We start from the raw sequence: 550,977 nt of genomic DNA, 5'->3' as shown, positions 1-550,977 counted from the left end.
CTGCTAGCCTGTGCTGAACATGTTTCAGGCTTCCTTTCCATGAAGCCTTTCTGGATGAGAAAGGACTACCTTGAACCTATACAGACTTCAGCATGTAGAGGACATCTGAACTTATTATGCAGGGGTGTTTTTTTTCTTGACTGAAGAGGGTAGATGCACGGGAATTAGCCCAAACACTTACTTAAATGGAAATTCCCTCACTTTCTAGAGGAACGCTGATGTTAAAGATTTCTTCCATTGATATTAGAGCATCCTTGGGATTGGAGGAGTTAATCTTTTATTTACCTTGATAAACAGCATCTGCAGCTCTACTGCCTATCTGAAAAATGACTTAACAAAAACTATTTGAGCTTGAGGTTGCAGAATTTCCATGCAAACTACAGATCTGAGAACTTTCTGCATAGGATGACAAGTTTTAGCCTGTAGCCATTAGTTTGCACATACACAGGATGTAGCGTGCATTTTTTGTCCTGGGAACACTAGTGAGACATGCAAGAATCATAAATGGAGCAAAGTTCATGTTTCACCACTGGAAGAGGAACACCACTTCCTAGCTAATAAAGCTGTGGTTTTGATGTCATTACCTAGTTCCCTAGAGTGAAAATTTTTCAAATAGCTATCAATAGATTGAGATTTCATTCTGACTTCACTGGCACATTCTCATTGTTCAGTAGGTGCTGATGTCAGAGTACCAAACTCTCTGGCAAAACTCTTTTTCTCTTCTGACCGCCCGTAGTCCTGTGTGAGGAGAACAAACGTAGAGGTTCAGACCGAAAGCTTGTAGCTCAATAACTTGTCTCTCACAGTTGCCAATACGAAATGTCTGGGTTAATTCTGTGGCTGATCTTGATAGATCTATGGAAACATTTTCATGAGAAATGATGGATAAATGCTAATTCTACTAGCAAATTGGAGAAGGAATCTAAAAAATTTTGTATCACCATCCTCATCCTCTCAGAGACTGTTTATTCTATAAGGAAATTTATAATCACAGAGATCAGTGCAAAAACTGAAAATTGGTGTTGGCATCACCATGGAGACAATGACAGTGTTTGCAAATAAATCATCTAGCTCCCTAAATTAGAGTAGATTTACTGTATAAGAATATACAGTCTCTGCTCTTTATAAGCTTGTGTAAAGGTAATGTGTCCAGAATTTCAGCACTGATGCTAAGTATTGTGTTATTTGTTTCTGTGTTACGTCAAGGGAAGTTAGTAAAAAAATATGGGCTTTCTGGGGACATTTTTCTATCTCAGTGTGAGAAAAGTGTAAAACAAATTCTCAGCACTCTTTAACTTAGTAGTTGCATCTGCTGCCTTTAATATTAGGTTGCAAGTTTATTTTGTTGGACACCTTTATGAAGTGAAATGAAATTTGTTATCAAGGTTGATGCTATGAAGTCAATTAGATGGTAATCAGACCCAACATTTCTTCAACAACACTTACTTTTAGTGATAGAGGAAACTTTCTCATTTGCCTGGCATTGTCTTCATAAATAAAAAGGTTCTGAGTTTTTATACCTTGGGATGATGAGGTAGAGAGGTTAAAGTGCTGAAATGGATGCAGAAATCACATACTATAGTTGGAATTTTCTTCTAATATTTTCCTTCCTATAAAACAGATGATCTTTTGTTCCTCTGATTAGGAATTTACATGCCTGTGTTTCTTCACATAGCTTCAAGTAGCAACATCTGCTGTCTTGAGTTTCTGTATGAAAGAAATCCACCCTCTCTGAAGACAGAGGGAGATCTACTGCATATTGCCTGTACAAGGCAAAGGAAGGATGATGTGAGGACCCTAGCTGTGGTCATTGGTCTCTTTGCTGCAAAGTTGTTCTGTGCAGATTCCCTCTGCTCCAGGCTCAGAGGGACCAGAGACCACGGACTGAACACAGAGGCAGACCCAGTGGCCAACTTCTTGTACAAAAGTGATGAGGCCTAAGTAAACAGAAGCACCAGTCATTCCCCCAGAGCACTTTTTACAGATCTTGTGTCAGATTTTTCCATCTGCTTGAAGCTCCCCATCACACAGGCCTTCTGTGATGCAGTGCATAGAGGTCAGGAACTCAGAGCAAGAAGGAAATAGTGATGGAAGTGGCAGAGTGGTGGATAAATTTTGTTCTACATCACTCTGGTAATTTCTGCCATTCAAAGACAAAAGCCTCTGCATGAGAGAATTGCTCCTAAACCAGGACTCTTAAAGTGTGGTTTTCTTGCAGGATCCCACAGGATATTTCTTTTTTAATTCCAAAGAGCCAGTAGTCATTAACTGTGGTTGTGGTTTTGGCTTCACTGCTCATTCCCACATCCATTTTCAGATCTGAGTCTGTTTGGAAAGGCATTTTGGAGCCTGGAAATATGCCTCTGCAAACAGAAAACCGAAGCTTTTAAAACCTTGGAAATCTTGTATGGGAATTGCCTATTCCAAAGACGAAATCCTTGTAGTTGAGTCATTAGCAGGTCCTACTGCAGTTCATGTGTGTGCATACGCCATTTCACCATGTTATCTCCTCCTGTGCTTATGGTGTTCCTACCAAGCCCAACAGCAGTATCATCAGGTGTATAACCACCTTTTCTCTGTTTTCCACTAACATCCTTGTTTCATTTTTTTCTGTATAAAGCAAGCAGCGCAGAACCATGACATGTTGCATGCATTTAAAAGTATCATAGCCCTGCACTGAGGCTTAAACTCTGCTAACCAATTTCACATTGTATATGTCTTCCTCTGAATACATCCTTCTCCCAGATGATTTAAAAATGAAGGAAAAAAAAATACTACCCCAAACTGCTGTGTTGAATTGCAAATGAGTATGAAACCTACATCAGTTGTTGGGGCAAGTTTAACTGCTGGACAGCTTTCAGATTCTTCAGCTGCCACAAGCTGTCACACTTGCATGCTTCATGCAAACTGTCCTGCCAAGAAGTCTGTAATCCAACAGCAGCACTGCAAACTTATGGCATTTTCTGGGTTTTCCTCTTCCAGTCTCAGGCCACTACCTCACCTCTGCTGAGCGCTCAGAGCTCACTGAGGAGAGCTAATTCCCTGTCCTAATGCAGTCTCAGAGCTTCTGGCTTCATTTCTGGGTTCTGGTGATCTTTCACAAAATTATACATGTGTAATATTAGAAATAGCAACATGCTTAAATTAGCAACAAAACAAGAAGCATAAAAGAGCTTGTCAAACTCAGAAACAGTTGTTTCCCTTCCTTCAAGGTAATGCATTATTCATAGCACTTTACTGGGATTGAGGGCGCCAGCGACAGTGGAGGCTGTGGATGAATTTAAGATGCTGAGTGTGCAGGAGACTCGACAGGCAGGAGTTGATCGGCTCCTACTACTGTTCATAGTTCCATCACCTGGCATGCTATTTCCTGCTCTTGGTCAGGCTTCTGCTGTTCAAAAGACCTCCACTTTACTTCCTTTAGCATCCTCTATGTGACATAGATAGTGAGTAATTGCTATTATTGTTCTTATTAGCATCTGTTGTTGACATGGCTGCTTGTATCTAAAGAATAACTGGGATTAAAGGGCTGATCCTACTCTTCTTTGCAGCAAAGACAAAACTGCTACAGTGACACGGCAGGCACTCACATCCTTAGAGAGGGAGATGACCGCAGTGCAAGTTGCCACTGGTGGATTTGGGTGGAGAAGTCAGTACATTAACAGTCCATGGCATGTTTTTAACTTTCCCAAGCACTGAATTTGTCCATGCAGCTAGGAGTTACTACTTAACAATGTTATTAATTGCAATGCCTGAGCGGCCTTACAACAAAAATCTGTAAACTGTTTAACCTCATATAAATGATTGATCTTTTATAGCTTGGCTATTAATCATGCATGAAAGCAAGCAAAACAGTGAAACTGGGGAATGTAACAATTCAGTCATAGGCGACAGATCATTCACCTCTGCAGATGCTTACTTGTTCCTGTGGCTTAGAAAGGTTGGCCTCCAGTTATCTGTGGTCCAGTTTAGTATCACCATGTCACTATAGCAACAAAATGGCCTCTGAAAAACAGCATGAGGCATCTCAGTCTGCTTCCCTGTGGGCTGGGGTTCATATTAGAGAGGCCAGTACAGTAAGTGATGCAAAGTGGAAACTTTGCTGGCAGCCTTAACAAAAGGATCAGTGGAGGCAGATGTTAAACCGTCTGTTTGCTCCTGGGATTTTAGTTTCCAAAGGCAGAGTGAGGCCGAACATGTTTTATTTTGGACAAAAAGAGAAGACAGAGGATTTCAGAGAAACAAATGTCTTCCCTGCTCTATGGCTAGCAGGGAGGCAGTGGAGTGAAAGGGCATCAAGAGGGACACGCTGGCTGCCTTGGCTGCAGCAGTGCTCACTTCTGCCTTCAGCTCTCTAGCCCACTTCGGCTTTAGCATTCCAAGAATCAAGTTTCCCCTGAAGACTGGGGGACAGGTAAGTGCTTCAGGCACTTGTCCCCTCTACTCCAGACACAGCATGAGGCTGCCTAAATCCCTGAGTGTGCTTAACTTTCCCAGTGACCACAGGTGACGAACTTAGACTAGACATCTATTTTTTAACACGGCCAAGATAAGTGAGATTGATCCCACTGAATTAAGCTCTTTCCAGCTCAAGTGCTGTGTCTCCAATCTTTTAGTCTTGCTGCTTTTCAGAGTTGTGCATTGGCCAAAATAAATTGAATCAAACTAAGTGGCAGAGGGATAGATAAGCATATTCCAGGATAAATAAAGGTTTGATATGGTAGCCATGGTGACTGTCAAGAACAGGGGCTACTGCAGTTCTGGAAATCTCTTCCTTCTGATGTCTGAACCCTTTACATAGGATATCAGCACTGCCAATCACAACTCCTGGATGCCATTAGGACTGTGATTTAGAAAAGCTTTTGAGCTTTGAGCTCCTAGCCCAATTATGCAAAACCTCTGTGCCACCTTCACCTGAACTATATGCCAGAATGCCTACATAAACCTTGTTAGTTATCCTGTAGTAAAGATGGTAATAAAATATATTTATTCTGAAGAGCAGAGAGATAGTTGCCAGGGTATCATTAACATACATTTTTTGCGCTTTTGTGAATTTGTAGGCCCAAAATTAACTTTCCACTAGTAGAAGGTCTCACATTGAGCTACTTGTTTTCTAGATAATTATTCCCTAGCAGTACTCTCTAATGACTACTCTTGAAGCAATAACTAAAGCCGTGCTAACCTGTTCTATGTAGATTCTTGTACAACATCTATCACCTTAACAAACTGCCTTTTAGCAGAACATTAAATGGCAGAATAACACCCTGTCATGTATTGTTTGTCCTTCCATCCTCTTCTCCAGGGAAGAAGAGTATGTAGTGGAATCATTTGATTTTGTGAGCTGTTGTCATTTTGTTTTCTAAAAATATATGTTGCTACTTACTTAAATAAGGAAGAGCAAAATCAGAACTATAGACCAGGATTAGAAAAAGAGTTTTAGTTGTAAACAGAGTATTTTAAAGACTGCCCACTGAGTAAGACCGGTCTCCCATCCTAGAAAGAACAGTATCAGTAATATATGTAAGATATACCCAGGAATGATAAATATGAGCAATAAAACAGGCAGGTATGTATAATGGATAACTTCCGCTTTATACACAACAGTAAATAGATGCTAAAACTGATTAATACCCAGAGAGGAGGAATACTGTTTAATCCATTTTGGCATTTGTTTATTGCCAGTATACCTCTAAGGTATAATTTTTTCCTTCCCTAATGAGACTGGAACATACTGTTAAATCAATATCAGAGTTTCTGAACTTATTGCAGAAGAACATGGTTAGGAATAAATAACTATCAAGGAGAGTTTTTTTAAAAGTGAGCCATTGCTTGAGAGAACAGATCATATGGAAAAGATAAAAGAGGTATGGACAGGTATATTTATTTTAAAAGTTTCTATGGCATTTCTGATCGGTTGAAATAATTCTGAAACTGTACACTTAAAGCACAGCTGCCTAGTTCAGGTTATTTGTATTTGCTAAGAAGGAGGAGGTAAATTTTTCAAAGTCACATAAGGCACATACTTCTCAATCCCATTTTCTCTGCTTAACACAACCTCTTTCTGAAGATTGAACCTAACTTTGCTGAATGATCCTGAGGTTCTAAATAAGTTTTGGAAATGTGGGTTAGAAATCCATATCTTTTATGTTCCTTTGAAATGTTGTTCATAATGATGTATGAAAGCAAATTCTAAATATCCAGCCAGCAGCAAAGGTGTATTTTCCTAGTGCTAACCTGTGCTGGATGATGAATTGTGGAATTGTTTTTAATCTATGCAGTTTTTTACACCTTTTTTCAAGGTGATGCTCCCAGTTCTGTTGCTGTGAGCATATGAATGTTCTGGTCTTCAGTGGGGATGAGGCTTGTTACTCACCTTTATAATGTTCTGAGGGATCCTAAGCGAGAAAGCACTGCCCAGCCAACTCCATCCAATTTAGCACATATGCTGAGGGAGTGTCAAGCTGAGTCTAAGATTTACTTTCTCATTACATCTCTAAGTCGAGTCCCACATGCTTGCCAGTGTTTAAGTGTGTAAGCATTCCTCTCCAGAAACTTCTCACAGGTCCTGCAAGTGTATAGGTAAGAAGCCAACAGAGAGAAAGCATCTGAAGAAAGTGAAGTATGTGTGTAGGAGAGAGCTGTTGTACATAGATGTGCTGCTGATTCTCAGCTTTCGTATATTTGGAAGTTGGATGACCCAGAGAGTATTCTGGGAATGATGCAAAATGCAAGAAAGTGCTGTATATAATGTCATGAACTCTCAAGAGATTAGGATGAGTTTTAGAGTCCATAATCCTTAGATTTTTAGTGGAATTGCATGAGATACGCACTATTTTTGGAGGAGGGAAAGTTGCTTTGTATTTTAAATAAGAGTTGACTCTCTAGTTGCAGAGAAAAATTGTGAGGGAAAAAGAAAGTCTAAAAATTCTAAATGCAAAATGCAAAGAAGAATGTCCCACTTTTTTGTATCATGTGATGTTTCTGGAGGTAGGACTCAGAATTCCTTTGTAAGTTTCGATACTGAATGCAAAACTAGATGTGAAACAGTACAAGTGAGGTACTTTGCCGACTGGTAGAAATTTGGAGGTGATAGTAAGAATGCCTTTTAAAAAGTATGTAGGGATACGATGCTTAAATGTTAGCACTAAAAAAATTGAAGCTCTTCTGCTTTGTAAGTAAATATTGTTTAGAAATGCCTAAACTGAAAGCAAGCTTGGAAGACTGTTGTATCATAACAAAAAGATACAAAGTCTATGACATAATCTACAGTTCACACCATTCCTTCAGAAGCAGTCCCATGTATGGAGTTTTCAAAAGCACGTTCAACCAACAGTTGTTTATAGTTAATTTCAAAGAGAGCAGTATTTCACCAAGCACCTTCTGCAAAAATGCCAAGCAGATCATGTTAGGTAAGGCCTAGATTTAACTCAGTTGGTTTAGAGTGTATTAAGAGATACACTGCATACCAAAGCGAGCCTTTGAATGCGCTTCCTAACATGTGTCAGCACTGTGCCTTTTACTGAAGTCTAAACAAAGCCCAGTCTAGACAAAATTCCCATCCCAATACATGGCATTTATATTGCCTTGCTAGAAAATTAGCACTTCACTAAGTTGCATCCATTAATGTCTTTGATGCTGGAATACTGCTTATTATTCTTGTCTCACTCTGCCCAAGTGGCACTGGGGCCCATTATCCTCTAGAGCACCAAGGGTTTGGGGAATTGTGGTAAGACTGAGTGAAATTCAGCTAACCTAAATTTAGGTATTTAAAAAATTATGTCTGGTCTGAGCTAGTCAGGTTGGCTCCCTCTACAGTCAGTGCAGACATCCTGGCATCTCAAAGAATGATTGTTCCTGGAGAAAGTGTTAAGGATGAGATAAACTACTGCCTTAGATGTGCTCTTCTCTCTCTCCGCCGTGACTACAGTGTGGAGATGGAGGACTAGTTCGGATTAGCTGCCATACTGTAGGTGAGATGAATTCCACTGCTGATGAGAGGATGTAATAGGATAGAACAGCAAATATACGTGGAGAGAAGCACATCAGCGGCGAGGGCCAGGCTCCAAACAGAGATTCCAAAGGGTTGTGGTGGTAAAATTATTAATATTTAAGATTTGAGAGGTCTGGCTAGGAAGTTTATCCTAATTAAAAGAACATTCCTTTCAACTAAAAGCTAACAATCTGTGATTGTTTCCAACTGCCCACTTCTGATCTAAGATAATACTGGTGTGCCACTCCTATAGGCTCCACCAAGAGCCATCTCTCCATATCGTCAGGTTGTTTACCGCTTGATTTCTTCTTAGAATAGTGGCAGTTAGCAAGCTACGAAAGGAGTACATACCTCCCAGGAATGGATATGTGGTTTTCTTAACATTGAAATGATTGTTTTTCCTCACCTCTTTCTTTTTTCTGAAACAGTATATAGGTTGGTCTCTGCAATCACTTGGGAAAGAACAGAGGAGCAGAGGGGGAGATGCTGGCCAAATGTTCTCTCACTACCATCATTGTTACTAAAGCTTCTGTCTGACCTGTCCTAAATTGTACTTGTGTTGTTACGCACTTGGAGTACCCAGATTCTCAGACAGGATCTTGGGTCGGGCTCTGAACCAGAGGCGAGTGGGAAGGACCAGGGCTGCCACTCTATTATACTGCTCCCATACTTCTCTCTTCTGTTTGCAATTGCCATTCTGGTCCTTTGACATCCGTGGCGATTTTCACTGCAGTCATGGTTAGGGAGGCCGTGGGAAAGTTCTTCTTGGGAAGAAGCAATAGTATGCAGTCCTCCACACTGTGAACTGTCACTCTCTCCAGAGAAAAGGAATTAGAAATAGTATTGTCTTCAAGAGCTGAGAAAACTTGCAGATTCTGCATGTACAGTAAACAGTTTCTCTAATTACCAGGAAAACAAAACAGAGAGGCAAATTTGTGCAGCAGGGGCATCCTGTCTCATACACACTGCTGTGATAATGAAATCCAAACCCTGCGGAATTGCAGGCACATTATTCTCACTTGCTTTAAAGGTCAGCTAAGAAGCTAATTTCTCAAATGGGCTCATAGCTCTGAGACAACGTAACACTAGTCCTTTCTTCCAACAAATTGCAGTTGTCAGAGAAACTGGATTAGTAGCTCATGGAGCTAAAAATAGACATTATGCTCTTGCCAGAGAAGGGTGAATTCAGTAACAGAGGTGAAGGTGTATCAAAATGCCATAACATCTGGAGAAAAAGCAACAAAAAAATGCTCAACTCAAAGCAAGTCACGCATAAAATTACATTAAAAATAATCTGAATCACCATCTGGAAGAGTGACAGGGTTTAGTCTTGGTTCTGTTTTATTCACCTTCCAGATCCACCTTGCAGTTGCTGGTTTATCAGCTGAATCACTTTGGCCACAGTCCTTTCAAAGTCATGTACCTCAAGTTAGGCAGTGGAAGTCGTTATGTTAAAGCCATTATTTGAATACTGAAAAAGAAGAGTCTTTGGCTTAACATTTTTATTTTCTTTGCAGGGGAGGGGAGATAATTTATTGCTAAACTTATTCAACTGAAAAATAAAAACTAAACTCCCAAAGCCCAAATCTAATAACAGAGCTACAGTGAAAGCAACTTTCCAAACCTCAGCATATCTTTACTAAAAAGTGGATAATTATTTTTCATTACATCAAACATTTGCATTTTAAAGAATTCTCTTTTATGCCATGATTTTGCAAATTTGTATTACTGCTTGCTTGGACTTAAAAAAAAAGCCAAAACACTTCTTTATTCTTCATTCTTCTTCAGTTATTTATTTTCCATAGCAGAGCAATTCCACTGTACTGCGTATGACCCTGAAGGAGCAGTAATCCACTGCAGATAGGGAGCCTCAGCCTGCCTGGTCAAGGTGAAAAGTTCTGCAATGTACAGGTTGGGTTTCAGCTGAAGACAGGGCTGGCAGTAGTTGCATGCAGTTTGTACTATGACTTAAGTAATTCTTTTTACTTTTATATTCAGAAGCAGACCTATGTATAGCTCAGGAATAATCTTCACCACTTTCTTTAGAAATTCTTTCTGTAATATGTATCTTTTCTGTGCACCTTTTATAGAATCTCTACATTTCAGATCTGAGGCATTGACAAGTGTAGGGTATAAATAATAACTTATGTCAGCGAATTAAATCACTGTGAAAAATATTTGTAAAGTATTTATGCTCATTGTCTTTTAGATATCTTATAAGCTAGAGTTCTTTTTGCAAATTCTGTTCTTGCAGAAGCCTTTGGTCATCATTCTAAGAGAGGTTAAGAGTAATCTTGATTTTGTGATTTAATTAGCATCAATACCATTTATCTGGCATTCACTGTGTACCATTATTACTGCAGAGTTAAGGTTCAGTTGTGAAATAGAAATGTCAGGATAAGCAGCACTAGCAGTTATCTGCATTGCACATCCTACACATTATGTACACATTTCATGGCATACTTTGTGTTTTATAGAACATTGTATGACTGGTTAAATATGTAGAAAAGTAGTTAGGAATAAAAAATACAAAATATGTGGACACTGCTGTGTCTGATAGCTATCTTGAGATATTGTTGATATATTATCACCTACTCTTGGGATTGCTCTGAACCAAATCATGCATCTTTGGCATCGATCCTTGCTTCGGTGGGAGGCATGGTCATCATCATCCCTTTAGTTGTTAAAACTCATTTACATTAGAGCCCAGAGATTAGTAACACAGGAATTTTTCAGCCAAGTATTGTAAGAGAACTAATGCTGTTTTTTTCTGAATATGGTGGGCTCTACAGCTGGGCCTGACTTTACATTCCTTCTTGATTTGATTTTAACCTTTCCCAGTTTACTAGAATTCTGCAGTTCCTTTTTGCAGGATTCCATAGTGTTTTGAAGAGACTGTGTGTAGTCTGGTTGTGCAATCCACTGGTGCAACACACAAAAGTTAAGCTGTTTCAGACCACCATGCTGGAGAGTCCAACCAACGTTTCACAGCCACAAATAATCCTCTTATTCTCTTTGCCACTTTGCTCTGCCCTGTGAGGGACTGAAAGAGTTAATGTCTGTCAATGTCTCAAACATTGTAGAGGTCTGCATAAGGAAGAGGGCCATTAGCAGGAAGTTGGCTGGCATGGACACAGGGGGTGTGCCGGAGGGTGTGCAGTCCTGTGTTCTGGCAGAACCAGCCTGGTAACCCACCACATATGGCCAGAGGCCACACAAAGCTTATCTGAGGAGGGGGCTTGTAGCTCCTTGGAAAGTCCCTAAGACCACCACCCCAATGGGCTGCACATGCTCAGTAGGTGAAGAACCCTCTGGAACACTACCATGTATGTTGAGAACTGTCTAGAATGAACCCATATAAGTCTTCAAGAGGCGTGACTGTGGACGGAGATTTAGACTATAAAAGACACAACTGCAAAGAGCCGCGCGCGCGCCCATCACCGGAGGATTGCCACGCTCGTCGCCGACATCGCGGGATCCAAGGGTGGTGACTTATCTGTTTTCTTTCCCCCCCTCTTTCTTTTCTTTTTTTCCTTATTCCTCTCTTTTCTCTCTTCTTGTGAACGTTTTGCTGCAACCCACGCTGCCCACTGTTATGCCTTCCGCAGTTTGGATTGTTCGAATAAAGCGTTCAAAGTGATCGTTTGGTGTCGTTTCACCTTAATTTAGCCCGGGGGAATCCCAGAACCTCTACGGCCCTCTGGTCTGTCCGGTCCGGGTCGTAACAAATTTGGCGTAGTCGGCAGGATTCCCTCATTGGTGCTAAAGCGATCACTGGGACTAGGCTTTTACCAAAGCCCCTCTCTGAGAGGAGTCATACACCAGGGGAGACAGTCCTCTGAGGACTAGTACGGGATCTGGTCCCTATAATTGTACACTCATAATGGCCTCCCTGGGAGGACCGATTGTAGATTGTACCCCTCTCCTGGAGAGGTTAGAGGGCTATAGCGCCCGACCTTCTCTCTCTGGTATGACTTGGGCCCACAATAATTGGCACGATCCACAAGCGGTAGCCGACAGAATTTCCACCTTGGCTAAAGAACGAAAACTGAAACAAGGAAAGGGGAAGGCAGTAGTTTGTGCGGTTTTAGGAGCAGCTCTGGTGGCAGCACAACGGAATAAACACATGGCCCAACACGTGGAAGGGGAGACAATAAAATCCCTTCAAGATCTGGTGGGGGCTCTGCAGGAGCAATTAGGAAATGAGACAAGACATCTCTCTGATCAGCTTACCGCCGAGCGGGTGACTAACCAACGGCTGCACACCGCTTTGACGGAAGCTTTGGAGCGGGAGCGAATATTGCGGGAACAATTAGATGAAATCCGCTCCCCAATTGTTGTAGAAAATTCGGATGCCGATTCTGACGAGGGGAAAAATCCAAAACCGTTATACCCTCTTAAAGATCTAGACCGTATAAAAGAAATATTTTCCCTCGGGGAGGGAGCTGTAATGCGACCTTTAATTAAAACTGAGACTGTGGATGGTGGTCAAGGAGGACCCCAACAAGTTACCACTCGTATCATTCCCTATTCTCCCACTGATTTGGGTAAAATTCAGGAAAAATATTCCCGGGGCCCCGAGAAACTGAAACTGAGTATGTGTGGAGAGTGTCTCTTACCGGGGGTGACCGTATCTTGCTGAGTGAGGACGAGGCGAGAGGATATTGGGGTCCGGGAGTTTTTCTAACCACAAATGACAATAGAGAACCCTGGTCCCTGACCCAAAGAGTGGCATACTGGGCGGGTGGATTGGATCCCATGGAAAGGGGAGACCCCTTCTCGATTAAAACGCCTACGGCGGGGCACATTTTAGAAAGTGTACAGAAAACTGCGTGCCTCCAGTTGATGCATGACCGGTTATTGGTTCCGCAGCAGCCCTCTCCCATGCAATATGTGGCAGACCCCGACAGGTTGCATCCCCTTATAAGAGGATTACCTGATGCTTTGAAATTATATGCGGTGCAACTACAAGATCGGTTGAGGGCGCCTCGACCCCAGAGAAGGGGAGCCCCCCGGAGACGACATGGGGAGAGGTGGCACAAGAATTGATTAATTACGGGAGACGGATGGGATTTACCGGCCAGGGAGAGACAAAATCCAAGGCGGACCTTAGGAGGGTGGAAGGCAATGGGCGAATAAAAGCTGCACCCCCGAAGCCGACGCGGCCCCCTGATAGTAAAAGATATGTCTTATGGACAGAAGGCATCTCAAAGGGGATTCCCAGGGAGGTGATGGATGGGTTACCCACCCCCAATCTGGAAAGTTTGGTGAAAAGCTGGGACAAAATAAAGGAATCCCCATCTCCCTCAAACCCCAAGGATTTTGTTCTCCCATCCCGGGAACCTGAAACAATAATCCCATCCGCCCCCCCCGGGAGACTGCATTGATAGATCTGAGCGTCCCGGAGTCGGGAAACCCCCTCCGCCGTCCCCAGTCGGTGAGCCGGGGGATGGCCGGTGGATCTATTTAAGGAGGCTCACAGAAAACGACAAAGGGGACTTGTTAATTACCTTTCCCCTGGGTCCCTTTAAAACTCCAGTCACCTTTTTAGTAGATACCGGAGCCCAGATGTCGGCTCTCCGGGAGGACGTGGCTAACCGCTACGGGATAGTGGCGGATAAAAAGCGAATTTGGGTTACTGATGTGTTTGGAAATTCCAGACCTCAATCGACTGCTCGAGTAAAATGCTGGTTGCCTGGGGACGAATCCCCGATAGAGGTTTTGATATGACCTGACGAGGAAAAGGACCTCTTGGGAGTGGACCCCTGTCCATGAGGAAGCCTTAAAACTATTGATCTTTGAGGCTGGGGTATACCAGGCTTTAGGGCCAATACACCCGACTGATCCACTCCATATTGAGTGGGGCTTTGCCATCCACGGCCTATCAATACACATGTGGCAGCGTGGACCTGAAGGACCAACTCGCCCTGTCGGGTTCTACTCGAGAAGCTTCAAAGATGCTGAAAAACGATATTCAATTTGGGAGAAGGGTCTTTTTGTAGTTAATCTAGCCCTACAGGAGGCTGAAAAAATCACAAAGCAACAACCGATTATTTTGAGAGGGCCCTTTAAGGTCCTGAAGCCAGTGCTGGCTGGGACCCCACCCCCGGCGGGGGTTGCACAGCGAGAAACAGTCAGGAAATGGTATGCGCAATTAGATCACTATTGTCATGCACGAAGGGTAGAAGAAGGGGCACTTAAGGTACTCCAAATACAGGAGCCACCTGATAGCCAATCCAACCAGGATACCCCTCCTTCCCTTATAAAACCAGCTCCTCCATTTGAACCTCATTTGAAAAATGTGTGGTTTACTGATGCGTCCTCAAAAAGGGAGGGAAAGGTGTGGAAATATCGGGCAGTAGCCTTACATGTTGATTCGGGGGAGCGGATTATAACGGAAGGGGAGGGAAGTGCTCAGGTGGGGGAGTTGGTGGCAGTGTGGAGTGTGATTAAAAGAGAAGCTGAGAACAAAGAATCGACTTTTATTTACACAGATTCATATGCTGTATTCAAAGGATGTACCGAGTGGCTCCCCTTCTGGGAACAGAATCAATGGGAAGTTAATCGCATACCCGTGTGGCAGAGGGAAAGGTGGGAGGAAATATTAGAGGTTGCTAAGCAGGGGACTTTCTTGGTGGGATGGGTAGCCGCACACCAGAGGGGGGATCACCCAGCCCATATTTGGAACAATCAGGTAGATTCGCTGACACGTTTAGCTCCAGTGGCAGTGGAAGCCGAAGAAAAAGAGTGGGAGCGCCTGCTGGAGTGGTTACACGTGAGACGCGGTCATTCAGGAGTTAAAGATCTTTTCAGGGAGGCTGGTAGCAGAGGCTGGCCTGTAACTCGGGAACTGTGTAACACGATCACTTCTGCTTGCAGTCAGTGCCGCACCCGATTAGAGCGGCATCCCTTGCAAAGACCCCCTCTCCACTTACGGGACGGAAAGGGTCTCTGGGAAACTTGGCAAGTAGATTACATAGGTCCTTTCAAAAAATCAGAGGGAAAACAGTATATTTTGGTTGGGGTAGAAGTCGTCTCCGGCCTTGTTCAAGCCGAAGCAGTGGCACGAGCTACCGGGGAAAATACGGTAAAAGTGTTAAAGCGATGGTTCAGTTACCTACCCAAACCTAAATCTATCCAATCTGACAATGGCAGCCACTTCACTGCCGGGGTGGTTCAAGAATGGGCAAAGGATGAAGGAGTTCAATGGACATTTCATACCCCTTACTATCCCCAGCCTAACGGGATAGTAGAAAGAACGAATGGGTTATTAAAACATGCTCTCAAGTTGCACAGTGCTGGGTGGCCTGCACGGCTCCCGGACGCTGTGGCAAAAGTTAATAACAGGTGGGGAAAGAACGGATGTCCCAAACTCACTGCTTTCTGTCCGAAACCCCCCTCTTCACTGCCGGGAAAAAGGGAAGATGAAGACCCAGAAAAACCCCTCCATTATCCGGGACAGCCAGTTTTGGCTGATCTGCCAACTATAGGGGAAGTACCCCTCACTCTAAAAACCCCACTGAATCTTTACACATGGGTGGCTACTGACGCCCACGGGAAAGACCATCGCATTCACACCCGATGGATAATCCCGTCTTTCTAATATATGTATTACAGGTTGACAGAAGCCCATCGTGGCACTTAGGGTTTCAGTTGTTCAGCGGGTCATTCTTTGCATTGTTTGCCTGATCCTGTTAGGCCCGTTGCTGTTCTTTATTAGGGAATAGATGGTGTGGGGAAAGTTTATATTCTTACTTTGTGAATGTATAATCTTGTCTCAATCAACGGGGAATCTGAATAACCAACCCAACCTGGCATGGGAATTGATTACTGGTTTCGTCTGAATCTGGAATCGGACAGACCAAGGGTTTTGCGTGGACCTCCCTACGTCCGCGTCAGAGGGTCTCAAATTTGCCGTTATTTGGTTAAATCTCTCACGAGTGTTAAATTCAAAATTAGAAATGTTAAACCAAAAGTGTATTCAGAATACTCTCTGGAAGGAACAATGTTTGTGGGGAATTGACTACGCACCTTCTCTGGGGTGGGAAGCTGACTACATACCCTCTCCGGTAGCCTATAAGTTTCCAGTTAACACGACCTGGAGGGATATGTGGAAGGCTACATGCTGGAAGCAACAGCTCTGCATAGGAACTATGAGTGCTACCCTTGCAGCCAGAGAGGGTTGGACAGCATGTCCCCAGGAAGTGCAACTCCCTTGCATGTCTGTACTGAATTCGAAGTGGTGTCCCCGGGAGGAGGAGATCCCTTGTAATCTGGTACGTTGGTGGGACCCTCCCCCTCACGGTGAACCCCTACAACATGAATATAATGTTCCGCTATCCCCAGGTTGGTGTATTCAAATTCCTCGCAGATGGGGTAGCTATGCCCACCAGAATCGTTCTCGCTATGAATACGCTTGGTCCCTTAAGCATGCTTTACTTGATCCAGACAATATAATTGATGCGCAGGAAATAGATCCCCTACCCTATAAGAACACCCCTTAATGACCTGTTCACGGACCATTGGTTGTGAATCGTTAACATGGGACCCTATAGAAACATGGTATGTCTCAGAATTGCGAACTTTCATTCGGGATATGTGTACTTGCTGGGGTTTTCCGGTACCAGGATTTAAACGTAGAGACCCCAGGTGTAAAGGGCCCATTACCAGTCGAAAAACTGCATTAAAATGTGGAGTCACACTTACCCACGAAACCAAGTGGAACCTTGTGTGGAAAGGAGGAATCGGAGTAACTAAATCCTATGACCCATTAACGTGCTCCACTATGAGATATCCATCCCCTCAGGGCACCTTTTGGGCATGTTCGAATGGGAAAATGTACTCACACCTGCATGTACACGAAATGGCAGGTTTACGCTGTACCATCGGCGTTCCAACAATGTGCCCTTCTAAAGTGTTCAATTTCTCAGTGCCCCATCATAACAGAAGGCGCCGGGAAAGTGATGGACCCAAGACGCGACCTGAGTGGGCAGTGCATGGAGTTCAGGTGCCTGATTATTACACCTGGGGCATGACAACATCTCTGATGTTGGAGAATATATTTACCCCATATGTGACCCTTAAAAGGCACCAATTCGTTTTAGAAAATCTGACCTGGCAAGTACACGTCCTAAGCAATTGGACCCGTTATGCTTTCGGGGAAACAAATTTACAGGTTCAACAAGTGTCTAAAATGGCTTTGCAAAACAGATTAGCTTTAGATATGTTATTGTTAAAGGAGCAAGGTGTATGTGGAATGTTAAATCTCACCGATGGAGAATGCTGTCTCACCATACACAATGCAACTACCACCATAGAAGAAGCGCGAGAGAAGATGAGAGAGGTAACAGAGAAAACCGGAGAACTTTTTCAAGCGATGCAGCCCAAGGATCGGTTTAACGGCTGGGATCCGAAAACTTGGCTCACCTCTCTTGCAGGCTCACTGGGACTTACAGGTTGGGGAAAATGGCTTGTAAACATTGGTCTCATGATACTGTGTGGATTTTTATTTTTGATGATGGGCCTTGCAATAGGCAAATGTATGATCTCTCGCTTGCTATCCTCCATTACATCCATTCGTCATGTACGGATCACAACGGTCGAGGAAGACCTTAGGGAAAGTAACTTTTGAATATTGTTATAATGTTAGGGCTGTGGGTTCCTGTTTTGCCTATTCTTGTTACTCTTACCTTGTGTTTCCTCCTTCTGCTGTCTGTGAAGTCGCCACCCTGGACGAGGATTGTATGGACAATGTTTGAGCCACGGGGTGGTGTGAGGGACTGAAAGAGTTAATGTCTGTCAATGTCTCAAACATTGTAGAGGTCTGCATAAGGAAGAGGGCCATTAGCAGGAAGTTGGCTGGCATGGACACAGGGGGTGTGCCGGAGGGTGTGCAGTCCTGTGTTCTGGCAGAACCAGCCTGGTAACCCACCACATATGGCCAGAGGCCACACAAAGCTTATCTGAGGAGGGGGCTTGTAGCTCCTTGGAAAGTCCCTAAGACCACCACCCCAATGGGCTGCACATGCTCAGTAGGTGAAGAACCCTCTGGAACACTACCATGTATGTTGAGAACTGTCTAGAATGAACCCATATAAGTCTTCAAGAGGCGTGACTGTGGACGGAGATTTAGACTATAAAAGACACAACTGCAAAGAGCCGCGCGCGCGCCCATCACCGGAGGATTGCCACGCTCGTCGCCGACATCGCGGGATCCAAGGGTGGTGACTTATCTGTTTTCTTTCCCCCCCTCTTTCTTTTCTTTTTTTCCTTATTCCTCTCTTTTCTCTCTTCTTGTGAACGTTTTGCTGCAACCCACGCTGCCCACTGTTATGCCTTCCGCAGTTTGGATTGTTCGAATAAAGCGTTCAAAGTGATCGTTTGGTGTCGTTTCACCTTAATTTAGCCCGGGGGAATCCCAGAACCTCTACGGCCCTCTGGTCTGTCCGGTCCGGGTCGTAACATGCCCCTATGGCCAACTTTAGAGGAGGAACTGAATGCTACTAAAAATCTTTTGGTGGTTTACATTTGTTTCAGTGGAATAAATTCATGATTAGGAGAAACTTTTGCAAAACAAGCTGGTGTTATTGGCATGAACTTCACAGCCTGAGCCCATCAAGTCATAGTTCAGTCTCTTCCCAAAGCCTTTGAGAACAAATTGAACTTTGCATGCAATATCTCGCCTAGAAGAACTGATAACAATTTTCCAGTTGTCTGTCACTGTGATCCTGACTCTCCCATCTAATGGAAAACCCATGAAATTCATGAAAGCATGAATGGAAAATCTCATACTTGATATTTGTTTAAACCTTTCTTCCAGGAGCCTGCTGCAATTCTGAAATTGGTGATTTAACTGGCAATTCATTCAGGCTCATCTTCATTTCCTCTGCAGGTAATTCTAGAGGATGATTAATCTTTGATGCCTTAGAGTTATATCTTTTGACTTTTCCCTTTGATTTCAGTGTTGCCAAAGTAAAATCTGAGGGCTAATTCCTGTCTCAGGTGGTCACAAACAGCTCCAATAACAGGGCCAGACATATGTGAAGTTGCAGGTATGAGTAAAAACTTGGATTATTGTAGGAAGATGGGTGTTCACCTGAGTTCATGATGCTCAGTTTTAGGAGTGGGAATTTTTAGTAAGAGTTATGAGCCACATATTGGTGGTCTGTCAGTTACTGAGAGCAGAACAAAGGGAAGGAGCAGTTCAGTGCAGTGCAGTTTTAATCTCAGCTTTATGAATGCTGAGAATTGCTGCTTGTCTTGTTTCAAACAACTTCTCTGTTTTGCAAGCTGGATAAAAATATTTGGTACTCCTAAAATGTGAAGACTGACCACCTCAAAGTCTGTACTCCTGTGGAAATGGACCAATCTCCCCTGGGTGCAAATGCTTTTTGAGTAATTCTGTAATACTGTTTTAGTATGTCCTATAAAGCTTCTCTGAAGAGACTTGTACAAGCATTCTGCACTAAGTAACAAGATTACAACATTGCACTATCAACAAAGGATGCTTGGCATTAAAATAGTATTGGATGCCACTAAGTAATACTAGAGCTCTGTCAGGGTTTAGAGCACTGTGGTGTTTGTGAACTGAAGCAGCGTGTATACAGTTTCTTACAGATACAAGGATAATCTAATTAATGACAGTATTTCCATTTTAGTAATATGCAGAGGAGGTAAGGTGGTGTCCCTAGATATTTCTGTCCACTTAATTGTTAAGAGATTAATTTTAGTACTATGTAAATCTGAACATTATTTTAAAACATCAGCCTGCAGGGATGTGGCAGGTTAGAGTTTTACTGTGAGCTAGCATGGACAGAAAAGCTCAGCAAAGCATATAAGCCAAGATCTTCCCACACTGAAGCCAAGGGATTGATTGCAAAATCGAGTCTAGTTACTTGTCCTAGCTGTTCAGCAAAGGAATCCACCTGCCAACAGAAGCAGAGTCCATACAAACTATTGCATGCTGCATTTCAGTTTTTTTATTGGAATTCATTTGGCAGTCTTAGTGTTCTGGAAGTTACAGTAAGTACCTCTGGTTGACAGTCACTATTTCAGTTATGATTGCTTCCCCAAACCAACTGAATTTATTACTAACCAAAGACTTATCTACTTGAAAACAAAACAGTGAAGTTTGGTTCTGTCATTTATGTCTTTGACTGCGAGCAGTTGAAGTGCATAATACATGTACTAACCAGGCCTGTGTTGTGTCATTGAGCAAGTTATTCAAGGCCGCAGCACCAGTATAACACAGCAGAATTCAGTATTAATCCCTCTACGGGAACATGAGTCTATGTAATAAATTGATGTGCCATATATGTAGGCCATGGGAAAATTGCGTGTGCAGTGAACTACATACGGTCTTAAAAGCTTTAACATTTGTACTGCTCTTCCTATAACAGAATGTATATCTTGATAGCTGTGACCCTATAAGCTTCTGAAAAAAAATGTAATCTGAAGTTTATTCTTCTTGTTTTAAAATCACTGTTTTGTGAGTTACTGTTTACACAGGCCTGCATACAGCAAGGGGTCTTTCTCCATGTGTTGCTGGGAAATGGAAAAGCAGATGCTATCTGTAAATCTTGCAGGCTAAAGAGATCAGTGAATGCCTTTCCTGAATCTCCTCCTGATAAACTGCTTCTTTTTCTAGCAAATGCAAACAGTGCCAATAGCCTGGGCCTTCTTTAGAAGAAACAAATCGTTTGTTAAACGGCCTTGTTCTGTTCAGCTTCTATTGATACTTCTTAATTTTCTCTTTCTGTCCCCTTTGGGTAGGCTTTGGTGATATGATTCTTTCAAAGTGTAACTGAGGGCCAACAGTTTGCCTGTTTTACCCTTCCTTTTTCCAAAGCCACTGAAGGCCTCAAACAAGAAGAAAAAACTTTACAAAACTCATGCAGGCATGTTGTTAGTGAATAGCAGAAGGACAAACCAGCCTTCTAAGAGTACTCCAAATTATCTTTTAATGGCATGCCTGCACTGCGTTGTGACTTGACATCTTGCTTTCATAGTGTGACCTGCTATAATGGTGTTTGTTACAATGAGGTCCTTTTAGTTTGTCCTAAAAGATTTTACTTGTTTGTCACCGTATTAGAAACATAAGGTACACTCTATAAGAAAAGCAATATACAATATACTATACATCTTCTATTTCAATGCCTCTAGTTTTAGGCTAGTATTCATATAAATGTTTATAATCAAGATACAGGTTTTATTGTTCTTCACAGGACCAAGCAAAGAAGTTTTGCCTTGTCTAAATACTAACAGTTGTCTAAATACTAACAGTAACATTTCTATTCAACAAATACTCTTTTCTCATGCTTCTAGTGAACTTGTGGTGGGCTCCATCCTACTCTGATTCCCCATTAATGCATTTGAAAGGCAAAAGTAATGAGCTATTTCAGTGCATGACCTTTGCACAGTACCTGATTCATAAAGATAAATAGATCCAAAATCTCATTTATGAGTTATTAGTGATCAGCAAAACAACAAAAACCCTTTGAAGTTCAGCTGAGTAAGTTCTGAAGATCTTGCATTGCTTAGTCAGTTTCTCAAAGTTTCTTGAGTCATTGTAACAGACATATTTGATGAAGCCTTTGCCATGGACACTGGCACCAGCCTTCATCAAAAATTCTTCTAATTTCTGCTTCCCATTTTATCTGGAAGTCCACTGTAATGGAGAAATCTGGATTGAAAAAAAATAAATCATACAGGTTTCCTTCAAGACAGTTCTCATTTTATTTGACCTAGTCCTCTGGTAGGTAGCTCACATTAATTCATTTTTTTCGTATTACACAATATCCAGAAAAAATATTTCTCCAGAGAAACTGCACTGAAGAACATTTTGTTCCTGATTGTGACCAGGATACCTCTATTTCAGAGCTAAGTCACTGAAGAGGTGACCAAAGAAGACAGAATATTAAGACAAATCCAGAAATTTTACACACAAGGAATGTGTGTAGTTGATTTAAAAAAGTGGTACAATAGGGAAGTTATTAAGTTCTTTTTTTTTCCTCGTTAAACTTTGCTGATACACATAACAGTTGCATGTAAAATATTTATTTCTTCCCTCACATTCTCTCATTTGAAGCCAATAGAGCTTCAAAGCAAAAAAAGTTACCTGGTTACTTTTTCCGAATTACTTAGTAAATGCAATCCAGCTGCCAAGTCCGTCCAGACTGACTTTCATTGTCACAAATGTAACTAATTCACTGGAAGTCATTAACAGAGCTTGGTTTTCTAAGCACTGCAATAACATGATATGAAATGTACCAGTTCAGTTACACTGCCAGGTGCTCAAGATGATACCATCCAGACTGTATTTATTATTCTTCTCCCATCATTTAAAAAGGCAAAAAATTAGTTTAAGTCTGTGTCTTTGCATTATTTGAGTTCTTATATGTGAAGACTGCATCTGGTAATATGTTGCAGACTTGCTTTCCCATGAAAGAACAGCTGGTTTATCTCTTTTGTGATACCTTTTTTTGTCTGTTTGTCCGGAATTTTTTGACATCTCTTCAACCATGTCAATAGCTTCGATTGGGCTGCCCGATGTCTGGAAATCCTGGATAAAAGGCCACACTGAACATGTGCAGAACAATTCTGTATCTCAGGTGAGAAGAGTTTTCTATGGATATGTTGGGTTTACTGCTAGGGGCAGACCAACTTTGCAAGTGCACTGGACTCATCTCACGCTGTAGAGTTGATGTGTATAGGCACAACACATGTTGACACATTACTCAGCTAGTGCAGACACATGGTCATGTATTTCAGTCTGGCAAATCCTGAGGAAAAACATGGAAGTTGCAGCATTTGGAATTTCAGATGTTGGCAGGAGTACATGATTTGTACCACCTACTCTCTTGTGTCATGAAAACTATCTGGAACGATAAGAAAAGACGAAAAAAAAGAGAAATGAGGGGGATTGTGAGGCAGAGCTCATTTATCAGACTTCATGTTCTCTTAAAGCTTCTTTGCCATCGCCACCTGTGGAATTAACACTATTCAAATACAGTGGTCAACGCTGATGATCCATCTCATAGGAGTTGTATCTGAGTTTCCATAGGTAAATTTTATACTGAGTAGCTATAATACTGCCATAGGGCAGGAGGTGACTGTCCTTTTTAATAACCATTGTTTAAAGATTCGTTGCTGAAATGGTCAATACCCAAATACCCTGTTGGGACTTGGCAAGTAGGGTTCACTTTCCAGCAAGGTTTTGTGGTAGGAACTTTGGATGTTATTGTGAATCAGGACTGATCTGTGGTGGTCCTAAGCCTTCACATATAAAGCAGATTATTGCAGCACAGTCAAAACCTTGGTCGGTACTGCCATACCAGAAACCCAGCGTTCTGAACAATTGCAGGCTTCCTACCTCCTGATAATCCTTGCAAAGCAAAACCATGTGACTCCTATTATACCTAATAGGAGTCTTTGTTTGGGCTAAAAGTCTGCAAAGAACATTGAAACCGTATCCTACACTCCTTGCTGTACAAAACCACCAGTGGTCTGATTCTGCGAGTGTTACATTTGCTGGGTAATGCTCAGTCTGTAAACAGAACCATAGTCCGGCACATCGATGTGTAACGCATTCCATGTAGGAAGAAGACAGCACTTTCCCCTGACCTGCATTTGGATTTAAAGCTGAGTTACATGGGCCGTTTAGGCTGCAGTCCTGCGTGTGCTCAGGTGAACAGGTAACTTAAAGTGCGCGGGGGCCTCATGCAAAGTATGCTTTGGCCAGGCCTTCTGCAAACGTTGTGAGCAAGGGTGGCGGGAGTGCGGCCATACCTCATCGGGTGGTTATAGATGGGAGTCGCACACCCAGTACCTAATGCAGCATTTCAGATGTCTAAGGACTTATTTTTCCATACGTTCTACACACATTCCTACATATTTTATGAATCAGGTCTGTGATCAATGTTTTGAACAATTTGTTTGCTGCGGTTTCATGGGGTTACTATCTCTTCGGTTTGCAATGTAAATAATATTGTACATCTGCTATTTTATGATACAAATGCCATGTGAATTGCTTATTTTTAAAATGTTATAGCTCTGTTATGGTTTATTTACAAAGCCATCTTACAGTATTGGTTTAATATACAATGTATCTGTATGGCATGAATTAAATTGCTTATATTTTACAATGTCAAATATTTTATTTTTGTTTTCTAAAATGACTACATTTCATCCTATGCAGTTTCATAAATGTTTCTTAAGTAAGTAAGTGGCTCATTATTTCTGGAAATATTACTTCCTCTCCAGTAGTGCAGGCATAAGAACCAGTATTCCTGATCAAAATCATCACATATATCATCTAGCAATTTCAGATTAGAAATATATGTACAAATATGTAAGCATTTACAGTTAATCAGAACATCTACTATATCTTCCTTGCTTTTCATGTAATGATACATTTTAATCATTTTGTATACTTTTTATTTGTAATTATTTGTGAGTCATACACAGTGTAAATAACATATTTCATTATGTAAGATTTCTAGGTATTCAAGATTACAAAAAAGTTGAATTTGTATATGAAAAGAAATTGACAGTAGATTGGAATGACATAAAATAAAGTGGTGATGACTATGTTCTATTTATACGGTTCATTTCCAAATTGTCTGTTAAAGAAAAATCATTTCATTTGCCCTTTAATGTCCAACCAGTTATTTACAGTATATTTACATCAATAAATCATGCAAAACTCTATTAAAAGTCATGATGAATCATTGAAATTTTCCCTTTTTCTGTTGACAGCTTACCTATGGAGAGCAGAATTAAAATATACTAAAACCCAATTCAGTGGAAACAGTCCAAAAAGTCAATGAAGATATTTGTGGAAAAGAACCTCTTTTCACTCCTAGCTCTCAAACCTCACCTCATACCACAAATCCAAATGTATTGTTAAACAATAAACTAGTAAAATACATTATAACAAAATGCTAGATGCTTAAATACACATTGTGTATATCCCTTGATATGTAAGCTTTGGTTTTCATGGACATTGCCATGTAAAAACCTTACTAAAGCCTTTGTTCTTAATTGAACTTTTGGAGTTTTGAGGCAGAGCTGCTTAAGAAATTTAACAGATTGTTGAAAAGAAAATGTCTATTTTGGGTGATACTATAACGGCTAATTTCTTCCAGTGATTGTTCAGTTGTCGGTTCTGTAGAACGACAGAGCAGAACCAGATTTCAGTCCTGGAGAACAGAGTTAGAAAGCGGGTGACATTACAATGAAATATCGACACTAGCTCGTTGCTACCAATGCAAGAACAAAGGAAGCTGGCATGCTGTAACGTCATCAGCCTTACAAATGCTGCTCGTGTTGCCCATTTTTTCATTCCTTCTTCATCTTTTCTATATCCCCAACTGAGAACATGACTTATTCTGCTCTGCTATTTTTTACAGAAGACCATTAACTAGAATTGGTTGTAATATTTTTCTGTGGAATGTGTTACTGGGAGAAAATGGAATTTCAGTTAATTAAAAATGTTGGCAGGGGAGTTGTTTGATTCTGACATTTCACTACTGAATGTGCTTGGCTTTTATGCGGCTAAAGCTAAAGCTAAGGAAGGTCTAACCTATCCTAAAATTTCAGGGTTTTTTGTCCTTGCCACAGCTGGTTTTAAGCCTGGTGAACATTTTCCAAAAAAGAGACTGATAATTTGCCTATTCCTGTCTTCAAAATTCTTCCAGAAAATTATTCTGGAATGTTTAGAAGGGAATTTGAATAACTCTGGTATGTGGGAGTCAGTTCTGGTCCACAACAGATTTGGGAATACTGTGTGTCTACCAGGAAATTATGATAAAGACAATTCTCAGAGTCTTTTTAGCTGGGAGAGTTACTCTTCTATTAACATAACACTGCATTTTGAGATCTCACTTTGTCCAATAAAGCTCATTTATGTGACTGTATGAACGTAAGGAATGCCTTCAGCTTAATGCCCATATGCAGTCCAGATAATTCCAGCACAGAAGGATACAATAGGAATAAAAAAAGGTACAGACAAGGACAACAACAGTTATGAAAGCTGTTGCATATCTTCCAGAAATTAAATAGGCAAGAATTTCCCAGGTTTGAAAAGACAGGACTATGATAAAGATCTCTGAATACTATGGTGAAAGGGGATAGAAAATGATTATTCTGTGTTTCTTACAATGCCAGAATCAGAGGGCATTTAATGAGGTTACAGGCAGCAGATTAAAAACAAGTAATGCAAGAAAAAGTACTTTTTTTCATAGAGTATGTAATCAAATTGTGGCTTTCAGTGTCAACAGAACATTTCAGAGACTAAAATAGAAGCAATTAGAAAAGCTGACGGAGGGTAGATTCATCAGCTGATTTTAAACATGTTGAACTGCACGCTATTGTCAGCTCAGGAAGCCACTAATCCTTTGTTGCAGGAGTCTGGGAGAGCGTACCAGCCAGAGGTCTCGTAATACTTTTTTATGCTCTCCCTTGTGTAGTATTCCCTATGGGTATTGTTGCAGACAAGTTGTTGGGTAGATGGACCTTTCAAGAAAAAGTCTGGCTTTATATTGTTGTATGGGAGACACTGGAAGAACAGAGTCCAGGATGATCTGCAGGCTGAGGGAAGAATGGGAGGAAAAGAATTTGAAAGTCATACCTGCATCAGGAGGAGATAGTGTAATGCACTGGAAACTTATTGTTAATACACGGACTGGACATGGGAGTTGGTCTGGGGGAAAAGAGGTGGGCTGTTTTCTGGGAGCAAGCATACAAGGTAAGGATTTTAGACTGAAAAGGTGTTGTGGTTTAACCCCAGCCAGCAACTAAGCACCACGCAGCCGCTTCCCCCTCCCCCCTCCCAGTGGGGTGAGGAGGAGGAAAGGAAAAAAAAAAGTAAAACTTGTGGGTTGAGATAAGAACAGTTTAATAACTAAAGTAAAATATAATACTAACAATAGTAATAATAAAATATAATAATAGTAATGAAAAGGAATGCAACAAAATAAAGGGGGGGGGGGAGGAAAAAAAACCTGATGCACAGTGCAGTTGCTCACCACCCGCTGACCGATGCCAGAGCTGCAATCTGCACCTCCCGGCCAACTGCCCCCTGTTCATATACTGGGCATGACGTTCCATGGTATGGAATACCCCTTTGGCTAGTTCGGGTCAGCTGCCCCGGCTCTGCTCCCTCCCAGCTTCTTGCACACCTGCTTGCTGGCAGAGCATGGGAAACTGAAAAGTCCTTGGCTTAAGATAAGCGCTACTTAGCAACAACTAAAACATCAGCGTGTTATCAACATCATTCTCACACTAAATCCAAAACACAGCACTGTAGCAGCTACTAAGAAGAAAGTTAACTCTGTCCCAGCCGAAACCAGGACAAAAGGATATTGGCTGGAGCAGGAAAGGCCATCTGGTGATTCTTCATTGGGGGACAAATCAAAAAGGTAGATGTCTGCTGAAATGTCTCAGCACAAAGAAGTTTCATGTGATCTTTCACAGAACTTTCCCTATTCCTAGGAAAAAACATGTGGACCAAGGAAATAAATGAAGACCCAACAATGGGCCAAGATTAGTGTTAAAAGAAAGACTTGGGGGTCTTTCATCATGTGGATGGGGAAAGCACTCTGTCATGTGTTGACTCTACCTGAGTACCTGGAGCACAGGCACTGCGGGATTAAGTCTGAGATGTTGTTAATAACAGCTTTCAGCAAAAAGGATTGTTTAAGTTTTCTTACATGTAATATCCCTCCTTGATTTCAGTACAGAGGCAGAGAAAATTAGGTAATAGTCCTGAATAAAGGAGCTATTCCTGTAGGTCTACACAGACAAATTATTTTCTCCACTCTGTATATATGAGCATATCACATACTTTAATTCTGTTTTACTAGCCTCCTAAGATATAGGCATGTGTGAGATGCACAGGCTAAGTGGAACAGAAACTGAAGTTGAGGACCACTTTGATCCAATATTTTCATTAAAGACCTTAGTACAGAGGAAAAGAAATTACATCTGTTGATGACATAAAATTAGGAGTTGTTATCAACACAGCAAGAGCCAAATGAAATAAGGGAAGAATGGAGTGGCCTTCAGACCACATAAAATAGAAGTAGGATGAAAGGATAAGTAATGTGTGCCAGGATTAATTGCAGGTATTCCTGTAATAACTGGAAGCTCATAATTTAGAAATGACAGAAGAAGAAAAAGAGATAGAAGGGTACTGACTGAGAAGTGTATGATTATAGCCACTGATGTCATATGAAAAAATCTAAATGTAATCATAAGAGATGTTTCTGATAGATACAGGGAAATATCAATGTCATTGCATAAGGTATGCGTGGGATCATATCTGGAATACTGTGTGTAATTTTGATTATTTGCATTCAGGAAATTAGTGTATTCCTGTGACTAAAAGCAAGGTAAAGCCTAAGGGAAATATAATTACTTAATTAATCTGTTTCTTTTCCAGTGGACCATGCATCTTTTAAAGAGCATATAAAACGTTTTAAGTGTGCCTGATGCAATAGTATGTCTTTGAGTAGAGAATATAGCACCATGAAAAATGTTCAAAGTGCTCACATTGCTTGCTACTCTGTTAGGCTAAGGAGGCAGAAAGTGATGCAGCTTAAGAAAATAGCCAAGAGAAAAGGCTGAGTTGCCATCTAGTGTATCTCTTGACAGATCCAGGTTGTGATTCTCTCTACCTTTTCCTGTTTTATGTGGTGCTAGAATCAACAGTTGAAGGACCTTCAGCCGTCACCTGTACTCCAGACTTTTCTTAAAAATGTGAGAAAGTTAAATATCAATATTTGTGCAAGGCATCTTGGTTCAGCTTCCTAAACACAGACCTCTTCTGCATTTGAGACACCCTAGTTCACCTTGCTTGGCCTCTAGCTCCTAAGTGGCCAAAGGACTTCTGTAGATCCTGGGCCATATTTACCAATGCCACGTCAATCTCATAAATGCCATAAAATGACACTGTATTCAGGCAACTGAATTAATTACATCATGCTGACGTTATCACTGATTTCCCAGACAAAAACATCACACTGTTTGAAGGGAAAACTAGCTAACCAGACTAAGATCAGAGGTCTTTTTTTCATCAGTGTACAAGATGACTTCTACCAGAGTACATTCACAAATGATAAAGCTTTGCATATGGTCCAGAGAAATATTAGAAGAAGTTTGAATAACATACCTAATATGCTAATATAATGATTTGAGTACTTGTACAAGCAAATAAAACAGAACTGTGATTTGATTTATTTCATTTGACCCTGAAAATGTCTCTTTAAGTCCATGGAAATAGACATAATATTATATAATTTGCATTTTTCCTCCCATCTCAGTTATTTCTGCTCTGGCTGTTATTTCTTGTATAACATGCTTTATTGTAATTATTTTCAGAAAATTAATATAATCCTACAGTGCACAGATCCAGATAGGCTGCTTGTCATGTGGTGGTAAAAGAACAAATACTGCTGTTATTTCAGTTGTCTGTCTGGAGCTGTCAGAGTTTATTACGCTGCACATGAAAACGGTGGTATTCAGAAACTCTTGCAGCGGTATGGGAAGCCGAGTGCAATGCTCTTCAGCCAAAACGACTCTTGATTATGTTATTGGCAATCTTCAATTCCCTGTCACAATGTCCTGTGATTGGCAGCATGTGGCTGCTCAGCTCTGAGTTTCATAAACCTTAGATGGTCCCTCTGCAGTGACAGCAGCCTGGCGATGTGTCAGGTAAGAAGTAGACCTGTTGTCACACACCCGAATCATTACAGGGCACGTCATACATGTTGTTACTGTTATTATTTACTTATTCCAACACACCTATAAATACTTCTTCCCAGTTTTAGGACTGAACGTTACATATTTATTTATTTATTTATTTCCTTTTTCTTTCCTTTCAGTTATTTGCCTTGGGGAATGCTAAGCTGGATAATGAGTTATGACAAAGTGCTTAGCTTCGTTTCTCACCTCTCTTTCTTGAGATGCATTTACAGTTTCTGACCCATCCAGTTCTTTCAGGTCTGAAGACACCAGAGTGTTAGAGAAGTTGATTTGATTTTCCATTTACATTACTAAGCACTCAATTATCAGAATACCAACAAGACATCTTGTGCCAGATATCCCAGACTCTCATAGATTCTTCCCCCAAATAGACTACGAGCTTCTCCAGCATTCTCACTAACACACAGAAACATTCAAAAATGCCCCATGCATTGGGAAAATGCTCTGAAATTTCACACTGCTTCTTCTCCAACAATAGAAACATCACCATCTGAGGTGAGAGCGCCCAGTTTGGAGTCAGAGTCACATCTTCCTCTCATATTAATACCTTTATAGATTGCAGGCTGATCCCCCCTTCCATACTCCGAGTGGCCTCCTTCATTACAAACTTGTGGTCAGCTGGCAGTATTTGTAAAAGGATGTTTCATAGGAACTTCAGATATTGCACCTGGCTATTATGATGAACAAGAGACTTCCCATTAAGATCTTTGACTATGTGTTCAAAACTGCAACTGCCATGTTTTGGATGACATAGACCCTTGTATTTTTACAGGTTATGTTAAGCCTTTGTTTTTGTAAGCATATTATCAAACTGAGCTATGTTTTGCTATTATTCTTTATTATTTCAACAGCATTATTTCCAAATGAGATATACTTAGAAGCGGTACATATGCAGTAAGTTCTCCGTGGAAGAGTTTTAGGTCTTCATTTATAAAACCTTTGGTATACTGAAGCTGTAGGCAGTACAAATACTAAATATCTCCATTTCAAAGGACCTTAGAAAACACTGGGATGGCTGAAGTCTTTGAGAAGCCTACACAGTAAATTTTGGCTATGCAATGCAAACATGCAAATGTGTCAAATTTAAATTTGTGTGTGTGTGTGTTGTATTACATACAAGGCTTGCTTTATTGCTGATTCTGTCTACGTACAAAGCAGTACACAGCTGAGTAATGATGTCTTCCAAGAATGATGCATGAAATCAGGCTTAAGCTAGAATCTAGAACCGAGCTCAAACTGAAAAAATCCATCTGAAATAGCAGTCTAGAAAAAAATGGAAGATGGAAGAAGGAGATGGAGTATAAGCTAGGTTAGGCAGGACTTCCTAAAGGAAAAAGAAGAAGAGAGGTGCTGCAGTTATCTGCAGAAAACTGTTCAGAAATCTGTTACCAGGAGGTGCTGAGCTTCTGTTTAAATCATGAAAGAATAATATTACAGCCCATTACGTAAATCTGCTGCTGAAAACCCATCAATAGCAGTAATAATAATCTTGAATTCCAGGATAAGCGGGGGTTTAAAATTAGCTTGAGCATTAGAGACTGTAGTTTATAAGGAGAAAAGAATTATCTCTTGATGTCTGTGCTGGCATTCAAGGGAGGAAGACAATTTTTTCTGTCAGTAAAGAGAAGAGTATTGGTAGAAAAAGGAAGGATTATTCTTTGCTTTAGGCCCAGATTTATTTTATATTGGAATCGAACAAAATTCTTCTCTGTCTCAGAAAAAGCTATGTATTTCTCAGATACTCTGGAAAATCAAGACCTAATCAATTTTAATTGTATATAGCAGATCACTACCTCCAGGAAGTATAATATAGATTAACCGTGAAACTTGGCTGAGTATTTGCTGCATGCTCCAGGTCAAAAGGAGCTTGTGTAAATGTCAGTGGCATAACTGATCCATGACACTGGAAGTGTGTGGTAAATCAATATTGTCTTAATTACAGTTTCTTGAGGCAAATATATAGTAGTCAGAGAAGGATGACATATTTAGCTTTAGCATAATTTATAAAAGCTTAATGAGTTCTTTAATAAATTCATTGTCTGCAAATCGTTAAAAAAAACCACTTGAGATTTTCCCATACTACTAATCTGACTACGACATTCCTGGTGGAGACTGTGTTAAGGGCTTTGGTCAGACCCACGAGTCACCATGTTTAAGTGTTGATATTGCAGAGACCCGGAGAGGTCGTGGCATTAGGGTTCACTATCCCTGTACAGTGTCCAGCAGCCACAACCAGGCGGAGGGTGCAGGAGTAAGTGCCACTGGTTTGCAAAGCGCTGTCTCCCCTTCTCTTGGCCGCTGAAGTATATCTTTATGGTAACCACTGTTCATCATCACACATCACATTCAAGTAGTGAATGAATTGCAATGGTTTCACAACGTGATCTGGAAGCAGAGAAAGCAACTCTTTGCACCACCTGAAGCATTTTCCTGACCACGAGTAACGCGTCGATATGGGGCAGACAGTGCTGCTCTAGCGACTGTAGTGCCCGGAGCCAGCCGGCTGCTGAGGCAGCACCACCACAGAAAGGGTGAGTGAGCCCATGAGCCTCCTGCCTGGGGCCTCAGAACAAGAGCGGCGGCAGATGCAGTAGTGTGATCGCAGGAAGGTTTCAGCATTGCCGCCTATGCCAAGGGCTGGTGTGAGGGCAGACAGCTGCAAAGCAATGTGAGCAGCTGCCTTTAGCCAAGCCTGTGGGGTATTCGCAACATGAAAGGTGTCATGGTGCCTTTTCTAAAAGAGGCGATGCGAAGGATCTTCTGGCTTTGTAGCACCTGGCAACACTGTTTGATCAAGATCCCCATCCCTGAGGACATCGCAATGTCCTTGCAGAATAAAGCCTGCAAGAGAAAATGCTTGTTGAATCTTAAAGATGACCAGCTCATCGCCAACGGGTGGCTTCACTGCACATTGCTGTACGTTTACGTGACAAGGGCAGGCTGCTCTGTGCAGCATGGGGAAGGAGGAGGTGGTCAGTAGTATGAGAAGGTGAAAGAGCGGTCAGTGTCAAAGAAGATAAATCCCTTATGGAATGTCAAAGCCAACGATGTGGGCCTAACTTCACCCCAGAGAGGGGGCAGGCAGCAGGCGGTGGTGGTCCCCACTCCTGCTCTCGTCACCCTGTGGCAGTGGTGGGCTGTGGCTAGTGCTTGTTTCTCCATCAGGGGAGCTACAGCTGGATTTATTTTTTTATTCTTTATTTATCTGGTTTAGGGCTCTTTTTACAATTTTTTTGAGGTGTGGAGCAGCCCCAAAAGAGAGAATTTATAATGCTTAAACCAGGAGAATAGTAACACCCAATTCACTTTAAAAATGTTTCATACTTCCATTAAGAGAGTTTTAATTGCCACAGTTGCTGTCGTTTCCTATGCATTTCCAAACGCTACATGAAGGGTGCTGAGACTGGTTAGGGCTTCATCTTGCCTTTCCATTGTGATGCCTCTTCCTGGGCATTATAGGGAAGATCATGTATTGCGGAAATAAGTCAGGATAGGCATGTGCTTGCATAAAACACTGATTTTTCTTTCAAACCCTATTCTGCTGTGCACACAGCATGTCTCCGGGCAGGGTATTGTCCACACGAACCTTCAGGCTGACCCAGCAAAGCTGTTCATATGTGCCTGCCCAGAGAGCCCAGCAGACACCCAAGCCCCACAGGCCCCGGAGACCTGTTGAGGCTTTGGAAGGACCTCAAGGACATTGCAACACATACCGACAGGACAGGTAAGCAGCTCAGGAGAAGCAGAGGCAATGCGATGGCTTACCTGCTCCCAGGCAGCATTCTGCTGTGCTGCTCCTCCCAGGTACAAAAGCAGTCATTTAAAATAGACACTGAGATAAAGGCAAACCTTTTTTTCCTGAAAGCCACTTTTCACTCCACTGTCCCTCCTCTCTAATAAATGGTTAACGTTACAGCATTTGTTTGATTAAAAAGGATTCAAGGAGCTCTGACTACTCAGAGGTCACTGCAAAATACAATGGTGGATTTCACTACTATTCACACATGAAAAGTGCAAGATATTCTTTACAACTTCCGTTGTTAATGAGTGCAGGCAGCTCAGCTCACTGCCCGTCTCACTGCCCAGTGAGAACTTCTCTGCCTTAATCATAGCAGTACCCTTGCTCATTTTCTTCCCTTATGTAAATAATTAATGCCATGAAAATGCATTCCTTCTTTGATCTGTGTGCCACAATTTTCAATGTCACTCTGTACAGTTAGGAACTTAATTCCTTAATTAGGCTCCGACGTAGTCAATTTTGAAAAATGTGGGATCTCACTCAGAAATGAATAGATGAGTGAAATGACTCACTGATTGCACTTTAGGCATGCTTGCGAATTCCTCCTCCCTCCCCACACACCTCAGTAGATAGTGTGGTGTAAATGGAGAAATGGACCTAGAAGAAAATGGTCTTAGAAGGAGAAATGTGGTGGAGAAATGCGGTAAGAAGTAAATATTTATGTAAAGGCTAGGAAAACAAAATAGTTGTGAAAAAAGAGGAGAGAAGGACCCAGTTAACCGAGCTTAAAGTATACAGAACTATTCAGTACTATTTTAATAGCGCCTACTGCAGAGGTTAGGAAAGTAAACAGGTGACAAGAAGTACAGGCAGTAAGTGAGGAAAAGCCTGTTCTACGGCGAGATTATTCCATAGTCACATCAGACTGAGGAAAAGTAATGGGGAGGATGACATAAAGACAGGAAGGCTGCCCTCCTGGTGAAAGGAAATGGGTGCTTTTACCTTTTGTGCAGATTCATTATTTTTTAATGCAGCTTCATTTGCCATTTCACACAGAAAAATGCTGTTCATAATTTAACTCTTTTTTTTCCTTTTCAGTGTGTAGTCCTGACTGGGTTGAGCTGAATTTTCTTCAAATTTCTCTGTAGCAAATTCCACCAAACATATACATTATTTTTATTATTCAAATGTTGACTTCTTGATTATTTGCTGAACAATCAGACCAAGACAATCCTTGATTTTTATTTTTTTTAAATGGCTCATGACTGCACAGATTTTTTCAGTTTGATACATTTGGTGACCATTTCTGCTGCAAAGAAAGTTTGCCATAGATAATTCATTTTCACAGTGGTGAAAACATAAAGATTCGTTTCTTGGCATACTCAGAGACTGAAAAAAGAGATGCAGGGGAAGTACTTGGGTGAAGTGAAAAAAGAGGAACTACAGAATAAGATCCAAACAGATGTGGCTTTAGTCAATGAAAAATATAAGTGTAATGTACCACGAGTTCCCACGGATAATAGAGCAATGAGAAGCAAACCACATCAGTATGTGAAGAGAAAAGAAGGACAACAGAATTCCCATCAGAACTGGCTGCTTTCAAAATGGTATTGCAAGTTAGGAGGTGCCAAAGAGGTAATTGGTTTAAAGGCTTTGCGTGTGATCTGGAGAGTTTGATGCAGCACTTCATGGAATCTTGTCCAAAGAGCTGAAATGCATAATGGCAAAATATCTTAAGCAAAATGAGGTCCAGAATATGAATTCACTTGCTAACGTATAGCAAGAGGTGTCAGAAGTTTTGGTGCTTTGGGAACAGACTCATTTTTCCCTCTGGCTTTGCCAGTAGACCAGCAGGGAAGTTATCTGCTATAGGAACCATATCTGGGCTCTTTGTAATTCCTTACCCTGCCTGTTTACTGCCTGCTCATTGCCAGGAGGCAGAGAAGCAGCCCTGGCTGGGTGAGCGGCTGCAGCAGCAGGTGATGTGAACAGAGCCCAAAGACAGCACATACTTTGACATCTTCATTGAGTCTTGCCCCAGGAGAATCCATATCACTTAGTCTGATCTTCGTAACTCCGTACAAAAATCCTTATCTAATGATTTTTCATCAAGACCATATTTCTCTTCTCAGTAGAAAACACCTTGCAGAAAGAAAACCAGGCTTGGTTTAAAGCCATTGGTATGGAGCTCTGCAGGTTCAATTTCATTTTTCTAGAAAGCACCCCCATAAACACGCTAATCCAAAACCTGTAGTCCAGCCGGATAATTTCTGCATTAGCTTAACTGCAAGATGACACTGGATCTTTGAAAAAAAAAATAAAACAAATAAATGCAGCCAGTCTCTGGGCTCAACATTGGGAACAGCACTCAGATCTGTCAGGTGTTAAACTGGAACGTTTAATTGTCCTTCCCTGCAGGACCAGAGTAAACCCAGGCACAAACAGAAGCCCTGGTAGGGAAATGATGTTTCAGGCTTTTTATTGCAAAAAACTCAAATAATAAATAAAGGAATATTAAAACGTTGTACCAGGCACTGTTACCTTAGCAGGTTTAATAACTTCCCTCAGATATTACTCTGTTGTAATTTGTAAAATGACCATGACTACATCAGCAGTGTGGGTGACTAGTGTGTTGGTGAGATATAGCTATTGCAGTGCACATTTGCTGTCACCATGGGCTCACAGATAATAAACATAATTACCTCCACAGCACCAGCCAGTGCTTCTCCTCGCATAAATTATTTTGCAGTGGCGTGACCTATCCTCATGTGGTGGGCTATGCTGCTATTGTACGTCGTGATCCTATTTCAGCATGGTATTAGCTGCACTGTATCAAAGCTGTGGAACTGTTGAACACAGCTCCTAGAAGATTTCAGCCCTTTATTGCATTCCAAAGAAGGAAAGATTCATTTCTTACTGGAGCTTCAAGAGGGTCCTTGGGGTTTTGTCTTGGTAATGTTGTGTAATTTTTTCCCTATACCACGTTGCATAGGCATGCTTATAGAATCTGATTTACAGTTCTAGATTTACACATATATCTGATTTACACTTCCACCCCCTCTCCTGGGACAGTCTAGACAGCTTTACAAGATGATAGACAGGAGAGTATCTCAAAGGCTGCACTTTTTCTGTCCAAAGCTGCTCAGATGTTTAACACCCTTTGGCAATAGCCCTGAATCTGGGGGAGTAAACTCCGTTCTTTGAGATGGCAGGAGTCCTTGGAGAAACAACGTTGCATCAAACATACTCAGCTGGAACCTGAAGAGCGTGGTCTTGCACACAATGCATAAGATCAGCAAGCTGTTAGGCAAATGTCAGGTTAGCTGATCTCTGGGAGCACAGCTGCTTTTCGGAGCGTCCTTTCTTCCCTGCTTCAGACCCTCCTCTCCTAGTACCAAGGGCAATAGCATTTTCCAGAGCTGAGATGGACAGATGCACCCTATATTCAGCCCGAGGCAAAGCCTGTTTCTAGCAACATAATCCTTATTTCTGATGAAGGAAAGGTAACAACACGTCTGACTCTTTATATCTATATAATATTAAATCTTTGAAGAGACTGCAGGGCTGCCTTGTTCATTCTCTGTGAGTGATCTTTCTCCTTTCGATCTCCAGTCTGGCAACCGTCTATTTCATATCGGCATCACTGGGTGTGCACCAGGACTTACTTGCCAGTGGCATGAGACACGGGGAAAGCTTGTCTTTCATGTCTGGATGTTGACTGCCTTCCTGAAGAACTGCTACTAGGCGTCTTGCTAGGATCCGATCAGGAACATTTGCACAGAACCCGTGCTGTGCCTGACTGGGCACCAACTCTGTACAGTACACAGACTTGACTAGAGAAAACAGACATCACACTTACCCTTGAAGGACTTCTAAGAAGACCCCTTTGCTTCAAACTGCCTGGTATTCATCACAGGACACGCTCACAGTTTGTGCTTCTCTAGTGAATTAAATTGTTTGTACTTTTCCTCTTATCTCTCGTGGGGTTTTATACATTTGATTTTTGCTTTGTGAATCTTTTAACATTATTATTAAGAGTACAAGGCTTCTCAGCAGGCTGCAAAAAGGAAATTTCTGCTGGCATAAACAGCCCAGGCCCCTTCAGTTCAGCCTGTGAAATCGCTGTCTGCGTGTTTCTTTGAGTGGTCTGTCTTTATTGTTTAAATTGATAAGCAAAATCCTAGTTCTTCAGAAATTATGCAGGTGTGAAATTATGCATGAGCTATAGAACAAAAGAAACAAGGCAAATAAAAGCAGAGGGGGAAGAAGCAGTGGTTTACTATGCAGGGAAATAAATGGCATTTTACGTTGTCGTGAAAACTATGAGATATTTGTTTGATTTTCCTTTGCATCAGCATAAGCAAATACATATTCTCTGACCAGTAACAATGGTGGGGTCACATCTTCTCTGCATTTCATCATGACAGGAAAATTAAAAAATAAACCTGAAGAGAACCTGAGACATCAAAGCATCCTGAGGGGGACTGAACACCATTGTAATACTGAAATGTGAAATTTGTGCTGTAACTACAGTAATTTAGCAGATTGTGTCTGACAAAAGACTCAGATATTGATCTCAGTCCTTCCTTTGAAGTTCTGGTTACCAAATATATCTACTGTGGCAAAAGTTACACGATTTGACTTGTAAGTCTGATATAAAAATGAAATTGGAATTTGCCCTGTAGTCATAACTGTGATAGCAGGGATTTGCCTGTGTGCGCTCCCAATGCACTTAGTCACTCGTTCCCTGGGGGGGTCCAGGAACTCCCCAGCCAGTCTCTGCATAGATGAGACATGGGACTGGTTTGGTTCAATGGACCGATGCACGACAAAGTGCTCTGCTGAACTCCTACTGGCTTCACTATGAAGTGTTTGCACAATTTCGACAGCTGCTCTCCAGGGGAGGGATTTTGAACAGCCCCGCAGATCCCCCCTGGGCAGCTGCTGCTGTGCATAGGCCAGCTGATAGGCACGGCTGCTTTGCCTCAGCGTGCTGAATAACATCCCGGGTGGTGACTCTGGCCTTCCCAGAGATGCCCTGAGGCCATTCCCACAGCAGAATTGACCAAACTGTACATAAATAGGACACCTGTATGGTCAGTAGAAACTGTTTCTGCAGATGCAGGAATGGTCACATAGGAAAGTCCTTTGTACATACTTAAGATAGGAAAAGCTTTTACATAGTTGAAGAAAACCAGTAGCAATGGATCTTGCTTGTGTGGGTGTGATCATGTAGGACCATAGCCCAGCTGGATATAAAAAATCCCCATGACTACAGTTTGGGGTGTCTCACCTGATCCAGCTGAAAATGCTGCTGCAATGACCCTTGCAGACCCCCATCACCCACAAAACAGCAGCTGATCATCCTGCCTGAGAGATTCAATTTCCCTGTGAGTATTATCCTATGCGGAGATCTCAATAAATCAGTTTATCTAACAAACATTCTCTGTGAGTGACTGCACCACTATGGCAGAAGCCTTATCTTCACATGTAGAAAACTAATAAAGTCTTTATGGTGGAGCCCTAAAAATAACTAGTACCTTTCAGAGATGCAATAATCTTCTTAAAATAATTAATTTTAAAAGCCAGAGTAAACAATAGTGGACGCTTTTCCTTCCTCACAAGTTGTTAAGCAATCCTGTAGAGTTTTACAGCACAGATATAGTTCACTAGTAAGTCTAACTATTAATGATACACTCTCTATAATTTCTTCTTACATGAAATTTCACAGTATCTTCACCCATACTTGGGGTGAAAATCATATGCTACCATTCTTTCAGCTCTCAGCACACTGCTATTACTTTGAAGTTTATTGCTCTTCCAGCTGAAGAAAGGCTAGAGGCCTGACCATAATGGATAAAATGAGTTTGTATGAAAATAGTACAGTAGATATTAGCAGTTGTGGCACAGATATACATTGTTTTAGATTATTTCTGTATTAGTAGCAATAAACATTGGCATACTGCACTAATGTCTTAGAATCTCACCAGCTGGAACAATGCTAAGGGAAGAGGCATATTGAATTTAAAATTACACAATCATGTAGGTTTTAATTTGGAAGAAGGAGGAAATAAAAGAGAAAGAAATAACATGGAATCAACTGTGAAAACTTTCCTATATGATACATTTGCACAATTTTAATGTACAGCCAATATTAATAGAAGTGAAGAAGCTTTACAGACTTTTCTGGTGAAAAACGGCTCACAAAAGGCCATAGCGCTGTGCTGCCATTTCCTCTACTGAGCAGGAGAACTGGAGACACAACTCTGTGTTAGTCCAGGTTATCCACAGCTGCTCTGGAGAGTCTGTGAGGAACTTCAATGTACTTTGATGTCTTCAGGAAAGAAGACATTCAAAGCTTTTTTAAGTTTTTCTCTAAAGTGATGAGTTTGCTTTCAGCTTTCTGCCGTTTCTCCCACAGCTACTTGTGGCTTGGTGAGAAATAGAAGGTCAGTTACCAACTCAGCCTTATATTTACAGGGTCACCATTGCATTTCAGCTACCTCAAAGGCCTTCTCAATCAAAAAGCCAGTTCCTGTAATATCGTGTTAAGACAAAATGTCATTATTTATCCAAACAGCATACACTACTTCCCCCAGCTCCTTTCCTGACTTAATCTGATGAGCTCAAACACTGTGGGTGATCAGAGTGTCCTGTGAGTGCAATTTTTACCTACATGGGTCATATCTGGAGCCTGAGGAAGAGCGTTCCAGAAATGCAGAGGCTTCCTAGGGTGGCTCGGCACCAAATACGTGATTGTCTCAAATAGCCCAAGGCAAATCTGTGAGCAAGTCTGAATCACTGATGCTGATCTTTGGCATTGTAATCATCTAAAAGCTTTTAGTAGTGGGCACTGTTTTTGCTTCTTCTGCCATGTTTTGGTGAGTTATAGTGATTTTTCAGGAGATGAGAGAAAATCTGCATTGCTAGGATTTGGGGCCCGAGGATTTGGCTTGCCCTTCTTGTGCATGCACACAGGCTTTCTCGTTATTGCTCCCTGCCAGGCCTGCCCTGCCCAGTTGTTTTGGTACTGCACTCCACTTGAGGTCAAATTCTCCAGTGCTTGATGCACTACCCAGGGAGAGCCTGTGTGTGTCACAGCTGTGGTAGCAGCGAGGCGCATGGAAGGGATGCCAGGAGCACCCCACAGTGCCCTTCACCTACCCCCTTTCGCTGTTTAGGTGACACGCCAAATTCACCACTGTTTCCCACAAAGCAGCATGATGCAGCTTGCCTTGTCCACGCCCTCATTCCATGCCCTGGACAATGTGTTTATTAAAAATAAATTCCACATACAAGTAGCAGGTATAGCCCTTTCAGCCTATGCAACCCGCAGCTGATGGTATAGACACGGCTTGATGGTACAGTCTGATGTGGGAAGGCAGTCTGTGTGTTTGTCCTCATCTGGGCAAAATATGCACAGGAACACAGGTTTGGAAAAGCCACCCACAAAGGGCATACTCATGGGCAGTCACTGACCAGATTAACCAGCAAAGCCAGAGCTGGAGGTGCACCACAGGTTTCTGACAGCTGAAACAACAGAAAGGGATATATGAGTTTTCCTCTCCCTGGTTTGCTGCTTTAAAATCTATGTGGGTTTTAAAATATTGTGGTACTAAGGATGTTTGCTATCTAACATACTCCTCAGCTGGACAGAGATACCCTGTGTTGTTAGATAAAACAAAGAAGCCTCAGGGGCCAGCAGAGCAGGACCATGCCAGGATTAGCTGGAAATGCAGAAGGAAAGTATGGGGTTTAGCTACAGTAATGGCTAACCAGGCCACAGCGAGGTGCCTCTTTTGGCTCAGGAACCTCTGCTCTGTCCTGTCTGATGTTCGGAGGCCACCTTTACAAGTTTTAGTTTGCACATGTGCAGTAAAGACCCAACCCAGTGTTGCTTGGGAGTTGCAACTATGAGACAAATCCAAGTTTCGGTGTCAAATTAGACAGAAGTGGTATGAACCCAGGTCTCTGCCATACCTTATCCACCTTCTCCATTGCTAGACTGCCTTTAGCATCTGAATTTCTCTACAAGTGGGGATTAAATTCCCTGCTGTTAATTCAGGGTCTTTCCTGCTTTATATTGAGTGAATGTAGATGGAGAGCTGTCTATATGCTAATTAGGACCAACTGATTTGAGATGTGATAATGGCAGTCTTGGCTGGAGAGACTATGAAATAGTGGAGCTGGGGAGAGGCCCCAATAGCTGGAGGAAGGCAAAAGGTCTCCTGTGTTTCAAATAAAGGCAGTTCAGGGAACTATAGGCTGGTCTGCCTCACTTAGATCCCTGGGAAAGTTATTGAGCAAGTCCTGTTGGAGCACATTTCCGGGAATGTAGAAGAGAAGAAGGTGACTGAGAGTCACCTTCAGCACAGGTATCCAAGGGTAAATCAGGCCTAACCAACCTAATTGTTTTCCATGATAATATAACTGGATTTTTGGACAATGGGAGAGCAGTCACTTACCTTGACTTTAGCAAGACTTTCAAAACTGTTTTTTACAATATTCTTGTATCCCTGTTTTGATGTTATGGTCTGGATGGGTGGACAAGCAGATGGGTAAAATCTGACTGGATGGTCAGGCTTAGATGAAGATAGTGGTTAATGGGACATCTCTGCCTGGAGACTGCTAACAAGTGGAGTGTCATAGGGTCTGTCCTAGGACTTGTCTGATTTAACATCTTTATCAATAACCTGGAGGATTACAGAGTGAATTCTCATCAAGTTTGCTGATGTCGCCACGTTGGGGGGACCAGTCAATTTGCATGACATCAGGGCTTCTATCCAGAGGGACATGGACAGGATGGAGGAATGGGCCAATGGGAACCTCATGAGATTCATCAAGGCCAAATGCCAGCCAGTGCTCCAGAGAAGGAAGAGTTGGCTGCAGTAATACAGGCTGGGACCAACTGCTTGGGGAGCAGCTCTGCAGGAAAGGCTCCGGGGGTCCCAGTGGGCAGCAAGAGGACATGAGCCAACAGCAAGCCACAGAATCACAGAATGGTTGAGGTTGGAAAGGACCTCTGGAAGTCATCTGGTCCAGCCTCCCTGCACAAGCAGAGCCACCTAGAGCCAGTTGTCTACGAACATGCCCAGATGGTTTTTGAATATCTCCAAGGTGGGTGACCTTGATATACATTGATAAGATCCCCCTGAGCCTTCTCTTCTCTAGGCTAAACAGTCCTGGCTCTCTCAGCCTTTGCTCATATGTCAGATGCTCCAGTCCCTTAATCATCTTAGGGGCCCTTGATTGGACTTTCTCCAGTATGTCCACGTCTCTCTCGTACTGAGGAGCCCAGCACTGGACACAGCACTACAGGTGTGGCCTCACCAGCACTGAATAAAAGGGGAAGGATGACCTCCTTCCTGGCAATATTTTGTCTAATGCAGCCCGGGATACCATTCGCCTTCTTTGCAGCAAGGGCCCATTTCTGGCTCATGTTCAACCTGGCGTCCACCAGAACCCGGAGTGCCTTTTCTGCAAGGCTGCTTTCCGGGTAGGTGACCCCCAGTGTATATGGGTGCCATGGGGTTGTTCCTCTTCAAGTGCAGGACTTTGCACTTCTCCTTGTTGCACTTCATGAGGTTGGTGTCAGCCCATTTCTCCAGCCTGTCGAGGTCCCTCTTGATGGTAGCACAACCCTCTGACATATCAGCCACTCCTCCCAGCTTTGTGACACCAGAAAACTTGCTGAGGGTACATGCTGCCCCACCATCCACATCATTAGTGAAGATGTTAAACAAGACCGGACCCAGTGTTGACCGCTGGGGTACACTGCTAGTTACTGGCCTCCAACTAGACTTCATGCCACTGATCACCACTCTCTGGGCCCAGATGTTCAGCCAGTTTTCAGTCCACCTCACTGTCTGCTTATCCAGCCCATCAGCTGCTTCTCTGTGAGGATCTTACAGGAGACAGTGTCAAAGGCCTTACTGAAGTGCAGGTAGACAATATCCACTACTCTGCCTTCATCTGCCAAGCCAGTCATTTCATCATAAAAGTTTATCAAGTTGGTCAAGCATGAATTCCCCTTGGTGAAGCCATGCTGTGTCCTGGCAGCAAAGACAGCCAACGACAGCCTGGGCTGTGTGAACAGGGGCAGAACCAGAGACTGAAGAGAGTGGTTATCCCCCTCTACTCAGTACTTGTTAGGTGACATCTGGATTACTGAATCCAGTGTTGGATCCCCCAATACAAGACAGACTGAAAAACTGGAGGGAGTTCAAGGGAGGCCACCAAGGTGGTGGGGACTGGAGCACTTGCCCTGTAAGGAAAGTCTGGGGGAGCTGGGCTTGTTCAGTCTGGACCAGAGGTGGCTTTGGAGGGACCTAACAGCAGTCCCCCATGTGTACAAGGAGGTCATTGAGGAGAGGGAGCTGGGCTCTTCACAGTGGTGCAGAGTGGGAGGCTGACAGACAACAGGCATAAAGTGAAACACGAGAGCATCAGACTGGATCTTGGGAGACATTTCTTCCCCGTGAGGACAGTCAGTCAGTGGCACGGGTTGCCCAGAGAGGTTGTGCAGTCTCCGTCCTCAGAGGTTTTTAAGTCCCAACTGGATGAAGCCCTGAGCAGCCTGGTCTGACCTCAGGCTGACCTGCTGTGAGCAGGAGGTTGAACCAGAGACCCCTGAGGTTCCTCCCTGCCTGAATCATCTTGTGATCCTGTGGTCCTCTAAGAACTGTGGCTAACCTCTGCGTGGTTGCTATCTGTCTCCAAGGAACCCTTTTCTCATTCCTTCACTTACCAACCTTTTCTTCTTATATCCCTTTTACCATAATCCAGTGTTGCACTGCTGTACCCATTTGGGTACTCTGAGTTACATCTGCTTGACAGAGCACTTGCTAAATTGGAGAGTGGTTAAGGGTGGGCTGAAACCTGAGTTTTATCAATACAGAGAAGGACTGCTGTAATTTTTTGTCACTGTGAGGATATACATAGAAGTTTGTAGAGCTTGATGTTCATACAAATACATTTACCTGTGGGAGGGGAATGACTCATCTCTGAATTTTGAAAATGGAAGTGATGATTGGATTGTTTTTTGGGATAAGCTTTTACACCATCTGCAATGCTGTCATGTTACTGTGAACAGACCTAAAATGCAATCAGAACAACACTGTAAAATAGACTTATGTGAGAAATTCCACTGGCCATACTGTGGGAATCTTACTAATAACAGGGAGAAATGCAGTTTGTACAAAAAATAAAAAAGCCTGGTACTGAGAGCCTCCTACCTGTTCCTAGAAGTTAGAGACTGGGTTTAGCTCTGAAAACTGAGGCTTTATCTTCTTTCTTACATTCTTGCTGGCATTAATTCATGTAACCATTCAAATTTCATTCAACCTTGCAGAATCCTTGACCTCAATTGCACCTCTCAATGTATTTGCTCCACAGTCTAATTATCTGCTGTAGGGAATGGATTTTATCAGTTTTCATTCTGCCAGCTTTCTGTTTTGTTAGCATTATCTCCTTGTTCTTGCATTGTAAGAGAGAGGAAACAGAAGTTCCCCATCTACCTTTTCTATCACATTCCTTTATTTAGTATAGTTATTTCTCATCTCCTCTTATTAATCTCCTTTCTAAAGGAAACAATTCCACTATTTTCAATCTCCCTTTAAATATTTTCCTGTGTTCTTAATAATTATGCCTTTCTCTCAAGCCCTCTATAATTCTGTGTAATTTTTCTCAAAAAAATGGTGGCTGATATTGTAGAACTAGCAACATAATTACATTACTTTTGCAGTATTCTTCCCCAGCCGATTTTTTTATGCACTCTGACATATCATTTGCTTTTTTCCATCACTGTGATGCATTAAGTAGAGGTTCCAGTGATCTATCTGTAATGATATGCAGCTTCTTTTCCTTAGGCAATAAAGCCAACAGACTTCTAATTCAACTGTTGAAGGAAAAGGAGTTTTGTGGGGTTTTTTGTACTTACCAACTTTACATTTCACTTGTCCGTATACTGTCTGTTCTGCATTCTAAAGTTCTTTCTCCTATTTTCGTGTTCTGAATAGTCTAAATAACTTTATCAGATTTCAGATTTTGTGGACAGATTCTGAAGGTAGAATTCTGCCAGTTCTTTTGTATCGTTCTTGTTCTGTGATAATGCTTTTTTCTTATGCATAGTGAGACTTCAATTTTGGTTTTCTTGTGCTGGGAATGTTATATTCCTCCTAAAGCAAGCAGACCTACCAACTTCCTCCAGTTCCTATTTTCCACAGATTCACCCACAAATAATACAACTTACAGATGGAGAAAGGAATAAAGGAAAGGAGCTAAATGGATTTCTAGCTCAGTCCCCTGCATTTTCAGATTATCATGTAGAAGACATTAATTCAGGAGTTGTCTATCAAAGCATCTGTTCTCCATTCCTTCTCCCATCCCACCACACAGAAAACCAGCAAAGACCAAATTTAAGTTTGTAAAGCTTTTTAAAGTTTGGAATTTTACCTGTAGTGTAAATAAAAATTCTGAAAAACATTCAGATAGTGAGCAGCCCCATTCAAAGGCATTGCTAGCACACTGGAACATTAATGATTTCAAACTACAACTTACAAAGTGAAAAAAACATTTTTTTTTTTTTAAATTGATAGGGGTAGTTCACTAGAAAAAAGAAACAAGAACTTACCTCTAGTTGTGGAGGGTTCCTGCTCCATATGCCTAATAATATGGTAGAAGATTTACTGAGAAACTTCCTTTTCTTCCTTCTCCCATGCTCGTAGATCGAAATACCCATGGGAGCAGAAATATATGGCAACGTGACAATGTATTGTTTTGATAATGGAACTAGCTCATTGCTGAAAGCAGGACAACAACACTAATGCAGCCTTCCTCTCAGACTGGGAAGCAGGACCTGATAACAAAACATCATGCTACCATGGCTCTACCATTTGTCGTATCTAAGTTTGCATGTATAGGGATAATGCCTAAAAGATATTGTGCGGCACTATGCAGACATCTCTGCACATCACCGCAAAACTTGAGTCCAGAAACTCCAGCCTGGGGGAGTCTGGGCTCCCTTTGAACCCCTACAGTGTGTCCCAGTCCTGCTGCAATAAGCACCATAGTGTTTCTTCTAGCAGGCATGGTGTCGCTAGCTTTCAAAAAACCCCGTGTATTCACCACCCCTATGGTCCTCTGTACAGAAGGAGGCTTGAAGTAGATGGGGAGCCACAGTGCTCTCCTGAAAATGTCGGCAATGTCAGGTGCAAGTTAGGTCTGAGGATCTTGCACTCACTGCCGAAAATTTCTCAAGCATCATGTTCAACTATTTATACTTTCTGAGTTGTTCATCCATGGCACAGCATCAGCCCATCAATATGGCCTTAAGAGAAGGAGGGAAAGAAAAAAGAACAATTATTTTTAAAATAATAATTAGTTATGAGGATTTTGCATGTAGTACTGTGCAGTATTTTAAGATCATAAAACTCCAGTTGTATATTTTTTAGAAAAAAATGGTGGAAAGGTTTTGAAATTACCCCTTGGAGGTTAATGGTGTAGCAGATATCCACCTGCAGCCCATGGAGGACCCCACGCTGGAGCAGGTGGAGGCCCGAAGGAGGCTCTGACCCCGCGCTGGAGCAGGCTCCTGGCAGGACCTGTGAACCCATGGAGAGAGGAGCCCACGCCAGAGTAGGTTTGCTGGCAGGACTTGTGACTTGTTATTAATTGGCAATAAATTAAATTAATTTCCCCAATTGAGTCTGTTTTGCCCATGACAGTAACTGATAAGGGATCTCCCTGTTTTTATTTCAACCCACAAGCTTTTTCCATCTATTTTCTCTTTGTGTCCTGTTGAGGAGGGGGAGTGACAGAGCAGCTGAGTGGGGGTCTGGCAGCCAACCAAGGTCAAACCCACCACAGAGCACCTATCTGTAACCTCAACAAACTTGACATCTACCAAACACATACTTGCCAATAGAGAATATTTTTCACAATATACATGGTCTCCAGTTCACTCAGGGCTCATATTCAAATGCAAAATCACCACGCGTAACCTCTTCCACAAATGAAGGCATAATCTTCCATATATTGTACTTTGTAGCTGAGTGCCCAATGCCTGCTGTTAGGTATCACAGGCCTTTGTGTAGAGACATTATAAAAAGTTTCTATTTACGGATATACTGCAGGAGGTAAGAGGGCTTTATCTCTTGATATGACTAGTGTGTCATGCACAGCTGTGCAACCATTTCTATTTTGAAGTTGTGTCTGTCCTAGAAGCTGCCAACCCACAAAAATGGCAGAGGCAGAGAGACTGAATGACTGGGCCCATTAGTCAGTCTGAAAGAAACTTAACTTTGAAGGCTCCTGGACGTGACTCTCTTAATGCAAAAATGATAGAAAGACTTTTCTTTAGTTGTTCAGGCAGATGAATTCCTGCTGAAATTGGCTGCTACTAGACTCACCTGATGATACTCAGTTTAGGATTGTTAACACCTTCTAGAAGTACCTTTAAAAAATACTTTTTTTTGGTTGGTTTGTTTGTTTGTTTGTTTGTTTTTTACCATGATCAGACTGTTTAGAAGCTCCAGACACTGAAGAGGTCAGGGAGCTGGGAATGCTGATCGAGGAAGACAGGAAAATGTCTTTGCTTTGCCCTTATTCATGTAGGCAAGCTGACAGAGTTGCAAGCATACTTTCAATAACAAATACTAAAACCTGAGCATGGAGACTTGACCCTCCTATAAGGAGCAGAAGCTCCATCCCTTCTGCCTTAAAATGGTAAGAACCAGCAATTTGGGACCCAAAAGTTTGGAAGTCCTGACTTCCTCTATTGCCCTTTTTGCTCATACTCGTTTCTTCAAAGCCCCTTGAAAGCCACAAAGCAGCGTGGCAGAATCAATTTTCCACCAAGAGAACCTGACATTAGATTAGACCAGCTACAAAGAAGAGTGGTAAAGCAGAGGAAATCAAATCAGAGAGATCTGTCTGAGAAAGAGGCAATGTGTGGTGTGAAGTGTAGACAGCTAGCAGAATAAAAAGGGCATTCTGACTGAAAACAAAACCTGCAAGGCATGTAGAACCTGTGATTGCTGCTGAAGCAGCTATGTTATACTGGTACTGAAATAAGGAGATTAAAAAAAAGCAATAAAACAGCCAGGGCTGATGGCAGTAAGCAGTGAACAGGAAAATCACTTTCTGTGCTATAAGCTGCTGAGAAAAAACTGAAAGCAAGGCCAGGGAAAGAAGGAAAGAGTTTAGATTAGTTTCCTAGAAAATATTTCTTTCTAAGTGAAATGTTAACAGTGGAGAAGATACATGAACTGCCCTGCAATGGCTGTTTGTATTGAAAAAAAATGGTGTGTAGATTTTATTGGGTTGTCACTGGAAAATAACATTTTTTTTTCTTTTGCATGCATTGCATAAATTAGATTCCAGCTTCTGAGCCATGAAAAGCAAAAACCTGTTTAATATCATACTTGCTCTGAGAGGAACAAGCCTCCTGCCATATTGTATAGCAAGCAGGAGACTAGTGGAATGTATAATTACAACAGGGATGAAATCTTGAGATAACTGAGAAGTTTTCCACATGTGACTGAATTTGCTCCTTCATCCACTCTATGTATATTTATCCTCTGGAGGAACTTTAAAACCATAGAAAAGTTCATTTTCCACTTAACACCACACATTTTATAGAGATCGATTTTGTTGCATAGAGACATCCTCCATAATCTCTTTCCTCACCCTCAGGAATAATTTATCTTTCTATACTAGAGCCCAAAAGTCACTCTGACTGTGCTGGAAAGTATTTGGGGATATTTAAAGTAGAGATGACTTTAGCTAATGAAGAATGTAGAAGCTCTACACAATTTTCCTGTTTGGAGGAGAAATCTGGCTTTAGATCTGTACATACTAGGTTTCCAGCATGCCTACACTTATGACCATCTGTTGGGTGGCACTGTGCCCATTCTCAGACACATAATGCAAGTTTCAAGGAGGAACAGGCACCAGCCAAAGTGGAGCTGACAAGGATAGCCTTCACATCAGAAGACAGCCCTTACGACAAACTGTCGATTAGCACTATACACCTCTGCAAAATGGTACCTCTGTGATCAACCAAGACTCTTTCCCATGGGTCAGAGGTAGAGGCTGACAGAAGTTACTGGAGGGACTAGTGGGCACCCCCCTCCAATGCCTTCTGATGATGTCTTCTGAACTAGTTTCTCTCTGGTGCCCCACTATGCCCTGTTTTCTCTTGGATATCTTGTAAACAGCAGGGAAATCGTTGAAAACCTGTTTTGCTGGAAATAGGAAAGTTGCAGCCCATTTTGTTGTAACTCTTTGCTCTTGAGCTACTTCTGAGTTCCTCCTAAGACTCCCTACCAAACAAGCAACCTATGGAAATGCTTGCAGCATGGATAAGAAGGTACTGTTTCGTACATATGGAAAGGCAACCTGATTCCCTAAAACTTGGAAAGAAGAACTAATGAGTCATGTTTTAGAAATCTTTTGAGTTGGCTACCAGCGACAGAGCTGCCTCCTACGTACCTCACATGCAGGAGGCATGAGTTGCACACTTGGGAGGCTGCCGGGATGAGGGTTTACTGGGAAGGAAATGCCAGCTGACCAGACCCTGAAGTTACTCCAGAATAACGTATGTGGATTGTTTTGAAAATGGCAAACTCCATGTCGTGGAAAGGACATTGGAAGACAGAGGTCCAGCTACATTATCTGAGAAATCAGCTTCTCTTTAATAATTAAGCATTATTGATTTGTTTACTTAATTTTTGCTCTGAAAGGGTTACTCTACCTTAAGTTGAGTGATGACATTGACCTTACCTAGACTGGAAAAGCTGTGGGGAAATAAATATTAAAATATATATGGTAACAAGAGTAAACTTTTTATGGCTGCATGGGTTTTTTATGACAAGGATGCTATGGACTCAGTAAAAAAATGGAAATGACAACACTAAAAGATTTGTCTTTCTGAAGATAAGATAAAAAAAGTGTGCCAATAGCTCAGTAACATGAAGCTCAGGCACCTTATCCATTTGGGTTTGGATGTTGATGTCTTCTGAGTGCTTATCGCAATGGTTTGAAACTTATGGATCTGCTGAGCTGGGAGGACTTTGTTCCTTTGACTCCTAGGATTTTCTGGTTCTGTCTTGTTTGAAATTTGTGTGAAAAGAGTTTCCTGAATTATATGAGTTCTTCCATTATTGGGAGGAACACAGAAGACAGACATATGAAGTAAGACACAGTAAAATAAATATCCTTTGAATTAAGTTTTCATTATAACATTTATGCTTTCAATGTAGAATCATAGAATCATAGAATCATTTAGGTTGGAAAAGGCCTTTAAGATCATCAAGTCCAAGCGTTAACCTAGCACTGCCAAGTCCACCACTAAACCATGTCCCTAATGTAGTTGTGCTTGATGGGGATTTTTTCCAAAGTATTTCCTCTGAATTTCAAAATAGGGTATCTTTAGATCCAGAAGTATCAGTCAAGAGGTCCAAATATTTCTGCAGTTCTCTTTGATTCTAATTTACTGCATGAACCCAGGAAAGAAACTACTTTCAGGGAGTAATTTCTTGACTCTCATGTGGCAAACCATAGAATCCAATAACCTGATTTATTTCTGAGCAGAGGGACTTCTGCCATCATACTGACTTTCAAACCTTTGGTATGCAAGCTAGACCTTGATCTCATTGTCCTCTTATTAAAAAAAAAACAACCCTAAATAAATAATTTGCTGCTTCACTCCGGTGTTTAAGGCTGAGTTTAAAAATCTTATTCAAAGTATAAAAGTATCATAATTTTTTTTTTTACTGTCAATGATGAGTGGCTGCCTCGTCTACCTACCTACCTACCTACCTACGTACTTACCTCTCTTCCTCCCTCTCTCCCTCCCTCCCTCTCTCTTCTCTATCTCAAAAAATGCTAGAAATAATCTTCTGAAACTTCTTAAGGTATCTGTTTGAACAAGAAAGAAAACAGTATTCTCAGTAGTGAAAACAACTTGACAAAATTCAACTTGATATGACAGGAGGTCCTTTCCCTCAAATGACAATTCCTCTTTTAGTATTCAGTTTGCCATGATTACAATTATGTCACAGTCGTGATGTACTGTGTTCAGTACCACGTGGTATCCCACCATCTGGTTTTATTCACATACCTGGTTAGGTATCTCTCAGTGACAGAAGTCAGATGACCAGCATGTCTTTTGATGAAGCTGGGCCTGACTCAAACAGTATCCAGCTTGTGATGGGCCAGGGAAAAGGCTGACACTTAGAGCCTCATTTTCACACCAGTCATAAATACTTAGAGCCCACCACACTCATATATTCTATTTTTTGACAAATTAACATTCTTGATTGCTCACACCTGATTAACATGCAGTGCTTACTTGAGCACTAACCCTTTTAGGGAGAAAGGAGGAAAAAAAATTGTGAGCTGCCAGAACTAACAATGCACTTATGAATTTATAATTGAAATGATGAAAGGCATCAAAAAGGAATTTTCAATTATTTACTAATTGTTTCAGCTAGAAATATAATTATAGCAATTTACTGAAGGTTGCTTTAAAGCAGAGATTGCTTCAAAAAAGTTTTCCAGTTGACTCAGAGTAACTTGAACGAAATTCACAGCAGTCTTTGCATTACAATTAAGGAAGGAGACACTCTACAGCATGGCAAAAATGGACAGTTCTGAGTTGTTTTAGTAGCTTTTGTGAAGTGGTCTGCAGCTGGACTGGCATTGTGTGTGTTTTTTGTGTCTGGTTTACATGTATGCTTTTGCTGAGCTCTAATCAAACTATGCTGTCAGTCAAACCTGTGGCTAATCAGCAAAAGTATGCCAGTTACTAGCCTCTTGTGGTATTGACAGTTTCATATCAGGTCCTAGTTAGGAGACACATACAAAAATGGATAAAACTGGAGAATTAAAAAAAAAAAACAAAATCTACACAAAAGGATGAGTTTGCCTTACCAAGTCTGATAATAGCCTTGGATCTAGAAAGGTCTTTCTTTTTCACAGTTCATTTTCCCTTTCCCCTTCTCCTTTTGCCAGAAGTCCTTACTGTTAGTTGTGATTGTAATGAATTAGAGGTGTGTGTTTTGATTTGATTTTGGAATTCTTAGATTTTTTTTTTTTTTTTTTAAAAGAGGAATTGAGCAATGTTCTCATTCATTTCTGGATTTAAGGGTAGGATTCAGATAAAGGTTCAGAAATCTACAGATAACGTGACACAATGCCAGTCCAGCTGGGGGCCATTTTAGAAATGCCATTAAAGCAACTTAGAATATTCCAGTTCTGCCACATACGAGGACTGCTTTCTCTCTAATTATAATGCGAAGACTGCTGTTAACACCTTTAACCTCTGAGCCAGGCATCTAAGCTCCCATTATAATCAAGGGATATTTAATCAAGTCAGCCAACGGAGTATAGAGAGCTATTTACCTGACCAAATGTAGGTGTTCGCTTTTAGAGGAGACAAATATCTCTCCAGAGTCCATATCTGTACTGGCCAGATCTCCACTGGCTACCATCAAAGGTTAACTTTCTGGCTTATGCAGATACCTAAATTGAGGTGCCTAAATCTTCAGATAAATTGTTTGAATTTGGTAACCTGCAATGTGTTCGACATTTATTTATGCAATAGACATACTGACATAAAATATTCTGAAAATCACTTTTCCCTGCACTATACACCATTTTTTCTGAACATAAGTAAGGGGGTTTTTTGGTAACATCGGAGAGTCCCAGGCAGAGAATGGAAGCTGTTGTGCTCAGCAATGTTTGTAGACTTTACAGAAGAGCCCCTGTTTCAGACAGCTATCACCTACATAAACCAGTGCTGTAAGTAGATCTGTATATATGCAAAACTGAAGAGTAAGGGGAAGAAATCTTAAATGTTTCTTTCATACTTGCAAAATTTTATTGAATCTTTGCACTTGTATTTATCTGAACAGTCTGCTGTCTTGTGACTTTTTAAAGGTGGCAAGATGTACGTTCATGGAAATGTCCTGCTTTGTCTCTGTTCTTCCCCCAGAGCTCTTCTTCCACACGTGAATAAATATGTCCTTACTTGCCCATTTCTTAATTTCATCCTTTCTGCCTTCCAGCTGTAGAGCATTCAGTCACTTCTTTTTCTGTTTTCCTTTTTAACCTGATTCTTACTGGACTGTTCCTTGGTCTCTTTTTTCCTCATGTACCCACAGGGCTCACTTTGATTCTCCCCAAAGCAGAAGCATATCAGTTTGAACGCCAACAGCTATTTCCTAAAGGTGAACTTTGCTTACACATTTAACTTCCCCTCTCAGCTCTGTGATGCATCTAATTTTTTTTTTTAGAAAACTAGAAATTTCCACATGTTTTTGAAAACAATATGTCTGCACTATCTACAGAAAAGCAATACAGGTTTTTTCTAGGCTGCCACCTTGTATTTTCAACTCCCTGTTGTAGCAGTTCTTTTTTATTGGATTGCAGTGTAATTGTTGCTCACTGGTACAGTGAAATGTGAAAGTATAATCACCCTGCTGACATTTCTTTTTTCACTCTTTATTAAATAATAATGTGAAATGTTGGTAATATGATGCAACATGTCTATTACAGTTAAGGACACTTAAATACATGACAACAAAAAGAAAAAGAATAAGTGCAACCTTGTAAAACTCTGAAGAACACTGTAATGGATATTATTGCTCAAAAGCCTGAAAAAGCACATTGTATTACACATCTGCAGAAATAACATTGGCAAATATGCTATTGGATTTACACTGAAACACTGGAACATTTTCCTAGGTATTACATGAGCACATGATCAGATTTATGTATTTATTTTCCAAAGAGCTCAGTAAACCTGATCAGACATGACTGGATTGCTAAGTCCCTAGGCAATCATGACTCCTTGAGTTCAGTTTTTTGCTTAGCTGCATGTAACTGCTGGGACGAATGGCTGCAGCCCTGTGTCTTTCTCTAGCAGGGGCAATAGAGGCTGAGGGGGATGATATCATGCTGGCCATCAAGCTAGACAAGTCTAGCTCCTCTTTAGCCAGCTTGGACGCAATGTCTCCAAGGTGAAAGTAAGCTGTAGATCCAAATGAAACAAACATTCGAAATTAAAAGAAACAAAGAGGGAAGCATAGTTCAGGTAGCAAAATTGTCTCATTTGTCAAATGTACAGAATACTTTTCTGAAAGCAGAGATATACTCCCTGTTTCAAAGGGAAAATCTGTTGTTCTGAACCTTTGTTCATACAAGCAATCTTCTTCATTTGAGTATTCCCACTGGAATCAGTGCAGCTTTTATCAATAGTGAGCAGAGCTGGTTTTAGATTTGACAGCTGCCAGCAGAGCTGGCAGTCAAGAAGAGAGAAGGTGGAAACTTTATTGTGGTCTCAGTCTGGCAGTGGTCTTCAGAGTGTGATGAACTTAATATTTACGTACACACCTGCGACAAGTTTTATGCTTCACTATGTCCTTATGGCCAAGGGTGTTATTGCACCCTTAGCTAATATATCCTTAGTTAACACAGCCTTAGTTATCTTGGTTCAGCTTTAACTCAGCTAAGTTCTTTCTCACAAAATATTTCCGATCCAACCTTTCCTGATTATGTCACAATCATCTCTTTCAGAAAATAATAGGAAAATTGGTAGCCCTTTGCATAGGGAAATGAGACAAACGACCAATAGACCATGTTTTATAAGATGTCTTTTGAAGCTTTTCTTAGCTAAACTATTTGTAAGTCTGGAGGGCACTTGTAGTCTGCTTGCTCTAAGTGTAGAAGGCTGAAGAGAGCTTGTTTCATTCTGCAAGATATTATCTGTGAGTTAATATTTTAGACGTTGAGCTAGAGGGAGGCCATATAGCTCCTTGGACATGGCACTGTGGTATCAGTTGAGATAACAGTAAGAACTTGATACAAAGGAGCTGTCAGGTTTGTCCCCTCCAAAGTGAATAAGAACTGAAAGCAGTACCCTAACCTGCCACCTTACTCCCTTTTTATAGCAATTTAAATATGTGCACATCAGTCATACTCTAAGGTAGATGTTGCTCTTCTGTACAGCTTTTCTTTCCCTCTCCTATCCACATAGTAGCTCTGTCTGACTGTGGCAGAAAACAAATTTGAATTTTAGCTGGAATAATGCATTTATGTTTGTCCTGGTTTCGGCTGGGACAGAGTTAACTTTCTTCTTAGTAGCTGGTACAGTGCTGTGTTTTGGATTTAGTGTGAGAATGATGTTGATAACACTCTGATGTTTTAGTTGTTGGTAAGTACCGCTTATCTTCAGCCAAGGACTTTTCAGTTTCCCATGCTCTGCCAGCAAGCAGGTGTGCAAGAAGCTGGGAGGGAGCAGAGCCGGGGCAGCTGACCTGAACTAGCCAAAGGGGTATTCCATACCATGGAACGTCATGCCCAGTATATAAACAGGGGGGAGTTGGCCGGGCGGCGCGGATCGTGGCTCGGGAACTAACTGGGCATCAGTCAGCGGGTGGTGAGCAATTGCATTGTGCATCACTGGTGGTGGTTTGGTTTTTTTTGTTTGTTTGTTTGGGTTTTTTTTTCCCCTTCCTCCCCCTCCTTTTTGTTATATTCCTTTTCATTACTATTATTATTATTATATATTTCATTATTACTATTGTTAGTATTATATTTTACTTTAGTTATTAAACTATTCTTATCTCAACCCACGAGTTTTACTTTTTTTTCCCCCCTCTTTCCTCCTCCTCACCCCACTGGGAGGGGGAAGGGGGAAGCAGCTGCGTGGTGCTTAGTTGCTGGCTGGGGTTAAACCACGACAATGTTATAGGTACTTCCCATGCATCAGCACTAGAAGAATGGACATGGACTGGGACAGATGATGCACTAACTTACGGGTCAGGTTTAGAGGGCGGAGTAACATGGGTGATGGTGTGGTGGAAATCCACTACAGATTGCCTGAACAAGAAGAAGTAGATGGGGCCTCATGTTTGCAGGGCCTGGTCCTCATGGGGGACTTCAAACACGCCATTATCTGCTGGAGGGAGAACACAGCAGGACACAAGCAAGCCAGGAAGTGGCTGGACAGCATGGATGACAACTTCCTTACACAGGTGGTCGAGGAGCCAACAAGGGGAGATGGGCCTCATGCTTACAAACAAGGCAGGACTGGTCAGGAATGTGAGGATTGGAGGCAGCCTTGGCTGCAGTGACCATGAGTGGTGGAGTTCAGGATTCTGAGAGGAAGAAACAAAGCAAATAGCAGGATCACAACCCTGGACTTCAGGAGAGCGGACTTTGGCCTGTTTGGGGACCTGTTTGGAAGAATCCCATGGGATATGACCCTGGGGAGAAGACAGTCCTGAACAACTGGTTCATTTTCAAAGATTGTTTTCTCCAGGCTCAAGTTTGGTCCATCCCAATGTGTGCAAAGTCAGGCAAAGACAGCAGCAGGTCTGCATACGTGAACAGAGATCTCTTGACAAAACCCAAACACAAAAAAGAAAGCATACAAGATGTGGAAGGAGGAAGAGGTGACCTAGAGGGGATGGATATAGAGACACTGTCCAAGAATGCACGGACAAGGTTAGGAAAGCCCAAGCCCACCTGGAGTTGAAACTGTAAGGGACATGAAGGTCAACAAGAAAAGTTTCTACAGGTACCTCAGGAGCAAAAGGAAGGTGAGGGAAAATATGAGCTTGCTGCTGAATGAGACAGAAGACCTGATGCCAAAGGACATGGAAAATGCCAAGGCACTCAATACCTTGTTTGCTTTGGTCTTCACTGGTAGGATTTGCCTTCAGGAATCCCAGACCCCTGAAACCAATGGGGAAGTCTCAAGCAAGAGATCAGATTGGGGAACATTTAAACAAAACTGGAGATATGCAAGCCACTGGGACCTGATGGGTTACCCCCAAAAGTGCTGTAGGAGCTAGCTGATGTCATTGTGAGGCTGTTCTCAATAATCTTTGAAAGATTGTGGTGATCAGGGGAGGTTTTGGGGGATGGGTAGAAAGCAAATGCCACTCCTACCTTCAAGAAAGGCAAGAAGGAGAATCCAGGGAACTACAGACTGGCCAGCCTCACCTCAATCCTGGAATAATCCTGGAAACTGCTTCCAAAAATATGAAAGACAGGAAGGTGATTGGGAGTAGTCAGCATGGAGACACAGGAGAAATTGGTCCTTAGCAACACGATTACCTCCTACAAAGAAATGACTAACTTGGTGGATGAGGGGAAAGCAGTGGATGTTGTTTGTCTTGACGCTAGCAAGGTTTTTGACTGTTTCCTATAACATCCTCACAGACCAACTGATTCTGTGATATGTATGGAATAGACAGATTTTGACTGTTAGAGAATGGAGCTTGGTTTATGTGCTTCTTACTGGATGTGTTCCCACTTAATGGTTCTCAGGCTAGGAAAGGCTGTAACAATTTTCCCTCTCATCTGATGAAAAGCAAAGGGATTACACCAGGGTTCCATGTATCAGCACCTGCCAAATTAACTCAAGAAAGGATTCTGATCCCAAATCAGATTGCTTTCCTTGCATTAAATTTGCAGATATGAGGGTCTGGAGTAGTCTGGTTTTGCCAGCTCTTTTAAAAACTAATTTGTTTGAGAAAATGATTAGTTACAGATTTCAGAGCCTAAATGTAGGCACCTGTCTTTTTAGTCTTGGCCATAGATTAGGCTTCTGCTTATGCTTAATTCTCCTTTCTCTCTTATAGTATTTTAAAGCATATGGCTGAAGTTATTCTGCGTCTTGCTAAATGTGTCATCCAAGCAACTCTGACACTTAAAATGTTAATCAGATGGTAGTCTTCTATTTGACAAGTAGGAATATGACATTGTGAAACTCTTGGTTTCTTAGATGCTGCTAAGTATATGCAAAGTATTGTGATTTGATGGGAATTTCAATTTGCCATAACCATGCATTGCATGAGAAAATATAAACAGATGGGTCACCTTGTGATAACTAGGAATGAAATAACAAATGGGGGAGTTATTCTACTTTTATAGTACTATAACTGAGAGCAGAAACTGACTATTAGGGCATTTTCTGTCAGGCTGAAGCCTGGCCAATTGCATTTCAGTTCCTGACTGTATGAGGTACTGTGTGGATCAATATGTGGAGCTACTGAAACTAACTTCTCATAGATTATGTCTTATATCCATCCCCAGCTGCTCCCTCTGCAGTATCTCCAGTTTCTCTGTGTTCCCTGAATTCCCATGATACCGTCTAGTTTATTCACATGCCCAATATCTCTCTTGGTCCCCTTACCCCCATATCATTCCCTTACTACTGTCTTCCCTGTCTGTTTTCTGTTTTCAAGGCAAGAAACAATCAAGTCCTGTAGCTAGGTTGGAATTATGAGTGCGCCGACTGGCCATCTGGTACTCATGGCAGGTTGGTCCGTTGTCTATGACCTTTCAAAATGGATAAACATGGAATTCTGCTCTCCTTTTCCTCATTATCAACCACCTGTTGATTTTCACAAAACTTGTTGGTGCTGGGTTCTCATGTGATGCCTCTCCCAGTTTAACTCTAGTTGAAATTAGCCAACAGGTTTAGAGGTTACAAGGGGAGTGGGATAAGATATTGTATTCCCATAGCACAAGGGATCCCATAAAGATGGTTTCCATTAGTAGAGAGGATAAGCAAAGCATAGCAAAGCAAAGAAAAAAAGCAGAATAGCTGCATGTTTTGAATCCTAGCTACTGGAAATCATTCTTTTCAACCCAGAAGGCTAGAGAAAAAGTAGTAATTTTTTGTTTGGGTCTCTATTCTTTTTCATTTTTGACTTCATGTGGTGTTATGGAAGAAAAATGACCATCGATAGGATTCATGTCATCTGAATCAGGTGTTTAAACTCATCTGTCTATGCCACTCCATAATCAGTGGAAAGAAGGATATTTGAAAGAAGATTCATTTTATTCCATGGTAGGTCAAATGAATCTTATGTTGATGTTCAACTCTCACAGGGTAAAATTGGCTAACAAGAATCCCATCAAGTAAGACTAAGGATAGTTCAATCTGATTTTTTCATTTAAACATAAGAAAAAGCTTTTTTACTCTGAGGGTGATCAAACAGTGGAACAGGCTTTCCAGAGAGGTTGTGGAGTCTGCATCCTTGGACACATTCAAAATGCGACGGGACATAGCCCTGAGCAACCTGCTCTAAGTGACCCTACTTTGAGCAGGGTGGTTGGACTAGATCATCTCCAGAGGGGTCTTTCAATTTCAACTATTCTGTGATTCTATGATCCTAATTTCTTTTGCTACAACATGTGTGTCTAAGAAAATGGATGATACTGACTGATGTACCTGCACCTTGCAATGCTTCTTTCAAACTCATTATCTATTCTCCTGCCAGGCTTAGTGCTCAGGCAGTGAAAAATCTATACAATTTGTATGCATGAACTAACATCATACAAAGTTGATTGTCTTGAAAAGATGATGTTTACTGATGATTTCCTAAGTGTTCTCACAACTAACAGGAATGTGTAGTGGAGCACACAACAACCTTGCAGTAGACTTTTAAACAACTTTTTAAAGCTGAAGTACTCAATGTTTTCTTTGCCTCAGCTTCTCCAAGTCCTCCTGTAAAGGGATTCAGGGAGCAGGAGAATGACCAGCAGCAGATGAAGACTGAGGCAGGGAATGCTTGCAAGGACTTGACCCTCATGGGTTCATTGGACTTAATAGGTTGCATCCAAGGGTGCTGAGAGAGCTGACGAAGTCCTTGCAAGGCTGCTCTCTATCATCTCTGAAAGATCATGGAGATGGGAGAAGGTTCCCCAATGACCAGAGGAAGGCAGATGTTGCACTATTCAGAATAGGCCAACAGATCAACCTTAGGAACTACAGGTTGGTCTGCCTCACTCCAGTCTGTGGGAAAATCAGAGTGAGCCCTCCTGGAGGACATTGCTGGGCACATGGAAGACAAGAACATAACTGGGAACAGTCAGCATGGATTTGCCAAAGATAAATCATGCCTAACCAATCTCTTTGCCTTCTACAATTAAATGATTCTATGATCAGTGGATTGCTATGAAAACACAAGACCACAGCCTACTCTGCCAGTGGTAATAAAATTGAGGTTCTGATTATTTATTTGGACAAATGTCAACTCAAATAAGGATGAGGCTGCTGAAGAGCTTGTTGTCTATTAGGAGACACTTTTTGGAGCACATCCATATTTCATTATGGAATCTATATCTTCACATAACTATGACCTGAGGCAGTCTGGTAAAGATATACTACGTCTTTTTTTTTTTTTTTTTTTTTTTTTTTTGAGAATAGGAACTGTTTGAGTTCTTTTGTGCTTAATTCTAACTATGCTGATATAACTTGAATACCAGCATTTTTATTGCAGGTAATAGAAAGCACTGAACTCTGAGGTGATTATCAGTCAGTGCTAGGAACAACAGATGAGGAGCAAATTGCCATAATCTAAACCCAGCAGATCTGCTTCTCTTCCTATCTCCTCCTGACATGCCGACAAAGAGTGAGCTCTCACCCCTCCAGGTCAAAGGCTTGGAAGCAAAGACAAAACTTCTCCTCGACTCATCCTCTCTCCTCTTCCTCCTCATACAAATAAGCATACCTAACTACCTAAACCCAGATAAATTGCTTATCTACATTTTCCATTCTCTGTTTAAGTCTTGTGGTTGAGATATACATATACACTAAACACTTTCAAGATCCATTCCTTCAGGGAAACAGGCAGAATAGGATAACATTATTTTTTTTTTCATAAGCAGATTGGATTGACTTGCATATAATGTAGCTTGAAGCCTTTCTCTAACTCTCAAATGAGAGCACTGAATTAAGCCTCTGATCTTTGCTCATCACATTAAGTCCATGTGTTCATCAAAACTGGACCGACTAATTTGTCCTTAATTCAATTTTATTTCCCCCCTAGATCTTTCTACAAGATCCATTACTCCATTTTCATTTTAATGTTATTTCTAGTGGGACTTAATATGAAAGAAATTATTCTGAAATTAAAACCTCTGCAGCAAAATTCTTTCCCAGTGTAACTCTTTCATTGGCAATGGATTCATTTGGTCCCACTTTAAAAACTTTTCCATTTCTCAGGTATTCATTTTATATCTATACATATGTGTATCTAAAATGCAATGAAAATAAAAAAACCCAGTTATATCAATGGAAAAAAACAGCCAAAGAATTAACAACTGAAGTAGAGAAGAGCGCAATTATCTGAAATGCCAAACGAATAAAACCTCGGAGACCCACCGTGAAGTCACATCATGATTGTCTCATCTGTAGCCCTGTAGCCTAGTAATACAATACTGCCATTACTAGTAACAGGCCACAGAGTTTGTACTGAGTTGGCAAGGCTTTGTCTGAACTTTTCTTGACCTGCCTAGAGCTTTGTTTTCATTTAATCACAACAGCAATTTTTCTAATGATCAACTAGTCATGTCTAACTTGTTTTACTGTTGCTTATCTGTATATGGTACAACGATAATTTTCATACAGATGGTAGTAGCAAGTAGGCTTTCTGTGTAGAAAGAAATATTTATGATTGTGACTTAATAATGTTGTGTGGAGAAATTCCAGACTGTCAGATAGCAGAGACCTGGAAAAATGGGTTTGCAGGATGCAGTGAAGAGGATTGCAAGCATGAGATGATAAGAGATGGGGTACAGGCTTTGCACTAGAGACCCCATGGCTCTGGTGCTATGGGGTCTCTCACCAATGGTTATTTAAAGAAATGCAGATGTAGAGCTGGACAAAACTATAACAAAGAACAAGTACCTAACATATGTAAAATGCACCATATACAGTAAATTCACACGTAACATGGCATTGTAGACCAATGAAGAAAAAAGAACTGTATAGGTGAGCTAACAATCATATGAAAATAACCCCAAGTGAATCCTAGAGTAAAGAAAGAGAAACAGTCACCACTCCTTCTGGTGAAGGACTCTGGATGCTGACAACTTGCTGAACCCCCTCCACCTCCACCAGACGGAAGCCATCAACCTATGACACAGAGGGGCAGTGGTAGCATGACCATAGCACCAGGAAAAGGGGTGCTGTATACACACATGGAAACATGTGGATAACAATTGCAACTGTATTATTGTTACTGAGATTTTCTCTTGTATAATAATATTCCTTTTTTTTTTAATTTCTAAAAGTTATCTTTTTTGTTGGAACTTGCAGCCTCTCTTCACTAGTTTATATTAAGACAGAACAGCTCATCTAAATTCTCATCTGCAAAAACAGGAGACTAGATTCAGTGGTCCCCAAAGTCTAATCTAGTTCGTTGTTCTCCTTTGTTTGATTTAATATAATGTTATGAAAGGAGCTTCTAGGTGATGATGATTCATATCACTCAAAGTCTTTTGTGTAGAAAGTGAGCTTTAGTCAAACTCATTTGACAAAATCTCAGTATGGTGGTGCCGTGGGCTCTGAGGCAAACTGCAGGAAACATAAAAGGTGGCCTCCCTCAGCCTTAATATCTGCATTTGAGTTGCAAATGTTTAATTATTGCTTTAACGCTGTTTTTAGCCATTACCATTCCAGAAGAAGTGTATTACTCTAAATAAACTAGTTTGAATTAGGAACTAACTTCAGTGTTACCACTGCACTGCCTTTGGGAAAATGGTTCAGACAGAACTTAGTCCACATCTTAGCGTGCTCCTAAATACAGACCTATGAATCCTTGGTACCTGCACCACCGATCACTCCCTTACTACAGTGTATAAAGATCAAGCTGTCTACAAAGCCTAGGTAGCCCTGTGGCATGCACCTTTAGGGCCATGTGAGAAAGGACCGTGGATTGTCTTGTTTGCCTGACAGCCATGTGATAATGCAATGAAGGCAGGTGGGATATTTGGTGGACAGACTGAGCACAGATGTCCCAGACAAACTCCAGGAGAGTACTTGCTTCTGTCCACATTAATGGGTAGTGCAGACCCCAGGTTTCTCTTCTAGTGTTTCTCAGAGAATACCTGGGTGCCTGGGCAAAGTTTCTGTCCCCACTGCAGCTGAACAGCATCTCTGGACTCCAGTGTAGGCTGTACTGAGAGTATATGTGTGCCTGAGTCACTGATTTTTCCTGTAGCTGGACACTGACTATTCAGGCTGTGACATCTGCTGTGGGTTGTCAGGAATAGCCTTCACCTTCAGCCAAGCTTCTTTGCTTTGATTTCAGGAAAGAAGATCAGAAGCCTTGGGGGACACTTCTATATACACTTGCTCATTTGCATTTCTTTGTTGCTTATGTCAGTTTTGCAGCAAAAATGACCTTGGGAAAATGCTTGCAGATTTGCTTGGATGGAGTCAACTTTGTACTTTTAAGTTGCAGAAATGAGAATCATTTTGTGTGTGAGAGTGGGATAGAAGGAGGAATGAAAGTCAGCACGTTTCTAATGAATGAAGAAGTATCAGAACTAAAACTCCTGTGAACTAATACAGAAGTTGCATCTAGCATTTCTTTAATTCTGTGGACATAGTCTGTGCCACTGAAAGATGGGACTCGGCAATATGAAGAAGCATGATTTCCTAGAGGCAATGAACTACTGTAGAATGTGACATCTGTACTCTCTGTTGTGACTGATTTATGCAAATCTTCCCACCTTCTGTCCAATATTTATCTATTTATTCATCTGTCTGACATTATCACCTACCAGCACTCTAGATGGCAGGACTGTCAGTGTGGCTTTTTCCTCTGGTGTCTATTACAGTAGCTCTTGTTTGTCTAGTACAGTAGTCCTTGTTTAACATTCTTGGCTACCACTAAAAATAGAAATAGTCATGTATTATTTATAATAGGAGTTAGGAATCTTGAATAGTAGTAGTATTTAATTTTGGCCAACCACTGAACTAAACACTTTATGCCCTGACAAGTTATGATGTGGTGGTACAGAGATTCAAGTGGGAGAAAAAAAGGCACAGAGGCTGTGAACATCTGTTAGACCAGTATATAAACAACAAGGGCTAAGGCTGGGGTTTTTTCACTGCTGTTGAACACCGGTTGAGAGAGAGAGTTATGTTTTTCATAGGACAAATTAATCACATGAATCTTTCTTCCCTCCTGGATCACACTGTAATGAGTGTGCCAGGCAGGTATGCTGTAAGAAATAAATTACTATTTCCTTATGCTGATCAGTACAACCAGGGCTGAGGGATCAGCGTGTGGTACCTAGGAGATGGTATGCGGTATCTAGGAAGTGGGTATTGCAGGACGTATGTTTCTGTGAGGGTGCAGCCCTAGGGCTGTGCTCAGAGGCACGTCTCTGACTGTGCCTGTCTCATTCCAGGTCAAATTTCCTCCTGTCATTTGTGGATCATGATATTATTTCACACATTCATTGGTATCAAGGTCAGGCTTCCAGAAGAAGTCTTTTTTTTAACAGCCTGCAAGCTCTTGGCTTTGCATGCTCTTTTACTCCCATCTGAAAACAAATCTGACTTTTCCAGTCCTCAGCTTTTCTAGTGAATTCCTGAAAGCCTGCTTTCTTCTGCCTGGTGTAGGTGCTTCCAAAAGGATCTAGTTCTTCAGCTAGAATAAGCTTGTAGTTTATTAAAAGAGCTCGAGATGACTCTTAAATTCTCCTTTTCCCTTTCCCTGGGCTTCTCTTGGAGAGAAACTGAAGGGACTCTGGAAGCTAAGCCATTGTCTCCAGTTGCCAAAATCCAGGCAGAAGTTTCAAGAGGTGGAACTCTAAAGCAATGAACACTTACTGTATTTTGAAAAAGAAGGCTCCTTGCTGGCAAGGAGAGAAGAAAAAGAAAAAAAGATCTGCCAGGCTTCCTGCTCACAATTATTTTTGAGTAAGCTGGAGCTAAAAGCACGGGTCAAATGATAAGTGTCTAATCCCAGGGTAGAGCCCCGTGATTCATGCCACAAATTAGACTTGGAACTCACTCAGAAACAATTATCATTTGTATGCTGGTGGTAGGTAAACCTTTTCCTCTTTCTCCTCAGTTCTTCCCTTGACACCAAAAAGTCCCTCGTATAGACATCTGCCAGCTAAAGCTATATTATAAAGCTACACTGAACCAATATGATAGGAGGCAGATGGTTTCCTTAGCAACTTCAAAGCAAATTTTAGAGCAATTTCTCCCCACTCTGGTACATTTCAGTATAACATTCAGCACCTGCTGGCTGGAAAGCTCTGTATTTGTGCCCACTTGAACTGACTAGGCATGATCAGAAAAAATAAAGGTGACCCAAACTGATTTCTTTAGTCAACAAGCTCATCCATGGAGGTACCCCAGACATAACCTCGAAGCTCCCCTAATCTCCAGTTCTCTGATGTTCTCCGATGAAGCAGTTCCCAGACTGAAGGGATGACAAACCCCTTTGTCATGTCCTTGGTCGTGTCGGCAGTGGAAGATGTTTCTGACCAGAATTTTGTGTTTGGTCATCTATTTCCTGAAAGTCAAAAGGAATTTAAAGGCAGCAGAAGTTTCATCACCTTCTGTCCATATATCATGTTAAAACATTAAAGTAAGCTTATCTAATAACATTTCAGTAAAGATGTGAAGTCAAGTGAGACGATCAAACCTTTATCTGCAACCTTTACAGGTAAAATGAAAGAATCATTTGGACTTCAAGGAGCTTTTAATGAAGCCTGGGATTCCAAAATTGCCCATACAGCCTAGATAAAAAATATGCTATGTCTTTTTTTGTTTATTTGTAGGAAAAATTTGGAAGCATAACCACTACATGAGTTTTATATTAACGTGTCTGCAGGCATATTAGCAAACCCGCCTTCTCAGACATGAATTGGTACAATAGCAGAAAATGATACTTGTCATGATGCTTGATAAGGTCAATAAATGCTGTATACGTAAAAGGCATGAGGTATGCTTGTCAATACAAATGAGATCAACAAGGAAATCTTCCTATCGAAATTTCCTGCACAATGTTGCATTTAGTGTTGATAAAATTACTTCTGAAGCCAGGAAATCCTTAGGAAAGACACTTGTAAAGCACTAACAACTTTCCTTCTTGAAAGTGTACAGCTAAACATGATCATGGACATCCATTTTAGTTAAAATTTTTAATTAACAAGAATTAAGTATGTATAATATAGTTTATGCAACAAATATAATAATATTCAAACAAGATTTATTCCTTCCATTTTTACTTGATTAAAAAGTGTAAACCTGTGTAGTGTCAAGCTCTCCTATTTATGTTTAAGAGAGAAATAGTATGTATGATCTAGCATGGGAAATGAAGCCCATAGATAAAGCTCTGCCCTGTGCATAAAGTAACCTTGTAATGAGCTCTCAGTGCTGAAAAAATATTTATAAATTCTGTAAAATATTCATTCAGATTTTTTGGTGCTTTTCCTCAGGATTTCATTTTGTCTGTTAATCAGAATTTGACAGAATTGGACTGGGGAAAACAAACATCCAGTGCTGCCAGGGCTAGGGTACTGACCTAAGCTAAACATGTATTGTGGGGTGCTAAAAATAGGATTATTTTTTTTCCCTTTCAAAGCACAAACAAACATCACTGGAAACCCTGGGTGCTATATGCCAACAGCTGGGTATCTAAGTGACATATCCAAACATGTGCACACATGTGGCTCTGAAATTTTAATTAATCTGCTCCAGAGAATGCTTTCACTTGGAAGATTCAGAGAACAAAAGGCAAAGCTGTGGTGCAGATTTTAATTTGACTATTCGGTCTAATGTGACATCCAGAGCTCCCTCTGCTTTTCTTACCTGCACTTTTTGATTATTCTACACAGTAAGAAAGTTATGTACAAATAGCTCTCACAGTCTTGGTTAGCCTGATGCGACTGAGGAAGTGGTATAAAAATTTAGCTCTGGTACAAACTCTTCAGAGGAAACCTGCCTATACCAGTTTCTCCTGTTTTGATGTATTTTGGAGAAAACTTAATTTTATTATTCTCTTTTGTATAGGAAAATACTATAGCAGAATGCAGATGTAAGCCAGCATGTATTTTTTAAAGAACATTAGAAAGTTACTATTGAATACAGAGGGGTCAGCAGTGAAGGTACAGAAGGAAATGATTAATAAGGAGTTTACTAGGTAGTTAGAAGTTTGTCCTTGAAAGAGAACATGAAGAAAAGTTGGATGGGAAAAAAGTCCAACTTGATAATGACCACCTATTTTTTTATTAATAATCAAGTGATTGCACAGGAGACATATAATTCTCTGGCTACATATTGTAGTCTTTATTCAAGGATTTATACTCTGGTCTTCTCTGGGACAACACACCCCTTATCTTAATTTGCTCAATTCCTTTTCTTCAGTCCTGCCATTTTGCTTCTCTAATGTGCAATTTCTATCAAAACACATCTGACACTCACTTGGACTGATTTACAGCAGTATAATTTACACCACTTCTGAATGTTGACCTTACAGTTGACAATAATAACAACCATTATTTTTGTTGCCATCAAAGACTGAAACAGGAATGTCCAGAGAAGAGCACGAGCCTCTGCAGAGGAAAGGATAATTCCCTGGGCTAGGTCTGCAGCAGGTCAGTCCTGTCTGTGGAAGAGTCACATGTCCCGCAGTGATGGTTAGATTGCATTAGGCGGAGAAATTGTGTTGCACTATGAAAAACCTCAAGGACTACTTGGGGGTATTATTTATTTAAGGGGGAGTTCCCTGTTCTCACTGACATTGGAGCAGCACCAGTAACATTAGCAGTGTTTGAATCCCTTCAGTAGACTGACATGGAGCTGCTGCTGGTATTTAACAACATGCCAAATACCTACGTGCGAAACATTGTTAATCACTACTGACAGTCCATTCACACTTGGGTACCCCATCAAGATAACTGTAGTGAAATGTTAATATGCTGGTGTCAGTGGAAAATGTATACATGTCCTCAAAGGCTGTGTCTTTTTAGACAGTGCTGGTGCCCCCAGTCATGCAAACGGGGTGGCATGTGTGAGTGCACCACTGGTACACTTCTGCCTGGTAGTGCATATCTAAGCCTCACAGTGACATGAATGCTGGATGTCATCAGAGCACACAGTCATAGCTGGGAGATGGGAAATGCCCCAGGTCCTCTCAGATTTGAGATGATATAGCCATTGGAGAACCACACCTGAAGGCACCTAATAGGCAAAACTAGGATAAGTCTTCAGGACCAAGCTTGTCCCCTTGGTTTTAAAATTTTCTTCCCCTCCCTGCCAAAAGGAGTACTCCTTCAAGCTCCTGGAAGAGCTGGAAGTTGTCAAAAGGCAAGCGAAGGCTAGGAAGTAGTGCAGCATAATGGGAACCATTTGGAGAAGCAAACAGATTTGAGGACCCAAAGTCTGCACTGTCTGTGTGTTTCCAAGGCAGTTTCACCTGGACTAACTAGCTCTGGTCTGGCTCTGTGAGTTCAGGGCCCACCAGTGGCCAGAGCACCGAGGTGGGCTTCTCTTCTGGTTTAGCTTCAGCTGGAAGAACCCATTTGTATGCTGTGAGATCAGTCCATGGTACAAACCAAAGTGGGAACAAATGGCTGTTTGCTTCCAGACCACATCCTGAACTGAACTGCAATGCTGCTGTAAACGTACTCAAAGTTAAATGGTATTTCAGAGCTGCTCTCTTGAAGTCTCCTGCTTGGGGTAACCTAGAGGAGATTAATTTTTAGCAGGTAAATTAACTAACATCCTGAGATGATCATACCACTTTAAAGCATTTCTGGTGGGACAGTTAAATGTGGATTGTATCTAAAATCGTTAGTCACATATGACAGCCATGATGGCAAGCTAAGAGAAATGTAGATATAGGTGAGAAACAGTCATTCCTCTTTTGCTCTTCTTTTCCAGGGAAATACTGCTCACCAGCAATAGTCTATGCAGCTTTCTAGTCAGAGTAATATTCTTCAAAACAAGGAAGAGAGTGTATTTTCAATTTTATAAGCCAATGCAAACTTGAGACATGAAGAGTCTTGAGACATAAAGGAGTCTTGAGAATAAACTCAAAAGCTATAATAAGTCAGATACAAGAAAGCTGAATGTTAATAAGCTGCCTGAGCATAAAGTAAACACCAGAAAAAAAACTGCAACTGCCTGTAGTGAGGAAGAATTAATAAAATGGTCATTCCCTGCAGGGAAGTATTTGTTAGGTAAAAGAAGGTATTGCACATTTCAGCTGGTTGGTAGGCTGCTCCTGATCTGGGGACCATCAGAAGTTCTTAAGGGGAACGTCCCTTTTATGGTTACCGAGGTGCCATAACTACTGCCACTTCTGGGGATATATCTGTTGTGCTTTTGAATGCTTGGGTCAGAAGAGGTGGTGGTTTGGTGATGAATAAGTGTCATGGTTTAACCCCAGCCAGCAACTAAGCACCATGCAACTGCTCCCCCCTTCCTCCTCCCAGTGGGGTGGGGAGGAGGATCAGGAAAAAAAAGGTAAAACTCACTGGTTGAGATAAGAGCAGTTTGATAACTAAAGTAAAATAACATATAATACTAACTAATAATAATAAAAATATAATAATAATAATAATAGTAATGAAAAGGAATATAAAAAAAGAAGAGAGAAATAAACCCCAAGAAAATACAAGTGATGCACAATGCAGTTGCTCACCACCCATTGACCGATGCCAGAGCAGTGATCTGCGCCTCCCGGCCAACTCCCCCCTGTTTATATTCTGGGCATGATGTCTATGGTATGGAATATCCCTTTGGCTAGTTCAGGTCAGCTGCCCTGGCTGTGCTCCTTCCCAGCTTCTTGCACACCTCCTTGCTGGCAGAACATGGGAAACTGGAAATCCTTAATTTAGGATAAGCGCTACTTAGCAACAAGTAAAACATCAGTGTGTTATCAACGTCATTCTCACACTAAATCCAAAACACAGCACTGTACCAGCTACTAAGAAGAAAGTTAACTCTATCCCAGCCAAAACCAGGACAACCTGGATCTCAATCTTCCTGTTGAAAATAAGAGTTTGTCCCTGACAATCTAAGAGTCACTAAAAGGATGGAGATGTCTTCATATGTTTCTGAAGAGCACATGGCTTTCAGTTTGAGAGATGTATTTTTCTGTATCTCACTGGACAGGGACAGATGGTTTTTTATGTAGAAACTCAGCCCTTCACCAGGTCACCAAACAGAAAGCAGAACAGATGATTTTATGAAGCAGAAAGATGAGTCTTAAGCATGTTTTTTTTAAGGACTGGCACAGTCCATTGGACAGCTGGGACCTGACAAGATGTGAGGTCTCTGACTTCCTCCAACAATATACGAAATCAATGGCCAGACTGGCAAAATGTACCATTCCTGCCCTGATTCTGTTATCATTACTTTCACTGAGTTGCATTTTACTACTGACATTCTCCGCAAGGTGAGTGCACAGAAAGTTCCTATTCATTTTAAGTGCTGGGGGCTGTATCTAGTCCTTGGATACGAAACAATAAATTTATATCAATATCATCATCAAATACTCTATAGCATGCTTCCACAGAGAAAGTACAATGTCTGTGTCTTTCTCTTTAAGAATGCAATAAGAAAGCAAAATCAGATCCCACAGATAGACCTTTTTTCATATCTAAATAAAGGTTCTTTAGCCTTTTTGATAGCCAGTATTAAATTACATTAAAGACAAGGATGGAAAACTCTTAGATCTTTTTGGGATGGAGACAAGTCAGAATCACTTCTAGAAGATAAACTAGTCCAAGAGACTACGCTGCCAATTTATTCTGCCAGTAGACCACCAAAAGTTGTTAAAGCTCACACTTTATTTGAACACAGAAAAGAGAAAGATCAAATGCCCTGAAAGAGACTGTTAAGGAAATTGAATAGTCATGGGGTAGTAGAGTGCAGTCACAGATTGGACTCTGTCTACGAAGACAGACAAAAATAGAAATAGGTGGCTAATTGCCAAGATTGGTGACTGACAGAATGATAGAAGACAAAATTCAGCCTTGGCAAAGGACACATCATTGGACTGTGTAAACTGAAAAATTCATGCACGTTACAAGGTTCTGGATGAACTGATTAGTTGTAGCTATAAATATGTATATAGTTACATACATATACATGTATACACAAACTTCTATATTTTAACTTCCTATCCATCACAGTACTCTGTAGTTTTCATGATGCTGTTGCCCTATCCAAAGATCAGTCTTAATTCTGAATGGTGTTATTGTCTTGTTTCTGTTTCTCATTCCTATGAAGTTCTCCATCCTTCTAGCAGGGAGAAGTCTCAGACCCATCTGTAATTACTTCTACCCTGAATGCCAAGGCATGAGGGGAATATGACAGTCATCCAAAGCTGAACATACATATTTATCTATCTTTTCTGCAGGTTTATTAAATAAGTATCATAGAAACAGTATGTAATAATTTTTTTCATAGTTCTCCACTTCCATTAACTGTAAATACAAAACTTTTTATGAATTTGGCTTTGTCCTTCATATGATTTTAACGTCCAATAACATGAAAACAAAATGCACTGGATATTATCCGTCTTCCTTGATGTAACTCTTATGAACACACTGGAGCTACACAAGGAATCATTTTGTTGTCTTCTGTCTTCTTCAAAATACATGTTAACACTCTATTCTATTCTATTCTGTTCTGTTCTGTTCTGTTCTGTTCTGTTCTATTCTATAAATCTGAGCACAAAACTAACTCTCTGTTGTATTCACAAATGTGGAAACAACCACATTTTGTACTGTGCAGGGAAATCTCAGTGTGATTGTGTCAGATATTTGAGATAAGACCATTTCAAGAAGATGTTGAAGGACTCTTTTCCTCTGACCTAAATAACAGACTTAGGAGGAAAAGTGTTAAGTGAATGGTATACAACAAGTACTTCAGAAATGTCCCTTGGAAGACAGATGCTGTAGCCCTAATATTGAGACAATTTCAGTAACCCATTCATTTTTTTTTCCTGTTTGCTGAGGTCACTCACCATCTGCTTGAACTACTTGGCTACATGGCTTTACAAGTCTGCTTGTTTCTCAGTTCAGGAGGAAAAAGTATCTTTTAAAGTTATCAGAGCAACCAGCTCTGAATTGCAGAACATTGTCTAGGCAAGACAGACAGTCTTTATTTATATTCTTTCTATTTTTATAAAACAACATATCTTCTAAAATGTGGAGCTATTTTCTCTCATTAATTATGTGTAATTTTAAATTTATTTTAACTAGCATAAAAAAGAAGACAAGTGAGACTGTTGGCACAAACAAAAGCAGGGTCCAGAATATCCAAACACACACTCTGTGGAAGGGGTAGGACTGCAATTTGCATTAATTAAACACGCATCTATGGCTGCTTTGTCAACGAGTCTTGATCACCCCTCTCCTGGCTCACACTGTCTGAATATTGCTCTTTTCAGCCCTGTACCTCTTCCTAGCTCATCACTTCTGCGGCGCAGCCCCTCTGTCAATGCACCCCTGCCCTTTCCCCCCTGTCCCAGGTGTTTCCTGGTCCCTCCATCATCTCAGGATTCTTATTCAAGTCGTGGCTCCTTGTCCATCCCTTCTCTCAGCCAGCTCTGAATGCCTTCCCCCTTTCAACATGTTAAATCTTTCCCCTAGTCCTTTTCTTTCCCTTCTTCCCACAGTTGAAAAACTCACTTTTACCCTCTTCCCATCTCACTCATTCACCAGAGTCGCCCTTGCCCCACAGCATTTTTGGGTCTGAGCTGACAATTAAAATCCATCTTCCAACTGATTTTTTACTCCCATTTCTTCCTAATCTTTCTTTCCGTTCACGATCCTAGCCCCCCTTGTCCTCTGCTTCTCTTTCCCTTTTCATTCTCCCTAGTCTCCATGTGACAATCTACTCTCTTTCCTCCTCCCAGCCTGTTTTTTATTCCTTCTGCTAGCCTCTGGCCTAAAAAAGGAGACATCCTTCCCCTAATTTTCCCAGAGAGTTTCAGTGAGAAGGGGAGTCTGAAGATACGTAGTCCATTAAAATCTGGTGGAAAGAAGAAGAGATAAAGGAAACAAACCAACAAGCACGCTGAAAAGATGTTCAGTTTGGATATAATTTTTAATCAATTTTGAATGATATTTCTGTTGAAAGGGAAAATGTGTCATAAAATGGAGCAAAGTTTATAACTTAAGGATATGTAAAAGTCTGGCACCAATTAACCATGTCTAAGTCTGGCTAGGATGAATGGTCATCTTTGCCTAAAGCAACAATTTGCAGTCTTGTGGTACAAAAGTCATAGGCAGTAAATGGGAGAGGACAGTTTATCTAAGGACTGTTTGCTTTTTCTTAAATATGTATGAAGCTTTATATTGTTCTTTATATTACATGTTCTTTCCTTTTCAGAGCATAAGTGTGAAAAACTGAAGCAACTTGGTAGTATAATACTAGGGCAGCAAGGAGTGATGTGCAACATCATGTGTGATGGCAACAGCAGGAAGATCCAGCAGCCAGTGCTGCTTGAACGGAGCAGAAGTAGAGGGCAGAACAAGAACTAGTGCACCAAGGTCTCCTGGGTGTCTTAAGAAAGCAGCCTTTCCTCTAAAAACTCCTCACTTTATTTGGATGCCAAATGTGTGTACACCACTATTTCAGGCCACACATCAGACAAGCCCTACTGAGCCATTCCTCTTCACAGCACTGAAGCATTACCAGGACTGAAGTCTGTCTCCTGATACACTCTGGAGCAGAAGGAACAAGATACCAATCCAAATGTCAACTTTTTCACTGGCTGCAAGGTGTTTTGAATCTGGTCCTGAGGCAGCATTTTGATGAAGTGATAAACTGGAAAGGTGAGGAACAGATTTCATTGAGTTCTCTTTCCATATCGCCTGGTACTCACACATGCCACAGGGCTGAGGGCATAGAAGATGTTTCTCTTTGTCAAACTCACAGAAGCAAGCATGGCTCTGCATAGAGGATTTATTAGCAAATGAGCAGGGTCGGGATCACAGAATAATTAGGCTGGAAAAGACCTCAGGAGGCCTCTGGTCCAACCTCCTGCTCACAGCAGGGTCAGCTTCAGGTTGAACCAGACTGCTCAGGGCTTCATCCAGTTGGGGCTTGAAAACCTCCGAGCATGGACATTGCACAACGTCCTTAAGCAATCTTCTCCATTGCTTGACTTACTGTGCATACAGGTCTCTGTACTGGAACACTTTGAGAAGAAACCCTTTTTATCTGTACAGCAGGGACATCAGCCACCAAGCGATGCTACTGTCACATGAGAACATGTAAAACTAGAATGATGACTCTTGGTTTGGATGTGATCAGCAGTTTTGCCATCTGGCACCAAGCTGAACACCAGCATTTTTCATGCATCTAAATAATTCCCCACTCCAGGCAGCAAGCACATATTATAATCTCCAGCTAAACTAAAGAATAGCATTAAATATTAGAATATGTAAACTTGAACAGAAAATATTCTCTGTTTCAGTGCCTTCCACATTCTTTTGCCATATATCTGGGTCTGAGTTTTTAAGTGATAGGTGACTTCTGAACTTTCCCCTTCCACCCCATCGAGGCACAATAAAAGATAATGAAGGCCAATATATTGTGTATGGTTTTGAGAAGTCTAGTGAAAGATCTTGGAGGAAAAGAGGCTGAAATAACAGAGCAATAAGCATGAAAATGATGTTGAGGGCTGCTAGGAAAATTGGTTTTGATAGGATCATGGAAAAATCTAGGTTGGAAGGGAGCTCTGGCTGTTGTCCTGTCCAGCCCTCTGGTCAGGACTGTCTTCAGAGTTAGATAAGGTTGTTCAGGGCGATGTCATAAGGACATTGAAATCCTTGGAGCTTGCAGCAAGGTTTTGACTGGGGTGATATTTGTCCAATGCTTCAAGTAGTCATTGATTTCAGTGTTGCTGTGTGGCAAGAAAAGGAACATCCTAGAGTAAATGAGGGTGGTGGGTAGGAATTGAGAGATACAGCCTCAGTGTCTACACACTGGGAGAAGCCCAGAGTCAAAGGCTGCCTTCTTATCTGCATGAGGGCATGTACGAACATAGAGTTAGAACAGGCTAGAAAAAGAGTTACGGGACCAAAAGACTCTGTTACATGATGAAGCAACCAACTGAAGTTCCTAACAGTCTGTGCTTCCTCTGGACATCCATGTTTTGAAGGTGCTCAGATTCAGTGTTTAAGGCACAGGAATGATCATTGTGTCTGTGCAGAACTCAGTTTCACCTCTTTACCGTGGAAGACAATGAGAACCAACTCGTTTAATCTGAAGTTTGGCAACCTGCACATGGCACAGTTTGCCTGCAAAAACCAGAGAGGAAGAGCCCTGATGTCAGACTCCTCAGATGGAGACAGTTTGTCCTCTATCCTTGCCCAAGAAGCATCCTGCTCTAGAAGCCAGAACTGAGCATCCTGTGGATCTCTGAATCCCCATGAAAAACACTTCATGTGGTGAATGAGCTTTCCATGACTCTTCACTCTGTTGGTTAGAATGGGCTCTGCGGTGAGGGTCCACGCGTGCCACAACACATGGCAACACATTGTGAAATCAAAAGGATGTTTAGGCAACACACTACACACAAGAGCTTGTCACAACAGTGTCTGCTATAAACCTCAGGTGTTATTTTCATAAAGAGACCGAAAGAAATATAACTGACCTAGCCATCACCTGATGTGGTATGATGTACCATGATGTGGGGATATGCTAGAATGTGTGGGACAATTCCTACAGCAGTCAGCCCTGATGTCCCAGCAGAGCTCGCTATTCTGCTGAGGCTGGGTTTGCACCCCAGCGCTTTCTGCACTGGAATCTGATTTTACCCCCTTCTCACCCAGGGTAGTTTTCTCTGACGGAGGATCTGGTCATACTTTTACATTTAATTTGCTTATTCACATACGTGTTTCCTTCAATTTCTTGCTTTTTCCTCTTCTATAATTCCTGTCTTCACATAATTTGGATCTAATTAAGCTCAATTAAGCCCATACTAAAAGGGTTATTTCTTCAAGCTGATCCTTTCTGGCTCCACTTCAGATCTTACAGGGATTGTACATTCACCCACTCATCCACCAATAAAAAAAAAGGCACCATGCTTTCAAACAAGTTAGTTCTAGCAAACAGAAAACCTCCATAAATTAACTTAAAACACATTAATTAAAGTACAGCAATTGGAGAATACTGGGATATTTGCTGTATCACATTTGTTTATTCACCTTAGTGACATCTCATCAGCTCACAATATCAGCTCACTAAAAGCAAGAAGAAAAAAAAAAGTTAGATGTTTGCTAGAACTGTTTGGGGTTTATTTTGTTGTAGTAGGTTTTGGTACTGAGGACAGGAAGTATAAATTGGTAGCAGTTGCAAAGCTAACTGCACTAAACAATGTAATTGAATGATATAATAGTAATAATACTGAATGATGGCAGAGTAATTTGCTGAGCAGAACAGACACAAATTTAAAGGAAAGATATAAATAGCATTGGAAGAACTGGACATGTATAAAGGAGTAAATAACCAAATATTATATAGCAGGTGTCTGAAAACTTAGTATGCATAAAACAGAGTAGGTAAAATGGAGTGTGAGAACTATTCAAGGATTAATTCTCATGTTGAGATTTTCCAGAGGAGGTGAGCGAATGCAGCAGGGAGAGAGAGCTCTGTGCTTGGGCAGAACTGAGGCATCCCCTCTTTCACAGTAATAAAGGAAAGCCATAGCCGGGTGGTGCTATGCCAGCGAACCTGCAGTCTCTGCACAAAGAATTCAGGTTAGCTAGAAAAAGATGAAGTGAAACAACTATTATCTAATTACGTCTGATGAACCAGCAATGTTAACTTTTTCCTTCCATCTACTGTTAAGGATTTGCTATCTTTGTTCCCAAATATTTGCCATTAAGTGAATTTTTGTGGCCATCTTTAACGCTCCTGATAAGGAGAATATCCATATCCACATCCGTATCCATCCATTTATATATGTATCTGACACGTACACTTTCTTCAGCTTAGGGAGAATTACCCTTTTGAAATTTGGGAGGGTCACAGATTCATTTTAATGGCAGGGCTGGACTCCTTACATTTTAGATACTGCTGATAGAATAATTCTCTAAAATAACTCAAACCAACTCAAGCTGTTTTGTTTTGGTTTGGTTTGGTTTTTTGTGATGGCATATTATTCACAAAATTCAGCTTATGGAAGGCTTTTTTCTTTTTTTTTTAAATGCTTCATTGTGTCTACTTGCTACCTGCTGATTGCGATTTGCTCTTTGAATTGCATAGAATTTCCACTTATGATTGGTGACTGGCATTTTTTAAAGATGAGACTAGTGCATGAAAAATAATGAATTACTTCCAGCGCTCTCGCAGTGTAAATAATTGTCCATGCTAAGCTTCATGAAATGTTTAGTAGTCATTTCAGCATTTATAAATAAATCGGTGGTCATCTGACCACTCAGAAAAAAATAATAATTATCACACCATGAAAAACTGTGCACAGAACCCAGTATGCTCAATTAAGAGAATATTAGAACAACGGTGTTTGCATTGTCTGATTAGCTCCAAAACCAGAAAATGGAAATCTGCATTTCCAAACTTATGTTTTCCATCATCATCTTTATTTCGTAGATGTCCAGTCAATAGGTGCCCTTTAGATTTCAGTGTCACATTTTGACAAGAAAATGCAAGGAAAGCATGTTTTGCAAGTGCTTTTTGCAAGCAAATGGTATAAAACAATGTTCTATAGTTTTGCCCAGTGTTAGAAATGTTTCATCAAAATACTGCTTCAGTCAAATCTAAGGTTTTATTTTAAGGTAACACTGAAATATTTAAGCAAACAAGCAGGCCACTGTTCTAAGAAATGCATTTTCTGGTTTGCAGAGCTGTGCAACAGAGTGAGTATTACTCATTATCCCTGATTTATTCATTGCAGTTAGTTATTAGCCAGCTCTATTGAATTTCCTAGCACGATACCATTCTATTTTAAAGGCATATGTGTGTTATAGCAACCCTTAATTTATTGGTCTTTTACAATATAAAAGCGCTATTTGCTGTTGGTTAACAAAGCTGTAATCATGCTAAACTTTGTCATTTTATGGGCTTTCATTGAATGCCTTGTGAGTGACATCTTCAATGCAATGTTATCATTAACCTTATTAATGAATCAGACCAACCTATAGCTTGGAATAGTCTTCTCAATTTTTAAGAGATGTCTTTCTTATTTCACTTCTACGAACAAAGATGACTATAGCACTAGTGCTGTTTGTGGTTTTGCATGTAAAATTGCTCTGCTGAAAACTCTGTGAATAGCTGGGTATTCAGAAGTTTAAAACACTTTTTTTGGTGTTTTGAGGAATGATATGTCTGAGTTTTATCAACATTTCTTGTTTTCCTACTACATTTCTTTTAATAAGCTACAGCTAAAAACAACTCTTAGTGAATAACTTAAGAAAATATGGTTCTCACTTAATCTCATTTAAAATATCCTTGGGATTTCCAAGGGCCAGAAAAGCAGATTAAAAATTCCTTTACAGATCATCTGAGATATTCCTTATTAAAGCATAGATTAATTACTTCTCCGTTGATAAATTACTTCTGACACATGTAATTAAAACAGAAGATTCAATCATTAACTTCAATCGGTGTAAAAATACACTTAAAAAGAGCAAATTGTAATGTACAAAGGGTAATAGCTTAATGGTACACTGCATTTTTTATATTTTAAAATATCTTTTACTAGAAAATGTTTATTAAAAAAAGTCATTGTATATATCTGATTTTTCATACTTCTAAATCCACAAACCACTAAAACAACATGAAAGGAAAAAAAATGCTTGCAATATAGATTAAAAAAAGCTTTGGAGGGAGAACTGTTTGACATTATAATCATGGTATGGTACATATATGTAGAACACACCTATGATGTTCCATAGATGCAAACAGGCCCATGTCTGACATTGCTAGTCATTGTACAAGCATGAAGAAGAAGGTAGTTTCTGACTCAGAGAAAGGTTTGTGACATTAATAACTGCATCACTGTGTGATGTGCAGAAAAATGCTATACTTTTACCTCAGAGAAAGGCCAAAGCCTCTTAGCCTGGTTAAATGCCTCGCTAATGCAAAAATGCAGTGATTTTCAGCGAAATGACTACCTTGGAGTATCTCATGCACTGACTAATCCTAGTGAAGTGGCTTCTACTTCGAAGTGGCTGGTAGGAACCAAATCTGTGTTTGTTTTGGTGCATCAGCCACCAGGTTCATTAATTTTTTCTTCTCAGTTGAATGTTTTTCTCGCAGAGGTATAGTTGGTTTACATTCATGCAGTTTCCTTCAAGTATATTATCTCTTGTATTCTTATATTATATAAAGCAACTACATATTACACAGTAATTGGAGTTTCTGGGTTTTGGCTAAATTATACTTATTTCACTTATACATACAGTTTGCCCAGTGAGAGGTCAGGGAGTTGGAAGTGCAGACTGAATGTCTGGCTAAGCATAATAAATGCAGTTACTGAGCAGGTTCCATGAGATCTCCAAACCACTCTGTTAGATAATGTCTCTTCTTATGGTAACTCAGATGCATCTTCTTTGTTGTAGGATACCTTCTTTCCAAGGACTTTACAAATACTAAATGCAACCTGCTGTGTTCAGCTCCTGCCATTCAAGATGAGATCCATAATTTGGTCATAACCACTTAATACACAGTTATTAGTATAATCTGGACTAGGGCTAACATGCAGAATTTCACTTGAGACAACAGCAGCTTTAGTCACATACCCTTAGACTGTGCTTCAGAGCACACACCACAGCCAATTTCTGTGGGTACGTTACAATAACTTCTTGAATAACGATTAATTTATACACAGCTGTCAACTTCATTTTTCCCACTGTAGGAAGGTGTGACATACTGAAGATTGAGTCATTTTTAATATCATAAAGGGCGGATGAGTTCTTTAATGTGTTCATTTTTTATATTTAGCTTTGATTTCATCTAGGCCCAGTGCTTTGAAATTTGCATGGGAGCTAACAGTGTTGCCGCTTCGCTGTTGGCCCTAGTCACTTTCGTAAACATTTCTGGGAATGGTCGAGTTCCTGCAGCTGTTCAGTATTCATGGCTGAGACTTTATTTGTCATTAAATGTGCCCTCTTTCAAGTTAGATCCCCAAAAAGCTGTCTCTGAAGGCAGGAGGCATCTAATATTTGTACTTCATGGAAAAAGATGATGTATTGGTGTCAAAATAAAAATATTTATAGAGGCATTTAATGATAACATCAGTTCAGGCAGGTGTGTGTGTGTGTGCCTGTAATATGGCTGGATTTCACACATATAAATGGACAGTTGAAGCAGGACTGCATTCTTTTTAAAAAGAATCCTTCTTTATATAGAAAGAGAGTATGTGTATATGACTAAGTATTTTTAAAATATTTAAATAGAGAATATCCTGCTGCTGTTTATCAGAAAAATCAGCAGCTAATCTTGAAGAATCTCATCTGAAATATCTGGACAGGGTGCACTTGCAAACACAAGGTTTTCATTTCTAATTATAGAGTGCAGCCAGCAATAACAAGATTTAAGGAAAATATTGCAGTTTAAGTAGACATTACAGAGACATTTTTAAGGTAGCAACTAGAAACTCCAATTACTGTGTAATATGTAGTTGCTTTATATAATATAAGAATACAAGAGATAATATACTTGAGGGAAACTGCATGAATGTAAACCAACTATACCTCTGAGAAAAACATTCAACTGAGAAGAAAAAATTAATGAACCTGGTGGCTGATGTACCAAATAAGAGACACCTGAAAGAGGTCATTGGCTGTAACTCAGTACCCTTCAAAATACTTTTGTACTTAAGTGTTACTTTTTCTTGTGAATTTTAAAATATCATTAACCTACAAGAGACTGCAAAAATGTTAATGACAAGGATGTTATGTTTAAGTAGAACTTGGAAAAAATTTCAATATCACAATACTGTTGGTGTGGAAACTTTAAACTCTTAACTGCAGAGCAGTGGAAGAAGATTACATTATAATTCACCTTGAGTAGTAAATTGAATGAGGTTTCTATCCTGCTTTGAGTGAAGGGAATAATAAAATTGCAGTTGACTTCCTTGGGGACAGGATCGGGCCCTCTCAGGCTAAAGATGATAAAGCAAAATAATATATCAGCAGCAGATGGTTGCAACAGATGATTGAATAAGCACTATGTTTAATTTTTATGAAATACCATTTTTTAAATGTACAACTTGTCAAGAAATCAAATCTGACTCAGATGAATTCTAAAATGTGCTATATTTTCATTACAGTATGCAGGGGGCAATTTTACTTGCCAAATTATTCTCTATAGCAATAATATTATACAACAGTAAGATAATATAAATACTCATTCAAATTCAGGAAAAAAAATGTTGTTGTGTGTAAGAAGAATGCAATGAAATAAGGGAAGAAAGGGCAAAGAGACAGTAGGAAGAGTTTTTTAAAAAAATAGCCACTCTCCCTCTAGGACTCTTTACTCACACTACAAAGGTATTTAGGTACCTATTCCCTGTTAAACTGGGGGAGTTCGGCTTCTACAAATGGTGAAGCACCTACATACCTCTGTGGATATGTCTCCTGCACACAGCTGACTAGGGTGTTATATATAAAACATAGCACTGAAAAGTAATGAATGTTTTGACTGATCCTGTCAACACACATTATAGACGGTAACAATTGGATGCATCCCTATGGCTACTACATACGCAGCTGGGATTTCCCAGGTAGATAGAAGCATGAAGCACTCGTAAGTGCACAAGCAGGAAGCATGATCTGTCCTGAAGACATACAACAACTGCTCATTCAGCAGAAAAATAATCCGTGCATCTACAGCTATCTACCAGACATGCAACAGCTCCAGCCAGCTGTTCCCCAGAGGTTCTGGATGGGCTTGCAGGTACTTGTGCACCCTGGGGAAGGTGTCAAGGGCCTTCACTTCCTTCTGAACAAGCCTAATAGTGTTTTATCACTACACCCCTGTAGTAGTGTGCCATAATGACTACTTAGGCTTGCATAGAAGCTGTGTTTATACTACGTGAATAAAAAACCAAGGCATTGCGCACCCTCTGCCTTAAGCATGGTTGGCACCCACACAGCTAACACTGTACATCCAGCTAGGGTGGCCTCACCAAGTGCATCTCAGTGACTTTCAAAAGAAATACACACTGCAGACTTCCCCTCGCACGTCAGATTTTTGAAATATCAGTATCCCCCAGTCTATCGAGGGGGGAAATCAGTTTGCTCAGGCCAAACCCATGCAAGGAAGAGTGCTAAATATTTAACAGTGCACATGGCCATATAAAGTGCTTGAGCCCAAGGGTGATCTCTCTTCAGTTTACTTTTATATAGACATAGCCAAAGATGCCATAAATCTGTTCAAATATTTCAGGAAAGGAAGGAACTTTAGCCATAGGAACAAGTTAATCTAGGAAATCACATTAGCTAGGAAAGATCCTCTTTTTCAAAGTGTTAAATTCATTTAACACCGGACTCCAAGAACAAAAAGGCTTACCAGATTTATAATCTCTTCCCTAGATAAAGCAAACCAGATATCAAAAGTTTACTGTTGGAGTAGATTTATGCACATAAACTTGGTGTCTGAAAACTGTGTATTCAGTGTGCTCATGGCTGAAAGAAGATGTTAACCAAATTTAGTGCACGAATGAGCTGTACCTTTTAAAAGGCAGTATAATAAATTATTGGGACAATGCATCAGCCACTGTGGGGTGTCTTTCATTACTGGAAAACTTGAAAGCAATACAGAACAGCTTTCTAAAAGCAAGGATTCAACCAAGGACTCTGAGCTGAATACAGGAGTTACTGGATAAAATTCTGAGTCACATAAAAGATCAGAGAATTAATTGGCGGACACAAGGCCACCCCAACAAGGAGGGGCAGGTCCACCTGGGTGCATACTTCAGGATCTCTTCTTTCTCTCTAGAATGTCGCAGGTGAACAGACAACCAGTGATGAAACGCCTGCCCATTGGTAGGTGCCTCATTTCAGGTTCTTGATGCACAGCAGCCATTCTTCTATGATTTTTGGGCATTTTGATTTTCAGAACTACTCCTCCAGCTGAGCTATCTGATGTCTGAAATCCTGGAAAATGTACTGGAAATTGTGCAAAACGTACTGGAGACAGCAGTAGTAATAGTAGTCTGAGGATTAAAGATGCCATAGTTTTTCCTGCCTGCAAATGCTAAGCAGTTGTCATGTCTTAGTTTGGTAGCAGCTGGATTGCAACGGTCACTGATCTAGGAATTGCTGTTCAACCAGATGTTTGCAATGCCCTTTGGGACGATCAGGGTGAAAAATGAAGTATAATCATCAGCTATTATAAATAGCAATGGACTGAAAGAGGCTCATAGACTCTGCACGGTATGTGCAGCATTCACAGAAATCTGGCTTTGCATTTGCTATGAGAACAGCAGAACAAGTCTGAGAGCAGTCCACCTCCCTCACAGCTCTTGTAACAGTCCAGGTGCCCTGAAAGGTGATGGGAATCTTTCCAGTCACTTCACAGAAAGTTGGATAGGATCCAGATAGGGCAGAAGAGGACTCTATCAATTTTTCCTACTTAGCATCATCCTGTGAAAGGTATGTGCCAGGAAGGGATAAATCATCTCAGTAATTTTCCATATCAATTTCAAGTAAACAGAGCTGACATGGTTACAGAGAAACTATGAGTTTACAATGGACAGCATTCCAGGAAAGAATGGTAAGTTAAAAAAGCAAATTAAAGGAAATATTCCTGTGGCATATATGGAGACTGATTTAGTTTAAAAGGGCTGTGCACTTTGGATGGAAAAGCAAAAGCTTAAACTCCATCATCAGCACTAACCAGTCACAACATGAACACTTTAATGTTGACTGATGCTCCTGTGGGAGTTGTTATGACTCCTATGTTCCCTTGATAAATTCTGTTCTCCGACATGTTCCCAGGGCTTGTGTACATTCTGCTTGTGGCTGCACTGATAGCAAAGTCACATTCCTCAACTCTAAAAACCCAAGAAACAGATTGTGTTGTTTCATGAGATTTGTCTGGCTTTGCATTGGAGACCCAAGGAAGAGGACATGACATGACCTTTAGTATACAGCCTTCTGCTTATGAGAACATCTTTTCATTTGTATGTTCAAGAAATACACAGCTCCTTTCAGGAAGCACATCTCGCACAACCAACACGACCAGCATGACCAGCTTTCTTTGGCCACACATGGGAAAGAGACATCCGAATGACAGCATGGCTGTGACCAGTGCTACTGGGTCTTAAAATAGATATTAGGTCCATAAAACTCGCCTTAGTGAAATACAGATACCTTATTCTAACAGGGCAGTCTATATACACAGCCCCTAGCCTGCTTAGATGCCTAAGACATCACTGCCGCCTGTTTTCTCTAAAATTCTTCCACCCAAGGTCCTGTTCCCCTGCCTGCTCACAGACTTTGCTATATTGTGTTGATCTGAAAAAATAGGTCCTTATTTTTGTCCTTAGTCAGTCTGGAATTCACAAATTAAGCAATCCTCACACATGTCTCCTGAGGATCCTGATCTTTTACACTTAAATCATACTTTACACACTGATTAACCAACAGCACTGACCTTATTTGCCCATAAATTTAAGAATTACAGAGCCTGCAGAGCCAGTAGGGAGCTCACGGCTTTGCTGATGACACAGTAATGCCATGTCACTGGGAGGGAGCAGTGCTGGGATTATATCTATTTTCAATGCTATGACTTTCCAGATATCTAGAAGTATCTAAGTATCTAGGCATGGCACCCTACCCCATCATGGCTCAGTTATTCCAGTGTTGTGGTAATTTTGTGTCCACACATTCAACTCTAGTTCCTCCTCTCTGTTTCCCTGGCTGTGTGCGTTCACATCTGAGCATGTGAGGAGGGCCCCTTTTTGACCTGCTTTACCCTCCTCAGGACTCTCCTGCTCCCATCACCCTTCCCCATGTACTCACCAATTCTGATCTCCCTTCTCTCACTTAACTGCAGGCTGTTATCATCATCCCCCAGCAGACACAGTTGAAAGCCCTCCTCACCAGTTTGGCCAGACTGTTAACAAGGATGCTTTTGCCTCACTATTTCGGGCGGATCCCACCTCTCCTCACTAGTTTGTTTTTCAAAGAAGGTCTTGTGGTCATAAGAGCCAGAGTGATTCCTATGACACCAGCCAAAGAGCCAGTTCATATCCTGCTGGATGTTCTGGCTCCTACCCCGCCTTTCCCTTCACCAACAGGGTCAAGGGGACATAACCTGGGCGCCCGTGCCTTTCACCTGCACCCTTGGTGCAGCAACCTCTAGTCACTCTTGATATGCTCAGGGTCTCCCCTGGAAGTACCATCGATGCCCACATGGATGACCACCACCGAGTAATAGGCTGAGGGCTGGATAAATTGTCAGTCTCTTCACAACATCCCAGATGTGGGCACCCAACAAGTAACAAGTGTTCTATGATAGTATATCTGGATGGTAGGTGAACGTTTCTGTCCTCCACAAAGGGGAATCTCCAACGACTCTCACCTGTCGCTTCTTCATAGTGCAGATTCTTCGTTCAAGTTTGATCAAATCTGAAGCCTCTCATGGTGGAGCTTGTTCCCCCTGTCACCTCCCAGGGCACTGAACCAGTCCCTGCCAGTCTGCAGATGGAGTAGGAGCCTTCCTCAGTTACCAAGTCTCATGTTTCCAGCCTCCTCCATCTCTGTCATCCACCCCTCAATCCAGTACAGCCTCTGGCTGTCCCTCCTTTGGTGCGATGCAGGTTCCATCTCTTGCCTCTGAAGGGCCTCTGTGCAGATCCTGTTAATTCTCCTGGATGTGGCTAAGCTTGCTCACCTCCTCTGGCAGCTTCTTCAGCTAGCAAGTCAGCTCCTCAACCAGAGCACACTTCCAGTAGGTAGGACACCATTACTCCTAGCTCCAGGAGCACCAGGCACTCCCTGTAGCCTGTCTTGGGTGTCCATATCCTCCCTCTGGAGCTCCCACTCAGTTGATGCCCCTGATGCTCCAGGGATAGCTTCTCCACTTTGTGATGTGGACCATGCCCTTTGGCATGTCCACTGTTGTTCAGCAGCCACTTGCTCTCCTAAGCAGTTTTTGGGACACTTCTACACCCTGTTCTGTACAAGCTCCTGCATCTGTTAGCTAGACAACCATGTTCCTGAAGAGATGAGTCCTCACGAAGTCCAACAAAAGGAAATGCCAAGAACTGCACCTGGGGAGCAATAACCCCAGGCACCAGGGCAGGCTGGCGCATTTATTTATCTGAAGCTATTATTATATCAGTTGAAGGAATGTTTCCTATTTAAAATAAACAACAAGCAAACTCAAAAAAATTCTAAAGAAATAAAAGGCTGTTGCAAGGCTGTTCATCACAGTAGATAGGATGGTCTGAAAAAACAAAGTCACATCAACATTCCTGACGATATCAAGCCCCAAAAAGACATTCTCATGATAGTTACTGTGCCACTGATAATAAAGTGAGTCAGAAACTTGAATTACATCCATAATTGAATGGGGGGAGGCGGGAGAGCGTCTAAATGAAAAATTAAGATAAGGGTTAGTTTTGTCCCATGAGCTCATTAAATTGGATCTTTTGGCTGCAGTTGTATGACAGCAACTTGACAACTGGGAAAGGGACAATTTCAGTACATTTATCCTCAGTATTACCCTTAGCCTGTTAGATTCCTGGAGAAAGTAAGACCAGATCCCAGTTTTCTAACATATTTGATCCCCTAATTTAACCTCTTTTAAAATATTTTCTATTTCTTTCAGTATCATGATCAATGAACACTTTTTTTTTCTTTCTTTTTTTTTTACTGGTGGTTTCAGACAGCTGTAAACACTGCTGAATGTGAGGTTGTCTCCTGGGGAACCCCCTGCAAGGCTTCTCTGAAACTCAGTCTACCAACCCCAATACAAAGGCTTTGTTTATAACCCGCCCTGCAGGACTGAGTAGCTAAATGGCCTTTACTCTCTGTAAATGGACTTCAATGGACACCTAGCAGTTTGTTAAAGCAGTAACTCTAAAAAGTCACAATTAATTCTAAATGTCCCACTGTATTATTCTTACTAAAACTGTGTTTCATCCTAATGAGGTCTAGAATAATGAAAGAAATTTATATAAAATTTATTTTTTGCAGAAACAAAAAGAGTAATGGCAAATACAGTTACAAAGTACTGTGGAATTTGGCCCTTAGTACCTATTATTGACCTTTCACATGTAATGGAAATTGTCACTATGTTCCCATCACCAAGTAGAGCTGTTAGCTGAACAAAAACGATAGCAGTTTTGTATGGTACTGCTTAATGGCTAATGCCAAGTATTCAGGCTCTTTTCTCTCTCTATATATCAATTAATTTCTTCATTAATTGGCCTACAGATTCTTGTATTTCCTTTCTTTTCACTTTTTGAAGAAACTGGTTACTCTGTTTGACCTTAAACCCTCTAGCACTTCATCAGCACTTCTCTTGTTCTCCATCAATGGATCATCTCCAATTACAGCACTGATGATGGCAGTTTTTCAAAGGTCACAGTAAGAAGTAGCATTCAGGTGCAGCAAGACTGGCTGGCCAGCTAACCAAAGGGGAGACAATACCTTCCTGAGCAAACCTTACAAATGTCATGAGGCACCCTATTAAATTAATTGTATTTAAAACACTATGATGTTCTCTTATCTTTCGACACAATTATGCCTAAAGTATGTTAAGTGACGGACAGCCTAGTCTTTGTGGAACTTTTTTAGTACATACTTGTACAGTGTCAAGCACAGACAGTCCTTGATCCCCCATTAGATCCTGTCTGCCTACCACAATAAAAGGACCTTATCTTTTATGATGATGATTCAATCTCATAGTAATGGTAAAAGATCACAGTTCTTGCTCAGAAGTACTTGGAATCTGATACATTCCTTCTTTATAGTTTGCTTTTATTTTAGATTAAGATAGTAATGCTAGGTGATACAAGTCTGATTTCTCCTCTCCTTTTATTCTAGTTGTGTATATACCTGATGACTTCCAAGACTACCAGCAAATGTTTATGAGAATCCATCTTCAGGAAGACAGTGACAAATTATAAACACCATTTAATTTGACTTCACAGGCAGGAACGTGTCAGGTGCTAGAATTAGTGTCAAATCTAGACAGCTCCAGACTTCACAGGCACCTCCAAACAGAGGCAAAAAAACAAATCAGTGTAGCTTGGAGACAGCTGGCAACAAACACTGAGCTGTTGTGTTATCTTTGTATGCACAACTTTACCAGAGTAAAATTAATTTAGAGCATCGGCAGAATGTAGTAAAGATCCTGACCTTGGCATAAGAAGAGCATTTCAAGGAAAACTGTCTGGAGGTCTGTTCACAGCTAGTGATAGCAGAACCACGAATCAGTCATGCTGGGATTCAGCTCATTTAACTTTCTGTGCCTGCAATGGAGACGCTGGCACGTGTGACAACACTATAAGCTTTTTGCACAATTCATAGAGAGGAATTTGCACTTCTAGGACATAGGCTATCTCCTGCCTCTTTTCAGATATCTACTTGAAGAAGAGATAAATTTAGTTCTGTCTTTCCCTGACCATGCTCACTCATTCTCTGGCAGGCGACGCTGGCAACTGGGTAACTTATATTGGCAGCCCTAGGAGAAGAGAGCGAGAAACCTCCTCTAAATGAGGCAACTCTAATCAGAACTTGGGTCCAACTGTTATTTGAAATTATTTTTGCAAAACAGCAGAGATGTAGCAGGCAGGGCACTAAACCACATAAAAGAACTCAGGAAGCTAAGAGTGATTTCTGCTCTTTAAAAGGCAAAAGATGAAAAATGCAACTTTTGTTTTCAGATTATTTTCTAAGGACAAAACTCCAATGCATTTTCTTTGTATCTGAAGAAGTCCTAGTTTCTTTCAGTCTAATCAAGGTAAGAGTTTCAGAACTGTGCTAATGACCATTTCAGGGCAATAAGAGCTAGGAAGAGGGTTCAAATGTAGCAAACTCATAGACGTCACTTAATCTTTGAGCCCCATTCAGTGAAATCATAGATTACCTTTTCCATCAACCAGGAAAAGTTATCAATAAACCTGCAAATAAAATCTCCAGACTATTCAGTGTAAATATCTACAGATACTGGGAGACTGGTAACATTTCTAATGCCTTTTTTTTATTATGTTATTATATTTTTATTTATTCTATGGAAGTGCTTGAGGCCTTTAGAGAAAAGAAAACCTTGTAGCTATCTCCTTACACATTTAATAAAATTATCTATTACCTTATTGTCATATCGCATGTTTTCTCTCCCTATCTGTTTCTACTTCCTACCAGTCATTACTCTCCGTCAACATAAAAAGGACATTTCAAGTAGTGTAATAATAATTAAGCCATGTGGATGGTAGCAGGTCAGTGCTCAAGCCCATGTTCTAGCCTTATTCAGTTTATTTGGAAAGAAACAAGCAATTCAAGAGAGAAATTAATCATATGCATATTAACTTGCTCAGCCATCGTCTTGTATTTACCTATCTTTTTCCTAGACTAGCCTTTTTTGACTAAGATGGCTAACTTAGATGTTGAAGTTGGAGCAGATGAAAAGCAGCCTCACTTTCCAGCTGCCCAGTTTGAGTACAATTGTCAGTGGTACTAGGCAAGTAAATGCAGTGGGAGCTCTACCATAGATAAGTAATTGCAAATAGTCTTAAATTAGGGATGTAATACATAAAAGGCATTCTTGAAAATAATGTTCAGCGAGCTTCAGTTCTCCCAGTTATCACAGGATGTGTTAGTTTTCTTTCTAAGCATGCTGCAGCACGTCACTTGCAATTAAGGACAGTCAGTAGTACAGCTGCAGTTAGCCCTCAGGACATTCTTTACTGGACATTGTGTTTTTCATTTCTGCATGGTCTTTTGTTCATTCATTCTCCGGACTGGAAGACATTGTGATGAATGGGAGCCTTCTATCTGGAAAAACAGGTGAATGCATATTACGTTAGAAACTTCCGACGGGGCTTCTCTTACATGTGCTATCCCTGCACATCAACTAGGACAGATGCTAAGATCAGGAAACTGTCTTCATGGCTAAATTATTTCACCTCCTAACTCATATACCAAGTCAAGATAAAACCAGTAAGAGCAGCAGACTGCAAAAGTTTCCCAATAACTTTCATGAGGCTAACAATGATCAAATTCAGGAGCAAAGTATATCTTGCTTTAAGAATTTTCATTGCTCCAGATTAAGAGTAAAATTTTAGATAAGTGTGGGGATGTCTGTCAACCCCACAAAGAAACATACAAGGGGAAGCTGCTTTCCGCCTGTGCTAGCAGACACATAGTGACAATAAGTGCATAGTAAATAATGTCAAATAACAGAATAGCAATCAATATACAACAAATTAAAAGAATAGGGAGTGTGATGGGGATTTATTTACAATAGGTTGAAAGCAGGAAAAATATGGAAAAGTCCAAGAACAAATACCACTTTCACCGCCTGTGACACTTGGAGTAGCCTGGGCAAATGTGACTCTAAAGCATGCCTGATATAAAAGCCATTTATTATCATTGTGTTGAGAGAAGGTACTTTCTCTACAAAGCCTTCCATGGACTGTTCAGTGTACAGATGGATCATCAACATTCATTTAATAAATTGGCTAATTACGATGAGAAGTGATTGGTGACCCTAACAAAGCTACCCATTTCTTTAGTCTGCCTTTCAGGTAAGCAGCTCAGAGTGCAGCAAAAGGAGTGTAGTTACAGATAATGGAAAGAGACTGGAGTAACTAGGCAGAAGCATGGCTAAATAGCTTTTAAATGAGATTGGAAGAGTGGGAGGGAGGAGATGTGATAGAGGTCATCTCAGAGAGAGTGCATAGCAGAGTGGGGTGTAGGAATGAGCAGCTCTTGCAAGTTGAGATAAAGAGTTGGAAAGATGTTTCTCCCTCACTGAGTGACTGGAGATTAACTCTGAGAGTGCCCGTGTTACTTACTTTCAAAACATCATCAATAATTATTCTTTCCTTTTCCTCTCTCTTCCTGCCTTTCTACCCTATCTGAAGCTATGTGCTTTTCACCTTCAGAAACAAAGAAAATCCATCATTTTCTGCCTCCTACAGAAAAGAAAGGCAATGGGACTTGGAAGGGAAAGAAACCAATATAAGAACTGGGGTAATGATTAGACATCTTACTGATATTACTGTTTCATGAAGAGATGAGGGAACTTCTGGAACAATACTGCTGAAGTTTGGGCTTGTCAACAGCAACACAATTTGGTGAGTAGTTCTTATAAAAGCAAACTGTGAGAGCAGTTACTGTCACAGGTTCCACTATTATTAAATCTCATGAGATTTTTAGCTGCAATTTTACTTGAAAGCAGAATCAGAGGTGGAAACTGTCTTAATCCTTGTCTTTCATTCGAAATTAGATGTCATTTGGGTTTTGCACCAAATCTCAGGTAATCCTCTGGTGCAATGCTTGCTGCATTCCTGTTTTTAAAGGGTCACAGAGTTTGGCAGTACTTCTCAGAACTTTAATACCTGATACAAGAAAAAGAAACTAATGTGGAACATATTTTAGTTATTTTAAGCTTCATCTTAGCTTTTTTAACCTTACACTGCAGACCCCATGAATGACTGCTACGGCTTTTTGTGGGGCACAAGATGTGTAAGAACTGATGGTGTTTGGTCCAGAAGCTGCATACATTCATGCTTGACTTTGAGCATTTGGACAGTAACCATGAAAGAACACTCCCGTATTTAGTCCATGATCAGGACCTCATAAGAAAGGGTAGTATCTGAATGTCTGAAAGCACAAACAAATGTGTCAGCATGGCAGATGCCATACTGCTAGTTGTACTGCTTGATAATGTGCAAATCTAGCCCCATACTATACATATTACGTGGCAATGGATGATTGTAAATGCTAGAATAAAAATGTCACTGTGTTGCTTTTAGGGTAATTCCTAGGGAGCAAGGCTGATTTCCTTGACATGTGGAGTCAGAACTGTTTGATGAAAGGATTGAAGAGTTCATTTTTATCTCCAGTATAGAGAAGCTGGATGTTTACTCTTCATTTTCTGTGTGCCTTTTTTTCTTCAAAAGAATAACAACAACAAACTCTCTTCTGTCTGCAGAATTTGAAAAGATAAGAAGACTCTTTGGTAGCTTAAATATCCCTACAAGTTTCTCATTTTTCCTAGCATTATCCTCTGGGGTAAAACAAAGCTGTTTCCAGAAAGGTAGCTATTTCTCCTTTCTGTTTCAAAGCCAGCATTTCTACTAAACCCTGGAACGGAACCTGTACAAGGATGAAATATTCCCATAAAATTATTTTCAAAGGTGGTGTAAATTTTGATACAGCATTCAATGTATGCTGATATAATATAATATGTGCAAATAGCTTCAGCACAGAGCAGCTGGCACAGAAATGTTCAGAGACTGAATGAAAATCTTGGGGAAAAGCTGAAGCTCAACGATGCAATCTTCCAGTTTGACAAGCCCAAAGAGTAAATAAATAATCCAACATTTTATTCTCCTTCTGTTTACATTCATTTTAAACTTGCATCTGTTGTCTTCAAAGGCTAAGGCTTGTTTATTACCAGAGAAGAGAAGAGAAAGCTGAAACTGTCAGATAGCATGAAGATACCAGCAGCTGCTACTTGCGTGAAAATGCAATCAATTTTGAAATCAAAATAAACCCAAAAAAACTTCACAGGTCATTTTATAGCTGGCTTTCAGATAAGAACTCAGGGCCAAAGGCGTTGTCATCTTCTTGGACAGCGTTTATAAGGCCTGACATAAATACAGTCCATGTATTCAGGGAGTCCTTGAGTGTTGCCAGCTTTGACAAATCATGCCATTTTTGGTGTCCTGTCAGACTTTATCTATAAAGCCTCCATGAGCTCCAAAATTTACTAGTTTTTCTGTCCCATCAGGCAACTTCGGTCACTTCTCCCATGTTTATGCATGCTTGGGATGCTGAATCAAAGCTACCCAGGAGGCAGGCACAGCTCTTGCTCCCACCTCTGCCTGCCGCGGGCTTCTGTGCATAAGGGCAGGGAAGAGGCAATATCGAACACTTGCCAGAGGAGAGGAGGAGGGAGAAAAACTAGCCAAGCACTTCAGGGCAACTCTACTATGTATTTTCTCCTCTTATCCTAAGATCATCACATTAGTCTGCTCCTAACTGCAGAGAAGCAGAGAAGAGAAAATATGCTGCAGCTGTTGCCCTAGACTGGATTTTGTTTTCCATTAATGAAGTGTTATGTGGGCTGAACATTACACATTACAATGTAGCTGAAAGCTAGCATTATGTTGACACGTATGGTGTGGATGGGCAAAAGGTTGAAAAGACAGAAAACATATACAAAAGCAAAATAGATCATATACATAGACATATATGAAATTTATGGGGACCAGTCTGATGAGTACAGACTCAACCTCTTCCCATGCTTTGTTGGAGAAAAAGACTTAACTTCAGTTCTCCCCCTCACCAGCCTGAAGAGCTGGAGTGTCACTGAGAGGTGACTGTGTGTCATGTTTTGTAAAGAGGAGTAGCAAAGGACATGATCCCCTCTCCCGAAGCATCTTGGAAGAAAATCTGTTTCCTGGAGCACTCCCTTGGGCATCCATTATCCCAGTTCAAGAATTTATTATGAAAATATGACTGAGATCTAAGGGAAGACTCTGGGTTTTGCTCATTAAAAGAAGACTTTGCAAGTCAGGGATGGCTTCAAATATAGCAATCCTTAGTGACCTGCCAGGATGAGCAATACATGAACCCCTATGTCCATTTGTTCATGCCAATGCCCCCAAGTCTCTGCAGAGTTCTTCTTATTTAGCCTTGTGCAGACTAGATAACATGACAGTCTGGGGTGAAGTTGTAGAAGTTATTTTATTATCGTGATATTTCAGCTGCTGATTTAGACAAAGCAAGATTTTTGACAGGAAAGAGTTTTGTCTAAATTCCTCATTAAAAGCTTATAGAAACTTCTGCGATGGGAAGAAAGTTGATATTATCTAAACTCTTTATTAAAAAATGTAAAAAGCATAGCTGCACTCTGTGGTGTTTATACTAGAGCACAAACCTGTGTAAAAGGGGGCATTATTAACAATAGGAAATCCTACTAAATCCCTCAAGGAAGTGGAGCTCTGTTTCTCCACAGAGTGGACCATGGACATACAGTGCCATCCCCATTCGTACTACTGAAACTCAAAACATCTTAAAGGCAGGTTGTGCAGAGTACTGAAACATAATGAAGTTGATGGCTCTCAACACTTTACCCATGAAGGGTGCCCATCAGCACTGGGTCTTTGGAAGCAATTTCACCCAAGTCTTCCATGGCAAAGAGCTGATGCGGCTTTGCTGCACAAAGCAAGAGTACCTGGAGAAAAGTGAGACAGGGCTGTGTGAAGATCTTGCTCTTCTCCTACTGCTGGTGTGGTAGCTTGTGAGAGTTATGAGAAACCTGTTCACATTTGAGGCTCATTTCTGTGTCTTAGGAAAAAGACTCTTCTGTCCTGGCTTTTGGTGCTCCTCACTCAGCACACTGGTTGGTAGTGGCAATACGCCATGATTCAGTCATTAGAGACTGAGCTATTTAAAGTGACCAAGGTCGAATTAGCCAAATCATGAGACTGGACTTTTCCCCCTGGAAAAGGGTAACAAAACTGACCACAAGGAAGAAGGAGATAACTATGATGTCCTGTATTTTCTGACTCTGGGTACTCTGTGGTTCTTCCTTAGACATAGTATGCTTAACAAAGCACAGACAGGTGGCTGCAGAGAATATTTTCATCTGGACAGAGCAATGGTAGATTAACTTCATGGCTGGGCAGATAACTAGAAAGGCAGCAGGAGACATCAGCTCAGTTTTATACTTACAGAATGTTTTCTGAGAAAAAAAAAGGATGAAAATTATAAAACATCCTTAAGCTTAAGATTTTGGGTTTTTTTGGTTTGGGTTTTTTTTCCACATAGTTTGTATGCACAATGCAACTAGATCCTGAATTTTCCAAGCTTCCTGCTCCAACTATCCTGAATAGATACTCATTATCATTTAGTAGGGAGAGTAAAAACGATGGATTTGGGAGCAGAAATTGAAATGTCCTTTTTATATATATATAAGTATGTTCATACATCGCTAAACTGTGTGATGTTTCAATATACAGAGCAGTAATAGGCTGACATTCCTGTTCAGTGGTTTTCATGACATTTTGGGAAGTATTTAAAGAACTCCAAAGAAATCAGTGCACCTTTCTACCTCTCCCATGCAACAGAGAATAACAGGGAATAAATATGGATAAAACTACTTATACTGTGCTGGTGAGAGACAGCATGCATTTCCTGATCCTGTGTGGAGAATCAAAGAAATGTTCCTTTGACTCAGAATTGAGTTCCTAATGAGAAAAATTTCCAGAAAGAAAAAGATATCTTCAAAGGGTTACACAAGGCAAGATCCCTTAATGCGGCCATGGTTGCCCCTCTGGAGAGCAGCATTTCTGCTGTGCGTTATTAGACAAGATGTTTACAGACTTTGCCTGCCAGCATCTGAAATTCTCACTTGCCACTGCGGATTCATTTGACATAAATACTGTAAATAGTATCTATAGCTACATGTAGTAAAGCGTCACCAGTATGACCACTTCTGTTTCTGGGCCTTCCATTGCCAAGGGAGAAAATATCTTCCACCTGAAAATGGTAAGACACAGTGACAACAATCCCCCTGAGTCTGTGACAGGTTTCTCTTTGAGTCTCTTCCCTGGGACTTGTACTTCTTTGTTCAGCCCCAGCATCTGCGATCTGCTTTTAGCGTGCAGCAGCTGCCTGCTCTCTTGAGTCTCTAAAGAGCCTGTATTAAACAACCACTCTGCTACAGCCATGAAAAGAGTTTATTCTGATGCCTCAAAAAGTGTGTTTGGAAGCCATTGCTAGCACAAAAGCTTGATTGAGTGTCTAGCATAGAAAAAGCATCCCTCAGGAGGGAGCAAACTCGTTTTTAGAAAAGGAAGGTTTGGCTGTGAAGTGGGCTCTAGGGACATTTCCTCTTTTTTCCCTCAAAACCTGCTCACTCCAGTCCTTCTGCAGAAGCTTCATTCCATGAACAAAACCCACACATCTCCCTTTTCCCACCCTCCTTCCCCTTTATCTGGGACTCAATTTGCTGAAGAGGATGCAGAATACTGGTTGAAATACATTCTCCTAGTTGACGTGGAAAGACAAGAGCAGAAGAGTCTGTAATTCACACATAACATGGCTGGAAAAGAGTTAGAAAGAGTTGGATTCACTCAGCTCTGCCTTGTTGAACCCTGCATTAAGCATCAGGTTGACAAAAAGGCCAAAAGTGGGATCCAGGTCAGCAGGGCACTAGTGGAGGCAGTCGGGAGTGCAAGCAGAGCCCTGTGTCTGAACCTCTGAGCGAAGCTGGGCTGGGGACAGCAGCTGACCAGGGCTTGGGTCTTGTTAGACACCTACTGAGGGGGGACAGTCTGATGTGGGACATCTGCCTTGGATTAGGTCTTTGGGACTCACGATTATCGTGGAGTTAGCCAGCTGCATCTGATATCCTGTCTGAGGAGGGTCAGAGTAACCACATAAAAATATTTTCATTTATTTCATCTAATTGGCAACTTAATGGTGTTTTGTCATGAGTCTGGGGCAATGTGGTTCATTGTGTGGGAGTCCAAACAGATATAATTCATGTTTTGTTCTGCCTGTGAGAGAAACCTTAGAAATTTGAGGAATTAATTCCCTTTTCAGCTGAAGGATAATTGGATAACAGAGCCTGTCGTTAACATAATCACTGCAGATCTGCTGCCCTTGGCATTTCTGCACAATACCTTACAGAGCCTTCCTGCTTGGCAGCTTCTGAGAGCACCGATTTTCAATTCCTGATCCTTCCTATCCTCTGCATAGGGAGACCAAGTACTCAGGGGCCAACAGTGTTCAGCCTTGGTGGTGGATGGTTGTAGTGGAGTCCTTTAAAGCCGAAGAAACGCTTTAAATTTATCTCGTCGTTTGGAAGGTTAACAGATGGGCTGAAAGATCTCATCTACAGTTTTCAAAAATAATGGTCCTTAAATCTTAGAATGTGGGTTTCAGTGTAATACCCATGGAAAATGGTCTTTGATTAGTGCAGCTGGTGGGAGCTGGCAAGTTCACGTGTGACTAGGAAAGTACAGGAGGAGTGAGATAGGCAAAATCGCTGATCTGGAACCAGAAGATGAGGCCCTTACTGAGCTGAGGTGGCTGAGAGGAAAGCTTTGAGAAGATGCCTGTTGACAAAGGAGCTCCACCACTGCCCTCTTCAGCTGCCTCCGTGGGCATGTGCTGATCCCTTGAGCTGCTTTCTGCCCACCCTCCCTGGGAGACTGGGAGGATGGGGAATGGTGGCCTTTAAAACAGTTCAGATTTCAAACTCACTCTTTACCTCTCTGTCCTGAACTGTTTTGTCTGTGTTAGAGTGATAAACTTGTCCCTAAATAAAATAAAGGAGAAAGAACACTTACCAGCCCACAAATGATTGATCATCTGGGATCAATCAAAACTACATTCAATGTGAAATTGCATTTAGTGTTTACAGTTAGTGGTAAGTGCAAATGACAGGTTAAATACAGCAAAAATATCAGAAAAACACACTGCAAAAGAAAATGCATTTACCAAAATGCAAGAACAGAAGCTGGGCAGTAAACCAGCAGACCAGTAAACATTCTTTAGATCATGAAAAGGCATCAACCTTCCTCATTTCTTTTAAAGTTCTATTTATCATCACGCTTTTTTTTTTTTTTTTAAACACAGTAAAGACTCTACAGTTCCATGGACCAGCCTCTGACCTCACAGTCTCACAGCCCAGATTTTAGGAACAAACACACTAAACAGATTTGCCAAACTGGTTGGAGTGGAAGCGGCTTGCATGATGGTTTCTGTGTTATTGCATGACTTAGTGTAAAAACTTACAAATATCAGCAGGGGTGTTCACTTTTTCCTGTCCTGTAAGATTAAGCAGCTTGGAACAGCAGTTACTGTTCAGGGATGCTACTTCAATGCCTGTAACTCTTCACATCACCTTCTTGCTACATTTTCCAGTGCATAGAGTTTTGCAACTCTTCAGTTACTGAAACTGAAATTTTGAAGGAAGCTTCTGCCTGGCATTGAAGTTTGTCTGAATCAGCAGAAATATGCTTTTTGACAAGGAGATGAGGCGAGAAATATGATGTCAGCCTCTGCTAAAACAGCTCAGGTAAGCTTTGCTTTGAAATTGTCTCTCAGCCCTGTGCTTTGAAGTAGGGGTGCCTCATTCAGCTAAGTGATTCGCTTTGCGTTGCCTATGTCTACCCACATTTGGCCACACTTTGCAGCTTTCAAAACCTGCAATATGTATCTGCTCGGTTGATGCTACCTAGAGTTGATTGCTAAAATCTTCTGAAATTTTGTATAAATGGAGTATACGCAACAGAGAGCTTAGCAATATCTATAGGGGAGGTGGTGTTAGGGAAGAAAACTGGTCGTGGTTTTGTGATGTTGGGGAGACTTAAATGGAGATTGCCTAAGCAAAGAAATGGGCACCCGGGAAACGGAGGAAGAAGTGGGATAGACTAACAAGAAGAGAAAAGCTGGTAACTGGATTTTGGTTTAGAAACTTAAGAGCCGACAAGAAGATATTAAAGGTGGATGGACAAAGGCACTGGAAAACTGTGCCACTGGAAGGAGGAACTGGTCGGAAAGAGGATCTGTGATAATTAGAATGAGGGGACTGAAAGCCAGAAATAGCTGGCGAAGGGAGGGTGAGGTCCAAATGGAGACTGACAAGGATGAAGCTAGATGATAAGACAAGTACTTGGGGGTGGGTTAAAGACTGAGGAATTTTGTTCTCAGCTGCTGACAGCTGCTTCCTTGTCTTTTGAGAAAGCTGTAGGAAAAGTTTATGACTGCTAGGTCTCTACAGATTGACTTGTCCGGTGCCCAGTTTAGCCTTTGCCTGTGTGTGACAATGCTCCTACATCCCTCAGCACCTCAGCAAACACATAAGATGAAGCAGATGCAGATGGTTCCTATCCCCCAGCCTTTTGGTTGAATGTAAGGTTACCCAGAGAGAATCTGCCTAATATGGGATTTCTACAGAGGCAGCAGTAGGCTGTTTAATGCAGTTATCTTTTCAGCCTGGGAGGAAGGGAAACTGCTGGAAAGGTGAGTTACTAACTGCTCCGTCAACAGCACAACAAAGAAGTGATATGCAGGGCTTCTGGCAGTCTTTCTAACACTGCAATGGACCAAGTATTTCCAAGAAGTTTCCAAATTATTTCATCCATGTGTTGCTAAACATTTCAGGAGAACAGCTGAGTTGTTACAGAAGAGACATAGTCTGGGGGCTTAGGGGTTTATTTTTCATTCTTTTGTAACCAAAGAGAAGACAATTCAACTACAATATTCTCTATCTTTCTGTATTACTCAGGTATGTCCTAGAACTTCATCTTTATCTCACAGACATCGTCTTCCCTTCATAATGTACAAAGCATTCCTGTTGTCTCTGCACTGTGCCCTTAGAAAACAGATTTCCTCTCCTCTATAGCAAAATGCTGATTTCCTCTCCTCTATAGTAAAATGCTAAATCCACTAGAGGGGGCATCTATCCTACCCTATATTTGCCATACTGAAAGTCCCTCAGGTTTCCTTTGGCTTTTGAGACTCCTTTCCTCCTCCACAACTACCCTACTCCACAGCTGGGTAATGTCCTAATGGAACCCTTTCATTGAAATCTTACCCTAACGATGTGTTTCTGTATGAACAAGTGTTTACAAAATCCAATACCTATATGCTGTTTATCGTAATTGTTTTTCACCTCTGTGGGAAAAGCCATTTTTCATCCAGATGCTTCCTTTCCCCTTTAACAACTCTAATATTACAGAGCAATGATCTGAGCTTCCTGCAAGGTTCTTGTTATCATGTATTGACTCTACTGGTCTTTCAATAACTTAAGTTGTAAAAAAACCCCCTAAATTATATATAAGCTGACAAAGTAGAGAATTGAGTTATAGAATAGAGAAATAAATTAGCATGTACCACAGTAATGACTGTATCTTAAGGAGTGAAGATATTCATACCTAAGTGTCCCTTTAAACTCTGAGGTGATGGCACCTGGACACAAGACTGTGACAATAGCTGTGAACTGTCCTGTTGTCACAGGCTGCAGCAAGCTTTTTTCTATCTCCTATTGTTGTGCGGCATATTAGAGTAGAAGCTTTATATGTGGCTTCCCACATCGGTGCTAGAGGCTGCTGCATCTCAGTGGGAGGGAACTGTGATGCATGCCTGTGTAGAGCTTGCAACATGCTTTGGTTTAGAAAGCACTGTGTTAACATAAAATAATATTACTGTTTCCCACCTCTATATCAAATGTCCACAAAATGAAAAAGGTTGAAAAAAATACCAAGCCCCAACAATATTCAGCTCTCCCCACATCCATCATGTTAATTTAGAAACTCAGGAAGGCAATAAAACAGAACTGAAAATAGAGCTTGCTTACAGAGCCCTAGCAGTACCCATGGTCTGAGGTTTACCACATCCCCCAAGGCCAGAGAAGGATTGATCTACGCAGTATAGTTCTAATGATTATTTGTCAAATCTGATTTCCATAACGGAGGTACCAGGACTAACATTTTCCTGGCAGATTATTCCATAGTTTGATAGATCATATTTTCCTCTTATTCAGATTCATTTTTCCTCTTCTCAGGTCTGCCGCTCTGTTGCATCTCAGGTGAGACTTCACCATAATTCAAGAAAATTTTTGTTCCAGCTTTTCACCTGAAAATATTATGGAAATTTATCTTTAGTACATAATTTTTCCCTATAAACCCAAATTTGGAAAAAAATGAGTAAACAGATCAGTTTCACTTTGTGTCCAAAGGCCAACAAATTCTGGGCAGCAGATGTCCTAGTCAAGGTGCTTCCACCAAGAATACCAGATGTCCAAAGTTTCTAGGGAAAGCACTTTAATATACATCTGAGTAAATACATGAGAGATTATGCCTTTTGTGGCTTGGATCCAACCCATCTGGGGCTTTCCAGTGCTAGACTTACTTGAATAACAGTGTAAGCTGCCATACATTGAGTGCTTTTTAAAGCACGCCTCCCATGGCAGCAAGGACTGTCCTGCTAGTGGTCTCTGATGAAGCAGAGGGAGGACTGGATGACTTCAGGTGATGGCTCCAGGTATCCGAGCAACTGCATCTCTATTAGCAAATTCTGTGATAGGAAAGACCAAAATGATGCAGGAATAACCAAAGATCTCCCGTGGGCAGCTGAACCGCAACCCTCATTACAGAAGAAACAACGAGAAGAAAAGTTTAGCTCATGTGCTAATGTGCCAGCAACAAACTCCACATTGCACCTGAAAACTTTCTTCTTTCTTTCCTGTACCGCTCACAGATGAGAAGACACTGTTCACAGTGGTGTGAGCAGAAGCCGACAGGAGCAGTAACTGTTCCCTTACTACTGACCATCAGGTCTCATTATGTTCCCAGTAGCGTTATCCCTCCCGAACACAGATAAGAGCCTTTCAGAGTCAGACACACAGGCTCCTACCCTGTTCCTTCCTAAAATATACTAGGAGAATGTCTGGTGTTAGAATATGAGACCTTTTTTTAGCCTTTTACATCATATTGCTTACTCAAATTCAGTAGGCGCTTGCAGTGAGACCAGGCTGAAAGTGGCACAGCCAAAGGGAAGCTAAGAGCCTGCCTTTTAAAATACATTGCTTTATGTTGAATTTCTTGAAGAAATATGAATGTACTACATGTGAGACATTGTATAGCATGCAATGTTTTGAAACAAAATATATGCAAAATTAGCTCTCAAAGAGCGGCCAAACAGACCCAGAATGCATTAGAATGGAGTGCAAAATGTGATTAAAAGCAAATGGCATGTGATAAATTGAATATACAAAATGAAATGAGATGCCATGATAAAATGGCAGCAATCATATTATATGCAAAGAGGGCATGCCAAATTGGAGATGATAAATACTGAACTGAGTATATGGCACTGAAACACTGACATTGCTCAGCAGATGATGAGAATGGTATAAGCTAAGGAAAAGGACAGAGAGGAAGCAAATAGACTCTTATTGAGATGAAGGCATAGGTTTAACATGAAGGCCTATCAGGTATACCATATCTATAAAATATGAAGGTAGTGTTAAAAAAAATTTCTGGTCTGAAAGCTGTGTATCTACCTCAGACTTCCAAAAGAGTTTTGCCTTTAAATCTTTTGAGAGACAAAGTTTCAGAGAATACATGCAAATGAAGCCTGAACCTGATAAACTGAGACTATGATTTACTGCAAAAATTGGATCCAGCCACATGCACTGAAGAACATTGAGTAATATGGTGGCAAGATACCACTTTATTCACTTGATTTTGATCAAAAGGCTTTTTGAAGATGTTTTTCTAACTTTACCAAGCATATCTGAGAGTTGACCTGAGAAAAAGGAACTGTATTAACAGCTACAGAAAATGCAGAAGCAAAAGCAAAAAATCCTCTTGTGACTGCTTTGAGAAATGACAATCTTGTAGTCATGAAAGCAGTATTTTTATTTCTACAAAAATGAGATGAAGAAAATTTGACACCTACTGCTAGTATGGCAAGCAGGGCAGCCTGTGTCATACTTACATGCGTTCTTTTCCTGTTCACAGAATGGATATTTTCCTGTTCACAAAGATTTTACCAAATTTCCTCTCCTTTGAACTGCATTACCGGCTGTAGTGCACAGACACATGGGTACAGCCTTTGCAGACAGACCTGTGATCCCTTTCCCTGCAGTCCAAGAAGGCCAGCTCCCAGCTGAGTCCGACTGGGCTGCAGCTAGGAAACCCCCAAATCTCTTGGTTTGAAGATTTGCAGATCATCAATGGGGAGCAAAAAAGATACAGCGTTGGAAGATAAAACTTGTCAAAACCAACTCTTCAGAGAACTATTTCAACTACCAAACACATTCATTGAAACTTTTTTTTTTCCTTTTTTTTTTTACTGCTTTGAAACTGATAGAATAGGGGGACATGTGATGTGACCGTAGGGCAGGTTCTCCCTGCAGTAAAAGGGCATTTTATCACGGAGGTCACAGGTGCTATGACAATCAGTGGAGAGTCTACCCTGCTGTTTTTTTAGTTCTCAGGCTGTAATGTTTTGAATCCCCTGCTGAGAAGGTTGTTAGGATGGTAATCTAAGACTTAATAAACTTTACTTCTACTTAGATACCTATCTATCTCCTCAGTGCCTGTTTCCTTTTTATAACAACTGTCACTCCAGCTTTTGGTAACAACACAGATCAAACTGCAAACACAAGAAAAAGTTACTAACCCCAGCTGCCCGTGTTTGCAAAGCCGCAGCCACCCCAGGAGGGCTGGCAGAATGAGCACATTACAATGCACGAGGCCAACCCAATCTGCAGTGCATGGGAGAGGTGTAATCAGTGTTACCTTCTCATTGTAATGCTTAATAAAAATAGATAATAAAGCATTTGGAGTACTGTTGAAGCAAAATGCTCGTTAAAATGAACCTGATAATAAAAGGCTCAGTGGGCTTTCTTGAATCAAGTGCCAGCCTCAAGCAATCAAAAAGAATTTCCCAAGAGCTTGCTTAATAAAGGAATAAAAAGAAACATTTACTTCACATAGCTCATTCTCCTTATCTTCTGTGGTTAACTGTGTTTGTGATTGGGACCCACAGTGATGCCTTCCAGCCCCTACGGAGTAATAATGTCCAACGCAGCCTTCCCTTTGTCAGAGCAAGCTGCTTACACACTATAGCTGCTTGGGTTGCAAGGACAGGAACCACCTCAGTTTCTCAGATGTCCAAAAGAAGCTTAAGAAACCACCTAGTTAAGCATGAAGAGAGAGATAAAGAAAGAGCCTTGTTTCTCTCAGTTCTAAGTGTCAGGAATGTCACCTATGGAGGGCGGCGGACACTAATTGCAAATGCAGGGCAATGTGCAGCTGGTCGTTGTGCTGGTTTTGGCCAGGACAGAGTTAATTTTCTTCATAGTAGCTTGTATGGGACTATGCTTTGGATTTTTGCTGGAAACAGTATTGATAACACAGGGGTGTTTTAGTTACTGCTGAGCAGTGCTTACACAGAGTCAAGGCCTTTTCTGCTTCTCACACCACCCCACCAGCGAGTAGGCTGGGGGTGCACAAGAAGCTGGGAGGGGACACAGCTGGGACAGCTGACCCCAACTGACCAAAGAAATATTCCATACCATATGACGTCATGCTCAGCATGTAAAGCTAGGGGAAGAAGAAGGAAGGGAGGGATGTTTGGAGTGATGGCGTTTGTCTTCCTAAGTCACTGTTATGCGTAATGGAGCCCTGCTTTCCTGGAGATGGCTGAACACCTGCCTGCCGATGGGAAGTAGTGAAAGAATTCCTTGCTTTGCTTTGCTTTGCTTTGCTTGCGTGCACAGTTTTTGCTTTACCTATTGAACTGTCTTTATCTCAACCCACGAGTTTTCTCACTTTTAACCTTCTGATTCTCGCCCCCACCCCGACACGGGGGGAGTGAGCGAGTGGCTGTGCGGTGTTTAGTTGCCGGCTGGGGTTAAACCACTACAGACATATATAATGTGAGTGATGTGCATTTGAAGGACATACAGCTATGAGAAACCTAGGGTATAAAAAAGTATAAAAAAGGCATAAGCACTGTCTTTATTTTCCAGATCCCTTTAGCTCTCTCAGGTCACAAAATTTGGAGGGCTAATGCACAGTGTAAATAAGCTCTTTTTCTAGTTATTTTACTGTACTCAACCATTCTGTGCGTGAAATCACATCCTTTCTGTGCTGCCCTTTTCCCAGTGCCACCTGACCAGGAGTGGTTAGTGGGTCCTGCCTGTAAGCGGGAGGTGGAACAGACCACCAACCCAGGTCCACCAGTGAAGAACTACCTTTCAATCAAGTACTGTGCTTTGTCACACATTGAATCCTTTCCAGCAGACACAGACTTTGGCATTAATCACACTGTATATGGTAAATTTTTTCTTTCAATGAGGAGAAAGCATTTTTAGTTTAAATAAAAGCCTGATCTATATTCCATTGAAATAAATGGAAATGCTCCCCTTAACTTTAAAATGGAAGGGGGACTGGGCTTTTAATTTGTTATCTCATTTCATATATAAAATAAGTCTAGTAACTCTTCTGTTTACTTGGAGTACTGAAACTTATCAGGAGATGTTACGTATTGCAAGGAAAGGTGACACAGTGCAAGGTAGCGTGTTCAAGAGCCCACTGGGTGGGAAGAGGAACCTTCTGCATGATACTTCAGAGAAATGCTTGCAAATCCCTGGCACAACTACAACCATGGTGAACTATCAGTTTGGTTTGCTTTTTTTTTCCTAGATACAACATTTACACTAATATAACCTCTTCCTTCAAAAAAATCCTTTTCTCTTTTTCTTCCTCTGCATCTTATTTCTCTGCCAATTGTCAGTAATAAATTGATGAAATCCATCTAGGTTTTCCTTGAAGATTATCAGAACATGTTCTGAAGAGACAGAGGGAGGAAGAAAGGAAGGTGCATCTGTTTATACAGTCCAGTCTTGTGACAAAGTAAAATATTTAACAGTTTGCTAATGAAGGTGGAAAATGGAATGTGTTCTGCAGAACAAAGCAATCCTTTGAGAACCTACTTAATGAGATGAAGGTTGGCTGATGACACAGTCTCTGGTTTAAAGTCCCAAACTACCTGCATGGAGGAAAAGATACAGAGAATTTAAACATATTTTTCCTTTTTTTCTCTAGCTCTTTTTTTTTTCTTTCTTTTTTAAAGAACTGGGGAGGGGAGAAGATAAGTACCAGGTCCAAAACCAGCAGAAAAATAAGATTCACACTTACATAAAGAAAGGAGCTGTTCTCACTTAATACACTGTAGAAAACATTGTACACAATTTACAATGGTAAGCTTCAAATCAGTTTGCTGTAGATGTTTAGTAATCTAATAAATTATATTTAATAACCTTACAGTATAAAACCATATAACGACGTAATATCCAGTATTATTCAGCTAGATCAAATTTAAATAGTAGGGCTAAATACAGTCAACATTTTCTCCAATGGAATTAACTGAATAAATATAAGTATGACAAATATGGATACAACTCACTGCCCTAAACTGCCTTCTAGATTGGATCAAGGACAGAAAGAGCCTATGAGTATGTGCTGCTGACTTGAATACTTATAGTTCAGAGCAAAATTTAGAAGCATTACATTTACTTAGGCTAAAAGGCTGCAGGAGCCTAGGCTATACAAGCTTCACAGGCCTATTGTCTTTTCCTTAGTGATTGGATTTTGAAGCAAGAAAGTATTCAAGATTGAAGAAGTCAGTAAATCCACTATCTCTATAAAGTTCATAAAAGACAATCTTGCACATAATGCTCTTAAATTGCACTTTTATTTAAACAAACTCCTTCCAGAAAAATTTTAACATCCACTTCTAGAGCTCATAGATGCCACAGACCAAGAAGGACTCTTTCCCACCATCTCATAGTGTCTGTCTGTTGAGGTTTGCATGAAACACCAGTATTTACCCGATAATGGAGGATCATTAAATGGCCCTTGAAAATTGTGTGAAATTATCATGACACAATTCTAAATAACTAAAGTTGCCGGGGGAGGGGAACCTCAATCCATCCCACTCCTACCAGTTTGATGCCAGTGCCAGCAACAAACACCCAGAGCCTGAAGAAGGATCACAGGTTAGCAGGAGAGCACCTGAAGAGCAGCACAAAGGAATTCCAGCCACCTCAGCCAGTAAGTCAGCTTCATCGGGGGCCCAATTTAAATGCCTCTATGCAAACGCACGTAGCATGGGAATAAACAAGAGGAGTTAGAAGCGTGTGCATGCTTGCAGGGTTATGATCTTATTGGCATCATGGAGACGTGGTGGGATGGCTCCTATGACTGGAGTGTTGGAATGGAAGGATACAGGCTCTTTAGGAAGGACAGGTGAGGAGGCGGTGTCGCCCTCTGTGTCAATGACGAGCTGGAGTACCTGGAGCTCTGCCTGGGGATGGATGAGGAGCTGACCGAGAGCTTATGGGTCAGGATTAAAGGGAGGGCAGGGACAGGTGACATTATAGTGGGGGTCTCCTACAGGCCACCCGACGAGGAAGAGTGAGCAGGTGGGGCCCTCTATAGACAGATAGGAGCAGCCTCACATTCACAAGCCCTGGTCCTCATGGGGGACTTCAACTGCCCTGATATCTGTTGCAGGGACAACACAGCAGGGCATAAGCAATCCAAGAGGTTCCTGGAATGCATTGATGACAACTTCCTTCTCTAAGTGATGGAGGAGCCAATGAGGAGAGGTGCTATGCTGGACCTTGTTCTCACCAACAAGGAGGGGCTGATGAAGAATGTGAAGCTCAAGGACAGCCTTGGCTGCAGTGACCATGAAATGGTGGAGTTCAAGATCTTTAGGGCAGCAAGGAGGGCGCACAGCAAGCTCGCTACCCTGGCCTTCAGGGGAGCAGACTTTGGCCTCTTCAGGGATCTGCTTGGTAGAATACCATGGGATACAGCCCTGGAGGGAAGAGGGGCCCAAGAAAGCTGGTTAATATTCAAGGATCACTTCCTCAAAGCTCAGGAGCAATGCAAAGAGGAAGTCAGGCAAAAATGCCAGGAGGCCTGCATGGATGAACAAGGAGCTCCTGGACAAACTCAAACACAAAAAGGAAGCCTACAGAGGGTGGAAGCAAGGACAGGTAGCCTGGGAGGAATACAGAGAAATTGTCCGAGCAGCCAGGGATCAGGTTAGGAAAGCTAAAGCGCTGATAGAATTGAATCTGACCAGGGACGTCAAGGGCAACAAGAAAAGCTTCTATAGGTATGTAGGTGATAAAAAGAAGACTACGGAAAATGTGGGTCATCTCCAGAAGGAAACGGGATACCTGGTTACCTGGGACATGGAGAAGGCTGAGGTACTTAATGACTTTTTTGCCTCAGTCTTCACTGGCAAGTGCTCCAGCCACACCGCTGGAGTCACAGAAGGCAAAGGCAGGGACTTGGAGAACAAAGAACCGCCCACTGTAGGAGAAGATCAGGTTTAAGACCATCTAAGGAACCTGAAGGTGCACAAGTCCATGGGACCTGATGAGATGCATCCGTGGGTCCTGAGGGAACTGGCGGATGAAGTGGCTAAGCCACTATCCATCATATTTAAGAAGTCATGGCAGTCTGGGGAAGTTCCCACTGACTGGAAAAGGCAAAACATAATGCCCATTTTTAAAGAGGGAAAAAAGGAAGACCCGGGGAACTACAGGCCAGTCAGTCTCACCTCTGCGCCCAGAAAGATCATGGAATGAATCCTCCTGGAAACTATGCTCAGGCACATGGAAAATAAGGAGGTGATTGGTGACAGCCAACATAGCTTCACTAAGGGCAAATCATGCCTGACAAATTTGGTGGCCTTCTATGATGGGGTTACAGCATTGGTGGATAAGGGAAGAGCAACGAACGTCATCTACCTGGACGAGTGCAAAGCATTTGACACTGTCCTGCACAACATCCTTGCCTCTATAATTGGACAGACAGGGATTGGATGGATGGACCACTTGGTGGATAATGAATTGGCTGGATGGTCGCACTCAAAGAGTTGCAGTCAACAGCTCGATGTCCGAGTGGAGAGCAGTGATGAGTGGGGTTCCTCAGGGGTCGGTATTGGGACCAGCACTGTTTAACATCTTTGTGGGCGACAGGGACAGTGGGATTGAGTGCACCCTCAGCAAGTTTGCTGACAACACCAAGCTGTGTGGTGCGGTCGACACGCTGGAGGGAAGGGATGCCATCCCTTGACAGGCATGAAAGGTGGGCCCATGTGAACTTCATGAAGTTCAACAAGGCCAAGTGCAAGGTCCTGCATATGGGTTGGGGCAATCCCAAGCACAAATACAGGCTGGGCAATGAGTGGATTGAGAAGAGCCCTGCGGAGAAGGACTTGGGGGTGTTGGTCGACGAGAAGCTCAACAAGACAAGGCAATGTGTGCTTGCAGCCCAGAAAGCCAACTGTATTGTGGGCTGCATCAAAAGAAGCATGACCAGCAGGTAGAGGGAGGTGATTCTCCCCCTCTACTCTACTCTTGTGAGACCCCACCTGGAGTACAGTTTTCAGCTCTAGAGCCCCCAGCATAAGAAAGATATGGACCTGCTCAAGTGGGTCCAGAGGAGGGCCACGAAGATGATCAGAGGGCTGGAGCACCTCCTCTATGAGGACAGGCTGAAAGAGTTGAGGTTGTTCAGCCTGGAGAAAGAAGGCTCCGGGGAGACCTTATTGCAGCTTTCCAGTACCTAAAGGGGGCCTACAGGAAAGATGGGGAGGGACCCTATCAGGGAGTGTAGTGATAGGACAAGGGGTAAATGTTTTAAACTGAAAGAGGGTAGATTTAGATTAGATATTAGGAAGAAATTGTTTAGTGTGAGGGTGGTGAGACACTGGAGCAGGTTGCCCAGAGAGGTTGTGGATGCCCCCTCCCTGGAAGTGTTCAAGGCCAGGTTGGATGGGGCTTTGAGCAACCTGATCTAGTGGAAGGTATCCCTGCCCATGGCAGGGGGTTGGAACTAGATGATCTTTAAGGTCCCTTCCAACCCAAACCATTCTATGATTCTGTACTTTTAAACTCCTTGTGCCTACAACCTTCATGACTGGGAGATGGCAACTGGCCAGTTCTGTACTTACCAGTTACTTATTGTGTTGTGCCCTTGGAAACTGAATGGAGCTAATGGTCCCCTGTGTATCTGGCATTGAATAATCCTACTACATTTTGTAGTAAATACTTTAATCACACAAAGTGAATGCTGATTTTCAATGTATGATGCAGTTCATAATAACTTGATTACTGAATATGTACTGCTGGTGTATTACCTCAACCAGTCTGTGTTTCCCACTGTCCTGGTTATCTTCAGTCCATGTGTTCCTAGAGCATGTAATTTCTTTGTTAGGAAGGAGCAGGCATCTTAGCTCAATATGTTTAACACGCCCTAACAAAGCTAACAGAACAGGAAAGCTGAAACATGCAAATACCTTCTCTGCTTTTTTCTGATTAGGGTGTGTCAGAGGGAGTGGATGCAGCACACAAAGCAAGAGATTCTATTTTAAGGAACTGCTTTTTGGTTTTTAACACATTCTAGGTTGTTTGTTTATTAGAAATAATTCCTATGAAATATCCACATTCAGAGTCAGCTACTGCTACTTAATTATCGTGCTATCAGTGCTGAACGAAGAATGACTTGATGGAAAACAGAATCCTTCGTACAATCTATCAGCCTGAATAGCAATCCCAGATAATTAGAATCATAGACTGCCACAGCACGCAGATGGTGCTCCAAAGCCAGCTATCTAGAATCAGTCCAATCAATATGGTTTTATCTTGGCAAGGGTGTTATTCAAAGCCATACAGAAAGGCTACCATGCTTCCATTTCTTATGAGCTCCTCTTTCCATAAATGACTGTTGAGAGGTCTTTTTACTTTAACTTTATCATTTTTTCTGTACATGGCATAAATGACATTCTGGAAAGTAGGTTCAGATTCTATTATATCATACGTCAAATGAACAGAGACAAAGAAGACAAAACCCACAGACTAATTGATAGGACTCAAAATTCCCATTGATTTTGACACAGTGCGAAGGCTAAGTTCATAATTTAAAAAAAAAAAACCAAACCCACAGGAAAAGCAGAATTAAGGTTTCCATGACAACCTTAACTTTGACTCTTTCCATGACTTGAAAGATGGTCTTTCATTCTTTCGCTCAGGCAATTCTTGTCTGACATCTGATTTTTCCTCCCACTTCAGTGTACAGTTACAGTCCTCTACTTGCTGTTCAGTCATTTTATTGAGTCAAATAAAGCTGGCTTTTACAAAATCAGACTGAAGGAAAGGTCAATGTTTTCACTTTCCACAGAGCAATAAAAGCAATCTTTTTAATACTTTGACTGTATCGTTATTATTAATTATTATTAATAATAACAATAATCATAATGAAGTCTAGATTATTTCCTCTATTCTGTGAAGGGTCTGAAATGTCAGCAAGACTGTTGCATAGCCCCCAGCAACCTAAACCAGGACTAAATCCACTGCTTTATCCAGCTTTGCACAAAGCCCTTCTCGCAGCTGGTCCTGCACTGAGTTGATTGGTGATGCTACTCCATTTCCAGAAGGCTCTTAATAGCAGTGATGGTCCGTAGCATCGCATCTGGTCAGCCCAAAGAGATAGGGAAGGTCTATCAGTAGGTGTCTTGATGTTTGCAGTGGAGAAGTGAGGACATCTCTGAGAACAGAAACAGTTGCTTGGTGGCGTTGGGGAGGGAGACACGAACAAAATGCTGAAAGGGGACTCCTCCTCAGCCCCTTGTGACAGCCCCTGGATCTCTGCACAGTCATCAATGCTGAGTTCAGACCTTTCCTTTCTGTACCTTCTCCTGACAAAGGGCACTGCAGCCTTCTGTCTGGCTGCAAGAGACAAGCTTGGCAAATTTGATTGCTCAGAGTAAAGGAAAAAGTATGTTCCCTGTGAGTCAAATACAGCCCTGTTGCAATACAGCTGGCTTCAGACAAGCTTCCTTCTAGGACTGCAGCTAAATCCAACAAGAAAGATGGAATAAAAAATGAAAAATAAAATTTTGTGTCTTTTATTGCAACCTTAGGAAAAATGCTCTGAGGTTTGTACAAATGTCCTATTGCATGTATAACACACGCAGTGCTCTCTAGCCCTGTTCTTGACTCTGTTTTTCTTTTTTTTATTCTTTAATAAAGAATTAGCTCAAACATGCATATATATTGGCATAATTTGGGGTTGCCATGGCAATGCTGCTATACCAGAAATAAATGCAGTGTGAAAGTATAGTTTAATTATAACCAGCACTGAGATTCAAAAGGAAATATTTCTAAGACAGTTTTAAGTCAATACAATGCAAGTATCTTATTTGTATGTATTTGTGGAGATCTTATTTTTATAACAGAGCCTTAAGCAGAAAGGGCATTACTGAGGGCTCACTGAGGTCAGTCGGAGTCTTACTGTTGATTTTAGTCATTTTTTTTTTTAGATGTGTACATTCATTTTGCTTTGTACCTATGCCTGGCAAAACACACAAAGCATATTTACTCCTTCCAGCATTTGTACTTCCAATGCTTTTGTAGTTTCAGGATTTGGCCAATGAATATCTGGGTGGATGCAGGTGAAGGGGGGCCTTCTCACAGCCAGTCTGTATGTTCCCATGTTGCAAACAATGGGTGTACCTTCACCTATACATCAGTGTGCCAATAAAGGAAGATGTATGGGGAGGAGGAGAGGAATGAAGATTAAATAATTTACAGGCTTCTCCATGCTGCCTTTGAAAGAACAATAAGAAACATAGACGCAGGGTGGGTGCGGGGAAATTGTGGCAGACCGTGCACAACATATCATGGGGCAGGGGAGGAGGAAGTGTAGCTAACATGCGCTAAGGCAGCAGGTCTCATGTAATAGAATGTCTTTTTAAATAGTGCCATGATTTGGCATGTAGGAGGGACTGCCTCAAGATGCTTAAATCTTTTGAATGAACAGTAACAAAAGGCTGACCTTGACAATACAACTTCAAGATAGAGGGTTGTTTTGTTTGTTACAGTAAGTCAGTCTCTAGCAACTATTTCTGCTGAGATGTCTGTCTGAGCATCAATGGTGCTTCAGAAGTCAGAGTCTTAAAACCCTTCCATTCTTTTAAAAAGGACATTTTTCCTCCTGGAAAAAGTCTGCCATTTGATACAAGCTAAGGAACAACTCTTTGTCCTTGCCTTTAATTTTAACTACTTTTTTCAGAATAATTCATTATATTTCTTTTTCTGCTTCTGTCAGTAAAAAGAAAATTCAGGGTATTTGTATACCTTGGTTGAAGATTTACATCTGGGAATATGTGTGAATTTTACTTAAATATTACCTTAACTCTAGATTTCATGCATTCAGAATGCCAGTTTCTAGAATAGCTATGTTATTTAAATAGCAGTTTTCAGTCATAGGTTACTGCTATGTCCTAAAATAAGACTCGATGCTCTTGGCCTTCATTATAACCTTTAATTTGCTTATACCTCCTTTTTTATTTTGTACCTGTGGGTGTACAGATACAGGAGATGTTACAGACCACGTGATCCCAGTTAGGTCTGGTCCAACCAAGTAAAGCTGCTCTTCCTTTTCTACAGGTCCATATGAAGTGGTAAATGGTTCTGAAATCCACTTTATTAGGAGCTGGGTTTGGACTCCCACTCTGTGGAGGAGCAGAATACAATGAGCAAGGTGGAGGAGGCTGTGATCTGCCTTTGTGTCATGACTGATTGCCAAACCAAAGAGGGTCGGGGACCAATCCCAAGGCTCTGTCTCCCTCTATGGCAGGTTTATCTTGCATGAGCGAGGCAAAGTGGCCCACAGGACAGTCAGAGAGTGAGTCAACAAGCCATCGGGACAGTGGGGGATCCAGAGCTGACACTCTGGTTACGTGACAACCTCAGGGAAGCAAATTCCTTGTCTTCATAGATGCAAAAAAAGCCCGGGAAATGCAAGACCGATTATTAGACTCCGTGAGGAAAACAAGGAGGACTCTAAATTTGCCATTTATGAATATGATGCAGATTCTGTAGCAATTGCACTATTTTTAATGCTTGACTAATTTTATTTGGAGTAGAATAGAATAGAATAGAATACAATATTTCCATTGGAAGGGACCTACAACAATCATCTAGTCCAACTGCCTGACCACTTCAGGGCTGACCAAAAGTTAAAGCATTAAGGCATTAAGGGCATTGTCCAAATGCCTCTTAAACACTGAAAGGCTTGAGGCATCGACCACCTCTCTAGGAAGCCTGTTCCAGTGTTTGATCACCCTCTTGGTAAAGAAATGCTTCCTAATGTCCAGTCTAAAGCTCCCCTGGCGCAGCTTTGAACCATTCCCATGCATCCTGTCACTGGATCCCAGGGAGAAGAGCTCAGCACCTCCATCTCCACTTCCCCTCCTCAGGAAGCTGTAGAGAGCAATAAGGTCGCCCCTCAGCTTCCTTTTCTCCAAATTAGACAAGCCCGAAGTCCTGAGCTGCTCCTCATAGGACGTGCCTTCCAGCCCTTTCACCAGCTTTGTTGCCCTCCTCTGGATGCGCTCAAGGAGCTTCACATTCTTCCTAAATTGTGGGGCCCAGAACTGCACACAGTATTGAAGGTGAGGCTGCATCTAGGCTGAATACAGAGGGATAATCACCTCTTTTGACTGGCTGGTTATATTTTGTTTGATGCACCCCAGGATGCGGTTTGCCCTCTTGGCTGCCAGGGCACACTGCTGACTCATATTGAGCCTGCTGTCAGCCGGCACCCCCAGATCCCTTCTTGCAGGGCTGCTTTCCCACCACTCCTCTCCCAGTTTGTACTTGTGCCCGGCGTTACTCCGTCCTAGGTGCAGGATCCGACATTTTGACTTGTTTAATTTCAGTGCTAACACAGGAAGCACTAAACAGCAAGGTTTCTCCAAACATCTATTACACTGGGCACTCAAAGCCCTTAAGCAGTCACAGGAAAGTAGAGATAGCCTTTGCCTTTTAAGTCAGGTCACATTTGTACATATATATGTGTGTGTGTGTGTGATTTTTATCAACATATATTTTTAATGTATATATAATATAATACACATTTATAATGCATAATACATAAAATCATAAAATATCAAAATATCAAATATCAGCAGCAGTCTTAAAAGGCATAGATGAAGCTAAATAAGAAACACTTTGTGTTGACAGAAAGGAGAAGGGAGAATAACATATTCTGTGAGTGCATTATCATTTACAGGTCATTCTAATACATCAAATAGCGGAGTTTGCATAGCGGGTTGGTGTATCCACAACAACCACTCAATAAGAGAGGTTTCCTGACAATAAGAGGATGTTTTTTGATTCAGGAATTGATTTTAATGGATATGATGTGGCTAAAAGGCTGCACAGCATTCTGAAAATTGAGGACTTGTTATAAATGGTGCAGGTTTGTTATAAATGGTGCACTTTGCAGACTCATGATTCTGCCAAACACAGTATGTCTGGTTTTCAAGGGGCAAAAGAAACTTTGAGTGGGGTGAAACATTAATTGGCAGAATGGAAACAGAGCCTATTACACAGTACACTTTTGAGTAAAGAGTGAAAAAGGAGGAAATTAAAAAGCTTTCAGACACCTTGCCATGAAATTTAGGGAACTGAAACATAAAACTGTTTTTTCTTACATAGTATGTTGCTATTTAGGGGTGACTGAGAAGCAAGAAGCACTGGGGACTTCCATGTCTCTGAAACTACTTGAGGAGAAAAATAGAGCTGTAGAAAATAAATTACACTCCAGCGGCACTTGGGCAAACAAACCAACTACTACTAAGGCCCTAGAATTAGATTCCTGAAACAGGTCAACAAATCACTTTTCTTTAAAAATAGCAATTAAAATATGACTGCACTGCTTTCATAGATCAGTTCTGAACACAGAGGACTGCACTACTGCACACTTTATTCTCTATACAATTTATTTGAAAGTAGAACTACTAGAACTGTTGCAGAAATTTTCACAGCCCACTCTTAGTGTATCTCTACAATAAGATGTAATTGAGAAAAAGAAACCAATCCAGAAACAAAAAAACTTGCAGAATTGAGAGTATGTACCAGTAACTTCAGGTAAAAGACAGGCATCAAGAATATAGCAATTTTCCTAAAACAATAATTATTTTTTAATGAAAAATTAACATATTAAAGTGTATGGATTCATAACTGAGCAACTAAAGGAATTTAAGTATATGATCTAAAGTTATAGCAAGGAAAACAAATTGTAAAGAATTATAGTATCTGTCTTTAAAAAGTAGTTCAGTCTGATTTGGTATCACAAGCACAAAAGTCTGAAACAAATTTTCGTTATACAGCTATTTCAAACGTCACTGAAGTCTGAATTAAGGATAAATTAAAGAAAGCTTAATAGGTCCATGCACTGTTTCCTCCACACTGCTTGGCAGTCTTTTGGATGCTGCTTCCAGTACCACACCTTTTGCTGTGCTCCAGCTCTCCTTTTAAAAAATTAGTCCAACTGGGCCTATTATATTGTAAATGGAATGGAATGGTTTATTTGTACTCAACTCTGAGGCCAGAAGTGGTTGTTCTAAATACCTTATCTGGTTTCTTTTATATGTAATCCATGTATGTTTATTTTTCCCAGAAGCCAAATTAAAGAATTGTGTGTTCTCTTCAAGACACCTAATCTCATTTTAAAGACTCCAATGCAATGGAAAACGTATCTCTTCACTATGTAATCTCTCCAATAGGAAATTAACTTTATTCCTAGAAAATTACATCTGATTTCAAGGTTGAATGTGTATGACTTCAGCTTTAAGATGCTGGTTCTTGTTATTCCTTTGCACATAAGGGAAAGGAAAAAAGCTAACAACACTGTCAGTTACCTTTTCCTTAATACTGGTACTTCTATACTACAATAAAATAATTTCTTACTCTTCTCATCATTAACTGGCATAATAGGTGGCAACCTTAATACTGCAGCTGTATCTTGAGAATCCCAAGTACTTGCTCACTTTGTGATCCACCCCAACCTTTTTGCATAGTGGACTCCAGAACTGAGGGCAGCACTGGAGTACTGATCTTCCCTATGTAATGAATAGACCTGCACAGCTATTAGACAACATGAGATGGACCTGTTCCCTTTCTTGACCTGAGGGGAAAATGACTCCCTGCAGTTTGGAGCCATTTCTGCTGTCTTGACTTTTTGACATTGATCTGCATTACAGAGAGCAACTGAAGAACCTTACTTATCAAGCAGGAAAAAGAAACAGTGACTAAGCCCTATCTCAAATACCGTAATGGGCAAAAGGGGACAAAGGGTTGTGAGGGTTTCAGTATGGTCCATATAACCATAATAAGATTAAATAGCTAGGTGCTGTAATGCATTTAGAGTGGAAATTAGATACACATCTTTAACAGGGAGGATTACTAACCACTGGAACCACTACCTAGAGATGCAGTGGATTCTTTAGTGGATATTAATTACTTGAAGTCATTAAAAAAAGGAGTGACTTCATCTTTCTCATGAATTACCCACCTGAATTAACAGGCAAAATGTTAGGAGCTGCTTTATAGAGAGGTCCCAAAATCACAATACTCCTTTCTGACCTTCAAAACCATAAATCAGGGGGAAAAGATGACTGATAAACCCTACCCACCAGCAGGTAGGCATCAATTTACTGATGAGTTAGCAATTAATAAGGTGGAGCTTATCTGCTGCTTAACTTGTGGGAAATCACAAAGTAAAAATGAACTAACAATATACATGCAAATATTACTCATGAAGTATTTTTACATGCACAAAAAACACTGCCTGTAACAGACAGGGAGCCTAAATTCAGATTTAAAAACTCTGTGCTGGAAAGATGTGGGGCTGAGAGATTTCTGTCTTCATTAAGGGATCACCGATCACAGTCTAGCTGCTGCCGTTCATCATGAGATGCCAAATGAAAAGAGACTCTGCAAATCAAGTGAGAAAGGTTCAAGGGACCAAGGAGAAATATCAAGTGACTTTATCCGCGTAACCTGCCCTGTGTGGCCCCCCATTGAATCCATTGCACGTGGTGACTGACAGCTTCAGAAACATGGAGCTACTGAAGCATGAAGGCTTGGACAGCTTTTGGGCACAAGGAGAAGTTCTGCTGAAGCATTCTGCTTAATGGCACAGAGCACCTCCCACAAGGGCTGAAGTCGCTCCCAAAAGCCTCTCTGGGTATAGCTGGTGGTTTTTAGCTCTCAATTTCACTACAGCTTGGAGACCACAAAGCTGCATAACATCCTGGCTGTAAACCTGGAGGAATGCATTAGAATAAAATGGGGTTTATTCAGTTTCTTTCCTCTCACTAAGTGAAGAAGTAAGTGTAAACCTGCGTCCTGGAAGTTCACACTAATACTGTAAAGTAGTAACATTAACAACATAAACAAAAGAAGGTGCGAATTTACTAAGGAGATGTAGTGTGTTAGGATTTTTTGCCCTTAGAGTGAGGAGAAATGTTTGGAATTTGTCTCAACAATTCGTTTAAGAGTCTAAAACCAGAATCTTAAAAAAAATGGATTTTTAAAACTATCTCATGGTTTTGGTGTTTGGGTTTTTTTTCTTTCTTGGGACACAGATTTTCAACTGTTTAGGGTTAGGATTTTTTCCATCAAAATTGGTGCCAACACAAGTAGGTTTCATTCTCTTTCTGAAAAATCACCAGGTGCCTGATGAATCCTCTAGGCATGAAATATGGCAGCTCAGTAGGTGGCTACGACCGATTTATTTTTCCTTTTAAAATGACATAAACTTGATTTCAGTATGAATAAAAGCTAGCTAAAATAGCATTTCAATTTAGCAAAGCAAAGAGCAAGTTAGGATGAGATGATTCTTATCCCACTAATGAGGGCATCTGGAAGATGAACCAGAAATAGAAGTACACTTTGTACACAGAGTTGAGTCTAGCAAACTACTGCGAACTTGAGGAGGAAGCGGCAGAGGTTTGAAAGCTATGTGTGGAGCATGCAGATGGCAAGTACGACAACTCCCTGCAGAGTTTCCTCTGTGGCTGTGGGAGTGGGATCCTCAAGTACTGAAGGTGAAGGTATTTCTCAATTGCTCTCCCACACGTCTTTCAGCTTTCCTGAGTCCAGGAATATAACAGAGGTGTCCCACTTGCCAATGTACTATGTACACAGCCCACTGTCTCCAATGAGATGGTCCCAGTAGTTCTCTGCTGCTCACATTCTCTGTTATCCTCCAGCATGGGAGACATTACTAGAAAGAGTGAAAATAGGGCTTTATTTCTTGGTGGTGGGTCACTGCAGCTCTCTAGCTGAGGTTGCTGAGTGAGGGGGCAATCCCCACATGCCACACAGATGTGTCCTGAGGGTTCGTAGGACTGGACGCCTAAGTCTCCTCACAAGCCACTCTGGGAAAGAAAGTGGCCAAGGGCATCCTTGCAGAAGGCCAGACAGCAATTCCTGCATCGTAAGTGTGCAGAAGATCAACCCTGGGTTGACCACATCTCACAAGAGCATGTGCTGCAGACAAGGAGAGCTGTGGCTGAGCAGGATCAGCTCTTACATGTTGCTGCAAGGGTGTCGAGGTTCTTGTCCTATTCTTTGTGATGCTTTTTGATGTCTTATTCTTTCTCCATGCTGTTAGATTAGGACCTTCCTTTTTGATTATTTTTCCTCCTCTCCTATCTTCTTTGTAGACCCCAAGCGCTGTGCAGGAGCAATCTCTTAGTCCAATGAAGGCTTTGCCACCTCAACCCTTCCTTCTCACCTCCTGTGGTTTTGACTGTTACATCACCTGTTTCCTCTTCTGTTGTGTTGTTTTTTTTAGTTTTAAAACTCTCTCAAGCATGTATTAATAGTGGATTAAAGTGCATACAAGTCACATTCTTTATTAGAGAGACAGCTTTCTCCCTAGTTCCTAGGCTGGCAGCTATCAAACCAAGTTATTTTGGAGCCCACATGCCATAGCATATGCACCAAAGCATGCAAGGCTTTGAAAGATTCCTCCTTCAGGCCTCCAGATACACACAGTGGTGATACAGAGGAAAAGGGATTTACTTTGAATTTTTATTATTTTGAGTAACAGAACACTGTGAAATGGTAAGTAGCAGGAATTTTGGTCAGGGATTTACAATATGAGAATCTAAAGTGAAATCCCTAACTCCTAATTTAGAGCAAATGAGCATTTTCATCTTTCCTCACACTCCAGAGGATTTTTTTGTAAACATCAGTAAAAATGCCTCATTATCCTCCTCCAAGTCTCTTCTTAAAACCCTTCTTGCCCTAATGCCAGGAACAAACCTTATAATGGTAAAACTGCTGCAGCAATGATTTTACTGCCACTCATGTTGATTGATGTTGTGTCACTGATTCCTTTTACTCTCCATCTGCCTCTTTCCATCTGTCTCTTGTCTTGGATGGTAAAGTCTTGGAAAACAGAACTCTATTTTTATTCTTTGAATAGCACTCTGCATCTCCTATCATGTCCATTCTAGGAAGAAGAAGAAGAAAAAGAAGAAGAAAATGCAAAGACACTAGGACATTTGTGTTGGGTCAAACCAAAGATCCATCTAAGCAAGTCTCCTGCTCCAGCAACAGCTAGCAGCAGAGGAATAGAGCAGAACGTAAAAGCAGAGCTAGTGTTGGCATCCAGATTTGAGCAATCTGAAGCTTTGGGACTTTCTAAGCTAGAGGTCTTATTTTTGTTTTTAGTAACCCTGGATTATGACACTTCCCAAACTAAGCTTGCGGTGTTCTCATTATCCTGTGAAAATGAGTCCCACAGCTTAATTAGGCCTTCTGTGAGAAAGTACGTCTTTTGTTCACCTTATATCCCCTGTTGAACAATTTCATTCATTGCCTGCTTTGAAAAACTGTGGTAGCAACAATGAGATCAGTGGCAATATCATCTAAGCAAGGTGTTGAATCTGCAGTGTATGCTACTGGCCCAGACCCCTGTACTAACTGGAGCGCCACTAGTTTTGGTGGAAATCTATGAAAGTACATGGATCGATGAGGTAAGATGTAGTATAAGTAAGTTCATCTTCAAAAAATGCTGAGAAAACATTTGTTTGGGTTTTTTTAACTAACATGGTGATGATTTAAAAAAAATGAGAGGTTTCCCTCTTGTGACTAAGAAAAATTAACTTACTCTTTTTTTACTAAGAATTTGGGAGCTTTGCAGGGATTGAAACTCAGATAAAGATGAAACTATAAAAGACAAAAGATGAAATACAATTCGTCATTTACGAGTGGAGTTTTTTGAGATGATACCTAAACAACCTAGAATTCACATAAAAGAAAAATGTCACTGTGTACATCTGTCTTGTTGTACATCTTAAAACAAGACAGATTTTAAGACTGTGTTATGATGACATTGCTGAACAGTACATTTAAGTTTACATTCACCAATGACTTTCACAAACCAATAACTTTCAAGGGCCAAATGTCAAAGTTCCTTTCAAAGCTGGTGTAACTTGGTGTACAAATGGTGTAACTAACTGATGAAATTTTCAGCCCAGATTACAGGATCCTAAGAGTGTCACCTCTCACTAATCACTATTAATGGCTATTTCAGCAGTTACAGGAGTGAGCCTTTTGCTATCAAAGTACCTCTGCATGCTGTTATCTAAAACCATGAAAAATCTGTACAACGAAACCCTTTTTAGTGTTTCTGAAGTAATGGTCTATGAGAGAATAGCTCCACATTTCACATTTTTAGCATGTTTTATCACTTTTTCTTCCCATTGGGGAATGCCTCAGGAAGTGATCCTGTCTTTATTATGATTCTGATAATACCTTTTTTAAGGGAAAACTATCTTACCTCTGATGAATGCCAAACTCCATTTTGTTGCCTTGCATTCATATAAACCAACATTATGGAAAATACTTCAGGCTCTAATGGTGACCAAACATCATTTTTCTGGTGGCGTTCTTTCCCCAGACTGGTCAGTTCTTGTTTGTGCTCCAAATTTTCATTCGTTAATTTAATATGAAGTAAAAATAATTCATTTAACTGTGATATACCATACTATTTACACACCATTAAGAGTCAGGCTACTGTAAAACCTTGCCTATAAAGATGAAATAACATTTGTAATAAAAATGGGCTTAATAAAAAAGTCCAAATATTAAGCCTAAAGATAACTGAAAAGAGGGTGGTATAAATACATATAAGACTAAAAAGCGATGTAAATTTTATCATGAGCCACTGACTGGAAAGGTTTAAAAAAATTGGGTGTTTTTCCCAACAGATTTGCTGCTGTTTGAGTGCCCAAAAGAACTTAAACTCTTCTTAGTCAAACCCATAATTTCAAAACATAAAAATAAAAGATCAATTTATCTCTACTTTGATCTTTCTCAGACATGTGTGTTGTAAAAGGTAATAATTTCCTTGGAAAAGTTGCTTGTCTTTCATGACTTGCAAGGTGTTCAGTGAAGTTCATAAGGCTGTTCTTGACTTTTATTCTTAAAGAAATCATAGAATCATAGAATGGTTTGGGTTGGAAGGGACCTTAAAGATCCTCTAGTTCCAACACCCTGCCATGGGCAGGGACACCTTCCACTAGATCAGGTTGCTCAAAGCCCCATCCAAGCTGACCTTGAACACTTCCAGGGATGGGGCATTCACAACTTCCCTGGGCAACCTGTTCCATCTCCTCACCACCCTCTCAGTAAAGAATTTCTTCCTAACATCTAATCTAAATCTACCCTCTTTCAGTTTAAAACATTTACCCCTTGTCCTATCACTACATGCCCTCGTAAAGAGTCCCTCCCCATCTTTCCTGTAGGCCCCTTTTAAGTACTGGAAGGCCGCTATAAGGATGGCACCCATCATTCATTTCTCTGTGCTCACCTCACAGGAACAGGAACAGGGGATGTGAGGCAGTGTTTGAGGAGCCACAACTCAATATTTCCACTGTTGTGCAGCTTGTCTCACAGCAGAGAGCATCAGCCAGTGCCTGTGCCACTCACCTCAGCCCCGTCACCCTCATGCACATGTGGGCACTGGTAGCCTCTCACATGTGGGCCCATACCCAGCCTGGCATGTCTGGGAAGGCAGAGAAGTCAAAAAAATCTTGGATAATCTCATTATTTGCTGAGCTTTGGAGCTCTCAAAGCATTCTAGTTGCTCAGGGGTGCGGGGAAAAGGACCTTCAAGGCCAAAATAAAATACCTCTGGATGTGTCAATGGTGTTAAAATGTTCCATATCTGAACGCGTGTTGGAATGACTTCATTGGGAGTATTGGACACAGTGTTTTAAACATGCACCATCTGCCTTTCCCTGCACTCCTGTTTCTGTTATTGAGAGCAGGCAGTTTAGCAGAGACACATTATGCTCTAAAATATTGTCCTAAGAAGTATCTGGGGCATTGTGTTCCTTTCCTTGATGAGCACATTCAGAAGCATTCCTGGTGGTGAGAATACCTAAAGCCATATTCTTCTAAAAAAAACCCAGAACTAAAGCCAAAACCATTGGCCTGCCCTTAGGAATACTATAACCATTTGGAGGCAGCATCTTTGTTTAAATCTTGACTAGCAGAAATTTATAACTGTGCAGTGTGTGGTTTTATGTGACTCTTCTGCCCAGAACAGTAGATATTTCAGATTAATCAACATTACCATAGAATCATAGAATAGTTTGGGTTGGAAGGAACCTTTAAATGTCATCTAGTCCAACCCCCCCTGCAATGAGAGTACCCACAACCACAGCAACACATTCTCTATGAATGTGGGGGCTAATAGCAGTTGCTCTGCCAAAAGTTGTGCCATGAGAACTGAGACTATAGTCAGCTTCTAGCCCAACTAATATTTAGTCATTTATGCAGAATGAAACTGTTCCAGTTAAAGTGCAAGCGAGAGAGCATAGCTGAGGGGATGTTTGTTTGCTCTTGGTAGACATATGTGAATTAGTTCTGCCAATGCTCTGAGACAGCAGATTGTGAGCAAACTCTGATCCAAAATTTTTCTGCCCATCCTGCATCTTACCTCCTCAGAACGAATAACAACGTTCAAAGAGAAAGAACTGGGTAGGGGGAATTAAAAAAATTAGAATTAAGGGTTGATAGGTTGCATTGGGAAAAATAATTGCAATATATCTGTATAGAAGAAATCAAAGACTGCAGAAGAATAAGACAAATTTGCAGAAAGCTGTTGAGAAATCAAAGGCTAAATACATATACTGGAATTAAAAATTGTGGGAAACACTGTTTGACGAAGTTGCTTAGGAGAGTATATTGAAATGTACCTAGATGTAATAGAAAGAATGGGTGGAATTAAAATGCAAACTAGCTTTCAGGAAAACAATACTTGACTACAGGGTGGTCTCCAAAAAAACCCTAGGAGTCTCAGTTTTATGTTAAAGTTGAATAAATAGTAGATATTTTTGTTATTATATGAATCAAAGTGGAACAAGTCTAATTTCAAGTCTGTTGAAAACAACAAAAAAAATTCTATTTTCTCACTGAAAGTTTCCCATTATTTTGAGGAAAAGTTTACCTTTTCCCACCAGTTAAGTTTAAGTGAACATCTGAATGAAATATAACTTGCATGGAAAATGTCAAAATGAAAAAATATATAAAAATATTAAATTAAATTTTTTTTTTAAAAATTAAGTCTTAAAAAATACAAGTTCTAGAGTGAAGAAACTGCAAAATATGTAATATTCCTTTTGATGCACACAAATGAGATTTTGTATTTATACTTTTTATTTATCCAGTTACTGAAGACTATTTCAACCCTTAATTTCAATCAGATCGTCTTTAGACATCTAGGCAAAGCACTAGAAAACGCTCTACCAGAGGCAATCTTCAGAGACAGGAAAATCGATAGACAGCTATTATTGCTCTTTTCCACCTGGCTTTGCAAGGTGATTAGTGAGAGAGAATAGTGGCTTTTATAGGCTACAAACACAATATTTCAGCACCAGGGTTGGCAGAACGCACCTGACCTGATCCTTACCCACTGTTGCATCCCTTCGCTAGTGTCTGTACTACAGTCCTGTCCTGGAGTCCTCTTAGCATTTTGCCCCGGTCTCTGCCCAGAGGTGCTGCGTGGTGATTTCTGCCCGCAAAACAGGCACAACCACTCCAGCTGGAAGCTCTCATTTATTACCTTTTCCCTCTGCTTTCTTCAAAGGTTTCAGGTCGTGTTCACTTAAGTTAACCAATTCTATGACCAAAATGCCAAACCTGAATGTCTCATTTCAGACACCTTAATCCATGCCTTAGAGATGTGACCTTGATTTACTGGCGCACCTTTCTGAGCTGGTTACTCCGTACAAAGGGTGGGTTTGCTGCTTACACCCTACGTGGGTGTCAGTGCTGCTCACACTTACCTAGAAGTGGTTCCTGATGGAGATCATGCAGCTCATTTCATCTTTTGGAGCAAGCAACACTTGGTACCATTGCTTCTTTCAGATATATTCATTTGCTGTTGTTATTGTGCTATGAAGTTATTTAGGCTGGAAAAATTATTAGTAAAGAGTTGTTTATGCACACAAGATCTTTGGGAGCTGACTAGCCTCCTTAGCTACTCCGTTACGCTAGTTTTATGAAGATATGAGCCAGTTTTGTTTGGATTTTTTTCAGCAAAGAAGGAACAAATCAAGCCTTTACAAGCCCACGATGATATGTAAATTACTTGGCACAGCAGCAGACGCGGAGCACTCACTGGTGCCCAGGGCAGCCAGACCTGCTGGCCACACTTCAACACAACTTTCTTGAAGAACTGAGGGCAGACCCACATCTTCAGCGGCTAATGAGTCCTCCCTACTGGGGGCCAGAGGTGGGAGGGGAAAACAGGCACTTCCCTGTGATCCTACTGCAGCACAGAAAGGGTTTCATTGTCGTCAGTGAACACCAGACTGACGTGCCGGGCAAAGCACACTTTTCTTAACACTTTTACAGAAGAGCTGTCTTTTCCGAGACAGCTTGATAAAACCCAGGATCATTCAGGCAAGTAAGGAGCCTAAAACACCCTTTATCCTCATGTAAAAGGAGTCCAAGAGCTGTCTCAAACATACAGAGGAAGACTATTTGGCTGTAATTCTGGATTTCAAACAATCTAGCCAAAATATGAGAGACACAGAAATCCAATATGCCAGTCAAAGCTCTTCCCAATACATTTATGACTAAATATAGCACTTAGGAGGGAAAAGATCCTCTTCTCCTTTTTATTGAGTTTGGGTAGGTTTCGCCTTGGACTAATAGCTATTTCTATAAATATGAACTAGTAATCTAGCTAGTAAAATGAACTCTGCCAGGCACTGGCTCAGGCTGGTGTGCAATCATTCGTATCGGTTAATTTTAGGATGCCCCTTGGCACTAGGGCCTGCCTAGCCTATGTCCTGGGACAGATACAGGAGGACCACTGGTCAGGGACTGCTCCCTGCTGACTGTGGGATGGAGCCACCCCATCCTGGGAGGAGAGGGGAGAGGGGTAAGCACTGCGGATGCAAGCCATGTCCTGAGGATGGGAGATAGCCTTTTCTATTTGCTAATCTAAACAGCCCCTGAGCCCAGGACATCCACATGATCAAAATGTTTTCATTTATCTTAGACTAGTTGCCTTCTGTTGAATGTAAATCACTACCAGGTACATCAATTACTTTAAGAATAAGTAGCTACATAAAGATTCTTTTTTATTTTTGGTGGGGCTGTGAAGCCAAGTGAAAGGCTACGATTTTTTAGAGTCAAAGAAGTAAGAAGGCTCATCCTCCGCTTGCAGGTACCTGGCAAAAATGTATAAAAATCTACATTCCAAGAAAAATCCTTTGGCAGAATTATGAGATTCTTAACACAAGCTCCATTTATTTGTTCATGGACTTGAAGTTTTATAGGCAGAGTTATAAATTCATAATAGTTTTCCTGAGTGCTGAGATTTTCCATTTGGGAATATGAATGAAATGCAAGATGTTCACAGTCACAATTACCATTGTATATTCACAAGAAGGGCTCAGAGTAGTGACAGCATTTGCATACAAAAATCCAAGATAACTGTTTTCCAGAAGTACATAATTGATTGGTTGTCTCTATTCTGCATTCAAGTGTATTTTAATCTTGGCTGACCATTTCTACCACAAATTATTCCCTATGCATTTTGCTATTTCTGATCAAATTTTAAAAACAAAATTATTGACTTTGTGCTATGTATTAATAATAGATACGATACAGTTTAGATGCAATCAAACATTTAAGCTAATATTAAAAAGAAAACAAGCAAAAAATCTGACACAAAATCTGGATAGTATGTCACAAAAGTGAGATGCATTTAAGACCATGGGGAGCATAATGGGCTAAGAAGACAGTGGATTAAAGATATTATCCAGCTTTTCAGGGTAGGAGTTGTTCTTTTTAACTGGTATTCCATGGTCTTTTACAACAGCCTTGGTTCTTTTCTTTCCGGTCAGTCAGGGATGGGATAAGCGATGTACTAGCTCCCTACATGAGATTTCTCAACAATAACTGCCTGACACTACTCCTATATGCTCTGAAGCCTAGAGGACCACTGGCATTGTAAAAGGACATGTAACATTCAAAGAGCAAGAACGACTCAGGTCGTCTCCCATCAGCAAGTCAGTTTGTGCCCTGCAATCTGCTACCTGCCTGGACCTTCCTTAACCCTAACTCAGAATGATTAAATTCCTGGTATGAGTACCACAGTGGTGTTGTATTGGGTTTGCGTGGCAAGGTTTTGGTAGCGGGGGGGCTACAGGGGTGGCTTCTGTGAGAAGATGCCAGAAGCTTCCCCTATGTCCGACAGAGCCAATGCCAGCCGCCTCCAAGACAGACCCACTGCTGGCCAAGGCTGAGCCCATCAGTGATGGTGGTAGCACCTCTGGGATAACATATTTAAGAAGGGGGGAAAAAACCTGCACAACACCAGCAGCAGTCAGAAGAGAGGAGTAAGAATATGTGAGAGAAATAGCCCTGCAGACACCAAGGTCAGTGAAGAAGGAGGGGGAGGAGGTGCTCCAGGTGCCGGAGCAGAGATTCCCCTGCAGCCTGTGGTGAAGACCATGGTGAGGCAGGCTGTCCCCCTGCAGCCCAGGGAGGTCCACGGAGGAGCAGATATCCACCTGCAGCCCCTGGAGGACCCCACACCGGAGCAGGTGGATGCCTAAAGGAGGCTGTGACCATGTGGGAAGCCCACGCTGGAGCAGGCTCCTGGGAGGGCCTGTGGACCCGTGGAGAGAGGAGCCCACGCTGGAACAGGTTTGCTGGCAGGACTTGTGACCCCATGGGGGACCCACGCTGGAGCAGGAAGAACTGCAGCCCATGGGAAAGACTCACGTTGGAGAAGTTCATGAAGGACTGTCTCCCGTGGGAGGGAGCCCATGCTGGAGCAGGGGAAGAGTGTGAGGAGTCCTCCCCCTGAGGAGGAAGGAGCTGCAGAAACAATGTGTGATGAACTGACCGCAACCCCCATTCCCTGTCCCTCTGCGCCGCTGTAGGAGAGGAGGTAGAGGAATCAGGAGTAAAGTTAAGCCCGGGAACAAGAGAGGGGTGGAGGGAAGGTGTTTTTAAGATCTGGTTTTATTTCTCATTATCCTACTCTGATTTGACTAGTAATAAATTAAATTATTTTTTTCCCCAAGTGGAGTCTGTTTGGCCCATGACGGTAATTGCTGAGTGATCTCCCTGTCCTTATCTCGACCCACGAGCCTTTTGTTGTATTTTCTCTCCCTGTCCAGCTGAGGAGGGGAGTGATAGAGCGGCTTTGGTGGGCACCTGGCATCCAGCCAGGATCAATCCACCACAGCTGTAAAAGACCATGGAGTGCCATGTAAACGCCAGTACCAATCCCTTCTTGTCTCTAAAAGCCATCTCATGGCCTCAGTCCTCTAGGTTCCCGCATCAAGAGACTGTTCAGCCATAATCATAGTGCTAGTCCTAACATGATATGTCCAGAAACCTAGAGGAACATTCCCCATTGTAGAAGACAATATAATGCAAAAAACCCCTCTTTCTATCCACAGGGGACAATTAATATCCACTGAGCTACTACCTGTCGAGACTGCTACATTGTTCAGCCCTAAATCTCATGCCAGGCAAAGCTTGCAACCAGGACAGTAAATTTCTTCTGTAGATAGGAAGGGGGACTGGATTTATTTCTTTACTAGGTTTTCCAGGGCCTTTTATGACAGGGTTACATTCTCTTGATTCTGGAAATTTACTGTAGGCTGAGGTTAGGGTTAGCAATCCAGGTGGCTAATGGATTCTGGGATATTTGATATCCCTCAGTAATGTTAGATGTTATTTTTGTAAAGTTTTGTCTTTATTCCTTTGCAAGCTATGTGCTGTTCCTCAGAGACTGAGAAGGGGTTAAAGCCAAAGAAACGGATAACTAATGTAACTGAAAATCCAGCAATTGTTTAGATAAGACTGTTGGAGGATAAAGCAACAACATTATTGAAATGACTTAATTATTAGCTTGCTTGTTTTATTCATATCAAAGAATTAATACAGTTAAAAATACAGAATTTTTGATGGTCTGATCCAAACTTCCTGTGTCAACAATATACATACTTTATATTTTATGTCTCAGAGCTGTAAAGCTAATTTAAACACTTCAGGCTACAGCTAGATGCTTTGTTATGTTTGTAAACCTTTTGCTTATATTCAGTAAAATGCATTAATTTCTAAATCTGCAAATTTATCAAGGGTGAGAGCCATCCAGCAGTATCTAATATATATGTACCCTACTGAATAATCTCCTTTATACTTGGCATCTTCTTGTTAACAAAGTAATAAAGTAATTTATCATGAAGTTCCTTTTGTCTGGGTGAACAGAAATATTTTAATGTAAGTCTGTCACTGAAACTGGTGAAATAGTCTATTGGAATGCACACAATTTTGCAAACATAGATGAAACACCAAATCAGAGGCAATTACAATACAGCTAATCTGAACGGACAACACATCTACACAACAAATTCAGAGTAAATAACTTCTGTTCACCTTGTCACTAATATTTCCTTTTTCACTGTCAATCTAGCATGCTAAGGCAAACTTTTGAAAAATCAGTATTAGAACAGATTGTTTCAATAATCCAAATGCATCCTGTAAAAAAAGCCAAAGTCAGGTTGACAAAGGAAGTGCCACCATGGTCTTGGATGATTTTAAGGCTGTGTTTACACATGGCCCCATCCATACTGTCTCTAGACCTGGACATTTGGGGGTATCCAGGGCAGATACCCAGGTACCAGATGTGAGTCAGCCTGGGGCAAGACGCAGAGTTACTTGGTTTGCTCATGGGCAGGACCACACTAAGCAGTAACTCAAGTTTGAAAGCAAGTTAGCTGCAAGATTATACTTTCCCATGTGAACTGATGAACTTAGGGCTCTATTAATTTATTGCTCTCCAAACCACACTCCATTTTACATCTGTAGGCATACCCTAGACGCAAAAATGCATAATTCCCCAGGAAACTGCCCTATTATTTTATAGCAATCTCCAAAATGAAAATTGCCATGGTATGTATCTGTTTCTAATTATAAGCTTGTTGCTTATAAATAACTATTTTTAACACAAAAAAATTAACTCCTTTCACCCTCATTTCCATCTGTGGGAAGTCACTGTAGTGGAGCAGTTTGGGGTTTGTTAGTTGGGATTTTTTTGTGTTGTTTTTTTTTTTCCCCCTGTAATACTGTGCTTTGGTTTAAATATCTCTTTATTAAATGTGTTTATCCCTTAGCATGTTTATGGATGAGCCTCTCATAATTCCTCTCAATGAAGCTTTCCTACCCCAGAGAATACCCTGCGGCGTGCCACGTCTTCCTTCGGCACTGCTAGGGGGTGACCACTGGGGTGTGCAGAACACCAGAGGAAGTCTCACAAAAGCCACAAAAAACATTAATACTTCTCACAAAATCCATTAATATTTCTTTACCTCCACCGAGCTTCAATTTGTCATGCAGGTAAAACAGACTAGTAGCCTCTGCTGGAAATACCTCTCCCAACATATCTTAGGAACATCTTTACTTTTTTCATGGCTGCTTCTCCGTGGTAACTCAGAAGATACCTGCACTCACATAACACCCTTTCTCTGCCTCATTCAGCTCCAGCTGACGAATTATTTATTCCTCCAGAAAGTCTTCTTATGAGTCCTTAAGCACATGACCTTTCATTTTATATGCCATTAAATTTAATCCCATTTCCATCACTGCAGTCCTCAACATCATGTTCTTCTTCCTTACCTGCTTGTTTCTTGACAAAGTCTTCATGCTATCAGAAAGTTTTATCGTCACATACTTGCTTTTGAGCTAAGATCATTAATGAAAATATCAATAAACGAATCTTAGGAGCAATTTTTGAGAATCCTCATTGTTACCTTTCTCTGGTGACTTACCCTCTGGAAAATACCATTTTCATTTCCTCTTTTAGCAGTTCCCTACCTACCTTACCTTAGTTACACTTACACATTACCCACATTACATTTAGCTCTCTTGTTCTTCAGCTTCATTACGGTTTTCTTAATACAAAATGCCTACTATATTTAAACTGAGAAATAATTTTATTTTTCAAAGAAAAGTCAGAATTGCTTGACAGAACTTAATTTTGACAAAAACATGTTGCATTTTTCTATTTACTTCTCTGTCTTTTATCATTTTTTCCTTCAAAATTTGTTTCAAAGCTGTAAGGTCTAATGCATCCTTCAAACTTAAACACCTGACTTGGACTTCCAAATTTTAAGTGTCCAATGAATCAGTTCTCCTAAAAATGCCTAAATTCACTACATGCAAGAGAGAAAAGCAGGCATTTAAAAAATTCTTCAGAGGAAGAGCCTGTCTGCATTACCATGGTGTTAAAACACAGGCCCTCTAAAAGTCTTCAAATACCATTAAAAAATATAAGAAAAGCTTTTATGTAATTTTATATTATTAATTTGTTTTTATTGTTTTCATCATTCTTAAATCTGTATTGGCTTTATTTTTTCCATAATTTTCCCCCACGTGAGAGTGAAATTAATCTCAGCTAATCTTAATGGTCCAAATTATATGTGTCTCGTATAAGGCAGTGGTCCCAACTTCCCTTACAGTGAAGAGACCAGAGCTTCTCAAAAGTAGCCTACCCTAAAGCATTGCTCAAGATAGGTGAGATGAATTAAATTTGGCTATAACATATTTCTGTCCACTGACTACACAGGAAACTAGACAATTATCTTGAAATGAGATGCTTAAAGTTTAAAAGGTTGAAGTTTTAAATGGTTTAAATGGTTGAAATTAGACAAGAATAATTCCACCCTGAAAGCTCATTTTTCCTTTTTATATTAGCTTGTGTTTTATCAAATCAACTTCTTTTTCTTTTTGTTTTACTACCACAGATGTCTCTTAAGTCCTTTTGTACTAGATCTCTGTCCTTATGGTTACATCAGTGTTCTATTTATTACTATCCAAGTAGATGTTATTTACCCATGCTTTTAGATTACTGTTGATAATAATAAAATGGGAGTAACCCTAATATTGACACATATTAATCTATCCATGTTCATACTGGCTCTCCCCTTGTTCTCTGCTTTGACTAATTTTCATTTTTTTTTGTTAACACATTTGAATTATTTGTATGCAAGTAGATTTGAGTGGTTTAAGACACTTCAGCTCTACTCCAGGGCGGTAGCTACGGTTTCTGTCAGAATTACAAAAAAAGTCAGATCAATAGGAAAGTACTGTGAGTATTCAAAAATCATGATCAAGGCTCAGAAATCAACCAGTTTCTATTTAAATTGAAGAGATTAATAAATACACATTTTAAGATCTATTTGCCTTGTGGTTTTTAAGTCTTTGAGAATTGCAATCCAATTACTTTTCTCCGTAGTCTTATGGAAAATGTGAAATATTCTTAAATGAGAGAGGGGGAGTGGGGGGGATAAAGGCAATGGAGATGCTACAGCGTAGCATGATGTTGTGGTTTAACGCCAGCTGGCAACTAAGCACTACGCATCTGCTTGCTCACTCCCCCCCAGTGGGATGCGGGAGAGAATTAGAAGGTTAAAAGTGAGAAAACTCATGAGTTGAGATAAAGACAGTTTAATAAGTTAAGCAAAAGCTGTGCGCACAAGCAAAGCAAAATAAGGAATTCGTTCACTACTTCCCATCGGCAGGCAGGTGTTCAGCCATCTCCAGGAAAGCAGGGCTCCATCACGCGTTAATGGTGACTTGGGAAGACAAATGCCATCACTCCAAACATCCCTCCCTTCCTTCTTCTTCCCCTAGCTTTACATGCTGAGCATGACATCATATGGTATGGAATATTTCTTTGGTCAGTTGGGGTCAGCTGTCCCAGCTGTGTCCCCTCCCAGCTTCTTGTGCACCCCCAGCCTCCTCGCTGGTGGGGTGGTGTGAGAAGCAGCAAAGGCCTTGACTCTGTGTAAGCACTGCTCAGCAGTAACTAAAACACCCCTGTGTTATCAATACTGTTTTCAGCACAAATCCAAACCATAGTTCCATACAAGCTACTATGAAGAAAATTAACTCTATCTTAGCCAAAACCAGCACACATGACTATCAAAGCTAAAGCTTTAAATCTCGTTTCATGTTAAAACACTGAGTGATGGCAACAGTGTTTGAGAATATTGTTACTTCTTAGTTTTCCTTAGCTCTTTTTCTTGATGATAATGTTGTCAAATAATCCTCTACATATTTCTGTGAGTTTTTAAAATCTTCACTAATCTCATTTTGATTGGTTTATGGCATACTACATTTCAGAGCACCTTAGTCCAGCTGCTAGATTTTTCCCCACAAATAATCCTGTTTTCAGTTCTATTCTGAAGTAAATCTATTGTGTTGAGCTCGAGGTCTGCTTGTCTGCTAGTGAGTTTGACACATTGACGCCCCCTCTGAAAATCCCATTGAGGTTCAGGGCTTCATGCAATTTTCATACACACCTCAATCTGTTAAACCTTTTCAGAATGCTGGAAGCATGAATGTATCCAGGCTGGGTAATGAAGGAAGCCTTATTAAATTCCCTTTAAGTGTCTGTCTTAATCTAGGTGATTGCTAAGAAAAGAAATCCTCAAGAATAACAAAAAATTGTTTGAAAAATGAGATACAATCATGGGTTCTCTATGAATGTAAGAAAAAAATAGCCTGATAGGTAGGTTAATAGGCACACATCTGTTCAGACAGGCACACAGGGATGGATCAGCCTGGCAGCCTCCCTACACTTTTGAAGAGGTCTCTCATTAGAGATGTTAGTTATTATTATTATCTATTTGTGCTACATAGCACTAGGAGCCTCCTGCTGAGACTTCAGTGCCATTGTGGTAAACATGAGCACATAGCAAGAGAGTGCTGCTGGCCTCCACACATTTCCAACCTCAGTGGTCAGAGGAGAGCAAATAATTGCATTTATCCTGGTATGGGCAGGGAGCGGAGGCACCCAAAGATGAAATAACTTGCTCTGCAATTTGGCAAGGGTATCTGTGGTGGTGCCCAGCTTGGAGTCATTGCTTAGGAGATGCTGATGTGCCAGAAGGACAGTCCCTCTTTCAAACTGTATCATGAACCCCCAGTTTAACTTTTTTTTTTCCTTTGGATTATTCAATCCTGCACAGGGATATATGTGTGTTAGCCCTCGGAGAGTTAAATCTGTGTATCGGAGGAAGGGCAAATGCTGTAAGTAGAGTATGATGCTTCAGGGAGGAGTCACGCTAAGGCAGCTGTATGGCTTCTGATAGCCAAGCCAGTTTGGGTATTCTTTCATAACATTGTAGTTGTGCTGTGTTGCAGTTGTGTTGTAGTTGTGTTGTTGGATTCCTAAAGACTCTCCAATAAGGGAGATAATTTCCATGACTTTTCTTTAAATCCTGATGTGAATATGAGAGGTATGTGGTGTACACAGCAACTGTGCCTGGAATAGACATCTCAAAGTTTCAACTCACGGAAAAACCTAATTGTCTTTCTTATTGGCTTTTCGCTTATATTTGTCTCTCTTTTTAGCCTGTTGTTAGAGACTTCTGGAGAAAATGAATGCTTCCTGAAGAAAGACAAATGAGGTAAGTTACCAGATTAGTTCATTTCAGATGCTTTTGTTAAAGTGACAGCTCAAAAGGACAGCAGGCTAAATGACTCAGAAGCGTGAGAAGAATGTGAGTATGATTTATTATCTTGACACTCATTATATAATCTTTGTTTTGTGCTGTACTTCAGAAACTGCCTCATTAAATAAATTTCCAAACATTTCATTATTTTTTTACCTAAATCTATTTTTAAGCAATTTCTTTTTCAACTTGTGAAGATTCATTTTTTGACAGACGTCTAAGGACAGCTCACAGGATTTTTATCATATGCTGCATACACAGCAGAGGCACCTGTTTCAGAATTGCTGTTTTAATAGTTTTTGTCAACTTTTGGCCCCTACATTTTTAGATTTGAGCTCTGCTGGCAGGTTCGTATGCATTGGATTCTCTCACATCTCTGTCTTTTGATTCAGGTTATTCCAGGTCTGGTGACTGGCATAACTTTTAGTTTCCCTTTTCTCTCCCTGTCAAGGTCAGATTTTGGGAGCCGGGCTGGCAGAGCCAAGCAGCAGCATGCTATTTCCCCATGCCTCTGCAGGTCGCAGGGGCTGCAGGCAGAAAAAAAACCATCAGAGCTGCCTGTGAATGACAGACCCAGATCTGAGACTCTTGACTTCTTTTATCTGTGCTGTTTGAACTGAATCAGATTGGGAATCAACTTTATCCACAATTAAACAAGAAGCTGAGCTTAATAAGAGCACAAATGGAGACAGCAGTGATGGCCTAGCATAAAAAGATGTAGAGCAAGCCATTACAAATCTTGACAACGGCACAGAGATCAAAAAGTTAAATATCCTAATGGTCTATACCTTTAACCAGATAAAAGCCTGTTCTATGCTTTGTATAAATGTTTCCTTTTCAGTCTAATTTATTTCACCATTGTTAAAAAGTTAATGGGAAAGAAAAGTAGAGCATATACAATGATACGACTGGTACTTCATCATTATTCAGATAAGCACATTTTTGCTTATCTTACATCAGAATGGCTACAGTGGGTCAAACCATCCGCTTTCCAGTAGTGGTCAAAAAGCCTGGAGCACTGTATGGGAGCAGGACAAACATATATGGTATTTTTCTGATGATTCTTCCAGCCCATTACTATTTGCAGCTCGGGTACTTCCTGAGCTGGGAGTAGTTTCTATGAAATTAGCAACTCTTGGTGTATTTCTCTTTTGTGAATGTTTCCAGCCTCTCCTTGAAGCCATGTAAGCTTTTACTGTCCATACCTCGTGGTGAAGAGTTCTGCCTCTCAACTGCAACATCACCTGCAAGAAAAGTCTTTCATTTGTTTTAAGCCTAATTTCTGCAGCCTCATTTGATGTACCCACTGCCATAATAAGGTGTCTTAGGGAGCTACAGTGGGAAAAACTCTGGTAATGGAATGCTGCACTTTGTAGGAGACTAAGTGTTTTGTAAAGTCAGGTCCCACATGAGAGCAAGTGAGCAAGTGAGAGCTCCATCTCTTCATAAAAATGTCTGAAGAACATGAAAGTGCAACTGTGCTAGTGAGGGGAAGGAGATTTGCCTCCTGTGATTAGAACTGATACGGTTAGATATAACTCTAACACCTCTTCCGCTCTTTCTGCCAGGTTCAGTATGCCTCTGGTTTCATAGTTTGGGAAACCAGATACTGCAAGGATTGTTACATTTAAATACATTTAAATAAACAATGCTGCAGCTATGTCATAACCAGAAAAGATGAATTTTAATAATTTAATAATAAAGTTCACAGTGTTGCCTCTTGCAAGGTATATTACATATGGACTTACCTAGGGAAAAGGACAAGGAAAGGGGCTAAGGACAGTGGGTCTGTAGCCATCTCATTGCTGCTCCATGCTCCATAGGTAGCACCTCCCTCTGTAAGCCCCTCTGCAGCCTCCCTCCATCGAGGGACTCAGCCAGCTGGATCACCAGGCTGAACCACCTGGTCATCAACGTCATAAGTTTTTGAGTCAACAGGAGATGGCAAAGCAGTACCACTGAGGACTGAGCCAGGGAGCTGCAGGGGCCAACCCTTCCCCTCCTGCCCCACCAGCAAAGGCTCTGGGGTGCCTTGTGGCGTGGTGAGTGTCACCAGGCTCCTTAAATCCCAGCTATCTTTTTGTTTGTTAACCAACAAATAATTGCTTCATACTTTTAGGTGTGCATATCCTTCTTGCACAGTCTGCTTATGCAGAGCTAAAGATGTCCAATGTGACTCAGAAGAAGGGTCGTGATACCTGTTATGTGTCAGATAGTTTCATCTCAGGTTTCTCTTATTTTATCAAAAATTGAGGAATGCTCATCGCTTGCTAACTTGCAAATGTCATTAAAAGACCACTGCAGTCTGATCCAATGAGAGAAGTCAGAAAGTGAGATGAAGGTGTAGGTCACCCAGCTTTTCTCCTTGACCACCAAGTACCTGAATATTTAGTCTATCCGCATTCTGCTTGTCCTTATTTTTCTCACAACGTACCTTCCACAGGTAAATCTAAGCTTTCTCAGAAGTAAGGACAAATGTTGATTCTGTGCTTAGATCTAAACCACTACAGTTTTTTTCCTCCCATGCAAAAGATTTTTCTGCAGAGTTGAGCTTCTGCTTTGACTTTCAAAATCCACAAGACAAACTCCAAGCCAGCCATTTTAGTTGCAGCTCAGAGAGTCACCACAGAACTGACAAATAACATATGGACTTATCCTGTATTACACCTTTTGGTTTCAGTCTGACAATCTCAAATATTATTTATAATGAATTCTTACCCTTATATTCTTCTGTATGCACAATTCAAAAAAGCAAAAAAAAATGGAAGACCTAAAATAGGGGAAGCTTTGTCATACTCTTGTTTTTCATTAGAATACTGTTTTTTTTTATAGAACTACAGATAACTACTTTTGCAAGGGAATTTAGCCTCAGGCAGGCTGGGTAGTAGGGCAGTCTCTTCTGGGTTATATCCCATCCTCTGCATTGCAGAACCGCAATGGTGTGAACATGCCATGGTGAGGTTCAGCATGTGCAGTCTGCAAAAAGCTCCAATCATGGCATCTTGCACTGCATATAAGATGGTAACTGTTGTTCCAACAAGCAGAATGAAAGATTTAATGCCTAAATATAGCTGTGATGGACAAAAAACCAGAAGCGCTAGGTATCAGATTTTTATACCAGCAAAATGTAGCAGCAAATCTCAAACTCAGTTCTCCAAACATCTAGTTAAAAAAAATCTGTCCAAACTCTTGCGTCTCTTCTTGTTTATTAATTTTATGTAGTGTCTTCTGACAAACTCTGGTTTTAGCAGTTGTTTCAATGCATTGCAATGCAGAAGGCACTGATGAAAATTCCAGTAGTCATGCTTACTTACTGTGTCAGTAAGAAACTGGTTTCTCTTTCTTCCTTTTTTTTAAACTTCACATTTTCTATTGCAGGGAGATGACCAACATGAATGAAAACCTAATGGTGGGCAAACTGAGGTAAGGAATTCAGGTTTTAATGTACTGCACCAGAGATTGAGAGCAAGAATACAGATCCCTTTGGGGATCCTTGGTAGGCAAATCATTAGTCTAGTCCTGCAGGCTTACATGATTTGCTATGCATAATTGCAGATAACTAGATCTTTCTAAAGGTTAAGAACAGTACTAGTGTGCTAACAACACATTGAAACAGCTCATTCCTTATTGGCCACTATTAAGTTGCAGCGGTGTTTCACTTCCCTTATTACTGTAATAAGTAACATATTTTCTGGAAGAGTTCTTTAAAGGTGGTGATTAAAGAGAAGGAAAGGAAGTAAACTGAAAGTTTCTGTAGTAATTCAGTTCTGTTACCAGATAGTGGTATTGGAGGACGAAGCACTTCCTAGTAGTGGACACTTATGAACTGCATGGCACTTAAAAAGAAATGCTGAGAAATTGAAAGGTGACTAAGGATTTTGGACAGTCAATTTTCTAAAAAGTTACTGGGATTTATATGGAGGGAGATTCGAAAACCTCCACCACAGAGGTTATTGCCCAGGTGGCTCCTCAGATGGTTTGTGATCAGAAACGGAAGGAAATTGTAAAGAGAAGATCTGAGAGAGGCATTACTAATAATGTCTTGTGGAGATGTTGGAAAACAGTAATTGAAGCTCTAGCTAGTAAAAGGACAGATTGTTTAGTGTGACACCCTGTAGAAGAGACACCTGCTCCGAATTCACTGTGAAGCACAGCTTTCTGACAGACTGTTGTGTCGGTGGTGGAGACTGCACCAGGAGCCTCGGGGAGCTGCTTGGGGGATGGCCACCCTCCCTCTGGAAGGCAGCACTTTATTCATAGCCTAAATTTATCTAATTTCAGTTTCCAGTCACCAGATCTTGTCATGCTTAATTCACTAGATTCAAGAGCTCTTGTCACAAGCCAAGGAAAAATGGAAACAACAACCTCCTCCTTTGTCATGGTTTAACCCCAGCCGGCAACTAAGCACCACGCAGCTGCTCGCTCACTCCTCCCTGCCCCCCTGGTGGGATGGGGAGGAGAATCGGAAAAAAACTAGAACTCGTGGGTTGAGATAAGAACAGTTTAATAATTGAAAAAAAAACCCCAAAACAATAACAATAATAATTGTAATTAAAAGGGAGATAACAAAAAGAGAAATAAAATCCAAGACAGACAAGTGGTGCACAATGCAATTGCTCACCACCCACTGACCAATGCCCAGCCAGTCCCTGAACAGCGATCCGCCCCTCCTGGCCAACTCCCCCCCGTTCATATACTGGGCATGATGTCCTATGGTATGGAATATCCCTTTGGCTAGTTTGGGTCAGCTGTCCTGGCTCTGCTCCCTCCCAGCTTCTTGCACACCTGCTTGCTGGCAGAGCATGGGAAACTGAAAAATCCTTGACTTAGGATAAGCGCTACTTAGCAACAACTAAAACATCAGCATGTTATCAACATTATTCTCATACTAAATCCAAAACACAGCACTGTACCAGCTACTAGGAAGAAAATTCATTCTATCCCAGCTGAAACCAGGATATCCTTCCAAAGATTTCTGAAGCCACTCAGTACAAGTGCTGCTCCTCTGGCTCTGACCCCTCTGGGATGGATCCTGCTGTCCTTCTCCCCATCCCAGGCATTTATGGTTCCTCCTGTCCATTACCATGGTCCCCGCAGTAGGTCTGGCGTAGGTGCTGGTCCTCTGCTCTCTCAGAGCTAGCTAACCAGACACCTAAGGCAAAGGACTGCTATTTAGGACAAAAGCTTTAAACACAAAGAGTATACATTTCTGTTCTGTTAATACAATTCTGTTCTGTTTCAGGGCTATTTCCCCTCCCCTAATGCAGGCTGGTCCCTCACTGCCATCATCAGGGCTTTGACAGGAAATTTTCATCAGCCCATCCCGACTAGCCAAGGCAAATATGGGACTGCAGTTCCTTCTGGGTGTTTTTTCTGACTAGCTCTTTGCATTACCTCTAAGTTACTTTATCTCATGCAGAAAACTTCTTTAACTCTTCCATGGAGACAGGATCCAATCTGTCCACGGAGACACATGAAACCCCTATTTGGCCTATAGAAAGGCTTCTGAGTTACATTTAGTATTTATCTACTTGATATTATGGAACTGATTATTCCCTGGGTTTCTACTATTTGGCATGCCCATTACCAAAGCTTTTACACATGTGTTTCAATTCCCATTCTCTGTTTCCTTCTCATTCGTATAAAATGAAGCAGAAAAGGATGTGATCCACCTCGGAGAAGAGTATTTCATGTAGCTTAACAGGACACTAAGAACTACCATTGTCCCAAAAGGAAGGCATGGATGAATCAAAATTTACAGTGGGGATGAGGTGGAGGAAACAATAACTGGCCTGGACAGTAATGCAGACATACTGAACAGGATGCTCTGGGCAAACATCAGATTCAAAACGCAAGTCTGTACCTCTCTAGAAAAGTCCAAAAACATTGCCATGTAAAGGGATTAAATCCCATCCAGCCCTCAAAGACAATCCTGCTTTATAGCAACAGCTAGCTCTCCAGGAACATGAGGAACTCACTTACCCCTGATGTGTGAGTTACCCATGAAGTTAAATGCACGTGTTTTCTTAAAAGCATCCAGAACTAGGGTGTCAAAATTCCCCCTTATATAAATTCCATGTAACTCCCCAGGGAGGACAGAGAATTAAGACACATTAACTTCATAGCACTGCACTGATTTCAACCCAAAACATTGTCATATTACCTCCCTTTTTCATAATAACCTAATGCTTAATGCCCTGGACTCCTCTTCTGCTGCAGCAGGGTGACAGCACAGCACACAGGAGGCAGACTGACTGCACCTATAGCGAGCTCACCCAGCTAGGAAAGAGCAAACCTGAAGGATTTTGTTCCCAGGACTGTGACTTTCTCTTTGCTAGTAATGCACAAACATTTCCTAGAGAACAGGTTCTCAGATCTTGGACCATCTTAATCTTGGGTGAGTACCTTCATTTGGAGATGACATTTGCCACTGACTTTGCTTTGGAGGGCTTCCTTGGCTCTGTGTCAGCAGTGAGAAACCTGACTTTCCCACACAGTCAGCAGAGACGGGTAGCTGTTTAGTTAATTGGTCTAAATTGCCTTCTGAAGGCTTTCAGAGATGTCTGCAGTGATTACATGGGACACTTAGCCTTTCTCCAGGCTCTCACATTTGGATATTGAAATTCTTAATTCCATGCTTCTGACTTAGTCTGGATCTGACTCTTTCTGCAACACAACTGAAAAACTTTTATTATCAAATGCAAAGCCAATTCAGAAACTAATGGCTCAATCTTCTTGGGGGGAAAAAACAAAACAAAACAAAACCAAAAAAGTTGTATTTCTTTATTGATCTAAGTACCAGGGCTAAACTCAGTCTGATGTCTTCTGGAGACATGCTCCATTGTGGGGTCCCGCCAGTGATACCGTGCTACTGTCTGATAAACTCAACCTGTGTTTTCTTAGTTGTCCTGTCCTATCCCGGAGGACTGTGTGGAGAGAGCCTCAGAGATGACTCAGTTCCGTTCTGCAATCAGGAGCAGAGTACTAAGGGACAAGACAATGCATTTATGAAAGTTTCATTATGAAAGTTCAATATCTCTTGTTCTGTTGCCATTGGCTTTACTGGTCCAGGAGGAGAATTTCTGCATGCTATTCTCTTTGTCTAGGATAGACCTAATTCAGGACAGCATCCAGCTGTGTTTGAGCACTCTACTGAACAGGTTTGAATGCAAATGCATGACTAAGCCAAGTCCTGTATTGGGACCTTTTTGGCATTAAGTTAAATTGAAAATCTGCACAATGGAGCTCTAATTTTCATCAAAAATAGAAAAGTGTATTTTCCTTTTGCACTTTTCTTCCTCAAAGTCCTTTCAAAATATTAATTAGTTAATCCCACAGTGATTCTAGCATTCAAACTTTTCCTACAATAATGATAAAAACTTTCTGTAAATGTTAATGTGCCACTGAACTTTGAAAATGTAGAGACTGTACTGGAAAAGGGATGTATTCTGTCAAAAAAAGCTCTGTCTGAAGCATAAAGGGTAAAGAATGAAAGATTATGCATAATAATATTTTTCAAAGATACTTAAAGGTCAGACGTAAATTTTAAAACTTTCCCCTTCTGAGGAGAAAAGTGTTCCCCCTTTGAAGTGTTGTTATCAAGCCCTTCTTAGGACTTTCTGTGACCCAGCCCTTCCATTTTATCTCATTGTGTTGAATATCATCCAACTCTAAAAATGAGTGTTCATTATATTGACTCAGTGTTAGTGAAATCCTTCTGTAGCAAGAAAAAAACAAACCAAACCAAAATAATCACTTCTTCATTTTCAGATCAAGTTTAGTGTAATCAAAATGCTAATACGCTCAGAGTGAACTACTAGAGGTTGTCTTAATCTTTATTCTTCAAAGGGGGTACAGTCTGGAGGAGCACTGAAAGCCCAGCTGAAGCCAGTACAGGTACTCAGCAGGATGCTGTTTTGCTCTCCCGAGACTGGTCTGTCAGTGACTCCAGAATGAGCACAATACCAGTGGGCATTTGCCACTTGCTGGGTATTTAGGGTCAGAAAGGAATTCAGCACATCCCAGGTGGTGATGAACAGATGCCACCAGCTTTTGTTTTCACCTGGAAGTATTGGTGCTGGGCAGAACCTCACTCCGTACCACAGACACCTTCTCCTCAGCAGATGAAACCCAGACATGATGACTGAAAAAAATACTGATGCTGTAACAGAAGACTCGAAACTACCAAAGCAACCAACCAAAAATAAAAACAATGTGTATGTAAAACAAGAACTCTTCTCCAAACAAGCTGTGCACCCTGGGGAATTAGGAGGGGTTTCAGAAGCTCGTTAAGGACTTTGTTTATGGAAGGTACTTAACACCCTGTACCTTGGGCCTGTATCAGTCCCTGCAAACAAAGATTTCAGAGCATTAAGTAGTATTTAAAAAAAATGCAATGAAAGGCAGAGCATCACAGTAAGCAGTTAGTGAGCTTCTTTTGACATCTGCTGGTGTAAATCAGGAGTAACTCACTCAGCTCCTGATTTCATCCTGTAATATTCCCAGTGGAATTATAAACTGAGTGATACTATAAATGGTGTGAAACCAGAGTGAGACCCTGAATCAGACCTTGTCTCTGTACAATGGGTGCCAAGGTGACTCCTTGATCCTTTAGCTTTCCTTCCTTCTTACATAGCCAAACCGAACATCCTCAGGTAAAAGCCAGCCAAAAAACTCTGCCATGTACATCTGCAGAAACAGAAGCTGAATGCTGGACACTCCTAATGATCCCACTCCTTCAAGGAAGGACTGAACACCCGAAAACTCCCATTGTGTACTTGGGTCTCCCCTCCACCTCTGCCCAGTGCTTTCCCAGCAGCAATATGTGTCTGCACCTAATTTCTTTTGCAGGATTGTATGTGTCCTGAGGCAACATCCTTCCCCTGTGACAAGGATTAATTGGGCTCTCAGCTGAATGAGAATGTGAAACCGATGACTTGGCCTTGATGTAAAGCAACTAGCTTTAGTGAGCAGCTATTTTTACTTGCCATAAATCTTTCGTAGTAAAGACAAGAAATCTTTAAAAAAGAGGATGGCTGATATCACTGAAGTTTATGGCTCTTCACAGAGAATTTTGTAGTGAGGACTCTGTCTGAAGAATACTTCCCAGCTACTGTCTTCTTCCCTCCCTGGCAAGCATGGCCAGCTGGCTGCGTAAGAGCTTGCAGTTCTCTGCAGGGCTCAGTCCTGCCTGAAAGGCTTTTTGTTCAGCACACTTAACGACCATTACAATTATTTACAACTTGCATACCAAATTTCCAATGACCTTGTGCTGCCTTGAGATCATTAGCTTTAATGAAGGCAGAAACAGGCGATAAAGTCAAAGAGTCAGTTCTCTGTTGAAGCTTTTTTAAGATTTGGGGACTGGATTTACCTTTCCCATCCAGTATAGGGGCATCTGCTCCAGGTTCAGACACATTTTTGCAGTCTTCAAAGATGACTTGCTGCTTTTGGGGCTATTCAGTGTTGAGAAGAGGAATAGGGGCAGCAATTGCTGAGAATTATTCTGCCCTGGTGGGTCCATGCTCCTGCAGGGGCTCAGAAGGAGTCTGAGCACAACTGAGAGGTGTTAACTCTTACAACTGACCCAAGTTGTTCCAGAAACAAAACTGCCCCCACAGTCCCAGATACAGGAGGGAGAGCCCATTTGCCCTGACTAACACCAGTCTCAGTGCCATCACCTGGACAAACTGGATCCTCAGTTGACAAGTTCACCCTATGGAAGGCTCTGAGTGTTTTTCAACCGACTTAAGAGAAGTGAATGAAGAGCTGGTATATGGTCTCAATCCCTGAAGGGTGGCTACATTGCTGTGCTGGTTTTGGCTGGGAGAGAGTTAATTTTCTTCATAGTAGCTGATATGGGGCTATGCTTTGGATTTGTGCTGAAAACAGTGTTGATAATACAGAGATATTTTCATTATTGCTGAGCAGTGCTTACACAAAGTCAAGGCCTTTTCTGCTTCTCACACCACCCCACCAGTGAGGAGGCTGGGGGTGCACAAGAAGTTGGGAGGGGACACTGCCGGGACAGCTGACCCCAACTGACCAAAGAAATATTCCATACCATATGATGTCATGCTCAGTATATAAAGCTGAGGGAAGAAGAAGGAAGGGGGGGGACATTTGGAGTGACAGCATTTTGTCTTCCCAAGTAACCGTGCATGATGGAGCCCTGCTTTCCTGGAGATGGCTGAACACCTGCCTGCTGACGGGAAGTAGTGAACGAATTCCTTGTTTTGCTTTGCTTGCATGCGCAGCTTTTGCTTTCCCTATTGAACTGTCTTTATCTCAACCCACGAGTTTTCTCACTTTTACTCTTCTGATTCTCTCCCCCATCCCACCAGGGGGGAATGAGCGAGCGGCTGTGTGGTGCTTAGTTGCCAGCTGGGGTTAAACCATGACAATCACTTTCCCAAAAACAGAAGCTAAGCAGCCTTCAGTATTAAGGTAATTTAAGAGAAAAAAAATTACCTTCCCTGCCACAAGTTAAGAAGCATATCCAGGGTACAGGGGTACATTTCTTACATAGGTAAGAAATAATCTCCTTCTGCTGTTGACCTAACTTACTGAGGAAAATTTTGCAGCTGGTGAACAATGGAAGATATTTTCTTAGGGATAAAAAATGATCCTCTCTTAATAATCTTATTGAAATTCTGCTGTGGCAAATTCCTGGAGACATGTGGACAAAGCAGCACAGCTCACTCTAGAGGACAGACCAACAGACCAATACCTGAGTTAGATCCAAGAGCAGAGCAAATGATGCAGTGCTCTCCCTCACAGAGGTACATGAATTATTTGTTGTGATTCCTTGTGTTGAATTTAGATGGTTTTTCTCTTTGCTGAATGGTTCTGAGCAGATGGTGTCTTCAACTTTTTTCACGTTTATTTATTTCTATTTATCCAATGAATGTACTGGATTCACAGGAGCTTTGAAGTACTGCTACAACTTTGAAATACGTGCCACATGATCAGTCACCCAGATCATGTGGACTTGTTATTTTGCCCTAAAAACCAGTAACTCAAGCAATGAAAACTCATGTTGGGGGGGGGGGGGGCAGGAACCAAAACCAAAAAAAAACCCCAAACCTGTATTTTTAATATCTTTGGAGAACTGGCAGTTAACGCCAATACAAAAAAAGGTGCAGATTAGATGTGAGTCCTAGGAGAGAAGGATCATTCTATAGATGACCTTCTTTACACTAACTTTTCATGTGGGAAAGAGGCAAGGCCACAACTATGCCAGCCAGAGGTGAGCAAAAGGGCCTAGCTAAGGTGTACAGGCCAGGAGAAGGGCTGCTGAGGTTCATCCAGCCGTTGGACTATAACCCCCACTGCTCCTCCAAATGGGCACCAGCAATATGGCCAGGAAGAGCTGGAGTGTGTCTGGAGTGACCATGGCTCTGGGGGTAATGGTCAAGACCATGGGGTCCCAGGTCATTTTCTCCTTGGTCCTGCCACTGAGGGGGAAGGGCTTGGGGAGAAGGCAATAGATCCTGCAGGTCCACAGCCAGTTCCACAGCTGGCATTGGTGGTAGTGATCATTTTGTTGACAGGGCTTTTAAAACCACAGGACCCTCTTTGAGGATATAGGATAAGTGGGAAGAGATGGGACCCACCTGACCTGATGGCCTTCTACAATAAAATGGCTGGGTTTCTGGATGAAAGGAGAGTGGTGTCTCCCACAATATCTTTGTATCCATGTGAAGACATTATGGTCTGGAAGGGTGGACAAGCAGATGGGTAAAAACCTGTTTTGACAGTTGGAGAGCAGTGGTTAATGGGTTGTACTTCATCTGGAGGCCAAGAACAAGGGGAATAACACAGAGATCGGTCCATGTACCTGCCCTCTTTAACATCTCTATCAATGATGTAAAGGAGGAGACAGAATGCCCCCCTTCAGCAAGTTTGCAGGCAGCACCAAACTTGGGATGCAGCTGGGATCCAGTACTATGCTACAGGGGAGGCTCTCCCTACTCCAACTCTGCTGATGAACTATTCCCTTGCCCATTCTGCTGTGTTGCATGTTTGCACCTGTGTAGTTATAGACAGAGGATGTTTCTAGAAGACTTCTCTTGCTTCCTTTGTTTTGAATTTTCAGGAACAAAGGGACATCAAGATGATTTAAGTTTTAAACCTTTATTTGTGTTAGCTAACTTTCCTCCTTCTGCTCCTCCTCCTAGTAGCTTTGAGTATTGCTCATGGGGAAAATGAAAATGACAACTCTTTCCATATCTGGAAACTGAAGAGAAAGATGATGAACTGTAATTTCCAAACAGCTTTTGCTTTTGTTCTTGATGCCCTGAAGGAGGAACTGCCTCCTCCTGAAACCAGCAGAACTGCTTTTGCTAGAAGGTTTCCCATATAGCCCTTCAACTCCCTAGGACTCACTTGGGCTTCTTTTGCCCTGAGGTCTTTTTTGTTCTTTGGGGTTGGGGGAGGGAGTTGGTTTGGTTTTTTTTTCCTTGCTTGCTCCCTCCTCTCTTTTTTGCTTGCTTTCTTTCCTTCTCATTGCGTTTTTGATGATTTATGCATACTGAGATGCAAGATGCTTCTGGGAATGCCTGCTGCTATTCAGATACCTGGAGGAAAAACCTTTTGTTGGGAGTTGCTGAAGTTACTACTAAAATATTTTTAATATTATGTTCTGCTTTCCAACTTTAATCATCTCTGATCCACTTGTGGGCATTATCCTGATCAAGAAGGCTTGTCTATTTCTTGGGCTACATTTCAGTTGAATATGCACTCTATTTTTTTCTTTTTGGAGATTCAGGGACTCAAGAGATGTGGGAAGAGCAATTGCCAGTGAAAACTGAGGCAAAACAGGTGTTGAGAACCTCATGCCTTCTCCATGTCAGGTGTTACCAGATCCCCTGTCTTATTTATCAGGAGGGGTACAATTTCTTTTGTCTTCCTTTTCTGACTAACGTACCTGAAGAAACCCTTATTATTCTTCACGTCCCTTGCCAAATTTAGCTCCAGCTGTGCTTTAGCTTTTCTGATCATTCCTTTTTCTTTTTTACAACCTTTGCAAAGAAAGCCACTGTGACAGCCTTTGCATGTTTCTCAAAGCAAGGATTATTGCCTGTCTGTTTGCACAAGGACTCCGGGCAGTTTCAGTGAGACAGGGAGGAGGAAGAAAAAGCTCCTCTGTGCAAAGATGGCCAGGGAGCTGGGCTGTAAATCAGCTACTTCAGGAGGGAGCTTGCAGCAACCACACAGCCAGTGGGACCCACCAGGGGCTCCCTTGACCAAGGTGTTAAATCCTTGGGTGGCTCAAAGTCAGCAGAGCCATGCAAAAGTCCTTGGAGGTCTGCCACATGATGCTACCAGAAGATACAGCACAGAGCAGTCTCATCTTCTGCCACACACGTATGTCCTGATGTAGAGAGGAATGTAATGCAGAGCTGGAGATAGTGCCTTGTTTACTTTAGGAATTAGGATCTATAGGAAGTTATTCTCAAATTTCCCTCAGTCATCACCAAAATACTTACGGTGTTCAAGACATGGAGGAAGGAGACTTCTTTGTGTTATTGCTTGGGGAAGATGCCCTTAAATCTCATTATACTCAGCCTCTGCAAGGTAGAATACCTTATTACTATGTGGCTCCCAGAGAGGATGCTCCTGGGAAAATGACAAACATCGAATTAGAAGTCCAAACAGCAGCAACTGTGGACAGTATGGTCAGATCCTCTCAAGCCAGCCCTTCACAGCCTTGCAGGGGCCTGCAAGCCTCTGAAACAAGGTTCTAAGTGGTACATTTGGCAGTGTGCAGTTGCCAGAATAGTTTGCACCATGTTCATGATAGGTCCCAGGGGGAAACTAAGGGGACTATTTAAGCACAACAGAGTGACCCCTGCCATGGCCATGTTGGACAAGCATATGCATTGCAGCTGACCACAGCAGGTCAGATTAGAGCAGGCATCATCCAAATTTACCTCAGGAGGCCACGTTTACAACCCAGCACTCTGTGCTGAGCTCTTTGCTAATGGGGAATCTGGCTTTGATGACTGCTTGGACTTAACTACTTTTTAAAACTGTGGTTTTAGCATTCAGACTTCCAAAAAAGTAATTCAGCACTGTGGTTCCTTATGTTCTTCTATATTAATCTTCAGTGTTTGATGTTTTTAAGATTGCACGGATGTGGGACCATGATTATCCCATGTGCCATTGTCTGGCTTGATCCGTAACCACTCTTAGCTGGGTACAAGTGCCGTGGGGTTCCATTTGCCCATCAGTGCCAGGGTACTGCATGTGTGTTTGTACTTCAGCCTCTGACCGTCTGGCTTGGAGCAGAGCGAGTCAGAGACCTTTGAGGTTTTCTCTGATTGTGTCAGCTATCCTTGTTAGGGTCACCAGAAATGGGGGAAGTATTCATTCCCATGCAATAAAAGGCAGTGCACTTTAATGCACTCAGGAGGAGGGAATCGGACACAAATAATAATTCATTCAATTATCTGACCAAACTTCTGAAAATACCCAGAGACTGACTTGATAGTGCTGGGTTTTTTCCCCATCGTTTGATTTTTGTGATCGTGGATTACTTTTTTGGCATGCTCAGTGGAGTCAAAAGGTAACAGTCCCAGTCATGAGATCTGACAACGCTATGTGACATGCTGCTATTAAGCTACTGCAGGAGTGAGAAGTGATTTTTTAATATAAAGATTGCCTGTTGGTGTTACAAGTCTTCACAGACTCTCCCCGAAGCATGATTTGTAAGCAACTATCTTTTCTGTGTAAGAAAAATTCTTACAGCCTAGAGGGTGTTCTGTTCTCCAAAAGGAAACATACTGCTGCTTCGTTCAAAATTTAGTCATAGCACTTCTGATCTTGAGTTTATTCTAAATGAGAAATCATTCCCTGTCATGGAAAAGCCTGATGAAATTTAATTCTAAGAGCTGAAAATCAACAGTAGTTAAAACTGCAGTGTCTAGGCCAAAGCAATACATGTTTTAATGATAAACAAACTCAAATGGTTGAATTAAGCAGCTGTATCTATCTAATCCTCTTTGATCTTCAAATTGGTTCTCTCGCTGCTTTTCTAGTACAGTACATAAATACATCAGTGGACTCTTTAATCTCACAGTTAAAAGCATAACAGTGTAAAATGACTTGAAGTTGAAGTAAATAAAATTCAAACTGGAATACAGTGAACTTTTTTAATAGTGAATGTCGTACCTTTTGATCAGCTTATCACTCATAAACTATATAAAATTATTAAATTATAGAGAGAAAATGACCCAATTTAATTTTTAAAATATGAATTCCCTGCCAGCCTTTCCTGTCCAGAATAGATTGCACTCCTGAAAAATGTTTTAGATGCTTTAAATCAGTGGCCACATGAGAAAACAGTAGATCTGTCACTGCTAGGAAGCAATGAGCTTATTGTTCATGTACTACTGAGCATGTCTGTGCAGACATGTCCCTGCTACTGAGTTGCCCCTAAAATGAAACTGCCGTTGCCAGAAGAGTTCACTACATCTACCCTTTTCTGTCGTCTTTCCTGAGTATGCCTTGGAGGCAGAAAGGGAGCCACACACATGGATTCAGAGGGTCTGTCCATGCCATGTCCCCACCTTGGCGAGCTGGAAACAGTGGCCCTCCATCCAGGTCCACAGCTGCAGTGGCACAAGGCAGACCAGGAAACACCAATAGGCAACTGTACAGAGTCAAATGCGAATAGAATAGAATAGAATAGAATAGAATAGAATAGAATAGAATAGAATATTTCAGTTGGAAGGGACCAGCAACGATCATCTAGTCCAACTGCCTGACCAATTCAGGGCTGACCAAGTTAAAGCATGTTGTTAAGGGCATTGTCCAAATGCCTCTTAAACACTGACAGACATGGGGCATTGACCACCTCTCTAGGAAGCCTGTTCCAGTGTTTGACCACCCTCTTGGTAAGGAAATGCTTCCTAATGTCCAGTCTAAACCTCCCTGGTGCAGCTTTGAACCATTCCCATGCTTCCTATCACTGGATACCAGGGAGAAGAGCTCAGCACCTCCCTCTCCTCTTCCCCTCCTCAGGAAGCTGTAGAGAGCAATGAGGTCACCCCTCAGCTTCCTTTTCTCCAAACCAGAGAAGCCCAAAGTCAGCTCAAGTGTGTGAACTTCAAAAAAATGTTCAGACTTCAGAAGTTTGGAACTTTTTTGGCTTCCGTAACAACTAGAAGTGTTTACCAACAAGGAGTCTTTAGGGGTGGACATACAATTAAGTCCTGATCTCACTAGGATCCATCCAAGGCAGAAGGCATGTTAGTAACCCACAGTGATGATGATGGTCACACCGGTAATGATGGAGGCAGAATTGCCCATCGTTGTGGCTTCTTCAGAAGTTTTGCAAGAATGAACAGTTACAGATAAAGAATTGCGAAATTCAGTCTTCTAGGGAGCCCAGCCATTCAGCAAAAACATTCCCCTTGTCAAGTCCATCAGCAGCTCCCTGTGTGCTTATTCATGCTGAGGAACTGCCATCACTCCTAACAGCAGTCTGCTTTCTGTTTTCTTTATTCACAGCTCTTTATCCAGTTCTGCAAGACACAGTGGCCACACCTGTGAAGACTGGTTGCAAGCTGATTACAAACTGGCCAGTTTATAATCTGTTTAGCTGGTCCTGCTGAAGGGTCTTCATATAGGATTGTAGGACTGCTTAATCTTTTTCTTGTTCCTGGTGAGGAACATATTTCTCACCAACCTGACTCCAGGCTATCTGTGCTCAGTCTCTTACACCACAGGGATTATGTCAAAGACTGAAACTACATGGATATTGGAAAGATTTGTGTGCAATGGCAGACGAACGATAGTCTGGGTCTTCCCTAATAGTTAATGAGCTGCATCCCTGTGATGAATACATATGCTTAACACCAGCAACTGTTAAGACAGAAATATTTTCATGTGGTAAACAGAGTGAAACATAACCACACACCAAGCAGCTCTCTGTGATAAATGACATGAGATGAACAGAGTTCTGCAGCTGAGTTGCAGATTGGAGAAGTATGTGAGCATGTGCAACCCAGGCTAAGCCAGCTAGTCAATACAAAAGTGCATTACAAGCTTTAATTTTGGCTTGTGTTCCTAAAAGGTCAACATTTGAGCTAGCTTCACACCAAAGAAGACTGGATACAGCTCACACTTTGGAATGATATTTAAATGCTTGCACTGACTGCAGGTAGAAAGTTATTGACAGTCATTTTGTTGGACTCATTAGAAGATACCATTTTCTGCAGTATTCAACCATCTTTGTCATGTCAGAATTCAAAGTAGAGACAAGTCAGAGATTGACCGTGGTGGCAGACTAAGGCATTTGTTGTCTGTATTGATGATCTTCTATGGGTAAAAAGGCAGTGGCTAATCAAAGTGCAGGAGGTTAATGTGAATGGCAGCACAGAGTGCACTGAGATGCTGTTGACTTATCACCTTTTTACAGCTGTTTGATGTGTATTGCCAAAACAGCTTGTTATGAATAGACAGCTCTGCAGCACTGTTTTTGTAAAATCCTGGACACTTTAACCAAAACACCATTGAGACAAATCAGATCTGTGGATGCTGTAAAGTTGAGACATATACCCTTTGCTAAATAGTACAAGTAATTAACAGAATTTGTTTATAGTTGCTATTTCTTCACTGAAACCTAGCTGGACTGATTACCAAAATGATCTCCACCTCTGTCATATCTGCTGGAGGATGACTTGCTCCAATATTCAAAGCCTACCAACAGAAGGGATATCAGAAAATAATTTGACTCATTGCATGTGCTTGACAGCATAGTGAGCACAGACTAGCAAGGATCTTTGAAAGCTTCCAGGTCTCTGAAAGTTTGCAGTCACTTAAGCCAGGTCTTCAACTGGGTTATCCAAAGGTAAGCAGTGTCAGGGCCCTGACAGCACTGGGAGGCTCTGCAACTCCTTCCCCACTCCTGTGGATTTGGCTGCCTGTGTTCAAAGCCTGCCCTGATACAGTGCGGCTGTGTAACCTCAGATCAGACTTGCAGAAGAAGAGCTGTAAGACTTCGGGGCCTCGCCTCTTCACTCAGGACCTGTATTAGTGAACTCGCTCCTTGTCTCTGCTTCGTTACAGGGATGCTGGCACCCAGTGTTGTACCACGCTTCTCCTCACCCCAGCTTGATGAATTGGCTTCCCGGCTTGGCCATGGTCCTGCCTTGTCACTGCAGGCTTGCCTGGCAATCACTGGGCTGTGGCTGACCTTGGTTGTGGACACGGGACCTGCTCTGCTCTTCTTATTTGGGTACCATGGGACACTGCACCTTGCCAGTGAGGTGACTGCCCTGCTGCCCTGGCTGTCATCCTCAGCTCCTGACTCACCTTCTTCCATGGAGCAGCCCACTTCTGCTGCTCTCTGACAAGAAAACGGTCCAAACAATTCAAAGTCTGCAGAGGATTTTTGATTTCAAGTACATAAAGCATTCAGAAATTAACATTTCCATTGTCCTTGCATTTTCTGTTCTAAAACTGAAAAATGAGCATTACTGCGTGTGGTGCCGGTAGCATATTTGACTTCAAAAACTGCTTATCAGTTTGATGCAAAGATTTGCATTGAATCCAGTTTTATCTGAATTGGGTCTAATAGGCAGACACACATTTTCCTCATGGCTGTCCTATATACCAAAACTGCTTAAGTTTGAAATCAATATTGCGTTATTGTGCAGTCGTGAACAATAAGGCTGGTAGGTTGTTTCCTAGCTTTTTTACCTGTTGTCTGCACATGAAGTCCTTTTTAAGCTAACACCTCTCTGTTGGAATTTAAGCTTGTTATTTTGGGACCTGACAATTTAAGACAAACCCAAAGCATACTGTCCAAAGGTTTCCTGGCATCCAAATGACATCATGACACCCAAGGTTGCTAGTGTGTGGGAGTGTGTTCCTCAGAGGAATGGCAATTCTGAGCAGTTTTGACAAACAGGAACTAATCATTGAAATCCAGCTGTTGAAAAGCACAATTTGTTATCAGGAGGTCAAACTTATTTAGCATTTTCAAAACTTACTGTTTGCAATGTTAGACATTTCAAGAGTTTTTTGTGGTACTCTTCTGAACTGGAGCTGGTGTAAATGTCTACTGACAATTTATGGATGTGTTTAATCCATATTTGGGAAGTCTTGGATAAAACAGATTAATAGTTCAAATTTTTTCAATTTTTTTTGATACAAGTAGCTTAAAACATCAAGCCTGACACCTTCTAACCCAGATTTTCAAGTGGCATTTGGCTACTTCATCCCTTCATACATTAACAGCAAAATGTAAATAGAGGGGAGAAGATGGTCTTCTGAGTTCCTGAATCTGGGTGCACACCACAGTTCCACCATGGGGGTGACCCTGACATATGATTCGTAATCTCCTATTTCCCCCCTCAAGTTCTTGTTTCTGCAGAAAAGAAACCTTTGGGTGCTGAGCAATGGGAGAGGCAGCGTGCTTCAGAGGTCCCCAGTCTAGGCAACCAGGGGACCAGAGTGTTGTGTGTACCACAACCCTCGCTGGTACGTAAATATAAGAGTGACTACGATTGACAAAGTACTTACAATCTTCACTTACTTTACTGTGTACGTAACTGAGTCTCATGCTTATGCTTTTACTGAGTAATAATGAGACAACAAGCTCTTCCACAGATATCACTACTTTCTCTGACAGTTCATCTTATCTTAAAACATAATTTTTTGTTTTATTCTATACTGTAACATAGGTCTAGAGAAGACAGTTCATCCACCTCAAGTCTGTGTTGGAAATTGCCTTGCACTTTGCCACATCAAAGGACTTTCATTGATTAACTTGCAAGATCACAGTTTGAATTGCACAGTAGTAGACATCAATGGATCAGTGCTGGAATGAGTGAACAACATTGCCTTCATTTTTGCCCTGCACATACTATTTAAATGAAGAAATTATTTATCCTTTTAAAAATACATTTTTGAGCTCTTTCTCTTGCCTTCTTTTCCCTTGAATTGGAACGTGCAGGGCTGGAGTAGGAATGGAGCAATTCTCAAATATGTGAAACGTATTGTCCGTATGATTGAAGGGCTGAAGATAACTTAATATGGTTTGGACCCTTGGAGAGATGAACTCTCCAATTCATGTATTCTGATTTGACCGAACCATGAATAAATTATAGTTTAAAACCTGATAATTTGCATATACTGATAATCAAAAGAGTATTAGGAAGATGTGTTTTGTACATTGTCATATAAACTTGTAAATGTTACGCCACTGCAGTCCAGATACTTCTGCCCAACGGCAATGACTTCTGCTCGGTAATTCTTTCACCAGTGGCTTTCCAGTTTGGAAGCACACAAGAATTTTCCTATACTCATGCCAAGCTTTATTTCAGGCCCACTTTAAAACATCAGTTTTCCTGTCTTATCTCTTCCGTACTGATCCATACGGTAAAACTCGCAGTGGTACAAAACACCCTGCCAGGAGGATTTCCATTTGAGGCAATGTTGAACCTAGTGACAGCCTCTGTGTACCCTGAAGCAGGGTAGGGACTGGGACACTCTTTCTCATCAGAGGAGGATTGCAACTTTAACCCTATGTTCTCCAAGGATAATTGCTTCAGATTGCCATTTTGGATAATCTTCATAATTCACTGACTTAATTTAAATGTTCCAAACATGCTTGTACTTGGTTATATGATGAAAATAAGTGCACTTTTGCTGGGATTTTGATACAAACCCAAGAAAACCAGGCACTCAAATCATATTTTAATTGGAAAAGGACAGTTACCTGTCAGACTCCTTTGAAAATGCCCTTCTAAATATGCCTTACTGGTGTTGTCATATTGGATTTTTTTCCTGTAAGGAAAACAGATTGCTTGCTTCTTTATAAGAAATTACTGTACCAATGTACTCAGAACATCACTTAATGCTTGCATAAGCTAGTCAGCTGCACTGTATTATCTAAATTTTCATTTCTGCATAAATTCATTAAGTGACTAGACTGCTGTAGTTTTAGAGTATCTGCCCACCTTATGTCTACTTACTACATTATAGAGGCTGCCCCTTTAATTTTCATATGTGGTTTTTTGGAGTTGGTAGTGTTCTGATGAATTTGTGGTTAATATTCTGAGAGTGCAGTTTGTACTAGCTGAGCAGAATGGTCTTGCATTGCTCCCATGAGCCGCTGACATTTTCAGTGAAAAATATACTTCTGCACATCCAAGCAACTGTTTCCCAGAGTACTCAGTGCTGACAGTACTGACGCGTAAAGGTGTTTTACTAAGAGAGGGTTCCTATTTCAAGCACTGGAGTTAAAGCAGAAATGTGCAGAAGAAAATCTGAAGCCTGTCATGCTGGAATTGGGATCTAGACGATTGCAATGGTTCCTCCTCACAATTAAGGGGAAATTTATGAAAGTCCCTGTCAAAAATTACTTTTAAATGATCATTGATTGTGTTTCATATCTGATTTATTTATACATACAACCCTGAGACAACAAATTGGAAGCCAGAAAGCACTATAAAAAAAAAAAAAAAATTTCAAAAGTAGTAAAACAAAGCGTCATTGCTGAATTGTTTTATTTGCAACTTACAAAACAAAAAGTGTTTTTTCAAAGCAAACCCAAAATTTGTTTCAAAGCCGAATTATGTCAAAATCGACTAAACCTTTCAGGCTCACTGAAGTGGCATTTTCCAACAGAGAACTCTTTAACCAGAAAACCATTGACGGCCTCTGGCCTTGAGGCAGAGCTGGAGCGACTTGCGCAGCGATGCTGGCCCTGCCTGGGCAGAACATCAGGATGCTCGTGGCTGGGGTGCGTCAGTGAGGTAATCTATCTTCACTCCTCGCGGCGGCATGTTTGCAGAGGCTCTGCTGAGCTTACTATCAGCTGTGCCTTTAATGAAACACTCTCTCCCTTATTTTTGTGGTCTGCTTCTCCTAACTTGCTGCTCTCACAGTCCCTTGACGTATAATTGTGTTCAGGGAACTGAGGCAACCAGCTCTTTCTGAGGCTATTTTCCATGATAAACAAAATAACATGTAAAAACTGTTAATAAAGGGCACCTCCTTCAGGAGGGAAAGTATTACCTCAGTATTATCCCATTTTCTGCTTATTCAAAGAGTGAGAATCTCAAGGTCAAACAAACTGAGGCCTCCCTCGAGGCAATGCTGATGCCAGACTGGCTGTGCACGCCAAGCTGCTGGCCCAAAGGTTATGCATTACAGGCTTTGACTGACAATATTCTTATATTGCTGTTTTTCCTTTCTATTTACCATTCTCCTGCACTGCATCACTTTTATATCAGGCTTTTAAAAAGTCTTTTCTCCTCCTATTACCTGAAATTTTCAAAATAGTAGCTGCCGTTTGTAGGTGAAGAAGCAGGTTATATGTAAATACTTATATACGCTATGCACAAAAAAAGCTGGGTTGAAGGAACTATCTCAGGAGGCTAAAGCACTTGAGTTGAGCACTCAAGAAGTAGGAAAAGCAGGAATATCTGTGCAGTTTTAACTTATCCTCCTGCCATCCTTATATAAAACTGAAGTGCTGAAGTAAGTGAAGTTATTATATCTCATGAGACTTGTAATTTATTCTCTTTCTTCTTGTTTTAAGCTCTGACTGAACCACATTTCTGATAATCTACCACAGACAAATACTCCATGCTGCAGTGTTCCTTCACCAAGAAAGGGCGTGATGATACACTGCTACAGAAACTGATAAGCAAGAAAAAAAAGTTACTAAGAAATCAAACCAGCATGCTTTTTATGAGGAATTTGAAAAACAAAGCTTCAACTGAAACATGGTCTTAAAAGAAATCTGTCATCCAGGCTGCTATGCAATACTCTGACAAAAGCAAATTCAGGTTGGCAGTTCCATTCCAAACTTTACTTTTAATTTTTAGTCTATTACACTCAAAAGGACCTGTGAATATATTTGCATTAGGAAAGGCATATTCAGAGGTTTTAAAGCCATCTCTGTTCACAGGAAGGGAGAGAAGACTTGGGACTGAGGGGACTGGGATTTTCTTTCTCCTCCATCCTCCCTTCATGTAAGAACAACACCAGGTTGGTAAGGGCAGAGGAGGGAGGTGTGCCTTCATCCTCTGGCTGCCTGCTGGGCCCTAAAAGGGAGGTAGCTGGGAGAGGAAGAGAAGTAGAAGGAGGATTCCTCTAAGCACCTCAATATAGGCACCAAAATGCTACTATTATTGAAATAAGAAAGTGCAGAATTTTTGCAATGTTGCCATAGGGCTCCCTTATGGGGCTGTGCCACTGAAGATAGACCTGAGGGTGAACAACTCTTCTAGGGTAGAATGAAGATGAGAACTCAGACCAAACACATGAATTTTCCCCCCCCTATTGCAGCCCAGAATGGCCTCCATCCCAGTTCAAAACAAAAATTTGAGTTTCAGATAAAATGTTGGTAGGAGAAGGGACTGGATGAGCATCCTGCCTTTGTGAGAGAAAACTGAAATGCTTTGCATCATGCTGTAGAGCTGAAACACCACCATCAGACGTGTACCAGCTGTTTGAGAGGTTTTACTCCTGAGGCTGATACAAACACTTTGTATGTTATACTACAGATGGAACTGTAAGTTAGAAAATGTCTTACTGGCCTAGCGTCTTTGAATAAATACTCACATTTCTGCAGAGTTCAACTCAGTTGCAATTATATTTTTTATTCTCCCTCCATTTGAACAGTGTATAATCTAGCCATGGGATCAGATCACATTACAAAGCATGGTCGTCAGTCAGTGCCCAGTTTACTCAGAGAATTTCAGATCCAAAGTTTGAACAGCTGTTTGCTCTAATTCTCTGAGCAAATGTTGCATACTGCAAATATCTGTGTTTGTGTCAGAGGTGTTTACAATTCTGTACATGGAGAGAACCTGCACCAACAGGGAAGTGACAACTGCTTTCAAGGATCAGAAAGATCTATTCCCTGGTTGTCTTGCAAATCCACAGCAAAATTTGCCCAAGTTCTTCTGTTCTGAAAACGGAAAACCAAACGTTGCGGAAGATTTAAGGAAAATGTTAAGATATACACAGAACATTAACTATAGCTCATTATGATTTCCTAAGGCAAATTTTGAGATGTTTAAATTAGATTTAAATATTTTTCAGTAGCATATGGGAAAAAACAACAAATGCTAATCCTTGGTCCAGGCTTAAAGTTTTTGGGATTTGCTGCAGATGCCACCAATTAGAAATTACTTATTCTGCTGTTAAAAAGGAGAATCAAAATAAAAAGGATACAAAGGTTTTAGTTTGCTCCCTCTGTGACAAAAGCCTCCCAGGTAAATGATAATTTTATTCTCTAATTTTTCAACCATCAATTACTTTCTCTCACTGCTGGATATCAAGAGGGGTACTCTGAAATGATAGAGTCCTCTGAAAAGAAAGACTTGAGAAACCTCACCTCCGATGACGATGCTTGCCTGTGCATTAGCACCACCCTGACACCCCAGTCATCATCCACTTGCAGCTGATGAGAGAAATGAGACTTACTTGGAGCAAATGGCATCACTGTGCCGTCTGTCTAGTGCTCACAAGGCAGGGTCATGCTGCTGTTACTCACCACCTCAGTGGCAGCCTGTGTCAAGACAGTCAGGTGTAACGGGAGAAAGCAAAGCTCAGCTGAAGTGCTGAGCTTCGTTTCACGTGTCCACGGTGGAGCTTGTCCCCCAGACTCCCACTGTTAGTGGAGACAAGCGGGCACTTTAAGCCAGCAGTTCATCTCAGTATGTTAAACACCTTTATTAAGCTGATAAGAATTGTGCCCTAGAAGAGTCCGTGTTCCTCCAGATAAAAGGGATGCAGAAAGCTCAGTCTGTTGCAGACATCAGCACCTGGAGATACACATCCCTTGTCACTTGTCCCTTCAGTCGAGAGTGCAAATCAGTCAAAAAAGGCAGACGAAGCACCCACCTTCAAAACAGGCCAAAATGATGATGCGGGGAACTACAGGTCACTCAGCCTCACTTGAAAACTTCCTCCTTGGGCACGCTGTAGAGCGAGGCCTCTTATAGAGCATTTCTGAGCAAAAGAAGCAGCTGACTGGGAACAGTTGGCACAGATTTACTGAGGATAAACCCTGCCTGACCAGCCTGATTGCCTTCTGTAATAAACTGACTGGATTTTTCAAGAGGAGAGTGGTACAGAGTGGTAAAATCAAGTGCCTCAACTTTAGCAAGGCTTTTGACACCATCTCCCACACCTTGTATTCAAGATCTGACTTGGAAACAACCAGATGGGTAACAGGCTGGCAGGCTGGTCCAAGGGGAGCACCACAGAGGTCTGTGTTGGGACCTATCTGCTTAACATCTTTATCACAGGCTGGAGGAGGTGACTGAGTGCACTCTCATTGTGCTTGCAGATGATGCCAAACTGGGGGGACCCTTAAAGAAAGGGCTGCCATCCAGAGGGACTGGGTCAGGCGGGAGGAATGAGCCATGAGATTCAACAAGAATAAATGGTGAGTCCTGCCCCTAGGAAAGAAAGACCCCTGCAATAACCCAGGCTGGGGACTGACTACCGGGGAGCTGCTCTGTGGCAAAGGCCCTGGGGGTCCCATTGGGCAGCAAGCAGGACACAGGCCAGCCGCAAAGGCGGCCAACGACAACCTGGGCTGTATGAACAGGGGCACAGTTGAATATGGTGAGGATGAGGGACGTGAAAGTAAACAAGAAGGGCTTCTAAAGCTGCATCATCAGCAAAAGGAAGGCAAGAGGAAATGTGGGCCACCTGCTGAGAATATGGAAAAGGCTGAGGTACTCTATGAGTTCTTCACCTCAGTCTTTACTGGTACAATATGCCATCAGGAATCCCAGACCCCTGAGAGCCATGGGAAAGTCAGGAGCAAGGACAACTTACTCTTAGTAGAGGAGAATCCAGTTAGGGAACATTTAAACAAACTAGACATACACAAGTTTATGGGACCTGATGGGATGCACCCGCAAGGGTTGAGGGAGCTGGTCAATGTCATTCAAGGCTACTCTTGATTATCTCAGAGGGGTTGTGGTGATTGGGAGAGGTTTCTGAGGACTGGAGGAAAGCAAATGTCACTCTTACCTTCAGAAGGGCAAGAAGGAGGACTTGGGGAACTACAGACTGGTCAACCTCACCTTAATCTCTGGGAAGGTGATGGAGCAAATCCTCCTGAAAACCACTTCCAGATACATGAAGGACAAGATGGTGGTAGGGAGCAGTCAGCATGGATTTACGAAGGGGAAATCCTGCCTGACCAACCTGATAGCCTTCTGCAATGAAAAGACAGGCGCAGTGGATGAGGAGAGAGCAGTAGATATTGTTTATCTCAATTTCAGCAAGGCTTTCAACACTGTCTCACATAACATCCTCTTAGATAAACAGATGAAGTTGTACTAGATAAATGGACTGTGAGGTGGATTGTGAAAACTGGCTGACAAAGTTGCGGTCAGCAGCACAAAGTCCATCCGGAGGCCAGTCACCAGTGGTGTGCCACAGGGGTCGATACTGGGGCAAACAATGTTTAACATCTTCATTGATGACCTGGATGATGGGACACTGTACCCTTATCAAGTTCACAGATGATACAAAACCAGGAAGAGTGGCTGATAAACCAGATGCGTGTGCTGCCATTCAGAGGGACCTGGACAGGTTGGAGAAATGGGCCAGCAAGAACCTCTTGAAGTTCAACAAAGGGAAATGCCAAGTAGAAAACTGAGTTGTCTGACTTAAATTACTTTGTACATTTCTACTTCTGGCAGGCCCTCGCGCATCCACATTTGTGGCTAGATTAGATGGCTGAGCAGTATAGATCCAGAATTTCTTCTGCAGGTCTTCTACATCTCACAGACATCTGATTTATACACAAACCCCCTTGTGTTTCACACTCATTCATGACCAGGCAGTAATGCCTATGTACTGGAGCATTTTTTCAAACTCTGACAAAAAGAGTATTTAACAGTTATATCATCCTATAGGTGATTACCTGATAGCAAAAAAATTATGTGCCACTATTTCCCTCAGATAAACAGAATTTGTCTCCTTAATACCAAAGATAATCTCGTTCTGTGCCATTAGTCACTGTGAGCTCCTCCCAGGTTAAACACCACATCAGCATACTATTTCAGTGAATGAACAGATGCTTGGCTGCTGCTATGGGAATAAACTGAGATATCAGTTTTCATTCTTTCAGGGCTATAACCCTGAAACTGTTTCATGTTTATCTTTAAATAAACTATCTCAGATTTGATGGGAAATTGTAAATGTTTTACTAGACAGAATGCAGTATAGTCATTGCACGAAACAATGAAAAACAAGATCTCTGGCATATTTGTAAAAAAATTATATATATATATATATAATATTAACAGACAGCAAATGCTACTAAAAGAATGATGTTGTGTTCACTCATTTTAACAGCAGAGTCCTGCTGGCCCCCTTTTTAGGCTCATTTTCTTCTATTTTTCACAAGTCCATTCACGTTTCACAAAAAGAAAAGTATGCAATCAAGTTCAATTTGCTGCCAAGTGTCAAGCAGGAACTCACAGGACTGCTGCAAGAGCAGCTCTTTGACATCCTGAAGAACACAGGTATCCGACCTCCCGTGAAAGCAAAACGGAATTTGCCTCTGAAAAACCTTGTGTGCATTCACATTGCATTAACTGTACAGGGGGTTGGGATAGCCAAAGCCCAAGGGCAACAAAGCCATGCGATTTGGCTGCCGGTGGCTTTAGCAGCACCACAGAGGATGCTGGAGCACAACACCCCACCTGCACAGAGGGCACAGCTCACACTGTTCGCTCCCTGGACATCTTTCCTCTGTGAACATCCTGAGAAAGCAGGCAAAGGGGCAGCCAAAAAAATGAAAAGGAGGGAAAAGCCGCTATTAGAAACAATGAATGTTAGAAAGAAACACTCTCCCCATTCTCACCTCTCAGTAACTGCACTGGGGTACTCTAGAGAGGAGAAGGGGCGAAATGAGATTTGTCTCAGGATTAATTGACAGAGAAAGTGAAAGGGAGCTTAATGAAGTAAAAAAAAAAAAAATTCATAGTCTGGGTCTGCGAGCATGGTGTTGCCATCAAAATAGTCTGCTTGTGGTGCTGGTTTAAACAACAAAGAGAAGCACGTCAGTGATACTTGACTGCAGCACTATCCTGCCTAAGTAGGCAGCTCCACAGGGAAAATTCAGTCCTTTGTCCCTGCTTTGCCATACAATGATTCACAGCTTATTCAGCTTATACTTACCATTTCACTTCTGCAACTCCTTTCCCACTCAGTGACTGGGGCTCCTTTTAGCAGCCAAGGGATGATCTGCTCAGTACCGCAGAGCAGGAGCCTGGGCACTAGTGCTGCACGTAGAGCCGTCAACACAAAGGGTTCGTCTTTCCTTATTTTTCCCCTTGGAAACTTAATAGTGAGCCGATGCATTTGCTGTGCCCATGTTCCTATCAGTCACTGCTAGTGCATCAGAAAAAAACATCATTTCCATCCCTCGGCCCTTTTCCACTGTCTGTCTTTGGCTTGATGCTTGGATTGTAAGTGTTTCTGCAGAGGTGGTCTTTTTCTTCTATATGTGTATGGCCTTTAATTACTTGATATTAATTAGTATAAGCAGCTTTTTCATGAAAAGTTGCAAAAACTTTGTAACCTGGCTGCTGCACTTGGGTCACTTGTTCATTTTCAGATTGTCACTGAACTCAAGCAACAGCAAGACTGCATCCTCTGGCTCATCTTTTAGGCACCGTCTCCCTGCTGACAACCGTTCTTCTCCAGATGGCAAAATTCACACCTAAGTGCACAGCTTTTCATACTGGGGATTTATTTTGGATATGTCATTGCATTTTTTTCCTACAATTTTGAAATTGTACACAGAGCTAACTAGCAGCTTGCCTGATTTCAGATCTGGCAGAAAGTGCTGCAGAATTTCCGTGCTGATTCAAGTGGCACAGCCATTCATTTGTCATACTGGAAGTTGGAGAAGTTGTTTATAACTCAGCAAATTCAGTTGGTTTCCATCTTAGATACTATTTTCCATAAGATTTCACACCTGATCTTAATTTTTTTAAAATTTCCTTTATTGTAATATCTCATACTTTTTGAAGCGACCTTTGCTTGCTCAGTAGAGGGAGAGCTATTATTTCTGAGCAACATGTAACTCTCTGGACTGTCTTGATCCTTCTTTTTGGCTTCTGTTGCTCGCATTCTCAAACATTAATTATTTTTTTACTGCTTCTTGGAAGTTGTCAATAATGTTCAAGAAATGGAAAATTCAGACTGGATACAGTAACTGTTCCAAATAACCATGGAGAGACAATTTTATTAGAAGGTCTATCTCAACAGCCCTTATTAAACTCTGCAATTTCATCTAAAAATGCTGAATTAGAGTGGTTTACTAAAAAATTCCTCCAGTTTTATTAGAAAGAAGTAATCAACCCTTATCTACCTTGTACATTCACAGATGTTTTTTATCCAATAGGTTTAGCTCTGTAAGGACTGCACTGTGAAAAGCAATGAGTTTCTGAGCTCTCATTGTAGCTTGGGTCTGGGAGATGGAAATAATTAGATGTGATGGTTTAAAAGTGAATGGAAAGCAGCTAAGTAAGATTTTCATGAAATAGTATCTCCATAGCAACACTTGGTCATTGGGTTTAATAGTGACTTACAACAGTTTTAGCTATTTAGACAAGCAGTTTTCCAAGTAATGTTAGTAATTATTAGTCTTCCTATCCCCCTGCTCCTGACAAGTGCTAGTCTAAGACAAATCAAGTTATTGTTCTGCTTTCCTCCCATTTTTAGATAGATAGACTTCTGAAATACTCTTAGGTTACAGAAATAAAGAAGAAAAATACTATAATTTCTCTGCAGAAGATGGAAGTATCCTCAGTTGCAGACACCTCAAAACAGCAGTGCAGGAGGTCTTCCTGCCTCCTGCACAGTGTCTGCGCTGGGAATAGACTGCAAAATAAACACCTGCTCCCTATACCGGCACCAGCGCTGCATCCATGCTTAGCTGGATGTAAGTTGGCATTCCCACTGAAGTCAGTGCATGCTCTCCAAAGCAATTGTCATTGACAACAATGGAATTGCTCACATTCTTGAAGTAATTCTCTGAGCTGTCACCAATGCAGCATTGTGCAAAGCAAAAGTGATATATCGCCTCTTAAAATACCAATGACAATATAGCAACCTTACATCCATTGCTCAAACTGTTTCTGAGGTTTTTTGATAAAGTATAATATGATGTGATAGATTTTAATGTGCTGCAAGCCACTTAAACACTTTCATTTAAAATTAATTTTCAAATACACATTTTCCCAATTTGTTGCTCATGTTAAGGCTTTTACATATGTAAAATGCTGTGCAAGCTCTTATTCATTAATTGCTCAGAAAAGAAGCCACTACCCTTTTTAGGTACATCACTACTCATTTTTTTACCCAGGAGGCTGGGTGAAGACTGCTGAAGCCCAAAACATCAGTGTTCACCTTTTATTCAGAGTAAAATCAAAAAGCAGCTAAGTGTCTCTGAGAAATGAGAGGAGCCTTTGCCCAAAATACATGTTGCATGTTAATGTGATCAGAAACCAAGCTGCATGAAAATGGCAGGGTAACCTGGGAGGTGGTGTCACTCTGAGGCTCATCAACAGCTGAGTGCGAAGGCAGAGTGTGTGATTTTTGGGTGGTGTGCGGGGCGGGGAATGGGAAATACTCAGAGGAAACTCCCAGGTGTTGCTTGACCCCTGTGGAAACAGGACTTGGTGCATCTCTTTGGAAAACTAGTGGAGTTGTATGAAAGAAGTCCTTGCGTACTCATTCAGCCCCAAATACCAATAACTCAGGCCAAATAATTAGCCTTCTTCCACTGTATTTATGAGGAAAGCAGACAGCAACGTACAGCCACTGTTATCATGCTGGACACCAAAGATTATAGCATTTAAAGCCCAACCCAGCACTTGGGCCCCCCAGTGCTGAGCACCAGTAGACTCCATGTAATGATATGTGTCCCTCCCCAGAGACTTCCATGTATTCAGCACCACTGAACATAAGGTGGTGAACATGTCACTTCTTACTTACATTACAAACACATGGTTAAAACCTTCCTCCTCTCTGGAGCTTGTACCCCAGGGCCAAGAAAAGCCAAATCCACTGCCAGAAAAGTACCTTGTAGTTCTGGTGTACAAATAACAACAGTGAAAGTACGGGGTTAATCCCCCAGCTTTAGTCGCAGCTGGCCTGTTCCCACAAGCCGCAGTGCAAACCAGAGGGACGGCAGTCGCCACCCCGGGCTCAGCGGGGTGCACGGCCTCACCCCCCCGCTGAGGTGCAGCCCCTGCCGTGGAGTTCAGGACTGGTTTGTGCCGCCTGCGTGGAGAGCAGGGCACCAACCCCAGCCCACACCAACTCTGCGGCTTCGACACGAACCCTGGTCTCCACGGGTGCTTCTTTTGTAACACGCGAAGGTGTAAGGGATGTGGTAAGAGGCAGGGACATGTCACCGTTGCTTTCTGCTGAAATAAATGCTGGGCTTTAAAAACAGGCCTTTTTGCCATATGGGAGCCTGCACCAGACAAATGAAGCAGCAGTTAGGGGCTATGATTGAGACTGTTCCCTACAGAGGAATTGAAGGTCCTCAGGAGGAAGATCATCAGCTGAAGAGACATGCATGCTCCCAGGGAGCTGGGGAAGACACTGCTGTGCCGTAGAGACGTGGGAGCCACCTCTGAGACCTGGTTCCTCTGCGGAGTGAGATCTTCTCAGCCTGCCCTTACCCCACATGCCCCGTCCTCTGCCACACAACCTCCCCCCTCCTCTGTACCAGTGCTGGCACTGGAGCCATGATGGGTAAGCCAGTCCAGGGAACTGAGCTGGATGAAAACTGAGTCCTCAAAAGTCTACAGACTTGTTCTCTAGAGGACACCTGCTCAACATATGCTTTCTGTTTAACTTCATCTTGTGTTGTCAAGCAATATCTTTTGGGGGTAGCATCTCATTGTACTTCTGTTCTTTTGAATTATTACAAATATAATCTTTTGCTTGCTGAATTGCATTACTGAAAAGAGGACGGTAGCGTAAGCGTATGAATCATGAATATGCCGAAGGCAGCCTTTCTTTTAAAGCAAAGAGAAGCAAACTGGATGAACATTTATTGATTCAGCTTTATTTATTATTTCACAATATATCAAAGTACTGGGCCTGTTCTAAACACCTAATACAGACAACATTTACTGAAAACTTCAGCAGGTTTTTCAAACAAACATTTTTAATTAAAAAAACCCTTATGTGTTTCTTGCACAGGTGGAAGTTTTATTTTAGGAAGTTGCAAGTATTTTATCAGAAAGTTTATCAAAGCTTTTTCCCTGACCAACTATGTGAAACAAAATGACAAGCACTATATATAACAGCAATGTTCTCATTTGCATTTAGATAAACAATATAAACACAGCTTAAGTAGTAGCCATTCTCAGAATTCTTAAATGGTTTCTAGTAGTAAAAGCAATGCTCCACTTAGCTTAAATAGTTATTTTCTATGCATCATTAGATTTGCAGTAGTCGTCTTGTACTTCTACACTCAAATCAAGGCCAGCCTTGAAAATGTCAGGCAGGGTGTGGATTTTGAATGAGATCATTATTTCAAGAATATTGGGCCAAACAATAAGCTCGTTTTAGTCTACAAAGTTCTTTTCACTTTAGTAGAATTAAACTGAATTGGGCCTGCTAACGGGCTGGCTCATAGCATTTATTTATTTGGAAAAGAAAAATAAAACCAGTCAGGTTTACAACAAACTCCCAGATCAGGGGAACAGCCCTAAAGCACAAAGCAGAATGTCTGATTGCATGACAAAACTGTGAATATTAAATGGTACCTGATGGCAAGGAGACAATGAAAATATAAAGCATTTAAATCGATGCTTTGACAGTTTTTTAGCTGTTAATATTTAAGTAAAAATATCAAGATTTTTTTAAGGTGTGAAATGAGTAGCGTCATAAATTAGTCAGCTTATAGCCACAGCACAGAAATCTACAACCACCAACTCAATGGTTTAGCAGGCTCAAGGTAACAGCTCAGCTTGTGAGCATTCCTCTCTGGGCTGATGGAAATAGGCTAGTAGATTTTGACACAATTATACTTGTACAAAAGATCTGACTTGAACGTAAATTCAAATCACAGAGTTAAATACAGCATACAACAGACCTATCCAGAGCTCCCAATAGTGAGTGAATACGGCCCCTGCTCTTCCTAGGCTTAGCTCCAGATCCTTTGGAAACCAGAATCCAGGACAGATCCCAGTACTCCCACTGGCAGCCTCCCAGCCTGACAGACCTTAGCGGCAGAGAGAGGTTTGCCCATGCAGCTGTCTTTGCTGATCCAAGGTAAATCAGTCCTCATTTACATCCATCAAAACTTGCAAGCTGTCTGGCAATAGCACCACAAATGTGTTCTCCTGCAAGAATTTAAATAATAACTACATTATAGAAATAATTTAAGGGTAAATTTATATTGGCTTTTAGGATCATTTTAAAGGCTGTCCAGCTCAGGCTGAGCTATATGAACAGTTCTTCTTATTCCTTTATCATATCCTGTAGGCTGTTTCAAATTCAAGAGTAAAAAATGTGATCTCAAAGTACTGAAAGTTAGAGAAGATAATTGGTCTGTTCAAACTTAAAGGACACAATTTTTATAACAAAAAAATCATGGATAAAAAAATAAATTAAAAAGTAATCAGAAGCCTAGTAGATGGAATAAAGAAGAGAAATTGGGAAAGGCTTTTCTCCAGAAAGCATTCTCAAATGCTATTGGAACTTCTCTAACATTTTTATGATTATAGCTGACATGAGGGAGAGGATAAGCCTGTGTGAGTCCAAAACAAAAATTAGAGTAGAAGCCTAGGTTCAGTTTTAAAATTGTTTCTCCTTTTTGCAGCTGAGACAAGTCACAGAGAAGGTGAAAAAAGAAGCTTATGAGTGAACTCTGGTTTCTGATTCTTTGCTGGAGCTTTCCTGTGCCTGGAATCAAACAAGAGAAAGTCTCATTTGCTCCCATGTAACTCTGCAGCTCACACACTTGCGTCTGACTCTTTCCTGGCCCGTCTGTCAATCAGATGCTGTTGTGCGAAAGACTACAGGACACCTTTAGGCACCAATTACAAACTCTCCTGCTTATTCCACATCGCTCTGCCTGCTCTGTCTAATTCTTTCCTTTCCTGCATTCAGGTAGGAGTAAGAAACTAACCACAGGCTAACCTGAATGCTGATCCTTTAAATGTAGGACAGTAAGGCATTTGCAGAAATGGTCCAGCATCAATTGCCAACACAAGCTCTTGATCCTGTGTGCATTATCAGTTCTCCAGATGCTCCTGCCCGCCTGGCTGTAGCACTGCTCAGTGATCACTCATAACCCAGCTGCCTTTAGGCATAGGTAGGTGAGCCAGCTATCACAGCTAACAGACAAGCAGGGGTAGACACCACTTTTGTGTGACTCTGTCTGAATGACCTCCCCAGTCCCAGTGAGAGCTGGGGGGGCCACACTGCTGCATATCCAGCTCAGCCCTCGCCCAGTCGCTGCCCATGTCCCACTCCTGAAATAGAGGGAGAAGGTCTGAAGGTAGAGAGGTGTCTTTATATTAGACATATAGCAGAATAAAGGGAGGGAAGCAGAGGGTAATCATATTCCCTTCATCTCACCTTCCCCAGGTGGCAGTGATGTATTTTCTAGCAGAGCCAGTGCATTCCAATTATTTTGTTTTCATCCTCTTTGTGGCAAAATTCAATTTTGCCTCCATCACTGGAGAGGCCTTGAGCCATTGTAAGGAGTCTGAGGTCTGTTTCTCACTCATTACCACTGCATAACATGGTCTCTGCATAACACACTGGCCAGCTTTTACCAGAGCTCAGTAAAGGCAGAGCTTATTACATCTTCCTTCCCTAGTCAAACATAGCATTAAGAACTAAAAAAATTAACATAATACAGAATTTCAAAAACATCATCCCGTTAACTAAAACTGTTAACAAGATTCAGTGGGTGCCCAGCATGCCCTGGGATATTCTGTCTTGCCTCTACTGCTCCTGTTTGTCAAATGGTTGCAGGCATAAGAGGTCTAGGGTCTCTGCCTGTTGGGTTTTGTCACCTACAATGCTGGAATTCCAGCTGATACATTGCCCTGTTGTCTGTCCTGCAGGGATGAGAAAATACTGCTGCTTCTTTCACAGTTTATGACCATCTGGGCCCAAAATGTCTGCCATTGAGAACATTATTTAAAGTACATAACCCTCACTGCTCAATGTAAAGGTAATTCAGGCACCTGCTTCTGGGTTGTGGATTCCCTTCGCAGGCTCATACATCCAGCTTTTGGACGTAGCAGCTCTGAGTGGCATAGCTCTTGAGATCTTTTTGAAGCTGCCCCAAGATGTTTAAGATCCCTTGAGGTGGCTGGTAATGAAATACCTCAAAGGTATTCTAGATTCCTTCATGCCCATTCCCACAATCATAACCTTTTTTATTGGTTAAGACTACCATGCAGATCTTACACGTCCAGTGGAAGAGAAGCAGCAAACTGGTTATATGTCAAGAGACTGTGGCTTTTGAAGTTAGAAATAATCTTTTAAATTCTGCTTTGATTACAGCTTTGCTCATTGTCCAATGCAAGTCAGTTGCCAGAAGGTCAATATCCAGACAGACTATCCTCTGTCACAGATGACATAAGGAGAGATTTGGACCTAATAATTCTGTTGGACAAAGATGGAAGAGAAGCAAAGGCTCTGTTTATAGAATACTCTCATGGGGAAATAACAGAAAACTTATTCTTCACTGCAGAAAATAATAAAATTATAAGCATTTTACTTTTTATGCATAATTAAGCTAGTCACTGTTTTTGTTTCTGTGGTGTATAACACAAATCATTGATGAGCAATTACAATATAAAACAATCTTTTGAAAACATTAAGCTAACATAAAACTATACATTTGTCACATTAAATGAACATTTATCCAAGTAGTACAGCTTAGTAGTGTGGCCTCTAGCTATCATCTACTACATTTTGATACTTCTGGGAAATTATTCTATCCTGACAAACTTCAAAATACCTTAAGAATAAAGACATGCACCCTTTGCACAAAATGATCTCATCAAAAGCTCCAGTTGCAATCAGACTGTTCACACATACCTTGGGAAACAGCTCTCTTTTTTGACTTACCACACTGTTGGGGTACCTATTTTTTGAAGTCTTTTGGTGGGGCACCTGGTTTTTGCAGTCTTTTGGATAGTATCAACCGTCTCAATGAGGAGGCATAACTGTCTTGTGTGTGATTTCACCATTTCCATCAAACTGATAATTTCAACATTTTTGTTTTAATTGATTCAATGCAAGACCGGCTTCAACGTTATCCAGCGACAGAAGTTACAGTTATAAAAGTTTATCAAGCCCAGGAACTGCCTTATTCGCTCACAGCTAATTGTAAGAACTGGACACAGGGAGACCTGCCTGGAAGGTCCAAAGAAGAGGCAGAGCGGTAATGCACCACAGAGGTTGTGGCTGTGTAGTTGACTCCTTGGCTCTATCTATCTGGGCTGCTAGAGGTAAAGAAAGCAATAGGTTGGCATCTAAATCCATTCAGGCATAGTCTATAGCTAAAAGCTATTCTGCTGGCAGTAAGTATGTGTGGATGCACTCAGGAACCTTCACAGTGGATTATGCTGATTTCTGCTTGAACATTAAGCTACTAAAGCCTCCAAAATCCATTGATGTCTTTCCAAAACCCATAGACCCAACCGGAGTAACAATTTTTCAGTATTTTTCATTTCTGTAAAAGCTTGAATCCAAGAACTTTGAGGCATTAAACAAGGCAAACCACTGGATAATAGAAATGTATCACCCCATTTTACAAGTGATAAAGCAAATGCATTGATGACTTACTGAAGGTCCCATGTAAAGGGGAAAACAATGACAGTGAGACCCACGTGGCAGAAAACCAGACACTTTTCTTGTCTCATTATAACGTCAGGTCCTGCCTCACAAGGATACAGTAAAGATCTGTAATGAACCAAAGTAGCAACATAACCCTACTGTGACTCTGCTGTTCAAAAAGAGTGGGCATCATCTCTGCAAGAACCTGGATGAGTGTACTCCTGCCTGAAAACAGTGTCACAGGGTAGCTCAAGCCAGTCTAACTGGATGCACCTTCCCCACCTCTGTAGCTAGCACATGGCAGTGTGAGATCTAAGGACTATGTAGCAGAAAAGAAGAGGAGGAGGAAGAAGCCTGGGAAGAAATATGGATTTACTGTATCAGGAAAAATAGAAGGGGCTTTAGATTGGAGAAGAGGAAAGTGTATCAGGAGAAAAAAGGAACTGAGAAGGAGAAAAGGGAAATGATAAAAGTGGAAAAAAAAAATCCAGATACTCACATTGCAGGTATTCAATTACACTTGCGCAATGGGAGTCCATTGCACTAGGTGGCTTTGCAGACAAGGGAAGGACAATCTCCACTGCAAGAGGGACTCAGACTCAGTCCTCCATAGAGGGAAATTAAACTGGAAGGGATAAAAGAACATGAACAGGAGGAGGAGAGTGCTGGAAGAGTGTGCTGTGATTACACAGTATTTGTGAACTGGCTTGGGATGTAATCAGCATCACAAAAGAGACCTTGGCCTGCAGAAGATAAAAATATTCTGGCCAAGAAGTTGTAGGTTAAGCAGAAAAGCATGGTAAGCAGAGGCCATATACCCTACGCACAACTGAATTATCTTTCAGTTCATACATACACTCACATTTAATTAAGTTATGATATTGTCAAGCCTTTGGCATACTGCCTGCTGTATAAACATTACTGGCATAGATATTCTGTAATTCTGTTACAGACTTATTAATTCAAATGGAGGGGCAGGCAGGCATGAAACCAGCTAGAAATTTCAACTGAAAACCACCTATAGGTTAGACAGAGAAACGCAGCATGCCAAGGTGGAAGAGGCTAACAGCGACGTCTCCACTCACAGGAGCCACTCAAGGTCTATGCCCATCTCTTTAGTGTATTAGCAGTCAAACAGCCAAGTCTGTCTTGTATCAGCACAATGACTCGTGATCATCCCCTATGTACAAGAACAGCATCGTCTGAGTTCGAAGGAGCTGCTGTTGGATTATTAGGTTTGTCATTGGTAGGATTCAATTATTCCTGTATTATTTGTGTAAGAGTAATGCAAAGAGGCTCCAGCTGAGACCAGGCCTCCATTTTATGAAGTACTGGGAGACAGTTTCTTTCTCAAAAAGAGCTTGCAGTTTCAGCTAACAATATGCAGACAGAGGGGAAACAGAGGCATCAAGAAGTGATTTTATTATGGTTGCACAGAAATACAGCCAACAGGCAGAGACTAATTCTAAATTATACGTTTATATTAGCGGGTATCCAGTTAAAACATAACCACATGCCCTTTCTTGATTAAAATGGAAGCAAGGCCATTTTAGACTTATAACATAAACAAAAAGTCATACATAAAATTACAAGAAAATGTATGTTAGAGACACAGAAATGTTACACTTGGGAAGCTGGAGGAATGGAGAAAAAGATTTTACCACCAGAACTGGAAGACTCCTTAATTCTTACCTCCCAGCTGTGCCGTTGTCTTGTACTGTTTCTAATTGAAAGTGCATGTTTTGGTTTCCATTAAGGAAAAAAAGACAGACTGGAGTCTTATTTCTATAAACCTTAGAACAACGGTTTTTACCACAAAAATCACACTATAAACTGCTCTACATAGAATTGGGTTTTAGCTGCCCTTGTACATACCTTAAGAAGTAAAGCTGCTTCTTCCAAAGTCTTGTTTGATGCCGGCTCAGGTGCTACACTGGTTTGCAGTCCTTGACCTGCCTCACTTCTTTTACCAATTTTCCCTGGCTAATCAGAGCCCTCAGAGACCCTCCTGAAGCCCAGGAGGGAAGCCCTGTGTACTGTCATGGACAAACATCTGACTCAGTGTCCTGCGGTTGAAATCAGATTCCTTAGAGCCGGGGAATCATCTTGAGCAGGTGTATAACAGCTAACAGCCATCCATCCTCAGCACTTCAGGAGGGAAGAGTTCACAGGAGTTTAGATTCAGATTTTTGTTAAAACTTATGCTCTTGATCATTCTTTTACCAATAATGTTCTTTTACAGACACCAAGAGTAAGTTTGTGTAAGTCCTACAGGACCTGTACTGCTAAGTGGTGGAGAAGATGTAGGCAGCATTTCTGATATTGTGCCTTATACTAAGACCATGAAATCACCTCTTCAAAGCAGGACACAGTAGTTATTTGGCTGTGATATGCCCACCAGATTTTCTAATTAAGAGGTGTTTTTCTACCTGCCAACCCACAAGGTCAAAAGTCTTTTTCAGAAGCATTTGTTTTCTGAAACAGTTGCACCTGAACTCTTCTTTTGAAGACCTGTTAGAAACTCAAACATATTTCAAGCATGTACTGTAAAGATACCACAGATTTTCCCCTGTCACACTGGATGTTGAACTAGAAAAGCCCTTAAGACCCATGGGCTAAAGCAAAACAAATTCAATGCAGTCTTGTTTCTTGGGTTTCTGTTGTTAACTTCCTTCATACAAAGTATCAGTCACTAAATGACACAGAAGAAAATAGATATTTAACTATATTCACTCCTTTTCACGTTTTTTAATTCATGTATTTTTAATAAAAGCTTCCAACAGATAAAAAAATTTATGTCTTAATCTGCTCCTTCTCCTATTTGTTCAAGGCTTACATTGTCTCTTGCATCAGCCAAATGTATTTGTACCATTTGTATTACTTGCTCTTGAAGCTCTTTTCTTACACTTCCTGGATACTGAGTTAATAAAGATGGGCTTAGTTTCTAGTTCCTTTAGAGCTGACTATGTGTATATCCTATATATACATAATGTTTATATGTGTGTGTGTGTGTGTGTGTGTGTGTGTGTGTGTATGCTACATATCCGTAGCAACTCTCTGGTACATCGGTCAGTGATGAACTGACTGTAGTCTGAGAACAAACGAGTTAAAACACATTATGTAGCTGAAACAGATATATTGGCATTAACACATTTAAATTCTAACGCAACTGCATTTTTATTTCCCTTTTAAAAGCCTGTTTATACAAATTCAACAACCCAATCAATGCTGCACTCAAACTGCTGTCACGCCACAAAAACAAACCAAAAAACATAATCATTCTATCACATTGTTTCAGAAGTCCCCAAATTGATAAATCCGATATATTTTAAAATTCCTGGCACATACAAGGTTTCTTCACTATTTCAGCAGCCCTTTACTCTGGGACAAATTATTGCCTTCATCTGACATTACTTTCTTCCCTCTTTTAACTGAAGACTCGTCTCAGAAGACAAACTTATTTTCTGATTACTTAAAGGCATTTACATGACCAATGTTACATAGCTCTATGGCCAGAATATCTGACTTTACCCAAGCCAAGTGAAACCAATGTGCTTCCACTGTCATGAGTAGTTTGCTATTCTCTCTTTTTATCCTGAAAGGTGACTGAGAGATAACAACGATTTCTGCAAGTAGGAGCTGTCTGACTGCCCCAGTTTAAATGCAAATAAATACCCTACTGCACTTTAGGGAAAACATTCTAAACTAATAAGGCCAATCATCTAAAGATCCTAACAAGCAATTGGGCAGAAACAATGATATCAGAAAGATCAGTCTCTTTGTAATATGCTGTTTTCACTCACGTGAGAATTTTAATTATGGTATAAGCAAGTACACAACTGAAGTACAACCTTTACCCACACATAATTTTACTATACAAAATTAATCCAATACATTTTCCTAACGTTGTACAGGTAGCTAATTAACTGTAGATCATGTAACTGTCACAACATTAACAAAATGCTTTTATGTAGGTAGCAAACACTGCTTGCTGAGAATATTACTCTATTCAGTAGACAGTGTTTGAATTTAATACATGCAGGAAAATTCCATTTCTCTTACAGAGAGCAGTGACCTCATTGAATAAGCAGTTCACTGTACTTTTCACAAAACCTCTCAACGAGGATGAGGAGCACATTGTACAATCAGCTGATACACGGGCTGAGAATCCACTCACCTGATGGCAGCAGTGATAAATTACAGAAAAATACGCTGCTGAGGCTGAGAAAATACAGGATATTCACTTTAAAGGGAAAATATTTTCAAGGTAGTATTTTTAGATTTTTGCCTGTGTACTGTTTCAAAGGCAAACTCAAAGTAATTTTAATAGGCAGTCACTGAAATATATCAAACACCATTACAATGAAAAATAACAAATGCATTTTTTTAACTACATACAGGTACTTACGCCTATACAAACTGCAGAGGAAAACACAGGCCTATCCTTAATTGAAAGATAAGATACTGTAATACAGTGTGTGTACATATATGTAAGTCTACAAGTATAAATATATAATACATTTATAAAATTACTACATAACATTGTTAATACATTACATGTTGTGGTCTAACCCCAGCCAGCAACTAAGCACCACGCAGCTGCTCGCTCACTCCTCCCCTCTCCCAGTGGGATGGGGAGGAGAATCGAAAAAAAGTAAAACTCGTGGGTTAAGAACAGTTTAATAACAAAAAAGTAAAATAAAATATAACACAAACAAGAATAAAATAATAATAATAATAATAATAATAATAGTAATGAAAAGGAATACAACAAAAAAAAGGAAAAAAAAAAGAAATAAAACCCAAGGGAAAAAAAACCAGTGATGCACAATGCAATTGCTCACCACCCACTGACCAATGCCCAAGCAGCGATCCGCGCCTCCTGGCCAACTCCCCCCCATTCATATACTGGGCATGATGTTCTATGGTATGGAATACCCCTTTGGCTAGTTCGGGTCAGCTGCCCCAGCTCTGCTCCCTCCCAGCTTCTTGCACACCTGCTTGCTGGCAGAGCATGGGAAACTGAAAAATTCTTAACTTAGGATAAGCACTACTTAGCAACAGCTAAAACATCAGGGTGTTATCAACATTATTCTCACACTAAATCCAAAACACAGCACTGTGCCAGCTACTAAGAAGAAAATTAACTCTATCCCAGCTGAAACCAGGACACACATACAGCATACAATATGTATCATGCAATGATATATAAAATCTGTAATCGTATTTATAAAGATCATTTATATTTTTGTTAGTCTTTTTGTACTTCCCTTCTGCACTGGTTATTAGGATTGCCATCTATGATGCCTTAAAGCCAAAACCAGCAGTACATTGATATTATGGCAAAAATCGCAAACATTGGTGAGAACAGCCATTAGTAAATTCACAGGCCAGAAGCATTAGCTTCAATACTGGGGAAAAAAAATCAAAACTAATTGCCAATCAGTCATGCAATTGAGAGTTTAATATTCAGTGCTATCAAGTAGTGATGTCACTCAACTGAGTGAGTTAATTCAAGAAATAATGAGGCAGCTTCAGAGCCATTACAACAGGAGCATGTACTCTCCTCTGACCAAAACAGGGTCACATTGAACAACGGAGTGACTGCTGGCTGTTCAAGCAGCAGCAGGTTGGACGAAGCGCTGCACTCTGTCAAGCTCTTGCTTCTGCTGATGTATTTTTATGAAAACATCTGAGACGCACCATCCGACTTCAGCCTTTGCCATCCCTTAGCACTGCTGTATCAATGGAAAGGGCTACAAACATGCCCTGCCTGGGCAGCCAACAGTTTCCGCAGGCACGGAGGATCCTGGATGCACAGGGCATGGTCGAGCAGGAGAATGGGCGAGTGGCTAACCTGTATGTGAATTCAGGGGCAGTCCAAGCTCTTGCTTTCTGCCTCTGGTCAGAGATTCCCATGGATAAAATGGATGTGACTGGCTACTTGGGTGAACTTCAGCCTATTTCAAGATTAAAGGAAAGCAATTTTTTAGAACACTGAAGCAAGGCTGGAAACATTAAACTACTGTGACAAGACAAACTCACTAGATAGTTGGAAAATCTTAACAGGAACTTTGAAAGCATGTAATATGGATACTACTATTTAACCTTGAGGGGAAAAAACCAGAAACCCAAATAAAAGGATTGAAATAATTTCAGCTGCTTTGAGACCTTAGAGCAAAGCAGAACTAAGAACTTCTCTTTGTGAGTTAAAAGCTAGCATTAATACACTTTCAACTTGTCTTTTACATTTATTTCCCCTTATTATTTCCAGTACAACATTAAGGTCTTAACATATAATTCCTTTACTCATCTTTTCCATTAATTTACTAGGGAAACACTGCACCACTTTTTGGTAATGATACCAGAACATTTTCGTGTCAGCTCAGGGACAACAACCTGCCAGCGGGAATTTCCAGCACGCTGGGACTAGCCCATTAAAAGCTGTTGCAGCAAAAGATACTTCAGGGAGATGCGTTAGCAGTCCTGTGGTACCGAGGGCACAGCACAAAGCATACGGACACACACAGAAACAGGACGGAATTGATGCATTGGCTTATTCAGGTGCTTTACAAAAAAGGCAAGTTTGCCAACAGCAATCACCCTGAACTAAGTCCTCAAATCCTAAGGCAATCAAAATCTCAGTGCCCTTGTGGAATATGTGACTAGACTTAAATGCCTGAATAACTTAATAGGATAATAACCAAATCCAAAATGAGATATTTATACATCTACGACATAGCTACCAAAACAGGATTTCTAAGCTTGGAACTTGAAAGAAAAAAAAAAAAAAAATCCCTGCCGTCAGTAAGACCTGTACCTTTTTGTGTGGCAGATTGGTAGATAGTGCACTTGCCTTGAACACATCTGCAAACCAATGACTTAAAATTCTTTATTCAGAGGATTACAACTTTGATTAAAAGGTAGAAACTCCTTCAGAATCCTCCTCAGCATAAGGAAAATATATCCCCTTTTCAGAAACAAATTTGATCAGCAGGTTATAGGCTGACGCAGGCAGCGTTACTACTCAGTAAGATTCCTAGCAGCCAAGAAACAAAAAATGAAAGTCTGAAATTAGCACTTGAGTAAGACCTTTGCAACAGAATAAAAAGTTAGGGGTTTTCTACCCTGTTGCCATGACTGCTCATGTGTTTTGCATTAGCCACTGGATAAAACCTTTCATCATTAGAAGCTCCCGCCTAGTTCAGTTTGAAGAATTAGACTTCATTAGTTATATGTAGAGTGAGTTGGATGTGACAACATCTAGATCCACCATGCCCCAAACCCTTCCTTCTCTTATCGGGCTGATAGCCACTAAAAACATAAAAAGGTGGCTTTAAAATGTATTAAAATGTATTAAATTATTCAGTTGTTAGTAGTGATGCAAACTATTTCCTAACAGATTATACACATTCATTGCAGATACTTTTCTGTTTGCAGTATGAAGAATACATCTTTATAAGGCGGCTACTGGGCAGCTTCTCTAACACTTTGCTATATGACAGTGCTTCTTCACTGCTTTGTAAAGTAGAAATAAAGGTGTCTAGGTACCTCTAGGTGTTGGAGGATCAAAGATGCATTTCAACTGAAATACCCATTTTCTTACTGTTTACATCACTTATAAATCCAAAACAATTTTTCAAGGGTTTTAAAGAAAACCCTTGTGCAAGCAAAAGTGCTTTTTCTGTGTGAATAAGCTCCTACTACAACATAAAGAACCTTTGTGTTCTACAACATAGTTAAAAAAAAAATTTCCTCGGAAATTTCCTTACGTATGTAGCACTATGCAACATTGTAGCCTTGCATTCAAAAATACATATCTTCCTACAAGCATTAAACCTCACACTATCCCAATTTAGACCAAATGATGAGACACTCACTCCAACATAGAATACACCAACATTATGTCATAGTTATGTCAAGAAACTAGATTGTACGTTATTAAATTAAAATTGCAGGAAGAAAGCAGGGAGTGTCTTTGTCCCAGAAGAAAGACTTGAACACACCTAGTCTTCTAAGAATGCCAGAGAGTGGACAGCTGGTCCAGACCTTTGCTTCATGATTCATCTAAAGGATGTCACTAAAAGTATACAGTTTTGTGTTCCCATAAATTGTTTCAAAAATAACAAAGGAGTGTTAGACAAGTGTTTCAGTAATCCCACCTATGTCTGGATCTAAATAACAGTGAGATAAGAAAATAACTGAGAAAGGTAGAACCATAAATAGACAACATAAAATCACAACACAAACACAAAATAACCCACTTTTTATTTCAATAAAGACATTAAACTCAGTGGAAACAGGAGTCACACATAGTATCTGGTCATAAAAAACTGTATGTACAGCACAAGAAAATATTACAAAAAGTGACTTTTTGGAAAAAAACCCAACTTTTAAAATGTTGGCTCTCTTGAGAATTCAGAATTTATTTTCATGCTTACATTTTCTATACAGTGTAGAGCAATCCAAAATATCCGTATTCTGGAGGAACATGAAGTGCAAATCAGCATGTCCAGCCACCTGCAGAATTAGGCAGCAGTTAAGGAGGGAAGTCTGAATCACTGTTTCGGACTTGGTTGTATCAATTCTGCCCAAGCACCACTTATCTTCTTTGTAGAACGCAGCACTGTAATCTTGTAAAAGCTCCAACAAAGAGACAGTCTGCGCTCACTTGAATAGCTCTCTTTTCCTTCCTATCCGGATTTTCTTTGCAGATCATGGCTTTATTGCAATGTCTTGGGCAAAGATGATTGTTTAAAGGTGAGCTCTTGCCCGAATGTTTCCAAGAACATATAAATTACAACCATATTTACACTATTTCTGCTGCTACATCTACAATTTCTTGTCTAAGATCAGTACATTTGATTAACTCAGTACATTTGATTCCATAATATAGTAATAATATATATCTTGCATAGGTTTACAGACTTTGTGAAAGGCTAAGAGTGAATTCCTATGATCCACTTTTCAAAGTTACAGATTTTCACATCAAATGGCACCAGTCTCGTCACACAGCTGCAAATTGTCTTGAACAGTTTTATCCCCTGAAGTTCCTAATCCACCCTAACAATTTTTATGCAAGATACAAAGGTTTAAACATGATAACACATCCAAACTAAACCACATTTATTCACTTTTGACAATCTGTTCACAGAAGACCAAAACTTTTTAAAACTTTTTTTTTTTATTTTTAGGTCAGAGACTGTTAATAGCTACTCCTCAGAAACACTGGGTTGATCTGCAGTCTAGGGCAGTGGATCTGATCTAAGATCTAAATCTGTACTTCAAGTAATAGGGAGGCTGGTCAATCCTATTCCATAGGGAAAAAGACTACCTAGTCACAGTCCCTGCTGGGAAAGGCTCACGTGGAGCAGAGCTTGTGTTGTTGCAGCTTCTTGCCCTTTAGGATCCAGGTATGTGGTATGGTCATGTCTAGGGCAGTATATAGAAAAAAAAAAAACAGATAAAAGAACAGACCTCTACAGAAGGAACCTGAAGGGCAGAGGACTTCTAGACATAACTGGGAAATTTCTTGCAGATAGAAGAGTGATGGGAGGCCAGCAAAGGTCAGCTCATCTGTAGTGGACTGGGCTAACAACTTGAACTAGTGTGGGAAGCTGGAGCTGTGCTGGTCCAGTATTTCTAAAAATGGCAGAGACACTACAGACATTAAGGCTATATTCTGAGGAAATGCAAGGCAGCCAGTGTTATGGCCATGTGTGGATACAGGGCTCAACTTTTTATATAAGGGAAAGTGTGATGGTGAAATAAATAAAAAAAAAAAAATCTTAAGAGCTGTGAGATTACATTAACTTATCTGTACACACTAGCAACATTTATTTCAATACGTGCCTCTACAGTACACAGATGCCCAGAAAAACATTCTGATGACTTTAAGAAGGATCATTCACATTCATAGAGAGTCAGAGTGTATTGCTGGCCTTTTAGCAGCATGCTTTTAGGCTGATAATTCCATAACTATACAGCTGCTGTTTTCCACAGTGGTAAAAGCAAGTGTAAAAATTCTGTCCGTTTGCACTGACACTAAACAACCTGACTCAAGTGGCTCTTCACAAGGCATTACCATCACCTAAACTTCTTGCTACCTAAGGTTAAAAAAAAAAAAAAAGATTAATCTTGTTTTTCAAATAGCTCAGTGTAAATCAAAGACATGGAAAAAAATCATAATGTGAGGAAGTGCAATCTTCTAGACGATTCTGTCTGGACTGTTAGAAACTATGCTTTTATTTAATGAAAAGCTAACCAAAACAAACTCCCTTGTTTTTCTAACCTTTCTAATTAGATCTTGTCCTGAAAATTACCATATTCCTGGCAAGCAAACCAAGTGTAGTTTTCTAATTTAACAAAACTGGTTTGTCCTCTACATACATGCAAGCACAACATTATTTATAAATTCATTAATACTTTTTAAACTCTTTCCAATGAGAGAAAAAAAATCTGTTTTGAGACTCTGTCACCAGGCAAAAATAACTCATCTCTAATATGAAATTAATTCCTTTATCCCCAGAAATCTAGATCTAAAAATTCCCTATTCATCTCACCTCGTATTTGCAGTTCGTTTCATTGTCCCAGCAAAAAAGCTGGCAATTTAAACTGGCTGGTACAGCTGCAGTTGATGGGGTCCTCAGTGACTGGTGAGGATTGGCATGTACCAGACTAGTTAACAGCCAGCCAGCCATGGAGCTCAGTACTCTCCACCCCTCATACTCTGAACAGACCTCCTTACTCTGCAGACTTCCTAAATCTGTGGCAGAACAAGTCCTTTCTTTCAGCTTGGAGATGCTTCTAGTTATCTCAGCTCTTAAGCACCTTCATGTGCTTGCCCTTCTGGGATTACAGTACACTTCAGGTAGAACAGAATAAGACGGAGTCAACTGAATCAGTTAAAAATACCCTATCCCAGTAAGTGATACCATTACATATCCACTGAATAGCCTTTTCTGGCCTCTATGGAGTGCCAATTATTTATCTTAAGTTGTATTTCATTTAAAAAACCAGTCTGGAATACTTGACTTACAAGTTGTATATAAATTACTCTATTTCTGTTAACTTCAGATTAAGTTACTGAACATCTAATTTAACCCCTGTGGAGTCTGGAGAGAAGAGTCACTGCTTCACTGATTTGCAGTTTTGGAGGAAAAAAGCAAAACACCAAAAACTATGATTAGCATGCAAGATGACAGAGTCATTGAAATGGAAACAAAAATATTAATCAGAACTGGTAGAAGTAGGAAAGTTTAACAGCATATTTGAATTCAGAATTACCTACAGCAAAACTCCAAAAGCTTGTGTAATATTGTAAAACTCATATCCTTCTCTCTCTAAAACTTTTCTTTATCTTTGTAACAAGGCATGGCTTCAATGGTTACATTACAAGTGGATTCTCCTTTAGTCAGAATACAGGGTGCAGCCCAGTTGTACACACACCTGAATTCAAAGATCTATGTTTAACTGTAGGACAGACATGAACTCTTCATAGTTGTGAACATCATTCCGTTCAGTATGTTTCCTTACATTTAGACGGACCATAATGTATCTATGACTTCTAGAAAGAAAAGTGACAGGTAATGGCACAAAATAGGATATGTTTTCAAAAAGATTACAAAATATTCTAAAGGTGCACTCAAGATCTACAGATCTCCAGAAATTTTAATTCACTGTAAGACAATAAAATATTCTGTCTTCAGATGTTATGAGACTATTTGGGAAAAAGTAAATAGGGTTTGTTTTGGTTTTTTTTTTTTGTTCCTGCCCCCCCCCCCCCCCCCGGCTTAGTGTCTAGGACAGTACAGATGTAAATGCAAGTCTAGAAAAATTGAACTGCTATTTGGCTCATATCTATTGCTGAGGGAAAAAATACAAAAAGAACTGTTAAAAATCAAATCCCAAGTTACATACAGGAAGCTTTAATTAACAAAGATCGTAAGTGAAAAGGATATGAAATACTTATAAGTTAATTCCCTGCCTCAAACTAGTTTTGCACAGATGTAGTTCCAAGACTACTAAGATTCAGACTTCTTCAGCCTGCTATTATATAAATACAAAGTGCTGTACAAAACACTTGCACCATACAGTAACAGCAAAAAGATTTGTACCATTTCTTCTGGCTTTATTCATCCATCTGAGAATAAAACTATTATTTTTGTAAGAGAAAAGGCATCATAATTTAAGCTTCAGCATAAATGAAGTATGGAAACATCTTTATACATTAAACACTTGTTAAGTAATCAACAACATTATTGTAGCTCTGATCCCTGTTCCTAGCATGGGTAATTATTGAAGTGTAAGAACCACAGGCAGGGAGAAGCAAAAAAGCATGTGGCCAGGTTAGACTTTTCACTCAGAATTCCTTCAGTGAGGAAACACACATCTTAAGATATTGATAAAGAACATCAATTTTAAAAAGGTGAAAATCAGACTGTTAGTTTAAATAAGGAAAAATGTTTCATTTACACATGGGCACTTATTCCCACACTCTGAATCACAGAGTAACAGCATATAAACTTTGACAAGTTTCTTTTTCTTATAAGCATTCTGATCTTGAATGTGAATTCTGTTTCACTGGACTCTCCTGCTTAGAACAAAAGTTATCCCAATATGCAGAATCCTCAGGTGCAACTGGAATACCAGATGCAACTAAATCTTCAAAAGTCAATAATGTGAACTGTGGTTGGTTAGGCTCCATGGAATATACCTAAGGAAAATACATATTAGTATTACATGAATCAATAAATCTCCATTTTCTTCCTCCAGTATTTCCTGTCCAGTTTGAAATACACATTGCTTACTGAAGAAGAAAGAAAATACTCCAGCTGAGACCAATGTCACTGTCCCTAATTTAGGCTATACAGTAACTAACAGAAGCATGTAACAGGCCACACAGAAAAAGCAAGTTTTTCTTTGAAACTCAGTTCAGAAAACGGAAGGAACGAGGGATAGAGAATGCTGCAAATACCACAGAATGAGTGTTTAAGTCCAGAAAAAAGGAAGAAAAAACCCACCAAACAAACAAACTGTACTTCATTCTCCAGCAGACATGATTATTTGAGATGATAGCATGAGGATTTATTCCGCTAGAGGTGTGCCTATTCATACTTTTTAACACCAGCAAACACTGGAGTTGTGCATGCTTCTGTCAAACTCATGCTACTTAACGACAAAAGTGGTCACCATCAACCCACAACTCCCAGTGTTAAATCCAGATTAAGTGCAGACTGAGATATTGGAGATGAGAGTGTTATGGTCTCTGCATTAGTTCCCATCACTTCAAGAAAAATCACATTTCAAAGAAAAAAGGTTTGGTTTTTTTGAGCATGTTACTGTGCAGCCTGCTGTATGCTATCTGCAAGTGTAATTCTGTCCAAACAGCAGGGCAAATAGTACAGCTGCATGAATCGAACATGAATATAGCTGATCCTTCTAAATTCAGCATTTGCTCAAGCAACATATTCTTAATGTTTAATACTTGATAGAATTCAGCAGGGCTACTCTGCAGTGGGGTTGTTCTGTACATCACACAAACTGACACATTTTTGATGCAGACTAAGGTCCTGTTAACTTCTCGGGGAGCGAATACTGATATCTGGTAATCACAGAATGGCTAACATTGGAAGGGAGCTCTGGAGGTCATCTGGTCTAACCCCCCTGCTCAAGCAGGGCCACCTAGAGCCAGTTGCCCAGGACCACATCCAGACGGCTTTTGAATATTGCCAAGGATAGACTCCACAACCTCCCTGGGCAATCTCGGTCACCCTCACAGTGAAAAAAAAAAAAAGGTTTCCTAACATTCAGAGGGACCCTCCTGTGTTTCAGCTTGTGCCCACTGCCTCTGGTCCTGTAAATGGATGCCAATAAAAAGAGCCTGACTCTGTCCAATTTGCACCCTCCCTTCAGGTATTTAGATACATTACTAAGATCCCCCCGAGCTTTCTCTTCTCCAGGCTGAACAGTCCCAGCTCTCTCAGCTTTTCCTCACAGGAGAAATGTTCCAGTCCCTTCATATTTGTGGCCCTTCGCTGGACTCTCTCCAGTATGTCCATGTCTCTCTTATACTGAGTAGCCTAGCACCAGACCCAGCACTCCAGATGTGGCCTCACCAGGGCTGAGTAAAGGGGAAGGATCACCTCCCTTGACTTGCTGCCAATACTTTGTCTAATGCAGCCCAGGATACCATTCACCTTCTTTGCTGCAAGGGCCCATTGCTGGTTCATGTTGAATCTGGTGTCCACCAGGACCCCCAATGCCTTTTCTGCCAAGCTGCTTTCCAGCTGGGTGGCCATCTGCATATACTGGTGCCTGGGGCTGTTTCTCCCCAGGTGCAGGACTTTGCAGTTCTCTTTGTTGAGCTTCATGAGGTTCCTGTTAGCCCACTTCTCCAGACTGTCGAGGTCTCTCTGGATGGCAGCATGACTGCCTGGCATGTCAGCTACTCCTCCCAGTTCTGTCTCACCAGCAAACCTACTGAGGTTAACTGCCCCATCATCCAGATCATTAGTGATGATGCCATCCAGATCATTAGTGATGATGTTAAACGGGACTGGACCCAGTTTTGACCCCTGGGGTACACCACTAGTTACTGGCCTCCAACCAGACTTCATGCCACTGATCACCACACTCTGGGCCCAACTGTTCAGCCAGTTTTCAGTGCACCTCACTCCCTGCTTATCCAGTACATACATCAACAGTTTCTCTAGGAGGATCTTATGAGAGACAGTGTCAGAAGGAGAAGGTACTGAAGTCCAGGTAGACAATATCCACTGCTCTCACCTCATCTACCAGGCCAGTCATTTCATTGTAGAAGTTTACCAAGTTGGTCAAGCATGACTTTCTCTTGGTGAAGCTATGCTGACTAGTCCAAATGATTTCCTTGTCCTTGATGTGCCTGGAAGTGGCTTCCAGAATTAGCTGCTCCACCACCTTTTCAGAGATTGAGGTGAAGATGACAGGCCTGTAATTCCCTGGGTCCTCCTTGAAGATAAGAGTGACATTTGCTCCAGTCTGCAGGCACTTTTCCCAGTCACCATGATCAACCAAAGATTATTGGGAGTGGCCTGGCAATGACATCTGCCAGCTCGCTCAGCACTGTGGGTGCATCCCATAAGGGCTCATTGACTTATGTACGTCCAGTTTGCTTATGTATTCCCTGACCTGATCCTCATCCACCAAGGGTACATCTTCCTTGCTCCTTCCCCTCTGGTCTCCAGGACCTGGGATTCCTGAAGGCCAGTCCTGCTAATAAAGACTGAAGCAAAGGCAGCATTCAGTACCTCAGCCTCTTCCATGGCCTGTGTACTCAGGGCCTCTCTCTCATTGAGCAAAGGGCCCACATCTTCCCTAATCTTCCCTTTGTCTCCTATGCACTTATAGAAGCGCTTCTTGTTGCCTTGGACATCCCTGGCCAGATTCAACTCCATTTGGGCTTCAGCTTTCCTAACTTCATCCCCAGATATTCACACAATGTTTCTGTATTCCACCCAGGTTACCCATCCTTGCTTCCACCCTCTGTATGCTTCCTTTTTGTGTTTGAGTTTGGCTAGGAGCTCTTTGTTCATCCACACAGGCCTCTGGCATTTTTGCCTGACTTCATATTCATTGGGATGGAACTCTCTTGAGCTTGGAGGAGGTGATCCTTGAATATTCAAGCAGCTTTCTTAGACCCCGCTTCCTGTGAGTCTTTATCATAGAATCATTTAGGCTAGAAAGGACCTTTAAGATCATCGAGTCCAACTGTAAACCTAACACTGCCAAGTCCACCACTAAACCATGTCCCTAAGCACCACGTCTACACGTCTTTTAAATACCTCCAGGGATGGTGACTCCACCACTTCCCTGGGCAGCCTGTTCCAATGCTTGACAACCCTTTCGGTGAAGAAATTTTTCCTAATATCCAATCTAAACCTCCCTTGGCACAACCTGAGGCCATTTCCTCTTGTCCTATCGCTTGTTACCTGGGAGAAGAGACTGACCCCCACCTCACTACAATCTCCTTTCAGGTAGCTGTAGAGAGTAATAACGTCTCCCCTCAGCCTCCTTTTCTCCAGGCTAAACAAACCCCAGTTCCCTCAGCCGCTCCTCATAACACTTGTGCTCTAGACCTTTCACCAGATTCTTTGCTGTCCTTTGGACATGCTCTAGCACCTTATCCCACAGGACTCTTCCAAGCAGATCTTTTAGGAGGCCAAAGTCTGCTCTTCTCAAGTCCAGGGTTATGAACCCTCCTCCCTGCCCCCAATATCCTGAACTCCACCATCTCATGCTCACTGCAGCCAAGGCTGCCTTTGACCTTCACATCCCTGACAAGCCCCTCCTTGTTGGTGAGTAGGAGGTCTAGCAGAGCACCTTTCCTCATCAGCTCCTCTATCACTTGGAGAAGGAATTTGTCATTGACGGACTCCAGGAACCTCCTGGATTGCTTATGTCCTGCTGTGTTGTCCCTCTAGCAGGTATTGGGGTGGTTGAAGTCCCCCATGATGACCAGGGCCTGTGAACATGAGGCTGCTCCTATCTGTCTGTAGAGGGCCTCATCCACTTGTTCTTTCTGGTCAGGTGGCATATAGCAGACAGTCACTATAAAGTCACCTTGACCTGTCCTCTCTAATCCTAACCCATAAACTCTCAGCTGGCTCCTCATCCATCCCCAGGCACAGCTCCATGCACTCTAGCTGCTCTCTCACATAAATGGCAACTCCCCCTCTGCATCTTCCCAGGCTATCTTTCCTAAAGACCCTGTACCCCTTGATCGCAACACTCCAGCCATGGGAGGCATCCCACCACGTCTCCATGATCCCAACAAGATTGTAGCCCTGCAACTGCACACAGATCTCTAACTCATGATGTTTATTCCCTATACTGTGTGCACTAGTGTACAGGCACTTTAGAGAGGCACCCCAGCACGCTTAGTTCCTGGAGAGGGTTTGGGGGATTTGTCCGTAATGGTGCCTTGTAGGCACTTGCTTGCTTACATGCAAGTGCTGGAGGTGACTCCACCTAAGGCCCATTCTGTTGATTTTGTTATGCCTTCCTGTCACATTAATGAAGGCAGGTCAGTAAATAGGTAAAAGAGCAAAAATGTATATTCGCCGTTTCAGTATTTGAGCAGTAAGCTACTGTTAGGAATAAACGGAGAGACAAAAAAATGGTTTGTGTTTGTTGTAACAGCACAGCAAAACTCAAAGTTGTCCAATGCAGACTGAAAGCAAGTTAATTGAGCTGCCTGTCACTTTATAACCTCACACAAGTGACGTGGCATTAAGACATTCCTGTTCATCTGGCATTTTGGAGATGAGGTAAAGCTGCAGGAACTGCGCCTAGAGCCATGCAAGTGACATCACAGATGCATACCAAATATGAACTAAGCCTCAGAGGTGGTAGATTGTTAATAGATCTAGTTTGAACTTCAGCACATGCTTGTCTGAAGACAAGTGTGCTCTGACTGAATTCATCACAAGTCCTGTGGAATTTAGCAAGTGATAGACGAAAAGATATTTTATAGCCCACATAGGAATTATAAAGAATTATAAACTCAGCCATCTTTTGTTGAGACCTGCCTCAGATAACTGTCTAGATCTAGGTAAGAGCGCAGATAAATGTTCTGTCTCTTCAAGCATATAGCAATCACTCGCAGACATTTTGTTAAAATTCTTGACACTAGAGAATTTAATTTATAGTACTTTAAAGTAACAATTGGTCTTTCCTGTGACTTGTAGGTACTTGCTATCAGGTTGGGAAGAAAGCTCACTGAAAGTACATGTTCTGCAAACAGGACATAATTAATTACTCCTGTAATAGCAGAGAGGGAACAGAAACAAGCATTGACATCCTGAAGCAACTGCATGTCTACACACTCAATTTTTTTAAACTAAGATGAAGAACACCCTTTCCTCTCAACACATCTAGCAATACATAGAATCCTTTTTTACAGTTCTGCTAGAAAGAGAGAAGGCCACTTTCGTTTCCTCCACATTCCTGTTCAGAGTCCTGAAAAGGCACAATGCAATAGTACAGAAATTTTCACTTCATTTCTGTATTGGGGAGTCACAGAACGCTCACTTGTCCTACTTAAAATGACCTTTTTTCAGTGAATTGAGCTAATGAAATTTAGGTCATCATAAATTTAGTCAGTGGACAAGTATGCCTTTGAGACTTTTCCCGATTCAAAGACTTTTCATCATAACTCTTGATACCATGCCTATTCTTTCTATGATAATTTTAAGGTGTGTGACAGTGATGGTGAAGGTCAATACTTAAAAATCCTGGATTTTTGTAGAATACTTAGGTAACTGTCTTTAGAAATAATGGCCACCTCCTTTTCACCTCAGACTGACATTTATCAGTATTCCTGTAGGAAGGATGATATGCAGCCCCATTGGGAACTTAAGTATGTCCTGTCAAACAGAATGCACACATTTTCTTAAAGAATATTTGAGCACTGATTTACCACAATAAATCCTCAAAGGCAGCTTATACCTCTTTTTTTAATCTAGCCAATACTAGTTAAAAGGTCTGCCTCTCTGTGTTATCCATGAACACAGACTCAGACTTTAAGACCATGATAGATGTGTGCATGACTGCTTTCATCCATCCCTATATTAATTATTTTTTTCTCTAGTTCCTGGCAAAATCTTTTTATCTAAGTAACAGAAAACTACTAACCCATTTTCTTGTGAGCAACTAAAACACCACAGACAAACCTGGCAATTTTTCACAATTTCCTTTGCTGACTGTCTGGCTATTTTGGCTACAACTTGCCAGTCTGCCTCAAATTTGACTTTTATTGCTATTTTCATGACCCAGGTCTTTGTTAAATTACACAGAAAATCCTGAAAAGCTTTTAAGTAGCTTTGTTGCTTCTCTCAATAGAGAGATCACATGGAATGAAGACTAACACTGCTGTTCTTTCCATCTGTTGGTTGTTGTTGCTTGTCTCAAGGGTTATCTTGTCATATGGTGTTTGAGAGATGGATCTGCTCTGGGATAAATGCACTGACAGTCCCCCATTAAAATCAACTTGGTGAGATGCCGTACTAGTTTAGCAGTGTAGATTGGTTCACTGTCTCCATTTCCCTCTGTGAAAACCATCTTTCCCACATGAGTACTAGCAGGCTGTGACAACAATCACTTAATCTTCTCTTGAATGAACACACCGAATGCTATAACACATACATTCCAGATTTGACATCATCTGTTGCTGTCCTGAAACCATTTCTCCTTCCCAGACCTTTCCTGAAATAGGCACAACAGAACTAGAGGTAACAATCTGGTTAATACTGTGCTTACGATAAGCTTTCTCCTTGGTCCTACATCTGAGATAACACACTTTTAGCTACAGCATCAGACAAAGTTTATGTTCAAGTGATTAGTTACCAAGACCTGAAAACGTTTCATAATTTCTTACATCAGAATAGTTCTGTCCAAATCCCTCCTGTTTCCCAAGAGCCACAGCAACATGATGATGGTCATCTAACCGGGTTTCCTAGTAAAGATGAAAAATGGCAATGTAAATGCATTTTCTTTACTCTGTTTCCAGCAAAGGCTATATAAATGTTTAGAATACGGTTCAGAACAATAGTAGAACATCATTTAAAATACTTTAAAATAATGACATTCAAAAAGCAATAGTCCTTTCTGGTAGTTTTGTTGGAGAGCTCAAGGATGCAGATACATTAAAAAGTTAGCAGGGCTGAACTGGTTACTATAGGTTACCATCATCTCACCCATTTGTAGATATTTATATTCAAGTTTGTGACCTTAGAGCATTCCTTTACTAGTCCCTTCTAAGTCACAAGCCATATAACCCATCTTAGCTATCTGTTTTCCAATGAGATGAACTGTGAACTTCTGGGAGGTATTCTGAAAAACAACAATGTAAGTGTAAACTTAAACCAATGACTCTCTCACTCTTGGCTTCAGACAGCATGTAAGATAACAACTTCAAATTTCTGACACGGCAGTCTGAGCACTGCTCTGTGTAAATACAAATCAATTTTCCTCAAAAAAACATTTTTAGATATATAACTATATATTTAGTAATATAATCTATCTATTTAATAGTTTTGTTTAGAAGTGTTTTCCTCCAGAAAGGCTAAGAATTCATCCTAAACAATTCATTTCAGAAAAAATACATTTATATACTGTTTCTGAATAACATTTATTCTATAGTCAAGTCATAATCCTGTTTGCTGGTTTTTTTAGTATCTATAAAGGGGGCAGAAATAATGTTTTCCTTGTTTCTTTATCCAAAAATTTTCAAATAATTTCTGCACAAACTTTCTAAAACAGAAATCAAGAATAACAAGAATTTTACCTAGAAAAAATGAACAATATAGATATCATCATTAATCTGAAAATCAGCTAGTAATCTGGATATTCTCCTGGGAGGTATGACTGAACTTCCAATTTCTACTTCCTTGGGAAATACTCTAACTGCACTATATTATAATATAAAGAAAGCATCATGATGTCCTATTTCCTCTGACAGGTTGTTGGTTGCTTAGATTAAAAGGGGAAAAAAGGGAACATGTCTTCTAAAACAATGCTGTCAGTCTGCATTAGGCTTCTCTACAGTTCATCTACTATATAGGATTTTCAAAGATGTCAGTTGCAAGGATACCACTTCTGTGATTCCCAAACAGCCCTGTATATAAAAAAAAAGCGCCAAGATGCTTAGCTCAGATCTACTCAACCCAACTCAGCCAAGACAGCAGCTGCTTTAGTCATGTGTAGCAGCAGTACAACTATAAGGCTGGGTGACTTTACTGGCAAAGACGTGGGTGTCTTGGCAGATAGGTGCTGGTGTGGGAGTAGAACTGAGTTTTTACTTTGATCTCTTCAGCACCAAAACTGTGCCTAGTCGACAGATTTAGCAGTGAACTTTGTCTCTCTCACCTACTTAAAAACATCAAGCTCATATTGTTTGACCTTTCTGCAAAGCACTAGTAAGAGAACAACTATTTCAATCCTGTCTAGATTAGGAGAAATATTTAATGCACATGAGAAACACTAACAAATCTGCAGTGTAAGTGGTATTTCCCACGACTGCAAGAGCTATAGGTGTTCTTACTACGAAGTATTTTACTAGGTTTTCCGTTCCTTTACTAGGGTACAAGACTGAAAATAAGTCAAGCCTAAAGAATGCTACCTCAAGTTTGATGAAATCTAACCATTTGTACATATCATGCACATTTTATAACTTCCTCAAAAATAAAAAAAACCTACGAAAATTAGATGTTTGATCAAGTATTGCTAAACAATTTATATAGTTCTAGGCTGGCAGTGTTTTGTGTTTGTCTAGACGGAAAAATGACTACATCCAGTTTTTCATCACTTCATTTTCCCCCTTCTTTCATTTTTTGCATGTTCAAGAGGTTAAAGACTGATGAGAATAGAGGACACAGCACAGCACATTCAGCAGCGGCCTACATCTGTAGTCAGAAGTTTGCCAACAACTGTGTTACAGCTTTAAGCTAAATGCACAGAAATTTCTTGTTGTGAAGTGAACTTAGGTATTACTTCTTGTTTGTGCAACTATAAACATATTATAAAGTCTTTTACATATTGTTAATAAAATAATATTTTTGTCAGCTCAAAGCTGCACTTAACAGGCAGTGACTCTTTAGATAACAGGGACCATTCCCCTGCAGAGACCCTGCCCAATGGATAATGAATTCAGAAGGTTCTGACTCATTTACTTCACGTATCCTCTGTGATCACAAAAGAGTTTTCAGCATCTTACAATAAAACATAACAAACTATGCCCTTCATCTTATCTTTGCTGCTTCAGAGAAATGTAAATCCAAAACAAATACAGAAGGGAAGGAGATTTTTTCTGGCCCCTACTAGTGGCCAGCAAAAACCTTAAGGTATGGAGTTAATGAAACATACTGAAACCATAAAAACCAGCAAATCAGCTTGCTTCCCTGTTCATCTGGAGATATTGCTACACCACCTCATAAAATAAATCCAACTTCTTAAATGGAAATAGATGATTAAACAAAAAGAGAAAGAGGACAACCGTACAGGAATTCCTCTGAGGTAAAGGAGGAATTCCTTTACCTTTGTTTTGTTAAGATTCCTCTCTATAAACCAGAAAACATATAATGGATCAAAATTTGGTTTTGTTTTTCTCTGCACAGAACCAAAGTGTTACTAGAGCTGTTTAAGCTACAGGCACACTGAGACTTACAATGACCTCATTTCAAAGGCTCAGCAGAATGATGTGTCTGGGATTCAAATCGTTCTGGATTCACTCAACAACAGACAGATCACAAGGAAACTGTACCTTCCCAACCAGCAGAACTGACTGCTGTGTGAATCCAGTTGGATTAGCTAGTCTTAGAAGTAAAAGATTTCATTCCTATTTATTCCTGACAATACAAGAGGATTAACTTCTCTTACTGAGGGTGAAAGACTCCATTACAGTTGCACACCAACACCAATTACTAAATATGTTTCAAATTGACCCAGGTAATCTCAGTTTGAAATTCATATTCTGGAACCAATGTGTTTGCATATAGAGAAACCAAGCAAATATTCGTTGTGAAAAAAAGACAAACAATTATTTGTGTAGCAGCAGTGATGCCACGTGATTCTTAATCCCTGAGTGAGGTTTAGGATAAATTGGGTGCTTCCTTTATAAACTGCTTGTGTCCAAAATTGAGGTAGGGACCAAAATAGAAGTGTCTTACATCTCATTTAAGATTCTTCTTTAATAGATTCCAATAAGTGCTACCCAGCCATTCTTCCTGATTAACTGTACAAAACTGGGACCAATACGGAAAGAGTCATGAATACACTTAACATTTTGCAGATCAGTAATTAGGATTTTTTTTCCACATATCAGATCCGCTACAGTTATATTATAAACTTATGTTTATCTCTTTAAATTATAAAACTTGTCATAATTGTTATTGATCAACTTCTTCCACTTTTATTGAAATTAACTAGTACTTCATTCTCGAAGTTTATTTTCTTCAAAGGAAGTAAATGACGCATATAGAATTACTCATAATAATCATCATTGGAATAATTTCTCCATCCTAAATTAACACCCTGACACAAATACTGTATCACTCTTCACTGGGCTAGTAAACATTTAATTACTACTAAACAAATTCACCTTTTTAAAATGAGCAAAGTGTGCACTGCCTATGTGAATAAAGCATATTTAACACACATAGCAGACATATCTTAAAATTAAATTTATGTTTTTAAATGAAGTTTTACTGTATTTTTTCTCCTACTCCTTCCAAAACAGCTGGAGGGAATCTGAGTAGCAATCTCTAGAGTACTGTATGAAAACAAGTGCCTAAAGCTAAACTGATCCATCAAGATCAAACAAGAGGCTGTTTCTGAGCTACTGCCTTCTATACAACCTCAAAAATATATGAGAGGCAGAGGAGGGGAAAGACACTTCAAAAGACACCCCTTGGTAAAGGGACAGCAAACAGTCAACTGCACAAGAAGGTAGTTCATTTGGTATTTACAATGAAATAACAGAAAAAGAATTTTTTTTTGAATGTTCACAGAAAATTCTATCTCCAATACGAACAGGCTTTGCTCTTGTTGTGAACAGTTACAGGGTGTCTGAACAGTGTCAACTTTGATTTGCTCTGATTCACTAGTACTTCTCTTGACCTTTTTTTCATGACAAGTATAAGGAGGTAGATCTTTTTCTAATCTTTATGCTTTTAAGTTGTTTTTTTCATATTACAGGGTACTTTCTGAAGGAGATTTCAGAATATTTTCTGTAATTTGAATGGGTAAAATCCCCTTTATTTCTCTCTTCTGTTTTTAGTAAATTATATTCTCTTTAAAACTGAGATAAGACAATCCAAAATATGTGATAATTGGATTTTAAACAGCCTTGCTCTCTTCGATCATCTCCTATCATAAAGATATAGGCAGATCTGAAAAGTAAAAGTGAGGTCATTATATTTTTTTTATTTGATAGAAAAAGTTCACTCAATGAAACTCAGTACACAGGGAACACAAGTAAAATACTATACCAGTAATATGCAGTTTTACAGGTGATTCTTAATGACTTCTCTTGGGTGACTCTTCCAGATTTCTCAAAATTAGTGTTTTCAGTTAACAAGTTGTTCCAAGAATTTGGCTCAAGAGCAAATAATGAAACAACAAGAGACTTCTGTAAGTAAGAAAATGGGCACAAAACTAAAAGAAACTTGGGAGAAGACAAAAAAGTAAAGTAATGCTTAATTTTAGGCTGGGGATTGGTAACTGAAAAACTAATTTTTTTTTCCAATTTCATTTTAATAAATGTTGATTTTTAAATGAAATTATATCCCAATTGAGCTTGTATTTAACTGAAACTTGATAATAAATCCTTTCTTTGAAATACTACAATCTGCCTAGTTACAAGGCTGCGCTCTTGGGAAGCAGGAGGGCAAGCATGGAAGAGGAGACATTCTTCAGATGAAAATTAAATTAAGCTTCTAGAAGTAATTACTAAGTAATAAGGAAAAAAAGTCAAATAATTATAAAGCATTTAAGTAATACAGGGAGCTATCTACATCATCATCTTCAGGCTATTTTAGTCAACCAACCACAGGCATGTCATCAAAGACCAAAATTAGGTGTTCCAGAAGTCAACTGAAAGAGGCAGATGCTTCCTTGACAATGGTACACTGTTAGCATTAATACCGAAAGCATTCTATTACAAGATGTGTCACAGTCTTTCCTAAGATTCTTTTGCCAGTCTATAATTCCAACTAGTGAATTTCATGACATACTCAATTCCTAGAGAGTATGGCAATATCAGTAAGAGGGCTGATTTAGTATGCGTAGACTTTTAAAATAACACAAACCCAAACGTGTCCAGAAATGCTGAAACGAATGAACTGTGAAGAAGTCAACTTATGCCACAAGTTAAATGTTACTGGTACATTCATTCTTTTTTACTACATGCATACCGTACATGTAGTTTCTACACTACACAAAACACGTATACCGCAGAAATTTGTCATTTAGACAATCTCTACTGGAACAGTTGTCTCCAACAATGTAGATGTTTTCAAAATGCATACTGGAAACTGAATACTCTTACTGAAAAGTGCACTTGACTATTTTGTGAACACTGCAAAGTATGTATTCTTTGAATTGCTTGTCAGCTATATACCAGCTGCACAAACTTACAGCAGACCGGAACAAGGTGCCCTTTACAGACAATTTAAAAAAAATCAATGTCTTTTGCATTTCTTCCTGTCCTGGTTTCGGCTGGGATAGAGTTAACTTTCTTTTTAGTAGCTGGTACAGTGCTGTGTTTTGGATTTAGTGTGAGAATGATGTTGATTGATAACACTCTAATGTTTTAGTTGTTGCTAAGTAGCGCTTATCTTAAGCCAAGGACTTTTCAGTCTCCCATGCTCTGCCAGCAAGCAGGTGTGCAAGGAGCTGGGAGGGAGCAGAGCCGGGGCAGCTGACCTGAACTAGCCAAAGGGGTATTCCATACCATGGAACGTCATGCCCAGTATATAAACAGGGGGGAGCTGCCCGGAAGGCGCGGATCGCGGTTCGGGAACTAACTGAGCATCGGTCAGCGGGTGGTGAGCAATTGCATTGTGCATCACTGGTTTTTTTTTCTTCCCCCCCCCTTCTTTTGTTGCATTCCTTTTCATTACTATTATTATTATTTTTCATTATTACTATTGTTAGTATTATATTTTACTTTAGTTATTAAACTGTTCTTATCTCAACCCACGAGTTTTACTTTTTTTTCCTTTGCTTTCCTCCTCCTCACCCCACTGGGAGGGGGAGGGGGAAGCGGCTGCGTGGTGCTTAGTTGCTGGCTGGGGTTAAACCACGACACTTCCTTTGTTTTAAGTGGTTGAATGAAAGTGCCTCTGGGGTGTAAAGAAATGGTATTGTGATTTATTTAATCTTTTTTTAAAGCTTGGTTTCTTAGGGTAATTAAATAATTTGAGATCATTGTACAGTATCATAGAATCATTTAGGTTGGAAAAGAGTCTTAAGATCATCAAGTCCAACTGTTAACCTAACACTACCAAGCCCACCACTAAACCATGTCCCTGTCGGTTCTTTCTCTCTATACCCTTTAAACTACATTAGATGCTATTGATCATTTCCTACCAAATCTAACAGGATAGATGTTTTAGTGATAAATCTCAATAACTTTCAAGAAGGAAAAACAAACAAAAACCCCAAACCCAACACTCAGATAGAAGATTGAGCCCAAACTAGCGTTCCAGTTAAGCAAAGGCAAATTTTTTGCATCTCTCCATTCCCACAGACAGTAGCCAATCAGCACACTAACTCCAAACCCACAAAAGCACATGCTCCTACCAGGTGGTATGGACAAGAAGGAAGAAACCCAAAGTTGCTGAAGACACCTCCTCCATTTCAAACATTTAACATAAACACTAACTAAGGGGGTTAGTTAATCACTAATCCCATTCTAGACCAACTGATGAAGAACTTTAAAATCACAGACACTGTTCAGAATTCGGGTCTGAATATGCTTCAGTGAACTTCCTGCACGCCCTAGGATGAATTTCATAGAGTGCCAGAAATATACTCCAGGAACAGAAGAAATAAAAAGCCATTATAATGAATACATCTCTGAGGTGTTTTTGTGATCAAAAATACTTTAAAATGCTGTGGATTTATATCCTAAGTTTTGATTGCTATGTGTTCAATGTGGTTATACAGAATAAAGGTGTGAAGCTGCAATTAAAAAAATCTAATGTGCAATGCAACCATTGGGTGTTGAGACTGTTTGTCATTATTGAAAAAATAAATTTGAATATTTCTTACCTCAAATGTCCACTCTTCTTCTTTATCTCCATCCAGAAGCATTTTTGTCTCCTTATACACCTTTCCTATTTCCAGTTGCAATGGGGACACATTAAATTCAATTCTTTGCAAATTAAAGCCAATTCCGACTCCAATAGCCTTTAAGAAGCTTTCCTTTAAGGCCTAAAACACAGAATAAATGTATTTTATTCATACTGGCTATTTTCAAACTGTTCTATAAACATTACTTCTGAGCAGTCACTCAGAGTAGACCAAATAAATTTAAGACTTATAGTACTGTAAATGTGAGGGTAGACTGATGCGATTATCAAGAGAAAAAGTTATCAGCGTTGTTAATACCTAGCCTAACTTGCTGCATTATAATGAACATGCAACTGGAATTACAAGTGGCATATACAGATATGAACCTTTTACCTTGTTCTGGGTATGTGTTTAAAACTAGTCATAAATCCTTCTAGAAACATCAGTTGTATTATGGTTCTCAAAGCTATTCTGACATTAAAAAAATCACTAAAATATAAACCCCATTAAAATATTATCTCCACATGAACATGTAACTATAAAAAGTATACAATTTTACCATAATGAAAATAACAACAAAATATATCAAAAGAGAACGTGCAGGTTACAGCATTGCAGTCTTTAAATAGGAAAAAAAGTATTACCCAGTGCCGATGAAACATATCCAGCTGCATCCATTCATTACTCATAGACTTGATTACACCCCACTCTGTTTCAGTAAACTGTCGCTTCATGATGCAAAAGAAATTTGGAATTGAGCTACTACCTATAAATTAGAAAGAGATATTTACAGAAATTTTAATAGAGTAGTAATAATAAGCAAACGAATTACCTCATGTTATTGCTCTAGAAAAAAGTCGTAAGAAAAAAAAAAATTATGAACCAACTCTGCTCTACAGTCTGACTTTATATAGCCTCGAAGCAGTGATGCTGATGATTGTCCAGGACACAGTATGAAAAAAATCCCATTCCTATAGCAGAATTACTGCATTAAAAATGTGAAATGAAAGTCATAAATATATTATGTATTTTCAGCATTCTCTAAAAAGGAAAGTATTTAACCAGTGCTGATTTTATATTAAAAAAATTATCTTCAGCTACAAAAGTAGCATATACAGTCTTTGACATCTGACAACTTGATCTAGTAACATTTTATAAAACAGCATGTTGTTTGTCAGAATTCATCAAGCTATTCTGCCTCCTGCCCTTGGATGCTGGGATACAAAAGAAACACTTTTTTAAGCACATGTAGAAATACAATCTCCCAAGTTTATCATATGCATATTAAGTCTTTTGGATTTATTCTGCAAGAAAAATGGGGGTAGGGAGATGCCCATAATCACAGTAAGAAAGATATCAAGGGAAAAAAAAACCAAACCACCAAACCTTCAAATCCTTAGATTAAATTTAAGCCTCCTCTAAAAATAAGCACAGCTGTGTAGCACTGCAGCAGCTCTTCAGGGGCTACACCACTTTTCCCCACTAGTCTAAATTTACTTTGCAGAAGACACTACAGACTGTGTGGTTATATTGATCAATGGAATTTCTATAATACACCGGAAGCTATGGACCTCATTACATGCTTGGCTAATCACCCACAGCCTATATCATTAAACAGCATACCATGCAATCTGTCCAATAGGGCTTATAGCTGGCTAAACAGACAATGGCAGAAAGCAATCTATTTCCTTTAGTAGGGATAATAAAAATCTAGATAGAGACAATTCCATATATTGAGACAAAATTTTTCACAGGTTATGCAGTGTTCTTATTAAAAAGAAAATACTAGTCGTATTTCATCCAAAACATAGTCTCCCCTCCCAATACCACACTACTTTTAAGAACCCATCACTAAATAATTGCTTAACGAAGATGTAGATTCTAACCCTAGCTCTGCCACTGATTCTGTGAGCGACTATGGGCAAGGAACTTTCCTTCTCTACACTAATGTTCCCCATCTTAAACCAGGGATAAGGGTATTAACCCTTCTCTATAAAGTGGTTGTCTTCTATGGATATCTAAGCAACATAGAAAAACAGGTATTGGCAGCAGCAGTAATTGATCTGAATGAACTAATGTCACACTAAAGCACACATTCAGGTTTCCTGACAATTTCCAGATCATATTGCAAAGTGTAATCTGACATACACATCACATAAGACATGGCAGTGACATTTCAGAGATGCCCTCAATTTCATTTATAGACTAAAGTGAAGAAAACATCTTAAGACAGAAATTTTGTTGAGAGTTGCAGTAGTCAGCTAATGGAATGACCCAGAACAATCTAAGGACAGAACTAACTTTCTTCTCTGAAGAAAATTATGATACTGAACAAGAAAAGCAACCACAATGTCAAGTATGTTTTGATGGATTACCAAGGCAAATGAATGTGCATCTACTTAGACAATCCAACTTCCCTGAAACAATGAAAAAATCACAAAAAAATTTGTTCAACTTGGAGAAAGGTTATTGTCCTTCATCTCTCTGCGTTTATATGGCCCATTTTATGATCAAATAACTGTGTTAACACCTGCGCCAAACAATCCACTTTTTTTTTCTTTCTCTTCTTCTCTCAAGTATTTAAGACAACAGTGGTGAGGCACCAGCCTCTTCAGGTGATTCAAACTACAAAACATTCAAGAATGTCGTGATGTACCCTTCCTCCTCCATTACTTTCAGAGAGTTCTCTTGCTTTCAATAATGCAGGGCTATTCACACTACCAGAGAAGACTATCCAAGACTATCCACTACCTTCAGCACCTGGAGGCATATAAAGCCTCCTGCACTGTCAGTCCTTCCGCCATCCAAACCTTATCACGCATGGTGAATACACTTGATACTTAAACTGTTTAGTATACCAAGCATATTATCAAACCCATATACTACTACCTTTTCACTCCTTACCCCTTTTTTGTCCTAGGTTTCTTCAACTGTTCAGCTACCCTTCTCGACGCTTATGTTCAAATTTACACAGTACTTTCCCCTCCACTCCAGCTGTCCATCACATCCCTCCTCTGAAAAGCTCAGGCACCGCTTTCTCCTGAACTGTCCTCCCCTCCCGTCCGTTTCCTTCTTAATACAGTACAGTTGCTTTGCTCTGAGGAATGGATCAGATTAGAGGAGCCAGGACTATTATTCTCCACAAATTACTAGCAGTACCACAGCCTGCCTAGTCCATTTCCCCATATTTGCTTCAATATCAGAGAAAGATAGAGGCACAGAATCATTGGAAAGGACCTCTGGAGACCACCTGGTCCAACCTTCTGTTGAAAACAGACCCTTATGTTAGGTTACCCAGGGCCCTGTCAAGCAGTGCCTTTCACCTCTTCTCTGCGCAACTTATTCCTGTGTTTTACTGTTCTCATGGTGAAGAATTGTTCTTTCGAGACAGAATTCCCCCTGAAGCAACCTGATCCTGTTGCCTTTTGCCCGGCTTCCGTGCACCCTCATGAAGACAGCTACCTACATCTTCTCTACAGCTATCTTTCAGGTAGACTGTGATCAGATTCCCCTCCTCAGAACTTTCCTCTCTTCAAGTTCAACAAACCCAGCTCCATCAACATTTCTACACAGGTCAAGTTCCCCAACCCTCTAATCACCTTGGTGGCCCTTCACTAAACCCTCTTCAATGTTCCCATGTCTCTCATGACCTGGGGGATGAGAAGGGGACAAAACTAGAAGCAGCAGAAAGTTTTCTTTTAGATGCTACCTTTTTTGCTCTTATTTTGAGAAAAAAAAAAAAAAAAGCCTTAGACAAACTTGCCACAATTTACAAAAACTTCCTTTGAAAGAATGGGAACAAGTCCCATATAGCAATTATTCAGTTGTTTTTAAATTTGCATTTCTAAATTACCTAAATTACCATTTCTAATTACCATTTGCCAACTTGTTTCAGAAATAAACTCACCTATCAACAATTACACAAACACTTGGACTTATTTCTGTGACCATTTCAATTCATTAATAATCCAAGTTCTAGTTTACAAAATAATTAAATTCCATTAAAAATATACCAAAAAGCTTTCATGCCAAATTATTCTATTATGCATACTTTAGTGCTAACAGCTATTTTGGATACAATTTTGAATTACACATGGTATATTCTACAGCTGATCATCTGAGGCACAGGGCAAGACAGGGACCAGGGTCCTTCACTGAAAAACTGAGCTTCCTATGCTGATGATAACTTTCTAAGACTTCTTAAGTATTTTTCCTCCTGTGTTTATTGCCTATATTTTTCTCTCAGAGAAGTTTAGAAAAAGTGCTAAACATTTTTGGTAATCTCAAAGCCTACTTTGTAAAATTTAAGCAAAGAAAGAAAAAGTGTGCCTCAATATTTTAATGATCTTTGTGAAGCCACAATATTTTCTACAAGGAAAATACAAAGACCATGTAACAGAATACAAAATAAACCGGAATGCAAGTTGGAACTCTGACAGGAAATAAAGGCAAGACAAAGTAGTATTTATAAGGGTTATCAACCAAACAAATTATTCTTAAAAGTATTTTTAAAAGTTTCAGAGGATCTTCCCCAAGGCTTGCAAAGTATTAAACACAAAAATGACATAACGTGATAAACATTCTAATAAACATAGTCAGGTTTTGGCTTTACCTTCAGACTTTTGTTAACTAAAAATGTGAACTTAGTATCTGCACTTCACTGTGCAGTGGTTTCTTCTTCTCTACAAGATGATACCAATTTTCTAAGAGAAATTTGGCTGCAGTGTACATGTAAGTATTTATGCAGGTGGAATTCTGGTACATAAATGCTTTAAAATCCTTAATGCATGCCAAATTTAGTATTTTTCCAAGCAAATTCTAAAAATATTCTCTAAAAAAGATCTATGAACTGGAGAAGCACGATAAAAATGAACTGACAGTAAAAACTTGAAAAACAGATTCTCTGAAGGAACAAATGCTTTTATTCTAATGCACACATATAATACAAATACTTCCAGAAATACTTTGTCTTTACATTTTCAGTAAGGCCAGACATTCATTGAAACTTATGTGATTGTACTACTGTTTCTTATTTAACTCACAGCAGTAAAGAAAAAAAGATTCCTTTAAGATATGCCTATGCAGGTTGTAGAAAACTGCACATCTGATCTGTCTGTGCTTCCAAACATCCATGCACTAATAAGCTCAAGAGCAGACGCCATACAGCTGGGTTCTCACAGTACTGAGCCCTTGCTCATATAATCCAACACTCCTTTCCCATTGTTCAGCGTTATTCAAAAAAACCACTTAAACGTTGAGCCAAAAAATTAGCTGGAGATAAAACTGTGGAAAAATTTAATTGAAACACTCAAAACTGCATTTCAAATATTCCTTCTTGTAAGTCATATTTACAGCTTCTGAAGAATCGGAATTTAGATTCTGATTCCAATAAATCCAATATACTTACAGTAATCTTGTCCATCTCAGTGGCAAAGTGAGATTCCTGTAACACACAATGTGTGCACTTCAGAAAAAATATTTATGTATGTAAATTACTTATTTAAATTGGTGAGTATCAGGAAATTGCACAATATTATCTGATTGGTCAAGCATCTGACTAGGTGGGGGTTCATCACTGAAATGGAATAAATTCAATTTTGTGATTTTACCAATACGTAAGAGAGACAAAACATGTTTTCATATGAGATTTCAAAAATAAGTGGAGTTGGAAGCAGAGAAAAACAGGAAGCTTGTTCCACAGATGGCTTACGATTAATGGGAAAAGATACATATCCCCATCAACTACTAAAACTCTTTGAAAGAACAGTCACTCACCTTTTGCTGGTTTCCTTTAAGAGAAGAAAAATTGTGATGGGAGCAGATCTATGAAAATACTGGATAAAAGGTTTCAAAAAAAATGAGAAAAAAGCTGATTTAGATTCTACAGAGAATTGAGAGAGTGCATTTCAGCAGAAAGAAAAATTGAGCCAATGGCACAGAAGCTACTAACATGACAAGGGGGTGGGAGGGTAGGGACGAGATTTTTTAATTAAACATGAAACCAAACTTGCCTGAGTCAAGGGGATTAATGAAAATAAGCTCCACTGTGACTGACAGTTTTCTTGCTTTGAAATTTATCGTATTGACTACTGTAACTATTCTGTCAAAAATCCAACAATATCTCTTTTCACAATTACCCTCTATTAATACCTTACAAATAAGATTTTTATTTAGTATAGAAGCCTAATCATAAAAATGTTACTAATAAAAGATGCTTTTTCATTTCAGAAATGCATGTATCTGTTCAGTCATCAACCAAATAACTTCAATATAAACCTTATGAAAATCTAAGTTAACAGCTACAAATTTTGAATGTGGTAATTCCTGGCAATGTAAACTTTAAAACTATTTCCAATGCTTTGTATAGATACCTCTTACTCACCTATGCCACTTAATTTCCTAACTTACAGTTAATATACTGTTCAAAATTTACATAGCTTCTTTCCAAGAGAAACTGGGAAACAAACTTTAATTCTTTTTAATACTGAGCAGAATGATATTGCCCTTTCTCTCTCATTTGAAAATACATTTTCATTTATATGTGTTAATAGTTCACTCCTTTTCTCACCTTTACATAAACTGTTGTGCATTCTTTCTTTTTGCATTTGTTCACAATAGCTAATATTGTCCTGTTGTACCTGAAGTTATTAAAACCATGACATGCCTTCTCAAAAATAGTGAGAAGAGTAGATGACTGACCTTCCTCACTTCAGTTTTTACCAGTTTTACAGTCTTCAAATTGTTTTGGTCAGATACAAACTAACTGGCTTATATTCTGGTCTATATCCAGAACTATGGAAATTGCAAGCTAAGAGCTACTACTGCCAGCTCATTGATCAACTAACCCCCTGAAAAAAAACCAAACCAAACAAACAAAAAAAATCCAAACCCCAGAATGCTAACAAGTTCCTGACTGCCTTGAACTGCATGAAAGAAACAGGTCAGTGATCAAGAACTAGTATCTAATCAATACATATGAATTCACTTTCAGATGGCAAACGGGCAAAGTGACAATGTGAAATGTACTACCTAGCAAAATGAGCGACTAAAGTATGAACAGATCAATCTACTTAATAATGTGAAACACAGGCTAGCTATAAATCCTGCAAACTAACAAACTGTATAGGATGAATACATTTTTAGTCCTGGACTCTTGGGCTGACAATCCTTTTAGTGTAGGACACAAGCCATATTTGATCATGTTTTACTATCTCTAAAGGAAACCAAAGTAAACTGATACAGAGAAAATATTTCTTCTGCAACACATGCCCAAGCCCTAACTGTTTATTAATATCAACCAACCCTTGTACAGATGTTTAGAAACTGACAAGACAATTAGCTAGATAAATGACTAACTTAGAAGAACCAGATAGAAAATTAACAAAGCATGTTTTTTAAATCTATTAGCTTACACAGCTTTAGCGTGAATTAGAAACTGGATTTGCATTCTGTGACCTCTCCACTTCCTGCTAGTATCCCGCAATTCTCCCAGTGATATATGGTAAACATCCATTCTCGTCATGTAATTACTGATGATGTGTTTTATCTTGGCATACCTCAGAGAAGCAGCATTAACTTTAAAATGTCAGAAAATTTGAGCTTGCCTCCTTTGAATTACTCGACATTTCCCAGATTGTAAAAATGGAAAAGTCATAAAGACACTGACATAATTTGATAATGTTTGATATCTTCTGTGCAGTTAGGATCGTTAAGTCTTTGCAATATTAGAGAAAATGCTAAGGTTTCAATCGCATTACTGTGACTGGGTCTAACAGCAGTGATGAATATTTAAGCAAGCTGCCCTGATAGTCAATGTTAAACAACAGAAAGTAAAGAATCATAATGGATTAGATAGCTCTACCTCCAAAACTGCACTGGAGAAATAGCAATTTTGACACAGGTATGGCTCAGATAAAAAAAACTGAATAAAAGTCACAAGCTATTAACTGGATACCTCACATCTGATCAATTTACAGACAGGTAGTGTATGGTCTGCAACAGATATATGCTTTTTGTCATTTGTTCTGAAAAAAAAAAACAAAACGCTAGATCCTCTCAAATTTTGTCCAGACTCCAGCATACTTTTACATGTTCTTTCTATGCCAGACATTCAACTGTAATATATACTTGCCATTGAAGAGCTTACTGACATAATCTCACCTGGGTGCAAGCGCATGGTTTTAGCTTGCTTCTGAGTAGAGAAAATAAAAGTATATAAAATACATGGGGTCTTAATCACTAAGGTGACTCAGGAACCCCAAATTCTTTTAATGAAATGTACTTATGTATAACTAAACAGTAATAGCAAAAAAGACAATGAGCAGTAATAAAATAAGAAACCCTTTCTTAACTTGTCTATGTCAATGGTTATACCTTTTACTTGCTTAAACTCTTTCCAAGAGGTTGTATGATCACAGCTAGCAGAGCTCTAGGTAGCCACAGTATTTCAGCAAAAAGGTAAATTACCCCATGAAAATGGCATTTTAATCAGTTTTCCATTATAGAACATACCAAACAGTTAAAGCAATCATTCCATTGTGTCAGAACAGCAGGAGCTCTACTTCCTTTCAACGCTCATGAGGTTACAATGCATCACACTAAAAATAAACACAAAACCCAGAATCTAAATGAATGTAAAAACAGACTTTCTTTTATAAAGCCATTATGGTTGCGAGTTGTGAGGACACAACTACAGATATAAAAAAAAAGTCAAAAAAGTCAAACATGCTCAGGTCTCTTTAAAGGTAATAGACATTTAGGAACACAGCATGTTTTAATGGAACTAGATCTTCGTTACTCTTTAAAAAGACAACAAAACTCTCATGATGTTGCTAGTGCAACAGCACCCACATATAAGATACGTGCCTGACCATCTATAGCTTTACACTACAGTAGTACTACCAAGCCACCAGATCTCTCAAACATTACATTTTATGAAATAATGTACTAGAGGGCCCTTCTACACATACAGAAAGATTATACTGACTGAAACCTTTGACAATTAATTTTTTGCTTAAAAATAAATATTTTAAAGAAAATCTACCACTTATAATATCATCTACTATTCCCACAAAACAGACAAGCAAAAACCCACTGCTATGAGGATGACCACCCAATGTCAAAACTGGATCACTTCGTACCTCCAGTGAAGAGAAATCAGATTAACTCTCATGCTATACAATATACAACATCTGTGTGTGTACATGTATATCTACACACACATATTCATATATATGTATATAAAAAAGCATATACGTGTATGTAGACACATATAGACACACATATACACATATATACTGGTATGCGTGTGTATATATATGCATGCATATACATATATATGTATGTATATATGGTGCTGCTGTGAGATACATAGATAGAAATTCCAGCATAAGGGGGATAACACCCAGTTCTATCTTCACATTGAATCAGATATACTGCAAAACAACATCATCCACATGGTATCGCTAATGGTTGCTACTGAACCATAAATGTATTAAGATAATAATATCAGGAAAGGGTAGGTACTTTAGTGAAAATGTGATTATAGGGAGAGTACTCCCCTCTTTAAGAAACTAGTACCACTGCAGAACCTGGGGGTGCATTGGGATCTGCTTGGTGCTTGGTATATAAATGTTATATTGGACAAGAGAGGGGGAAAAAAGCCAATTCTCAGTACCTAAGTCATCTTCATCTTCCACATGAATTTGATTACATGATTCACACTTCCTAACAGCTCCTTGATTTGATTAATGCAATTTTTTTCCCTCCTAGGAAGCTCTGCGACCTTAGAAAGCACAAGCTAACTCAGACTGAGCTGGTTTCTCTGTGTCATGGTGTAACCCCAGCCAGCAACTAAGCACCATGCAGCTGCTCACCCACTCCCCCCACGCAGTGGGATGGGCGAGAGAATTAAAAAAAAAAAAAAAGTAAACCTCATGGGTTGAGATAAAGACAGTTTAATAGGACAGAAAGGAAGAAAATAATAATAATAATAATATGGCAATAATAATAAAAGAATTAGAATATACAAAACAAAAGATGCACAACGCAATTGCTCACCACTCGTTGACCAATGCCCAGTTAGTTCCCGAGCAGCGATCCGCCCCTCCTGGCCAACTCCCCCCAGTTTATATACTGGGCATGATGTCATATGGTATGGAATATCCCTTTGGCCAGTTTGGGTCAGCTGTCCTGGCTGTGTCCCCTCCCAACTTCTTGTGCCCCTCCAGCCTTCTTGCTGGCTGGGCATGAGAAGCTGAAAAAAATCCTTGACTTAGTATAAACACTACTTAGCAACAACTAAAAACATCAGTGTGTTATCAACATTATTTTCCTACTGAATCCAAAACACTGCACTATACCAGCTACTAGGAAGAAAATTAACTCTGTCCTAGCTGAAACCAGGACACTCTGAAAGAGTCCGATGAAAGATCTCTCTTCTAAAGTCAGTGTTTGGTGTGGAAATGGTTCTCAATATGGAGACACACACACTCTGGGACTATGTCCTTCCACATCATGATATCCTACTGCAGTAATGAAGCCACTGAACAGAGTTCCTTGTGATGGCAGAAGTCAGGACACTGCACAGAAGCCTGTCCCAGAACATGAATCTCACAGTCAGATGCAGTAAAAATATCCCTTATTTTCACACTTAACACATCCCCACTTCTGTGTATACACCATTATTCCCTCCTTTCCCCCTTCAAAGTGAAGTCCAAAAAAACCCCACAAGATGACAGAAGTAGTATTAGTGTTTTAAATTTGGGAATCAATCTCTCCTATGAAACAGCGAAAGTAACCATGTAAGAACATGCTTTAAAAAAACACTCTTGTAAAGCCATTTGTTTGGCTTGCCAGCAGCTGAAGGACTGTTTGGCCTACTTGACAGCTAAAACCCAGCATAAAGAAGAGACAGCAGTCAGCTAGTCATTCAGCATGTTGTCCCCCCACATCCTTCCCCTCTATCAACACACAAATCAACTTCTGCATCGCTCCGGACCAGCCACTGCAGGAGCTGTCTTTTATCCAGCCAACAGGCTATACAAGAAAAGATGCAACAGGAAGATAAATGTATTGGAACGTGGCAAAAGCAGAGCATGGCCCACAGCTGAAAAACTAATGAACTTCAATGGTCCATTCACCTTCATCAGTTATATCTACTCTTGTAGATACTATCTCCAAGTGTTTGCTATGTTTTTATTAAATTGTTTTTTGCTAGGAAAGAGTTCTACATATTTAATACAAAACCCAACAATTCTGATGGACAGAAAAACTATACAGGGCAAGTAACAATTTTTTAATGCACTACAAGTTTGGATTTTCCATCAAAATGCAACACAGCACATAACACAGGCATGAATGCCTAGAACTTACAGCACCAACCCGATATAAGGCAAGAAAACAGCTACTTATAGAAGTAGCAAAAGTCTCCTGGTCCTAAACTTTCCTGAAAACCTGACATGACAACAGGAACCCCTCACCTTTAGTGAGGAAATAAAAAAATATTTGCCTTGTTAAAAATCAGAATTTCTCTTAGAAAGGAAATATGTCACGGAAATCCAGCTGAGGCTATGGTTTTTTACAGTTACTGTGGGGAGATGTTATATATTTAAGATACATTTCTACCACTTCATAAGTCAGTCTAAAAATCAGCCAATCTGTCTCTAAAACATTGTCTCCCAACCTTGAAACTAATAAGAGCTCCAAATTAATTCTTGCACAGACAACATCCAAATAAGCTTTTGACAACACAGAATAAAGACAGCTCCTATTTTCCAACTCTCGCAACAAATATATATATATATCTGTAGAGCTGAAGCTATTGGAAATGGGCAGTGTTAGCAAGAAACTCCTCGAAAAGCAAATTCTTAATACCTACATAATAATTACTTAACCTTGGCCCTCCTGTCACATCTTTCTACTAGACTTCCTTAATTTGGAAAGCCAAAGCTAACTGTCATTAGTGCGGGCTGAGAAGTATTTTTAGTTCTGTTAAAAAAAAATAAAAATAAAAATTCAATTCTCTTTAGCCCCTCATTTTGAATGTATAACTTAATTTCCCAAAAGACCAATTAAGGAATAAATTGTGATTATTGTAAATTCAGTGTGCAGAAGGATATTTCAGCGGAAAAAAAAACAAACCACCAAACCAAAACCAGACAAGCGTTCTTATAGTTTCTCTTTGTTCTACCTCTTATTTTTACTAAAAGCCCCTGGCTTAAGTTTTTTGCTTACCTAATAATTAATTTATCCCTCATTTTAAACATATCTATTCTCCACAAGTTCATTTTTACTGTTCTACATTTTGCTATCGGTTTCTATTTTAATCCAAATGGTTTTGTCTTCCTATTAAAAAACAATCATAAAGGTTTAAGATTGTTTCTTTCTAAAAAGTCTATTTCCCCTCAAAGAGGATACTGAATCACAGTATCAAGTTTTCCTTTCACAGTTTATCAAGCATTGGTGCTGAATCAATTATCAGAATGTGCAAGTGCTTTTACAAACGTGATGTAATTCCAGGTTAAAACAGTGTTAGAAATGTGACCAAATAAAGCACAGTAATGAAACTGCTATATAATATGTATTCTTTAAGAGTATGTTTAAGATGGCTGTTTCTTCCCATTTTCAAATAGAACAAGAACAAAGAAATTCCTCCCTGTTTACTCAGTGTAAGGGCATATGACCGCTATGATTAGTTAGGTCAACAAGGATATTAATTAGCTGTTTTAACACTACTTTACATCTAAAAATGATGTGTTTTCATATTTATAAATTCTGACTTCCTTAATCAATTAGAAGTAACGTTTAACCTAAATCCTTCGTTAATTTCTTCATCCCAAACAGTGCATCTACATATCTATAGCTGTACCATTAGCTAATAATTTGGCAATCATCTCTTGTAGTAAAAGATTAGATGCTGATTGCTGCTATGAGATTTACTGAAACACAACAGTAAAACCAAAAACAATTAAAACTTTGCTTAAGGTAAAGTTAAGGCACCATAAGGACAAAAGCACTCCAAAGAACAATCTGTTTTGGCATTTCTTTCTAGATCACGAAATTCTTACTGCAAAAGCTGAGAAGCAGCAATTAAAAAAGCATTACAAGTTCAAAAACTTGAACATAGCTGCTAGGTAAAAGACATGCCAAATATCTTAACTATGACATGGGTGTGTCTAATGCTCAATTTAGTTTATAACTACCAAAAGAAATGGCACAAAGTTTATAACTGGCTGGAGAGACCGAGCTTTCCTCCAATAGCTAGACTGAAGTATGGTATTTAGCTTCTTCGTGTGGGACTTAGATACTCTGATTCATGTGTGACACATCTCTGATTTGAAGATCTCTATCATCTCTTGTATTATCTCACCTCAATGATGAAATAATGAGAATAAAAAGAGAAAAATAAGTTAAGTTCTGTTTATATTCCTTTGCCTCAGAGAACAACAGTTTCAAACACTCAGGTGTTTGCACATAATAGCCTACTTTCTTAAAAAAGCATTTCAGGAAGTATTTTTAGATCAAATTAATTTTCTGTAAAATTCACATGCAGAAAATTTACCCTGTTGTGTCTTTGAATAAGCAAACCTAGCATAAAACCAAAAGATTAATGAGAAAAACTAATTTTATTGCACGTCAAATATTTATTACAATACATTGAGATTGGAGATGTCCGGATCAAAGTAACTGTAATGCAATAGGTAAGAAAGATTGCAGGCTGATTATGAAAGATCAGGAATGAACTGTTAATTTATTTACCTTTGTAATTCCACCTAAGCTAAAAAATTGCATTACTGAAAAGAAATGCACTTGTACAGCAGGAAAGCTCTTGAACCTAAGATTTGAACTTTTTTCAAATGCTTAAAGCAATCTTTATTAAGCTATAATTATTTCCTAAGTCTCTGAAAATGCTCTACTTTACAGAGTTTAAGTGGCTGGTAAATCAACATCACACACCCCACTTAAACCAAGTTGACACTTGTTGCAAAATTTCTTGTCCATCAGTTAAAAATCAAATACACTATCACAAGCTGAGTTTTTCCAGAGGATTTAGTAGTTCTGTGAAAATCCTTCTCATTTCTTTTGTGAAAGGGTTAAAATAATTCCATATGCATTACCTCTCTTGCCAAATAATGTCCACAATTACTTCCATTAACAAATTTACAGTACAGTGTGCATTTTCCCAAATGACTCAAGAGTTCATCTTAAACTAAAGAGAAGAAAAAAAATCACTGATCTCCGTAATTCTACAAAAACAAGTAAATTGAAAGCCTGATTTAAATCTACAAAAATAATCTGCCAGATAACCAAAATGCAACAACACACAACACCTAAAGAGGACATTTTCCTTTTCTACTATCACTACATTATTTAGTTCAATATCTGAATAGAGGAAAAAAAGGTGATAAACTGTTGCATACCTGTGCAACTTTTGTAGAACTGTCTCTATTTGCCCTGCTAACAATAGCTTCTTGTGTAGCCTGCCTTGACCTTTGAAGAAGGCTATGTCTTGCAGTAGTTCCATTTTTCAGACTTTAATAATGTAGCAAAAGTAATATGGAAAGAAGTGGCTTCTTATTGCTCATAAGTAAAACAAAAATAGATCACAGATTAAGAAGTGACATAAAATGGTTATGTGCACCAGGTCTCCTTGTTACATGCCAGCACACAATTTAATAGTACATTTCTCAAAACTTTCAGCTGCATGATACTCTCTTGTATATTTGCACTGCATATTTTGCTCACCAGTTGAACAATAAAGGAATATAAGAACTAGAATATTAGAGACCTCAATCAAGATTCTGTTGGATAACATCACAAGATGAAGTACTTTGTATGTAAACAAAAATTTGGGGAAAAAAAAACCCAAAAAACCAAACCTACTGTAATGTACTTTGTATATACAGAACTCTTTGTCCTTGTAGCTATTCCAGAGAAAGAGATTTATAGTGGATTCACTCTCAGAAATATAATGTACTTAGCAACTGCAGAGCAAGAGCACCACTCAGTGGAACTATCAGATAAGACAATATTGGTAAAGTCAAAGTTACATATTCATAGCACAGCATTAAAAAGAGTTCCAGGTAATTCTACTAAGACAAAAGTCTTTCTCAGAAAAATTTTAGGTGAAAAGACTGCTAGCTTTAGTTCATATTAGAGACACTATAATTTAAAATTCTATCCTTACTATTGCTTATTTGCTGGCTCACTTTCCCACATACAATTACTAAGTTTTCATTACTATCATATTTCTTTTCCAAAAATCCAAATTACAGTTCCAAAAAGGAAGACATATGGCCATAAACAAAACCTCTTTAAAATTTGGAACCTGGTATTTTTTTATTTAATTCACAAGTATTTATGTAAAGTTACATAATGTGGAAAACAATTGCACGACCAGGTGCTGACATACTTACAGTTATTTCTTATACATAATGACAAGAATTGAAGTCCCTTTCTCTTCTTATCAAAAGATAGAAAAGATGCATACAAGCTGGTGACAGCTAAATTACTTCAGGATAGACTATGCTAGCTGCGGAACTTCAGATATTGGAAAGGAAAGCCAGAAATTTTGTAATGATGCATTTTGTACGCCTCTGTATATACTGTGAAGCTTGCCACCATGAATTCAGATTGTGGATACAGTGACTTGCCCTAATAGCCCCCTTTTCTGTTAATATATACCTAGATCTCTGATGAAAGACAGAGAGGTGGAGGAAGTAGCCATGGATAAAGGTTGATAAAGGACCCATGTTCAGGAATCATAGCAGGCTGCATCTGTCACAAGCTTGTTTCAGATTGGTCATCTGGATACATAGTTTTTCAGTATCACTTTATTACAAAAGCACCAATTTAATTCCATCATCTAGTGTTTCCAATCACGGGCATCTCCAGAATAACCACCATTTTCCTCTCTATGGGTAAAAACACTGAAGCCTGTTTATATCAGATCTCAAAGTGTTACTTAGTCTCACCAGCTCATATTCACAAATTAAATCCACACAGCTGCTCAGTGCAGCTGCCCAGGGGGATGTGGCAACATTTGCTTTATGGTAAGCAGTCATGACTGCTGCCATCAAGAACTCTAGGACACACTGGCAGGAGCCTCTCTTGCTACTGCAGAAGTTAAGAACTGAATGCTGTATCTAAACCCTCTTTTTAATTAACTAAAAATTGAGTTTGGTTTCACCACTTTTCCTACATTTCTGCTGAGATTAAACTCTTTCCCTGATACCAAATCCTTTGAACTTCAGCTTCATGTTGTTATTCGGAAACCCTAGGACAGGCAATCTAAAAGCTACATGACAGAAGGAGAATAGCAACCAAAATGTCATCGATAGGATGAACTCAAGATAATTTTTTCCTAAATTTAGCCTGCTAAAGTTGACATAACTAAGAGTAAGCGATCATATATACTGACGGCCTAACTTTGATTCTACACCTCTTATAACAGCAGTGACTAGGAGCACTGAATGAAGAATACACTCAGGCACAAGCTAAAAGAACCTTGATTTGTTCTGACGCTGCCTGCAGAATGAGCAATAGATCAATGGACACTGAGTTATCCGCTATTTCAGTGATTTAACGTGAGGGAAATGAGAAAGGAATAGTGAATAAGTAAGTAAAAAATACAAGAGAAAGGAAGCAGTAAAGATGAGATTTTTTTTTTTTTAAATGAAGTCAGCTAATATTGAAGTTAAAAGATTTTTTTCCTATTAACTGGAAAAGAACTAAGAATATATTCCCTTACAAAGTTGATTGTATTGTATTCCAAAATGGAGAAATAATACAAATACAGGTTTCTAAACCTAAACGTAAAATTAAACCTCTACTCTTCACAATCATTTCCTACTTTCAGAAGGAGAGTTTAACACTTGTCAGCTGGACATTGGCAATGTGTCTTTAAAATGCCAGCTACATTTCCAGCTGCATAAAATACCAAGCAGAGGATTCAAGATATCCCTACCTCTATATACAGCACGTATAAATGACTTCCAATTTTTCATTTCCCAAGAAAAGCTTAAAATACAAATGTTTGAGCATTTTGATTTTCACTATTTACCTGCCGAAACAGGAAAGCTTTTTAAAATGAGTAATTAGGGAGTCTTGTGGTAAGGCCTGTGGTAAGCCCAGCCAAAGTGTTTCCAAGGGTACTGGGTCTGGGTGTTAATTTTTTTCATAGCAGCCTGCATCACACTGTGTTTTAGATCTACGCCTAGTGTTGATATCAGCAGTGTTTGCACAGCATCAAGGCCTTCTCTGTCACTCTGCCCTCTCAGCAAATAGGCTGAGGGCGTGCAAGACACTGGGATGAGACGCAGCTGGGACATCACTTTGTTTTGTTTTGCCTGGGAGAGCTATGACAAAAGCACCAGCCTTGAGCTTAATCTGCTATCTGGGCCCTGCATTACTGCAGTCCCTTCAGGGGAGTACCTGTTCCAGTGCAGCCTTTCCCACGGGCCACAGTTCCTGTCACAAAATATACAACCGCTCTGGTGTGGGGTCCTCCACGGGCTACAGTGCAGGCTCACATGCTGACCACTATTTTTAGAGTGAGGGTCTACAGTAGGTGGGAGGGAGTCACAGAGAAGACCTTCACTTTGGATTGCAGTAAAGTTTCTGTGCATCTTAGCTAAACATGCCAATCAAAAAATGTACATTTGTAATAATCATTAAAAAGGTGTAAAGCAATCAGAGAAAGTTATCCAGTCAGGGTTTATTTGAATCTTTATCTCACTACATAAATCATTTTGTAGCATAAAATGCTGGGCAAATTGAAGATTGTGAAGAGAGATTTTCTAAGAACACAGCTATTACTGTCATATCTGGTTAAACATTTGAGGAAGACTCACAAAAACTAAAATTCCAGTAAATTGTAAATCCCAGTATGTTTCTCCTTTAACCCAGTCATGCATCAGAGAACATTTGTGAACTAAATGATCTCCATAAAACTGTATTTAAAAATACACTTTGCTACAATTCTAATTTATAATTTGGGTCCTGAAGTTCACTAATATAGTCAGGTTAGCACAACATTTCATAGAAATAAACAGGCCAACAACTAAAGTTTGTGAAGTTTAGTCTTTTACCAGGTGCACCTCAAATGTTCCCTCCTCATGATCCCCTCTCACTGAGGATTACTGCACACTGACAGTGAATCTCCAATGCCAGTTTGCTACAGTACTGGGCCTGGTGCTGACACATATAATGTCCACGCTTATGGGACAAGGGAGTAACACTCACAGTCTATAAAGTTCTCAAGGGGATGGATCCCACTGTCCCTAGTTGCAAAGTTGTCCCTGCTTCTACCTAACAGACAGCAAACCCGTAATTAAAATATCTGCAGATGCCGGTCCTGCCAGTATCATAGCAGGATTCACAACCTTATTTTTCCAGGGTTCTGCTTTTCTAAACTGGAAATATATCCATATCTGGCATAACAGAAAACCCAAAATAAACAATGAGGAGTGCATTTAACAATAAAAAAAGCAAATACACAATACATTCATACACTCTCTTCTAATTACACTAGATTTCTAGGACACAGATTGGTTCTTTGGGAAACGTTAAAATGTTCAGCACTTACACACTACAGAATCTGCTTTGGTCACCATAATGCATTACCTGGTAAATTAGTCTTCATAATATCAATGCCAACTTGAAGCTCAGGCTCAGCTGCAAGAACTGCATAATCTCCTTGATGAGAGACATTGAAGTTGTAATTCGAATAGATACTGAATACATTATTTGCCAGGAAAGGTTTTCCTTTTGACGTCCTTTGCAAGTGTATTTCATTCCAAGGTATACACAACTTTTCTGCAATTAATTTCCGCATCAGCAGGCGCCCAGCCTATGAAATAAAATGGAAGTGATTCATACAGCACTATTATGCTATGTGCAAAATATCTGTGGTTGCTAGAAAACCACGTGCTTAAAAAAATGTGGCTTCATTATTGCCGACATAAAGTAAGAGTATATTTTTTGCCAAATCATTTAGATTTCTCCCTTTTATAAAAGCCTGTGTCAAGTAAATTTAACCAAAAGAGTTCACCAGACCAGAGTATAGAATACATTTGTTATCACTATTAGCACAGAGACAACACAAGACCCAAGAAAAAGCAGCTCAGAAGAATCACATAATTCCTTCTCTACTTTATTTACTTAGGATACTTTATTGCACAGATGAATACTTTTTATACTACACTGAACAGTAAAACTGTCTCAACAACTTTCCTTTTAGTACATTCATTCAGTTACTTAGGCACCAAATGAAATACGGATCAGCTAAAAATGATGAGTAACTTCATATAGACTAATTAGCAGAAGTCTGTACTACTACCACATTGCCATGTGAGATTTAAAACCTGGATTATGTAAAACAGCTTTATTCGCTTACACATTACACTACTGTCTTCATGTATAGTCTTCTAGAGTATGTTGATTTTGTCTCCTAACTTGACATCACAACATAAAACTTGAGAATCCTTTCAGAGTAACTACTAATAGCAGACTGCAAACATCCCTTCTTCCTCCTAAGTGACGGTGTAAGTAAAGCTGGCAATTAATACTTTGTAATGCATTTACTTCCCTGAAATGCCCTTGCAGGGCACATTTTCCTACGAGAAGTCAGAAATGTGGGCAATACTGAATCCTCAGAGAGATAATCGCGTCCCCACGGGAAAGGGCCGGTCCCGGGGCCACGAGTGGTGCCAGAGGGGGCTCCTCAGCGGAGGGGCCTGTGCCCGCGCCCTGCAGGACGCTCGGCAGCCTCCACCACGGCCCTGTGGAGGGGCAGGGCCCCGCCGGCGACGCCCGCACTCGCCCGCAGCAGCGGGGACGAACGAGACGGAGGGCTCCGGGCAACGCGGTCCTTTTGAACCCGGCCCGCGGACTAACGCCGCCAGCCCTGAGGGAAGGGAAGCCGCCCCCCGCCGTGCCCCCCGCCCCGCCAGCATGTACCAAGGCGGCTTTGGCGTCGCGGGCAAAGACAAACTGGCCGATGCGCTCCTTCTCTTCGGGCTGCACCAGCCGCGCCGCCAGCAGCCACTCCTGGCGGCAGGGGCGCCAGGCGGCGCAGGGGAAGGCCCAGCGCACGCTCCCCATGGCCCCCGCGACACACCACGGCCGGGCGCGCTCCCCAGCGCCGTCCGACGGCAGCAGGGCCGTCCGACGGCAGCAAGGCCGCCCTCCGCCTCCGCCCCGCCCCGCCCCGCCCCGCCCCGCTCCGCTCCAACACCTCCCCCCCCCCCCCCCAGCGCCGCCGTCACCGACCGGCACAACCGCTGCATGCGCCTATCGGGTGGGAGGGAGAGAACCACTGTCGAGGCACGGCAGCCAATCCGGTATCAGAGTGCACTGTGAGTGACAGGGGAATGCGCCAGGTACCGACTTATCAGGGGAAAGGCGGTGCCTGCGGCTGAGCTGCACCCGTGGTGTCGTCAGTGAGCCCAGAGAGGAACCCGCTCGGGAGGATGGGCGGGCTTTCATCTGGATTGGCGGCCGGAGAAACCATTCGGAGTGCAAGAAGCGGGAGAATGACACCGGAAGGAGCCAATCTGCTGGCGTTGCTGCTGCGGAGGGTGGGCCAGACTGGTCGGTGAGCTGCTGGTGTTGGCTGCAGGTGGGTGCGCGCTGTTCGGTGGGAGCGCTGAGGGGGGAACTAGCTCTTCGCCGGTTGCAGAGAGGCGGCAGCGCTGGAGGCCGCCACATCCCGTGGCCGGGCCCCGCAGTCGCGCTGTGAGAGGAGGGGAAGCCCTTTGCACCCTCCTGCCTGTCCTGTCAGAATTAGTCCTCCCTTAGAATGAACGGGGCCGATGCAGGGCGCATGCGCGGGCGGCTTGGGCATGCTCAGTAGCGGTTCTGACGCTGCTGCCCTCCCTCCGGCGGGCGGGGCGAGGGGCGGAGGTGATGGCGGCGGCAGCCGTCTCTGAGGGTGGTGCTGGCGGGCTGCAGGGGCCGGCCGGCCCCGGCAGGGACTGGGGCGGTAGTGCGCTGGTGAGGCTGGGGGGTGGCTGATAACCCCGGCCATGGCAAAAAGAACGTAATTTCCCTGTAGCTCATGGCTGCCCCCAGCTTTGTGCGAGACAGGGCCGCGTTTATCCCGTTGGAGATGGTGTCCGTTGGGGGTTCTTCGTGGCACCGTTATCGGTTAACGGCAGATGATCCCCCCCGTGTGTCTAGCCCCATCGTTGCCGTTAGTATATCCATGCTCCTGAAGAACCGTTCCTTCCCCTGGTAGAGCTGACACGCTGGGAGCTGTAGCAGCGGGGGTGGCCTCTCTGCCTTCCCTGGACTTGCTGCTTTGTATTAACTAGAAAAGAGGAGGCAATTGTTCATACACCAGATGCAAAGCACTGCATCACCCTAGTTTGGTTCTGGCTTCTAAAGAATGTGTCCAAACAAAAGACTTTTCTATCGTATGTTCTTTGTTCTGCTAAGAACTGTAATGGTTGTCAGAACTGGATTCCTGTGTGCCCTCAATTACAGGCCATCTGTAAATCATCAGAAGGTAATAATTTTGTTTACCCTTTGGTTTTGAAGTTGGGCCATGGCTAAAAATTTAGTGTCTGTTTGAAAATTTACAACCTTCCTTTCTGTTGCTTGCCTTTAGAAATATGCCTTAACCGTTCTATATTGACCATGTACAAATGATGCAAAAATACTGAAAATTACGTTATTTCAGGTATTTCTCAGAATCTTTCGTTGGTTTTTTTGTTGTTTAGCATTCCCAGCTCCCTGTTAATGTGAAAAAGTGCTGTTTCTACACAGGCCAGGACTGCTCTCTTTCTGCCTAAAATAAGTCTCAGTTGTAAATGAGTATAGGTTGGTCTTTGCAAAATATTTTAAACACAGAAGTAACATTTGGGGAAAAAATGTTCCAGCAGGGAATCAGTAGTGTAATTCACCTATTTTTAAATATGATTCCCATTTTTCTTCATGACTTAGTCAAGCAAGGGATGTCATACATACTCCCTTATGTATTATCCAAAGACAGAGACAAACTTAACTGACAGCAGAGGAGGATTTAGCACAGTAAAAAAAAACAAAACCCAGGAAAATGCTATTCACCAATATCAAATTGTAGCTGAGGCTTACGCTTCAAGCATTGTATTCTGCACACTTTGAAGAGGAAATTGTGGCCCTATCTATATTTAGTTACTGGTATGTGATAATACTAATGGAATGTGGATCTCACCTAGTTCCAAAAAACCCTTCAGGTTTGATTAATAGATTTGTCTTGTCCGTGCTGTCTACTTACAGAGATGTAAACATGTAGCAGTTTTTTTCACTAGCGGATTTATTGATTTTTTTAAAAAATAAGCATCATGTGTAAGTGCAAACTGAGATTCAAGATGCACTGTATAATATGTAATATAATTATGAATATATTCAATATAAAACCACATTGTTATTATAAGTAAAACATACTGTGACAATAAGCTATGCTAAATTATTCTATAAGTATGCTCAATATTGCATGTATGTTTTGAAAAAACCACATTTAATCACATACAGAAATGACAGATTACAGAACCCAGTAAAAGCAGTAATTTCCTCTTCCAGAATTTGCAGTTATTATTTTTGCCAGAAGTACAGCATGGTGGTTTAATTCCAATTTTTTTCTGAAAATGAAAATTACAGTTCTTGAACTTTTTTAGCTAAGAAAATAATTTCCAAAGGAACTTGATGAATTTGAGAAATTTAGCTTTAGGATCAAATCCAGTCAGTTCGAGTTCTTCTAAGTGATTATTTTCTTTATCTTAATGGATTCATGTGTTTGTGAGAGGACATGCAATTAAAGATCACTGCTTGCAGCAAGGGAATCTTCCACTTTTGGAATGCCTCCAGGAATCAGCACAATTTCACTGCTTCCTACTGATACCATGCTGGGTTTTTTTCCATGCTGTTTTTTTTTCTGATCACTTCTAAAGAACCCAAAGCTTTAAAGTCTCTGTGTCACCTTTCCTTCTTAGAATACTGTCTCAATATGTATTATTGATAAATGCCACTTTTGTGGATTAAATGTCTCAGAATCTCACATGCATCTTTTTTGATTATCTAAAAATGATTGACTGAATATTAATTTTCTTTGAAGTTGCAGTCATTTATGAAAAAGCTGTGAGACTCCGTTGCATTGAAATTTCCAGACAGGAACCTGGAATTCTGTTACTGTCTGGTTTTCAATCTTAAGACAGTCAATGACAATCAAAACAATAATACAATGTAAAAGTACCAAACTTTGTACTTAGTATTTATAATTTAATTACATTTCAATCCACTCTTGTCTTTTTAGTCAGCAATTAGAAGTGTCACCAAATCCTTTAGATACCTGTTCCACTCATATTCATCTTGCTGAATATTAAATTAGGTGCTGTTAAATTAGATGCGTAGTGGGGACTGGTGTCTTTAAAAATTGTTAACAAATTACTAATTTGTCCTCTTTCGAATAGATAAGGAGTGAAAATAGCAAATCATCTTGATGGGTATATAGTAGACTTATTTTTAATATTACATTTTAAAATGCTGACCCTGACCTTTTCAAAACTTACATTAACTGTACAGTTAAATTTTGTATGAAAAAATATCTAAAACTTCTCTAGAGAAATGTATACAATTTCTTTATCTTCGTTGGTCTTAATTCTTTCTTCCTAGGTACGTAAAATATGCTGTAAAATATCAGCATTTAAGATATCTCTTTTTTTAAAATCCTGCTATATCTAGTAAGACATACTATCCAAGTTGGGAGAAGGCTAAGTGACAAAGGTAATGTTCTCTTGAAGAACAATTTATTTCTTATATCTGCTGAGAAGTATTAAGAATTAATGTTCTTTTTTTTAATTGGTGAGAGGGTGCTGTAGGACAGCTATACTGTGCTCTGAAATAAAGCACATAGACTGTTTTACAATTGTTTGTAAATAGTAAAGTACCAAATAAAGGTTGAGTTTAGACTGGTTTTGCCAGCTGTGTTTGTAGAGGAGAGAACATCTACACACAGAATGTTATTTGTACTGTCTGAATGTATACATGCCTCATGTAAGGTTGGTGTCTGTTGTGCTGTGAACAGTCTCAGGCTTCGGTCCCTTTACCAAGGTTCAGTCATGTTTGTTGTCAGGCAGGCATGGCCCTAACATGCTTTTTCTGATGAAGTGCTAACTTACGTATACACGATACTTATGTATGCTCAATACGTTCACAAAACAACATCCCCTAGGCTACTACAAAGTCACATATATTTGTATATGTATTTTTATCTTACTGTTATAATGTGATCAAAACAGTTTGGTGTAAGTCTTCTCCAGTGTCATTCTGTGCCCTGTGTCCTCATCTCGGTGTTCGTGCACCATTCTTATTACACAGGCCCTTGCCCTCCCTTGTTTAATAAATTTTCCTCTGTTATTCACTTAGAATTAATTGCACGTCTCATACCATTCTCAGCTTCATTAGCACATTTAAACTTCTGTAACCATCTTATCTGTCAGTCACAGCATCTAAGGCTATTTTGACTGTTGGTTTAGAAAGTCTTTTCAGCAAAAGTGTTTATTAATATATGTACTTTATATGAGTATGTTCTGATCGATGCTCTGGTGAGAACTACAGTAGACTCTGCACAAACAAAAGTTCATCTCTGCTCAAAGTTCACTCCACAGTTCTGTTTGCTTTGCTGTTTCAAATCCATTTCTAGGAGGCATATTGCAGTGGTTATGATTTTAGTGTATTCCTGTTGAGATATTCTGAAAATGGCTGTCCTGGATGTTTTTGGACTCCCATATAAGTTTAACAGTATGCTGTGTTTACAGTGTCTTAGTGTAATATCTAGGATTCAACAAATATCCAGGTTATGAAATTGATACTCAAAAGGGCAGCTGGACTTTCTGAAGAAGTATAAACAAATAAATTACGCATTTCAACTTCTTCCACATGCAGAATTATAAGTACATCTAAGAAGGATTGTTGATGGTGCCAACTAAAAAATCTTTATAAATATGTTATGTCTTAGAACTATCTTTGGAAAGGTAACATCAGCATTGGAGAAGCAAAAGAATTCCTCTAGAAATTCAGTGAGTGTTTTTGGCAGCTGTTTGCTTGGTATACAAGTATTGAGGTCAGTTAAACATTTTCTTGTAGCTTTTTACCAATAGATTAGATGCTACTAATAGGAATGTGTGTATTTCTCGTATTTTGACTATGGGTTTATCAGACTTGTCAGTGTGGTTACCTGGCATCTGGGTCAACAAGCTCGTTGTGTTGTAGGCTGCTCCATCCCTTATCGTCTTGGGAAAAGGGCAATGTTAAAACAGAGGGGTCTTGTGAACAGCAGAACTAATGAGGTCTGGGTCCTTATATGACTTTGTGACAGACCATAAGAATGCTCTTACCGTCAGAGCTCCCAGATGGTCCCTTAGTTCATCCACCGTAATGACCAAAATTAGCTTACCATCCCCGACCTCCTCCTGTTCAACTGCTAGCTGCTTTGTGGCCATACATAGGTTGGCCATTCCTTGCCACTTAACTATCAGGTGTGCAGAATGCCTTGCCCCTCAACTGGAGATCTGTACAGATAGCTTTGAGAGGTACATATATCTCCTCAAGCATGTATTATGTGGGATTGACCTTGGAAGACTGTATAAAATTTCACTGTAATGGCCAACAGGCCACTTGTTTGATGTGACTTTCAAGCAGAAAAATGGGGCAAATATATTAACTTTAAGGAGGTTTGGTTTTGGAGGGTTTTTTTTGTTTTTGAAAACCAGGCTAATAACTACCAAGCATTTGTCAGTATAAGATGTGTAAACATTCAGTATGCGAGCACAGCAGTTTTGTCAAGTGGTAGGGTAGCTTGAATTTGGTCACATCAGAGAACACATTTGATCTCACCACAGGCAATATCCAGTCACATACGCCAGTACTCGGGGTCTGGTGCATCACGTTACAGGAGATGCTGGAATGCTGGTTGTGTGACAAGTGCCCGGTGGGTCAGATGATGGAAGAGGGCTTGAGTATATAGCCTTTGCCTGCCATGATAAGAAGCTGTATGGCACACAGCTGTATGTTAAGAAACAAAAGTAGGTGATCCCAACTCTAATGAACCATCTACTGGAGTCTGGTTCTTGGTAATCCACATAAAGACAGACTTTGTAACTGGAATCCTGTGGGAGTAAATGGAGCAAATATAAGGAGGCTCGTTGCCCAGTTTCCTGAACTCCAGACCTACGCAACATGTATCTGCACCCCCTATGTTTTCTACCCTTTTGTCAGTAACTTGATAAAATATTTATAACTGTTGATTAATTCATATGACTTTGTAGAACGCATGAAATAATAATTATAAATGCTAGTTGGCCTTGTTTAACATACCAAGTTTTAGCTGAATTGTTAAGATATTTTGGAGGGCTCTAAAATCATCAACAGATCCAATAAAGTGGTAAATTAGTACCAAAATTATCAAATAAAGCAGGCATTGGCTACAAGGGAGATGAGAATTCAATTTTTTAATATTTATTTTTTTAATGGAGTGGAGGGGAGGGTGAATTAGGCTAAGCCATAGCACAGTATTCATTAGTATCTTCCTTAATGATGCACAAAAACATTAGAGGTACACTGCTGAAATTTGCTTTTAATAAAAAATAAGGAGATACTGCTATTACAGATTAGGATTAGAATGCACTGGATGATCTGCAAATTGGAGTAGTGAAACACTGATGAGATCTTAACCATAATGCTGTACAACAAATCTGATATCAGTGAAAGAAATATGAGATCAAACTGGAGTGGATGAAGAGAAAACTGCAAGAAATAATAAGGAAAACAAAAATTCAGTCTTATAAATGGACCTTGGAAAGTTTAACAATTGTTCGTTCTATTAAAAAGTGAGAGAGGGTTATCAACACTCTTGATAAGTGAATAAAAATACAAAGGGAAATTAAGTGAAATGACAGTTTTGACAGGAGAACAAATATATGTAAGCATTAATAAATTGATTGTGTAGTTAAAAGGTTTGCAGTCTTGGCACCAATGTACTGGGATAGTCTTTCTGTGGAAATAGTGGTGGTAAAAGAAAACTTTCTGAAACATAGATTGCTTTTATGAAAGTGATTATACGATGTCTTTGCCTAAAATAGCAGAGATGGACTTGATGACATTAGGTGTTTCTGTGTTCATTATACAAAGATGAATATTACTGAAATTGGTAATTTTACCTACAGAAAGCAAGTTGTAGGTTGGAGCTTGCTATAGAAATTACATATAAAAGGAGAAAGACGTCAGCTATCTATTATCAGTTCCAGAATTTTGTGAAAAGGTTTACATTTCCTTTAGAATAAGTGTTACTTTACATGATGCCAAATAAACCTTGAGATTCACTTACTTTTTTTTAAAGTTTCATTCAAATGTGGGAAACTAATTTTACTGAAACAACTCTGCTTTTGAAGATTCAGTCTTTTGAGGAACAGGCTTGTAAGTTCATAAGAAAAGGGTATTCTAGAGAATTCTGACATACAAAAAAGCTTTATGATTTATGGAAGTTTATGAGGCCATACATTATCAGAATAAATGGTGGTCTTGTTCTTCTGTATTTTCCTAGTTCCTCAGGCTTAGAATGGAAAGAGTGAATACGTGAGATTGTCTGGCCATGGGAAGGAGAAGATGCCTGCTCCAGGGGTGCCAGTGCTGGCAGCAAGATCAATGGATCTCTTCTATTCCAGGAGACATGGAGGTCTATTTGTGGTTGGAGCTACCTGACTAGAGAAAGTATAGATCAGTCTGCTATGAAAGTACCTCTTATGAAGAAGACTGCCTGATGGCTTAGTTTGCTCTGAATGTATGACATTATCAGATAAGCCTTTTCATGAAATTAAAAACCAAAGCCAATATTTTTCTGGTTTCCGGATCTGGCTTGGAATTTTTTATCCCCTTCTTTGTCAATTCAGGTGGGCCATTATCTGTTGCTAATTTTAATTGGAATTGTGGAAGCAAAATCCTTCAATAGAAAAGTTTCCTTAAGCTTTAAAATAGGCAAGCTTGACTCAAATTTGCAGTAAGGGCAGTTTATGCATCTGTAGCAGTATAACTAGCTCTTTAAATAGGTGTAAATAAAATATACTCAAGTTTCTTCATGTTGGCAAAGCGGAGTAAAATATTTTTATTGTAAAAAAATAGTGAAGGCCAACTTACCGTACAAACAATGCACTTCAGTATAGGGATTTTCACCAGAAAAACTTGACTGCTGAAAGGGAGATTGCACTGTCTTAAATGTAAATCAGTTCTGAAGCCAGTTAATTTATGCCACTGTAAATGAAGCTGACAATGTGCAGCATAAGCTGTAAGCAAACATACAGCTTTCTAGCAAGGCTAGAGGTACAGGATAAAATCAGTATCAATTGACTAAACACTCAAAGTTGCACTGTCACCAAACTGTCTCTAAATGACCCTATTTGGTAAACCCTAGCAATCCTGTGATTAGGCCAGGCTGTCGGTGTTTTTGTTTTCTGTTATTTTAGTCTGGAGTGCCTAATGGGAATGCACTTAGCAAGCAGTCTAGTAGCCTGTATCTCCCTTCCACTGTAAGCTGTAGAAAGACCATTGGTCTGCTTTGAGTTTGGGGGTTTGTAGTACACAGATTAGCCTTTTGGAATGTAAAAATATGTAACAAAGTTTTCCTTTTCCATCTTCATTTGACATGAAATTGTAAGAGTTTGGGGTTTTCTGAGGGTAAGCCTAAGACTAGTCTCTCTTAAATGACCATTAAAAATTTTAACACAGTCCTTGGTGTGCTTCCTGTGGACTTTATTGAAAAAATTCCTACAGGTGGGTACTATTTGTAGAGTTGTTCTTTGATATATGTCAGATATTTTACAAATATTTTTCAAAGTATGCTATGTATATATATTTTGCAAAGTAGAAGTATTATTATCAAATTAAATTCAGTGTAAAGGTCACTTATAACACAAATTTATAACTGTGCACAGGACTTACAAACCAAATTCAATGCTGGGAATTTTTTTGTTTGTTTTATGGTATATTGATTTCTTATATTTTTTTTAAATAGTAAGACTGTAGAATCAATTACTTATTTTTCCATTTCAGTTTCAGGAATAGATTGAAGAAACCATGGCCAATCAACGGGATTACATTAGCAGACCTACTTGCAATGGAATTTCTGTTCCTGAAAATAAAATCAATTCCTTAGTGGCTGAAGGTCATGGACAACAAATTCTAAAAGTACTACAAAAGTTCAGAGAACAAAATACATTTTTTGACTTTAAAATTCTTGTGAAAGATGAAATAATTCCTTGTCATCGTTGTGTACTGGCAGCGTGCAGTGATTTTTTCAGGTAAATCTAATTTTGGCATGAAATTGTAGGAAATGGATTGTAAGTTCTCTGGGAGGGAGGGAAGGAATATAATTACAAAAATTAAAAAGAAATCATCACAGCTTACATTTGCCTGCAGAGTTTTGAGCAAAGCATTCAAACATCGTATTAAGGATAGCAAAAAAAAGAACCAAACCAAAACTACAGTGTTAGATGCCTAACCATACCCCAAATACATCTGTTTGTATTTCCAAAGCGACATGAGGACTCTATGAATTTGAGATTCAGACAGCAGTCTATACTCTGAAATACAAATGTCAAACTGTAAGTGCATGGTTCTGCTGTTAGGTAAAACTGACACAAGTGGTGTATCTTTAAGACTTACCTGTTGCCTCTATCTATACTTGAAGGTCTGCAAGGGTATTGTTTGACTTTGTATGCCACAGTCTATGTACTTTGACACATTTATATTGTGAAACATAACAGATTGATTACGAATACATCTTGCATTGAGCAATTGTGGATAAATTGTACATGGTTTTGGAATGGGGCTGGATTTTGTTTGTCTAAGATGAGTGGTCAGTATAATAGAGTTTGTCTTCAGAGGTATTTAAACAGATACATTTTTTCTAAACTACAGATTTCAGCCTTTCAGCATGAAATGGATCTGTGATCTTCCTTCTGGTGCTTAAAGCGATGCATTCTTAAGGGACAGACAGATCATTCACATACGGGATATTAATTTATGAAGAACCTTGCTAACCTTTTTATTAGTAAGGCTCAAACTTGCAATTCCACACTGAAAGTCTGTTTCCAAATACACTCTTTACTAAAACACAAAGCTAAGATGCTCTAACAATGAAAAAATGGGCTCCTGGAAATGAGTTAATGACCTTGATTCAGTTACCCATACATAGGTGACAAGTGTTACTTTCAAATGGCCTGGAGCATCCCATGGTCTGTGGGGATCTGCCGTATATGACAGAGGATATAGGCTAGACATGTTCTTAGGACTACTGAAAAAAGAAGAAATGCAGATGAAATAAGCTATTTCTCCACTGTAGCAGCAGATTTGTTTTTTCTCTGACACACAGAACTACTTGCATTTGAAGTGTTTACTGCTTGACAGCACAGAGCTGCTCTGGTAGAAAGGAATATTAGGATGTAATAGCTTCCAGGAGTAATTGTTAGAACTGAAGTTAAGCACATGGTAACATATGTGTCCTTTTCACTACCTGCAGGCTCTTCGGGTTAAAATTTGCCAGGAGAGACCTTTCCCTGCGTGTAACAGTTGATAACAGCAGCCATCAAATTCCTAAGTTGTCCTGGAATGCAAGGCCCATTTATTACCTTCAGGGAATAAAAAGTACCTAGGTCCACTAGATAAATTTTAAAATGAAACACCTTTTGTCTTCCTTGGCCTTTGGACTTCTCTTAGTTTTGGTTTCATTGTGTAAACCCAAGATTCCACAATATTTTGCTCCTTACTTGTTAGCTTTCAGAATCAAAGTCTGCCTAGATTGCTCTCCTTCTACTAGTATTGTTCAGTTGCTATTTTACTGTGTAATTTAGAGATTTGTATCATAGCTCTTGGGTTAATGAGGAAAGGATTCTAAGGATCATCATTTAGTATGCAAAAAGGTCTTTGGGACATAAGTGTCTTACTGTAATTTTATGTTCTTGTTCAGGAGGTCAGACAAGTTCTGCTTTACCTGATGTTCACTTCCCAAAGAGTATGCTATACACAGTGATTTCTTTTTTTTTTCTCTTTGGCTTCATAAAAGTATGGGATTTTTAAAATCCCATACTATACAGATACTAATTGTATAACTGAACTATGATATAATACTCTTTTTTTAATAGGAACTATCCATGATATATTAATAATCCAGACTATATACTTAGTACTTGATGATTTATCTAAATCTTTTTCCACTATCATTTTCTGTCAAATTCAGAAGCTGTTGCTATCACAGCTTGATGCTTAGGCTCTGGGAGGGTAGGGCAAGTGATGTTGCAGCACTATTCTGTTGCCAGCACTTACCGGTTTGAAAAACTTTATTTTAGCTTGCCATGTTACATTGTGTGAAACAGTTAAATGTTATTATATATTTAGTAATAGTCAGAGTTGTAATAAAATTTGCACATATCTACTGATCAATAGTTTGTTCCATGATTTCAACCCTCGTCTTTGTATTCAGTCACAATCTACTTTCTGCACAAGTTTCATTGTCATGCAATCCTATGTTAAAACCTCATTTTTTTCTGACATCTGCCTGTACCCATACATCTGTCTGTCAACTCTAAAGCAAGAATTAATTTTCTTCATGTTTTTTCTCCTCTTTCACCCCTTACCTACTTTTATTACTGAGAAATGCACCACTCATCCAACCTGCCATTTGCTGAGCCTGCAATTTGGAAGGCCTTTTTTCACTTAATTTTCTGTATTCATCCACAGTGCATGACCTAAATCATGGGGCTTTTTTGCTATATATTTTTTAAATCAGCCTTTCCTTCTCAAGCTGCTGAAACTGATGCTGCCCCAAACAATTTCACATTTTCTCTCACATTGAGAGCTGCAGACTTCATTGCTCTCTGTGAAAATCCATACAAAACACAGGTGCTGCTATCATTTTTATGAGCCATCACTTTGAATATGTTATCACCACCACTCCTTTCTTCATCAACCATATCAAGCAAATGCATTGTTTTTACTTGTGAGAGCCTCCACATTTTAGACCTATGCCACCTGCCCACCTTGTTGTATGCCCCTGATTGTCTCCTTCCTCTCACATCAGTGTTCTCTGCTGTTTGCTAGATCTTTAATTTGTGTGTATATCTTCTATATTTTATTCACAGAGCCATGTTTGAAGTTAATATGAAAGAACGAGATGATGGCAATGTTACTATTAGTAATCTATCACCCAAGGCAGTGAAAGCTTTTCTTGATTATGCTTACACAGGAAAAACAGAGATAACAAATGATAATGTGGAAATGCTCTTCCAACTGTCGTCATTTCTTCAAGTTTCACTCCTTTCCAAAGCTTGCAGTGACTTTCTAATAAAAAGTATTGATCTTGTGAATTGCTTACAGTTGCTTTCTCTATCGGAAAGTTATGGTTCCATCCGCTTATTTGATCATGCACTAGATTTCGTACAGCACCACTTTTCCTTGCTGCTCAGATCAAGTGATTTTTTGGAGATGAATTTTGAGATACTACAAAAATGTCTCGAAGCTGACGAACTAAATGTCCCTGAGGAAGAATCAGTGTTGAAAGCTGTCCTTCATTGGACCAAACACAACTTAGAAACACGACAGAAATATCTGCCTAATTTGATTAAAAAAGTGAGACTACACCAGTTACCTGAAAAGACTTTGCAGGACTTTCTACATTCTGAAGAACACTTACTTAAGAGTGCTAATTGCTCAGTAATAATCAATGATGCAGTTAAAAGTGTGCAAAACTTTAGTGGACTGTTTCCAGATGCACGTCCTTCAACAACAGAAAAATATATATTTGTTCATAAAACTGATGAAGATGGAGAAAACAGACATACATTCTGCTACAACATCAAAACAGATAAATGGAAAGAACTACCACATACGCACATGATTGATCTTCCAGGGTCAAGTTTATCTAGCTATGGAGAAAAAATATTTATAACTGGAGGATGCAAAGGGAATTGTTATAGGACTGTCAGGCTTCATATTGCTGAACCATTTCATGATGCCACTGACCAAACCTGGTGCTACTGTCCAGTCAGCAATGAATTCTCCATAGTGTCAGCTATGAAAAAACCCAGGACAATGCACACATCTGTTGTAACCTTAAATCAGCTGTTTGTAATAGGTGGAAAGACCAGAGGAGCTCAAGAAACCCGAAGTCTTCTGGATGTAGAATCCTATAATCCTCTTTCCAAAGACTGGAAATCTGTAAGCCAATTGCCAAGAGGTATCTACTATCCAGAAGCAAGTGCATGTCAGAATATAATTTACGTCCTTGGCTCAGAAGTAGAGATTACTGATGCCTTTAATCCATCTCTTGACTGTTTCTTTAAGTATAATGCTATGACTGATCAGTGGTCTGAGCTTGTAGCAGAATTTGGGCAGTTTTTCCATGCAACTCTAATCAAAGCCGTTCCAGTGAACTGTACATTGTACATATGTGATCTCTCCACCTACAAGGTCTACAGTTTTTGCCCAGAAACCTGCGTTTGGAAAGGGGAAGGATCTTTTGAATGCGCTGGCTTTAATGCAGGGGCAGTTGGGACAGAAGACAAAATTTATATATTAGGTGGTGATTATGCTCCAGAAGAAATCACAGATGAAGTTCAAGTCTACCATAGCAGTAGGTCTGAGTGGGAAGAAGTTTCACCAATGCCAAGAGCCTTAACTGAGTTTTACTGTCAGGTCATTCAGTTTAATAAATATAGGGACCCCTGGTCATCTGTACTGACAATTTGCTCTGGAGAATTTTGAAACTCCTGAGTCAAAAGAATCTGTTTAAATGCACGAGTTTTAGAACAGATTTTTAGGTATTAATTTATAGATGGAAAAATATGTACTGTTTTGTTTAACTCCAGTTTAAATTGTATGCTATAGAATTGCTTTTGGAGGAGTCCATTAAATTGTCATTCATGCTAGTCATTATATGGAAAGTATTACTTAATTTTATATGCAAGTATTCTCTGTAATTATCTGAATAATTTGCAAAATGATATTACTTTTCAAAAAAGCATAGTCATGAGGAATTCATTGTGTAATATATGCCATTATTTGTGTAATATTCACAGTTGTCCCAGTAGACAAATTGCTGAGTGAGAAAACTGACTGTGATACTGTTTTCCCTATGTAACTGAAGTTGAAAAGAAATCTACATTAGTGTTGTTTTATTTTGTTTTTTATATTCATAAACCTGTAAGAGGAATTCATTGTCAGCTTTATCTTATTAGAATGACCTTAGCAAGGGCAAGAGCCAAAGTGACCTTCACAGCATTAAAACCAGGTATCTAACTTGAAGAGACTGAGAATTCCTACCATCTCACTTCAGCTCTTCAGTTTTACCAGTTTTTCCCCATCTTTGTGCCTTAGTAGTAGCTATAGTTTCTGTTTTCATCCCATTAACTGTGGCAAGATAAACTTTGATAACATATTGCAGGGTGGGCAAGATTTCTACAGGATGGATGATTCATGTGGTATCTGTGCTTCAGTCATGCTGTTAACTAAAGAAAAAACACTTCAGGATGTTTTCTAACAGAAGTCTTCCATCTCTGAAGTCTCCAGTGCTACCTACTTAGCAGCCACTAGGCTGCTTACAGCAGCAAGCTGTAAAATAAATTTTAGTTGTTCCTTCGGTTAACTATGGGAAAAGTTCGTATCTTGTCGTACATCAAATACAAAATTACAAAAATAAATCCCCATATTTAAAATAAATAGTATTTCTGAGGTGAAAGAATTCATTTTTTAAACTTCTATAGTGGTTTAAATGGATTAAAACACTTTATCTTGTACTTCATGGTAATTTTAAGTGTTAAAATACTACATGGTAAACACTACACAATATATTGCTTGATAAACTTCCAGTAGTCATCTATTATAATGTTAAAATTGTAATGGACTTTTAGTATTAATATTAGTTTAGGCATACATTGGGAAGTAAATTTGATCTCATGCATACAAAGTGGGACCTGTGTCTGACAGGACACTGAAATTAGCTAGGTTTCATAAGTTCATTTGTAATCTTCCACAGCCTGAGCATTTTCTTTCTTACCAGCTATTTGAATAAGATATTGGGAGCCCTTATGTTCCATATAAGTATCATTTAAGCAGTAAGGTTGTCTTATGCCAGACAGAATGGTTCTAAACATCTAAGCACATCTTTTCCAAGCAGTTCAAAAATGAACAAAATTTAGTGAGATGTCTAAAACATCTTTCATATGGCTTGAGACGACTGCGGTAAGTTCATTATTACAACAGTACTGCATGTACTTTTTGCAAAACTCAAGCTCAATATTAATGCTTAAAGCTTAATATTGCCTAGCAACATACTTCTGTTTTAAACAGTAAACAATGGAAAGTTCCAATTCTGTGACTGACTCTATAATTTGTTATCAGATACCTTTATAAATTTAGATCACATTCATCATCAATGTTTTCACAAGGATGTAAATGAAAATTATGCACATTTGTAGAACATACTAAGAGTGGAACCCTCCCACTCAATAATTTTTATCAAGATGCGTGTCAGTTCTGTAGAAGTAAATAGCTTATTGTTACAGTATTTCTGGCAACTTCCGCATTTATTTTGCTCTTTTCATAGTGAGTCTCCAAATCATATTATAACTACACTTAGCTAGGTAACCTTTACAATCACCATACTGAAATGCAACCTTTTTTATATTGGAACACAACTACTTTTTGTTAGTGCAAAGCAAATGTATTGAATAGGAGAGATGGAGAATACTATTCCTGCTTACTGAAACAGTAGGAGAAAAATAGACGTATAGGAGAACAGTAGTTTTAGCATTAATAAAGCTACTCAAGGTAGCATAGAGACTTCATTAACCATTATTTCTTGCAACTTGTCACTTCATCAGAATACAAGGCCCAATTCTCCTTTGCTTGTGTTTTTGTGTTGTTTTTATACCTGAGTAATATGAGTATGCAATTTATGCAATGAGAAAAGTAATGTACTATGCCCATAGTACATGGGTATAAATAGCTATGCAAATTGGAAGAGACTAGAGAATTGCGAAGGTTTTTTAATTGCCACTGTCATGACCAAATTGCTGGGTCACATAAACAGCACGTGAGTCAGTCAGTAATTCAGGTGATGCTCTTTCCTCTAAGTTTTTCCTTACAGCAAATTTTTTTTGGCAGTCTTCCATCCAGCTACTTGCTGTATGTATAAGCTTCTGGCATATGACATCAGACAGAGCAATGACGTATGTGGTAAATTACTCAGTATATATAGTGAAAACTGAATGAAGCTTTATTTGGAAAATAGACATGCTTCTTTAATATTCTATGCTACATTTGCACAGGAACTAATGTCAGTTCCCAGTTTGACAAATCATTCATGGATTTCAAATGGAGTTGAGCTCTCTTAGTGATCAGGAAATAATGTAGTGGTGTCAGTTACTTTATACCATTGCTTACAGAAAAGTTACTGTGAAATAGTACTGATTTTCTTCAGTTATGTAGGTAAGCCTGTATTACAACTCTCACAGAGGAAAAAAGGTCATTTGCCACAATTCCACATACAGAGAGTTAAATCTGATAGCAGAGTTGAGTGCAGAAGAAGCTGCGTTAGAAAGTCATGGTTAAAAACAAGGCTTTATGATAGAATTAAGGGCCTGTGTTCCAAATCCTGTGATTAATCGCTAATGATGTAAGAAATCTCAGCAAAGTCAAGTACACTGCTCAGAAGAATATGGGTTACTTGCATGAGTAACTGCTGTAGGTCTGGATCAAACAGATTTTTCAGTCTACTTTACGCAGCTGTTATGCAATTTTAAAAAAGTCACAAAATTAGTGTAAAGCATTTTTTTACATCTTTTCTGACTTTTCAAAGCTCACAGTACTTTATGAAAAAGTACCTTCCTCTAAAAATAGTCGATGACTAGATTAATGATTACCTATGTTCTCACTGAAATGTAGTAAGATGTTTAAAACATACAAATTGCATGTAAAGTTATAATCTACTATTTGCACTTAAACGATGTAACCAAAACATTTCTAATAGTATTCTATTATATGTCACAGAACACATTATAAGCATGACCAGTATAATATACATGAAGATAATATATATTGTATGTGGGATTTTAATATCCAGTAATGATTATATTGGAAGACTGCTATCAAAACATTATGGCACTTTGATAATGTTATCATACTGGTTTAGTTGTTATAATAAATATCAATTATTCAGGTGTTTATATGGATTATGTTTGCACAGACCTGATGATTATTATTTATGTACTAATGAATTTATTTTCTATATTCTAAATATATTTGTAGTAAGTCAGTTTACTGCTGTTAAAAATTCATTATATTCACAAAATGGAGTAGATTTACTGGGTCAGATTTATTTCTGGTATTACTCCATGAAGAAAGCTGTATACCTTCTCTGATTAGTAGTAGGTAGTAGGTAAGGTATAGGCTATAGAATGTGCTGTCTGCAGTTCATAATGTGGAGTTTAATTTTAGACGTTTCTGTTTGTAGGTGACCAACAGGAGGCAGCATGAGATCTATTTTAATTAAAACAGACAGAAACCAGGGATATATTTGACGACATTTATAGCTGAATATTCTGCTCACTTTACTTTTTTTCCCTTCTAACATCCAATAAAACATAGAGATCGGTAACATTTTGCTGCTGCCTGGGCTCTGCTGTATGTGGAAAGTATGATACTACGTTTGCTGAGATGTTCATTCTTTTGTGAAATAAAAGCACCGAGCAACTGAATCCTTCTCAGGTCTTATTTTGTTTCGGTGAGTTTCAAAATACAGAGAATCTACAATGTTTCTAATGAGGTTAACTGCTTTTCCTTTCTTTCTTTTTTCAACTGGAGAACATTTTGAATGTTAGATTATAACCAAGAATGCATGCATGAAAACTGCAGTGAGAGGAGTTTTTTAATTATCCTTGGACCTTGTATTGGTATATCCTTTGTGTATCAATTTGCTGCTCCCACACTAAATTTGATTTAGTCTGCTGAAAATTTGTAAGTTTACCATTGTAAAGTACTCATTTAAATTGGTATCTTTTTTTATTGGATCCATCTAGCTCAGATTGATATATAGGGTTTTTCTAACAGTTTAAGTATTGCAGATGATTAGGTATTTGACTGAAATGGGCTTCCGTACTACTTAGAAGTGGCTTTAAATAAAAGGAGATATAAGCTACTTAGTCTAAAATTCGTGAGCAAAGGATGCAGAAATGGCATCAATACAAAGTGAGGGAGCCCTGTGTTGTCTTGTATTCTTCCAGAACTTAAAATTCTGTGACCTTCAAATCTCTGTATAGATAAAGTAAGAGTTACAGCAATAAAAATTAACCTTCCAACACACCAAGGCCTTTGCCCCACAGCTAGCAGAAGCCATTTGGAGACATGTACAAAGTGTTCCGACAGTGTTCACAATGTTAAAAGCTTATATTGAACAATGAAGGGATTCACAGACCAAATTTGAGAGCTGTAGTTGTGTAACCCTGTGCACAATCAGAAGAAAACTGGATATGCATGTTCAACAGATCCAGGGAATTCACCATGGACTTGCACAGTTTGTATCTGAAGTAGACCGTATGGTGGGGCTCTTCTCATTGTCATCAAAAGCAAGGAAGCAGAGTCTGGATTTAATGAATAAAAGACACATAAATTACACATAATTATCACACATAAATTACATGTAAATTCAAGACAGTTCACATGATTGAAGGAGGTCCAAGAATTTTTGTTGGAGGAAGCTGATCTATACCAAGATTTTTCACCTGTGATCAATAGCCTCTGTAATGGTAGAATAACAACAGGGGGAGAAAGCAGAGCTATTCAGAATTACGTGCACAGCTACCCTAGGAAATCAGATGCTTCCTAGTTCAAATTATTCTAATTGACAGTAATCATATTTAGTGTTTTTGTGCTTCACAATAAAAGGAGGATACTCAATGAGGTATGATTAGCACTAATTATTTTTGCAGGTGGGCAGAGGTTCAGACTGCTAATGACTTCCACTCTACTTGTACCTGAATCTAGTTTAAACTAGCTTGCAAGACCTTTAGGGCACACTTGCATCTTATTTCTGAGCACTGTCAAAATACTGGTAATAATGTAAACTGAAGCCTAGTTCATACATAGGCCTTAGTAAGAAATATCCCTGTATAATATATTGCCAGCAATGTGGCATAGTCTTGCTACCCTAATCCTCACTATTTTCCTTTTTAAATTTTATGGTATTCAGTACACAACAGGCAAGTATGGCAGCAAAACTATTGTCACCTGTTAAGTAAGCTGATAAATTCATAGCCTTTCCATGTTTAGTTTCTATAAATATTTTCAGGAAGTTCACTGCCAGAATTGTTGACTGAAACTGGAAAATACCATTTTAAAGGAGATTTGTAGTTTCATCATCACAATTATGATCACTAGAAGCTATATTAATCAAATAACCTATTGTCCAGTGAAAATGCTTAAGTCCAAATACTGAACACAGCCCAGAACTTGCATTTGAAAGGATTGAGCAAGGAATTATTAATAAATATGTAGAATAATACATGCATGCATCAGGTTAGGCAGAATAGAGGTAGCAATCTTAAGAAAAAAAAAGATTTTGAATTATCTACCTGAAAGTAGTGCCTTAAGCCTACACAAAAGTTACATTACCAAGGCAACAGGATGTAATACAAAGAGCAAGTGCCACACTTCGCTTGTGGCTGAGGAGACAAAAAGGAAGAGCCCAAGAACAAAGCTCCACAGAAGTGTTTTGTGTGTGTGTTCACTTACATTAATGACATGGTAGCTTACGTAAGCAGGACTTTCCAAAAGATAATTATTTATTACAGTATCTCCACAAACGTTATTTCACTACTTTAATCACAAAACCCACAATAAACTCAAACCACACAGTTTAGGAAGAAATGCAAATTGCTACGCGTTAGCTCTGCCATCATAAGCCTACTGGCCACACTGGCTCCGGCTGCTGTTTTCTGGTTGCTCCTACACGGCCGTGGAAAGGCCCACGGCGCAAACCCGCGCGCTGGGGCTGGGGCTGGGCCTGCGCTCGATGGCGCACCGGGAGGTCGAGCTTCCCCCTCCCTCATAGACCGCCGCAGAGCGGCGCCAGCCCTCTCCCACCATCCCCGGGCTCCCTGCCGCGCCGCCCCCTCAGACAAAGCAGGCGGGGCGGCGGTACCGGGACCGCCCTGTCTGGCTCCTCCATGACCCGGTGAGATCCCCGCCGCCGGAAGCTCATTGAGGCGAGAGGAGGGCCTTGGCAGCCGCTAGCCAGTCACTGGCAGGCACGGGGAAGACAAGCAGCGACTGTAGCCAATGCTGTCTGGGGGCTGCGCACGGCGGCGGCCCCGCTGGGAGAGGAGTTGCCGCGCTCCAAGCGTATGTGGGGGATTCCGGCCCGCCTGGCGCGTCAGGGCGGTGAGGGGGCGGGGCGGGGGAGAAGTGGCGGACGCGGACCGCCAATAGCCGTGCGGGAAGGACTGACAGGCATGCAGCTCGCCCAATGGGAGGGCGGCGGTTGTTAAAGGGCCGGCGACCTGGAGGGGAGAGTTGGGCGCAGGTGAGTACTTCGCGCGGCTCCCCGGGGACCCGAGCGGGGCGGGGAGCGGGCTCGGCCCGCGGCAGCCGCTCCCCCCGTGGGGCTGCTGCCCGCGCGGCGTGCAGGCAGCCCCCGGCCCGTTTGTGGGGGGAGAGCGGTGGGGCTTCGCCGCCCTCGGCCCCTGAGGGCGGTGGGGCGGTTGCTCGCCGTCCTCGGCGGCCCCGCGGGGAGGCCCTCCTTCTCTTCCTCCTCTTCTGGGAGAGGCGCGGGGCCCCGCCGGCCCGCCCGCGGGTCACTTGCCGGGGGGTCCCTGGCCTGCGGCGCGGGTGGGGGCCGCGGGCCCACCTGCTCCCCGGGGCTCAGCGCGGCGGGGGCCGCGCCCGGGGCGCTGCCGCCTTCGCGGAGCGGGCCCGGCGGGGCTCGGGGCCGTGCCGGCCGGGGCAGCCGGCCGTGCCCTCGCCTTTCTTTGTTGCCTTCCTCGGGCTCCCCGCAGGGCCTCGTGCGCCTCCTGGCGGGACGGGGCCGGCCCCGCGTCCCCGCTGGGCGGCTGGGCCGCCTCGGACCTGGGGGCTGTGCCTGCCTTCGTCCCTCCAAAATGCGCGCCCTGCTCGGAGGGGAGGTTTTCTCCCGTTCATGGCCACTGCTGTTTCAGGGGAAGCGGAACTTTCGACTGATGAATCTGTGGATTCAGCAGCCTGAATCCACAGCTGCTTTCTGTTCTCCGTACCTTCTCTATTCTGCGCTAAATTATCCTTTTAGGTGTTGTTGGTTCCCTGTAGTACTTGCCTTTTCATGTGGTCAAACCGCAAGCTCCCTGCAGGGAGGACTGTCCATTTGGTGACATGTTCAGCAGCACCCAGATTCTTCTGTACTGAACCCTCTCTTAGTACAAAAGCGTAAGTTGTTCCAAGCCAAGGTAGCCGTCAGTTGTGAATCACATACGAGGTTTTCCGGAAAGCCCTAGGCTTTCATATCATGCAAAGATCCTCAGACTCTCAAATTTTATTTAAAAAAAAATACAGGTAGCGGGTCCTCCTGAATTAAAGTTTTTTTTTCTTCAGTCATAAGTTCTGAAAGTTTAAAAACAAAAAAAAAAGAAAAAGGCGAACCATCAAGACATCATACTTTAAAAGTAAAGTAATGGTTTTTCTAGATAATAATTCAAATTTGATGGTAGCAACAGTCCTTCAGTCCTGGTGAATGTATGGATTTTTTTTGTTTGCTTGCTTGCTTGTTTTGTGGGGGGTTTTTTGTTAGTTTTTTTGTTGGTCCAGCACGTGGTCATACAGTAAGGTGTGAGCAGAGGAGACACAAAGACCTAGAGGCAGAATGTGGATGCCTCTGTCATTAAGTACGTCAAAGTTATTCAGTGTATGCGTGTTCTGTGTGTTTATGGCGTTTTCAGTTTAGTTTTGCAATGCTTGTTTTGTTTCAACCCTGACAAGTAGTTTGTGTTTCTTTAGTCCAGTGACGAGGACTTTCTGACTATAGGTTGCTTCTGGCCTGACAGGGCTGCACCAAACTTATAGCTCCATGTTGCCATCTTTCCTGGAAGACCCTTAAAATCTTTCTGTTACCATATGATCAGAATTGTTTCTTTTTTTTTTTTCTAGCCAGCACTTTGCATGTCTACCCAAACTGTAAAAATACGCATTTTGCATTTGCAGCTAGCACCATGCTGTATGATGGGTGCATGGCTGGTCACGTAATGGGCTGTTTGCATCCTCTGTTATTTCCCAGGGATTTCTGTGTCACTTGACCAGACTGTAGCTATTGCTTGTCAGGTAGCTGATGTCTTTGATCATGTACCAGAAGTACTTTTGGCTGTATAGTTGAGAAGGAATTTTTTTCTTGCAGATGTCTTCTCTTACCTTCATAGTGGTGTAGGTGGCTTAATCTGACCAAAAGATTTTTTTTCAACGCTGTTCTTTTCTCCACATACTTTTTGTGAGTGAACTGCGCATCTTCCTAATTTGTGCACTCAGCAAATATTATTTGCTGTAGAATCCTCTGCTAAAGACACTAAAATGTAGAGCAGTTACAGTTCTGATTTCAGAAAAAGTGTGATATCCGACTACTGTTTTTTTCCAAATGTATGCGTTTCATGTTTTAGACTTCATATCAGAGCAAAACTTAAACATGCTCTATGTTATGTTTTTGTAAATTGTGCTTTTCAGAATGGTGATAGGGTTTTTTTTCTGTAACTATCTAGAATGTGTACAAATCCTAGCTTATTACCATTCCTGTCCCTTATATACTTTGAGCATGTAACAGTTTGTTTTTCTGCATTAAAGAGTAATATCCTGGAGACCATCTAGCAATGTCAGAAAACAGAATATCCCAAACCTCAGCTCTAGTTAGATAATAATGCTCTTTAGTTAATGTGTCAGAAAGGTAAAGAGTCCCACAGTGGAGTTGATCTAACTCTGGGAGTCAATATACTGTTAAGACAATTAATTAACACCCATTTATATTAATAAGAAAGGAGTTGTCTGTAATGAGGCAATATACTTTCAAAAAGGAAAGAATTAGAAAAGGTAAGATGCCCTTACCAATTCAAGTTAGTAGTCCTGAGTTTTAAAATAGGTAGGCTTTGCTGCTGTTTTACTGGGAAATTCAGGGGCTTGTATCAGACATGTTCTAGCAAAAAAAAAAAAGTCTAAAAGAAAACTTTACATAATAAAGGAATTGGATGCCAGTAGTTTCCAAGTGAGTATTACCATTCTTAAAGGTTATGTGCTTGGCTTATGGCATAAAATCCAAACCCAAGATGAGGCACTTCACAAAGAGTGGCTGGGGAGATGAGACAGGTGATGCACAACACCTGCGCAAGGAGCAGTGAGACTGACCCACAGGGTAGCCGGACATTTGTGTGTTCTAACTCAACCTTCTCTGGAGCTAAGGTGAAAGCTTGGCTGTCTGTCTTCTGCATTCATGTAGAATTATATTTAGAAAACAACATTGATGAAAATTTGATTTGAAAACCCAATTTTTTTTTTGTTTTCCTGTGATTGTGCCCACTTTATCCTGCTGTGCTAGCACTGAAAAATTTAGGGAGGGCCAGGGTAAATAGAGATACCATATGAGTCTCTCAAATCCTGTAGTTCCCTGTTATTGGGGAATGACCAAAACCTTGTTCATCCCAGCTGAGGCTAAGTAAAGGACTTAGCCAGTGTATATCTTGAAACAAAAATGTCTGTGATTGAGCAAAAGTATGATATTTAGGTACCTTAAGAGACAGTTAAGTATCTACTAGTACTTGCAAGAGTTTGACTTATCCAACTGGCAAGTACTTTGGAAAATCTGACCCATTTTTCCATAGTTAGCAAAGTACTTGAATGTTCACTTAAGTACATGCTTAAAATCAAATGAGAAAGTCTACTGATTTCAGTAAAAATAAGTGTGACCTTATAAACGGAGGTTCAGCATCTTGGTAGTGACAAGTCAGAAATACTATAATTCTTGTGAAACTTATGTTGTATGTAAGAACTCTATGTAATTCTTTTTACCTGGAAGACCAACTCAAAATGGATACCTCTGAATCTTTCACACACACTCCCCACCCTGAAAACAGGTAAGTGCAAATGTGTGTGTTTCTAAAGCCAGCGTGAAGATATGAGGACTTGGTCATTCCCCAGTAACCAGGAATCACAGCTTTATATATTTATCAGTCCAGAATAATTGCCTTATTAACAGTGAAGCTTCTAAAAGTGCTCTTAATTCATTCTGTGTGCAGGTAACTTTTCTGAAGAATTTACCTGCTCGGTGACTTTTTAAAAGTTAAAAAAAAAAATCTTAAACAAGATAAGCTTAGAATTTGATACATAAGTCAAGAAATTCAGTTGTCATAATAAGAGAAAAGCACTAGCACTGTAATTTGTATTTGAAAAGCACAGCAGGTACCAAATAAATTGATTTACTGCCAGACAAGTAAATATGATGCTGCTTCCTTGAAAGCCCAAGTATCTTTTCATAGTAAACTTAAAATAATGAAGGTTAAGGGAGATGCTTAAAGATCAGATAAAAGGTCTCAGAAAAAAATTATGTAATTCTAGCAGATACAGTGCTGTGTTGTATGTAAATCAGACTTTTTAAAGTGCAGCATTTTTTTTTTTAGTACTGGTGATGTCAAGTTAAGGGTCTACATTAAAACAGTAGGTTATATTATTTTTGTAAATAATTCGCTTTTCTCAAAACCAATTAGTATTTTATTTTCAGAAGGGCAGGAGGTTTCACGCATCTTAAACAGCAACATACAGCTTCCAGCTTGAGTCTGAGGAGTCAGAAGTGCTGGGTAACTGCATGGGAGCACTGTAGAGTGGTCCATGCTGATACACGCTCATGCTTTATGCAGTTGATTTCTTCTTGGGACTCGGTTTTGCATATTTGCTAGCTAGTAACCATTGGTAAATGGATTCACAGTGAGGGCAATATTTTAATGAGGAAAACTAGTAAACCAGTTTCCTAAATGCAATGCTTTAAAAAATACTTGATGCCAGCATGCTTATATGTTGGGTATGAAAGAATGTTGCTTGATATGGAAAACTTTGCAAGTGAACCGCTTATTTACAGTCAATAGCGCATAGGAGATGAAGAACAATGTCTAAACTATTATGTGCATTATCCCCCAAATGGAGAGTTTTTGTGTAATGTGCTGATGTGTATGTTTTAACCAAGTTTGGGCGAATAACAGGAGAAAAAATACTTAGTAATTTAAGAATCCCGTATAGCTGGGGGGGGGTTTATTTAAGGATTAAGTCCATTAATCAGTAGCTATTGAATATATAATCTGCAAGCCATTTGCTTCAGGTGGACAAAAAGTCTATACTAGATTAATAGTGAACAAACATAACAGCTTGAAACTGTTAAGTACTGTATAGTGAATCATCGGCCTACTTGGTTTAAAGCCTTTTAAACCTACCTAAAGCGGTAGGTAACGTGGTACAAAAGAAAGTTCAAAATAAATCCTAAATTGGACCATTACCAAGCAGTCTCTGATCAAGAACCATTTTTTATTCTCAGTCTCTGCTTTCAGGGTTTGGGGTTTTTTTGGTAATATGGTCTATAATATATTCATCACTGCATTAATAGTTCCCTGTTTCTCCCACTCAAACTTTCCACTTTCTGTACAGAGTTGTGCACAATCTGTCAGGTGTATTATGGGGTTTAGCTTTTTCTTCAGCATCGGGCACAGGACCACCTATTGCTGAGGGTAGAGGACTGGACAAACTTTCAACCTGCCATCCCATCTGACATGAGGTGTTTTGCAGTGTGAGAAGGATAGAGGAGGGCTTTACCATGGGCATGTAGTGACTTATTCCTAAATCTATTTCCTGTTAAAACATCTCTAATGCATGACATTTGTTTCAACTAGTAGTTATTTTCTGACATGCAGCAGAATTGCTCCAGTCCTTTTTTTGTGATTAAGTCAGAAGAGCCTCTAAAACTTCAACTTCTCACATTAATCTACCTTTTTTTTTTTTTTAGAATGGAAATTGTGTCTCATTTAAAATGTCTCAGAAATTTCAGTCCCCTAAACATTTCATGTTTTTGAAGTAATGATACAACAATTTTGCCTTCTTTTGGAAATAACTCAGCATTCAAAGTGAAATGTGTATGTCAAATTTCAGCCTTAAGCAAATCCCGACTGGCAAAACTCTAAGAGTTGAAGGAAAATAGCTGTATTTTTGTAATGGAAATATCAACTCAACCTTAACGGTTTGTGACATGGATATATTAATGGATTTATAATTCATATGAGATTAGAGAAGGTATCTATAGCTACTTTATATTCAGAGTTTAACAAAATGGTTTTCTTCTGTCGAATGAACGATCAGTTCAAAATATGCATTCCTTAAATGATGGCTTAGGAGTCAAGTTCGTTAAATGAAAATATACAGTGTATACCTTGGAGATTTATGTTGTTTGCTCTTTTTCTCTTAGGAAGCCTGACAAATAGGAAAATACTACAAAGTGAAGAGAAAATTCACTTCACGAGATCTGAGCTCTGCTTTCATTGGCTTTTAAATTTTATTTGTAGTAATAACTGATTTGTGTCAGATCACCTCTGTAGTCTACTGTGGTGAAATTATTAGGTTAAAGCTGGAAAAAATGAAACAATTAAAAAGAAAAAGAAAAAGCAATTTTAGTGTTCAGGAAACTCAAACTCTCCTTAAGGAAATCAGAAAAAGGAGAGAAGTACTCTTTTCAAAGCAACTTAATACAACAATTAATGAGATGAAACGGAAAGCTTGGGAGGAAATAGCAGAGTGTGTAAATGCTGTAGGTGAAGGAGAGCAAAGAACAGGGACAGAAGTGAAAAGGCGATACCTTGACTGGAGAGCACTCATGAAGAGAAAACGTCTGAATGCGAACATCAAAGTAGTAGGTGCTGGGTTTCACCTTCCTTCATCCAATTTAGATGACTCTCTCAACGAAGACATGGATGAGAAAATGGGATTTGCAATTGAATCTAGTTTTGAATGGCAAAATATCACTGACTTCAGAGAAGCCGGTGGATCTTTAACAGAAATCAAAGTAGAAGAGGAAGAGGAGGATCCACAGAATTTTGAAGTGAGTGACTGACATACATTAGCTATATGCAATATGGCCTTCGTTTCATTTCAGCATAAGGCTTTTTGCTGTGTTTCTTCATAGCATCTGTTTCTGTTTTTTCTGAATGTGTGTATTAAAGAAACTGTAGAAACAAGTATGTTTCAGAGAGATGGTATTCCAATCTAGCAACTTTCAGTTGTGTGTAAGGTCTTGGAAGTTGATTATTAAATTGATGTCGCTCAACTTTGAATATGCATTTGCACGTGTATTTTTCATTTGTATGTGCCATAGATAAGAATTAGTTCAGTCAGTAGAATGCAAATAGGCTGTCAAAGGAAACTGGTTATTTTAATACTTAGGCTGGCTGGCTGGATGAACGGAGAAGAGAAATGCACCTCTTTAACAAATGAAAGTATATGTTACCTGCAGCTACAGAAAGAAATAGAATACTGTTTGCATTTGTTAAAATGAACCCACAGTCAGCCATTCCTCTTTGGCAGAATATTAGTGTGAATGACAAGCAGCTGTGGATCCTGTAGATGGGTTGTTACTCCTAATAGTACTGTGACTGTCCTGGGGTAGGCAGCCAGCTGGAGTGCAGTCAAATGTTTGGATAGTTTTGTTGTGGCTGTACAAATATATAGTTCTCATTTCAAAAAGGGGTACTCAAACAGTTTTGGTTTGGGGTTTTTTGGGGGGGGGGAAGGGGATGAAGCAACTCCTGTCTTAGCTCAGTTGAGATGTGTGCTGGGAAAAAATCAGCATAAGCTTTTAAATGGTAGTGAGACTGCTGTCTGACAACTGCTGAAGAACAGTGTCTGTCTGCTCTAATGCTAGAGGCCTGGCAGTGGCTCTCATTGTTTTAAGATTTTCTGAACCCGTATCTTCTTCAGTTTGCCTTTCTTTTACAGCGTACTTAGTGGGAGACAGTTATCCCTTGTGTACTATGAATTTGTAGCACATAAGGGCTATAATTCTGCACGAGTTGTTACAGTCTGCCAAGTGCAATGGTCCTAACCACCTAGACATCTGTATCATAAATAGCTTTATGGCAAATGTGATAATACAAAATTGGTTAAACAACTGCTGTTTATTGACCCACTTAATACTGTTTGAAGGGTTAGGAGCATGTGAAAAATGTCAGTGTTAAATGTTTTTTAGAAATGAAATCCTCAAGTTAGTGAAGGCTGGGTTAGCTTGCATACCACATAGCCTATGGATCCAGCTGCTCTGATAAATAATTAGTCACAACAAATTCCTAGTGGCTTACATGAATGTTGCTCAGCTATATGAAAAGTAAGAACAACATATGCTTTTTTTAGATTCAGTTTTCTATCAGTGGTTCTGAATGCTTTGTAATATCTATCATGCAATATTTTCTGTATGTTTTTGCATGTCTACTGATTTTCTTTTTTTCATTACCAGATATTAACTTGACGATAAAGCATGTTTCTCTACCTGTATAATAGTAGAAAACAGTCTTTTGATCTAACATGGTTATTTCACAGCAAGTGAGTTAAACAGTTCTGAGTAGCTTTTAAGATGAAAAAACCCAGTATGTTCTTTTCAGTCAAGTTGTGTGTAACATTTATTCTGGCGTAAAGACTGGAATGTAATTCTTGTCTATTGCATTCCTCTCTGCAGTTTCCTATTGAGGAAGAAGAAGAAATTTTGTCATCAGTTTTGCCAGATTCGAAAAAGGAAAATGACCTACCAGACTTCCCCCACATTGAAGAGTTTGGAAATCTAAGCTCTGCTCAAGCTAGGCTAGCCTATGAAGATTCTCACTTGCTTATAAATCTGGAGAAGCAAAAGGTGGAGCTGGAGAAGCAGCGACTAGACATTGAAGCTGAAAGATTGCAAGTGGAGAAGGAGCGCCTGCAAATTGAAAAAGAACGGTTGCGGCATGTTGACTTGGAGCGTGAGAGACTTCAGATTGAGAAGGAGCGACTTCAGATTGAATGGGAGAAACTCAGGCTAGAGACTCTGCATGCTGAAAAACCTGCCCTGGAAAATGACCTCACCCAAGAAAAACCCATCATGCAGCCTCTGGATCTAGAAACTGAAAAGTTAAAACTTGAAAAAGAACGTTTGCAGTTAGAGAAAGAGAGGCTGCAGTTCCTGAAGTTTGAGTCAGAGAAGCTGCAGATTGAGAAGGAACGCTTGCAAGTGGAGAAGGAGCGCCTTCGAATTCAGAGAGAGGGTCACTTGCAGTGAACTTCTCAACTGAAGTGTCAACATTAGTGTTTTGATGTTTGTGAAATAGAGGTAGTTCTTTTCTTAATACTGAAACTGTCCTAGAGGCTTAACACTCTTCTGTTCGGAGTTGAATGTTGATGTTAAACTGAAAAAGAAAAAAAAAAAAAAAAAAAAAAAAAGAATGGTGCTCAGTATGTCAGTGTGCCTACATAAATGAGCTTATGTGTGAAATTGCTTTTCAGTGTATCAGAACTAAGTGTTATGTTCTCTTGTCTTCAGTATTGTGTTGTATTAGTTCAGTCTCCTCCTCTCATAGACACACTGAGAAGAATCAAGGATGAACCTTGTACTTTTTTCACTGTACTAACAGTAAGGAAGGATCAGAATAAACCAACATATGTTGTGAGGGCATGGTGCTGATGATAGCCCACACAGTAAATAAGTATAAGTTAGAACATGATAACACAGAGTCATGATGTGATTGATTCATTAAACTTAATTTCCCCTCTTTGGTTTTTTGCACCCCCACAATTGGAAAAAGAGTTCAAGAATTATCTAAAAGTTAAATTACAAGTTAAATTCACTGCAGTTGTGTTTACTGTTGTTCCATGGCTTGAACTGAATGGGAGTGCAGAAAATAACGTTCTTCCTTTTGCATGAAGTATTCATACTAGATGAAGTTACACATCAACCATACCTACTATAAGCTGGACTGTTGGTTGCACCAGGTCATTAATAATGCTATATGGAACATAGCACCTGTCTTAGTATAGCATAGGGACTTACTGATTGATGAGGCATGCTGTCTGATGGGTCTGTGATGACCCCCTGAAGTAAATGCTAGAGCTGGTTTGTTCCTTGAAAGACAGTAGCTGGTGATGGGAGTCTCGGGAGTGGAGACAGAGAGGCTGAGCACAGACTAAGGAGCACTGAGCTTGAACACTAACACTCTTGGTGTTAGTTCTGCCTGGCCAGCACTGAGGTCATGTCCGTGAGGCAGCCAGAAGAGGCTTCTATGGCTGACACCATGTATGTTTTAATTAGACAAACAGAAATGGTCAGTGCTGAAGGCTGTCAGTATTTATCGTAAGCAATGTATTCATTTAAAATAATTAAAAAAAAAAAAAACAACCAAGAAAGTTTTCTATTATTTCATATATGTTTAAATCCCAACTGAGCCAGACTTCACATTTATCATCTTTCTGCAAGTAACTATCTTTTGTTGAGTCCATTTGAAACTTAGGACTATGAGAATACTAAACCTGAATATATGTTGAGTGACTTACATGGATTCTTGTGCAAGTAAATATATTTATACCACTACAGGATTACTTTTATTCTGCAAAGAAAATGTTATTTTTTTATGACTGAAACAAGCGTGCTTCTACAGTGGAAATAAATTTGACTACTACAATCCAAAATTGCTCTTGAGACTGTGTTTCTTCACAGAGAAACAGGGCTATATACGAAGAGAAATGTGGATATTCAACACTGCAGCATCCCAGAGTTGCTGGTGCCTGTATTCCCTGTGTAGTAAATCAGAGAGATGAGGCACCTCAGAGTAAGACTTAAACCAACCAGCACTTACGTGAGAAAGGAAAAAGGAAGGAGACACACACCAGCTGGATAGAAATGCCCCGGGGGGAAGTGTATGTGAGATTCTTCTTCCTGGATGTGGTGGGTTGACCCTGGCTGGCTGCCAGGTACCCACCAAAGCCACTCTTATCACTCCCCTCCTCAGCTGGACAGGGGAGAGAAAATATAACAAAAGGCTCGTGGGTCGAGATAAGGACAGGGAGATCACTCAGCAATTACCATCGCGGGCAAAACAGACTCGGGGAAATTAATTTAATTTATTGCAGATCAAAATCAGAGCAGGATAATGAGAAATAAAACCACAGCTTAAAAACACCTTCCCCACACCCCTCCCTTCTTCCCAGGCTCAACTCTGGTCCCGATTTTCTCTACCTCCTCCCCCCGAGCGGCGCAGGGGGACGGGGAATGGGGGTTGCGGTCTGTTCATCACACATTGTCTCTGCCGCTCCTTCCTCCTCACGGGGAGGACTCCTCACACTCTTCCCCTGCTCCAGTGTGGGCTCCCTCCCACGGGAGACAGTCCTCCACGAACTTCTCCAACGTGAGTCCTTCCCACGGGCTACAGTTCTTCATGAACTGCTCCAGCGTGGGTCCCATCCACGGGGTGCAGTCCTTCAGGAACAGACTGCTCCAGCGTGGGTCCCCCATGGGGTCACAAGTCCTGCCAGCAAACCTGCTCCAGCATGGGCTCCTCTCTCCACGGGTCCAGAGGTCCTGCCAGGAGCCTGCTCCAGCGTGGGCTTCACAGCCTCCTTCGGGCATCCACCTGCTCCAGCGTGGGGTCCTCCATGGGCTGCAGGGGGACAGCCTGCCTCACCATGGTCTTCACCACGGGCTGCAGGGGAATCTCTGCTCTGGCGCCTGGAGCACCTCCTCCCCCTCCTTCTTCACTGACCTTGGTGTCTGCAGAGTTGTTTCTCTCCACGTTCCCACTCCTCTCTTCTGACTGCTGCTGGTGTTGTGCAGGTTTTTTTTCACCTTCTTAAATATGTTATCCCAGAGGCACTACCACTGTTGCTGATGGGCTCGGCCTTGGCCAGCAGTGGGTCCGTCTTGGAGCCGGCTGGCATTGGCTCTGTTGGACATGGGGGAAGCTTCTAGCAGCTTCTCACAGAAGCCACCCCTGTAGCCCCCTGCTACCAAAACCTTACCATGCAAACCCAATACACTGCAATAAAGTGACAAATTTTCAGCTCCTTGATACGTATCAAACAAATTTATATTAACAATAGCTTTCTGTGATTTGGAGAAATTACTTATCTTTCCCTTTTAAAACATGGAGAGGCAGAATTCAGGAAGTTTGTCAGGATTGCCTAGTTCATAGAGCATTTACCCAGATAGCGGGATAACTTGGATTTCATGATCACTGTATCCTGAGGTGCCCAACTTTCTACATAACTATTCTGACTGCCAAACAGAGTGAGTAACACCAAGGGGCAACACAGCCAGCTATGCAAGAGGCAGTGATCGGAGGGACCAAGCCAGGACAGAGAAGCTTCTATGGTCTTGTCTGTAAGAAGTGCTTGGCCGGGAAGGAGCAGGTGTGGAGTCTGGCTCCTGTTTCGACACGTAGTTACGCTGCTGCTTGATACCAGCACCTCTGTCTTCATATTTTACTCCAGTTGAATGACTTAACCATTAGGATAATGGTTTGTATTTTCCATTGGACATCTTGGGAATTATGCCCCAAGAGCGCTAAAGGTTTTGGGGAAAAATAAGTAGATAAATCTGAACCATTTCTGAATACTGAATTGTTTCAGAAATTTGAACCCTTCTCCAAATATGAATAGAGCAGTATGTAAGCAATTATTTCTTCTAACAACTATTCAGCGTCCTAGGGAAATGATGCATCCTTTGGTTATACAAAACCTTTTGGAAAATACTGAATGATGAAATTAAGTATCATCATAAATCATTGAAAATACGGTTTCAACATAAAATTTAGAGAAAATTACAGAGTTTAATACATCAATTTTGTAGCTTGCTTTTTCATACCAAAATTGCAGTCATTTTGTGGTAATTTGAAATTAAATGTCATATCTTTAAATACTAATCTGCAATCTCTTAAACTTTAATTGCTTGATTTACCAACCTGGGATCCTGACAGCAAAGCCTAAGGGCAAGATTTCGACCATGTAAATGTCATCGAAGTCAGGACATATACATGAACTCAGTTCCTCTGTTAGAGAGGGAGAGATTTTGGACTCCTGCTTAAAAGAAGGGCCTGTGATTGTAAGTAATGAGCAACATTTCCAGACTGGGAAGAGTTTTAAGACAAGGGGGAAACCACACACATACGGAGGAAGAGGCAAGTATTCGGAGGAAAAAAAGAAGAGGGGTGAAGATCAAACATTTAGTAAGAGAGAAGGCGGGTGAAACTGGTAACAGATAGAACAGAGTACTGGAAATATCCCCAGTGGTCATTGCGAACTGCTTTATCAAGGTTATGTCTGATGCACTGATGTCAAATCTCATGGCTCTGTGGACCCCCATGGGAATGTATGAATGGGGAAGGCGAGGGGCAAAGCGCAGCCTGAGGTGCAGCAGGCAACTTGGCAGCCGCTGCAAAAGGCGGCAGGCTCGCACACTCTGTGCGTGCCATGTGGTCTCTTGTGCTGTAGCAGGAACACCGGGACCTTCATAAATGCCATTATGTCCACTACTCCATGAAGGAGTTTCTAGCCAGTAATTTTAGGGCCAGAAGGCCAAATAACAAAGGTAAAATAAAGGCTACTTCAGAGAGTTTCTCGCTGTCTGTTATTAGTGATGGGTCCCACCAATTTGTGCCTGGCTAAGACATTCATGAAGAGAAGCAGTGTGTCCAGGTGTTTTCACAATGCAGTTTGGAGGCAGACTGGCTAATGCTTAACAGTGTCCTAACAACAGCCAGAGAAGGTCATAGGGTAAGGTTGTAAATGTGGTCCCCAAGAACAGCCCAGGCCGAGCAGCAGCCAGACTCCCAACAGGACACACCTGAGAAAGCACGGTAGGATTCAAAAGCAACTTCATTTCCTTGAGTAAGGGGTCCTGTGTTATTTCTGGGCCATTTTGAGCAACTCTCACTGTGCATAAAGAGATGCTGCAAGCAATATATACACAAGGTATAAAACATTTGTTTATTAAGACAAATGAGATGGTTAGGATTTAATAAGCTCTCAGACTAAGCATTAGTATCATCACCTCAAGGTGTCTTTACTAGCCAGGCAGGCATCAGGCAGGAGAGGAAGGGTTTATCATCCTCCAGGGCTCCCCGGCATAGTTCTTTGGTGGTGCTGAGTTGCCATCTTCTGCGAGTATTTTTCTTTTTTTGCTTTGGTATTTCTTAATCTTTCCATGTTGGTATGTTTTTTTTCCCCTTAAGTCCTTGAAGTGCTACTGACACCTATCTCAACAATCCCACCTCCGTCTGTAGTTTTACCTTATCTTACTTGACTCTGCTCTACAAACTTTCTGAGCTTTTTCTCACAACTTCACGGTTTTCCCATCAGCGTGAGCCAAGGTTAGGCAGCCGGGCTGTGCTGGGCCCTGAATTAGAGACGTGACAGGGAGGCTACATGTTTACCTGCAGAGTTGATTGGACCCACCCAATCTCCCTGATAACAGTCCAGGAGGTCTTACATAGCGGTAGTACTAGTCAGCCCAGCCTGCAGTGAGTAAAGCAGTTCTCCAGCACCCACCTGTGGAGTTTGGAGCTGTGTGACTGGGTGATGCTGTCCTGGATCTTGCTTCTGTTGCTGTCTCCAGGATAACAGCAAGACTAGGCAAAAAGAGGCATAGCCACTATCGCTATCCTTGAGCTGTTTCAGGTGTTGGAAAAAACGTCTTGGTCACTGGCAGCTCTCTGAAATAGCATGAAGGGCCCAAGAGGGAGAGAAAAGTAAGTCTTGGGTTCCTGAGAACTTTCCCAAGTACAGCACGGGGCTCTCGCTTACATCAGGCAATTCGCCAGCTGCCTGGTGGTAAAAGCTGCCCAAAACACTGCTGCTATGCCAGGTATTTGGATAATCCAGGACTGGTTGTTGTGTGTATGCTTCATCTTGAAATGCGCAATAATCTGTTAGGTGCCTTTTCAAAATGTAGCTGAATTATGTTCATATTTTGTTGCCCCTCCCCCAAAAAGAAGTTTCTAAAATCCCCCTTGCAAGTGGGAACAGAAGCTGATAACTCATATTTCTTCACCTTTTCATAGAACTTTTGATGCAGTTGCCACAAAAGAGCATCAGCGACATCACCTGCCTCTCCGGCTCACATGCCCCTAGAAGCTCCTCTCAGAAAGGCACAAGAGTGCTCCAAGGAGATGGAGTCAGATCCAGGGATGATATTTTACAAACACAAAAATACCCTCAAAAATCCCGCTCCATGTCAATCAGGAGCCTTCACAGAAGTGACAGGCAGGAGTAGAGGGAGGAGGAAAGACTGATTTTTTTCTATTATTGCTGAAATCAGTTAGTGAATTTAAGCCAGAGGGTGTCAGAAAATGCCACAAAATGCAATGGTGTTCACTTTTTCTTTTTTTTTTCCTTTTTCTTTTTCTTTTTCTTTCTCGTTCTCTTTCTCTTTCTCATTCTCTCTCTTTCTCTTTCTCCTTTCCCTTTCCCTTCTTTTTCTTTTTTTAGAGTTGAATGTAATAACCTTGCAATCTGAGGAATGGCAAAAGCTAGACTTAATGCAAAAGATTGCTTAAGGCCTTGTGCAGGTTCCCATCTCACAGGCTGTCATTCCTCCCTTGTTGAGTTAGGACACTGCCCCCCTGTCTTCTTACAAGAATTAGTAAATCCAAGCATGCACCCTGTTCCTCCCATGCTCAAAGTGCTTTGAAACATGATCCAGCTCAGCTCAAGCTCCCAGTGTCCCATTCAGGAGTAGAAGTGCTGGGCCAGGCAATTTGGCCCCTTACCTCATTGCTCAGAGGTCAGGGAAACACTGTTTTTCCCTGCTCCACTTTCCTCCAGGCTGTCACCCTGCCTCCTTGCATGTTCCCGGTCTCTTGTGTCTTGCACTTCTCTGCCTTCATCTAGCTCAGAAATTTCTGGGGTGCTCATCACTTTGATATCCATACATCTACAGGGCACTGATTTGCTCTCTATTCAGTTTTGATATCTATCCATTTACATGACACCGACTTGGCTCTCTATTAAAATGGAGCATGAGAAGGCAACAGTCCCTGGTCACTGTCTGACCCCCACTGACTTTCCAGAGAGACCTGGTGGCGATATATTCTCCCTTTTTTCCTTCTGTGGAGAAGTAAAGATAAGGCGCTCTTTTTTCCCACCCAATTTGAGCAAGAGGAATGACAGGTATTAAAGCATCACCCACAAGGAATGGGTGAAAGAACTGGGGTTACCTAGTCAAGAAAAGAGGGACTGAGGGGAGACATAACAGCCTTCAAATACATGAAAACCTGCAGGAAATGATCTGCTCTTTGTGCCTGCTGCCAATGAGACACGGAAGAATAAACCTAAATTGCAGCCGTGACTGCCTGGACTAGCCATGAGGAAAAAGGCTGGTCAGGACATGAAGGGCTGGTCTAGATGCCCGGGGAAGCTGTATGGTCTCCATCATTCAGCAATTTTAAAAATACGTTTGGCAGACATGAAGAGTGATAGACATACTGTCCTCCACTGATATTTTCCATGATGCCATGAATAGGAGCAACAAGAGTATTCGCTTCTTTTCCTGCTTATCTTTCCTATTTCTCCGTGCCATCAGGTTGCAGGCTGGCTTCCCTTGAGGTTTTGTCTTGTGAAAAGACGTCAGCTATGCAGCACGAACATGGGATGCTGCCTTTGCTTTTCTGACCTGCATTTATTTCCTCGGCTCAGCCAGCTCCAGCACATTAGTCGAGCGCATCCCCGTGGATGGGGAGGGCTGTTCCCGGGAGGCCGTGGAGGAGGCAGCGTGGCCGTTCAGCTCAGAGCTCGGGCATTTTGCACCGGGAGCCCTGCTCCTGCTCAGCACCATGTGTGTCGCACAGGGAGTCCTGCCAGGGTGGCAGTTCAGCTGCGTCCCAGCCAGCTTCTCGCCTCTGAAAACATCCAGTAGCTCTTTCACAGCTCAGCGTTTCTCTACCAGATTTGTATCTATCATCTCCTGTGTTTGTGCACCCCATGAACTTCCAGACTGGAAAACCTGCATCTCCAAGGACATGAGCAGTCACGCAGCCCAGAACAGGCAAAAAGATGATCAGTCCCGGGATCAGTTGTCAATAACACAGCGTGCTGTAAATTTTTGCCTATGGTATTCAAATAGCATCTCATGCTACAAGCTGTGGTCTGGCACCCTACTTTTCACTCATCTTTTCCGTGACTTGTGTTAGTACAGAGTCTAAATCTTGGGCTCTTTATGGCAATATTCCTTCCCAGAGGCTAAAAATGATGGACAAGCAGACCCTCTGGTGGCATGACTATACCAAGGGACAGTTTCCAGCGTGTGCTACCGCCACGGCTATCTCACCCGTCGAACGGGGAGCTGCCCAAGCTGCTGCCCCAGCTGTGGCCGCTCACCTGCAGAGCTCTTGCTGGCAGCAGTTGGCAGAAGGGGCTCGATGGGCACCGTGCTCTGTCATGGGAAAGGCTGGAGCTGCTTGCTTCAGATGTGTATTTGTCTTCATGAAGCTATTTGGCATTAGGCTGTTGGTTTGTGAAGAGCTACGTTATCCAGTAACCACATTACCCAGAAACCAGAGAAAGAACCAGTGGCCTTTGAGTAGTCCAAAGTGCTAAGGAGGCAAGTAGCTACTTATGAGGCAAATAAACCTGATGTAAAAAGCTAGCAAAGTGAGAGCAGCAGCAGCTACGGCCTCTGACAAACCTGGGTTTCACTGGAAGTCTAAATCCCTGCATCACTCAGGCACTGTTGAAGTTTGCAGCTAACATGAGGATAAAATATAAGTGGGCCAGATTCCTCCATATGTTAGTGGGTTTGTTTTGCATCAGTAACTCAGAATGTTTGTAGCTGGTATTAGGACTACAGAAAGATTTTAATCCAGGCTTAAAAAAAAAAAAAAAGAAAAAAGATTGCATTTTAAAATAAATGCCCAACTTTTTTTTTTTCCAGATAATCAACTTATTTGAAGACTTGTGCTCCAGGCAAATAACAGGAGAGCAGGGAAGATCGCCTTCAGTACTGACTTGGGACAACTTATAGTACTTCATAATTTCCTCTCATTCTTTTTCTGGCTAATTGATACCAAAATGATGATTTTTTTCAAACCACTATTTATGCCACCAGTGCTTTTGGCTCGGTGTCACCAGGCGATCTTGCAGTGATGCTGTGATCTAGCCATTTGTCACTCACACAGCATGAAATGGGAGTCAGGGAGGGAGCACTGGGCGATGTGACTGCGACAGCTCTCGCCCCCAACTCATCATTTTTCCTTCCTGGTCTCTTAAAGCAACATCTCCCAATGCTAGGTCACAGTTACTATGCCAATGAATGCAACAATTCTCAGCCATCAGAAAACATACTAGAAAAAAAATAGGTCCAGTGACACAAGACCAGAAGAAGCCCTTTTCATGCACTGCACATAATCCTTTTAAACTTGACCTACTTTAGAGGACACTTCCATCCTCTCCTTTTACAGTTTATTAAGAATACCATTGTTATTTTCTGTTACAGTTTTACTGTTTTTAATTTCCCTACTTCACGCTATCAGTAGTTTTATTCTACACATTAGCAGACCATGGAATACCTTGCCTTGTTACTTCCATATTTTCTAATTGCAACACTCCATCATTAGTCAACTGGTTCATAATGTGGAAGGCAAAGTTGCTATTTCATTTCATGCTATATAATACAATGCTTCTGGTTCAGTAATTACATTGTGCCAGACTTGTGATCAATCCTGAGATAGCTCACTTTTGATGGATAGCCCCATCACAGAGTGTATAAGAGTTAAAGGAAGAAGCAAATTTTAAATTTTGCTCCTCTGTCAATTTAGCTACTTGAACACTGCTTTTCAGACCAATATTTATCTCACTGAGATAGGAAGAGATTACAGAAATGAGAACTTAAAAGAGAGAACTGAAGTTTGCAAAGCATTTTCTGAAGTTTCGGGTTGCAAAATAGGAAAGATATAAATTAGATGTTCTTCCACGGAAAGCTATTGTGTATTACTCTGTTAATGGAGTGCAAATCTTTTAGTCACCTGTTTAATGTACCGGAGAAAACCATTACCTGCTTCGCATAACTGTTCCAAGGATTATGTGAAACGAGTTCATGATCTTACTTACTACTACTGCTCAGTACTAGGCCTGTGGAAAAAATTATTTCCAAAGGTTTTCTGCTCAGTCATACCAGCGTTCGTGAGTCAAACAATTTTCTGAAGTGGCAGCCAACTTTCAAACAGTCGTAGAATATAGGAAGTGCCTTTTCCTAACAGAGGAAGAATTGCAAGTGTGGGGTCCAAGAGTGCAACATGGGTCGCAAGAACAGCCACGCCACGCGAGTAAGAGTGGAGAGGGCTATAGCCTTTATGGACAGATGACATCCTAGCGCCCTGAGGTTACAGCAGAGGAAAGTTTGATCCTAGTGGGGCATGTTTACACTTTTCTGAGAAGCACCCGCTGGGAGCCAATTTCAGGGACAGAATTTCTGGCCGGACAGACTATTGCTTTGGTTCAATAAAGCAATGTTTATGTTCTTGCATATCTTTATAGAATTGCATGATATGAGGGCAAAACCTATAGATGAAATATTCCTATTTCTGTAATAAAATTCTCTTGTCTTCATTGCTCTTTGACTTTTGCACAGGGCTACACCTCGGACTTTTCTGTCTTACTTCCTGTCTGCCATCCTTTTAGTATATCATCCTTCCTCCAAGGACTAGCAGTGAGATCCCACCAGTCAGAAATAACAGAGTTAAACATGCTTCAGAAACCCCGAGCTCAGGTACCCTGATGGGGGTTTGGTCATCTCACCAAAGCAAGGTGAGGCAGCTGTGCCTGCAAAATGTGTCAAGGTCATTTGGTATCCAAAACAGGTTCAGCGCTCAGTCAGAGAGCTGGGTAGAAGTTCAAGGGAGAGAGGGCAACAGGAGGACTAGACTAGTAAGGCAGGTAGCACACACTCTGCTGTGACAATGGATATAAAAAAAGCTGAAAGCAGTTAACTATGATACTTAAAACAAGTATAGAGAGACGGAAATGGGGAAACTGGGCAGCAGACGAGGGCATCCTGGGTGGACAGAGGCTGGCTGCCTGGCCCCACCACCTCTTCCTCTTCCTCAAGAAGAAACAATACAGCATCGCTTTGGGTTTTCCACTGAGGCAGCTCCTCCCAGCATCCCCTGCACGGCAGATGAGCAAACCCGACATGCAAGGCCAGCTGTAATGATAAAAGAACAACAACACAAAAGCAACAGGTCAGGAATCGGAGAACAGAGGTGGAGTCAGTAAGGGAATACCAGGGACACAGGTGAAGGGCAAGAATGACAGTGGCTACAGAATTTATAGCCTCTTACCTCTGTTCTTGGCTCTCCAGGACCAATATGCTTTTATATCAATTCAGGTATTCAATTGACTTTTAAATGGACATGTCACCACTATTTTATACATGTTATTAACACAGAGGTCTTTTAGTTGAAAGACTCCAGGTTGTTTACAAGCACAGCAAACTGCTCCACCCAAGAGGATTCAGGAGAAAAGCTGTGAAGACAGATCAATTGATCAGTCACTCCATTTCTGGTATGTATCTTTTTGCACTATTGCAGCAAAATAGCAATTAAGAAAGTAAAAACACAGCAGAAAAAGTGGCAAAATTGAATATACAAAGGTGAAGAGATTAATTGTTAATTTTCCCAGGCCTGGGTTCAGATATGCTGAACAAGAACAACATTTTAGCCCACTGGCACCTTGAGCACTTGACGAGCTGAGGGCCGTTTCGTCATCCCTCCCTGGGAAATATGCCGCAGGATTTCTGGAGAGGACCTGAGAGCCCAGGAGGTGAAGGCAGGATGGTGGCTGGCGGCAGCACAGAGACCTGAGGAGGATGAGAGTCCTTAACCCTGGGATCCCAGGGGCCAGTCTGTGTCCCAGTCTGAGCAGCCGGGGGAGGAGGAGAGAGAGGATCAGCCTCTCCCTGAGCTGCGACTGTCCACTTCCAAGTGCCCAAATCTTTAAAGAATTGCACAAAAGACAGAAGGGAAAAAACCCAGACATAAGAGGTATTATTCTTTCATACTGGTTTTAGCAGAGGAAAAAATGTCAGAGCTAAGGGCAGGAGACAAAAATGGACCAATCTAATGAGAACATTAAAAAAAAAATCTCTGTTTTTGTTGTTTGATTGTATGGGTGTTTCTGCTGCTTTTCAAGACCTGCACAGGGATTGGGCAGTACAGTTGCTTTTAGATGCGTGTGGATCTCCCTGCAGATATCTCCCAGAGCACTGGCACACCGTCTGCTCTAGGGCTGGTGGCTGGTGCACTAATGGCTTTCTAAATCACTCAGAGCAGACTATAGCTAAAAGAACTAGCACTATTTCTTTTACAAGTTGGGGCTGGAGAGATCTTTTGGCTCAGAAATATAAAGGAGATATCGTGGGCTAATCCAGAATGGTATCCAGGAAAACTCTTACTTTTATTGAACAAGCTAAGGGTTATCACCGACCTCTGAGCTGTCTCAGACTGAAAAAACAGCATTTCTTTTGAGTTAAATATGCATTGTCACATGCTTTTCTAAGAACTGATTTGTATTTGACCTTATATAGAAGATCTAGATAATCTAAATTTTTAGCCATAGATCATCTTGATAACAAAGTCTTTTCTGGAAGCAGTTCTTTCAGAGGCAGAAGTGAACACAAATACTTGCCCTACTTCATTTTTATCACAGAAGGACCCTTCGTGTGAATCAAAGTGCACATGCCGGCTCCTCCTCCTTCCTGGAGCCCACCAGCTCCCCTTCCTTCAAATTGTTTTCCCATGTGCAGTATTTATAATAATTGCAATGTTTCTGCAAGAAGGAGACAACGCTGTTTATTTAGGAGGCTGTACTCAGAAGCTTGTCAGTTTAGCTGGACTGTTTGCTAGAAAAGAAAATTCAGTCTATTGGAAGATGCCAACTTTTATTCAGGATGAGCAAACCCATTCAGAAAATAAGTCCCTCGTGCCCTCTTCACACTGTCCCTTTTGATATGTGAGCATTGTTAAGTCTGAGTAGTTCATATGTTTATTCTTTTTGTAGAAAAGAGTTATTTCCTGTAGAACAAAAGTCTTTGTGGGAAAGACAGAAACCGAGCTCTGTGAGCTTCAGTTCACAGCTTTTCATCCAAGAGTTCAGAAGGAGGTTAGGGGAAACACAAAAACAGTGCAAGTGGAGCAGACTTTGAAAAGCCTCTTCCCGAACCCCCTCTGCCACTGCCAAAGGGAAGGGAGCAATCTCCAGACAAACTGGATCTGCCACTGTCCCTTGGGGTCAGCAGGACCCTCTACGTGGCACACATGGTGGCAGGGGCACTGGCTTTCTCCTGACCAGCACTGTGCTAACGTCCTCACCATTGCCTGCACCAATGGAAGCTCAGAGTACTCAGCAGTGTCTCTACTGCTCTCCAGTTGATGGAGATCTGAACAAGAAAGCGTGCGTGTGTGTGTGTATGTGTGCACGTGTGCATATAACTCAAAGGAGGTTTAGGAGAATATAGGTTCTGATGGAGATGGACCCCGTGGACCCCAGGATAAGAGCTGCCCCTGAGCCTGCAGGTGATGCAGACGAACACTTCTCCAGGGTGCTGATGTGCTGTTATCTGGGTGCATACTACAAATCTGACACACGACGTTTTTGGTTGGGTGATATTCATCAGTGGGAGGGAAGGAGGTGGTTGTTTTCCTTAATTATTCTTGCCCAGTGTGGCACAAGCAGTCTGGGTCCTGTGGCAGGGGGTTTCTCATCTGCTGCACAGCCTGCCCACCATCGCTGTGCTTCTGCAACTGGAGCTAGAGAAGAAGAAAAGGGTGGAGAGCAAGGACAGTTGGAGAATTCAGAGATACTCTCAAGAAGAGACCAAATTAACAATACTAGCAACTCCTAATGAAATTTAAAGCACTTATCCCTATCTAGTGACCAAGAGGACATCATGGGCACTGATTCAAAGTCTCCTAAGAAAAAAAAAAAGCCTCTTTGAGACTGAAAAAAGAAAGGAAGAAGCAAGATCCTTTGCTAAGAAGTGTTTGTACTGGTTATTTAAACTGATTGGATGAGACTGAACTAAATAGATTTTAGGCTGAAATCGTTCCTCCAGAAGTAATGGTGAACTTTCATGGTGAGACTTTCAGAAAATTAGGGGTACACCCAAGGAAAAGGAAATCACACAACTGGAAAGACGGGATGGAGCTGCTCAGGTTAGTTGCATAGCACATTTCCCTGCCAGAGTATTTCTTGTCAATGGCCTGGGATATGAGACTGTCCTGGGATGAGTGTCTGAGATAAGTGAGCAGGTCCAGAATTGTAGCAGATACAGTTTATGTGGCACAACTTCTAACGTCATTGTTTAGACTTAATTTTAATTTGATAGCTGAAAATGGATACCAGAAAGAAAAATTCAGCCCAACAGATACAAATGGGGAGCTTTGAGACCACGTTTTCAGGTGAACCAATGTCTTCCCATCAAGCTTGTTTTCTGACAGTGTCTTTGTTTTTTCATAATGTAAATTCCACGCTGATCTTTTTAATCCTGCATTTTCATTGGAAATATTTGTCCTAGCCTTATCTCTGCTTCTTTGTCATTGTTATAAAAAATTCAATCAACCTGGAGTTCAAACTGAAGTTTTAAATTCTTTTTTAAATCAGTGTAGTGAGACAGGGAGTAAAACTGCAGTGTCCTGTTCAGATTTCCCAAACCTCAGGTACAATGGCTGCCTGGATAATTTCTGCCCAATATACAGATTTTTTTATACTGGAGAAGGAAGGGAAATAGTAAGGACTGAACAAAAGGAGGAGAAATGGTAGGAACTTGTTTCAAACAAGTATTAAAGGAAAGAATAACAAGGGATTTGTGAGAACTAAAACCAAATGCCTCCAAAGTCTGGATATTTAAATTTAGCATTTTTGGCTTGTTCCTTATTGAAATCTGACCTCCAATGGCACTACTGTGAACCTGTGCAACCCTGTCAGATACTGTTTCATAGGTGGTGGGAATCTTCAGGGACAAACAGGTTTGCAAGAGCTGAGCATATTTAGGTCAGCAGCAGAAAGAATGGCTCAAATCAATTCTCAGCGCACTTCCCTTCAGTGGCTTCCTATACATCTGCACCCAAGTTTGATAACAGCACCAAGCTGACTCAACAGGGTTACAAATGGACAGACAACTTCATCACAGAAATACCAGCCAGTTCATCTCTGGAAGCACAACAGAGGATGCAAAGACTGAAGGAGAATGATAACTGAGACGTGGTTCTCTCTGTAAATAAAGGCTGATGCCAAGACTTACTGGTGTGTTCTGGGGGTAGCCAGGACTGCTATTGCCTGTGCAATATTTTTCCCAGGGTTACACAAGAAATTTCAGTTTCAGAGGGAGTCTGTCTGATAAGTTTTAGCAGCTCTCACGTATTCTGCAAAAAAACCCCCCACCAACCCCTATGTACTATGCTAGTGATATATACAAAGTACAGCAGCCAAAAACTTTTTGTCCTTTGTTTTTTTTGTGTATGTGTGGGTATATAGGAAATCATCCAAAAGAAATCAAATTAAGAAATGCATCACCAATTATCAAATATACATAAATTAATCTTTTCTGCCTGAAATACCAAGTCAGAGGACATACTCACCTACTCATTACAATTCCCACTGAAATTAACAGAATAAGGTCGTAGGCCCACGAGGAGTAGGCAGGGAAAAAGCCACCACATGTTCGCTGCAGCATGTGATAATAACTCACTGCCGAGCGTGGTTGGGCTCTCATCCCACCTTGTCCTCCCTCCAACAGTCTGTGGCTGCCCTGGATTTGGGTGGCCGTGTGGCTCTAAGATCAGCTCTGGGGAGAAAACCTGTCCCAGGGGTCCCGGGTGGGAACTTGGCTTCATCCTTCTCTTCCCTGAGTGTCCATCCAAGGCTGGTGGCTGCGGCAGGGCCTGGGAGGTGCCCTCGCTGCCTGCTTGCTGAGGGAAAGGTAGCACCAGATGGGAACATCCCTTCACTTGGGTTACAGCTGGGACAGCAAACCTGCCAGGTCCCTGAAGAGAGAAACCAGCAGATCTACAGCTGAATAAAGGCAAGGCAGCGGAGTTTTCTGTCTTCACCTGCACACATCTGAATGGATCTCGCAGGGCTGCGGTGAGGCTTCCCTCCTTCGTGCCAAAGTGGTCTTAGCTTGATGAAGCTTTCAGGAGTATGAAATATGGCTGACTAAAGCATTGTGCTGACACAGCCCAAGGATACATGGATCGAGAGTGATTCCAGGTTGGAAAAAACTGCTGTACAATGAGATATTTAAATAATAAATCGATTTAATTTATCTGAGAGAGCAGGTCGTGACAGCATAGCTTGATTAAGGTCTAGAAATATCTACATGGGAGATTTCCGAGGGTAGAGTGTTATAGCAGATAAAGGCAAAACAACACAATCAAATTCCTGGATGCAGAAAATAGCTGCACTTAACCTTGAAAAAAGACACTTTTTACCCCTGAGGGCTTGCAACAAAACACCTAGGGATCTAGATTTTCTTTCACTCAACATCTTTAAGTCAGTTCTGAGTGGCATTTGAAAGCCCAGCACCAGCATGGGAAGTGCTGTGGGCCGTGGCATATGTGCCCTCCGATGAGATGCTTCTAATTTTCCCTTCTGGACTGTAGACCTGTGAGTCTCTGAAAAGAGCAAGGGATTGCCCAAACTGTCTGTGCTAATAAATGATCACAGTCTGAGTTCCTCAGGAAGATAAACACCCCAGGTGGTAGGTGGGTATCGTGAGATGGGAATCGGCACGCACCACACACAGAGTAGCTTGTGAAAGCAAATGTGGGTGTACCCACTACCATCAGTGTTTTCTTTATCATCTTTATATGATATAAACGATATCATATGCTGATAGATGCTCCTTGTCTCCTTGTAATCCTGCTATTTTTTGGTCTTTTTTCCAAAATAAACACCAGAAACCAGCAACTCCTTGGGCTTCATGGTTTAGTGGTGGACTTGGCAGTGTTAGGTTTATGGTTGGACTTGATGATCTTAAAGGTCTTTTCCAACCTAAATGATTCTATGATTCATTTGCAACAGTTTGCATTTATTTTGCTACAAATGTTCACTCCCACCAGCAAGGATAACCACCCCAGCACTGCCTCTATCCACATCTCCTTTTCCCTGCCAGGACTTTGCTGTAGCTGCTCTCCCCATTCTTTTGGCTCTTTTTCCTAAAATCTTTTTTAGAGATGAAAATATCCCTCTTTCCTGTATATAGGGAACTGTGTGCCTACAGACACTAGAAGTCCAGGCAACTACATGTGGATCTTGCAAAATGGGGAGTCTCCTAGCGGAGGGGACTTGGAAAATACGTGGTAGCTGGTCATGAAAGGAGCAGATGGGAGCAAGGAGGCTATGGGGAAGTAGGGCATTATAAGGAGCAAGGGTTTAATATATGGTCTCATCTTTTTAATACTATTCATTTAGCAGACATGAATAATCCTTGGTTCCCCATTGAGATGGATGAGTCAGGATCTGTGGGTGTGCAGGTGACTGTTACATTTTGTGCATGATCAGCTCCTTAAATCACACCCTTCACATCATCTCCCAGCACACGCTGCTGCACCACGTGCTTAGCATGAACCTCCTGCTCAGCAGCCTGTCCCAGGAAACTTGCTGCTTCCCTCATCTTTCTGACTCATTGCTCCCACACTGGCTGCAAAGGGTTTGAAAATCAGAAATGTATTTTTAGAGTGGCCCCAAAGTCTCATATCCTTTTTCTCTTTAGTTCACTACATAGGAGCTGCTTGGCTGCCAAACAGCTGTTTCTGTATCTCTCTAGGTTGTCCAGTCTAGGAACAATACTGTTTCATGTTGCAGAACCAGTGTCAGGAAGGAAACAGTCCTCCACCGAATAACATTTTCAGAATAGCATTTAACTTGCAAGAAGCTCAAGGCCATTGCAAGTTTTTGTACCAACCTCCACTCAGAGCTGGGACATCACACCTCAGTGTTAGATCCGGTTGCTCAGGACCGTGTCCAGCAACTTTTAAATATCTCTGAGAATGGAGGCTGCACAGCTCCTCTGAGCAGCCTGTCTCCACGTTTGACCAACCTCTCTGTGAAAATTTTGTTTACAAATGTCTAACTTGAATTTCTGCTCTTGCAACTTCTGTCCACTGTGCCTTGTCCTTTCACTGCCTGTATGTCCCCTTCAAGCCTTTGTACGCAACTCTTGACTTGGTGTTTCCGGAGATGCTATCTGTTTTCTTGGAACGGTCTTCCATTGAATTCGTTCTAACAAGATGTTTGGATTTCTGCTTGACCATTAGTAACAGCTCAGCACAAAAGATTTGGCCTTTCTATCTCATTCCGAGGACTTTCTCCAAGTACTGTCTACTTTTGTGAATACTGCTGTAGTTCTTTCTTTGTTTCTGTTTCATTTGCACATCTTTCTGTTTGACATTAATGGTAGCTGGAACTGTGGAGTTTGGCATTTTTTCATTATTTTTATTGTGGGCTGACACCAGTCTTCACATTGACTGAAATGTTGCTCAGCGGCATTTATTCATGTGCTGATGGCCTGTATAAATTTTCAATACCACAGTTGGAAAATGTACAAATCTTTTTCTTTCCTCTTCTTTCTTGTGACAAAGAACATAAGAAAGGATGTTCTAGAAAGTGATATCTTTTGTCTTAGCATCATTTTACTGAATAAATTTTTTTTAAAGTTAATTTTAGAATTTATCCAAGAGGGTTGATTCAAAAACAGAAGAGAAAGTTTTCTGATTGATGACTTCATACCTAACCAGAAAAGGAAAGCATGTTCTCCTGCCTAGAAACTACTACTTCTGCTTTCCAACTACTGGGAAAGTCTTCAGATATATCGCCCTTACTGAACTGTGATGCTCATCCCATATTACAAACTTAATGTATGGGTATAAATCTTATTTTCCTAATGGATATTAAAGTAAATGGGCCTGAGGAAGTACTGTTGAAATATTTATCTTCTTTCAGCTGTAGATTTAGTCAGAGGGAAGTTAGGATATTTGGCATTTTATACACAGAGAAGCTTTAGATTTACAAATCTTCATCTGTCTTTTCTCTTCAAAGCCAAGCTCATAAATGGAGCAACTGTTCCCAAACTGTCACCATAACGTCACTCGCTTCCATGAAGTCATCACATCACTTCTGTCGCTATAACAACCTAACATTGTCTGTTGCTAATGTCACAAAAACATTGCATTACTATCATTTTGAAAACAACTCTGAAGTCATGACTTCACATGCAGCCTTTCTGCAATACGTTTTGCAGGAAATCACCATTTTAACAAGAAAACTTTTGAAAATGAATCAGCTGTATTAAATATTAATGGCACTGCAGCTTGTAATTCATCATAAGGAAATAATATTTCTCACTATTAAAACATGCTCTTTCCTTCCTTTTTCCCTTATTATTTTCTGTATAGTATGAACTGTTGAAAAGTTTTATATGAAGCTTACACATTGGATAAATAGTATAGAAAAAACTGAATGCAATTTAAGATGGACAAATGTAAAACTGTATACTTAAGTAGGAGTAATCTACTACAGAAATGCGGAATGAAGGATGAGTGGCTCTGCAGCTTTACTGCAAAAAATCAGGAAGAAAATGCACCAACATCCTCATACTCCTGCAGACAAAATAATGATCATGTTTAGGAATACTGCCTGCAATGCACATGAAGGAATCCTTGTGCTTTAATTGTGACCATGCATCAGGCCTGAGCTGGAGGCAGCTTTCAATATGGACTTCACGATGGATGTGGTTTGGTTGGGAAGAGTCCTGGGACAAGAGTGTAACCAGTCTGAGTTTTAAAAGTTAGTCTGAGGTTAGCTGTCATGGAGGACTGGAGATACTACTATATAGCCCTGAAAGAGTGGGCTGGGTGGTGACAAGATCACAGCCTTCATCAGGGATGAATCAAGGCACCTTGGCACAAAGAAGAGCTGCAACAGTGGAAGAAACCCCAGTGGGTGGGAGAAAGCCTTGGGGTTTGGTGTAGGTGAGCAAAGGTGGAAAAACTGAGGGCAGGGAAGGAAATTCATGACCAAGGCGTGAGCTGGGCTTTGACGGAGGAAGCTCTGGCAGGAAAATGCCAGAGATCAGGGCTGTTGTGGGGCTTGAAATAAGGAAAGAGCTGAGAGGGTGTGCGGGACAGCAGGAGAGCTGCGAGGAGGAAAGGCAGCCAGAGAGTGACCAGTAGCGCAGGTCCACAACTTGCCCATTCAAATTTCCATTTTCATCAATCCCTTTCCTCCTCACTAGCTATAGCCCATTGATGTCCAACAGGGCAGGATGCGAGTCTAGAATCTCACAGACAGGGAAGAGGACTGAGGTGGCCCAGCAGGGAGGGAGGAGGAGAAAGGATGGGGCTAGAAGCAGGAGCCAGAGCAAAGCACCAGAGAAAAGGGCTTTCTACTCTGGTTTGCGGATCCACAAGCGGCCAAATGAACACCGCACAAAGTGACTTGCGTGTGGATTGTGACCGTTACTGAGACTCGTAAGAAGATGAGATAGTATGACTCTGGTTTGGGTGGACCTCACTTTCACTATGCTGATGGAAAGTCAAAAGCCTCTGTTGCCTTGTGGGAATGTTAAATCTCCAGAGACCATTTTTCAGGTTGACCACAAATTGCTAATGCTGTAGTACCACACACAGTCCCAAAGAGCTTCAGTGGCCTTCAGAGAATTACATGGTGACAACAATGCTGAGTAAAAGCATCAGCCCGTTTCCTCTTTGGGCCAGGACTCCTATGATTTGTCTGTAGAAACATGCCACAGAATTTGCCAAAAGTAGAAGGCAAAGGTTAACGTTCGTCATTTTTTTTTCCTAGGTGTTGTGGTTTAACCCCAGCTGGCAACTAAGCCCCACACAGCCGCTCGCTCACACCCCCCTGGTGGGATGGGGGAGAGAATCAGAAGAGTAAAAGTGAGAAAACTCGTGGGTTGAGATAAAGACAGTTTAATAGGGAAAGCAAAAGCCGCGCACACAAGCAAAGCAAAATAAGGAATTCATTCACGACTTCCCATCGGCAGGCAGGTGTTCAGCCATCTCCAGGAAAGCAGGGCTCCATCACGCGTTAATGGTGACTTAGGAAGACAAACGCCATCACTCCAAACGTCCCACCCCCCTTCCTTCTTCTTCCCCTAGTTTTATTGCTAAGCGTGCTGACCATGACATCATATGGTATGGAATATCCCTTTGGTCAGTTTGGGTCAGCTGTCCCGGCTGTGTCCCCTCACAACTTCTTGTGCACCCCCAGCCTCCTCGCTGGTGGGGTGGTGTGAGAAGCAGCAAAGAAGGCCTTGACTCTGTGTAAGCACTGCTCAGCCATAAGGAAAACATCTCTGCATTATCAGCACTGTTTCCAGCACAAATCCAAACCATAGCCCCATACTAGCTACTATGAAGAAAATTAACTCTATGCCAGCCAAAACCAGCACACTAGGTTAATTTAATGTCACAGTGACTCCTGGTTTTCAGTTCCTAACAGGGGATGTGATAATCAGGTGGTCAGGTCTGAATGGATGGGAAAGTAGATGAGCATGATGGACCAAATCCTATCAGCTCTACATGCTAGTGGCTCAGATGTCTTACAGCCTTCTTTTAGGTTTTGCATGTCCCCCGTGACCAAATAAAATGGGAGGAGAAGGAAGCAGCAGCATTTCCACATCAGCTCCTCTCTTCTGAGCACTGAGAAACCTGTCTGAGACAAAGCAGTGACCTTAACTGCACCCTCTCTCCTGAGCCTCTGTTTGATGCAGAGTAAGAGGAGACAGGCTAGAAGTTGTGCCCACATGTTTAAGAAAGAAACCTCCCCTTCTGTTCAGGAACTCTGCAGGAATTTCAGACTCAATTGCATCATGCTTGCCACTTCAAAGCCTTCAGTGACTGATTGCACACTTGGAAAATATCAAACCTAACTTAATCTGACACGGTTATCAGTGTAACTCAACCTGTCTGACAGCCTCCTTCCTGAGGGTTGCTACAGCTCCCTTGCACTCAGCAATGTCTCTAGAGAAACAGCAGGCATTCCTTCTTAACATTATTTAGAGTGATAACTGCTTGTTTTAAAAGGAAGCTTTTTTGTACATTTTCTCTGGGAACGATGCAATACAATGTTTCACACAGTGACTTTGTTTTGTTGCTTTGTATTAGAGTTAGTTTTCAATATTCCCTATGTTAAGAAATGAAGTGAACTCTTATACCTAGTCTCCATATAAATGATATAATTTCCATGTATTTTCAATTTATTTGTTACCATCTTGGGTCTGAACCATGGAATAGTTCCAATGATGAGGATCAAAACTGAAAATTTCTGTATTGCCAATAGTTAGTTAACTTACTTGAGCCGTAGGAGATACAGATTCAAGTTCCTGCTGTAATGAAAATGTACCTGGTTAAATGCCCAGAGAGTGTTGCCTTGTACCTCCAGAGGTCCTCAAGATGGCTGTACTGACCTGCCTTCAGTCCTCTTGATGCAAAGCGTCATGCCTGAGGTGGGCTGGAGAGACATTTATCATCAGGCCCCAACAGGGAGATGTGTTCCCACCTCCTCTCACCTCTCCTTTGAGAATTCAGATTTCAGGGCATCCAGCTGCTGCTGTAACAAGGGTTCCCACCAGCTCACCAGTGTCTTATACTAATTAAATGGTAATTTTAATTAAATGTGTACCAACCAATATAATCTTTTGGAGTTCAGGGAAAGCAGTCATTTCTAGGGGCTGGTGGTATCTAAATAGCAGCTATGAGAACAGCACACACCAAAGTAGTGTGTTTATTCAGAGAGTGGCAAACAAGCGACCGCCAGGCATCAGATACTGTGAAGCTGAAGGTCATAAACATATAGTTTGGAGGTGACAGTAGCAACTCGGTCCTTATCTCCCTGTCTCCTTGACGTTGCAATCAGAGCTAGTCTCACTCTATTTCACAACGTCGTGGCTGGACTTAGGTCACCACGAGCAGGAGTCATTTGGCCAAGTGTAGGCACCTGTAGTGTAAATGTCAACATTTTAATTAGTCACCCTTGGTTGTCTTCACCAACAAAACTCAGAAAAGATTGGTAGGGCATGACTATCTCACCCACAAACAGTCATCTAAAATCAGTCAGATATACTGCATCCTACAAGTTCCTAGATAGTTACATTGCAGATGTTTAAAGTCACTGAGTGTCACCCCAAATATCATCGGATGTTCTCAGAATGCCATTGAATTTTCTATAGGCTTTCCAGTAGTTATTTCTTAATCTTTGTGATGGGTCTTTTAACGGATGAATTTTTTAAAGAATATTGATTCTGTCCTTTAGTGAAAAAAGCATTTTTTTCCTTATATTTGTTACAGAATCAAGTGTTAGGGAAATTCTAGCAATTGACAGTATTGCAGGTAAACAGAATATAACAGTGTTCCTTTTACAATACAGGCAAAAAATTAATTTTTGCAGTCTTGCAGTCTGTTCACCAAGGCATGGAAAGTCTCTTACATACCTTGGCATGGTGGAAGAAGGGAAGACACCACCTCTGTTACATTGTTATGGACTTGATGACTACTGTAATGTGTAAAATGACTCTTTTAACGGAGTTACTTGATTTAAACTGCCACAGTCTTGTGCCTTCCAAATTCCTCAAAACTTCTACACAATTAGACCAAAACAGGTTTAAAAATCTCACCGGATCAGATCTTCCCATCCACACTAGTGGTTGCATTTTTACATCAATTTTGTGTCGATTTAAACAATTAGTATCAGGCATAAGGCTGGGTAGAATCAAGGCCTTAGTACTGGAATCCTTACAGGAATAGCTAAAATATAAAATAACTTGAAAAGTCATATAATTTTTTTCAAAGTCTTAGGAAAATATAAAATTAAAGCACTTCAAAGTCCACTTCAACAGTTTAGCCATGTTGAAGGTCTTTAGACCTATTAGAGATATATCACTTTAAAAAGACATTCAGGGTATGGCCTTCATAACTTTTTTATGTTTGGTGTTAATGGAAGATGATGGATTGGTGAGCTACGAGCGTGAATCCTCATTTTAGCCATAAGGAAAGGCTGACAGCAGTGCACGCTCCTCTGAAGTGTGATGACAGCGTGCCTTAGTCTCATCTAACAGATCCATCCAGATTCTGAGCTCAGTTACACAAATAAAAATACACATTTGCATTTAAGTAAGCAGCTTGGAATATGTATTGCTACATTTGAATCCACTCTCAATGCAGAGCAAAAAAAAATTTAGCAAAATTTTGAACTTAGGAAAATATTGAGGGTGGTCAGAACTTGGGAGAGGTTGCCCAGAGAGGTTATGCAATATCTCAACACTGGAGATACTAAAATTTTGATAGGACTAACCCTGAGAAGCCTCTCAAACTTTGAAGTTGGATCTAACTTCAAAGCTGAATCTGCTTTAAAGGGAGGTTTGAAGCAGATGACCTCCAGAGGTCCCTTCCAATATAAATTATTCTATGATTCTTATTTACTAGTTTCAGCTTGCCTGACCTTACATTCAATGCAATTGACATGAAATCAATAAGTTATTCGGAATCTGTGACACTCCTCTCATTTAGAAAAGGAAGTGACTCTAGATTTCTATTTATAATTCCACTGGTGACTTCTTACCCTTAGACATTCCAGCTGAAGTTTAACTGGCTGTTGCATGCCAGTTATACGTTTTGTTGTACCAGTGTTAATTAATCTATGTCTACAACAAATCTCTGCAGCTCCTTGCAGGCTGCCCTTCTTTTCTTGCTCTTGGCATTAGTGTAGTAGGTACATTCTGCCAGCTGAGAGCTTGAGGAGCTCCCTTCTGCTGTAATTGTCTAGTCATGGATGAAGGTCTGCTTACACTTTGAGATGGCAGAAAAACACTGGAGTTTCTACACCGAATTAAAGAATATTTCCTCTTCATTCTGACATCCTATCAGAGCAGAAGCCACTACAGAATTACTAAGGAACAGAGGTGAACAGGTACCACTCTCCTCCTTCACCACACACAGATTACAACCAGTTGTATAAAGTTGTACTCCTTTCCTCAGGCTCTGTTCTCAATTGCACTGAGGCAAATTCAACTCAGAACATGTACATTCAGCTCCCAGGACAGTCTCTAGGTGAAATTCAGCAATAACAAGCGGTTGTGTAAGACTAATTTTGCATGTGAGGTCCTCAGACAACCCAGCAAGTCTGTACTGATTTTTAATTTAATAGGTGTTTAATAGAATACACCACCAGTGTGGGAGGGTTGAATGTGTAGAACAAAAAACAACGAATACAACAGTGAACACCAAAGCAGGCTTGTCCTACAGTGTGATTCACACCAGCTCAGAGGACACTTATTTTGCAGACAAGTCTAATATTGTTGTAAGTATTAATGTTAATAGCTGCACTTGATTACATCAAAACTGAAATTATTTTAGAGGCAGATAAATACATATATCATTCAGTTCATCATTAAGATAGCTAAATGTAGATGTCTATAGGAAAATTATGTGTCTAAGGTCTTTTCATACTCTGTGGAGATCTAGTCAATGGAAGCTTGAAAACAACTCAGCTGAATAGTCTATAGGACACAATTCAGTTACTCTCCCACAGGTACCTGGTACCATTTGAGATGCCTTAGGCCATCTGAGACATCTGCACAGGGCTCTTAGATCTGACCCAGGATCTACAGGAGACTCATGCTTTTCTGGACTTGTAGTAGAAGGCTAGGTGAGATACTCAAAGGCATTCCAAGTGACCCCAAATGCCTAGGTTTATGAAGAAGAAATGAGTCTTTAGTTGATGAGAATCACTCTTTTGATCACCTTCAATTCATTTGCCCACATATGGCTATCCTATGCTCTTTCTGATTCTCTGTGGTGCTTGAGATGCCTTTGGGACTGGCAGATATGACTCGAGGTTGATGGGATACTTTCTGGACCATTAGCTGGAGGCCAGGCAGCATGGCTTGGGGCATCCCATGTGAAGGAAAACGGGTCAGGTTCTGTTGCCTGTATTCTTTTGAGGGCAAAATGTTGGAAAACTGTGGATGATATTTGAGTAAATGCCTCAATATTAATATATTCCTTTAATTAATAGCCTCCTTTTTGCTTATTTTTTCTCCCTCTGAGCCAGTCATTGCCATGAAGCTGCTAGATGGAGGTGGCTAAAGAAAGAGCAAGAGAGGAGGATGGAGGAGAGCCACGACTGCTGTGCTGGGAGGGCGGGATGCAGACAAGCAGTCGCCAGGAGCTGCTCCACTGCTGCTCAGAGCCTCAGACCCTCATACCCATAAGAATGGAGACCATGGCATTCCTGAACCTGACCTGAGGAAGGGATCTCCTCCTTTGGGTCACATTTCCTACACATGGGAGGAGGGTGACTTCTGGTACTGATCTTCAAAAGGATGGGGGGAAGATACAGAGAGGAGTGATAAATTAGTGTTTCAGAAGGGAGAAAAGCAAAAGAAAAAATGTCTGAGGGGCAGCTAAGATAGATACATGAAGACGGTTATAGCAGTCACGCAACGGTTACCCCCTTGGAATAAGACAACAGAGTAAGCTACTGTGGAGAGAGCAGACCAATATCCTGAGATTGCTTTCTCAATCACCTGAACTCTAGTCAACTCTCTGTGCTGTAGCATTTTCCCATCCAGTTTTCTTTTTCTTTTTTTTTTTTTTTTTTTAAATTTTATATCTCTGGTATTTTATGACAGGCATCGACAAAGTCAGTCTCCTCTTCACCTCATCTGACCAAGTTTTCTTTCAGCAAAGCGTCTCCTTGCCAAGGACAAGGCTTGGAAGTGGTGAGAGGATGTGGCAATTCCCCCCGTGGCTGCTGGCCGCACGCCCTTGCTGGGTCACACCACTCCATGGCCATGCTGCTCGGCAGCTGCATTGCTCATGCTGCTCGATTGTGAATCCTCTCGGTGGGGATCCTTGGTAGTTACTGACACTGGACAAGACATTTCAAAGGACTTGGGGGTCTCGTTGCCAAGTGGAAACCTGGCTTAGGCAATTAAGAATGGGCTCCATGGAGTGACATTCCTAACTGCAGTGATGGGCTGTTTACTGAAGGTGAAAAATAAATGTAATGCATTAAAGAGACAGGGGAGCATGTAAGAGGATTAACACTGGAAGACAGTAAAATATCCCAGGATAGCACCGGCACTGCTCACAGTCCTGAATGAGGAAAGGATGAAGACGAGCTCCTAGAAAAACAGACATACACAGTAGAACAAAATAGACAGCATCCTTCACACTCAGTCTCCCAGTCTGTTCAGCCTCTAATATGTTACTTTATGAAAAATCAAGATACTTCTTTTTAAAAAAAAAAAGCAACCTAGAAGTTGCTTTTAAAATTCAGTTGTAAAAAGAAGTCTGAGAGGGAGCTCCCAGCTTTACTCAAACAGAAGAAAAACCAGACAGCTCACCATTCTGGCCACAGAAACACAAACAGTTTACAGTAACTCATGAATGAGGTAAACATGCCAGTAAAACAAGGATATAAAGTTTAGTCACAGTAAGTCATTGTAGTGTTACGTGTCTTTTTCTCTAAGATCCCTGCACACTTTGTAGTCATTGTGCCTTAGGGGTAAGCATCATCTTATTTTCACCTTTGCCTGCACTGTCAAGCTCTGTATAAGAACTGGTCACCCTCAGCCTAGATTATAGTCAGTAGAAAGATATAGGCTCTTGCTGCTGTGATTTAGCAGTCTGATGTTTTAATGTCTACTTTAAGATGAAGTAATTCCCTCTCATTGGTTATTTCCCTCCAGTAACTATAAAGGGTGTCTAGAGTATTTGAGGTAAGAAAGAAATTCATATCTATATTGTCGATACCTCGACTGAAGCGAACACCTACTTTGTAGATGTCTGTATCACATAGGATGAGTATCATCTCAGCAGTGCTTTTGTTTGGTTGTCCTTTGCTGCAGTGGTTGAGGGTTGGTCATCGTTTGGCAGCGTTAGGCTCCACCCTGTGCCCACACTCCTCTTTGCGAGGGCCTGGAGCCCTGGGGGCTGACAGAAGCACCAGCCACAGGGGCTTTGGTGAAATGTAAGCCATCTGAACGCGACTCCTCATGGGCCTGGCAAAATCACAAGGGCACTACAAGCTATGATTAATCCAAGTTTGATCTGATTTGTGGTCTGGGCTCTGGCATGGAGCTGTTACACTGGTGGCAATACTCTGGATTTGGAGACCACTGCAGTGTCCAGTGTGGCCAAGGAGAATGACCACTGCAGAAGAGACTTGCTACAACTTTGCACCTACAGACATGCCTGCTCCTGTCGACATTCGGCTTTTATTCAAATGGTGCCTGCTAGCCTTTCCCTGGCATGCCACTGAAAGGCTGGCTGATGAAAACCGAGGTTGCTGGGTACCAAGCATGCTGTATGTATCACATCAGTCTGAAAGACTGTCATTTGTACTTTCCGGCTCCCAGGTATCTCATCCCTTGACCTACCCAGAGAATAAACCCTACCGCTAAATGGTTCCCTAACCTCTCAGAAAGGGTTTTAGTGACTAGTACTAAAATACCTAGCGGATAATCATGACAATACTTGGACAGCTTCACCTCTAAGGACTTAAAAGCACTTCACAAATGTGCATGGCAGGGGGGTTGGAACTAGATGATCTTTAAGGTCCCTTCCAACCCAAACCATTCTATGATTCTATGATTCTATGATTCTATTCTATGACTCAGACTGTCTGGGAGAAGGTCCTGCATCCTGTGGTACGAAATGAACCACCTTATTCTATTTTCCAGGTGATATCCCTAATGATCAGAAAACAACTCAAGCTCTGTCAATATTATAAGAACGTTTGTTGTTTTATTCTTTTTGGTGGGTACAAAAACCACAGTTTCTTACACAGAACAAGATTATAAATAATATCTGTAACATGAGTGACCCGTAGTCTCTTTTGATTCTACACTGCAGACTGATGACGTACTCTAAACATTTTATCATTTTGTTTCTTGTATTAGACAAATGCAAATCTGTGGAACACGGAATGATGGAACAGAATGAAGGTAACAGCAAACAAGAGGATGACCAACAACTTTTATAAAAAAAAGGTCTCTGAATTTTATTACAGTGATGGCATTTTATATCAATTATTGCAATGAATTGTTCCCTAAGATGGTTAGAAAAAAGAATTGTGTTGTCCTCTACCGAATTTACATCAGTTAAAAAGCAAGCATGTTTCAATATTCCTCTTTTTTCAAAGAAAATGTAAATAATTTCTTTATTTTTTCACAGGATTTACATATTTATTATTTTCTTATCACAGTTTAGTGATTCATTTCTACAGCTGAACAGCTGAGTATTCTTCCATTGTACATATTGATGTTCTGGAGACACAGGTTAGCATGTTCATTGACTTCTATAGCTATTTTTCTCTCTTTGTCAAGACAAAGACCAAAATGTTGTCCTTTCTGAGCATGTTCTTCACAGTTTAATGCGCTAAATTGGCAAGTCTTATTAGTTTTAAGTCCACTCAAGTGAAATTTGTTGCTGTTAATACACCCTTCCCAGCCCCCTCCCCCCAACAAAACTAAATTATGAATTTTCCTGATATAAAATCTGAGTTTGGGTTTCCGAGCTGAGCTCATGCACACGTTGTTGCTGATGATGTCTGGCGCATTTGGACGTACTTCCCTTTCTCAGCCAAATTATTAGTTCATCAATGACACTCCCATGTCGTTACAGTCTGTGCTGTGTTCCCATCAGTCACCAACACAGTTTGATTAAGGCACTCAATTATTTTTTTGGTTTTTATGGTAGGTCCGATGCAATTACAGCCAATCCTGAACTTTGTCTAATTGCAGTTCCAGTATGCACGGCCTTCGGGCAGTCGGGAGTCAATACGCGTCCATTTTCTCCCACACTCCCTGTGATGGATAATCTGGCTTTGTTTCTTATGGCTTCAGAAAAGGTAAGCTAGGTTTGAAAAAAAAGGAGAAAAGAGGAAAGTGTTACCATGTTTCTGTCCTTCAACAAACCAGGACACAGCAAACACCAAAATATTAAATTTTAGACATCTGCATTTTTTCATGTTAACATTAAATATAATAGCAATCATCATAAATATAATCAATAGCATTTAAGTCTACTAGGGGAAAAGAGACTAGCAATTCGGAGGGTAAATTTCATTACAATAAATCATTATTGATTTAAATATAAAATCCAAATCTGATCAAGAAATTAACAGAAGAGGCAATACCTTCATCTAAACTGCTTCAAACTACATTTATATACAGTGAAATGAGAATCAAGACCTTTTATGAACCTGAAAGCATTAGAATCTGTGAATAAAGTCATGCACAGGTGTTTATAGGCTTAGACCTTCAACTAGGAATGTCAAGATAAAATATAACTACTGAAAATTGTTTATATATTGCAATAGCTGTATCAGCTATCTTCGTGATAATTCCATGTATCAAATCTAAAGAAGTTATTACTTCTTTTCACAATGCACATATTTAGTATCAGTAAATCTGAGAACTGTCCTCAAATCTCTTTTCATATATATGTTTTCTTACAATTAGAGAAAGTGGGAACTTTCAAAGGAAATGTAGTTTATTGAGAGAAAATACAATTTTCTATAGTTCTCTACATTAGGTCTAAATTTTCCACAAGAAGGTTTAAATTTTTGTTACTTCAATATCTTTACTTTCAGGTAAATCAGAACAAAATATCTTGTTTAGGGACTAATTGACTCAAGCAAAAATTTTGGATTTGTTAAAAAAAAAAAGATTTGTAGTTATGCCATCTAACTTTAGTCATCAAAAAATCAGTAACCGAATCTAAAAGAGCTCTCTCATGTGATGATAGAAAAAGCCAAGATATGACTAGTTTAGACTAAATGATTTCCTGATGACTAAAATTTGGGGAGTTGTCTAAGGACAGCCAATGCAGCAAGGACATCTGGAACGACAGGCACCCAAACTACACTATGTTGAAACAGATTTCAAAGATACCATGCTAAGATACTAATTAGTGGGGAAATCTGATTTCTAGTCAGCAGAAGCTATAGTCTATGCAACTAACTCATGTAATTGGTGTGCAGGGATGCAATCTGAAACACCAATTGGAAAAAGAGAGACAGGAGGGTGCATTCACATAGGAGCAAAGGGATGACAAACATCATAAAATCATTTTATTTGCCTTATGACTGATCTCTGCATTTAGAACTTTGTCCCTCTGAGCCCGGTTTCTCCTTCTGAGGTAGCAGTGAAATCCTGAGCTGGTGTTTGATATGCTGAAGTTAATTTTATATATGAGTGTGTGTATATAAGGATGAGGGAGATTCCTTAAAAATCCCAAACATTTCCCCTGCTTCTGGGTGCACTTCTGTGAAAATGCACCAGTCTAATGTTGCATTGCTATCAGTAGCTCCTTCAAAAAAGTTCTCAAAATACAGCTGCTGTTGTGGCACAGCCAGAGCTTGGATATAAAAGCAACTTTCCAAATCAATTACCCTAAAAACCTCAGCCCTCACAAGCAGCCAAATTCAAGAAAAGGCCTCAGCTTACAGAGGGCATTATGGCATTTCCCTTATGTCAAAAAACCTTGGCTTTGATAATGATCAACTGGAATGTCCAAAGTCACCCTTTGAAAAGTTTCCCTGCTGCCACAGTACTTTGTGACAGGGACTGTTACCAAACATATCTTGACCTAATTCAACAGCTAGACATAAAAAGGGAGGCAGAGGTAATGAGGGAGTGGGGACCTGGGCCCATACAGTACCAAAAACCGCAACTACTCCCCAGCAGCAAATAAAAATCTATGCATTTGCAAAGCACAGACACAATGCAATGTGGTGTAGCTCCACATACTGCATGTCCAGAGTCCCATTGCAAATGGATGTCAAGGACTGGTAACTGCCTGCAGAAATGCACAGAACATGTTTTGGTCAATGGCAAGAAAAAACCAAGGTGCTTGGAATGAGAGTCCAAACCAGATTAGAATGCAGACTTGGGTGGAAAAGGGACAGCTTACTCCAGATGTGCTAAATCTCCCAGAAAGTCGTCATTATGTACCAGCATCTCTCCACCACTTTGATCACCTATCTGTTCATGGTCATTCAGGGTTTGCCACTGGGAAATCTGAGAGTGACCTCAGATTTATATAGGATATATGAGTTATGTGTAACTGTGGTTTTGTAGCTCAGTCTATATAGCTTTCTGGCCATTGACAACACACTCAGGACAGAAAGACAGTAAAAAGGGATCCACCAAAAAAAAAAAAAATCAAATGAGAATAACAAACAATTTCTCAGCAGCCTTCCACAGAATAACAGAAAAAGCTGCAATAAAATGACTCCTCTCTTCTCACGGCAGAGATTAACAACAGCTCAGCAACACACCACGGAAACAACCCAGACAGTTAAGAAAGCCAGGAGGAGCAGGTCAAACTTGTACTCGGGAAGGTGCCAAGTAACCAGGTAAGCTTCTGTGTTGTATTTTAAACTACGCTATAGGTAATAAGCCAGGCTAATACTCTGCTTAACTGTGCTGTTACAATTTCAGATTTATGGCCTGGCTGCAGAAACAGTTTCAGGAGAGGCTGGGATGAGAGGGAAAAGTCTTGGTATTTACTGTGAATATTACCCAAATTGTGAAAGTCTCTGTGTGGTAAGTGTATGCAGTTAATAGTGATAATGTATTTTCAAATTTGTCATTAGTTTTGATTAAATTAGTTGTGGAATTAATCACGTGAAAACACTGACTGCCCTGTTCCTATTGGGAAACGTGAATTTAGGAAACTGATATCCTCAGTCTATATAATACAAATATCCTAGCCTGTGTGGGTTCTTTTATTGTTCAGGCTCCTCTAGTACCTGGGTCACATGGAGGTGTCCTTGGCACAAATATTTAAGATGAACTTTTAATGAATTTTTCTATCTTGAATATGAAATTGGAAGTATTCAAGTCAAAGTAAGTGCATTACATATTTACTGAGCCATCCTGTAGCACTTCACCTTTTTTGTCATTAATTTAATAATTTTTTCATTGCTTTTTGTAGTTTTGTAATTAATTTCGTTAATTATAAACAACAGCATGGGATGGGAGAGCAAGAGAAGGCAGCTGAACTGGAAGCTGGTTCACGAGCTTCATGGCCCACTGAAAAGGCCATGGAGAGGTGGTGGTGGTGGCTGGCTGGATACTGGGACAATCGCTTCGAAAGCCTATGGGTTTGGGGTGAGGAACGCAGCAGGGCTTTTCCCTAGAGCAGCTGGAGAGAAGGCTGTTAGGCTCCATACTGTTCTCAGGGCATCAGCTCAACTAGTGTACTACGGGCTTACTACCGATACACAAAAATGGAAAACTGCTGCCCAGGGGAAGAGGAAGGGATTGTTCCCTCCTTAAAGCAAACCTCCTTCCCTGCCTTCAGCAGGTGCAATAGCCTGTCATCCCTTCTGAATGTCTTTATCCCACACGTACAGACTAGTCCTTTATCATATAGACTAGTCCACACATACAGACTAGTTCTACATTTTCATTTTCTGCTGCCTCACAGGCAGGTGAATTTCCTTGAGGCAACTGACTTTTGACTGGATTAAACTAAAAGAAAAAGCATGGTAATGAATATTAATTGTCAAGCGGGTTATTTAAGCTATTTTGTATTAGTTTAAAACATATACTATTAAAACTATTTGATGTTAGCTTAAAAAGTCAGTGTGTTGGTTACTCATGCAGGTTAGAACCGCCAAGCATCTTTCCATATTAGCAAGTTTTAGTCCCAAATAGATCCCTTTACTCCTTGGATAAATAAACATATCAAAGGTTTCGAAATGTATGACAGACATATTTCTGCAGAAATATATGTAACCAGTGTTGTGGGCTCTGTACTGCTGCCAGCTAGCAGGGGTTTATGACTAGCAGGCGTACGAACAGATGGCTAGTCACCCTGTACAGAGCACGGCACACAGGTAACCCCTGCCAGGAGAGGATGACTGGATCTTGGCAGTCTCCCACATATAAGCATAACCGGTTTTATAAGAAGTTCACATGCTGAAATGTCTCAGGTAATTATTATGGCAAATAAGTAGAATGAAGAATTTCAGAAGTCTATAAATAGTTGCTTGAAATCCTAGTTATTTCTATTTTTTTGTGAATTTTTAAATATCTGCACCCTAAAATGTTTTTAAGAGATTATCAGAAGTTTTTACTGACCCAAACATGAATTTTCAATAAAATAAAATGCAACGTGGGCATTTTTTATGTATTTTTTCCTGTAAGAATTCACCTCTGTGTTGCAACAAGTCCCACAAAAATCCAAACTTTAGAGAAAGGTACTTATGGTCTTTCCTTAAAAAATAAAACTCAGCCCTGGTTTTTATTTCACGAAAACAGTAAGGCTAAAATAAATTCTACAAGTATAATCATAGTGTTTGTTGCACTGGAATCACAGAGCTGGGTGGGAACTCAGGGGACTGTCAAGTCATGCCATGTTTAGCATGCTAAGCCAGTTTGGGTCAGGTCACTATTTGAATGAGAGCTTTGGGTTTTTGTTTGCTTTCTTTAAGACTATGTTTTGGATGCATCGCACCCTGTAAACTTGATAAGGAATATGTTTTCTGGGACTCCTACTTTTATACCAGCCTGGGGACACTCTCAGTTGTGGGCACATCACTAAAGAATTTAAAGGAAAAAGATCTCTTCATTTCCATTTTGCACAATTACTTGCACAGGATTATTTCTTTTTAAGACCCTTACTGGTGACAGTAGGCAGTGAACTTGGGAGATTCATACTAGCATCTGGAAGTCCTGATTCCCAGTTCACAGTAACGAACACTGGCCTATACTCTTGGAGTCCCCCTGACACCTACTATGCCTCACATTTTCACTAGTGAACAAAGTGGACCCCTAAGACTTTTTTTCACATGGGGAAATTAGGCAGCTTTGTTAAAACGAAAATATAGGGTCATGACTTCTTGTACAACAGGGAACAAAAGAAAACTACAGAGCGACAGTATGTTTGGGATAGTTTCCCAGCCAGCGTATGCCAAGCCCCCTCCCTCGCCCCCCGAGAACCCACCTATTCCTTGCAGCGCTCCAGCTATCATGCTCAAACACCATTCTCTGCTCACTCTGTGTTTGCTCTGTACTGTATGGTTCGATATGGTACCGGCTGTGCCTTTAGACTGTAAGCTCCATGGGACAGGGACCTGTTATGTGTTTGGCACACTTCACCTATTGTACAGCGCCGTGTACTCCAGCGCTATATAAATAATAAATAAAAAATAATAATTGTATCTCCAGTTGTTTCCTCCAAAAATTTTTCTAGGTGGCAACATAAAAATTATATTCTTCATCTCCTTTCCCTAAATTTTTATTTCTTACTTCTACTATAGGGATGGCTCAGTGATTTCAGGAAAATGTAGCTCAAGCTTTTTGTTAACAGAGGAGACATGTGGCTTGCTATTTGCAAGGGCAAGGGAGCTCTAGGTAGCATGAAAGGGCAGGGTCCTAGCTGCACCTTCACTTATAAAGCAGCCAGTATAGCTTGGGAGCTATGTAAAGGTTATATTTAGAAGCTCAATTTGCTGCTACGTGCCATTTCCAAAGGTCAGAGAGTTGATTTGACTAATCATTAGTTGGCAAGATACTCACTGCACGGATGAGAACAAGTACATTAGTAAACCATCCCTGCACGCCTACTCAGGGGAACTACACAGGATGCAGCTCGGCAACATCAGCGGTTCAGTCTCCGAAATCACTGCATGAACATATAAAATACACTAGTCCTGAGCTAGGTAAGGGGTTACGTTACTGAAAGCTGAGGATGATAATCAAGGTCTATTCATTGGTTAGTGACTTTTTGTGGTTATTATAGTGGACAAAGGTTGACCTGAAGCAGGATATTGTGAAAAAAATGCCACACAATTAGCACAGAACATGTATCAAAGGGAGAGTGAAGGAATAGCGTGGGGAGGAGGGAGAGAAGGTAAAACAACATTTAGACTTCTTGTAACAGTGCCTTGTCTTCCGTTAGGTTAACTATGGTTCAGTGACATTGCCTATCCTAAATCTTGATTATAACAAAGTCCCAGTTAGGGCCAACATCGAATAATAAAGGCTTACAGCAATTTGTCACTAGTAGAGTGCAAACCTTTAGGAAAACAGACTGGCCAATCAAGTAATTAAACACTGGCCCTCTGAATGTATATTTTACGATTTCAAACAGTTGTCATCTCCCAACTGATTCGACAACATTCAGTTGTTAAAAATGTATTTTTTATGTTAAAAATTCCTTGCAATGCAGATGTCTATTAGCAACATAGAATAGTATACTGTACATCTGCAGCCAAAAAAACTGAACCACTTTGCACTGAAGTTTTCCAAAATATAAAGCTCTGTTCAGAAGCAAGCACCACTAGACAGACATGTCACAACACTGCGTTACAAGATGCATCACCCACTCACTGTAGTAGGCCCTAAGTCCTACCCCTAAATTTTAATACTTTCGGTTCCATATACGTTGTAACCTTCTCTATAAGTTGCTAAATTCTGGGTATTCTGCGAGGAAGTTGGGTTAAAAGTCTGTGCACTCTTTGCCACCTTCATTCGTTTCGCCTCTGCCCTGGACTTGTAACAGAACTCTATCAAAGCCACCAGCATTGCCAAGCCCAAGCCTCCAACCAGAATGTAGAAGACTCCAGCAACGTTGCTGAGACTCAAGGCACTCGTCTTGTCCTGGGGAAACAGAAGCGACACAATTAACCCCGGAAAACAGTCCCCCAGGAGCACAAGCTACACATTAAAACATTGGAAATAGAAATAAATAACAATGTTTAGCTGAAATTAAGTGACAGTTGTTTACATACTTCTCACAAAATTTGACCTATCTGGATCTATAAAATATATTTTAAGTAAGTGCCTAGTTTTCCTAGTTGGCATAAAAAATATTATAAGTATATTGCCAACATATCAGGATGTCATTGCTTGCTTACTGCAAAGCATTACTTCCACTAAGTGGAGAATTAAACAATGACATGTCTAGCTCTCTTTAGGGGACATTTTAGCACTGATATGAAACTGCATTTATGTAAAGCTCTTTAAAAGCCTTGGAATCCAGACTTCCATTTATATCAGACAAGACTCTGCTTGATCTTTACAAAAACAGTAATTGTACTTGTGGTAGGCATTGCTGTTAATTTAAAAGATCCAGACTGAGTTTCTGATACTTAAATGACAGGTGAAAATAACATGTGAGGCTTAAGCTATTTCTTTGAACAAACACTTCCTTTGAAAGTGCACACTGTACCATACACATTGTGATATATTTGCCTCTTACCAATTATTGTATTTTGTTTCTATTTTATTATAGATACAGTTCTGGAACATGCCCATGGACTACTGAGGCTCAATAATAGTATAATTTTAAATAGCAATTTAAACATTTCACATACACAACAGTAAGAACGTTCTTTAGCAAATTATTAAATAAACATAATTTTATAAACGATCACCTTCTTGGACGTATTGTAGTAAATAACTGTTCTACATTTCTCTATACTTCACTGCTTAGTTATGCATTGTAATTTTTGATTTGAAATCCATGTGCATTTTTAGCACAGTTCTCAAGGAACTCTCTCAGGATTGACTTCCATATACTACATCGTGCGCCTTAAGATACTTATAAAGCTTTATTCTTATGCAGACTATATAATCTTTACCTAAAGTAAGGACAGTACTTAACTTCCGATTGTAATCTCTATGAAATTTTAACTTATGAAGAATGCAAAATATTTGGATTTTTAATTTAAAGAGGCACTATTTGTTGTGTAATCAGTAGATTAGCACAGTAACAATTCCCATGGACGTACAGAGGTTGTTTGGAGCTTATAGTTGGGTTCTGCCTTGTCTGTCTCTTTTTAGCTGGCTAAGAGGACACTGAATATCTTGGAGGTGACTGTGTTCCTCTGGTGGCAATTGCTAACATGGTGCTTGCAAACAAGGAGGAGGCAGGACTGAGAGAGACCCGACCTGATGTATGTGGTGGGTTGAGGCTTTCTCAGCTGTCATTTACAGGCACTCTGCCATCCTCTTAACTGGTTTTCACTCCTTTCTCCAAAGCACTTGCCAGAAAAAGCAAAATGTGTTGGAAGTTTGTTTCCCAGGCTAATTTTACCCGCTGTCCATCAGGGTAACTCTCAGGGCACACAGGCAGCAAGCAGTCGCTGCCCGTCACTCTTTTTCCTTTTAGCTTTGGACAGCACAGCCTGGCACGGAGACAGGCACTGTGAACAAATTTCAGACTCCCCGAATACAGGGCTGGCACTGACTGTGGTGCTTCCCAGCCATCAGAAAATACCTGCTTCTGTGTTTGTCCCCAAATACAGAGAAATAGAGAAGGCTCTGCTCCCTGGAGCTGTTAGGATTACTGTTTGGGAATGGACTAGGGTAAACACTGGAAGCTGTAGAAAGCTATTAATTATCAAAGCCTTTCACTTCAAAGCTCAAGTTAAGTCTTCCTTGGCTCCTCAAGGAGCCAGGGACGTTCCCAAAGGCAGCCAGGCACAGCCACCCTGGGCAGCGATGAAAGGCAATCCTTCCTGCTAGCGTTTCTCCTTTTCAGAAAACCGCTGAGGGAGGCCAGCTCCAAAAGGAGAAGGCAGGAAGGGACATGTCCTAAGTAGTCAGTGGGGAAAGTCCATCTCCCCTAGGCAGGAAGGAAACAACTAACCCAACCTGCCTCCCCCAAAACCAAAAAGCTGCCTTGTAACTCTTCAACAGATGCCCTGAATATGTAGGACGATGTTTGGTGATTTATATCACTGAAGACTTTAAAAAGCAATAGTGCTTCTTTAAATTAAAGTGTGACCCCCATCAAGATGGGGCAAAGCTGATTCGTTCTGTATCTACAGCTGCTTATTTTATTTCTAAGTCATTTTGTTTATTACTTCCTTTACTGCTTTGTGAACACGATAGTAGGTCCCGAACTGCAGCGACTGACCTTACTTCCAGAGTCCTTGGGTCCACATTCACCTTTATCGTACCACCATTTGTTTTTCAGCTTGTCTAAGACGCCTGCCTCACTGAGTTTCAAAACGGCAAGGTTTACAGGAGTTCTTCACGTGGAAAATAACATAAATAACATTATATATGTTATTTTATGTTATTCAAGTAAAACTACATAGAATCGCATTGCAAAGTGACAGAGCAGAGGCCACAGTGGGTGCTATGTCATGTACTGTTGGCCCAGGTTTAGAGACAGACATATGACCGGGACCTGCTCCATCGCTTTAGGTAACAGGCACATACTGCTGGGGAAGATTTGTAAATAAATAGTATGCAATTACTGTGAACCCAAAACTATTGGCTTAGACATATTAACAACATATGCTTCAGAGACATATATAATACAACTGGATATACGACTGAAGAAACATACTCATTTGTGTTCCTTGCTTTCAATCTATTTTTAGTTTGTATGCATACAAACTAATAATATGACTTGGCTATAGCTATTTCATTTACTGCCCTCAAAATTATCCTGGCAAGAGAAAGGAGATGCTTAGTGCCGTTTGCTGCCCATAACCACTTGGCACAGATCTGTAATCAGGAGGTCTGTATGCAGAGAACTTAGAGGGAGAGCTCCGATGCCCTTATCCTCAGCTAAGAAGAACATGACAGTCAATCTTTCATTTTCATTTCCTGTTTCAACATTATTTTCAAATTCAAATTTTTCCTTAAATCTCACTTAGTCACATAAGTCTTTCAAGGGTCCCAGGCTGATGATAAATTACTACTTAGAATGTCTTCTCTTACTAGTGGGATTTGCTGTGGGTGGCGTAAGAGAGTTTAACATTGAGATGAAACCTAATCTGATGCCTCAGTCCTGAACCGCTATGGGTTTACACTGAAGTTACTTAAACTCAGTGAATAATCTCAGAGTATTATGGTAATGCCCCACTTCATGCAGTTGTACCAGTTTATTTTCTAAAAACCTATGAAAGGATTAACAGACTTATTTTATGTACTTTCCACTTTGAATCATTGGCTGTCCAATTCTTAATGTGGTAGGCATATGGATATCTATTTATGTGCAGGTGTGCATGAAAATACAATATATATCAGAGAAGGAGGTAGATAAGCAGAAATGGCATGTGATAGATAGCCTGCTGGTGATGTTATATGACATAGGACCTGATCCTGTGTGTGCCAGCAGATTCCTATGGGAAAATTAATCTCTCATAATACACCATAATCCATGCATTGCTAAAATGTTAACTCATGAATTCAAGGCTTAATAAATAAATAACCAGTGCAAGCCTTAATAAGTATAGTGCAACTAAACCTACTAAAATAGTAGGTTTCTATGAAAGAGAAAAGGGGCTTGTTACACTCTATAACTGGTTTAACTGGAAATCCCCAAATGCTTATGTATTAATATATTTGTGCATGTTTTTGTATATCTATTTAATACACAAATAGCAGCTCCTGAACCTCGTATGCTACTCTCAGCTTTAGGGATCCTGTCTTTCCATACATTCTGATTACTCTTTGTATATATACATAAAGAGGGCGATTCACCTCACCTCAGTTTTTTCACGCATAAGTTATGCCCCAAACTTTGGCTGCCTGTCTAGGCCTCCCTGCAGTTAAGGGAAAAAGACAGGTACCTCCAAAAGGTGGGCTTCGATACCAGTTTTAACAAAGGATGTAGCATGCTGTCGAGATGCCCATCTCTTTTCATTTACTACTGAGGAAGCCTTGGTGCCTCAGAGAAATGACAATTTTTGACAGCTACAGTTGGGTGAGAGGATTCCCAGGTACTCTCAAGTGATCCCTTTAAGTAAAGAAAATGCTTCATCCACTTTCCACATCCCACACATTTAATTGATATGGAATACTCTGCTTCTAGAACAGAAAATGCCTATTTCTTGATCTTTTCCAGTATTCAAACTTACATTTTGTCTTCAGGCTTCCTGGCAGCAGGTTGTGCAGATTGATAGTGGAATATGAGAGTCCCACAGCTGTGAAATGAGGGGATAGCAGTCTGGGATGCTGGCAAGTTGCCTGTCAATATGATCCTCTGTTTGCTTCTAGTACAAGTGTGAAATAATTAATATTATTTGGATAGCCGTCATCTGTAACATGTCATGCATTGGCACTGAGCCACATTTCAGTGCTCCTAAATCCCAGCAGTGTAACGGGGCTCGTTATGACAAAGATAAGGGACATCCAGGTACTGTTCTCACACGGAAAATCAGAAGCCTGTGGAGTTGTTGCAGATTAAACTGATTAAAGTGATAATTAGGGCTCGATATGAACTATCAAGATCAGCAGCAAGCTGGGACAAGTCAGAAAACAGATGTCTCCTAGTCCTTTGCTTGTTTTTTCAGCACTAACAATTCAGGTATATAAAGCCTGATACAGGCAGGGATTTTTTCTTCTTTGTAGCTGTAGTTCCTCTAATGTCATCCTTTCTGCACTGTATCCGTGAGGAAGGTCTCAGGTTTTCCTTTGGGAAAAGTAATCAATTTCATGCTTAAAATTGCCATGCTATCCTCCATATATAACTGAATGCAATGGCAATGGCCAGCAGAGGTGAGGCAATTCCTGCTTTTCACTGAAATACAGCCAGTGATGTGTCTGAGGCCAGGCCCTTGTTTCTCCTCTCCACTATTTCTGCTGAAACACTTTCTGAATCAAGGCACCACACAAGCTCAGGGAAACCTGTCCTCTGTCCCTCACTTTCTCACCTGCCCTAGCGAGGCCGTGTGAATGAGACACTATGTGTCCTTTACATCTCCCCTCAGACAGTCCTAGCTGTGACGAGGGAGAAGCACTCCAAGCTAAATTTAAAATTAAATTTAAAAACATTTTAAATATATTTAAATTTAAACATCTTTTACACTTTCAGAAGAGGCTTTTTGTCCCACTTTAAATCAGCCAGCTGCGATGGGAAATGTACATGGTCCCATACAAGAAGCCCAGACTGAGGGGCTGCAGAGGGGAAAGGGAAGATTTTTGCTTATGCTTTTCAGAGTAGCAACATACATACCTGTTTGCAATCACAGTAAGTAATTGCAGGTGTAGTGAATTTTCATGTATTTTAGGCTTTGTTTTGTTTGTTTTTTTCATTTTAGTGGGAGATTTTTCAACAGCTCCCATGGGAGATGAATGCCCAGATCACCTTGGCTTTCAGGGCAGGTTGCTTATCTAGGTGTTTTTCCTTTCTTTGAAAATGTCCTCTCCAAATAAGCATCATTTTGACGGTGTCAGTCACAAACTCAGAGACTACAACTTGTTACTACACTGCTTACACAATCAGTTGGTGAATAGTCCCACTGATGTTAAAGGGGTCAGAAACTAAAAATCAGTACGGTCTGCTGCACATAAGCAAGAGCAATGTACTTAAGTCATACACAGAGGATAAATCCAGCATTTAGAATTAAATTTCCCATCAAGTTTAGTCTTGTGTACTTAATATTACAATGGAAAATGACTACAGATTTGGGTTTTTTCCAAGTCGTTTAGTGATTCCTGAATTACTAATGTTGGGCTAAATCTTCAACTAGAGTAAACTGGCAGAATTTGTAAAAATCAGTGTAGTTTTTCCAATGTACAGCTGCTGAGAATCTCTGTTGTTGTACATAAACAGGATCCATCTGTCTTGAATTCATGTAAGGATAATATATGAGAAATAATAACTAAAATTACCCTTTATGTATGGAGAAGAATTTGTCCCATGTAGCCACAGTGCAAAACTGTTGTGTGACAGCACAGGAGACCCTGTTCTTTACTCACGTGCTGAAGTCAGTGGTGGCACAGCCTGACCTGGGCGCAGGGACACTGGTGTTCTACCTTTTCATCATGTTCTCAGCCCTTCTACCTCCTCTCTCGGCTTCTTACTCATTTCTTCCTATTCTGTCATCAATCACTTGCTGTTGGAAGGGCTGGTTTTTAAGAGCCTCGGGCTGGATCTTGTGCCAGCAACATCAGCGAAATCACAGTGCTTTAAAATGGCATTAATGAAGTTCTGAGTTAGTTGTGTTCAGGACAACGAATGGGCAATTATAGCATTTAAATTACAATACTGAGCGATTCTGAAACCAATACAGAATTTTGGTAGGCAGGAATTTTAAAAATGCAATCATGAGTATGCTTTAGGAGCATTTTCATTACCCACTCATGGCTGAGCCATTAATTAAGTGTAAGCTCAGTCTCATCTGCTGAATGAAAAACAAGGGCCACCGTGTTCTCCTGAGGGCTGCCAGCAGAGACTGGAGGAGAGCTCCATCAGCACAGCCTCCTTCCACTCACACTTTTATAAAAACAATGGAGCAGAGTGGCAGAAACTGTGTTTAAATACCTTCCCATGCATCACATGAAATGATGATGGCATACAGTTAATATCTGAGGTAATACTTTCAAAAGCACTCAAATAACTCGGGGACCTCAGTTTTATCTTCAAACATCACTTAGTTACTGAGGTCACTAAACCACAGGTGGTTCACACAGGGCAGCTCTCTGAACTGTCTTTCTGAATTTTGGAAGATTGTTCCTTAAAGGGAACAATAAATGAGGAGGCTAGAGATGACCTTTTAAGAGCACAGAATGGAGGTAGGAGAAATCTTGTTTTACAGAGCAACACACACATTTGGAGAACTGCTCAGCTCTCATGAAACTCCCCAATTTCTATAGTCCTCTGTACTATCATGAAGGGTTATTCTGGGTCTAGACTCTGATATTCTGACTAGTGCATCTCAAATAGTAACAGCACATTTATCAGTCAAGTCTCAGGTGCTGTATTTCTTTCAGGAGAAGAGGATGTTCTTATTCTCATTCATGACAGTAGGAAGCCCTGTAATTTGGACTGGAGCTGGTAACAAAGCTCAGGGTTTGTTCTTTTTAAATTCATACAGTGAAAAGAAGTATTAGCTAGAGATGCTTAAGAGCTTAGTTCAGGAATTTTTTGGTAGCTGTCAGGTTTACAACAACAGTGCATGGTGTCCTGGTTTTTCCACTAATGATCATTTGCTAGCATATAAAATTAAAATATTTAGAGCTCCATTAATTCAGTAGAAAGTGTCTTATTGACTTTAATTGATCAGATCCTACAAGACTGTTCCTGAACAAGGAAATGGATTTTGTAGATGATAAATGCCTAACTAACACTTTGGGGAGTCAGAGTAGCTGTAGTTTAAAAAACAAGACCAGATGCTGCTACAATGCAGAATTTGAGAAGCATGGTAATGCCCGCTCATCTCCATGATGTGCCTGGTTCTACTGAACGTGGGCACTGCAGGTGCATGATAGACCTGAGGCTTCCCAGGCAGAGCACTGGTACTGCCTACTCACTCAGCTCTGCCTGGGAAGAAGTGTGGCAAGAAACAGGCCTGAGGCCAGATGAATGCTCCTGGCAGGTGTCTATAGTCCTAGGACCACAGGTTGAGCTCCATCATGTTCTCCACCCTTTGCTAACGCTGCCTTACCGACCATATTTTCTATTGCATCCTGAACTGCCTGTGTCACCTATTGTTCATTTCCATTGGCAATGCGTTCCTTCCTCCCTCCTGCATTCACAGATCCTCCCTGTTTCTCCATGGACCGCACTCCTTGCTCTTCTTTTCTACTTTTTTCCCCCACTCCTTTTTCTGTCACTTGCCATCACACCAAACTTGCTCCTTCAGCACTTCCAGACATTTCCCTGGTGAAGCCCTGCCTGTCTCCCTCTACCATGAGCTGCTCCCCTTTTCCTGCTTCATGACTCAAAGCACCAGTGGCTGGTAATCAGGGAAAGTAAGTTAAAAGCATCCTTAGTTTGCTACCTAGCTTTTATCTCACCTTTCAACCACAGCAGGTTTGTGAGGAGTGTATTCTAAGAAAATGGAGGTATTTCAATGATGTGACTCCCTGCCTGTGACATTTAAAAAAATTAAATAAACATCCCTCCCCCAATACTGCAAAAGTTCAGGCTTAGGTGGAGCATATAATAGTAGCAATATGTGGGAGATTTATGGTTCACTTATCAACTTTCTTACAAGAAGTTGGTGTCTGCTCCACTTGCAGCTAAGTGCTATCAGGTCTAATACACCTAAGCACTTTGGAAGAGAAAATAGAGACCATTTTTGAAACTGTGACTGCTGGCAAGCAGAGCGGTGGGGGGAAAATAGGTAGAGCAGCAGGATCGAAGGCAAAGTGAAGAGGATTAGGAGACCAGTTCTGGGTGAGTGCAGAACAGCCCAAGGGATGGTCCCTGAGGCCACGACACAGCATGAAAGAGCAGGAGGACTAAAGAAGGAGAGAAAATAGTAAGAAAAAATATATGTAGTCAACTGTAAAGAAAGCCACATAAACTGTGTATGACAAATCAGTCAAATTTAATCATCTGTATCTAACTAGCTCTGTGCCTGCACAGTTACCTGTGCAGCATTCTCTTATATATTGTTCACACACAAGCACATAAATATTATTACATGCTGCCTGGCACGGAAGGGGTATTTTTAATATCTCCATCCTCCCCCACTTCACTGTCTTCCACTTCCACATCTTTGCTTCTTTTCAGCACAAGGCACTTTCCCAAAAAGAAGCTGTGAAGAGGCAAGGAAGTAGTGGCACTGGCCATATGGAAGATACGGAAATGCAGGAAGAATAAGAAGCTGTCATCACCTCAGCCTAAAATTCAGCCTAAAATTCCTGTCTGATAAATTCTGCCTAGGGAACCACCATGGATTTCAGTTTTCTGGTAAGATATCAGGAAATGTCAGTGTGAAGATATTTTAGCTGAAATTTGTCCTCCTATTTTGGATACTCACGTGAAAATCGTAATTTGTACCAGTATTGTTTGTGTCAATAGTGGATCCCTGAGCCTGGACCATGCATTAGATTACTGCTAGGAGGCAGTCACACTGATTTTCACCCTTTTCCTCTAGTGTCACTGAAAAATATTTTGGGTAGTACCATATAGTAGAAAAAAAGTCTGAGCTGGTATTTGCTCCTGAAGATTTCACACTGCTTGTTCACAAGAGCAAGCTTGGAAAAGGCTCATCACAATTTCAGAAGATGCAGGTTTCTGAAACCTGGTGATAGATCTCACAGCAGAGACTGTTTACGAGTTCCCCTTGGGGCACCTAAGCAAATGCAAATATTTTTGCTTTGACAGTAATTGCATACACCTAGATTTCAACTGCAGGTACCAGCAGTGCTGTGCTACTGGTGAAGCTGTTTCATCGCAGGTAAAACCCCAGCAGATGCACCAATTACTTTACATACTGTTTACCCGCTTTTGGTGACATTGAGGCTAACCTTGGAGTCACCTCCCCCGCTGCCACATTCTCCTTTGTCGTACCACCATTTGTTTTTCAATTTGTCCAAGAGGCCTTGTTCATTCAGTTTTAAAACTGCGAGGTTAACAGCATTTCTTGAAACGATAAAACATATTTTGTAAGAAACTGCACAGCTGTTAAGATGTTAGAAGGAATGAGGACTTAAGCTGTTTATAAGCTTGATCCACACACTAAATAAACCTCTCATTTCCATATTTCAAAGCCCTTGGCAGTACAAATAATTGTGGTTACTCTCAAATGTGAAAAATGTGTTTCCAGTGTAGAAATGATTTTCAGAATGGCTTGGATTTTAACAAGAAAATTCTATCAACCAACCAAAACTATTTTTGCAAAATGATGATAAAACTTTGCCTGGAATTATAAATGATTTACACAGGTTTATTTGGATCTATAGTTACAATATGTTTAGTGTGGACCCAGGCTGATTTTTCAAGCAGATGGGAAAATGTATTCCCATATACTAAAGGGGCAAGATCCAGACAGCCTATGCTAGACGCTGGCAGTCACTGTGTCACATACAGTTTTGACATACAGCACTTCAGAGTGACCCCGCACAAGCTATGGGCTAAGGCTCCAGAAACAGGCAGTGTGAGGCAGAGCTGAAGAGGAGAGCTAACAGCTTGCACACTGACTATGACGCTGTCTAGAGCCAGTCAATAGAAAACAATGCACAGAGGTGCCGGGAGTGCTGCCCGTCTGAAGCTTCATCACCTGCTGTAGGCACATCCGTGCGTTTGGGATGCAGGCTCTGGAGTCCTGCTCCCTTTGCATAGTAGAGGCTTAGCTGAAATGCAAGACCTGGGGTCTAGCTTAGTGCTGTGACTCCAGGGACTGCCCTGCTATCCTGGGAGAGCACCCTGTCTCCCAGCCTGAAGGGCACCCACGGTGTGGGGGAGGAAGGTGGCGGTGGAAGGCATCCTCTCTGGGGAAACAGGAGGACAGTGCAGCCAAGCAGAAACTCAAGTGCTGGGAAGACCAAACCCAGCCCATTCGCTGGGTGCTGAGATACAAGCAGGTAGTCAGGACGTCCTGAGGACTTTTCCCTGGAGGGTTTATACAAGTTATGCTACCACTGGATGAAAGACGAATCCTGCATTGCTAGCAGCACAGTGGCACAGGCACAACAGAGTGAAAGGGGCTCCGTGAACCTGGTGTCCTCCATCTCATGTTTAAGTGCTCTTTTTTCAGATGAGAGAAAAACTTGAGAGAGACTTTGGATCTGTGCAGGCAGAGGGGGGTTGCCAACACGAAGGCTAAAGCACAGAATCACTGCTTCTGTATGAAATCAAGGCTGCTGGGAGTGCACTGAAACTCAGGCAAGAAAGGGACACAGCTGGTCCTAGGATGGGGTTGCTTCTGTGCATGCTCCGAGGTTTTTCCTTTAGGTGTCCAGAGAGCATTAAGACTGGATGGCACAGGGTAGACAGTATAGATTACCATACAGACCCAAATGTAAGGCACCTGGATTTTGACAGGAACTACAGTCATTACATGACATTTTAAAATCAGTTGATAACCAATCTGCCAAGGCATTTATGCAGCCTTGATCACCTCCCGAGGAACCTTTGCACTTCTTTAAGTGTATGACTTCCTATCTTTATTACTAAGAGCCTCAACAGTCATGTATCCTAATGGTACACAACTACATCAATATTTACTCATAATAATAAACTTTTATCTTCCTCTTTTCATGTTCAGAGGTCCCTAGTGCATCCATGCCTATCAGACACGTACACTCTTTCTGGTGGGTGTCTGCCCAGGCTTGCTTGTGGATCTGCAGAGGCATGTGGAGCAGTGGCTTCATATCCTTGAAGCATCATTCATCTCCAAAGGGAGAGAAGTATCTGTGAGGTGCCAGTAGCTTAACTACTGCTCTTCAGGGACAATATGCAGTTGAGAAAGATGGAGTTTCTCTCTCTGAATTTGTTTAATGCTGTCAAGATCTGTCTGTCAGAGCTGAGTGGGATTCGACAAGAGCTACGTCTGTCAATGGCATCTTCCCCTCATCAATTATGAGAGGATGCAACACCTTTAAAGCACTCGGAGAAGGGTTGGGGAAGAGAGATCCTCTGGTGGCAGGGCTCCATCAGATCTTATGGCAACAGAAGCCACTGGGGCTTGTGATTCACCCTCTCTAGAGATGGCTGGTCTCTGGTCCCTGGGGCTCCCTTCTGGTCTTAGAATGGAAATTTTTCTCTCACTCATTAGGAGAGAGATCTTCCTGGCAGACAGGTACAGACAATGGTATTTCACAGCTTATGGAGTGTTCCTTACAACATTGGCCCGTTTGTGGGACAAATGTCAGCTTCAGGACATACCTTCACTGTCTTCTGGTAACAGCTTTTCATATAGCTCTTGCTGGGACTGAGACAGGTCTTCGGTGGCTGGTCACGAATTTTGGAAACTGCTTGTGTGTAGATCTGACTTTACCTAGCTTCACTGTAGTTACATTTATATGAGATTTTCAATACAGATAAAGTAATTGCTTGTCTGTCCCTGAAAGTGAAAATAAGAACTGTAGGCTGTAGTGGGAGTGATAACAGACTGCTCTTTGTGGATAAAGCTTTAAGGGGAATTTAGCAGCCAGGCTGACAAATGTGATTTTGTATAAGTGCTCTAATTATGGTTCACACTCCAGAGGGAGAGGAGCAATTGCAAAATTGGAATGAAATTGTTCATTTGTCCCTTTTGTTCTTGGAAGCAAGTGCTTTTGAATCAGTCATATTTACTACATATTTTTCCTACTCAGCTTTTAGTTACAAAACCTATGCTTTTGGCCTGTTTGCCCCATTCAGAAAGGTAACTGTGTGGCCAGCCTTGCCACTTTACAGACAAATTTCCTGTACACTAAATGTAAATTTTACCTTTGTAAGGACATTGGGACTGAGCCATAGATGAAAGATGATCCTAGAAACACTATTTCTTTGACGTTGAGCAACATTACTTATTCTGAAAATGGCTTAGATATATAGCTTGAGCCTGCTGTCTACAAAGTCAATGTCAAAACTGCTTCTCCCTTCATCAGGAACCAAACCAAGGTCTAATTTAATGCTGCTATGTCTAATTGTCACACTGGGTAGCAATAACATAAACAGCTGCTTTGACAGTGCTACAGATGCAGGCAGGAGTGATCACTCCCATGAAAAATGAAATGTATCTCAAGGAATATCACTAACTCTCAATTCAATGAGCCACTTGAGCACAGTCTTAGTTTAATGCGGATGGGAAGCCCTATCAATCAGTCTATCTGTAAAAGCATCTTCATACTATTTCCTCTAAGCTGTAGTCTCTCAAGTATGAACACTAAAGCTCATTGAATTAGACAAAGTCCTTATGCTAAAATCCTTAGAAAGTTTTTTTTTCAATCTTTATCTTATCGTGGGTGAAGATGTTACCTGATAACTTGCAACTTTTTTTTCAAGCTTTTACAGTTAATGTCTACTTAGACCTTTTATCCAGATATTCTAAGATGAATAAAAACCAACTAGGCGGGTTTTTTTGACAACTAATATAAATTTTCACGTTTAATTTCCATGTTGAAGGGAAAGAGCTTTCTCACTTGCCAAATGTTCGAATTTATCTTTCAAAGCATTAAAGATTATCAAGAAAAATTTTCCCACAGTCATTTAGAGAAGCTGCAGCTGGTTGATAGTAATCCTAGAGTAATAAATAAATAAATGAAACCCATTCATGAGAGGGTTATTTAGCTGGGTTATTAGCCATATCCATAGACAGTTTCACAGCACAACAGAGAAATGGAAATAAAAAGGATGAAGAAGTAAATGTGGATTTAAGCTGCAATCAGTGCTCTGAAATTAAACCGTATTGTTTATAAATGTAACACATTATTGTCCTCATCATGTCTAGTAGGCCATGTAAAACCAGGTTAGTTTCACACCGCTTTCTCTGTTGCTTTGTTATCCAGGTCCACCTCAACATGTGGAAATAAATAATTTCCTTCTGGTCAGCAAAACACAGAGAACCTTTGCTCAACACTGCTGTATCTCCGACAGAAACGTTGTAACCGAGATCCTGATAGGTGCAATGGTGACTACATTGGAAATTATATACCTGAGACCTCAGAGCCAGTCTAGATCACTTGTACTCATCCTAGACAGTGCTTCATTCTGCCACAGAGGAAGGCATTTTGAAACTTGAGTATCCATGGCAGAAACTGTTCTTTTATCATTAAAAAATAGGACTGTATCCTCAATACCACACTTAGTCAAAACTCCCACTGAAGAACAATGTATTCCTCAATAAAGAAATTTAAATCTTTGCACGAGTAAGAGTTTAATAGTAGAAAGCAGGCAAGTGCTTGAATATTTGACTCTTAATCCTTGCTGTCACTGCACAATCCTGTCTTTTCCATTACTCAGAAAAAAATGGAGTCCTTGTATGTGATAGGCAAGCCAGTTCAGCCAAAACTGCAGCCCTTGTGTTACAGTGATACCTCACTTCACAATTACTTGAGTGCATGCAGTGATTTCAATGTATGGATCACAGCTTTTTTTAAGCTGCCTATAGAATTACAGCATGAAAAACTTCATGAGAATTAAATCATTCTTACTGATTTAAAATCACTTTCCCTCTCCCCATAAATAAATAGTAATAAGCAGTTTAAAACGTTAATCAGTGTCACTTTTTTAAAGAGCCTTCTTGTGCCAACTGGAGATATTCCTTTCACAGTCAGCAAAAGATAAAACTGCACAGACAGATGACAGTGCAACTACCCAGTCCCTTGCAAAATAACATCTATGATTCCAGACAGGGACACCTCATCTGCTACCCAAAAGAATCGCCGTAGGGTGCTTGCCCAAAGCCCAGGGAAGTTGGCACAGAGGTCTGCTTTGACTTCCAGTGAGTTTGGGTCACAGCAATGGTTAATAGACGACTCATCCATTACAGTTCAGTCCGTATGAAGCAGTGAGGCAGGCATTCAACAAATGATCTGAACGCTACAGCATACAACACCGTGGTACCTAGCAATTACATGCTTAACCACAGGAGGGGCATTTCCAAGGCTGATAAGAGACACACAAAGGTTCCTGCACCATGAGGGAATGAGACAGAGGCCCAGGCTAGAGACCACAGCAGCCAACATCATGAGCACTGCTGGAAATTTGAGACAGCCATAGGGGAACAGCACGGGAGGGGGCACCAAATTCTGCCTAATGCAGCACTTTAAGCACCTATTTCAGCACAGCAACTCAGCATCTCTAAGAAACCAGAAACTAAAACATGAAATGCATCCTGCACAGTAAGATCAAGCCTGTTTTCAACAGCCTAATGCCCAGAGCTTGAATACATGCGACAGGTAGAGAAGGCTATCTCCAGCCTGATTAGACTTGAATAAGTATCCACAGTCTCAGCCACAGCTGCTTTTTGTTTAAGTCTTTCAGCTCCCAAAATCTCTGGATACACAATGGTTCATGGGATGGGTGGAAAGCACCGCCCATCAGCACCGCTCAGCACCATCCGTGAATACAATTCAGAGGACTCAGCCTTGGCCTGAGCACACGTAGCAAAGGAGATCTCCTCCATGAAGTCAGGTCTCAGAACACCTGTTTTTGAATACTAAATGGCGTAAAGGTACAGACAGGTCCCTAAGTACTCATTACAACAAAGGCAGGATCTCTGCTGGGAGCATTTAATAACAATCTTTTAGGCAACCAGTAGAGTTTTGCCAGGAAAACTTAAATGTCTTAGCTATTTAAACAGCTTTGACATTTTCCTGAATCCCTTTCCTGAACTTAGTCTCATAAATTCTGTGTAACTGGCATGTTAGACAGCAAAATAATTCCCTGAATCCTGGGCAGATTCTTGGTGAAATTCTGCTGTTATCTTTACAGACGGCGGCACTGTTGTTTCACTGCTTAGCGTCGGGGATGTTGTTCACTTGAAATAATGAACAAGCAGGATGTGCAAAAATAACGTGACTCACTAATGAGACTCTACGTACACAGAGACAGCTTTGTTTAAACTGCAGCCGTATTGCACAGTGTATCGTCCTAGAACCGCTGGTGCCACCACCGCAGTTACTGAGGCAGAAGCAGAGACCCTGACCCTCTAAAAGGCTTTTCACAAATCTTTCCCACAAGGATTTGAAAGCCTCAGCAATCGCTCAGTCACTTAGAAGTCACATCGTGTGGAGGGATGCCACTTCTGTTTAACCTTAGGTTCTCTGAACGTGCAGCAAACTTCAAACAAAGAGTACCTGAATGTTAAATGATCAAAGCACCATAGGTGGGCCATATGCGAGGAATGGACCAACTGCCAAAATACAGGGATTTGCTTTTTATTCCAGTAAAATCCATGACCGCATTGTCATAAAAGTTTGTTATATGTACTCCTGTATAAGTAGTGCCTGGAAAGAAGTGGGGATCAGTAAACTACTGCACAACGGGAAGTGAAGCCACAGATGCGGTGGTGCATCCGCAGGAGGAGTTCACTGAAGGAACAAGCTTTCCCAAGACCACAATGTCACAGCCAGCGACGTGTCGGCAATTGATGATGCATCTCAAGCAACTCATTTTCTTCCTTGCACTTTGGACACCTCTCCCTGCAGCCAGCTGCTGATGCAGCCATCTCCCAGATAAGCCCCTCGGCGCTCCTGGCGCAGGCTGGAGGGGGTCCTCCCTCAGGACAAGGCAGAGAGAGAGCCTGGTGAAGCCGAGTTCAGTGACCTTATTTCAGTGATGTGAATCACAGTTATTCTCTCATGATCTAATCTGTATCCAGCCCAGGTGGCTTGGGAAGAGAAGGCCACAGCTGTCCGAGAGCCTCCCCTCGCAGCACAACCTAGTGTTTCCTGGATGCAGCTGAGGATCTGTCTCAGAGGTACTTAGTGAAACACAAGTAGGTGCTTTTTTACAGCTTGTTCTTATCATCCATTCAAATGATTTTAAATGGGAAAAATTAAAATGCAACCTTACCAAGCAAAAAATTAAAACCTGGCCATCTTCTGAGCTGTTTATTTTAACCATGTTTTGAAAAGTGCTGATGGCAGATTGTAACACGACACAAATGCAGCGCAGTTTAAGGGTGTTTGACAATTCATCAAGAGAAATTGAGTGTAAAGCTGCATGGCACTGGCTGAATATGTTTAATAAATTAGGAATGAAACAAGCACTCTGTTAACGAGGAAGATGTAGCCAAAGCTTACATCATTCTATACTCAGGCGGCTTGAAGGATCAATAATGCAAATATTAAAAAAGAGAGCTAATGCAAGAGCATTTTTACAAGAAGAACAACCTAAATTTTAATGACTAAGGGCCAACTTTGAAATCATGTTTTTTTAAACACATTAAAAAATTTATAGGACTAGTTTTTGTACTGGGATTTATAAAGGCTCACATGCTGTAATGCTATTTGTATGAAAAAATTGTATTCAAATACTGAAGCACAGCACGTATCAAGACATTTTCACATGTAACTGATAGTTCAAACAAAATAGAGTCCTTGGCACTTGCTCTGATAGCTTGTCCAGCATTTATATTAAATAAAGAACTACTAGTATTCAAGTTGTGAGTCTTCACAACAATACTAGCTCTTCTGCAGTGGGTGTCTCAGGCTTTCCTGCTAAACTCGTCCATTGTTATATACATGCTTATCAGAGAAAGGACGTGACTGGCCATCTCAGTTGAGTGCCCAGGCCCAGCTGAGGATCCACCAGGACAGTGGGTGCCTCTTGAATTCCATCTTGCAAAATCCACATACCCCTGAGGAACTGACTGGGCTGTGGAAAGCCAAAAGTCTTGCAAAAAAGCTATGGGCAGGTTGTGTGCTGCATTAGAAGCTAATACCATTTATAAATGTTACTTAAAAATCCCCTGTCCAATTGCATTTAAAACACCTCTTCCAAAACAATATCTCAAAATATTCTACAAACACTAAGAATAAAATATCTTCACAAGAGTGTGTATGTATTGTTATTCTTTGTTTAGAGATGGGAAACTTAAAGCAGCGCTCAAATACTTTTCAGTTGTGGCTAATTAAAATAAGTATAATGCTCTTCATTTAGCCATCCAAATAAGATGGTTAATTTCTGGGGGCACTGAGTATTTACAGCTTCTATGTATATCCTAAGTATGCAGCTTAGTTACGTGAACTGAGCTTTGTAAACAAATATGAGCCAAACTGACACCTTGAGAATCAGCAGGAGTTCCAATTAATGGGAGACCCACTGCTGCTAAAAATTGCCATAGCTACTTTGAATTCAAAGAAGTTCTGACAATTTACACCAGCTAGAGGTCTGATGACTGTAGTTTAAAATATTTATATAAATTGAAAGCTGTTTTGCAGCAAGATACTCCAATTACAGTATGCAAACACTTCTTGGCACAAGCAATTAAATATCTATTTTACTTGTGTAAAAACAACAGCAGTTGACCTGGGAAGGCAACTCAGCTTGTTTCTCTGCTTTATACAAAGCTTTGCTGTAAATAAAAAACACATAAAATTGTCCCTAGAGAAACTGTTCATATTGGTTCAGTATATAGTCTTTAGTAGCAGCAGAAACACTAGTTTCTCCCAACTCCGAGCTATTTTAATATTCACTAATGACTACCTAATCCTGTTCTCATTGAGCAGTACCACTTTTCAAAGTACAATTTTTCTTGCCGATTGCAGCATAAGCAGGATTATGTGAATACGCTGCTGCAGTCCAACACCTGCAACTCAAAATATATGTTTTAAAGGCTTGAGTGGGATTTGTCTGAGCACCAGTGTAACACTGTCTCCACACTGCAGGATGTGCTCTGAGGATAAGCTTAGCCCGGTGCCAGCTGCCTCGAAACTCTCTCTCACCTCAGAAACATTAGGAATCTTGAGCCCTTTATGGTTTTTATACATTTGATATTGCTGAAAGCACTTACAATAACATTTTAAAATTTGAAATGTGTAAAATGAGCATTTTTAAATACATGCCCCCAAAATACTTAATGCTTTCAGACAGGTTAACATTCACCCCTGGCATGGCTGGCAGAAAGCCTTTTGCCTTTTTACACCTTAGGCAAAGCAGATCTCGGCTCACGGTTTTGTCGCAGCAGGGTGTTTGGATGCCGTTTCACCTGCCTCTCTAGTAACTCCTAAATTTAGGGGCCCCCAACTGAGAGAAAATGGTAGTATTGGCACAGACTGGTAGGGGTTTCGTGGCAGGGCACAGGACATGGTTCAGTGCAAGGCAGAGGTTCCATCCGTGTTGGATTAGCACTGCGGAGAGACAGGGAGTAATAGCTTGCGGTGGGGGCCACAGCAGTGAAGCTGTACCACGTCTCGTGCTGCCCCTCACCTCTCCTACCTTGACTGTATTAGTGCAGGTCTCTTTAAATGACATTATGTTACGTTATCCAGGTACATGTCGTTGATACTTATGTCACTCCATCCGCAAGAAAAAGCCAAATGCTGCAGTTTACTGTCTGAACAAATGATCTATTTGTTTTTCGAATGGATGACTTGATTTTAACGGGATTGAAAACACTATTCATCACTACTGATGTTGGCCAGCAGATTTAAATTTTCTTTTACATAATATCTTAGCCATATTTGTAAGGCATTTTAAGTTTATGCTCCTGAATGCCACAGAGTGACTATTTTCACCCAGAATGAGGCTAGGAAAAATGTATCTCTTTTGGACGCAATTCAGTGCTTATTGAACAGAAATAGGGTGTGGTTCCTTGTAACAGAAAGTTGTTCCTTCTTTATATCCATCTCAATTCGTTTGATATCACTGATGGATTACTAGACAGCCTATTAAGATCGCAGACTCTGGCCACCCTACACAGAGGAAGATTTTACTACATCAAAATCTTTCGGCACAAAGCAGGTGGCAGCTGTTTCAGCAGCTTCTAATTTTTCACTTCATTCAACATGTCCCAGCAGTGACAGAAATATTGTACCTTCGATTGAGCATTTCACAGCTTTCATCCACAGGAAGACCCAGCCCTAGGCTGAATCACCTATCCCCAGAAGAAATGTTACTGTGACCTCCAAAACCAGTCAGGATTCATTGCCGACTCTCGCTACAAATCATGGAAAGTAAAATGTCCTGTTGGACTCACTGCAAAAATTAGGTTTTCTGGTTCCTAACCAGCCCCATGTCTCAATGTGCTATATAAATGCGTGTTCTATTCAGCGGGTAGCAGGGCAGCTAATATAATAAACCCAAGATCTTTCTTAATGCAGTATTGAACATAGCTGGTATTTTTGGAGACTGGTTCAAATTTGGCAATATTTGAAGAGATCTCCCTATCAGACTTCTCCAATTTTTCATTTATGCCAGGCTGAATCTCACCCTTTATGAATGTATAATGATAAGATGGGTAAGGGGAACTATATTTGACATGGTCTTCTCCTGTTATTCTACTCCTTATGATACGTTGCTATATTTTCCTCCTTGCAAGCAGCAAGACCTCATAGCAGCAACTGATTAGTTTAGGATGTCAGTTTAAGATTAAGAAAAGGTAAAAAAACATCAGGAGTCACAATGGACTGAGTTCTACAAGTAAAGATGCTCAACTGAGCATCTCTGCATGCCTTTTTCACAAACTACCTCACCGTCAGCTTAAGATGCTCCATAAAAGGTGATAGAAGTCCTCCATCCTAGCTAATACTTCTGAGATGTCCTCACAGAAGACTCATACAAAATGAGTTGCATTTAACCAATCTCACAGTGACAGAGACATAGGTATCTGTGAGAAAAAACCTCCTGCCATCTTCTCAGCAGCTGCAACTGGAAAAAAAATGAACTTACTGCTATTGCTGTTCTCGGGAATTCATGGAGTAGCCAGATCCAGTTGAATTCATAAAAAGAAGTGTGGCTAGCAGGTCGAAGGAGGTGATTCTAGCCCTCTACTCTGCTCTGGTGAGACCCCACCTGGAGTACTGCGTCCAGCTTTGGAGTCCTCAGCACAGGAAAGACATGGACCTGTTGGAGCGGATCCAAAGGACGGCCACAGAAACGATCAGAGGGATGGAACACCTCTCCTAGGAGGAAAGGCTGAGAGAGTTGGGGTTGTTCAGCCTGGAGAAGAGAAGGCTCCGGGGAGACCTTACTGTGGCCTTTCAATACTTAAAGGGGACTTGTAAGAAAGATGGGGACAAACTTTTTAGTAGGGCCTGTTGTGATAGGACAAGGTGTAATGGTTTTAAACTAAAAGAGGGTAGATTCGGACTAGACATAAGGAAGAAATTTTTTATGATGAGGGTGGTGAAACACAGGAACAGGTTGCCCAGAGAGGTGGTAGATGCCCCATCCCTGGAAACATTCAAGGTCAGGTTGGACGGGGCTCTGAGCAACCTGATCTAGCTGAAGATGTTCCTGCCCATTGCAGGGGGGCTGGACTAGATGACCTTTAAAGGTCCCTTCCAACACAAACTATTCTATGATTCTATGACTGTCTATATTTTTATTTTAGAAACAAACCCAATATTTTAGGTGATGTTTCCAATGAGCACCAATCTTTTGCCTGTCTGGTTAGACTTTTCAGACACCAAGTCCCAGTCTCACCTTAATGAGAATAAAGCATGAAATGACTTCAAAGCCAAATACCATCAGCATACTGTGCAGTGCTGAAAGTGTTGTAATACAAGCAGTCTGCTCATCCATTAATTTTTTCCTAGTAAGGAAAGCAACTCCACATGGGAAAGCTATAGGACAAAATGGCAGTTTGCTTCTGAGGGAATTCATGCACTGACGTCAATGTCCACAAAGTTATTAACGTAACACGGCCACTATGTCAAAAGCCATTGGCAACACTGAGAAATCAGGATGGATGCTTGATTTTTACTGTTGCCAGAAACAGACCACTAATTCATAAGATCTCCACAGCTGATACACTGTTATCAGATCTAAACTTAGACTGAGAAGAGGCATGAGAGATTTCTGTAACTCTACATGCTTCTTTGTGACTCCACACTGATGTTTTTCATACAGAAGGATTGGAAGGAAGGCAATAAATGGAAAGATTCTCCCTAAGAGATGGTTTCTTAAACTTTGGTCTAATTATAATGCAAGCACTTTGAAGTTCATTATTTTAATTAGAAGCAGAGACTGAGAGAAAAAACAGGGGGTCCATTCCCCAGGTGGAAACTCTAGCTGCAACTGCAATGCAAATAATAAATAATACTGCATAACTTGAGCCTTAGTGAAATGCTGGCTTGTGTTTTGCCTAATGGCAGATCAATACCATACAAATGAAGCAATTACAGTTGTGTCATATAAAGCCTTATTTGGTCAGCAGCCAAAATGGGGATTAGCTGGAAGAGTTCCTAGGACTTTCTGTCTGAATATTATCACAGAAGTTAATGAGGAAGATCTGATAGGCTGAGATAAACATAAACGGTGCCAGCAACCAGATGAGATGGTCGGTCCAATAGCCAGTGTGCTGATAATTAAAATGCCTTGAAGCCAGCTGAACATCAGTCCAAGATCAGGTGAAATTATCAGACAAGGGCAATACAATCCCTCTGGCAACCAGCTATATAACGTTGCCACCATCAGTACAGCCACGTACACAGCAGCAAATGCAAATACACCAGCGCTCATACCAGTCAGACCAAGCACAGTCACGTCAATACAGTAATACTCATGTTTGTAATGTTTCAAATACAAGCAGCCAGGCTACAGAGAAAACAAGGTATGGAAATTACTAATAGATCTCCGCAGTGGATACGGAGATCCAGCCCATGTAACCGCTGTTGTACAGAACACATGCCCACATGCCACTTTTAATAAAAAAAGCTGGAGGGAGTCGGGTCCACTGGTGATGGAGATTTCTGCTATTGCTTTCTAAAGGGAACACAGAACAACATGTGGTTATAGACTGTTTAAGAAACCATTAGCTGAAGTTACATTTTCTCTATTGTTTTATCTCCAAAACAGTTTCTTTGATCAAAGACACTGAGAAATCTACCGTGGGGTTTGTTCTGAGGCACACACCTCCATGGATTTGAAATAACCATACAAACATCTGAAGTAGGAATGGACTTTAAATATTCACAGCACAATAAACACTATGCTATTAATCTTCACTATCCCTCCGAGGTTGATGGGCAATTGTCATTACCCTCAATTTGCAAAGGTGAAACTGAAGCGAGGAGGTGAACTGACCTCCTCCAAGACTCCCAGGAAATCGGGGCAGGATCATAATTAAGCTCATCAGTATGACATGACTTCAGTCAGCCACACTTCATTACCGCTCAGAAATCTTTGGGCCTTTTCAGGCAAGTGTTCATAAAGAATTTATCCTTGTGGCCTCCCAATGGAAATCACTTCTTAGAGATAGAGTAAGCTTAAACTTCTGTGTACATTCCCTCAACTCAGTCTTTAACCATGAGATAGTCCTAATTTTTCCGCATACCCTGCCAAAAGTGAGAGACAGCCAACCTGAGCGGTCTGACTCCCATAACAAAAAACTCTTCCACCTTTTGACCCCACTTTCAGGGGTTCCACAAAGGTCCATGCTGTCAGTCACTCAGCAGCTATATAAGGCTGCTTAGGAAGTTAAGGGCTCCCTTTGCCCTGGCAAAGCAGAGATACAAAGCACTGCCACTTGTTTCACTGAGTTCAGATACTCTCACTCTCTTTTGCTTTTCCAGCATGAGAATGGGATTTAGATAAGAACAATCTGATTGACTTTTGATTCACAGAAATCATAACTAAAGCCTAGTGGTCAGGAGCAGCTTTTGTACAAGTTGGGGAGAAGGCTTCCCAGTACCCAGAAAACCTAAACATCACTCTCTGTAAGCTCCTACAACTTTCCAATTACTTCTGTAGTTCCAGGAGATTGAATGTGATGGCTGAAGATGTCCCTTTCATATCCATAATTGTCAAAAAAGGATCATAGCATAGTGCAGTCTGGAAGGCACCTCAGGAGGTGTCTGGTCCAACCTCCTGCTCACGCAAGGGTCAGCTCTGAGGTCAGACCAAGCTGCCCAAGGCTTCATCCAGTCACGGTTTGAAAACCTCCAAGGATGGAGACTGCACAACCTCTCTGGGCAACCAGTGTCACTGTCAGACTGTCCTCAGGCAGTCAGGGGAAAAAATTCCTCCGTACATCCAGTCTCAGCTTCTCCTGTTTCAGTTTATGCCCACTGTCTCTTACCTTCCCGCCCTGCACTGCTGTGAAGTGCCTGGCTCCATCTCCTCAAAGACCTGCCCACAGGCACTGGGGGCTGCTGTCAGGTCCCCCCCAAGCCATCTCTGCTCCAGGCTGAACAAGCCCAGCTCCCCCAGCCTCTCCTCGCAGGGCAGGTGCTCCAGATCCAGCTCCATCTTGATCACCTTCCACTGAAATTGCTTCAATTTATTGATGTTTTTCTTGAATTAGGAGGCCAAAAAAAGGATGCAGTATTCTAGATGTGGTCTGAATGTTTGCAATTATTTTATTTGATGCCACAATATCTTCTCTTGTGGCCTACAAATTGGATGAACTAAAAGCACTCCAATTGGAAACTGCCTTGGATAATTGCCCACTATCTAAAAGAGATGCCAGAAGTAGCAGCCTGCTCATTTAACTGTGACAGGAAAAATGCCTAAATCCTCAAGAAACTGTGATGACTTTCTGTTCACTTTCAACTACACTTTCATAGCCTGAGTTCACATTATTTAAACTCTGCACAACGAGGACTAATTGTCAAGTGTTCATGTGGATTTAAAGGAAAAAATATCATTAGCAGGTACAGAATATAATTAAAATAGTATCATATACTGATTAAAACCTGAGGAGAAGGATCTTAGAAAGTGCAGAGCATGTGAATGTGGGCTGGTCCCACAGCTTTGCACACAGAAGGACATAATCTTTTTAATTAAAACCAATAAAGAAATGAACATCAGCCTGCATCCTGGCTCTTACTGTTTTGTGTTGCAAGGAGTAAAAAACTTTTGTGGAAACCTTCAAATTCAAAATTTTTGTTGAAAATGTAAAAATCTGAAAAATTGCCTAATAATGTTTGCATTTAGGCACCTGAAATTTGGGTGATTTGACTTATCTAGAAAAAGTCAAGATATTCTGTAGGAAATAACTAGCAGATTTCCAACGAGGTCTGATGAGTTCTTCTGTAGAGTCAGAGTTTTAAGATCCAAAATAGATCTGAACCACACAAATGACACAGTGTAAAATGCTATAAAAAGGATTTCCACACTGCTCCGTGCAAAATCAGGTGCCTACATCCATACCAAGGAAGCCAAAGGTCTCATTCTAAATGTAAAAGCCTCTCTTAAGACACAGTTGCAAATTTTGGCTGCACTAAATTGAATCATATAAGCCACAGACTGGAATGAACCTAATGTATAATTAGTACAGAGGAAGCCTATTCTGGAGGCAACAGATGGGCTGCCAGCTGTTGGGGCTGCTCTCACCTGCAGGCCTCGTTCCTCCCTGCTGCTAGTAACGGAAGATGCAAGGGATCTGGATCTTCCTGCGCACAGATGCTATTCCTGCCCACGTTGGGGGCGGGGGGGAAGCAAAAAAAAAAGCTCTATCTTCTCTGGGTCCTGGAAGCAGATTATTCTTTTTATGTGTTCTTTTAGAGTAGAAAGAAATAACTGAAGTGTAACAATAAAATAGGTCTCTGTATCAGGTGAGGCTTGGACCACTTTCATCCAGTTGACTTTTGCCTTCAAAAAAGCGCAGGGAAAACTGTAGTCAAACTTTGACTACAGAAAACTGCCAATCCTGCCAAAAGCTGTTAAAAGAGAGTCTCACTCAACAAAAGAGCACACAGCATCGTTCAGCATCATGTGATTTGCTAAAATATATGGTTAAATAGGAGCTAAATCTTTTTTCAGCTTTGAATTAAGCTCTTACTCAGTGACTTAATTGGAATGGGAAGCAGAGGAAGGAAGGCAGAAAATGTGAGTAAGGCTTCTAGCTATAAAAATACAGAGAGACTTGAGAAAAGGATATCTAGACATAGTTGAGAAAAAGAGCAGTAGTTTTGACTCTACTTCCTACCACACACAAGGTAGACCAGTTCAGAGAAGTAAGTACTGATTGACCACAAGTCACCATTTTATCATACAATCTTTTAAACTTGTATTGTTCAGTGAGATGCACATATTGCCATTTTTATCTGGAACCTGAGCATCTTGGGAACACCTTGCTGATATTGGGAAATAGCTGCATTTTAGAGATGTCGTGCCAAGACACAGAGTAGCTTAAATTATATATTAAAACTCCTGAATCTTGTTTTGTGCTTTTTTCATTGGCAACATCTTTTCATCTTTCGTTCTGGGATGTTCACTCCCTCTATAATGCCTACTCCGTCGCACAGTGTGACAGTCTAAGATACTGTTCTCAGCTCAAAGAAACCACAAGAAAGAAAAAAAACTTTTCTCCCTACTTTTGGTTTGGGATTTCTCACTAGAGCCAAGGCTGCATAAAGACTAAATGGCCATTTTGTGTCCCTTGGGAGTCCATCTAGTACTTACTGTCAACTGGAAGTGGGCAGTTTTGCAACTACCACACAGGTTAATCGCAAACTGTTTTTCAGGTGCTATTTGTTCCCCAAATGTCAGTTCCACAGAGAAGTATTGTTATGAGCTGCTGAGATGCCTTTCAGTGGCCTGCTCCCTTGCTTTAGTCTACCTACAATTTACCTGGACAGTTATTATCTTAGTGGGATAGGCCTTTTACTTGGAGGGAACTGTGCCATCAACTTCAAAGGGTAGCTGGCTTGTGCCCTTAATGAATACATATTCTGAAGCCTGGCAGTTTCCTGGGAATTGACACCTAAACAGCCAGAGAGTTGTCATGAAAAGAAAAGAGAGAAATAATAACGAGCTGCATTGTTAAAATACAATGGGCTGCATCTTGCCCTCTGCTGAGCTGCTTTACAAGGGATTGGGGAAATGGCAGGGGAAAGGGCAGGAGAAATTTATTTCTGAAGTGCCAAGAAGCAGAGTTTGTTCCTCGGAGGATCTATAGATTGGAAACAATGATAATCCTTTTGTATCCCACTGGCACACTCGGGGGATTAATGCTTATCAAACCTTGGCAAACATCCAGAAAGTCAGTAAGACATGTGCACGGCAATGGTATCAGTATTTTTGAGACATTCTGGTCTTCAGTGATAGTTTTAGGGAAGTTCATTGGTTATACTTAAATATATTCCCCTTTTTACCTGACAGAAGTGAACAGCCTGACAAATTTTATTTGGACATATTTGATATTGTGAAGCTCCTATTCTGTTTGCATTCAAATATTTCTGAAACAGACAAACAAAAAAAGAACCATGATTTTTTTTTTGATGCCTTGATTTCTTTCTGACTGTAGAAAACAAGCCTGTTATAAAACTTGTCCTGGTGCTAACTGCTATGGACTGGCCCAAGCAACGCTTCTATATGACAGCACAGAAATTTCACCTTTAGTAATCACTAAATAGCAGAAGGACAAAGCTCTTGTATAAATATCCTGTAAAAAAGGAAAACAAAGAAAAAAAAAAGCCTCATAGTGCTGTTCAGCCAATGCTAAAGCTGAAGAGACAGAATGGTAGTTTCATCTTTTATACTGATTATACTGCTATTTTAAAAATACCTATTGCCATTGCAATGTTCAGATAAAAAACTTCCTTTCTAGGCAATAGTTTTATTGCTGTTTCCATGCTCTGTCCTTTCACTCCTGCTCAGAAGCACCTCATTTCACAACCGTTCTCACTAAAATTCTGGGACTTTCCCTGGAGTAAGGAGCAGGATGATATTAGCAGAGAGGTACCAGAATGTGACTGTGTGACCAAAATGGGAGCTGGGCTTCATGGAATAGCTTTGCCTTCCATCAGGTGCTTCTAATGTCATTCATAGTGTAGAAAAACAGAAACGGCATCAGAACAAATTCCTGTGACTTTTGCTCTTTTCTCCAGGCCATGGAGAGCTTTGTTCAACTATGAATCCTCCCCTGAAGTCTGAGGGTGAAAACTTCCTGCAAGTGGCAATGAAGAAACAGGCTCTGTGGGGCAAGGTAGATCAGAGATGGCTCTCTGAAGTACTTGAAAGATATACTGATGTGGGTTTTTTTGCCAGGACAGTGAGTGCAGCATCATGGACACTAATGAGTTGTTTTCTTCTAAAGATATAAATATCAGAAACTCTCTCAATAACAAGGTTCTTCATTGCAATTTGGTGATTTAAGTCAGGATTATTACAATTTCATGCCTCTATATGTAAAATTTGCAAGAAAGGGCAAAACTCCTCCAAGTAGAAGATTTTGCTTAAATACATTTGCTCATACATCTTGCAATGGAGCTTATTAGCCATCATCAAATTTTCCTCTTTTTTTATTGCACTCTTTTTGTATGGGGAAGACCCCTATCTTGATTAAAAATTATAAAATTAATCCAAAAGGCATCACTGGGGTACAGAGCAAGCTGGGATTCTGATCTCTGTTCTCAAGGCTTTATTTTTACTTTTAAAACAGATATTCTGGTTTTAGACAGAAATAATCCAGGTAACTGAAACTAAGTACGCCTCCCAGGCTCAGCTGAAAGAACAACTTGCTAACATTCATTGCCAGGCTCTCTCTTCACTGATCTTCTTTTGACCCCTGACTTTTACATTCCTTGCTAAGCAGTGGTGCACTCTCTGCCTTTTTACCTTGTAAATGTTATTTTTAGTTGACAGAAAACCCAACAAGCTCTGAAGGATCTGACCTGCTTGTGAAATATCCAGGCTACAAGCTCTGACACTGAATGGGTAATGGGGTGGTAATTCAAGCCTTGTTATGCCTACAGTGAAGGGAAGAATATTATGCAAAGTCATACAGTATGATCTACACCATCAGTCAAACTGGATAATGTTTACAATATGCATAAAATGTTATAGATCACATTCTAGTTTTCAAATAATTTTGTATCACAGAAAGAAATGACCTTGTAAAATCTTGGTAAGTGAAACTCCTGACTAAAATCCTGTCCTTGTAAATACCAACAGACCACCCCGTAACTATGCAGGGATTTTTGTTTTCTCCACTGTCCCTTGCTTTAAAAGAATAGAGGTCAAACTCAATAATTTCACATCGCTCATTTTTATCCTCCATCCTCCATTATTCACCAGTTGTCTCTATATCTTCTCTACATCAAACATAAATAACACCAGTTTCTAGCTCCTACAGTGCTTTGCTGAAATGATTGCCTTTGTGGATAACACACTGATTATGGGCAAGACCAGCCATTCTGGCAGAAGAGAAATGTGAAAAAAAATCGAACCTGCTCCCTCTGCTTCTCTCCTCACTGTGAAGGTCACTTGTCTTCAGAATGATCTCAGGAGGTCTTTGGATGCCAGTGTTGCCAGCTGGAGGACGGCTAGCCAGCAGAGGAAATACCCATTCTTCTCTCTGAATTGCCAGAACAATAGGGCACAGACCTCACCATGGTGACCCAAGCGTACATTACCCTTGCCTGTTTCTGTACCTTTCTAGAAACAGGAACACACCACTGAGTAAACAATGCAGCCCAGATGCACAGAAACACCACAAGCTAGAATAGCTACATCAATGGTATCGGTTAAAGAATAAATAAATCTATGAAGTCCTTTGAAAACTGAACAATATAGGGTACAGCGAAGAGCAGTCCAGGGAAATGCTTACTTTATGATACAACACAACTTGCACAAGGAAGCTTCACTCATGGGAAAAGTCTATTTTTGCGAAGATTCATGGAATGCCACAGTACCAAACCTTTGAAAAACACTAGTGGAAGAAGTCCTCTGTAGTAAATAAATTTTGACTCTGTAAGTAATTTGGATGGTCAGCTCAAACATTTTTTCCTAGTTTTACTCAGAGGGAATCTGTGAATATCATACCCATTTTTTGTACACACAAATCCAATTTTATAGAAATCATAAGAAACCAGAGAATTCAAGAAGTTCTGGTGGAAACATTTTTATCTGTCCTTATAGGTGACTACTGTATAATGACTCTGATTCTTTTCCCACAGAGCTTGGTGTGAATTATCAGTTCACTGATCTACAAAACCAGGGTAAAAAGAGAACTGGGGTATATATCAGAATAATATCTTAAGTTCACGATAAAGAGCTTGGACAGTGAATGATGATCTGCAAATTCCTTCCACAATAAGCTTCTTATACTCTGGTCTCCAAAAACATCAAGGACAGAACTTGATAAAAAGTTTAATGGTCCCATTGGAAGAAATTATACTATCAGATTTACCCTTATTTTCCCAAGCTTGTTTCAGGTCAATGAAAAACATGTCCAAAAAAAAGAATAGGGAATATCCCATCCTATGTGAGGTCTGCCAAAATTTTGTATGAACAAGCATGCATTACCAAAACAAGTTTTCCTTCAACACCACATTTCTGACTAAGGGACCATACTGGATATATCCTTGAAAAGCAAAGGTAACATTGTCAGCTGTAGTACCACATTGAAACGAAGCAATGAAAGAATGGCAATTTTAGAGATTTACCTCAGGAAAACAAGGACTAGATGAAGTCACTGAGATCAAGATGGTAGTTTATAAAGCCCATGCACACAAAGACTCCCTTCATAACAGATCTTTACTTTATTCACATAAACTTACGTTTCATCAAGAAAAAGTTCCCTCCACTACAGATCCCTCACTTCTAGGGTAAATGTCTTTCAGGTATTGCACAATTATATAAAACAGGAGAATCCATACCATGTTGACAGGGTACCGTTGGGATGCCTTTTGCACCCCAAGCACTCTCCAGGGCACTCCTCCTTGGATGGAAACTAAAATCCATAGCTTCACTCACGTTGTACTTCGCACTTCACACAAGTTGCTAGAATGATCAGAAAATTGCATCTGCATCGCCTGCTTCACTGATGCACTTCCCACATTTCCCACCTCATGTTAATACAAACACAGTAAAGACTGGATAAAGAACCGGCACCTTGGTGTAAAGAGTCAGTTCATGTCATCAGCTGTCACACTGCAAAGAACCAGCAGATATCACCACGTGGACCTTTTTGCCTTCCTCTCCAGAACATAAAGAATTCCTCCTAAAGTCAAACTGGAGTTATTTCTTTACTACATAAAAAGAATAGAGACTTGAATAATGAAATATAGAATCCCAGATTCATATCTACAAACATTAACCATAATTGCAATAGCGGGAACTTGATATAGCTCTGGATTTCATCAGGTTGGCAAACAACCATCACCAATCTCTAAAATACATCAACACATCTATTCACAACAGTTTTTTATTATTTGACTAGACCTAATCCTGCCACTGTCATCTGGCTGGACTCAAAGCGTCTCACTATACACTCATGACCTGAGTAGGTTTCACTCATCCACGCTGCCTACTGTCGGCTGCAGAACAGGACAGCCAAATGTCCTGAGTTAAAACAGTCACAGAAACAATGATGACGACAACTCATTTTTTAGCCCAACCTGTCATTCACCTTTGCATCAAACAGCTTCAAGGTACAAAAAGTAGAAAAAGCTTTTAGTGTACCTTTAAGACAATATTGCCCCTACTTCCTTTTTCATTACCTCTTAGAGTGGAGAACTCTTTCATGTTCATCACTATTCAAACTTGTTTATGATGCCTACATATCTAAAACAGAAAAGCAGAGGCATGCAAGGCATAGGATTTGTGTAGTACAAGATTGCCAGGTGTTGCCCTCCAGAAACACAGATTACTGAAAGTGGCCAGGCAGATGAGCCAGGAGTGATCCACAATGGCCAGAAGTCTGGCCACGAGAATGTCTTCTAATGACAACACATTTACAAAGGCAGGTCTTGCTAAGCAGACAAGCAGCACTCTCTTAATCACCTTTGAAAACACCACCTTTGAAGAAAAAAACTCATTAATTCACACTGATTACTACACAGTAGTTTTGGAAGGATACCTACCGTGGTAGGAGAAGGAAACAGTAAGGACAGCTGGGTAGTGCCATGAGAGAAACTCAATCTTTGTTGTGATGAGAGCCTTTGCCCTCAATCCCACGTTCCTTCTCAAATACGTCAGTCTTTTACAACATTATATAGAAATGAATATCACTGAAAAGGAAGGAAGGAAGGAGACACACATGATGTGTAACGTGGTACTGCCCAGTGGGCATAAAAGAAACACACATCAGGCATTTCCCATTCTCCTCCATCCAGTGATATCCATGAATCCTAATACTGCACCAGCACTGAGAATAAATCATTCTGATTAGCCAATAGGTACTGGTTGAACACTGCAGGAGTGTAGCATGGAACCCAGTAAGGAAGAGTTTCAAATTAAATCCACTACCCTGCTCATGTGTAGGGTCATGAGCAACAGAGAGACCAGTCCCTGAATTGCTCTGACAGGTGGATTTCATCTGCATGAGCGAAGTGATGGGTATGTATGTGCTCTGTAATGAACATGAGCCTGGTGATGTGATGGCAGGGAACCATCGCTAGTCCTATGCTACAGGAAGAAGTCTGATTTAGATTACCCCACCTTCTGTCAGCGTTAGATGTGTGAAAATATATGGTCTGGTTCTCCATACACTCACATTGATTTTATGCAGCTGTTACTACATTTTCAGTGAAAAAACTCCTGATTTATAATCATTGTAAGTAGGAGGAGGATTAAGACTAAAATATCTCCAGTGAAATAGGTGTTCAAAGAGTTTAGTGAATAATTTGATATGTATAATTCATTTGAAAAAACTGATATTTTTCCCTAGTCCTGAACAGCCCAAGAATAGAGTGTGAATGTTTAACATTTATATGCTACTTGCAATTATTTGTGAACTACATCAAGTAATTTGTGGTCTACACATAACTCAAATAGGAAATTATGATTATTAAATAAAATATAGAATTTACAACTCCCATAGCAAATTATGTCTTTTGACTAATTTATGTAATGAGCTTAGCTAGTCTGCCCTTCATGGATTTCAAACTGCATGTTCAATATTTGCAATTATCTGTGCAGGCAGCAGTTACATAAGTCATCTGATCAGTAACAGAAATGCTACCATGTGGGATGCAGTCAAAATAGCAAAACCAGCATATTCTACAATTTCAAACAACTCAGAAAATACTGAAGCATGCAGTTAAAATTTACAGCTGAGTGTTTTCTGTTCAAAAGCACAGGGGTAGGAAGCTTTTCCCCTCTTCAGTAAGCACTACTGTCTATCGACATACATGGAAGAGGTATTGCTTGTTCTTTATTTTTGTCCAGAACATTAAGTGTGTTGCTTAATGTTTTGAATAGGTAAGCAGCACTGATGTGTTGCCTGAGGTTTGTCAGTGGGGCTGGAGAGGGAATGGGGTGCAGCAGGAGAACAAGCAGCTTAGCACATGTGAAAGAAAGGCTCGGGAAAGGCATGGACTTGGACAGCCAGTCGAGACAGCTTGAAAGAAGATTTGGTCCAGTTTTCAGGTTGGGTAGGATTTCCCTTATTCCCCTTTTTGAAACACGTTTGAAGGTAGGATGTGAAAAACCAAATGCTTTTGATCACATCACCATAATGATAGTTGCTGACCTCCAGCTAGACCAAACTGTGGCCTCACTGAAACATATGGGAGCTTGGTCTTTAGCTGGGATGGAACCAGGATTTCACACGATCCTTACAATCATGGTTGTGCTCTTCCTCTCTGTTCTCATTAAAGTGTCTTACTAGGCCCTCTTCCTTCTAACTGCTTTATGTCCCATCCCCATTACTCCTAGATATTTTTATCTAGCCAACTGAACAAACCTGAAATAAGCCCAAATTTGACACAGACCAACTTCCACTGGCTACTAGTGCTCATTATAACAGGCTGTCTCTTGTTGGTGGTGTTGGATACTCTGCAGAAAAGTGTGAGAGGGACTAAAGAGCACCATAAAGCACGCTTAGAGCAAACAGCCCACTGCTAGGATATATATGACAGCAGCTAAAGTGATTCCTAAAAGGTTGCCCTAGCTTTGGCACAGTAAAGCGTGACTGTGTCAGCAATGGGAATTTCCTTACTACGGGAAAGCAGCTCCACTAAACTGCAGTGCTGCCTGCCACTTCTAGGTTGTCTGAAACACTGAGAAGGAGATAGCAATCCATTAGAAACATAAAATAAAAAATAAGTGCTTTGAAAATATACCCAGATAATAGATCAGCCTCTCCTACTATCTGCTGCCTTCTACCTTTAACAACCCCATGAGTTCCGGACATGTTTTTCTTTATAATTAATATTTTTATTGTTGTCATTTTCCCTCTCACCTTCTTATGTTCTCTTACTACTTTATTCAGTGGTGAAGGTGGCAGTTTTTAAATCTGAGAGGTACTGAATGTTAAGGACCAAAAATTCATATTCAATCACTGAAATAACTGGCCCGATTTTCCCCTGCACATAGAAATCTTCTTTTGCTGTGGATGGAAATGATTCTGATGATACTCCTATTCCCATCCGTGTAATACAGTCAAGGCTATTGAGGTTTCTGGTATTATGTGCAGGTTAAACTGGTGAGTTAAAAGTGAGTCTAGTTATCTGCATAGTGGCAATGATGTCTCCTCTGCGGTCATGGATGTAGACTGGTACCTCCTTACTTATTTCCTGCACAGAACTATGGCTCCATCTGCACTTGCAACTCCTCCCTTCAACTCACTTCATCTCCTTTGTGAATCTATTTCATCAGAGCCTGTTGTAATCCCTTATCATGAGCACAAACTTGAGAAGTGGGGTGCTGGTTTCTCCACGGGCCATTCCCTCTCCCCCACCCACATGCCCTCTATTGCTGTAAGACTCCATAGACCACACTCCCTCAATCTGCTAGTTGCTCTTTTGCTTTGAAGAAAACTGGCAAGTCTACCAGAGGAAAAAGGCAAGTTTTGTTTGCCTTAAACTTTAAAGACAACATAATGGTAAATACTGCCAATTTTAACACAGAACTAGTACCTTCACTTCTGTTTCTCTGCCAATTTGAGTGAAAAGCAAATGATGTTCTGCCTGTGAATCAAAAACTCTCCTACTTGACTGAATGCGTCTGATACCATGACAAAGAAAATACTGGTGAGTTTGAAGGCAGTACTGAAATGCATAATGCTAGAAACACAAACTTCTTTTTTTTCTAAATAAGAAGGTGCTTTAACAAAAAATACTTCAATGAAGTTGCTTTAATGAAGGACTAATTGCCTCCAGGTGATGACATTTGAAAAAAGATGTTACAAGCAGCTTCTTATTCAGAAACTAGCAGCCAAGATCAATAAACAAAACATAAAATGTAGGCATATTATTGATGCAGATACTGATGCAGATAATGTAGGTATAACACTGCTATAAAGGGTTGAATTTGGTGAAGAAAGCTGATGAAATAGAATAGCTGATGTTAATTCTATTGAGGCTGACTTCAAGTAGCTAGTGTTCAACCAGTTTGGTTTTTATATGGCCTTGAAAGATATGCCAACTATAGCTGCTAAATCCATATTGCAATTAGAAATGGTTACCTTTGTTGATCAAAAAAATATGAAATGGAAGAAAAGAAAAATAACATACCATGTTCACACACAAAACAAAAAGAGCTATATCAGGGACATCAGGGAAGGTGGAATACTATAACAACACATTTTATATTGTTATACTATTCCACCCACCTTAATGGAGAACCCTTCGGTGTGGCTACGCCATAGCCTTTCGAATCCAGATTTCCTCCCACTTTCATGGTGTCACATGGCTTTCGCTGCTCAATGTATTCATTCATGGTGGACTCCAGCAGGAAGGCAAACTTGCCCTTGGATTTGCGGACACGAGCTACTCCCTCTGCAGTAGTCCTTGTGAACACTGATGGCTCAGCTGATTTCATGTAGGTCCACATCTTTTCATACACTGCTATTTTTGATCTCTGGAGAAAATTAAAAGGAAGTTAGAACAAAAGAATGTGGCAACATTTCAGAATGGCACTGTTCAAAATAAAATCAATCATACTTAATTTTTCAAACAACTGGGGTTGGGAAAATCATACTTGGATAAGGATTTTCTTTGAATTCCATGATTATTTTAAAAGAAACAACAATATTAATACTATAAAATCAGATATTATTTTTAGGTCCAGTTGTCCTCTAGCAGTCACAATAAAATAACTGCAAAGCTAAGACCTGAATTTACTGTTAGATAAAGGCAGTTCACACAGTCAAAGTGTTGTAAAGTGTGTTTTAGGGAATTATATATGAAATAGATATCCACAATAAACCTGTATGGGAAAGAGAAACAATAAAATGATCTCCCCATAAATACTGAGCTGAATCTTGAAGCATTTCTCAGCTCTAACACCCACTTCTTACACTATCAAAACCACTATAGCTTAAGTAAGATTTCTGCTTTCATAATTCAGAGTCCAGAATTCATTCAATTTACATTCAGAAAGGCTACACAACATTTCAAGACATGGTTCACCATAAAAGATGGAAACAGCAAATTGGACCAAATATGCTATTAAAGGAAACAAAATGCCCTAAGCATTTGTCTTAAAGAAGTATTAGGTATGTTTTTAGAACCGCAGTATCAGTGGATTTATTTTAAAGACTCTGATCCTGCCAGTAATTAAGAAATGTGCTTGCTCAAAGAATGTGCAAGAATTCGTGGCTTAGAGTGCATTAGTTGGGAATTTTCCTGTCTGGGAATGCATGGTGCAACCACAAGTAAAGACTTAAGTTAAAATAAAACTTAAAAAAAATAAAAACAAATAAAAATTTTCATTGAAAGGAAGGAAGGAAATGCTGTCAGGCTGAGAAGCTTCCCATGCTCATTAGATTCACTTAATAACTCCTTTGCTTCCTCCAGTAACAGGGATACATACATGCAAACCAGCAGTGCGTCAGCTGAACACTATACAGTGTTTTTATTTAATAACAGATGGCACTTGTCTTCTCTTATGCATGCTGCAAAAAGGACTTTTTAACCCAATGCTCAAGTCAGCTTTTATTTGAGTCAAAAGGAGTTTCTAGCTAAGCCAGATTTGGTCTATGACCCCATTCCTACACTGTGCTGAGCACTCCAGGAAAATATTCATTATTATAAAGCCCCAAAACAAAGGGCCTTAGAATATTTAAACAAACATCAAATCTTATAATCTAGGTATTATTTAAATTGACAATGGCTTTAAAACACCTGCAACTGAGCCTTTGCATAGGTAAGAGTAATTTCCCTGAAGCACTTCTTTTTACCGATTACTGAATGATTGTATTATTACTTAGAAAATAATTTGTTAGGGAGGTAGGTCTAACTTGAAAGTAAGTGGCATTTAACCAGAAATGTTCAATAAAAATACCATATAGCAGAACATCATAAATTATCCTTGCTTTTTTAGCTTGTTTATATGCATCATTTTATGTTTCTGTCAAATATAATAAACTTTAAATTAACAACAGCTCTGTATGTCCATAATCACATCCTGCCTTGTCACCCTCTCCTTCCACTGTAGTCACAGCTACTTTTCATTTACATAATAGTGGCTGAGAGTAGAGCGTAAGCTAAGCCATTTATGTATTCTTTTTGCTTTACGCTGATGTCATTTCATGGATTTAAACTTACAGAAAGAAAAAAAAATGGAAGAGAGCAGTAATGAATCAGGCATCATTTCAAGAATATTTACTTGCCTTTGTCTGCCTTCACTTCCAATCATTTTTTACAGGTTAACATCCATATCATCAGATTCTTTACAAAGTAAACATATAATAGGTCGCTTTCCTTCAAAACTAAAAACACGCAACACATAAAATAGCTCTATTATTAGTAAGAGGAAACAATGCCCTAAATCAATTGAAAAAGGTTGCATTTTAATCTATTTTTTTAAGATCTAGTTTCCTTTGCCCATCAAGAGACAAAAAAATATGGAAAGTCTAACAAGGCATCTGCTCTGTAAGAGCATTTTCTTCTCCCAAACTTTCATTTGTGAACATTCAGCTTCTACATGTCAACTCAGAGTGAAAACTGAAGAGCAAACCAACAGATATTCCTTATTATCATATGAGGAAACACTGCAGCCTTCCCCTGCAGTCAGCCAAGCTAGGATAATTCTCATTTAGGGCTTTTCTGAGTAGGACTGCTAAAACTAAGTTCTTTCCCTCTTGAGCAAGCTGCTCAGAAAATGCAACTCTCACTGCATCCAAAACAGAAAATAACAGTAAATAGCTAATACTATCAAAGTCTTCTTTTTCTTTATGTTGGCTTTAAAATGACTTTTCTATTTTCTGTTTTCAATCCAGAATCAAAGCAGAACTGAATAGCTGTTCAGAGTTTCTGACATTTTGATCAGAAATGATCAAATGATGAGAAAATGTCCTGAAGGCTCATCTTCAGCCAGATCGTAATCACTGACAGAAAAGTTACACATGACTGTAATCCCAAAAGTGATGATGTTTGCTTCCAACCACACAAAATGTTAGACTTGGCAAACAAGTCTTCTCGTACTATTGTTTCAGGCTAGGTCTTAATTTATGTATTATGCAAACAATGTTTGTGCAAATATTGTCTGTCAATGATATTTTATCTTTGTCCCTGTTTCGTGAAAAATATTTTTAGAAATAGTGCATACAATATCATTAACAATTACTATACTGTTGCAGAGGTTAGAAATCATTCAATAACAGGGCCTCAATTGCACCATTTAAAAAAAAAAAGATTAATACAGTCTAAATCTTGATAAAGCTTCAAATTTTGCATATGCAACTATATATTTAGTATTTGTCATTATAGACGGACAAAGAATCTTCTCTTTAAGGAGAGATCTTGCATGAAATATTGATTCAGACAAAAAAGTATCTGTGTTTACAGGATGATTTAAAAGAATCATGAAATTTTTGTGACCAAGACTGGTTTTATGTCAAAAGACCTGACCTCATTACTTCAAAACAATGTCTTGTACAAGTGTTTTGAAACTCTTAAGAAAACAACCTTATTCCTTTGTTCTTTTCTATTTCCTTGGGAATTAATTTTTGCATCATCACCTAAAAAAATTGCAAGCGCTGGATACCCTTGAAAATGCAACAAGTTAATAAATCCAAAGTTAAATAAATCTGCCTGGTCCTCAGCATCATGTTTTTAACTATCATCACAACTTCATTCTAGTTGAAAGAACTATTCGTACGCATATATTGTGGTTACCATTCTCAGCTTGTGATGGACTGAAACTGGAATTCCCAGAATCAAATACCTAACTTTCCACAAATTGAGCTAAAGAAGAATCTATGGGTTAAGCATACATGAATATAAATAATGAGTACTGAGGGATCATACTCTTTTCAAGAAAATAGGAAATCTAACCATCTCAGGATCAAAATATTTCAATTCTCAGACAAGCCTCCTATATCTTAATGCCACCATTTTTTTAGACATCTGGTGTGAAATCAGGGCTTCCAGGGACCACAAGCTGAGTTTCTACCACTTGGGGTAAAAAATAAAGCTCCCAGAGAGCATCTGTAATGTCATATTTAGGTGTATACCAACACTCTGGCTAGAGAAGAATACAGGTGTAGTTAGAAACCTGTCACTGAACTGTATCCATTAAAAAATGAGGTTCCAAGCACCCTAGCCATTTCACTGGGATCCCTCTAGAGTTGATGCAAAGAGGAAGATACTTTAAAGGGTGATTTATTTCGACATAACACGCTTGTCCCGTACAGGATGCACAGAGGTGCTTTTCTTTCTCCAATGTCTACAGAAGAAATCTAGAAAACTAGCTTAGACTAAACTCCTTGGACAGCTTCATTATGTGAAGGCTCAACCACTGTGTGTTGGTTAAGTGCCATTTGTATCTTATAAGGCATCATCTTTTTACAGCTAATAGAAAATATTTGCAAGTTCTTCTAAGGGGATAACTCTCGCAATAAAAAGGTTATTTCACTACAGACATTTTGGGGGTCACTCAGCAGCTGCCCTTGAACCAACACTGTCTATAGTTCCCAAATCTCATCCATAATTTTGTTAATGATTCACTGAGTTCAGTTTGGCCAAACTGAAAATAGTCAAGGTGCGTGGGCGTACCTAACACAGAACAGTCCCCTTTCAATTAGACAATAAAAAGAAATTATCACTCCATCTTCCTTTCTTCTAAAAATGCCTTAAACTGCACCTTTTAGATAAATAATGCTCCTAAACCATGTAATTTCCAGGGAAGGATTACTGGCTCACAGCTTTTATTCAGAGCCATGTTCAAACACTAAACTCACACACGTTCAGTCAGCTAGGCTTAACTTTCATCTGCTAGAGACATGAAATAAAGCAGGAGGGACTGTTTATTATGTACTCCTTGTGATGTCCAAGCTCCCTGTTTTCCAGCTGGCAAATGATGAGGATTACATACCAACCACACTAACACAGGAAAGCAAATGAAAATGAAGTACTCAATACAGACAGCACAGACATATGAATGGCTATTTAGGCTATTTCCTAATGCTCCAACCACATCCCTCCAAGATATATTTTCTCTTTATTATTCATCTGAAAGTCAGCAAATTAAAAAATTCATTTTCTGTTCACCACCCAAGACCCTAAAGCAAAATGCACACAGCCAAATCCGTAAGCAGAAACAAAACCTGCAAGACTCCATGTTATCATCATAGGCTTCCAATGCTGCACATCATTTCAGTACTGTAGCTTCCGATGAATCAATAGCACAATGCTGCTTTAATTATCACTGGCTTCAGTATCCCTCGGGGCACCTCTTTTGCCCAATGTGACAGGATCAATAAGCTTTCCACAAATTAGAATAACTGAAAACTCCAACAAATGGTGGTGTGGGGGTAAAAATATAGCTAAAGTATTGCAGGAGTTACAAACTATATTACATATAATTGCAAAGTAACATTATTTCACACTTCCAAGCATCTTATAACAGCAGTGGGTAGGGAGAGCTGCTCTAATGGACATGCCAACTTACTCTGAAGAACTCTTTGGTTGACCCTGAGTCCAGTGTCCCATAAGCAATTTCGGTTTGTTTGGCAAGGTCTTCTGCACTTTCTATGGGTGAGACCATTCGCTCAACAGTCAAGAAAGCAGCGAGGTTAGCAGTGTAGGATGAAATAATGATGAGCGTGAAGAACCACCAGACACCTCCAACAATGCGACCTGAGAGGGATCTAAACATGAATAAGATAATGCACATTCTCCTGTCTCTTAAGCCACAAAGAGAGAGAGAGAAAGAGAGAAGGCACCATTATTGCTGAACATGTATCATTAAGTAACTGTCAATGGGAGGGAGATCATTTGCATTTTAAATACTAATAAATGCTTTTTCTCTTGAATCTCAATGCCTACAGTACAGAGTCCACTGTATTAATACATATCACACACATACAGAAGTTTGAATTCTCTTGAACAGTAATCCCAGTGTTCTTATTATTTCAGGAAATGCCTAACAGAAAAATTTTGTCAGAAATACTGGATAGGTAATCTCTTTTTGGAGACAAAAGTAAAGCATGGTAGCTGCAAATCAGTAGCTTTCTCTGTTTCCTCTTAAAAAAAAAAAAGACACAAAAGGCTTTGCACATGCATTATGTTGGCTCTAGGATTAAAATGTTTCTGTCACTCAAACTTATCAAACATTCTACAAGCTACTGCAATCATTTGAACTTTCACATTTTTCTTATTTAAGAAGCAAGCATTTTGTGGTAACAGAGATATTTATGTTAAGTAAAAAATTATATTTTCCATTTTAATACCTGTAATTTGATGAGAAGGCTGTTGAGGAGTAATGTACATCCAGTCTTAATCAGTATCAGTTTTATTGCTAACTTCAATAATAGCAGAGTTAGGCCAATGCTGAACACTCTCAAAATCTCACTGTAAATGGCTAAAGTGAAGCATTCAAGTTTGAAAGATTGGGTCATAATGTTTAATTAAGAAGTTGTAGTTACTGCACACTAAAGTTCCAGAATATCTTAAAAGGTTAAGAAATTCAGGACTGGGATCGTATATTACATCTGAGGCACCCACTCTGTAAGGCATGGCTTAGCAATACAGAGCGGCTTCTCAGAAACAGATGGTCAAATATTGTCTCTCTCATAGGTAGTGATATTCTGGTAGCAGCACTGTAGAACTTGATAGGGAACAGAAATGGAACATTCATATATGCAAGGCAAATATTCAGCACAATAGTGTGCATTTAATAATTGTAATACAATGGAACTAATTTAGCAACAACACAGTTCCTCTGAAGTCAACTCAGTGGAATTGTCCCTGTGTGTACCTGCTGTTTCTGAGAGCTGTTTGAAGTTTATGCACATTGACATACGTAAAATAATAGTAATGACTGAAATTGAAAGCAGATTCTCTGTTGCCCTTATCATAGCTATTAAAAAAGAAAAAAATGAAAAGGCTTCCTAAAGAATGAACTTCAAAACACTGCCAGGAAAATAAACGAAGGAAGATTTTATGCTTCAGTGTTGAAGATAAAATGCAAATGTAAAAAGATTTGACACAAACCTTGGGGAAATATCACATCCTTGTTGCATAAAGGCACCCAGGGAAAACCAGAGGCTGTTGAAGATGCCAAACTCATTGGGAGGCTGGTCACTGGGTCCTTCTTTCCCATCCTCTGGTTCTTCTGTGTGCCACTCATATGGGCTAAACCTGCTAACTAGGAACAGGACCACACTGACACCAATGTAGGCAAAGACTATGCACATCCAGATCTCATACGCCAAAGGGTCCAAGAAGGAAAACACTCCTGGTTTAGATTTCTGGGGCTTTTTGATCATAATGGATATCCCCAAACTCATAAAAGGCTTAGAAAAATCAATGACCTCTTCTCGTACCAAAGTGATGGTCAGAGGCGCAACAGCAATCTCTGCTTTCTATAAAGAAAAAAGAAATATAGATGTATAGATTAATTGGAGTTGGCTTATACGCTCAGCTAAGCAGCTAATTCCAAAGGTATGTCATTAACATCAGGACACTGACTTAAATGTTCTTTATAATATTTTTCTGTTTCTTTCTATCACAGTCTATATTTACTCAATATGCTTTTAGTAAAACATACATATTGCAGGTTTTTATTTTACGGAATTATAGAAATACTTAATTTTCCTGCTAAGGAGAAGACTCTCAAATCTTATAGAGGTGGGCAGCAGTGTAGATAGATCATTTTAGGTATTAATTTAGATTTAAAGTAAAGGAATTCAAGGAAGAATGAAAAATGAGAATGACTCTATTGTCACTGAATGTATAGAGATTTTTTAATAAGATCCCAGAAACAGTCATTTATTATCATATTTTCATAAGACACAATCATTCTTTGAGGGAAACCAGCTCATAGACTGAAGGAAGTTCTAAATAGCATGAAGCAGCAAAGGTGATGATTAACTATTGCCGTGATGCCACAAAACTGCACGCAGTTGTCTTGGGGGAAAGATAGTTCAATAGGAATGAATCAGATTTTAAACAGTGCAAAAAGGCAAGTATACAGAAAACAGCTGTGCAAAGTCGTGCCATAGAAGGATAAAAAGTGTGTTGAATTCCCATTAGAGACAGGAATAATTTTTAATATGTTTCTCTAATATGTTTTTAGAATGAAGATGCCAGTCTGGAATGAATCGTTATTGATGATGATGGTGATTACAGCTGCTAACAATGATGTCTGCATGAACTATAAGGTATTGTAGCTGTGCTAATGGGTCATTTCTGTCATTAGGGACTGAACATTACATTAAGGTTTGCTCCTTGCCTTGCCTTTCCTTGCCTTGCCTTCCCTTGTTTGCCTTGCCTTGTTTGCCTTGCCTTGTTGCCTTGCCTTTTACGCGAAAGCTGTCATTACAGCAGTACTTAAGATGGGAATTGTAAGAGGAACTGGGACAAAAGATGCACCGGTGGGAGGGGAACAGATGCAGAAGCTGCTGAAACCTTTCTCCTGTTCATCATCATGGTGCTGTACCTACGTGGATTCACAGAGCAGAGCCTGTGCTCTGTGACCAGCGTGGACTTTAAAACAGCTTATGGGCTAAGGAGGGTAACCGAGCAGATTTTGAGAACACTTTGTTTTGATTGCAAATAATGTAGACTCACAACCTGCCTTCTGCAGTGGCATTGCTCTGCTTCAGGCCTCAATATATGAGATAATCTGCCTGTATTTACCGCACCCCAGGCCCAGTCATCTTCACAGGCACAATTAAGAGTTATTCATAAATCTCCATAATAGAACTGTCGTAGTTTTCTTTTCTAAATACTTAGCTGCCCCAAATTCATCTTATGAGGTAGCATTTTCAGATATAGTACATAGCCCATAGTTTAGCAAAGCATTTAAGCATGTTTGCCTTTTAGGGTACTCTTAAGGACATTCATAGTCAGTAAAATATACAAGGATATATTTAAATCCCATCAATTTCAATGACAGTAAAACATGCTGGAAATTAAGGATGTGCTTAAATAGTTTAATCCAAGTGTTACATAAATAGCCTGTGTGATAAAGAAAAACAAAGAAAGTGAAATGTAGGCTTTTTTGTCATCTCACAACTTTGAAACAGATAACTGCATTTAAAATAATGTTTTTGTTATTTTATACACTATGTTACACTGAACTATATATATTTTATGGTATTTAATTTAAAACTAATTTCATGTAGTTAAAATTTAAACCTATTTTGGTAGCTGTATAATTTTGAATAATTCAAAAGAACTGACTCATTCGAGTGCAATGGCCCAAAAATGCAAATTTGTATTAAAATTGCTGTATATTAATCATCAGATTATATCTGTCATTCTGAAATAGTTGTGATGCAAACACCTATCATAATTTTATGTAAAGATATAACAGTTTAAGCAACACAATTAAAATCATAATTTTGCAAGCGTATCAGACTATCTCTGGTGCTAATGTCTTGGGTAAACATTATGATAATATTGCTAATTCTCTGAATTTTAATGTAAATTTTGTTATACAAGGCATTTTTAAAAATTTGGCTTCTTGAAGTCTTGTGATTACATAAGTCTGACTGAAACAGATATTTTATGAAGACAGGCATTATATGAAGAAAAATAACATGTCTAAAATATATTTTTAAATATCCTGAAAATTGTAAAGTAAATTTGGTTTCTGTAGTCTAAGGACTGTAGGTTGGTTTGGGCTACTGGCATTGCTGCATATTTTTGTATTTCATCTCGCTCATAAATTCCTTTCTTCTAGAAGAATGGTTTTCTTCCTTAGAGTCAATGTCTTTTATATGTCTAAATTTCAGCTACTGTGAATGCCTAATGTGGAGTCCTTGAAATGAATTAACTGAAAGACCCCGGGAAACTGTGATCTATTACTGCTAATATCTTCTCTGTATTTGTCACATAGTGGTATCTTCATTAACACAGTGTAAATGATAGACCTGGTCATTGGTCTTCAAAAGTGTTGGCTAACACTTCATTTTTTGTGTCTGCAGATTGCTACTGGAATTAAAACAAGGATCCTTGAGGGCTGTTAGTTTTTACGATGTGAGGTGGAGAAGTGACAGCACCATTTTAGTGTGAATTGTGGAGATTTAAAAGACCTAATTAGCACACTTGCATATTGTATGTGAAATACTGGATAAGATTCATCTTACCAAATTTAAATGCTCAAAGAGTACATGCAGAACTTGAACTACATCAGAACTAGCTGCCTACGCTACTTTAAGGAGTTAAAGAGGAGAAATAGGAACTTATTTCATTACGATAGTGATCTAATGTCAGATGATTCATAATGTAGATAAACCCATTTCATGCCAATGAATGTAAAGGGACAGTACACAGCTAGGTTACAATTAGATGCCAAATAATTGGAAAAATTGCAGCCTCCCCAATCTGATCATATTATTTATTATTTTTGTAAGACTCACGTGTGCCACATTAAGGCCTACATAAACTCTTCGTTGTTGAAAGCTAAATAATGACAATAGCTGTGCATGATAATCATCAGCGTTTGTGCTTTGCCCAGTTAATGCACACCATATAATTATGGATTTAAATGATTAACAATATAACAATGGTGCAAACAATTAATGATTTTGTTGCCAGTGAAATCTGTTTTGACAAAGACTAATGATACTTCACGCTTGAATCAACTGCATCTGTAACAGCATTTCAATCAAGGCTGCATCACTACCAAGTACAGATGGATTCTGGATCCTTCCGATATTATACACTGGGACAAGATTAAGTCTGATGGTAAGAGACTTTTACTTTTCCAGAATATACTATTATAACCTTGTGAATAAAATCTATGCTTGGTACAAGTTATATGAAGGTGGTAAAGCTATCTGAGAAAAATCATTCAGGAAGTGATTTCAATTTCAGAAGCTCATGGCTTCTCAGATTTTAAACAGAAATGAGTTGTGACCTTTTGTATTAAGCAGTGAAAGAATAGCATTCTGTGTCAGGAGAATGAATATTTAATTGGAGCTGACTGTTAGTGCATTTGGAAACATCTGTTACACGTGCTTAATGGCATTTCATCCCCAGCCAGCATTTCTCCTGTGAGCCAGATATCAAGGCCTATAGAGTCCCACAGGGACTACTGCAGGCATTCAGATATATCAGGGACAAATGACCAACATTTCCTGGTAGTTTTTAATAGAGTGCTAAAAACAAAACAGGGAAATAAACAAGCCCCCACAACGACATTCTGTACAGTCATAGCAAAACTGTACACCACAGCACTTTATACACTGTTTCCCCTGGGACAGATGGAAAAATCAACTACAGAGTTCAGGTAACAACCAAGCTGCTCTGTGCAGTATCTGAAGTCTCCAGGTACCAGAACGACCAATGGTGCATGTGAGTCTCCAGGGGTCATGGGATAAAATTGGCACATGTGTCCACTCTCAGTAACACAGATAGGGCTAAGTGGCATTGGTGGCACTGAGGCATTGCGGTACAATTTAAAGAGCAAGAGAAGAGGGGAGCCTTTTGTGTGGCACAGAAAAGGTCCAATTTCACTGGCCAGCACAAAACTGTCTGTTAATCCGTTAATGTGGCTGGGAATTAGAAGATGTAAAATGTTTCCCAAACAGATCATCTTGTTAGCTTGCTAATTCAGTTGCAAATTCTGTCCCAATCCTGGCTGGATATAAAAAGCCTTGCTTGAAGCATAGCCAACTACTCAGAGTACTTGTGTTTATGATCTGCGGATCTATCAGAGAAGATGAACATCCTCTTATAGCAGAGCTTTGCAGGGAAGTCTCTGGCTGACTGATTTTTTTGCTTTCTCTATGTGGAATAGGCCAGGGAACCTGATGCTCTGTAAATCATCTGGCAAGGACTCAAGGAAGTTGCAGGGAGGATGCTCTTCATGGATTCCCTATGGAAATCTTGAGCAGCAAACTTTTGTAAGTTAACAGAAAGAACAATTTCCTTTAAAGCTACACCTGTAAAAGTACAGTAAAGATGCTTGGAATAGCTCTTGGCCTTAAGGCCAGCTGGCACGGGACAGTCTGTGTCGCTACCATGAAAGTCATTTAACCTCTAAACCAGCACGGCTGCATTCAAGCTGCTTATAGGGAATGGTCTCTCCCTCATCCTAGTGTCCAGCTGGGCTCAGAAATTGTTTTGGACAGTAATTATGGCCCAAAAATATACCAGGGACCATTGTTGCAATTTAGCAGATTAGTTAGACAAGTTCCAGTGCACAGGGACACTCCCTGGTGCCACTGATATATTGGGATAGATATAGCCTCAAGGAGCCTTTGGACAGTAGAGCAAATATACTGGGCAGCAGCAGACTTCTGTTAATTCTTTCAATAAAAAAGCAGCTCCGAGAGCTTTGCTGCAGCTCATTCCCAGAGCTCAATCCCAGAATCACAATCAGACTGCAGCCTTCCTAAACAGATAGTTGTGCAGGAGCTTTTAAACTTGGCCATCAAACCTTTAAAGAGCCTTCACCTCATTCTTTTCCATTACAAAAAATGAAGTGTTGACCATGTATTCTGGGATGTCCTCTTCATGCAGGTGATTTGCAACAGGTTCCTTATGCCTGTGAGTTTTACTGCTTTCAGCTATGTTAACAGCCACAGGTCACAGTCCAGTACTGGCATGAAACTCTGTGTGAGCTTCCTAACAGCACTTTGTATTTCAGTCTAGTACTAGGGCAGTTTGGGTTTGATGAGGTAAAATTTTCAAGATAAAAGGAAAAAAAAAACCAAACAGAAAACTAAAGTCTAGTTTCAAGTTTCCTCTATAATTTTCAACCAGATGATAGGTCACTGAAACTATGCATCTGGGCAAGGGAATTTTCTCACAATTTGTAAAATTTCTCGGATGATTTAAAAAACCTACTGGTGTAAAATAGTGCATAGCCGTTGACATCCACGTGTTTGCTATTGCAATTAAAAGCCAGACAAGGAGTCGCCTCCGTTTTGATAAAGTAAGTCTGAAAACCCCTTGACTTTTAATATCCTGAGAGTTGAGCTTCTTCCAAGCCACTTGTCCTGGTTTCAGCTGGGACAGAGTTAACTCTCTTCTTAGTAGCTGGTACAGTGCTGGGTTTTGGATTTAGCGTGAGAATGATGTTGATAACACGCTGATGGTTTAGTTGTTGCTAAGTAGCGCTTATCTTCAGCCAAGGACTTTTCAGTTTCCCATGCTCTGCCAGCAAGCAGGTGTGCAAGAAGCTGGGAGGGAGCAGAGCCGGGGCAGCTGACTTGAACCAGCCAAAGGGGTATTCCATACCATGGAACGTCATGCCCAGTATATAAACAGGGGGGAGTTGGCTTGGAGGTGCGGATGGCGGCTCTGGCATTGGTCAGCGGGTGGTGAGCAATTGCATTGTGCATCACTTGTTTTTTCTTATTTCTTTTTTTTTTGTTGTATTCTTTTTCATTACAATTACTATTATTCTTAGTTAGTAGTGTATTTTTATTTTTACTTTAGTTATTAAACTGTTCTTATTTCAACCCACGAGTTTTACTTTTTTTTTCCTTTCCTCCTCCCCATCCCACTGGGAGAGGGGAGGGGGAAGTGGCTGCGTGGTGCTTAGTTGCTAGCTGGGGTTAAACCACGACACCACTGAAGTGGATATACATGCTTGGTGATCATTCAGCTTTTCCACTCTTTAAGGACACAAGTGAGGTTGGTTCCTCCAAGAACTTCCAAGAACATACGGAGTTTTGTGAAGCTGGTATAACCTTCCCGTTCCCATGTGGAGGGGAAATCAACAAAACTCTGGGGCACCATTTCCCACACTCCTACAGCACACAGTCTATTTCATGTTGAGGAGTCTCCTGAACTAATGCTAGTGGAGAAGACTTTGACAAAATTTATCAGCTATACTTAGCTGACAGAAGGGAACAGAAACGGAGCTGCTAGAAAAGCCACTAGGCTTTTGCCACACTTGGCCCTAACCGTCATTGGAATTGCAAAAACTGCAACTGTGGACGGACCAATTGGTATGCAGTAGTTTTTTATAGGGAGGTTGAGGCATGTTATGAGTTCATTGGCAGAAATGTTCTCACCTGAATAGTTTTAGGATTTTTTTTTATTCCATCATTGAAATGAGAAGTTTCTCTAAGAATTCTGATCTGTTGTCAGTGCAGACACTAGCAACTGCAGTCATCAGCAAGCATAGCTCTGAGTTTTGCTACTTTTGGTAACACCAGATACTGCAAATATTTCTTTGGGTTTGTTGGAACTATTTTCATTAAATATTACAACTTCATGTGTCAACAGAATTGTTAACTGTTATGTTATTCTGAAGAACTTTTTTCCAGATCACTGTATAACATAACGAACTTAGTTGCTGAGTTTACTAGGTTTGCTCTTAAATTTCATTATTGATGTTCATCTTAAAAGTCTGTCTTAATTCTGAATTGCCTAATTGTGTACTTGCCTGTAGTGGTTTGTTATATATGTTTAATATATGATCGTGGATTCTCCATTTGTCAAACTAGACCAAGAGTCCTATCTTTTTTAAAAGATCTGTCCACCATTCCATGAAAATGAATAAATGAGTGATATTCGTCCTAACTAAGTTTTACGATGTATCAGGAATAGATGGTCTCTAACATTAGTTCTAACATCAACGGATTTTTAAGGGATGTGCAAACTATGGATGTTCTAATGTTACAAGGTACTAGTTGAATAAATAGTAGAATTTGCATGAAGCTATTTGATTTTCTCTGGAAAACAAGTGAAAGCACAGAGATCTGAAACAGAATACTGTTTCTTTTCTGTGACCCCAAGGTTAAATAAAATGCACATATAGTTCCTATTTTATGACTAATACCATGATAAATTAAATCCTGCTTCAAAAATTGGTATGCTTACCCCATAAACAAGTTCTCCCACCATCCCATTCCAGATTTTTGTCTCTGGATCCCTTGCTCCATATTTTCCATCAGGAACAATGGCAATTTTGTACTTGATACCAATATGTTTTGCAATTTCTGACGCCAGATCTACACAGTATCCTTCAAACTTGTCATTCCCTTCAAACGTATCATGGTTTTTCTTGAACATAACATATGGGGCCTCCTATAATGAAAGAAGTAGAACTGTAAAGGAGAACTATACCGAATATACTCTGAAAAGTAACATGTCATCTACTGACTGAACAACACATATTTTATCAAAAGTTCATGGATAGTATTAGCACATTTAAATTAAAATGTATGAACAGAAATCCTTCTGGAAAGGTATACTATTTACACTGTAATTTGGCTTATACATTTCACAAGATTTATCAACCTTACAAATTATGAACACAAAAACTATCCAAGAATGCATATAAATTTTACTTTTTTTTAAACGAAAGACCTTTGTGCAGTATATACTAAATTTAAAGCGTGAATAGTGGTTGAACCTATAAAACGCAAATGACTGTGGGATAATGCAAGGTATAATTTATGCTTTTGACTTCAGTAAATAAGCATATCCTCTAACATAGTGTGGTTACTGTCTATGTAATTTCAGGTGCACAGCCTGAATGATTTGCTTTCTTGGGGTTTAGAATGCATAGTTACCAAGAGGCTACAAACATTTTAGTGAGAACATAGAAATACGTTCCCGAGGAAACACATATCTTCCCCTTTGAATAAACAGTGCAGATTCTGCAAGGTCTTTCAGGATGAATCTAAGCAATATGCATGGACAAGAATGGTATTAAACTGACACTGACTTTACATGCTGCATGAAAAAGAAGTACCAAAATATTTTTGGATGGTGAGTGCCATTGAAAACAAGTAAAAACTCTCTCAAAAAGTGGATCTTACATTCCCTGTGTAAACCATACTATCACAATAGTGAACATAATATAATTGGGAAATCAAGGTCACATTGGGAAAATAAAGTCACATTTTTCTTTTTTGCTCTATGTGGATTCAGACTTTAGCAATCATTACGTAAAACTATACTTTCTGGTGGTGTTTTAAATTAGTTCACATAATTCATATTCATAGCCAGTTCCAGATAAAATACTTGTCACTAATGTCACCCTTTGTTTGAATTTACATCACAAAATACTGGCAACTTAAGTTTTATCTGTGCTGGCCCTGGCGAATATTAGTTTTTTGACACTAACCTTGGTAGTACTCTGCCCTATTCACATCTTTCCTACATACATAATTAGTACAAAAATAAAAAGAAAGGTAAACATGTAGTCTGAGAATGTCTGCTTCATTGAAACTACATCAACATCAGCTGTAAGCAACAGCAATTTTGTAACCCCTATTAGGTGTTTAACAATGGAGGATACGTGACATGACGTGAGCAATAGGGGGACTGAATAAACCAGTTGGGAAATTTTTCAGTGTGTCAGGTAAATTTTTCCTTTCGGATACCAATATGTAGCTCCTATTGGCAGGGTGTGGATCCATCCAAGAGAAGAACTTGATAGGCAAGCCTGAACAGTATCTTTAATTTACTATTGTAAGGTGAAAAGGCAGAGAAATAGAAAACGTGGGAGGCACTGTTCCCTTTACTTATGTAAGTTTACTCCCTGTGGTAACTCTGGCCAGGACCCACCTCTGTATAAGGATGGCAGAATGGAGCTTTGTGTAATGTGGGTGGAGAAAGTTGTGTAGTTCGTTTACTTCAGTGTGACAGGAAGGTCCCAGATTAAATTCAACACAGTTTGGGAACGGGGAAGTGCTAGTGTTTCCTTAAAGACAGAGTCAAGTTCCTAAATATTGCAGGAATGTTTCACTCTCAGGTGTATTCCCAGAACACCTCTCCTCCATTCATCTCCTTCTTATGTTATTCTCTGCTATGGACATGCCTCTTTGGGCCGCAGTCCCTTAGCAGTAATTCAGTGTTGGAGGCCGTTGATACATTATGGCCATTACTTCAGCTAAGGAACCACGCAGCATAGAAAAGTGTCCACAATGATCACTTCCAAAGTCAAATTCTGTCTGACTACCTGGTTCCTTGACCTATATATAAGTACAAATGCCCAGAGAAATTTGAGGGTGACAACAGCAGATTGTTGCATTTCTTGAGCACATAGTTATGACCACTGCATGGCTAAGGATTGCCAAGGACTTCCAAAACTGGGGCAATCACAAAACAAGCTGTTATCATCCTGATGCGTGTGGCCTGGGCACTAAGACCACTGAGCTACAGCATTAACTATGCACTGTAATCACGGCAGTGATGCAGTACAATGCCTTTGCCTGTACAGAGTTCGTATCTTCAAAGGAAAACTGCTGAGTATTACCATCAGCCTGCACCATTTCTTGTATTCCTATCCCCAGTTCAATTAGCTTAATCTCAACCATCTGTCTTCTAGAGGGAGGGAGGGAGAAGAGCAGGGAGAAGGGGTCCTGCCCTCTTTTTGCAGTAGATCTTGATTTGGGGAAGTATTTTGGGCACGTGAATCAAAAGTTCCTCCCTCATGTAGGCTTTTTGTTCCCATGAGAGGAAAAGCCAAAATCTGGGTCTTTCTACATGTGTTATTGCATAAAAATGGTTAAAAATAAACAGAGGTGAAAAATACTATGTCTCCTGACTGTGATTTAGCCAACTGCTAGCTAGAAATACAACCAAGTCCTGTCCAGTACCCTGCATTTGTGGACTCTCCTTACAAGCTTCAGTTACATTTGCTTGCTGCATCTCAAAAGCAATTTTGTTTTTCAAAGACCAGAGTTAGTGACTGCTAGCTCTTCTGATTCAGCCTTTCTTATAAATCCCAAGCCAAAGGCATACAATTAAAGTCACACCAGGAAATAATAATTCTGGAGAGGGACACAGCAGACAGGCACAGAGGAGGCCAGGTCAGCCTGCTCCTTCTCCCAAAACCCAGACACTGTGCTTCTGCCTGTACCTCATCACTGACAGGGCTGCTACAAAAAAGCATTTGCATTTCAACTGTCTCTGCACAGAAAAGCAAAGTGACAGATGCCTTATGTTTCCTGTTAAAGGTTAAATAAACTTCAGCCCTCCTCCCCATGAGTTCTGTGAGTGAACACTGAGAAGGGAAGCAGGGGGGTCCAATACCGTCCTTGGTAGGTGCAAGCAGTGGGAATCCCATCCGGTGGAGGGATCACCAAGTGAGGACTCGGAAGACCTGGGTTCTGGCAGGGATCTGTTGGGTGACTTGGAGGAACCACATTGATTCTCTCCCTGTCCACTTCTCTTTCTACACACTCTGATCTTACTGATTTAGAGCAAAAGGCAGCAAGGAACATCTCTCATAATGCAATTCTCTTATAGAGTAAGGTAGTACCTCTTGCTGTGACTGCTTTAAAAGAAACAGCAATTGAGTGAGATCTGCCAGTGTGAAACAATACAATTAAAAATAATGGGAACACCTACTACCTTCTTCTTACTATGTTGTCCTTTCCCTCCTATTTTACACAGAATAAATAAGTTTCTTTAATTGTCATGCCTACTTTACCTGCCAAATAATGAGAGATGTATTTTCAAGGTAGAATTTGATGGGGGGATGTGGGTGGGACTGAATGAGGCTTTCTGATAAAGACTGTTTGAGAAAAAAAAATCAAATAGTAGCACTAGTTTTAAATTCTGTCCATTTCAGACTCTGGGGGTGTTTCAAACTAATGAGGTGTGCAGATGTTATTATAATAACATCAGGGCACTGAAAGGCAAGTTTTACTGGTTTGCTAACAAGCAGCTTACACAGATGAACTTGCAAGGTCACACTGCAAAGTCATGAAACATCTGAATTGATCAATAGCATGTACTTAGCCATATCTTGATGCTCTTTTCTATCTCTGGCACTGAAAAAGATGTTTTTTTCTGTATAATCTATTACAACAGCATTTTCTAAATTAGTAGTAATGTTAGTGTAACCATGCTAGCCTAAAGATATAAGAGATGCAAGACATCTATGGAGAGGTAATATCTTCTATCAGATCAGCTGAAATAGCTGAAAACAGTAGGCATACTTTTTCACTGTTTCCAGTTATAGCATCTTGTCTAATAAAAATATTACTTCTCCCCACCATCTTTGTATTTACTACATTTTTGAACTATAAACTCTTAATCTACTGATGTAAAACACAGGTTTGACTTACTGCTGAATGAGGTTTAACACCACAATATTTGCAAGATTTCAGCTGCTTAGTAGTATTCTATGGGGCAGTGAATCAAGGAGAAGTCCACATTGAAATGATCAATGACTAGCACGGAACAGATATTTGAAATGGTGCAAGCTTTACTTATATAATTCACAATTTTATAACAATACTTAACATTTGTAAATACAAGTTGATGTCTGCAACAATTACCTTTATAGACGTAAACAAATCATTCCACCACATATTGCCACAAATTCATGTGTACAGTAAAATGCTCACAACTGATGATTCATACTATAAGGGAAGCTGGAGAAAGTAACTAACCCAAATACCAAACAGATCTATGTTTGGCTTTCCTATTCTAAAGTTCATTTCAAAATCTTTAAACATTGTAAAAATAATTTGTAAAAGTGACAAATATTTGTGCAAGGAAATGTCTCATTTTTAGAACAGGAGTGGCACACATTATCACACTTTATTCTGAAAGAAACTTCTGTAGATGTCAATGGAAGGTTTTTTGGTTTTTGTGGTTTTGGTTTTTTTTTCTGAATAAAGTGTCCAGGATTCGGTTTGAAGTCTTTATTATTGTCATGCAACAAACTTCAATTTTTTCTCTAGTCTACTAAAGAATTTAATTAATAAGATTTCTAATGAAAAAATATTTTTCTATTATGAGAAAGAAGGTTATAGTTAGAATTTTTGAGGTAAGACTCCATCAAGAGTATACTAGTCAAAACAATGAGGGTGGTTCTCAGTCACCTAATGAAGGTTATCTGTCATCTGAGACACCCTAAGGTAACCTGCCTGACCTCCAAGTGCCGTTCTGCAGGTCCTTTGTGCTGCCTCTTTATGGATAGGTCTGATATACTCAGTGTTAGGCATCCCCCTATGGGCCACTGAATCAATTTCTAAATTTTTGTGGACTTTGATGAAAACTTACGTACTTGAGGCACAACTTATCCCACATGCCTGAAACAACATACACTAGCTGAGACATCCAGATGAAGCGGTCATATATGGTGCAAGACAGGCAAGTGTCATCCTGCCAGTCTAAGAAATGGGGGGTAGGCAGTATATCCCAGAGCATCTTAAATGTCACTGAGTGCTTATAAGTGGGCAACTGAATCAATACCCTTTGTAAAGTTATCTACACTTAGGTGACTCAGCCGTGAACGGGATCCTGCCCTTGAAGCTTAATCTGCCAACACCAAGACTATCTCATTAAAATATTGAGCTGGAAGCCACAGTGCAGATGCAGCTCATGTACATCGAGCTTTGGTTCTAAAGGATTTTTGTGATTTTTAAGTTTTGCAATCTCAGAGTAGGTACAGAGTTGGCTGTATCACGAAATGGATTAGATAGTTTGGAGTAGTCTTCCCAGCCTACTCCCCTATCTTCTCATCTTGCTAAATTAGAGATGATCATTCTTCCCAGCTGGATAAGTCACTTACTTTACCTTAGTGTTAGAGGAGGGCTGCACATGGCATCCCTTCTCCAGTCATACAATGAGCCTACTGTGCACTTGGAGGTCCCAAGCCCCCCCGGAGGGAATGCTTCTGCACACAGGTAGAAAATCTGTCCTTTCCAGAGGGCCAGATGTGCAGGAGGCTGTGCATCACATGAGGTGCAGGACACAGGTCTCTCGCAGGAACTATAAAAAGCAGGTCTGCATGGCAGCTGGTAGAGTAAAGCACATCAGCTGCCCCTGCTGCCACCTCTCTCTGGGCTGCTCCTTCACCACATCACTAATCAGAGATAGGTTGAGTGTCTATGCACTAAACCAAAACTGTAAAATAAATTCTACATGCTCTCACTACGTTACAAATGAACATAACATTTTGGCCAAGTAGAAAACACTGTACTAAGTTCTTTGAGTGCAGAGCTAATTCATTGTAATGCACCTTCTATGCAATAGCCATACAGCCACATTACAGCAAAGTAAGCATAGACACATAGAAACTGAAGAAACAGCAGGCAAATCAACTTGTGCTATTTGGCTTCAGGCAAAAATTAAAGCGAGCCATGCTGAAAACTTGTAAACTTCTCTTATGCTGCCATGACATCTGTCTTTGAAGACTGAAAAGTCTGACAGCACTGGTTGCAGAAGCTTTTCAGTTTAATGTTGGAAAATATGCATGCAACCAAAATTATATGTCATCTACAATGGTTCAACTTCCCTTCAATGTGAAGAGGGCAATGAAGAGGTGAAGAAGTCTCTGTCTGGCATTTGCAACATGACTATAATACAGAGAAGAGCAAAATAACAGGATTCTGAAAATTATTCTAGTTAAATATTTCTTTTCTTTGTGTGTGTGATCATATGCTTGTGGATGCTAAATACATTGCCCTGGCAGGCCAATATTAAGAATCATGGTTCTAATCTGCCTTCAGCATCACGTGTGCAGCTCCCAGTGGAATCAATGGGAGACGGGCATGATAAGGCAGAATTCACCATATATTCTTATTCAAACCAAATTCTGATATATTTCTCTTGCACTGTGATTTTGAAACATTGAAAGGGGACACTTTTGGTCAAGAAGCAGTGCTGCTTTCAAATAATTGCATTTATCCCAAAATGACATGCTGCATAAACATAGGGCATGCTTTGGAATATTAATTCAGCTTTTTGGTTTTGAAAATGATCCCACCAGTCCTTTCAATACAGGGACTGGAAAAGTTCCTTTGAAGGTAACATTTATTATGCACATCAAAATGCTTCAATGCAAACAGGACAGGCAAGATAACACATTTTAAAAGCTTTCTTGTTTTCCTTCTTTTCCTTTCTGGCAAACAGGAACCTTTTATATTACTTTTCATTATTATTTTTTACTTGCTTCTCCTAAGCTTGGAGCTATTTATGGAAATTACAGTATTCGTGTATGGTAGCTTCAGTCAAAGATATCAGGATTGGTATGAGAGGAAAATTTCGACTGAAAGCTTGTTATTCACATCATTCTCTTCTCAGCTTGGCAAAGTTGAAGGTTAACGTCATCTGTTCTAGACATTTCAGATTAGTCACAGAACTTTTCTTGGTGGTTCAGTGCCTGGTCATCCAGTCAGAGGAACAGTAATCCATATGGAAAAATTAGCTCAATGCTACTAGACTGGTGGTTAATACTTGAGCCTTAGTTAGGAATGTTCGCAGCATCTTGGGACTCTTTTCTTCCTTGATCAATTTCTTAAAATAGGATTCTTCATCAGAGGCTGAAAAGAGGAGGACTGTACTGAAGTATATTTTTTTTTTCCATCACCAAGTCTTTTTTTTTTTTTAGGAAAAAGATACATATATTTTAAATGTCCCATGCAAAAAAATAAAATAAAATAAAAAGTTACACAATTTGGTTAGGAGTTACATTCTGAATTCCTGCATAGTAGTTTGGTTGGTTTGCATCCTGGAATGATAATCTTCAACAGGAGATTTGTTAAGAAATACTTAATGTATAAATGCTGATACACACTGCTGGAAATCTGGTAACTAACTGCATTTTTGAGTAAGAAAATGTCTTGACACTTTCCTTTGGATTATTTTCAACTCTGTATTAAATTAGAAAAATTATTGCTTAACAACACATACAGAATATCCCTTCCCATTTGAGACACAGCTTATTCTAAAGGGTTAAAATGTCTTGTCTAAATGAAGCAGGTGAAAAGGGCAGTGAACTGAGATGTAAAATCTTAAAAGCGGTCAGGTAAAGGTCACCCTTTGCCAGTTGGCTTTGACAAACATCAGCTTAAAAGGGCATGTCTGACTTCAGAGGGAAGATTGTTAAATATTTTGTTTAAAATACAGATTTGTAAGAAACAATGGTTTTGAAAAACTGTGTATTAAAAATGTAAATGAATGAAGCAACTGCATTCTCCTTTGCAACCACTCTTTAAAAACACCAGTAACACTGGAAAATCAAACCCCAAATCTATTTAGATTTTATTAAAATGGAAATTTTATTGAAATGCTGAATAAACATATTAAGAAATATGTTCAAACGCATCTACTAAATTCATATTTTCACTCACAATTAGAAGTAGATAACCCAGTTCTGAATGGCTGAGTGAACTATACTACTTAGAATTTTAGCTTTTGCTAATGTAAATTTTGAATTTATAATGTATCAACAAAAAGGGACACTGGCATTACAGACATCTCATTTTATACCCTCTGTTCAATTCTGTCATTTAGAGGTTTCGAGTTTTTCTTTTCTTCCAGTTTCTTGTGAGTCAAGATTTATCAATTAGAGGTTGAAAGAATTCACTTATATTTCTGAGACATACTTGAGTAAAAAATGGAAAAGACTGAATAAAGGAAAAAAATTACTGCAACTCATTTTTAAAAACCTGATTTCAAGTGAATCATTATATTAAATGCGTACCACAAAAACTCTGTACAGACATGACAGTCAAGATAATTAAGATATATGGCTCTCACCCTCCCACTAACCTAAGAACTGGCAGACTAAATTAGACCATAACTAGAAATGAGATTGTGTCACACACCAGTATTAGCATTAAAAAAAGAAACACCTTACCAAAATTGTAGTGACAACTACTGTTCTATTCTCAATGGCTGAAGTGTCATTTCCAAGTGTAGGTTCATGCTGAATCAAAACCAATTTATCCATGTCATTCCAGTAACCAACCTGCAAAACAAAACGTATATAATTTACAGTAGAAAAGTCTACATTCTGTATAACTACAAATATAAATGATTATAAGAACAAGAGTGATTTGAGGTAATTTTGTACCAAAGGAAGTGCTGTCATGCTTATAGACAGATGCACGGTGGTACATATCTAACACTTTGGGTATACCATCTTGTACGACTGCTGCACAGTCAGACCTGGTATCACTGCCCCTCAGCTGTTCCTGAATGATCTGAGCTACTTCCTTCAACCAGAGGCACAAGTGAAATCCCATTTTCAATAGTCTGAAGCCTTCCTGGGGCATAAATGAGATATAAGAATTGCTCTCCACAAGAAAATTTTCATTCACTAATCCTCCAGATCTTCTGGTCTTAGACGGAGGAGTGAAAGACATCTGGATGACAGCTTTGCAATTCAATGGCTGATCTCAATTCCCTGCTTCATCGTCGGCCTCCCAGGAGACCCCAACCCAGGGACTTACACCAGGCTTGTTCCACTTAACTACTGGCACTGACCTTTAGTACCTACATTAGAAGCCCTGTTATTTAAGCTTTCTTTACACTCACTGGACAGACAGGCACCACCAGACAGTGACTCAGCTCATGCAGGATAAGCATCCCTCCCAGAAAAGTCCTTGCTTTCCCCACTGACTCTAAAGCATGGTGAGAGTGACTTCACTCTAAAAGTATCTCTGGTAAGTGCCTACAGGGAGGTGGAACAAATCAGGTTTTCCTCTCCCTGGCTGCATTTAAGCTGCCACAACCCTTCCCAGAGCAGCCTTAAGGTGAAACAGCTGCCTTCGTTCATTGCTGGCGATGAACTACTCTACAGCCAGGTTTGTTTCACTCGTTCTTGTATTCCCATGGAGAAAAAAAAATTAAAAGTGGTATGCCTGCAATCAGAAGTCTTCCCTTACATACAGACATCGCTCTTTCCAGTGTACACCTCTGGTATTCAGTACAGCCTGCAGCTGTGCCCTGTGCATTGGTAGTGATGCTGCTGGGCACAAGACATGAGTCAATACCCTTTCCTGTGAGAGCCCAAGGATGCAGTGCTTGCTGTAAGACCAGATGGGATGAAGGCAGCCTGAGAAAAGGAGATTCCCCTTCAAACTTCTATTGATGCTTTTGGGAGCTGCTCAACGAACACTTAAAACTCCCCACATACCACCCCAAAATCCCCACAGGCTATGTACTATGTCTTTGGATGGCCAAAAGAAGATACGAGACCTAAAACACTTCACTGTTTTTGTAAATCCTGGCCAGTCAGAATCTTACAGCACACTCATCTCCTCACTGCATGTGGTGACACCATGTTTAGTATCTGTATCAGCATGTGGTATTTCTGGATTTAGAGTTCCTCCCAATCATTTAATGTTGCCCCAGGTGACATTAGGTAGGAAAGGTCTTCCTGGAAATGCTGTGTGCATGATGTTCCCAGTACAAGGTGGATGTCTACAAAATGGCAAGTGGTTCATGACAGTGGTCCCTTGTCTCACTCTTACTTGGAGATGTCTAATTCCACCCTCCCACCAATCCTTTCAGCATGCCAGACACAGGTCCCTTAGCTGAAGCTGCTCTCTTGCACCTAACCTGTGGCTCACTAGCAAACACCCTCCCTTTTCCCCTTCTTGCCATTCTCTTTTCTGCAACTAGATCATGGTTGTCTGTGGACTCTGACAAGGTTGCTGGGGAATGGCTCAGTGCCTGTTTCTCTGACTCAGCGCTGACAGCACTCAGCTCCATGTCAAACGGACAACATGAACACTAACATGTCAGTAGAACAGTGCTCTAATCCCACCTAAAGGGGCTCTCCAGGTTCCCGAGAACCTAATGAATTAAGAGACTGATCTTTTTTCCCAGGAAAGGTGCAGACAGCGGCAGTGATTTTAAAAGGTTCCTATCAAAGAGATGCAATTCAAGCTGGCACAGCTCACTTTTCAGAAGCACCTGGGGACCAGTCAGCAGCAACTCTCCCTTCCCTCCTTCCTTGATTAATTAGGAGTTCATGAGACCAAAAGCTGGGAGAGAGGAACGCCTTGGCCATCTTACCAGAAGAAGAAAGGGAATTTTAGTGGAAAGCAGGCTCCAGACAGAGCTCCAGTGTAACTGTCAGTGCCAAAGGACAGTCTGTGCCTTGCAAGAAAAGACTTTAGTATGATGGAAACTGGCTAAATGATCAGATCAGTTATGCAGCCGATATTATTTCTAACAATATTGTAGAACCCAGACTAAAATTCACCATCACATAGGATTCTGTCTCCATGACGTGGAGAAACATCATGCTCAGATCAGTGCAGTGCAGTGATACGAGAGTCTAGAAGAGCAGGGGAGTGTTTTTGGCTCCTGGTCTCATATGCATTAAAGAATCCTGGATATTCTTAAAAAAGAGCCAACGTTCCTCTTGATTTTTACATTTACTATCATCTCATTAATTTCCTTTTTGAAAAAAATTTATGGAGGGGCAAGTCATTTTAGCAGTCCCTAGAGCAGTGCGCAGACACACTCACCACAGAGAATTATAAATACATGAAGTAATTCAATATGAGTGAGTGAGTATGATGGAATATGAGTGAATATTTTTTTTCTATTAGTGAAGCAAACAAGCTCAAACTCTTCCCAGGCACAACTTCTGGTATAGTTAGTTGAAATGTTCTTTTTCTCTTTGCAATTGCTATTACAGCACAGGAGCCTTGATTTAGGTGTCTGCAGCTAACAGGAAGCTTCAGCGTTGCTGATACAGTGGAGAGGGAGGTTCTCCTCCTAGTATGATGCACTGCTAAGAAATATTCTTTTTCATCCAGACAACCATAGAGTCACGGATACAACTGATAACTGAAAATGTCAAGTTCTTGTCAAAAACTGTGACCAGCTAAAGGCAGAATATGTACACCAAAACCTGGCAATTTGGGAAGCTCATTATAATAGCGAATGATTGTTTTTCATTGCGCAATTCCTTGCTGCTGAAAAGTTCAGAAGGAAAGCAGAAAATGAATGATGTACTGTGTTATAAAAGTAAGTACCATATGAAAATGCAGACAGAGATAAAAGAGGTTTTTGAGGAATGGCAGGCAGTTTTTAAAGGAATTTTAGCTTGTGTGCATGGGTGTGAGCTTGCATGTGTGCATCTCAAACCTGCGCTAAAGTAACTCTGGAACTGGATTACTGAATAAATATATAAGATATATCATGACACTTGTATAAGTATATAGATTCACAGTCACTGTGAGAGCACTAAATAACAATATGCTTTCCTATAAATACCTCAAATCCCTGAGGAAAAAAACTCCTCAAAGGATAGGATTGAATTCAGCTATTAAAGTATATCCAATTGTATTTGGATTGCAACTGGACTTTATAGCAGTTGCATCCACTTATACAGAGGCTGAATTTGTCTTTCAGGAAACAATATTGCAAAAATATCTGCCTCAAAGTAAATTTGTCACAACTGTTTGGCATTTGAATAAATAGTGTAATTTCTGAAGGCCTGCGTGCCTTGTAGCAACCACTGAAGTGGTCCTGCTGAAGCCCACAGGTCACTAAGGGCAACAGAATACTCAAAATTTTTGATAATCAATTTTTGTTAGTTGCCCAAGTTGGAATTTAGAAGCCAAATCTGAGACTGTCTTGTGCATGTACATGTATATGTACATGCTTTGTTTACTTCCCCCTGCCCCTTTTTTTTTTTTAAATCTTGGTGACATGATAAATAGTGAATGACAGAATCACAGAAAGATTGAGGTAGGAAGGGACCTCTGGAGGTCATTTGGTCCAATCCCCCTGCTCAACCAAGAGCCAGTTGCCCAGGACTGTGTCCAGATGGCTTTTGAGTATCTCCACAACCTCCCTGGGCAACCTGTGTCAGTGCTCGGTCACCCTCACAGTAAAAAAGTGTTTCCTGATGCTCAGAGGGAACCTCCTGTGTGTCAGTTTGTGCCCATTGCCTCTGGTCCTGTGCCTGGGCACCACTGAAAAGAGCCTGGCTCAATCTTCTTTGCACCCTCCCTTCAGGCATTTGTACACACTGATAAGATCCCTCTTGAGCCTTCTCTTCTCCAGGTTGAACACTCCCAGCTCTCTCAGCCTTTCCTCATAGAAGAGGCGCTCCAGTCCCTTAATCATATTTGTGGCCCCACGCTGGCCACATGGACTCCCTCCAGTATGTCCATGTCTCTCTTGTACTGAGGAGCCCAGAACTGGACACAGTTCTCCAGGTGTGGCCTCACCAGTGCTGAGTAGAGGGGAAGGATCACCTCCCTCAACTTGCTGCCAATACTTTGTCTAATGCAGCCCAGAATACCATTAGTCTTCTTTGCTGCAAGGGCACATTACTGGCTCATGTTCTACTTGGTGTCCACCAGGACCCCCAGTGCCCTTTCTGCCAATCTGTTTTCCAGTTGAGTGGCCCTCAGCATATATTTGGTTCCCGGAATTGTTCCTTCCCAGGTGCAGGACTTACTTTGCACTTCTCCTTGTTAAACTTCATGAGGTTCCTGTTGGCCCATTTCTCTAGCCCATCGACGTCCTTCTGGACGGCAGCACGAATCCCTGGCACATCAGCCACTCCTCCCAGTTTGGTGTCATCTGCAAACTTGCTGGTGGCAGGATTTGTCCCAGATCCAGATAATTAATGAAGATGTTAAACAGGCCTGGACCCAGTATTGACCCCTGGGGTACACCACTAGTTACTGGCCTCCAATTAGACTTCAGACCACTGATCACCACCCCCTGGCCTGGCCCTTCAGCCAGGTTTCAATCCACCTCATTGTCTGCTTATCTAGCCCATACACCAATAGATTCTCTAGGAGCATCTTACGGGACACAGTGTCAAAGGCCTTAGTGAAGTCCAGGTAGACAATATCTACTACTCTCCCCTCATCTACCAGGCCAGTCACTTCATTCTAGAAGCTTATGAAGTTGATCAAGGATGACTTTCCCTTGGTGAAGTCAGCCATGCTGACTACTCGTGATGCTTTTCTTTTCCTTAATGTGCCTGGAAATGGTTTCCAAGAATAGCTCCTCCATGACCTTCCCAGGGATTGAGATGTAGTTCCCTGGGTTCTCCTTCTTGCCCTTGAAGAGAGGAGTGACATTTCCTCCATTCTTCGGGCACTTCTCCCAGACACCATGATCAACCGAAGATTATTGAGAGTGTCCTCGCAATGACATCTGCCAGTTCCCTCGGCATTTGTGGGTGCATCCCGTAAGGGCCCATGGACTTATGTATGTCCAGTTTGCTTAAGTATTCCCTGACCTGACCGTCTTCCACCAAGGGTACATCTTCCTTGCTCCAGCCTTTCTCCCTTGTCTCTGGGACCTGGGATTCCTGAAGGCCGGTCTTGCTAGTAAAGACTGAGGCAAAGAAGGCATTCGGTACCTCAGCCTTTTCCATGTTCTGTGTACTCAGGTCCCCTGTCTCATCGAGCAAAAGGCCCCCATTTTCCCTAGTCATTCTTTTGTCACCTGTGTACATATATAAGCCCGTCTTGTTGTCTTTGATGTCCCTGGTCAGATTCAATTCCATTTGGGCTTTAGCTTTCCTAACTTCATCTCTGGATGCTCAGACAATTTTTCTGTATTCCTCCCAGGTCACCCATCCTTGCTTCCACCCTCTGTATGCTTCCTTTTTGTGTTTGAGTTTGGCTAGGAGCTCTTTGTTCATCCATGCAGGCCTCTTGGCATTTTTGCCTGACTTCTTATTCGTTGGGATGGAACTCTCTTGAGCTTGGAGGAGGTGATCCTTGAATATTAAGCAGCTCTCTTAGGCCTCTTTTCCCTCCAGGGCCTTACCCCTCATCTTCCAAGCAGATCTTTGAGGAGGCCAAAGTCTGCTCTCCTCAAGTGTGAGCTTGCTTTTCACTCTCCTCCTGGCCCTTAGGCTCCTGAACTCCACCATCTCATGGTTACTGCAGCCAAGGCTGCCTTTGACCTTCACATCCCCAACAAGTCCCTCCTTGTTGGTGAGTAGGAGGTCTAGCAGAGCACCTTTCCTCATTGGCTCCTCTACCCCTTGGAGGAATAAGTTGTTGTCAATGGACTCCAGGAACCTCCTGGATTGCTTATGTCCTGCTGTATTGTCCCTCCACCAGATATTGGGGTGCTTGAAGTCCTCCATGACGACCAGGGCCTGTGAATATGAGGCTGCTCCTATCTGTCTCTAGAGGGCCTCATCTACTTGTTCTTCCTAGTCAGGTGGCCTAGAGCAGACACCCACTATAACGTCACCTTGACCTGTCCTCTCTTTAATCCTAACCCATAAACTCTCAGCTGGCTCCTCATCCATCCCCAGGCACAGCTCCATGCACTCCAACTGCTCTCTTTTACATAAAAGGCAACTCTTCCTCTCATCTTCCTTGTCGCTCCTTCCTAAAGAGCCTGTATCCCTCCACTGCAACACTCCAGTCACAGCAGCCATCCCACTACATCTCCGTGATCCTTCTTCTCACACCCTTTCCCCTCACCAGCAGGTTTTGTTATTGTTCTGCAGACAAGAATCAAGTAAGAAATGCTGCATACATGAAACTAATATGAGCATTGGCTATTGTTTCCCATTTTACTAAACTATACGGAAGTCTGCCTCTGACGAGCTGTGCCGTTTTGTAATGCTCTTTTCACATCCTTAAAGCTGTGGGCAACAAAAATCACTTTTCTAAAGACTAGAGGCATGCATTACTCTAACTGGAAAGGCTAGTCCTGAAAAGATATTGCTTGGTGACTCATAAGTCATGTTATGTAGGACACGAGAAGAAGATATTAAAAGTGAAGGCCTCTTAGTTCAATTAAGTATAGCCATTTCTCACGTATTATATAGGATTTGTCAGGATGAAGCACAGAATTGGTCCAATGATCACATATAAAATACTATGTAATACATGAGAAATAAATTCTTGTGAGTAGCTAGGTCTGTCAAAGCTGTTACAGCCTGTTATATCAAAGACAGGCAATGGCTTAAGAGTGGCAGAGAGGCACGCCTGAAAAGGTAAGAAAAGCACCTTGGGACTCTAGCACAGCACAGACGTAAGCTCCTCTATGTGCAGCCACCCTCCCCTTAAATTGCAGGCAAGAAGAGAGGGTGGGGACATCCCTGCAGTGGTGCCAGCCAGACACCTCTCCCAAAACAGGCGACAAATGTTGAAACAGCAATAACAGGCCACTTTCAACAGTGTGTTGCCAAGCAAATTCCCTAACGAGTTACTGAAGTTGTGACCTAATTAACCACATCTTTTCCACCTTGCCTTCCCTCCTGTACAATTGGGAATTGGGAATGGAAAGGTCATATTTCACCACTTGCCTTCAAGGTACCCCAGCCACCCGTACGTCCTTCTGGCTGCCGACAGTGCAGCGTGGAGCCAGACAGGGAGCAGGAGTGGCAGCAAGGTCAGACACATTGCCTGGCAGGAGACACTGGGCTTCCCAAGAGAGAAGGAAGACAGACTCACCTTTCCCAATTTATTCTTCAGCCATCTGTCATACTTTCAAAAGGCAACTGCACCAATATGCCCCATACACGGGCACATGCTTTGCTTTGGTCTACAGCTCTACACGGTGATATACTGGCAATTTGTTCATCCCAGTGTGTAATTCTGCTCTGGGTCTGTAGTTAAATGCTCTGTCTCCTCAGCACTCTGGCACGTAACTGTCTTCAGGTACACACAGTTCACCTGGGGTACTATTTACTGGGCTTGCCACCCAGCAAAGGACAGCAGAGGCCCGACAGCAGAGGACTATTTAATTCAATTCTGATTGCCTTGGCCCTACTCAAGCAGCCATGATTCTTCTATTCACCATCAGCTTCTCACTTTTTCTTGTTCTGATGGCCTCGCAAACAAAACAGGCCACAGTGCCTCCAAAGGAAATAAAATCCTTGAGCCCGAGTGCATTTTCTGCTCTTTACTTGTTTTATACTACAAAAATGGACAGATTTCAGCACAGAAGAGAAAGAGTTAACAAAGTACCCAAGCTTATCTTTTCAAAGTGATTGGGCTGATAAGCTATAGTGATAAGTGATAAGCTATATGCATTCAGACACGGAGGATCTGCTTAGACATATATTAATGTGCATTTGCCTAAGTTGCCTACAAGCAACCAATCAAGCACACAGGGTTAGATATTGCAATTAATTTCAGAGAATATAAGTATTCAGGGCATTCTCTCTTCCTCCTCTCTCTTATCCTTTCCCCCTTAAAAGCCCTATGTTAGTTACAGCCTATGATTCATGTTTACACAGAATGTACAAATGACCCCGCCTAAAAATGCCAGTAATTTGCAAGATAGAAATCTTTGGATAAAATACAAGAAATATGTACTATTCAGAGTTCTGACCATTTTCCATCACCCAGCAGCCTAGCAACATGCCATCCAGCTGGTTTTCATTAGTATGCTTGACTGACTGACATCCCGCCTCTCCAAGACGCACACTTGTTTTTGTGTTCCCCAATTTGTTGCACTGAATAATAGTATCTAGTAGAAAATGCAGTTTAAATCTGCTTCCACCAGAAATACTAACCATATATTCAATATATTATCTTTTTTTAAACCACACAGAGTCCAGTTCAATACGTTTGCATAATCATTTCATCATACATAACTCATTTATATGATATCAGGATAGTAAATATTGTCAGCATGTACCTTCCGAGGGCCTGTGTTCTTCAGCTCAAAGACATCCATAGTGTAGTTAACTCTGCGACCATAGTGGTCAAACTGAACGTTTCCTGTCAATCCTTGTATTCGAACCTACAAATGGAAGAAAAAGCGTCATGAAGATCTAGCCTTATATTCTTTATTCCAAATGTCACAGAGCAGTGAAAGTTATCCTGCCTATGTCCTTAGAGTACCATAACAACACCACTTTAGAATAGACAGGCATTATAAAGGAAAGAAGTTGGCTACTTTTCTTTTGTATTCCTTTTTCCTGTCAAACCATGCTCAAAATAGGCTTAGATATGCCAGTATCTAAGGGCTAACAAAGACGCACAATGGACCTTCTCTTCTTTCATGCTGTGCAGCTCAACACTTTCCAGCTGCAGGTCCTAAAGAGAAGTACATTTTTTATCATTCTCATCACTGTTGCAGAATATTTTGGATCACATGAAATAAACCTAAAAGATGTTCGGCCTGAGCTCATATATCTTTTTAGCTTACACTCTGGTGGATTAAATGTATAAACTGAGTATGTATTGCTCATCAAGGTAAACTTGACAACAACCTTGGCCCCAGCAAAGCAATTTACTATCACAGAAGATGGGTGACATGCAGGGCCTGAAAAGGGTGTTTTCAAAGCCTCAGCGTGGAGAAGGACAGGTGTAAAGCCATAACATTGGCTGTGGCAGTTTTCCACTACCTGTGTCACAGCTGAAACCAGAACTCTTTTTTTTCTTTCAGCGCATTACCGCCTCATCAAAGGATACCCAGACTGTGGTCCTCATACCAAAGAAGCCATGGCCACATTGCTGCTGGCTTTGATTGTATCAGGATCCGGCCATGCAAACCTCTTTGGCCAGATTCGAAGGCTCATGCTGTCTGCCCTAACACAGAAGCCTGACTTCATGCTTCTCACAATTGTCACAGATCTGTGCATCCGCACGGAGTATGTGAAGCATACAAAATGCTTTATTTCTACCCCTAAGAGTCAGGATGTGGATTTAAACCACTTACTCCTTCCCTCTGTCCATTTCTATCTCTGCCGATTTTTCTCCAGGACTGAAACCTTGGCTTCCAGGCACAGAGCTGCCAGCTCTGTCAGCAGTCACTTCTCCTCAGCAGTTTCTCCTGAGTGGAGCCTGCTCATTTGCAATGATTTAAATTCTACTGCAGGATTTTTATTTTCTTACTGTCCCATTCAAAGGAAAGGCTAAATCATCTTGACAGAGATCTGGAACTTTCTAGGCATCCGTATTCATCAGGAATTCAAAATTCTGACATCAGAGAACAATAGCTCTGGGTTATTTCTTTTTAAAGAAAAAAATACTACCTATGTGATTTCCCTGGGAGAAATCTACTTTTACTCAAGATGACAGAAACATATTTGAAAGGTTATATTATGTAGCTATACCTTTTTCCTTAAATGACAATATCTGTACACCCAGGTTACATGCAAAAGCAACAGATGAGCTCACCAGTTCAGTGGAGGAAGCCCAACTATCTTAATAGAACTAACAGTAGTTTCAAATAGTAGCAGTTCCCCTCTGCCTTCATTCCAAGTTATAAACCAGAACAACCAGAACAGCCCCAGCTGTTTCCAAATGGCAACCGAAAAATAAATTTCTCCTCTCCCATTACTACTGTTGTGTATAATAGCTTCCAAATCATATAGTGTACAACTAGTATCTAATATTCACTAAGATCACTAGAATAAAGCCTACCCTTACCTGTTTTAATGTCCTCTCCATATCAATTCCTTGACCCCATGGGGCTGCAGGGTTAGCAAGACAATCACCAGCATTTCCTCTCCTTGAAATATCAATTTTCTGTCTTCTAAGATTACGGAAAGTTTCAGCCATCACAAGTACTCCATCATACGTTAATGCAGATGTATACTAAATAGATAGACAAACACACTGCTTTAGAGTTGGAGTGTCTTTACAAAAATCAGCTGTCGCGGATATTTCTAGTTTGATTCATTATGCAGCAGTTTCTACACCTTCATTTAAAAAAAAACTCTCCTCAAAATCAAAAGCAATTTTGTCTAAGGAACAAATGCAGGACTGAGAAGAGTACATTTCAGTAGCTCCAGCTTTAAAACTGTATTTCTTAAGGGTAGAGAAATCTGCCTCTGAAGAATTATTAAAAGAAATAAATTGAACTGGAGATACTGAAGTCTTAAATTTTTTTTCCAGCTGTCTTATATGTTATGGAATAACCCCACCCACCCAACTTACTCAAAAGAAAAGAAAGAAACAGTAACTTACTGAGAAAATATAACTGAAAAAATGCACAGCTATTGAGCAGACATCTAGGCTACTGGAATTGTTAAGAATGATCAAGGGTACATTCTTCCTATTGGAAAACCTATGTTGGCTCTCTGAATGATACAGGGCACTGAACGGTCTGTGTTTCTACACTAACTACAGTAACTGCTTTAGGTTAAGAACATGCCAAATGAAATGTGTAGAGCAAGTCTTCAACAGATGTTAGCCTGGAGCCACATAAACAAAGGGGCATTTTCTTAGTATCGTCCTCTGATGAACATACTGCACCAGGAGTTGTTCACGTACCCAGGGCTGCTACTGTTATGCCCTGTAACTTCCAAAATTTAAATTCACTTATTCAAGTCTAATTTCCTTCCTTTCCTTGGTCTTGCATATTATAAGCTCTTTGGGATGTGGTTTATCTTTATAATCTCAAATTTTGGTTATCCATAGGTGAATTAGTGTGATTCAGATTAATCACGCTGACTTCTGAGAAGGAGGCAGCACAATCCTGTTCATGTGGCAAGGAGTCCTATAGGCTAAATTGTTCCTGTCACCAGTACTTGGGGATGTCTGCAATCCATAGCCCACAGCATCCTTGCTTTTTTTAAATTGAAAAAAATTGCTGTTTTTATTTGAACACAAATTTCTTGAATATTCACCAAATTATGTAGCTATGCTTTGTATTATCCATGTTGATACTTTTTCTAGACTTTGCCAACCTACCACTCTCCCAGCCAAGGGAGGGCTGATTGCTTATCTTTTCACAGTGCCCAGCACAAAGGAGCCCAGTCTCAACTAGGTCTGATATGCATTAGTACATATAATAACAGAACTATTTTGATGAAGTCATATTTATAGCTATGCTGTGATTTGCCTGCCAAGAAAATTATAGGTGAGAGGAATATTTTGTTATCCATCTGTGAGGGATTAGGATAGAGGAACACCAGGATGTAATTTCACTGTAAGATCGTGCCTGAAAGTGATTACTACACCAGGTTTTGAGGTCGATAGAATTTCCAGAGGAAACTCCAAATGAAAATTTAAGGATAGTAAATTTATGATTGTGGTTATATCTCATATACAGAAGAATTCAGCTGTCGACAAAGCTCTGCACTCTAAGTGAATCTAGATAATTAGACTAATTCATGTAAAATTGGTTGAAATTAAGTTGTCAGTTAAGCATTTGACCTTTAATTCCTGTCAGTAAACGGGTGAAGCTGGAGAATAAGTGACAAAGGACATTAAAGTACATCAGTGAAATGTGTTGCAGTTTGTGTTTCTATCATACAATCATAAGGATAGGCATAATTAGGTGCCAGTAATAGTAAGACAAACTGCCTTCTCCTCTGCCTAAATATTAAGGTCTTCATTCATGTATTCAACAATGTTAATCAGGAATTAGAATATTTGAGTGATATCTTTGGTAGTGCTTCAGACCAGCCAGTACCTTTGGTGGGGTCTCGGATCCTGGGTATTCTCTCTGGTCCAGCTTCTTCCAGCGCTGCATCAGCTTAGTTACCATTGGGGTACTGAAATCTACTAGCTGAAATCCAGTCACATTGGCTCCTCCATGCATAAATCTCTCCAGAGAAATATCTTTGAATCCCTAGAAAATCAATTTAAGATTTTGTTTGTCCTTGTACACCACTGTGGGTCCAATCTGTTCTAGGTCAGCAAGGCAGCATAAAGAATGTACAGCAGCAGGTTTCCACTAGAAGCCAAGACTTAAAACCAGAGAATAATGTTGAACCTTTGTTCATAATTTCCATTTGTGTAATTAAGAATGAAACAAAACCAAGAAATAAATTTCCCACGTTATTGCTAGGGTGGTCTTGACAGCTAAGCAACACATTGCTGGGAATGGTAGACAGTTTTTGAAGAAATGCCTTCAGCAAATCAACTGAAAAGTGCCTGCAGAATATTAAAGCCTTAATCCAATTTCCATCAAAGCTGGCAGATTTGAATGAGCACTGTACTAGTGCTTAACTGATATATCCCTGTTTCTTTGCATGTTTGCAAAATGAACAACACTGTTGTGTAAATACATTTATTCCAGGATTCATTGTTTAGGCTGAAGGTGTCTGAGATAATGAGATAATACAATAGGCATTAGAAGGCAGAGACAGTGCATGAGGATCTCACTGTTAGTGCAAGGAAAATATAAGATCAGAATCACACTTCCATGAAATATGATGGTGATAGCTCTCAGATCTGCTATATATTTAAAGCCTAGAGTGACCCCCAACATTGGAAGAAAAAATAAAGTACATATACTTCCTGACGTATTAGTTTCTCAGGCTAATCTGTTCAGCCCATATAAAGCCAAATTCTTTAGTAAAATTTGCCTTTAGAGACATAACTGAACTTCAAGAAACTGCATAATGCAAACTGCTAAAGCAAGCTAAGAAGCAAGCATGAATCTTTCTGCTCCTTTCCTAGCTGCTATGTTTAATGCTAGCTCAGAGGTATCTTATTTTTATTTTCTTAAATTCCTCTGATTGGCATTCATCAGTGCAAACAGAAGTGTATTATCATACTGTCCTGGTTTTGGCTGGGATAGAGTTAATTTTCTTCTTAGCAGCTGGTACAGTGCTGTGTTTTGGATTTAGTGTGAGAATGATGTTGATAACATGCTGATGTTTTAGTTGTTGCTAAGTAGCGCTTATCTTCAGCCAAGGACTTTTCCGTTTCCCATGCTCTGCCAGCAAGCAGGTGTGCAAGAAGCTGGGAGGGAGCAGAGCCGGGGCAGCTGACCTGAACTAGCCAAAGGGGTATTCCATACCATGGAACATCATGCCCAGTATATAAACAGGGGGGAGTTGGCTTGGAGGCGTGGATCGCGGCTCTGGCCGCCGATCGGTCAGCGGGTGGTGAGCAATTGCATTGTGCGTCACTTGTCTTTTCTTGGGTTTTATTTCTCTTTTTTTTGTTACATTCCTTTTCATTACAATTATTATTATATTATTATTATTTTTATTATTAGCATATTTTATTTTACTTTAGTTATTAAACTGTTCTTATTTCAACCCACAAGTTTTACCTTTTTTTTTTCTTTTCCCTCCTCCCCATCCCAGTGGGAGGGGGAAGGGGGAAGCGGCTGCGTGGTGCTTGGTTGCTGGCTGGGGTTAAACCATGACACATGCTTAACTTAAAAAGGAAAGATTTAGGAAAAAAAAGTTGTGGGGTACTGACTCAATACCCCAGGGAAAAAACCTGTTAAGGACAGAGATTTGATTCATGTCCTAAAGGATACTGACACTAAATATGAAAGGTGACACATCAGGAAGTCATATTACCCACATTATTGAACAGCCAGTAGATAGCAACGTGTGCCTCTGCTGAAGCAGATGAGTAGACGTGCCTGTCTCCACTGTATATCCCACTAGCAGTTCACTGCAACATCCGATTCCTTGTTTACAGCAACTATTTTGCATGGGAAAAGTTACTTGGGGAACTATAAATTTGTAATGCTGAAAATCTAATTTGTAAGACCTAAGAGAATAGACATGTGTCATTTAAAACGCCTGAGGTCTTAAAAATAATCTGAAGTGCTCTTAAGTTAAGGTACAAGTACAGCAAAGCACAATAAAATATTTCATGTCAACTAAAATTCCTTGAGGGAGAGTAAAAAGAAAACAATTTAAAGCATACATTAGACTCTGTTCTACATTCACCGTGCTTGGCCAGGCAGGTATTTTGGCTTAAAGAATGGGTTATTTTAATAATAAAATATTGCATTTACTCTTTCTTTGCCCTCTTCTGAACATTATCTGTGTGAATGTGCAGTTTAGACTTAGAGTGAAAATACTGAACTAATAATTTGACTGGAAATAGCTGATCTTACAGCAAAATGAATGTTCTCTGGAGAATGTAGAAAAGTTAACTCGATAATTGTTATGTTAGTAATATTAAAAAGATGAGTCAAAAATCATAGTGTAGTTCTGTAAATTCTAATTCAGCCACAAGATATACTTACCAGTCCTTTATGTTACATTGATTTTGATAAAATTTAAGAGAGTAACATTGTGCCCTTCTGGTTTAGATGGCTGTAACAACAAAATCAAGTTCTTTTACGCACCATAAAGAATGTATTATGCGCAACCACATATCAGTGACAAATGGCAAATGTTGTGTGAAGTGCTATAACTTCAAAGTAAAACTGAGTGTTTCACTTACCGAGCAGGGGTATAATTCTAGAAAAGTATCTTACCAGGTTAGCAACAATATAATGGTATCCTTTAACATGCTTTCCCACACTCACAATCTGTGGGAGAGAAATAAGAAAGAAAAAAGAAACAATGTCATTATTTTCTCTACAAAGGTGTTTTCATAGCCAGATAGATATAAATTCTGAAATATATAACTTCGGTAATATAATGTTGAGAGTCTTTCTCCAATAAGGTAGCTATAACTTTCCAGATGCTTAATCATGGGAAAAAGTTAAAATGAAACTGAGTAAAGTAATGAACTGGTAATCTGAGTGTCTTCCGTATGATTGAAAATGTTACTTTAGTATACTATTTTATCAAATAGAGCAATTATCTATGGGATACAAATTCAGAAGGAGGAGGTCACACATTAGCTAGAAAGCCTGCCCACTGATGTACCTTTTCATTTTAAGTAAGTGCAGATATGAATCAAACTGGGTTTTCATCTCTTGGGATCAAAGCTGTTTGCCCTTGAGGTGATCAAGTACTACAAGTGTTATTCAGCTCTTAGTAATACGCTAAAGACTTCGGGGACAGAAACTAACAGTAATACCTGCAACACGCAGCTTGTATTTGATACCTGTAAAGAGTCCTTTTAACTCTTATTTTTGATAGTTTACCACTCATTTAGAAAAAGCCTGCTTGCAGCCCAAATATGTGACTTTTTTTCTCCTGATGTACTCATCTCCACAAAGCATTTTAGCTTCCTTCCCAATGAATAAATAAGAAACAGGCAAAAGTTTCCGTGCAGTGAAGGTTACTCAATAAGTAATGGGAAATTTATAGATCTGTCTCCCTTCCTGCTTTGAAATCTTAGCTCTAGGCCCTGTCCTGAAGAGTTGGCAACCTCTTGCCTTCATGGATTGCACCTCATGTTCAAAAGACAGAACAAACATTCACTAAGCCTTGCAGCCCCTTTTCCCAGTGCAGCAAAAAATAATATCACATTTCGGAGATGAGAGATAAGTTGCTGAAGGACAAAACAATTTGGCCAAAGACACCCAAGGATCCAGGATCTAAATCTGGATTAAGACTTGGAAATGCTCGATTCTCAGCTCTATTGTTCCAGTAAGTCATTTTGCTTCCACAGCTGAGTGGAAGGGAAAGTCAAACGGGTGTGGCATAAGCATCTTGTCAGAACTGTTTTCATTTCATTATTTTAAAGTAATAAAGTGAATAAGCAATTTGTCTGTTATCCTTTTGTTCTTCTTGCTTCCCAACCTCTCTTGTGTATTTTTAGTCTGTAGCTAAAATGATCATATTTAAAAAGCAAAACAGAAGCTAAAAAAAAAAACCCCAAAAAGACACTGTACCCCCCAAGCCATAACCAGATTGTCGCCCTTCATATAAATGAATTGCTTATATTGGATCCAATCAGAGTCCCATTAAGATCAGTGATTTAATGCCAGTACTACCATTTTATTGGGGGTGGCAGAGAGCAAGAGGGAGAAATTGCATTTTTCCCTATCACCAACTCAACACATGAGGAGGGTGCTGTCAAGCCATTTTTTTGCACTGAATACAAAGGGTTTCAATCCCTGCTGGCAGAAGGAGAGAGTTCAATGGCTTCAATGAGGATGTAAACCCTGACACCAATAATGCTTTTACATCTGTACTCCTTCAGCAATACATGGTAATGAAAATATGTTTGCCTCCCCATTATAGGGAAACTGATATAAACTAAAAACTCACATTTTTAAGTAACTACAGCATCACAGTTTGAATGTAAGTGGACTGACACGATTTAAGACATATGTGACATGATAACTGTGCACCAGGTCCTCAGCTTGGGGAAATCACTGCAACTCCCTTCGAGCTCCTGGAAGTTGACGTAGCTTTGGCAATTAACACCCTTAGTGATCTGTTCCCTGGTTTGGTTTCGTAATACAAATTGTGATGATCATTGCAATGCATCAGTCAAATAAACCAAGCACGTGATTAACCTGCAACCACTGAGGTACGTCAGATACATGTCCATAGCTGTCACAGTCAAAATGAGTAAATACTGCAAATGATTAAACAGATTTGCTTCCGTACTTGTTCCTAGCAAATGCATGTAGAAATGACTGCAGAATTCCTGGATTTAATGTGAACAATACAGAATATTTTTGAAAAAAAAATTGAATTTTTCAGTGTATTCTCTCAAAACTTGTCTCTTAGGGTGAGTGATAAAAGTACGCATTTATGTATCATCTAGTTGTCTTAACTTCCTTTGTAATCAGTGGAAAGAGCAGGTACTTTGAGGAAATGATTCATCTTATCCTAAAGCACATGTCTAAAATTAATTAGACAGCTTGTGCCCTGAAAGTGCATATTTTTCTGCACTGACTAGAAAAAGAGTTGATGATGATTAGCTCTGATGTAGACACCTACATTTTATATCCCTAATGTTAACTGAGATGAATTTCACCCTAAGAATGTTGATCATGCAGACAGGGAAGAGAAATCATGCTATATGGCTTGTATTTCCAACCAAGATTGGATACAATTCTGATTTTGAATTTGAAAATGTTTATGGTTATTGATCACACACAGTTTGCAAACCAGGAATTGCTTATGATTTAGGAAAAAAGTGACTGTTTTGTGAAATAGCTTTCTGTGAGCATCTCATACCTTTGAATATCCAAAATATACATACAGTCACCTTTCTCTCTCGAATACCCAAAGCTGCAGATTATGATCTATAAAATAGGATATGAATTCTCGCTACCTGAAGAACCACCTTTCCCTACACTGTACTTCTGCACTGAGATAAATTGAGGCAATGAACTTAAGTCCTTCATAACAAGAGAAGGAGTTTCTGACAGCTACTCAGTCTGGAATGCAAACTCTCACACTTTTCTTCTCTATTCTTTAACTGGTTAGCAGTGACTAAAGCTTTAACAGAGATGAGACCTCAACCATTCCATACACATAGCAGTAGATATTGCCCTGAACCACAAACTAAACAGATGAGTGCTGGTGAGTGAGGGAAGAATATTTTTCTTCTATGGCAGAAGGGAGAGGGGAGGTAAAAGAACCAGCAAATCTATTCTGGGAGGGGAAAACAGGACTGAGATTTTGACAGACAAGAGAGTGTTCCAGAAAGCTGCTGCTGTAGAAGTTAATTAAGTCTGGGGGCACCTTAAAAACCCAGGTACTTCCTTGTGCACCCCTAAATTCAGACCGAAGGTCCAAGATCAGTCACAGTCCAGACAGAGGGCAGAGTTGCATCGCCTAACATCTACATTAGCAAGTAGCAAAGTCCATAGGGTAGGATCTGTACAGCAAAAGCACTGGTGCTAAGGAGTTGGCATCCATAGCATGCGCATTTCAGGGTTTTACTCTGGACTATCTCTAACCTGGTCAGTAGACTGAACTCACACTGGGCACCGGTGCACTTCAGAGGTGCTTCTGGGCACATCTTCTTGTTTGGCATCATCCAAAAGAAAACCAATTCATGTATTTTGAGTCCGCCCTTGATGTGAAATGCAGCACAGTAAATGGCCACAATCAGGAGATTCACTTCAAAAGAGTGCGTTCCTGATACCAACTAAGATGCTCTGTGTGTCTGTGGGCCCTGCTCTCTTGGACAGGCCCTGAGCATCCTCAGGCAGGGGGCAGATCCACGTAGAGCACAAGGCTGAGCAGTGAGAACTGTCTTCATTTCAAAAGGAAAGCCCTGAAGAGAAGGCGACGCTGCCACAGGCACCCATGGTGGCGCTGCCCAGGGAGCAGGAGGTCTAGCTTGGCTCTCACCCTGGCCAGCTGCAAAACCTGAGACAGGACTAGGCATCAAAGATGGGCTTTGCCAGTCACATAAGCAGTGATACCCCATGAAACTGCTGATATGGTAGGTCAGGTTCATGGTAGGTCAGGGAGGACCCTCTGTATGTGTAACTGTCCTTTTCATTGCTTCAGGATGCTTTGATTCAAAACTGTCCTAGTGCTGGCAATCTGAGCGAGTCAGATCAGATCCATTCCTCCCCCTCACGTAGTACTTCTTCACTTACACCTTCTAAACATTTATTTTTGCTCTGTACTCCCACTCTGAATTCTCCTTAAACACCACACACAGATATTGCACCTGGCTTTTGTTACAGTGAGAGTTTAAGGTGACCTCAGCTTGCTCAGGGAGATTTCGGGAAGAAAGTGTTGGGAAGGGTGAACTGATTTGTGACTTCTTTGGGAAAGGGTGAGAGCAGGGGAAAGCAGGATGCTGCATTGGCTTTTGTATATTGATTTGCATGTTTTAATTCAATGACCAAGGTGGCTAGCACCTAGAATTGGAGCTCTTTTATACTCTTATTTGTAAAACCAAAGAAATTATTAACTAATCAACACTGTTCTGAAGAAGAATTAATATGAAAATACAATCTGCTTCCCAAACTACCATTAACAGGGAAGACAACATGAGCCATTCCATGTATTATCCAGTAGTCACACTATTAGTGAATACTTCATTTCAGTAAATGCAACAGGATAGAATCAAAGAAAGTGAACTATTAAGGCCACTAGGCTACCAAGGTTGTTTCAGAATTTAATGCAACTTTTTTTTTCCCCCAAATATCATTGTGTATGTGAGTGTCCGCAGAAAGGTGAACTTTGGAAAAAAAAAAAAAAATCAGCCTTAGGCTCTATTCACATTACTAAATGCATTTATGTATAAGAAACTAAAAAGTACACTGTGATAATTTTTAGTTGCTGATCTACCATACTGCAATTAAGAAAACGCCTTATTCTGATTTCAGTCATTCCAGTGATAATCAAAAAGTAACTAGAATTATACCACTGACTTTAAAGTGTGGTAAAACAGGGCCAGTGAGATCTGAATCCAACTTAGGCTTTAGACACAACTCTGAACTTTCTGACTTTATCATACAATACTGTTCTTTCCATTTACCTGGACAATAGCCTGGCCTAGGAAATTCAGAAACTATTCCACTATCGAAAAGAAGAGCTACCAGTGTCTGCTTTGATTCTTTTCTTTTTTTTTCCAAGGAGTGGCAAGTTCACTGACTCTGATAAAAACATTCCCAGACTTCCATCAGCATCCGAACTGAGAATCAGGCCCCAAGTCATCCTCTGTTCTCTACTACTATGAAATGGATATTGCATATAACTCATTTTAAAAGAACGCTTAACTCCTGTAGCATGAAATGTTCCTCGTTATGATTTCCAGAAGATGGAGGTCAGTACAGCTGGAGTGAAAAGGACTTATTTTCAGTTAAATCTCTTCAAAGGGTGATAGCTGTGCATTACCAATGGGACTTTAACAAAGGTTTTCCTCTTTGCTATTGTGTCACAATCCACTGCCTTAAGAAAAAGAACACCTGCAATAAAATGAAGTCTATCTAACACAATATAAAAAGTGTGGAGACTTGTTAAAGACGGAAGATTGAGACCTGACCTGAAATACTGTGGCAGAAATGGCGATGATATAAACCACAACTGAAATGGGATTTTATACAATATCTGAAGCAAGGATAAATCTTTTACCAAGCCATAAAAAAGCAATTGAGAAACAAGCTTAATTTTAACAGCTAGCACTCGTGAAAAGGCACCGTTGTTGGGGAAAGGGTGGACTGCTAACAGCCCACAGCCACTAGAGAGGATGTTAAAGAAGGCAACAAACAAAGCAGAAGTGGCTCCTTACAAATCGGCATTTCTTTCTCTGTTGTGAAGGCAGGCGCTGAGCTGGCACAGCAGTGCACACACCTGCCCCACGCACGGCTGAGCAGAGGGGAAGGATGCTTCCCACACAGCCCCCATGCCCATGACCAGCTGGCAGGGCAGAGCTTGTGCAGTGCGGGCAGCTGCCGGGGAAGACAACCCGGAGAGGTGGTTCAAAAGCCATTAACCAGTGCCCTGAGCACGGCTGGTTGCTTTCTTCCGCTGCTAAAGTTGTTTGCGTTCAAAGGCTACTCCTGTGAAAAGCTCACTCAGAGCTAAATGGGATATGCAGACTTGTAGGGAAAAAGGAGGTGAGGAAAGAGAGGAAAGGTGTAAGAAGAAGGTCACTCTAAAAATCCCCCAAACCATTTGTATTCATCCTTTGTCTTCTACTGCCTATTTGTTCTTTCAGTAACTGAAATAACCTATTTCTCGGGTCCAAACCTCATCAGTTGTGTGGTGCAGTGACAAAATATGTTTTTATTACTGTGCAGTGTGGAACTATTATTCTGTGCAAAATCCCAGCTGCTTCACAGAAAATGAGCCTATGCAGAGAGCTCCTCCTGGCTCTGCAGGGTGAGGAAGACGCTGGTGGTGGTGCTGGCAACTGGCTCCCTCAAGGAGAAGAGCTATCAGTTTGCATTGACATTACAGTGTTGCTTAGAAGCAACTCTGTAGACCTCTAGGGGAAAAAAGCACGGAGAGAAAGGAATGATGAGGAAAAGGCACTTTATGAATCTCCCAACCCTGCTGGGACTAAGAAGAGATACACAGGGACTGCTACTATGTCCCTGAAGTAGTGTAAGTCCAACAATGCTGCTACCGGCCCAAACTACTGTATGCTGTGCACATACCAAATTCTTTGGCTAATGATTTGCTCCTGTGGTTCTGTGTGAGCAGAACTAAACCTGCATTTTGTTCATGCAAATCAAAAAGGTATAGAGGAAAACTGGAGACAGTGAGAGACGAGGCAAGTCCATGCCATTTCTGACTCAAGGGATAAAGAAATCCTCATTATGCAACTAAACTACATGTAAAAGCAATGTGATCTCTTGATAAATACTTATCTGTATTGTGCTAGTGATCCTTTGTGCCAATGCGCTGCTGTGTTCATGAAAAACAGGCAAGTAGAAGAAATTGTGGATGAATGATTGAGCTAATACTCTGTTTAATATATGTGGCTGGTTAATTTCTGTCTTCCTGTAGGTATTAGGTTGTAATTTATTAAAGTATTATGTTTTAATTTATTATTATTATCTTAATTATGCCAGTGGTCTAAATATCATTTGCAAAAATGCCAGTTGCTAGCTTCAGTTGGTAGAAACACTGGGAATTAAGATGAGAAAAACCACATTTTTAAAAACAGCAAAATTTACAACTTGATCAATTTAGAGAAATTCAGCAGCTAAACATTAGTTTTTCACGTTTAGCACTCCTGTGGCAAAATATTAAGAGCAGACCAAGAAGGACTGGAATATGTCAGCTTTTGCACTTTTCTCCACTCACACATTTATTTACTTTCATTTTGATGGTAGTAATAATAATGATCAATCTTGCTGTAACAGCCTGCTCCATTTTACCCATCAGAGAGATCTGATTTTCAGTGCTAACACATACATGGTACTTTTCAGCTACATATCTCAAGGCTCTTTAAGGCTGGGGAAGCCGAGGATTAGCGATGTCAAACAACACATTGAAAAACTGAGTTAGTTAGACAGCTATGAACAGCGTCCAAGACACTGTGCAGCTACTTCCCTATCAAGGTTGTTAATAAGTATTGTTAGCTATTATTAATTAGACTTTATTGTCTTGTAATTTTTACAAGATAAGATTAATGATACTAATACTTCGCTACATGACAACTTTACATCCATGTTTAATTTTTAATATTACAAAGTACAATGTACATTCTTTTTATTATTATGTATCAATTCAGCTGTGTACATCGAAGCATTAAATATGTGCCAGATGTTGCATAGCAGTTTTCACCTCTGTGTTCAAAGGCAAATACAGCCCTGGATGAGCAGCGAGGCTTGATCTTGCTGATACAGAGCACTGACAGAACTGAGAAAAGTGGTGCCTGTCTACTGGGAAACATCCCGTTTAGTTCTTCCGGGCAGGAGAGGGCAGGAAGCAGGAAAAAAAGACTGGAATCAGCCTGTCTAGTAGACCAGGAGCCAGACTGATGATCTCTGACAGCAAAACTGATTCACTATGCAAAATTCAGAAGAAAATGCTGCTCACAGCGGACACCCTGGAAGACGTCTAACACACAGAGTGCTGAGGTTGGAACTTTGTCGGATGGAGATGGGTGGGAGAGGATGGAGCTGCTACAGTTGGAAAAAGAAAGGAAATCCACTGCCATTCTTGCAGAAAGGAGGAACATTTTTTTGCTGAAGAGAGTCCTGTGTATGTCCAGGTGCATGTGTTTATGTACATATCTGTGTGTACAAATATAGAAACAAACACTGCAAATGTTACTGCATATGAAAAAGCCTGAGAAAACAGAAATTAGGAGTAGCAATATGCTCTTTCAGAAAGAAGTAAACATAAAGGTCCTAGGCAAATGCTATTACAGTTAGTTTGTGTTTTTCAGTTTGCTTTGCTGAGCTTTGCATGAAGGTCACTATGGAGACACAGTTAAACTCAATTCCTAGTAAAAATCTGCCCAAGAGGACTATCTGAAATTAGGAAGAAGTAGCAGAGTATTTAGTAGCAGAGAATGAGGAACCAAAATACTGGAGAAGCATGTTGCCTGGCTTAGTGAAGGATTTGTTTAGATGTGGTCACTTGAAGTAGCACAGAGGTTGATCTGATCACCTTGGTATTCCTTCTAGCTGTTTCTGATGCAAGCACATTATGGGTTTGCAAGAATCAATACAAGATGATACACAGTTCACCCACTCATAAGGTATTTTTATCTCCAGAGCTGCCTATAGGTGTGCAAACAGAGTAATGAGAAACAAACGAGCTCATCTGTGTAGATCTGTGCCTTGTTTTGTGGCCTGACTCTCAGCCTGACTCAACAAACACAGCAGGACAGGCTGGATACACACTGGATAGGAATAAGCTTTGCAGGAAAGCTCCTGGGGGTTCTGGTAGACAAGTTTACCATGAGCCAGTCATGCACCCTCATGGCAAAGAAAGCCAACAGCCTCTTGGGCTGCGTTGCCAGCAGGTTGAGGGAGGTGATCCTTCCCCTCTGCTCAGCTCTGGTGAGGCACATCTGGAGTGCTGTGTCCAGTGCTGGGCTGCCCTGTACAAGAGAGACATGGGCATACTGGAGAGAGTCCAGCAAAGGGCCATGAAGGTGACTGAGGATTTGAAGCATCTGTCATATGAGGAGAAGCTGAGAGAGGTGGGAGTGTTCAGCCTGGAGAAGAAAAGGCTCAGGCAGATCTTAGTAATATGTATAAATACCTGACGGGATGGTGTAGGGAAGAGCGTCTCTGACTCCTCCTGGAGGTGCACAACAATAGGACAAAAGGCAAAGGACACAGGTTGCAACACAAGAAATTCCAGCTAGACATGAGGATTTTTTTTTTTTTTACCATGAGGTAGTCAAGTCCTGAAACAGGCCATAAATGGGTTGTGGGATCTCCATACTTGGAAGTGTTCAAAATTTGGCTGGATGAGTAACCTGATCTAAGCTTGCCCCCTTAAGCAGTGGGAGTGTCCAGATGACCTTCAGAGGTCACTTCCAACCCCAATTATTCTGTTATTCTGTTTGCAGAATAGAGCTGTTCATCTCAGTACTTCACAGTCTGAATTTCAAAACCAGGTCCAAAATCTGCATAAAAAAACCCCTCAGAGCTGTAAGACTCCAGTCTTTTTTCTAGTACCTTATTTGGTCTGCAGTGTTTAATATGTGCTGACAATGAGAATTCTGGCAGAAAAAGAAACGGGGGACCGTAACTGTTAACTTCCAACATCAGCATTACATGCTTTTGAAAGCTTCCTTACATAATTTTAAATGTCCTTTTGATATAGATTAACAGCAAAAAGAAAAAACAATGGAAGGCCAAAAGAAAAGGGCTAAAGTATTTACAGTTAACAAAACGATCCATCATGATCTAAATGATTCTGATATTACACTTTTCAGCTTAATTGTAAAATCTATTTGGAGCATTGACTTCACTGTATATCTGAACACATTTCTGAGCACTGAACAAACTATAAGTAATAGCTGTGAGATCAGCTATGGCTGAGCAAATGACAGCCTGCTTCTCTAGTAATAAGTGTTATTAGTGTCTGAAGAAGTAAAAAGAACAAATATGATGGTTGAACAAATAACGTATGTTTTCACTGAAATCTTCAAAATGATTTTCTGTGTTATTCTTCAAATCTGACCACAATTTCATCCCTTTATTACACTTCACTCTTGCTTGCAAGTTAGCAAACAAATAAATAACAAAAGAAATCTATGACATGTATTTACTGAAGGTAAATTATTCCAACTAACTAAATGCAAGTAAAACTTAGAAGAGAGTGATATGACATTTCCTTAAACGTGTGTGTTTTGCTACATATTTTTAGTCCTTTTTCCTAAGGAAATCATATTTGTGCTGTCCGTGGGTCTGTCTATCAATTTTCCAGTAAAATATTTTTTAACACATTCGGAAATTTCATCTATATTTGAAAGGAAGACAATGCCTCTAAGATATTGTCCAAGACATCTAGGACACCCAAGACACCTAAGACATTAAGTCTCTACAGTCCTTATTAATACTGGCCGCTGGGTGGTGAACAGAGACCCATATGTTTTTGCCACCAAAGGGATAAGAAGCACCCAGACACTACACATCCCATCTGACAGCTACTAGTCAGCACATGGGTACTGTCAACTTGCACATATTTCTTGATTAGCTGTAGCAAGTGCTATTTCTTGCTTGCTCAGTACATTTTTGGGAAGAAGATTTTTATGGTGCTGGTGGCAGTGGTGGTTTAAGAGAAAAACAAGCCCACAAAACCCAAGGGGTATCAGTCCTCACTTCTTACTGTTTTAGTAATTCTAAACATTGCTTCATTCTGCTATATGTAGCTTCTGGATTGCTTCAGATTGTACTGACGGAAATTAAGCAATGAATACTAATGAGAATAAAATAATATGAGAAGAAAAATAAAAATTATAAAAATAATAATTTTGTTAAACTGGGAAGCCTGACTTGGGGTTTCATAAGTTCAGCTTAAATAGGTATCTGGTATTAACTTTGTTTGGGCTTTCTCAGTAATAAATAAAAACACATTTCTTTTGTAGGCATATTTATTTTGAAACATGAGTTCTGTACTTCAAATAGAAATTCAGTAAATATATAATAAAACTAAAGTAATGATTTTCTAATTTTGGTAGATACACCCTTTATCCTTAGGCTGACTTGATTTCTGATTTCCGATGAATAAGCCAAGACATGCAAATTGATACAGATTTCAGAATGCAGGAAGAAAAATAAAATGAAAAGAAGGAGTAAGAAAAGAAGGAAAACTCCTAGTGAAAAGTGAGAGAAACACATGGGTCTGATTCTTGCTGTGACATATGCAGTAAATGACTACTTTGGCCTGGACTGTTCAGATGCTGTACTGCTTGCTGCCAGTATTAGTGGATTAGTTGGTAGGAAATGGAAATTACAATGTTACAATGCGTTTCAAGTATTCATTTCATCTTAAGCAGAAAGTTCTTTGTATTAAATTCAGGGGAGCACTTCAGAAACACAACTTGGAAAGAAGAGACACACAAGCAGAGAATTTTCCATCTCTCTCACCGACTTTCATCCTTTGATTCAAACAGAGTATTTTTGTGCTCTTAAAAGACCACCTGCTGAAAGTGTCATGAAAAAAGGGATGTTGATAAACAAAGACATAACAGTCCTTGACAGAAGAATATGAATCACTAGAAATGTATTCTGCTATGTAAGCTATATCTGTTATATAAAACTGTGGAGATGTCATTTTATCTTCCTGTGTCTTTGTTTTAGCTCCTTTTTTTCTATCTTGTCCTGGTAAGCTGGAAAGGTAATGGTAAAAATAATCTCTAATAATTTCACACATGGAGGAAAATGGGGGTTGTCTCTGTTTCTAGTCACTTATGCAATACAAATAAAGGACTATCATAGTTTATTTTTTAAATTAAAAACATGTGGCACATTTTTATTATGGCTGTGTATGAACAGATGAAACAAAGAGCCAGGTGAATAAACTGGGGAGACACATCATCAGATTTAGTGAGATCACCTATGAGGTTCTACAAAACATTCTGTTAAGCATAAAGAGTCCTCCATAACTCTTAAGAGTAGATCTGCTTTCTCCAAAATGAAAACACACTTTCTGGAAGTTCTGGGGAAAGCTGACATTAAATAGATCTTCATAAAATCACAGAATCACAGAATGGTTTGAGTTGGAAGGGACCTTAAAGATCATCTAGTTCCAACCCCCCTGCCATGGGCAGGGATACCTTCCATCTTCATTTTACTGCTTTTGCTGCTCCTGAGCAGCACTGAAACACACTGTTTTGGGGTTATTTCTGGGGGTGAGCAGCAGTGGTCATGTCAAGCATTGCACCCCCTTGTGTCAAGGACTGTGGAGCTGCCCAAGGCACCAACGTTGCCAAGGCTGCCCTGAGAGGCCACGGCGAGGGAGCCGTTCACACCCAGAGCCACACCACCCCCAGCCATACACCAGGTCTACACTGGTAAATTAAAATGGATCAGGACCTGCTTGCCCTCCCCAAAGGCAAATCATGTGCACCACTTAAAGTGGGCAAGTAAAGAAAACACTTATGGCAAAAGTCTTGATGTTTGTGGTCTGTCTTTCAGAGCCTGGGATTGCAGGATGATAAGGTCTGCCAGGGGAGCATAAAGGAGGAGTTTCACTCACAGGTAACAAAAAGGTTTTCCTGGTTATGGCTGTTGTAAGATATTAAGGAGGTAGGGTGTTCTTTCACCATTCTGAGAATAAAGGCTAAAAAAGAGATAAAATTATCTTGGTATGCTTAAGTTGCAGCAGATTTTTGACAGTAGGTGAAGATCTACTAACTCAGATAGACTGAAAATGCTACCTGTCTTACTGATGAATCGAAGCAACAACTCTGTGACCCTGCAGAAATGAATGTCTTGCTCCAGTGTTGTGTTTAAACAGGGCTTTGAATTGAGCCATGCCAACTGGCACTAATACAGAAACCAAACAAAATGTTTCCAATCACCCCCAAATATCTCCAGTTGCTGTTGGAGACTGTATGGTCTTGTGTGGGTGAGCCTGACCAACGAAGAGGAGCAGCACTTTATTAAGAAAACCATCACAGCCTTGTAAGTCTTGGCATAGCCTTGAGAGGTAAGATCTGAAACCTTTTCTGAGGCTAAGACAGTAGGGGGCAATTCAAGCAAATCGGGTATAAACACTTGTGTGCAGGCTGAATGCAGCTCCTGAATTTAATGCTGGCCCTACTCTCCCTTTCTAGAATGGAAATCTGAAAATGAAATTCCGTCTCTCTATAATTCACCCTTAAAAGGAGTACATGTTTGGCCCTTGCCCAAACATCAACCTCACCACCGCAATATAAAAACCTGAAAGGAAGATCATATGATGAAAAATGCACATTCTGGGTTGTGCACAGGGGGAGTCTGGATTTCAGATATGTCATTGGGTTCCAGAAGAGAAATTTTCCCTGAAGACAAGCTTCAGGTACGGAGTGTGGAGGCAGCTTCTACACACACCAAGGCACATGGAGAGGAGAAAATAAATGAGAAAAACTAATGAAGTAAGAAAAATACAGGAGACAAAAAGAAATAGAAAATGGCAAGACTAAAGTTGCACAAGAAGGGAGGAAACAGCAAGGTGCTGATTTTCTCAGCTGGGCAGCTGGGAGAGGGCAGCGAGCAGAAGACACCAGGTCAGATAAGTGGGCACCAGGTACGGGCAGGGGAGCAGTGCATGAGCTCACTTTTTGAACACAGCCTGCGAAAGTCTCCAGTCTTCACTGCTTGAGGTCCACAGTCATGAGAAGTGTGAATATATATATATATATGGGCAGTCACTTGAGAAGAAACCCACAAGCCCACAAGCTGGTTTCTCTCCCTTCATTAGCATAGATTTAAGGGCAAAGCACTTTGAGTTACGGTCTCATTACTGAGATTTAATTACTTTTCCTAAATGTTCTGCAGAACATTTACTTGTACATTGCAAAGTATTACAGTATAGTCACAACTTAGGCTCTCAATTACAGGAGAACTAGGCAGGAAAGAAGTTGAGTTAATTAGAGTCACTGAAGCTTAATCAATTCCTCTGTGTATGCAGGGAAGAGCACGCCAACATTTAGTCCATTTGTGAAGCCACCTCACCTGTCTGCTACAGGTTATTAAAGCCTTCATGCAAAGGGAAAAAGTCAACAGCTGATATTTTAAAATGGCTGTTATTTTGCATTTTCTACATTGGGCTAGACTCTTTTTGCTTCAATCACATTTTTGGCAGACTAAATGTTTTTGTGTCCGAGACTGTTTCTGACTGCCCATCCTTAAGCAGCACTTGATCTCTGAAGGCAAAGTGCTTTCATTTCGGAGCCCCAAGCCGGCACCCCAGGCCTACTTGCAGGTCAGCTTGTCTAGGAAGATCAGGACCTTCACAATGGAGAGTAAAGCTGCAGCTCTTCTGCATACTTTGTCTAGCCTGGCTATAATGCCATCCTGTTTGTACAGTGACCTTCCTTTGGAAGGATGGAGAAGATCTCCAGGCATGTCGGGGAAGAAGAGGATTCACATGATCTGGGAAAATTACAGAAATATTCTGAAATATATGAATTCCAATTTAATTAGGTCAAGCATAAATATATATGTATTTATATATATATGGGCAGTCACTACTGAGAAAAGAAAAAACCCACATGCTCAAAACCCCATTTTTCTCACTTCATTAGCGTAGATTTAAGGGCAAAGGCTTTACACTTAGGTGTGAATAAACACCAGCACAAGTACAGAAGAGCTCATTTCCTGGGTAAAATTAATCCCACCCAAAATTAGGCAGTAGCCAGATGAATCACTTCCCAAAAGTCCTTGTATGACTGACTAAGATACAGGTATGTTACAAGTTAGGTGTTAACTCCTACCTGCCACTCTCCCTGTGCAGTTAATGGAAAGAGGACTCAATTAGCTTTCGAGCTTGCCCTATACAGGTGTTAGCCAAACTCACCACATCTGATTCAGTCTGTTGAGGCCAGGCACTTCATTTTTATGACTTCCCATGCTTGCATTAAGTACCTATTTTAGGTATGCAAAATCCAGACTTGTATGAAGTCAGAGGAGGTCAAAACCTAATCACATTAAAATCAATATCCAATTCAGTTCTGCTTGATCTGAACAAAGAGCACAGGTTATGTTCCTAAAAAGGAACTGACTATGCAGCTACCAGTCTGGAAGGAAAATGAGTAGCAGCTCCTGGAAGCAAATAAAATGTACACGTGAGATCAGTGAGATCCAAACGTGCACTGGATGACTTCATTTTGCTTTGAAACTGAGTGGATACTCAGTAGATACACTTACGCAGGATGGTGGGTGTACTTCAAGACTTATGGTAATATAGCATACATTTTCTAAGCCACTTTTGCATGCCATGTAAAAGAAATCAGGTACATACACATGCGCACACACACAGAGCTGAGAGAGAAGTTATTTTTCTGAATGTATTTTAAAAGACCTTCAAATGAGTGTTCTGTTTTACTACAACATAGGCTGAACTGGGGGAGGATTTCATTATAGGCTATAGAAAGCATGTGTTAAAACATAATGGCATTCAGAATCAAAAAAATGGCCACATGAGTATCTATAACAATAAGGTATCATCTATTCTTCTCTTGGCAACAGTCACAGAAAAAGTCCTTGTTAAATCAGCCATACTATTAATTCTCAGTTTCCCTCATTATCTTCTGCCAGTGAAAGCAAAATTGATGTATATATTTCTATAAGTACTATTTTATGCATTTCTGTATCAGAAACGACATTTCATATTTCTGTGACTTCAGTAGCAGATGCATCATGAACGTTTTTGCAACAAAATCTTCAAAATTCTCTAATGTGCTAGCAAAGAGAAGCAGCGTGGCGGCAGCAGGTCTACCACCAGCAGATGGCATTCATTCCCTGCAATTCCTGCAGCAGCAGCAGCAGCAGCAGCAGGTACTGAACGGTGCATTTGCACCACATCAGCATAATATGTGGGATCAAGCGAGAAGCAGATAGTTAACCCTAAGTTATTCTCCCGTCATTTGACAAAATGCTCCTTTCAAAGCATTATTTTATTTTTTCCAGCATTTAAGAAAGAGCTCATACATAAGCACTATATAGAGATAGATTTGCCACATCAGAGCAGCAGGATTTTATATTCACTTTACAGACCGGTAGGTACTACCCAGTGCAAGCCAGTCTGTCTGGCCCAGTATTTTCTTTATCTAATAGCAGCTCTCTGTGAATAACTGATGGAAGAACCTGACCTTCCTTCCCAGTTTAATAGCACCTTTATTCTACTGCTCTTCATAGATACTCTGCTAAGGTAATAAAACTATCAGTTTAAATATGTGTAATAATAATTTTAAAGCATTTTATGGCTACAAATACATGGCCTATGATATTTGTTGAATAGAAAGTAATACTGAATTCAAATAAGCTTTTTTTTCCTCAAACAAAACTGAGCTTTACCCTCATGAAGGTACGGACTGAGGGCATCTTGGCAATTGAGCAACACCATGTTGTTCTGCCAGCCCTAAGACCCTGATGCAAGATGTATCAGGCATGGAGGTGCAGGGATGCAGGGCCAAATGTGCAGCAGCCCTGATGGCGTGCACCCTTCGCCCACAGACCTGCTGAGTGGGAAAGGGGGGGGGGGCTCACTGCACTGACGTGCTGGCTGTTAAGACAAGAGTTATATAGGAAAAGAAAACAGAGCAGGCAAGTGGATGTACAAATATAGGCCCCTGACGAAAAACAAAAAGAAAGAGCAAGCAATCTCATTTCCATTGAGAAAATAAACAAAATGCAATGCACAATGGTATCTCATCTGGAATTTCAGTAATGTGCTTACAGTGACATTAAAAGCAGGTATTACCTGTTCTAAGAGATTCTGAAGCCTTTCTATTTCACAGTCTATTACAAATTTCTTTTCTTGCCTTCGGTCCAGGTCTTCTAAAAGCCGCCTGTAGCTGGCATCGTTAAAATTCTCCACACAGATGGCACTCACTTGCCAGCTATTTTGTCCCGCTTTTTCCATAATAGCTTGAAGTATTGAATAACCTAAAAGAAAAGGATACAATACGCTAGTAACACAATCATTGAATTTTTTGAATAGGAATTGTCCTTAATCAATATTATGTCTCTTAATATTTGCTCCTGCAGGGAAGGGAATAAGAGACTGTTTGTATCCCTACCTATGCTGCTAGCCATGATCAGCGCACAGTATGCAATTAACAAAAATTACAATTGCTGTGATCAGAATGCTTGGAAAGATTCTCAGCATTATGGATAATCTTCCTAAGATTTATACGCACGAACTCTTTCTGTCAGGCATTCAGCTTCTCAGATTGGTTTTGTACAGGTTTCTGTATCCGGGCATTTCATGACACAGCAAAGAAAAAATCTGAGCCTACTCATTCACCAGAAGTATTTGTATATTACAAAAGCAGTATGTTAGGCATTCAAATGCTTTGCTTTTTTTGTTGTTGGGGGTTTTTTTTGACAACATTTAATCCAAGCAGTTTTTAATGCTTCTTAGTAAGAATTCATTTTTTCATTTATTTTTACATACATATATATGCGCCAGTATAGATGTGCGAATAGAAATTATATTGATCTATTTCAGAGATTCTGTACAGCTTTAATCAATGTATGCAAAGTGATTAGAGGTCAATGAATGAAGGGCACCATAGAAGCATTAGTTATTACTACTGGCAGGATTATTGCTCTTTATCGTTATCAGTATTTGATGCCCCGTTTGTCATCTTTGAGCCCATTCACAGAAGGGAAAGGCAGCATCCTCTCAGAGGTCTCCACCTGTAGAATCTGCAGGGCAGGCTCCCTGCCTGCAGTGTCAGCATGCCCTGGCCCACCAGCCCTTTGCCTTCTTCCCTCTCCTAATTTTTTCTCACTGGGGATGTGCAGTACAGAGGCATGAGAGGAGCTTGTGACGTATCTTAGGATAGCTTGCAAGTCTAGTCTTGACTTGCCCAACCAATTCCTGAAGTAGGAAGCATGTATTATTCCATCTTTTATCTACAGTAAATGGTGAATTTGTTTAAAGCAATGAAGATTGTACACCTCAGATCCACAGCTCATGTTTAAGAAAGACAAGGAGGACAGATATGTTTGTCAATAACATACTGATAGAAACGATATAATTCAGAGAAGGTCCCCCTGTCTAGAATCACAACACAAAATATCGTGGCTTTTTACTCGTTACCTGGCTGAATTTTCCCCACTAGCTTTAAATGAAAGATTTCACCTCTTGAAAACTATCCTTAGTGATGCGGCTACACAGTGGTGGCTCCTTTCTCTCTTCAACAAGAGGATCCCATGCCTGAGTGCAGTGACCCCCAGCTGTCATTTTAATGCACTTGAAGATGCCACTGCGTGACAGATTCCCTGTAAAAAGCACTATCAGACATTCCCACAGATTGCAAGAGGAATCTTTGTAAGTTACATTTCAGAAAGAGTACTTTTGAGTGTGCTGTTGATAACTAACTAATTATCAGAAGACCTACAAACCCACCAAAGCCCAAGTTTGCCTCCAGTAAAATAAAAGTAGAAAATAGTTTTATCAGAATATGAAGATTTTAGGACACATGAGAAACTAATTCTCTTGCAGATCTAGGAGTAGCTATTTTTCTACTGGCTCCTGTGACATTTGCAGTCCTTGAAATATTAACTTAAAATCTGTATCTTCTTATCATTATGACACTATGCCCCCGCACTCTGAAATGAACATTTATTATTTTTTTCTCCAATTCAGATGACATATTTAAGATAAAAATACAAACAATTATAATGAATACATAAAATGCATAACATATTTTATCGTATAAATGAGACATTTATTTTATGAAACAGTATTTTATCTTAGGAAATGAATTCAAATACTTGCTGTATTGAGTATTAAAACATTTCTGTACTCAGCATATATTTTTAACTCGATGACTGTTATGTTTTTCAAAGAACCATACAGCTTTCCTGTTAATTGCTGCATAATTATTCTGCTTTTCCTGCTGCTATATTCAATCTCCTTTTTGCCTGTAATTATCTCTGCAAATTATGATGAGATACTTTCCCAAACATTGTATTTCTTGCTTCATTTCCTATTCATTTCCATATATAGACATACATTAAAACTACTCAAGTGTTACAGGGGTTCCTGCTTCATTTACACTGTAACTTTGACTTGATCTTTGCTATAAAAGCAGTCAACATTTACTTAATTCATCTTCCTGACACAAATTAATATTTTCTTTGATTCAGAATGAATGGTGTTTGAAACAGCAATTGACATCCCCTCATTCCGTTCTTATTTTGCTTGGACAACTTTACTAAGATGTGTTTTGATCAAACTGGGAATTTATCCCAGCATAAAGCATGACAAATATCAGACAAACACATAGAAAAGCTTTTCTTCTACCTTGGATCAACGTTTAACTTGCCACATTTCATTAGCAACTGCCTTCATTTAGGCATTTGAAGCTTCTGTAGCTTCTTGTCAGTAGCTGGCACTCAGATGTGGGTTTTCATGTTAGCATGTCTTTCACATATAGCATAATACAGCTAAAAGGTACTAACTGGATATGGTGCAACATCTCCATCAGAAGAGTTCAGAATCCCTGTGCAAGTAACCAGTGGCACAGACATCTATTCAGTGTGCAGGAATAATTTTTAATATAACAGACTGACAAGGGTGGAGTTTACGCAGAATGAATAAAGGCATTCACAGGCTCAGTTGGCATAAACATTAGACATGCTGAGGAGAATGCTTATTTGTCCAAAATAATTGGCTACAGCTGACAGGGGAAAAAAATTAGTTGTATGTAGTGCTGCAAACATTTCGTAAGGCAAAAAAACTGAAACTAACCTGGGCTAATTCTCAGAAATTGAGTGCAGCATCTCTATTTAGACAAAATTCTTAAACTTCAGGAAGATGTTTGCCCAAGTAAAGACAGCAGACATGAATCTTACAGCTGTTGTCTAAAAGGTATTTATTTTCTGGTTATCTGCTGTTTATCCTCAGTTATGCTACAGACAGATGAATGATTCATTTCATTCATTCATCCGATGTATTGTGGAATACTATTTGTTGCATAAAAGTAAACTGAAAAAAGCCAGGCTAACTCATATCAGCTAAGCTACACAATCAATGTTTTTGAAAACAACATTATATTAAAAAAATGTTTAGGACTATGCCAATAAATAAAAGTAAGGTAAGTTCTCACAAATGTATATAGTAACACTTCCTCACCAACTAAGTCAACCTTGAAACGCAGATAACTAATTTATCAGAAAATACAAATTATTGTGCCCAAACATAACCAGTTGAAGCCTTGAAGTCTGTATCAACAAGCTCCTGGTCCTTCCTGGAGTTTTGTGGGTTTTTTTTTTTAAATTAGCAAATCTATGAACAAGATAAAACACCAATACAACTGCCTGGAAACACAGGCGAAGTCCTTCCCAAATGCAAGGATGCCATATGCAAGAATGGCTTCTTTTTCCTCTTTATGGGACTATGACTCTGGGGAATTTTCCTCAAATGACCTGGGATGAGAAGTCTGCCAACTGCTTTTTGTAGGTCATTACTCAAATGTAGATACTATCGACAACTGCTTAAGGACCAGTAATATCAATTCCACCTCTATATACTGGAACCAAACGAGAGACAGGGAAAGTCTGCAAAGATTTTATTTTCTTGATCCCTTCTCTCCTTGCTTTTCTGTTCTCTGATCAGGTGGAATTGCGATGATCTAACATACTGCTATTTTTTTTCCAAAAAGATACCACACAGTCATCATGTTGGGAAAAAAAAATCCAAACATGAAAATGAAGAGTTACTCTATTCGTTTCCTGTAAAATCAGAGCTGGAGATGCCTACTGCAGAAAATCTGCGTATTGGGGTTGATACTACAGCTAAGTACCTTACAAACAAAATCTCAGATTTTTTTTAATCCTGCTTCCTTCATTCCATACTCCATAGGCATTTTTCCATTGCAAAATGCATCAGCCACACAAAAACAATGCTAGATGTGCACCTGGTCTACATATGTTTAGAGAGAGATTAGTACTTCTTCAGAGAGACAGGTATCTTCTGGAGGCCAAAGCGTGTAAAACACTTGAGCAATTTTGGTATTTAAGAACACACTGTTAAGTGCAGGAGTTTGGGAGTCCAGGATTCCTCCTTGTCACTGCAACATTGCTGTAACTGGAGCCTATACACAACCACTCTCCACCCAAGTAGCTGAAATAATGAGTAATCTTTTTGATTTTAAAAGTTCAGTGGCCTTTCAGGGTTTTTTATTTGTATTCTGCTGTACCAGCTAGGCTTTCCCCTATCCAATTTCATTTCAGTAGTCAATGACTTAATTTCATTTATTTCTATTTAAATGAAAAGTAAAATCTGATAGCTAAATCTCTTCAGTGTGTTCAGAATAAACTAAAGAGATAGAGGAGCATTTTCTTGACTTATTTTTCTGCTGGAATGCACATGGTTGGCTTGTTTCCTTTTCTTTCTTTCCTTTTTTTTTCTTTTTCTTCTTGCTTGCTTGCTTGCTTTCACCAGAAATATTTCAGCGATCAATTACAGTGTTATAATTAAATTTCAGTAACTTTCATCTTCCAGCAGTCTTTTCATCCTGGGAAACTGTTTCCCCCACCCCTCTAAGTGCATGCAATCATTCCTGATGGTCTTGCCAGGAGACAGATAGCAAAGTGGCTGCTTGCTCCAAACAGTAGCACCCCCAGCAATAATTCTTACATTGGAACTATTGTGCAGGAAGTAACTTACTATTAATTTTCTATGATGAAGAGGATGCAACATTTACATATTATTACTGTATTTTACTCTGGCTAGCAGACTGACAATACTGAATGACACAAGTTAACAAGTTAATATACTTGGAAACGGCATATACAATATATTTCTTAAGGCCCCAGGAGTAGAAAATATCTCTGACACATATGGGTCTTTTCCAAAGACGGGTATCATATACTGAAATGCAAATTCATTTTCTTCTCTTTCTGGTCCAATTAACTTTCAAATAGGAACTGATCCCATTCCCAAGATTAGCTATGATCCCAACAGCCACAGACACTGAAATGCTGGAGCTATTTTATGAAAGCTACTTCCATCTATTGGAATTCGTATGAGGATCAGCAGAAGAAATAAATTTGTTATAAATCCAACATGCAGCAGAAGTGAAGAATAAATGATCAAATAATTTGGTATGGATAAGCCAATACAGTTGACATTCAGGATTGGATTCATGTCACTTAACTGTAGCTGTCTATAAAGTAGTTGTCTAAGTTAATCATCCCAGCTTTCAAAGAAGAGACATATATCCCATAAAAAAGCATTTTTTTAATCTTAGATATCTCAGAGGTGCTTTTCTCTTTCTCCAATGAATACTGAGGGAGTCTAGACAAGACTTGGTGAGATGAATCCAGACACTACAGTGATGAAAACCATACAAGAAATCTACAGTATGAGTGATGCATGAATGTATATTCAACCAATAACTACAAACACTCAAACTCAAGCATATTTTAGTTTTCCTCATTATGATTAATACCTTTTTATTAACATACGGTTTTGTTTTAAATTTTTGGTCAGTATACAGCTTCCAGAACTCGAACACAACCAGTAAGATTTATAAGCTCTATCATATAACCTTTGACATATGATAACTCATTTGCATGCCAGATTTTCTCTGCATTTGGAGTTGGAGCCAGAACATTCAACAAAAAGTACATACAAACTGGTCAATTTAGACGACAGAGCGAAAGCTAGAACTACAAGTGTGTTCTGAGTCCTTCTTGGGTCTAATTCACAGAAATGACACAGATTGGAAAATAAGACAGGGAGCTCAAGAAATAATCCCATCTATTCCTCTCTATCCCTCCATCCCCCAAGACAGATAAATTATATTTAATCATTCTAGACAGATATCTTTCTTTGTCCTTAAAAATCTCTAAAGAGGATTCTGTAACTTCCTAGGTAATATATTCATTGCTTAATTATCCTTATAATTAGGAGATATTTCCTAAAGTCTAACCTAAGTCTCCCCTGGCACAATTTAAAGCCACTCATTCTTGTCCTATCTCTAGTAGGCCTGGAGAACAGTTTGTTCCCTTCTTCTTTAAAGCAATCCTTTATATAACTGAAGACTGCTGTTTCATTTCTTTTTTTGTCTGCACTTCTCTTGCTGAAACATGATTCTTCCAGGTTTTTCTTGTGGAACATGTTTTAGTCTAGATTCTGACAATTTTCCTTGCTTTCCTCTGGATATGTTGCAATTGATCCAAGTCTTTCCTGAAGTGCATTGGTGAAAATGTTAAGTATTTAAAAAATGTATTCCAAAGTACACACAGTCCTTTCAATTTTTAATTGTCCGCAAGTTTAACAAATGTATTCTATATTTCTTCATCCAAGTCATTAACAAAGATACTGGAAAAACTACAACCAGAAAGGATCACTACTTAATACCTCCTTATTTGACAGTGAACCTCATATACTTCTTTCTGAGTTCAAGTGTGTGACCAGTGTTTTACATATCTTCCAGAAATTTCATCAAGACAAAACTTCTTTAGCTCATCTAGCAAAATTTCATGCAAACTGTATAAAAAATCCTAGTAGAATGAGACACCTATTTTTTTCTCAATGTCTACGAAACCCATTACTTTGTAATAGAAGGAAATTTGCTTTATCTCACATGATTTGTTCCTGCAAAATCCATGTTTGGGTTTACCTCGCTTTCCAAATTCTATGTACTTTCAAATATATCTGTTATGATGTAGGTTGTGAATTAAGTCACCTATACTATCAATAACCAGGATAATTTTCATAGAATCATAGAATAGTTTGGGTTGGAAGGGACCTATAAATTTCAGCTAGTCCAAACCCCCTGCAATGACCATCTTCAGCTAGATCAGGGTGCTCAGAGCCCTGTCCAACCTGACCTTGAATGTTTCTAGGGATGGGGCATCTACCACCTCTCTGGGCAACCTGTCCCAGTGTTTCAGCACCCTCTTTGTAAAAAACTTCTTCCTTAAATCTAGTCTGAATCTACCCTCTTTTAGTTTAAAACCATTACCCCTCATTCTATTGCAACAGGCCTTACCAAAAAGTCTGTCCCCAATTTTATTACAGATGGTTCTGAAGCAAAACTGAGGAAATAATGGATGCAGTTTAGCCATCGCCTCTATTGCTATTTTGCTTCAAAGATTTCAGAATATTTGATGATAAAGGAAATTACCTTTATGATCTGAGTTTATGCTTCTTGCCTCCCTGAGATCTATGACCTTGAATATTCTCTCAAGTGTTGTGAGACACCTCCAAAACGAGCTCTAGCAGTGGTTTATGGTCAGACTTTCTGTCCTTCTCTCCCTTAATCCTGTAGAGGCTGGTACCTGTGCAACTTCATCTGCAGTGATTAATAATCTGTCTTTCCTGAGGGGGACATAAAGCTACAAGAAAATGCTGTCAATATATTGCAACCATGATCTTTAAAAAAAAAAAAAAAGTCTTAAGCGGAACAACGGCGTGTATGTTATGTGCTTTCAGTGAGCATATAGGAGGAGGTTTGGCTTACTCCACAACGGGAATTCATGATCAAAGGTTCAGGCTATGTCAGGTCCCATTTATGCTACACCCACTCTGCAGCAACATTTTTCCCCTTCTTTCCATTTTAGAGTCTGCAACCTTCATATGGAATACACTTGTCGTGGTTTAGGCCCAGCTGTCAACAAAGCACCACACAGCCCCTTGCTCACTCCTCCCCTCCGGTGGGATGGGGAGGAGAAAGTACAATGAAAGGCTCATGAGTCGAGACAAGGACAGGGAGGGATCACTCACCAATTACAGGCACAGACAAAACAGACTTGATTTGGGGAAAAAGAAATCAATTTAATTTGTTACACACTTTCCCCCCACCCCTCCCTTCTTCCCAGGCTCAGCTTTGCTCCCGATTCCTCTGCCTTCTCCCCTCCCAGCGGTGCAAGGGGATGGGAATGGGGGTTGCGGTCAGTTCGTCCCACATTGTCTCTGCCGCTCCTTCCTCCTTGGGGGGAGGACTCCTCACACTCCTCCCCTGCTCCAGCGTGGGGTCCCTCTCACGGGGGTCAGTCTTCCATGAGCTTCTCCAATGTGAGTCCTTTCCACGGGCTGTGGTCCTCCATGAACTACTCCAGCATGGGCTCTCCCACAGAGTCACAGCCTTCTCTGGGCCCAGCCACCTGCTCCGGCGTGGGGTCCTCCACGGGCTGCAGGGGAATCTCTGCTCCACCGCTAACCTCCATGGGCTGCAGGGGGACAGCCTGCCGTCTCACCACAGGCTGCAGGGGAATCTCTGCTCCGGCACACCTCCTCCCTCTCCTTCACTGACCTCGGTGTCTGTACGGTTGTTTCTCTCACATCCCACTCCTCTCTCTGCTGCAGGTTTTTCAGCAGTCTTTTCCCCTTCTTAAATATGCTATCACAGAGGCACTACCACCATTGCTGAAGGACTCGGCCTTGGCCAGCGGCGGGTCCAACGTGGAGCTGGGGAAGCTTCTAGCATCTTCTCACAGGAGCCACCCCTGTAGCCCCTCCCCCGCCACACACCCCCCCGCCACACAAACCCAACACAACACTGTGAAGGTGTCTCATCGAAATGCCAAGTGATAAAGATGAGTAGAAACTTGAGAGAGACTGAAGGAAAGCCCTGGTTTTGAAGGCAGTCTGATAGTTTTGCTCGTGCTTTCACAGTTCTCAGATACCATTACCCTTCCCGCTTCACTAAATGCCTTCAAACACCAAAGTCCAGTAACCTTTCTTATGACAAGCATGCATAGAGATAAATACATCCAAGCATACTTACAGATATACACCAAAAGTACATTTATGTACCTTGTTAGGATTTTATATTTTCTTTGCTTTTATTTGTCTATTATTTAGCCAGGCCAAAGGGTTCAGCTAGAACTGGGTCAGTTGAGAAGTCTTTGGCTCCTCTGAAATTTACAAGCAGCACTGAAGCCACATTCTTAGCAAATTTTAGCAAATTCTTACTACAGAACTTTGAATGTTAAATCAGAAACTGTATGTAATTACAGTGTTATCACAACCTCACAAACTATTACCTTGAAAAAACAGCAATTAAGCCACTGAATGGGAAAAAAAGAGAAAAAAAAAAAGCAGGTGCTTACTCTCTGTCAGACCAGCATTTTAAAGTAACTATAGAGGTTATGTAGTCTCTCAGAATATATAGTTATCTGATATGTCATCTTGGGTCTATCATTAGGGCTAATGTGTATCAGTATTTTTAAAAAAGGAACGAAAACAGGAAAAAGTGAACTTATTTTGGAAGAAAATACAGTATGTTCAAATATTTAACTTACTACCTTTTTTATTTGTTCTTCTTCTTATTACTATTAATTTGAAAAATATCCAGCTTAGTTGTAAATATTCCTTGCTTTTATACATTATAGCTTAAACTTTTCTTCTTTAGCGCAATGCCTTAAAGCCAAAATTCTTCATTTCACTAAAAGTTATAGTCTGTAATGTTGATACTAATAAATCATCTTTCTTACACAGTATCTTAATTGATGCAAAGCTATTTTCCAGAAATTGCTAGCTTCCCAACAACTTACCTGTCTAGTCTCAATTTAATGGGATTTTGTTTGCCCTGTGATGGTATACAATTGTACATAGACCTTTGTGTAAACAACATCCAAAAGAACCATGTCAAAGAACATTAAGACTGCAAGCTAAAGCACTCGAGAGCTGGTATATCTTAAAATTAGCAGTACCCTAATGCATTCTAATTAATATATTATGGTGCAGTCTTTAATTATATTGCCACATACTATTTTTCCCCACAAGGCAATCTGCCTCAGTCCATGTGTAAGATACCTGTACCCTAGGACAGAACTGACCGTGGGTACTAAATGAGAATCTTGATGTCAGAACTTCTGCCTCCTTTCTATAGGGATTTGTTAGAAAACTAGTCTTTTACTATAAAATATCTGTCATTCTCTGCCTATCAGCATTAATGCAGTGTCGTTTCTAATACATATATGAGAGAAAAATGCAAGAACAATCTTCAGACTGAAAAAACATGCATTCACACTAAGAAGCATTCATTTTAAGAGAGTCGCAACCTTAATTCTATCTCTGTGCACATGTGGCCATGTCCATATTTATTGGTGGCTACACAGCAGATATAATTTATAGGACCTTACTCCTTCTATAAGTTCTATTTGTAAATCACAGGCACATTATTTCTGATTTTAAATTTCAGTTAAGATCTTTTTAAAATCTACATTCTCAAGTGTTTAACTTTCTCAGAAAACTGTAACATGTCCTGGGAAGAGAGGCTTTAAAATTTGGATGCTATGACTATAATATGATCACCTTTTGATTGAAACAAGTCTGAAATAAGTCTTACTATTTCTTTTAAACTGACACACAGACCACAAATTTATTAAAAGTTGATTGCCTCCCCCCGAGCAAACAACTAACAATTTGGAGATAAGCCTAAAGATCTATGATTTTCTTCCAGTTCCTAAACCTAACTCATTGCTCTTCTGATGCAGACCGGAATTAAGATGTCATTCTTTCTTTTTGGACTGGAGCAACAATTTGGGAAACATTCGAAGATTTCATATAGTGGCTTTTGTTGAAGTGTAATGACAGTGATCATCCCTCCTGTTCTCGGCACTGGTGAGGCCACACCTTGAATACTGTGTTCAGTGTTGGGCCCCTCACTACAAGAAAGACATTGAGGTGCTGGAGTGTGTCCAAAGAAGGGCAACAAAGCTGGTGAAGGGTCTAGAGAGCAAGTGTTATGAGGAGCTGCTGAGGGAACTGGGATTGTTTAGCCTGGAGAAAAGGAGGCTCAAGGGAGACCTTATCGCTCTCTACAGCTACCTGAAAGGAGGTTGTAGTGAGGTGGGTGTCGGTCTCTTCTCCCAAGTAACAAGTGATAGCACAAGAGGAAATGGCCTCAGGTTGCGCCAGGGGAGGTTTAGATTGGATATTAGGAAATACTTCTTCACCGAAAGTGTTGTCAAGCATCGGAAGAGGCTGCCCAGGGAAGTGGTGGAGTCACCATTCCTGGAGGTATTTAAAAGACATGTAGATGTGGTGCTTAGGGACATGGTTTAGTGGTGGACTTGGTACTGTTAGGTTAATGGTTGGACTCGATGATCTTAAAGGTCTTTTCCAACCTGAATGATTCTATGGTTCTATGACATTGAATAATCTTGCACCTCCCAGGCACTTCATCTGAGGGACTGCAAGCATCACTCTCAACTAAATCCTGAAAACGGCTTAGAATCTGAGTTTCTTAAAAAGAACAAAATCCTACAAGAAAAAAAAAAGGTGAGAAAACATTTTATTAAGTTCTTCTAAATGCTCCAAGACATTACAAGCATACATATATATACATACGAGTAAATACATATATATGTATGGATATATGTAAATACTTTATATGAATCTGTGCAAAACAGCATGCAAAGAAGTGACAGAATTTGTAAAGGGGCCAAATGAACAAATAAAGATTGTTTCAGCTCCTTCTACCCTCTTCTCCCTCTTCTCTGAAAAGAACTGATGGGGCAAAAGGCACTTAATAACCTTGCCTCATTTGAGTCTCTTCACAAACATTGTTATCAGAGTCATAGATATGCAAAACTGATCTTTTCCAGAGATGCTATGAGTAAGACAGCTAATGTAACGTCTAGATATTTGAACAGAGAAACAGGGAAGAGGAAGGCTAGAATGATATGATCTTCATACAGGACACTGGACTACTCCTACATAACTAAATCTCTTTTTGGTGTCCACATTTAAATAATTAATGCTGAAATATTTGTCAGAGTTCAAAGAAGCAAATCAGAATGATTTGAGGCCTATATAAAACATGCCTTGGAGTAAGAGACTTACAGGAGAATTTATCTCAACTGAAAGTTCGATGGCTAAGTCTGAGCTAGTTACTCCAGTCTCCTTCTGCAGGCGGTGGAGGGAAACAGGCACTCTCTGAAGGCAATTCATAAAACATCTTATCATCTATCTATCTCATGTATTTTCAGGGGAGAAGAAATTCCCTCATGTTTAAAATGAAAAATCCCAATATTATTATTTCTCAGGTTCAATGCCATGAACACTATTAACATAGTATTGTGCATATGTAAAAAAGCAGGACTAAAAGCAGCCTGCAATATTAGCAAAGTATCTGTTTGCTACTCACATGCCTTTTTAATTTAAGTTCTATTTTGTATCTACATTTTGCATATGAAGATACAACTTTTCATTTAAGTAGAATTAAAAGTTAGGTTACTCATGCTTCTCTTGTGGAGGATGGGCAGCTACACATAGGTTTCCTTTGATTATTCTGGTGAAGGGATTTGCATACAATTACAGAGACAATTTCAGTTCCTAGCAGGAACAAACACAGGATGAAGTAAGTACTCACCATATGATTAGAGTAATTTATTACATCCCACTGAGGCAAGCTATATTCCAAGAAGTAATCATAAACTCATGTTCAAAGCTCTGGTAGAATGAATATATTTAACAATTCAAATTAAATTTCAGCTGTAGGAACTGACATTTAGTGGGAAACATGGAAATGGCCAAGGTATAATGAAAAGATAACAGGTAAAAGAATACAGACATTAAAAGCTGTGATTGGCCTGTCTGAAAACAGGCCAGGACAGAAAATAGTGATAAAATCCTGGCAATTTTCTCATATCAAATATATGTTGATCTGGACTTTGGTTAGTTTTAACTGACCTTGGCATTAATGTCTGAAAATGAACACAGTGACCAGTCAATAACTGCTCCATAAAAGTTAAGTGCCTGTGACGTTTCATTATACAATGGCACTTGTGTTGACCATTTTGAAAGCAAATGGTCCTAAGAACTTTGTTCATTTTAGAGCTGGGTATTTTTCTTCCCCTGAACAGCTGTTTATTCACAGAAAAGTGCACTCTGGTGACATCCCAAGTCTTAATGAACATGAGTGAGTTTTTCTGCATAGGACTGGCCAGAAGAAAAAATGACCAAAGTTTCAAAAAAGTGGAAATTGCATCTAATACAAATGGACCTTTCTTAAATATTTCTGTTTAGGGCATCTCCAGGAACGGAAACAAAAGGCACAATTTGGTATCTGCATAACTGCTACCCAGGAGAGGAGTGGCAGCATGATACCCTCTCCCCCCACCCAAGAAAGCATGGGACTCTGCATGTGTCACTGGATGCCCCTGAGTCCACTGTGTCATGATCATTAGGATCAAGAGTGTCCTGAATGGTTTAGTCTTCATCCCTCCATCTGGAGCAGCTCCACAGCATAAAAACAATGCTAAAATATTCACCAAGGCAGAGGAAGACAGAGAAAATTACTCTGCAGCATGGTACAAAGAATATTTATCAGAGAGGTGGGAAACTTTTATTGCAATCTTTGCTTCAGTGGCTAAGTAGTTTATAAAAGAATATCCAAAAAAGCTGCAGAGGATGTAGGAATTGGCTGCAAAAACTTAAGGAGGTGAAAAATAAAAATACAACAGAGGGACTTTCTGTATCTGAGAGGAATAAGAAGTGAGAACCCAGTAACTGCTCAATAGATATAAAATACTTTAGAAGTCCTAGAACATACATTTGGCATTTTAGACTGTAACTTAAGTTGAAAATGAAATAGTAAATAGGGTCTGATTTCAGTTGTACTAGTGAAAAAACAGAAAAATTCCACTTTCACCAAATTTTTTGAGGTTCCCACTGCTGTACTTGGAAATTAAAATCTATTTCTGAAAAAGCTATAGGAGATCATAATCCATCTAAGTATACAAAATTATTTAATTTATCTTGAATTTTCTTACAAACTGCTGCCTGGAAGAACTCTGTGCTTATTGCTCAAAAACTACTGTGAAAAAATCTGCTGCCCACCAATACTTTTTTATATGTTTTGGTTTCTGCTTCCACTGCCCTTTTCAATGTGACTGACGAGATATTATTTCATAATAGAGCATCTTAAACACTATAAATTACCTCAACTGTCTTATTTTCCTCAAGAGATACAATGTAGATTTGAATTTTCCAGTCTGCTTAATACACCGATGTCCAGCCTTTTCAACCTGAGGGCTGAAACATTATTCCAAAAGGGTCAGTGGGCCACAATTAATACTTGAGGGCATTTTCTCTGGAAGCAGAGTGGAAGGGAGCAGACAGCACACCCAGCTCCTTTGCTGGGGATCCTTAAGTGTCTCCAGGAGACCAGGCTACAGCTGTAAAATTGCATACCATTCCTTAAGCACATGGTGTTTTGCTTGTGTTATTGAAGTTATGCCTACTGGCACCCCGAAGGAACGCTCACACAGCAGCTTTGGGCTGTGACTCCAGGCTGGGATGTACGCAGTACGATCTCCCAAGGTATGAGAGACAGGGCGACCTCATTCCTCTTGCCAAAGTTACCTGCTAAATCAGGTTCCAAATCATTGAGCCAGATCTCAGGCTAATTAATTACAAATAAACAAACATCACCACTATAGAAACTGGACATTTGCCTATGTCTCTTATGAGATGGTTTCATGAGAGATAATTTGCACAGATATAAGCAGCAGCAGGAGTTGCCCTGTAGAACTGTTAACACTGGAGATGATATGAGGACAACAATCTCAATATTTACACACTGCAGCAGGTTTACACCAAACAACCTTGTGAGAAGTTGTATGTAGACCTTGCTGCAGTTGGAAGGAGGGTGTGAATTTGCAAAGCGCTCATGTGTGGTGTTTCCACCCACAGAGACCTCTGTCCTGGGACCAGGCTGCCTCCATGGGCTGGAGCTACTCTGAAGCACCATGTTGTAAGTGTCTCCCAGCGTTGCTCTTGACAGACACAAAGAAGAGATTCTTCCTTAATATAACAAAACAGACATAAAACATCTATTCATGGAAGAATATTCTACAAGATACCAGTTTTACTTACATCTAGCATTCTATTGATGATGGCATCTTGACTTGTGTATCACTGAATGAACACTTAAAAAAACCTTAGTGGTTTAATTTAGGAATGTATTTGTGCAAGAAAGGGTTGTAATTACTTGATAGATATTTCTTTAAGGTTTTATCTCCGTCTGAAAATATTAATATTCACTATTTAGCTTTCAACTCCATTGTAGCTTAAATGAACAAGTCCTCTTTCAGCAGAAGAGTCTTGTGTTAATTCATTTTCATGATTAAAAAGGTTATTCTGATACTGAGAAAACTATCATGAAATATGAGATAGGCCTGTACAATACACTCTATGATAGAGAGCGTGGATAAAATTTTAGGCACCCTGCTAGGAATAATTGTTTGTATTTACATAAATAATGTTGTGCTCACAGGCGTCATTGTCCTAGGTACTGTACAAAGTATGTATGCAGAAAAAGTCTCAAAAAAGATGACTTTGGAAACCAAATAGACTCGGAGGTAGGGCAAGTTGTTTATTCCTACTTTTATTTTTAATTAGGTCAACAAGACATTTCAAAAGCATTTTTCATACTTATCAGTCTGAAAATAAACCAACTTGCTTTCACATGGATATTCAGTAATTCATTTAAAAATACGATGATCAAAAATATAACTATAATACAAATTATATATATATTTGAATATATATGTTTTTTATTTTTACTTATATTAATATTTGTTTCTTTTAAAATATACTTAGGAGTAAACAATTTAGCTAATTTACTTGGCATTTTCCTTTCTGTCATTCTTTTGCAACCTTACAGATGAGTCACTACACAGTCCATATTCTAAGTTGCATTTTCACAGAATAAGAACTAGAGAAATACTATAAATACTGCTTTTTTTAGGATTGCTTACAAAAGATAGAACAAATCCTGTTGCATAACTCATACAATATTCGTATTGACTTTAGTTAGAACTACTCACAGGAAAAGAAATTGGTCCAATATTTGAAATCTGATGTAATTAAAATTTGAGAGCATTTAATTCCAAAACCCATTTAATACATTCACTGGATTTTACATGTACAACAACTAATTCTGTGCCAGGTGAAAATGTAATTGACAAAAAGAAGTTAAAGTAAAAGCTAACAAAGAACCAGATAGGAAAACGAGACTCCAGTATGTAGGCAAAAACTTTACAGCTGGAAGGCAGGCAGGGGACCCTTCTTCGTAGGACTAGTACTATACACTAAAACTGCAGTCCTTTCACAAAGCATATTAAATGTTATAGGTGAATTTGAGTAATAAACATCACAAATCACAGTCTGGACCGGAACTGATGTTTTGTCCTCATGTTCAATCTTGTCTTGATATACTTTTTTCCAGAAATAGATTTTTTCACTTTCTAGACTGAATGTTCACCTTTTCTGTGCAACTTTCTCTTGTATACACTCAGTTTCACAACTTCAGGATGGTCACAACATGTGTGGCACAGTTTTGGCACATCGAAACTATGGTTTAAAAAGCTACTGCATATGTTTTATGATCATTTCCAAAGATATGAAGTGACAGATTTTGACTTTTAAATTACATGCCTTACTTGCAAACTGAACACTTAGAACATGACCAAACATGTCTACCATAGATTAAGCATAGGTTTTTCTCTTTAGAATTCATGACATTGTTGACAGTTCATTGTTAGCATGCCAGTATGTCAATATTGGCTATTTCCTGGCAGAGGAGAACTATGCAGGTGAAGTGTATGACATATTCAATGGATTGCAATAGCAAACGCCCTTTTCCACCCTGGAACGATCTCAGTCACTTAATATCCAAGATAGTCAATATCTGGGTAGGAAAGCAACTTTAAAAAAACCCTACCATGCTGACAAACACTACAAAACATTTACCAGGGAGATGTTAGAATTTATTAAGGATAACTTGCAGCAAACTGACATTTCAACATTCTGTTTGAATAGCAACTTTCTTTGTTGGTACAGTAACTTGCTCCAGGCATGCTCCAGGCTTGTATGTCTACTGAAACCCACAAGGAATTGAACTTGTGGTCTCACGCCACTCAAAACTGGTACCAGAAAAGGTCTTTATGCTGCAAGACAGCAATACTAAAATCTGAAAGCTACACTGTTCTTTAAATAACTCTTCATATCTTATTGCACATTCTTACCTAAAAGCCACACTTCTCCATGACACTGTGTCTTTGGCACTCCAAAGATTTTCTGTCCTGCACATTTATTACAATTAAAGTTTTAAAAAATCAGCTACAGATATCCTGCCCTGATGCATTTAAAATGTATAATTCAAATGTGATAAAATACCTAGTGTTTCTATGTTAAGAAAGCCTGTGCCAATGCCTACGTCATACTTGGGACTTCCATCTACATCCTGGAAAGGCTCCTGAGAATCTGCTTTTGTACGGTAACCCTAATAATAGTAGACATGTCCAAATGCTAGTTCCCGTAAATGTCACAGGCCAAATTCCACAACAATACAACTTGCAGTATAAGCTACATGTATGGGATAAACTTATGAAGTATGACTTATAAAGAATGAACTTACAAGGTACTGTCAGTCACTTGGGATACCCAAATACACTTAAAAATTAAATTTTATAGTAGATTGGCACTCTGTGGGTTTGCAAAATGTCTGGATTTGCCAACAAAGTGGAAAAGAAAATTTAGCAGGAAACAAGGCATTTGAAAGAGCAGGCAATAAAGTGGGCACATCCTATAAATAAGCATCATGGCATCTTCTTTTCCTCATAACACTCCTTTTGTCTTTTCAGGATTTGCAAGCTATCTTCATGTTGGACTCTCCCTGAAGACCAAATCCATGCAGCATTAGAGTACTTCATTGTATTTACAGGGACATATAGGCACCTCAGTGAAATCAAAGGAATCCAGATCCATAGACTTATCGTTACATCTGATTATCTGGTTTATGGTGCTATTTTTTTTATTTAAATGCTTCTTTTCAACAAAAAAAAAGACTTAAGCCACAAATGTAATGTATCTACATCAAAAGGTAAAAATTATGTGGAAAGTGCCCAATAGATTGGGAAATAATCCTACATTCTATTTCTGTACAATAGGGTTAAAGACACTCAAAATCGCATTCAGTAATTTCTTCCTCATTTTTCAGAAAACAGAGTGCCAAGCTCCTCCAAGTGTCTAGCCACTCCAAGGCTGAGATTAAGAATTAGCTAAAGACTGAAGTAATCAAGTTCAAAGATACTGATGATAATCATATAAAAACTGTGACTGTTCCTCATTATGTGGCACAGGTATATTACCTTGAGTTAAAACCTCCTCCAATTCTCTAGAGAGTTATTATTGTTGTTCTTGCCCACACTCAAATATGCTGAATTATGAAAAGGGAATTAAACCTTTTTATGCTATTTAGTCCCACCTCATCTCTAACAATTCAATAGAAAATTTCATCTGGTGCTTTTGCTTGCAATCTGATAAACACAGAGGTCTTGCTTCTGGCATCAGTAAGCAGCTGGGCCCAATCCTGTGACCCAATCCTTCCTGGATGCCTACTGCATCCTCTCCATAATTTCCCCGCAAGCAGGCCTTTGTACCCCACGCACTGTCCCACTAGGATACGTGGATCCTGTGCACACTATGGATGAAAAAATGCAAACATAAAAGCAGGTTATTTTTTTTTGTATGCATAGTCCCCATGAACCCCAAAGTACTTACAGTAATCTACTGGGGGAATTCAGTCAATTATATGGCAATCCAGGTAAAATACACAGTCGGTGAGGTAGAAAATGCTTTTCAAAGGGGCTTTTGCCGATTAACAGTTTATTTTTTTATTCAAGAGGCTGGCGCATTTTGCTGGTCAAAACCTTAGGTTTTTTAATCCAACAAGTACAACATAACACCCCAGAGGAACAGCAAGAGAAGAAAAAGTCTTCCTGAAAATACTGGTTAGGTATCGGGGATGGGATGAAATCCAAAGGGAAATGAATTAGTTTCCTAAAAGCCCTGTCAAAGACTGGTGTATCTAATAAAGGAGCGGAGTTCCTTGACCCCAGCAGGCAGAACTCCCCTCCAGACAGTGAGATATAGTAAGAAACAGAGGGGCAAACTGTATGAAAGGGTCAGGTGACTCATTTTCAGAAACTTACTTTTTCTTGACAAGTACATAAAATCCTGACAGTTCTTGTTTTTTATCTTCTCAGCAGCCTGATCTTTCTTTTACCTTAGTGGTCTTTCTAGACAGACAATATTACTGACCCTCAGTTTACAAAATTAAATCCTAGATTTTCATGGAGAATTTGAACAGGATCACTTTGTATTTATCTTGGACTCTTCTTGGACTATTCAGATGATGTTAAATTTTCCTTAATGGCATTGACATTTGCAAAAGTAAGACAATACAAACCCTAGGACTGAGGAGAAAAAGCTTGGTAATTGTAAAACAGCAAAAGTACTTATTTTGTACTATCAGTACTATGAAGTTTATTGATTGGTTATTGATAATGGTTGATTTATACTCTATAGTCTTTTCAAAGCATTCTATAGTGTTTATCATCACTATAAGTTTGAAGCTAAAAAGTGGGTTTGATCCCCTCAAAATTACCATTATTAATTTACAAATTACCAAACGTCTCTGTCCCCTATCTATATATTGCTGGATATATCTTCCCCAAAAGGGTATATATGCCATTTTAAAAAGTTGATACAGAAACACTATACTAGGAAGCACATGATATTAGAACAACACACATTTCCTTTTTCAAACACTAAAAGTAAAATTCATTCCCTGACAAAACACCTGCACAAAATCTAACCATAAGACAAGAGTCATCAATTTACCTTTTAAAAGTACTTCACAGTCTTTTCTCCATACAGGTTACTTGATGGCTGTTCTACAACCTTATTCTGGTTTTGCTTAATAATCTTCTGATTTCCAATATAAATTCACTAACTTTTTTTTGCCATTTCTACACTGCTTTGCATTTGCGTCAACACTGTCCTTTAGCTTAAAAAGTTCCACTTCCTCCATTACTTTTACTCTCCTAATATATTTATGAAAAACAATCACTTTTCATTTACAGAAGAGCCTTTTTACTCTCCTCTCATGACACAGGCTGTGCATAGTGATGATCATTCTAACAGATCTTCTCAGAATCCCTCTTTCTTGAAGAGAAGCTACAAGAATTGCCATGGTTAGAAGTCTTGTGCACTCCTATGTAGCTTTATGTTTTTCATATAACCCATGTGCCAAATCAAAAGAGCTTTATTTATCATGTTCAGCATTATTTACATGAACACCAACGATCTTCTTTTTAAAGCACAAACTATTTGTTGTAAGTTTGGGAAGAAATACAAAACCATTAAAAAGTGTTAGGAAATGCATAAGCTATTTAATATAACTGAGGATGAAACCTCATGAGATAATCGTATCCTACAGCACCTTGAATCAAGAGTGGTAGCCAAGTAAATTCAGTTCTCCAGAGCTACGATTATCTCATGAGGACTACATTCCCCTGAGACTTGTCTCAGTGCTGTTTGTTTGAAAAATCTCTAATATGTAAAAAACCCCTGATACTTAAGAAGAAAGATGAAATATGGAATTCAGAGAGCAGAACAGTAGTTTCCAATGAATCAATGAACATCATAAGTTACACACAGTAATCTGCCACTCTTCAAAATGTTTAGTAATAATGACAAGTGGATAAAAAAATCCATTTAGGTAGCATTTTTGGTAGGGAAAGGCGCAACTCATGCATGAGAAATACTTCCACATGCCTGTCAGGTCTTCAATATTGCTTTTTAAGAAACCATTACGACACCTACTGTAAACGTTAAAGAAGAAGAAATCCCATTTTTTCCCCCTCTTATTAATGTATACAGACTTGAATATTTCTGCCCCTTGTCCACACCACAGAACTCCATCTTATTTAGGGACTGAAACTGGTAAGATTTCATACAGGCTCAAAATAAACCTACTATTGCCGAATAGCTTACTCCTCCATTCATGTTTTGAGAAAAAACAACAAAAGGCCTGGAAAGGAGAGTAAAATTTAAAAGCAATTCTTTAAAAGAGACTTAAAAAGGAAAACATGCACATTTGTAAATTAAGAGGTTAATTAAAAAACAGGAAAATATTTTAATGGGCTTAATACAAACTGCTCTAGTCTTTCTAACACAGCTCTCTAGGGAAGAAGAGGAATGAAAACAGTAATGCTTATAATACACAATCTACCTCATTACCAGTACTTAATGTGTCCCTTTCTTTGTCTCCCAAATTCTAAATGCTCAAAACCGTAAAAATTACATGGACTTCTCTAAGGCCTTTGATACAGTCCCCCACAACATTCTTATCTCTAAATTGGAGAGATATGGATTTGATGGATGAACTGTTAGATGGATAAGGAATTGGCTGAATGGTTGCATCCAAAGATTTACAGTCAATGGCTCAATGTCCAAATGGAAACCAGTAACGAGTGGTGTCCCTCAAGGGTCCGTACTGGGACCAATACTATTTAATATCTTCACTAATGACATAGGCAGTGGGATTGAGTGCATCCTCAGCAAGTTTGCAGATGACACCAAGCTGAGCGGTGCAGTTGATTTGTTAGATGGATAGGATGCCATCCAGAGGGACCTTGACAAGCTTGAAAAGTGAGCCCATGTAAACCTCATGAAGCTCAACAAGGCCAAGTGCAATGTCCTGCACCTGGGTCAGGGCAATCCCAGTATCAATACAGACTGGGGGATGGATGGATTGAGAGCAGCCCTGCAAAGAAGGACTTGGGAGTACTGGTGGAGGAAAAATTGGACATGAGCCGGCAATGCACATTTGCAGCCCAGAAAGCCAACTGTATCCTGGGCTGCATCAAAACAAACATGGCCAGTAGGTCGAGGGAGGTGATTCTGCCCCTCTACTCTCTGCTCTCCTGAGACCTCACCTGGAGTATGTGTCCAGCTCTGGGGTCCCCAGTACAAGAAAGACATGGACCTGTTAGAGCGGGTCCAGAGGAGGGCCATGAAAATGGTCAGAGGGCTAGAACAGGCAGAGGCTGAGAGAGTTGGGGTTGTTAAGCCTAGACGAGAGAAGACTCCGGGGAGACCTTATTGCAGCCTTTCAATATATAAAGGAGGTTTATAAGAAAGATGGAGAGAGGCTTTTTACCAGGGCCTGTAGTGGCAGGACAAAGGGCAATGATTTTAAACTGAAAGAGAGCAGATTTAGATTGGATACAAGGAAGAAATTCTTTACGATGACGGTGGTGAGACACTGGAACAGGTTGCCCAGAGAGGCTGTGAATGCCCCGTCATGGGAAGCGTTCAAGGTCAGGTTGGATGGGGCTTTGAGCAACCTGGTCTAGTGATAGATGTCCCTGCCTACGGCAGGGAGGTTGGACTAGATGATCTTTAAAAGTCCCTTCCAACCCAAACCACGCTATGATTCTATGATTCCATGAAAATACAAGTGTTTAAATTATAGGCAACAAGACCCACTAGAGAAGGACCTCCTAGAATTTAAAGACCAGAACCACAAAACATCAGAAAATCCTATGGAAAACAATGGGAATTATGCATTTAAGTGCTTTTGCAGACCTCGTCTTTTATGCTGACCAAAATCACCCATACATTTTTCCTAGTGGGACGCTGTTTTTGTGGAAAGACCCTTTGGGGGAATTAACATAGAAAATGTCTTCAACCTCCATCTCCTAGGGCATCCCAGATCCTTGTCTGTGTGTTCCATGCCTCCACTCATCAACATTCAGAGGTACTGATGAAGTTAAAGCTAGATATTTGCTTATGAATAAAGTTCACATGGGACCTTGGCCTTTAGCTCATCTCTGGTACTGTTATGAAGAATTTTGTGCTTATTTGTTATTGTCACAGTCACAGAATCTTAGAATAATTCTGGCTGGAAGGGACCTCTGGAGGCTATCTGATTTCATCTCCTGCTCAAAGCAGGGCCAATTACAGCATGTTGCTCAAGGCATGTCCATCTGAACTCTGAACATCTGAATTTTGATGGAGATTCTAGAAACTCTCTAGGCAACCTATTTTAGTACTTCATCACTTTCACTGTGAATATTAAACCATAAACTCCATTGCGGCAACTTTTGAACACTGCCTCCTCTCCTTTTGCTGAGAACCATAAGGAAGAGTCTGGCTCCTTCTACACCCTCCCATCAGGCAGTTGAAGACTGCAATAAGATCCCTCTGGAGCCTTCTCTTCTTAAGGCTGAACAAACCCAGTGCATTTCCGATTCATTCATGTTCAACTCGTCAGGACCTCAGGTCTTTTTCTGCGAAGCTACTTTCTATCCCATCAGCCTCCGGGGTTTACTGCTGAGGTTATTCTGTCCCAGGTGCATTTGTGTTTGTTGAACTTTATTTCTGTCCAGCATATCAGTCCTTTCCCCCAGTTTGGTATCATCTGCAAACCTGCTGGGGCATGCACTTTGTCACAGTGTTCAAGTCATTAATAGAGTTGATAGAGATTATTAATTTCCTTATTGACCCCTGAGGCACACCACCAATACTTGGCTGCAAATTTGGTTTTGTACAGCTAATCACAACCCTTTCAGCATAATGATGCAGCCAATATTACACCCACCTTAGCACTCACACACCCAAACTGTATCTATCTCAGCTGTTGATAGCACAGGAGATAATGTCAAAAGCCTTGCTAAAGTCAAACTAAACATCATCTACTGTTTTTTCCCTTGTCCACGGAGCCAGTATTTTGATCATAGAAAGCCATCAGGTTGGTCAGGCATAGTCTTACCCTGGTAAATCCATGCTGGCTATTCCCCATCACCTCCTTCTCTTTCATATATGTAGAAATGGATTTGCTCCATAATCCTCTTGTAGACTAAGCCGAAGCTGACCAGCCTGTACTTCCCAAAATCCTCTTTCTTCCCCTGCATGAACATGGGCATGAAGTTTTCCTTTTCCCAGTCATCATGAACCTCCTCTTGAACAACAAGATATTTCAAAGACCATAGAGAACAGCCTTAAATAATGTCAGCTGGTTCCCTCAGCACCCTTGGATCCCATCTGGTCCCATGGGTCTGTATAAATCCAATTGGCTTAAAAGGTCTCTGACACAGTTCTTCTTCACTCCAGTTCTGCCACTAAGCTCAGTGGTTTGGAAGGCCTGAGGGCAGATCTTGCCAGTAAAAATCAAGATAAAAAAGCTTTGAGATTTTTGTGTCCTTGGCCACTACTTCCACTGCCCACTGAGTAGTGGACTCACAGGGTTTTACTCCTCCTTTTGCTGCCAATACGCTTTTAGAAGCCCTTCACACCCCTTGTTGGTTTTCATTCCACTCTGTAGCTGCACGCTTGAGCCATGTTTCTGTAATCCTCCAGGTAGCCTGTCCCTGCTTCCATCTTCAGTGGACCTCCTTTTTGCATCTGAGCTCAGTCAGGTGTTCCCCATTCATCCATGCTGACTTTTTGCTATGTTTGCTTGACTTGCCATACATCAGAATGGACCATCTTGGTGCTTTGAGGAAACTGTTCTGGAAGATCAACCGGCTTCCTGGACCCCTTCCTCTCCAGAGCAGAAGTCTGTTGGACCACGCCAAGAAGATCCCTAAAGGAGCTGCTCTCCTTAAGACCAGGGCTGTGACTCTGCTATTTGTCTTGCTTACTTCTCTGTCTTTAACTTCAGAATCACACAGTTGCTGCTGACAAGGCTGCCATCACCCTGCACATCTCCAGCCTTGCTCTTCCTTGCTTGTAACTGCAGGTCCTATTGGACCTGCCCTAGTTATCTCCTTCATCACCTGTTTCAAGAAGTCATCTGGATACTCTCTAGAAATCTCCTACATTGCCTGCACTCTGCCCTACTGCATTTTGGCCAGATACCAGGGCAGCTGAAGTCCCCTATGAGTACCAGAGCCTGCAGTTTTGAGGCTTTCTCCAGCTGTCTAAAGGTTTCCTCTGCTTCTACTTTTTGAATAGCCAGCGTGTAGCAGACGTACCACCACACCACCCCTGCTCATCTGTCCTCTGCTCCTGACCCCCATGCTCTGCACAAGCTTGCCCCATAGGCAACTTCTTGCACACTGCAGCCGCCCCTTTGCACAGAGCACAGCTCCTGCTCCTCAGCTTCCCAGCCCATCCTTCCTGAAGAGCCTGTGTCCATCTCCTCCATGCACTCCCATCCTCTGAGTCATCCCACTCCTTTCTGTAATCCCACACAAGGTCCCGGCTCGGTGGCTGTACAGGGACATCTAATCCCGCTTGTTTGTTCCCCCTGCTGCCTGCATTCAGGCACGGACATTTGGGATGGGACTACAGTCACAACGTTTTCACCAGGTGAGAGCATGAGAGCCTCTCCCACCACTCCGTTCCCCAGGCGCTTCCTCATGGCCTCCCATTCCCCACTACGTCAAGTCCTCTGATGTCATCCTAAATAAACAGATATCCAGACAATTTTGATTTTAGGCCTAAATGCAACAATTCAGACTAGGAATCAAAGTAAGTTTTATGTTATCAAAACACAAATGTGCCTGAAATGATTACCACTGCTCCTTATTATCTTTCTCTTCCTTCCTTTACTTAAAATAAGCTGAGATGATTGAGCTTACATTTTAGAAGTCAATTCATAGACTAAAGCAAGGCCTCACAAACAAATTTTAGACTTCTAATAATAGTATTACGAAAGAAATGCTGACAAAATACTAACTATTGTGGTATAAACAACAAATAATAACGGTATTATGAAGCATCATAGCTAGGGAAACCATATTTGTGTTAGTTCCCATGCATTGTTCGCTTTAGATCCTTATCAAAAATATATTATTTTGCACACTTCTTTGAGTACCCTCTATAATCCCTGTATATGGGATAAAGCAGAAAAACTGAATACTTGTCTGATTTGATTGGATTTTTTCCCATATAAAAAGACTAATAATAGGGTAAGATTCAAAATATCAAAAAATACATTATTTATATTCCATTTTCTCTCTTTATTTCCCCATTATTTTCTCTCTTTTCATTTCTAGGCATTAAAAGTGGTATAAAATGATCAGCAGTCAATGCAGTATGTCTCTAGTCTTGCATTAGCTCACATAGTGGGCCTGATAAATTGGCTATGATTTCAGGACTTTATATAGCTCTCATTATCTTTTTCTGCAACAAAGAAGGTTTAGAAAAGCAACATCCATTCTCTTGCATATTATACTCTAAATGTAATATAAACTAGTTATATTAGCACTTACCTATATAATTAGTGGAACAAAGCTCTTAATAGAACAATTTAATACAGACCCTTCATAAATTAAGCCAGTGTTATGCCCTTTTTACTCTCAAGGAATTGCTGAATTCTAAAAACAACCCACATACTTCCTATAAAAATAAAGTGGCAACGCGGCTACAGTGAAAAAAAAAAAAGTAATAGTGCTTCCCTTTAGAGTATAGCCTTTATTTTCTAAGCTTATAAATATGCATATACAGGCATATACTCTAACACACACATTAGTCATCATCCTTTCCTCCCAATCAGAGTTTGAATTTCTACCAATCTTAGTTCCATTTGCCTTTACAATTACTACTCAATTCTCCTTTCTCTCTAAGCTCTCTGAATCCATTGCTTATATCCCCTTTAAGCATACTTCTCTGCCAGGTCCCTCTCAGATCATCTCATCTGCTTTCCTACCTGCCTGTCTGTATCAGCTAAAGTTCTACTCAAACCTTTAAAACTGTATTTGGTCTCTGCTTTCCTAGATATTTTGCCATATTTGTTGATATGTATAACCTATACATTTGCTATTCCATCCTCTGCCTTTCTACTGTTTCCTCATGAGCTCAGGATCAACATGAATAATTTTCCTTCTTGAACTGCCTATTTACTTTCTTAAATACTGTAATAACATAAACACCACATCTTATTTACAAGGCAGGCTCTTAACCTACACATCAGAACTCTCTAATAAGTTATCACATTAACCGTGCTAATGTACAATCTTACCTTTGCAGTTTAAATCCCTTAATATTTAGTGTATTGTATCCATCCTGCAGTGTAAACTCACCATAGTTTCCATCCTTTTTCTCAGCTATTTCAACATTATTTTATTCATTTCTGACAGACATAAGTTTTCCTCACTCATATCCATCCATAGTGTTACTCAACGAATGTCTCCTGGCCCACTGTTCTGGTGATAATGTCCCGTTCTTTGTATTCCTTTACCTTGCTCTTCTTTCCTCATTGCATCAAATTTAAATACTTCTACCCACTTTCAAGGCTCTTTCTGACCCACCTCCACCATATTATCATTTATTTTAGAGATGCTGATGATCAATGATGCTAATCTCATGCCCACTTACTAGATTATCCAGCATTCAAGTCTGCTTTCTCCTTTGTGGTTCTGCAGGCTGAGAAGAGGCTCCCTGTGAGCATTTGCTTAGTCACCTCATTATCCTCCCTCAAATACTGCTTTGCCATAACACTTGCAAGAAGGCTTCACAATGATTAGACTGCCACGATGTTAAGAATACTTTTCATGGCTCCCTATACAACTGAATTCTCCCATCTCTTTTTGCTGTCCTGGTTAATACGTAGACGCAACCACTTTAGGTAATGATGGTCTCTTTCTTTTGTACTTCTGTGTGTAAGTAATTTTCTCTTACTACAGTTCTCAAGTGCTACGATGGTACCAACAAGTAATACTCAAATGAACATACTACTTCCATTTTAGTGGCACAGTTTGCCCGTGGGTAGTTCTGCTGTTAATTCTCTTCTAAAATTGTCACGCTATTAAGCCATCAAGGTTGTTGAGGAAGACCCATTTTTGGAATGTTTCTTGAACAGTCAGGAAACCCGTATGCAATATGCCAAAAAAGGTAATTTGGTCCTGGAAATAGCGCTTCAAGAAGCCCAAAAAGCAAGGCTCCCAATCAAAGCATAACATTAAGTGTAGGCATAGCCCACATTGTCTTGACTCATTTCTAATTATGTTTAATGAATCACTTGTCAGCTAGCTATGCAAACCAAGAATTCTATATCTGAAAAGTTGGAAGCTTAAAACCAAAGGTTTTGAATAATACTAGCCGAAACAATCACCTGGATATTTTGTTAGTAGCTCTTCCATCCTACTGGAGGCAAAAAATAGTCATGACTATGTCACACTCCCACATGAATTCCTTTCAGCAATTCTGCCATTTGTAAGTGAATTCCATTTTGGGGACTGAATACTTTTCTACAGAGTAGAAAAATCAGAGCACTGTGCAATGGTCCTCAGCCATTTTGTATCTGGGCCTTGTTGTCACCTTCTTCTCAAAATTTTGCCAGGACTCCCTCGGACATCTCTGCAGTCATATGAAGCTAAAAGAGATCAAGCTCTATGCTAGAGTACAGTGAGAATCAGAAGAAAAGGCTGGAAAAAGAAAGGAAATGAGAAATAAACCCATTGTTGTTCATTTGCTAACACACAGCACTAGTGAAAGGGTTTACCATGTAACGATGACATTTTAGTATTATCAGTAGTTGTATTTTTTGTAAGTGCAAGAGAAGCCAGAAAGCTGAATACCAACTGCAAGGAAAACCAAAGTAGGATGCTCCTGTATTCTCCTTTCTCTATATTTCTGCATGTCATTTATTAAATATATTTTCAAAGAGGAGGTAGAGTGTTATTGAGCAAGTTGCCTTTTCCATGCTTTGCAAAATTATACTTGACAGATATTGAAGTGGAATCATCAGCAGTTGGCGTTCTTAACCTTTTACATGTAGCTGCCGTCGCTTTATTAATTTTGGGGTTTTTTTTAATAAAAATGTGAACTTTTATAGTATAATGAATAGTTCAAAAAGCAAAAAGGAGGTGTCAGTTTATGAGATAAACTGGCTGCTGTCTGCTCCACAGATGTGACTGATGACATATTGATTTTATTCTCTCCATAAACAAAAAGCCCTTGGTCATGTGATTTGACAAATCACAAAAAAGAGGACATGAAAAAAAAAGAGTATATTTTTATTCATTATCACTTCTTTTATAACCTTCAGATTCCTTTTTCATAGCATTCAAGTAGCTTCTAGTATTACTGTATCTCAGCATCTCAAAAATGTACTTTATTGTGCTTGTTTTTGCAACAGAGACTAGATATTATACCCATTTTACAAAGAACTTGGCCAGCCCTTATTCACCTCATGTAATATAAACCTTCTGAATATGTAGCTAGATGCCAAGGCCCAGTCCATGATAGGCACCTAGAGATGATGTGTTTCAGTGATCCAAGGACAGGTAGAATGTAACATCATTCTGTTTTTCAAAACAGTAGAAAATTATTAATAAATAGAATTAATGAGTACAAAATGATAAATAAACTCTGCTGTGTCATTATTGAGCCCTACGGGACAGATTGTGTTACTCTGATTCTGTGAAGACTATGAAGGCTTGCAATGACTGCTCACAAATATATCCCTCTCTACAGGATAGTGATAATTTGACCACTGCTAAAAAATACTGAACGGCAGTTGTGTATAAACCACGCTAATAACATAATTATTTTTTATGTTCATACTTTGTTGTTTCTTTTTTTCCAAACCCATGCAAAACTTCTTGCTTTCTGATATTTTTTCATTATCTTCATCAAGATCTTAATTAATTTTGTTATTTTTAATAATTTAATAATGTTTACCCCATTCTGATTCTGCAGCACTACTGTTTGCATTTCCACAGTATGTGGGAGTCACTGTGATAGACCAGACTGACATACTTCAGTATGCACTTCAGTTAGCCTATTTCCAAAAAGGAGTCGGGATGATACTATTACTTCTCAATCTCCCTCACTTTCAGTTTTTAACTTTGCCCTGGCAGAATGACTCTAAATCAGATCTAGAACAAATATATCCATTTTAAAACTGTAGCCTGGCTGTTGTTGACAATGTACTATTGAACAAATGTAGTTGTTTTTCCTTTCCTTCTAGTGCTTTCATCTTGAGTTCACAGCATTGTCAGTCTTTACATACAAAAGCTGCACACAAACAGTGGCAAGGAGAGACTTCAGTGGCTACAAGTGCTTCTGCTTCTCGTTATATTGCCTCATCATAATGTGCATTTTTGTGAAGTCACAATACAAACACATCCAAATCAGATGTCGACTCAGTTACAGTACAAGGCCTGAAAGAAGCATCAATTCAGGGACAGACTCTGACACAATTATGTAGTATCTTTCAGGAATGTACACTGTTATCTATCTAATTATCTTCCCTCCTTTCCTTACTTTGCTCTGATTCTCCCTTCCCCCCCAAATAAGGACCCACAACACCTTTCCACATACAACACATTGGAAAAATTTACAGTGTGAACACATAAAACCTGAAAAATTTTAATTAACAACTCTTGCAGTAACCATAAATCATGCGTAAGGTGGCTATGAAATAAAAATTAAGTACTGTAAAGCATTACTGAGAAATACTAAGTACTTCATAGACTCAGCAAAAAGGAATTACAATCTGTGTGAGAACAATAACTTCAAATTCTCTGACATCTGTACATTTATAATCGTCTGATGTTGGATGTTTTGCATTAATATATTTATGGTTCAGAGGAGCTATACTAAGATCAACAATGTTTATCCTGCATAATAATTCCATCAGGAACAAAGACAATAAAAGGTATTTCTGTTGGACTTTATAAAAACATTAAATTCAGTTATGAAACCTTATGCTGTATGAGATGTTCAACTTTTCAAAGAAAAGAAGTAAAGAGCTGTCTCTGTTGGAGGAGAGATAAAATGATACAAGCAACCTATCAGGAACAATTATGCTGATTCATGTTGTAAACATCATTTCTGGTATGCCCACCAGAAAATTTAGAAGCACGACATTTAATGCAACAAATTTAGCTTTGTCATTGCCTTATCTATGGGGTAGAGAGCTTTGCATGTATCTCCCAGGAGAGAAAAATATCCAGTTAAAACCCTTTCAAAAATACCCCTCATTTATAACTTGAAAACGAAATTTCAGTTGAAGAAAGTATTATTTCAGAATTTTCTTTTCAGCATTTCACTAGACCCTGCACACACAGAGACCGAGTGCACTGCAGTTGTATTAAAAAAGCCATTGTGCCACCTTATCCAATCACAGTTACATGAATAGAAGCTTTGAAATTTATTTAGATCACATAGTCAGCATGAGCCCTGAATAAGGAAAATGTGTAATTGCATAGCTCAGGGGCAGATGCGGGTGTGCACTGTGACCCAGAAAGTCACATTTCAGTCCCCTGCTTCCTCCTTGCAATGGGAGCAGCCAAAGCCAGGCATGCACCAGGTGTACTTACATGCCCTCCTGACAGCCCAGCTGCTGTGGGGAGAGTGTTGGGGGTCAGAGCCACAGTGTCCTCTTATTTCTGCCTCCTTTACCCTTCCTCCATTAGCTCACATAGGTGCAGCAGACTGGGGAAATAGTGCCTGAAAGGTGGCTGCTCCTTTTTTCCTGTGGCTAGCAGACTGGCAACACAATCAGCCTTACGTTGTGCCCCCATCTTCAGAGGCGCTGAAGCAAAAAATTCAGCCCTTGGCACTGTGTGTTTGCATACCTAAGAAGAAGGGGGATATTTCCATGCAATTAGATTATCGCTACTCCTTGTGTGACCAATTCCTCATGTGCTACCCACTGCAGTCAGGAACAATTTCAATCCTGATACTCACTGGTTTTCAAAAACTGTTTCTGCATCGAGTGTCCCAGAAAAGGATAGGCTGAGGTGGAGGGGAGATGATAATCTACAGAATACATAATGGAGCAATGTCACAACTTGTTTTTCTCCCTGCTAAGAGGGCATATAACTAGCAGAATCTAACCTACAATGTGCATTTTCTGTCTCTGCAGTTAGTTTTACCTTAAGGCACAGAAAAGAAATCTTCTTATTATAATATTATACTACTGACACCATAACTAAGATTGAAAAAGGCTATTACTGGTGTAAATGACTCCAAATAAGGTTCCTTACTCTTTTCAAACTGCTATTCAAAATGCAGTATCAGAAGGATATTAACTCTTTGAGGAATAATTGCTTCGCCTACCTGAGGCTAAATATATTGGGCCAAAGCCTTTCCTGGTTCACAAAGTTCAATTTAAATTGAGAAAACTATATCCTTCACAGCCCTCACACAAGACAGAAGGCAGCAACAGAAGGGAAGGCTAAGGGGGATCTTATTGCTCTCTTCAACTACATAATGGGAGGGTATAAAGGAGATGGAGCCAGACTCTTCTGGTGGTGCACAGTAAGAGAGGCCCAACAGACACAAGTTCCAAAACCAGAATTTCCAGTTCTCACAATGAAGGTGGTCAAAAGAAGAGATTTCCCAGAGAAGATCTGGGATCCCCATCCTTGGAGATACTTAAAATCTGATTAGACAAGGGTTTGAGAAACCTTCTTTAAGGCTGAAGTTGGCCCATATATTCGGCTGGGCGTTTGGTCAGATGACATCCAGAGGTCCCTTCCAACACGAATTATTCTGTGATTCTATGATTTTAGCAGGGCTATTGGTCTGTTTTGCTATTGACTCAGATGTGTGTTTCAGCCTTGCGCTGCCCTTAGTTGAAACCTACTCCCCAGCCTTACCCCTCAGATCATGCCAGCTAAGCCTCCATGACTCCAGACTACAACCTCCCTATGGGGTTTGGGTAAGCTATCTTCACAAAAGCCATCTAAGCATGGACAGACCTTTACTTATCATTGTTGAGATGGTATCCTGTACATGTAGACTAAAATCTGGCTTTAGTGAAAGTTTTCTATCAAATAGAGATCTGCTGGAAAAAATTTCTGCTGCACTTATTTCTTTGATATAAGTTTGTGTTCTGTGCCTGGTAAGCCATGCATTTGTTCAGTATGCATGACTGACGAGATGCTTAACTAGAAGTACTCTCAACTACATGCAAAAATCAGTAAATCTACACCCCGTGTATGGCAGAATGCCCAGGCAGATGAACACAGTCAACCCATCTGGCCTTATAACCCCTCAGTTCTCATTGAGTCCAACTGACAGGAACAGTAGGAGGTGCTGCATTTCTTCACCATTTATGTACTATCAGTCAGAAACATGCTACTTTACTAGAGAGAGAAAGAATGTCATGTCAGACATTCTGTCCATGTCTAATAACACAGTCTCTCCCTCTCTTCTCATCTGTGGTCCCATTTTTAAAACTACATCAAGTCTGACAAAGTAAAGAAACTCATACAAATAAAGACAGAATACGTAAATGTAATCCAAGATGAACAAACAACCCAAACAATCAAAACTACAGGAGCTATGGTATTTTCTCAATGAAGAAGATAGAAGTTTCTCTTGCATACTAACTGAAGGCTTAAAAGGAATTTACCTCTATTAGCAACTAAACAGGGCTTTTTGTTCATTTGGTTTTTTTAGTTTAACAGACAGATTTATCCTTTAAAGGGGATATCCCAGTTTCTCATTTTAAAACTACAAGTGGGGCAGATCCCTCTCAAGAATCAGCTGAAAGAATTATACTTGCTTTAACTTAGATACAGATCCTTTGATTAACTCTCACAAAGTAATTTGTACATGAGCATGTTCTCAAATTAATGTCTGTTTCTAGCCAAGTAGGTAAAAAGTGACTAGGAACATATCCTAGCATCAGCCTTCTAGTTAATATTCTTCCAGTCATTAACAATAAATAGCAATTTTTTGCAGGCTTTTGATGTGAACTACTGCTTTGGCTGTTCTGATTATTTATAATTGCATTATTCATTATTAGCTTGTTGCTACAAAGCACTTCGTTGTGACATTGAAAGTCTGCAAATACATATATATTACATGAAAATAAACTTCCGGAGGGCAGACTTTGGCCTGTTGAGAAGCCTGGTTGACAGAGTCCCTTGGGAGGCAGTCCTGAAGGACAAAGGAGTCCAGGAAGGCTGGACGTTCTTCAAGAAGGAAATCTTAAAGGCGCAGGAGCAGGCCGTCCCCATGTGCCGAGAGACGAGCCAGTGGGGAAGAAGACCGGCCTGGCTGAACAGGGAGCTTTGGCTGCAACTCATGAAAAAAAGGAGAGTTTATGACCTTTGGAAGAAGGGGCAGGCCACTCAGGACAACAAGGATGTCATGAGGTTTTGCAGGGAGAAAATTAGAAGGGCCAAAGCCTAACTAGAACTTAATCTGGCTACTGCTGTAAAAGACAATTAAAAATGTTTCTATAAATACATTAGCAACAAAAGGAGGGCTAAAGGAGAATCTCCATCCTTTATTGGATGCAGGGGGAAACATAGTGACAAAGGATGAGGAAAAGACTGAGGTACTTAATGCCTTCTTTGCCTCAGTCTTTAATAGTAAGACCGGTTGTTCTCCGGGTACCCAGCCCCCTGGGCTGGAAGACAGGGAAGGGGAGCAGAATGAAGCCCCCATAATCCAAGGGGAAATGTTTAGCAACCTGCTACCCCACTTAGACACACACAAGCCTATGGGGCCGGATGGGATCCACCCAAGGGTACTGAGGGAGCTGGTGGAAGTGCTCACCCAGCCACTTTCAATCATTTATTAGCAGTCCTGGCTAACCGGGGAGGTCCCAGTTGACTGGAGGTTAGCAAATGTGACACCCATCTACAAGAAGGGCTGGAACTACAGGCCTGACAGTCTGACCTTGGTCCCAGGGAAGGTTATGGAGCAGATCATCTTGAGTGCCATCACGTGGCACGTACAGGACAATCAGGTGATCAGGACCAGTCAGCATGGGTTTATGAAAGACAGGTCCTGCTTGACTAACCTGATCTCCTTCTATGACAAGGTGTCCTGCTTAGTGCATGAGGGAGAGGCTGTGGATGTTGTCTACCTGGACTTTAGTAAGGCCTTTGACACCATTTCCCACAGCATTCTCGTGGAGAAACTGGCTGTTCATGGCTTGGACAGGTGTACTCTTTGCTGGGTTAAAAACTGGCTAGACGGCTGGGCCCAAAGAGTGGTGATGAATGGAGTTAAATCCAGTTGGTGGCTGGTCACAAGTGGTGTTCCCCAGGGCTCAGTGTTGGGGCCAGTTCTGTTTAATATCTTTATCCATGATCTGGATGAGGCGATCAGTAAGTTTGCAGATGACACCAAGTTGGGCGGGAGTGTTGATCTGCTTGAGGGTAGGAAAGGCTCTACAGAGGGATCTGGACAGGCTGGATTGGTGGGCCAAGGCCAATTGTATGAAGTTCAACAAGGCTAAGTGCTGAGTCCTGCTCTTGGGTCCCAACAACCCCATGCAACGCTACAGGCTTGGGGAAGAGTGGCTGGAAAGCTGCCTGGTGGAAAAGGACCCCGGGGATGTTGGTCGACAGCCGGCTGAATATGAGCCGGCAGTGTGCCCAGGTGACCAAGAAGGCCAATAGCATCCTGGCTTGTATCAGAAATAGTGTGGCCAGCAGGACTAGGGAAGCGATCGTCCCCCTGTACTCGGCACTGGTGAGGCCGCACCTCGAATACTGTGTTCAGTCTTGGGCCCCTCACTACAAGAAAGACATTGAGGTGCTGGAGTGTATCCAAAGAAGGGCAATGAAGTTGGTGAAGGGTCTAGAGAGCAAGTCCTGTGAGGAGTGGCTGAGGGAACTCGGATTGTTGAGCCTGGAGAAAAGGAGGCTCAAGGGAGACCTTATCGCTCTCTACAGCTACCTGAAAGGAGGTTGTAGTGAGGTGGGTGTCGGTCTCTTCTCCCAGGTAAAAAGCGATAGCACAAGAGGAAATGGTCTCAAGTTGCGCTGGGGAGGTTTAGGTTGGATATTAGGAAAAATTTCTTCACCAAAAGGGTTGTCAACCATGGGAACAGGCTGCCCAGGGAAGTGGTGGAGTCACCATCCCTGGAGGTATTTAAAAGATGGGTAGATGTGGTGCTTAGGGACATGGTTTAGTGTCCCTAACATGTAGTGTAGATGTCCTAACATCTTGGCAGTGTTAGGCTAACAGTTGGACTTGATGATCTTAAAGGTGTTTTCCAACTTAAATGATTCTATGATTCTATGAAATTTGTGTGTCAGTTGTTCCAGTGTTATTGTAAAGACTCATTGTCTCCTAACAAGAGCACATACCAGAGTGTCCTAAATTATAGCCTGGATTCTCTCTTGAAATCACATTTTCCTAATGTACTGGTTGTCAGCATCTCTCCAGAGGAGGCAGCATCCACCATCTCATTTGTCACTCTATTTCACGATTTCTCCATCCTCTGTGTAGTTCTTCTGTTGGCACTGGTCCCACGGTCTCCTGCTCTGTGCAAGCCAGCCCACTCGCTCCCAACACAATGGAGACAAATTCAGAGGGCAACCCAGCAGAAGTATCCTTCTGCTGAGAATGGCTCAACACCTTTTTCAGCAAGCAATGAACCTGAGCCATGAAACAAATACCCATATCCAAACATAGGTGTAGACAACTTGATGTATCCAATTTATACACTAATAAACCTGATTTTGCCATTACCAAGAAAAGACCAAAAGTTTTTTATTGACCTAAGAGTGTAGGCCTCTGGACTTGCCTGGACTTGTCTTGGCCTGAGCTGATTTTAGCTTGTTTTAGCAAACATTTAGCAGTCAGCTGACTATTGCCTAAATACATTTTAGCTTCAGTTCAGCTGTGTGCAGCTGTATGGTGCAGCACCTATTCCTAATTAATAGTGATAACATAGTTCTTCTGCATAGAGTGAACAGTCCATGAGTTAGAATAAAAGTGTAATGTAAAGAAGTACAGGTAGAGGTGAAGAGCAGAGGCCTGACACTGTAATCACAAATCACAGCGGTCAGTGGCTGGTCACTCAGTCAGGTGAAATGGTTTTCAAGGATAACAAAGAGAACAGAAAAACCAGGTAAGGTGGAATTGGGAACCAATGAAGAAAGACCAAGTAAGGAGACTGCATTAGAAAACATAAAAAGGCCCTCAAGAGGATCACAGAGGAAGAAACCCTCACCAACATGATACTCATCCTAGTAAACTCCTCACATCTCTGATGGTCCAGCTCCCCTTGCCCCTACCTTATGTGGAAGGAGGATGAGCACTGTAAGTCCTAGGGTTAGCAGGACTCTAACAAGACTAATCGTAACTTGTATTTTGATTAGACTGTTAAGACTTAAATTACACTATCATTAAAGTCTTGTCTCCATGTATCAGCTATGTTCACTTTTTTCCCTTACGAGATTTTTAGTGTAACTACTTAATGGAAATTATCTATCAAAATCCAAGATGGTACCATCTCTTCCAGCCATATTTTAAGGGAAAAAAGAGACCTGTCTTGGCAGGGTTGTCAAAAGGAAAAACTTGGGTGACTAATTTCAAAAGGAAATTTGTGAACTTTGAACAGATGCCTCCCTACGATCTAATTATGTAAAGTTAAGTATTCAGGGGGTGCAAAATATTGTGCCCATTTGTATTTCCTAGCATCTGGCTTTGATGATTCCTGTCTCAGGACGTCCACTCATGGGAATCTCCTATTTCCATATGTATTGGTTATGTAGGTACCTCAGGCTGGGGCTTGGACACACACTGGTGCAATGCCAGATCTCTCTGTGAAATAGCCTGTAGTTCAACATCTACAGCAAAGCCTTCCCTGTCCTCTAATAGAGAGGGCCATATTAGAAATGTTTCTGGAGTTTGAAAGTGGAACAAAGCAATACCATAAAGAAATCCTAACAAAAATGGCATTAAAATCTCAGAATAAGTCAGATCAGTATCTCAAGATAAAAAGGAAGAAAAAAACCCCTTCACTTTCCTTATTAAATATTACTTATAAAGTGTATCATCTGCGCTTGAATATACCGAGAGTATTAGAAGTCCAAGACTGCTGCACAAGCAATTTTGCTCTGTAAAGTTAACAGTGCTCATGACAAATTTGGAAGCTTTGCATGCTAGTCACATCAAAGGAAATCAAGAAGGTAAACACTGAACTTCGTTAAATTCACTAAGATTTTGAGGTTTAAAACACTGCTACCTATAGTAGATCAGATTTTGCCTGATTTATTCATTTTAGTTTACTAAGGCCTCCACTGAAGTCCAAAAAATATATTTCCAATCTCATACTTGGGTTTGGACTCTTAAATGTTTTTGCCAATCAAGATTATTGAATTTAATTGGCTAGTTGATGATGTGCTATATTATTAGACTTTGAAAAATATTTATTAAGTGAATAAATTAATGGGTCACCACCAGGCAAAGAAGTGCAGGCTCTGAGCTTGCAGCCTGTGTCAGATCACTTAATCAACCTTCCTCACAGTCAGGGAGTTACTGTGGAATAATGAATCTGCCATAAATCCACATACTAGTTCATCCTGCAGTAATTTATTTCTCTAGCCATGTTTGTAGGAAACACTTTGTTTCCTGAGGTTGTCATTTCTTTCTGATAGACAAGTTTTTTTTTTCACTTTCTATGATGTCTTTATTGTATACACCATTATTCCTAAAACTATCAGCAACTTATTATTATTGTGAATAACCTACTGGCAATAGACAAATCAGAAAAATAATATTTTTTTTTTCCAGGGGAACTCCTTTTTACCTGCCCAACTGTCCTAAAATATTTTGTAAACAATCATTATGCTTTGAACACTACCTATTTTATAGCTTCTTATGTTATTAAAAAAACCCCCACCCACATCAGGACATCTTTAGATTGCCTAAATATTGTAAAGCATAACACAGTTTTCAATGCCCAGTCTGAAATACATGACTGGATTCTTCTTTGCATAGAGGCTACATTAAGCCCTACATAAATTAAGGTCCCTAGGTAACAAATGTGTAGTCAAATTTGCATTGAAAATGGAAGGATACCAAAAGACGAGTACATTTTCAAAACTGTGGCTGATAACTTTACATTCCACCAGATGTGCACTGGGAATATGCATGAAAACAGTAGATAAAGGGTTAATACATGTTTTGAAGACTTCTGAACTGAAAGTTATTTACTTCTTATCTTAGTCAAAGATGAGAAAATGTCCAGTCTACCATGTGCGAATATGCCACATGACAATAGTTCCAGAACTCTTAAAAATTTTTGATTCAAATACCTTTAAGTAGGGTTCTTCCAAATGAGCCAATCTGTCTCAAAGCAGTTTGGTAATTAGCTAATTGCCACTTTATCACAAATATTAGCCTTTTAGGTAAGTGCTAAGAATATCGCACGAATACTCTTCACTAAGCAATGCAGATACATAAGACCTGATAAAGACATCAGAGATCTATGAAAAATCTTGTTTTAAAACTTCACTGAAAGTGATTTTAGATTTTTAGTCTCAATTCCCTCTTTATATATATGTCTTGTTACCTTTGAAGTACAGCATTTTTGAGCTCCCAGAAATCAGAGGAATTTGTCTGCCTGTTTTGTTTTTTCATTAGACACTTTAACTATTTGCTACAGTATTCACAGAACTTTTATTCCTGTAGTTCAGAAAATAAGACTCTATTTCTTCGTGGTTTTGGTGGGTGGTGGCCATCCTAAGACTGATCATGGAAGAAACCCCAACAATGTTTTCCACGATATGGGTACTAATTATTTTTTTCCCCTACATATTTGAGTAAGTTTTTCACTCTATGGTAAAAGAGTTTGCAGCAACTTAGACTGTCATAGCACCAGATATACAAGTTTCTTTCACCATTACTGCTTAGGCAACATAATAACAAATGATACAGAAATGCCCACATCTTTCTTTCTAACATTCCATCATTTATATTTATAATTTTATTGCTCCCAAACCCAATAATTTTAGCTGTTCAAAAAGTAGCTTAATATTTAGCTTGAAGCATTTGAGTTTTCCAATTTTCCACACAAACATTAGCCAGCTGTACTAGCTCAATAGCATCACCTGAAGGTGAGTTTTACAAGCTAACAGCAGGAAACACGGGAGCTGCTCCCTGCAAGGAAACTTTATGTGATTCAACTTGAGAATCAGAATGAAATGTTGCTTCCCCTCAAAAACTAGATTTTCACTTCATGTTGTCATTAATTTTAAAAACAATTTATTAGCTTTATGGTATGTTTTCATTCAGGAGTTAAAGACTGATTACTTCTCAGTGTTTGTTTTGCTGAAATCTCTTCTTTTTTGTAGCTTATCTTAAAGCTCTAAGGCCTACTGTCACCTGGGATAAATTACCACAGTCCTACCACACTGAATACAATTGGACAAATTATCCAAGAGAAATTTTGGCCAGAGTGTTTTGAGAGACAGGCTTTGTATCATTTTATTTGAGAGTCATTTCCATTATTTTTACTTTACAGCATATAATATTTGAGAGTGAACAAAACAAAGTCCAATCCATCCATGATCCTACCTCTTACCATATGCAGCACCAGCTGCTTTACAAAAAGGCCAAAAAGCAGTTGGTATGTATTACACTCTCTGTCAGTTTTATCATACTTGCTAATGCTCAGATACTGGCTTAAAATCCAACATGAATTGTTGTCTTCCTTGTAATAGTTCTTTGGCTTTACTAGTATAACTCAAGTATTTGTTACTCATAGCAATCTCCAGTTGATAACTGAAGTATGCTGTATTTTTGTCTTCAGCAGTATCCTGTAAGTGTCATTTTCATGGTATAATTTTAAAACGGTATACAAAATTCTTCATGAGTTTTGAAACGGCCACCTTTCTGTGGCCATTTCAATCTATAATATCTATAGATCTATAGATCTACTATATCTTTGTTCATATGCACTCACATGGAGAAAGAGAACACCTGGCCTCTTGTAACAATAGCTTTATTTATTCTCTTTCTTAGATAGCTTCTGTATTTCCTCTGAATCATTTCAAAGGTATTGAATAAAATCTAAAGCCGTCTATCCCTGGGGATTTGCTTGGTAGCTTCTTTTCCCTCTAGTGAAATTTTGATAGTCCCATAGTTACAACATTTTCCATTTGCCAATATCTGGATTCAACCCATTAGGCATTTTCGGAGCCTAGGACTCTGCTCCTTGAAATTTTTCTCTGGATACTTTAAAATAGTGTTCTAAGTAATTTTCTTTAGGAGTTTTTGATTCTTAAATTCCCTGTCTTGTTAGTAGCTCTTTTTTAATCTTCTTACCAAACAAAAATAGTTCGACATCCTTCTTTCACTTTCCTTTCACTAAATTTATTGAAGTCCTGTTTGCTATTAAAATTCTATCCTTAAGTGAAACTTCTGCCCTCTGTATTTTAAGCAGTTAGAATTCAGTGTCAGTTTGTACTTTGTATTATCTGATCCTTTAGAAGAGAAATATAGTGGCTTTTTTTTTTGCTAAGGATCAAAACCAAGTGTTAGATAATTTGCAGAGGACAAGGAACAGCAAAGAAAAGATAAATTAAATGGATTATTACACGTTACTAGCACCAGATAGTAACTTGCAATGTTCACTATTAATCAAATATAACCACTGTACTAACCTGTATGAATGTAAAGCTGAGGGGAGTTAAGAGCAGTTTGAAAGAAACATCAGAAATTAAAGTCTCAATTGATCTGCTTAACCCAAAGTCATCCATCATTTATTAACTAAAAAATGAATTATGTTACTAGTCATTGAAAGATGCAATAGTTCAAACTGACATACAATAAAATGTCTTAATCTGAATGAGTCTGAATTTACTCAAAGATTACTAGCTGCAAATAAAGAATATTTCAGGAAGTCTCTGGCATACATTTCTCCAATTTGTTTTCTATCAGGCAGACTTTGTCAGCAGTTTCAGAGACATATATTTTCCTTTATAAAAAGGCAAACTACTGTGTTCCAATCATTAAACTGAAAATATCTTTGTAAAAGATCTTCACATCCAGTACAATTTCTTTGTACTTTTCCAGTTGTTTCTCTGCATAAGAGCAGTGGCAAACAATGGCTCTACCTGCATTCAGCATTGAAAAAAAAAAAATCAATTGCTTATAGGCCACTACTATTTTTCCTTCGTTCAAGCTGTGTCATAGTCCATAAAGAAATAATCCATCACTGCTATATACTTGCTCCACAGCTGTGACAATAAATTCCTCATTTTGTTCTCATCTTACCCCAGGTAGCTCCACTGACTTAGCTGGAGTTACTCCTGATTTTCATCACTGTCAGTGAAAGCAGAATCAGGCTAAAGGAACAGCCACTGCCGTGTGCACTCCATGAAGTGTATCCATGAATCACAAAGTGTTTTAAAAGCTTTGTTCCCCTTATTTTATTAATTGAAAAACAATTCAGCTAGGATTTAATTTTCAGCCCCAAATGGTCCTTTTAATTCAGAAGGACAAGACATGCATATACTTCAGTCATGCATTAAAAAACTTTCATGTTTGTAGGGCTGATATTACCTCATTGCGTACTGTGTTTTACGTTGACTGATATGAGCTGCTCTAAATTTCCTGTCACACAAACCAGAGGCAGACCAAACCTAATCCTATGACAGAAAGATTATGCTACATAAAATATAAAAAGGGATAAGAAAATTCACCATAAATATTTATATGTTTGTACTTGCAGTTTTCTATTTTTATAAATCCATTAGGTCTCACCAGAGATCTTCAATACATTATTTTCATTTCAAATAGTCTATTTGAAAATTCAAGTATATGTATGATTCAAAGTAAACCCAAGCTAAATTAATATATTGTCATTTATAATATAATAATCTATGTGGAAAAAGGAGAGGTAATAAGAAGATATCTACTTCTGTTTAGATGAGACTGAGATTTTAGTGTTTTAAGAGATAACATTGACCAACACCATATGAAGGTCAATACCCGCTTGTCAAATGTACTGTAAACCTCAATGGGCTGAAGAACGAGGAATGAATATATAAGACCTTGTATTTTCATGATCATTTATGACAACTAAATGCAAAACTGGTGTAAAGTGTTTTAATTCAGACCAATAATATTTCACCTTCCATTTGCACTCATTCTAATAGATATAATTACTGTTCAAGTCTATGGAGACTAAAACATACAGGAAGTATCATACGAAAAAGAGGTAGCCAAGTCAAACTAAGCTGAGGTGAAATTCTAAGGAGTATTTCTGTTTGCAGATACAGGGCAAAATAAAGCCTAAAGCACACGCACGCACGTGCACACACATGTATGCACACACCTACTCATGCACACACACGTACACATATACTTTTTTAATGACAAGAGCCCCTGGGCTGCATCCTAGGTCTGTGAAACCAGCCTTCCCTCAGTGGGGGTTCCCTAGCTTGAGGTTAGCAAAAGCTGCAAGCTCCTGGCACAGTAATCATGTCAGAAGGGAACCTTGGGAACCAGCCTTCAGAGGATAAATGCATAAATGCCTCTTGTTGCTTTTGATGACAGCTGGGAATCTAGTCCTCTTATAGAGTTATTCACAACCATTTTTAAAAGCTAAAGGATGGAGAAAGTTTATTGCTATGGCCAGTACATATTTATTACTGTAGACTTTTAAAATATATATATATCTTCTCTGTCAAAGACTCCCCATAAGCTCTCATATAAAGAACATAGGAAATGACTGCTGAATTGAAATCCTTACTTTATTACCTAGAAAGTAAGCTATTCTGCTTTGCAATACACACTGTACCAATATTGCTCATAACCAGTAAGAGCTCAATATGCCCAAGACAGTAATGTCCTCTCCTTGTGCTTAGATTGTAGGATGCTGGAGAAAAAGGTGTTTGCTGAGGGCCCAGAAATACCATCCCCGACACTTTATGGAGAAAATATCTTGCCAAGTTTTGCCAAGGGTGACTCTGAGTACCTCTTGGTGGGAATGAAGCAAGCAAATTCACTAGTTATGCCAGGCTGGCAAGGGCATTTGCTTCTTCTGCCCAGGTTATGGAAATTGTGACAGCTATGCAAAGGAGGTACCAGGATTCTGGCAAACATATCCCCCATTTACAGGAACATTATTATCTAAAAGATAAGAAGTCGAAGAGAACAAGGGAGCAGGGGATGATCCCAACGAATCAAACTATTAGCGATTGTGGATTTCATAGGATCTTTTGCAGGGTTTTGTTTTTTGGGGTTGGTTTGGGGTTTTTTTGGTAGGACCTTGTTAACCAAAGTTTGGCTAAGCAAACTAACTTTCAAAATCATTGCTTGAAACTCAAAAAAATTACAAGACTAATTAAAAAAAGGGATTTAAAAATAAAAATATATACTTGGATTTTTGTTTTGTCCCCTAGTTTCTGAGCCACTGCAGTGCTTGGGGTCACAAACTCTTTTCTACAACCAAGGGGGACAGAAATTTCCTTTTTTGTATTTTCTTTTTGGACAGAAAGGAGTGCTGAGAGCTTCAGGAAACCACCTGATTCTTCAAGCAAGAGGCTCAAGAAAAAGAAACACTCAATACTGTTAGCTTTTCAATAAAGTCACGTGGCTTTGCAGCATGGGGTGAGACGAAGCAGTATGAAGTCAAGGGAAAATGGTTTTGACTACAGCAAGCTAAAATGAGAACTGACTATTTCGGAGCCTCAGAATAGCCTCCGAGGAAGCCCATCTCACTATGCCATGTAACTAGTTGTGGCAAAACAACATTAAAGGGTTTTTCTCTTGTTTACAGCAATGCTGTTTATCAAATTGTAATGTAACAAATTTAGTAGTTGGGCATGATGATATTCCAAACTGTAAGTTCTATATGAATCAGACTACATTTTGCATTGTTTTTAGCACCAGAATCTGAAAGAAGCATGGAAAAGTAACCCGGCAAAAATACCTGACAGCATTAAACAGCTTTAAGGCTTCAGGTCCCATTAAAAGGCTTCAGGTCCTATTCTTCATACTGGACAGTTTGATCTCGGGGAGCCATGTGTAAATCCAGCTAATAGGATTTTTTGTTAAGTAGGTCAAATTTTTTAACTCCAGTCTCTGCCAGAGATTGGATTTTTCTTTACAAGCCAGATAACTTTTAGGCCTTCAGAAACTGCCTCTTTACTACAAACGGAGCAGAGAACCAAAAGGAATTTAGTGGCTTGTACCAGGTAGCTCTTTCAGACGTATTAATTTGTCATATTAAGGTATTAACAGTGAAATAGATGGAAGATGGTCCTGGAAAAAAATAAGAAGATTCTTTCGACAGGTGCATCAAACCAGGTGACCCTTTTTGGCCAGGACAAAGAAGACATGTGGTATTTCATCTGAAAAGATGTCTTCTTTCTCTCACACTTCTCATCGGGGCTTTAAGCAGCACTTGAGGTCAGTTCATTACCACCGACCACTCTGTTATCATCACAGCCACTGTGGAATAACCCCTTATTAATAAAAGCAGTGGGTATATGATGTGGTAAAAGGGAACGTGGTGTGGTATACAGATGCAACTCACATGCTTAGGGCAGGAGAAGGCCAATGCATGGCCACTGACAGGCGGATGGCAAAGTATGAGAGCATGTTTACATTTCTATGAAGAGGTTTACCTTTCACCACACTAACAGTACAAGCTGCCTCAGAATCTCCACACTGGTATTTAGGGATGCCCTTGCAGGCAGTTAGTGGTGTCCTTCTTTCCAAACAGCAGACAGAAGATACAGGCTGCAGAATTAGAAACAAAGAGCTGCAGAACTGTTGCCTCAAAGGCTTCATGCCCAGGGAAAACCAAATGTACCGCAGAGAGCTGGAGATAAGCAAGGCTGCCATCCAATATGAAGCAAAGTCTATGATTGACGTGTGGCAGAAGAGAGACAGAAGAGAAGGGAAGGGAGAAGCTCAGAGTGTACCACGTTATGCTTGTGGCTGGGCAGACATTTCCCAGAGCACCAGGGAAGGAAAGCATGACACCCAGCCAAAGCAAGCCACGAGTAGCTTCAACAGGAATGAAAGGTGCTAGGAGCAGAAACAGGCACCACAGCTGACTGGAGCTAGATCCACTGCTTTGCCCTTGCTCTGCACACCACCATGCAGCTTGCAGAGGTCTCTGGAGACTAAAGGCCAAGTTTTCCTATTGAAACAAAAGTGAAACACGCTTTGTTTAAACCTGTAAGGAATGCTTGTCAGCACTTCTTGAAGGTACGGTACTAACTGAGCACGGCCATCCCAAAGCATCTTCCACTATTCACTTTTGACAGTTCATCTTGATGCTTTAAGATCTTTGATTCTGCTTGCAAATGGAGCAAAAAGGATGAAACAAAATGAAAGAAAGAGAATCAAATAAGTTAAGCCCACATCACAGTGGGAAGCTGCTGCCGAAGTTATAGTAGGCATGTATATTGCAGACATTATCAGCTATGATTCAGGTTTAGTAGTTTCTCCCTATTGGTTTAACCTCCACTCAAACCCTTCAATTGTTTTAACTCTTCTGTTTTCCAGTCTAAAAATCAAAAGCTCCACTCTGAAGGTGGATGTTCTCAGAGAAGGCAACATCAGCTACGTCCCCGCACACTGCCCGGCACATGCAGACACACGGCTTAGCCCAGCCCCGGGCTCCCCTCCAAGGATGGCGGGAGCCTGGGGCCGGGCTGCCTCGCATGCAACACCACAGAGGGGGCCACGAGGATGCAAACCGCGCTGCCCTTTCCCGGCTGCCTTCACGGGCACAAGGGGAAGGCTGTGGCCACTCGCCAGCTTTGGCTGGAGTCCATCCACTTTGCACCAGCTGAGCAGCACGACATGGACTGTAAAATCTGGCCTAAAGGTTTTTAAATGTTTGGAGCCACAAAGGCAAAAGGCTAGCCTGAATAAATGGCGCGGCCCGCCCTGACACACTTCTCAGCTGTGGGGGTATAAGAGATCTTTTTTATTATCCTGGACAGGAGCTGAAAAATGACAAAATACTGGAGAAATAGGACACAGGGGCATTGGGGTTACTTTAGAGATGATTCAGATCTTGTTATTAATTCTCTCTACTTGGCAGAATGTTTAAAAACTGGCAAGGGAGCATTAGCATCGCTGGCAGAGCATTGCTACAGCTGCACAGGTGGAAAGAAATCAGCAAGTAGCTCTTTCCAGCCTGGTGAGAAGGGATAAGGAGCAAGAGAGAGTACCGGCCTCACATCCCAATGACAAAACCATGCAACAGAACTCAAAAGCATATTGGTTAAAAAACAAACAAGCGTTCTGTCCTAGCAGGTTGGCACAAGGTAACTGAATCACGTCATATGTTGATGTTTGGCCTCTCTACATAGCAGATGTCTTTTTCACAGGTCAAGCAGAGAGGGTGAACAATTGATTCAATGGCTAGAAAAATGCTGAGAGAAGAGAAAAAAACTGGAAATGGTCCAATGTGTAGTACGTATTTCATAAGTGTATGTGTAAGAAAGAGAGATAATCCTCTTCACAGTTCTTTTAGCAGGTGTTTATCCTTTTTGGCATTGACAGCAATATTTTGTAGCTACACAGCAGACATGCAGAATAAAATTCCTTTCCACACTTGCAAAAAATAATTACCCCTTATGTGACTTACAGCTGCTCCAGTCATTCATCAGTGCTGTTGTCCTCTTTCTCCAAACCAACACTATGAAAGTATTGCTTCTTCTGGAATTTACTGAGAAAACTGTATGATCTCCAAGTTGACTCTTTAAGAGAGTGACCAGGGTGCTACACTGGCTTCCTTTAAAAGCACTCATTGCTAAGGAAGATGCTTTCCTATGAAAATAAACAGAAAAGCCTCAGAGGAAATACTATGTGGTGTTTTGATGCTAAGGTGATAGGCATTGTTTAAAAAGCCTCAAAAAGACAAGAATCAGTGGGCAAGTAAAATTAAAACACTCCCTTTGCTTCCCAACAAATTTTACTCCTGAAAAGAAGATTTTGTTTCCCTTCTGATATGCAGAGAGAAGCACGAGGACGTCTGCAAGGGCAAGGTCACAGCCACTGTAAGCCAATGTTTCCTCACTGTAGCTGAGGTGAACCTCTCCCTGAAATAACTGAAATAGCTCAGGTAACTCCGTATCCACCTTTGAAGCTAAGCACTTCCCTGTGTAATAGCTTGAATGTAGCTCTACAAAAATACCAACCGCTGAAAAAAAGGGCAAGTATCTGAGCTCTTACTGTGGACAAAGCTGAGATTAGACCTGCCCCAGTAATAAGGCTTCTCGCAAGGACACGTGGATTCATAAATCCTGAATGAGGACAGAGTATGGGATCTGTCCTGTGGATCAGAAAAACTATACAATGTTAGACGTTTAAACACAGTGGCCCGATCCCCTGGCAGTGCAGGATGCAGTCAGTAGGTTATGCTGAGCTGCTCTATCTGGGGATCTGAGCCCGCATTTCCTTATACACGAAAATGTTCCTCACTCCTCTGCTGAATCCACTTATATTAACTGCACTTTCTATTATCCTGGTTTACACATTTGCTAGCACTATTTTATCTTCAAAAGAAATTAAAATATTGATTAAAATATTGTACCTTTTTTTAGCCTGCTTGGATTTGATGCGAACTGCGGATTTAATATAACTACATCAGTTTATGCTAAAATAACAAAATTGCAGAAGCTGTGAATATGATACATTGTATTTCACATTTTGGGTAGATTAGGCCAGTAATCTGGAAAGTGAAATGGACGCTTCATACCAGCAACATTTTCCAGTGATCTCTAACCTCATTAGGCATTCTCAGTACATCCAGAAGAGTAGTGTAAATAAAATACACTGTTTTCTGATGAGCTTTGATGAGCAGATGTTCGGGGGTTTTGTTGATTCATGTCTGGGATGTTTTTAAAACTTTTCTGCTTGTGTTCCATTTCCTGTTGAGGGAATTCAGAATGACCCAGATGAAAAGGGACAATTGTGACTGTGTCTGCCTGGATGCCGCCCAGGCCAGCAGCTGTGCGGTGGCCACCGCAACGCGCCTGACTTGCGGGAGGAGAAATTATGTAATTTGGTGTTTAGGCTACTTGTGAATTCAGCTCTTGGTGCAGACTAAATACTGCACCTCTATGCATTTCCTATTATCACTCTTGTCTGGTAGCTTGGAAGTGCATTTGAGGACACAAGATCATGTACTTGGTGAACCTCTCTTTTTGCTGTTTGGTGATACATGCACGTGAAGTCCATACACATTTTTAGCAGCAATAAAGTAAGTAAATCAAAACTAGAATTCTTTCCCTTTCTAAACTGATTCAGAATAAAAATAAATCAATATCTGCTTTTTTTTTTCTTTTTTGTGTCTTTAGTTTCATTCAGACTGGAGTGTTGATGCATTAAAATATATTGATAATTATTTGTTCACCCTGGAAACAAAACTGCACTTTTTCCTCCATGGCAGCCACAAGCATAGACTAATTTTAAGTCATATTACATGTTTTTGAATTTTTTCAAGCTAAAAACCTTAACCTGTGACAACTGTGAATGGCAGAGATAAAAATAGAAGACAATGGGATGCTCCCAGGTTCTCAAATAATGTGCAAGGGCTGAAAATGAATCAGGCTTACTGGAATGTACTGATAGAACAGGAAAGTGTGGGAATAGGAGTAGAAGAAGGTGTAGAAAAAAAGCCAATGCTAAGTGATCAAAGAGGAAAAGAAATGCTGAATCAAGCAAATAAATTTGGGCAAATATGTGAAAGCAGGAATGCAGAAGCAGATCCTGAGGTGATTCATGAGATAATGCAGTTGAAGATAAACCTCTCTGCAGCAGTTGAAATGTGAGCAACAAAATAGATAAGCTGAGTTTTGGGAGGCCCCAGCAAACAGAGTTTCTGAAGCGACAGAAGATAAAGCTGCTGCAGTTCTACACACAGCCCATGATGCAGACATGGGATTAGGAGCCCATAACTGGATATTCTGATACAGAGGAGAAAGAAAGTTCCTCTTCTCAAAAGGGGAAAAGAACAGTTTTAAAATGAGAAGAGTGCATCAAGTGGGGCTGTTTTGGGGATATTTCACAGAATAGAAGTCCTGTGCAGAAAGGCAGACTGTGAACATCACCCTTGGCTTCCCACAGAACCCGGGACGGGGATTTTCATTCTGCCTCAAGACCAAGAGCATGTAGTTCTATTAGGAAATACTTGGCAGAATGCTTTGCTTATTTAAGGAGAAATTGGATGTGAAATCAACCCAGCACAAGGCACAACTTAAAAGATACATACAATGACACACTGATCTTTTAAAACTTTTTTTGAAGAAACGCTTCAGAGGAAGAATATTCTTTTCTCAGTAAAACAATTATTTGACAGAATTAGCTGGGAAATTTTTCCCCAAACTCTATTTCTTTGAAAAATAAACATCAAAATCCTTCTCATGGGAAAAGGCTAGTTTAGATGAATTTCCTGTATTGAATAGTTTTGAAACAAAATATTGAAGATGTTGAGACATAATAGCTGAACATTGTAAAATAAGTTTGTTTTTAAAATAATGCTTAATGAGAATGAAAATACAAATTAAACAGACAAAAAAAACCAAAATATAATCTAAAATTACTTCTAGAAGATTTTTCAGTGGTATGATCTGAATTTCTAAGACAAGAAGATTTTTGATAATTAAATGATTTCAACTGTTCTGCATCCAGACAAAGCTAGGAGATATAATTATTATTAGACACATATATACACACATATATGTATATACATATACAAAATGATAAAAAGCTATCCACACCATCAACACAAACAAAACGAAATCCCACCCAAAAATAATTGATAGGTCTGTGCTTGGGATAGTCACTTGTGTTTAAGGGTCAGGCTCATGACCTGCTTTGTACTACTAAACGTAAACTGTGTTTACAATGTAAGTTTGGCAAAGCAGCCTTACTTCACTACCAATAGTTAAAGTTTCTTAAGAGTATTTTGAATAATTTAGACCTATTTGAAACTACCCTTATCCCATTAAATAAAAGAGTACTTTGTTTTTTACAGGAAGGATATATTTGAATACAAAGATATCTTAATGCCTTGCTTTTACCAAGTATACCAACAAAGTAAACTGCTTCCTTTCCACTCAATTTCATTCATACAAATCAAACCATTTCATAACAAGCATCTGCAAACACATTTCTCTGTTACGAGGAACTTCTTTGAATAGCTCACTTAAAAAGTGTTGGTTATTATCTCTATGTGTTCAAGACTTGTTTACTACTGTCCATTTTTTGTAATGTGTATCTACACTTGCCATTTGTTATTTAGTTTTCTTACTCTGAACTCTCTACAGAGGAAAATTAGCTCCAATACCTTTTATGAAATAAAAGTGTCTATACGGGACCTTCCGGAGTAACAACTGTCCTATACTGACTGGGCTCTCTGTTAGGAAGGGAAGATCTAGGATACGAGTCCTTACTCCCAGGACAGTTTCTTTCTTTCTTCCCAGTGATGGGTTAACATAAAATGCGTATTTGTTCCAGGGATCTAGACTAGCAACCACAGTTTTGCATTCACAACTCCTCTCTCTGGTGACACTTTTCATCACTTATTATGCTCAGATCTTCAAAACCACATTAAATGTTCTGTTTGCCATTTGCAGTCCAAGTCAAACTAGAACAAAATGTATGATGTCCCTTGCCCACAGAAAAACTTCCTGCCGCCTCCAGGTGTGCATTAATATTAAAATCCACCAAGGTAGTAGTACAAAAGAGGGATTTTGAGTCCTTAGTATTGAAGGACCCTTTGGTAACTCTCCTTCCAATTGCAAAATGCTAAATACCTCAAACATTCACTGCAATTTTGGTAACAGAAGCAGCTGTTAATGCTATTATCTGTAAATACTAGTGCAGGAAATTCCCTGTACAGAGGCAGAAATAGCATCTGTAGTACTGTGATAAGTAGTCAATCATTTTAAAAGGATCTCTACAATTCCACCTCTCCTTTTGGAATCAACCAAAGTCAAATTACTTGTATAAATATGTATGCAAATAGGATTCAGCTGTAATTAATGAGGGAAATGCCTAAAATATACTCCATTTACAGGCAAAATGCATCTCAAAATAGTGAAAATCTGAATACATTGGAATATGCATTCTTCACAGAAGCAGAAAATGTAGTCCTAAAATTACAGATTGCATAGATGATACAATGACCGTTCAATCAGCTGAATTAAGAACATGCAACACCAGAAATGCCCTTGAATACAAACACAGATTTACTTTACAACATACTCTAATGCTGAATTACCTTTACTTCCTGCTGCAACTCCAGAGAAGTAATTTGTACTATGTAAGGGATAAACGTCTCACAAAATATGTCAAGGAGTGATCATGAAGAATTAAATTAGTCTAATACAGTTTGATTCTTTTTTAAACAATAAGTGCATAAACAACAGAACAGTAGGTTTTGATATTTATAAGTCTATATTTTGTTTATTTATTTTGATTTTTAAAAAGCCTGCTTTATACTGTATTAAAACTTGGAACATTCATCCACACATAGATAATGCTCTCAAAAGACAAGCTAATTTTTCTAACTAAAAATGCATTTAGAAACAAATTGGCACAAGTATTTGTTTTACATTCAGTATTAAATTGGCACTATGTCTGGTCTCTGGCAGCATCGACTATACTCCCCTTTGTTTGCTACCACTCCGTGCTCCAGCACTGAAGCCAACACCTGTGGTCATATAAAAGGCGATGTACAGCAGCTGCAGGACTCAGATGCCCATACTGAAAGAAATTTCTAAAGCATAAGCATTTGGATGTGTGGCTGGCTTCCTTGTCTGAGTCTTTTCAAGGCCTTCTTTGGAGGTCCACGCTGTGGGATGTTGTATCTATCAACTGTCTGCAGTGTTACTACTGACCAATGTGTAGTGCTAACATAGGACAGCCTCATACTTAGAAAAGATGCTCTTGGTTATGCTGATGTAAGGTTGCCACAATCCCTTCACTGAAGATAGTTTTTTGCAGGTTTTGCCAATCGTGATACCACTGATACAGATGTATGTAAGGAAGGGCAGAGTCTATCCTAAAGATTAATATGAAAGCTAAATATCAGTAAACCACAACATGAATTTCTGCTTAAAACTTTTTTCTCTGGACGTAATTTATTTAATCCATGGAAAAGATGAATATACGTCCTATTGGTATGTATATAAATCACCTGCTCCTATTTGGGATTAAATAATCATAAAATCAATTTTTATAGCGTACAGTTCCTAACATACAGTATGCAGACCTTTTATTATGGCTTTTCTGTATGGGGCAAGTGACTAAAATTCCTACTCAGAGCAATATGTACTCACATACTCCGGTACAGCACATACTCAGAAACGTGCTCAGAGATGCTACTCCTAACTCGTAAGAGCAACTGAACTTAACTTTGCTATGCAGACAATCTCGAGTAAAAATGGCAATACAGGAGTTTTTTTCAGAAAAACTGCTATACTACAAAGTCACTTCCTTTCTTAACTGCAGTATAACTTCCTTGTGTGGAAAACCTCTTAAATAAATGGAAAGAGATATTCAGAATTACAGACCGCACTGTCCTGCTCTCAAGTAAATACAGAATGTGTGTAACAAACAGCTAAAAATGACATGGTTCCATTTAAAGGAATGTGTCACGTATGCAGGTAACAACAGATTAACTGTTTGTGCCAGGTTCTGTAAATGCAATTGCTCTGATATTATTAGAACAAGCCATTGGAAGTAGCAATCTTATTTACATTAGGATGTTGGAATATAAAAGCATATAGAAGCTACAGACATACTCTTGAGTTACACATGGGCAAACCTGAGAAAAATACTACTGAGAAAAGAATTTAGCTCTAAGGATTCTGCAACACTGTCACAAACAAATCACTAAAAAGGGCAAAGCTGATTCACTGGCATGGCAACTTGAAAAGCAATATTTAAAATTATCACGCGTCTCTTGTCTTCTCCATGACATCCACTAACCCAGAATAAAGGAAAGCAAATTCTTCAGATCAGGAATATAATGAGTAGCAGTTTATTTAATGTTTTCTGACTTATATATTTCTATGGCATTTGCATATTAGGTTGTGCTGCATATTCTGAGTGTTTAGCTAGATGACCAAAACACCCAGAAAAGTTCTAATGCAGCTTAGTTTGATCCACATCTTACATGGAATAGCAAAGTCAGGGGACTCATCTGTACACTTGATGATCAGCTTTTGATTTCCATACTTGTATTTTCTGTTAATTTCAACCTTGATCTAATGTTCAGTTGTTTCAATCAACAAGAGGAGTACTTTCATTTAACGAAGCACTCTGAAAGCTCTTGGAAGATTTTCGTATGTAGTGAATTCTGAGCTCATTACACAATGACCATGCTGGTTTACCATTACTGCTTCTCTTTGGTGGTAAGACAAGGGAAAGATGGAAAGTCACAGTATCATTACTGATGCTGATGTTAGGATCCAGCTGCATCTTAGTCTCACGTGAGCATTTACTACCTATACTTCCAAGCTGTTATCTCCTGCTGAGAAAATGAGGACAAGCCAGCATGTTGCTGGTATAATTATTAATGAGCTAACACTGGCAAAACAAAATCTGCTGCAAACCAATTATTGATGGATAAAGCACATTGGTCTATTCAATTAAAACCATGGAATTTACTAAGTATAGACAGCAGCAGATTATATGAAGGAGGTTGTATAACTTACTACAGTTTTCTGCACTCACTGATATCTGATAAAACAACTTTTTCTCTATGTTTTGTGTATCATTTCAGATTGGCCTGCATGAAATTACAACACGACTTTGGTAAACAACAAACACAGAGGTACTTGGATCCCAATATGTATGACATGATTCACTGCCCATCTAGAGTGTTTGCTGAAGACAAACAGCTTTTTTATCAAACCTAGTGAGGATTTTTTTCTGTTCACCTACAGTATAAGTGCCATCCTATTCCTGGGATGTATTTGGGCTACTGAAACTCCAAACCAGTTTGACCATTGGACTTGATGGAACTACTCTGAAATAGGTAACAGCTGACATGGTGAAAACACTGATGACTGATCTCAGCAATTGTAAAGACACAAAATACGGAAAAGTTCAAACCTACAGACCAGATGTTAGAGTAGTCTAATAAACACTACAAGACCAGGTATTGGATGCTGTCTGTTTTCTGGAATACGTCATATCAATATTTCTGCAATGTCATGACAGCACTGATCTTTGTTTCACAGAAGTTTGGTACATAACTGCATGATGCAGGTAGGTACCTTTCATTTTTAGTGGACACAGTCATGAACTTCTGTTTCTCTTTTATTCTTGGACATTTTGCCAAAGGTCAGTAGGATGAAAAATGCTTATTGTGGGAATCCTTCCAAATTCTTCCTGCTGATCATAATGAAAAAAGAGCCCAAGACCAAGTGGATCACTGGAATTGAACAAAGTCAGATTCCCAACATAATCTTCTCCATGATCCAGCACATAACTGTTGTTTCTCAGGCTTACCTGAAACACCCTGTGACATTCTAGCAGTTTAAGGTAAGAGCGATGTAGGTCTGGGCTTAACAGTGCTATGCAGAAAATAATGAATAACTAAACAGCACTTGGTGGCAAAACCTTTTTTTTTTTGCCAGTACTGTGTTGTAAGTTCATCTTCAACTTGCTGTTTATTAGCAACACTTGGTCTTTTTAACTTATTTCACAAATAAGAGCCTTGACTCAGTATTTTTATGCAGATAAACACGTAGGCTATATTTCTATATTACTACTGGCTTTAGTATGTCTAGCTCTTTCAGTTGAGCTAACTATTGAAATAACTTTCCAACTTGATATTATATTATTACTCTTAATGTTATTAAGACATTGACAAATTTGTTCAGAAGTGCAGTAAAAATATCAACTAAAGCTTGATGTAGGGCCAATTCTTGCAGTTCCTAAATGCCCAGCTAATGATAACTTATTGAGTACTATATTATAATTATAGTCCTTCAACCTGATTTTACAGTGTTTTTATCTAAGTCACTTAGAATGTTTTTGATCTGATTTTTGAATAATAGAAGATACTAAATGTTTTACAAAGACTATATATATAATTGAATAGCAATAATATATTATTGAAAGTTGCTCCATAGTAGAAAATTATCTTTTCAGTGTCCCAAGTACTGTGAAGAAGCCATTCCCGGTTTCCTAGAGAAATCATGAAAATTGCATAAATATAAATCCTGAGGGGACATAAGAGATCATCTGAAGCGGGACGTAGCAAAGCAGATCACCACTGCAGATACTTTCTAACCTCTTCTTTAAAACCTCCAGTGGTAGGAATCCCCACAATCTCCTCAGCTTATTCTAACTTTATGGAAATATTTTTCCTAGTAACACCTTAAATCTGCCTTCCTGCAAAATAATTCTAATTCTTGCCTTGATCTCAGTGGGTACAAAGAAGAATTGGTCTTTGCTTCTTAACAGACCTAGAATAAAAAATCTCAATTCCTGAAGCTTTTTCTCACAGGTCGTGATTTTATTTTTAATATTCTTCCTCTCCTCTGGACCTTTGAAACTTATATATGTGATATCTGTATATGGTGGTCAGTGACCACAGTGCCATTCCAGCAACAGATGCCTGATCCTTGTGCCATGCTTGTACCGAAGGCAAGGCCCTTGATATAGCTGTGAACAGTACCCGGTGCTTTCAAAGGGCAAGGAAAAAGTGGTGGGACACAGTGCTGCCATCATCATGTCCTCTGTGTGCCTTATCCACTTGATTCCATTCCACTTCCTCAGCTTACTGGAAATTTTTGATCTTTACTGTTACAGTGGAAATCCCAACACATGACACAGCAGCATAGCCAGCTGGGAGAGAGCAATATTCAGCTTTCATTTCTCACATGCAACATTCTTTTTCCTAAATTTCAAAATAACATTTACTTTATTGGAAACAGTATGGCTTTCTGGACTTATATCATTCTTATGGCTCACCACAACTCCTGAAACATTTCCCATGATACTAGTGCCAAGTCAGTTACTCTGCACTTTGTGTTTGTACTTTTGATTCTTCCCTACTAAGTTTACCCTTTGTACCACCTTTATCATATTTCACCTTCTTGATCTATCTATTTAGCAAGATCACTTTGAACTCTGAATCTGTCTTGTATCACTCTTACCTCGGCCAGATGGGGTACCCACAAAAGCCGTTCTCTGTGCTATCATGCAAATTCATACCGGATGTTCACTAGACCAGAGCAAAGACAAATCCCTTGCACCTCACCTGAGACCTCCTCTTACTTCTAGAATGTGTCATTAATAACAATTTTGGGGCTATGGTTTCTAATTTTCAAGATGCCGTGTTATAGTTGAATCTCTATTTTCTGTTTTTTTCTGGGAGAATGTCAGGCATGAGGCAGTATCACTGGAGTTACTAATCATGGATACACCAAACCTACTGCTTACTGCTGGGCTAGCTACTCTGCCAAAGGAAGAAATTAGATTAGCCTGATAAACTGATTGTAAATAACCAAGTCTGTAATCTCCCTCAAAATAAGAGGGAGAGCTATACATTTCCTGTACTTTTCTTTGCCTTCTCCAGACATCCGGGACTCACCTATCCTCCACAAGTCCTCAAAGACAAAAGCTTGGAGATTGCTACTCTATGTACTGTAGGATTATTTTGAACAGGCCATCAGGACTTGTGTAACCCTTCTGCCAGGTTTAGATTGTCATAAAACAGAATGGCTTCAACTTTAAAGGGGTTGCTATAAAAACACTATCCAGAAATGTGGGAAAATTAAATTTACCTTGTGCACAGCAAGCTGATTTTCCTCACCTGCAACCATGACTGAGTTGGTTTAATGAACAATATGTAATTACAAGGAGCAAAGGAAAAAAAAAAGCATCAACAAGGTACATAAACAGGCTCACACATGATGCCTAATTTCCAGAGAACTATAACTATTTTACAGTCCTCGCCTCTGGTAAACCAACTGCTAGGCCAGCTGGTAGCTCTACCCCTCCTGCTACCGCTCTTTAGTCACAGTCAGGGACTAAAAACTCTTGCTGGGAAACACAGTTGAATTCAAATGGCTGCTGAACTTTTGTGAAAGCCGTTTCCAGCTTGCTGGCTGCCATCCTCCCTGGTGTCCCACGCTGCTCTGCAGCCCCTCTACCACTCTCCACCCTGGGACCCCTTAGGTCTGGGTAATCCCTGCAGTTTTACTAGCAACTTCAGCCATTCCAGCTCTCAGTAAGGCTGCACACAATGTGGAAAACTAACACTGACCTCTTGTATGCTCGATTCTTGCACCTCTTGATTCTATATTGGATATTAGGAAAAATTTCTTCACCAAAAGGGTTGTCAAGCATGGGAACAGGCTGCCCAGGGAAGTGGTGGAGTCACCATCCCTGGAGCTATTTAGAAGACGTGTAGACATGGTGCTTAGGGACATGGTTTAGTGGTGGACTTGGCAGTGTTAGGTTAACGATTGGACTTGATGATCTCAAGGGTCTTTTCCAACCTAAATGATTCTATGATTCTATTCTTAAACAGCTTCTCACACCTCACACAAACTTTTCCAGCCTTCTTCTGTGGTTTCAGGGTCCAACTTTTGCTTTCTGGTGCTAGAAAACATTGTCATTGACTAGCAAAATCATACTGTAGGCATACCTGCGCTAGGCCAAAATTCCTATGGATTTGCAGATGCACAGCTCCACTTGACTGTGTGCCTCTTTTTAAAAGAAATACCTCTCAATCACAATAAAACAACATATATAAAATAAATGTTCTTCTGGTCTACTCATTTGATTCTTTCACTTAAGTCCCTTTAGAGGTGACATCAAATATTAACTGAGCACTTCACCCTGGACTTCCCTTTCCTCTGGATATCTCAAGGAGGCATGGTTTTCATTTCAGCCCTTTCCCACTATGCTTTGTGTAATTTGGGTAAGTGTTCTTCAGCCTGCTTTTTCCCTGTCCTGTTTGTGTTCCTGGCACTTTGCTGTTAATATTAATTGTATTAAGCACCAGGTCATAATTAAACCTTTTTATGGAAGGAGGGTAAGAGAAAGAAGAATGTATTGAAACAAAAGGACCCTTGAGGCATTAGCCTTCTGTGTCACTCTTTTCTTGCTCACTTTCCCTGTTAAATAATGAGCTGATTTTTCCTTCATCTTTCTCTTAGGTATGACGTCTTTTGCAAAACCTGTTCTCCTTTCCTGTAATGTCCCCTGCTAGACCCAATTCATTTTGTATCTTTGCCTTTCTTCCTAGTATCTTCGTCCTGTCACAGGACAGTGATTTTCCAGACTGCGACTTTGGCAGAACATCAGAAAGGGAGATTTAACATAATAGCTGAAGCCACCACCTCATCAGAGTTTGTGAGCTCCAAGACTACTCCACAGTGTAAACCCAAGTGTGGTATGTGGGAATGACTTGGAGAGATGTGACAAAAGTGCACTCCTGATCTGAACTGAAATGTTAACATAGATGCCCCCAGTAGCAAAGACACTGGGGTTCTGCAGGGAGCTGAGGGGCTGTCAAAGAGATGAATGGAGTGATACAGCAGAGAAACCTACCTTAATAATAGAATTTAATTGTTCACATTCTAAGAGGGAGCAGCAACTGAGCAGTATGTAACAGAACCAAGAAGCAAGCAGGATGGAAAGGCCGGGAAAGCAGGTCTGGAAAAAACATGCATTTGCCCACCACAGCACGTCACCACTGCTGCTGAAGGTTTGCCTAAGTTTATTCTGTCATACCGCCTTCTGCCAAGGACTTCTGCCTTTTACAATACTGCTAGCTGCTAAATGCTGCCTTCTTCGCAAACGGCTACTGTGTCTGGCTGGAATTTATGCTTATTGCTTACCTTCCCCCATAAGAGCTTATTTATAGCTTCCTGGATAAGCCGCAAAGATCAGCTTGCAGGCCCAGTATCAAAACCAAAAGGCTAAGGGGGTTCCCCTTCCTTCAGTTTGGTTGAATGGGGCTGCTCAGAGAGACAGGGAAAGATCTGGCATGTAAAGGAAGGATCTTTGGGAAAAATCTGGACAAGGTTAAGTTTTGGCCTCACTGACAGACACCTTATGACTCAACATCAATAATTCTTTTTTCTTTTTCCTGTTACACTCATAGTAAGAGATGATACTTACTTTTTTCTTATCATATCTCAGCTCTACATTAAAAATTTCTATTGTGTAATGGTAGTGAAAATTATTCAGCAATGATGTATCTTTATAGTCATCTTAATACCTAAAGATACATTGAATCTTATTTTCTCCTGCATTAAACTGATCACAAGACCTATTCAGAATTTGAGAGACTATCCAATGTAGCACCCCCTGCATCCAAGCTGGCAAATGTCATCTCTTTATCAAAGACACACTGATGAGTTCAGAGTTGCTGAGTTCAGTGCCATAAGAATCGTTTATTAACTACACTGTTATAGATGGCGTTCTGAAACTGCCCTTGATGTGATATTGTATGCTTAAAAATGATGTCTCAATCTAATTAAGCGTGTGAATTTAGATGAGAAAGGTGACTGCAGGTTGTGCACTTCTTCTCTTAACAATTTGTTGAACTTGTAGGATCACATCTGTAATTATGTGCTTGTTTTCTTGTTACCCATAGCTATGTCTTGAGCAGGAATACTTTTAAATTTGCTAATTTTTTCTCTTTCCAGTTATCTAATACATTCTATAATGCTTCCCAGAACTTCCTTTGTAGGTCCAGCAAACATTAAAAAAATCTTTATTTAAAAAAAACCCACACAATTTTGGAACAATACAAACCCTTTCATTTTGTTCCATTACTCATTTTGAATTCAGGTATTTAGGCAGTATCTCAAGCTAAAAACTCACTAAAATTTAGTGCTTGTATATATGAGAAAATTGACTTCTATAGCCATAATCAAATAATTAAACAGATTTAGTTAGGTCAGTATAATTCCCTATTTCTACTGCAGAGTAATTATACTGGAATAAAGCCACTTTAATTCCAGAATAGACTGTCCACATGGGGAGCTATATTGAAACAGCTGTAGTAAAATAATTATTTGACTACAGCTATGCCACTCGCTTCCCCCCTGAAAGCAAGCCATTAACATAAAAACCTTGCCTCTTTCACAGAAGCTCAGCCATGTTGGCTCAATCCTATTCCATAAACAAAGGCAAGGGGCTTTGCCAGCAGAATGAACACACAACGTGGAGAACAGGAGATTTTACCTCTCAATTCAGCACTGAGTGGTGAGGCGCAGTGATGCACTTGCAGTTTTTTACCACTTAAAAGGTTCTGAGATGCTCTGGCATGTGGAATGGAGAATGTGGATAGAAAGTGTAGCCTTTTGTGTAACATGCTATACATTTTATAAAAGTGTAGTCCATCACAGAGATAAGTCCAGATGAAAGGAGTAGAAGAGGGGTTACTACAGCACTCCCTCCCTCTGCTGCCCCATGGATACCTCTCGCCTGGCAGGTATTGCCTCTTACCTCCACTTCTCTGCCGCAGCCTGAGGGCCTCACACTGAGCGAGCCTCCCTCTGCCTTGACCTTCCAAAGCATAGAAGCCCCAAGGGGCTCGCTTGCATCTCAGCTTACACCAGTGCAGATGCAGAGAAGTGGCTGGTCCTCTCTACTTCTTTGTACTGCTGTCACTTATGAAGTGAGTTGAAGAGTGAGCAGAGCTGTAAAATTCTGCTTATTGAACTGTGTCTTTGTTTCACTAACATTAGTTAAAACGTTTTAGTATTCTAGAGTTAAAGCACAGGCTTTGGCTGGTCGATTACATACTATGTGCATCCAATATCCAATTTTTGCAGACGAAGGAATTCTTCCTTCAGCCACACAGCTACTCAGTCAGAGGTATTTCACCTCAAAGGCCCTTAAAAATTTGACTGACTCCCCAAGCTCTCAATATGACATAAAAACGCACAGTTCTTGCAAAAGTCATTTGAACTAAAAAGATAAGAAAGCTGGGTCACTACTCACCTCGATCTGTGTCATACAGGAAGACAAAGCGGTTCCATTCATAATGATCCAGCAAGCTCAGGAGGGCTCCCCGTAGAGATGGCCGTAGCTGCAGTACAAACTGACTCTCACCCTCCGTGGGGAAACTCGGTGTGATGAGGGAGATGTGCAAGGCGCTGCAGAATGAGGTCAAGGTATGTACTGATCTCTTATCATATAGTCCAAAAATGGCAAAAACTCCTCTAGAATACTGGGAGCAAACTGAAAGAAAAAAAAACCCACAGAGTTCAGCTAGTGACAAAATCTGTAAACATGTACTTATACATTCCAACATCCCCAATTTTTTATTTTGAAGATTTCTGTTTCTGCCTGTATTGTTAACTTCAATTTTCACGTGTTTCATTCTGGAAACCAATAAATAAATAGCTAAATAAGATTTTGTCACTTTTGGATCCTACTCATAGAACATTGCATTATCTATAGTGTTTTTACTTTAAAATAAAATATAAAATAACTAACATGTATTTTTGCACACCAGTGAAAAGTCAACATATGCTGTTTTAACCATAGCTCTGCATATTATCAGGCATTAATCATTTCCACTACCTTAAACAGAAAAGTGTTCACATTTTAAAATGTGAAAATTACCACAAAAATGTTACTGACCTTGCAAGTGAAATTTGGACATTTTGAATTGTAACAATGTAGAAACTTCACTCCCTTTTAAGCAGGGAGCCCTTGTGCTACATTAAAATTCTACTACAGACATCGAGTAAAAACCTACTTCATGAATAATCTCCTTGACTTTAAGAGAGCAGTTGAAGGAAGACGTAGTAAGTCAATGTGACCAGACTTTTGCCCCAAACCTTTTATTTCTACTCTGTGTCAACCTCAAAACCAGAAAACAAATTACCTGAATATATATTCTGAGTTTTGATTTGCTCTTGGACTCATTTAAGACATAGAGAAAGCCTTTTATTGATTTCAGCACAGTGGACAAGGGCTTTACTGATCCATGCACATAGAAGCAAGCATAAGGGTATCTTCTTGAGAAAATACTGCCTTTCTAGCAACTCATAAAGGGCCCAATGAAAAACATCCCACTTTTTTTGAAGTACAAAACAACTTATTAGAAACTGTGTGATCATTAATAGTGTTACCTATCCCAGAATCACAGAAAATGGAGAAAGGAACAGTCAGTTAGGGGATCATCATATCCATTTTCTCCTAAGTATGCATTTCCTATGCTCTCCTGTTCCAGACCCTCCCTCCTCGCAACCCATTCTTACATGTAGCCTAAACATGGGAAAACCTAAGTCACACCCTTTTAACTAGATGATGGCCTCCTCTCTTCTGCCCTGGAGATCAGAGTCATCCTGTGAGAGCAGCACAGTCAGGGTACAGCGTACACACTTAGCAAATGGGCTGATTCAAATCAGTTCAGCTTTAATTCTTTCATATTACATTTACTGCATAAAGAGCAAAAAATACAAATTGTGCATTTTCCTCCTTAGACTTGGGTGATTTATCCAGTTCTGATGCCAGAACTGGAGTAAGTGGCTTGAGGGCAGTTCTGTGATTTTATGTGCTGCCCCACTGTTACAGCCCCCAACCTAAGGATTTTCATAGCCAGATTATATATACACACAGCTTTTTAAAAAGCTTTCTTCCTTCCCCTAAGTTCCCTTCAATATGTTCATACACAGCTGTTACAAACCCTCTTAGTGTTTTCTTTGCTGGACCCCACAACATACATCCTCCTAGACCCATCAAATGACTGGCTGGCCATTCCACTAATCATCCTGAAAAGTGTTCTGTGCTTTCCTAGTTTCACCTCATCTTTCTTGAACACAGATGACCAACATGTTTAGAATTTCAGTTGAAGGCTTTCTGCTTCTTTTTACATTACTTCCCCATCTCTACTGTAAAATACTTCTGCTGACATATCCTAAGATCACATTGCGTTTTTCTAAATCTGCACCTCAGTGATGGCTGACGATCATCTCGGGATCAAAATTCTGCTCCTTCTTCCTTTTGGGCCATTTCCAAATGATGAGTTTCTGCTTATGGCATAATATTTTTATTAGTCACTATTATTCGTTTCCCATTATGTCACATCTACTACTGTACTCCTCAAAATTATTTACTTCCACAGTTACATTCTTAGCCTGCTCTGAACTTCTATCAATGTCTCTGTCTGCCTCACCAGCAAATTCCATCAGGGTACTCTGACTTTTTATCTCTGTGTCTACAGTAAAATGTCTCTTAGTATCTTCCTCCTGTAGCTATGCTTCTCCAGCCTGGTACCTCCTCTTCTACCAGTATTTGTCGCGATCTTCCCCTTAGTTTCATGCTTGCCTTTTAACTCTCCTGTTTGTCTCTATTTACATAAATCAATTCTCTTAGGAGCATGTCTATTTTACTTCATTCTCTTGGCAATTGGAAGATATGGATTAATCCCATACTTTCTACCTTAATAAATTCTGTTTGCATTTTATGCCATTTTCTGTTTATAGCTATATTTTAAAGCTTTCTTTCCATCGAAATCTGTCTATAACTTCACAGCCTATTGATGTTAAGCTGCTAGGTCCATGGCTGCCAGATTCTATGTCCCCCTTTAAAAACAGGTATTGTATTTCCTATTCACTGATCATACGTATCACAACTCATTTAACAGCTCTACTAAGAAGCACTTGTTATTGCATCTGCCCTTCAGTAAAGCAATTCTTTAAGAACCATGGAAGAAAGAGGTGATTTCCCTATTCCCATTAGCCATCACGCCTCTTTTACGGTCAACGTCCTCCTTGAGTGAAAATCAATGTGAAATATCTATTAGTTTTACATCTCTAACCAGATTTTCCTGTTTTTCTGTCCCATCATCAATATATAACAGCTTCAATTATTTTCCTATTTCCTGTCTTTGTATTTAAAGATGTAAATGACCTTCTACTGTTGTTTTAATGTCCTTTGCAAGTTTCAGTTTTCACTGGCAGCCCTAACTTAGGTTCTCATTTCTGCAGCGAATGTCCTCTATACCTCCTGACTTCTTCAACACAATCTTTCTTACTAATAACCCTTTTTGAACACTTGTTTCTTATGTCTTCCTTGTATTATCATTCATTCAGTTCTGGAGTCACATCCTGCATGTTACTTTCCCCTGCAAAGGGATTTCTCAGTGTTTTACAAGTGTTTCTGTGAGGAAATGGCAGGCCTCCTCTATTTTCAAACACAGTCCAGTTAACTTTGCCAACTGAAACAGTTGAATGTAAACCTTGTGTATGTAAGTAAGTGGTAGTTACTTAACGTGTTTTCTGTTTAGAGAAAACCCTTGTTAAGGCCCTGCATTGCCTTACTTGTTTGCAGTTTTACACGGGCAAAGGGTACCTTTTGTAACACATGGTCCATACAGTAGGATTCTACATGATGAAAAATTCAAGAAATCAATGTCAAGCTGTGAAATTGTACACTTAGTGAAGTTAAAGCTCAAATTCATTCTCAGGATGGAGAAAAAGGAGATAGAAAAAAGTCAAACTTGAAATTTCATTAAATAACATGGTATGACCCTAAAATACTTTTAACTAACAGAATAATAATTCTTCACGTTTTCAAAGCAAACTATCCTTGCCACAGCCTAGATCCAAATGCAATAAAACATTATCTGACTATCTTTAAAGTCCTGAAATAACCAATCCAAGAAAACTTGTGCTACTATACTCGAGATAAAGATTGGGAAGTTACTGAATAGTGTCCTTCTTTGCTCCTTGATAAGAAAAAATGCTAAGATGAAGGTTATGAGAATTTTTTCTTACTCAGTACAATACCCACAGAGAGGAAAAATGCCTGTGACGCTATGGAGATTAGGCTTAAACATACGTAGAGATGCTGCAATGCTCCTGAATCAATTTTACAGTAATCAGCAGCGACCACAAAAATCAGCAAAGCCATGAGGATTTGCATTCTGACTCACTGCTGTTCTCAGAAAATGCCTCCAGGCAAACGCGACTACCTGGATTTCCCAATTCTTTATCTATTTCTCTTACACTTCTAAAGGCATTTTACTTAAAATAAATGGACTAAATTATGCTTGGTAAAACACAATCTCATATTAGCATTCTAAGAAAATTTTGTTCAAGATTTTTTCCCCCATAAATATAAAGCAGTGACAAATACACTTTCATGAGCATACTTTGAAATATATTGAATAATAATTTGTCTTTAAACCAGACATCTCTTCATAGCTGACAACTTAATGCCAGTATTTTCTCCTGCAAATTTTGCAATGCCATTGGTCTCACCAAAGATAAGATGAATGTGGAGGTCAGACTCCAGAGAAGACGATGCAATGCACCTTAAATAGCCAAGATAATGTTATTGAAGTAGCTGTAATATGAATTAGATATGTTCTATTCTAGCGATAGTGATAGTACTATCACTTTAAAAGAACAAGTGACTCACAGGACCTTCAGTTAAAAAAAGAAATCATAATGCCAAAATGGCAAAAATTGTATACTGCAGGGTTTACTGAGATACACAGTCAAGCCACATGCGGTCTTCCTTCTCTGTGAGAGAAAGACTTCCCGAAGTCCCTGTTATTGTTCTAAAGACAAGTCCCACACTTTAAAGACAAATCTTTTCTTGAAAAACAAAAAGCAAAAAATCCCAACTTCTTCTTATTCACTGATTTCCAGAAGCTACACCCATATAGTTTAAATCCTCTAAACAGGCACAGGGGAAGTCAGAGTCCAAATACAGCTGTAATCATAACCATGAAAAGGACACAGAAGAGATCAAGTGAAAGTTTGTGAGAAATGCGTATGTACAAATACACATACATATACATACCTGCACACGTATTTACATGATATTGGTCTTGTTTTATTATTTGGTCACATCCAAAAGTTTTATAATTTCTTCAAGAGACAATTAAAATACTACTCTAACAATATATTTACAAAATGAAGTCTGATAAGCAGAGAACAGCTGGTGTGCCAACAGCACTAGTTTTGCTCAGCAGCCTATACGGTACCTATACCATATAGGCAGGAATCTGGAAGACCCACAGTCTAACATAGAAGTAACATGGTAGATCTTGCTTCAGAGCCATGACTCACAGACCCTGAGTCTTCCAGGACACAAGCTCTGGAACAAGCATTTTAAAATGGTTTTCCCTAGGTTTTAGGCTCCTACGTGGGAAGCCCTGGCACAGCTGGCTGTTACCGATATACCGACAGGCCCACTGTTCTGCCATAAACTCACAAACCGTGGAAGCACCAAAACTGAAAGACTCAGAGCAGTTTGTGTTATGGAAGTTTTCCAGAGATGAGGACAGTCTTTCATTGCTGTCTCTTCATTTCCTCCTATGCTTTGGAGATACAAATGGGGAGTGGGGATTGTGGTCAGTCCATAAAAACTTGTCTCTGCTGCTCCTTCCTCCTCACGCTGTTCCCCTAATCCAGCGTGGGGTCCCCCCATGGGATACAGTCCTTCATGAACTGCTCCAACACGGGTCCTTCCCATGGGCTACAGTTCTTCAAGGTACTCTCCATGGGGTACAGTCCTTCAGGAAAAGACTGCTCCAGCATGGGTCCCCCATGGGCCACAGTTCCTGACAGAAAACCTGCTCCTGCGTGGGCTGCTCTCCATGGGCAACAGCTCCTGCCAGAAGCCTGCTCTGGTGTGGGCTCTCCACAGGCTGCAGCTTCCTTAAGGGCACATCTACCTGCTGCAGCATGGGGTCCTCCATGGGCTGCAGAGTGGGTATCTGCTCTGCCATGGTCCTCCATGGGCTGCAGGGGGACAGCCTGTGCCACCGTGGTCTTCTCCACGGGCTGCAGGGGAATCTCTGCTCTGGCACCTGCAGCACCTCCTCCCCTTCCTTCTTCACCAACCTTGGTGTCTGCAGGGTTTTCTTCTCTCACATTTTCTCACTCTTCTCTCTCCCTGCTCCTATGCAGTGTTTTTAACCCCTTCTTAAATATTTTATGACAGAGGCAACACAGCATCGCTGATGGGCTCAGCTTTGGCTAGCAGTGGGTCTGTTTTGGAGTTGACTGAAAACTGGCTCTGTCCCACATGGGGATGGCCCCTGGCGTCTTCTCACAGAGGCCACCTCCGTATCCCCCCCCAACCAAAACCTGTCCACAGAAAGCCAATACACCTGGTAAACTCCACACAGCAATAAATTTCAAAAATATATATAAGGAGTTACATTTCCTTGCCACCACAACAGTATATGAAGGCTTTCATTTGAGTTGTGCCTGCAATACTGTCAGTGCTCCATGTCCTCACGGATCACAGTCATATACTCTATTTTGTTCAGCTGCTGTGCACCTGCATTTGCCACCACTGATATAAAAGTACTGGGTGAATTTTCTCAACCTAAGGAACTCCTTCCAAGAGGAACAGCCTAGCCATATGGAGATGCAAGCTCTACAAGTGAGATGAAGCACAGAAGGGAGAATCATTTAATCTAAATAAGGACCTGCCTCCCAAGGTCAAATGATTTATCAACTTATATGCGTGAAAGCTCCAACACTTGAGATGAGATTAAGTAATATTTCTAAAACAGCTTTGAGACTAGAGTTTCCTGTTAAAATGTCAAAACATGTTTCTGTTCATTTTGCACAGAACATCCCAACAGTCTCTTTCTCCTCTGTGCTCCCTGATCCACCTCCTCCTCATCAGTCCACTGACCTCCACCTCCCGGAAGAGGACACAAGGCCAGTCAGGGCTCTAGAACTACAAGACAAGTGATCTAAATTCATTCCCATGTAGTTTTCAACTATCTTGCACCCAAATCCAGTACGAATTTGATACAAATATGCTCTTCCTCTGGGCTGTGTTTGAGACTGCTGATTTTATCCTAAATTATGCTGTTGCATTAAGAAAAATTCCCAGTACTGAGACCAACTTAATGAGGTACCTTCATGAATTAAATCACTGATATAAGATGACAGATAGGATTATAAAAGAGAAAACAGTATTACATAAAAGGGGTTGATGAAAAACATTATAGATGTATTAGGACTAGTTCACTACTATCTTAAGAAATGTCTTAAATAGAAAAGGATATTTCTAAATATTGCTATCCAAAAAAGGGGAAAAGGGAAACAAGGACTTTCTTACAAATTATATGGTTAGATTTTTTGTGTCTAATGAAACAAGCATCCATCACAACCCTACTCATTTTCTATTTATAGACCCTGCACCCTCTAAATCATCATCTACCTTTGCCTTTTGATCACAAACTTCTTCAAGTAAAAGAATTATCCTCCCCTGCGTTCAGGAGGCATGCATCACACTTTGGGTAGCATCATACCTAAAGCATTATAACCAGAAATAATATCACATCATTACCTTAACTAAAATCAGTTTATTGCTCCACAATTTAATACAATATTAATGATGGAGGTGAACAAAAAGAGACTAAATTAAGATGTTTCCGGTTAAAAAAAAAAATTGAATCACAAACATTACCCTCTCAAATATTTATTCCTCTCAAACGTTTATCCTCCTATAATGTAACTGCATAATGAGAAGTGTGGTATGTTGGGCACTGAATCTCTGAGACTAAATTCATACTCTGGAGCAAAACACTTCACATTCCCATGTCTCAGTTCTTAACATTTCAACTGTCTGGTCTATTTTGGACTATAAGCACTTGTCAGGAAGGCCAATCTCCTATCAGACATCTGCAAAAAGTTTAGCACAATGGTCCAGCTGTCTCAGCTGTGGCTTCTGAGTGCTACCCCAATGTGTATAAACATTACACCTAATGGACCCTTATCTTGCAATTCTATAGTAACTTCTGGAACCCTAAAAACACGTAACCACTTGTCCTAAAGGTCAGTGTGTTTAGTTGCATGCATAAAATTAAGTACGTACTAAAGAGTGTGCAGGAGTATTTATCTGGAGATCAACAGATGGATCCATCAAACTTGAGGCACGGAAAATTCACGAGTGTCTTTTACATGTAACCTACAGCAATGGGTTACTTCTAGTACTCTATAAGTGACTTGCCAGCTCATTTAAAAATACTCTCCTAGGAACAACGCAAACCTTGGTTTAATGTGCTAGATCAAATGGTAATTTGGGAAATGCAGTTTTGTTTATGCAACTGCACATGTGAGAATATATTGCAAAACAAGATACAAACTTGTTACATTTTTTAATTAATAATTAAGTTTCCAGAAATATTTTTTGTGAATTGTCTCTAAAAGACTATTTCTGCTCAAAGTCAATTCCTGAAACAATAGCAGAAAGTGATAGTGCATTTCTTGCCTATTGAATGGAAAATGGAATTGAATTAGCTTAATTAACATGCACAGTATTTTCTTCTTTTAAAATTAATTTGAACATTGTAATATGGTATTTTGTGTGCGATGTCTTATACCAGATCACTAAGTTACAGAACATTAACTTTAGAAGGTTACCCTGACAGATGCCCAAAATAACAGAAAAGAGAGGGCCATAGAGACCAGACAAGACTGACTTATCGATCCAACTGCTGAACTCTTCTCCATGCTTCATATGGAGCAAGCTTTGCTCTTCACAAATTAATACATTGATTAAAGTTTCCTCCAAGCCAATCCCAAAATAATTTGTGAAAGGAGCATTTGTGTCTTTGTATGTATACGTGCATGCAGGGAGAGTGGAGGGGACTGTCTCACCTGATTCTTACCACCTGAAAGTTAGGGTTTTAGATTTTTTTTTTTTTTTTTGCCTGTCTCTAAAACAGAAAAAGGTATATTCAGAAGACAGATCATCCCAGCTTAAGATGGGTGATAAATTAAGTGTACTGATTCATCCACTAGAGGTACCTATCTCTTTTGGCTGTAAAAGGAAACTACACAACTATGAAAGACTTGGCACCAACATTTAAATAGCTACATCTAAAAATTGTTTAAAAAGTCTCACTTTAGGAAATGTATCTCTCTGTTTTTCTCCCCTGTCCATCCCTAGATTCAATGCGATTTGGAGCTGCCCTTCTCTGAGGCCTGTCTCAGACACAGGGCACAGATCCCTCCCAGCCAGGGGTTGCAGGTATTTCTCAGACACAGACCATGTATCTCTGTTTTCCTGAAACATGCTGACAACTCTCATCATTGCTTGATGGAGAACACAAAGTAGCCTGGCCTTTCATAAATTTCTATGAGGAAAACGGCTTTAATCTTTAAGTACTTTCCATCTGAAAACTTCAGCACCACTAAAGTATTTTACTTTCATTAATATATAATTCCAAATAATTTAAGTCCAATGGAACATTTTTACACAACAAGAAAACATTTTCCACTGGGTTTATTCATAAAATCTCTCTTTCTGCTGTGCCCTGGCTAATCTCTTTGATAGAATGCCCCTCATGAATTTCACATTTGCTGAATGCTAACAAATCTTTTCTCATTTTTAAAAGTACTTTACAGCTCTCTGCAATAAATTATCCAGTCTTTGTGCCTTTGTCCTCCAGTCCTGTGCACTCCATGGATCTGGTATTTATAGCTGTCTGGCAATGCACATACACGTGCATTTCCCTAACTCTGCCAAAACTTTCTCTTTGAACGCACTCCCATAGAGAATCCACATGCAGCATTTACCTTTCATAGTCGTATGAATGAGAATCCACATTGGCACAGAAGTTCTTTTTTGGCTGTTTTTAAAAACTGATAAAAATATCAGTACCACATGAGACTGCCAGGCTTTTCAAAACCATAGAAGTTTTTAAAAAAGTTAAACATGAAGGTTTTGGTAGAGAGTTCCCATGAAGCTGGCAGGTTTTCTCAAGGTCAAAATGTCTATGGTTATCTTTTTTTTTTTTTTTTTTTTTTAAACTCCTTCAGGATAGAAGCTTAGTTAGGCATATAACAGATTGCATGGAAATTAGACTGGACTACAGTAAAAAACTGGTTTATGGAATCAATGGTAAAACTCCCAGTTGCTTAATTGAGGTTAACATTTCAACTCAGATACTCATGTGGTGGTTAGAGATCTTCTTGCAAAATCATATCACCTCTTCAGTTTGCCAGATGAGGGAAAGCACATCTTCATGAGATGAATATCTAGAGAAATCATGTTTTATAACTTATCTAGATAGCCTGTGTGATTAAATATTTTTTGCTTCTGTGATTAAACATTTTTTGCTGTTCTGGGATTGATTCATTTCCTTATGAGACATATTATTTCTTTCAGTTCAAATTTGAACTGCATCCAAACATTCCTTTGTAGAGAAAACAAATTTCTTTGCAGCTTGTTTCCCCCCCCAAATGTAAGATTTTATAAAACCTGCCCCCATATCCCATTTCACTGAAACAGAACAAAGAGAAGTCTGAATTTTGTTTTAAGAAGTAATCCTTTGATGGCCCAATTCTCTACAACATTAGCTTTCTTTTTTCTTTTTATCTTGAAAAGGGAGAAAATAGGCACATTTAAAAAGACATTTTTCTTTCCAGAAGAACTGAAAAAAAATCAGTACAATTTTAAATGGGAGGGTATCTTATAAAATGTGCAGTTGATTACATAAAAATAGCTTTTTATACATAGCTACATAATCACAGATTTTTCTTATGCAAAAGAAGAACTATTTGTAGTTTTTGGAAAAAATAGCAACAATAATTTTTTTCTTCATTTTGGAGAAATAAATACATGTTAATTTTGCAGTACTCCTGCCAGCAAGTATGTCATTGACGGGAATTAACTGAATTTCATAGGAGATATGAGAGGTGGAGCCATACAGTATGGCTGCTGAACTAAACTGTTTTGATGGATGCATTATCATCATTTATACCTCACACTTTGAACCAATGGTGCTTCTTTATGTCAAACCTTGTGTTCTAATTTAACTGAACTGAAACAAAACATGAACTCTGCTGTAATTCGAAGAAGCTCAAGTAAAGCATTTTTTAAAGTACTGGGGAAGTTTGGTACAAAACTTCCATGTGACTTTAAAAGGGGACTCGTCATCTAACTGCTTCCTCTGACTTAGGAAATGTCTCCCCAGATCTCTGAAACATCTGGGAAAAGGAAGGAAAGGAAGGCAGGAAATCATGCAAGATGAGACTGCATCCTGAGACTTGGTCCTGCATGAAGATGAAGGTCCTTAGGTGGTTGTCATTCAAACTTGAATGGAGATGGTTTGTCTGGTTTGTAGTTTTACTTTTAGAATTAAAGCCTGTCCTCAGCGGAGTGATGCCATTTGATCCATCGCTGGAATTCTATTTTTCTTTCATTGGTGATTCTGTCTCCCAATTTCTTATTCTTCCACCTTAATCTTCCAGCCAATGCACATTGTCCACTGAAGTGCAATGGTCTCTGTCCAGTCCAAGTTTTTGAATGTTGGCAGGGGCGAGGCTGGGATTTTTGCTACTTTCTTCCCTCAGTAACAGATTTCGCACCATCAAGAGTGCCCTCACTAGCAACTTACATCATTGCTTACTTTGATTCATGCTATTGCAGAAGGATATCATCTTAAATAATTCTTCCTACTTTGCTGTTTACCATTTAGAATGAATGAAGCCATGGATTCTTTTTTGGCCTCAGTAAGATCAACAGACATTCACCACATGATGTTGATTAAATAACTTTAAATACAACATTGCTTCCTTGGCCACTCTTAGATCTAAGTATCTTTTAAAGAGCTAGAAAACATGGTTTCTAATTTTTGAAAACAATGTTAATGTTAAGAGGATATATGTGATGAAAATCTTACCTGTTATTCCCAATTTCCCATGGGTTAATAAAAGCTATTATCTAATTACACACAGCCTAACTTGAAAAAAACAACCAACTTTTCATTTTTTGCTCACAATTGGGACTTCTATAAGAAGAGTTTCTGAATACTTTTGATAAAATCTGTTGTTTGTCCTTTCCTTCACTTCCTTGCCTTTGATGGTATGAAGCTGAATTTGAAACTAGTATTACTCTCAGATAAATGGAACATGGTATCACATCATGAGATTATATACAACTTGGTCAGAGAAAAAACTCCTCACAAGATCTAGAAACAAAATTCTCCTGCTGCCTTCTGCAGTCTGTGACTATATTGGGAGAACAGCAGTTGCTGACAAAGTACACAAGGCTCTGCTGAAGCTATTCCCCAATCAAGGAGTATCTTCTCAGCTATCGTTTCACGGATCAAGATATATGAAGTGCCAATTGTTCTATTAGTCTTCTCGCATTCTAGGACCTTGGTTTTATTTATAGTGGATAAGAAACTTCCACGCTTCCACGATTTTTCTTCTATGTTAGTGCAATTGTGTTCTGATGAGTAAATAAATTTAAAAAATAATGTGAAATTTACTTTGTCATGTACATCCAAAATGTACTTCTTGGTTGTTTGGGTTGTTTTTTCTTACACATCACCATTGGTAATGATGGCTTTCCCAGAACACTTAGGTGCTTCTGACAGCCTAGAATTACCCCATAAATTGTGTGATCTTACTGTTTTTACTGTTTTTCCTAGCCTTGATCTAATGAACTGGCAAATGGTACCTGGAGAGATAGACACAGTCTAAGTGAAAGGCAAGGAGTTGGTGAATTGTCACTCTAACTCCCATTTTAATTTCCACTAGCTGTAGACACGTCACTTAGCTTTTCTGAGTTTTCCAGTCTGAAAACCAAAGATTCTAACACTTAAGTTCTTCACAAAGTTGGAATAATGAATAAAATCTTTTCAAAGAAGCACTAAGATGAATGTAGATACCCTTATTATCCATCACTGGCCTGTTCAGCAAGTATTCTCTGAGATTTCTTTCATCATTCTGTACTTCATACTTCAGCCCTCCCTCAAACATCCTAGGCATTATTATTCTTAACTTCACAAAAACAAAAGCATACCAAGAGTTTTTCTCTCCTGCTCTTCCCAGAAATTTGTGTCTTAGCCTGTTTGTGTGATTATATATATCTGGGAATTATGGTTACTTAAGACATCTCACGCCAACATCTCAAACAGATTGTGTTTTCATTACTTGTACTTGTTCCTTTATGTTGCCTTGTTGTTTTGATCATCTCACTGCACTGAAGTTTTTTCAGCATCTTGTAGCTTGCTTGTTTTCCCCAGATAATGCAGTGATCATAGCTAAGGGATTTTTCAGATGTAGATTCTGCTTACTATGGACATGTCATGTCAAAATTACATTAGGGAATTACTGCCTGTGGAGGGCCAGAAGTCCAAAGCTTAAGAAACCCTGAGCTATCTCTTTTCTTCCCCCCCTCCTTTTCCCCCCCCATGTGCCTTATAGTTTCTTCTCTATTCATTTCAAGAGAGAGCTGCTTCTTAGGCTCCCACGATTATGCCAGTGGGAATCGACCACAATACAGTTGGGTGGTTTTAAAATCAAATGCTTGGCATGGATTACTGGAAATGCATCTTCCACTGTCTTTCCTTTTTTTGTCACCAAGCTGTTTCCTCCTTCTCTGAAAAACTAATCTTTCCACTTTTTTTAATGTATAAAAAGCATTTCTAAATAGCTGTAGGTCTCACATATTAATTAAAATAATGAGGAAAAGGAATTACCTTTCAAAAAATAAAATATAAACAAACCATTTGACCAAGGTTATTTAAAGTGAAAGCTATTCACCTTCTAAATGGAAGACTAGCCTCATCAGATCTGAGTGTAAGATGGATTCTGGCCATGCCCCTGTGTTTAATGACTTCAAGCTCTACCTGCTTGACATGAAAGGCAAGTTTCAGTGCCAAATGCCACGATGGAGTATGCTTTCTAAATAATTCTTTTCAGCTAAAACAAGACTTAAGAGAAGAACTTTAATACATGTATAAATACATCTGCGTATACATCATAAGAATACGTATACGTTTTCTATTTCTGTGGATCACAAATTCTTTTGTTCTAATGCAAACTGTACAGCTGTTTATTTTAAACACATATAAATCTCTACTATAAAATGGGATAGATGTTAGCTTAGACGTCTTTAAAAGAAATAGGCAGATAAGCCAAATAGAAGTACATAACTGTAACTGTGGCTAACATATTTGTCTTACTTATATACTTCTCCATGTTTAGTTTAACAAGGAGAGTTTATTTCATTTCAATTCTGGAGCAGGAGATACTTATGGAAATGAATGTGCTGTTGTCTGAGAGCCTAACAGTTGATGAGAGGAGAACATTTATGTTGTCTCATAAAGCATAGTTACCACCCACAAAACATTGCTTCACATAAAATAATTACATTGTAAGTTCTGTTGTGAATGAACAACTCTTTTGTAACTGTATTTGTAAAACATCTAACAAAATGGTGTCTTTATCCAAAACTGGAGCTCCTAATGGCTACCAGACTAAAAGCAGCCTGTAGAACGTAGATAAAGGTTTTGAATGCTTGGCATGACCTATCTCTCCTTGACTCAAGTAGCCATTCTGAAACACAACACAACCTTTCAATAGGCAGAAATTGCTTAGCATATCTCATATTCTCCTCTAAGAGCAAAATTGCTAACTTGCATTAAAATCAATTAAAGTCACTAAATTGCATTATTACCTCATTGACTACAGTAATGCCACACTCTTTCTTGCAATCATGGTTCTCTTTCATGGTATTTCCATATACACAAAAAGATGGCAGTGCAACCTACTGGGTTAACATCATAAACCCAAAGAAATCAAACTGCATCTCAAAAACTGTCTGCCCATTGTTCTCCTTAGGCGCGCTCTGATGCAGATATTTGGGTTCCTATCCTGCTCTTGGTACAACAATCAAAAACGCTGTTTCCATCTCTCTTCCTATGACATTCTCAGATTGTAAGCTTATAAATGAGAACAATAATCTGTAAAGCATAATAAAAAGAAGATGGCAAAATGTATTCAGAACCACCTAAGTGAGAGGGCATTGCTGGTCAAAGCCTAAAACAGCTGTTAATATTCAGTTTTATGCACCGCTTCACATCTTTCTACATGCAATGAGTTTTCTTCATTTCTCAAAAAATTTACCTTCTGAAGGTAGAGATCATTTCTGTACTTGGAAACTGCCTAACAAAAAGAAAGCAGTAAGAGAAATATGTTTTTCAGTTATCTTAGTTTCTTCCTGAGTTTTCAGCTAATCCTGTTTTCTCTATGTCAGGTTTTCAGGCACCGTCTTAAGTATTTCCACAACTTCACTAATTTAAAACAGGAGCACAAGCCCTCTCATTTTATTCTCTCGTATCTTTGGCAGGAATGGGGCTTCATCCATAAGGCATTTTGAAATGGACTATCTATAATTGGGATTTCTGCAGAGCTGGGAAATGTGCTGGTGATGGTTTTAGAAAAGAAGACAGATAAGAAGTGAGCTGAGATTGGTTGGCTGGCATCCTGTTATCTCTGTGAATGGACCAAAGGCAGGTGTGCCGTGGGGTCTAGAGGAAAAGGAGGCAGATTGTCAAACAGAATTTGCCATTACAAAATATTTTTCTTTATCGTGGTTATCACAGGAGATTTAAAATAGCTGTCACCTTATGTAAACTTCTTTTGCTGTTCAAATAGTAGCCTTCTCAAATGAAACCCTTGTTTTTCATTTTATTTTTGGACTTTAGGGCTGACCAAAGCAGAGTCCTTCACTTCATTGAACTGTTCTATCAACAAAGTGAGCAATATACTCCATGTTCTTTTATATATCAATCTTAGTCTGCAAAAAAGACCACTGAAAATTAATAAAACATTTAACAGCTTGATGTAAATAATGCAAGAACATGTTTTTGTTGATGTACTTAAATTAATTTGCTGTAAAGACTGCTTTACAAATAACAAAATATTGTATATATCACCCCAGGCATTATGTAAGGCTAGTAGCTTCTATGCTGGCATTTGCAGCAAAAAGCAAAATCAGTTCAGTGCCATTCACAGCTGTGATCACTGGAGTAAAGCTCAGGGTCTAGGGGCCGCTAGCTCTGATACTGTACGAAAAAGGCAGCTGTACTTTACTACTGGTCCACTGGGCCTAATGCTGATAATTTTTAAATAGTCTGTTAGTTACAGCAGTGGCCTCAAGCTACCTCTTATTTCAAATCCTATTAACATTTGTGTATCTTTAAACTACTTTATTGTCTTAATTAGCATATATTCATTCATAATTCCCAGATAGTCTGTTGCTATATACAAAAAATAAAAACCACAAAAAATCATTAACAGTGGCTGAAGAGTTGGTGGGTGAAATGGGACTGTGGTAATGTGCACCCAAACCAAATCAATCACGCGAAACACCGAAGTGCAGAAATGCTTCTGTGTTGCTTTCCTCTGCACAGTGCTCTGCAGGATCAAACTGACTATCTTAAGATAATGGATTGGTATTGCTTATAGGCATATTGGAGAAAGGCAGACCACTGTAGGTAGAGTTTTTAAGAAAACTGTATTCAATCTTTTCTTTTTAGTTATAAAATTAGATTTAAAAAATTATAAACAGTTTTCCACAGTTTTAATGATTCCAGCAAGACCTACTCAAAACAGTTGTTATAAAGCAAGTTCTTCCTTTCTCTCTGAGACTATCTTGCTTACTCTATGTTCTGTTTCAGGAAAAATTTCATTAACAGAAATGGAAATTTTTCCTGAATAAGGATTGTAACTCTTTTTATAATATATACCAGCATATTTATTAAAAGCACCTCTGCCATTAAAACCTATTAACTTCTAGTAGCCCAAAGCTACCACAATATGTATTTTTTTAAAAAGTCACATTATATTTAACGCATTAGTAATTAGGTAACCACAGTGATTTTATTATACAAATATACAATTACTGGCCAAAATAAACTTCTGTAAATAATCGTCCTTCAACTTTAGAAAATGCTGATCATGCTGATCATGCCTTTTCAACCAACCAAAGGTTTAAATGAAATGTTGACATCATATACCTAAACTCAATCAGTCAGGAACAATGTACAGAATAAAGCATTTTTCTCTCCTACACAGCTATGCACAATCAAACTGACTACCCTTAGCCTGATGAATTTGTTTTGTTTATGGGTACACAAAGGAACATAGATGCTACTAAAGCTACAGAACCAAATATTTTTCACAGCTTGATTTGAAGTGGAAGAGTTACTGTGAAAAAGAAACAATACATAGAAGCACAGAAAACTTGTCTTTTTAAAACATTACTTTCTCTACAGTCTCTTTCTCAGCCTATTTTTTTGACATTTCCACAATAGTTATGCTTCTATATCTACACAGCTCAGAAAAGAAAGAGATGCACTAACTACTCCTTTGCCAGAGATCAAATATAATCTAGGTAGGGTCATTTTACTTCCTTCCAGGTTCTACTAGGTTTAATGTGTCTCTCACTGAAATCACACTGAGGAGCTACAAAAAATCCAGTCCTATTAATGTACTTCTTGTATCTTCTTGATTTTCAATGTCCGGATCATCTACTTCACATCCATGCTTTCTGGATAATTCTTCCTCTATGTACAAGTACAATACTATCAAGAGATAGTTTAAACAAACTAGCTGCTTAATTTGCTTGTCTCCTTTCCACTAGACTGAAGAAAAGAGGAATGGCGTGCCAGCTGGTGGCCTGTGAGAATAGGGAGGACTGTACTGAATGCTTAAAGGAAACTCCTCCAGCATCACGTTCCTTGTCAATGCTCTGATCTCAGTGCTGATAAACTCAGCACAACCCTACAGGATTTCCTTACCATGCTACTTTTTATCCCTGAGTTTAATTGAGATCAAAATTCAGAAAAAGCAAACAGAGATTTAAAGTGACCTGGCTGGAGGGTAGGAACAGGATCACAGGATGATTCAGGCTGGGAGGGACCTCAGAAGGTCTCTGGTCCAACCTCCTTCTCACACAAGGGTCACATCTGAGGCCAGACCAGGCTGCTCAGGGCTTCACCTGGTCACGGTTGAAAACCTCCAAGGACAGAGACTGCACAACATATCTGGGCATCCTGTGCCACTGCCTGACTGTCCTCATGGGGGCAATTTTTTTTTAATATTCAGTCTGAACCTCTCGTTTCAGTTTATTTTCATTGTCTCTCATCTTCCCACCCTGTCCCACTTCAGTGAGCCCAGCTCCGTCTCCTAGATGACCTCCCTATAGGCACTGGGGGCTGCTGTTAGGTCCCCCTGAAGCTGTCTGCTCCAGGCTGAACAAGCCCAGCTCCCCCAGCTTCTCCTCACAGGGCCAGTGCTCAAGGTGGGTAATAACTTCCTGTGGTCTACTGGCTCCACTCCTGTTCATACAGCTCAGGATACTGTTGGCAAATAATCAAATATTGGTTAATAAGCCCTCCTCTAGAGGGACGTCACAATTTTCATTGCCCACTGCAAGCAGTAATTAACTACTATGAACAAAGTCAGCGTAGCTACTAGAAAAAAAAAACCACCAAACCTTAAAAACCTAGGCTATCAATGGTAATGTCAATGAACACAAATGTACATCTACTTCTGAAAATATGGCCTTAAAAGTACATCATATTTGCACTGCATAATCATATTCTTCTATATTGTGCCAAATTCGGATCAGGAGTATTGCAACTGTAGAAACAAATGGAAAGTCACGCCTACTTATGCATGGATGAGCCTATGACATAATGTTATTAACACAATGAGGAACATGTTTTATTCCCAATCACTTACTAAAACCAGAAATCCTGACTGATCATTTATTATTGATTGGGTGCACTATGAGGTGTCAAAAAAACGCAACTCCAATTGATTAAATAATTGCATTGCCATAAAGGCTGATGGACAATATCCCGCCCCTATGTGGAGTCACCTTGCTTCAAAGTCAGTGGGAATTGCTTGTGCACACGCAAGGGCAAAATCTAGCCTGAAGTCATCCCTCAGCATCAGAAAATAAAACAACATATATCAATGAGTATTTTAAACAACAAAATTTGATTATTGGACACTGTACAAAGCCTAAGGTGTAAGTCTAGACACGTCAGAATAGGGCTGAGGGCTTGCTCTAGAAGCTATATTTCATCCAGTCATACTATTGTCTATTTACTGTCACACCTTCATATTACCTCAAGAAAGTAAATGGTAAAACAGAGCTGTAACAGAACACTTGTGGAAATCAGTTCCTGCGCAGGCATAGCAGATCCGTCACTAACAAAATTAGGAGGCTATGCAGACACAGCGCTTACTTCTATAAGCAATCTCTGCACCGAAGTTAATGGGAAGATTGTGAAAAAATAGATGCAGGTCTTTGAAATGTACTTCAATTTAGCTTTTAAGGAATATCACACAGATGTATGTCAGATTTAAGAGAAGTTTAGATTCATCAACAGAAGAAATGGAGTGGTGAATTTTTTTAAACTCTGAAATTACCATAGAATTATTTAGGTTGGAAAAGACCTTTAAGATCAAGTCCAACTGTAAACTTAGCACTGCCAAGTCCACCACTAAACCATGTCCCTAAGCACCACATCTACCCGTCTTTTAAACACCTCCAGGGATGGTGACTCCACCACTTCCCTGGGCAGCCTCTTCCAATGCTTGACAGCCCTTTCGGTGAAGAAATTTTTCATAATACCCAATCTAAACCTCCCCTGGTGCAACTTGAGGCCATTTCCTCTTGTGCTATCGCTTGTTACTTGGAAGAAGAGACCGACACCCACCTCACTACAACCTCCTTTCAGGTAGTTGTGGAGAGCGATAAGGTCTCCCTTGAGCCTCCTTTTCTCCAGGCTGAACCCCAGTTCCCTCAGCCACTCCTCACAGGACTTGCTCTCTAGACCCTTCACCAGCTTCATTGCCCTTCTTTGGATACACTCCAGCACCTCAATGTCTTTCTTGTAGTGAGGGGCCCAACACTGGACACAGTATTTGAGGTGCGGCCTCACCAGTGCTGAGTACAGGGGGGACAATCATTTCCCTAGTCCTGCTAGCCACACTATTTCTGATACAAGCCAGGATGCTGTTGGCCTTCTTGGTCACCTGGGCACACTGCTGGCTCATATTCAGCCGGCTGTCAACGAACACCCCCAGGTCCTTTTCTGCAAGGCAGCTTTCCAGCCACTCTTCCCCAAGCCTGTAGCGTTGCATGGGGTTGTTGGGACCCAAGAGCAGGACTCAGCACTTAGCCTTGTTGAACCTCATACAATTGGCCTTGGCCCACCAATCCAGCCTGTCCAGATCCCTCTGTAAAGCCTTCCTACCCTCAAGCAGATCAACACTCCCGCCCAACTTGGTGTCATCTGCAAACTTACTGATCCCCTCATCCAGATCATTGATAAAGATATTAAACAGAACTGGCCCCAACACTGAGCCCTGGGGAACACCACTTGTGACCAGCCGCCAACTGGATTTAACTCCATTCATCACCACTCTTTGGGCCCAGCCATCCAGCCAGTTTTTAACGCAGCAAAGAGTACGCCTGTCCAAGCCAGGAACAGCCAGTTTCTCCAGGAGAATGCTGTGGGAAATGGTGTCAAAGGCTTTACTAAAGTCTAGGTAGACAGCATCCACAGCCTTTCCTTCATCCACCTGAAAAATCAATAATGGAGAATAATCCGAGGGCCATAGCAGGGTAGGAAGCTTTTTCTTCACATCTTTAACCCGGGCCCCAGGGAGGCAGCAGACTTCCCTAATAAGTGGGTCCGGTCTGCATATTGGGCCTTCTGTTCCCTTCAGAAGGGAGTCTCCTCTGACAATGGCCCGTCTTTTTTTCTTTATGGAACCAGTTTTGATGCAGGGCGTAGACCAACTTAACCTCTTTGACCCCTCCAAACTAGACGAAATATCATCCTCATTATTGTTTGGTTCTACTTGCGGAGCCTCATATCTATTATGCAAGGGCAGCTGGGAAGGTGGGGTAGTCACAGAGGAGATGTGCCTGCTGCGCCAGGCAGGAACCTGTCACCATTGCCTCCTATCCCTTAAGTCACTGTGTTCAGCCAGGCAGAGAGAGGATAGGGAATCCTCTGTATCATGTGCCCTGTCTGCCTGTTGGGCCTGTCTCAGGGAAGGTAGGGTATGATTCCAGTAGTCTCTATCTCTCTCGCACTCCCTGATAGTCCCCAACCTACTCACCTCCTCCCGGAGCTCTGTCACTAAGTGGAGGAGTTCCTCTACCTGGGTGCACCTCCCACAGGTGTGCTCACTACTGCCGTCCGATACTGGCATAAGAGTAGGGCACAACCTGCAGCCTGACACCTGGGCAGCAGCACCTTCCCACCGGAACTGTCTGGGAAGCTGCATCAGTCATGCTGGGTGCAGAGCTTAGAGAGGCCACGGCTTTCTGCCGGGTAGATATCATTGCTCCCTGGTCAAGCTGGTTGAGCTTCAGCGCCCTTCCTGCATGCCCTTCCATGCAAACTGCCATGCCATGCCCTTGCTAACACACCACGCCCTGTTTGCCCGCCCTGTTCGCGGCGCTCCTGGTCACTAGTGCTCCCTAAGGGCTTCTTTTATATGTGAGGGGGGAGCTTGGCCACCATTGCTCCTGGCCCCGCCCAGGTCTCGTCAGCTGCTGTCCTGCGAGCTGCGGGCTCTGGGCGGTTCTCTCGGCTCCCTCTGAGTTTCCCGTGCTTCAGGACCCCCCCCGGCACTACAGCACTCCGCTGCAGATCATGCCGGCACTGGCGCTGCTCGCCTTGGCGACTTGGATATTTCCATGAAGGATAAGACTCCAGCAGCACAAAGCGCTTCACCATGAGGTGTGTGATCGATAGGAATGCTTTTCCTTAGAAATAAAGAAAGGAACTGACTGTTACTGAGGAAAACACCAGCACTTTAGACTCCTCCTGATGCTTAAGTTTTGTCTGACACTGAGTTTTTAGCACTGAGCACAGTGTTTGGATTTACACTCATCTGGTTGGGTGAAGCAAGGTTATCACTGCCTTTGATTATAAAAGCTCCTCTGTGAAAAACTAGAAAAGTGCAAGTTGTTTTCTGCAATAGCCCTGCAGCAAAGAAATAGTGAATAATTTGTACAAAACACGTAAGTTTGCTTTTAGTGTAATTCCAATCTTCTGCAAAATGCTGAGCAATCAGGAAATCAAGCAGCTGGTGAGATATGCCTTAAGCAGTCTCTGATACTGAGGGCCCTCTCTTATCCAGAATGCTGCCAATTTTTGTCTTTGTGCTATTGTATGTACCGCATCACATAGACAATGACAACATACCTTCTCTCTTCTTCTGAGACTACTGTCTTTAAATTTCATTTAGTCCATTATGTACATTTTTTAGACATGTAAAAGGGACAAAACATAAAATGATACAGCACACAAATAATGAGGTAAAAAGGTAGTTACCTGTGTATATATACACTCAAATTATTACCTGCTGTAATTATTTTTGTTCTGTATATTTAACATGAGAAAAAAATATTAGAAATTGTGACATTTGTCTGGATTGGTTTTTGTAAACAACATGAAGTTTTTTTGATTGCACAGATGATTACTTATTGACCTTATTTTCTGTAATTTTGGTCTGTTCATCTCATGAGCTTCCACAGGTCAAAAACCAAGGACTACTACGTAATATCAAAACAATAAAAATACCTAATAGAACTAATGGTTCTAATTTCAATAAAAGAGGCACAAGGGTAATGTCACAGTGTACAGTGTGATCAAAAAAGCTATCTCTTTTTCTGACATCTCCTAAATAGGAATATTATCAGGAAAACATAATTTCTATAAAATGAGAAGTCTCTGCCAACCTCTTCAATTACCAGAAAACTTCCATCTTTTCATCAGTAAAATCAAAACAAATTTTTACTTTTCAAATAAATGAAAATATTTCATTTTTTTAAACTAACTCAGAAAATTTTGTTTCAGAACTGTCCATTGTTAGTCATTTCCTTCTTCAGTCAATTTTTCATTCTCACTTGGAACAGAGCTCTCTAGGCAGACTACATTTCCCATGATGGAACACAATGTTTCCCCTGGCCCCTTGACCAGCATCATTACAAGAGCAGCAGCCAGGGTAGAGGGGAGGAGGAACAGTAGAATCAGTCTTTTTCATTTTTCAGCTCAAATGATTCAAAAGAGATTTAAGCATATGTCATCTAATACAACTATTTGATCATCATATCTACAATGATTAGTGTATTCACAGAATGCTGTGAAAAAAATCTCTATGAACAAAGCAGAAACAGGATTTTTGAACATGTGGCTTGGCCATAACTTATACTAGTGCTACTCAAAAAAACTCACATGAATTGAGCAGTCTATTTTTGAGAGCTATGCAACTGAAAATACACCTGACATTCAGTCATCATAAATAATACATATACCTTCATCACCATCAAGAGTTGAAATAAGCACATCAAAAGATACAGTAGTTTGAAAAGGATGACAATATGAAGTCGTAATTTTTTAAGACAAGAACAGTTGACTTGGATTTCACAAAATGCCAGTTGTTCTGCAATTAAGCTTCAGTGACTCAGGTTTTGAACAACTTGTTAAATAGATCCCTGAAGTGATCATATTTTTAGACTTTGGTAGATAACACTTCATTAAGCTGAAATCAGGTATTCACAGCTCAGTGTATGTTCGGCTCACAAGCTGTCCAGAGATGGACTCAACAAAGATATAGTAGCATCATTTATATTGTTAAGCTTTCCTCAGATCAGGAAAGTCTAACTAGCTTCCCCCAAAAATTCAGCTTCAGATTCTAAATATTCCCATTTTCAATCTCCGTTGTCCTATTGACAGAAGACTCCAATAATTAAATGATCTGTGGCTGTGAAAGAGGAAAAGGTTGAAACGATCAGAATATAGGACAGCTCACGTAATGAGAAACATTTATAATTTTCAATCAAGAGTACACTGCCAGAGTCTGGGAGAGACATTTTATGCTGTTAAACTACTTATAACAGTGGTTAAAGAATAAGAAGAGGAAATGTTAATATATTATATATAGTAATATACAAAATATAATATATATAATAAATGTTATACATATATATTTGGCAAAAACTGTAAGATATAAATATTCATCTAAAAGAAGTGCAAAATGTGAAGTAGGTAGTCTAGTTATGCCGGTTGTCGTGGTTTGACCCCAGCCAGCAACTAAGCACCACACAGCTGCTCACCCCTCCCCCCTCCCAGTGGGATGAAGAGGAGGATCGGGAAAAAAAGTAAAACTCATGGGTTGAGATAAGAACAGTTTAATAACTAAAATAAAATAAAATATAATACTAATACTAATACTACTAATAATAATTGTAATGAAAAGGAATATAACAAAAAGAGAGAAAAATAAAACCCAAGAAAAGACAAGGGATGCACAGTGCAATTGCTCACCACCCGCTGACCGATGCCCGAGCAGTGATCCGCCCCTCCTGGCCAACTCCCCCCTGGTTATATACTGGGCATGATGTTCTATGGTATGGAATATCCTTTTGGCTAGTTTGGGTCAGCTGTCCTGGCTCTGCTCCCTCCCAGCTTCTGTACACCTGCTTGCTGGCAGAGCATGGGAAACTGAAAAATCCTTAACTTAGGATAAGCACTACTTAACAACAACTAAAACATCAGCATGTTACCAACATTATTGTCACACTAAATCCAAAACACACTGTACCAGCTACTAGAAAGTAAATTAACTCTATCCCAGCCAAAACCAGGACACAGTGTATAATCAAATGTCTGAGGCTGAAGGAAGCAACCTTGCCCATGGAAAACAAAAATTGAAGCCCAAGAAGAAAAGCAAGTTTACTCCCAAAGGCAATGGACAAGTGTAGCAAGAAGAAAGCTGGAATTGGTAATGCTGTCCAAAAGAATAAAAGAGGCTCCAACAGGATTTGGGCAAGGACTCGGGCATCAACCGGTTCATTAGCACGTGAGAAGAGGAAGAAGTGAATGGGCCTAGTGACATGGACTAGTCCTTTTATACTTAACAACAGCTATGGGGAAGCTCTAACAGTCCACCAAAAGGCAGGGTAATTCTGAGAAATACAGAGCAGTAAACCTTATTTAATACTTGATTGTGGGGGGGAAAAATATGGAGGGAACAACCAGGGGGAAAGGAGAAACTTATGCAAGAAGCAGCAGCAGCTTAGGAATCAAATAACATAATTTGAAAAATATAAACTTTATTTATATAAAGAGAGAGTGAGCTTTCATACAGACACCCACACACCCACACAGGAAAAAGCTTTAGTCCAAAACTGCTGGAAAACAGAATGGAGAAAATGTACCTGGGGCTGGGAAGAAAAATGTTCCTTTGGATGTTTTCACTGAGTTGTGTCTCTTTGTATGGGGTGTCAGTGCCCAGGTGCTAGCAGCGGCGGCTGCAGGGGCCACTGTGAGGAGAGGACTGGGCTGTCCTGTGCCGGACACAGCCGGTTCCAGCTGGCTCCAATGGCTCCAGTGGCCCCACCAGGGCACAGCTGAGCCCAGCAGCCAAGATGGCGGCTGCGCCACTCAGGGCGGGGGGAAAGGACTCAGGAGGGAAGGAGTGCAGTTGAGCCTAGAAAAAGGTGCTTAATTAATTTTCCCCAAGTCAAGTCTGTTTTGCCCATGACACTAATTGGTAAGGGATCTCCCTCTCCTTATCCTGACCCAAAACTTTTTAAATTCTGTTTTCTCCCGCTGTCCTGTTGAGGGGCAGAGTGAGAGAGCAGCTGGTGGGCGTTTGGCCCTTAGCCAAGGTCAACACACCACAATCTTTATGAGTGTCCTGGTTTCGGCTGGGACAGAACTCTCTTCTTAGTAGCTGGTACAGTGCTCTGTTTTGGATTTAGTGTGAGAATGATGTTGATAACACACTGATGTTTTAGTTGTTGCTAAGTAGCGCTTATCTTAAGCCAAGGACTTTTCAGTTTCCCATGTTCTGCCAGCAAGCAGGTGTGCAAGAAGCTGGGAGGGAGCAGAGCCAGGGCAGCTGACTTGAACCAGCCAAAGGGGTATTCCATACCATAGAATGTCATGCCCAGTATATAACCAGGGGGGAGTTGGCTGGGAGGCGCGGATCGAGGCTCTGGCATTGGTCAGCGGGTTGTGAACAATTGCATTGTGCATCACTGGGTTTTTTTCCTCCCCCCCCCTTTTTTTGTTGTATTCCTTTTCATTACTATTATTATATTTCATTATTATTATTGTTAATATTATATTTTACTTTAGTTATTAAACTGTTCTTATCTCAACCCACGAGTTCTGACTTCCTTCCCAATTCTCCTCCCCATCCCACCAGGAGCCGGGGCGGGGGGGACGGGGAGTGAGGGAGCGGCTGTGTGGTGCCTGGCTGCTGACTGGGGTTAAACCACGACAGTCCTTTTTGGCGCCCAACGTGGGGCATAAAGGGTTGAGATAACAACAGATCTGACCAGACCGTGTTAAAATGAATTTGTTATAAGCATTCATTGTATTAGTTTAGTACCACGACAATGAGGTTCTTTTTTATGTATTTTTAAGAAAAAAACAATACAAATACATGAAGGGGAGAAGGAAAGGGAGGGGAGAAAGAACACTCCAAAGAAAAATTAATTTTAAATTTGCTTCCTCAAAGCGTATGCAATCAGAAAAACATTTATAAAGGGTGGAAAAGTAATAGCTCTTAGCCTGCATATACTTAAATAATAGAAGGATAGAAAAGATACTCAAGCTTGCACAAATTGTACAATCAAGTGGGACAGAATGAAAGTAAGGCCTGATTTAAGATGAATATGAAGGACCTATCCAGCCATGTGGATGGATTGCAATGTGTAGACGAACTGCCCCCGTAAGCAGAGGCAGAAGCTCTGCTGCCTCAGACACACTGAACTGCAAACTAAACACTGGGGAAATTCTGTGAGGTGGGGGAAAAGCAACACCGACATGAAAAAACACTGGAAGATCCAATCTGTGCACTGTAAAAAACTCTGATTTGTAGGGCAGTTAAACTGAGTTATTTCAGTAGATGTAGAATTCATGAAGACAAAAAAATGCTTAATGTGTGAGAGAAAAAAGGCACACCTTTAAGTCACTTGTACAAGAAACACAATTCTGAGAGGAAATCCAGCTAATGCCCAATATAAACAATTTTCTGCATTAGTAAAGCTTATGGTAAGAGCGATTAACGCTCTGCCACTCTCAAGAAGGCCAAATACTGTCTATAGGTGAATACTGCCTTCTTCCACCAGTAGAAATTTGCATCAGCCCATCTAACAGATAAGCTACTGTTAATCCAGCCAATGCCACATATATTTAAAAGCAAGTAAGAGCCCTTGCTATCAACTAACCTACCATGATGCCCTGGACAGACAGATTTTTAGGTCAGAAGAAACCACACTAGGATCTTGTCTAAGCACCCCCATGATGTAGGCTACAGTATTTTATTTGCCCTATCTAAATTGATTTATTCAAAGTTTGATGAACTTTTTAAAGATTTTTTTTAAATAACATTTTTTGGCTTTGTTTGTTTTTTAATTGTAACAAAAGGTCAGCCTAATCAAATCTGAGAAAGGTAAGCAGGTATATTTGCAACAAAAGGGTTGTACTTTCAGAGAAAGAATGGGCTATAAAACTATGAAGGTCTTTCTCATTTCCAAAACTGCATTTAAAGTAACACATGCCAGAGTCATAGCTTCTGGTACCAGACACTTTTATTGATCCAAAGCACCGTCTGCAGCACTTAGCCCATAGGCTTTGGGGAACCTGTGCATAAATGACCCAGTGTAGAATCCTGCAAATCTTGACTGTGACTGACTGTAAACCCTTTTCCTGTGAGGAATTACACAACTGCAACAGCTTCCATTTGCTGTTGCTCTTTGGTGTGAATGTGGTACCTTATATAAATAATTGTTTGACCTACAATAAGTTTCTTAGATGGTCCAATCTCAGTTAACACCCTTGCACAAACCAGAACTTCAGGTTCATCTGCCTTACAGTTGTGGGTTTTTTTTTAATCTTACAAAGTCTTAAACATAAACCATATTTAAATTAATCTGTAGTAGAGACTTCAATTTTTTTTCTTTTTATTTTATTTTGCCACCAGTTCCATATAGGCACAGTTACTTTTTGCATTGATTTATTTAAAATCTTCTCTTGGGTATCACTACAAAGCTGGTTGTCAATAAAGCAACAGAACACACCATATCCTACTGACTGAGGTAAATCCTCCGATTAACCTGGCTTCCTTCCTTGCTAGACTGAAGGAATGCTTATATGAGCAGCTCCTGCAGGCTGGTTATTGAAAATGGAAGGTGCTTAGCACTTCGTATGCATAGCCCTTTATAAATAATATATAAAGGTCAAATAAGTTATTTATTGGGTCTCTCTGTCCATTTCACATATGCCACCCTGTTTCAGTATTGAAGGTCCGATTTTCAGCTGTTGTAAATTCAAACCAATTGACATATGGTAATTTACCATCAGCTGAGAAACTGGAAAACAGTGAGAACGGTCATTCTATTTTTTCGGCTCCGTCAAATGCAGTTGTCTACCTACCCATATTCACTGATTCCCTCTCTTCCGCAACACCCAAGCCTCACATGATTTTTTCTTAAATTCCTTCTCTTGAAGCTGCCTTTTTTCTCTTTTTTTTGTAACTTTGCTTGTTCAAACACTGTTAGGTAACAGTCTTGTATAGGTGACTCAAAGCAAAGCTGCTTCTTCAGTGATGGCCTGTCTCCATTTATTCAATTCCATAAATCAACCCAACTCATAACTTCACAGTATCTGCTCAAACTCACCAGGGCAAAACAGAGCTCTTCTGTTTCCTCTAGGATCACTTATGCTTCTCTATGCAGTTCTGACATAGCCCAACATAATTTTGACTCCTTTTCCTCACCTACCTCACCCACACAAGTCATGTCTGATACTACTTTTTTTCTCACATTGCATCTAAGATGTTTTCTTTTCTTTGTGTTCCTACTGTGCGTTCACCAACTCCATTCACAGAGATGCCTGCATACTGGCCTGACAGAAATCACACTCGTGCCGTTCTGGTCTGTATAAGTCATCTCTGACAGGGTCTCCCTTGCTTCTTCTCATCACAGCCTCACCTCTGATCTCTCACCAGCCTTACTTCTGAGATCTCCAGCTGCAGCAAATTGAAAGCAAATAGTCATCAAGGCATTATTCATGCCTCATTTATTACATTTCTCAGATACGCCCTCACTTCCCTCCATGCTTCAACTCCAATGGGATCACCCACTCTAAAATGTTTGGAAAAGCTCCCTACTCCCTGCCAGGTCTCTCCTGGAGGCACTCTTCTTCCCTATGGCAGCTCTCAGATATGCATGGTAGGGGGCACAGGTATGAAGCCCACATTCATCTAGCCAGAACTGTTGGAGGAAAAAGGCTAGAAGCAGCCCAACATCCTGACGCTACATGCAACATATCCAGAGCTTCATGAGGGCGAAAGTAGAAGACAGCACAACCCTGCATGGGGCTAGGAGGCAGTGGAGCAGAGAAGCAAGTGCAAAGCTCTCAAGCAGTTCACATCCAAAGGATGACACGGGAGCATTTCCCACCCCAGACCAGCCAGTGCTGGGTGTGAGCATGGCCCTGGGGTGCCTGGCTGGCCTTGGCAGCATCCACTAGCTCTCGCAGCCGTGGGGTTTATTTATCCAGTGATGTTTGTGATGGGCAGCCTCACCACAGTTCCGCATACAACCCTGGCAGGGGGCTGCGTGTAGGCTACTCAAGAGCCACAGGTTGGTCACTCCTGACTTAGATCGATCAGTGCAGACAGCAACAGCTTAAATACCACAAATGTGTTAAATTTAGACTCGGACAGGAACAAACCTGTAAATAATGAGACATTTGCCTAGCATCAATCTGATTCTCTGCATATTACATCTGTTCTCACTGCTTTATGCATTTTTTAAGATGCAGGCTGTGCTGTTCTCTGCATTTCTAAAGGGCTCAGTAAATTTTGGATAATACTGGAATACTAATAGTAACAATAATTATTGCCCTACTCTTGTCTAAAATACTTACTGCATTAATAATTTTCCACAGTATCAACATTCTCTAATAATGAAATTAATAACTTTTGTATAAATCATTAGCAATTAAAATTTATTTGTACACTCTAATTTGAATATCTGAGAAATAACATAGTACTAATTAGTGTATGCAGAACCTCTGAATAATGAGTAAAGGATATTCATTTGTCTTTTCTTAATAAAGCCATATTTCTCCAAAACCACACAAACAGTCCAATAAGAAATTAAATTCTATAGAAACAGTAATTTTCAGCACTACTCATTTTTTTCTACAGTGCACCCAAACTCAAAAAGCAAGACATTACCCTCTGCCTTATGAATACTAAACCAGCATTCTTCATCTAAAGGTTATACCAGAAACATCAGTCTGTGTGCCTCTATTTTTATGAGAATTGCAGAATATTTTATGCATACTGTTCTTTTTCAGTGTAGCCCAAACCTGTATTGCATGTCAGCAAACTAACTTAGCATGTTGTTTTTCCATAAAAACATAACATTATAAATAACCTTCAAAACACAATTGCAAATTTTCAAACTGTTAAAACAGGTAATTCAAAAATACCTCACCCCTACTTTGGCTCATTCAGGAAATCCACAAATGCGTTACATGTCCTCAGAGACACTGCCTACACGTAAATATTTTGGGAGTCTTATATGTTTTTAAAAGGGCCCCTTTCACAAAAGTGATACCAGTCACAAAGCCTGACTATGGCCACTGAGTTTAATTTATTCTGATCAGGGTTCAAATGCCACAAATAGACGCTTATGAAGCTGAAATAGATTTCGTAACAACTGGAGTCCGTAAGTTGCATTACACAACACCTAAATCAGGGATGAGCAAAGCCTGGCTAGGGTACAAAGCGGCCCAGCTCCGAGCTGGAGTACTAGCTCTGATTTTCTGGCAAATATATTTCAGGGTTTCAACCAAAAGCCGTACACACGTGAACCTATTTACACCAGGGTTTTCCTGTCCTATACTCTGTTCTCAGAGCTGAACACAGGAAGTTTCCCCATGCCTTTTACTCAATGTGGGCAAACCACTGTAAGCCAGCTAAGTGTTCCTGCTTTCAAATATGACCAGCATTCACAACTGACATGGTAAACCAGTTTGGTGACAAATATTAGCACGTTACCAAATCTCTTAATGAAAATACGTGTCTGGGGAGAGGGTGATGACAGAGTTTTGCCAACACATGCAAGACAAGGAAACATAACAATTTCCATATTGTAATTCAGTGTGTCCAAACACAAATAACCCAGCAGCAAGAACTGATGCATTGCCAGCCAATACATATTGCCACAGCACTAGCTGTAGTGCTATGGGGAGTATCTATAGCATGGTATGACCATAGCAAACTTTTTTAAAGCAAAAAAAGATATGAATTCATGGCAGTCACATGCCTAGAGTTATCCCTGGAGAATGCACACGAAGAAAGATAACCAAAAATATTTTTCATTTACTGGGGGTAAACTACAAATTCTGGGTGATGATTAATTCATTGATTCATGAGAATAAAGTTCTCTGGGGAGCATCACCAGTCCAGACCGCCTTTCCAGGAATGCTGAATTTTATATCTGGATCTCTGCATTATTAAAAAGAGAAAGAAAAAATACAAAGCAAAAGTACAGGTGATCAGGTCAGTTTGTGGCAGAGTATATTTGAAGGTTCAAAACCGTATTTGTTCCAGTAAATAAAATATATTCATATGTTAGCTATACAATAATATATATTGAGAGCACCAGGACAAAAGACTAAAATCCTGCAGACTGGCTCCACTTCCTGCCATTATCTCATTCTAAACAAAATACAAGTACATCTTTCCAACCTAACACATTTTAGGAGACAGGAGGAGAGCAGAGTAACTATTTTGGACAGAGACTGCTATTAGCATCTCCAATACAGAGTTTATTCCAAATTTGGTGCTATGCCTCTGCACATCTCAGATCAGAATCAAGCCTTTAGGCATTAACTGAGATAAACAAAGTATGATACGTCAAATCTAATTATGCTATAAATATCCAAATAAGATATAGATCTCTAAGGTAATTCTAAAAAGCCTCAGTGACGGAGAGGCAAATATGATTAAGTTTAAACTGCAAACAGCTTGCGAAATACGGGAAATAGCATTACATGTGAAAATATCTGTAGGGAAATATTTTCCTTTAACTAATAAGGCAGGAAATTTTGTGACCTAGTAAATAATTTTTCCAGTAGCTTAACGCATCTTAAAGAAAAAACAAGAGATGCTAAATAAACTACTATACATTCCTGTTTTAAAGCCATCATCAATAATACTTGTTTTATAATTACCAAGTTACAAAAAATAGTGGAAAGCAAAGCAGTTACAAAACATAGTGGAAAACAAACTTCTTACATGTTTGCATCAGTTATAATTATGAATTAAGTGGTTAACTTGGTTAATGCTTCAATTTTGTTTGGGACAATTAAAAATGTAGCTTCCCCCTCCTCCCCCTTCACTATTTTCATACCGGGGGAAAGCAAGAATAAAATGGCAGCAGATTATTCAAATACAATCCTTTGTCCAGGAAGGCTCTACAGAAAAAAAATATTTTGTTAAATGCCAGACCTCTGCCATCCCATTTATTACCCATAGAGGCACGGATGTATGGTTACGTGCACCTAGCTACAACGTTATTTTAAGATCAGACTGAAACTGAGCTTGTAAACGCATACCGAACAACTGTCTGACTCTGCCCTCTAGTCCTCCTGTGTGAGTTCAAGTCATAGAAGTCCACAGATGCTGTTATGGCTGTCTCAATCAAATGAGAGAAATTCCAGAACTCTGCTCAGTGCTGTTTTCAGGAACAAATTTAGATGCTTGTAAGGCACCCAGAGCTATATGCCTTAATTAAATCTATTTCCCTTTGCATTATCCTAAAGTACTTCCATTAACTTTTTACCTCTTTGAGCTATGTATACCAACACTGGTTCATAGGATATCTGGCCAGCTCCACACACACATGCGCTATGAGAAACCTTCCAGGAGAACCTCAGGAACATCTCCTGCCACGAAATCCCACACATTGCACTCGCCAAACCTCCATCTTTCCCATGCAAACACTATGCATGCTGAGGGCCTCCATCTTACATTCAAATCCAATGACAGCAGCTATGTTATATCCTCCCATATAACTTCTTTCATTGATTTAAGTTGGCTCAGTTCATATATCAAGTGATAAAACATCAGATCACTTACATATATGCATGAGTATAGCTAAAACCTACTTAATCTTGACTGTACACTAAGTTCTGCACATAAATCTTCCACTCAGTGATCACTAACTAGAACTTGTTTCAGCTTTGCTGCCTGTGTGAGCATTATAGACAGGAACCACACCACATGCAGGCTAAGATTTGGATATAGCTTGTCCAAGATGAAAAGCCTCGTCCAGAATTGTCCTAAGCTTTCAGGTCCAAAGTACAAAACTGTGATCACAGACTCATATAACTCTAAGACTCAGCTTCCAAGTTTGGAGATGTGAATACAGAAATGTATAGAGAAATGAAACATCAGCTTTGACAGATACAGATTTAACTGCTGGGGCAGTTCTGCAGCAAGCAGCCTGCTGCACTCCCACAGTCTGAATTGAGGCCAGTGACAGATACATTTGCAGGTCTTCTTCCAGTGCTGAAGGAATATATTTCATAGTTTAAGAAGAGTGAAGTCATGTCAGAAGGGCTAGATAAAGACAGAAACATCACCTAAAGGAAGGATTATTCTGAGCTGCAAGAGGAGACCTTTCTGAGCTGCAGAGAGATAAGGCAGTGCAATGTACAGTGGCAGATGTGACCCCAGATCCCAACAGACATTGCCACAAGTCACCTTGTTGGCTATGCCCATTCTCAGGTCACTTCACGTGCCTAAGCAGCAACATAAGTTGGCACAAAGGAAATCTGGGGCCTGCTGGAAGAGTCCTCTATTATCTTTGTACCCAGGTACCAACAGAACGTTCTTCACAGAGCCTTTGAGCATGGCTCTCAAACAGAAGAGATCTTGAGAAATGGTCGATTTTCTTCACACTCCTTTAAGGCGTTGCAAAAGAAGCTAGAGGCCTTGGACACACTACGTAATTCCTTTATCCTTCACAGGTTCCTCACGTAGCACCTCAGAAAATGCAAAGACTGAAAAAAAACCTCTCCAGCCCCTCCAGCAATGCACTTTTTTCTCCCCATTCCATTCACCTTGTAATCAGACAGCCTCACAAAACCTTATTGGACAAAAAACGACTGGTAAGTTATGATTTAGGTCAATAATATGACATCTTTAAATAGCATCACAGATATAAATGGACAGAGAAATTACAGCCCCGATCTGAAGACTTAATCTAAATTAGACCCATTGAATAGTGAAACATTATATTTGCAGGAGTAAGTGCTGAACAGAGTGATAGGAGGCTAATTGCATAGATTTATTTTTCAAGGACAGTTTTATGGAGGAAACTCTCATGTTTACAGGACTGTCTCTACTGCTGGACCTGGGAGGATTACAGGATCTTAGAGTCTGCCTGGGGAAAGCTAAGAACTGAGATATACATTCTCAAAGCATAAACATGCAGTTACATTCCATACTATTAACTACACTGGAATTAGAATATGATCCTATAGACTTAAATAAATATACATTTCAAAGGGTTCATTTTTAAAATTTACCTTTATTTTAGGGACTGAAATTCACCACTTATTAAAAAACTACACCCTAGAATCTAAGGTCACAGACACGTATTTACTTTGCAGGCAGCTGGAAGAGCTGTAAATGTTATTACCTCAGGCCATTTTTTACCACCTCCATGTTGCAGATCACCATGACAACAGCAAAGCGAACTAAATGGAGCCCACGAGTGCTTCCTAAACTTAATGACCCAATGCAAAATCTTCTTTTTTTATCTTAAATCAACAGTGAAGGCATTTCAATCTAACATGGTTGACCCCACACTCAAACAAGGAAAAGGTCAGGGGAATAGGGAAGGCAGCAGTCACCCACGCACTGAGTTGTACGACAGAAGTCTTAGGCTGTAACATGGAGTTGGGTTACCAGCATTAAAAACATCGGCAGCTAGCTCCAGAAAAGGACAGCTGCCATTGCCGGGGAATTCACTTAACACCAGTCTGAGGCCAAAACTTCCCAATGCTACACATGAGCAATGTTCTAGTGGAGTCTCCTGACCCACGCCAGGACCTGCTTTGCAATTTCTACTCCTTGAAGGACATCAACTGTAAGTTAAGACACAAAAAGTTTACAGACAATTCTGTAAGAAAAGACAGTAAATTATCATATTTTTCTACTGTTTCATTCACTTCTAATTACATACATGTATGTAAATTACAATGAATAGCAGCTGATTTAGGGTTCAGCTTTTGTTTCACTTCTGAGATGAAATACAGATCTCTAGACTTTGAAGTCATGAACATAAACTTCAGATTTACGTTTCTTCATTTTGTGTAATGTCATCTTCTTTGTAATTTAACTGCAGATATCATGAGTTCTTACAAAAGTATTTTCACTCTATAGAACAGTAATCAAAACATGTCCAAGGTTCATAAAGATTTTTGAAGACTTTCCGCCCCCCCCCCCCCCGTTGTTACCTGGATTTATGCATACACTTAATTGTTCTGATATTTTGGCTCATGTTATCAGCCTTCAGAATAAACTCACAAAGCTTTTTGTTGGAAAAGCTGTTATTCAGATCATGGATATGCTAAACTTCAGGAAGTTGAAAAAATTGAGTGTGATTTCTTTCATCAGAAATACCAGGTGCATCTTGCTATGTTTCCATATTATGAATGAAAAGAGGCATTTAATGATCCAGGAAATTTCTCCCTAAATAGCTGCAAGCACAGAGTTTTTTTATTTGCATTTTTTTCATTGCATTTGCAATTTCAAAATGCCTCCATATGTACAACTACAGGCAATATTTACTTTATGGAGTTCTGTTGATAGTACTTGTTTCTTGCATTCTGTGTGGTGAAGTAGGCTTTTAGTAAGTAGGTGTACATTTTATTGAAAAGCAATGTGCAATGGGTTATGAGAATAAAACCCAGAAATATTGGAATTTCTGCTTCCTTAAAATATAACATTCAATGTTATTTATAATTTTAAAACTAAGAAGTTGGCTGCAATATGGTCATGCAAAATTGAATGTAGTTAGTTTCTTCCAGGAAGTAACACTTCTGAATGGTACCTGAAAAAACCCTTGCCTGACAACTAAGTAAGAACAAGCTTCTGGTTCTTAAAGTACCCTGAGTAATGTCTAACCCAGAATGGTTTTAGACAACTAGAAAGAAAAAAATATTAAGTGATACTACCATAAGGCCATTATTAATCAAGCACCAGATATTAGAAATGAATTGACAGCAGAATATCAGAACCCTCATTGAATGTTTTCAGCTTTTCAAGACACCATTTCTCTTTTTTATTAATTGTATGAAATAATATTTATTTTCTATATATCAGCTGTCTTATTCCACTGTACTTTTTCCTATTACTCATCATATCACTAGTACCTAAGGAAATAAACATAACTGTCTGAAAGTATGTTGATTTTAAATTATCAGCAGGAACGGCATTTCCAACTTTGCTGTTTATTCCTAAGCTGTATGTTAGGATGTATTTTTCAACAAATTTACAAACATAAGCAGATATTTGAGCCATTTGGACGACTGGAAGGGTAACATAACTATTTGTGGGTTGAAGTGATCTTTCACTTAATTAAGGTTGGCCCTCAAATGTGAATTCGAAATGTGCTCATCCCAGTACCATACAACAAACTTGCATTTCTATTATCTGTCATCTGACAATAGCATATTATATAAATCTGACGTTATACAATGATACTGTTATTCAACATGTATTGGCAGTGAGCTATTTGGATAGCTGTTATTCAAATTCGGATGACTATCGAACCTTACTTGTCTCAAGTAATCAAAATATAAAGGTGATCAAGTGCAGATGCTCCTACCACTTTTTGATAGCAAAGGAAATCTAGCTGAACCGTCTCCATGTTAGTGAGCTCTACTGAATTCACTCAAACAGTTTTGTTAGCTTTCAGATGTAAAGTAAACCTTAATATTTTGAGTTTCTCCCTGTCAGCTGTGGGAGGATACCCTGAGGAGCTACCCTTTAAAGGGTCTCCAAACACTAGCGATCTCCTGTTATTTAGACACCCATATCTCCAATTCTTTACATTATACCAGTCTCTGAGGATTAGCAGGAAAAGGGTAATACTTTCAATCAGCTGATAGATGAGGAGGGACTAGCATTGCTGAATTTTCAGTTTTACTCCCAAGCCTCTATCTAGGCTGAGTCAGCAGTTACTTTATTTTAAAGACTCTCTTTATTCACCTGCACTGCTGCAAATTGGTAAGACCTATAAATTCCAGTTACCTCTTAGAGGGCTGCTTTAGAGATTAAAAGTATATACTTACTTTGATACCACAGTGTAACTCCCAAAAGGATTAACAGGAGTTATGTGCGTGCATGCCAAGCAGGAGATACTCTACACCTCCCTCCTTACAGAAGGCAAGAGAGGAAACGGACCCTGAACGCTCCGTCAGGGAAATGTAAAGGTCATGCAGGTGAACTGCTGACTAGACCAGTCTTTGCTCCCTCAAGGAAGTATGTAGCACACCTACTATTTCATTTGGGTTAGGAGTCCAAATCAGAGCAAGAAACAGTGCCATTAATTAGGTACAAAAATCCTCTCATGAGCAAGGGCTTCACTGCACATTTACTCTAAATTGGTAATACCATTTCAGGTTTCCTGGTGTACACAAAAATGACATTTTTTTCTTTTACACTGTAATTGCTTCTGATTTCATTGCTGTATTGCATGTGTTCATAAATCAGCACAGGGTATTGAACCATTCTGCTGTTTACTTAGTGCTGTTTACTTCACACTGGATAATATAAAGTAGAAATAAGACAGTGACTGGGTGCTAAATAAATGTGGTGATCCATCTGGTGACAACTGGGAGAAAAAGTAACATCAGATCAATTCATATGCTCACTAATGTCACGTAGGATATAACGGAACTCAATAGTATTTCTGTCTGTTGCAGAACTATTGCTCTCTAATTCTGTATCATCACGTTCGGCTTATGAGTGCAGGATGTCATTTCTTCTTTTAGATTGCACACACATTACAGTAACACTAAAAAAAAACAAAAAAAGCTGTGTACAAGAGAAAATACCTTCATGGAAGGCTATGGAATTGAGCTCATGAAGTGGGGTCCATGTTCACAATTTAGAGTGTATAATTAATGCAGTTCAAAATGGACACTGGATTTTTTTAGCATCCTAACAATACCTGTTACTAGTTCTCTTCCATGTCAGAAATTTGTGTAGGCAGGATTATGACAAAGTTTTTGCTTTAGCAGCTGCACAAAGAATAAGTAATGAAAAACTGAAGTAACATTTTTAGTAACCTGTATATATGACAGAAGGGATACTGTAACTGTTCAAGCATATAATAGGAACTTATGCTTCAAATAAGCATAGGTTTCATGGCAAGCATCTTCTAAATTAACGATGGATAAAACAGTAACAGTGCCACAACAAATGTAAACAGTAGATTCTTTTATTCTCTAAGGGCACTTTCCTAAATAAGTTGTGAACTGTCTGAGTATGGGGCACACTCTTGCAGCTGCCTTCATAGAAATATCTTCTCCAGACATAAAAGTGACAGGATGCCAAACCTGCAAGGCTGAGGATTTGCCAGAATCTCTTTATGCCACAAGTGCTGTATAACACTACTCATGAAGGTGAAGATCTAGTGATGCAGGTGAAGAGGACAGGAGCGCTCAGAGGAGGACATGAAGACATAGTGGAGATATGAAATGAAGGACCTGTGCAAACGACTCAAAATTTTCGAACTGCCAAGCAAAAGAATACAGAAGGAAGGACTGCCCTGTGGGGAGAATGACCCAAGGAAGCACATAATCCAGATGACAAGGCAGGAGGTTGAGATGACTTCAGGGCACTGGCATGGGAAAAAGTATGGTGCACAGAAGGCACTCTGGAAGAGTGTCTGTTCCTATTCTCTACTGAATTCCAAGTCTTCAAAGTCTTGTTCCATTGAGCTATAAACTAGCTGATTTACCTTGCAATAATGCTGTTGTTAGCAAAGACTTGCTAAGGAATATGCAAAATTCTCAGCGTGTTTACACCATTCAGTATCTCACTATTTATCTAGAGTGAGTTTTATCCATCATCTGCCTTGTATCCTATCTACAATTATGGTTAGAAATTAAATAAATTCAGGAACACACAAGTAAGCATACAATTTCACAAATAAGTTTGTGTTGGAGTATGGATTTGAGGCACAGGTGGCATACACAGCCAGACCTTAGAAGTAGTTAACACCTCTAGGTCCAACAACCCAGATATAGTCATTGCAGCTGGCACAAACTGCAGCCACAGCATAAGAAACCACCTAAGGAGCTTCCAGAACAATGCTACCGTGCAGTTAGCATCAACACATGTAAGCCATAAAGCTCCTTTGGAAATGAGGTGTTTCTAGCTGTTTTTCAGCAAGTTCCAATGAAGACAACTTGCCAAAACCTTCTTTTCAGAAGGCTGATCACAAAAACTAAGGTAAAACAGCTACTGTGAATTGAAGCCCTCTGCCACTTCTTGCCTTTCACAAATTCCGCATGGGCATACAGCACCCTTCTCAATCCCTGCAAGCACAAAGGAGGTGCATAAACTGGCTAGGTTACGTCTGCAAACATATACTTGACCTTGAAACATTATTTATATAATTTTATTCTGTTCACATTTATCTTTCAATTACTGAGATATTTTACACCCTCCAAAGGTGACTTAAGTAAGAAGGCAGAAAGAACAAGTGCTTTCATTTTGTTATGACTCTATTGTTTATTATCGCATTTGTGCAAAAATGTCAATTTTCTGGAGGTTTTATAACAATGAGACAAATTCAGTACAGACTTATAAGGCAGAAGTGAATATAACTACACTACATCTGTACTAGTGTTGTAATGTATTTCCTTACTGATTTTGCAAAGCTCAAAGCATAAAATCACAAGAAAGTTTCCTGTAATTTAATAGAGTACATTACCATCTAATTAATATTTAATAAATGCATGAAAGCAAGCTGTGTGGAGAGGCAGAAAGGGACTTAGAGAAAATGAGAAGAAGGGTGCACCTTTGCTAACAGTATTGAAAGCAATTTACATCCAAGAATACTTATGTCTGTCTTGATTTTCCTTCTCCATAGGTGCCAAAGGGCAATTCCCTGTGCATCCTTCAGAAGAATGGACGGCCTCCGAGTTTTCATTCTTGTAAGCATCAAATCCTGAACACTACTACATCAGAAATACCAGAAAGCCGCTCCTGAGTTCAGTTCCTAGAAGCCAAGGTTTTGCCCTTAAATGGGAAGAGAATTACAGAGTATGTTGCAGATCTTTGTGTAGGGTTTACATATTCACGCTCCTGGCAAAACTGAGCTGTTTAACTTGCTATTTGTGGATATATACAGGTCTCTCCTCCACGGTTTCATTCATCCTGCTCTGCCTTCCTACTATACTCTTAGAAACATGAGAAATTGCTAGAATTATCATTATGTAGTAAATAAACAACCTTTAGAAGAAATTGCTGGATGCAAACTACTAAGAAACACACATGTGAGGAGGATATAAAGGCCAACACCTCCAAATGGGAATTCATAAAGTCCGGCCTGATAGTGAGAGCTGCTGTCAGGCCTCTACACCAGTTAATTTCAGTGGGAATGGTAAGAGATTCTCACATCTCCCAAGCTATTAATTTAAATACTTGATATTAGACACCTGCAGTTGAAAATTTACGCTAAAATATCTATTTTCTTCCTTTCTCATATCAGTATGATTGTTGCATCCATAAATATTGTACAGTTTGGTATCACTACTACCTTACCAATACCTGCCCATATGAGCACTGCTGATTTATTCTTTCTTTTTTGGACTCCTAATCTCTTCATCAATCATCTCATGTCTTAGACTACAACTCTCCTTGGGCAGCGACTGACTTTCTTATGCTGCTATAGTGCCTAGCATAGTGTGTCTTAGATGTTACCACCTTCAAATTATAAACACAGACAATAATAATATACAGTATACATGGCAACCACAATCTGTGACTTGTTGAAATGAAATGCTTCCATCAGACTGACTTTTTGGTAGTGAACAATTGAACTAGAAAATCAGAGTGTGACATTCATGATATGACACCTTGCAGTATAAATGTTCTTTGATGACTCACATAAGCAGCTCTCAGCTATCTACTTTTCTGTATACTTCATATTCTAAATTCAATATTTTATATACTCAATATTCCATGTTTTTATACTAAATCAACACTTAACATTACACTTCTGTTTGACTGAAAAGTTGAATGCATGATAAATGTTATACTTTCAAAGCAGAATTTATGCATGAATAATATTCAGGGATTTATACACTGACTCAGGTATAAAAAGTATCTACCAAGTCCACTTAAAATAGACGGCAAATGGGCACATTAAAAACTTGTTGAGCTGCTCTAAGTCCTCCAAGTAAGTCATAAATCTGTATGATGGTTTCAGTACCTTAGTGTCCAAAGAGAAAAATACACAAGGAAGCCAGATTATGCAAAAGTAAAAGTTCCCTACATATGTTACTGGTTTTTTTCGGATAATGATTTACACAGCGTATCCATGCTACCAAAACTGCAAAGCACATACAAACCAAGAGCTACCAGGTATAGTCTCAGCCATACTCACAAACATGGTATAAACAAAATAGAAATCTCAGTATAAAAAGGATAGTCCTTCTAGCTCAATACCACATAGGTTTGATTTCTAAGGATTAATCCTTTAGCTCCCAAGAATCTATTGGGATCTAGCAAAAAAAATCACAGCACCAGTTCCCCCACCCCCCCAAAAAAACCCACAACACAATCTTGCCTGCTGCATACAAAGTAAGTGTTGATGGCACGTAGCTACTATTGCAATAAAGACAACTAATCATCCTAGAAATTATTATCTAACAATTTGAACCACATGAGCTCACTCAGATACCTCTACCAGCACCAGCTCAGGCTTTCCCTGTCAAAACAGTAAGAACCCAAGCTCCCATTGTACAGTCTCCAAACCAGAAACTCAAGCTGACACTCCCCTGCCTCGCACTTCCTACAGGCACTCACATTTAGCGAAAAAAAAAACCAACCCCAAAATGATATTAGAAAGAGTTGCATACCACTGATGTGGCTCTGACAGTGCTTTATACCCACCTTGTACAAAGCAGTGCAGAAGCTTGTCCTTCGTGTCTATGTGTGGCAATGAAAAGCAGCATGGCCTGATGAGGATCTGAGATGACATGCCAAGATGGCACATCAGGATATTTTAGGACTTCAACCAGGAAAGTACATTACTGCCTCGCACCGCTGCCAGACAGCCCACCCTGGCAAGGCTCGGGGCTGGCGCCTGCAACGACATTGTAACTGGCTCCTACCAGGAGACCAGGGAGCACGTCAGGTATTAAAAAGATTTGAAAATGCTCCTAACTGCTAAGCAAGCCCTTCCTGACAAAGAACTGTGAAGCCAAAATATTGAGTTCTTGCTCATCTGCATTTCATCGGAGACCATTTCATTTGGCTTTTAATTAGATTAAATCAAATCAATAGCAGACACAAAGGTCATCTGGTTTGTATCATTCCTCCAAAACTACAGCCTAGTGTTACTTTTATAATATATTCTTCCAAGAAGATAATATTCTATTTTTAATATTATCACTAGAGTTTCTGTAACTAAATAATGATGGTTTCCTAACACCAAATAATACAACATCACATCTATTCAAAATACAGAGGAGGACAAAAGACACTGAAAAGCCTAGACATATTGTTGAATAGTGCACCCAGGTACAGGAGACTGTCTCTACAGAGCATATATAACAGAAATTTCAAAAGGTAAAGTAACTTTAATAGTATCTTGGTTTTACCCAACTCATAAAGGCATTTTCTCTGATAATGCATTTGTTTCTCCAGACTGAACATCGGGTTTTTTTTGTTGCAAATATGATTACCTTCCCTTGCCGCAAGAAAATATTCATCCTTATGAGACTGATACTGAGAAAGTTGTCAGTTAAAGAGTCTAGCTGTGCTATCTTAATGTGCTTCTCCTACTAGGAAACATACACCACAAAGCAGGTTACAAATGGCAGGCATTTTTGCAAATTTTTTTGGAAGAAAGTTTTGCTTTATTCAGTGGAGAAACATCCATTTCCTTTCCCTTCTTTCTTTAAAATACTATTTTAAAACAGGTTACAGTACAAATTTCAATTTTTCAGCTCCAAAGGATGAAAATACAAGCACAAAAATTTCTTAATCCAAAGTAAAAATCATCAATTTTAGTTGAAGATTTTAATTTTGCTCATTTTTCAAAACTATCCACAGAAATCCTTTGAAAAAAATACACATTTTGTTCCAAAAGTCTCTTGTCAAAAATAAAGTATCTGGAAAAATATCTCCCTTTTCTAGAAACCCCTAGCACAAAAAAACTTACTATGATTGGTGCATATGAAGTACCTGTGCATTATGCTACTTTAAAAATTCTGTCTCAAAGCTAATTATATGACATGTAAATTTGTTCATTTTGAAAGACACATACACTTCTGACTCCAATTCAGCAGCAACACTAGAACCCTCACTATAACCCTGAATTCGCAGATCACATCCTGACTTCCATCTGGTTTAAACAGCACTTGTATTACTTAAAATAATCTTCAAGCAAGACAGAGCACATATTTCTTCATTCAAGAATATACTATGCATGTTAAATATAAGGACTGAAAATTAAGCTCTCTCTTCCCTATACGTGTAAAAAAAAAAGTTTCCATCCATTATCCTAAGTGAAAAAACCACACTGTTTAGGCACTTGGAAACCTCAAGGTTGTTGTGAGTTTATTCTAGCTCCAAAAAGAAGTCACCTCCAGTTAAGGCAAATGCTAGGACATTTGAAATCATAAAGCATTTTATATTAATTATAATATAAAATAATGTTAATTACTTTGAACATTGCCTGAATAAAAACATGACTGGCATGTCAGCATTATTACTCAGCTATAACAATATTTTATGAGTCTGAATCTGGCAGTGCAACCGTAAGTACAGGGTTATCACTCCAACACTATAATGAATTTAGGTTTAGACAGTGATTTATTTTGATTATCCTTTGTCAAGTCCACCATGTGTTTTACTGAACTGAGGAAACAAGCTGTCAAGCAGTTCCACCTTGAAACTGAATAAAAAAGTTTCGTTATACTTTATGTGAGAGTTTGTCCCCGTTCCAGTATATTGATAGCAACACGTGATTTATTTTTTTTCTTAAATACTGTTACTTAAGTTATTATTCTATTCACTTCAGCTAATTTTATGCTTTTTAAATCCATCATCTTTTTCAATTTTGAGGTATGACTTTTTTTCAACAGTGAATTCCTGGCGTTATTCAGTGGCAATACCATGCTTACTGCCACCTACGCAGGTTAACATTGCCATATACGGTCTTTGCCTCATATCGCAAATCTAACCCAGCATCTTGAGTAACAGATTCCTTTCAAAAGGCCACAAGGTCTGAGCCCTTGCATTTATATCACTATATGCAAGAAACACTTGTATGCATATTCAGCTCTTTATTCTTAAATATTACCCTGACCTCCCTGACGCTGCCTATGCTTAGCTGCCTCCAACAGGGTCCTTCATCTACATTTAACACTATAAAAAGCAAGATGCTTCCACCTGAGATAGCAGGATATCTCAGCAGCACTGAGATAACCCATAACCTGAATTTCCACATCCAGCATCCTGTCCCAAGCTGCTCTCACTATTCCTGGTACTAGAGCGCTATTGTTAGTCACGGTCCTCTTGTAAAACTGACACGATCGGACAGTCTGAATTATTGCCCAGAGCTACTTATGCTGCCCTCATTTAAGAACTCTGTGTAAGCTTTTCTAATTTCTATGGCAAGCACAAGTACTAATAGCGTTTGGCAGTATATTTATTTGATAGCTGTTTGCAGCTACAGTAGGCATCACTGTAGAGAAATGACATATACCATGGCCCTGTACTTTTTTAAAAAAAGAAAAGACTGCGTATTTACAGTGCTGTAAATACTGACTTCCTATTAATGATCACTTTACTTAAATAGTATTTTCTGGCTGTAAGCTTCCTCACTGACTGTTCTATCTCTTCATTAATTTGTGGTACAAAGAAGACTGAGTAATGTTTAATTGCCGCTTGAATTCCAGGGAAATCTGGTGGAGCCCCACTGTCATTTTTTATTTAAATATATATTATCTTGTCAGTCAACCTGGCATAGTACAAACTTGTTAATGTTATAGTCTACAGACACTGTGATGTATATTTTAAAGGTTTAAATTATAATTTTTAGTCAATAGAGCACAAAGAGATGCAATCTTTAATAGTGTATGACAATCGTCTTCTAGAAAGGCCCCATATGAGTTACAGAATAATTCTCCTAATTTCTAGCAGTGCTTAGCACTGACTCTAGTGCAGTGTTAGGAGCCCACAGCAGCCACAGTCACTGCACCCGCAGGGTCCATCGGCATGGAGCTGGGCCGTGCTGGCAGGGACACAGGCAGACACGCAGCCCCACTGTATGTCCTTCCCCTGCCTCTTCCATGAGCACAAGGATCAGAGCTTGGCAGAGGCATTTACCAGGTATGATGTTTGCAGTTCAGCACTGCCCTTCTTCGGTTTGTTTTTTTCCTGTGAGTTTTACTCAACTTGAATTTCTTCCTCTACATCTCTAACTATACTCATCTAATCAATATCATTAAGTATGCCTCTCATGGCTTAATTTGGTGGGCACTGGTCCCAGTACATGAGAACCTATTATTTGATTTGTTAGGCATGACAAATCCTCAGTGTACAACCACTGTGACTCTAACAAAACATAAGGTAAAGCTTTAATGCCCATTCTACAAAAACCATGATGCATAATGGTAAATTACATGAAACTCAGCATGTGGGATAGTAGAGCACTCTGATGGTTAAACTGCTTGTGGACAATCAGCAAACACAAACATCAGCTGATAATGGTCTAAAAAACATTGTTGATGTTTATCAGTCAGTAAAATGAAAACATAAGATATTACAGTTTTAGTTAATATTTTACTTGCTCTTTTAAAGCAATGCTTACTAAATAAAGACATCACTTGTTCAAATTATTGTCAAAATATTTATGTAGTTAAATCACATATCACAGTCACACAACAAAAACTATACAAATTGCCTGTTATACTAGAACACAGGGAATTGTTCAGAAAACAAAATATGTTTGCATTATTTTTCTACTGTGAAAACATAGGTTTCACATACGTATTTCATGACCCTGAATTACTTCAAGCTCATGAATAGTTCAATTAAAGACAGCAGGACTGCCAACTCGCTCAGCTGCTACAGGTGGGAGTGGGTATTTGGGCAGGGTCACAGTGACAAGTACGCTACATTTCCCACCGGGAAAGCCTTAAGGTTATCCCATCACTTTTCCTTGGTCAAAAGCCAACTTTTCCAGTGAGAGAAACTTCCACTGCTCTTAGTAGCTACGTTATGGGGTCCAAGCAGAGACCACCCAGATGCCAGGGGCTTTCAAAGCAGCAGAAAACCTGTGTGTCCAGGGGACATGTCCTGGAGTATGTCAGATGTATGTGTGTTAAACAAAATGAATCGAGTAAGTAAGGAAAAGTATGTATTATGAAACAGGTAGTGGGATTGCCCCGCTCTGGCCCCATCCTGCTGAGGGCGATGTTTCTTGAACGACGCTCAGGATTAAAGGTCCAGAAAGTACAGGAGGAGTGTGGCTTCATCCTGTGATGCCACAGGCAGATCCCGAGTGTTGCACATCTCAAAGCCAGGCCAGGAGTGCCAACCATCAGCGATAACATGACCCTTCCTAGCATGAAAAAGGTCCTTAGTCCTGGCTCTGCTACAAGATGGGGAGATCGGGGATAATCCTTTAATCCCCATCCACACTTCTCGTGTGGAGAATACCTTCACGTGGGGTAAGGTTGTGTATCTGAAAGGGAGACACCATCCAGATCCATGGAGCTATTTCTTTCTTTCTTCTATTCTATCTTTGCAGCCTGGATCAGACCGCGGATTATTATTTCCTCCAGTGCCCAGAACTGGTGAGGGCAAAGGGACCTACAGTCCCACAGCTCTCCACGCCAGTCCTAGTACATCTACCTGGCAGCCAGTAAATGGTTTAAGGCCAGAGAAAATTCATGCCTGGCTAATTTGGTCTTTGTAAACATTCCGATAAACATGTTGATCTTTGTAAGCATAAACAAAAGGAGCACACCATGCACACAGCCTTTATTAACCTTAAGAGTCCTTATTTTCCCAAAGTATTTCCAGTGATTTCACTAAAAGCATCAAACTTGCATAAGAACCAACAACTGGGGAACTCAGGTGTGACATATACACACATGCATGCCCACATCTGTACACATACATATGTATATGCACATGTTGCTGTAATTTATAAGGAAATTTTTTCTAGAGGAATCTGCAAAATAGATAAACAGAGACAAAAGACTCATATTCTAAAATACCTAGTGTAAAAAACAGAAAAAGAAACAAAAGTGAGTCTCTTGCATTTCCCTGCTCTAAAATTTACATATTCACTTTGCAAAATCCTGCAACATAGAAGTATTAAAATGACATCACTTCCACAAATAAAGGTGCGCCACTCAGGACACTAATTCAGCTGGTCTCCAATACACAGAGAGGGATGTTACCCAGAAGAGTCATTGCCAAACTGGTGAAAAAAGGTATCCAGTTTGTCTGGGCTAGATGGCGTTTCCACATATTGTCCATTCTCTTCACCGCAGTGGTTTAAATCATAAATTCCTCTAAAAATCTGAGGAAAACACAGAAATATCTGGAAGTTATCTCTTGAACCATCAAATCAAACCCTGTAAAAATACAAGCAATCACATCAGATAAGCCCTTTGTCCTGGTTTCAGCTAGGACAGAGTTAATTTTCTTCCTAGTAGCTGGTATAGTGCTGTGTTTTGGATTTAGTAGGAAAATAATGTTGATAACACACTGATGTTTTCAGTTGTAGCTAAGTAGTGTTTATACTAAGTCAAGGATTTTTCAGCTTCTCATGCCCAGCCAGCAAGAAGGCTGGAGGGGCACAAGAAGTTGGGAGGGGACACAGCCAGAACGGCTGACCCAAACTGGCCAAAGGAATATTCCATACCATATGACATCATGCCCAGTATATAAACTGGGGGGAGTTGGCCAGGAGGGGAGGATCGCTGCTCGGGAACTAACTGGGCATCGGTCAACGAGTGGTGAGCAATTGCATTGTGCACCACTTGCTTTGTATAGTTTAATTCTTTTAGTATTACTATTGTCATATTATTATTATCATTATCATTGTTTTTCATTCCTTTCTGTCCTATTAAACTGTCTTTATCTCAGCTCACGAGTTTTTTTTTTCCTGATTTTCTCCCCCATCCCAGGGGTGGAGGGGGAGTGAGCGAGCGGCTGCAAGGTGCTTAGCTGCCGGCTGGGGTTAAACCATGACACCCTTCCATAAATTGGAAGAGACCTCAACACATCCAGAATTTATCCTTTCCTTAGCACTAGTCTCACTGGAATATAACAGCAAATGCTCAAGCAAATTCTCATTGAAACCAAACTAAGCAAATTGAACAGAAGAGCTACAAAAAGAATTACTTACCTCCTCCATTACTTCCACAACTTTACAGGATTCAGAATACAGATATTCTGTATAATGCCAGAATACAGGGGCTAACTTTTATTCTTAATGAAAGCAATGACATTTCAATAGACTCCTTTTGATGGGAGGATTAGAATAGCATCTGCTGTGCTTCCAAATGTGAGTAAACCTTGAGCTTCCTCACATACCTGTGTAACCTGAACATAACCACTTCTGAGGCAATCTGATAGACCAAGCTGCTACCATTTTCAATGGAACAAAACAAATTACTTTGGGCTGTATTGGACTTGGAAGACTGCTTGTCTTCCAAGCACTTTTTCTTGGCTTCCTCAGTCATCTGAGGGACATGCAGACCACAGACAGATGTTTCCTCGAATTAGCTGGTCAACTGAAACTGACTGATGATTTCATGCTCTGTTAATAACTAGGTGTTCCTTATTCTAAACATATATTGTTCAATAACAATGAAAAAACATTTCATTTTACAAAGTGATTTTTAATATTATTTGTTTGAAGAGACTTAATGAAACATTGTAACTTATGCAGAAAATTATAAAACTCTAAACCAATAAAACAGTAACATGGAAAGCCTTACGATGGTGATTAAATGAATTACGAAGCCAGCATTTACAGAAAGCAATTTGCGTTTGCCCTTAGAAAGAATCTTTGGGAAGTGAAACAATAAACATTGGGAATTTATGCCAGAAAGGTTTACTGAACTGCCCCAAAGCTTCCAGTTGTTCTGGGGCAAAGAAAGGTTTAGAATAAAAATGACAATTCAAAAGAGCGCTAAGCACCATCCTTTAAACTATCATTCTCATCTATCTATCTTTAATTTAAAAGTTGAGAGAGGTAAACTTTTGTCCACACTAGCATGGCTTATGAAATATTTTGCAATCTCTTTAGATGTCTTTGGAGCTCTGTCTTTGACTATCTTTGCTCCAAGGGCCACAGACTCCTTGAGCAAAGACAGCACCAGCTATTCCCCTTGCCACACACCACTTCCAACAAGTGGCTCATCACACCTCTCCTTTCTCACCTATTTTCCTGGTGACCATCTAGTGAAAACCTGTGCACACACAGCTGGAAGTCTGCAGGAGCAGAAAATTCATCTCACCAGCCACTATAACGCAGGAAAAGATTGTGTCTGCGTTGGGTTGTGAGTATCTGCCTTTGCCCCGGTGCATGGCTGTGTTGTGGGTGTTAGCAATGCAGACCTAAACGTCCATGTCAGTACTGCCAAACTGGAGCGATGTGCCATTATGATTTGAATCCATGGACCTGTGACAACTTCCCATGACTATCATCTTACTGGAATGACCACATATGGATTGCAGTGGTCCTGAGCTGAAATTTTATCCCATAATATCTTTTCTTCTCTCTTGCTATGGAACAGATTGCAATTTCAAAACACAAGAAGGGTTAATTTGCAGTCTAAGGTATGCAAAAATGGATTTCATCATATAAGTATTGTTGCCCATTATCACCAAATCACAAAAAAGGAAGCAAAATGCAAGGTCTGCTAGCATATGTTAGAGAAGAAGACAGAAAACAGTTTATTTGCATGACTATTAGTTCTGAGGTAGCACTGGATGACAAAACCTAAAACAAAAATGTATTTGTATTTCTAGGTAAAATGTTCATTACCTTTAACTGAACATGACTGTTCCTTTTTTAAGCATTTATCTGTTCATCCATACTGTAATTTAAATGGAAATATTTTTACAGGTCATATAGTCTGCTTTTTTGACTGTAAAGCTAGGAACAATAATTTCTTGAAGCTTTCTACATTTTTCTTGAAAAAGCATTAATTCCTTAAAAAACAAGGAAAACATTAGCTACACAGGTCCAGCACAGAATCCCCATTTCTTTACTGTTTCCTAAAGTAAAGTAGCTAGAACATTATATATGTAAGCAGCACCTTAAATTGCATTTCTTTGTTCTAATTCTGGTACGTACTATCAACTAATAATGCACATCCCTGTTCATTAGTGCTCTGCAATAGGGTCACATTGGAAAGATCTCTTCATTACTCATGCACTGCTTGTCAGCACACAGACTGGAGCAAGATTACTAATACATCTGTCTAATTTTACTGAGAATATTGATGTAAAATCAGTCTTATCCACTGTCTGCACAACCAGAAGCCTGTCCGATTGGGAAAAAAAGATCTTGTTTTTCTTTTGAAACATCCTAGGTGGTAATGAGGAAAGGATGCGAGTAGTCTATTGTGCCGTATTTGTAGCCTGCAATAGTTACCCAATACCTTTATTTCACAGACTACCACATGTAATTCTGAAAACTAAAATTCCACTAAGGGACATGCGCTAGCTTTGTGGAGGAAAAAAGAAGGGGAAAAGGGAGAAAAAACTGCATATCCTAGTAGATTTTCTTATATGACTTCTATGACTTCTAAAACTGAAGACAGAGCCCTGGCTTTGCACCAATTCACATTAGCAGAAGTTCTCTCCCCGTCTTACCATTTGGTATGGCATAAAAAAGTTTTTTTCAAAAAAATGGCTTTTACAAAATAAATGACTGTTACACATTAATTAGATTGATATTTAGCATTGCATATGAACATTTGTGGTCATTCTAGTTGTTTTCTGCTGCTTCAAAATAAACCAACAAAAGGCTCCCAGTATCCAAGCAATTTTCTCACCTAACATGGGTATCTTCCTAATTAGGAAGATGGTGATAAAATACAGAGTGGAATAAAATATAGGGAAAATAAAATATAAATGATCTAATTACACTGTCTGTCATCAGGATTATTTCTTGTTCTCCATTAAGTGGCGTAAAAGGTTGAGATTAAAGCAAGCAAAGGGATTTCTACTCTTTCTCAAGGAAAGCAGAGTCCTAATAACTTTGGTAGAGAACAGCTACCTGTAACATTACAGGGTTAGACTTCTACATCTCAGCGCTGTCCCTGCTCACTGTGCTGTCTTGCTTTACTGACATAACATAAAATACTGCGCCTGCTTATTAAATCATTTGCATTTTTTGATCATTCATACAGACATTGTAATAGCCTTTAAAATTGTTCTGGGCTTACTTATCATAAAGTACAGCTTCCAAAAGGAAGTCTTCAAACACTTCCCATGTTTCAAAATTTTAGTGCAGTGGTTTCAGGACAAGAAGTCACAGATATTACAGAGAATTCTACTCTGTCATTTTGATCTTCTTTTCAATCAAATCCCACCTCTTCAAAGGACTCTGACAAATCTAGAGTGTCTTCAAGAGCTAGTTGTTCATTTGGATTTTGATTGACCGAGCAGTCACAAAAATCATAAGGAGACAGAAAGTACTGTAACAACTTCATAGCTGGGTAAAGAGTATAATTTTTAACAGTTAACTGTATATTTTGGGGAATTTAGTATGACCTGGTCTTGTAGTGCTACTGCTTGGATTATTCCATACCGTGTACGAATGGCATACATACTTTGATTATTTGCAAGATGAGTACACCAATGAGTACTACAATATAAATGTTGTCATCTGAGACTTCTGAAATAAAATTAAACTTTATGTGACTTTTCTGAAGATGCAAGAGGAAAACTGTCTGAATAACTTATTTTTCAGTTTGCTTGCAATTCTGAAAATAAAATCAACATCTGCTGTGGGAGATAAAATCCTTTTTTTTTTGTTGTTGGACAATGAAACAGAAGCATATCTGAAAGTAAAAAAATCTCCTTCTGGGTTTGAGTCATTTTGGAATTTCAGAGTTTTACACTGAATTTAAAGTAGATTTCAAAACAAAAATATCAAATACTAAAACTGGAAATTGGTATTTCAGTATATCTAAGTTGAATATAACGATTCCTAAGGAGATGGGGAAGGAGAGACAGGTAGAGAGCAAGCTGCCAAACATACCTGCAAAATCTAAATGGATTAATGAAATTTCTCAATATCAACAGATCTGTATGTTTGGCTAAATGATATTTTGGAGGAAACATTTTGTCTAGTTTAATCAGTCAGCTTGATGCAGCCTTCTGCATAAATTCTGGAAAAGCAACCGCCAGTAGCTGAAGATTTGTCTCCTTCCCATTCATTTCATAACTCAAAGAAGGCAAGACACTGTAGGTCATGAATATGACGTCCCCCCGGCCCCCTTCCCACCCCAGAATGCTGTGGATTTCAGGAGGATACACGAACTGAGAAAGAGATCAGGCAAAGTCATGAAGGACAGATAAACTGATGGAATAAGTTACCATGGCATGGATATACACATTGGCTCCAGAAATCTCTACACTCTGCCAGAAATTGCACAGGTCACAGAGCAATGCCCTGTACAGGCCTTTTTTTCTATAAATATTCTCCAGTAGCAATTGTTAGAGGCAGGATGGCGCTTAGATGGAGTTTGGTCCAGGTTGCACAACTATTCTCACATTGCAGTACTCTGGAATTGCTTTTCTTACATGGCAGTAAATCCTTTCCATCTGCTTTTTGCTCTCTTTTGTTATCTTGATTGAAAGAGACTACATTAACAACAGGTTTTTCACCCTCTCCCACATCTGCTGGCCCTTTCCTTTTAACCATTTTTCATCTCCCCATTTCGCTTGCCCTTCCTCAAAATAAACTACTTTTTTTTTTTTTTTAACTAGAGCAAAACAAATGGCTTCCTGATTGAGAAGCCTGCTTTCATTTTGGTTTTGACATATTTTTGTCTAAACGAAACTAAAATTTTACTTGATTCTAGGTCCTGCTTCACAAGTCTCCCAACTTTGGGTGTGGAGAATACTTTTCAAAATGAAACCCAAACTACTGAAAATGAAAACTTGCTATAAGAAAAGAGACAAGAGCCAATGTAAATTCAGATGAATGCCAATGCACTCAGTCTAATTACATCCGTGTAAAGCCATTTTCATTTAAAAAAAAATTTAGTCTAAGAAAGAGGAGTCTAACATCAAAGGCCAGCAGTGTTGTATCTTGCTTTTTTGTTGTTGTTGGGGGCTTTAAAAAAACCCAAAAAGTTAGCTACTGCCTCCACCCTGCAGTGCAGGCAGAATTTTAATGTTCCAGGACTGTGAGTGCGGTTCCGGTGGCAAATAATTTGAATTATGTTTCGAGGGTTGCAAGGCACCAGACACTCCTAAGAATTCTGTGTTACTGAAAAGTAATAAAATAGAGAGGAAATTGGGCTGACACAATTCCGGAACTACAGAAATGCAGATTCTTTCAATAAGGGCAGCTGACAGACCTACGCTCTTATCAGTCTTTGACAGGTGCATTTAGGTTTACTTGGGTTATTGCTCTCAGACCTATTCACCTCTACTGAGCCCAGATTTTGCCTCTTATAGGCAAGATCACGCAGGGATGCTTGGGGCACATAAATAAATAGAAACCTCCAGAAAGTACATAATAATTTCTCACGTCCCTAATCTTCCTGCCACCCCCAAAAATCTCCTCACAGAATATAATGAAAATTTTGTGTTATCTCCTAAGCATAAGGAAGCAGACCATGCATGCCAGGACAGCAACAGAACTGTAGTACAATGTATTATTTCCCCTATTAGTTGTTTCCTCTGCAGGGTTCTTCTTTTTCAGGGCTCCCAGACAACGACAGTAGGCAACTGTGGACTTGGAAACATCTGAATTAAGGGCAATTTTACTGCAAAAAGCAACAACAGATAGCACCATGGGTTTTATTATTTTTTGACCTCCAACCTTCCTGACCTCAAAAAGTGCGGTTTTCAGCTGCCAGCTGCGCAAATATCTTTTCCTGCTTCATCACTATTACCAAAAAGCTCAGAAGATGAAAAATAACTCTTTGTTCTATCTATGCACCATTGGACTTTGGACGATATTCTTGAGTTGTACCTCGGCATTGCCCATTACCTTCAACGGGACCTTTAGAGTCATGTGCAGGAGAGTAGCAAAGAACTCCACAGATGCTGCACTAGCATTCAGAAATGAGATGCCAAGGCTTTTTCTCTCCAAAGTTTTGAATATACAGGATGATAAGGTTTTGGCCAAGATTCAAAGCAGGGAAGCTTGTAAAAGAATTGAAAAGAGCTTCTGGTATGCAGCCAAAGCCTCTAGTTACTACTAGTTTTGAGGCTGGCCTCCTCATTTTAATATTTAAAGCACATTTTTCATTTCTTGCATGGTACCCCAGAGTACAACGCAGTTGCTTTAGCCTCTAGGGAGAAAAGTACCTCACCCAAAAGAAACTGAGGAAAACTACCTGCAGGTAATTATCTCACTGCCATTTTGGGAGGGTCACAGTGCATGTCCCAGTGTGTCAATTCTTTTCACTAGTTCCTCGAATACACAGAATACTGTCACTGCACCATCCTACCACGTGGTATTTTCGCAACAGTCCACCGATGTTAATAGACAATGCAAAACCATGGTCTCACTTCACGACAGCGGTCTGTGGGTCTCCTCAGGATAATCAGCCCAAGTTGACAGCGAAAACAAGACCCCACAGCACCACAAAACTAGAACTGTACCCTAAGATCTATAGTGGATGCAGTGCAGTACCCTGTCCTACCCTGCTTGCTATGGTGTCTCGCGTATGTAGTTTATTAGCTATTGAGGGTAATGGGCTGTTAGCTAAGTAGAACAGTGCTATTAATGGGTTCTGTTACAATATAATGCTTCGTTAACAGAGCTCTCAAAGAAATCAACAACTTCAAAACTCCCATAATCAAACCAATTTAATCTGATATATGCTCTGTCAAATTGCATTTCAAAAGGCTTTTATAATACCAAAATTCAGTTATCTAGTAACAGCATTAGCAATGTTAATTTTCTAATCAGAAGGCAAAATCATTAATTATCCATGCCTTCCTTAAGTAAAAGAAGCTGCAGTTCCTAATCAGTAACCCTACAGATCCTTTGATGTTTATGAGTAGAAAGGGTACATTCTCCTCTGGAAATACCTGTGAGGCTTTCGTCAGTGCTAGCGTGTGCACTGAACACAAAATTGCTCCACTGGGTCTGAGCCTCTCCCGTCTTCGCATCTTGTGCCATCACTTACACGTGCATGAGGCTGATGCTCAATGGCATGAGCAGCACTCTCTGGTGGTCCCCGCTTCCAGGAAACCACACTCGAGGGTCAGTCTCGCCAGTCCAAAGACGTTAGTTTGCCATCATGCCTAGCCTGTTCTTATGTTAGCACAGTACTACATAAAGAGTCTATAATCGTAATGGGATTGGAAACAGCCCCCCAAAATAAGAATGGTAATTTTGCCTCAGGCAAAAGGTCCACCTATCTCCAGTAGTGGCCAGAAGTGAATATTTCCCCTGAATATTCTCCCAGCACTCAACTATTTACAGCTCCTGGGTGTTTCCGATGCTCCAGTGCTCCTGGCCTCATGGATCTCTTCCCTCAATGCACAGCTAATCTGTACTTGAATTCATGCAAACTTTTTGCACCCCCAGTTTTCTTCAGAAAAGAGTCCCATAGGTCTACCAGTCGTCATGCAGAAAACACATCTGCTTGTTTGTTTGTTTGTTTGTTTTGACTCTGTTGCATACAAATATTGTTGGGGAAATGCTGTAAAAATATATGAAATAAATTAATTTACACCATTATTTCAAAAACTCTGAAAGTTCATCCCACTCTCTGGAAACAATTGTTTCCATACTTCAATTATTACTAAAAAGTCAGCATGTATATAAATTTTCCTTAAACAACAGCCCAACAACAAATAGAGGAATTATTTTCAGAATTTTTTTTCAGGCAAAGATTAATGTTGGAGAAGCTTACGCTATATATTTAATAAATTATTACAACAAAAATTAAAAACAGAATAGTAAAACAATAGCTCAGTGACTGTTCTTGCCCTTTACAATCAGGGAATTAATTTTGCTGGGAAAAACTGTACTCCATGCTCCAGGAATATACCGTCTTAAACTTGATGACAAACCAACAAGCAGTTGTACACCACACACTAAAATTAAATGACAGCTTTAATGGTACTAGGGAAAATGAAACATATTGCTAAGGCTATAAACTTTTAAGACAAAAACAAGAAAATATGCATAAATTTCTATTTATTTTTATACTAGTAATAGATTGTCATGTAATAGTTTATTTGCTCTTTTAAAAAATTCCTATTTTTCAGACAGAGCATTTCTAGAGAATAAAGACAACCACAAAACACAACCATCATGAAGTTTCTTACACCTATATCTAGATATGTAAATGGCTATCAAATTGTGCTCCGGCTGTCAAGATGCTAGTCAGGGAATTTAGTTCCTTCCAATCCTGCTGGTAACTGGTTCCTTGGCCTCAAGCAAACATTTCACTTTTCCCATTTGTAAAATATTTGTGCTTTGGCCTGAAGAACAGTGAAATGCTTTGAACGCCTTGTTCAGCTAAGCATTTAAAAGTATGCTTAACTTTATGCATACACGTAATTGCAATGACTTTGACTTAAAAAGGTTTTTGTGAAAAAGCATGAAAACAAATTTTCTCTGAGATGAGCCTTGAAGAACAATACTATCTGTACCCTGTTTTTCAAGCAGAATCGCTAAATGCACATTGGATGGATCATATAATAATGATTATTTTCACTTGTAGCTTGGCTGTCCAGTGCATTTACTTTTCATTGATAGGGGATAATTTATTTCTGAAGTATAAAAGTGCCCCCTTAAACTCTCGGAAATGGGGAATAGAAACATGCCCTGAAATAATTATTGGCACTGAATAGTTTATACCATTGATTTCCTTTTCTTCAACTTTTTGTGTATTTTCAGTTTTTAAAATAACAGATTGTTGCTGATGAGACCATTAGATAAAACGAAATTTCTGTCTTTGGCACGTAGATGATCAAACTGTCGGAAACTGGACCTAGAGTCATTTTGCCACATGTATGTACCTAGGAGATGCTATTGCACATACAGCACATACAGCTGGGCACTGAATCTTTCTGAAATTTCCAGCTGTCCTAGAAACTATAAAAGAAGGGGGGGTTGGCTGATTCTATTAATTTTACAAACTAAAATTGAAACACAAGTTGATGGTTAAAGTGACTTCATGTAATTACTGATTCTGTAATTGGGTGAACCCACATATATGCTCCAGCAGAAACCCTTCTGACTTTTTTTCCAGACAAAATAAACTGCCTTTGACATATGGTGATTCTATTGGGAGAAAAATTGAGCCCTGTTTTTTAAAAAAGTGAGCAACAGCATTAAAATAAGTCAGTGGGCCTGGGGGCTTTTTAAGTTCCCCCATGGAGGTTCGTGCTCCCCCAGGCCCTCCCAACGCCCAGGCGTGGGGGCTGGTGGGGGCCAAGGAGCCTCCTGGTCAAGCCCTCGTCCAGACAGTCAAAGAACCACCACATTTAGGAGCACCGTAACACATATCCGCCACTAAGCCTACACACAACTAATACGTTGTATTAAATGCCATTTTCATCATAAGCGTCCGAAGACACCTCCACAAGAAAAAAAGGATGTTATGAACAAACTGAGAATTTCCATTTTCTGTTTCCCACTACATCTTTCATTTAAACTGATATTTCAAACTGTGGACATATATATTGCACAGGTGCCATTTATTCACCTTTAGGTTAAAAGCATTCCCAGTTATAATAATTATCTCTAATGATATAAAATTAGGTACTCATCATTTTCTTATAGCTGATTACTCCTCTAAAGCCAGCCTGATGGTTAGGCAATAGTGTACTCTGCTATCTAGACTCAAGTTACAGCTGAGTATGTGATATATTGCATATACATTACGTTTCTCACATGCTACTTTTAATTTAGCCTGAAAAAGAATTGTTGAAGTAGATGATTATATGTTTACAAGAGAAAGACTGTGAAAAGTTCATTACCTAAACATGGTTTTATGTCATTAAATCAATGACGTATCACCTATCATACTACCCAAATTGATAAGCAGTTCCTGGAATATTTATCATGAAGTCAATTAAACTTATATATTCAAGAACAAATATAAGTGTTTCTAGCAAGACTTCTTGAAATGCTGCCAGAAGACCTGGAAAGCTGCATACCTTGCTTTTAACACAGAGCGACCGCTGTTAACATGGAAGGGACATGGTTAAGAAATATTTTATTCAATAGGTCCAAAGTTTAAATGGATGCTGTTAAATAACTAGAGAAATATTTGCCACGGAACATAACAAAAGATTACAGCTGCTCCTCTAGGTTTTGTTTTCAGCAGTTCACATTGTACTTAAAGCTCATTTTCAGAATTCTGAACGTTTGTGATGGATGTACATTTGTCCTATTTCCAGCCCCTCTTCCTGGAACAACTTCGAGAGTTCAAGCAAAATAGCTGCAGCAAGACAAAATGGAGGAAAGAAAAATTCCACATGTTCTACTCCAGCATCTATTATCTACGCAACATCTTCCATTTATCTTTCTTGCACTGCAAAGCCAGCCCGGTCTATTTGTCTACCTCCTATTAATGAATTATAAATATACTTGATAATTAAAATTTGGTATTTACAATCCTGGCTATGCAATGGCACGATCTGTGATGCAAAGCTGTCGCTCTGTATTAAAAGCAAGGTATGCAGTTCTCCAGGTCTTCTGGCAGCATTTCAAGAAGTCTTGCTGGAAACACTTAGCAGACACGCTCTTACAACATGACCACAGTGTATTAACCCTAAAGAGCAAGAAAAAAACCCCACATAATTTCAAGGCATACAAACAAGCACTAGCTATTCTGCTTATTAAAAGGTCTGAAAGTTTCCCTCTGAAATCACCTATTTTTGGAGTCACTTACATTCACCTTAGCAGTTGCAATTGAGCTTTTAATGACAGTACTCGCTGCAGTAAGCCTGAGGCTGATAATCAGTGTTTACAGGCTCCTACCTCTATGGAAGAACAGCTGATGCCCTCTCCAGCCCCGCTGCCTGCCCCCTCCCCTGCGAGGACGCAGGTGGGCAGGCACCAGGCAGCTCCTTGTGCGGACCCCAGCCCCCAGCGGCCAGCCGCGGAGGTGGGCACTGCTCAGCACGGGCAGCAATGGCACAGGCTGGAGCTTAATGCAGGTTTGCTCCAATATTCTCAAATAGCTGCAGTCCCCCACGGCTTTAGCACAATCCTACCAGCTTAACCCCGTCCCCACCCTAAAACCAGCCCTGTCTGTTACCCGGGTGCGTGCAAGTCCCTTCCTGAGGCCAAGCTGGGCTGGGATGGTGACGGCAGGGACACCAGCATCCCGCAGTGCGGGGTGCCACAAGCCCTGCTCGGGAGCACTGCCACGTCTTGGGGTGGCGGTGAGGCAGCAGCTCCTCCACAGGTCATTAATGACCTGTGAAACAGCATTAATCCAACATTTCAGCCTCGCTGAAATGGAAAGTACCAGCTTTGCCCACATTCACCCACTCTGGAGTTCTAAATTCTTTTTAAGATTTGTAAGATTTATACGGGAGATTCTTGGTTCTTGTTTTTGAATGTGAGCTAAAACGAAACAAAACAAACAACAAAAAAACCCCAACAACAAAGCACAACCGTCACCCCAAGCATCTCCGAAAGCCATTCATCTTGCTCACACCTGATCACATCACTAACCCTCTTCTTACAAAGACATGAATGTTAGAAGGACACTAATTTAAAGACATTTTCTGCCCCCACTACAGAAGGGCTTTCCTTCAGGTCACAGTTTGTCTATTTGACTAAAGATTGCCTTAGTCACAAATTAAAATGAAAGCCATTGACTACAGCAGCCTTTCCCCTTATGAGAAAGCTCTTTGATGTCATAGGTTTACACCAGTTAGTTTCTTAGTCCTTAAGATAAAAATACTTAACTTTCACATCGTTTCAGTGAAAACATGACCTCAGCCTGAGGAAAGGCTCTCCCTAAGGCCAAGTGCAGAAGAAACCTGGTTTTCATTTCCCACTCCTTCCCAGGAAATACTGTATCTCCTTGCCCACTCACGCTCCATGTCCTTCTCCCCATTGCTGGGTACTGGAAGACATCACACTTCCAACAGATATTCATAGGAACATGGAAAATACAGACGGTAGGTATGACCAAAAAAAAAATATATACATAAATCATCCCTGATATCAATTCTGATTAAACAGTGCTGTCGGCAGGTTCCCTTCGTAAAGCTTGGTGGATGTGATGGCCCGAGAGGGAAGGGAGAAGGCAGGGCAACACCACACTGGGCGGTTCACTGAGACTTGACTCTGCTCGTCTCCAGCTGCCTGTTCTCATTTTTCCAGGATGCCCTCATTACTGCCTAGACCCAAGAGATCTGCTGTAACCTCTTGCGATCCAGAGTGCACTCTGGACAACAACAGAGCAGCAAGAGAGGCAGAACAAACTGCTGAAGATCACCGTCATCCTGTGAGGACGTGGAGTGGGACAGAGACGACTCGCTAAACGCTTCTACAGTGCACGTGCACATCCCTGAATAGCGGAAAGCAATAATTAAGTGGAAAGAGATAAGTAGAGCACCTAAAATACAGTTAAATATACTAGTTGCTGCTCTGGGCCAAATTTCACTTTGGTTTTAAATCTCTGCAAATTCTGAAAATTGTCTAAAGTCTCTGAAATGTCTCTGGCTTCCACACCCTGTGAGGGACAGCAGAGCACTGAGCCAAAGCTTCGCCCCAGAAATTTCCAGCTGCTCCTTTTTTTGTTCTCACACTTGGTGCTCTAAATAAGCAATAGGACAAATATCATCACAGAGTTATTATTTCTGTCATAAATTTTAAAAACTACCTATATGAGTAACTGTAAGTCAAAGTCCTTCAGGGACTGTCATAAATCCGAAAGCTGTCTGAGGGCTAAATTTACTATTTCGATCACTGAATTAGCTGAAAGAAGTATAAAAATGCATGTACAGAAAGACAGCTCTCTGTTAGCTATACACATTTATACAGACTTCTTGGCAACAGTTTCAACCAGAAATGAACAACTTGGTCCAAGTAAATTAACTCCCATCCATGCTTCCAATGGAGTATTGCGATTTGCCCTGGCAGGATTTGCGATGCATCAAGTCTCTTAAAGTCTCTTCCTGGGAAGCATCTCCTAAATGTTTACAGTTGTCAACATAAAGCCAAAATAGAGAGTTTTAAAGGTATTTAAGAGTTTTATAAATCCTTCTCTACATACACATGGAAGAAACCAAATAAGATGTTTTTACATGTGTCTGCCTCTGCAGCTCAACCTAAGACACCATCCCAAAATGCTGTAGCGTAGCCTCAGTGACCTGTCCCTATCATCTCAAACCTCCTTTCTTGGTGACAAACACTGTCAACCAAGTGCATAATTTGAGATGCAAGTAACAATACTAAGAAAACAAACAGCTGGAGCTCCAGAAATTAAACTGTTGCTCAAATTCTCTTGCAGATATGTGTGAGAAAGCCAGACCACAGACATAAGTCATAAACACGTATAGGAGGCCTCGGAAGATAAGAATGCAAGTCCCACCCTTGTTTTGCTCCCTGGGTAGTTTTGCTCACTTGGCAGAAGGGAGCAGAGATCAGTGCCCTTCCTGGGCAGGGGCTCTCCCGGGTGGGGTGTAGGTGCAGGAGAAAAAGGGCCCAGGAAGGCCAGGTTTGCCGGCCATCGTCTCTTCTGCTCTCCTCATGTCCTTGACATAGCCAAATGGAGATGGAATTACCAGGGTAGACACTGGAGTGGCAGAAACATAAGATACTCCAGCAAACCTCTGCTTGCGGACCACTGTCAGGTGTTACAACTTCCAGGGGATTAGACCAAACAGACATCAGGGACCAAAAACATCTTCTGTTTGGTCAAAATGATGACAGAAGCGAGTGAGAAGTATTACAGTATAACCTCTGACATTTGCCTTCTCGTACAATGAGGAATGGCTGGCTGCCGATAAAGGTATTTCACCCAGTGCGATACTGGGAATGGCCACATCCAGGCTGCCCTCCATGGAGGTCTACTGTGGGTTACAACTGGCTGTACAGGGACCCAGAATTGTGGCACATCCTGGATTTTAGGAAGAAAAGCTTCTATAGGTATGTCAGTGATAAAAGGAAGACTAGGGAAAATGTGGGCCCTCTCTGGAAGGAAACGGGAGACCTGGTTACCCAGGACATGGAGAAGGCTGAGGTACTCAATGACTTTTTTGCCTCAGTCTTCACTGGCAAGTGCTCCAGCCACACCGCTGGAGTCACAGAAGGCAAAGGCAGGGACTGGGAGAATGAAGAACTGCCCACTGCAGGACAAGATCAGGTTCAAGACCATCTAATGAACATGAAGGTGCACAAGTCCATGGGGCCTGATGAGATGCATCCGTGGGTCCTGAGGGAACTGGCAGATGAAATGGCTAAGCCACTAGCCATCTTATTTGGGAAGCTGTGGCAGTCCAGTGAAATTCCCACTGACTGGAAAAGGGGAAACATAACCCCCATTTTTAAAAAGGGAAAAAAGGAAGACCCGGGGAACTACAGGCCAGTCAGTCTCATCTCTGTGCCCAGCAAGGTCATGGAGCAGATCCTCCTGGAAACTATGCTAGGGCACATGGAAAATAAGGAGGTGATTGGTGACAGCCGACATGCCTTCACTAAGGGCAAATCATGCCTGACAAATCTGGTGGCCTTCTATGGTAGGGTTACAGTGTTGGTGAATAAGGGAAGAGCAACAGACATCATCTACCTGGACTTGTGCAAAGCATTTGACACTGTCCCGCATAACATCCTTGTCTCTATAAGTGGAGAGACATGGATTTGACGGATGGACCACTCGCTGGATAACAAATTGGCTGGATGGTCATGCTCAGAGAGTTGCAGTCAACAGCTCAATGTCCAAGTGGAGATCAGTGATAAGTGGGGTTCCTCAGGGGTCGGTATTGGGACCAGTGTTGTTCAACATCTTTGTCGGCAACATGGACAGTGGGCTTGAGTGCACCCTCAGCAAGCTTGCCCACGACACCAAGCTGTGTGGTGCGGTCGACACACTGGAGGAGAGGGATGCCATCCAGAGGGACCTTGATAGGCTTGAGAGGTGGGCCCGTGCAAATCTCATGAAGTTCAACAAGGCCAAGTGCAAGGTCCTGCATATGGGTCGAGGCAATCCCAAGCACAAATACAGGCTGGGCGATGAGTGGATTGAGAGCAGCCCTGCAGAGAAGGGCTTGGGGGTGTCGGCTGACAAGAAGCTCAACATGACCCGGCAATGTGCTCTTGCAGCTCAGAAAGCCAATCGCATCCTGAGCTGCATCAAAAGAAGCGTGACCAGCAGGTCGAGGGAGGTGATTCTCCCCCTCTACTTTCATGAGACCCCACCTGGAGTACTGCATTCAGCTCTGGGGCCCCCAATATAAGAAGGACATAGACCTGTTGGAGTGAGTCCAGAGGAGGGCCACGAAGATGATCAGAGGGCTGGAGCACCTCTCCTATGAAGACAGGCTGAGAGAGTTGGGGTTGTTCAGCCTGGAGAAGAGAAGGCTCTGGGGAGACCTTATAGCAGCCTTCCAGTACCTAAAGGGGGCCCGCAAGAAAGCTGGAGAGGGACTTTTTACAGGGGCATGTAGTGATAGGACAAGGGGTAAATGTTTTAAACTGAAAGAGGGTAGATTTAGATTAGATGTAAGGAAGAAGTTCTTGACTGTGAGGGTGGTGAGGCACTGGAACAGGTTGCCCAGAGAGGTTGTGGATGCCCCCTCCCTGGAAGTGTTCAAGGCCAGGCTGGATGGGGCTTTGAGCAACCTGGTCTAGTGGAAGGTGTCCCTGTCCATGGCAGGGGGGTTGGAACCAGATGATCTTTAAAAGTCCCTTCCAACCCAAACCACGCTATGATTCTATGATTCTAAGTCTGAGCCATTATTTGCTCTCTTGAAATCAAGCATCAGGCTAGCCACATTAACTGAGGTGACAAACACAGCTTTTTCAGTCACCAATGCCACAGATGCAGGGAGATAGTCTGCTGCATTCCTGTCTTCTGACAAGTTGTGGATGCTTTCATCTCTGTTTGGACCTACTGAGAGAGGTGAGAAAAAGGGGCAGGCTCCAACTAAAAGCTGGAGTTGTTCTGTATTCTTAATGTGGAAAGTTACAGGCTGCATCACCAAAAAAAAAAAAATCTAGGATTTTAAATCACTTTGCTATTTTTGTCTCAGTGAAAAAACTATGGCACCAGCTTATTATGGTCACACACATCCTTAAGGAACTTATCATCATCACAGCACTAACAATAGGTACAACGTTTTGAAAGATTGACATTAAACTTCATAATTTTAATTAAGTGTGGAGCACTTTTTTGGGGCCAGGAAAAGGCCCCAAAGGATTTTATGTCAGTAGATAGAAACTGCTAATTTACTGTACCAATAATCCAACAGTTTGCAGACAATACTTTCACAGACAGGACCAGATAGAAGGTAGTGCATTATCTTAATGCACATCTTAAGAAACCAACAGGCTTAAAGCTACACCTGTGTGTTACATTTTTGGTTGCATACATTTAACTCTCACTAATTCTCCTAAGATCTACATGATGTGCAGTCGAGAAAGAAAAATGACTCATGTAAGCATGCTCCCTCCGAACTGGAGAGACTTTACCATGTTCTCCTGTCTTTTATAGCCACACACAGGAAAAAAATCTTCTTCATGCTGCTGATTCCCCTCATTCACATTCTCTTTTATGATTTTATTTGTGCAGTCAATTGCTCACAGACATGAATAGGAAGGTGGCAGTACAGCCCTGCTTGACCATACCAAAGATAAGGGAGCAAGAAGCTGAGGCCATGGAGAGCAGTTTCTCAAGGTGATGCCACTGGCAGGGGATATCCACACCTTTTCAAAGAGGTAATATTATGCTGGATCTCATTTTAATCTCACAGACACTATATAAGTGCAAGGAACTGCAATAATTATTATTATCCTATTATTGTAATTGCTCAAAGGATTTTCTGCTAGTCTCCCATTTAGCATAGTATGTGAAAGGCTGACAAAGAAAATGTGATTAAGGTGTGAAGCTTTGGTGCCTGCCAGCTGTGCAAAAGATTCCCATCATAAACAGTAACTGAAAGAATGATGGGCTTTCTGGGGCTTTCATCAGGAAATAAAAATACAGGAGTCCTTCAACATCTGTCAGAGACCCAGAGAAGAATGGAGGAAAGCAATCCAATTCATCTGTATAAACTGTCTTTTGTGGTACACCACCACCACTCCCTCCTCCCATTCACTCCCTTAAAATATTAAAGTATTGACCATGATAGAGTCTAAGGCAGGCTGGGGGGGAGTAAGACAGAGATGGAAACAGGCACAGTTTTTCTGAGGTTGTGTAAGGATGTCATTTCTTTTCTGTTCGTAACCAAGAAACAAATGTTTTATGCTCTATCCCTTTCCTTCCTTTCCCTGCAGTAGTTAAGCTGATGGCTACTTGTAATCAATACGTTACAGGAGCTAGTAACACATGCCGACCCTAGAAGCCCCAGCAGCCGGTCCCTGGGTGTGGGGCAGGAAGGGGACAGGTGACTCGGCCCCTGTTTTGCCGGCCGCTGCCTCCAGTGCAGCAGCACTTCTGCGCTGCAGAGCTCGGGAAGCACCGTGTCCACTGCTTCCACTGGTGGTGCTTCTTGCAGACTGTTCCCATTTTGTCATGAAAAGCTGGGACATGTAACAGTAAAAAGCAGGGAGGGAGAGGACGATGGCTGATGGAAAAGAACAGAATTTTCCCTCTGCCTCTTTGAACAGTATTTTTAGTCTTATGCTCTTCCATGTCTATTAATTCCTACTTTACTCCACTGGACACATGGACTAGTCGTTACTTCCCCCTCCATACTAAGTTTTCAGCTTAGCACAACCACATGTCCACCTTAAAGTTTTTCAAAGTCACATCAGCTTACACCAGCTGTAATCCCTAATTCACAGCCACCAGCCACACCTTCCCGCTCTGTTTTCAGAAGCAGAGAATTCCCCATGCACTGAGCGGTGCTGCACGTCAGTCCTTCCTCCGCTCTCAGAAACCTCCTTCCCCAACACTGAATAATGCTGTTTCATAAATACATGGCTCCTGCTGTTATCTTGAACCCGTTCTCCCACCCAACGGAGGGTGAACGGAGGGTGAACAGCAACTTCAGGTGCAAGGTCTCAAAGTCGTTCGACTCCTTACGCCAGGTAATGTGTCACTTCTGAGTCTGCAAGGGTCTCTGAAGAACCCGGGCAGACCCACCTCCTGCCTGGGCGCCAAATCATCGCACACAACGCCTGGCCGAACCTCGCCAATTATACGCTGCACACATCCATTAACCGTGCCTGTTCTTTTTCTGAGTTAGTTATCTAAAAACACTTTGTCATTTTCTAGCTGATTTTAATAATAACTGTATAATAAATCATTTAAGCAAACCATTTAACGGATGGAGTGGTAGTAAACAGGACGCTGCAAGTACAGCTATTAGTATACCATAATTAATTGCTGAGGTCTTGTGTTGCTTTCTCCCTGTTTTAATGACTTATGGTATAAGGAAATAAAAGGCTTGTCCTTTCTTTCCTCTTTCCATATATGTTTGCTATTCAGAATAGTGCAACAGATCATCAAAGACAGCTATGGGAGCAATTCTTGTATTCCTTTATTCAGGCTTTTGCTTTCTGCAAATATTCTTATGCATTAAATCTCATTCATCATCATGTTTGTGTTCAGGCTGCCATCTCCTCTGACACACAAAGCAGATGAAACCAGGGACTTCCAAAGCTAAATTCTTAACTCTTGGTATCTTAAGCTACCAACCAAAACCCTCCAGGTGAAAGCAGTAATAGATTCACATCCTCTGTGGCTCATAGAAAGTGAAATATGTGTAACATACATGACCATTAAGTTGCATTTGTAGGTAGACGAGTCTGTGAATACAAATAACGGGGATTAGCATAGATTTGTTAGCAAAAATGTACTTAATGGTCTTTGAACATATTTACCAAGCTTATATTACCAGTGCTTCAAGCCATACTCCCTGCTGTGGGGTTAGGAGATGTTCGTTCTTAGAAGAGGGAAAAAACCCACCATTTGTGTCCACTGGAAGTATTTTTCAAGTGAACTTGAAAAAGGCCCCAGTAAGTCCTTACATGTCTTGCCATGCCATAAGCCTTGCTACTAAGAGTGTCCCACGCTGCCCCTCTGAGCAGGCAAGACACAGTACCAACCAGCCAGAACAAACCTCAGGGGGCTCTGGGAGCTGCGCAACTGTGACGACTGGATGCAAATCATGCTGATTATGGTATCTTTCTAAATTAAAGACCAACAACAAACCCAGTAGGCAATTTTTTTTCTGCTTGCCTACTCTGTATGACTCCTACAATCAACACAGATAAAGACAGTGGGTGATATGTCCAAATGATGTGTTGATGACATGACAATTTACCTGTGATTCTTTAATTCAACACTGGATTTATTTGGAAAAAAATTATGGCCTGGATAAAGAAATTAATTGAGGTCGGCTGACTAGCATCTCGTTGGTCAGACTGGATGATCAAAATGGTCCCATCTAGCCTTAGAACACAATAATCTGTGAACCCTGTTACATGCCATCCACTCTCGCATTTATTTTGGTGACCTTTACTTTTTCTTCTTTGAAGCACTGATGCTCACAGCCATCAGACAACATTTCATCCCCCAGACTGCTTTCACATCTTTTCTGTATCATCTGTAAGGACTTGTAACTTGGATCACTTCCATATGGCACTACTCCTGACCTGCCAGCCACACACTTTCATGGGGCACATGTAATCCTTCAACAGATGCAGATGTATGTCCTTCCCAATGCACCAATGTCCTCTTACGCTCCTTTCCTTGGACATTTGCTCGTGCCTCCAGACAGCAACTCCAATTCTTATCTACATAATAACGTATCACTTACAGTATTACCCCTTGCTTTTACCACCCAAGAGAAGCACTGAAGAAGGACACTGATTTAAAAAAAAGGACCTGAGAAAGAAAAAGCCCTGACCAGCTCTCAACTGGAGGCCACGCAAACAGCTAGATAGAGAGACAGCATTAACAGGGTGTGCAAACAGCCCCAAGAGCCAGCTTCTTACCTGGCTTGTGCTTTCTACTTGGAGGAGAAGTGAGAAAAACTCCTGAGTCAGCCAAGAGCACATGACTATTGATTTTCAAAGGAAATTATCCTCCCAGCTGCAGTGTTTTCAAAAAGTCCATTCTTAAACACTTTTCTCAGTTTAAACGGATGGAAATGACCGAGGCTGGAGGCCTTTATTAGCAAGCCTCTCCAGGACAGATCCACACAGAAAACCTGGAGGAAATCACTAATACAAGGTCCTACACGACTGTGCTGAGACTGTGGGTCTGTAAAGTCTTGTTTCTTTTTCCCCCATCAGCTTAGGTGAGGAAACAAAGGGCTAAGTGTACTGATGTGCATGCGCATTTTTAAATATTATAGCTTTTTGCTCCTGAATTTTACATGAATGTATCTGTGCTTGATAAAGTGTCTTTCACTTACACTCAATAATGTTTTCCAGACCTGAACACAGCACCATCCAGACCCATATCTCACATGAACTAGTAGCACGAAATACTGCTACTGTACATCAGGAATATTAAAGTAGAACAGGAAGCTTTTGCAGACAAATAATACGCTACATTTTGTATTCTCTTTGCTCTACAAGAACTTCCTCTCTTTCCCCTTTCTCTACCTTGAATATGTATTACACGAATCATTTTACCCACAGAAACAGATCTGACCCTGACATTGAAAAAAAGCACCATGTGGTATCAGTGAAATCTGTAACAAAAATTAAGCATAACACATAACTGTGAAAGAAATTAACAAAATCAGAATATTTTGTGCAATAATTCCTAATTATTTTGCATAATAATTTCTAGTACTAACATATGTATTGCTTTTTGCACCACAATGTGAAAATGTAAATTCCATATCCACTTAGAAATGGATTTGAAAACTGAGGCAAACAAAGCGTAAAAGTCTCAATTCTTTTCAGCAATTAACTCTCACTACCTGTGAACTTTCCTAAAACACCTATTTGATGGATATTCATTGGGCATACCTGAATTATATGAAAAGGTGATGTGCAAATAAAAATGAAGTTCAAATTTTATGGGTTTAAGAGAGTACTATGCAAATACACCATAAAAGCAACTGGAAGAGTGTGCATGCAGAAATGGCAGAGAATCTACCCCACAGAGGGTCTGCAAGTGAGAAAAAGAGGAACTGTTGTGAATAGTTAAAAGCTGATATATTTTAATATCAGCCTTCAAAATGTATTTAAAGCCTTTCCCCACAAAGAATCTAATAAATAAGCCGGTGAAAAGTGTTAAGTGCTTTTTGCCTGTCTTGTGCTCTATTTGTATTCACAGAAAAACCCCTGCAGTCACGCTCATGTTGTCCATGACTTGAGAATACAGAAAGGTACTGCACAAGACTGCATTTCTCAGGAGCGATGGTTGCATATAAATGCAACACCGAAACAGCCTGTGGAACACAAGAAAACAGTAGCCCAAATGACATTCTTTTAAAATAGGCAATTATGTACCAGGGGTCCAATTTCTAAACATATAATTTTTTAAAAAATAACAGGAGTTAAAAGCAATTTAATACTTCAAAAAATTTGACCTATAAGACAAAAGAAGGAGAACCTGTTCACCTTGCAAAAAAGGTGATTCCTACTATTCCTTCATTATAATGGGTTCCAGTCTGCAATCCCTGCTCAGGTAGAGCCCCTATTTAAATCACAGACAGCTCTGCCTGGGGAAAACCTGTAGGACACGGGCCAATATTTGAGCTGGAATTTGTTAATGTTAGTATAGCTGGCCAAAACCCAGCAAGAACAGTAGCTTGTTAATAAGCATCCGGGCATTCCCCCTTGAGTCCAACATAAAGCTTATCTATAATGAGATTCTGAGGAACCTCGTGAAGGGGAAGGATGGGCTGGGTCTTTACAGTGCATCGCCAAGACAAAGGTGATGGGTATGTGACACTCGGGTTCCATCTTCTTACCATAAGGAACCAGAAACCCAACAAACAGCTACAATTATTTGAACAAGTCAGGCAGACGCTTCATCACGACTATGGGAAAAAGAACAGGGAGGAAACAAAGTCCTCACAAGGAAGTAACACTACTGAGGCAAGACAGCTGACCCATGTGTTATCACACAGATAAGGACAGATTTTCCAAAGTGCTCAGGAGTAAGCAGTTCCCATTGGGAAGGCAGGTGCTGCTGAGTACTCTGGAAAATACCAGAATGTCTCTGAGTGCCAAAATGTGAGATGATAGCCTTTCTGTTTGAACTTGGGTGCCTGAAAACAGATATCGCTGATATAGAATTTTTAAGAGTACTCAACCCATAATTGCGTTGACAAACAACTAAATCCATATCAGCATTGTTAAAAGCCAGTAAGATCTTTAAAATAAAAAGATAGTTTAAAAAAAAGTTACGTAAGAACCCAAACTAGATAGAGGAAGATAATAAAACTTCTGAGAAAATGGTTAAAAGTAAAGCAACACCAAAATGTCCAAACAAGACACTGTGATGAGGTCCTCCTGAGCAAATTTATTTTCCGAAATTCAGAAGAACAATTCTTGATTTACACAGGAATAAATTATCTAGTTTGACTTTGTGTCCCAACACATAACTTCGGTATAGGTATGCTCACCTAAGTTGCAGAAGCAGACTTGGTGCTGTACTAGTCCAAAATCTTTGCCTCAAGCCAACTACCGAGAGGAATGGAAATCCAGAGAGGAGGCCAATTTTTCCTTTTAGTTACACTGGTGCAATCATACAGAGTTCTTCACTTTTGCACTAGAACAAATTTCATCCCCTTTAAATCAGTCATGTATTAAGGAATTAGAACTATGACAAAAGATTATTTGGTCCAACACGTTTAAATCCAAAGAACTTCACCTGCTCACAGTCTGAATTTGCACAATTCATAGTAGGATCTACAACCGTTAAGAAATCAAAGCAGACGGCTTCCTCCCCCATGAACAAGCTAGTCTCAAAACAATCAAGACATAAAAATGAAATGCATGAGCTATTTTGACTAGCATACAAACTTAGATTACAATGATAAAGCTGAAGTTAATCAATTTAATTTACTTGTTAAAGTGCTTTGTCCTGCACAAGAAGTACTGCACTGCGTTGGCTTCTGCAGGAGGAATGAAGGAACACAATCTTTGTTATTAATCCTCTGAAATGAAGATGAAATTATTTCTGTAGCCTATAATAAAGCTTTTGAGTTTACAGTTTTAGCCGGTCCAGTAACATGCTAGGTCAAAAGTCTTATTTCATGCCAGGGAAATGCATGTTCTGAATTTTCACTGAAGAAATCTACTATATTTCAGCAAAGGCCCATCATTTATTTTCCCAACAATAACCTTGAAAATTAAATCCAGACTCTGATGGATTGGAGCTATTGATGGTTGATTTTCTCTCTGCTGTACAGCTATTTACAAGGATCACATTTAGAGCTATGAAACTCTTTGAATATGGATCTTCTTATATCTTAAAAACATACAGAATCCTTCTGGCAAATGACACCCAAGTACACATATATTCTTTGATTCCATCAGCAAGTGCTAGTAATAGAAATTTTAAGAGAAATTGTTTTCAATAATTGGGGTCCAGCTTGAGATAAACTCTGTGTATTAAAGCAAAACACTCACTTCAAATGGGTTTTTGTAATCAATCCTATTTTAGAAGGGTACGATTTAATCCAGTCCCATTTTTCTAGCCAACTGGCACACTATTTGCTTTTGCAGTTCAAACCTGACCGTACGGTACGCCTTTATGGTAACTCTCAATATACTTCAAACTGCATCCTTGGGAATACTGTACTGCTCTTGATAGCAAAATACCGTTCAGCTGTATGAAACTTCACTTTCTAAATAAAGAACACCATGGTTTTAAATGACACTGATTATTAAACTAAGGTTACACTCCTATTGCTAAATTGAGTTGTAATTATAAAGCAGAATTAATAACCAAATTTAATGAAAATCCCATTATGATGCAGCTTAGCAAATCAAAGCTGAAACTGCTGTAAGTAAAATGACAGACAGTCACAATATAAAGGCAATACTACATTTGAGTCTATTTCCTCAGCTTTCGGGACTTCTCAGCAGAAAAGTTAACTCCAAAATGACATTGCGTCTCCCCTCACTAGCAAGCACAAGCCCAGAGACAGACCCACAGAGAGGGCAGGGTGACGAGGGAGGTTCCTGTCTGTCCTCAGGGCTGACCCCAACCTCGCTGGATCTCACCCAGAAAATGCATTCACGCTGGTGAGGCAAAATCAGGCCCTCCGATTTCAGGTCATCAACCCCGCATGAGTCCAGAGGGCATAAAAGTCAAAGAGACTAACTCATGGAAAAAGAGGAAAGTTATTCCAAGATATGAAATTTTTAATTCCAGTGGGCTTCTCTCCTTCTAATCCATGTGGCACATAATAAACAAAGTATTATTTTGGGGGGTTTGTATCTACTGGGATTAAAATCTGTTAAGAACTGAATTGTGCACAAGATGGAACAAGAGGAGTGTCTGATTTACCCCAAATTACACTTATTAGAAATATGTTAATCTCAGAATACACATGAAGTCAAACAGACTCAAAGGGAGAGGCTTTACTTTTAGTATGAAACACTGATGAAAGACTTGAATCAATCTCTTTTCTTCCCCATTTAGCCTAACCCTGTACATGAACTGCAAGACTGGTTACACATTAAGGATTTTTGAAACTTCAACAGAAAAATTCTCAACCACAAGACAAGAGCTGGAAGGCAAATAGTTCTTTGTAAAATTGTAGAGCTGCTTCTCAAAAGTATGCAAGCAGGTTTAATGTTGACTGCGTTGCTGAGATATACTAATGTAATCTGGATGGTGCATGGAGTGGAGAAGATTATTTTGCATTCAGCTAAAGAATAAATATATACAATTGTCTCCAAAAATCAATGCACTGCTCCAACATCTGAAATCAAGCTGAAGGTAGATTTCCAATCACAAGCAAAACTTCCTGCTTATAATGTGCAAACCAATGTATGCCAATAGTCAAATGTTTCAGCTCTGGTGTATTGTGTTCTGATGAGTAAGAATCTTGTACTATTCATGTTTTGCAATAATTTCAGCTCTCTCTGTCAGTAAGAGAGATTCTCTGAATAATGTATGTAGTGCAAAAGAAATGAACAGAGTTTAAATAAAACATGCAAATGGGAAGGGGAAAGAAAGAGGACTATCTCCAAACTGATATAGATCAGATCAATTTTGCAAACTTACAACACAGTCTATCCGCTTAAGCAACCTGTTTCATATGTATTCACAATTTAGAACAAAAATACTCATGTTCTGGGCCTGTTTAGAGAAAACAAAAACGCATTAAGATAACCATTAGAAGATAGACATTAAACTGAACATACAAAATTATTGCAGTTCCAAAAGTACTCCTGGGTGAACATTTGGATATATGTTTTTTTCTAGTGAAAAGAAAAAAATATTCAAGTTTTTCCAATGTTGCAGTGAGTTACCTGCCAATATGCCATCCATAATCCTTTGAAATAGTTTGTTTACTGTCCCTGACACATGCAAGGGGCCAGGCCCTGAATCTTCACAAGTAACCTCTGCAGCAAATGGAAACAGAAATAGAGGTAACTGGTCATGTCTCAGAGCTTTATGCTTGAACTCACATGAATATTCATTTCAGTCCAGCAGCTCTAAGGCTTTTGTACTGTATATTTGGGGACGTGTGCGCTGAGTAATTTCTACACAAATAGCAAGATCCAAAGCCGCTGTTTCACAGCGGTTCAGCAAAGAGTTATCATTTCATATTGCCATGAAATCACTTAATTCAGAGCTGATGGTGGGGGTTCTTTAATTAGGTTAGAAAATCTCACACATCTGCGCTTTAGAAGCCTCTGTCAAGCCAGCAAATTCAATCACATGGAAGCCGGTGTCCTCCAGCTATCAGACAATTGATTTTTGCAGGATTCTGCTCATATTTAGCTTAAGGGACATGCGATATGTTCATTCAGTTGTCAGTCAGTTTGCCTACGTTTCATTAGGAGAAGATTTGTTGTTTAAACAATGTTCTTCAGTATTAAAATGTTTAAAAAAAGAAGCAGCAGTCGGATTATTGGCACGAGACTGCAAAATGTGAAATTAATACAAACTTGGACTAACATAAAAATACATGTTGGTGTAAGTGGGAAGTACAGACCTAAATAAAGCCTGTAGGATTACGCCTATTTAATACAGACATGTACAGAATTGTATGGGCATACACACACATAACATATACATTTATTTTCCCCCTCTTTCTCTGCTTCCCCCCATACTGTACAGATTCATCATCTCTGAGTCATTAAACTCTTTGGAACTGAAACTGGGTTCAGTTAAAAAAAAAAGGATCAGGTTATGAATCACTATTTCTATAAATGACAGCAAATATAAGGGGACAGGTTTTCCTCAGTTAAAACAATGCAAGGTAAACATAACCTAAGGTGGTTGGAATGAGAGAGAAGAATCTGCTGGGAATAGTCTAAATGAGGAAAGTTTTGGGCAAACCCTTTTTGAACCTATGGTGTTAGTCTTACACAGAGAAGTGGTTCAATTTTAGAGAATTTTAAATTTATGCAAATCAGAATTAATTCACTAACGTTGGAACGGAAATACTGTGCAATACCCTTAATCCAAAAAGTAACAATAGCCTCGGAAGTTATTTGGTAGAACTGGATACATAAGCAGAATCTACAATAATTGACTTCACCTAAAATTACTGATTTCAACATACAAAAATTTTAGTCCCCTCCTCTTTCACTAAAAATGAAAGTTTAAAAAAGCTACTATGTCATTTGTCTTCACGGAATATATAATCAGTGCCTGCAAAAGTTGACATGCATTGTAGTATTTTCTCAGTGAACTACACCTGTACAGATCTGATTCTTTCCAGTTTCAAAGCACCTTTTGAAATGTTTTCTCCTTGTGGAATTTGATATTGATTTTCACGCTAAACACAACTAATACATTGCTTAATATAGAATTCACACTTAATGGGACATCAATCTTTCCTACATAAAATGAATGAGCCATTTTGGCAGCTCAGCAGCTTTTCCTGTTAAATAAGGTGGCAAGGTCACCTGAAACTTGGAGTACCAAAGACTGGTATAAATAAATTTAGCAATCATTCGATAAATTATACATGAGAACTGCACAGTACATGGTACGTTTACATATTAAAAAGTGCCAGAGAGATGGCTGTGAAAAAGTGGAGAAACATAGTACTTATTTTAAAGGCACGATGAACAGTAAGACCTTCTCCAGTATGTTTCTATTTTAAACTCGCTCAGCAACGTTGCTTAGGGCATCTACTTCCAGAGGCAATTCACTCTTGAATGAAGAGGAGGGATTCAAAAACTTAAAGGCCACAGAGGAAAACCTATAGAATCCTGAAATACAGACATCAAAGTAGTAACGCTACTACAGTCTTCAGCTTTGCCACACTATATCCCACTGTCTTATATAATAACAAGAATTCCTTTTTATAAGCCTGACATACATGAAGATAAATAGAAATAATGCTTTGCCACTTTCAGAGATTAAGCAGTATCCAGCGTGTGTTTTAACCAAGGCTAAAGACCCTGAGGTGATCTAAATGTAGGAAGTTCAGCTAATTATACTCTGCTTTAAAAAAAAAAAGTAAATGTTATCTCATTTGGTAAGGGCATTTCTTTTTCTGTTTTCCTCTCACGGTGTATGTGCATCTCTGTGTGTGCGGGGGGGGGTGGGGTGGTGGGTATATAAAATATATAGTAGGAAGAGAATATTTGTTCCAGTTGAGGTGGTCTGTGAAATCAAGTAGATCAGATACTAACTTGATTTGGCACCAATGTATGGATGCATAGAGACATATCCACAGGATGTATGCATTACGAGATGATAAGAGACATTTACAACCTAGAATATAAGAGCAGGGCTGCCTCAAGTGACATCACCAGATCAACTGCAGCGTCAACCAACTCAGATATATTATCCTGCACACCACTGCTTCCCTGTCTCCTTTCCAGCCATTAGAAAAGCATTTGTGAGCACAAATATTATCGTATATTTTCAAATATATGCAAGGCATGCCATACTCAAAAGTGAACAAGAGTAACTGTGGGGTTTACGGACTGATCGAGACATTCGTAATTTTTCTTTACAACAACAAAATTCATCTCCATAGAAACCGGGAAGCAAGAAACTACAGTAATAACACTAAAGTAAATGTCACATCAGGTTACTCAGCAGAAGGCAGGAGAGAGGATTTTGTTCCAGTTAGAAACTAACAAGGATTGCTGCCCCTTTTGCTCTTCTGCAAAGGGTATCTATACTGAAGATAGACTTACTGATGTATTTGCAATGCAAGATAATGATGTGGTTTCCTGTTATTTCCACTGCAATTTACCCGTAAGGTGGTCAGATCAATGGCATGTTTACTTACAGGCATTTGTTACAGCGAAGCTGTTAGCTGTTTCAATGTTGTCTACATGAGGAACCAAATTAAAAGGTGCTTCGGATGCATTGGGGCTGGTGTTATGAAGAAAAATTGCTAATCGAAAAGCAGTATATTCCTGATCAGTGTTCCTGATGAAGAGACCACCTAAAAAAAAAACAGAAAAAAAGCAAAAAGCAAAGGAAGCAGGGTGAATTATTTGCAAGCTACTTACTACCTTGTAACACCAAGCAACTGTCTCTCCCAAAGCTGCACAGTAAGGCAAGTCCTAAGACTTTAATGGATAAGGAACTAATCATATTCGTAATCACAACCGTTGCTTTTAAATCACTGTCCTCAATCGATTTTAACCTCCCTGATGCATTCATGCTTCTTTTCTGACTTCTCAGTTTCCAGCCTTTCATACATAAATACTGAGATTTGTCATGATTACGGTGACCTTTTAAAGTGTTTAGCCTCCATCTCCCTGATACCGAACACACTGGTAAATCAGCTACTCAACAGTCTCTTACATTAAGTGGTGGGCTTATATTAAGGGGAACGGCGCTTTCTGGACTAAAAAAAAAGAAAATACCAACTCAGTGTAGGATAATCTGCACTGAACAGGAATATAATGAACTTTGCTCCTCTGCAGCCATGTGCAGGCAGGGAGCCGCTCAGCCTTATTAGCAGCATCTTTACAAGTCCACGAGAAATGATGCAGCGATGGAGCTGAGCTGGAAAGAATTCAGATAGCTGCGTCCCATCCGAAACACGTCCGAAAGGAGGGAAGCAGGAGGTGATGGGAAAGGGGTGAGGATGGGGCACAGGACTACAGGGAGAGACCTACAAAATCCTAAACTTTCCAACTATGAGAAGGGAAGGAAGGGCAGCGTTGCCTTTTACCCCCCACCCCTGCCGGCTACCGCAACCTCCGGTGCCCAGCAGTCGCCATCGCTCCGGGAGCCAGGCAAAAGCGGGGGTGCCGGAGGGGGCTGAAGCAGCCCAGGGGCATCAGCCCCGAGCTCCTTCCTCCCCTACCGATCCTACACACCCCGGAGCTGGAACGAGTTCTGCGAAAGACAAGCATCCTCCCTACCGCACGCGAACGCACACACGTATATATGTATACACACACACACAGAGGCATACATACACAAATACACGCGGATTTTTCGTGAAGGCAGGGAAATGGGATGGTGTTGGAGGAGAAATCCGCAAACTGCCTTCAGAGCCTCCTTTCCAACTCACTTTGCAAAGGATTGAACCCCTGGACGCACGCACACAGCCCAATGCAGCGCTTACCTATTTGCACACTGCTAGGAAAAGCTCCCATTGCTAGTCCCCAAAAGCCAGAAAACAACAAGACAAGCTGTCTGCAAATTATCCTCATCTTCTCTTTTGCCTCTCTGTCTCGCCTTCTCCCGCTCGCTCGCTAGATGCTGCTCAGAGAGGCATTGAGGACGAGGTGGCTACAAACAAAATCAAGAATTGAAAAAAAAAAAAAAGGAGGGAAAGGGGAGAAAAAGAGAGGTTTCCTCCCTTCTTTTTCTTTTTTTTTCCCCTTTTTTTTTTTGTTTTGTTCTAGTATTTGTTTGCTATTCTCTCCCGCTCGCGCTCTGCCTCTCTCCCGGTTGCCGCTGCCCTTTCAGCAAGCCATCCCGCCGCGCCGGATTTTTCCCGCAGTCTCCATCGCCGGGGAGCGGTTTCTGTCCGGCTGCAAATGTTGCACATGCAGAAGATGGTGGTGAGTTTGGCGGCGGGGGGGAGCGTCTAGTGGCGGCACGGCGCGGCACGGCGCGGGCGGGCATGCGCCGTGCGCCCCCCCGCCACCGCCGCCGCCGCCGCCGCCGCCGCCGCCCGCACCGCCGCGGACGGGGATCCGGCGCGCGTGTCCAGTTCCGCGCCGCTCCGCGCCGCGCCGCCCCGCGGAGCCGCCCGCGGCTTCGGGCGCGCACTGCAGCGCCGGCGGTCGACGGCGAAAGCGACGGGTTTTTTTTGTGGGGTTTTTTTTAGGTTTTTTTTTTATTTTTTATTTTCCCTTTCTGCCGCTCGCACATCCGCGGGCGCGCAGCGGCGCGGAAGTTTATGCCGCGGGCGTAGGGCAAGAGGGCCAGGCAAGGTCACTGCCCCGGGCTTTGCGCGGGGCGGGGGAGGCACGGCCGCTGCAGCCCGTCATTCGCGCGGCTGGGGCTGGTGTTATTAAGTACCAATTATTATTAATGAAGGTGGCGGGGTGTATCTGCATGTGCTGAGCAGCTGCGGAGCGGAGGGACGCGGCTGGGCAGGCCTGCCCCCCCCGCCCCCCGGGGGGCGCTCCGGCGGCCGGGCAGGGCGGGGGGCTCCGTGCCCTGCGCGCTCCGCTCCGCTCCGCACGGGAGGAGCGGGACCCCCTCCTCGCTGTCGGGGTTTGCAGCAGAGGATGGAGCAGAGGGACGAGAGCAGGGAAGCGCTCAGCGCTTGTGGGCACTCGTGCCAAAAGGAGAGAGAGCAAATGGAAGGAAAACTTCGCTGCTCGTGTGCTGCTGCCTTTTCTCTTTTTTTTTTTTTTTTTTTTTTTTAGGTGGGAAAAATAATGGAGCTTTTTTTGTGTCTAGACCCTTCTTTTTGGTGCCTTTGGATTTTTCTTTCCAAGCCTTGGAAGTTCCCCAGAGCAGCTGCCAGAAGTCTGGGGATATTGCAGTTAATAATTAAAAGATATATATAATAAATGATAGGTAATGAAATCATCCACCAATAGCTGTATGTCAGAGCAGGGAGCTTCTGGTTTTACATGTGGCTTTGCAGAGAGATTTCTGTCAGTCACAGCAAATGACTGGAGTGCCAATAACTTAATTTTAAAATGTTAATTGGTAATATGAAAGAATATTGATTTTTGAGGTGAACTTTGTGGCTCTGTGTTCAAACACACACATTTACTCCAAGACCAGAGTTTTGCCTGCTTTCACTCAGGTTTACTTTCTTAGTTTATTACTACATCCCGTGTCCCCAAGCACTCCTGGTTTGGGGTGAAAGACACTCCCTTTAATTGCTGCAGAGGGTGACGGTGATTTCTGAAGCATGATTGTGTGCTCCTTAGCATCAACCACATGCCTGGAAGAGCAAGTGAAGAACATTGAAAACAGATAAATATATAAACTTAGCTGCATGGGCATGTGCGTGTGTGTCTGTGTCTGTGTGTGTCTGTGTGTATCTGTCTCTGTGTGTGTCTGTGTCTTGTGTCTGTTCGGGAGAATGTGGAGTTCCTGTAAATAAATTACTCTCTGAGAGATTTCTTTGCAGGTCAATAGCAAACAGACTTCACCTACATTTCAGAATACTCATTCCTTTATTTTTCAGTAAGTCTTCTGCTTCCCTTTACGTTCCCTCCATGTATTCCCTTTACGTTCCCTCCATGTATTCCCATCCTTCCTCTGAATCTGCAGGCTTGTGCTTCACGTTATTTACCCATGGCTTTTTGTGACCTCTGCTTTTGCTCTTGCTTGTCTTTCTTTTCTTCTTCCTTGCCTTGCCTCCTTTGTCTCCCTACGTTCTGCCCAAAATTTTGTTCCTCCTTTCTTCCATCCTTTAGCATTTAACTTTTTGACTTTGTAAATCCAAGTAAAAAGTAATGAAAATGGAATAATATTTCCATTCCATAATGGCTGGCTGGTTCTTCACCACTAGGAGCAAGTGAACTTGGAAACAGGTAAAACCTTTAGTTAATTTGATGACACATATTCACGTGAATTCATGCCAAATATGTATAAAAGATTAGGATTTTAGACATACGACCATTATAGTGGCACAGCAAGTTACTGCCTACCAACTGAGCTGAGGAATGTGGTTTGGTCTTTTTCAAATATAATGGTAGCATGTTAATTTAAATTTAATTTGAGAGTCCACAAGGAACCATTTCATACAGTGGTCCAATCTGATCTGACCGAGAGTCTCACCCAGCAGTTCCTACATCAAGTCTGTAATTTCTGTTGGAGTTGGAACATACATTTTAGTGAAACATCCAATCTTGATTTAAAGACTTCAAGAGACAGGAAATCCATCACTTCCCTGGGTAAGTTGTTCCAGTTGTTACCTACTCTCAATTTGTTAAAACCTGCCTTTGTCTAGCTTTGGTTTCTAACGTTGGCTATCAGAGATGAACCCAGTATTCCTGTAATGGTACCACTCAGTGCTATTCCTGGAAATAATCCCATCTTCTACTTGACACTCCCCTGCTTAGACATCGCAGGATCATTTTTGCAGCTATGGAAAGCAGAGAAAAGAAAGGGGAAGAGGCCACCATAGCAATTTTTTTAAAAGACACAAGGGAAAAAAAGAAGCGTTGGAGTGTCAAAGGGGAAAAATCCCATTTCAGCAAGTTTTGAGAAGTGAATGGCAGATGATCAAGTAATTGATCACAACATTTATCTTACAGAAAAACTGGAACAGGAAAGGTAACAGGGATGTAATCAAGATTAAGTCTGGAAGGGAAGAAAGGTGAGAAGTTTTTAGACTCACTGCTGCTCTGGTGGGTTAACCTTGGTGACTGCCGAGTGCCCACCAAGCTGCTCTCTCACTCCCAACACGACAGGGGGAGAAAATAAGATGAAAAAGCTCATGGGTCGTGATAGAGACGGGGAGATCACTCACCAGTTACTATCACAGGCAAAACAGACTCAACTTGGGGAAAATTAATTTAATTTATTGCCAATTAAGAATAGAGTAGGATGATGAGAAACAAAGACAAAACTATAAAACATCCCCTACACACACCTCTTACCAGGCTCAACTTCACTCCTTCTTTCACGACTCTTCTCCCTCCTCCCCTGAGCAGCGCAGGGGGATGGGGAATGGGGGTTCTGGTCAGTCCATAACACCTCGTCTCTGCTGCTCCATTATCCTCATGCTTTTCCCCTGCTCCAGTGTGGGTCCTTCCCATGGGGTACCGTCCTTCAGGAACAGACTGCTCCAGCATAGGGTCTCCATGGGCCGCAGTTCCTGACAGAAAACCTGCTCCTGCGTGGGCTCCTCTGCATGCACCACAGCTCCTGCCAGGAGCCTGCTCCAGCATGGGCTCTCCATGGGCTGCAGCTTCCTTCAGGCATCTCCACCTGCTGCAGCGTGGGGTCGTCCACAGGCTGCAGTGTTGATATCTGCTCCACCGTGGTCTTCTCCATAGGCTGCAGGGGAATCTCTGCTCCAGCGTCTGGAGCACCTCCTCCTCCTCCTTCTTCACTGACCTTGGTGTCTGCAGGGTTGTTTCCTTCCCATTTTTCTCACTCTCTCACTCAGCTGCTGTGCAGCTTTTTTTACCCTTTCTTAAATATGTTATTACAGAGGTGCCACCAGCATCACTGATGGGCTCCGCTTTGGGCAGCAATGGGTCTGTTTTGGAGCTGGATGAAACGGGCTCTGTCCGACATTGTGCTACCTTCTGGTGTCTTCTCACAGAGGCCACCCCTGCAGCGCCTGCCTCCCCCCTGCCAACCTTGCCACATAAACCCAATACAGCTGTACACTGCCAAGCAGCAGGGGACCAGAAGGGAGAGTTTGTGTCTTTTCCTGGTGGCTGCTGGAGAGGTGCTGCATGAAGCCACTTCTGAACTGGGGTCCTTGGTTCCCCCTAGTTCCCCTCAGGCAGGCTGTGAAGGTTGTGGTAGGTCATTAAGGGAAAGAGGAACAGATCTCTGAGTTCCACAATGAAATATGAGAGAAATTAAGAAATTCTTGAAAAATGTTTTATTGAATGTATAAAGTGTATGGAGGGGATGGATAGACTAGAGGGGGTCTGGAGAGGGACTGCTGGTTGTTGGTGGTGAATGCTTGCTTTGCCTTAGGGCACATAACAGCCCGTGTTGGCCTTGCCTGGAGGCCACCACTAGAGAAGACTTGCTCTTTAGAGCATCAGCTGAGAGGCTGACTATCTGCTGGAGCACCTGAATGAATCCTGCTGCAGAAGATGCATGAATATGATGTTTTTTCCCTCTGGCAAGGATTGGAAATCTTTGGCTATTTTCTTGATCAGATAGTCTTGTGCTTGGACTAAATGCATTTATGAAAAGACCCTGCAGGAACTGGAAGAATGAGAGAAGATCTGTGCTAGAGAAGAAATGAAGGCTGTATGTTAGCCAGGAGGAATAAAACTGCAGAGAAGATACCAGAGGCATTCACCTTATGGGAATCCCAAGGAAAAGCAGGATATGAAGGAGACAGACACTTTGCAGTATGGACAGGGTTTGTGATACATATGTAGCAATAAATGCCCACATGCTGAAGTAGCAACTTTGATTCATATTTATACCTTCTTGCATCCAAAATGCAAATCCCAGCTACACAATCTATTAAAAAGGCATGTCATTATGTGTCTGGAGACATGTAACTTTGTGAGGGAGAAAAGGACTTGAGAAAGCGGGAAAGTGAAGCTATGCTTATTATCAAGGATAGGTTGAGACAATTAGGAGTACGGAGAGGAGGAAAGGAGAAGGGCAATTTCGCTTGCAAGAGACACAGAAATAAAGATCCACCACCACCCCTCCCCACCAAGTTCCAGGTGCACCGAGGCAGTGACAGCATGAAAACATACAACACCCTGACCCTGACCTGTGTGCCAGTGCTGGTAAATGAGCTCCTTCAGAGTGGGCAAATGTCTGCGCCACAAAGGCTCCCCATGGCACAACCGTCTGGGCACAGAGTTCCATCCCGAAACTGGATTCAGTCATTTAGATTAGTCTTGCTTCAAATGCAATTCTCATTGCACCTTTCACTGTGTGGTCACTGGAAATGCTTCAGCAATAAATAAATGATGAAGAAAACAATTGACTCAACACCCTGTCCTCTCTTAGTCCTTTCTTGCCTTATGAAATGTTGTAGCTCACGTATCTGTCAAATAGATCCATTAGACTGTAAACTCTGGGACAAGGCTATGTCTTTTGTGAAGTGCTTAGCACTTCTGGGCAATAAAAAGTAAATAAAATAGAAATCATCTATGTAGAATTTTTTACACTCCACCCTTTGGCATGGTCTCACATCACCTTTTGAAGTGATACCAGCGGTACTGAATAGATTAGCAGTGCACCAGAACAAGATACAGTTTCCTTTCAGTAGCAGAACTCATTTTCAGGAAATTGCTTTGCAGTGTTTTCTAGCATTTTCGTTCTCATTGACTTATTTTTCATTCATCTAAATTCTGGAGTAGACAGAACAGGTAATTATTTTTAATAGTGCTTCTCATTAAGAGTGTTATGTTGATACTGAAACAACTGTAGTACAATGCATTTAGCTTTGAATGCATTCGTCCACTGTTCCCACTCCTGAAGATTCAGTTCTGAACTGAAGATTTCATAGAGATCCTTGTGTTGAAGAGTTGCCTACAGTTGTTATTTCCATATATTTACTTCCAGTGTCCACAACATCCTATGCAAATGAGCTCTATAATCCCATTCTAAGAAAGTAGTTTATTTAGTTTGTTTTAAACCTTATTTTATATTGACCATTCCCTGGCACTTCTCTAAGAAAAAAGAGGTAAAAATCATTTACCATGCCATATCATCCATAGTTTTGTATACCTTCATAATTTTACCCTTCAGTCACCTCTTCAGATGTGAAGAATCCTACTCCATCTATTCTGTCCTCCTGTATCCTATAGTCTATACTATATATCAGTCCTCCTTGCCACTATTCTCTCTGCTGCTTCTTATGGCTTTCTGAAAAATAGGACACACAGAATAGGACACATTTTTTCAGGTGCAAAACTGGTTTCTGTTTTACTCATTTCCTTTCCTAATTGTTCCTAAAATGCCATTTCCCTCTGAGCATGCAGAAAATGTTTTCAGGAAACTATCCACAAAGACTTCAAGATCTCTTTCCTGAGTGGTAATAGCTAATTTAGAGCCTATCATTGTGTATGTATAGTTAAGATTATTTTTCCCATGTGCACCACTTTGCATTTTTTTGATACGGAATTTCATCTGCCATTTTATTGCTCAGTCAATTAGTATTGTGAGATTCTTCTGCAATACTTCAGTCCCTGAGAATTTGATACGAGAGCAAAATTGGAATCTATGCCCTTTAAATTTGATCTCACCTTCGTTACCTTTTTAATGGTGTAATAGGTTTCTTCTGGCCCAGATTTATAACCTGGGCTGCATCATGGGGTGTACCTGAGAAAGTATGAAAGTTTGAGGCAATGTTTCTTTCCTAAGTACAGCTTATTGCAGTAGTAAATGTCAGGCAATTCTGAAGGATGGGGCAGTTTCCTCATCAATTATAGGTGTGCGTGTGGGGAAAAGGCACCAACTTAAATGCACTCCACCTGAGCCCATGTGGCCTTGTTTATACAGTGAAAAAAGATCAACTTTTGCTAATGCTGGCTTCTACCCATCATAATTCCTGAATTCAAAATGAGTTATTGCTAGTCTTCTAGGTACTATATGAGTTAGACCAACTGTCAGTAAGTTTACATGAAATAGTGTTTAAAATAAGTGTATTTCATTCCCATTTTTATACTTACTCATTTGAGTACTTTTCTAAAGTAGCAAAGGAAGAGTTCCCCTGGGTGTATGTGAGGTGTCTGTCTGGTAATCACCCACACTGCAAAGTCTGGTCAACCCGGTCATTCCCTGAAAGGGAGGGTACAGGTTAAGAAAGGCTATTCACCCATATGTCCCTCTACTATGGACTGGAGGCATGCATATGGCCCTTCTGAATCATGCAGTACTTAAAATTTGCCTTTTTTAACTGGGAGTAGGATGTTGATTCTACATCTTCTCAGCAAACAACAGCCACAGTAAAAACGAACCCCACCCTGCAGCTGAAAACTTTGCAGTGAAACTGAATTCAGTGTGGAATGAGATGGGAAGAAACCAGAAGAAAATCATCAGGAGACAGAAACTTGACTTAGATAATTACAGGTATTTGGAATGTGAATTATTATGAATAAAAATTGTTTTTCCCTAAATGAAAAAGACAGTTTCTTTGGGTTCTGTTGAGGAAAAAAACCCAAAACATGTCAAAACATCACACTATTTCCATGAAAAAAATTTAAGATTTACCCCCCAAACCTTTTTTTTTCCCTTTTTTTTGCCAACAGTTGATGGAAAATATTTTTCATTTTCTTACCAGTTCTTATGATAATGTTTTGCCATAACCTCTGTGACAGAATCTAAGCAGCAGAGTGAGGAAGATCTCAGAACAGTGTAAAGAATGGGATCTGTTCACTACCCAGAGCATCTTGTTGTATTGACCTAATTTCCTGTAAAAACCACCACAAAGTTCACCTTTGTTTGAAGGTGGTAGTTTTTTAGCTCATTTCTTTTGTTCACCTTCCTAGTGCTGCCACCTGCTTGGAAGGGTGAGCTGGTTTCTCTGTGGCTTGTGCGCACCACTATCACAGAATCACATCAGCTCCAGCTGCAGAAGCCTCAGTATCGATGATGCTGTATGAGCAAAAAGGACAAGTCTGAATTCCAGATCCAGGGGGAGAAAGGGGATGGTGAAATTGCTGAGAAGAAGCCTCTGCCCTGTCTTTTTAACTCATGAAGTGAAGCAAATTTGATAAAAAAATCTTTCAAGCATAATAACCAGGAAACCTTCAATGCTGTTTCTACAAAATCATACTTACAGAATGTAACTGCAGTTTGATATACCAAATTGCTCGTAAAAATTAGTTTTAGTGAGGTTTATTGCCAGTAACAATGATACTTTTAACCTATGTCCTGTGATCTCGTCTGACCTTTTCTAGTTCCTAACAGACCCGTATCTGCATGTTTGAGAGATAAATATGCTGCTATCATACCATCAACCAATGCTTTTATATCAAAGCATTAGTTACTTACATGAAACTATTTCTCAGCTGCGCGGAAAAAAAATGAAGCAATCTAATGCTTTTCTTAACGCTCTCTCTCTCTCCCCCCCCTCCCCCGCCGCTTCATTTTCACATTAATTAGAACTCATACAATATTGCCTGCATTAGAAGATGCCGTTTCAGCCCACAGTTTTGGCCCTTCTGTATTCAAACTTGTATTATTCTCTCTATGGTAGGGTTAAAGTTTATCTCAAATAAATCTGTCTGTCTGCCTCAGCTCTAGCTGGCTTCCAGCACCCGTCCCCCACGCTGCAAAAGCTGCAGACAGGATAATTGCTGCCATTCAGCTATAGCCACGTGCTATGTGTTTGTAGAACTAGGATCTGTTTTCCTAGAAAATCAGAACAGTCTTTGATGCCTTAAGTGCTGTAAACATACCTGGAATTTATTCAAAACTGTATGTTCCTACAAGTGTTCTGATAGTCAAGACATGTCTGGTTTTATCCAGTTATTTCTTCTTTAAAAAATGTATAATGAAGATGCGTTATCCTAACCAACATCAAGGTGAGTATGTCTGTTACATTACTAGGTGAAGTTATATGAAGCAAATCAGTGCTGTAATGATCTCATCTAGCACTAAAATCCCTTAAAAGCAATTAATTTTAAAGCTGTTGATTTATTTAATATTTGATACACAGTGATTCATACTCTGTGAAGCTAGGGATTATTCATAGAAAGTTTATTCGTGGAGCATCTTTTAAAACAGGTCAGATTTTGTCCTAATCATTCATGTAGACGTATTTATAAAAATTATCCAAAATACATTTTATGGCAACTTCCTCTGTCTTTAGCTGTGCTGAATAGCACTGTAATCTGTAAGTAAGCGCAAAGGAAGCAGGGGTGCCTTTTGGGGAAGAAAATGTTATTTTGCGAAAGGGTGAAGTTATCTAACCTTATGTCACTTAGAGCACTCTTTTAAAAAATCCATAAATGGTTCTTGCTAAAGCACATCATGTGGTCATTGAATTAGAAATGCAGGGATGGAATAGATTTCCAAAGGTTACATAGTCCAGTCCCCTGGCGCTGGGGAAGGATCAAATACGCTAGAGCTTCCCACAGAGATTTTTATCTGGTACTTTTTTTAGAATTTCTGCTAAAAGACTTTCTGAGGGTGTCCTGTTCAAGCTTTTTTTCCCTCAATTTTTTTCTTAATATATGACCTATATAGTCTTTACTGCAAGTTAAACTGTATTCTTTTTGTCTTTCTTTCTCATGAACAATTGGTAACAATCAATCATTGTCTTTCCTATTAACAATCTTCCATATCCTGGAAGATTTATCAAGTCTTTACTTGCCTAGATTAAAAGAAACCCTTTTTCTGCAGTCTTCCCTTATGGATAATGCGTTGTGAGCCCTCTTCTCTTTCTTGCTGTTTTCTGCTGTGTTCTTTCCAGAGTGACTACATGTGCCTTGGAGTATGGCACTGAAGACTGCTTGCACTGCTTCAGCTGCATTCTCCCTGGAAACAGGTAGAACAACATGATCCTCACCCATATCTTACCTGCAAAATTCTTGACAACACGAGATTCTCCCTTTCCTTCCTTTGCAGTAGTACTACACTGTTGACTCACAGGTCATTTCTAATACACTTAAACTTGCAGGTCCTTTTTCCTCATTTGGCATTTTAAGTGTTCATTTCTCCTTACTAGTTATTGTGCTCTGAACTTTCTTTTTTAATTTTTTTTTTTAAATTCTGGATTAGGACTTTATTACAACAATTTTGAATTCTGAGGTTGTTCTCGAGACTTCTGTAACCCTAACACATCCTGGTTTCATCTACAAATTTTATCCACTTACTTTGTAATGCATGTTTTTAATGACAATATTGAACAGAGTTGGGCCTGGAATCTCTGAGGGAACCAGCTTGAAAGAAAATCCCCATTTGGTACTGATAACTATTCTTTGAGAAGAGCTTTTCAAGCATTCACACACTGTCTTTATGGTTTTTTCATCTAGACTACTTTTCCCTCATTTTCCTGTGAGAATTTAATATGGAAAAATATTAACAGTCTTACTGTACGCAAGATACAGCAAATTTATTCTTCTTCTTACCCAGTATTCCAGTTATCCTGTCCAAGAAGGAGATTAGCTTGGCTTGACATAGTTTGTTCTTAAAAAATCCATATTGGCTGTTTTTATTATTCTTCAGGTGCTTGTAAGTTCACCATCTACACATCTATTCCATTTTAATGCAGTCCGTAGTTAGGTAAAGTGTTCTGTTTTCTTTGGATTCCTCATTATCTCTCTTTTAAGGATACATAGTTTCTTGTTTTCTGAGACTATCCTGTTCTAATATGACTCCTCATATGTAATCACTGATGCTTCAAATACAGTGTTATTTATTTCTTTGTGCACTTGGAGGTAAATTTAATCAGGTTGTGGACAATTTAATATCTAAAACTCATTTAGAAATATTAGATATTGTGTCTTAACTACTAAAATTCAGATGTTGTTCTCCAAATAGTTTAGAAGGTTTAAAAGCAGCTTGAAAGAATCATCATCATAAAACTATGCTAGCAGTGTTTGAAATAACAAAAGCCTGTTTCACACAGGTAGGCAGGATACTTTTAAAGCTAGTTTATTGAAGTTCTTTGGAAATATTTCACTTTTTGTTCCTTGGAATGTTTTCTTATTGCGTTATCTTGTAAGGTAAGGAGCTAAAGCAATAGTTCAATAATGCAGTATTTCAGGAAGAATCTTGAGTGGCGGGAAGAAGAGAGTTATTTCCTTAGAGGTATTTCAAACATATTCACGTCTTACATGCACCTGATGCACTTATCATCTGTAAACTTTGCTGAGACTTTTTACATTCAGATCAGGTAAACTTCCAGCCAAATACACTCATGAATACAGAAGCAATTACTGAGCTCTAAGGACACGTTGCAATGACATTATCATTTGTCAGCAGGATACCAGTGACTGCTGTCATGGAAAATTTACATTAGCATCATTGTTAAATAGTCTGTTTACTAGTTTCTTAATGACCTGCAGCAAACAATGATTTGAACTACTTTATGAAGTTCAGTGTGGCAGGCTGCGGTTATGTTGAATGTATTTTTATAGGTTAATGATATTAAGATAGAATCAACAGCAGCTGTCATGTTGTATGGAACCAAACCATCTGTGAGTAGGTCTAGGTGGCAGTTATTTCTGTGCCGCTGGTGTAGGTTAGAGATACCGAGTTAGTTTTAAAATACGTACTTGAAATGCAAGTAGCCGGATACCTGAGCTAGCATGAAGTGCAGGGAGGGCTCGGAAAATCCATCTCATGGGTTAGGAAAAGCAGGACTTACTAAGCCAAAGCTGCCAAGAGTCATTCACTATAGCATCCAGCCCAGATCAGAAGTTTCTAGGATAGCAGTGTAGACAAATCGAGACATATGTGGTTCCTTATAATGATGTCCTAAGAGATACTCAAGAAACACTGAAAAGTGCTAAGAAGTTTAAAAAACAATTATTTTCTTAGATTTCACCGGCAATTATGTTCTACTCAACAGCTGAGAATTTGGAACTTTCTTTTTAACTTTCACAAATTATGATTTGATCTGTAATCAGATGTTTCTGGAAGGATTTAATTAAAACCTGTTAATTGAAAAAATATACATGACTTCTGATAATGCATGACAAATATTACATGTATTAAATATTTGTGAGAATTCTTTACCTGAGATGTCTAACAGGTTTCATAAAGGAAAAATTAGACTTAAGACTGTTATTGGGTACACCTGGTAAAAAGAAAATGTTCTTGGAAAGGTCAGTGTGAAGTATATTAATGTATTTTTCTTTATCAAATATGATAAAAAATATTGGTCTAGTTAACTTGAGAGTAAACAAAATCAATAGAGACTTCTTAAAATGCTAGTTTTGTAGAGATATGGGGGATGGGGGTTGTGGTCAGTCCATAACAGCTCCTCTCTGCTGCTCCTTCCTCCTCACGCTTTTCCCCTGCTCCAGCATGGGCTCTCCATGGCGGCAGCTTTCTTGAGGAAATATCCACCTGCTGTGGCGTGGGGTCCTCCATGGCTGCAGCGTGGGTATCTCCTCCACCATGGTCTCTTCCATGGGCTGCAGGGGAATCTTTGCTCCGGTGCCTGGAGCACCTCCTCCCCTCCTTCTTCAGACCTTGGTGTTCACAGGGCTGTTTCTCTCACTTCTTTTCCTCACCCCTCACACTGCCATGAAGCATTTTGCCCATTTTTAAATACGCTTTCCCAGAGGCTCCACCATCTTGGCCGAGGGGCTCAGCTGTGCCCTGTGGTGGGGCCACTGGAGCCCGCTGGAACCGGCTGGAACTGGCCTCTCCTCACAGCAGCCCCTGCAGCCCCAAAGTGCCTGGGCGCTGACGGCGGGTATGTACAGCGAGACCAAGAAAGACACGGTCAGTGACGGAAACCACGGCAGCAGGCACAATCTCGGAAATAGGTGTCGGTACTTCCTCTGTGTGTGTCTGTGTGTGCTTGTGTGTTTGTCTGTGGCAGCTTACTAGTTTTCAGCTAATCACTTAATGATATGTAGAGAATGTTAAAAAGAAAACCCGTAAGAAATCTTGTGATGTGTGCTTTTGCACAGGTTTGAATATTAACAGGGACACATTTAATAGTTTTATGAAACAATATAGGAATGATGTTATTAATGTAAGAATCTGTCATTTTATGTTACTTACTAGAAAGGCTTTTGGGGAATTTTGCTAACTTTGTCACTCCTCCTTTCATTTTTAAATTAAGGGTTTGTGTCTGTATGTATGCAAGTTGTGCTAAGTCTCCAGCTAGTAAAATGTCTGAATCCCTCTTCATATCTTCATCATTACATTCAGCAGACTTTCTACCCTTTTTAAATTCTTTCGTAGATTTTATTAGATTATACAGAACAAATTGTTTTTGAAGGAAACTGATCCTAAAGGAAAATGTCTTTGCATTTATTATGAACAATTACTGCTATTCCGTGTGCACAAGATGAGATGTCTCCTCCATTTCCATCCGTTATAGACTGCCTCACAGTACTGAGGGCTACCAGGAGCACCAAGCAGTGCGGATTTCCACGTTCAACCTTTTTCGATATTTTTGGAATTTAGGCTACAATATAGTCCCAAAAGGAGAAGCAGCAGCCCTAGAGAAAGGATGCTTGATCGGTCATATAAATAAATGTTATATATATTCAAGGGCACTTAATGTGGGAGAATATTTAAAATTCAGTGTTTGCTAATGTTATTGGCCAATGCATCATTGTAGTATATTCATCAGATCTCTCAATTTCCATAAAGGTTCTTATAGGTAAAGATGGGTAGAAGTTTGCCACTAAATATTTACTCACTTGAGTAATGGCTACACACTGAGTCAGAATTATGTGTACAATATTCAAAGTAATTGTGTAATGACAGTTTATGATAAATGATGTATGTCTAAAAAGGAACAAATTTAAAATCACAAATGCAGCTCCAATTCCTTGATTTTCACAGTTCTAAAAGTGCTTGGTTTTACTATTTTAGCTGCATATATCTTAGGGCTTTTCTTCTTGTGTAGCATAACACTTAGAAGGAAGTAAAAAAGCTGTTCCAACAAGGTAACTACTGACTGTCAAACTGAGAAAAAGATATTTCTCAAGCCTCATTATTGCTTACTTCAAAATTATATTAGAAACTGTACTTGTCTTTTCTTAAATTTTCCTCATAATGGTCAGTGCCTTTTGAACACATTTATATCTACCTATATAGAAAAATGGATCTTTCACTGTTATCCAAAACCAGTAACATGATTAAAGTTTAACTAAAAAAAAAAAAGAACAAAATATTTCTTGAGCTCTAAAGGAGCCAGGAAACTTCTGAACTTAAATTATAAGCAGATTTATCTTTAAGAATGAGACCTGACATAAGAAATGTATGTTTCTTTTCTTGGCATGAACAAGCGGGTTTCTACAGAAAGTTGCTTGAAAACTCAGTGTCTAGTAAGAGCACACTCACGAATTAATAGGTTCTCACACAAAAAATTTTGGAAGCTTTTTACTGAAAAAGAAATTTACTCTGCTAATGGGAACTTATGCAAAGGCTCAGAAACCCTGTTTTTATAGGACGGAGTGAGTCCTGGCTAAACTAAAGAATGAGATTTTTCAGGAAGAAGTCTGAGTAAGGAAACAGTGTCGCTTATTGGAAGAAATTAAGGGATTTGCTATAGAGGGAGGGAATAATGAGAACACCTGAAAATTTGTAATACCTAGTTAGTTTATCCAGATTTAAAGAAAAAAACATTCCAACCAAATACAGAACATTTTTATAAAGAACACTTTATTAAATACAGTTAAGATTTAGGAAATAGGGAAATATTAGGTATATTTGGCATTTTTTAGTAAAGTATTTGTTATCTGTAATTCAAGACCTTCCATTGGCACTAGCTGAAGATGTCATTGACAAGGGAATTGAGAGCTGGGGATCTTGACCTAAGGGAACAAATATGTCCTTAATTTTAAAGAGCTTAAAACAAGATCAGATTGAGCACTAGATATTGTATAATAAGGGGAAATTCATTTTAGCAGGCAGACTGATACATTATTTTAATTCTTCTCTTCCTAATCTTTTATTTCATCCTTATTGTCTGGCCTACCACTGTGAGGAAGTAATTCTAATTACGTGATTTATTTTAAAGCTTCGGTTCTTAATATGACTTGTCGTCCCGTATTTGGATACCTGCATACCTAGCTTGAGTGTCCAGTTTAAAATATGTGATTTCAAAGTTGAAGAGAATCTAGCTCTTCCAGAAATCCTGCATCAAGCAACTTTCTCCCTAATTATTCCCCCACTAAAGATAGCCAACACATACATACCTTTGGAAAGTTGACTTAATGGCTTATTGATAAAAATGCCATTAAGTTTGGGAAAAAAAACCCCAACAACTTGCAAAATAAAAAACCACCTAGTGTGTTTCCTCTGCTGAGGTAAACAAACATGGAAATACTTGTGGATTAACTTCCTTCTAATAGTCCTCTGCAAATATCACATGGTTGTGATAGTTTACAACATCTGGATGTACATAGCTGCCGTTGTTTCTTGCTTTGCCAGCTTGCTTCTGCTTGGAAATCAGCAAAAACCAGAACCACCTATTCTATTCATCATAAATTAGAAAACCCTAGGTTTGTTGTATCCCAAATGGAGAAAAATAAGAGAAAATGAATGCTGGTTTTGGTGTTTTCCCTGGGCTTGGTACATCTTGCTCTGGAAGAGATCAAAGTCGCATCAGGAAAGCTAACCTCACAGTTTGAGAGCACTTGATCCATGCAAGTGAAAATGCTGACATATATTGTGGCTACAGTGAGGGAACAAATATATTGAGCTAATTCTAAACCTAAAGACATGGTCAAATTGCAAAATAAAAAGTCTTGCAATGTGCCAAACTTACCAGAAAAACAATAGAAAATGGTCTGGAAGGGTATCAGTTTCAATCTTTAGCTGTTTTGTGTGAAACAAAAATTGCTGTATTTCTCCCTTGGTAGCTTTAGAAATGTTCGGTAATGACAGAGAGGGAGGAAATGTTAATGTATAGCCATCTTCATATGTGCCAAATTGCTGAAAACTATAGCAAATTGAAAAGCAGACTGCTATTCAGATAAAATTTCAAGGAAATCTGTGGTGGCTTTTTCTCTTAAACAGTGTCAGTTTTCATAGTCATTCTTTGGCTTTTATACAGAGTTCGTTGAACTTTTCAGCAAAAAATGTTTCTCACAAGTTTAGACCTATTTCCTCAGGCAGAGGAAGAAAGAAATCTTGTAGAAATTCAATGGTCTGAATTCCAAGATATTTGAAGTTGCTCTTGTAACTAATGTTAAAGAGTTCTGAGATTCCTTCAGGTACTGTACACATGAAGGAAACAAAATTTACTGCTTTGGATGGTCCACCAAAAAAGTTCATAATAGGAAACAAAACCCAGCCAAATAGAGAAGTGGGAGCTCGCTGAGAAGGATGACAGATAATAGTAAAAACAGTAATAGCTGAGATAGACATGCTTGAATGCTTTCCAAATAGTCAAGGCTTACTGCAGTTGCTTTAGGATTTCCTTCTTGACACAAGATGAATCCCAAAGTGTCAGCACATCAAAGCAACCTATCAATTAGTGTTAATAGGAGTTTAAGAAATGATAATATGTAAACTTGAAAAGTTTGACTATTTGTGTATTATGTTCTCAAATGTAGGACTGAGTTCAACCATACAATTTAAATATACCTTACACATAGTGCATGCCCCAAATACTTACACAATAAGGTCTTGATCCTGTAAAATTATTCACATATACAACTTCACATACAAATAATTCTACTATCTCTGAAGACCTACTCAAAGTTAATATAAAGAAAAATGGTTCATCGTGTTTCAAGAATGAGATACTAAGATGACATGTGAAGTACAAAGCTGAAGTATGGGGAAGGACCATTGTGATGCTCAATAACTTACAGCAGCAAATGGTTTAAATACTACATCTGTGCGTCCAAAGAGCAATCTGTGAAAATCAATGGAAACAGTTACTTGACTGATTGACTGACTGATACTATATACTTTGACCTTTACTCTAAGTCTCAGTGAACGTTTACACACATTCATCGTGTGGTTCATGGTTCATGCTTTTTGAGGACAGCTGTAGAACTATGCTTTAAAAGAAGACTACATTTGTATTTATTGTGTATTATTTAAAGGCCTCTTTTCATGAAGACCAGCACTGTCTCTCACCTCTAACTTCTGCCTTATGGACTGGGCTCTCGTCTTGGTTCAGGATCACAACTAAAGTTTGTGGTGATGGAAAACCAGCTTCCTGCTCAAAAGCTGTTGTTTTCAGGAAGTTAATGAGTTTGAAATGAAAAGACATTCTCCACTGAACATTTGCTGCCATGTCACCAGTTTTTCAGAAGCTTTAGCATTCAGATTCTTTGACAGTAGGGAAGATCCTCAAAAAGTGAACAGACTTTTTAAGAAAGAGACATATTTGCAAAATTACCGTCTTCTTTTTCTTGTTGCACTGCTATGTAAAATATCCAGGAGTAATTTGAGGTGTTTCAGCTATAAGTGTCTGTTTTACCTATAAAAGTCTTGTTAAAATTACTGTTAAGCTTATCAGATGCATAGACAAAAGATCTATACAGAGGAGATACAGCTACAAATGATCTGATACATTCAGATTTATGATTTACACGTAGATATTCCCAGGAAAATATGGATATGTTACAATAATTTATAAATGTAGGCTTGTCACGTGTGGTAGATTTAGTGTTGATGGTATTGTTTGTCTGAAATGGTGTTACGCTTGATAACACAACAAAATTGAAATTGGAGCAGAAGGAGGCTAATATTTGGGTCTCCAACTGAAATGAAATTGTCATGTAATCTGGGATGTCCTTTTCATTGCTCTTTTCTTTTTTTTTCTGTGCTACTAGACTTTTCTTCGAGCCTAGGAGCAAACTAATCTACTCATATAAATAGTTTCAAAGTCAAAGGATTTTAGGCAGCAGCCGTGATACTTAGTAGGGTTACTCAAATTTCAGAAATGTTGTCAGTTAGGGGTTTTTTTTTAGTCATTAACACATATTTTGTTGTTGGGTCAGAAGAAGACTGTGAGGCACAGAGCTACTGTTATTTGGAAAATCTCTAAGGAAGTGAGGCGTATGAAATTAAGTAATGGAAAGTCACCTTTACCATGAGAAAAAAGATAAGCTGGTTTCTAGACTGGTACTGGAAACAGACTGCTGAATGGTACTTCTTAAAAAGTTAATTGTTGCCCACATGTTAGTCTGTCTGTAGGCCTGAAAATAATGCTGTCTGATTGTTTATTTATATGTGATAAGACTGAGAGGTGTCATTGATTCAAGAACATAGTAAAGACAAGCAGTAATTCTAGTTAGAAGTTTAGGTTAGTAGACTTTTTTTAAACAACACATATCAGTTACAGAAGTTTTTCTGTATAGTTCCTGTTGCCTTAACACCAGAGAAGCTTTTTTTTCCCTCTTCTGAACACTGCCCAGGAATGATGAAGCAACTATATGAAGTTAACGTCAAATGCTACTATAAATTAGCTGCTAGGATACAAAGTTAGTGTATTGATTTTTTCCATCTAGTACATATCCTTTTTATAAACAAACTTGATCATGTGCCTATTGATATATTGCAGATGTAAATTTTATTAGAAAATATAGGAAGAAAGTAATAAAAGCTATGAACAGGCAATCACTATCAGCAAATTCCATTAGTAAAGAGATAAAATTTCAAGCAAGCTTATTGTTTTTTAAAGAGGTTTTGATTATTTCAGGAGGCCAAAATTGACTGATGTAAGATGGTCCCCAATCATTTGAAAAAAGAAAGAAAAACCTTTTCACTGACTGGTGGAGAATGGAAAGTTTTCCATATATGTTGGTTTTATATAAATCCTGATTCACAAGCAAAACAACCAGCACAAGACATGATAAGCTATAAGTAACCCAGGCAGATCTTGGTGGCAAGTGTTAGTCTTCTGGAGCTGGATCATGCATTCACCCTCAACAACACCGTTTGAAAATGTCACACTGTGATGATGCCTTCAAATGCCAGTAGAATGCCAGGACTTCTTAGTCTTTTTTAGGACAATGAATTTATTGGGCACTACTGTAGGAAAATGAGATAACCGGATACTGAAAGCAGACAAAACCAGTGAGACAAGCAGGAAAGGCAGTGGATGCTGATATAAGTTCCCAGTACAGACTGGCTGGGTGGGAATTATAAATCAGAGACAGTGTTGCTGTCTCACCTGTGCTACCACTGCAGCTAGCAGTAGTTAATGAGGTAATTTCATGTATTCTGGAAATGCAAAACAGGATAGAAGCATTATTGTTGAATTTTCCTTAAGGCTCAGGCACCTGCTCCTGCTTTATGTTTTCTGCACGGTGCTACCAACAGCTCACATTATAGAAGCACCATTGTTTTGATGAATTGCTTATTGTCCTAATAAGGGTGCATACAACCTCTGTTTTGCGAGAGTACTAGATAATGAACAGTTTTTTAAATCCAACACATTTCTATTTTAAAAGCTTTTGTAAATCAATTTAGCTATGCCAGAGTTTCACTGGGAAATGTGAAAACAACTCTTTTACAGTAAGGTAAGCTTGCAAAGGGCAATATGCTATTATTTTACAGCCCAGTACTTTCCATTTTCCATTTCTGAGATTTGCACTTCGGTTTGAATGACAAATATTTTTGCACATGATTGTTAGGTGCAGAAGAGTTCACCTTACATACAGGTGTAGGGGTCCTGAGGGCACAAATAGTCCTTGATGGCCCTGACCAGCCTCTCCTGGGACCTCCCCACACATCCTGACTGAGGGCTCCATTTGAGCCTAGTCCTGGACTACCAGTCCCTGTCTGAACCCTGTTGTAGGAGTGTCTGCCTCTACTCTCGTTCCTGGATTATTGCTTGGATATCCTGGCTTGACCTGGGTGCTGACTTGCTGCCTTGCCGTTGCCTGATGATCACTGGGCTGTTGACAGGACCCTGTGCTGTCACCACCCTGCCCTGCTTGCCTGCCTCTGGGACAGTGGCACTGTGCCTTGTAGGTGTAGGCATTGCCCAGCAGGGACTGTGGCCCCTGGCTTGTTTCACCCGGGGTGTATCCCTGCTCTCGCTGCACCCTTGCAACAAGCTGTCTTCATCCCATTAAATAAATGTGGGGTGTTTCCAGAGGACCATTGAATCTTAGCTTTTGGAGTAGCTCTGTTTCTGTAGTGAAAGGCACAGAGCTTTCTGGTGACTGGGAGGAAGTAGCTCCTGCTTCAAATAGACACTGCTATTGCTCAAACCCTTTACACTAGGCATTAGCAATGTGTGGCTTATGACAAGCAACCAAGAAGTTCTCACTCTGTGCAGTATTTTGAAAACCTGTCTAAGAGAGCTTCCTGCATAAGATTCTCTGCAAGCACATGGATTTTGCATGTTTTCAAATCCTACTGCTTATAGTAGCACAGAAAATGTATTTCTAGCCAGGCATTTGTGGTTATCCTATCTATCCCTTTAATGGACATCTGGTAATCTGCAGTAGTCATGTTGCTAAATGACAGAGAGAGTTGGGGGCAGAGGAAAGGACCTGAAGCTTCAGAAGCACTATTGAACTCACTAAATAGTTTCTTTTTGGAAGAAAAGAGAGGAGTACTTGAGGTGCTTAAAGCCTGTGTTGATGGTTACAAACTCCTGCCCCTTCCTGCGCAGTGTGGGCAATGGGCAGAATTCCCTTCTGCAAGCTGATGGGATTTGTTTCTGTATTTTTCACAACATACATAGAGGAATGCCCTAATACATGCTGGGTACTTTGGTGCAGGAGACTGATGTCTCCTGATGGCAGTGCTCCATTGTATAAATAATTGATTATTTAGTAGATCAAAGACAGGAATCCAGTTGAGTTATTTCCTAATATGACAATTCAAATAATAATCTGGAAGACGAAATCACGCTAATCAAGAGCTGTTTTGGGGCTGTTAGCAAAAAAAACCCAGAAGTAATTATAAAAAACCACTGTCCTTTGTGCTCCACACTTCCATCCTGTTCTCCATTCCCTTTATGTTCATCTAGAGAAGAGAGGACCTAAGGGAGAAGGGGAACTTGCTAGGTCATTTTTATTTTCATGTCCTGAGGAAATGGCCCTTGTTACTTCCTGTAGTCCCCATGGAAGGCTAGCCACACTCCAGCGTATTCCCTGTATAATGCATGTTTTATTACTTACGAGCAGTAGTATCAAGCCAGCCTGTGAAAGACCTCTCCAGTTAGTTTTACCTTTAGTATTGCAGACAGTGTCTATTTCAGAGCAGCCTGGGACTGGACTATGTGTTTTGCCTGTTTTTGTTCTTTTTCGAACTCTAAATCTCATTTCTTATGCTCTAAATTCAGGAATATCTTCCTTCTTTTTATATATCAGTCAATGACAATTCAAGTTATGGCTTTCCTGATGTATTAACTAGCTTTCTCACCAATTTGATTCTCATTTTGTTTTCCTTCCATGCTTCTGCTTATGTCTGTGTTACTGGTTAGGAGTTTGCAGATGTTGACAGAATCATCGTATCACTGAGTGGCCAAGGTTGGAAGGGACCTCTGGAGGTCAACTGGTCCAGCCTCCCTGCCCAGGCAGGGCCACCTAGAGCCCAGGACGGGACTATGTCCAGATGGCTTTTTAATATCTCCAAGGATGGTGACTCCACAACTTATCTGAGCAGCCTGTTCCAGTTTGATGTTGCCTGGTTTAGAGGCAAATTAAAACTGCACAAACATTCACATTTCTTCCTGTACAACACTAGTGAAAATAAGGCATGGCCAGGTACTGGTTCTCTCAGTGGCTCAGATTTGCCCTGTTGTTCCTTGTGAGACAGTCTTCCAGTCCATTTTCAGGCTGTATCAGGCTGTTCTGACCTCAGCACATGTACATTAAACTATCATTGCAGGTACTCTAAGACAAAGAATTGTATTTGTTCCTACTGCCCAAATACATTTCATATTCAGGCAGTGCTGCATGACTGGATAGACTACTTCTACATTTGTTATTTATATTTTCTCTTTACTACATTGATACTTTTAGCAAACACGTTTTTTATTGGGTTTTTTTTTTTACATATTATACCTAAACAAATTCATTTTTCTTCTAGATTGGACAAGTTGCTGGAGCAGCACTCTGAGGAGTAGTAAACATGCATTTTTCTTTTAAGCAGGTACTGTTACAAACACTTGCTCATAAAAACTTTTGCCTTTGTGAACTAGACAGTCTTATTGTTACATCTGCGATAGATAAGGTTACTGCTGAGTGTGCAGTATTTCCTAATTTCCAGGCTTTTAAAAGAGGACTGGGTTGTTGCTGCTTTGATACACGTATTTGTCAAGATCTCCTTAACATCCTTCTCATTTCTCTTTGCGTAATTAATCAGTTACCCAGAAAAGTTCTAATATCTCTGGAATTCTTAAGTTGAAATGCAGGATACTAAAATCTCTGAGGTAAAAAGACAGCTGAAATCTTTAAGAGAACCCTACTTTGGAAGCACAAGAACAGCCCACTCTTTTTTTTTTTTTGGTGGCTTCCTGGTGTATTAGAAGCTACCATGGAATTCTAAGTTATTTGACAGTATTTGTTGAAGTCTGAAATTACTACTGGCCTCAGGATTAAATTCTTCTGTTCTTAGGAATGCTATTCACTTTGCTCTTTCCTGAGTATCCTGTAAGAGCAGAAGAATTCCGTTCAGCTGGGGGCGAGCAACTAATCAATCTGATGACCTAGTAATAGCTGTGTCATGATTTATACTGTAAAGCTTAGCTGAAGACATGCACTAAGAAATTATTTTGCAAAATACCTATTAAAGAAAAAAACAAAACATATAACAGTACTGTTTCTCACGGTATGTGGACATAAGATTACATTATGGAGATAGTAAAATTGAAAACAACCCATTCTGCTGACTCCCTTTCAACATCAGATATTCTGTGATTCTGTGAATAAAAACTTTCTGATTTTAAGAGCTCAGTCTTATTTTTTTCAAGAAAATAAATTATTTGAACAAGTCTTTGTCTCTCATGCACTTATGTAGCCTCCAGCAGAAGCAAAAGACTGACATATTTGTGTCAAGTTATGTTTATAAAGTTACGGAGATGTACGTGTTTTGGTCAGTGTACCATAATGGCTTAAAAATGACATATTCTGTGGGCATATCCTATCTATGTATTTCTGATATGTTAGAAAATACACAGAGAGCAACACTGTGGCCAAAGTCTCAAAATGTCTTCCAAAGTAGTATCAAGAAGACTGAGAAATTCTGCTGGAAGAAGGGAAGAGTCAGCCAATCCAGTGACAGACTTGCTGTTGATCTGATGAACATAATCACATCTGAATGTGTTTCCTGCATGTTCAGGGCACTGCAGTTCTAACAGTGCGTTTGAAATTAACCTCTCTATTGGCCGCCTTTGCTGCAAGGGTGCATTGCTGGCTCCTGGTCAAGTTGGTGTCCATGAGGAACCCGAGGTCCTTTTCTGCAAAGCTGCTTTCCAGACAGTTGGCTTCCAGCATGTCCTGGTGGCTGGGGTTATTCCTCAGCAGGTGCAGGACTTTCCACTTCTCACTGTTGAACTTTATGGGGTTCCTGTCAGCCCATTTCTCCAGCCTGTCCAGGTCCCTCTGGATCGCAGCATGACCCTCTGGCCTATCAGCCACTCCTCTCAGCTATGTGTCACCAGAAGACTTGCTGAAGGTACATGCTGCCCCACCATCCAGATTATTAATGAAGATGTTAAGCAGGATCTGACCCAATACTGACCCCTGGGGTACACTGCTAGTTACTGACCTCCAACTAGACGTTGTACCAGTGCTCAGCACCCCCTAGGCCTGGGCATTCAGTCAGTTTTCAATGCACCTCACTGCTCATCCAGCCCATGCTTCATCAGCTTTTTTTTGTGAGGATGTTATGGGAGACAGTGTCAAAAGCCTTTCTGAAGCCAAGGTAGACAACATCCACAGCTCTCCCCTCATCTACCAAGTTTAAGTTCACCCTAAGTGGCTACTCTTATTAACTAGAGGCTAGCTGTTACTCTTGTAGTTCACTGAGTCGGTATGTAAGATTAGGATTGGAAGACCATGTGATTCATGCTGATGAAATGCATGTCTGTCTGTTGGAAGAACTGCTGAATACGTTTTGTACAGCATAAGGTCTCTGGCTTACATTGATAACCAGCCATATGTAGTACCTAGCAACAGAAATACAGCCCATGAGTATGTCTAACCTATCTGGAGCCCTCCCTGTATTTTAAGCTTTCATGGCATCCTGCAATCATGAATTCCACAGTTACATTTAATATTATTTCATTTCAGTTTCATTTCACGTTTGATCTACACCTACTGCCTGATAATTTCCTAGTATGTTCTCTAGTTATCTTGTTCTGACATATAAAGAATAATCTTTCTCTTTCTTCCTTTTCTATGTCAATAGTGATTTTACAGATCTTTTCCTGTAAAAACATCATATTCCTTTTCCCAGCTGAAGTCTATGTAGTTTCCTGTCATGTGTAAAATATTCTATAATTCTATTCATCTTCTGGTATACTTTTTTTGCAATGGTTTGACCAGACCTTTATGAAATATTCCAGTATGGAAACTGTGTGGGTTCGAAAGGTGACATAATGATTTCTTGTAGACTGTTCTCAATTCTTTCTGGAATGACCCCCAACATCCAGTTACTACCTGAACTGCTGGTTGAGTATTTTCTTGACATTTTCAGAGGACTATCCACAATAGTTCTCATAGTTTTTTCTTAGTGATAATGGTTGACGTAGAGTCCTCAGCATCCATCAAAAATGATATTTCTTCCTGCTTGCATTACTTCTCACTTTGCTATTGAATTTCAACTGCCATTTTATCACTTGGTCACTGGGTTCTGCTAAACAGAAAATAATAACAACAAAAAAATTATTTATTGTAGCTGGAAAAAAATAGCTGACAAACGATGACTTTTCAAATGATTCTTACCTTGCAGTGACACTTCTGTGCTTAAGCCATTGTCAGTAACTGTCACTAGGTCAGCAGCTGTCACAGGACAGAGCAAGTTTTGGAAAAGGAGTGTTTTGAGGTGTCCTTGCCAGGAATAATTATAGTGGTACAAAAGTATCCACAGACCTCCACAAGATCCCTGACTTGGAAAAGAGACTAAGAGTTTTTCACAGCAGTTTTCACAGGCAGATCCTTAAATTCCCGTGTAATCTTGTCTCTTTGCACAAATCTATGGGCCCTGACTTATCAGTGCTGTAAGGGGTCATTACAAAGTCTGATTGTTTGCTTTAAATAGCAAGAACAGAGTTTATGATCACTGCATTTGTCTACAGACAGATTAACTAACTGAGACAATGAGGAAGGGATAAAGGAGAAGGTTTAATTCATGCTCTTGTTCTGTCAGAGTTTATTCCCTCCATTATTAACCCCCCCCAAAAAAAACCCTGTAAAAATGTTTTCACAAAGGATTAACCTTGATAGAATTACCTTCTGTACTGAAAGCTGTTTCCATTTAAATTTTTTTGGCCATTCTAAGCATTCAGCACAAGGTACAACTGAATGAGCTCCCCAGTTTAAAAAAGTAGGTCTGTAGCAAGAGGTTACAAATAGTTGACATTTTCAGAGGGTCCAGTGAAGAATATTAAAATATCTAAATTACTTGTTTAAAACGTAAAAAAAAAAAAAAAAAAAAAAAAAAAAATCAGGTCAAATGGAATGTTCCATAATAAAACAGACACATTTTTTGAGTAATAGCTGCATTAGGCAGGACAAGAAGGCATTTTCTCTTTTGCCCTATAACTTAATGCCTAGAAGATACTCCTAAGAAGCCTAGAAAAGTGGACTTTGGGGATAAAAAATACTATTGAATAAAATAATTGGTGCTTTTCCTGGAGATCTCTCTAGCTCTTTGTACTGGTTTTGGCTGGGATAGAGTTAATTTTCTTCATAATAGCTAGTATGGGGCTGTGTTTTGGATTTGTGATGAAAACAGTAGATAACACAGGGATGTTTTATTTATTGCTGAGCAGTGCTTACACAACATCAAGACCTTTTCTGCTTCTCACACCACCCCACCAGTGAGTAGGCTGGGGGTGCACAAGAAATTAGGAGGGGACACAGCTGGGACAGCTGACCCCAACTGACCAAAGGGATATTCCATACCATATGACACCATGCTCAGCATATAAAGGTTGGGGAAGAAGAAGGAAGGGGGGGACGTTCGGAGTTATGGCATTTGTCTTCCCAAGTCACTGTTACACGTGATGGAGCCCTGCTTTCCTGGAGATGGCTGAACACCTGCCTGCCGATGGGAAGTAGTGAATGCATTCCTTGTTTTGCTTTGCTTGCATGCGCAGCTTTTGCTTTCCCTATTAAACTGTCTTTATCTCAACCCATGAATTTTCTCACTTTTGCCCTTCGGATTTTCTCCCCCATCCCACTGTGGGGGAGTGAGCGAGCGGCTGTGTGGTGCTTGGCTGCCTACTGGGCTTAAACCGTGACAGACCTTTTCTCTGGGTGAGTCAGAAACCAAGAATATTTATACTATATGATCAGGGTGACCCTCCAGTTGTCTTAAAGACAATTTCTCCTATTTGCCCAGAACTTAGTCTCTTCTGTCAATGCAAATAGTTGAAAAGGAAGCCTATCTGTTCTTTGAGGGAAAATACAAGATTAATTTTACAGCACTCTGAACAGGTTGCTTGCATGATAAGAGGGAGATCTTTGCTCATACTTGGTCTTCCTGCCTGGAACAAAGGTCTCTTGCTATTTACTTGGTCCAGACCTTATGCATGAGGTTAGAAAGATGCTTCATCCACTTTTGTCTGTAGTATGCCATCCACAGGATAGCTTAAAATGCCTTTTTTTTTTTCTTAATATTTCGTGAAGACTGTGTCTTCCAATCTGATTAGCAAAGTGCCCACACTCCATTTTGCTTGTAGCATTTCTGCAACTAGTATGCTGCTTTCCCTGATTACACTCATCTTGTCTTCACATACTGAAAAGCTTGGAAAAAGGATAAGAAAATATACACCATTCTGTTGGGCTGGGGGGTTTTCATATCCTGCTCTTAGTTTTGTCTCCCCTTTTCATCTCTCACTGATGCTCTGTAGCACACTCTTGAGATTTATTTTATGACAAATTACAAGATTACATTATAAATTGCATCTCTGATAATTCTGACATATCTGTAAATAGCCAATTGCACTGTTTCCTTTTCTCTAAAGACACTTACTGTACCTATCAGTGAAGTGCTGAAGTAGAAGTTTTGAACAGATTCTTATGTTCTTACAGCAATTAAAGATTTTTTCCTCTCAATTCCTAAATTTCCTTTTGTAACGATTTTATTCTTTTTAAACTTGTATAACTTTTTGTCAGCCATCAATGCAGCAGTCATCTTCCCAATGTTTCAGTTATGCCTTTATATAGTATCCAGAACTCCTTAACTTCTGTAATCTTAGGTTGCTATTACTTTGGGAGTGGAAGAGGGAAACTTGGTGCATGAGTAATATAGGTAATAGTAATTTTTCCAGTTTTAGCCAGCACATTACGTCAAACTTTGCAACTCCTATGCAAACCATGTAGTAGTCTCTGGATTACTGTATTCAATAAAAAAGTACGTCTTGGAGATGAAACATAGTTTGCCTTCACAAAAAATGCACATAGCATGCAAACATAGGCTATTTATGGAATAACGTACTACTCTGCTGGAGCAAGGATGGAAGAAAATGATTTAAGAATATGGCTTATACTTTTGTAGAAGCATCGTGTTGTGTGAAATAGAGGTTTTCATAACACTCCTGTAGCTGACCTTTCAATAAAATATTTGTTGAATTAGTCCAGACATTTACTGAAACAAAGACTTTCATGAATAGCTCTGTTTGCAGCAAAGATGCAAATTAATCCCTTTCCTGGGGAAATGTGTAAAAAATAATTAAGAGATTGGTAGGGTTTTATTCCGAATTTTTTTCCTAACCTAAACTTATGGAGATTCCTTAGACACTTCCAGGAAATTAACACTTGGCCTATGTCTTGTAAAGAAAGATAGTCCCATTTAGGAAAGTCTATACATCTGAATAATATGATATGGCCTTTAGAGGTGTCATGGTATATATTTCAAATTATTTCTGCCTGTTCCTCACTGTCTGCAAAGCCTTGGCATCATCAAGACCTCCAAGGGAAGGAAATAAATCGTTTCACAAGATCAACCAGTTTTCTCTTAGCACAGAAGGCAGTGCATGCGCAGGTGATTACTGGTCCCTGGTCTTACGTTCAGCCATATTGCTCCAGTGTTACCTGATGTCTGTTCATGTCTAGAGTGCCATTAGATGTTGTAGCACTCAAGAAGTGGTTGCATCATATATAGTTGTGTTGTGCAGTGCAAGTCTCTCCCTATGAACAGATCTATAAACATAGCTCTCAGACCTACTACACATGCTGCTTTAGCTTTTTTCCAGTTTATTCTGAGTCATCCTGCAGCTATTAACAGAACAAAATCTAGCTGATGACCTTTTCTTCAAGATTAAGGAGCACAACCAACATATTTAGCATAGTTAATGATTTTATTTTCTACAGTTTAGATTTATCTTCTGTAGCTTTTGTTTTGTATTGGGAACAATTTTTGACCTTAGACTATTTTCATTCAGTTGTAGCAAGAAGAAAAAGGCAAGTGGAAGCTACTCACTGTATTTTCTTCTGAGCTTTTATTTAACATTTTGGTAGATGTTCTGGAACATACAGTTGAGGGTCTTGTCTGGCTCAATTCTTTTAATTCTAGCAACAGAGAGAGTGTGGAAGATAGGTGTCACTTGAATGATACCAACTATATTATTGTAATTCTTTTTTTCCAGCTGAGAAGTTGTGTATCCATTTTTTCACAGTAAAAATCAGCATAGAAGTATTGCCACTCTTCTGGAAATCCATTATAAGAGTGTTTCTGATCAAGCCAAGTGTTGAAGTGTCCCAGTATAGAAAGTGTTGGGATACCATGGTGATTGTCTCTATAAAAATCTATACCCTGTCAAATTTCAGGGATTAAGAGCAAACACACTCTGCAACATATTTTATGAAAATTCATTAGTGGGAAAAAAGACTACAGCACACGAGTACCATGATTTTCTTCATGTGTCTGAACTCACTCTACCATGTCAGCTGTTTTGAATGTCACTGGAATTTGAATGTAGAGATCAAGAGCTGAACAGAAACTCCAAGAAGCCTATACTAATGTCTGAAAGGTTTATAATGTAGTGCTGGGGATTATGGACAACTTTTTTCCATGTGTCTGATCTGTCCTTTCATCAGGGTTCATTGCTATGAAACTCAGTGAACTCCTTGAACCAATATGAAGTGTGACAGCTGCAAGAAAGCCCTGGGCTTTAACTCAAGTTCCCTGCTATCAGGGTGCCATCCTGATCATGGCCAGCTAAAAATTAGATATGGGTTCCTCTGTTTCCACCATGCCAGACAGAAGCTTGTTCCAGAAGCTCACCACTCTCATATCAGAATCCTTCCTCTAATTTTCAACCTGAATTTATTTCTGTCCAGTTTACATTTTTTCTTAGAATCATAGAATCATAGAATCATTTAGGTTGGAAAAGACCTTTAAGATCATCAAGTCCAACCATTAACCTTGCACTGCCAAGTCCTTGTGCTCTAGACCCTTCACCAGCTTTGTTGCCCTTCTTTGCCACTCCAGCACCTGAATGTCTTTCTTGTAGTGAGGGGCCCAAAACTGAACACAGTATTCGAGGTGCGGCCTCACCAGTGCTGAGTACAGGGGGACGATCGCTTCCTTAGTCCTGCTGGCCACACTATTTCTGATACAAGCCAGGATGCTGTTGGCCTTCTTGGCCACCTGGGCACACTGCTAGCTCATATTCACCTGGCTATCGATCAATACCCCCAGGTCCTTTTCTGCTGGGTTTTTCTTGTGTTAGTCTGTCTTGCAGTTTATGTAGTTCTTCTGCCTCCCTGCTGATTCTCTTTTTTTCTGACACCATCCTACCTCATCTTCCTACACCATCCCTTCGTTATGTAAAAAAATCAGTCATAATTCCTCTCCACATCCCAGCCTTCATTTTGGTAAAATGAGCAAGTCATGCTCTTTCAGTACTGTCTATAAAGTCAATCTTTCTCGTTTCCCTGTTCATGCTATGAAACTTTCTCTGCTGCTTTTGCAATTTTAACTCCTCTTTTTTGAGTGAGGATAGCTAGAACTTTATGAAGTTTCCAGATGAAATCTCATGAGTACATTATACAATGGCATTAATATTTCTTGAGCCTCTGCAAATACTTTTTCTGATACACTCTACTGCTGTACAAATTTTTTTTTATTTAATGTTATATCTCTTGGGTGAGAGAGATTGTAACATCTGTCTTTTACCTCCATTTGTGTTATGTCCAATTCAGTAGGTGCTAGGAACTTAGGCCCTATTGTAAAGTTTAATAGTAAGTTTTATTAGTAGTATTGATGAAATGCAGCTCTCATTATTTGAGGATGTTGGAGATGATAGGTTTTATTAATCCTTGGTTACCTCATTTCTTCCTGTATTTTCAGTTCATTCACTTCTCATTCATACCGAGTTTGCATGTGTTCATTTTAGCAGTTGTACTTCTGTGCTGTGGCTACCCTTTAGGAAATGGAAAACAGTTTACAAATCTTACTGTTGCATATTCAGATCTTGGTACAATATAATTGTAAGGTTCAGTCTGCACATAATAAAGTGTACAGATTTTTTACTGGAACTAAATAAACAGTAGTCAGCGTTACAGTAAATTCTAAATAATAAAAGTAATGTTTATAATGAACTCTAATGAAGCTGCTGTTTAGATGACAACATATTTATTAGACCCAATGTAATTTCATTTACTCAGTGACTGAAAATGAAAAATGTGTATGTGTATATATATTGTTACAGACTATATAGACTGCAGCATTATAAAAAGAGGCAAAGAGCAAGAGAGAGGGAAGCAGGTCAAAATCTTACTAGACTTTCTGATACAATAAAATAGACTTTTACTGTATATAAAATGTGATCTTAGGACTTTAAATTCAAGATGTTGCAAGGCTGAGACATATAACTACATAAATTTCATTTTATACAGCCATAGCAGTATCATTTAATGTTTGTAGGATGTATGCTATATTTCTTAGTTTACTTAATGTGTGTTATGTACAAAGATTGCATTTACCTAACTTGAAAAGAAATAAGTCTGAAAATCTAATCCTAAATTTAACATTTGAATCACCATCGTTTCTACAGCCGTGCACTACCCTAACCCTAGCAGACCAGGGACCTCATTTTAAGGGAACTGGGTGCAAGAAAGCTCAAGACTGGATGGTGCATCCAATATTAATGCTGTTCTTGCCATTGCAAGGCTGTACAACTTGGAGGCTTGTACAACAAGCATTGGAGGCTGCACAGTGTTCCTCAAAGAAGATCACTGAAAACACTTTTTTGATGCCTTCTATTAGTGAAACCCTTATGCAGTAACCCTGAACTCTAGGGGAAATAATTTCCAATTATCAACTTTTAAAAAAAACGGTTAGTGAGGCTTTTAGGTGGACCAGTGCAAACGCTGGTCAGTTAAATTTTCCACATATAAGTTTCTTCTTGGAAAAAATGTGACTCTGTTTATTGACATTGTTAAAACACTTAAAAATGAAATAAGAAATCTTATGGCCACAGATAAATGATTACTGTAGTCACAATTTTGAATGAAACTGCTGATTCATTTATTATTCATGTGTTGCTTTTTCATCTTAGAAGAAGATTAAAAGCAGTCTCGGGGGAACTACCTTTTTGTTTGGTTTTGTATAATGCATAACACAGAAGAATCTCTAAAGAACTATGTAAATAGCCTAGATTGTTGCCTGGACTAGGAATAAGTTGGCAGAAAAGAATATTTTCTATTCATCTTTTGCCCTTTGTCAACCAGCATAGTGTTGCCTTTAAAAACATATGTCTTTGAAGAATATGTTGTATGTCTTCAAAGAATTGTTGGAGGGGAAAGAGGAAGAAAAATTAACAATTTAATTACTGAATAACTGAAAAAGAAGATCCACATTCAACTTAGAGACGTATAATCCAGTACTTTGGCATAAATGTGATAGTTGCATTCATTCCTGCAATGATCGGAGGTCATCATCCTGATGTTTTATTCAGGTGTCCACCTACAAAATTTAGAGCTGTAATTAAATAACATTCCACTGCATGTCAGACTGACCTTGAAAGAGAAATATACACAAATAAATAATTCCACAGATTAGCTGAACAAGAACTATCAAAGCACAAACCAAATCAAAATCTTATTCTGGAATACGTCACTTGAATGCATCCTGTTATTTAGAGAAATAGTGACCTTGGCTGCTATCTATCCAGAATAGGGTCTGATTGGAAAAATATTTGGTCAGATTTTTTTGAGTTGTCAGAATGTAAAGAGATTTTCTGAAGATCATTCTAATTCAGGGAATTTCTACTTGAGTCTGCCTGGGTTCATGCCAGACTCCACTGTACTGTGCGGTAGCTCCTGAACTTGATAGCAGAAGCCACCTCAGAGTAAGTGAACACTAGGGGCACACTGCTCTGGATCTGTGGTATTATTGCATTTCATTTAACACAGGTATTCTTGAATTTGTACCTAGCAAGAACAAAATCAAACCAAAAAATATCTCAGTAAGCACTGGAGTGGGATTCTTACCCTGTTCTGATCTTTGCAAATTCTCTGGTAAAACAATGCGTATTCATATAGGGAGAGTGAAGGCCAAGTTTCCTGGCACTCTGAAAAAGATGTGAATTGAGTTGGCTGTCAGGTCAGTTGGATTTGGGATGAAATAACAACGTGATCAGCCCATCATATCTGAAGTAAGCTTCAATTTCTTCTCAAACACAATACCGTCAAGACATGTATGGCCTTGCATGAGCTCAGGGGCTTTACTTATTCTAGGTCTAACTATAATATTGCATATCTAGTTAGGTGTTAAATATGCATGCAATTTTCACATGCCCTGTTAGAAGAGGAACAAAAAGTTTCTGTGGCAGGAGATGTTATTCCATTTTCTAGCACTACAGCAAATTTCTCTGCAAGCTGTTTCTTCATCATTGTGCCTCAGTTCATTTATAGAAAATAGGTGTAACATTTTCCAATGTTGCTAAATTACCCCGGTAAGTCTTTGATTTATGATGATAGCAAATTCATAAGCATCTCAACAAGTTGTTTTACAAGTAAAATGTTTTTAAGACTTCTGAATGCTAGTATTCTGCATATAATTCCAGCATGTGAACTACCTCAAGTGGCTTCAAAAGCTGACCACCATAATATGCATTCCTGAAGTCAATTACAGAATACTGCTATCTCTGAATATGCATTAAATCAGGCAACGATTCAGAGAATGACAATTACATGACCTGCTGTCAAGAAAGCCTCTAACATAAGCTGACAGACACTGCTAACTGATGTAATATTTTGTAATAAGGATTTTGACTGAAAATATTAAAAATGGGGAAAATATTTCTGAGAGGAGGAGAAATATTTAACTTTTCAAGTCAAGTGAGTGATACATGAAAGACTAATGCTAATAGCAGACGAGAACCTTTTTTTCACAGTGCACATTAACTTAATCTAACAGAATTCAGCTCAGCCAGCCAAAAAAAGAACTGGACAGAAACAGAGGTTAGATAACATAGCTGGCCAAAATGTTTGGATGTAGCAAACACAAGCCTTTGTACAAGGCAGGCTTTGTAAAAAGTCCTGTACAGTATGAACATACTGGAAAGATGAAAAGCAATGAGAAAGTTGAATGTGTAATGTCTACGAATACAGCTTTCAAAACTCTGAAGATTCCAAAAGGGATGAAGAGTACACTTTGCTGATGCAATTCATGCAATGTGTTAAGGGAAAATTTAACTAGCAAAGCAGGTTAAAACTGATTCATAACATTTGCATTGTATTTCAGCACTTCCATATGTAAGAATTAATGGCCAGAGAGATATTAAACTATGCAGCCAGAGATATAGTCTTGAAAACACAGCTGTCTTCAGTTCTTCATGATATTGACACTGGAACTTTGTTGCTATTGAAATGACAGAAAATTATCTGGCTGAATAAATCCACAAGAATTTTTCTGTAATAGTTGTCAACAGTTTTTCTATATTATTAAATGTCTTTATTATATTATATTCTGACCTCGATACAGCTTGCACATATGTGAAGCTTCATCTAAGCAAGCACTCTATAAAGGACTGTTTTTATCTTTAAAGCGATGTTATTTGGCTTTTTAAATAAAAAATTGAATGGAAGGAGTAACCATTTGATGGGTATATCACCAAAGAATGAAAGAAATGTCAAAAACACAAGTCCACAATACTGGCATCTGAAGTAACAATTATTATGCACAGTAGCTGGTCAACTCTGAGAAGTCAGCTCAGTAAATAATCACAGGACAGGCTGGCTGTCAGTGAAAGGATCAGGTACTTGCTGCTTCCTTCAGTGGGATTAATTCAGAGCTAAGTGTAGGTTATCAGTCACCATAAAATACGTGAATCAGAAGATTTCCAAATGGACAGCAATGGGATGAAAGCATAACACTTTAAACAACTAAGTTATGAATGAAAATTATTTCATATATTAAGGAAAATGTTAAGGATATAATGTTAAAGTCAAGGATCAATGTTTCTTAACAGTGATCAATCATCTTAGTTTCATTTCATGACCACTTCAATATCAGTCAGGATTTCACCACACAGCATCTCAGGTTTTGCCATATGATCATCAAAGACTAGGATAGTGAAACTAAAGGAAGAAAGAGCATACAAAAAAGCAGATGGGCTAAGGCACAGCAATAGCTGAAAAGTAATGGAGCAAAAAAAATCTACTCTTTTAGTGAAAAATGTAAGTACATTACAGGAAAAACCATCATCGCTGTCTGTAATTAGACATATATTTAGCTAGGTTACCAGACACTTCCCATTATCTTTTGTCATTTGTATTGAAACTTTAATCATTTGGGCTGGAATTTTCTACATCACGACAGTAGGTTTAGGCCACATAGGTTTGCATCTTCTTTAAATCTCAGGTAACACCACTAGGTAGTTTCTTTAAATAAAAACAAGTGGGAGAAAAGAAACAGTATTTTTTTTTATGTTTAAAAAATCACAACTACTATTTTTAAGAATTGCTGGAGTTTTGGAGCTAAAACTTGAAATCTGATACATTATATGGGTCCTTATTTAGTTTATGGTTATTCCTGGTAGTTTACCAACAAAAGAAAGATTTAAGCCTAAAAAAAGCTGAAGTTCTCTCAGAAGTTCATTCGGAGATGGATGGGAACAGAGGTTTCTCTAACTATTGCAAGAGCTCCCTAAACGCTAGTTTACACACAGTAAGAATTTCTTCCTTCTACTGTGAATTGTATACCTGTAGGGATTTCTACAGAAGTGAAAAACCCTTGGAGCCATGGAGAGTGAAGCATGGAAGAGAACATAACCCTGTTTCATATGGCATTCACTACTATGCCATGAAATGTAAAACAAACCATGCCAACTCTCTCAGTTCTTTGGTAAAGGTGTTTTATCATCAGGAGGGGATAGAGATTCCATTTAGTGTGTCCAAAAATATGTGTCTGAAGAAGTGAGGGGAAGGGACCAGAGAGGCGGAAGTCTTCAGTGGCTTGTCTGGATAAAGTTTTATTTCTATGTCTGAAACTGTTTTTGATAAGAAACAGAGGATGTATTGGAGGGTTCAGATTTAAATGAGCTGATGTGCAAGTCTTTTCATGTACTTTTCATGATGTATGACAACTTAAAATATTCTAAAGTTGTGTATTGATCATAACATAGAAGAGGAAAATTAAACTGAAATAGCAATATTTCCTTTCTGAAGAGGGACAGTAGGTGAAACTTGGAAAGGATTCTGAATAGCAGAGGTATTAATCTCACAGAAAAGTCATCCAAGTTGCCTTTACAATGAATTAAAGCAGGAGCTTATCTGTACCTGGCTTGGGACGAAGCAGAATAAAGGAAGAAATCCAGCACCAATACAATCAGTGAGGTGAGGATACCATGTGAATATGTGGTCAAAAGCCTTCTGGCTGAACAGTACCCTAAAAAGTACATTTTGCATAAGTTGTTCTCGAATATATTGGAATTACATGTTTCAGTTTTACTTGTAACCTCTTTATTTCCAAACTCATAATCATTCTTGTCCAAATCTTTGTCTAAAACCTTCATAAATACACCAGGACTTTGTTGTCCTGAATAGCCTAATACCATAGGACA

General features: G+C 40.1%; 5 protein-coding genes across 7 annotated transcripts; 3 read left to right on the top strand and 2 right to left on the bottom strand.

The window, feature by feature from the left end:
* Positions 1 to 10,883: 10,883 nt before the first annotated feature.
* Positions 10,884 to 13,350, top strand: LOC127028588 (uncharacterized). The gene is given in 2 exon segments (XM_050914314.1): positions 10,884 to 12,561; positions 12,564 to 13,350. Coding segments are annotated over 2 exon segments (1,164 nt in total). The 5' UTR covers positions 10,884 to 11,873; the 3' UTR covers positions 13,040 to 13,350.
* A 170,510-nt stretch (positions 13,351 to 183,860) lies between these two features.
* On the bottom strand, positions 183,861 to 218,708 carry AASDHPPT (aminoadipate-semialdehyde dehydrogenase-phosphopantetheinyl transferase). The gene is made up of 6 exons (XM_050914884.1): positions 218,544 to 218,708; positions 217,209 to 217,434; positions 199,229 to 199,350; positions 198,564 to 198,725; positions 191,170 to 191,247; positions 183,861 to 184,470 (listed from the first exon to the last, which is right to left on the bottom strand). The coding sequence occupies exons 1-6, from the start codon at positions 218,685 to 218,687 to the stop codon at positions 184,300 to 184,302; spliced, it is 903 nt and encodes a 300-aa protein (XP_050770841.1). The 5' UTR covers positions 218,688 to 218,708; the 3' UTR covers positions 183,861 to 184,299.
* Positions 218,709 to 230,752: 12,044 nt separating this feature from the next.
* Positions 230,753 to 232,373, top strand: KBTBD3 (kelch repeat and BTB domain containing 3). The gene has a single exon (XM_050905950.1). It carries the CDS (start codon positions 230,757 to 230,759, stop codon positions 232,371 to 232,373), a length of 1,617 nt encoding a protein of 538 aa, XP_050761907.1. The 5' UTR covers positions 230,753 to 230,756.
* A 6,755-nt stretch (positions 232,374 to 239,128) lies between these two features.
* Positions 239,129 to 248,077, top strand: MSANTD4 (Myb/SANT DNA binding domain containing 4 with coiled-coils). Its single transcript, XM_050899752.1, has 3 exons — positions 239,129 to 239,187; positions 245,110 to 245,739; positions 247,366 to 248,077. Exons 2-3 carry the CDS (start codon positions 245,278 to 245,280, stop codon positions 247,936 to 247,938), a joined length of 1,035 nt encoding a protein of 344 aa, XP_050755709.1. The 5' UTR covers positions 239,129 to 239,187; positions 245,110 to 245,277; the 3' UTR covers positions 247,939 to 248,077.
* Positions 248,078 to 277,408: 29,331 nt separating this feature from the next.
* On the bottom strand, positions 277,409 to 514,753 carry GRIA4 (glutamate ionotropic receptor AMPA type subunit 4). Of its 3 annotated transcripts, none has more exons than XM_050908180.1 (16): positions 514,663 to 514,753; positions 513,367 to 513,525; positions 436,475 to 436,714; positions 374,786 to 374,970; positions 358,057 to 358,110; positions 355,294 to 355,452; positions 353,304 to 353,471; positions 351,565 to 351,669; positions 342,821 to 342,931; positions 334,090 to 334,296; positions 326,296 to 326,666; positions 324,752 to 324,950; positions 319,470 to 319,717; positions 286,598 to 286,712; positions 284,200 to 284,334; positions 277,409 to 277,573 (listed from the first exon to the last, which is right to left on the bottom strand). In XM_050908180.1, the coding sequence occupies exons 1-16, from the start codon at positions 514,748 to 514,750 to the stop codon at positions 277,409 to 277,411; spliced, it is 2,709 nt and encodes a 902-aa protein (XP_050764137.1). In that variant the 5' UTR covers positions 514,751 to 514,753. The 3 variants fall into 3 exon arrangements, with proteins under 3 accessions (XP_050764137.1, XP_050764060.1, XP_050764194.1); XM_050908103.1 differs by lacking the exon at positions 286,598 to 286,712 and adding an exon at positions 293,899 to 294,013 and having other exon boundaries at positions 514,663 to 514,750; XM_050908237.1 differs by lacking the exons at positions 277,409 to 277,573; positions 284,200 to 284,334; positions 286,598 to 286,712; ... (2 more) ...; positions 326,296 to 326,666; positions 334,090 to 334,296 and adding an exon at positions 341,469 to 341,501 and having other exon boundaries at positions 514,663 to 514,750.
* Between the last annotated feature and the right edge of the window lie 36,224 nt (positions 514,754 to 550,977).

This window comes from Gymnogyps californianus, chromosome 1 (genome assembly GCF_018139145.2).
Source record: "Gymnogyps californianus isolate 813 chromosome 1, ASM1813914v2, whole genome shotgun sequence".
NCBI lineage: Eukaryota > Metazoa > Chordata > Aves > Accipitriformes > Cathartidae > Gymnogyps > Gymnogyps californianus.
The sequence above is the reverse complement of the archived record's forward strand: the minus strand, read 5'-3'. Positions and strand labels throughout refer to the sequence as shown.

Excerpts from the sequence above, each read along its gene's own strand:
- AASDHPPT (XM_050914884.1), bottom strand. The coding sequence starts at position 218,687 with ATGGGGAGCGTGCGCTGGGCCTTCCCCTGCGCCGCCTGGCGCCCCTGC. Across the intron at positions 199,351-217,208 it reads TATGAAGACTAATTTACCAG|GTAGTAGCTCAATTCCAAAT; the intron begins GTAATGCATTAT and ends TCTAATTTATAG. Across the intron at positions 198,726-199,228 it reads ATATGTTTCATCGGCACTGG|GCCTTAAAGGAAAGCTTCTT; the intron begins GTAATACTTTTT and ends TCTGTGTTTTAG.
- KBTBD3 (XM_050905950.1), top strand. The coding sequence starts at position 230,757 with ATGTTTGAAGTTAATATGAAAGAACGAGATGATGGCAATGTTACTATT.
- MSANTD4 (XM_050899752.1), top strand. The coding sequence starts at position 245,278 with ATGAAACAATTAAAAAGAAAAAGAAAAAGCAATTTTAGTGTTCAGGAA. Across the intron at positions 245,740-247,365 it reads AGGATCCACAGAATTTTGAA|TTTCCTATTGAGGAAGAAGA; the intron begins GTGAGTGACTGA and ends TCCTCTCTGCAG.
- GRIA4 (XM_050908180.1), bottom strand. The coding sequence starts at position 514,750 with ATGAGGATAATTTGCAGACAGCTTGTCTTGTTGTTTTCTGGCTTTTGG. Across the intron at positions 324,951-326,295 it reads GGATGTGATATTTCCCCAAG|ATCCCTCTCAGGTCGCATTG; the intron begins GTTTGTGTCAAA and ends ATTCATGTTTAG. Across the intron at positions 284,335-286,597 it reads CCAAGGACTCTGGAAGTAAG|GACAAGACGAGTGCCTTGAG; the intron begins GTCAGTCGCTGC and ends CTGTTTCCCCAG.